General features: G+C 44.6%; 1 protein-coding gene and 1 pseudogene across 3 annotated transcripts; one reads left to right on the top strand and one right to left on the bottom strand.

The window, feature by feature from the left end:
- Nucleotides 1–35,966: 35,966 nt before the first annotated feature.
- Nucleotides 35,967–43,945, top strand: LOC138986173 (chloride intracellular channel protein 6-like; annotated as a pseudogene).
- Nucleotides 43,946–137,577: 93,632 nt separating this feature from the next.
- Nucleotides 137,578–411,420, bottom strand: RUNX1 (RUNX family transcription factor 1). 3 transcript variants are annotated; one of them, XM_005905714.2, is made up of 9 exons: nucleotides 411,246–411,417; nucleotides 410,988–411,104; nucleotides 242,657–242,695; nucleotides 236,543–236,796; nucleotides 229,894–230,050; nucleotides 209,809–209,913; nucleotides 183,013–183,204; nucleotides 148,757–148,918; nucleotides 137,578–142,518 (listed from the first exon to the last, which is right to left on the bottom strand). In XM_005905714.2, exons 2-9 carry the CDS (start codon nucleotides 411,043–411,045, stop codon nucleotides 142,043–142,045), a joined length of 1,443 nt encoding a protein of 480 aa, XP_005905776.2. In that variant the 5' UTR covers nucleotides 411,046–411,104; nucleotides 411,246–411,417; the 3' UTR covers nucleotides 137,578–142,042. The 3 variants fall into 3 exon arrangements, with proteins under 3 accessions (XP_005905776.2, XP_070233814.1, XP_070233811.1); XM_070377713.1 differs by lacking the exon at nucleotides 183,013–183,204 and having other exon boundaries at nucleotides 411,246–411,420; XM_070377710.1 differs by lacking the exon at nucleotides 242,657–242,695.
- Between the last annotated feature and the right edge of the window lie 165,296 nt (nucleotides 411,421–576,716).

The raw sequence follows: 576,716 nt of genomic DNA, 5'->3' as shown, positions 1-576,716 counted from the left end.
AGAGTCACATACAGGTTTAAGACTCTGGCTTGGAGGTCATTTTTCAGGAGCAAAGTCCCCAGAGGCCGTGACCATAGAGACGGGTCCCACACTCACAGGCAGAGTCAAAGCAACATCCAAACGTCTGTTCCATCACATTTCCTCTGTTGGAGAGGTCTAGTGAATCTAGGTCTGTCTGGAGCATTCTTGGATCCTGCGATGACACTCCCTGTGTGTGAACCTGAATACCGGAACTAGGGGGAAAAAAATCAAATTTTTACTCTGGGGACCAAGCACAATACAGCCTAGCAACTGCTTGAAAATCCACCCAGTTGCTGTTTTCTTACTTCTGACAGAGCTAGCTTTGCTCCACCCTATGCGATTTCTGAAGCAAGTGGGTGGCTCGCACCTCCTCACCTCAGGCCCTTTTGCAGTAGAATATCACCTCAATGCGGTGACCGCAGTATGGCACCCAGCACTCTCAGACACACTCTCGCATCCTGCGTCCTCATGGGCAGTACTGGTATGACCTAGGAATGTCTTTGCAAGGATCGGAAAGTGCAGGGAGACACATGGCCCTGACTCTGGAATTTAGTTGTCGTATGGGCTTCCTCTCTTGTTCTGGTAGAGGTCTCCTCTCGAATTGTGGTGGGGTATGCTCCCCTTGGGAATCCTGTGGAGTTGCGTCAGGGGAATTTGGCCACCTCTTGAGTTGCAGTGGAACTATGTGTTCCTTTAGATTTGTGACAGGAGACTCAGCATTCCTTTTGAGTTGTGATGAGAAACTTGCTATTCATCTAATGTCGATGTAGGGGAATCAGGCCTTATCTAGAGTGGAGGCAGGTAACTCAGGGTTCCTCTCGTGTTGTGGTGGGAAATTCTGTGTTCTTCTCGAGGTGCGATGGGGATCTAGGCTTTCTTCTCGAGTTGCAACAGGTAAGTCTGGTCTCCTCTCTAGTTGAGTTGGGAACTCAGGTTTCCTCTAGAGTTGCCACAGGGGAGTCAGACCTCCTCTTGAGTTGATGTGGGGAACTTGTGTTTCTTCTCGTGTTATCACAGGGGAGTCAGGCTTCCTCTCAACTTGCAGGTGGAAACTTGGCCTACCTCTCGAGTTGTAGCAGGGGAATCTGGCCCCTTCTCAACTTGCAGCAGGGAACTCAGGGTTCCTCTTGAGTTGTGGCGGGAAATCAGTCTTCCACTTGAGTTGAGATGGGGATCGTGGGCTTTCTCATGAGTTGCAACAATGGAGAAGGGCCTCCTCTAGAGTTTCGAGATTGAACTCGATATTTCTCTCAAGTTGCAACAGGAGAGTCTGGCCTCCGCTCAAGTTGCAGTGGGGAACTTGGGGTTCCTCTTTAGTTGTGGTGGGAAACTCAGGGTTCTCCTCGAGTTTCAAGAGGGGACTCAGAGCTCCTCTTGAATTTCAGTGGGATCTCAGGATTCCCTTCGAGTTGTAGGGTGGGACTCAGGGTTCGACTCTAGACCGTGGTGGGGAACTCGGGGTTCCTCTTGCATTGAGGCGGGAAACTTGAGGTTCCTCTTGAGATGCAAGGGGCACCTCGGAGTTCCTCTAGAGTGACTTCAGGGGAATTCGGCCTCATATAGAGTAGAGAAGGGGAACTCGGTCTTCCTCTCAAGAGGCGACAGGAATCTCAGGTTTCCTCTAGAGTTGCAAGAGGGGAATTGGGCCTCTTCTCGGGTTGAGGCAGAGAACGTGGTGTTCTTCCTGAGTTGCAGAGGGAAAGTTGCTGTTCCTCTCCAGTTGCAACAGGGAACTCGGGTTTCCTCTCGAGTTGCCCCAGGGGAGTAGGGTCTTCTCTGAAGTTGCAAGTGGGAACTTGGGGTTTATCTGGCATTGCAACAGGGCAGTCAGGCTTCCTCTCAAGCTGTGGTGGGAATCTTGGGCTTCCTCTCAAGAGGCAATGGGGATCTAGTGGATCCTCTCAAGTTGCAGCAGGGGTGTCGGGCCTTGTCTTGAGTTTTCTTGGGACGACTCATCTCTAGCAGAGATGTGCAGTGTAGCTCCTGTCTTGTTGCAATGTCTGGAGGCTACTTGCTAGTTTTGGCATGCGACTTCTCTAACTTTGTGGTTGGTTTCAACACTGTAGTTGTGGGGTGTTCGATTCTCTCTAGTGGTGGTATGCAATCTCCTTTCTATTTGTCGTGTGAGGTTCATCTCTAATAGCAGCAGAGGGGCTCCTCTCAATGTTTGATGTCTGGTGGGATCCTCTGGAGTTGAGGTGGAGGGCTACTCTCGAAGTGTGGGGCTGCATCCTCTCTGGTTGGTGTATGAGTGGTTCTATGGGGGAGGTCCTTTCTACTTTTGGCTCTAGCGGTTCCTCACTAAAATTTGTGGTATTGCTTCTCTCTAGTAGTGAGGGACTCCACTCAACTTACTGCAGGGAGACCATCTCTATGTGTGGCAGAAGGGCTTCTCTCTAATTGTGATCTCCTAGGGTCCTCCACTCTAGTTGTGCCTGGGGAATCTGCTTCAGTTTTGGCTGGTATGCCCCTCTGTCATTTTGGCCAGTGGTGCCTTTTCTTCTTCCAGCCTAGGGCTCCTGTCAGATTGCAGTGGTGAACTCAGGGTGCCTCTTGAGTTGCAGCATGTGACTCAGGGTTTCTTTAGAGTTGTTATGGAGCCTCCTCTCAAGCTGCACCTGGGCAGATCCTCTGTAGTGGTGATCTGCAGGTTGCCCCTGTCCAGTTACAATGTGCAGGAGGCTATTGTCTAGCTGCAGCATGGGGCTCCACTCTAATTGCTGTGAGGGTCCACCCTTTATTTTTCGTGCATTGGCTCCCCTCTAGTTGTCATTTGCAGACTCCTCTTGAGCTGCGGCAATGGTGTGCCTCTTTACTTGTGGTAGATGGGTTCCTCTTTGGTTGGGTTAGGTGCTCTTCTCAAATTGTGATGGTGTGATTCCTGTCTGGTTGTGATGAGAAGGGCTGCTTTTTCTAGTGGTGATGTGCAGGAGGACACTCTCTAGTTGTGGAATGGGGGCCTCCTCTTTAGTTGTGGTATGGGGTTTCCTCTTTCGTTGTGGTAGAGTTCTCCTCTCGAATTGTGGTGGGGGAGTCTCCTCTTGGGAATCCTCTTTAGTTGCATCAGAAGGCTTGTGGCTCATCTTGTGTTTCAGTGGGGAACTTGGAGTTCTTCTCGAATTGCAGTGGGAAACTTGGTGTTCCTCTCGAGTTAAAACAGGGGAGTTGGGCCTCCTTTTGAGTGGCATTGGGAAACTTGGGGGTCCTTTCGAGACGCTACAGGGGAATCGTGTCTCATCTGGAGTTGCAGCGTGGAACTCGGTATTTCGTGATGCGGCGGGAAACACAGAGTTTCTTTCAAGCTGTGATGGGAACCTCTGGGTTCCTCTTGAGTTGCGACAGGGAACTCAGGATTCATCTCATGTTACTACAAGGGAATCAGGCCTCATCCAAATGGAGGTGAGAAAATCGGGGTTATTCTTGAGTTGTGGCAGGAAACTCAGAGTTTCTCTCTGGTTGCGATGGGGACCTACATGTTTCTCTCAAGTTGCAACAGGGTCGTCAGGCCTTCTCTCAAGTTGAGGTAGGGAACTTGGGTTTCCTCTCGATTTGCCACAGGGGAGTTGGGCCTCCTCCTAGTTGCAGAGAGTAAATCGGGGTTCCTCTCGAGTAGCAGCAGGGGGATCAGGCCTCCTTTCAAGTTGCAGCAGGTAAGTCGGAGTTCCTCTAGAGTTGGGGCAGGAAACTGGGATCCTCTCGAGTTGCTACAGGGATATCTGTGTTTCTCTCAATTTGCAACAGGGGAGTCAGACCTCCTCTTGAGTTGCGGCAGGAAACTTGGCCTTCCTCTCAAGAGGTGACAGGTATCTCGGGTCTCCGATTGACTTGCAACAGGTGAGTTGGGCCTCCTCTCAAGTTATGAGGGGAACCTCGATGTTTCTCTTGAGTGGCTGCAGGGGGATCGGGCCTCATCTCAAAATGAGGTGGAGACATGGTGTTTTTCTTTAATTGGGGCAGGAAACTCGGGATTCCTCTTGAGTTGTGACTTGGAACTCGGATTCATCTCATGTCGCTCAAGGGGAATCAGGGCTCATCTAGAGCTGAGGCAGGAAACTCAAGGTTCTTTTAGAGTTGAGACAGGAAGCTTAGTGTGCCTCTCAGGTTGCGATGGGGATCTAGGGTTTCCTCTCGAGTTGAAACAGGGTAGTTGGGCCTCTTATTGATTTGAGTTAGGGAACTTGGGTTTCCTCTCGATTTGCCAACAGGGGAGTCGGGCCTCTTCTCAAGGTAAAGGTGGGAACTCAGGCTTCCTCTCAAGTTGCAGTGGGGAACTCGAGATTCTTCTCGAGTTGTGGCTGGAATCTCGGGCTTCCACACTAGTTGCCATGGGGATCTCAGGGTTCCTCTCTAGTTGGGGTGGTACCCAATGTTCTTCTGGACTTGTGGTGGGGCCTCCTCTTGAGTTGTCTTGGGACGACTCATCTCTAGCAGGGATGTTCAGGGTGGCTCCTGTCTTGTTGCAATGTTGTGAGTCTACTCACTTCTTTTGGCATGTGACTTCTCTATCTTTGTGGTTGGATTCAACTTTGTAGTTGTGGTGGGTTCAATTCTCTCTAGTGGTGGTGTGCAATCTCATCTCTCCTTGTGATGTGAGGTTCATCTCTGTCAGCAGCAGAGCATCTCCTCTCTATGTGTGATGTCCAGTGGGCTCCTCTCGAGTTGTGGTGGAGGACTCTTCTCGAAGTGCAGGGCTGTGTCCTCTCAGGTTGGGGTGTGGGTGGTTCTATGGCAGAGGTCCTCTCTACTTTTGGCATTAAGAATTCCTCACTAATATCAGAGGGATTGCTTCTCTCTAGTTGTGAGGGCCTCCACATGACTTACTTCAGGGAGCTCGTCTCTATTTGTGGGTGAAGGGCTTCTGTCTAGGTGTGATATCTTGGGGGCCTCCACTTTCATTGTGCCTGGGGAATCCACTTCAGTTTTGGCCGAGGAACCTCTCTGTCATTTTGTCCTTTGGAGCCTTTTCTTGTTACAGCCTAGCACTCCTGTCAAATTGTAGTGGCAAACTCGCAGTGCCTCTTGAGTTGCAGCAGGTGAGTTGAGGTTTCTTTGGAACTGTTGTGGAGCCTCCTCTATAGCTGGAGTGGGGAAGATGCTCTATAGTAGCGATCTGCAGGCTGACCCTGTCTTGTTGCAATGTGCGGGAGGCTTCTCTCTAGTTGCAACATGGGGCTCCACTCTAATTGCACTGAGGGACCACTCTGTTTGCCACAGGTCTGCTCCCAGCTAGTTGTCGTTTGCAGACTCCTCTCTAGATGTAGTAGTGGGATCCACTTTACTTGTGCTTATGCCCTCCTATTTAGTTGCAGTAGATTGCTCTTCTCAAACTGTGATGGGCATGATGATTCTCTGGTTTTGATGAGAATTCACACTTTTTCAAGTAGTGACATGCAGGAGAATACTCTCCAGTTGAGGAAGGCGGGGCCTCCTCTTTAGTTATGGTATGGGACTTCCACTCTTGTTGTGGTAGAGTTCTCTCGAATTGTGGTGAGGTATGCATTGGAGAAGGAAATGGCAACCCACTCCAGTGTTCTTGCCTGGAGAATCCCAGGGACGGGGGAGCCTGCTGGGCTGCCGTCTATGGGGTCGCACAGAGTCGGACACGACTGAAGTGACTTAGCAGCAGCAGCAGCATGCTCCTCTTGGGAATCCTTTGGAATTGGGGGCTTGGGGCTCTTCCTAACTTTCAACGGGGTTCCTCTAGAATCACTGCATGTGAATCAGACCTCATTCCTAGTTGAGGCAGGGAACCTGGGGAGTACTTCTAGAGTTTTGGTGGGGAACTCATGGTTCCTCTCAAGTTGCAACAGGAATCTTGGTGTTCCTCTCTAGTTGCAACAGGGGAGTCAGGCCTTCTCTCAAGTTGCAGTGGGAAACTCGGGCTTCTTTTCAGGAGGTGATGGGGATCTTGGGTTACCTCTTGAGTTGCAACAGGGGAGTAGGCCTTCCTTTCATGTTGTGAGTGGGGCCTCGGGGCTCCTCTCAACTGGCTGCAGGGGAAATGGGCATCATCTTGAGTTGAGGCAGAGAACTCCGTGTTTCTCTCGAGTTGTGGCAGGAAACTCGGGGTTCCTCTCTAGTTGTGACAGGGAACTCGGGATACCTCTTGATTCTCTGCAGGCAAACTGCACCTCATGTATAGTTGAGACGGGGATCTAGGGTTTCCTCTTGAGTTGCCACAGGGGAGTCGGGCCTCCTCTCGAGTTGCAGGTGGAAACTCGTAGTTCCTCTCAAGTTGCAGTGGGAAACACAGGATTTCTCTCAATTTGCAGCAGGGGACTCAAAACTCCTATCGAATTGCAGCAGGAACTCAGTGTTCCCCTCAAGATGCAGTGTGGGACTCAGGGTTACACTCCAGCCATAGCGGGAAACTCGGGGTTCCTGTCAAGTTGTGACGGGGAACTCAAGGGTCCTCTTGAGTTGCTGCATGCAAATCGGGCCTCATCTCGAGTTGAGGCAGGAAACCTGGGTTTATTCTAAAGTTGCAGTGGGAAACTTGGGGTTCCTCTCAAGTTGCTTCAGTAATCTCAGTGTTCCTCTTGAGTTGCTACAGGGTAGTAGGGCCTCCTCTGATGGTGCGAGGGAGAACTTGGAGTGCTTCTCGAGTTGCAGCTGATGAGTTATATCTCCTCTCAACTTGCAGCAGGCAACTCGGGGTTCCTCTCGAGTTATGACAGGGATCTCGGGGTTCCTCTTGAGTTGAAACAGGTGAGTCAGGCCTTCTATTGTGTAATGGTAGAAAATTTGGGGATCCTCTCAAATGCAACAGGGATATTGGGGTTCCTCTCGAGTTGAAACAGGGGAATCGGGCCTCCTCTCAAGTTGCAAGAGGGAACTCTGGGGTCCTCCCAAGACGCTACAGGGGAATTGACCCTCATCTCGAGTTGCAATGTGGAACTCGGGGTTTCTCTCATGATGCAGCAGGAAACGGGTCTCTTTCAAGTAGCGATGGGAAATTTGGTGTTCCTCTTGAATTGCAATGGGGAACTCGGAATTCCTCTTGAGTTGTGATGGGGAACTCTGGATTCATCTCACGTTGCTGCAGGGGAATCAGGCCATTCTAGAATGGAGGTGGGAAAATTGGGATTTTTCTCTAGTTGTGGTGGGAAAATCGGTGTTCCTCTCAAGTTTCGACAGGGTCGTCAGGCCTCCTCTCGATTTGAGATAGGGAACTCGGGTTTCCTCTCAAGTTGCCAAAGGGGAGTTGAGCCTCCTTCGAGTTGAAGGGGGTAAATTGGGGTCCCTCTAGAGTTGCGGTGGGAAACTCGATGTTCTTCTCGAGTTTAGGTGGGAAACTCGGGTTTTTTCTCGAGTTGCAACAGGGGAAGAGGGCTTCCTCTGATGTTCCAAGGGGGAACTTGAGGTTCCTCTCGAGTTGCAACAGGGAAGCCAGGCCACCTCTCTAGTTTCAGCAGGCAACTCGTGGTTCCTTTCGAGTACCAATGGGAATCTCAATGTTCCTCTTGAGTTGCAACAGGGGAGTCAGTCCTCCTCTCAAGTTGAGGCAGGGAACTCGGATTTCCTCCTTAGTTTCAACAGGGGAGTCAAACCTCCTCTCGAGTTGGGAGGTTACACTCTGAGTTCCTGTCGAGTTGCAACAGGAGAGTCAAGCCTTCTCTCGAGTTGCAGGTGGGAACTTGGGGTTCACCTTGAGTTGCAGTGGGAAACAGGATTACTTTCGATTTGCAGCAGGGGACTCAGAGCTCTTATCAAGGTGCAGCAGGAATTCAGTGTTCCCCTCGAGATGCAGCATGAGATTCAGGGTTATACCTGAGCCGAGGCAGGAACCTCGGGGTTCCTGTCGAGTTGTGACGGGAAGCTCAAGGTTCCTCTCCAGTCACTGCATGTGAATCGGGCCTCATCTTGAGTTGAGACAGGGAACCTGGGTTTATTCTAAAGTTGCAGTGCAAAACTTGGGTTTAATCTCAAGTTGCATCGGAGATCTCAGTGTTCCTCTTGAGTTGTCACAGAGTATTAAGGCATCCTCTGATGGAGCTTGGGGGAATTTGGAGTGCCCCTCGAGTTGCAGCTGGTGAGTTTTATCTCCTCTCAACTTGCAGCAGGCAACTCGGAGTTCCTCTTGTGTTGCGGTGGGAAACTTGATGTTCCTCTCGAGTTATGATGGGAATCTCAGGATTCCTCTTGAGTTGCAACAGGTGAATCAGGCCTTCTCTCGAGTTTCAAGGGGAAACTCGGGGTTCCTCTCTAATTGTGATGGGAATCTCAGGGTTCCTCTCGAGTTGCAACAGGGAAGTCAGTCTTCCTCTTCAGTTGTGAGGGGGAAGCTGGGGATCTTCTCAAGATGATACAGGGCAATGGAACCTCAACTTGAGTTGCAGTTGGGAACTTGGTGTTTCTCTTGAGATGTGGCAGAAAACTTAAGATTTCTTGCAAGTTGTGGTGGAAAACTCAGGGTTCCTCTTGAGTTATGAAGGGAAACTTGGGTTTCCTCTTGAGTTGTGATGGGGAACTCAGGTTTCAGTTGCAAGGGATTCAGGCCTCATCTATAATGGAGGCTAGAAAATCTGGGTTATTCTCGAGTAGCAGCAGGAAACTGGTGTTCCTCTCAAGTTGCGATGGGGATCTAGGTGTTCCTCTCGAGTTGCAACAGAGTAGTCAGGCCTCCTATCGAGTTGAGGTGGGAAACTCAGGGTTCCTCTCAAGTTGTGACGGGTATCTTGGGGAACCTCTGCAGTTGCATAAAGGGAGTCTAGCCTCCTTTCGAGTTGCGAGGTGGAACAAGGGATTACTCACGAGTCACTGCAGGGGAATTGGGCCTCATGTCACGTTGAGGGGGGAATCTCGTGGTTTTTCTCGAGTTGTGGGAAGCTCGGAGTTCCTCTGGAGCTGGGATGGGGACCCCAGGGAACCTCTCGTGTTACCTCAGGGAAGTCAGACCTCCTTTAGAGTTGCAAGGGACACCTCCGGATTCCTCTCAAGTCGCTGCAGGGGAATAGGACCTCATCTTGAGTTGAGGATGGAAACTCGGGGTTCCTCTCTGGTTGCAACTGGTATCTCAGGAAACCTCTGGAGTTGCATAAAAGTCAAGCCTCCTTTCAAGTTGTGAGGGGGAACGCGGGACTGCTCTCGAGTCACTGCAGGTGAATCAGGTCTCATCTCGTGTTGAGGGGGAATCTCGTGGGTTTTCTCGAGTTGTGACAGGGACCTCAGGGAACCTGTCGTGTTGCCTCAGGGAAGTCAGGCTTCCTTTCCAATTGCAAGGGTCACTTCAGGTTTCCTGTCCAGTCACTGCAGGGGAATAGGGCCTCATCTTGTGTTGAGGCTGGGAACTCGGGGTTCATCTCCAGTTGCGACAGGGATCTCAGGGTTCCTATAGAGTTTCAACAGGGGAGTCAGGCCTCACCTCTTGTTGAGGCTTGGAATTTCGCTTTCCTCTTGAGTTGTAAAAGGTGTCAGGCCTCCTATCGAGTTGAGGCGGAGAACTCGGGCTTTTTCTAGTGGTGGAACAGGGGAGTCAGACCTCCCTTCATGTTGTGAGGGGAAACTCGGGGTTCCATTCAAGTCTCTGCAGTGGAATCAGGCCTTATCTCGAGTTGAGGGGAAACTCGGTGTTCTTTTGACTTGCAGCAGGAATCTGAGGTTCCTCAGCAGTTGGAATAGGTGAGAAAGGTCTCCTCTTGAGGTGTGAGGGGAAAGTCAGGATTCCCCCAAGTTAAAGCAGGGGAATCGGCCCTCATCTTGAAATGAGGTGGGTAACATGGGGCTCTTCTTGAGTTGTGGGTTTTTTTCAGGGAACCTCTGGAGTTGCTAAAGGGAGTCAAGCCTCATTCAAGTTGGGAGGGTTAATGTGGGAGTGCTCTCGGGTCACTGCAGGGGAATCGAGCCTCATCTCGTGTTGAGGGGAGAATCTCCTGGTTTTTCTTGAGTTGCTGCCAGAAGCTTAGGGTTCCTCTCAAGTTGCATCGGGGACCTCAGGGAACCTCTCGTGTTGCCACAGTGGAGTCAGACCTCCTTTCGAGTTGCAAGGGGCACCTCAGGATTCCTTTCCAGTCACTGCAGGGGAATAGTGCCTCATCTCGAGTTGAGGCGGGAAACTCGGTGTTCCTCTCCAGTTGGGACAGGGATCTCGAGGTTCCTATCGAGTTTCAACAGGGGAGTAGGCCTCACTTCGTGTTGAGGCATGGAACTCCACTTTCCTCTCGAGTTTTAAAAGGGGTTTCAGGCCTCCTGTCGAGTTGAGGTGGGGAACTCAAGCTTTTTCTAGAGGTGCAACAGGGGAGTCAGACCTCCCTTCATGTTGTGAGGGGAAAGTCGGGGTTCCAATCGAGTCACTGCAGGGGAATCAGGCCTTATCTCGAGTTGAAGGTGAACTCAACGTCCTTTTGACTTGCAGAGGAAACTCGGGGCTCCTTTGGAGTTGCAATAGGTGAGACAGGCCTCCTCTTGAGTTTCGAGTGGACAGTCTGGATTCCTCTTGAGTCGAAGCAGGGGGATTGGCCCTCATCTCGAGATGAGGTGGCGTACACGAGGCTCTTCTCGAGTTGCGATGGGTATCATGGGGAACCACTGACGTTTCATAAAGGGAGTCAAGCCTCCTTGCAAATTGGGAGAGAGAATCGAGATTGCTCTCGAGGCGCTGCAGGGGAATCAGGCCTCATCTCTCCTAGAGGGGGGAATCTCTTGGTTATTCTCAAGTTGTGGCCGGAAGCTTGGGGTTCCTCTCGAGTTGTGACAGGGACCTCAGGGAACTTCTCGTGTTGCCTCAGGGAAGTCAGGCCTCCTTTCGAGTACCCAGGAGTACCTCGGGATTCCTCTCACATCATTGCAGGGGAATAGGGCCTCATCTCGAGTTGAGGCAGGAAACTCGGGGTTCATCTCCAGTTGCAATAGGGATCTCTGGGTTCCTCTCGAGTTGCAACAGAGGAGTCAAACCTTGTCTTGTGTTGAGGCATGGAAATCCGCTTTCCTCTCAAGTTGTAAAAGGGGTGTCAGATGTCTTATTGAGTTGAGGCGGGGAACTCGGGCTTTTTCTAGAGGTGCAACAGGGGAGTCAGACCTCCATTCTTGTTATGAGGGAAAACTCAGGGATCCATTCAAGTCGCTCCAGGGGAATCAGGCCTTATCTCGAGTTTAGGGGGAATCAGGCCTTATCTCGAGTTCCTTCCTACTTGCAGAAGTAACCTCGGGGTTCCTTTCGAGTTGCAATAGGTGAGAAGGGCCTCCTCATCAGATCCAAGGGGAAAGTTGGGATTCATTTCCAGTCGAATCAGCAGAATCGGCCCTCATCTTGAAATGAAGTGTGGAACATGGTGTTCTTCTTGTGGCGAGAAACTCAGGGTTCCTTTCGAGTGGCGTTGGGAATCTTGGGGAACATCTGGAGTTGCATAATGGGAGTCAAGCCTTCTTTCAAGTTGTGAGAGGGAAATCGGGATTGCACTCGAGGCACTTCAGGGGAATCAGGTCTCATCCCACCTTGAGGGGGGAATCTCGTGGTTTTTCTTGAGTTGTGGTGGGAAGCTCGGGGTTCCTTTCGAGGTGCTGTGGGGACCCCAGGGAATCTCTCGTGTTGCCACAGTGGAGTGAGGCCTCCTTTCGAGTTGCACGAAGCACCTAGGGATTCCTCTCTAGTCGCTGCAGGGGAATAGGGCCTCATCTTGGGTTGAGGCAGGAAACTTGACGTTCCTCTCCAGTTGCCACAGGGATCTCGGTGTTCTATCGAATTTCAAAAGTGGAGTCAGGCCTCGTCTCGTGCTTTGGCATGGAACACCGCTTTCCTCTCAGGTTGTAAGAGAGTGTCAAGCCTCCTGTCATGTTGAGGTGGGGAACTTGGGCTTTTTCTAGAGGAGCAACAGGGGAGTCAGACCTCCCTTCATGTGAAGGGAAACTCAGGGTTCCATTCGAGTTGCTGCAGGGGAATCAGGCCTTATCTCGAGTTGAGGGGAAACACGGTATCCTTTCAAACTGCGGCAGGAACCTCAGAGTTCCTCTAAAATTGCAGTAGGTAAGAGAGGCCTCCTCTTGAGCTGTGTGGGAAAGTCGGGATTCCTCTTGAGTCGAAGCAGAGTTCGGGGAGCGAGCTCCACCCATGGCAAAGGTCATGAGGAAGGAGGCTTGGCACACCCAAAGGCGGGATCGAGCCTCAGGAGTCCCCCTGGAAATTCTCATGCATCTACCCGCAAAACCAGAGTCTGCCTACTTTCTGCTTTGTGCTCTCACCTACACCTCTGACTTTACAAGGGGCTGTCCCCCACTACCTCTCTCTGAAAAAAGAGTTAGCTTACAGTTCCAGTTAATAATTCTTGGGTGTGACAGTGTTTCAACCTACAAACTCCTTTGGAAATCCTCTAGCCTGCCTGAATAGGTTTTTCCGGCCACATGTGATTGTTCAGAGCCTCCCAACTGTGAGAGGCAGGAGATGTTCTAAACTGTCTAAACACAGATTCTTTTGAGTAGTTAAAAGATTGATTAGAAATTGTATTGGTGAAGGGTTTTTCACTTGTTGGGCCAATGTTTGCTGCTAAGTCTCCATACCTCTTACCTACTGTGTCCTTGGCAGTGTATTGATTGATATAATGGGTGTATAGAAATGTAAGTAGTAGCCTCAATGTTTGTAACCTTGGACGCTTGAGTTAATTCTTTTCTTGATTGAGCCCACCTCACCTTTGCCCTATAGGAATGCAACTCTATCCAGTGCTTTTTGGAGGCTGGCGCCTGACTTTAGAATAATCGCCTGACTTTGGAATAATCACCTTTAGAGAAAAATAAGTTTCTTAAAATGTTAACAGGCCTCCTGGCCAGAAGATGATGTAAATCACCTGAACTTTTGCATATGATAAGTTTGAAAGCCTGGCTTGATTAGAACCAGGAACTGCTGTCCTTGCATGACTCCACCCCTTCCCCCATTATCCTCTATGCACAACTTAAGGTATAAACTACTTTGAAAAATAAAGTACACCCCTTTTTTGTTCACTGAAATTTGGTCTCCCCATGTCATTCTTTCTTTCACCTTCTGGCTGAATTTTTCCTCTGAGGCGGGGAAGCTCGTCAAGCCTACTAATTTTGCCTGGGCTTCTAAGATCGGACCGGGGAGGCCGTAGTGTCTCCTCTCCTTCGGGAGAACAGGAGGACGCCTGCGGCCTTCGTAGGTGACGTTAATTCCCTGCTTTGGAATTTTATTCAGCCTCTTTTCTTCACTGAATTTTCCTACTGAGCTATCCTTATTTCAGCCGCTTTTCTCCACTAAATTTCCTCACTGAGCTATCCTCATTCTATTACTCTTTATATCCTTAATTAATGTTTAATTAAGCAATTGTTTCCTGATCTTCGCCTACGCCGTCTCTCCTTCGAATACCCTGGATCAGCCGGGGCTGGACCCCGGCAACAGAGGAATCGGCCCTCATTTTGAAATGAGGTGGGGAACATGGGGCTCTTCTAGAGTTGTGATGGGAACCTCGGGGTTCCCTCCAGTTGTGACAGGTAACTCGGTGGACCTTTGGAGTTGCATAAAGAGAGACAAGCCCGCTTTCGAGTTTCCAGGGGCACCTCGGTATTCCTTACGAGTCACTGCAGGGGAAGAGGGCCTCATCTCCAGTTGAGGCAGGGAACTCGGCATTCCTCTCCAGCTGCAACAGGGATCTCAGGGCTCCTATCGAGTTTCAAAAGTGGAGTCAGGCCTCGTCTCGTGTTTTGTCACGGAACCCCGCTTTCCTCTCGGGTTGTAAAAGAGTGTCAAGCCTCCTGTCATGTTGAGGCGGGGAACTTGGGCTTTTTCTAGAGGATCAACAGGGGCGTCAGACCTCCCTTCGTTTTGTGAGGGGAAACTCGGGGTTCCATTTGAGTCACTGCAGGTGAATCAGGCCTTATCTCGAGTTGAGGAGGAACTCATCCTTTTGACTTGTGTCAGGAACCTTGGGGATCCTCTCAAGTTGCAATAGGTGAGAGAGGCCTCCTCTTGAGGTGTGAGGGGACTCTGTTTCCTCTAGAGTTGAAACAGGGGAATCAGCCCTCATCTCGAAATGAGATGGGGAACACGGGGTACTTCTCGAGTTGTGGCAGGAAACTTGGGGTTCCTCTCGAGTCGCTGCAGTGGAATAGGGCGTCATCTCAAGTTGAGAAGGGAAACTCAGGGTACCTCTCCAGTTGCGACAGGGATCTCAGGGTTCCTATTGAGTTTCAACAGGAGAGTCAGGCTTCGTCTTGTCTTGAGGCATGGAACTCCACTTTCCTCTCGAGTTTTAAAAGGGGTGTCAGGCCTCCTGTCGAGTTGAGGTGGGGAACTCGAGCTTTTTCTAGAGGTGCAACAGGGGAGTCAGACCTCCCTTCGTGTTGTGAGGGGAAACTTGGGGTTCCATTCGAGTCGCTGCAGGGGATTCAGGCCTTATCTCAAGTTGAGGGGGACTCTAAGTCCTTTCAACTTGTAGCTCGAATCTTGGGGTTCCTTTCGAGTTGCAATAAGTGAGACAAGCTTCCTTTTGAGGACTGAGGGGAAAGTTGGGATTCCTCTTGAGTCAAAGCAGGGGAATTGGCCCTCATCTTGAGATGAGGTATGGAACACGAGGCTCTCTCGAGTTGCGGCGGGAAACTCAGGGTTTCTCTCAAGTTGTGACGTGTATCTCGGGTATCCTCTGGAGTTGCATAAAGGAAGACAAGCCTCCTTTCAAGTTGGGAGAGTGAACTCGAGATTGCTCTCGAGGCGCTGCAGGGGAATCGGGCCTCATCTTGCATTGGTGCGGGAATCTTGTGGTTTTTCTCGAGTTGCAGCGGGAAGCTCGGGGTTCTTCTTGGGTGGCGACAGGGGCCGCAGGGAACTTCTCGTGTTGCCTCAGGGAAATCCTGAACTGATACTTGGGGATTCATTTAGGGTTCAGATCTCTTTTAAAGTCTTAGAATCTAAACTGTATTCCTTAGAATCTAGGTGTGAAGTGGAATGAAACCTTCCCTACTTTCTAGGATTATGGAGGAGGGAGGACCATGCTTTAAGATAGAGCACAATCCCCTTGATGACGTGGATCAAGGACCCTAATGAACACATTTTGCTGATAACGTGCAGCCAGACCATGAGCAAAGCCTTCCCCTCTACTGGGGACAGATGACTCGAGCCACTGGTTGGGTGTATAGACAAAGTCATCTAGAAAGTGCTGTCAACTGTGCAGGCATTTATTTCTTTAAAGAAAAATTTTGTTTCTGGCAGCAGGTGTTTTGTTAGTTGTTACTGTCCTCACGGTCCTGTTCTGTTGCTCCACTAGAGGGCAGAAAGGGATGAGAAGGGACCAACGTCCAGGGGACCAACTGGGTCATTTCCTGTCTTATTAGCACTCCCTCTGCCCTGCAGAAAAGTTAAAGAAGAGAAGAAGACCTGTATGGTATAACTGGAACCACTGGTCTTTGACCTGTAAGCAGAAGATAGTCTTTTTCATTTTCTTTGGATAAATAACCAGGAATGGAATTGCTGGATCTAATGGTAGTTCTATTTTTAATTTTTTGAGGAACTTTAGTACTGTTTTCCACAGGGCTGCTCCGTCTTACATTCTCACCTACAGTGCACTGGGTGACTGGCTGGCTGAATTCGCTCAGTCGTGTCCAACTCTTTGCGACCCCATGGACTGTAGCCCACCAGGCTCCTCTGCCCATGGGATTCTCCAAGCAAGAATACTGGAGTGGGTTGCCATTTCCTCCTCCAGAGGATCTTCCTGACCCAGGGATCGAACCCAGGTCTCGGGCATTGCAGGCAGATGCTTTAACCACTGAGCCACTAGGGAATACAGTGCACTAGGGTTCCCTTTTCTCCACATCCTTTACAACACTTGTTATATTTTTGTCGTTTTGATAATGTGACTTATGGGCTCAGTTGCTCAGTGGTGTCTGACTCTTGGTGACCCCTTGGACTGTAGCCTGCCAGGCTCCTCTGTCCATGGACTTTTCCAGGCAAGTATACTGGAGTGGGTTACTATTTCCTACTCCAGGGGGTCTTCCTGACCCAGGGATTGAACCTGTGTCTCGAGTCTCATGCATTGACAGGTGGCTCCTTTACCACTGTGCCACCTGGGAAGCCTTTTTGATAATAGCTATTCTAAAATAGGTGTGAGGCGGTATCTCATGGTGGTTTTGATCTTGTGTGTCTCTGATGAAGGATGTTGAGCATCTTTTCATGTGCCTGTTGGCCATCTATATGCCTTCTTTGGAAAAATGTCTGTTCAGAACCTCTGCTCATTTAAAAATCAGATTGTTGGGTTTTTGCTGTTAGTTTGTACATGTTTTTTAATGCGTTTTGGATATTAGTCCCTTATCACATATATGATTAGCAAATATTTTCTGCCATTCAGTAAATTGTTTCTTTATTTTGGTGATGGTTTCCTTCACTGGGCAAAAGCTATTCAGTTTGATGTAATCCTACTTGTTTATTTTTGCATTTGTTGCCTTTTGGTGTCAAGTAGAAAAAAAGTTGTCGCCAAAACAACTGTCAAGGAGCTCACTGTATACATTTTCTTCTAGGAGTTTTGTGGTTTCAGGTCTTGTAATAGTGGTCTGGTTTCATCCTTTTGTATGTTGCTGTCCGGTTTAAGAAACACCATTTATTGAAGAGACTGTCCTTTCCCCCCACTGTATATTCTTGGCTCCTCTGTTGTGAGTTAATCGACTATAAATCATGCCTGGGTTTATTTCTGGGCTCTCTATTTTGTTCCATTGATCTATGTGTCTATTTTTATGCCAATACCATACTATTTGATTACTTTATCTTTGTAATGTAGTTTGAAATCAGGAAGCATGAGTTTCCAATGTTGATCTTCTTTCTCAAGATTGACTTGGCTATTCAAAGTCTTTGGGATTTAGTTTTATATTTTGAATATCTTTCATCAAGATGATGACCAGCTGTAATAATTAACGTGGCTTCTCAAAAGTGCCTTAAATCTTTTAGAACAAGATCTGACAAGCATACCTTTACAAAAGAAATTTAATGGCTTTGCCACTTCATCAAACACCTGTAAGAAGGTGTAGAAAATGTCACCAAAATGGACCCTTTCATGCTGTGTATAAGCAAATGGACAAACAGTGTCAGCTTGGGGAAAGGTTAGAGGTTTCTGGGACTGGTGTCTTTTCCTGGGTTAGGCCTGGGGAAGATAAGAGTAACCACTGGCACTTCTTAATAGACAGTGGCTTTTTCTAGACAATTCTCTGAGATTCAGGCTTTCATAGAAGGCTGGTGTGGGCATTTTTAGACATGTGGGTTCTTCCAGAACTCACGTTTCATACCCCACAGGTGATTCCTCCTTTCTACCTGAAAACATTAAGCATAAAGCCTCTGATTTCTGCCATCTTTAAGCATTAAAGGGAACACATTCTAAAATCTTGGTTATAAGAATTCTCTCAGTAACCTTTAAGATGTTTCTGATTAACTGACTAGTTTCAGTTAGAACAAAAAATATGAAATTGCCAGTCCCCTCCCTTCCTGACTCCGATTCAAACAACTTTCATAAGTTGGTCATCGAAACAAATGTGTCTTTAAGGCAGTAGACTTTCATCTTTGTAAATAGGTAGTTTCAGACCTTTGGCCTCTTTAAAACTTACAGACATCACAAAGAAAAATAGAGAGGGAGTTTTTTTTTTCCCCCCTCCCCAGGAGGCTGTGTGTTTCTAAGTTGTTGTTGTGTGGTAGCCAAGTTCTGTCTGACTCTTGCGACCCCATACAACGGTATGTCGCCTACCAGGCTCCTCTGTCCATGGGATTTCCCAGGCAAGAATACTGGAGTGGGTTGCCGTTTCCTCCTCCAGGGGATCTTCGACCCAGGGGTTGAACTCATGTCTCCTACATTGGCAGGCGGAGTCCTTACCACTGAGCCACTGGGGAAGCCCTTGTTCCTAAATAATTATGCAAAAGAGTTAGAGACTTCTGAACAAGTCAAATCCGAATACTTTCAGAGAAAACCAGAATTTCTTTTTCATGATTGGTTCTGCCTAGCATGTGGGGTGACCCTACTCTTCCGTTCTCCATGCTTCCTCTCTCCTAAGTAGCTTACAAATCTTCAGTTGCTACTTTCCTATCATGGGCAAAGTGTGCACACGTCAGCTGCTGATCTCAACTTGAGATGCATCAGTAAAGCCACTACTGTTCAGGTCACAACTGTATTTCAGTCAATTCAGTTCAGTTCAGTTGTCCCCTTCTCCTCCTGCCTTCAATCTTGCCCAGCATCAGGGTCTATTTCACTGAGTCAGTTCTTCGCATCAGGTGGCCAAAGGATTGGAGTTTCAGCTTCAGCATCAGTCCTTCCAATGAATATTCAGGACTGATTTCCTTTAGGATAGACTGTATGGGTGTGTTTAAAGGGAAGATGATGAGCCAGAAAGTGCATCTCAAGACCACTAGGGAGCGCCAACTCCCTTGATCACATTCCACGACTTGAAGCCATAAAGCTTTTTTGAGAAGGCAGATTCTAGAAAAACCACTGGGAGGAAACAAGAATAAAAGGAGCAGAATATCACAGCGGACCTCTTCATTCCCTTGAGAGGATGATCTGGGACTATGCCTTGTTAGGTTTTTGCCAGATGGATCCTCAGATCGGTTTTGCCAGATTAAGAAATTAGAGCAAAGTATATAGCCTGCTGAGTCAAGGAGAAAGCTGTATGAAGCTGGTCTGCTAGACCGTGTGGCCCTAAAGGGTGGTGAGAAGGAATGAGCAAGCCTCCCCATATTTCAGGTCAAAGGGGTCACTGTATCCGCAAGGCCACACAGAGGGGCTGTGGTCTTAGCCTGGCTGTTTGTCAACCTTGCAAATCCTTGGCAGTGAGGAGAGGCTCATGCAGGAAGTTTCCAGAAATAGGCCACATGCTGCCTGCTTCAGGGTCCTTCTGCATGACTGGCGTGACTGGCCTTGATCCACTGAAGTGTCTTTGGAAAAGGTTCAGGATTCCTGTATGGAATCATCAGCTGTGTTAGTTTCCTATTGCTGCTGTGACAAATGACCACACACTAGATGGCTTTAATCAACTCAGATGTATTATTTGACAGCTCCATTGGTCAGAAGTTTGACACACGTCTCCCTGGGCTAAAACTAAGGCACCGGTGGTGCCTTCTGGACCTCCTTTCTGGAGGCTCGGGGGAGAATCCACATCTGTACTTTTTCCAGTTTCTGCAGGTCACCAGCCTTCCTGGACTTAGGGCCGCCTTCCTCTGTCTTCAAAGCCAGCAAGGTTCATCTCTCTGACCACTGTTTCCTAGTCAAGTCTTCCCTGACCACAGCTGGAAAAGGTTCTCACTTTTAAGGATGGATGTGATCAGAGTGGGCCCACCTACCTGACAGCTCAGGGTAACCTCCCCATTGCAAATTCATAACCTTGCTGCCATTCACCAGTTCAGGATGTGGACATCTTTGATAACATCCAGCTTACTGGAGCAGCAAATGGTCTTTAAATTTGTTCTTTCACATTCCATCGTTGTCACCACAGGCCATGGCTGGGATGACTTGTGGTCAATTATAGACCTACTTGGGCTTCCCTTGTGGCTCAGTGGTAAAGAATCCGCCTGCCAATGCAAGAGACACAGGCTCAATCCCTGAACTGGGAAGATCCCCTGGAGAAGGAAATGACAACCCACTCCAGTATTCTTGCCTAGGAAATCCTGTGGACGGAGGAGCCTAGCAAACTACAGTCCATGGGGCTGCAAAAGAGTTGGACACGACTTTGTGATTAAACAACAATAACCACAACAATAGCAAAAGACCTACTTGGAAAGTCAATTGGTTATTTTCCTGCCTTTTTCTGCAATTGCCCACTGGTCCTTAACCAGTGCCTTCTTGGAATCTGACATGAGAAAGGCAAGTCTAAAAAAATCCTTTTTCTACAGTAGGCAGTGGTCATGCTTTGTGTTCAACACTTCCTGGTGTGTTTCAGTTCAGTTCAGTCAGTCGTGTCCGACTGTTTGCAACCCCATAGACCACAGCACACCAGGCCTCCCTGTCCATCACCAACTTCTGGAGTTTACCCAAACTCATGTCCATTGAGTCGGTGATGCCATCCAACCATCTCATCCTCTGTCGTCCCCTTTTCCTCCTGCCTTCAATCTTTCCCAGCACCAGGGTCTTTTCCAGTGAGTCAGTTCTATGCATCAGGGGGTCAAAATATTGGAGTTTCAATTTCAACATCAGTTCTTCCAATGAATACTCAGGACTGATCTCCTTTAGGATGGACTAGTGTGTTTATTGAAAGCTATTTATGGCCAAGAATAGGCATTTTGTTTTGCCTTAAAAATCCCAGACCCAAACTTTTTTGGACATGAAACATGCTGCAGGGACGGTGATGAGCTGGATTAGAGTTGATTGGACTAGGGTCTTTCAAGGACCACCTTGGCTCTGCCTGCCCTGCTGGAAGAAGGGCTTTGCAGCACAGCTTTGCAGGACTTGACTTCTCAGTTTTCACAGGTCGATGCCAGCCCTGCATGGCTGTGTGTGTCCAAGGAAGGAGACCTCTGTCATTCATCAGGCAGAAAGACGGTTTGCACTCCACGTGTGGGGCTGGGGGCACGCAGTGTCAAACCCGTTGTCACATTGACCTCTTGCAGAAGTTTCCTAGAGAGGGAACAGTATATGTAGCACACAGCCAGAGGTTTCTCCTATACCCCAGCCCACTTGGCCACCAAAGTTGTCCCCCCAGGGCTGTCCAGTGTCCCAACACTGTTTGGCCTTTGCAGTTTTCACTTGCTTCTGCTGTGTGTTTTTACATTTTTGTGTATTTACTTAACTTTTGGCTGTGCTGGGTCTTTGTTGTCACACAGGCTTTTTCTCTGGTTGTGGTCCCTGGGCTTCTCTTTGGGGGGCTTCTCTTGTGGAGCATGGGCTCTAGGGCGTGAGGGTTTCAGTAACTGTGGCCCCTGGGCTCAGCTGAGGTCCCCTCCTGGGTTCCAGAGCTCGGGCTCAGTAGTTGTGGTGTGTGGGCTTAGTTGCCCTGAGTCATATGGGATCTAATTCCTGCATTGGCAGGCAGGTACCAAGAGCCACCAGGGAAGCCCTCTGCTGTGTGTTTTATGATGGGTTCCTGCAAATCACCTTACTGAAAGGAGGTGGGGTAAGATAAACTAGCAGGTAACCCAGCCAGGGCCCTAGAGGTGTTAATCCTGAGGAGGGGTCTTGCTGGAGCTGGAAAGAAAAAGCTGGAAAGAAAGTGAAAGTGTTAGTTGCTCAGTTGTGTCCAACTCTTTACGACTCCATGGACCGCAGCCCACCAGTCTCCTCTGTCCATGGGATTCTCCAGGCAGGAATACTGGGGTGGGTTGTCATTTCCTTCTCCAGGGGATCTTGCCGACAGAGGGAGCTAGAGGCTCTCCATTTGGACATGAGCCAGTGTCCAGAATGGAATGAAGAGGATGGACTCTAGATGACTTTTGGGTTCAAGGCCTGCTGTGTGACCTTGGACAGGTTACGCTAACCTCTCTGTATCTCAGTTTTCACACCAGCAAATGGAGGTAGTAATAGTGATGCATCTAATAGAGTTGCTGTCAGAATGTATTGAGTTAATATCAGTAGGGTGTTTAGAACTAGGACTTGCAGGGAGTAAAGGCTCTGTGTTAGCTGCTGTCATCATTGCAATCACCATCACCACTGTCTTATCACACCACCGTCATCACCATCAACATCGTCACAGCTATTTTGTTTGTAATGACATTGGTAAAAGACAGATTGGGAATCTGTGGAGCTCTTAGGGCCTTGGATGAACTATTTTGAGAAGAAGCCTCTACTTATATGTCTTCTTTTTTACAATGAGAGATGGGAGCTGAATTCCAAGCTGCCACTTACTAATTACACTGATCTTTTCAGCCCCAGGGGCTTCCCTGGTAACTCAGAAGGTAAATAATCTGTCTGCAATGCAATAGACCCAGGTTTGATCCCTCGGTTGGGAAGATTCCCCGGAGAAGGGAATACCAACCCACTACAGTATCTTGCCTGCAGAATCCCCTGGACAGACCAGGGGGTCACAAAGAGTCAGACACAACTGAGTGACAGACGCTTCAGCCCCAAACTCCCAGGGGAGGTGGACACTCAGGTTTGCCAGGGTGTCTTCCAGCTGCTGACTTGAGGGGGTACCTGGAAGACTTTCCTGCTTGGGACACAAGTTTTTGCTGTTCTTTTTGACCCAAAGGGTCATATGGAGGATCAAAGAGAAATCGTGGCCTTTGCTGAGCTCAATTTAAGGATTTAAGGATGAGCGGGTGATGGTTTCTGGGTTCTCTGTGTGGTGCCTTTTGGTCTGGAGCATCTGTCACACCCAGAGATGGGCTATTCTGGGGTGGGTTTGCCACCTAAACTGCACCGCCTGTTTAAAATGGTTTTCATTATTTTATTTATTAGATCTCAGTGATATTCCACCCACTTCCCTCTCTTTGTGCACCTGGTGGTTATGATTATTAATCTTAAGAAACCACTATGCAAATATACATATATCCGCACTACAGTTATTTTAAAATCTCAGTTTTTTACTGACGATACTCAAATAAGGTAGGTCATCTTATAAGAAAAAAAAAAAAAAGAAATAAGCCCTCAATTAAGCAAGAATATTGAAACTAATTCAAGGTTTTCATCCTCTAATTTAAGAGGAAGGGACAGTACCTACTCGGTCTCACCTTTTGCTGGTGTCCACTCTCTCAGACCCCCCTCAGTTTTCTTCTTCTTTTAAGTTCTTCACTAGGTCCAAGACCTGCTGGCACGTTTTTAAAAATAATTTTTTATTATTTTTGGCCCCATTGAGTGGCATGCAGGGTCTTCCTCTCTCAGCCAGGGGTCGAACCCACAACCCCTGAAGCTGAAGCACTGAGTGTTAATCACTGGACTACCAGGGAGGTTCCCCTCAGTTTTCTGAACCAAGCGCCATTAGAAGGAAATAGGAGGTTGACACATAGTAATATGTCATGCTGTGGAAAGGTGAGTCTTAGCATCCCTGTGTGGGTGTGCTCTGATTTCATTTCAGTTTGCTTTTTTCCTCAGTTACCTGGAACTTCAGAGGCTAAACCTGAGAGTCTGGAAGATCTTGACTGAAATGCTGAACGAACGACTCTTCCAGGGGCTGTGGTTTAACTCAGTATCTAGGGTGTCCATGATGGAGGGCAGTTTTTTCAATGATCTGTTGATTTAATTACTTTTTAGTTTTATTTCTTAAATTTTTAAAAATTAAGATATAATTGACATACATTATATAGCTTCAGGTATACAGCATCATGATACAATATTTCTGTATGTTTTGAAGTGATCACCCCAATAAGTGTAGTTAACATAAATCATTACACACAGTTACAACATTCTTTTCTTTATTGTGGTGAGAACTTTTAAGATCTACTCTCTTAACAACTTTCAGATATTCGATACAGTATCATTAACCATAATTGCCATGCTGTTCATTACATTCCCGTGACTTATTTAATACATGGAAGTTTGTACCTTTCGACCTCCTTCACCCATTTCACCTCCCTCCCTCCCCATCTCTGGCAGCCACCAATCTGTTCTCTGTATCTATGAAGTTTTTCTTTTTTAGAGCCCACGTAGAAATTAGATCTTATGATGTTTGTCTTCTCGTGTCTGCAAATGCCCTCAAGGTCTCTCCTTTGTCTCTAATGGCAAGTGTCTCCATTGTCACTAATGGAAAGATTTCAATCTTTTTTATAGATTAATAATATTTAATTGTGTGTATATATATAGTAGTGGTGGTTTAGTCGTTCAGTCGTGTCCAACTATTGTGACCCCATGGATTGTATGTAGCCCACCAGGCTCCTCTGTCCATGGGCTTTTCCAGGCAAGAATACTGGAGTGGGTTGCCATTCCCTTCTCTAGATATACACACACACCTGAAGATATATGCAGCTGGAGAAGGGAATGTATCTGGAGTCATGGGGTTGCAAAGAGTTGGACACAACTGAACACAATAGATAAATATCACATTACTTTATCCATTCATCTGCCAATGGACACTTGGTTGTCTCCATATCTTGGTTATGAACATGGGGGTGCATATATCTTTTTCTAGTTAGTGTTTCTGCACTGATCACATTCAGAGATGGACAGTTCTTGGGAATATTTGTTATCTGCACTGCACTATTGATGTTTAACTGCTTCTCTTTCCTTAAGGTGGTCTGACACCCGGGAGGAGGAAGGCCATTTTTTTAATAGCTGACCCCGAGCTACTGAGGAGTTTGCCAGGGTTGTCTTAAATTCCCAGCTCTTTTCCCCACCCCTAATGGACTTCAATCTCTGTTTGTCTGTTCTCCCTTCCAGGAACCTGTAGTCCTGGCTCCTCAGCTTTCAAGGATCCACTACCTAATCTGATCAATGGGTTATGTTCACCTGTGCTGACGTTTTTCTGGTTCTGGAGGAGCAAAGCCCCACTTCTAGGTTATTCAGTTCAGTTGTATCTGACTCTTTGTGACCCCATGGGCTGCAGCACACTAGGCTTCCCTTCCCATCACCAACTCCCAGAGTTTGCTCAAACTCATATCCATAGAGTCAGTGATACTCTCCAACCATCTCATCTTATGTCATCCCCATCTCTTCCTTTTCCTCCTTCTAGGTTACTCGAAAGTTGTTAATATTTTTTTTTTTGACCCTCTCAAAAAAAAAAAAAAAAGCTGTTATCTGAGTGGTCAATACAGGGACCAGCCTCCCTAGCACACCTGAGACTTAGTGAGGGGCTGATGAGGGATTTCCAACTTTAAATCATCACAGTCCCAAACAAACCAGATCACCCAGCCCTTGTCCTTTTGGGTGGGAGGAGAAAGGAGCCCCAGGACAGACGGCCTGGGGAGAGAACTGGGGACGATGAGGCTGGACTTGCTGATAACCATTTCTGGGGGTGAGACTGGTTCCCCTGTATTTCAAGGAACTCCTCGTGATAAGGAGCTTCCTAGAACTTCTGAGCACAGTGATCACTGGCTCCTCAACGTGAGTTTTCCTGGAATGGTTCCATAGCCTGGCTGTGTGTGGAGGATGCTGTCAGTGGCAGGTGAGAAGAACCTGTCCCAGGCACTGTCGTTAATCATTGGTTCTGCAGAGTCTGGCATGATTTTCCCTGAAAAGAATGGAACCAATAGGAAATAATCAAGAAACAGTTTGGTGCAACACCAGGCAAAGCCAAGGACTGTATGGTCAGCAGGCTTCAGAAAAGGCAAAAGCAAATGCTAACCAGAGAGTCACAGAAAAGGGTCCAGAGCTTGGGAGAACTTACCGACCTGACTTAAGTGGGAGTGAGGTGGTAGCGGGGTGGACAGGAAGGTGATGTGGGATATTGAAGGACAGCATTTAAAGGGAGTGATTGGCTCTGTGGGCCGGCATCTGTTAGACCACGGAGAGGAGGAGGGAAGAGAGGAGGAAGGTGAAGGAGGAAAGGAGGGAAGATGTAACAGATTATCGAGTGTTCCCTCATGCCCGGCACCGTCCTGTGTATTCTGTATAACATCTCATTCATTCTCACCCGACATGGAGGGGCAGGCGCAATTAACCTTCTGTTGTAAATGAGCAAAGAGCTGCACTGGGAGGTCAGGTACTCTGCCCATGTCACACACTACTGAGAGCAACATAATTGGAATCTGCACTTGGGGAACATTCCGGCAGAATGAGCTCAGACAGTGGCATTTTATCTGGGTTCGTCTTGTCCAGGATACAGGAAATATCAGAGGGGCTAGAAATCCCAGGAAGGAGAGACCCAGCTGGAGACTGCTGCAGGAATCTGGGAAGGAGGCTAGGAGACCTGGGCAAAAAGGATTTCAAAGGAAAATGTTGGGGTCCGAGTGATGTTCAGGAAAAGAGTGGTGGTGGGGGGTCTGGTTTCCATCTTGAGGGCTTGGAGAGGAGTTGGGATCATTAACTGGATCCAGTTTACAAGAACGTGAATGATCTTTATTCACCTAATCGTGTTTGGGTCTTCGGGCAGGTTGTTTATTAGTCCCCCTTTGCCTCAGTTTCTTCATCTGTGAAATGGGTGTAGAAATAGGACATCTTACAGGAGTTTGAGAGGATCTGTTGTTGTTCAGTTACTCAGTCCTGTCTGACTCTTTGTGACCCCATGGACTGCAGCATGCCAGGCTTCCCTGTCCTTCACCATCTCTTGGAATTTGCTCAAACTCATGTCCATAGAGTCAGTGATGCCATTCAAGCATCTCATCCTCTGTCATCCTCTTCTCCTTTTGCCCTCAATGTTTCCCAGCATCAGGGTCTTTTCTAATGAGTCAGCCCTTGTATCAGGTGGCCAAAGTATTGGAGCTTCAGCTTCACCATCAGTCCTTCCAATGAACAGATTTCCTTTAGCATTGACTGATTTGATCTTGCAGTCCAAGGGACTCTCAAGAGTCTTCTCCAGCACCACAGTTGGAAAGCATCAGTTTTTTGGTGCTCAGCCTTCTTTCTGGTCCAACACGTACATCCATACATGACTACTGGAAAAACCATAGCTTTGACTAGATGGACCTTTGTCCGCAGAGTGACAACTCTGCTTTTTAATACGCTTGTCTAGGTTTGTCATAGCTTTTCTTCCAAGGAGCAAACATCTTCTAATTTCATGGCTGCAGTCACCACCCACAGTGATTTTAGAGCCCAAGAAAATAAAATCTGTCACTGTTTCCATTGAGAGGATTGAAGCCCATATCTATAGTTTGCAAGGATTTAAATCAGAATAGGGCTTTAAGAAGTGTTACGTTTTAGAGATCAACTTCAAAATTGCTGATTTGGGGGGACATTTGCTTCCAAAGGGCTTCCCCTGGTGGCTCAGACGGTAAAGTGTCTGCCTACAATGCTGGAGACCTGGGTTCAATCCCTGGGTTGGGAAGATCCCCTGGAGAAGAAATGGCAATCCATTCCAGTATTCTTGCCTGGAAAATCCCATGGACAGAGAAACCTGGTAGGCTACAGTCCATGGGGTCGCAAAGAGTCAGACACGACTGAGCGGCTTTACTTACTTCAGATCAGATCAGTCACTCAGTCGTGTCCAACTCTGCGATCCCATGAATCACAGCACGCCAGACCTCCCTGTCCATCACCAATTCCCGGAGTTCATTCAGACTCACGTCCATCGAGTCAGTGATGCCATCCAGCCATCTCATCCTCTGTTGTCCCCTTCTCCTCTTGCCCCCAATCCCTCCCAGCATCAGAGTCTTTTCCAATGAGTCAACTCTTCGCATGAGGTGGCCAAAGTACTGGAGTTTCAGCTTTAGCATCATTCCTTCCAAAGAAATCCCAGAGCCGATCTCCTTCAGAATGGACTGGTTGGATCTCCTTGCAGTCCAAGGGACTCTCTTACTTACTTACTTTTTGCTTCCAAAACATTCTAGTTTGACAAGGAAGAGATGGGCTTCCTTGTTTCTCCTCTGCTTGGTTAAAATAGCCTTTCTCCACTTAGATCTGCAGTTTCAGCGTGTTGAATACCAAGTCCTGATGGGACAGGGATTGCCTTCTTCCCTTGTTACATGAAACTCACCCTCCCTCAGTTAAAAGTGTTAGTTGCTTAGTCGTGTCCAACTCTTTGCGACCCATGGACTGTAGCCCACCATGGTTCCTCTGTCCATGGAATTCTCCAGCAAGAATACTGGAGTGGGTTGCCATTTCCTTCTCCTGGGGATCTTCTGGACCCAGGGACTTGAACCCAGGTCTCCTGCATGGCAGGCTGATTCTTTACCCTCTGAGCCACCAGGGAAGCCTAGATGATGGTGGACAAATGACCGAGGCCTGCAGCATCATTTCTTGAAATGGAAGCAGTTGCCCTGGGTTCGTCAGCCCTGCTGTTGGTCAGGTGCCCCCAGCTCTCCAGATGCCCTTTCCTCTGGACTTTTCCCCAAGAGGCTGGGGTAACTCCCAGACATGAATGCCAGGCTGGGGCTCTGCCGTTTTGCCTCCTGGCTGAGGATCTGTTTGCTTTTGCAATTAAGAAAACGATTTCAGTTGTTAATTTTCACTTGGAATAGATATAGGAGGCGTTAGGTTTTGGGGGCACACACAAAAAATCAGTACTACTTTAAGGCCTATACAGTTTGGCATGAAAATCACACTAATTGAGCCTTGTTAAAAAGTACCCTAAATTCCCTAATTGTCTGTTCTGGGCTGTGCAGATTTAGAAGAGGAATGATGATGCTAATGACATTAATAGCCGCCTTTATTGGGTGCCCAGGAGACTCCAGTGTGTATCACCCAGAGATCCTCCGAGGCATAGGGATTCTCATCCCTGGCTTTTAAATGGAGAAAATGAGGCTTGGAGAGAACAAATGGTTTGCCCAAGGCCACTGGATTAGTAAGGAATGGGGCCCAAGTTCATACCGGCACCCCTGGCCCCACACCCATCCTCCCGGACCACGTTGCCTCCGAGAGAGGCATGTTGCTGAAAACAGAAACTTCAAGGTGTCTGGCAAACAGGAAGAATCGTATATACATTTTTTCAAATGTACAGGTCATTCAAAACCAGGAAGTTTCAGATTGATTTAAATTTTGCATTTTAAGTCAAACCTCGCATCCAAGAGGCTTTGGGAAGACTTTGCTGCCCAGGACTTGAGTGCTTCCTATTCTGATCCCCTCCCACTCCCCTCCCCTTCTCTTTTCCTTTTTTACCCCCCACCCCTCCCTCCTCACCTTTTCTTCTCTCCCACTCATGTTGAATGCCTGCTGCTCTCCTTGGGTCGTGAGACACTGTGAGCTTCTTTTCCTTTTTTTAATTTTTATTTCCAGTACATTAAATTTACTCATACAAACATTCTAAAAATGTACAATTTTTCCTTTTTTAACAAAGTACAATAAAACATAACCCCCAAAACAGAATACTAGATATCTAAAATTCAAAATCAAACAAGCAGAATATTTGTAATATATGTAAATATATAAATATTTACAAAACTGTGTCTTTTAGATATATAAAGTTACATGCAGTTTTGTAGAATTGACATGAAAGAATGGCTTAAAAATGGGAGAATTTTCCTCCATTCCTAAAAAGAAAATACGTCCCTTAGGAAGCTATGAAGATTCTTGAGTACACAAGGTCTTCCGTTTCAGAGGGTCATCATCCATTTCTGCCTGGAGCCATGATATTCAGGCCCTTAGTGTTTCATGCATGGAGTGTTCACTGTGGGCGTGGAACTCCGCCATGCCCTGTGGGACCCTCGGCTGAAGGAAGATGGGTCCCTGACTCCAGACACTGGCAGTGTGGATGGTTAGGGAGATCCTGGTGCTCCCACCTGCTTCCCTGGGAGCAAGAAAAGACCTAGGAGGAGCATCTCCCAGCAGGTGGACATGGTGGGTTCAAGTGGGTTCAGGTTCAGGTGGGTTCAGGCTGGGGTCTAGGGGTGCACTGCAGACACTGCACCGACATTTCTCTTTACCAGCGCCTCAAGCTCATAGTAGTCACCCTCGCATCCTCCTGGGGTTGAGTTTATAGCTCCCACCTTCCAAGAGGGGTGCTCAGCCATCCCTGGTGCCAGTCATAAGACGGTGTGTGAGTGGACATGATGGGGCTCCCTGCGCAGCTCCGAGGCGGGATCTCTGCCCTTGGCCATGCAAGGCAGGTTTGATCGCGGGGCCTCAAAGCACATGAGGCCATCGGGCTTCCTAGAGGACCCTGAAGGAGTCCATGGGAGTGTGCAGGCGGGTCTTGGAGCGGAGAGTCGGCTCCCATCTGACTGGCTGCAGCCTGTTCCTCTCTGGCTGTGTTGTCTCCAGCCTTCTGTGGGGCCAGCTGCCAACAGAGGAGAGACCAGACCAGCCCTTTGACCACATTGTTCTTCTCGGGGAGCACTGTTCTTAGAGGCTGCCCATGGCCTCCCACATCAAACTGTCTTCTGACTCTTGCCTCCTCAGATTAGCAACTCTTTTTATTCTGCCTGGTGGGCTATAGTCCCCAGGGTCGCAAAGAGTGGGACATGACTGAGCAACTAAACGGCAGCAAGTCCTCCCCAGAATGATGGAAACACTGTCCATCATTACTCACTGATTTTCTCTGGATCCCTGGGATGGAGTTGACCACATTAACTGTTTGCCCTCTGGATACCTCCCGCGTTTCTACAGGGACTTTCCTGCACACAAGATGAAAATTCTATTCTTGCCCAGAGAACTCCATGGACAGAGGAACCAGGTGGGCTCTACTGTCCATGGGGTCACAGAGAGTCGGACATGATCAAGCAACTAACACTTTCACTCTCATCTCCTTGGTTGAAAGCCAGTTGTCAGATAGGCGACAGAGTACCTCCAGTTTATTGCCTCTTCCTTTATCTTCCCTCCACCCTAGAACTGTTTTGTGGTTTTTTTTTAATGATTAATTTATTTTGGCTGCACTAGGTCTTCATTGCTGTGTGCAGGTTTTCTCTAGGTGCAGCGAGTGGGGCTACTCTTTGTTGTGGAGCACAGTCCTAGGCGCATGGGCTTCAGTAGCTGCAGCACCTGGGCTCAGTAGTTGTAGCACACAAGCTTAGTTGCTCTGAAGCATGTGGGATCTTCCTGGACCAGGGATCGAACCCCTGTCCCCAGCATTGGCAGGTAGATTCTCATCCATTGTCCCACCAGGGAAGTCCCTCTCCCCCATTGTTTTTTCATGACCTTTACATGGAGTAAGGAAATATGCTTCCTTTGCAGAATGTGTTTACCCTTTAGGCCCTCACAGAATTTTCTAGAAAGAGGGTAGAGACCCCCAAAGGTAGGGATTCAGGTGGTGGGTGCATGACCTGTTCTGGTGGGAGGGTCATCATCCATTTGGCAGGTAGGGTTGGGGGGTGTAGTCCCTCAAAGGCCATGGGGAGTAGGAGTGACTTTAGTGGCAGGTGGGGGTGGTGGTGCTCCTTACATGTTCCTCCAGCCCAGCCTTGGAAAGGTCGTTGGCCAGAAGCAGAAAGCGCTGAAAGGAAATTTAACAAAATGCTCCTCTGCAAATTTTCTAAATGGAGTTAAGTGTGCAAAGAGTAGGTGGGAGTAGGTTCCGGTCTGAAGACCTGCTGACCTTTGTAGTGACATTTGGACCTTTACACCTCAGGCTGTGAGGTGGGAAGTAGGCCCAGGCCAGGACTCAGCAGAATTACCAACATCCTCCAATGCTGCAGACAGGCTCCGGGGCAGACGAAATTTCTCAGAACATGTCAGAGTCACCACTGCTTTTCTTTTGAGAAGGACCATCCTAGTAAGCACTTAGAAACGTTGCATTTCGAAAGGCGGACCTATGAATCTGGCTTATTCAAGTGCTTGGGTCTTCACTGGAAACGAAAAGACACGCTGATCTCTCAAACTGCCTAATTTGATTTTATCAGAAATTTATACATACAAAAGTTTCCCCGTAGGCTGAGAACTCTGCTGAGAAAACTTAGCCCAGAATGTAATTAGCCTGAGAGAATTATCAGCATCGGAAAATAAAACTGCATATGATAAAAGGTCCTAATTATGGCAACGGTGTCAGTTATTCACCCCTAATGCCTGTGTGTTTATCCCATCATCTCATCTGGTAATGACCGTGACCAGGGCGATACTCCCTCGGTGTTGCCCAATAATGGGCGGTGGAGATGGTGTATCTTTGCCTTTATTTTTGCTGGCACATCCTGGCATTGAAGCACATTAAAGTAATAAAATCAGGCAGCAAGGCGTCCTAGTCACACCCACCATGTTCCCGTAACCCCCCTCATTTACAACAGACCGAGACAGAAAAAAAAAATTTTTTTTTTTTTGGAGCAATTTAAGATTAGGCAACACTGGATATGTAAGTCCTCTTTTATGGGCAGTCGAGGCAGCTGGTTGATTCTTCTTCTAAAATGCCTAACAGCCTTCAGACCAGTGCCTCGGTCGGAACAATTCTGTTTGACGATCACATAGGTGGGAAATGTACAAAGACGGCTTCGTCACTGCCTTCTGGGCTGTAGGCGTTGTGCCTTGTGGACCATCATTCCACCTTCCAGGTCCTGTAAAGTCCCAGTTCCAATTCTGGGAAGGAACCTTTTAAGAAGGTGAAGTTTTTACCTGGCTGGATGACACAGGCCATTTTTCGGTTTTAAAAGATGAGTTGCTCCTCCCTTCCTTTTTGTTTCTCCTTAAGAAGGAGCTGCCAGGGTTCAGGAAAAGCTGAGAACAATTTCAAGGGAAAACACTGGCTTGAGTTTGAGACCATGAAAGAGACAGAGCAGTGAGGCAGAGAGACCCGTGAAGGGTAGCTGTTCTCCAGACGCCAAGGTAGAAAGTGGCGCATTCTAGGCACGGGGCTCTTGGTCAAAGTGCAACGGCTCTTGCCCCATTCAGCATAGAGTTATAAGAGGATTCCCAAGGTTAGAGACACAAGAGAGAAGGAGAAACACAATGGCCTGACTCTGCAGAACTTATCTCAGGCTTGACTGAGCTTAGTGTAACCACTATAAAAATAAGAGGTTTAGAAGCTGTGGAACAAGTCGGGACTGGCCAAAATACGTGCTTTTGTGTCCCTGAACGTTCATCTCCTCCTTCGCCCCCTTTTTTGGTGTGACTCTGCCCAAACCTGCAGTGGTTAAGACAGCACCATGATTTAGGAGGGATCCCCAGCAACAAGTCGCTCAGAGTTTTATGAGCTCTGTGCTGATGCTCGCTTCAGGACACAGCCAAGAGGAGACTCAGTTCGGTTCAGTTCATTTGCTCAGTCGTGTCCGACTCTTTGCGACCCCATGAATTGCAGCATGCCAGGCCTCCTTGTCCATCACCAACTCCTGGAGTTTACTCAAACTCATGTCCATTGAGTTGGTGATGCCATCCAGCCATTTCATCCTCAGTTGTCCCCTTCTCCTCCTGCCCCCAATCCCTCCCAGCATCAGAGTCTTTTCCAATGAGTCAACTCTTCACATGAGGTGGCCAAAGTATTCGAGTTTCAGCTTTAGCATCATTCCTTCCAAAGAAATCCCAGGGCTGATCTCCTTCAGAATGGACTATTTGGATCTCCTTGCAGTCCAAGGGACTCTCAAGAGTCTTCTCCAACACCACAGTTCAAAAGCATCAATTCTTTGGCACTCAGCTTTCTTCACAGTCCAACTCTCACATCCATACATGACCACTGTAAAAACCATAGCCTTGACTAGACGGATCTTTGTTGGTAAAGTAATGTCTCTGCTTCTTAATATGCTATCTAGGTTGGTCATAACTTTCCTTCCAAGGAGTAAGCATCTTTTAATTTCATGGCAGCCTTCAAAATGGCCATGAGGCTATGGGTCCCCAGGCGGGGTGTGGCCTCAGGCAACCAGAGAGCCATCTGCAGGGGTCCTAAGTGTCCTTAATCTGTCACAGATCCCAGTCATGTCTGACTCTTTGCCACTCCAAGGACTGCAGCATGCCAGGCTTCTCTGTCCTTCACCATCTCCTGGAATTTGCTCCAACTCATGTCCAGTGAGTCGGTGATGCCATCCAATCATCTCATCCTCTGTTGTCCCTTTCTCCTCCCACCTTAAGTCTTTCCCAGCATCAGGCCCTTTTCCAATGAGTCAGTTCTTCACATCAGGTGGCCAATGTATTGCAGCTTCAGCTTCAGTATCAGTACTTCCAGTGACTATTCAGGGTTGATCTCCTTTAGGATGGACTGATTGGATCTCCTTGCTGTCCAAGGGACTCTCAAGCATCTTCTCTAGCACTACAGTTTTAAAGCATCAATTATTCAGTGCTCAGCCTTCTTTATGGTCCAACTCTCACATCAGTGCATGACTATTGGAAATACCAGGTGGACCTGCTCATAAATGCTAGAGGGGGGAAGGGAGAACTGGAGAAGTTGGAGGGGGTGAAGCCAGTGCTCTGAGCTTAGGGGACTCTGAAGTCACTTATCTGAGTCTATTGGTGCCTCCTCATGTATTTTAAATTCACCCATTATCTTGATACTTATGCAGCTGGATTTATCAGCTAGAAGTTCTTGCAAGAAAGTTGTTAACAACAGATCGTCCACTGGGGTGTGGTTCAAACCATTCTGTCTTATGCATTGACCATAACACTGGGTCTGCCTTATAACTTGTCCAAGGTAGGGCTGAAGCCCTGGACTGCCAGCATGATAGTACCTTGGGAAACTCGTTAAAAATTCAGATCTCTGGACCTCATACAAGACTCACTGAATCTGACTCTATTTTTTAAATTAATACTTTTGCTTCTTTTTTTTTTTTAATTGGAGTAAAACATGCAGTAAAGGAAACAAACCTTAATTAAGACTTTGTCAAAGTGAATATACCCACCATGTAGCCACCACCCAACTCAAGCTATAGAATATTTCCACCACCCTAAGGGCTTCTTCCACCCTTTCTAGACAATGCCCAGCTTCCAAAAGCAACTCCTCTTCTGATTCCCGTCACACAGTTCTCCTGTGTTTGAACTTCACCTACATTGGACTCTCCTAAAGGACTCTTTTGATTCTGGTTTATTTCCCTCCACAGTACATGTGTGAGATCCATCCACACTGTGGTTTGTAGTAATAGCTATTTTTTTTCCTACTGTGGTATGAGTGTATGGTGTAGCTTGTGAGTGTATGGTGTAGTGTATATGGTGTAGTGTGGGGTAGTATATGAGTATGCATGCTAAGTTGCTTCAGTCATGTCTGACCCTTTGTGACCCCATGGACTGTAGCCCGCCAGGCTCTTCTGTCCATGAGATTCTCCAGGCAAGAAGACTGGAGTGGGTTGCCGTGCCCTTCTCCAGGGGATCTTCCAAACCCAGGGATCGAAGCCTCGTCTCCTAAGTCTCTTGCGTTGGCAGGTAGATTCTTCACCACTAGTGACATCTGGGAAGCCCGTATATGAGTATACTACCATTTATTTATTCGTTCTACTCTTGGTGGTGTCTGAGTTGTTTCCAGATTTTGGCTATGACACTAAAGCTGATAAGAATATTCATTTAAGTGCTTTTTGTGCCCCTAACACTCATTTCTCTTGGGAGTGGAATTGCTATGTCATAGCATAAATGCATATTTAGTTTGGGTAAATAACTGCCAAACAGTTTTCCAGAGTAGTTGCACCAATTTGCACTCTCACCAGCAGTGGTTGGGGAGTCCGCTGCTTCATGTTCCTGTCCATAGTTGACATTGTCTGAGCTTTTCATTTTAGCCATTCTGGTAGGTGTGTGGTCAAATCTATTTGTGGTTGTAACTTGCATTGCCCTGCTGGCTAATGATGTTAAGAACCCTTTCACGTGCTTGTTGGACATCTGGGCTTCGTCTTTGTGAAGAGGCTGATCTAGTCTTTTCTAAAACTGAGTTTGGGGTCTCTTATCAACTCTTCATTTGTAGGAACAGCTTGTTATGAACAGCCTCTCCAGGTGGCTTAAGAACTTCATGCCAGAGAACCCCCTCTGAAGAATTTCTTAAGATGTCCAATTTTCTTGAGGCATCCTCTCAACTCCTTTTGAACTGCAGATGCCATAAATGGGCTTCCTGGGCTAAAAATGGCCATTTCTGTCATCGGAGCCCAGCTGACTCCCCTGGTCTTTCCGGCAGCATTTCGTTAGCAGTATAACCTTGTTGGGTGGAGAAAGATGGGAAGAGAAAGAAGAGTTTGGGAACTGCCCCAGGAGGATGAAGTCTACGGCTCCCCTCTCTTCTCTAACATCTGCCTTTCTTTTCTCCTGGAAGCCCTGGTAGGGAGGATGTCTGCTCAGTGTACTTCTGTGCCTCTGTCTGGGGACACGTGTGTGGATGTAACCTGCTCGGGTCATCAGGGAGACATTGTTTCCACCTGTCTTCCTACCTTCCATATCAACTGTGAACAATCTGCTGTCTAAGTACAAGTGCTCCCCCATGGAGGAGGGGACCTAAACATTTTATGGTGTTCCAAGGTCCTAGGACTCATAGGAACCAGCCCTCATTCCAGAGATGGAAATAGTAGAGAATGCTGGGGATCATGTCCCGGTGGGAGAGCCTGCTGGTCTTTTTTTACAAATAATCATCCTGGCAAGAGAGGTGTGTCTCTTCTAACGAGGATCAAGAGATGGAGGGAGGGGAAGAGTATGTCTTTCTTTTTTACCTTTAAGGGGGTTCCCTCTGGCTGCTCTTTCCCTCTGAGAATTGCTATTCAGAGGCCCCGAATGGCAGGAAGTGGTGAGGAGATAGAAGGAAGGCAGAAAGCTCAGCGAGTACGTGTGTCCTCCCTGCCCACACCTCCCACTTGGAGGCTGGGGGAAGGGACCTCAGAAGGCTACTTACAGCATCATCGCTGTTAACATACATTCACCATGATTTTGTGTGCGTGCAGAGTGGAGTCTGGCATTTGTAATTGTGAGGCTGGCTCTGATAAAGATCTCCTCTTCCATTTGCAGGCTGGCTGTGATGGTGAGAGTATTAGAAATTGCCCATTTTCTTAGCGTCTCTTTATGATTCTCTGGCTAAAGGGCATTATATTTAATGTGACAACAGGGGACTTGAAAAGGTAAGACCAGGTTTCTGCAGTAATGAAATAACTATCCCCAATTCCCTATACACACAGGCACATGGAGAGACACCCAGACAGACACATACAGACACACAGCCACAGACATACACAAAGAGATGGAGACACGCATACACACAGACATACAGACACAGTGCATACACAGACACAAACACACAGACACACACAGACACACACATACACACACTCAGAGACACAGAGAGACAGACAGCACAGAGGCACACAGACACACAGACACAGACATACAGACACAGTGCATACACAGACCCAAACACAGACACAAACACACAGACACACACATACACACACTCAGAGACACACAGAGGCACACAGACACACAGACACAGACATACAGACACACACACACAGACACACACACAGACACACACACAGACACACACACACACACACACACACACACACACACACACACAGACACAAACACACAGACACACACATACACACACTCAGAGACACACAGAGACAGACAGCACAGAGGCACACAGACACACAGACACGGACATACAGACACAGGTGCATACACAGACCCAAACACAGACACAAACACACAGACACACACATACACACACATAGGCACAGAGGCACACAGACACACAGACACAGGCATGTGTACACGCGGACACACACACACAGATGGAGACATGCATACACACAGACATACAGACACAGGCGCATACATAGACCCAAATGCAGACACAGACACACACATACACACACTCAGACAGACATGCACAGAGGCACAGAGAGACACAGACACACAGGCGCACGCACACACACACAGAGATGGAGACACCCATACACATAGACATACAGACACAGGTGCATACACAGACATACACACATACACACACACAGACAGAGACACATAGAGGCAGACACGCACAGAGGCACTGAGAGACACAGACACACAGGCGCGTGTGTACACACACACACACGCATACACACAGAGATGGAGACACACACACACAGACACACAGACACAGGTGCATACATAGACCCAAACACAGACACAAACACAGACACACACATAGACACACTCAGACAGAGACACACAGAGACAGACACACACAGCAACACAGACACATAGGCATGCGCACATGCACACACACACACACAGAAATGGAGACGCTCATACACACAGACATACAAACACAAACACAGACACGCACAGACGGAGACACAGAGACAGAAACACACAGGCACACGATGCACACTCCTAGGACCCATGGGCCCTGTCCTGGGTATGTCCACCCTGGGTCAGGACCCTGGATTGGAGAGGGCATACGTGGGCCACGAAGTCATTACAGGATGGGGTCAGAGGTAACCCGGAAGGAGGAGGAGGAGGGGAACTGGGAGGAGGCTGCCCGCCCAGTGACTGGTCAGCCGTGACCCTCTGCAGAGCCTGCCTGGGCCCCGCTCCTGGCTGATAACACTGGGGAGGGTTAACTTTTCAGCCCTGTCTCCAGATAAAGGGCCACACTTTCCTTGCTAGTAGGACAGTTTGTAAACTCCCGGTTGCCTTTGAAATTCTCAAGGGTGGTTTCTCTTCCCCTGGTGTGTGTATGTGTGGATGGGTGGGGGCACGTGGTTAAGCCTTGGCAATGATCCCAACCCTGGCACTGCCCTCCCCCGCTGCCCAGGAAGCCCACGGACCTGCAGAACTTGGCTCCTGGCACCAACCCACCTTTCATGACTCTTGATGGTAAAGTCAAGACAGACGTGAGTAAGATCGAGGAGTTCTTAGAGGAGAAACTGGCTCCCCCGAGGTGGGCCTCGTCAAAACCAGTGTTGGCAACTTGGTTGTCACTTTTCCCCGTTCACAGACAGTTCTAAAGCTCCAACACTGTGTGTTGGCTTTCTGTGGCCATGGTGCTTACCTCCTGAGCTGTACCTGTGGTGTGCCACAGGAAACGCAGTGAGATTAGAAGCCCTGAGTCTAGGTGGCTGGGATTTCGCTGCTCTGCACCTGCCATTTGGCAATTAGGGTTTGATGGCAGGAAGTGGGGAGGAAGTGGGCCGATGTCAAGTGGGTGGCCTGTTTCTGCTGGCCTGTTGGGAGCATATGTTACACACAGCATTGCAGCAGGGTGGGCCTTAAGGGAACCCTCTAGTTCATCATCTTTATTTCAGGAGGAAGAGAACAAAGACCAGCAAGGCTAGGGGGCCCTCCGTCCCAGGAAGAAAACGGTCCATCCAGTGCTTTACTCCTGGATGGTGTTGCTCCCAACTTTCAAGATGGAAAGATTAGGAAAACATTTAAGGAGCAGTTTTCATTTTTATATCTGCTCAGAGAAAGTCATTTCTTCCCTTCCTGCTTTGTATTCTCCCAACTCAAACATTGCTGATCTGTGATACTCTCGCTTTGAACTTTTCAAGGTACCTAAGCTGGGGACCCAACACCCTGAATCTAACTCTGCCAGAAATGACGTGTTTGCCAAGTTCTCAGCATTTATAAAAAACACCAAGAAGGATGCAAACGAGAGAGTCCCTCCCATCTTCCTGTTTTCTCCATGGACCTCCATTCCGCCTCTGGTGTGGCTTCTTATAAGATGTGGGGAATTCTGCCTCACTGCACAGTGGGGAGGGACCTGTGTATAGAAATAAGGAAAAAGTACCTCCCACTCTGAGCCTGCACATGGGTTTCAGGGACTAAGTGCTTTTCTAGAGATTGTCCAGAAAAGGACATTTTTAGGAGAAAATCATCACCACCAGTGATTCCTTGCTCTCCCATGGAATTCAGGGTGAATGAACCTTCTGTTGGTGCTTCCTTCATTATGTGATTTTCACAAAGATTTTTTTTTAATTTTTAATTAAAAAAATTTTTTTGGTTACATTGTGTGGCATATGGGATCTAAGTTCCCTGACTCTGAATTGGAAATGCAAAGCCTTTTTTAGTTTATTTATTTTTAGTGGAATATAATTGCTTTACCATATTGTGTTGGTTTTTGCCATACATCAACATGAATCAGCCATAGGTTACACCCGACCCTCCCTCTTGAGCCTCCCTCCCACCTCCCACCCCATCCCACCTGGAAAGCACAAGTCTTAACCATTCAGTTCGGTTCAGTCACTCAGTCACATCTGACTCTTTGCGACCCCATGGGCTGCAGCACGCCAGGCCTCCCTGTCCTTCACTGTCTCCTGGAGTTTACTCAAACTCATGTCCATTGAGTAGGTGATGCCATCCAGCCATCTCATCCTCTGTCGTCCCCTTCTCCTCCTGATTTCAATCTTTCCCAGCGTCAGGGTCTTGTCCAATGAGTCAGCTCTTCGCATCACTTGGCCAAAGTATTGGAACTTTAGCATCAGTCCTCTCAATGAATATTCAAGATTGATTTCCTTTTGGATTGCCTGGTTGAATCTCCTTGCAGTACAAGGGACTCTCAAGAGTCTTCTCCAACACCACAGTCCAAAAGCATACGTTCTTTGGCACTCAGCTTTCTTTACAGTCCAACTCTCACATCCATACATGACTTATGGAAAAACCATAGCTTTGACTATATGCATATTTGTTGGCAAAGTGATGTCTTTGCTTTTTAATAAGCTGTCTAGGTTTGTCATAGCTTTCCAAGTATTTGTCCCCCCAAATTCGTATATAAGTTAGACCCAAGTCTTAACTCCTGATACCTCAAAACTGACCTTATTTGGAAATAGAGTTTTTGCAGATGTAATTAGTTAAGATGAGATCATGTTAATTGATTAGGAGCAGTATAATGGGCCCCAATTTTCCTCTATTGCAAAGAAATAGAGGAAAACAACAGAATGGGAAAGACTAGAGATCTCTTCAAGAAAATTAGAGATACCAAGGGAACATTTCATGCAAAGATGGGCTCGATAAAGGACAGAAATGGTATGGACCTAACAGAAGCAGAAGATATTAAGAAGAGGTGGCAAGAATACACAGAAGAACTGTACAAAAAAGATCTTCACGACCAAGATAATCACGATGGTGTGATCACTCACCTAGAGCCAGACATCCTGGAATGTGAAGTCAAGTGGGCCTTAGAAAGCATCACTACGAACAAAGCTAGTGGAGATGATGGAATTCCAGTTGAGCCATTTCAAATCCTGAAAGATGATGCTGTGAAAGTGCTGCACTCAATATGCCAGCAAATTTGGAAAACTCAGCAGTGGCCACAGGACTGGAAAAGGTCAGTTTTCATTACAATCCCAAAGAAAGGCAATGCCAAAGAATGCTCAAACTACCGCACAATTGCATTCATCTCACATGCTAGTAAAGTAATGCTCAAAACTCTCCAAGCCAGGCTTCAGCAATACGTGAACCATGAACTTCCCGATGTTCAAACTGGTTTTAGAAAAGGCAGAGGAACCAGAGATCAAATTGCCAACATCTGCTGGATCATGGAAAAAGCTAGAGAGTTCCAGAAAAAACATCTATTTCTGTTTTATTGACTATGCCAAAGCCTTTGACTGTGTGGATCACAATAAACTGTGGAAAATTCTGAAAGAGATGGGAATACCAGACCGCCTGACCTGCCTCTTGAGAAATCTGTATGCAGGTCAGGAAGCAACAGTTAGAACTGGACATGAAACAACAGACTGGTTCCAAACAGGAAAAGGAGTTCGTCAAGGCTGTATATTGTCACCCTGTTTATTTAACTTTTATGCAGAGTACATCATGAGAAACGCTGGACTGGAAGAAGCACAAGCTGGAATCAAGATTGCCGGGAGAAATATCAATAACCTCAGATATGCAGATGACACCACCCTTATGACAGAAAGTGAAGAGGAACTAAAAAGCCTCTTGATCAAAGTGAAAGTGGAGAGTGAAAAAGCTGGCTTAAAGCTCAACATTCAGAAAACAAAGATCATGGCATCTGGTCCTATCACTTCATGGGAAATAGATGGGGAAACAGTGGACACAGTGTCAGACTTTATTTTGGGGGGCTCCAAAATCACTGCAGATGGTGATTGCAGCCATGAAATTAAAAGAAGCTTACTCCTTGGAAAGAAAGTTGTGACCAACCTAGATAGCATATTCAAAAGCAGAGATACTACTTTGCCAACAAAGGTCCATCTAGTCAAGGCTATGGTTTTTCCAGTGATCATGTATGGATGTGAGAGTTGGACTGTGAAGAAGGCTGAGCACCGAAGAATTGATGCTTTTGAACTGTGGTGTTGGAGAAGACTCTTGAGAGTCCCTTGGACTGCAAGGAGATTCAACCAGTCCATTCTGAAGGAGATCAGCCCTGGGATTTCTTTGGAAGGAATGATGCTAAAGCTGAAACTCCAGTACTTTGGCCACCTCATGTGAAGAGTTGACTCATTGGAAAAGACTCTGATGCTGGGAGGGATTGGGGGCAGGAGGAGAAGGGGACGACAGAGGATGAGATGGTTGGATGGCACCACTGACTCACTGGACATGAGTCTGAGTGAACTCCGGGAGTTGGTGATGGACAGGGAGGCCTGGCATGCTGCAATTCATGGGGTGGCAAAGAGTCGGACATGACTGAGCAACTGAACTGAACTGAACTGAATGGGCCCGTAATCCAACATGACAGATGTTCTTATAAATGGGAATTTGGATCCAGAGACACCAACACAGGGAAAGTTCCAGGTGGAGACTGGAGCTGTGCTCCCATGAGCCAGAAACAGGGAGAGACCTGGAACGGATCCTTCCCTGGAGGCTTCAGAGCAAGCCCGGCCCTGCTGACACCGTGATCTTGGACTCTGGGGCCTCCAGGAGTGTGGGAGAAGACATTTCTGTTGTTTCAAGCCACCCACAGTTGTAGTACTTTGTTAAGGCAACCCCAGGGAACTCATACTACCTACAAGAGTATACACCCTCCTTTGTGATGAATTCCCAGTGACACCCTCCAGCCAGAGGAGACATCGCACACCACTGTGTTTTCATGATATCCATTCTTAGCTACCCCATTCTTAAGTAAGTAAGTGAAGTCGCTCAGTCGTGTCCGACTCTTTGCGACCCCGTGGACTGTAGCCTACCAGGTTCCTCCATCCATGGGATTCTACAGGCAAGAATACTGGAGCAGGTTGCCATTTCCTTCTCCAGGGGATCTTCCTGACCCAGGGATTGAACCCAGGTCTCCCACATTGCAGGCAGACGCTTTAACCTCTGAGGCACCTGGGAAGACATCCACTGTTTCCTTGAGAATAAGGATTTTTCAGTTCATGAATCTGCTCTCTGTACACGGTAGACCCACAGTGAAATGATCCTTTCAGGGGCAGAATGATGGAAATCCACAGGTGTAACATACCCAGGTACTTGGGGTTTCAGGAGGTGAGGTTCAGCAAATAGGAAAAAGAGGGCACTTCAAAGTGATCCTGGCACAATCTAAACTAAAGATCCAGCCTGAAAACCTTTGAAAATGAAAGTGTTAGTCACTTCAGATCAGATCAGATCAGCTGCTCAGTCGTGTCCGACTCTTTGCAACCCCATGAATCGCAGCATGCCAGGCCTCCCTGTCCACCACCAACTCCCGGAGTTCACTGAGACTCACGTCCATCGAGTCAGTGATTGACTCCAGCCATCTCATCCTCTGTCGTCCCCTTCTCCTCCTGCCCCCAGTGCCTCCCAGCATCAGAGTCTTTCCCAATGAGTCAACTCTTCACATGAGGTGGCCAAAGTACTGGAGTTTCAGCTTTAGCATCGTTCCTTCCAAAGAACACCCAGGGCTGATCTCCTTCAGAATGGACTGGTCGGATCTCCTTGCAGTCCAAGGGACTCTCAAGAGTCTTCTCCAACACCTGGATCCCATGGATTGTCTCCTCTGCTCATGGGATTCTCTAGGCAAGAATACTGGAGTGAGTTGTCATGTCTTTCTCCAGGGGATCTTCCTGACCCAGGAATTGAACCCAGGTCTCCTGAATTGCAGGCAGACTCTTTACCATCTGAGCCATCTGAATCTTTAGGCACCAAATAACCCAGCAGCAGAACACAGGCAGAGAAAACTACTAGAATGACAAAGAGAAATCCACCAGATTACAGAGCAAGCTCAGGGCTTCCCTGGTGGCTCAGATGGTAAAGAATCTGCACAGGAGATTTGGGTTCAATCCTTGGGTAAAGAAGATCCCCTGGAGAAGGAAATAGTGGCCCACTCCAGTATTATTGCCAGGGAAATCTCATGGACAGAGGTGGGCTACAGTCCATGGGGTCACAAAAGAGCTGGACATGACTGAGCGACTAGACAATAAAGCAAATTCATGCCAGTGGGTCACGAGGACTATCTGTGATGAATGGGTGGGCATGGTTGTGTAGCACCTCTGTTTTGAGTCCCATGCTCAGTATGCCCCCTGCAAACTCATATTGCAATTTGGGCAGCTTGAATGGCTGTAGGACGACATGGGAACTTGAGAAAGAACATATTACACGCCTCAGAAGAATGGATTGTCTGATGTAACTACCTACGTTTGTGGGTTTTCCCTTTCTGACTGTTTCCTCTTCGATTTCAGATCATGGCCAAGAGATACAGAGATTTTGAATTTCCTTCTGAAATGACTGGCATCTGGAGGTACTTGAACAATGCGTATGCTCGGGATGAATTCACAAACACATGTCCTGCTGACCAGGAGATTGAACACGCATATTCAGATGTTGCCAAAAGAATGAAGTGAAGCCAGACTGTTTTCTGTTTCCTTTCTCAGCTGTGTGAGCTAGACTATGGAAAGAGTGTCTCCTTTGCCTTTCCTTCCCAGTAACCATCCTTTGCAAAATAATGCTCCTACTTTAGTAATGTGGATACCATAGCATGATCCACTCAACAGGAAATTATTCCTAGCCTTGTAATTTGTCAGCTCACTTGTGTATCTGAATAATACCAGTTGTTATACACTCCAATTGTCTGGTTTATGCTCATTTATATCTTTGGCATTCCAGGACCTTGTAATCCATGATATTTAGGGCATGAGTTTTGCAGTTTAAGTTTCAAAGCAAATAATGCTTGGATTCAAGCCTTATCTATTATTAACCTCCTTTATCTTTTTAAAAAATGTGTTTTTCTGTGATAGTTTTCATAATCATGCATAGCCTTCTGCTCTAAAATGGTAGTTTAACTTTTTTAAAACAAAATTATTTTTATAATTACAAAGTGATACTCGCTTGTTTTAATATTTGAAACGAAGTCAGAAGGTATAAAAAAAGAAAGACAAAAGTCACCTAGAATTTCGCTACACTTAGATAACTGCTGATAATGTATTGGTGAGTATGTTCCAAGTGTTCAGACTCTTTCACACATACGCATTCAAATCACATATAATTTCCTGCCTCTGTGGTATTGTGTTAGTTTATTTTCAAGGACTGGTGAAGGGACCCCCTCCCCCCCACCGTCCCCGCCTTGGTAATACCTTGTTGGTCAGCCCTAGAGGACCTAAAACAGAAAGATTTGGCACCACAGAGCTCAAGAGGGCGCTTGTAGCCAAGTTTCAGAGGGATGGATAACCTCAGGGTCCACAGAGACGCATGGACCTGCGAAGACCAGCGGGACCGGAAACTGTGGGGGGGGTGGCCAGCTCGACCGGAAGCTGTGTTCCTGCCTCCATGATGCCTCTGCCCCTGGTTCCAGGGAAGGCACGGAGGAGAGTGCCTTTCTGTGTTTCTCCTTCTGGCTTCCTTTTGGGGGGCCTTCTCTTGCTCCCTCCCTCTCAGACACTACACCTGCAGGAGGACTCTGAACGTCATCTGTGTTTCAGAACCTCCCTGCCCCCTGTTGCAACATAGACCAAGCACATCTCGATTCTTAAGATGGCGTCACACCCAACTCTTCCACCATGATGTTGTGTTGGGGTAGCCTGGGTCCTGCTGTTTCTCTGCTCTCTCTAGCGTCATTTTGAGGTCAGGCAGGGAAAATCCAGGGAGATTAAATTCTTGGTGACTCCTCTTGGGCAGTTCTGGTAAATAGGCAAGCTGGGGAGGAAGTGGAAAGTACTGAGTCAAAAGAGTGTTCTGGTTCATCTGACTTCCCCTCCCCCACTCCTGAGCCAGCCTCACAGCAGCAGCTGTGTGGGGGGGCTGGGTTCCTACTCAAGGCTTGGGGGACAGAATGGAAGATTCCCCACGCTCATCTAGACTCCCAGGGCTCCAGCGTCACCAGCCAGGCGTTGTCCATTTGACATTGGCACACACCTTCCAGAAAACTCGCTTGTGGAGTTGGAGGCAGCATGTGATAGATGTTAAAAACTCGTTAGGAAAAAAGTATACACCTGCTCACTGGGCGATTCATTTGGAAAAAAAGGAAGATGCATTAACATTCTGAAATTTCTGGGATTTAGAAAAAGATGTCTACTAAGAGGTGCAAAGCACTTCAAAGGGTGGCCACTTTCTCTTTCCTCTTACTGGATGCTATGGTTTAACCAGGGGCAGCCAAACCCCAGCCCTCCACTTGCTTAGTTAGCCATTTATTTTAGGAAGTTGTATCTGCCATGTTTCGCCGTGATTCCTGTTTCATATCTGTTTAGGGGTCAGATTCCGAAGATGAGTTTTACCATGTTACATTAAACTTAGTAAATGAATTGACTACCTGACATTATTAGTGCCAAGTTCGTATTTTTAGAGGTTAAAACAATCTACATAAACCCTTTGTGCCTTACAAATTAAACGAATTATGAAAATATTTATCTGGAACCAATATATTTAATTTTTCTTCATTTTACTTTGCATCTTCCACTGAGACTGTGTGTGTGTGTGTGTGTGTGTGTGTGTGTGTGTATTGCTTCACCCGATCTTTGCCTGATGGGAAAAGATGGGGAGTAAGTCACAGGATGTGATTTGCCCCAGGACACACACCACTAACATGACCCTGACCCACATCATTCTAGGGATAACCCTACATTACACTTCTCTTTAAAATAAAAAGGTAGGATGGGATTTCCCTGCTGGTCCAGTGGTTAAGAGTCTGCCTTCCAATAGAGGGGACACGGGTTTGATCCTTGGTTGGGAAGCTAAGATCCCACAAGTTGCCAGGCAACTAGACCCACTCACCACAACTACTGAACCTGAGTGACACAACTGGAGAAGCGCATGCACCTCAACAAAGACACAGCACAGCCAAAGTAATAATAATAAGATGGAATAGGAGTTAATACTTACAGAACTTTGAAGGGGGACCCCCACTGAGAAAGTGAATGGAAATGGGCTTCCTTTAAAATGATGAGAGTGGGACTTCCCTGGTGGTCCAGTGATTAACACTCTGTGCTTTCACTGCAGGGAGTGCAGATTCCATCCCTGGTTGGGCAACTGGCATCCCTCAGGCAGTGCAGTCAAAGAAATAATAATAGTAAAATTGCAAGAGCAACTTTAAACTAGAAAGTAGTGCTGTTGTTCAGTCACTAAGTCATGTCTGAATCTATGACCCCACAGGCTGCAGCACACCAGTCTCCCCTGTCCATCAACTCCCCGAGCTTGCTCAAGCTCATGTCCATTGAGTTGATGATGCCATCCAACCATCTCATCCTCTGTCGTCCCCTCCTTCTCCTGCCTCAGTCTTTTCCAGCATCGGGATCTTTTCCAATGAGTCAGATCTTTGAATCAGGTGGCCAAAATATTGGAGCTTCAGCATCAGACCTTCCAATGAATGTTCAGGGTTGACTTCCTTTAGGATTGACTGGTTATCAGTAGTTAAATTAAAAATTATCTGTATTAGAATTGTGACCCACAAAGACATTTTAACAGAGCCTTAAAGAGGTCTGAAAAAACACAAGTGACCTGTCCTTGCCCAGGTGGCTGAAATATAGGCCTTGCAGATGGCTCCAGTTTTAAGTATAGTTGTAGGAAATCTGGTTCCTGGCACTCTCCCCTCTCAGGGACCCCACCCCCACACCTCCTTCGAAGGCCCCTCAAAAGCTGTTCGTGTGCAGGCAGGTGAAAAATATTCCAGGGTTGTTCACTTGCCTTAAAGTCTTCTCCAGGCATGGTTTTTTAAAACAAAATGCATTTGTTCTTCCAAACATACCATATGTGTGTGTTAGTCACTCAGTCATGTCCAACTCTGTGACCCCATGGACTATAGGCTGCCAGTCTCCTCTGTCCATGGAATTCTCCAGGCAAGAATACTGGAGTGGGTTGCAATTCCCTTTTCCAGGGGATCTTCCCCACCCAGGGATCAAACACAGGTCTTCTGCATCGCAGGCAGACTCCACCATCTGTCACCAGGGATGCAAATACAAGTTGTGAGAGCAGCCCTCCTTTGAGGGTCATCCTGGGAAGGTTCTTGCTCTAAGGAGATTCTGTTCTTGCTTTTAGTTCCCCTAGAGGCTGGACTCATTGGAAAAGACTGATGCTGGGAGGGATTGGGGGCAGGAGGAGAAGGGGACGACAGAGGATGAGATGGCTGGATGGCATCACTGACTTGATGGACGTGAGTCTGAGTGAACTCCGGGAGTTGGTGATGGACAGGGAGGCCTGACGTGCTGCGATTCATGGGGTCGCAAAGAGTAGGACACGACTGAGCGACTGATCTGATCTGATCAGAGACTGGACAGTTCAGAAAAAAATTAGCTTTACTTCTGAACACAGAATCTCCAAGTGTAGGCTGAAAAAGAATGTGAGTGCCACAAAGGTGTACTTTCTGAGCATGGTCCAGCAAACAGGGATGCAATGATAGGATTTAGCCCAGGACTGAACCTTCTGAGACCAGAGGTCTCAACAGGTTACCTGTGAACTACGGGACTATCCCCAGAAGTTGAGTGTATGCCCAAGCCCTGACAGACACAAATGCATATTCTACATCATACACACTCAGGTACATACACACTCACATACATTCACACACACACACACACACTGACAACATGGTCACAGAACTCTTTCACACATGTTCAAATGTTAGAAGAAACACTGACTGTAACCGCCCACCTTGGCCAGGTACCACAGTAACCATCTGCTTGAGATATTTTATCACAGGAGGTCCTGGTGAGGAACACAGAACTAACAAGCCACCACCAATTGGAAGAATTCAGGCAAGGTCAAAAGGAGACACCACATGTCTGACCACCTCCCAGAATCCTTTTTGCTGGCGTCCATCTTGGCTGAACAATGTGTGCGCCACGAGCAAGGACTCTGAGTAAGAATGATTGGCCAAAGACAACCCAGAAACTAATCCTATCACCATAAAATCCAAGACTGTGAGTCATGTGGCAGAGCAGTTTTCCTGGGTCCCCCTATCCTGCTGCTCTCCATTGGAGCACCCCTTCCCAATAAAATCTCGTGCTTAGTCAGCACATGTGTTCTCTTTGGACAATTCATTTCTGAGTGTTAGACTCAGAAATGCAAACGAGAGCCCACTCTCAGGCCCTGGAAGGGATCCTCCATCCTGCAACACAAACACACTAACACATTCACACACATCCCCATAGACACACACAAGCATACTCATTCAATACAGTCACACACACTCACCCGGTACTCATGTCCCCACATATGTGCGTGTGCACACACACACACACAATCTGTAAGGTGAGGTCCAGGCTCCTTCCTCTCCTCCTTCAATCACTTACCAGAAACACACTCTTGGCAACATTCCGCCCATTTCTCCTTCCCCACCTCCAGTGGTTCACTATTAGGCTTTGGAAAAAAAAAAAATCTTTCTTTTACAGTTAAGAGAACCAAGGTGTGCATCATCCCAAGAACATGTAATTCACAAAACCCTGGCTGCTTAAGGTAGATCAGTTAGAGTATGTTTGTTCACGTTATAGTTCTGAATTTTTTCTGGAAGCCCACGAAACTGACACAAAAACTGAGTTTAGCTGCAGCTAGCGCTTCCCTGGTAGCTCAGACTGTAAAGCATCTGCCTGCAATGCAGGAGACCTGGGCTTGATCCCTGGGTTGGGAAGATCCCCTGGAGAAGGGCATGGAAACCCACTCTAATATTCTGGCCTGGAGAATTCCATGGACACAGGAGCCTGGCAGGCGACAATCCATGGGTCACAAAGAGTCGGACATGACTGGGCGAATTTCACACACACAAAATGCCCAGGGTTGAGGTTTGTGGCCTTGGGGAGAGGCCCAGAGCCCAGACCTGTGCTGAGCCCCGGGCAGTGGTATCCAATCCGGCTGTTTCTGGTTGTGTGCACGTGTGCTAAGTCGATTCAGTTGTGTCCAACTCTGTGCGACCCTAGGACTGCAGCTTGCCAGGCTCCTCTGTCTATGGAATTCTCCAGGCAAGGATACTGGAGTGGGTTGCCATGCTGTCCTCCAGGAGATCTTCCCAACCCTGGGATCAAACCTGCATGTCTTATGTCTCCTGCATTGGCAGGCAGGTTCTTTACCACTCTCGCCACCTGGGAAGCCCTGTTTCTGGTCATACCATATGCCAAAGTATTTGACCGGTACATAGGAGTCTTTGAAACACTTGCACATAATATCCCAACAGTGTGGACTACACTTAAAAGAAGCAAAAGAATCACACAAGTTATTCTACCAAGGTTATTTGCTTCTTGTTTTTTAAACCTTTGACAAGGTGGAGGTGTAGAGGCCTGTTTGTGGGGTTCCTTTTCCTACTGATCTTGGGCTCTCTAAAGATTGGAGCCAAGAGGAAAGAGAAATGGATTAGGGAGGCGCCTAGAATTCTAGGAGAGACAGAGCAACAGGATCTGTCTTGCCTCCATCATAATTGTTCAACTTTCATTTGTTTGCAGCTCACTGGTCCCAAAAGAGAGTGCTGTTTGAAAGAAAATCTAAGGGTTATTTGGTGGTGGTTCAGGTGTTGAGCAGGCCATTTTGGTGCATATTTTGGCATTTTTTTTCTGACTAAATCAAGGGAAAAAAGAATTTGTTTTATTGGGTGTGATACCAGAATACACAAAAATTAAAAAGAAGTAAGAAAAATGTGCCTTGCTTTTATAAACTGTGCAGTGATAATGACAAAATAGAACAGCACCAGAAAGATGCCTAAGAACACGTGTAATAGGAACCAAATGGCTGAGTGGGCAATGTGCACACTCTCCCAGGTTCCTGAGGCGATGCCACCACGAATGATGTAACAGTGACCAAGTGCGTTTGGGGAGCACTTTACAAAGCCTGGGCCAGTTTGTGGTTCCATAGGTCATGGGTGTGCATCGGAAATTGAGGAGGAGATGGTGACCACAGCAAGGTGGCTTCCATCTTGCCTCATGGTCCTTGAGGGGCTTTACTGCCTTCTCTTCCAGGTGGCGCTAGTGGTAAAGAACCCACCTGCCATCACAGGAGACAAAAGAGATGTGAGTTCAATTTCTGGTTTGGAAAGATCCCTTGGAGGAGGGCATGGCAACCCACTCCAGTATTCTTGCCTGGAGAATTCCATGGACAGAGGAGTCTGGTGGACTATAGTCCATAGGGTCGCAAAGAGTCTGACACGACTGAAGAGACTTAGCATGCACACGTGCACTATCATGAGTGGGGCATGCTGGCCACCATGGTGACGTTGTTCTGTCAACTCTGGGGGCCTTGTACCATTTGGATAGAGCGAGACGTTCCAGTCAGAGAATCAGAAGCTGGGTGGTAGCAATGAATGGATGGGAATGGGAAGCAGTGGGGAGTGGCTGAAGTTTGTCTGCCTCAAGTTTCTCATCTGAAAACTAAGTGGTGGGCTTGATTGATGGGTTTCAACCTTTACTGCATTTTAGAATCAACTGACTAGCCTTGATCATTATAAATGCCTAAAGCATGCCTCAGATCAACCGAATCAGAATCTCTGGGTTTGGGCTTGGACATTGGCGTTTTCAAAGCTCTCTTGGGAAGATTCTCTTATGCAACAGGGATTAACAGCCACAGGTCAGATGCTCTCTGAAGTTATTTCCAGCATTTATTGTCAATGTTTGGGTCCTGGGTTACACAGTCCTGGGGGGTGGGCGGTGAGGGGTAGAAGGAATGGAGGGGGTTGTCCATACTCAATAGAGTAGTGTATGCTCTACACTCAGGACAGTTGGCTGAGCCAGCCACACGAAAAGTGAAACTGAAAGTCGCTCAGTGGTGTCCAACTCTTTGCAACCACATGGACTATACAATCCATGGAATCCTCCAGGCCAGAATACTGGAGTGTGTAGCCTTTCCCTTCTCCAGGGGATCTTTCCAACCCAGGAATCGAACCCAGTCTCCTGCATTGCAGATGGATTCTTTACCAGCTGAGCTACAAGGGAAGCCCAGTATACTATTCACCCAGTGGTTAAATGGTGACCTCTCCAAACTGGTCCACTCAGGATCTCATAACTTGAACTTACTTGGAAATAGATTCTTTGTAGATATAATTACTTACATTATGATGAGGTCATATTGGATTAGGAAGGGCCCTAAATCCAAAGTGGCTAATGTTATTTTAAGAGGAGAAGATGCAGAGACATTCACAAAGGGAAGAGGCCATGTGAAGATGGAGGAAGATGCTGTAGAGGGCTTGCAACAAGCTGGGGGTCATCAAAGATAGCTGGAGACCCCAGAAGCCAGAAGAGGCAAGGAGGTGTCTCCCCATAAAACCTTCAGAGGGAGCATGGCTCTGCCCACACTTCGATCTCAGATTTTCAGCCTCCAGAGCAGTAAGAGTAAATTTCCATCCGCTCTTCTAAGCCACCCACTCGGCAGTACTCTGACTACAGCCACAGGAAACCTATCCACCTGGTGAGTTTTGGATCTCAGAATGGCTGAGCCATGTGGTCATGGCTTAGCGACTCTAAATCTGATGGCACAGCTAAGCAGAGAGGCAGTTGGGCTTCTCAGGAGAGCTGATGTCACTCTCCCAGCTGAGGGAGAGGGCCAGGTACAGACAGTGCAGTGCAGTTCAGCCGTTCAGTCGTGTCCAACTCTCTGCAACCCCATGGACTGCAGCACTCCAGGCTTCTCTGTCCATCACCAACTCCTGGATCTTGCTCACACTCATGTCCATCGAGTCGGTGATGCCACCAATCTCAGCTTCTGTTGTCCCCTTCTCCTTCGGCCTTCAATTTTTCCCAGGGTCTTTTCCAATGAGTCACCTCTTTGCATCATACGGCCAAAGTATTGGAGCTTCAGCTTCAGCATCAGTCCTTCCAATGAATATTCAGGACTGATTTCCTTTAGGATCCTATAGTGAATCCTATAGAATTCACTGGTTCTTGCAGTCCAAGGGACTCTCAAGAGTCTTCTCCAACACCACAGTTCAAAAACATCAAGGCTTCGGTGCTCAGCTTTCTTTACGGTCCAACTCTCGCATCCATACATGACCACTGGAAAAACCGTAGCTTTGACTAGATGGACCTTTGTGCAGGCAGAGCTGGGTCTATTTGAGAGAGATGGTGATTTAACCAACAGGCAACACCATGGTCATTTTGCTCTACAGCAGAGGTGACAAGATGGGAAATTGTTGAAAGTCCTGAGTTTTGGTCCTGCCCCTGCTGCTTCTGGATGTGGGACTTTGGGAAAGGCATTTAACCTCCCAGCACCTCTGTTTCCTCATCTGCCAAAGGCAGGGATTGGATGACATAATCTTCCAGGTCTTTTCCAACTATTGAGTTGTAAACCCTGAGCCAGGAAGGCAGTTAAGTTCCAGTTATAATGCTTGGGAACTGCCCCCCAGCTCAGACCACTGTCATGCTCCCTACAGCCTTTGCTCCAAATCTGGGTTTCAAGTTCAGATCCATTTAGCTTCTTGCTTTATAGGGATTTTTGGTGAACAATTGCTTTCTGGTGTAGCCATTCCCCAAATTTAAGATACCTGTGTGGTCTGACTAAATTAGCAATATCTTGCAATTGCATTTGGCTTCCCAAATAGCTCAGCTGGTAAGGAATCTGCCTGCGATGCAGGAGATGTGGGTTCGATTCCTGGGTCAGGAAGATCCCCAAAAGGAGAAAATGGCTGTCTGCTCCAAAATTGTTGCCTGGAAAATCCCATGGACAGAGGAGCCTGGCAGGCTACAGTTCATGGGGTCACAAAGAGTTGCACACGACTGAGAGACTGAACACAGCAATTGCAAGTATCTATTAGCAATCAGGGTTCCCTTGTGGCTCAGAAGGTAAAGAGTCTGCCTGCAGTGTGGGAGACCTGGGTTCGATCCTTGGATCGGGAAGATCCCTGGAGAAGGAAATGGCAACCCACTCCAGTATTCTTGCCTGGAGAATCCCTATGGAGAGAGGAGCCTGGTGGGCAACAGTCCATAGGGTCACAAAGAGTTGGACATGACTGAGCAACTTCACTTTTTTCTTTTTTAGCAATCATATGCTCCTATAATATGAAGGAAAGATTAATCCCCGCAAGGGGTCTGATAAGTTTCCTTTTCTCAGAATGCCTTCCACATGGTGCATCAGACCTTCAATAACCCAGGCAGCCAGGTGTAGAGACTGGAGGAGCACTCTCCAGCCCCCTCCCAGCCCCCAACATGCATCACTCTGCTTTGCTCACATGTAAAACAAGCCCTGAATTTGAACACTCACCTTGACAGGGAAAAGTGGGAACAGGAAACATGGAAATGGAGAAATGATGGTGAAAATGTGAGCACAGGTTCTCTCTGCAGTTCCTAGGATGATGTATACCCATCTTTTGGTATCTACGAGTGGGGCAGGGGATGGGTTCCAGAAATCCCACAGGTATGGAAATCTCAGATGTTCAAGTTCCTTACATAAAAAGGCATTGTAGAGTTGTCCCTCCATATCTGAAGGTTTCATATCGGTAGATTCAACCAACCATGGATTGAACCCACTGATGTGGAGGGCCTGCTATATTAGTCTTTTGGCAACCTAACAATTAGCACAGTCTTCAGGGCTTAACTGATGGCTCAGTGGGTAGAGAATCTGCCTGCAAGGCAGGAGACACAGGAGATGTGGGTTCAATCCTTGGACTGGGAAGATCCCCTAGAGAAGGAAAATGGTAACCAATTCCAGCATTCTTGCATGAAAAATTCCATGGACAGAGGAGTCTGGTGGGCTACAGCCCAAAGCGTTGTACAGAGTTGGACATGACTGAGCAACTAAGCATGCACACACACGCAGGGTTTAACACAGCATACGTTTATCGTCTCATTGGTTCCACGGATCAAGGGTCCCTGCAAAGCATAGCTGGATTCTTGGCTCAGGGTTTCACAGGTTGGAATCTAGGTGTCAGCTGGGGCTATGACTCTTCTCTGAGGCTCAGGGTTCATGTCTAAGATACTGGCTGTTGGCAGAATTTGGTTCCTTGCAGTCACAAGAGTGGGTTCTTCAGTCACAACGCCCTCTCCTTAAGGTGCCAGTTTGCCTCACGGCCAATAGAAGAATGTCTCTGCTGTTTCATGTCTCTCTGACGTCTTCTATCCCTGACCTCCAGTCCCTTTTTACAAGGCTCATCTGATTAGGTCAGGCCCACCCAGAATACTCTCCTTTGGAATTACAATCAACTGATGAAGTCAGGCCCACAGAGGATATGTCCCTAGTTAAAATGACAAGAAGGTCCGATGAAACATGCAAAATCCTTTTGTCATTGCCTTATAATGTAATCCAACCACAGGGGTGATATTCCATCATATCACAGGTCCTGTCCAGGACCAGGGGGTTACATTGGGCAGGGACACCAAGGTCTGGGGATCCTCGGGGCCATCTTTGGATTCTCCAGTTCCAGATGAGTTTGGGGCCATCTGTAATGGCCATGCCATAGGAAGTCTGCCTCACCATACAAAACTCACGGGCTGAGGTCAGCTGAGACGGCCGGTATGGGTGTCACACCATAGCACCAAGCGTCTGCTGCCTGTGTTCTTGGCAGGCTGCCCTGAGACACTTTCACTTCTAATTGTTAGTCTTTGGCACCCGGGGAACAAGGAGGTTTGGCATTTCCGTGAAGTGCTCTGACTTGATTCCCAGGTTCCTCTGACAAAGCAGGAGTTTGTTGACTTTCAGTCCTGGCAGCAAATGTGCCTATTTACTGAGGCTCTCGCCAAAGGGTGGGGAGACGGGGTGGAGCAGGAGGAAAAGAGTCCTCTGCTGCTGGTCAATGCAGGGCTTTGTTACGGTTTTGCTCCATGGTGTACAGGTGACCAAGCGTCCCACGTATGAGGCAGAGAGCTTCCCTCCCCATCCCCACTCTGCATTCAGTCCAAAAGCCAGCTGTAAAGATGAAAAATAAGGAGGGGGGTAAAAAGGCCCCCGTTTCTCCTGTGGTAGGAGAAGCTATCTTTAGAAAGAAGCAAAGGGTCTGAGAGAAGCTGCACCGAGTGTGGCAAAGCAGAACAAAAGATGCCCTTCTTCTCTGTTCTCCTGGAGTTTCATCCTGTGTTATTTGTTGGTGACTGCTGAATGGTTTTGCGTCTTGATACAGGTGTTATTGTCTGTGCGTCTCAGGGATTCTCCAAGACAGGCTAACTTTCCAGTGACAAGAGATGTGAGGAAATGGTTTGCTTTCTCTCATGCGTTTTGTAAGACATTTGGGAGTCATGGGCCCATGGACTTGAAGCCCCAGGAAAGTGAAATCTCTGACAAGATAAGAATGCTGAGTTGGGCAGTGAGGTACAAGTGTAACTCTGGGCTTGTGTGCACACAGAATTAAAGGAGCTCTTCTTGCCCACTGGAGGGTCACGGACCAGAGCTTGCGGGGCTGGAACCCTGGTCCTCAGGTCTAGAGAGGAACCTGGCCTCTGTTATCTCCAGGTGCTTTTAGCAGTAAAATGCTCAGATTCTCTACAGCATGCAGTCTTCATTCGGCCTGTGTAGCTATGACTTTCATAACAAAGAAAAGTGAAAGTGTTAGTCACTCAGGTGTGTCTGACTCTTTGCAACCCCATGGACTGTAGCCCACCAGTCTCCTCTGTCCATAGAATTTTCCAGGCAAGAATACTGGAGTGGGTTGTCATGGCCTTCTACCAAGGGTCTTCCCAACCCAGGGATCAAACTTGTGTCTCCTGCATTCATAAGAAGCCACTGAATCATGACTATCTCACTGTGGGAAGAGCTGGAAGGTTACAGTTTCCAAGTTTGGGTTAGTTTGTTTGTTTGCCCTAGGGGATCATCTCCTCGTGAGAGGTGTCAAATAACACGGTGTCACAATTTAAAAAAACAAAAAAAAACAAACAAAAAACAAATTTAAAAGCTTTTAACTATTCATTCCTGTATTTTCATGTTCTAGGAACAGAATGATTTTTTTTTCTCCTTTGGAGAAAGATTCAGTACAAACCATCAAGGCATGTTGATTCTGTTCTCAGCAGTTATCTGATTCAGTCATATCAAATGAGATAAAAGCAGTTTCCCTGGTAAGAGATGAATATACAGTTTCAACCACAATATGCCTGCATAGACAAAATGATTTCTATCTTTACTAATAAATGCATCTTTTGAGGCCCCTGGGCTTCCCTGAGAATGTAGTCTTTCAGGAGAAACATCTTCCCACTGTGTCATCAGGACCAGACCCCAGAAATGCTCTCCATGAACACAGCAGAGATTTGCCTCCTCTGTGTCAAACGCTTCCAAGAGTAACAATCTCTAGAAATGGCAGTGATTGCAATGGAGGGGGTGTGAGAGCTCGCCCAGGTGATCTCGACAAAGGAAGCATCTCATCTCTCAAAGACATCTTAGGTGGCCCTGTCTGGCAGAGCATACGGGTTAGATCACCTATCAATGTCACCCCAAATTTCAGGGATACAACTTTCCTATTCAAGAGGTTCTACTTGGTATTTCTGAGATGTTTAAAGATCCATTTCCATTTTTAAAGAGGAGACTTTTTGAAATGTGATGACACAAGTATTATTTGAAGTGCTACCTTGCAGGGACCACTAACTTAACAAGACTGATGTAGAGGTCTCTGGGCTTCCCAGGTGGCGCTAGTGGTAAAGAACCTGCCTGCTAATGCAGGAGAATAAGACATGCAAGTTCGATCCCTGGGTTGGGAAGAACCCCCGGAGAAGAAAATGGCAACCCACTCCAGTACTCTTGCCTGGAGAATTCCATGGACAGAGGAGCCTGGCAGGCTACTATCCATGGGGTCACAAAGAGTCGGACGCCCCTGGACTGACTTAGCACACACTCACGCATTGATACAGATCCACATGTGTACCGCAAGATCACAAAGATGAGGATTTCAGATTCCCATCTTCATAAGTGGTATGGAAAAGGTAGCTGGAGTAGATGAGTCAAGGACCAGGAAAAGGGTTTAGAATGGGTGGGAGCAGCAAGATTACTCAACACTTGGGTTCTTAATCAAGGGATCTTAGGAAAGAACAGTATATTCTTTGTTGTGCAAAAAATACAAATGCAAAACAGAAGCCAGTAGAGATTTAGTAAACAGAGTAATCAACAGGGCACTTCCAGGAGAGCCTTGTCTCAATGACTGCTTTAGCTCTGCAGAGGTGAACTGTGGTGTCATGGTCAATATTGGTCTCCTCTGGCAGGATCATAAAATTGCTGCAGAAGTCAATGCAGGAAGCTTTGGGTTAGATTAAACACTAATTATCACAATCAGTAGGCCCAAATATTTAACTACTTTAGTGAATTTTCAAGATAATTGAAAAATTATACAGGGACACTGCTGCTGTTGTTTAGTTGCTCAGTTGTGTCCACATCTTTGCTACTTCAAGGACTGCAGCATGCCAGGCTTCCCTGTCCTTCACCACCTCCTGGAGCTTGCTCAAACTCATGTCCACTGAGTCAGTGATGCCATCCAACCATCTCATCCTCTGTCACCCTCTTCTCTTCCTGCCCTCAATCTTTGCCCATCTTCAGGGAAATCTTTCCAATGACTTGGCTCTTCACATCAGGTGGCCAAAGTATTGGAACTTCAGCTTCAGCATATTCATATGAATATTCATATTCAGAATATTCATATGAATATTCAGGCTTGATTTCCTTTAGGAGTCACTGGTTTGATCTCCTTGCAGTCCAAGGGACTCTCAAGACATCTACTCCAACACCACAGTTTTGAAAGCATCAAATTCTTCAACACTCAGCCTTCTTTATGGTCCAGCTCTCACATCCATACGTGACTACTGGAAAAACCATAGCTTTGACTATACGAACATTTGTCAGTAAAGTGACGTCTCTACTTTTTAATAGGCTGTCTAAGTTTGTCATAGCTTTTCTTCCAAGGAGCAAGGGTCTTTTAATTTCCTGACTGCAGGGGCATAGCATTCTCCCTTTCTGAAATGCTTTCAGAAGGGACTCAGTTTACTTGAGTGACGAGCATAAGTGTGTCCAGAATGGGTATTGAGACCCTCAACCAATGGTAGATGTTTCGCTTATTTTTTTTAAGTATTTATTTGTTTATTGATTTGTCTGCACTGGCCTTAGTTCTGGCACACGGGATCTTCAATCTTTAGTTTCTGCAAGCAAAATCTTCAGTTGTGGCACACAGAATTTTTTAATTGTGGCAAGCAGAATCTTTTTTTTTTCTAGTTGTGCATGCAAACACTAAGCTGAAGCATGTGGTATCTAGTTCCCTGACCTGGGATCGAACTCCAGGCCCCCTGCACTGGCAACTCGGAGTCTTAGCCACTGGACCACCACGGAAGTCCTGGTAGATATTTCCTGAAGACAAGTCTCATACCTTTTTCAATTCCCCATCAGCACATCCTCAGCCTATAATTTCTATGCTGGCCTCTCTGCCTTCTTTAACTGGTCTTATAGTAACTGGGCAAAGGCTATTTAAGGTGATCTGGCCCTGGGCAAGTGATTTAATTTTGCTGAATCACAGTTTGCTCATCTGGGAAAGATTTCCTACCCAGCTCTTGGAACTGTTAAGAGAAAGTATAGGAAAAGGCACAAAAATATGAAAAGTTGGGTAAAAGCAAAAATTGGCATGCTTTTTTACCTGGTTGATGGACAAGGTCTCACAAGGCAGGGTGACCTCAGCAGCAGGGAGCTGGAATGGAAGTCAAGTCACTCCACTGATTGGGAGGCCTTGAACAAGCCACTTTTTCTCTCTAAGGCCAATAGGGATCACACACATCCTTTTGAGATTACAAGAAGAAATGGAAATTAAATCATTTTGGCAGTGTTAGTGTTAGTCACTCAGTCGTGTCTGATTCTTTGTGGCCCCACAGATTGTAGCCCAGGCTCTCTGTCCATGGGGTTCTCCAGGGAAGAATACTGGAGTGGGTTGCCATACCCTCTCCAGTGGATCTTCTCAACCCAGGGATCGAACCCAGGTCTCCTGCACCGCAGGCAGATTCTTAACCGTCTGAGCCACCCGCGGAGCCCTGGTGGGGGAGCTATATCACTACAAAACATGTTGAATGTGACCTGTCTAGCTCTGTTCCAGGAGCCCATCGTTCCTGAAGAACCTTCTCCAAAAGACTCCTTGACCTGGGAACCTATGAGTAGGGCCCCTCTGGGTCCAGATCACTTGCAAAGCCATAACAAACCCAGTGCCTCCTCATCCAGTCTGATTAGTTCCTGTGGTCAAAGAAGCAGGTGAAGGGCCTTGCAAAGTATTGATCATATTTCTGTCTTTTTCTTTTAGATGTTCCCATTTTGCATCGGGGGTTCCCAGGTGGCATGAATGGTAAAGAATCCACCTGCCAATGCAGGAGACACAAAAGACATGGGTTTGATCCCTGGGCTGGGAAGATCCTCTGGAGGAGGAAATGGCAACTCACACCAGTATTCTTGGCTGGAGAATCCCATGGACAGAGGAGTCTGGTGGGCTATGGTCCATAGGGTTGCAAAGAGTCAGACACAACTGAAGCCACTTAGCATGCATGCATAACTACTACCAAGTTTAATTTTTTTTTTTTTTTTTAACTTTTTGGTTGTACTGTGTGGCATGTAGGATCTCAATTACTCGAACAGGGATCAACCCCAGTCCCCTGCACTGGATGTATAGAGTCCTAACCACTCAACTGTCAGGGAAGTCATGCCACTAACTTTTAAAATTACTTTAAATAAGAAAAATTTTAAAGAGCCAGAGACAAGATGAACAGTGTCTAAGAGAAGATGCTGAAGGCCAAATGTCAAACATTCTACTTTTAACTTGCTGGTTGAGAATGACACCATGTTCACCTCCCACGGATGGTCTTTTCAAAGATAAGCTTTTCCAAAAGTCTGTCAACCCAACTCAGGTAAGGGTTTCTGCCTTCTGGGATCTTACCCGTGTCCCTGTCAGATTCATAAGTCTCTGTGATGTCTGGTCATTGTTTTCTCCTCTTTAAAGGTTCTCAATGGAATCCAGCATCACTTGGGGTTGAACTCTTGTGGGTCCAAGATCTGATAAACAGTTATTGTTCTGACTAATGCCTTTATTGACTAAAATTTTGTGAAAATTATAGCATTGTCAATGACACAAGGAAGGGTAATTTACACCTTTTGCACTCAGATAACATTGAAGCTGAAAGTAACATTACAATCATACAGGGAAAATTTCAGGTGAGGAATCCCAGAGAGTTTAGATTACTTGCCACATACCTTCAGCCACCTAGGAAAGAGCTGGAATTAATATTCAAACCTCTTGATTCATAGCTGAGGACCAAGAACCAAGAAGGTGCTCCTCAAGTGTGGTCCTCAGGCCAGCAGCATCCACATCCACCAGGAACTTGCTAGGAATGCATGCTCTAGGGTCCCACTCTGGACCTATTGCATTAAAAGATCTGAGGTCTGTCTTTTAATAAGTCCTCTAAGGAATTCTGATGTTTTTTAACTGTGGTGCTGGAGAAGACTCTTGAGAGTCCCTTGGACTGCAAGGAGATCAAACCAGTCAATCCTAAAGGAAATCAACCCTGAATAGTCATTGGAAGGACTGATGTTGAAGCTGAAGCTCCAATACTGTGGCCACCTGATGTGACAAACTGAATCATTGATAAAGACCCCAGTGCCAGGAAAGATTGAAGGCAGGAGGAGAAGGGGGTGACAGAGGATGAGATGGTTGGATGTCCTCACCAGCTCAATGGACATGAGTTTGAACAAACCCCAGGAGACAGTGAAGGACACGTATGCCTGGCATGCTGCAGTCCATGGAGTTGCAGAGTTGGACATGATTTACTGGCTGAACAATAAAAAGCTGGAGAAGCACTATTCTATGGTTAGGTAAACTTTAGGGGGTCAATTCAATATTTTTTATTATTTGTAGAAAAGTTGTGGTAAACAGTGATTTGTATAACACTTTCTTTTATTCATTTGTACATTCATTTTATTTTTTTCTGGATGCCCTGTTCTGCACATGGGATCTTAGTTCCCTGACCAAGAATTTGTGCCCCTTGCATTATAAGCCAGAGTCTTAAACACTGCACCACCAGGAAATCCTCATATATTCATTCTTGAGTACCCAGTCCCATATTCGGCACCACGTGAATCGGAAAGACATTGGATAAAGGTCCTTCCTTCAATTAGCTGATGGGAACATGGCATTGACAAAACTTTTATATTGAGATGTAAGGAAGAATATTATTAAATCCTTGAATGATGCAGACATCAAAGGCAGTGTGAGTTTGGAAACACATTGGGCTGCAGAAGTGAGATTGGGCATGTTTGTGGGGAGAGAGGATTATTAGTCAGATGCCAGATTGGGCCTGAAAGTGAAAAGTGTTAGTTGCTTGGTCGTGTTCAACTCTTTGCAACCCCATGGACTGTAGCCACCAGGCTCCCCTGTCCATGGAATTTGCCAGGTAACAATACTGGAATGGGTGGTTATTCCCTTCTCCAGGGGATCTTCCTGACTCAGAGATCGAACCCAAGTCTCCTGCATTGCAGGTGGACTCTTTACCATCTGAGCCACCAGGGAAGCCCAGAATTGGGCCTGGTGAGATCTAGAAACACAACCATAACCGGAGGCTGGCCAGATTAAGGGAGACAGCTTGTGCCGGGAAATTTCTAGACTGAACTTCTCCACTCCTTTGAGGACCTTAGAGGTTCTGGCCTCGACGATAGAGGGCAGTGGATGGTTGGCCTTAGGTCCATGGCTCAAGGATGGACTCTGAAATTTTCTGTCCAGGAGGACAAGAAATATTTTCCAACTCCACCACAGTACAAGCCTCAAGCAATTTGGCATCACTCAGGTGTTGGGAAACAACTGTAGCCTCACATATCCCTCGAGCAGTCTCCCTGGGCTGAGCTGCATTTTTGTTTTTAAAGAGCCTTGGGCTGATTCTGAACTTGGAAGAGAGTCCAGCAAACAGCAGTGGACACAAAAGGTTGAGTCACGAGTTCATGCCTCATCAAGGCCTGTCTTTTCTTCCGAGCGTGAAGCGGCACTGACGTGGGACTGGCTTCTTCGATCGTTTGCGTTTTCAAATTGTAACTGGAAGTCCTCTGTGATCCATTTCTCTTCTCTGGATCACTCTATATACCTGCTCATCCACGTGAAAATAAAATTGGCATTCATAACGAGGCCACTAGATTCCGAAAGACCTGCTGAATTGTCCAAGAAAACATCTGGTTGCTTCAGGATGTATTATTGTGCTTTCGTGTTTTTTAGGCCACGCCACGTGCCATGTAGGATCTTAGTTCCCCGACCAGGGATTGAACCCACATCCCCTGCAGTGGAAACACAAAGTCCTAACCACTGGACCACCAGGGAATAGCTTGTGCTTTAATTTTTGAAGGATAATCATCCATTTGTGGTCTATATGTTAAATCCAGTTATCAGAATTTTTATTAATCAGAAAATTTTGTTATCAACCAAATTTATCTGTTGCAGTTACAGCCATTGATATTTCAGAAAATAACACTGGCTAGCATTAATTTAGTATAGGCTTCATGGGGTCGCAAAGAGTAAGATACAACTTAGCGCACATGCATACACACACACACAGAAGCATTGCATTGCTGCTTTAAATTCATTATTTGGTCTCAGACTCACAATTATCTTATGCAGCAAGCATTTTTATTGTCTCCAGCTTACAAGTGAGCAAACTAAGTCACAGAGAGAGAACACAAAATCGTCAACAACCTGTGGCAATGTGTGAAGTTTGCATCACACACACCCCTGCCCCGAGACACTCAAATCCTGCTGAGAGAGGGTCTCCCATTTGGGAACATGGTAAGGATTTCAAGCTGAGATCTGGTAATCGAGTTCTGACAGGTGGAGGACCTTGGGGAAGCCACTTTATTTATTAATTGGCCACACTGATCAGATATCAAATCTGCAGCCCTTGTATTGGAAGGTGAAGTCTTTTTTTTTTTTTTTTGGTGATACAGAATTCTATCATTTTTCCGTTGCCCAATCATAATACAGTGGTATTGAGTAACAGTTACATAATCACAATGGTGAAAGATGTTTGTCAGGTTTCACAATCAATAGCCAGACAAAAAAATAAAAAGATAGCTGGAGTTGTAACCACTGCACCATCAGGGAAGCCCCAGGGGAAGCCACCGTTTAAAGCCTTAGAGTATGGATCATCCATTCAACAACATTTCAATAAAGAATCCCTTCCTCACAGATTGGTTGCAAGTGAAAAAACTGAGAGAATACGTGGAAAAACTCTGCTCTATAAATTGCCTCTGCACCTCCCTTTCGCTTGCCAACCACATCCAGAAAGTAGGTTTCCCTGGGTTGGTCATGCACATGGATGCAGCTTCAGGATCCCCTGATCCAACTCCCTTATTCCAAGTCGAATGGGCTGATTCCATCCCTAACCTGTCATTCTACTATCTACATCATCATCTGTCTGTCCAGATGACTTGAGGCAGAGTCTCAATCAACTATGGTTGCACATGGAGCTTTTTGGAGAGTCAGCGATGCTGACACAGTCTTGGACTCACTCAGCACTCTGACAGATGGATGGCGTGGATGGCGGCATCTCTATAAATAAAGATGTCTTGTCTGCAGGCCTGTGTTTTTGGTTGCCCAGGCACTGTTCCACTCTGGGTAAGTCACATTTTCCTTTGCTTCACCCGGCAGCCCCTGTGGCTGGTGATTTAGGGCCCCGGGTGGCACGTAGACCTTTATATCCATCCTTCATTCCTTTGCCCTTAGGAACCTGCTTATTAACCTTCCCCACCCCCTACCCCCTATCCCCTGGACCTCCCTCTCCCCCAGTGCTGCTCTTCACTAACTGGATGCTCTTGATGAATTAGTGAAACAAGGGTTTTTACAAGCTTGTGTCTCTCAAGAACTCATGAAAATAGCTCTCTGCCCGGAACAGAAACAAACATTTGCACTCTAGCTTTCTAGAATAAGTGGGACTTTGGAAATTTTTCTTGAATTAAAAATGACCCCCATACACACATATGTATGGCTGAGTCATATACACACACATATATATGTACGCTGTTCACCTGAAACTACCACAACATTGTTTATCGGCTATAACCCAAGACAAAACAAAAAGTTAAAAGTTTGGGAAAAATAATAAAATAAGCCTTCCATTTTGCACAAAGAAAAGATCCCCAAATGAAGGCCTGTGAAACTGGAAAGGTAGCTATAATGTAGATAGGCTTTTTTATTGTGATGAAATAGACATCACATGAAATTTACAGTGATAGTAAGTATTGATATATTTACAACATTGTGTAACCATCACCTCTATTCTGGAACATCTTCATTACCCCAAAAGGAGTCCTATCCATTTTTCCCTCCCCTAGCCCCTGGAAACCACTAACCTGCTTTCTATTTCTATGTCTTTGTTCATTTCGGATATTTTCATATAGGACAGATGCGTGGTGCTTAGTCACTCAGTTGAGTCCAACTCTTTGAGACCCCATGGACAGTAGCCTGCCAGATTCTTCTGTCCATGCGATTTTCTAGGCAAGAATACTGGAGTGGGTTGCCATGCCGTCCTCCAAGGGATCTTGCCGGCCCAGCGGTCAAACTCAGGTCTCCTGCATTGCAGGTGGATTCTTTACCACTGAGCCAACAGGGAATTTGCTAATAAAAAAATTTAACATGCTATACATTGACATTCCAAATATAAAAGTTTAAAATAATTTCCTTTTTTGTGTCTCAACCCCCAGAAGCTCTTGTCCCCCTGCCCCTCTTTGTAGATTTTTAAGTATCCTTCTAGAAAATGCATATGCCTATACAAGCCAATATTTTATCCCCACCCTTTATCATGCAAAAGGTACTATTCTATACACAACATTCTCTAACTTGTTTTTTGGTCACTTAATGAAATATCCTGGAACTTTGTCCCTATCAGTTCACAGAGAGCTTCCTTGTTCCTTTTCATAGCTGCATAATTTGTTGTTCTAAGGTTCCATGCTTTATTTAGCTAAGTCTTTCTTGATGAACTTTTGGATTTGTTTCTGGTTGTTTGCCATCACCCATGAAGCAGCAGTGATTCATCTTGGACACATGTCATCTCTGAAGTGTCTCTGCAGCACAAATTCTCAGAAGACATGAAGCTGGGTAAAAGGGCATGTGAATTTACACTTCTGTTCACTATCATCAGGCTGCCCTCTGTAGGGCTATTTTATTTATACTCACCCTGGCAACACAGGAGAGGCCTAGAGCCCCTACTACCCACCAAGTGTCACCAAACCTCTATAGGTTCTCATTCTCAAATTTTCATTTGCATATCTATTCACATGTATAGGAAATAGGGTTTATTCCTTAAAAAGCTAAAAATAGAACCAGCATTCGATCTAACAATTCCACTGTGGGCTATATATCCAAAGAAAATGAAAACAGTAATTTGAAAAAAATACATGTACCCCAGTGTTCGTAGAAGCACTATTTACGGTAGCCAAGATATGGAAGCAACATAATTGTCTATCAGCAGATGAATGGATTAAAAAAAAAAAGATGTGAGAAATATACACAATGGAATATTACTCAGCCAGAAGAAAATGGAATTCTGCCATTTGCAACAATGTGGATGGACCTAGTATTACGCTTAGTGAAATAAGTCAGATAGAGAAAGACAAATACTCTATGTTAACACTTTTCCTGTGAAATTTACAAAGTAAAACAAACAAATGTACATGAAAAAACATGAGCAGATTCACAGATATAGAGAACATACTAGTGGTTACTAGTGGGGAGAGGGTAGAAGGGAGGGGCAAGATAGGGGTATGAAGATTAAGAGATACAGACTACTATGTATAAAAGAAATAAGCAACAAGTATACGTTGCATAGGACAGGGGGATTCAGTCATTTTTTGGTAATCGCCTGCATCTCTTGTGTCCCCTGCATTGGCAGGCAGATTCTTTACCATTAGTGCCACCATGGAAGTCTGATAAAAATATTGAATCGCTATGTTGTACATCTAAAACTAACATCATATTGTAAATAAACTATACTTCATTTAAAAAAAAATAGGATTTAAAGAACAACTATTCTGTTTTGGTCTTCCTTAAAGGAAAGAAATGTGTTCAGCACCTCCCTGTTGCCTGTCATCTCCAGTGAGAACCATGAAGGCAGCGTCTTGCCCAAACCTGCAGACCTTTGCCCTACCTGGAAAGAATTCCCATGGAAGGTCTCCACTTCCCTGGGCCACTGGTCATCTGAGCCCATCTTTGTTCCAAAATGATTGGGTATTTTTACTACAGACATCTCCCTTTTCCAGCTTGAGTGTGCTGCCCACAAGCTAAGTGTTGAGGTTCAGCCAGTCCCATCACTGCTTTGTTGCTACCAACTGCTTTTCCCACTGGTCAGTTGCTTTCTGAGTACCAAGCCGGCTCTCTAGGAATTTATTTAAAGATGTGATGAGAATGTTCATTATGGAAAGGAAGCCTTGTGGGATGCAGAATAGGGCTCTGATGAAGGGCTCCCCTCTTGGCTCTTCTCCATCCCAGTAGAGTAGTGGTGTATGGATGTGAGAGTTGAACCATAAAGAAAGTTGAGCATTGAAGAACTGAGGCTTTTGAATTGTGGTGCTGGAGAAGACTCTTGAAAGTCCCTTGGACTGCAAGGAGATCAAAACAGTCAATCCTAAAGGAAATCAGTCCTGAATATTCATTAGAAGGACTGATGCTAAAGCTGAAGCTCCAATCCTTTGGCCACCTGATGCAAAGAGCCTACTCGTTGGAAAAGACCCTGATGCTGGGGAAGATTGAGGGAAGGAGGAGAAGGGGACAACGGAAGATGAGGTGGTTAGATAGCAACACTGACTCAATGGACATGAGTTTGAGCAAGCTCTGGGAGATGGTGAAGGACAGGGAAGCCTGGCATGCAGCAGTCATGGGGTTGGACACAACTGAGTGACTGGACAAGAGTGAGGGGAGGTGGCTGGGGGCACCCCGAGTTTAACCCTTGGGGTAACATGACAGTGAATGACAAGAATCACAGTGCTCATAACCTTTGATGGTTCCTCAAAATTATTTAAAAGTGTCTGGGAAAAGTGACTTTCAACTTGTTTCAGTCTCTGAAGAGTTTTATTTCTCCTTAGTTGGGAAGTCAGAGAATCCACTGAGAACGTGTGGCTTTCTCAGGTCCCAGCCTCGGTATGGACATCTCTGTGCTTGGATGAAGGAAGTGGAGGACGATCACTTCCTGTTGCGTTTGTTTCCTGTTTCCTTCTCCGTGTCCGGGAGCGCACGCTGACCCTGCCCTGAAGCCATGTTTACATTCCATTGCCTGGGTTGGGGGGTTGGGGGGACAGCTGAAGGGGCGGTTTGCTTCCAACCTTCATTCCAAATGCAGCGAAATAAATTCAGTGCAAGCAAAGAGCAACCTCATGTGGATTTGTGTTCTCAGGTGGATTCCTGCATGGCTTCCCAACACACCGCACCTCAGAGCACCTCTCCCTGCCACGTTCCTCCCAGTGCTGAATGCTCCTTAGGTAAGTGTTGAATCAGGAGCCAACTGGAGGCTTTACCCTCACAAACTGTGAGGCATGTACTCCTTTGCTCCCTGCGTCTGCTGGTAGGTGTATCAACTCAGTCCCCTGACTCCTGTTTCCCATAATACATTCTGCTTCTTCTCCCCCAAATCCAATACCCCAACCTCGCTCCCCCATCCTCTCCAAGCTGCAGGAAGGCCTTGGGAGTCAATGATAGAGGGTCAAATCCTGCCTTGGTCATTGACAGTCGTGGAGTACTTTGTGTGTGTGCTCATTCGCTTATAGTCTGTAGCCCTCCAGACTCCTCTGTCCCTGGAATTTTTCCAGGCAAGAATACTGGAGTGGGTTGCCATTTCCTCCTCCAGGAAATCTTCATAACCCAGGGATCAAACCTGTGACTCTGGAGTCTCCTGCCTTGGCGGGTGGATTCTTTACCACTAGTGCCACCTGAGAAGCACCCGGGAGTACTTTCCTAAATCAGTGTTTCCACCTGTAAAATGGGCTGACAATTCTGCACTCCAACAGCAAGGGATGAGGGTTAACAGAGACATTTAAAAAGTGTCCAGCTGCATTGAAAGCACCGTGGCAGCCATGAAAACTTGTCCTTCATTGTTATCCCCCAGGGCTGTCCTTGACATCCACCAGCAAGTCTACCAGCTGAGCAGTCTTGGACAGGTCACCAAAATCTTTGAATGTCAGGACTTTCACCCGCAAAGCAGGGATCCATAGCAATTCCTGCATGACCCCATTGTAGGGATACTATAAGACACAGCGACTGCCGACAAAGGTCCATCTAGTCAAAGCTATGGTTTTTCCAGTAGTCATGTACAGATGTGAGAGTTGGACCATAAAGAAAGCTGAGCACCAAAGAATTAATGCTTTTGAACTGTGGTGCTGAAGAAGACTCTTGAGTCCCTTGGACTGCAGGATCAAACAAGTCAATCCTAAAGGAAATCAATCCCGAATATTCATTGGAAGGACTGATGCTGAAGCTAAAACTCCAATACTTTGGCCACCTGATACGAAGAACTGACACATTGGAAAAGCCCTTGATACTGAGAAAGATTGAAGACAGGAGAAGGGGACGACAAAGGATGAGATGGTTGGATGGCATCACTGACTCGATGGTCATGAGTTTGAGCAAGCTCCAGGAGTTGGTGATGGACACGGAAGCCTGCAGTGCTGCAGTCCATGGGGTTGCAAAGAATCTGACACAACTGAGTGACTGAACTGAAGACACAGAGAAACTTGTTATGGGTATCACCAATAAACGTGGCCCTTGGCATGTTGTCACAAAACCACAAAAACCACCACCCTCAGCTACCAGAATGCAGTTGGTACTTCCTGTTTGTAATGGTCTTTGAGGGATGAGCTGCTTTCAGAAAAGTGATGCTTAGCCCCTCTTCAGGTTCCAGGACACAAAAGGCTCTCCTCAAAAATATGTACAAATACACACACACACACACACACAAATATGCACAAACACACTCAAGTGCACATGAAGCCCTGAAAGTGTCACCAAGGACGCAGGTTAAGAAGCTCTGCCTTAAAAAAAATAAATAAATAAAAATAAAAAATAAAAAAAAAGAAGCTCTGCCTTAGAGGCAGGAATGCAGCAGCCATAGAACCTTTCCAGGCTGACTTATGTGGAACTGGCCCCTTTGTCGAGCTGGTGCCCTGGGGTCTGGCCTGCCCTAAGCTGTGATATCCAGACCTTTCAAGATTTGGGGGTCACCTCTGATTTCAAATCTGTAAAGGTCTCAATCTATGGTTGAAAGGTGAAAAAAAAAATAATCTTGGGACCATGAGCTACTGGCAGCTCTGCATTCTGCTTGATTTTGTTCCCAACAGAGAAGAGAGAGCAAGGTGAATCCTTGTGTGTTTGCTGATCATGGCCCAGCTCCAACAGTGCATTGAGGGTAAACAGAGAAAACACGGCTCTGTGGCTGGAATTTATCATCTTTCACCTTTTTCTCTTTTACCCATGCATGCACACAGCTCCCTCAACCCCGGGATGGGAGGCACCTAGTTCTTTGGAATCCGTGACTCCAAATGGCTATATTTGTGTTACAGATAATGATGAAGAAAGCAAACATCCCGGGCAGGAACTATGGATCCCAAAGGAGGAGCTTCTCGTCTGTCTGCCTCTCCTAAAATCATTGCCACTCCTCTTTGCCATTTGGTCAGGGGCTGGATGCTCGGGGTGGGGTGGGGAAGTGTTGGATCTAGGATGAGAGTTGGGAGAGCTGGGCCCACCCCCCAGGTTTGCCCTTCACCTTCTGCATGACTTCAGGCAAAACCCTTCCTTGGCCTGGGGCCCAAGTTTCTCTACATCCCGGTAGGAGCAGAACTGGCTGATCCCTGGGTAATATCCATCATGAGGCTTGAGGACAACTCCTACAGCCTCTGAGCACTCTAGAGCTGTAAAGCATGGACATCAGGAGAGATGCCAAGATAGTGTTGGCCATCCTTCATCTCCAGACACAAAGGGTTCCCCAAGCTATCTCGTGAAAACATGCTGTGCCCTCTGGTACACTGGCCAAGCAAGGTCCTGGCTCTCGCCAACATTCCTGTGTCAACAGCCTGTTTCCAGCAGCATGAGCCTACAGACCTCGGGGGAGGTTGCAGAGTTTGCACTTACTTAGGATTGGGCTGGGGACCCAGGCAGAGGAGCAGGCTGTCGGCCCTGGAGCCCCGATCTCCACATGCAGGAACCTGCAGATGTACATAACTGCCCTCTCCCCACCCCCACCCCCAGCCTCATCTCCCCTCTTAATCCTCCAGCCTCCCAAAACATGATGATCACTGGTGTCCTTCAATTATCTGCCAAGAGATCTCAGCAAGTCACTGAGAAGACTCAGTTTTCTAATTGGAAATCGAAGGTCACAGTCACACAGACGTCACAGGGTAGTTATCTCGACGGCAGAAGGTCATTTCTGTGGAAGTGATTCATTGAGAGTTTTCCGCACATTCATTATCTTTATGATGACAGAGTGTCGTTAGGGCAACTCCCTAGGAGAGGGAGCAAACAGTGAAAGTGGATTCCGGGGTTCTGCTCTGGGGATGGAGGGGCACGATGCTTCCCTGGGGTCCACACCAAGAAGATGATAAGCCTACCATCCCATGTCACAGCCTTGGAGGAGCCCTGGGAACTGACCCACCCTGTGGACACCTGCTTACTCAGTATCATCTGCAACTGATGTGTCCTCTCTTGTCTAGTCCTCTCCACACCCCTGGGCATTGGTCTATGGGAATCCTTGTCTTACAGAGGAAGAAACTGGAAAGGACTTGTCCCAGTGACGCAGCGGAGTTGGTACAGCAAGAATTTGAACCCCGACTGGTGGTCCTTGCCTGGCTCTGAGCCACCATCAGTTGCAACTGTTGGGTGCTGGAAGGGGCCTGGGGAACACCCTGAGGAGCCTGCCCTACTGGCTTGCTCCCCAGAGAGAACACCCAGTGCTGGGCTCATCCCCACCTGCGACATCCCGCAAGCTTTCGGAAGGGACAAGCTGAGGGCTCACTGGCCCCTGCCCTCTGCTCAGGCAGCACCCATACCCAGCCCTGGCATTTCCCCCAGGCCCCAGGTCTGAGTTTGGGCATCTCGGATAAATTAGTCACCAGCTGGCCTAGTCCATCCTAAAGGAAATCATTCCTGAATATTCATTGGAAGGACTGATGCTGAAGCTGAAACTTCAATCCTTTGGCCACCTGATGCAAAGAACTGACTCCTTGGAAAAAAACCCTGATGCTGGGAAAGATTGAAGGTGGGAGGAGAAGGGGGCAGCAGAGGATGAGATGCTTGGATGGCATCACCAACTCAATGGTCATGAGTTTGAGTAAACTTCGGGAGTTAGTGAAGGACAGGAAGACCTGGGGTGCTGCAGTCTATGGGATCGCACAGTCCAACACAACTGAGCGACTGAGCTAACTGCCCTCAGTTCAGTTCAGTTCGTCACTCAGTTAGGTCCGTCTATTTGCAACCCCATGAATCGCAGCACGCCAGGCCTCCCTGTCCATCACCAACTCCCAGAGTTCACTCAAACTCACATCCATTGAGTCAGTGATGCCATCCAGCCATCTCATCCTCTGTCGTCCCCTCCTCTTCCTGCCCTCAATCCCTCCCAGCATCAGAGTCTTTTCCAATGAGTCAACTCTTTGCATGAGGTGGCCAAAGTACTGGAGTTTCAGCTTTAGCATCATTCCTTCCAAAGAAATCCCAGGGCTGATCTCCTTTAGAATGGACTGGTTGGATCTCCTTGCAGTCCAAGGGACTCTCAAGAGTCTTCTTCAACACCACAGTTCAAAAGCATCCATTCTTTGGCACTCAGCTTTCTTCACAGTCCAACTCTCACATCCATACATGACCACAGGAAAAACCATAGCCTTGACTAGATGGACCTTTGTTGGCCAAGTAATGTCTCTGCTTTTGAATATGCTATCTGGGTTGGTCATAGCTTTCCTTCCAAGGAGTAAGCATTTTTTAATTTCATGGCTGCAATCACCATCTGCAGTGATTTTGGAGCCCAAAAAAATAAAGTCAGCCACTGTTTCCACTGTTTCCCCATCTATTTGCCATGAAGTGATGGGACCAGATGCCATGATCTTCGTTTTCTGAATGTTGAGCTTTAAACCAACTTTTTCACTCTCCATTTTCACTTTCATCAAGAGGCTTTTTAGTTCCTCTTCACTTTCTGCCATAAGGGTGGTGGCATCTGCATATCTGAAGTTACTGATATTTCTCTGAGCAATCTTGATTCCAGCTTGTGCTTCTTCCAGCCCAGCATTTCTCATGATGTACTCTGCATAGAAGTTAAATAAGCAGGGTGACAATATACAGCCTTGACGTACTCCTTTTCCAATTTGGAACCAGTCTGTTGTTCCATGTCCAGTTCTAACTGTTGATTCCTGACCTGCATATAGGTTTCTCAAGAGGCAGGTCAGATGGTCTAGTATTCCCATCTCTTTCAGAATTTTCCACAGTTTATTGTGATCCACACAGTCAAAGGCTTTGGCATAGTCAATAAAGCAGAAATAGATGTTTTTCTGGAACTCTCTTGCTATTTCGATGATCCAGCGGATGTTGGCAATTTGTTCTCTGGTTCCTCTGCCTTTTCTAAAAACCAGCTTGAACATCTGGATGTTCATGGTTCACATATTGCTGAAGCCTAGCTTGGAGAATTTTGAGCATTACTTTACTAGCATGTGAGTTTGCCCTAGTAACACAGAGGGTCAAAAACAACAGAAATTCTCTCTCTCCCAGTTCTGGAAACTTACATCTGACCTTGAGGTATCCTGAGGGCTGGTTCCCCCAAAAGGCTATAAGAAAGAATCTGGCCCACGTCTCCCTCCCAGCTTCGGGGGATGGTCGGTAGTCCTGGGTGTTCCTAGGCTGGAGGCAGCATCATGCTGTGAAGTTCCATCTTCACGTGGACTTTTACTGTCTCTGACTCTTTACGTGGTATTGTGAAAAATAAGGGCATGAGTCATGCCCTCCTAGGTTGGGGGCCTCTCTATTTCAGTAGGATCTCATCTTCACTAATTACATCTGCAGCCACTCTCCTTCCAAATACGCTCACATTTGAGGTCCTGGGTGTTAGGACTGCAACACATCTTTTTAAGGAGGGAGTGGCAGACGAGACTCAACCTATCACATCAGCTTTGGGTAAAAGTAGCCAAAATAACCATTTTATTTGGGTAAAATAATGGGTGAGGGCCTTGCATCTTGTCTAAAAATCCTGGGAGTGAGTCAGTTTGCAGAGTTGTTGCAAGGTTAATTGCCTGTGCATGCTCAGTCATGTCTGACTCTTTGTGACCCCTCGGACTGTAGCCTGCCAGGTTCCTCTATCTGTGGGATTCTCCAGGCAAGAATAGTGGAGTGGGTTGCCATGCCCTCCTCCAGGGATCTTCCTGACTCAGGGATCGAACCTGCATCTCCCATGCCTTCTGCATCTTAGGTGAATTCTTTTCCACTGAGCCAGTGAGGAAGCTCATTTCAAGGTGACTCTGGCCTCAAATATCAAGGAGCACCTGATAGGGAACTCAGAGATGTGACCGGTGTGGGTCTAACCTGACAGGTGAAAATTTCTCAGAGGGTGGTCCTTGGGGCTCTGTCAGAACCACTTTGGGGGGAATGGTTGTGGGGGGGAGGCGTGGAACCTTGTTAAAAACACAAACGAGGTAAGACATAGTGTCTTAAACTACACAAGGTCATGTTAGCATGTAGACAGAAATTCTCTTGTGTTGATTTACATATGGAACCTTCCTGAAAAGAAATTTCCCTGGTAGCTCAGATGGTAAAGAATGTGCCTGCTATGTGAAGGCCCCAGTTCAGTAGACACCACTTTAGTATTTTGGAGTGGAAATGGCAACCCACTCCAGTATTTTTGCCTGGAGAATTCCATGACCAGGGGAGACTGGCGGGCTACAGTCCATGGGGTCACAAAGGGTCGGACACGACTGAATGACTAACAGCTTCCCCAGAGATATACTGCAATCAGAATGTATCTGACTCTCCGCTGGCTTCTTTGGGGAAGAGAAAATAAAAACATGCTATTTCTAAAATTCATTGATTGTTGCCTTCCTCGTTTGGATGGGTCTGCATTTTGCTAAAAACAAATGATGGGAATCTTTTGTCAATAACTCAAAAAAAAAAAAAAAAACCCACAGATGAAAACCAGGAATCTGTTTCTCTGGGCAGGGGTTGTGGGTTGAATTGTGCTCTTTAAAACATATATATATATATATATATATATATATATATATATATATTTTTTATACACACCAGGCCTCCCTGTCCATCACCAACTCCCAGAGTTCACTCAGACTCATGTCCAGTGAGTCAGTGATGCCATCCAGCCATCTCATCCTCTGTCGTCCCCTTCTCCTCTTGCCTCCAATCCCTCCCAGTATCAGAGTCTTTTCCAATGAGTCAACTCTTTGCATGAGGTGGCCAAAGTACTGGAGTTTCAGCTTTAGCATCATTCCTTCCAAAGAAATCCCAGGGCTGATCTCCTTTAGAATGGACTGGTTGGATCTCTTTGCAGTCCAAGGGACTCTCAAGAGTCTTCTCCAACACCACAGTTCAAAAGCATCAATTCTTCGGCGCTCAGCCTTCTTCACAGTCCAACTCTCACATCCATACATGACCACAGGAAAAAACATAGCCTTGACTAGACGAACCTTTGTTGGCAAAGTAATGTCTCTGCTTTTGAATATGCTATCTAGGTTGGTCATAACAAATCCTAATCCCCAGTATCTCATAATAAAATAGGTTTGTTGCACATGTATTTGGCTAAGACCAGGTCATGCTGGAGTACCATGGGCCACAATCTGGTGTTACTGATGTCCTCATGAGAAAAGGAGAAGGGACACAGACCCACAGGCAAGATCACTGCATGAAAAAGGAGAGATGCAGGGAGAAGACCATGCAATGCACAGGCAGAGATGGGACGGATGCTCCCACAAGCCAAAGGATGCCAAGGAGAGCCAGTCACTCTGGGAAGATGGGAAGAGGCAAGGAAGGATTTCCCATGGAGTCCCAGAGGAGCCCACCCCGCTGACACCTTGGTCTTTGATGTCTGGCCTCCAGGACTGTGAGAAAACACATTTCTGCTAATTTGAGCCACCCAGCTTGTGTGACTGCGAGACTACAGCCCTAGGAAATGAATACAGGAAGTGTCTCAGGTGATTAGTGTGTCAAAATAGCTGAAAACCACTGAGCTGAAGAGTCTCGTGCACCCTCCAGCTTGCAGACCATGAGGCTGCGATGGGTGCCTCTGGGTCTGGATGCTTCCTCTTCCCCAAACAACTGTCTATCCATCCAGGGTCCTGACACCAAGGCTGTCCAGAAAAGAACAAAGCCAGTGAGAAACTTCTGAAGAAGATATTCATAACGTCATCCCTACTTTGCAGATGGGAAGTGAGGAAACTGGCCTGAAGTTTCCAGGCTGATAGGTGTCCAAGCAAGGCTTCTACTTGGGACTGGGGATGCTCAGCTCTCTGCTATGTTCGGCCTTCTTGTTGTCTCTGATCTGTTGCTGTTGTTCAGTTGCTAAGTCATGTCTGACTCTTTGCAATCCCATGGACTTCAGCATGCCAGGCTTCCCTGTCCTTCACCAACTCCCGGAGCTTGTGCAGACTCATGTCCATCAAGTCAATGATGCCATCCAACCATCTCATCCTCTGCCCTCCTCTTCTCCTCCTGCCTTCAATCTTTCCCAGCATCAGGGGCTTTTCCAATGAGTTGGCTCTTGGCATCAGGTGGCCAGAGTATTGGAGCTTGAGCTTTAGCACAATTCAGCAAATACCACAAGCATCAGCCACCAAGGTGGGTGCCCAAGAGGCAGAAGTGGTCCATCCATCCACCTGCTTCATACTGCTGCATAGACTTTCAGGGGCACCTCTGGGCCCAAGCTTTAGGACAGCTGGTCTCTGCCGGCTGTGCCCTTCTAATGCCCCAAGAGTGACACATTCCCCAAAGCTCACTCTCTCCCTGAAACCCAGAGGCAGCCCCAACTCAGACCCCAGGACAGACGCCCCCATCTACCCTGCAGGGGATTCTGACCTCCTCAGTGGTCCGAGGCTGGCTAGTGCAGTGGGGGGGGAAGCTGGATGGCCCTGGTGTCCTCTAATCCTCAAGGACTTGTAGAGGTTATGGCTTCTGCCTGTGTTCCCAGAAATGTTCCAGACTCAGGCCTCATCATCTGGCCTGGGGCAGTGACTGTGAGTCACAAGGAGGGGCTCTTGTCGGGGTCCTGGGGCCCAGCAAGGGCTCCTCCTTGGTGTGCATCATGTCACTGTTGGTCACGTGACATGTTGGTCAGCTGACCAAACTGAGGATGGCTTTACAGCTCCCAGGCCCTGGTCCTCCCATGCTCTCTGTTTATGAGACTTAATCTTTCTGCAGAACTGCGTGTCAACCTCAATTCTGTTTCTGTTTTCTGGTAGCCAAATCTGACTTTTCTCTTGGTCTTACCTCCCTCCAGGAAAACTGTAAAAATCAGCTGAGCTCAGCTGGCCCAGGCCAGGGCTCTCTGCAAAACCAATGCTTTAAAAGCTTTCGGGTTTACCACTTCCTCCTTTAGGGCATGGTAAACTGCCCAGGACCAGGCTACCTGCCACAACCCAGGGTACCTTCCCTCCCATTTAGCCAGGCCCAGAAAGCTCCAGGCTGTCAAGCTAGCCTCTTACAAAGATTTGCTAATGTCGTCCTGACAATCATCCAGTTAGATAAGCACTGTTATGCTTCCCATTTTACAGATGCATACAACAAAAAAAGAGGCACAGAGACGTCAAGTAACTTAGCCAAGATCACATAGCTAGTAATTTTCAAAAACTGGACTCTGACCCAGAGAGCTCATAGTCAAAATTTCACAGAGCAGCTTGAAGGCCTGCAACTGTGAGCATGTGGGTGTGTAGATGGATGACAGACAGATGTTAGAGAAACAGAAAGGTGATAGCTAATAGGTAGATAACAGATGACATAAATAGATGATAGGTAGATAATATAGATCCCATGGACAGAGGAGCCGGGCAGGCTACAGTGCATGGGATCGCCAAGAGTCAGACATGACAGTACAACTTTCACTTTTCACTTTCAGATAATTTAGACAGCTTGATGGAAAGAAAGGTAAAAAGGTAGATAAATGGATAGAGAATAGATGACTGAGTAGATGGATGATAGAAGATATAGAAAGATAAATAATAGATGATAAAGAGATGATAGATGGTTGATTAATAGATAGGTAACACAGAGTGATGGAAAGATAGATCAATGATGGACGATAATAGGTAGATAGGAGACAGACAGCTATTCTGTAGATGGAAGAGGCTGGTAAATCTCACAGGTGCTGGTTCAGTCCCTAATCGTGTCACTCTTGCAAATCCTGTGTCCATGGGATTCTCCAGGCAAGAATACTGGAGTGGGCTGCCTTTCCCTTCTCCAGGGGGTCTTCCCCACCCAGGGATCGAACCCAGGTCTCCCGCATTGTGGGCAGATTCTTTACCAGCTGAGCCACCAGGGAAGCCCCAAATCTCACAGGAAACAGATATAATTTGCTGTATGTATGTTATTACGTATTTTTTTTTTCTAACAGTCTTTTAAAATTCCACACGGGCACCCAGACTCACGAGGGCCTCCTCCAGAGGATGAAATAAATGCTCAGAGGAATCAAGCATCTCACACAGGGGCCTCTGCCCAGAGGCTGAGAGCTGACCTGTCCCCAAGACCCCTCCTGGGGAAGGGGTGGGTTCCTCAGGCAGTGAGTCGGGGGTCGGGTAGCCATGGGGGAATGTATGTCTCCCTGTTGGAAGTGAGCCTGAGGAAACGGACAGGAGTTGCCCTCGAGACACCACCTCAAGTCTTCAGGACCCGAACGCTGGGAGTGAGGCCTCACCCCCAAGAGCCTGTGGACTGCGACTGTCTTAATCTCTGAGGAGACATGGGGACCTGAGGCCTCTCTGATGCCAAGTTCCCACTCGACCCCCCCTCCCACCCTGGGGGTCTGCAGCTGGAGGAGGGTGCCCCAGCGGGGGGCAGGGAACTCCCTGCCCCAGGAGGCTGGTCTGGGGTCAGACCCAGGGGTTCAGCCCACCCCCCACCCCCCCACCAGAGGCAATCTCTTGTGCCTCAGTTTCCCTGGCCTGTACAACGAGGACCTTAACAGCAACCATGTCACAGAGTAGCTGTGCAGGTCAGTGAGTTTCCATATGAAATGCTGTGGGTGGAAGCCGACCTTTGACCCTCCCTCCCCCTCCCTGTATGACAATGGCTTTGCCACGGCAGTTACTAAAGTCAGACCCTGGGTTTGTCTTGGCCTGACCTGTTTCCATTTTCAATTGAAAAATTGAATTTGGATAGACTTCAGCCTGACCGGTCTGCTCCCTGGACCTCGCCGGCCAGCTCTGAGTAACTGCAGACAGGGTGGGGTCACCAGGGTTGGGCTGTTGGGTATTTATCCCCCCTCCTGTGGTTTTGGGCAGCCTGCTCCGTGACGGGCAGTGGCCTTAAGACTGGACTTTGCCAGAGGGCATTTGGGTCACTCTATGTGTTGCTGGAAAGGCCTGCTCTCAGACACACTGGGTCATCAGCCGTGCGGGAGCTGCCTTCTTTTGACCGGTGGCCCCTCAGCCATCCCAAGTCGGGGGGACCTCCAGACCCTGGTGACTGTTGCTCTGTGGCATGGGGTTGCCCTTTCCATGCAGGCAAAAGTCTGGTGGCTCAGATGGTCAAAAATCTGCCTGCAATGCTGAAAACCCGGGTTCGATCCCTGAGCCGGGAAGATCCCCTGGAGAAGGAAATGACAATCCACTCCAGTATTCCTGCCTGGAGAATCCCATGGACATAGGAGCCTGGTGGGCTACAGTCCATAGGGTCGCCAAGGGTCGGACACAACTGAGTGACTTTGTCTTTTCCATCCGGAAGTCATGGACTTCTCCTTCGTGATTGTCTCTGTGCTTCCCTAGCCATAAGGCCCTTCTCCAGCCCCCTGACACCTCACTCACCAGAGCGCTGGGGAATGCAGAGGTGGGGAACCCCAGCCAGCCATGCCCCTGCCCCAACCATCTTTCCTGCCAACCCCCCACCTAGAGGTGTCTTCCCCTGGCGGGATTCGGTCAGCAGTGAAAGTGAAAGCCACTCAGTCATGTCCGACTCTTTGCAACCCCTTGGAGTATACAGTTTATGGAATTCTCCAGGCCAGAATACTGGAGTGGGTAGCCTTTCCTTTCTCTGGGAGATCTTCCTAAACCAGGGATCGAACCCAGGTCTCCTGCATTGTGGGCAGATTCTTTATCAGCTGAGCCACCAGGGAAGCCCAAGAATAGAAGAGTGGGTAGCCTATCCTTTCTCCAGAGTATCTTCCCAAACCAGGAATTGAACCAGGGTCTCCTGCATTGCAGGCAGATTCTTTACCAACTGAGCTGTCAGGGAAGCCCAAGGCTACTATCAAAAACTGTCCCAAAGTAGGCTGACTGGGGATTCATCTTTTAATGACCTCTGCAGATAGATGGTTCCCTCTGCCTATGACACCAGGCCAGGTTGAACACTGAAAATTCTGTGAATCTAAAATTTGAATGAGGGGATTTCCCTGCTGGTCTAGGGATTAAGAATCTGCCTTCCAAAGCAGGAGACGAGAGCTTGATCAATCCCTGGTTGGGGACCTAAGATTCCACATGCCTAGGGACAACTAAGCCTGCATATAGCAACTTCTGAGCCTGCACTCCAGAGCCTGTGTGCAGCAACCAGAGAGAAGCCCTGGAGCTACAGCAAAAGATCTCGCAGGCTGTAACTAAGACCTGATGCAGCCAAATAAATATTAAAAACAAACAAACAAGCACTTGAATAAGAGCGTTTAGCTTGGGGCACAAGGTTGTGCATACGTGTTGGGGGCTTTTTTTAATTGTTTTTGTCTTTCCATTTTTCCTTTTCCATTACGGTTTATCACAGGCTACTGAATACAGTTCCCCGTGCTGTACAGCAGGAACTTGTTTATCCATCCTATATATAGAAGTTTACATCTACGAATCCCAAACTCCTAGCCCTTCCCATCCCCACCGCCACCCCTTCCGCTTGGCAACCAAAAGTCTATTCTCTGTGTCTGTGAGTATATTTCTGTTTTGTTCAGTTCAGTTCCGTTCAGTCGTTCAGTCGTGTCCGACTCTTTGCAACCCCATGAATTGCAGCACGCCAGGCCTCCCTGTCCATCACCAACTCCCGGAGTTCACTCAAACTCACGTCCATCGGGTCGGTGATGCCATCCAGCCATCTCATCCTCTGTAGGCCCCTTCTCCTCTTGCCCCCAATCCCTCCCAGCATCAGAGTCTTTTCCAATGAGTCAACTCTTCGCATGAGGTGGCCAAAGTACTGGAGTTTCAGCTTTAGCATCAGTCCTTCCAATGAACACCCGGGACTGATCTCCTTCAGAATGGACTGGTTGGATCTCCTTGCAGTCCAAGGGAATCTCAAGAGTCTTCTCCAACACCACAGTTCAAAAGCATCCATTCTTCGGTGCTCAGCCTTCTTCACAGTCCAACTCTCACATTCATACATGACCACTGGAAAAACCATAGCCTTGACTAGACGGACCTTTGTTGGCAAAGTAATGTCTCTGCTTTTGAATATGCTATCTAGGTTGGTCATAACTTTCCTTCCAAGGAGTAAGCATCTTTTAATTTCATGTCTGCAATCACCATCTGCAATGATTTTGGAGCCCCCCAAAATAAAGTCTGTTTCCACTGTTTCCCCATCTATTTGCCATGAAGTGATGGGACCAGATGCCATGATCTTCATTTTCTGAATGTTGAGCTTTAAGCCCACTTTTTCACTCTCCTCTTTCACTTCTGTTTTGTAGATAGGTTCATCTGTGCCATATTTTAGATTCTACATGTAAGTGACATCATACGGTATTTGTCTTTCTCTTTCTGACTTACTTCACTTAGCATGATAATCTCTAGTTGCATCCATGTTGCTGCAAGTGGATGGATATTGGACAGATAGATAGAGAATGTTTTGTTCTTTTTATGGCTGAGCAGTATTCCATTGTATATACATACCACATCTTCTTTATCCATTCATCTGTTGATGGACATTTAGGTGGTGTCCACGTCTTGGCTGTTGTGAACAGTGTTCTGTGAACATAGAGTTGCATGTGTATTTCAGAATTATAGTTTTGTCTGGATATATATCCAGGAGTGGGATTGCTGGATCATATAGAAATTCTATTTTTAGCTTTCTGAGGAACTTTCATACTGTTTTCCACAGTGGCTGCACCAACTTACATTCCCACCAACAGTGTAGGAGGGTTCCCTTTGTTCCACACCCTCTTGGGCATTTGTTACTTGTAAACTTTTTAATGTCTGACCAGTGTGGGATGATACCTCACATCATTCTGATTTGCATTTCTCTAATAATTAGTGATGAGCATCTTTTCATGTGCCTACTGGCCATCTGTTTGAGCAAGCTCCAGGAGTTGGTGATGGACAAGGAAGCCTGGCGTGTTGCAGTCCATGGGTTCGCAAAGAGCCGGACCCGACCTAGCGACTGGACTGAACTGAACTGGCCATCTGTATGTCTTCTTTGGAGATATGTCTATTATGGTCTTCTGCCCATTTTTCAATTGGGTTGTTGTTTTTTGATGTTGTTGATGAGTTGTATGAGCTGGTGTTTTATTTTGGAGACTGCATCCCAGCCCTTGTCAGTTGCACCATTTGCAAATATTTTCTCCCATTGGGTAGGTTGTCTTTTTGTTTTTAATGATTTCCTTGCTGTGCAAAAAGGAACTTTCTATTTATTTAAAAATTTTTATCTAGGGCAAGAATCCCTTAGACATACCAGCCCAGAGTCCTGAATGATGAGAAGCTAGACAGCCTTCAGAACATACAGAAACCGGAGACTTTTCCAGGACTAAACCAGTCACTGGTTTTCTAGTGGACTGAGCTGCCAGCAGCCCCCTGAGGTGACTGGGTTATGATCCGTGCTGGGGAGGGGGTGGGGGGTGGTGGTGGCAATTCCAAAGCTCCCATTCTACATCTTGTCAGTGATGTGGGAATGATGCTCTTTCCTGAGCGCTTTGAGGTTTTATGCCATGCTGGGCCGTTGGCATCAGATGCAAACAGAGTTAATAAATGTGCAAAAAGTCACCAGACAGTTTATCCCATTGGCACCAAGCCTAGAATTATAAGCAGTTCCTGACTTCTTCAAAGCCTTCTTGCTTTTAATTTTCCAAATCAAAAATAAATATTGAGGGCAGTTACCATCCCTTGGCCCTCTCATGCGGATCTGTAAGTTCAAGAAACCTCTCCTTTCGTTCCACGTTGGCCCATGGAACTTGTTAACTCAGTATCAACACAGTTCTTCCAGATTTTGAATAAAAAGAGGGAGCACGCACTGGGCTCTGGGTTAATATTTTCCTATCTTAAAGAAGACTTGGGCATGCCAATATTCCCTCTCAGAGGAAAACAGCCGTTTTGGACTTTTCTTCCCTTCCTGGATGAATTGTGTTCCACTCGCCCGTTATCCTCAGAGCATCCTCGAGGGGGCAGCAAACCCCAACGGTCTGGCCGCGTTTCCGGGGCCCTGGCAGCCCCTGAACCCACAAGAGCCCATTTCAAGCTGGTCTCCAGAGGAGGGGGATGGTTATTGGATTACTGGTCGCCTTCTCAGGCATTTCTCGGGGCTTGACAGGAAAGCGCATCTCCTGGAGGGGAAAGCCAGAGTTCCCCTTGTCTCATTTTTAGAGCACGGCGAACATGACCAGACCTATTAATTACTTAATTGCGGTTCTGGGGCTTTGAAGATGAAAAAGCTGTGTAAGTGGCGAGTTTTGCTGTCTCCAGCCTGGGGAACTCTTTCAAGTTACCAGCTTCACTCCGGTGACTTTCTCCGGTGACAAGGACCACCTGCCCCAGCCCCTACGGGTCAAGGAAGTGCCTCCTGGGTGAAGCCACTTGCAAACACTTCCTTGAGCTTAGAGCCACGCAGCAGGCTGCCCACGGAGTCCCAGAAAAGGGCTTATTCACACTCTGCCCTGGTGGAGTCCGCGGCCCCCAGGGGTGGCTGAAAAGCTGCAGGGGGTGTTGGCTCCTGGCTGACTCTCTGCTGGGCTGGAGCCCTGGTGACTCTGTGGCCCTGCCTCCAGGCGCCGGGACCAGCTCAGCCTGAGGCCATCTACCAGGGGGAGGAGGGCGGGGGAGGAGGGAGGAGGGGAACCAGGGCGTCACCTGCACAGGTGCAACCAAAACACAGGTAACGATGGAACCCCTCGAACGTGGAGCTGATGCTTAGTTTACAAAGAACTTTCTCGGCCGACCTTATCTCGTGGGAGTCAGGGGAAGATTCTGGGAAGGCTCTGTGAAGTTGAGGATGTGCGTGGGAGGAGCACAGAGGAGCGGAAGGAGCAGAGATGCCAGTGGGAGGTGAGGCCGACGTGCAGAACCTCTTCTTTGAAAGCCCTGCTATGGCCCCCCCGCCCCGACTTCCCCTTTCCAGTTAGATGGGACCACTGATGTGGTTAGAAAGGTGAAACCTACTTCTAAGAGGTGCCTAGAATAGTCAAATTCATAGAGTCAGGAAGTACATTGGTAGATACTTCAGGCTGGGGCTGGGGCTGGGGGGTTAGGGGTGGGAGGGGGAATGGGGACGTAGTGTTTAATGGGGACAGTTTCAGTTGAGGAAGGAGATGCTGAGAGTTGCACAACGGTGTGAACGTACTTCGTGTCACTGAAATGTACAGTTGCCGCTGCTGCTAAGTCGCTTCAGTCATGTCCGACTCTGTGCGACCCATAGACGGCAGCCCACCAGGCTCCCCCGTCCCTGGGATTCTCTAGGCAAGAACACTGGAGTGGGTTGCCATTTCCTTCTCCAATGCATGAAAGGGAAAAGTGAAAGTGGAGTTGCTCAGTCCTGTCCGACTCTTCGCGACCGCATGGACTGTAGCCTACCAGGCTCCTCTGTCCATGGGATTTTCCAGGCAAGAGTACTGGAGTGGGGTGCCATTGCCTTCTCCGGAAATGTACAGTTAACTATGGCTAAAATAGTATGTTTTGTATTATGTGACTTTTATCACAATCCAAAAAAAAAAAAAAAAAAAAAAAAGGCGGAATTCTAAAGGCAACTAAATATCCCCAAACTCTGACCTCAGCTAAGATGGGAGCCTTCGTGAGAACAGAATTAAAATTAATCCCTGTAAAGTGGGGCCTGTACACACTCTGCTGCTCTTAATAAAGTAATTCTTGTGCATGTTGTAAATAGTCCTCCTTTGCATTTACACTGAAGGGAAGGAAAAACCACCGAAGAAACTAAAAAGTCCAGAATCACTGCCCAGGACTGGAGGGGAAAGAAGCACCGGTTCCAGGGCGTGGTCCTGCCCCGCGGGGGGAGCGTGTTTTCTTCCCTAGCGGGGTGTCCTGTCTTCTTCCGCAGGGCAGGTGGCCTTTCACTGCAGCCCAGGGCCTCGAATGGCGCTGCTTCACTTAGTTTTGGGGGAACCCTAACTTGGCTGGATGACGGCGGCCTCAAGGGCGAGACCTGGACCTGCTTTACTTGGCAAGTGCAGGAAGCATGCAGCATAGGTTCGCCTACCCGGGTCTTCCACGCATGTGTGCTGTGCGTGCAGAGGGGCACCTGGGGGGCGGGGCGGGGACACCGGAGGAGAAGGGCCAGTTCATAACACATCCCTGTGGTCCTTGAGGTCCTTTGGGTTACCAGGATCACAGAAGTGGCTCTTGGCTTATCAGCTTAATCAAAGCATAATTAAGACTGGGGGTGTGCTGGAGGAAGACTGTGGTGTCAAGGCTCAGAGTGTGTTAGCCTGCTCAGTTGCCCCTCCTTGTCAGCTGTCTCTTCCCAGGAGAGCACAGTGATGCCCTTGACACGGCCTCTGCAACTTTGGTGTCTGGGTCTTGTTGGCTGAACCTCCAACTCCCAGGAGCTTTGATCTGCTTAGATCAGTGGCGTATATGGCTAGTGGGTCAGTGTGTGTGTGTGTGTGTGTGTGTGTGTGTGTGGGGGTGAGCATATGTGTGTAGGTGTGTGGGTATATGTGTGCATGTGTGAGACCTTAGGAAACCAGTAGCTTCTCCAGGTTGTGTATTTCATGTCATATATTTTCATGCATTATTTTGTGTGAAACCCTTGCCAATACCCTACTGGGGTGGGGAGTGGGAAGGATCATTTTTTCATATCCAACATTAAACTCAGCAGGAAAGCGCACTAATCTCTAGAATTTCCTTCACTTAGTTCTGTACATATTTCCTACAAGATAGCATATTTTCTTTAGGGGTCATCAAGTTTTCTGCTGATAGAAAGTTTAGAGAGCAGAGCAAAGTACCAAGAAAAAAATTGATGTAGCTCACCATCCCTTAAAGGTCTTAAATGACCTGGATAAGCACGATGGTGTGGTCACTCACATAGAGCCAGACATCCTGGAGTATGAAGTTAAGTGGGCCTTAGGAAGCATTACTATGGACAAAGTTAGTGGAGGTGATAGAACTCCCGCTGAGCTATTTCTAATCCAAAAAGGTAATGCTGTCAAAGTGCTGCACTCAATAGGTCAGCAAATTTGGAAAACTCAGCAGTGGCCACAGGACTGGGAAAGGTGAGTTTTCATTCCAATTGCAAAGAAAAGCAATTGGCAAAGAATGTTCAAACTACCATACAATTGGATTCATTTCACATGCTAGCAAGGTAATAATGCTCAAAATCTTTTAATCTAGGCTTCAGCAGTTCCTGAACCAAGAACTTCCAGATGTACAAGTTGGATTTAGAAAAGGCAGAGGAACCAGAAAGCAATTTGCCAACATCAAGGGAATTATAGAAAAACATCTACTTCTGCTTCATTGACTACACTAAAGTCTTTGACTGTGTGGATCACAACAAGCTGTGGAAAAATCTTAAAGTGATGGGCATACCAGACCACCTTACTTGTCTTCTGAGAAACTGTATGTAGGTCAAGAAGCAACAGTCAGAACTGGACATGGAACAACTGACTGGTTCAAAATTGGAAAAGGAGTATGTCAAGGCTGTATATTGTCACCTTGCTTATTTAACTTATATGCAGAGTACATCACAAGAAATGCTGGGTTGGATGAATCACAAGGTGGAATCAAGATTGCCAGGAGAAATATCAACAACCTTAGATATGCGGATGATACTACCTTTATGGCAGAAAGTAAAGAGGAACTAAAGACCCTCTTGATGAAAGTGAAAGAGGAGAGTGAAAAGCTGGCTTAAAACTCAAAATTCAAAAAAACTAAGATCATGGCATCCAGTCCCATCACTTCATGGCAAATAGAATGGGAAAAAGTGGAAGTAGTGACAGATTCTTTTTTCCTTGGGCTCCAAAATCACTGAGGACAGTGATTGCAGCCATGGAATTAAAAGACACTCGCTCCTTGGAAGAAACGCTATGGCAAACCTAGATGGTATATTAAAAATTAGAGACATCACTTTGCTGACAAAGATCCACGTGGTCAAAGCTATGGTATTTCTAGTAGTCATGGACTGATGTGAGATTTGGACCATAAAGAAGGCCAAGTGCTAAAGAATTGATGTTTTCAAATTGTGGTACTGGAGAAGCTCTTGAGAGTCCCTTAGACAGCAAGGACATCAAACCAGTCAATCCCATGGGAAATCAACCCTGAATATTCATTGGAAGGACTGATGCTAAAGCTCCAATACTTTGGCCACCTGATGTGAAGAGCCGACTCATTAGAAAAGACCCTGATGATGGGAAAGATTAAGGGCAAGAAGAGAAGGGGATGACAGAGGATTGATGACATCGTTGACTCAATGGACATGACTTTGAGCAAACTCCGGGAGACAGTAAAGGACAGGGAAGCCTGGCATGCTGCAGTCCATGGGGTTGCAAAGAGTCAGACACAACTTAGCAACTGAATAACAGCAACAACAACAACAGCAATGATCCTGCCATTCACAGAGAACAATTGTCTCCTTTGGTAGATATCATATATAACATATATAATGAAAATGGACATGTATTATAATGTATATGCAAATAATGAGCACATTTTTTGGTGATCTTTCTTTTCATTTGCTGAATTTCCCACTCCATTAATTAGCCTGTTTCATTATTTTAAATGGGTGTAACTATCACATACATGTAGTTAATTTACTTCTCCATTTTTGGACATTAAGGTGCTTCCAATTCTTTCCTGTTATAAGCAATGAGGTAATAAACGTCATTGAAGAAGTGTCTTTGTACACCCTCTGATTATTTCCTTAGGATAAATTTCTGTGAGTACAAATGTTGTGTTAAGGGTATTTTTAAGGTGTTTTGGTAAGTAGGATCAAATGCCCTCCTGAAGTGTTGTACCAAGTTCTCCCTCTGTGCTAAATAAGATAGTGACTCTGAGTGTTATTCATTTGCAAAATAGTTTCCTATTTTACAGGTTTGTGCTCAGTCACTCAGTCCTATCTCTTTGCAACCCCATGGACTGTAGCCTGCCAGGCTCCTCTGTCCATAGGATTATCCTGGCAAGAACAGTAAAGTGAGTTGCCATTTCCCTCTCCAGGGATCTTCTCGATCCAGGGATATAACCCACGTCTCCTGCATCGGCAGGTGTGTTCTTTACTACTGTAGCACTGAGCCATTTTACAGAAGACAGTGACATTTCATTGTGTCTTAATTTTTTAATAGTTTATAAATAATTATTATTGAGGTGTAACATGTAAATGCACACATCTTAAGAGGACAATGCAATGAATTTTTATGTATAGAAATGTCTGTGTTTCCACAGTCCAGGTCAGGGTGTAGACATCCGCACCACTCCAGGAGGCCCTCTGTGCCCCTTCCCAGATCACTCTCACCTCCACCCCTCCCCACCCCACCCCTGGCTAGAAGATAACCACTATTGTGCCTTTTCCACTTTAGAACAGTGTGTCTGTTTGTGACTCTCATATAAATTGAAATATAAGTAACTACTCTGTCCCTGAAATTCACCCATGTCAATTTCTGCACCTGTACCTTGCTTTTTCTCACTGCTGAGTCTGTTCTATTATATGAATAAACCACACTTTACTTATCCATTTCTCCGTGGAAGTACATTTTGGTTGTTTTCAGTTTTGACTTACAATGAGTAAAACTCATTCTTTTTTTTTCTTAAAAACAATTTTATTAATATACAATTGACATAAAATAAACCACATATTTAAAATGCATGAATTTTGAAATACGTAAACACACTCATGAAACCGTCTCTACAGTTAAGGTGGGGACCATATCTACCATCCTTGGAGGTTTCCTTCTGATGCTTTGCATTCCCTTGCCTTCCCACTCTTATTACTATTATAGTTGACCCTTGAACTACACATGTTTGAACTGTGGAGGTCCACTTATAGGAGGCTTTTTTTTCAGTAAATGCATACTGAGAGTACTTCATGATCCACAGTTAGTTAAACCTGAGGATGCAGAACTTTGGATAACCGAGGTCGGATTGTTAATATGATACTCAACTGTGTAGGGGGCTTGGCACCCCTAAACTCTGAGTTGTTCAAGGGTCAGCTGTACCTTGTCCTTTCTAGAAGTTTATAGAATCATACAATATGGATTGTTAGTGATCTGGCTTCTTTGACTCTGCTGTGAACATTCTTATAATATCTTTTGAACCTAAGCACTCACATCCCTGGAGTGTACGCCCAAGACTGAAATGTCAAGTCAGACAGCATTCATATATTTAGTTTTAGTAGATCCAAAGATTTCCAGGTGGTTATATCAATTTAATTTCCCACCAGACATGCATGAGAATTCCAGTTGCTCCACATCCTCGCCAACACGCAGCATTTTTGTCCTTTTAATTTCAGACATTCTGGTTTAACCTATATTTTTATTATTAGAGATGAAGTTTATTATTTTTGGTGTGTGTGTATTGATGATTCAGATTTCTGGCTTTTTTAATTGCTTGTTCAAGAAGACTTCTATCCTTCTTTTGTATTGGAGAGACTGTTTCTTACTGATTTTGAGTCCTTTGTTTATTATTATTAATATTATTGTCACACTTGGTAATATATGTTGCCAAGAGATATATGCTTTTGTTTAAATAAAATGGAGCTGAAAGCAAACATGTATTGAAGCCTTACTATGGACCAGGCACTGCTCTCAGGGTTTTATAAATAATCTCATCAATTCTTATGGTTTCCCTGATGGCGCAACTGGTAAAAAAAAATCTTCCTGCAATGTAGGAGATACAGGAGACTTGGGTTCAATCCCTGGGTCAGAAAGATCCCCTGGAGGAGGAAATGGCAACCCACTGCAGTATTCTTGCATGGGAAATCCCATGGGCAGAGGAGCCTAGCGGGCTACAGTCCAAAGGGTCGTGAAGAGTCAGATACGACTGAGCGTGCATGTGCATATCAATCCTTATAGTCCACAGAAGAAGAAATGGAAAGGTTAAAGAGCTTGCCTAAAACCATACTGTGAATAATCGTTGGGGTGGGATTCATAGTACACCATTGCTCACCAGATCATGATAGTCTACCATCTCATGAGTTTTCAACTGGAGCACTGATTGTCAAAGTTACTGGCAGGAACTGTGGAGTCTTCCTTTATAATCGTCTCGGAGTGATGATTTCATTCCATGACGTGACTGATTCTGTTCTATTCTGTTTGTGTGCTTATCCTGATTTACATCGGAAGAGAGACGTAGTGTGATCAGGATTTCTGACACCATTGGGCAATAAGCAGTTGAGATCCCTTTCGTGGTCGTCCATTAGTCCGGGACCCTGTCTCCCCAACCCTCCTCCCAGCTGGTACCCTTGGCCCCTGGCAGACCATGCTTCTTGGTGTCTCCTGCCCACTGCTTGGGTTCAGGGCTCTCTAGCTCAATCTTGTACGTGCAAGCCTGAATTGCTATTAGAGACAGAGGTGCAGTTAGTTCTTTCAGTATCGTTCTCCTCTCACACCCGAGACGCCTATGTTCCCATGCTGAGAAGTGATGCTTGAAATAATACTGGCAGTCCACTCTGCTTCTGTCCATTCCAAGTACTTTGTGTACAGCACATATAGGTAGGTCATTTAATTCTCGAATGTTTTCTTGGAATAACAGTCATACCTACCACTTACCTGCCCACAGGGATATAAAGTGGAAGTATGAATTATTAAAATGTGGTATTCAAAATTTAAATGTTTTTAAAACTAAGTTCAACAATCCAAAAGGGAAATTATGATGGAACATGAAACAGTGGGAGTTTGCAAAAATAAAGGTTTTGGAAAAGCACATACACACACATGCACAGACAAGAACACTTCCTTGTCTTGGGAACTACAGCGGCCTTGGGGGCAGTGCCTGGGCTGGGCACTGGACACTCCGATGCTGCCTTGGGTACTGGCTACTAAATTCCTTGCAGCTGTGGAATTCTAGGCTCTGATGATCTAGACCCTGTGAAGTGGGTCCTCTTCCTCTAAGCGGGGCTGGTGGCCGCTCATCCCACTTCTGCTGTCGTCACTCTAATCTCAGGCTTCCCCCCTTCAGTGACTCTGATGGCCTCCCCTCTCAGTCACTCCCTGCCAGACACTGTCCCCCAAGCCAATCCTCAAAGCATTTCTGGATTCATCTTAAACCATCTATATCAACAGGTCATTTCTCAAAAGCCCACAGTAAAGAAATGCATTTTAGAATGTGACCCCCCAGCTACGTGTGTGGGCATATACACATTTGTATGCATACATATGGGCTTCCCTTGTGGCTCAGCTGGTAAAGAATCCACCTGCCAGGTCAGGGAGACCTGGGTTCGATCCCTGGGTTGGGAACATCCCCTGGAGAAGGGAAAGGATACCCACTCCAGTGTTCTGGCCTGGAGAATTCCATGGAGTCCATGGGGTTGCAAAGAGTCAGACACAACTGAATGACTTTCACTTTCACTTTTCATGCATACATATATACATGCAACAGGTACAAAAACTCGAGACAAGATTCATGAGGAACCTCCCTGGTGGCCCAGTGGTAAAGAATCTGTCTTACAATGCAGGGGATACTAGTTTGATCCCTGGTTGGGGAACTAAGATTCCACATGCTATGGGACAACGAACCCTACGTGCCACAACTCTGAGCTCATGCACCACAACTGGTGAGCCCTTGAAATGCGCTGAAAAGGTCCCAAATGAAGCGAGGAAGATTCTGAGAGTGCCTCAACTAAAACCTGAAGAAGTCTAATTAATTAAATTTTAAAAAGGTTCATGCAATGTGAATTTCATATGTGATAACCTCTCTGGCATCTTCTATTCTATTCTGTTCCATTTTATTCTATTCCATTCATTTAATTTGATTCCACTTTATTAAAATGAATGTTGCTGGTGCCCCAATGCCTTTATTTCATGACCCCTTAATGGGTTGTCCCCATACTTTGACTCCGAGGGAAAGTTCAAAATTTTTAGACTTCTTTGCAAGGTTTTTGTGAACTGGCTAGCCCCAGATTCCCCACTCCTACCACCCACCGTCTATCATCCTATCAGCTTTTTTTTTCAGGACTCCATGTAGAACTCTTGGCTTTATTTCCCCAAACTGGCCCATTGTAGCATTTCCTGATGCTCAAGGCTCTTCTCTGGCTGTCTTGGTGTGTCTCATTCTCTTCTTTATCCTGCTGGTCCTGTGAGCCCAGCTCAGTTTCTTCCTCCTTCCTGAAGGGTCCCTGACCACAATCCCCCTCTCTGGTTTTCTGCCCTATACACCTGGCACCTAGATCAGGAGAATGGGCTCTGCTTTCATGATGCTTAATTTATGAATAACCCACCATATCTAGGTTTCTTTGCCAGTTCAAACCATGGAGAAATGCTTGCCCAGAAGTAGAACACTTAGCAGGTCAGCAAGTTACTGAAAGTAAAAATGTTAGTCACTCAGTCGTGTCCGACTCCTTGTGACCCCGTGGACTGAGACTGTAGCCCACCAGGCTCTTCTGTCCTTGTGATTCTCCAGACAAGAATACTGGAGTGGGTTGCCATTCCCTCCTCCGGGGGATCTTCCCGACCCAGGGATCAAACTCAGGTCTCCTGCATGGCAGGCAGATTCTTTACCGTCTGAGCCACCAGGGAAGCCCCACCCCACCACCCCCAGCAAGTTACTGGTGGCCCAGAATACCCAACGCTTCTTTCCCACAGCCTCTACTTTCAGAATGCCTGTGGTAATGGTGAGGAAATCAGAATGTTTTGGTAACATGTTGGAACCAGAAACCGATTTTCCTGCTGAGGTAAACAACGCTATATAGGCAGGTACACCTGAACAAACGTTTTGCATGCTGTGCTTAAAGACATAGACTTTCATAAGGCTAGCCAAACAACCTAGCTTCCACTCAGAACATTGTTTTTACAGGAAAATACATTACATCGCATGAGGCTCTACACCACTGACCTACAAACAACTTTTGGAACTCTGCCTGTCCTTGGATTAGCACCTCCTGTACTGCCCTGGCTCACCCTGTTTCTATGTGAGTATATCTTTATCTCCCCAACTTGATGCCAAGCCTCGGAGCACAGACCTGTGTCCCCAGCTTCCCTCTGTTTGCTCCCAGGCTGAGCAGGGAGTCTCCTCTCTCTGTAACCACTTGTGGGTAACACCTCCTTCTCCCCGCCTCCTCTAGCTGCCCAGCCTCCTCGGCTCTGCCTTCCTCTTGGTTTATCCCAGAGTAAGTGGGTCCCATGCATTGTTTGGAACATCTTAATGGATTCTTATCAGGAAAGTGTAAACAAAGGGAGGAGACAAGAGAATAGGGGAGGAGAGGAAAGGAAGAGACATGGAAGGAAAAGGAGATGAGAAAGGTGAGAAGGCAGATGGGGAAATGTAGAGAGGAAGACAGATGGCAAAGGGGGAGAGAGGGAGAAAAAAAAAGAAAAATGTAAACAGGGGAAGAAAGAGGTGAGAAGAGGAAAAATAAGAAGAGGAGAAAATAAATAAAAGGGCAGTAAAAGGAAAAGAAAAAAAATTCTACAAATTTGACCAGACATTGTTTTCCCCAGGAAAAACAAAACAGAGAATGAGACGAGGTGAAGGCAAAAAGTGAGAACTGTGATTCAGGATTCCTGTCTTAGATGAAAAGAGATCAAGGTGCACAGAGTTTCGACTCTACAAGATGAGAAGAATCATGGAGATGGGTGGTGGTGATGGTTGCACAACATTATACATGCATTTAATACCACTGAGCTGTACATCTGCAAGTGGTTAATGTTAGTCACTCAGTTCAGTTCAGTTCAGTCGCTCGGTTGTGTCCAACTCTTCTGCGACCCCATGGACTGTAGCCCACCAGCCTCCTCTGTCCAGGGGATTCTCCAGGCAAGAATACTGCAGTGGCTTGCTGTTTGCTACTCCAGGGGATCTTCCCAACCCAGGGATCCAACCCAGGTCTCCTGCATGGCTGACAGATTCTTTACCCTCTGAGCCACTAGGGACTCTGCAAGTGGTTAAGATGGTCAATTTTATGTCATCTGTATCTTGCCACAATCAAAAGCACTATTTAAAAAGTTCCCATATATCCCCATTTGATCAAGCTCCCATTTGACATTCAACCAGTAGTTTGCATTTGGTATATAGACTAAATTTTATTGCATATTTTTAAAATGTTTATTTATTTACATATTTATTTACTTACTTGGCTGTGCTGGGCCTTAGTGGCAGCAGCAGGGACCTTTAACTCTGTTGCAGCATGCTGTATTTTTAGTTGAAGCATGAAAGATCTACTTCCTTGAGCAGGGCTGGAACCTGGGTCCCCTGCATTGGGAACTTGTAGTCTGAGCCCCTGGACCACCAAGGGAGTCCCTTATTGCATATTTTTAAAGTATAAATGAATTCCAAGCTTCATACTAGACATCCCATAACATTGTTTATTTAAAATAAATGAGAGAAATGCTCCAGGGTGCAAAGATTGGCTGAGAAGGGAAATGAGGGAAATTTATGGGGTTTTGATAATGTTCGATTCTGTATCTTGATAAGCAGTTAGGTTACATGGGTGGGTGCAGACACTTATGATCACAAATGTACATTTAAGGACTGTACATTTCCTTGCATGTAAATCTTACACCAAAAGAAAAAACTGTAAATAAATATTTAACTCAAAAAAGGAGAGGGATTGGGCAGATGTTTTTAATGAATGAGGAGCTATAATCCTAACAGCATCACCAGTTGCTTGCTGACCCAGCTAAGCGGGTATGGACAAGAGTACTCATTCTCTGCGGCTTTGGGGTGCAGGTGACCCTCCAGGGCCTGGCTCAAGTCGCAGCCTCCCAGGGTGAGGTATTGCTCTGCAGTTGAGTGGGCATCGTCCCCTCAAATTCCCTAGAGCTGTGGTCCTGCCCATCCTTGGAGTGGGAGGAGGCTGATGTCAAGCAAGACCATGGAAGGTTCTGGAGGCTTTCAAATCCCTAAGTGCCTTCAGGGTGTGGCCCTGAACACCTACATCAGGGTCTGGTGCACACCTGCCTTGGACACACCAGGCTCTGAAAAGCAAAGAGAGGCTAAGAATACAAAACCAGATGCAAAGGTCCACCAGAAGGCCTTTCCCTCAGGTCCCTAAACTGGCTTGTTGTGTCATTGACAATAAGACTTTGGAGGATGAGGTGAAAAGAACCCTCTGTGCTCCAGTTCCAAATGCCCTCTCTTGACTTATAACATGTTTCTCCTAGGGAGGGTCCTTGAGCTACCAGGAGAAAAAAAAAATCACTTGTGGGCTACATCATAGAAAACAATTTAATAATGGGTTTTATTTTGAGAGAGGGGAATACATGCAATGTCATCTTTTTTTTGGTAAACAACATAGGACAGAGAATTCTCTTTGATTTTAGCAAAAGTAATACATACATACATTGGCTTAATGTTGAAGCTAGTTAAGAGAAGGAGACAGAAAGAGGAGGAAAGTGAGGGTAGATGGAAATCAGAAAGATGGAGGGACTTCCTGGGGGTCCAGTGGTTAAGAATCCAACTCCACCTTCCAATGCAGAAGACAGAGGTTTGATCCCTGGTCGGGGAACTAGGATCCCATGTACTGTGGGGCAACTAAACCCGTGCCACAACTAGAGAGTCCCCGTGCCCCAACCTAGATCTGCCCGACAAGATGCAGTGAAGATCCTGTGTGTCAAGGCAGCCAATAAATATTTTCTTTAAAAGGAAAGAAAGATGAAGAGAGGCAGAAAAGAATGAGGAAGAGAAGGAAAATGAAGGAATAGAGAAAGAGAAAGATGATTGACTGAGAGGGAAAATGAGACAAATATTCTGTATAAAACACATAGATGCACACAGAAAGAGACCCTCAGAGACGAAAGGAAAAAGATACCCATGTTGGGGGGGGTGCCCCTACATACACAGGTGAGCGCAAAGGCTGGATCAGGAAAAAATGGTTTCAAGCTGGGGTCTTTACTGCTGCTGCTGCTGCTGCTAAGTCGCTTCAGTCATGTCCAACTCTGTGCAACCCCATAGACGGCAGCCCACCAGGCTCCCCCATCCCTGGGATTCTCCAGGCAGGAACATTGGAGTGGGTTGCCATTTACAGTGGTCCATAAAACACACAAAAAATCATGCTTCTTTTTCACATCTGCAACACGGGTGAAGACTTCTTCCACCATGACCAGATGGCATTAAGCTAGAGGTCAGACATCAGGGTGACCATCACTACTCCTGAATGATTCAGATGACATATGGTCCCCTTTGGTGATGAGCTTTTCTCTAGTTTTCCTCTTCAGTGAAGACAGATTTTCAAGCAGCGTTTGTGCCCTAGGAATAATTTGTCATCAATTCATTTGGACATAAGATGGGGGTAATGGCCCCTTAAAGGTGTCCAGGTCTTAATCTTCAGAAACTGTGACTAGATTATGTTACACATTAAAGGGAAATTAAGGTTACAGATTAAACGAAGGTTACTAATAGGTTGTTGTTTAAATAAAGAGATAGTCCTGGATCATATGGGGGACCTGGTGTAAACACAGAGTTCCTGAATGGGGACACAGAAGAGTTAGGAGTAAAGAGACAGCATCTGGAGAAAGACTCCAACTGCCATTGCTAGAGATAGGATGGAGGAAGGGGCCATGAGCCGTGGAATGTGGCTGCCTCTAGAAAAGTAGGGAAAACCACTAGACCATTCAGGTATGACCTAAATCAAATCCCTTATGATTATACAGTGGAAGTGAGAGATAGATTTAAGGGCCTAGATCTAATAGATAGAGTGCCTGATGAGCTATGGAATGAGGTTCGTGACACTGTACAGGAGACAGGGATCAAGACCATCCCAATGGAAAAGAAATGCAAAAAAGCAAAATGGCTGTCTGGGGAGGCCTTACAAATAGCTGTGAAAAGAAGCGAAGTGAAAAGCAAAGGAGAAAAGGAAAAATATAAACATCTGAATGCAGAGTTCCAAAGAATAGCAAGGAGAGATAAGAAAGCCTTCTTCAGTGATCAATGCAAAGAAATAGAGGAAAACAACAGAATGGGAAAGACTAGAGATCTCTTCAAGAAAATCAGAGATACCAAAGGAACATTTCATGCAAAGATGGGCTCGATAAAGGACAGAAATGGTATGGATCTAACAGAAGCAGAAGATATTAAGAAGAGATGGCAAGAATACACAGAAGAACTGTACAAAAAAGATCTTCACGACCCAGATAATCATGATGGTGTGATCACTGACCTAGAGCCAGACATTCTGGAATGTGAAGTCAAGCGACCTCATTTCTAAGCAGGCCTTAGAAAACATCACTACGAACAAATCTAGTGGAGGTGATGGAATTCCAGTTGAGCTATTCCAAATCCTGAAAGGTGATGCTGTGAAAGTGCTGCCCTCAATATGCCAGCAAATTTGGAAAACTCAGCAGTGGCCACAGGACTGGAAAAGGTCAGTTTTCATTCCAGTCCCAAAGAAAGGCAATGCCAAAGAATGCTCAAACTACTGCACAATTGCACTCATCTCACACGCTAGTAAAGTAATGCTTAAAATTCTCCAAGCCAGGCTTCAGCAATACGTGACTGTGAACTTCCAGATGTTCAAACTGGTTTTAGAAAAGGCAGAGGAACCAGAGATCAAATTGCCAACATCCGCTGGATCATGGAAAAAGCAAGAGAGTTCCAGAAAAAGATCTATTTCTGCTTTATTGACTATGCCAAAGCCTTTGACTGTGTGGATCACAATAAACTGTGGAAAATCTGAAAGAGATGGGAATACCAGACCACCTGACCTGCCTCTTGAGAAATTTGTATGCAGGTCAGGAAGCAACAGTTAGAACTGGACATGGAACAACAGACTGGTTCCAAATAGGAAAAGGAGTACATCAAAGGCTGTATATTGTGACCCTGTTCATTTAACTTCTGTGCAGAGTACATCATGAGAAATGCTGGACTGGAAGAAACACAAGCTGGAATCAAGATTGCTGGGAAAAATATCAATAACCTCAGATATGCAGATGACACCACCCTTATGGCAGAAAGTGAAGAGGAACTAAAAAGCCTCTTGATGAAGGTGAAAGTGGAGAGTGAAAAAGTTGCTTAAAGCTCAACATTCAGAAAACGAAGATCATGGCATCTGGTCCCATCACTTCATGGGAAATAGATGGGGAAACAGTGGAAACAGTGTCAGACTTTATTTTTTTGGGCTCCAAAATCACTGCAGATGGTGATTGCAGCCATGAAATTAAAAGATGCTTACTCCTTGGAAGGAAAGTTATGACCAACCTAGATAGCATATTCAAAAGCAGAGACATTACTTTGCCAACAAAGGTCCGTCTAGTCAAGGCTATGGTTTTTCCAGTGGTCATGTATGGATGTGAGAGTTGGACTGTGAAGAAAGCTGAGCGCCGATGAATTGATGTTTTTGAACTGTGGTGTTGGAGAAGACTCTTGAGAATCCCTTGGACTACAAGGAGATCCAACCAGTCCATCCTAAAGGAGATCAGCCCTGGGATTTCTTTGGAAGGAATGATGCTAAAGCTGAAACTCCAGTACTTTGGCCACCTCATGCAAAGAGTTGACTCATTGGAAAAGACTCTGATGCTGGGAGGGATTGGAGGCAGGAGGAGAAGGGGATGACAGAGGATGAGATGGCTGGATGGCATCACTGACTTGATGGACTTGAGTGAGTGAACTCTGGGAGTTGGTGATGGACAGGTAGGCCTGGCGTGCTGCGATTCATGGGGTCGCAAAGAGTTGGACACGACTGAGTGACTGATCTGATCTGATCTAGAAGCTAGAAAAAGCCAGAAATGGATTTCCCCCTGAAACCTCTGGAAAGGCACGCAGCCCTGCTGATACCTTGATTTGAGCCCAATGAGACCCATTCAGACTTCCGCCTGACAGAACTGTAAGAGAATAAATTTATGTTTTCTAAAACCTCTAAGTCTGTGATCATTTGTTACAGCAGCCTTACAAACCAAACATAGACAGACAGCTCTTGAAAATCTATTCGAAAGACTTAAAACTCTTTGGTATGCATGCAATGAATACTTCATTTTCAGACAGCCTCTGTATTATATGTATATTTGAAAACATCCACCCTGATAATCTGTCTTGTGGGTCAATAAGATGACTATTATGGGTTTTTTTAAATATAAATTTACTTATTTGGAGGCTAATTACTTACAGTACTGTATTGGTTTTGCCGTACATTAACATGAATCTGCCACGGGTATACACGTGTTAAATAGCTATTCTTTGAACTCAGTTGAGGAGTTTTCATTATTTTAAAATTAGTTTGGAATGTTTGTGTGAGTGTATCACCACAAAACCCACATTACACAGGAAAACTTGAAGTAGCCTAAGCTTCAGTTGCTGGTGTTGTTTGGCTGCTAAGTCATATTGGATTCTTTGCAGCCCCATGGACTGCAGCACACCAGGCTTTCCTGTCCTTCACCATCTCCCGGAGTTTGCTCAGACTCATGTCCATTGAGTTGGTGATGCCATCCAACCATCTTATCCTCTGTTATCCCCTTCTCCTCCTGCCCTCAATTTTGCCCAGCATCAGGGTCTCTTCTAATAGTCGGCTCTTCGCATCAAGTGGCCATAATAGTGGAGCTTCAGCTTCAGCATCTGCCCTTCCAATGAATATTCAGGACTGATTTCCTTTAGGATTGACTTGTTTGATCTCCTTGCAGTCCAAGGAACTCTCAAATGTCTTCTCCAGCACCACAGTTCAAAAGCATCAATTCTTCAGCACTCAGCCTTTTTTATGGGTCAGTTCTCACATCTGTACATGACTACTGGAAAAGCCAAAGCTTTGACTAGACACGTCTTTGTCAGCAAAGTGATGTCTCTGATTTTTAATATGCTGCCTAGGTTTGTCTTAATTTTTTTTTTCAAGGAGTACATGTCTTTTAATTTCATGGCTGCAGTTACCATCAGCAGTAATTTTGGAACCCAAGAAAATAAAATCTGCCACTGTTTCCACTGGATCAAACCTGGGTCTCCTGCATTATTGGCAGACAATTTACCCTCTGAGCCACCAGGGAAGCCTCCTAAGCTCTAGAGAGCTATGAAAATCGGTGACCATCTGGAGAGCTGGAAGTATAGATACCTCTTCCCTAGTGGTTCAGACAGTAAAGAATCTGTTTGCAATGTGGAGACCTAGGTTTAATACCTAGGTAGGGAAGATCCCCTGGAGAAAGGCATGGCAACCCATTTGTTGCCTGGAGAATTCCAGGGATATAGGAGCCTAGTGGACTACAGTCCACGGGGTCACAAAGAGTTGAGCATGACTGAGTGACGAATGCTTTCACATCAATAAAAGTTTAACTGTTCCTTTATGTGGAGCTGGAGCCTCCAAAATTGTAAGTCTTTGCGTCAGAGAAGGTTTAGATCCTGGCTGCCTGTTGGCACCACTGGGAAACTTCTAGAAGTCCTGATGGGCAGACTGCATGTAAGTGAGAATCTGGGGGAGGGCCAGTAGGTATTAGTATTTTGTGCAGCTCCCCTGGTGGTTCTGGTGCAGCCAAGATTAAGAACTAATGCTTTCAAGGGACACAAGGAGCAGACCCAAAGACCCTCTGGGGGCATCGAGCAGGCCTGCCTTCTGCACATGGGCTGCACAGGTAGACATAGAAGTGGGGAAAGATGTGGAGGTGATTCAAGACTCCACGGCATAAAAAGGAATGGAATTATGCCATTTGCAGCAACATCGACGGACCTAGAGATTATCATATTAAGTGAAAGGAGACAGAGAAAGAAAATATCATATGATATCACTTATCAATAACCTCAGATATGCAGATGACACCACCCTTATGGCAGAAAGTAAAGAAGAACTAAAGAGCCTCTTGATGAAAGTGAAAGAGGAAAGTGAAAAGGTTGCTTAAAGCTCAACATTCAGAAAACGAAGATCATGGCATCCGGTCCCATCACTTCATGGGAAATAGATGGGGAAACAGTGGAAACAGTGTCAGACTTTATTTTTCTGGGCTCCAAAATCACTGCAGATGGTGATTGCAGCCATTAAATTAAAAGATGCTTACTCCTTGGAAGGAAAATTATGACCAACCTAGAGAGCATCTTCAAAAGCAGAGACATTACTTTGTCAACAAAGGTCTGTCTAGTCAAGGCTCTGGTTTTTCCTGTGGTCATGTATGGATGTGAGAGTTGGACTATAGAGAAAGCTGAGAGCCGAAGAACTGATGCTTTTGAACTGTGGTGTTGGAGAAAACTCTTGAGAATCCCTTGGACTGCAAGGAGATCCAACCAGTCCATCCTAAAGGAGATCAGCCCTGGGTGTTCATTGGAAGGACTGATGTTGAAGCTGAAACTCCAATACTTTGGGCACCTGATGCGAAGAGCTGACTCACTGGAAAAGACCCTGATGCTGGGAAAGATTGAGGGCAGGAGGAGAAGGGGACGACAGAGGATAAGATGGTTGGATGGCATCACTGACTTAATGGACATGGGTTTGGGTAAACTCTGGGAGTTGGTGATGGACAGGGAGCCCTGGCGTGCTGTGGTTCATGTGGGACATGACTGAGTGACTGAACTGAACTGATATATGGATTCTAAAAATAATGACACAAATGAATTTATTTATGAAACAGAAATAGACATGGAAAACAATCTTATGGGGATAGTGGCAGGGTAGGGGGTGGGAGAGATGAACTACAAGTTTGAGATTAAGAGATAACACACTATTATATATAAAATAGATAAAAAATCTACTGTACATTTATTGCACTGGGAATTATATGCAATATCTTATAATAACTTATAAGGGAAAATCCCATGGATGGAGGAGCCTGGTAGGCTGCAGTCCATGGGGTCGCTAAGAGTCGGACACGACTGAGCGACTTCACTTTCACTTTCCACTTTCATGCATTGGAGAAGGAAATGGCAACCCACTCCAGTGTTCTTGCCTGGAGAATCCCATGGACGGAGAAGCCTGGTAGGCTGTAGTCCACAGGGTCGCACAGAGTCGGACACGACTGAAGCAACTTAGCAGCAGCAGCAGCAAGGGAAAATAATCTAAAAAAAGTTTAAGTATAACTGAATCACTCAGCTATACACTTGAAACTAATACAACTTTGTAAATTATGCAAAGTATTCATCACTCAGTCACGTCTGACTCTTTGTGACCTCATGGACTGTAGCCTGTCAGGCTCCTCTGTCCATGGGATTCTTCAAGCAAGAATACTGGAGTGAGTAGCCATTCCTTTCTCAGGTGATCTCCCAGACCCAGGGATCAAACCAGGGTCTCTTGCATTGCAAGCAGATTCTTTACTGTCTGAGCCACCAGGGAAGCCTTACTTCAGTTAAAAAAAAAAAAAAAAACTCAGAATACAGATGTGGGTCTTTTTAAAAATAATGTTCGCAATGAAACTAAGATGCCTTGGGAAGTAGTTCCAACAACTGCCTCATGCACATCAGCATCTGAGACCACGGTCTTCAGTTGTCAGTCCTCTGGACAGGGCTTAGTATTAATGGAAACCTGTGGACAGGCATCAGTCACAGAAGTCGAAGTCCTAGAGAGATTCAAGCTGCATTGACAATTTCTGAGCAGGTCCATCTCCTGTCCCCTCAGTTGCTGCCTTGGTGACAGGGGCCCTATCAATCTCCTCACTTCTCGGCTTGATAGGGTCATGGGAGATGAGAGAATGAAAGATATCCACGGGAGAGCAGTGCTTCAAACACTCAGATGTCTGGGGAATGAATGAACAGCCCAATGCGGGAATGGAATTTCTATCTGCCCACAGGGGATCAAGGGGAATTAATTGAGTCCAGGGGCTGTTCTTCCTTCTAACATAATCGTCAAAAGAAATCTAGCTGTAAAATTCTACTTTGCTTGTATAAATAAATAGGAACCTCATAACCCTGAGCAAGTGAAAAGTTCTCTCAATAAAAATTTGTAGGGACCAGGAGCTTTTAAAGAACTATAATTTCTTATGTACAAGTCACTGATACAATAGTAACGTCATTAATTTGGATCCTGTGAATTTGCAATCTGCAGTAATGTACTAGTCCATCTAAATCTCCATGAAAAAATGTTCAAAATAATTTGTTCTCTCATGGAAAAAAACTTGTACTTACCAGCTAAGCTTTTGACTGAATCCAAAGTTTGAAAACCTAGGATAAAATCCTAGATTGACAACTTATTAGCTAAGTAACACTGGAAAAGTGTGTGAGTCTATTCTGTAAAATCAGTAATAATCCCCAGTTAGTTGTGAGCTTAAACATGATGAAACAATATGGCAAATTGTAGAGTGCTTCATAACTTGTCTAGTCTTTTTTTTATCATGCAAATCTAGTTGTTTATGCGTAGCTTTCTTAAACTCAAGAGATGTCAGATTCCTTCATGGGGCTTCAACTTCTGGGCTTAGCAATAATTTACAAATATGCTTACCAATGGGCTTCCCAAGTGGTGCTAGTTGTAAAGAACCTGCCTACCATGCGGGAGATGTAAGAGACACAGGTTCAGTCCTTGGGTGGGAAGATCCCCTGGAGAAGGTCATGGCAACCCACTCCAGTACTCCTGCCTGGAGAACCCCATGGGCAGAGGAACCTGGTAGGCTACAGTCCAAGGGGTCGCAGAGTCAGACATGACTGAGCAACTGAGCACGCAGGCACGCATGCTTACCATTCAGTTCAGTTCAGTTCAGTTGCTCAGTCGTGTCCGACTCTTTGCAACCCCATCAATCACAGCACACCAGGCCTCCCTGTCCATCACCAACTCCCGGAGTTCACTCAAACTCATGTCCATCAAGTCAGTGATGCCATCCAGCCATCTCATCCTCTGTTGTCCCCTTCTCCTCCTGCCCCCAATCCCTCCCAGCATCAGAGTCTTTTCCAATGAGTCAACTCTTCACATGAGGTGGCCAAAGTACTGGAGTTGATGTGTTTTTGTAATAATAAAGGAATGCCTACAAATTCTGTATTTCGTGCAACCTAATGAAACTCCAGTACTTTGGCCACTCATGTGAAGAGTTGACTCATTGGAAAAGACTCTGATGCTGGGAGGGATTGGGGGCAGGAGAAGAAAGGGACGACAGAGGATGAGATGGCTGGATGGCATCACCGACTTGATGGATGTGAGTTTGAGTGAACTGCGGGAGTTGGTGATGGACAGGGAGGCCTGGCGTGCTGTGATTGATGGGGTTGCAAAGAGTTGGACACGACTGAGCGACTGAACTGAAATGAACTGAATGTGTATACATTAATACAAATGTGTCTATGTATACAAACCCACAGCCTCCTACCTTCTGATTCTAAATCTTGGTGGAGCCCAGGAATCTATTTTAAGTACTACCTTAATTCTGATTATCAGCAGCTTCAGGGATGACCTCCCTCTACTTTTCACTCACAACAAACCTGGAAATGGGGCTAAGGTCCCTGTGGTTAGAAGCGGAGCAGAAAACCAGGCCTGGCTCTCCCAATGCAGCCATGGGGGACAATAAGCCATGGGGGACACTGTGCTTAGCACCCCACTCATAACTGAGCCCCCTAAAAGATCACAACAGGCAGGTATTTGGGTCACCAGACTGGTTCGATCTATGACTCCTCCATGCCTCCCCGAGTACCAGATGGAGCTATGCTGCCCAGAGACATGTCCTCTCTCTCCAGTGTCCCACCCTCGGGCTCTCCCAGGCCCACCCTCTGTGTCCCACTCTGAGCTTCCCCAAGGCAGGGGCGGGGGTATCATAGTGCCGGAGACTGTCTTTCTCCCAGGAGGCTTGATGTCTGAATCAAAGTCCAACATCCCAGCCAAAATGGCCATGGAGGGTGATGGGAGGTCCGAAGCAGAGGGGTAATGATCCACGGCTTTACACACCTCTGCCTGTTGCTATGGGGGACAGACTGTCAGGAGCAAGAATGGACGCAGGAGAAGTGTAGGTCCTAAGGGAGGCTGTTCCGGTACCTTGATGGAGAGTAGAAATCTGCTAATTGCAGCCAAAGCCAAGTCTGGCTGGCCCCTGTTTTCTCCTGTCCTGTGAATAAGACTGGCCAATGTTCTCAACTGATCCGATAATAAAGAGCACTAGCTTTGAATCCCAGTGAAGGGGAAAGTTCTCCCCTTCAAGAAAAGAGTTCCGTGAATAAATACAATAAAAAATTTTTAAAAGAAAGAAATCCATTCTTCTCATTGATTGGTGTCTATTTTTAGAACTGTGCTCAATGATTCATATTGGTCTATTTTAAACTTCATCAATAAAAATGTGTAGGCTTCCCTCGTGGTTCAGACAGTCAAAAATCTGCCTGCTATGTGGGAGACCCGGGTTCGATTCCTGGGTCGGGAGGATCCCTTGGAAAATGGCTTGGCAACCCACTCCAGTATCCTTGCCTGGAGAATCCCATGGACAGAGGAGCCTGGTGGGCTACCGTCCATAGAATGGCAAAAGAGTGGGACACCACTGAGCGACTAACACATTCCATAAAAATGTGTAGAAATATGTTTTCTCCCTTGTTATATGAAAACATGCATAAAGGTGTCCATTTGGCCTTTTTGTTTCCAGCCTCTAAAATCTTTACGATCTGGATCTTTACAGAAAAGGTTTGCTGACCCCTGGTGTAGCTGTTGGCACTGAGGGGCAGAAAATGGGTGGATTCAGATCAGTTTTGGAGGAAGAGCTTTAATGCTGGCAGGGCATAGAATATGAGGCAGGGGCATGGGGCTGTCTGATTTCTGAGAACTTTCTAAGACAGTGGGAGGCCAGTGGGACAATAGCCAGTAGGATCAAGGGGGCTGCCATCTTGGCCACAAAGCGGCCCTGCCCGTAGACCCCTCTGGGCAGGACCTGTGGGCTCCTGTGTGGCTGGGGCTCTAATGTTCAGACCGCACTGCTGACCAGAATGGGCAGTGCCTGAGGCGGGTCCTGGGTGCTTCAAGGTATAGCCAGTGAACAACGATGTATTGATCCATCAGGTATTATCACTGTCAAGTTTCCAGCTGTCTCCCCCATCTTCCATGTGACCGACTGGCTGGTTCACAGTTGGCACGGAGAATGAACGGCTTAAAATTTAATCAGGTTCAGGTAACAGGTAAGGACTGGTTCCCCAGCAAGGGGAAAAACACAGCAAATATTTTGGATTCAGCTATGTGTGCCGTGTCTTGCTGGAGCTTGCAGGCCCTTTGGAGGCTCCCAGACGGCTCTTAATTAATTGCTGGAGCCAACTGGGGCAATCTTGTGAGGGCTGTTGCTTTTGCTAATCTGATCCAGCCAAGCTCAGGGGAGAGGGTGGGGCTGGCCTTGGATTGGGGAGGGGGGATGCGTGGGCATGGGAGGAGCTCGCCCCAAGTGGTTGGGATTAAGCTTGGATGGCCCACCCGTTGGGCAAGTGAAGGGACAGACAGACCTTCCCTTCTAGGCTGAGTTCCCTGGCTTGGAAATAAAGGCCCTAGAACTGAACCCTGGCTTTGCCACTCAGTGTCCCTGAGACCAGGAGCCAGTTAACCCTTTCGAGTTTCAGTGTCTCATCTGTGCAAAGAATAGAGGGTGACGACCTCGCAGATTGTTGTGGGATTCAAATGAGATGAGAAGGACGCCACATAACACAAGCTCAGGGGCTGTTCCTACAAAGCCACTGAGCAGCCAGTCGTGCCGGCGGCTACAAGCAGTGTTGACCCTGGGAATGGGGAGAGGGACGAGATCTAGGGTGGGCACATTTCCCATGGGCACTGAGGAGAGGAGGCTCTGGGGGCAGGAGTCTGCAGATGCCGGGGACCATCTCCCTAAACCCTCTGCAGCAGGGCCGGCAGCTCCCAGGGAGCTTGGCAGAGCTGCTGGGCCTGGGGTTGAGGGGTGCCTGCCTACCTGGCCTAGGCTCTTACTGGGTGCAAGGGGACCTTTCTTTGGCCCTGGTCCTGGTGGAGCCCCGTTTTGCTTTCACTGCCCCTGACTTGGCCTGGGCCCCGATCACTGAGGTTGAGGATATCTTCCCTACAGTCCCCTGGAGGGCCATGGCCTCCCAGAGGATCAGCGTGGGTGGGACCCCAGGAAGGACACGGGTCCACCCGCCACTCCTCCCTGAGCCACATGGCTGATCCAGCTCCTCTCTGCCTGGGACCCCTTCTCCCATCACCCCTCTCCTGCAGGAAGTCTTCCCTGGACACTCTAGAGAAGGACAGCCTTCTTCCGGGCCCCCGAGCACCCCTGGACACATCTCTTGCCACACTGTTGCCCTTATCCTTGTCTTGGCTGCTTCGTTCAAGCAGTCCACAAGGGTCCTGAGGGCAGCCTCTGAATTTCAGGCAGCCTTGAGTCTCCAGATTGGGAGTCACCTTCCCAACAAGTATTTACTGAAATAATTTTTTTCTTTCTACCTTAAGAACTGAAGCCACCACCAGAGGAATGGGTATCTGCATCATGTATTCATCAATAGATCAGCTCATGCTTCTCAGGCGGGGTCGGGCACAGCTTAGATTCTCATCACATTCTTATTCAATGGAAGAATGTCATGCTCATGACTCAGTAGATCAGAATCAGTCAATCGGAAAACACTCCCTGAGCATCTCAATGTGGAGGACACAGGTGGAGGAGGTAGGAATTTTTAACAAGCCTCAAACTCAGGTGTGCAGAAATGAAACTGTATTTTTTTTTCTTTTTCAATAGATCACATGATAATAATATAGCAAAGCAAAAAATATATTAAAAAGCTGTAACTTGATTGTTTGGGGACCGTGCTTGGGAAGTCTGCCTTTCCTTCCCTTCCTGGGCAGCCTCTGGCTAGAATCATAGCATCTTGTCACTTCCCTGCCCTCCATGGCTTCCACTGAGAGGTCTGTGGGCCCCAAATGGCTGCCCCCAGGCAACCAGCACAAGCCGTGTCTTTATTCACCTCCTTCTTTTTCTTCTTCTGGGTCTCAGGTGTGCAGAATTGGATTAATCATAACCTTTGGTTCACGCCATACCATTGCACTCAGTTGCTCATTCATGTCTGACTCTTCACGACCCCATAGACTGTAGCCTACCAGACTCCTCTGTCCATGGATTTTCCAGGCAAGAATACTGGTGGTGGTGGTTTAGTCATTAAGTCGTGTCCGATTCTTGCGACCCCATGGACTATAGCCTGCCAGGCACCTCTGTCCATAGGATTCTCCAGGCAAGAATACTGAAGTGGGTTTCTATTTCCTCCTTTGGGAATCTTCCTGGCCCAGGGATCGAACCCATGTCTCCTGCACCTCCTGCATTGCAGGCAGATTCTTTTATCTGAGCCATCAGGGAAGGCATTATGGCCCATTTTTGGGGTAAGTTATTTCAAATAATGATTAAAACGATTAGTCATTTTATGAGTCTGTGGCCCCACTCAGGTCTCTAGACATCAGCACATGACTCTGTTTCCTCTTGTCCTGACTGAGGCCCTGTGACACTCCTCTGATGCTCTCTGAGCCTTTTGGCTTCTATTTAGCTACCGCTACCCTAGCCCCCACATTGGCTCTGCTGCCTCTTCTACTCAACTGCTTTGGAGGGTGGTGGGAGCCTGTGAGGTTGCAGGCTCCACTGTGTTGGTTAATGTCTAACAACTGGCTCTTATCTGGGGGGGAAGGGCATGCAGAGAGGAACCCATTTGTATCAATTGTTGTTTTCAGGGGTGTGAAAACTCCCACCCTGACCAGTTTCAAGCTACTAAGGTCAAGCCATTCACAAAATTCCTGAAAATGAAACAGTTGGCTGCTGGAATGAGTGGGTTCCAGGCTCACCATGGGTAGGCCACAGGAGACCTCCCTAAACACCCACAACATTCTCCCTTACATTTTCATTCCCTAGCTGGGGCAGGCCCTCGCCAACCTCTAGGGAAATGGTCATCTAGCTCTTATCTGTGCTCTTCTCAACCCATCATGCCTGACTTGGGCTTGGCCTTCTTTCGGGATTACTTTAGAACATTGGACTCTGATCTCTGTACTCTGTGTAACACCTCTCTTTAGTTTCTATGGGAACAAAGGAAGAGAATCGTGGGGAGGACAAGGCAGCAATGGAGAAGAGAGCATCCACCATGGAAGGGATTTTTGGTCTGTTTTGTCTCAGTTGTCTTTTTGGTTGGCATATTGTCAATGTGCTAACAGTGCATCTCTAAAAATGAATACATATCTAAAATCTTTATCTTGTAACTCAAAGACATAGAGGACATAGTCTTTGCCCTCTTGGAAGCATACACTTGGTATAAAATATGGGATGGACAAAGAGAGGGCTTCCCAGGTGGTTCAGTGGTAAAAAAAAACCCGCCTGCCAGTGCAGGAGATGTGTGTTCGATCTCTGGGTTGGAAAGATCCCCTGGAGAAGGGAATGGCAACCCACCCCAGTATGCTTGCCTGGAGAATTCCATGGAAAGAGGAGCCTGACGGGCTACAGTCTATGGGGCCGCAAAAAGAGTCAGACACGATTGAAGTAACTGAGCCCACAGGGATGCATGAATGAATATAACCTTGCCCTTGGATCAGAGAAGTTACGCTGCCTCTTTTTGGTGAGTGCCCATCCCCTTACCAAAAACGTGTGTGTGTGTGTGTGTGGTGTGCCCCTTTTAATTAAATCACCCATGGGCAGTAGTGTCCACTGGGTAGACTTGAGCCTTGAAGGGAAAATGTGAGCCCTGCTTATCACTTCCCTGTAGATTCATTGGTGAAAAGCCTCTACCTGAATCCTTCCCACTTCAGTGAACGGAGCCTCAACATCTACCTCAAATGGCCCTGTGATCGTGGGCGGCCCTAAGCCACAGCTGGGTGGGCTTCAGCTGCTTTTGTGTTTCAGTAAGTGCCCCCAGACTCTCTCCCCATGGTAGGACGCCAGAAAATGGTTCCAAAACATCCACCTTTTGCTGAAGGGTAAGGACACAGACACGCACCGGACAAAGAAGCAATCGTGAAGCCCAGGACTAGCCAGAGTTGAACTGATTACTTGGCCCCAGGCTCTGATGGCAGAGACTGGGAAGACAATGCCACAAAAACCACAGAACAGCCCACGCGCAGCAAATGTGCACAGTGATGATGGCGTCATCATACCATCCAGACTGACTCAACTGTGAGGCTGGAAGATGGCTGGACCACATGGCTGTGTTCAGCAGCAGAACCCAAGTGAGCTGACTACTCACCCGACACACACTGACACCTGTGGGGAGAGATGGAGGCATCTGAGCAGAGTCTCCAAGGAACAGGTGGCCTGGGAGGAAACTGTGTGGGAGGAGGAGGAAGGTCTGAGAAGACAAACAGGAAATGAAGTTCAAGGGCTTTGAGGTTAAGTCAGCCCCTCGGGTCTCGTTTTCCTTGTGACTTACACAAGGGTTAAGTTCATTGGGAAGGGTCCTGGTCCCCAACCCCATATGCTCTTCACCTTCCTTCCCTTAGCCAGGGAACATGCCTCTGGTAATCCCATGGGATACTTGAAATGTATATCCCACACCACAGCAGGAAAAATAAAACCAGACTGACTTCTAACACACTAGCAGGTAAATCACTGGCCTTGGGCCTTTTCCTGAGAGTGAGATAGGATAAGAGAACACTGGAAAATGGAAAAAGTACTGCCCAACTTGGGAGCTGCAGTGGGGTGAGAGAGGCAGTGGGAGGAGAAAGACAGGGTAGCAGGGAAAGAGGCTAGAGTGTTTAAAGAGAAACCTTGCTTCCTTTGCCCCCAAATTAATTTACATTCCTTTCTCCCTCCCTCTATTCCTTCCTTCACTTCCCTCCCTTCCTTCCTTCTTTCCTTTCTTCTTCCTATAATTTTTTTTTTTTTTTTTTTGAGGCTTACTGTGTGTTTTTGGCAGTAAGCCTGTAAAAATAAATACCACGCAGAACTTGTCCTCTCTCATTTCCCAAGAAAAGTGTGTACCCTCAGTGGCTCAGTCTTGTCTAACTCTGCGACCCCATGGACTGTAGCCCACCAGGCTCCTCTGTCCATGGGATTCTCCAGGCAAGAGTACTGGGGTGGGATTGCCATTTTATCCTCCAGGAGATCTTCCCGACCCAGGTTGAACCCGCATCTCCTGTGTCTACTACATGGGCAGGCGGATTCTTTTACCACTGAACCACCTGGGACACCCTCCCAAGAGAAGACGGTGAGTAAACTAGCAAGTGATCACAGTGACATGCGACCGTGCATACAGAAAGATTAAAGGTAGGAGGCGATGGAAGAAAAGGGGAGGGAGGGATTGCTTCTGCCTGGGATTGACCCTCTATTCCCACAGGCTGATCTGGAGGGATTTCTATAGAGGTTGCATGTCTCACCCTTGCCTGAGAAAAGCTGGGATAAAAGCAGAAACAGAGGGAAAAAAAGGTTGGTCATAATGGTAGGGGTGGGGTGGGGATAGATTTATCTGAGTTTGGGGAGCCTCGGTAGATTTTAGACTTAGCTGTTAAGGCTAGCTTGTGCCTGACTAAGTAATGGCCTTGAATAAGCTGGTTTATCTGCAAGGGCTTCTGCAGGATTAGATAAACTCGGGTGTCCCTCTATGCCTTATCCCACAGTTGTTTGAGAGCTTTTAGGATTGATCTCCTTCAGGCAGATGACTCACTCCCCTTACGAAGTTGGCGGTGGGGAGGGAGGCATAGAAAGAACCTAACTGTGCACCAGCTGCGTTCAGGCACATGCTAGGCAATTTTCTGTGTCATCTAATTGCTAAAGCTGAAGCTCTGATACTTTGGCCACTTAAGGCAAAGAGCAGACTCATTGGAAAAGACTGATGCTGGGAAAGCTTGAGGGCAGGAAGAGAAGGGGAAGACAGAGGATGAGACAGTTGAATGGCATCACCAACTCAATGGACATGAGTTTGAGCAAATTCCAGGAGAGAGTGAAGGATAAGGAAGCCTGACTTGCTGTAATCCACGTGGTCACAAAGAGTCTGACATGACCGAGCGACTGAACAACAACAACAAATTTACTCTTCCCCCAAATCCTGTTGAGAGGCATATTATTAATTCCATTTTGTAGATTAGGAAATCAGTGCTTAGGGCAATGAAGTTTACACAGTAAATTTATAACAGGGTACTCAAAATCTATGTACTCCATCCATGATTCCACACAGGATGATCCAACTTTTAAAAGCAATGGGATCTGTGTAGCCATGTTCATGAATATCATTAAATAAGTTTAGTTAAATTAGACTCCAAGAGGAAAATATGGTCAATTTTGGATGGCTCTGGATGACTTGGCATTGTGATTGCAGCTGTATCATCTTGGATGAGTCACTGAGCTTTTCAATATTTCAGTTTCCTCATCTGTCTACCCGGGATAATAGTAGTGTCCTCTTCCATACCCTATACTACCTCTGATGACTGAATCCAGTGAAGATCAACTAAGTATAAATACATGTTTTTGAATTTTAAACTCTTATGCAATTTTGGTTTGGTCAAACTTGGTTTATTAGGTTTGGGGTATCCAAATGTTAGCTTTTGGTTCTGGCATTCAAATCCATTTAGACTTTTTTTTTACATTGAAGTACAGGCTTCCTGGGTGGCTCTAGTGGTAAAGAACCTGCCTGCCAATGCATGAGACATAAGAGACATGGGTTTGATCCCTGGGTCTGGAAGATCCCCTGGAGGAGGGCATGGAAACCCACTCCAGTATCCTTGCCTGGAGAATCCCCCTGGACAGAGGAGCCTGGAGGGCTACAGTCCACAGGGTTGCAAAGAGTTGGGAGTGCCTGAGGACACACACACACAGATACAGAAAAAGATAGACAAATCATAATTTGTGAATCAACTTGATGAATTATTACAAAATGAAACATTTTAATGTAATTATCCACATCAGAAATTGAACATTATTCAATATTCAAGATGCCTCTCCTATGCCCCCACCCACTCACCCTGCCCTTCTTTTTTCCTAGAGGTAGTCATAAGAAAGATCCAGATGCTATGGTCCTCCCTCCGACCCCTGAGGACATGGTGGGCCATGTCCTCAGCCTGCCTTTTGTCTGTGCAAAACCTTTAGCTAAAGAATAAGTTTAATCAGAGAAGTGAGAAAAAGCAGAAGCAAAGGAAAGCAGTCAAACAGGAAAAAAAAAGATAGTTTAGTCATTAAGCAAAGTCAAGGACTTTTAGTTCCTTCTCAAGGGCTATAGATAATATTTTGAGCCATAACCCATGGGCTGTTTTATAGATACTGAAACCTTTGCCAGGTGGAAGTAGATAGTTATGTAGTAACAAGATGGTAGCCATAACATAAGCTGCAACAGTTCCGAGGACTGGACTCAAAGATATGGGAACAAATTGACAGTAAGACTGAAGGGTAACTGTACTAAAAACAATCAAGACGATGCTGGTCAGACCACCAATGACCAATTTCAAGAACACTGTCAGAGCTGACTGTGCTGTTTCTGCATGTAGCGGCTTCCCTCCAACAATTACCCCAGAAATTCCCATTTTAAAGCTCTTGCCCCTGATTGTCTGAGGAGATTTGTTGGCCTTTGAATGAGAATTTGCTCCCATTCACCTCTGAATCCCTCATTGCTGGGCTCCAAAATAAATCAAACTTTCCTTTCCACCAACCTTGCTCTTTATTGGCTTTTGGGCAACAAACAGCTGGACCCCACTCTCGGGAACAGTTATCCTGACCTTTTTACTTATTTTTGGACTTTATGTAGATGAAATCATCCAGTATGTTTTTTAGCTTCTTAACCTTATGTTTGTGAGGAAGAAGCAGATGTTTATTGGTTTTCACTACTGCATAGTATGAAGTGAAGTGAAGTGAAGTCGCTCAGTCGTGTCCAACTCTTTGCGACCCCATGGACTGCAGCCCACCAGGCTCCTCCATCCATGGGATTTTCTAGGCAAGAGTACTGGAGCGGGCTGCCATTTCCTTCTCCAGGGAATCTTCCCGACCCAGGGATCGAACCCAGATTTCCTGCATTGATAGACAGACACTTTACCGTCTGAGCCACCAGGGAAGTCTAGTGTACTATTGCATAAATAAACCATGCATCATACTAATCTAATAGATCAACTGATTATCGAATGGTAAGCCAGATTAGATTTTTGGAGCAAACCCAACTTTATCTGATATATTATCCTTTTCTATATTGCTGAATTCAATTTTATACTATTTGCTAAACTTTTCTGCTTCTGGGCTTGTGAGTAAAATTGGTTTGTAATTTGCCTTTTTTTTTTTTTTTGCAATGTTCTTGTTGGGTTTTGGTGTCAAGGTCATGCTGGTTTCATAAAATGAGGTGGGAAACGTGTTTTCTTTTTCCCTCTGAAAAAGTCTGTGTATAGTTGGTGCTATTAATCTTAAGGAATTAATAGCAACATTATGTACAAATTTTTTACCAATGAAATATATGGGCTTGGAGTTTTGTTTATAGGAAGCTTTTAAATCATGGAGCCAATTACTTAATTAGACATGAGATCTATTTAGAGTTTTCATTTTTTCTTATGTCAGTTTTGGTAGGCTGTATTTGACCATCCCCACGGAAAAGAAATGCAAAAAAGCAAAATGGCTGTCTGAGGAGGCCTTACAAATAGCTGTGAAAAGAAGAGAAGCGAAAAGCAAAGGAGAAAAGGAAAGATATAAACATCTGAATGCAGAGTTCCAAAGCAAGGAGAGATAAGAAAGCCTTCCTCAGCGATCAATGCAAAGAAATAGAGGAAAACAACAGAATGGGAAAGACTAGAGATCTCTTCAAGAAAATTAGAGATACCAAAGGAATATTTCATGCAAAGATGGGCTTGATAAAGGACAGAAATGGTATGGACCTAACAGAAGCAGAAGATATTAAGAAGAGGTGGCAAGAATACACAGAAGAACTGTACAAAAAAGAGCTTCACAACCCAGATAATGACAATGGTGTGATCACTGACCTAGAGCCAGACACCCTGGAATGTGAAATCAAGTGGGCCTTAGAAAGCATCACTACAAACAAAGCTAGTGAAGGTGATGGAATTCCAGTTGAGCTATTCCAAATCCTGAAAGATGATGCTGTGAAAGTACTGCACTCAATATACCAGCAAATTTGGAAAACTCAGCAGTGGCCACAGGACTGGAAAAGGTCAGTTTTCATTCCAGTCCCAAAGAAAGGCAATGCCAAAGAATGCTCAAACTACTGCACAATTGCACTCATCTCACACACTAGTAAAGTAATGCTCAAAATTCTCCAAGCCAGGCTTCAGCAATATGTGAACTGTGAACTCCAGATGTTCAAGCTGGTTTTAGCAAAGGCAGAGGAACCAGAGATCAAATTGCCAACATCTGCTGGATCATCAAAAAAGCAAGACAGTTCCAGAAAAACATCTATTTCTGCTTTATTGACTATGCCAAAGCCTTTGACTGTGTGGATCACAAGAAACTGTGGAAAATTCTGAAAGAGATGGGAATACCAGACCACCTGACCTGCCTCTTGAGAAACCTGTGTGCAGGTCAGGAAGCAACAGTTAGAACTGGACATGGAACAACAGACTGGTTCCAAATAGGAAAAGGAGTACGTCAAGGCTGTATATTGCCACCCTGCTTATTTAACTTCTATGCAGAGTACATCATGAGAAACGCTGGGCTGGAAGAAGCACAAGCTGGAATTAAGATTGCTGGGAGAAATATCAATAACCTCAGACATGCAGATGCCACCACCCTTATGGCAGAAAGTGAAGAGGAACTAAAAAGCCTCTTGATGAAAGTGAAAGAGGAGAGTGAAAAAGTTGGCTTAAAGCTCAACATTCAGAAAACGAAGATCATGGCATCTGGTCCCATCACTTCATGGGAAATAGATGGGGAAACAGTGGAAACAGTGTCAGACTTTATTTTTTTGGGCTCCCAAATCACTGCAGATGGTGAATGCAGCCATGAAATTAAAAGACACTTGCTCCTTGGAAGGAAAGTTATGACCAACCTAGATAGCATATTCAAAAGCAGAGACGTTACTTTGCCAACAAAGGTCCGTCTAGTCAAGGCTATGGTTTTTTCTGTGGTCATGTATGGATGTGAGAGTTGGACTGTGAAGAAAGCTGAGCACCGATGAATTGATGTTTTTGAACTGTGGTGTTGGAGAAGACTCTTGAGAGTCTTTGGACTACAAGGAGATCCAAGCAGTCCATTCTGAAGGAAATCAGCCCTGGAATTTCTTTGAAAGGAATGATGCTAAAGCTGAAACTCCAGTACTTTGGCCACCTCATGCAAAGAGCTGACTCATTGGAAAAGACTCTGATGCTGGGAGGGATTGGGGGCAGGAGGAGAAGGGGACGACAGAGGATGAGACAGCTGGATGGCATCACTGAGTTGATGGACGTGAGTCTGAGTGAACTCCGGGAGTTGGTGATGGACAGGGAGGCCTGGCATGCTGAGATTCATGGGGTCGCAAAGAGTCGGACACAACTGAGTGACTGAACTGAACTGATTTTTCTAGGAATTTTTTCATTTATTGAAATTTTCACATTAATTAGCATAGATTTGTTCTTAATATCTTTCATCTACTTAATATCCCAGGTGTAAAAGCATCTACTAGCCTGCAGTAGATGTGGGAAATGCTGGTTTGATCCCTGATCGGGAAGATTTCCTTGAGGAGGAAACGGCAACCCACTCCTGTATTCTTGCCTGGAGAATCCCATGGACAGAGGAGCCTGGCAGGCTATAGTCCAAGGGGGTGCAAAGAGTCGGACACAACTGAGCCACTAACCTCACACATGCATATATTTCTTGGAGGATAAACCATTTCACTACAGAATGCTAGTATCATTATGAAATGTTCCTTTTAACCTGGTAATGCTTCTTGCCTTCAAACAAATTTTGATGTTAATATGGCTACATGTTCTTCCTTTTGGTTAGTGTTTTCATGCGGTATATCTACTTCTATCCTTTTAAAGAACTGAGGCCTCCTGCCTATAGCTTCAGGCATGAGTTACCTTGAAGCATCTCTGGCTGACATCCTGATGGCAACCTCATGAGAGGTTCTGAACTAGAGCCATTTAGCTAAGCTGCTTCCAAATTCCTGACCCACAGCAACTGTGAGACATCAGATGCTTTGTTGTTTTAAGCTGCTAAGTTTTCCTTAAGTAGCTACATTTCTTACTTTATTTGGAATAATTATTTCTTATTATTCTTTTACTCTGTTGGTTATACCTTTTTTTGCTCTTTTTACTCTGGTTATTTGCACCTGACTCAGCTTATGGATGGGCTTCCCAGGTGGCTCAGAGGGTAAAGAAACTGCCTGCAATGCAGGAGATGACAGAGATATGGAGTTGATCCCTGGGTGGGGAAGATGCCCTGGAGGAGGGCACGGCAACCCACTCCAGTATTCTTGCTTGGAGAATCCCATGGACAGAGGAGGGCTTGAGGGCTACAGTCCATGGGGTTGCAAAGAGTCTGAAACAGCTGAAAGTACTGAGCAGAGCACAGCTTATGGTAGTGATACTATCAGCTAGAAATTCCTGAGGACACTCACCTGGGTCCATGTCCAGCCCCCTGCAGACATCTTCCCTTTCAGAACCAATGATGTAGCTGGACCAGTTCTTCTCATTATGACTGCAAGATGCCCTCAGCAGCAACCATTTGGAAACTTTGAAAAAAGAGATAAGATCTATCAGTCCCAACTCTTGGAGGGTACATGGCATGCCTGGGGCCACACAGTCAGGTGGGTATGAGGGAGGAGGAGAGAGAATGAGCAAGCAGGCCTGGCTTTTATTGGAGTCAAGATTGGGGGCTTAGGGTTTTGCAGGTTCATTCCTTATTGGTGAATTCAAAAACTAAGAGTGAGAATTAAAGCATAGGAAGAGAAAAACAATTACAACAAATAGTTATCCAAGTGAACCAGAGATCTTGAAGACAAAAGAAACTTCTGGGGGAGGGCGGCCTGACTCTTTATCTAGTCCCTGGCTGGCAATTTGTTTATTTGAGATAGCTATCTTTGAAGTAGATGCCTCAACAATCAAAAACTTAAGTAGGACGCTCGCATGACAATAGTGAAAAAATAAAACCCCAACTGTCAGGCCTTATATTATGTGGTTGTATGCAGGCACGCTCAGTTGCTCAGTCCCGTCAACTCTTTGCTACCCTTGGGACTGTAGCCCTCCAGGCTCCTCTGTCCATGGACCTCTCCAGGCGAGAATATGCGAGTGGGTTGCCAAGCCCTCCTCCAGGGGATCTTCCCAACCCAGGGATGGAACCTGGGTCTCTTGCATTGCAGGTGGATTCTTTTCCTGCTGAGCCATTGAGGAATCCTAGCTTACAACATGCATCTTTGACATTCAGTTCAGTTCAGTTGCTCAGTTGTGTCTGACTCTTTGCCGCCCGAGGAACCACAACACGCCAGGCCTCCCTGTCCATCACCAACTCCCAGAGTTTACCCAAACTCATGTCCATCGAGTCAGTGATGCCATCCAATCATCTCATACTCTGTCATCCCCTTCTCCTCCTGCCCTCAATCTTTCCCAGTATCAGGGTCTTTTCAAATGAGTCAGTTCTTCGCATCAGGTGGCTAAAGTATTGGAGTTTCAGCTACAACATCAGTCCTTCCAATGAACACCCAGGACTAATATCCTTTAGGATGGACTGGCTGGATCTCCTTGCAGTCCAAGGGACTCTCAAGAATCTTGTCCAACACCACAGTTCAAAAGCATCAATTCTTCAGCGCTCAGTTTTCTTCACAGTCCAACTCTCACATCCATACATGACCACTGGAAAAACCAGAGCCTTGACTAGATGGACCTTTGTTGACAAAGTCATGTCTCTGCTTTTGAAGATGCTCTCTAGGTTGGTCATAATTTTCCTTCCAAGGAGTAAGCATCTTTTAATTTCATGGCTGCAGTCACCATCTGCAGTGATTTTGGAGCCCAAAAAAATAAAGTCTGACACTGTTTCCATTGTTTCCCCATCTATTTGCCATGAAGTGATGGGACCGGATGCCATGATCTTCATTTTCTGAATGTTGAGCTTTAAGCAACCTTTTTACTCTCCTCTTTCACTTTCATCAAGAGGCTCTTTAGTTCTTCTTTACTTTCTGCCATAAGGGTGGTGTCATCTGCATGTCTGAGGTTATTGATATTTCTCCCTGCAATCTTGATTCCAGCTCATGCTTCTTCGAGCCCAGCGTTTCTCATGATGTACTCTGCATAGAAGTTAAATAAGCAGGGTGGCAATATACAGCCTTGACGTACTCCTTTTCCTATTTGGAACCAGTGATATTAAAACTTACTTTAAATTAGAATTTTTACTCACTCATGAATGATGCAAGGATTCTCAGTTCTGTTCAGTCACTTAGTTGTGTCCAGCTCTTTGTGACCCCATGGATTGCAGCACGCCAGGCTTCTCTGTCCATCACTAACTCCCGGGGCTTGCTCAAACTCAGGTCCATCCAGTTAGTGATGCCATCCAACCATTTCATCCTCTGTCATCTCCTTCTCCTCCTGCCTTCAATCTTTCCCAGCATCAGGGTCTTTTCCAAGAGGTCAGTTCTTTGCATCAGGTGTCCAAAGTATTACTTTCAGCTTCAGCATCAGTCCTTTCATTGAATATTCAGGACTTACCTCCTTTAGGATTGACTACTTTGATCTCCTTGCAGTCCAAAGGACTCTCAAGAGTCTTTTCCAACACCACAGTTCAAAAGCATCAATTCTTTGGTGCTTAGCTTTGTTCATAGTCCAACTCTCACATCCATACATGACTACTGGAGAAACCATAGCTTTGACTAGATGAAACTTTGTTGGCAAAATAATGTCTCTGCTTTCAAATATGCTGTCTAGGTTGGTCATAGCTTGTCTCCCAAGGAGCAAGAGTCTTTTAATTTCATGGCTGCAGTCACCATCTGCAGTGATTTGGGAGCCCAAGAAAATAAAGTCTCTGACTGTTTCCACTGTTTCCCCATCTATTTTCCATGAAGTTTTGGGACTGGATGTCATGATCTTAATTTTCTGAATGTTGAGTTTTAAGCCAGCTTTTTCACTCTCCTCTTTCACTTTCATCAAGAGGCTCTTTAGTTCCTCTTTACTTTCTGCCATTAGGGTGGTGTCATCTGCATATCTGAGGTTATTGATATTTCTCCTGGCAATTTTGATTCCAGCTGTGCTTCATCCAGCCCAGCATTTCTCATGATGTGCTCTGCATATAAATAAAATAAGCAGGGTGAAAATATATAGCCTTGACATACTGCTTTCCCAGTTTGGAACCAGTCTGTTGTTCCATGTCCGGTTCTAACTTTTGCTTCTTGACCTGCATACAGATTTCTCAGGAGGCAGGTAAAGTGGTCTGGTATTCCCATCTCTTTAAGAATTTTCCACATTTTGTTGTGATCCACAGCAAGGATCCTAAGATACCTTAAGTTTCTTTCCGTATTTAGTATTATCATGACATATTTTAATCATCTCTATATTTTTTAAGCCTCACGAGACTTTATTATCGCAAGTCTTTTCACACCCATATGGTCTACCATTTCCATTGCTTTGCATTCCATTGTATGCTTCTGTATGGAATCATTTTCATTCTTCCCAGAGAATTCTGTTTGCACTTTCTTTGTATTTCAGTGTTATTTAGGGACAAATTTTCTGTTTTTGTTTGTCTAAAACTGTCTTTATTCTATCATGTAGAATAATATTTTGACATGTAGGAGTCAGGAGTGTAAGAGTAAGGCGCTCCAAGCTTGCATACTTTCTCTCAACACTTGCAACTTCCAGCACTTGGAACACCACTCCATTATTCCCTATCATTTGTTTTTCTGTTTAAACGTTATCTGTCAGGCTTATAGTTGTTCTTTTGAAGGTAATATGTCTTTACTTCTCTCTCTGGCTGATAGTAAGTTTCTTACCTTTTGTTTTTGGTTTTCAAGAATTTTACTAGGATGTGCCTAGTGTATTTTTCTTAGTATTTACACTGCTTGTAAGCTTTTTTTTGTTAAATACTTTAAAATCTGTGGTTTGATGCCATTAGTTGTGGAAGTTTTTTGGGTGTCATCTCTTTGAATATTGTATCTACCTATTTTATTTTTTTCCCCTGGAATTAAAAAAAAATTAAAACTTAGTTGGAGTATAATTGCTTTACACTGTTGTGTTAGTTTCTGCTAGAGTTCCCCTGAAATGTTGGTTACATGTGTGTCAGACCTGTTACCATGTACCTTACATCTCCCGTGTTCTGCTCTGTACATACTGCTTTCTTTCTTAACTCTGTATTTCAGTCTGGGTATTGCTTTTGACCTGTATTCCAGTTCACTAATCCTCTCTTCAACTGTCTCTCATTTACTATTACATTCATTGTAATATACATTTCAGTTCAAGTATTTTCAGCTGTAGAATGTCCACTTTTTCTTTTGCTAAGGATCAACGTCATAACCATCTAACTTTTTTGCATTTATTAATCACGTTTTGAAGTTCAGAGCTGATAGTTCCTGTGGGACCATTTCTTTTATTGGTGATTTCTCTTGGTTTTCAGTTATTTGGTCACATCTTTTGGTGCACCAAGTGCTATCCAATTGAGCCCTAAGCCTCACGTATAAACATTTTATGAGATAATTTGAGGCTCTCTATGCTTTTAATATATTGGTTCCTTAAGTCCCTTTTCCCTTGGTTTAATGTCCTCAGACACACACATATACCCTTTGAAGTCTTTTTTTTAGTTCTTATCTGTAGGAGTGTTTGCAACACACTAGTCTGTCATTACTGGAGGCAGGAATCTTTCAAAATCTACTCTTCACCTACCAGATGCATAAATCAAGACAGGCAGTTTGGTACACGTCTGAGAATCAAGTCTTTGAAAACCTAAATTATGTTTATGATGTCATGGAATGCGTAAAACTCCAAAGTTTCTGGCATTTGTTTGTCCTTCGGTTTTGGCCGACCATCTTGTAGTCTGTGTGAGAAATACTTCAGCAGTCCCAACGTTCAGGTCTGAACTCAGTGCTGGATGTAAAACTGTTGCCAATGAAGTGCAGGGTAAAGTGTAGGACCATGACTGTTAGGCAATGTGACCAGGTCCCCAGGCTGCGCATGACTCTGAGCCGTTCTTACACTTCAAGTTCTGGCAGCACCTAGTGAAATGGTGTTTTGTAAGTTTTATCTTTTTCCTGACTTTGTGATGGTTTCTGTAGTCAGCGTGACCAGCCAATTTTGAGTTAGCATTATGGCATCTTCAGAATGATATACATGGAGGCTCAGGCCTGCACTTTTTAAAATTCAACTTCATTAAAGGGAGGTGCTGGGCCTCTTAACACATTGGGAATAGCGTTGGATTGTCCATTAAAGGCATTTCTTTCCACAAACTGTGGGACTCAGTGTTAAGACAAGATGGGAAGAGCCTAATGGACCTTTCTGAAAGAACCACCCGTTGAAAGGTAAAGTATGTTTTAAAGTGACAAGCCCAAGAGCCGAAAATGACTCTTTGATCTTTAAAAGGCTCATAAACAGGGGCAGTGCACTTGCAGACCTATATTTATGTATTCAAATATTGGGAGAAAATCCAAGCAGAGTCTCAGGACTGCAGGAGTATGCAGTTTAGACAAAAAGAGGCCAAGAGGAGGGCAATTACATCAAACTTCTTACAGCATGGAACAAGCTTTCTTCCTTTCTTGTTAACCAATGAACTGGAATCTTTCTAAGGGCTTGTTTTTTAAGTGAGGCTTGAACCAATCATTACACAGACGTGAGGTATTTCTGAGGAAAGAAAGAGGCAATTAAAGCCAAAAGAAAGGATGTTTTGTTTCTGAATTAAATCTGTTTTTGCCACCTTCTTTTACTTGGATGAAGGGTCTCCAAGTATCTCCTAACCCTCAGTGCCACCGCTATATGTGTGTATGTATATATATATACATACACCTTCTTTGGTATTGAACTCATTAACTACATCTGGAGAGTTAATCCATGGACAACAGGCCTATTTCCTCTGTTTCATGGAACCACTAGAGAGGGGTCATAAATAACTGCAGGGCCATGTCAGGGTGTTGAGGTTGGTGGTTGTTGGGAGACATTCAAAGGAAGTCAAATAACTCTGGAACTCAACACTCATGACTACTCTTGGTCCCAACAGCATGCTGGTTTTTCTCTTCCCTTGACCCAGATGGTTCATCCCTGAGAAGCAATAAATTCTACCTTGCATATAAGAGCCACAGGCACTGGAAAGGGGAATGTGAGTTGTGGTTAACTCTTTTACCTGGTTTCCGTGGTGACCACAGGTAGGTATTTGTCACATGACAGTTTGGTTCTTGAGATCCAAGGGGACTTTGGGCCAGAGCAAACTCTACTGAGTGAGTTTTGATCTCATTAACTGTCTACTTGAACTAAGTTCTATGAATAATAATAAAATAAATATACATATTTACCACCTAAGCAAAGAAAGAGAACACAGCTGTATCCTAGAATCTCCCAAGTGTCCCTGCTGCTGCTGCTGCTGCTGCTAAGTCACTTCAGTCGTGTCCGACTCTGTGCGACCCCATAGACAGCAGCCCACCAGGCTCCCTTGTCCCTGGGATTCTCCAGGCAAGAACACCGGAGTGGGTTACCATTTCCTTCTCCAATACACGAAAGTGAACAGTGAAAGTGAAGTCACTCAGTCGTGTCTGACTCTTAGCGACCCCATGGACTGCAGCCTACCAGGCTCCTCCATCCATGGGATTTTCCAGGCAAGAGTACTGGAGTGGGGTGCCATTGCCTTCTCCGAGTGTCCCTCCTCTTACTCACCAAATGTACCAGTATCCTGAATTTTGTACTCATCACTTCCTAAGTTTCTTATAGGGCTTCCCTGGTGGCTCAGCTGTTAAAGAATCTGCCTGCCAGTGCAGGAGACGTAGGAGACCTGAGTTTGATCCCTGATCTGGGAAGATCCCCTGGAGAAGGAAAATGGCAGCTCACTCCAGTATTCTTGCCTAGAAATCCTCATGGCCAGAGGAGCCTGATGCGCTACATTCTGAGGGGTCACAAAGAGTCAAACTCGACTTAGTGACTGAGCAACAACAATTTTTTTACAACACCTATGTATGAGTCTCTAAAAAAGTTATTTAGTTTTTCTTGTTTTGAAACTTTATATAAATGGAATTATACTGCTGCTGCTAAGTTGCTTTAGTCATGTCTGACTCTGTGCGACCCCACAGATGGCAGCTCACCAGGCTCTTCTATCCCTGGGATTCTCCAGGCAAGAACACTGGAGTGGGTTGCTATTTCCTTCTCCAATGCATGCATGCATGCTAAGTCACTTCAGTTGTGCCTGACTTTGTGCAACCCTATGGACAGTGGCCCACCAGGCTCCTCTGTCCACAGGATTCTCTAGGCAAGAATACTGGAGTGGGTTGCCATTTCCTCCTCCAAAATGGAATTATACTCTATATATTCTTTTGGTTTTTTCCCCTATGGTTTACCTTGTTATACACAATGACAGTTCATTCACTTTCATATCCAAATACCCCATTATAAGAATAAAACATAACTTATTTATCCAATTTATCCATTCTTCTGTAGTGGACACTTGAGGTGTTTCCAGTTTTTGCTGTCACAGTTGGTGCTGGTATTAGCATTTGTACACATCTCCTGTTGTGTGTGAAGAGGATTTATGGAGTATTTTTTTTTTAGTAGTAGAAATATTGGGACTTTCAGTAAGTATGCATTCAGGTTTTTGAGAGTTAACATCAACTTGTTTTCCAAAAGCGATAAAATTAATTTATATTCCCAGTGGTGAAGTGTCAGAGTTGTGGTTGCTCCTCATCCCCTCCAATATTTTCTATAGTCTTCCTTTTGAATTTTTTTTGTCAAACATGTTTATTATTCAAAATAGTTAAATGGACACTTTTATCGGTATCGCATCTTTGTGGAAGCTGAGGCTTGGAGGTTTCAAGTCATTTGATTAGGTTTAAGGAGCATAGATTCTGAAAATGTGTTACATGCAGGAAGGTGAACATTACCCATAAAACACTGCAAATTTGCACACTGCTTATCAAAGATGAAAAAAAAGTCAGAATTGTTGTTAGACATATTTAATTCAAAAACCGGGATGGCAAATGAGGATGGGACATTGGGGAAAAATGCCAAAACCTTTGAAATTGGGTTAAATTTTAAGGTGACTTCACTCTCTCAGGCAAATGGATCACAGGCCAAGTAGTTTTTAATTAAATGACATAGACAGAGGGTGAGATGGTTGAATGGCATCACTGACTCAATGGACATGAGTTTGAGTAAGTTCCAGGAGTTGGTGATGGACAGGGAGGCCTGGCGTGCTGCAGTCCATGGGGTCACAAAGAGTCGGACATGACTGGGCAACTGAACTGAACTGAAGACATTTTTGAGTTTTCCAAACCCAAGGGCAGAGTTAGGGTTGAGCTATCCGTGAGGACACAAGGCTGCCCATCTTATGTAGATTCTGGAATCACCATACCACCCTGTCTCATTTCCTCATTAATTCTTAGACCCTGAGTCACATGGAAGGAACCAGAATTTGGGAGAAAAGAAAATACTTCTCTTTTCCAGTGCTCCTGCCAGAGGTGACCCCATGGAAACCATTCATGTGTGTGTTAATTAGGAATAAGTTTGCCTCCAGTGACAGAAACCCCCACAGATGAGTAGCTTAAGTGAGAGATAAATATTCAGTGTTTTTTGTTTTTTGTTTTTTTCATGTCAATGCAATCAGAGGTAGGCAGCCCGGGGCTGGGATGAGGGTTCCACAAAGGCATTAAGCTCCTTCTAATGGGATGTGGCTGTCTCCCTCTGAGCATCACCTCCTTATTCTAGGCAGCAAGGCTGGGGAAGGGATAAAGAAGGGGCAAGGTACACACACCAGTTCTCCTTTAAGAAGATTTTTTAGAAGCTGCCACATCCAACCTCCATTTACATAATCTTGGCCCAAAATTCATCACATGGGCCAGCAAACAGCAAGGGAGGCTGGGAGATGTGGTCTTTCATCTAGGCAGTCACGTGCCCAGGGGAATCCATTGCTAAGGAAAATGGATACTAGGGTAGGCAACTAGCAGGTTTCCACTCTCTTGAATTCATTAATGGAAGGAAGATACAGGTATATTTCAGCTCTGTTGTTGTTTAGTCACTAAGTCATGTCTAACTCTTTTGCAAACCCACGGACCGCAGCCCATCAGGTTCCTCTGTCTATGGGATTTCCCAGGCAAGTATACTGGAGTGGGTTGCCATTTCCGTCTCCAGGGGATCTTCCTGGCCCAGGGACTGAACCTGTATCTCCTGCATCACAGGCAGATTCTTTACCACCAGGGAGCCACCAGGGAAGCCACAGGGAAGACACTATCAGATGCCAAGGGCTCATGCCACTTTGCCAGAGCCCAAGTTTGAAACCTACCATGGAAGGAAACAGAACCAAGCTGTTGCCCCTATACTCAGCCATCATTGACCTGACCCTACTCTAGAGGCAAACACAGGGTAAACCTTTCCTTCCTTCCTTCTCCCTTTCTCTCTTTTTTTGAAAAGCATCTTATATTGTGGTTTGGGCTTTTTTCAATATCACAAGAAAGATTCAGAGAATTTCAGCTCTATGAATCCTATTTTTGTGAGTTTTAATATGAAGGCCATTCTGTTAGGCCACCAAAATAAGGTACACACAAATTTCATGAAATCCTCCTCCATCCTTGGATGCCAGCTGGTTGGTATAAGAGGAAGGTGAACTAACACTTAGGGCCCTGCAGTGCGGCTGCCTGCCCCCGTGGGCAGTAAGGCCAAAGGAAGAGGAAATTCCTCACTTATCAAAGTGGACCATGAAAACGTGCAGAGGAGAGTTCAAGGATTTGCAAAGAGTCAGATCTAGATCATGGAGTACATATCAGAAAACAGAATTCTGCTTTCTTATCACACCTGTGTGACACTCAAGTGGCATTCCTAACGAGCGAGGTGGGTCAACTTTTTTTCATAGCTTTTGTTTCCACCTGGACAGATGCTTCATTGTTGGGAGAAATCGTGAAGAGCACACTGTCCAGTCTCTCCTTCCCCTGCTCCACCACGAAACTGGGGTCTTAGACAAACTCAGTTCAGTTCAGTTCAGTCGCTCAGTCATGTCCGACTCTTTGCAACCCCATGAATCACAGCACGCCAGGCCTCCCTGTCCATCACCAACTCCCGGAGTTCACACAGACTCATGTCCACCGAGTCAGTGATGCCATCCAGCCATCTCATCCTCTGTCGTCCCCTTCTCCTCCTGCCCCCAATCCCTCCCAGCATCAGAGTCTTTTCCAATGAGTCAACTCTTCCCATGAGGTGACCAAAGTACTGGAGTTTCAGCTTTAGCATCATTCCTTCCAAAGAAATCCCAGGGCTGATCTCCTTCAGAATGGACTGCTTGGATCTCCTTGCAGTCCAAAGACTCTCAAGAGTCTTCTCCAACACCACAGTTCAAAAGCATCAATTCTTCAGTGTTCACTTTTCTTTCCGGTCCAGCTCTCACATCCATACATGACCACAGGAAAAATCATAGCCTTGACTAGATGGACCTTTGTTGGCAAAGGAATGTCTGCTTTTCAATATGCTATCTAGGTTGGTCATAACTTTTCTTCCAAGGAGTAAGCGTCTTTTAATTTCATGGCTGCAGTCACCATCTGCAGTGATTTTGGAGCCCAAAAAAATAAAGTCTGACACTGTTTCCACATTTTCCCCATCTATTTTCCATGAAGTGATGGGACCAGATGCCATGATCTTCGTTTTCTGAATGTTGAGTTTTAAGCCAACTTTTTCATTCTCCTCTTTCACTTTCATCAAGAGGCTTTTTAGTTCCTCTTCACTTTCTGCCATAAGGGTGGTGGCATCTGCATATCTGAGGTTATTGATATTTCTCCCAGCAATCTTGATTCCAGCTTGTGCTTCTTCCAGCCCAGCGTTTCTCATGATGTATGGCAACCCACTCCAGTGTCCTTGCCTGGAGAATCCCAGGGACGGGGGAGCCTGGTGGGCTGCCGTCTATGGGGTCGCACAGAGTTGGACACGACTGAAGTGACTTAGCAGCACTCTGCATATAAGTTAAATAAGCAGGGTGACAATATACAGCCTTGATGTACTCCTTTTCCTATTTGGAACCAGTCTGTTGTTCCATGTCCAGTTCTAACTGTTGCTTCCTGACCTGCATATAAATTTCTCAAGAAGCAGGTCAGGTGGTCTGGTATTCCCATCTCTTTGCTTAAAGTCCCTAAGATGGCCCATTCCCTTCTCATCCTTCAAGTCTCTTCACAGCGACTCCTTCCCTGACACCTAGTGTTCCATCTTTGGGGTGCCCCCATCTTCCTCATCCTCGGTAGCTATATCCCCATTTGTTGTGGGCTGCACTCTACTCCCCCAGAAGATACGTTCAAGTGCTAACCCTCATCACCCGTGAATGTGATCTTATTTGGAAACTGGGTCTTTGGAGATGCAGTCAAGTTGGATCATACTGGATGAGGTCATACTGGATCACAGTGGATCCATAGACAAGAAGAGAGAAATCTGTATAAGAAGAGGGAACTTTGTCCTACACAGTTGGTGGGAATGTAAACTGGTACAGCCACTATGGAAAACAGTATAGAGGTTCCCTAAAAAACTAAAACCAACCTAGATAGCATATTGAAAAGCAGAGACATTACTTTGCCAACAAAGGTCCGTCTAGTCAAGGCTATGGTTTTTCCTGTGGTCATGTATGGATGTGAGAGCTGGACTGTGAAGAAGGCTGAGCGCCGAAGAATTGATGCTTTTGAACTGTGGTGTTGGAGAAGACTCTTGAGAGTCCCTTGGACTGCAAGGAGATCCAAGCAGTCCATTGTGAAGGAGATCAGCCCTGGGATTTCTTTGGAAGGAATGATGCTAAAGCTGAAACTCCAGTACTTTGGCCACCTCATGGGAAGAGTTGACTCACTGGAAAAGACTCTGATACTGGGAGGGATTGGGGGCAGGAAGAGAAGGGGACGACAGAGGATGAGATGGCTGGATGGCATCACTGACTCAATGGACATGAGTCTGAGTGAACTCCAGGAGTTGGTGATGGACAGGGAGGCCTGGCGTGCTGCGATTCGTGGGGTCGCAAAGAGTCGGACACAACTGAGTGACTGAACTGAACTGAACTGAAAAAACTAAAAATAGAGCTATCATATGACCCTGCATCCCCACTCCTGGGCATATATCTGGAGAAAAACATGATCATAAAGGAAGTATGCACCCCAATGTTCATTGAAGCACTGTTTACAACACCCAAGACATGGAAGCAACCTAAATATCCATTGACAGGGGAATGGATAAAGAAGATGTGGTACACATATACAATGGAATATTATTCAGCCGTTAAAAAGAATGAAATAATGCCATTCATTTGCAGCAACACGAATGGACCTAGAGATTGTCATACTGAGTGAAGTCAGACAGAGGAGAAATATCGTATGACATCCCTTATATTCTGAGAAGGCAATGGCACCCCACTCCAGTACTCTTGCCTGGAAAATACCATGGATGGAGGAGCCTGTTAAGCTGCAATCCATGGGGTCGCTAAGAGTTGGATACAACTGAGAGACTTCACTTTCACTTTTCACTTTCATGCATTGGAGAAGGAAATGGCAACCCACTCTAGTGTTCTTGCCTGGAGAATCCCAGGGACGGGGGAGCCTGGTGGGCTGCCACCTATGGGGTCACACAGAGTCGGACATGACTGAAGTGACTTAGCATAGCATAGCAACCCTTATATGAGGAATCTAGAAAGAAATGATACAAATGAACATACTTACAAAATAGAAAGAGACACAGACTTCGAAAATGAACTTATGGTTGCCAGGGGAGAACAGCTGGGGAAGGGATAGTTAGGGAGTTTGGGATGGACCTGTACCCACTGCTATATTTAAAATGGATAACCAACAAGGACCTACTGTATAGCATGGGGAACTCTGCTCCACGTTATGTGGCAGCCTGGATGGGAGGGGAGTCGGGGGGAGAATGGATGCATGTATCTGTGTGGCTGAGTCCCTTCTCTGTACACCTGAAACTATCACAATGAGGTGAATCAATTATATACCCCAGTACAAAATGAAAAATATGAAAAAGAAAGGGAATTTTGCACACAGAACAGACGGTAGAGAATGTCTAATGCCTAATGAAGGAGGCAGAGAGGGTAGTGATACACATACAGCAAGGAACATCAAACGGTGAGTGAGCATCAGATTCTCCCTCTGAGTCTAGAGACAGAATCAACCTCGCCAACATCCTGATCTTGGACACCTGGCTTCCTGAACTGGGGGACAATAAAAGTCGGCACTGTCCCTCAGCAGTGCCCTAAGTGTTAGCTCAGACAGCACATGTCTGTTGTGTGAAGCCGTCCAGTTTGCAGTGCGTGGTTACAGCAGCTCTAGGCAGTGGTTATGCCCTCTAACACACAGTGGTGTGTTTCTCCTTCCTTGGTTTGGGATCGGCCACCCCTCTCACTTGATAGCAAGATGCAGTTACAAATCGACCACAGAACAATATAGAGAACATACAGCAAGGAAACAGCAGCTTCTAAACCAGTGCAAGAGGAAAATATTACACGGCATATCAATTCAGTTCGGTTCAGTCACTCAGCTCAGTCATGTCCTACTCTTTGCGACCCCATGGAGCGCAGCATGGAAGGAAGGAAAGGCCTCGGTGCTTCACTAGAATAGAATACAGTTTTTGATGAAGGAAGCTGTCCTTTTTAAAAATTTTATTTATTTATTTATTTATTTTGGAGGTGTTTGGTCTTCACTGTCACTCGCAGGCTCTCTTTAGTTGTGGTGAGTGAGAGCTCAGCTTCTTTTAGGAGTTCCGGCTTCTCATTGCAGTGGTATATATTTTTTTTTTTCTTCCTGTGGAGCATAGGGTTCTATAGTTGTGGCAGCTGGGTGAATTGCTCCATGGCATGTGGAATCTTCCCGGACCAGGGATCGAACCCATATCCCCTGCATTGGCAGGTGGACTCCTAACCTTTGGACCACCAGGGAAGTCCAAGACAGGCATTCTTTAAGAGTAACACTGCCTGTTTTAAACTGCCTGCTGAAACCCTCACGTCATCAAGGAAGAAAGTCTTCACATACAGTTATTTGCAGTGACGAATAATCGTACTTTCTGCGCATAAGATTTTCTATCTTCAAAACATTTTCAAAACATTAATTAATCCTTACCACAGCATTAGTGAAATGGAAATGAGGGAAAATTTAAAGCATGCAAAATTTAATTACTAATGCTAACATTTGACACCCTGCTTATTTAACTTATATGCAGAGTACATCATGAGAAATGCTGGGCTGGAAGAAACACAAGCTGGAGTCAAGATCGCCAGGAGAAATATCAATAACCTCAGATATGCAGATGCCACCACCCTTATGGCAGAAAGTGAAGAGGAACTAAAAAGCCTCTTGATGAAAGTAAAAGTGGAGAGTGAAAAAGTTGGCTTAAAGCTCAACATTCAGAAAACAAAGATCATGGCATCTGGTCCCATCACTTCATGGGAAATAGATGGGGAAACAGTGGAAACAGTGTCACACTTTATTTTTGGGGGCTCCAAAATCACTGCAGATGGTGACTGCAGCCATGAAATTAAAAGACGCTTACTCCTTGGAAGGAAAGTTATGACCAACCTAGAGAGCATATTCAAAAGCAAAGACATTACTTTGTCAACAAAGGTCCATTAGTCAAGGCTATGGTTTTTCCAGTGGTCATGTATGAATGTGAGGACTGTGAAGAAAGCTGAGCGCCGAAGAATCGATGCTTTTGAACTGTGGTGTTGGAGAAGACTCTTGAGAGTCCCTTGGACAACAAGGAGATCCAAGCAGTCCATTCTGAAGGAGATCAGCCCTGGGATTTCTTTGGAAGGAATGATGTTAAAGCTGAAACTCCAGTACTTTAACCACCCCATGTGAAGAGTTGACTCACTGGAAAAGACTCTGATGCTGGGAGGGATGGGGGGCAGGAGGAGAAGGGGACGACAGAGGATGAGATGGCTGGATGGCATCACCAACTCGATGGACATGAGTCTGAGTGAACTCCAGGAGTTGGTGATGGACAGGGAGGCCTGGCATGCTGCGATTCATGGGATCGCAAAGAGTCGGACATGACTAAGTGACTGAAATGAACTGAACTGAACATTTGGCACGAAACTAACACTCCTCTTGGCTGGGCAGTAAACACATCCCATGCCATCTCCTCTCCCTTTGGAAAAACGAGCACGAAACTTGAAAGTGAACAAAAAGGTGAAAGTGAAAGCCACTCAGTCTTGTCTGACTTTTTGTGACCCCATGGACTATATAGTCCATTGAATTCTCCAGGCCAGAATACAGGAGTGGGTAGATTTTCCCTTCTCCAGGGGATCTTCCCAACAAAGAGATTGAACCCAGGTCTCCCGCATTGCAGGTGGATTTTTAACCAGCTGAGCCACAAGGGAAGTCCAAGAATACTGGAGTGGGTATTCTCCAGGAGATCTTCCAAACCTAGGAATTGAACCGGGGTCTCCTGCATTGCAGGCAGATTCTTTACCAACTGAGCTATGAACTTAGTTCTGTAATACATCAGGATGGAGGTGCAGCTCTTCCTGAGAAACATCAAGGGATGGGGAGGTGGATTCGTGCATCAAAGAGAGGGGTAGGTTCTGAGTTCCCTCAGGACCCTGGAATCCAGGATTCTGAGATCCTTCCTAAGAGGATAAGAAATAGGTGGGCTGGTTTTGAACAAAGATGTGGCGAATCCTATTAGGCCTCAGACAAAGCTCAGCCAATGATGGCCAGTCCAGAAAAAAAAAAAAAAAAAAAAAAAAAAAAAAAAGAAAAATTGTTGGTGACCTCTCGCCGTACTAGGACACTTGATACTTCGGTGAGGATTAAAAACATGTTTATTTTAGATGCGGATCATTTTGAACACCTTTATTGAATTTGTCACAGTATTGCTTCTGTTTTATGTTTTGATTTTTTGGCCACAAGGCAAGTGGGATCGCAGTTCCCTGACCAGGAACATGAACCCACCCTCCCTGCATTGGAAGGTGAACTCTTAACCACTAGACCACCAGGGAAGTCCCTTTGGTAAGGATTTTATCACCATCATGTGGCTGGGGGTGGGGATGAAGGGAAAACGTGGCTGTGAACAAATTGGGTCCAAAAAGAGAGGCAACGTGGTGTGCTTCTAGAACCTGGACGCTTGGGATTCTCCAGACTGGAGGGGTCAGTGGGCTCACATGCACTCAGTCCGGAGGGGGAGATAGGCCCATCCCCTCTGCGGCACACAGACTGCTTCATGCCGAGGGGCCACGTGGCCCCTGCATCCCACAGGGCCTGCCACCTGCTGTTGGGCCTGCCCCAGCCAAGGGAGGGATAACATGTTTCCCCATTTCTTCAATTAGGCTTCTGTGTAGCGAGTTTTTTTTTTCTCCAAAGAGTACAGTACGGAAGTGGGGAAATTAAAGGGTAACTTTACAGAGGAGAACCTGGCAAACACCACTTCCCATCAGCCAATTGAGGTCTACATAAATAGTCATCAATCATGTGGATAGCATATACCCTTGATATGGTATGGTAAAAATAGCAGGGTACCTCTGTGGTCTTCCTCCCCAGACCCATAACCCCAGTCAAATCACGAGAGAAAACAGCAAAACATCCTGATAGAGGTGCATTCCATGACATACCTGACTAGTACTCTTTAAAATGGTCAAGACCCTCATGAATGAGGGAAGTCTGTGAAGATGTCCTGGCCCGGAGGAGCCTAGAAACCATGACAAGGACATGTTATGTGAGATCCTGGAACACAAAAAGGACATTAGGTGAATACTGAGGACATCGGAATGAACTACGGACTTTAGTTAATAATGAGGAATCAATATTGGTTCATTCACTGCTGCAAGTGCACCGTCTTCATGTTGAAGATGTTAATAATCTGGGAAACGGTGTGCAGGTGTGGGGGAGGGGGATGTGTTGGGGTGGGGGGAGGGGAGCTCTCTATGCTATCTGCTCAATGTCTCTGTGAATCTAAAACCATCCCCCAAATCAAGTTTATCAATCCAAGCTAAATCTCAATCAATAAATGAATGGATAAAGAAGATGTGGTACACATATACAACAGAATATTCCCGAGTCATCAAAAGGAACAAAACTGGGTCATTTATAGAGACATGGATGGACCTACAGTCTGCTATACATAGTGAAGTAAGTCAGAAAGAGAAAAACAAATATATTGTGCATTAATGCATATACATAGAATCTAGAAAAATGGTACAGATGAATCTATTTGCAGGGCAGGAATAGAGACACAGATGTGGAGAATGGGCATGAGCACACGGAGGGAAAAGGGGAGGTGGCAACAAATTGGGAGATTAGGATTGACATATACACATGATCTTGTGTAAAATAGCTAGTGGGAGCCCAGCTCATGCTCTCTGATGACCTAGAGGGGTGTGATGGGGTGGAAGGGAGATTCAAGAGGTAAGGGATATACGTGTACATATAGCCAATTCATTTCATTGTACAGCAGAAACTAAGGCAACGTTGTAAAGTAATTATCCTCCAATTAAAAAAAAATAGATAAATGGAGGGCAGGCTCTATATTATTCTCCGCAGGGCCTGTACCAATTTATAGGAAGGTGTGGAGGGCTCCAGATGAGACTCCCCCTCAGAAGACTGACACAGTCCTGCAGAGAAGAAATTTTTCACCTTAAGTCTCTCCTCTGTCTCGAACACTGAGCAGAGATGAACGATCTCCATGGAAGTCCTTTTGACTCCATGCTCCACCTCCTTTAACCAGAAACTCTTCCAAGGTCATTTTTCCCCTTCCGCTTTTCATGGTTGCAAGAAGGAGGCATTATATGAAGGGACAAGCCACCCTTGAAGGTTTAGACAGCTCCTTTTTCATCAAGGAGTGTCCAGCATTGCTCAGAGCTTCAGTAGAGGAGACAGATTAAGAGCAAGGGGTCCTGAGCTGGATTGCCGGGGTTCCTATCACTGCTCCTCTAATAGGCATGGGACCATGCGAATGGCTTAGCCTCATGGATCTCAGTCTCCTTGTCTGTAAAATGGGGACAACAATAGGATCTCTTCCATGCAGCCATTGTCAGAACTGCATAAGCTAGCATACCTAAAGCAGTTAAACCAGAGCCCGGCTTGCAGTGAGCATTAGTTGCTGTCATGTCTGACTCTTTGCAACCCCATGGACTGTAGCCCACCAGGCTCCTCTGTCCATGGAATTCTTCAGGCGAGGATACTTGAGTGGCATTAGGCTCCTGAAAAATGTAACTTTTTCTTCAGGCTGACACCCCTCCTCTGGAAAGCTTTGAGCACTTTGGAGGATCAGACACTAAGGTTTGGATTAAAAACTTGCTACAGACAGGAATCAAACATCTATCTGGCAAGTTTCTGTTTTCTATTTCCAAGCACAGGGCCCCGACCCTAGAAATCTAATAATACCTTCTGAAAGAGGTATCTAGAGATACATGCCAAAATGTAAAATTGTTTTGAATTGGCAGTTTTTTTTTTTCAGTGCACAAAAATTAATTCTTGCCTCTATGGTTTTTCCAGTGGTCATGTATGGATGTGATAGTTGGACTGTGAAGAAAGCTGAGCACCGAAGAATTGATGCTTTTGAACTGTGGTATTGGAGAAGACTCTTGAGAGTCCCTTGGACTGCAAGGAGATCCAAGCAGTCCATTCTGAAGGAGATCAGCCCTGGGATTTCTTTGGAAGGAATGATGCTAAAGCTGAAACTCCAGTACTTTGGCCACCTCATGTGAAGAGTTGACTCACTGGAAGACTCTGATGCTGGGAGGGATTGGGGGCAGGAGGAGAAGGGGATGGCAAAGGATGAGATGGCTGGATGGCATCACTGACTCGATGGACGTGAGTCTGAGTGAACTCTGGGAATTGATGATGGACGAGGAGGCCTGGCATGCTGCAATTCATGGGGTTGCAGAGAGTCGGACACAACTGAGCAACTGAACTACAGGGAACTATTCTCATAGCAAGACGGTGGGAGCAACCTAAATGTCCGTTAATAAAGAAAGGGGTAAATTGAGTAAAACCATGAAATGTTATGCAGTTCAGTTTTTACAAAGAATGACATAGATCTAAGTGGGTTGATGTAGAAGGATGCATGTTGTGTACCAAAGTGAAAAATCTTATGCGGTGATATGCATATCATATCAGATGATAATATCAGATGATAATATCATAATATCAGATGATATTAATCATCTGCCTTTCTGCATAGGTATAGATTAACTATGTGGTATATATTATTGATATAAAAAAAGTCTGGAATAGTGAACACAAAACAGTGAATAGTAATAGCAAGGCATGGATTGGGCAGAGTAGAAAGCATTTAAACCTTTCATTTGATATGGTTTACATGTTTAATAATGGAGAAGGGAAAGACAACCCAGTCCAGTATTCTTGCCTGCAGAACACCATGGATAGAGGAGCCTGGTAGACTACAGTCCACAGGGTTGCAAGTCAGACACAGCTGAAGCGACTTAGCACGTTTGCACGTGTTTAATACTGTGTGACGTCACTTTGTGTATTTAACTTTTATTGAACATGTACTACGTGCCAACCACTCTTGAAAGTGTCTGATACATACTAACTTATTTAAATTACATAACTTTAAGCAGTATTAACTCTATCTTACAGGTGAGAAAAACTAGGCCATGTTAACTTGTTCTGTGTGAGAAAGAATTGGAACTCAAACCCAGGCAGTCTGACTCCCGAGTACGTGATTCCGGTGGCTCTACTTTCTAGGCTCCCTTTCTGAATGTACATGATCTGATTCTTCCACCAATTTCCTGCCTCTATTCATTAGCCATTTACCTCCTACACCTGTCATTTCTTTTGATCCCACTTGCTTTGGTTCCTCGGAGAAGGCAATGGCAACCCACTCCAGTATTCTTGCCTAGAGAATCCCAGGGACAGAGGAGCCTGGTGGGCTGCCGTCTATGGGGTCCCACAGTGTCAGCACGACTGAAGTGACTTAGCAGCAGCAGCTTTGGTTCCTGACATTCTTTGTGGCCATCTTGCAGTTCACTTAAGATGGTGAGGTGGCAGTGATGAGAACTGCAAGGGACCTTTGGCCCAATTCTTGGCCAGGGGTCGCCTTGGAGAACAGTCTAGAGACTGAAATCCTTATATGCCTTTTTGCGCAGGGGTGGTGGTAAGTGGAATCCTTAGAAGCAACTCCTCATCACAGTCATCCAGGCTGACTTGTGTAATTTACAGAAAAGGAGACAGGTAAGGGTACCTGGCGGAGAAGGCGATGGCACCCCACTCCAGTACTCTTGCCTGGACAATCCCATGGACAGAGGAGCCTGGTGGGCTGCAGTCCATGGGGTCACTAAGAGTCGGACACGACTGAGCGACTTCACTTTCACTTTTCACTTTCATGCATTGGAGAAGGAAATGGCAACCCACTCCAGTATTCTTGCCTGGAGAATCCCAGGGACAGGGGAGCCTGATGGGCTGCCGTCTATGGGGTCGCACAGAGTCAGACACGACTGAAGCAACTTAGCAGCAGCAGCAGCAGCAGCAAGGGTACCTGGGAAGCTTCCCAGATGGTGGTAAAGAACCTGCCTGCCAGTGCTGGAGACATGAGACATGGGTTCGACCTATGGGTTGGGAAGATCCCCTGGAGGAGGACATGGCAACCCACTCCACTATTCCCGCCTGGAGAATGCCATGGACAGAGGAGCCTGGTGGGCTACAGTCCACAGGGTTGCATACAGTGGGACATGACTTATGTGACTTAGCACGCAGGCATGCAAGTGTGCCTGGCCTCAGGTTGAACATATACCCTTTTATCTTGTATCTTTTCTTTTTTAGAACAGGCATTTCTGCCTGCTTCCTTGTTCCTTTGTACCCAAAGTAGCAACCCTGGGAGCCTGGGCTGTACCAAGGCCATGGTGTTTTCAGGAGTAGGATGCTATGGGAGGAGGTACAGACCTTGGCTTCCAGACTTGCAAGGAGCCTTCACTTCCCCGCTCTGCTTCTCAGAGAAAGACGAAACCAATGTGATATGGTATGCATACTTGCCAAATGGTTTATTTGCCATTTGCCAATTATAATATTGGATTTACACAATAAACTGGGGTGCAAAGAAAGTAAGGTTCCATTGCTTCCTAGGCAATGGCAGTCTGGCTGCCCTGCACAGTCTGGGCAAGGGGATGCTCCTGGCAGAGGAGACAGCCACTCAGATTTCGTGCAGTGAGTGGACCACACATGATGGGGTGTCTGTTTTCCTGCACTACCTAGAAACACCTTGGAGAAGGGCTTCTGGGGTGTTCACTCATAACGCATCTCGTTTAAAATTCAAGATTGACAGTTCCCTTGCAGAAAGTGTTCATGGGTCAGTACCAGGAAGAAAGAAACCACACAATTTCCAGGATGCTTTGTGAATGGATCCAGAAACTGCTACACAAATAGACACAAGGTGGGGCCTAGGCAGGTAGTAACCATTTCTCATTATGACGTTTTCAACACATGTGTTATATACTGTCACTTCAATTTGGAAGTTTATTTTTTTTTCCATTGATTTTTATACATCCAGAATATCACAAATAACCAAGTTTTTTTTTTTTGCACATTCATTTACCCATAACAGAAAATGAAATTCTTAAAAAAAATTGGAACCATGCTATTAGCTCTTTACAAAAGTGAATAAAAAGTAGCTCGTTTTTAAGTCTAAAATAAAGAAAGAAGCATTTTTTTTTGTCTACAGTATTTAGCAAACATAAGAAAATGTTCTTAGAAACACACAAAAAAAATTGGAAAAAAATTATTACAGGTATTAACAATATTTTATAATGAAAGCTTAAAATCTATTTACATACATAAATACAATTAACTTTGTTGATGCAACTCTTCTGGAAGGGGAAAAAAAAAAAAAGCCAAATGATCAGCGTCAATACTGATCTGGCTAAAGGGAGGGGAAAACCCCAAAGAAAGAAATAGACAAAAAAAAAAAAATCCCAAAAGATTGTATACTGCAGGTAAACAAAAAAGCATTTTGTTCAGACGTGAAAAATATTTTCTGATATCATTGTTAAACCGAGTTTTCATGTATAAAAGACTCCAAACATGTCATCCCCCAGAAAACAAAAAACATCAAAAAACAAAAATTACCAGGACGGAATGTCCCAAGGAAACAGGTATTTCAAGAGAGAAATCGGCAATCCTAAATTGCAGGACATTTGAGTGAAACCATTCATTTCCTTTCTAATCAGAGCATTTCTGTTTATCTGCACAGAAACCCTAGGCAGCAGAAAGTCTGTCTCTTAACTCACTGATTGTAATTTGCCCAGGAAGGCTTCTATTGCTGCACTCGGACAGCAAGTAGATCCAAAATGTTGGCAAGGTCTCTGTTCTGCTGGAAGAAACCCATACGCAGGAGAAAGGCTGACTCACTACACTAAGCTCTCTTATGTAAAGGGAGGGAAAGTGCAGCTCCTCCAGTCCTGTTTGGTGTCAGGATGGGTGTGCGTGCTGTTTCCCTATATAAAGTTGGAGAACAGAGGAGGTACAACGAGAAAGACGGAGATGTTTAGTGGGGGCAGAGAGGAAGAAAAATATAAGTATTTTTAGAGAGTTAGAAAAACAAAAAGAACAGAAGTATGTGTCAATGTTGAACTTATAAATAAGGGCATTTACAAGCAGTAGAGATGGCTTATTTAATCTTTCTTCTTCTGGACCAATGCTCCCAGATACATCGTTATTACTTTATTGGCTTAAGGGTCTACTTGATGAAAGGACCACCTTAATTTACCTGAAGGCAGTAGAATGGAATTCCTCAGGGGGCGGGGATGGGGGGAATGCTTTAAGTATGAGGCTTATCTCTAAAACAACTAAAGTTTAAGTTTTTCTTTCTGGAGAGATTAAGTACTATATATGCTGGTAATGGTCTGTGAATCTCTGAATGGCCAAACCCATGGGTCTACAAGAAAGTGACAAGCTCTCCTCACACATGGCTTTGAAAGTGAAGATTCAATGTGAGAGATTTATATGATTTCCCAAATAGGGCATTACATCGATTTTGAGTTGGAATATCTTCAGGTACCAGAACTAAACTGAAAAATATACTTTTCCTTCATTTTTTAATCAACATTTTGTCAGGTCAGATAAGGCAATGTGCTGAAAAGAACACAAGTTCAATTTGGAGTGAATGGGCTAATGGTCCTTTTCAGATATAAAAATAATTGAAATCTACTGACATTTAAGGGTAATTTTGCTGCAAAAAAATGTACACAGAATAAAACATGAAAATGATTTATGGAGGGAGAATTATGTCTAAAATGAAAATAAATAGAATATTCTGAGTTTCTCTAAGATCTGCTTTAGCTCTTTTCTAGATAAGAACTATCTGACAACACAAACTGCTTTACTCTTTAATTCTTACCAAAGTGCTACTGCATCTGTGTAAAACAAATAATCAATACATACATATATATATATATAAGAAAACTCAAAAACAAGTTGTTTTAAATAAGACCAGCTGTTTTGCTGCCTGCAGCCAAAGATCTTTCTAATTTGAATCCTTAAATTTATAAAATAAAAAATCAAACACTGTTCTGAAGTCCTGCTTTCAAATACTCTTCAGAGTTGACCTGAAATCATTTCAACTAATTTAAGAGGTACATTAAATAACCACCAGATCATTTTGAGCATACATATGTTAAAATCAGCAGTATTTATGAGTTGTACAATAACTGCCTTGTGACCAAATCCTCCAATAAAAATAGTGCCATAAAATTTACAGTGACATTGGATATGTTTGAATTGTAGCCATGGGCAGTGACATGAATCTTTTCCTGTCACGCTGATGCACCGCCAAAGTGCACACACCCTACAGGGTAGGGTCTTGGCCTGGTGAGAGCAACACAAAGCTGGGTGGGGAAGGAGCAGCATGGGATGGGTCCTGCACAGGTGGGATGGCACCCTCCCCACACGACTTCACTGAGGCAGGTGGAGGGAACTGGGCTTGTTCTGGCCTGCTTCTGGGCCCACCCTATGAAAACTGACCTGGACACCTCGGCTGTCAAAGGCATCTGGTCCCTTCCACTCCCAGCCTTGGGGGACAGCCACAAGCTTTCTTCTGCATCAACCAACAGGTATAGTATCAAAGAGGAATATCTCCTTGGAGCTAAACAAACATCTGAACTCTGGGTTCAGATGACTCCTTCCTACCCCAGAATGGAGCAATTAAGGAACCCCTAAATTCATTCATTTGGTTTCCATGTGGATACCATTCCTCCACACAGCTTACTTTGGACTCATTCTGTTACAAAGCATGTCTAACATTATTAAGAGGCCATGGAGTGAGCAAACCCCCTAGGCAGAAAATAAATCCTCTCCAGAGGTGCAATCATTGGCATCTACCCCAACCCTCTGGAACCAGATTTGAAGGGAGGGAGTCAGGTATGAGACCCTTTGTTGAGCTTAGCAGAAAATTCCATACTTCAGATCTTTGGAGTGATCCTCAGTATCTAAAAAGCCTAATAAAAACATGGCTGCATTAGCTACCAACTCATTTGATTAACATTAAAGGGAGTTTAATGTAAACAATATTTAGATAACCAAGTGATCACATTACCCATCCTTTTTTTTTTTTCCAACCTTCTTCAATGTGATACAATTAACTCTGGCTACTATCAAAAACAAAAAATGTAGTACTTGATATCTTTCTTAATATAAGCACATTTAAATAATAAAAAAGTATCAACACATTAAGTAAGTGTCTAAACATCAAGATACATAAATATCTAGGGATTCCTTGTGGGAATACAGTAGTTGAAAATGACCCAAAGCTGCAGCTGTTTCTCAAAAAAACAACTACACCAAAAGTCCAAAAGAAAAGTTAAATAAAACTTAGAGAAAAAGGAATCATATTTCTTTCATTTGTCAAAGCAAGAAAGAAGCAAAGCTCAAATTTATATATATATATATAAAAATAAAAAAACCACCCCAAATGCAAATACACATTTTGCAATTTATAAGGTGCTGGAAAAGAAAATTAAAAATATGAATTAGATGCCAAACAGAATGAGTTGCATCTCTGCCTGCCCCGCCCTCCCCCACAAAGAAAACCCCAAGTTCCATACTCTTTGGAATAAACAACTTGGTTAAAAAGTGAAGTCAAGGTTATAAAATCTTTCTTTTATTCACAGCATTGCTAAATCAGAAGCATTCACAGTTTCCCTCCGGGAATCTTCCTGTTTGCCTTAATGAAGTGCCCACAGGGCGGTGAACCGGACACGCTCAAGTTGCGCCAGGTTAGAAGAAAAAAAATCTGAGACGGGCCCACAGCGGCGGCGAACTGCGCGGACTTCAGAAGCGAGAGATGGCGACCGCAGGCAGTTGGCAGGTGGCAATTGGCAGGTGGCGAGCATCCCCCGCGGGGCCCGCGCGGGCTTCTCCACCACGCGACGCTGGGCCCCCGACGGGCGCTTACGGGACGACGTCCGGCCGCACGGAGCGCGCGTGCGCAGCCTCACTCAGTAGGGCCGCCACACGGCCTCCTCGAGGCGCGCGGCGGGCGCCATGTTGGTGGGGGAGTTGCTGTGGCTGCCCTCAGCCTCCACCACGTCGCTCTGGTTCGGGAGGCTGGGGTTGAGCAGCGCCGAGCCGGTGGACGCGTTGGTGCAGGGCGGCAGGATGCGTGGTGGCGAGCGCTCGCCACTCACCATGGAGAACTGGTAGGAGCCGGCCGACGCGCCGTAGTACAGGTGGTAGGATGGCGAGCTGGCCTGGAACGGGCCGCCCTGTGCCTGCGACGAGCCGGGGTAGGGCGGCGGCAGGTACGTGTGGTAGCGCGTGGCCGAGCTCATGGCTGACATGCCGATGCCGATGCCTGACGTGACGGGCGTTGGGGAGTAGGTGAAGGCGCCGGGGTAGTGCATGCGGGGGTCGGAGATGGAGGGCAGCGCAGGGAACTGGCGCGGGTCGCCGAAGGCCGTCAGGTCGGACGCAGCTGTGTGGTGGGTGAGAAACATCGTGAGATTAGGGTTCAGGGAGGCCACGCCCTTTCCCTCACCCAACCGGCGCCCAGGAGAATTTCCCACAATGCTGCTGCCGTCCAGGGAGTGGGTATGATGAAGATGGGCATATATGAGTGAGTGAGTTAGTTGCTCAGTCGTGTCCGACTCTTTGCGACTGCATGGACTGCAGCCCTCCAGGCTCCTCCGTCCATAGAATTATTCAGGCAAGAACACCGGAGTGGCCGCCATTTCCTTCTCCAAGGTAATATATGATCTCATGCAATGTAATAAGGTTGTAATATAATGTAATATGTAGTCATACTTGCTTAATATAAACATATTAGATATAACTGATTTAGTATAAACAAATATTGCTGTAACTCTGAGGTTGGCACACCCACCTGCCAGATTCACCTGCTACCACTTTTTGTATGCCCACAGTCTTAAGAATGTGTTTACTTTTCTAAATGGTTGGGGGAACAAAAAAATCAAAAGACTTTTTCCTGACTTGAAAATATGAAATTTAAATTTCAGTGTTCATAAATAAAGTTTTATTGAAAGGAGCCTCGCTTGTTCTTTTATGTATTAACTATGACTACTTTTTAAGTCACCAGTTCAGAGTGGTCATGGCAGAGACTGGAGGGCCAGACTGTAGGGCTCAGAAAGTCTGCAATATTTAGTATCTGGCCCTTTGTAGAAAAAAGTTTGCCACCTCTCTATATAATCAACATATTAATATGTCAGTATTAATGTCTTATTATAACTATATGACAAAACAATATAACACTTGAAGAACTATTAATATAATAGATGCATTAATAGATTGATATTAGTACAATATGTATAAATATATATAACCCCCAAAGAGAGCTTCCCAGGTGGTACTAGTGGTAAAGAACCTGCCTGCCAGTGCAGGAGATGTAAGAGACATGGGTTCAATCCCTGGGTTGGGAAGATCCCCTGGGAAAAGGCATGGCAATCCACTCCAGTATTCTTGCCTGGAGAATTCCATGGACAGAGGGGCCTGGCAGGGCTACAGTCTGGAGGGTCACAAAGAGTCAGACACGACTGAAGAGACTTAGCATGCACATATACATAATACGATACTGTCATAATATGTAATAACATTTTAATATGTTATACATAATATTTAGGTTGAATCCTAGAAATTTGCCATTTCTATAGGCCTGCAATAGTTAAAAATAGGCAGTTTCCTATTGAAGCTAATGCATGCCATAGTAGTGGCTGGGAGTGGATGTGCATGAACCACCAATCTCTTTCTTTTCCACATCTACCTTCAGACTGCTGCCGCTGCTGCTAAGTCGCTTCAGTCGTGTCCGACTCTGTGCGACCCCATAGACAGAAGCCCACTAGGCTCCCCCGTCCCTGGGATTCTCCAGGCAAGAACACTGGAGTGGGTTGCCATTTCCTTCTCCAATGCATGAAAGTGAAAAGTGAAAATGAAGTCGCTCAGTGCTGCCCAACTCTTAGCGACCCCATGGACTGCAGCCTACCAGGCTCCTCCGTCCATGGGATTTTCTAGGCAAGAGTACTGGAGTGGGGTGCCATTGCCTTCTCCACCTTCAGACTAGTTCTACATTTTTAGAAACAGTACAGCCTCGATTTCACATGCTTTTCTCTAATATGCATCACTTGTTTGTTAACAGGAATGGCCACAGGGCCTTGACTTACCTACTCCATTTTTATACATGTTGAAGTTCTACCAGCAATGGCAAAGCTTGGTCTATAAAACTCATTTTGTTAGGATTATGCATTTACCCTTTCACAGATGGACTTGGCAGTCTCTCATTACATCCTTCTGCCTTTCTCTTAATCACAGGCTGCCTTTGGGAACTTTTCGGGGGTGGTGGGGTGGTGGTTTGGGTGCCAGGACAGGTTTCCTGTATCCCATAGATCAGCTTCCCAGCAGTGGCACTACTGACACTGGGGGCCAGCTCTGTGGGGTGCTGTGGGTCTGTCCTGTGCAGGCCTGTTCTGTTCGTGGTAGCATGTCTGGCAGCATCCTTGGCCGATGCCCACCAGATGTTGGTAGTGCCCTCACTCCCCCTACTGGGTCAACCAACAAGGTCCTGACCTTCCAAATGCCCTGGGGGTAGGGGTGAGGCCAGGGGATGGCGGCAAAAGTGCCCTTCCGCTGAGACAACATTCCTACTGTCGATGTAGGATGGTGTCCTCGGGGAGTTTCTGTTCCTCAGAATTATTCATTAAATGACCAGGCCAAGACTGTAGTCTTTATGTCAGCAAACCCAAAAAGCAGCAACAAAACAGAGGAGAAGCAAGAACTGAATGTTTTAAAATTTGTAAGTTCTCAAATCAACATACAAAATAACTCCAGGCTCAGGATGGCATGTGGCCTGGGTCCTTTTGTGTTTAGGCCCACAGAGAAACCTGACAGAGCCAAAAGCTCGCTCTGAAAGGAAAGCTACCAGGGTGGATTAATCTGTTTTTGGACAGCTTCAGCTGTTGATCAACTTCCTCATATTTCAAGCCTATTATTCCAGCAGGGAGAGCTAGTGTTCTCGTTCTCTCTCTCTTCCCCTCCCCCCTCCTTCCTAATGCACTCTCTGACTTTGGGGTGCCTGTGATGAGGGGATGTACTCCTCATCAGAGAGGTAATTAAAGTTTATAGAAACAACCGAAGTCTGCAGCAAATCTCTCCACTAATGAGGAAACCAGGAGTCTGACGTTCAAACAAACAGTCCTGTTAATCTTTTCAAAGCGAGTCAGACATGTGGGCAGGGACAAAGCTGTAAACTGACAGCGGCTCTAGGGCCGCCCTTCCACGGACACTCTCGCTCGTCCTGAAGCCAGGCCGCACCCCATTCCACAGGGTTTGTCCTGCCCGCTGGGGCCATCTGTGAGCAAGCCTTGTGTCACTTGTTTGTGTTCGCACAGAGAGCCGTGACATGCTTGAGAGTTAACAGGAAGCTTTACTCCATTTTTCCAGTTAGATTTCTATAGTCAGGGAGAAGCATTAGGCAAACACAATCAATTTGTTGTCATCTGATGCAATACTCCGGACACAAATAAATGACTCCACCCATGATTCCTCTTGCTTCATTTGCCCTGAGACAAAAAGGTGAATCCACTGGAAAATGAATGAAAGGTCACCCTGTTTCACGACGGTGTCTGGACATGCTCTGCCAGTCTGTTCCAACTGCTATGTGGTAACCTGGTGATGGCAGCAAGTTACCGGAATCCCGAGTGAGCCCGTGATTTGTCACAGACATAAGTAATGGAATGATGTTACAGTCTCAGCTGTCAGGGGAAAACAGTTCTTTCCCTGGTGGGCAGAATGTCTGAAAGATCTTAGATGCTGCTTGCGATTCTTCTTCTGCCCACAGAGTACCAGTGTCACACTACGAAAGACCATCCAACTTGCCAGTTTATCCTTTACAACACACATTGTGATGATGAAACAACTTCGGCCCATGAGTTAGGCTCAGATTCAAATGACCTATTCATATAGTTGTTCTCATTTTTATGTCCAGCCTGACACCCCTACCCAAGCAAGCCCCACCAGTCACGGACAGTTCACCGTGCCCCCGGCCTTAACTCATTTGTCCTTTCAGGTGGCCTGGTGCCCCCTTATTTAAGAGCAGTGTGGGCAGAAGTGGGGACCCCTGACATTCACAGGGAGCTTTTAAAAGAGGAGGATATCTGGGGATTAGGTAGTATAGGTATTTTAGTTGGAAATGTTGCCCCACCGATGGGGCTAAATATTTGCCATGACAGCTAAAAGTCTTCCTTCTGCCGCTTGACGTGGATGAAAGCTGCCTTATGCCGGGCCCCTCCCACTGCCCCCAAAGGATTAAACAGCCTGAGCAGATAATGGCTGCCTTAAAAGGATCTTTCGCATGACTCAGATTAATGCTTGCTGTCTGTCGCCCAGGTTGGCAGCTAAACATTATTTAAAAAGAAAAGAAAAGAAAAAAACCTCCAGATGACAACTCTTTTCAGACAAGGTGTGGAGTCTGTCTGCAAAGCAAAGAAAGACACAGAGCGCAGGTCCCTACTGCAGAAGGAAGCTCAGGTGAGGCTGGGGTGCTCCAAACTAGCTGGGGGAAGGGTTCAAGGAAAGTGGGCTCTGAACCATGACAGGCTCTCAAAGCATTGATGGGTAGACCTATGGCTGATTCTTGATGTACGACAGAAAAACCACAAAATTTGGTAAAGCAATTACCCTTCAATTAAAAAAACAGAGTGACAAAAGTAAGAACAAACAGAAAAAGAAAAGAATAAAACTTCACTTGATTAGGCATAAAAAAAAAAGCAGAAGCAGCCTCTTCTAAGTATCCCAACCCCCTCCTGCCTCCAGGCGGAAGATGACACTCTTCAGGCCTGGACTCCGGGCTCCATTTCTCAAAGGGAGATCTGCCAAGTTGAAGAGCAGCCTCCCATGCTTTTCTCTGCTGCCACTGGTGAAAGCTCCCCCTGGAATTCTCCTGGGTCCACCCTCCAAGACAGCAGCAGGGTTAGGCTTGAGTGCCGAAATGGGACCTGGCTTTTATCTCCTTCACGCCCTGGGGCCGTAAAATGCCCTTCCACGACTCCCTGGCTAATTGAAGTCCAGGCTATTCAGAAGTATAACTGTGAGACGGGACCGGGGAGGGCGCATGTTAACTCATTCCTATTAAAAAAAAAAAAAAAAGAAGTCACCCTCCCCTCTGAACTGGTCAGCAGAGCAGCTGGCCCCAAGGGATAAGTTTCTGGAGATCCTGGGTGCTGACCAAGTCAAAAGACTTGTGACATACATTCCAAGGGACAGGACCCACAGCAGGGACACTTCTAAGGAAAAGAGTCATTGCTTCAGATGTAGGCCACAGCCAGCAGGCAGAACAGTGCCACCAAGAAGAAGAAACAGTAAAAGATAGCCAGTCCCAAGGGAACAGAGCTGCTGAAGCAACAAGTTGAGCGGACTTCATGATTCCTACTCCATTCCCTTAATTCCTGAGCCCAGCAGGTGCCATGAAATTCTTGGCAGCAGTGGCTGAAAATAATGTGGAAACTGGGCAAGTAAGTTGGCTTCCCTACTTCACTATCACGCCCAAGAACAAGTGAAGACAGTGCTCAACCGGAGGATGGTGTCGGCCCTTGGGACATCTGGCAGCATCTGGTCATTTTTGGTTGTCATGACTGGGGGCGGGGGGGTACTGCTGGCATCTAGAGGCCAGAGACATTGATGAAGGCCCGGCATCACACAGCACTGCCCCCCACAACGGAGAAGAATTATCCTGCCCCAAGTGTCAGCAGTGCTGCTGTTGAGACCCAGAGAGGTATTCTGTGAAGCTCTGAGAAGAAGCTAAAGCATTTGGTGGAAACCTCAGGTAATCACAATTGTCCGCAGAACACAACATCCCACAGCACTGGAAAATGACAGACGTGACGCCTTTGCCCCTTTGCCTGCCCCCTTAATCTGATATAATCTGATCCCAAGAATTGAAAAGCAAGGACAGCCGCCCTACCCCCAACACACAAGGAGTGTGTTCGCAGGCCTCCTAAAGCTGAAGTTCTCTGAAGTGTTTTCACAGTTTGGTCCAGCTCCAATTTCAAAGCCCCAAATAGGGAGTTGCTTCTTTTTGCTTTCAACAAAGGAATTTTTCTCTGTAACTCCAGTTTCCCTGCCCACGAGCAAAGGTGAGTGCCAAGCCCAAAGGTCCCATAGGTTAAATGACTAATATTTAATGAGCTCGTATTAACAACAATTATGCCAGCCATGACACCTGAGCTCTCCAGGCTGTTCCTCTGGCCTGGTGTGAGCAGCTCTTAGTTGGAAGTGTCCCACTGGGGTAGGTCTGTGTCCCTTTGCATGTGTGCCCCAGCATGCTGTTCACGTGATCTGTGTGAGCTCGCCACTGCAACACGGATCATCCTGTCTGAACTCCAGAAGCTGACTACTTGGGCCTTTTCTATTACTGATCCTTCAGCTCCCACCCTTGCTTGCCAAATAAAGGTGAGCACCCCAAAAGGCCCAAGGAATCCACTTTTTACAAGCCACTTCTACCTCCATATCCATAATCTCTGCCTCTGAATGTCAAGGAAAATCAGTGCATGGGTGTGAGACTTAAGAGACAGACAGCATTGTCTCTAACTGCATCATGTCCAGTTAAAAATGACTGTCCCCTCCCCACCCCCTTCATGCATCTTGTCTGGCCTCCAGAAACTTCCACAGCAGCCAGACTTCAAAGAGTATATTTTCAAGCATCTTACTTGAAAGTCGACTGGAAAGCTCGGCTGAGAGGGTCGTCATGCCGCTGGCCCGCCCAGGCGAGATGGGTGTGGCTGGGTGGACGGAGGGAGAGGCGATGGATCCCAGGTACTGGTAGGACTGATCATAGGACCACGGTGGGGATGGCTGGATCTGCCTCGTATCTGCAGAGAATCGGGGAGGTCAGTGATGCGTGAGGGGGGCAGGATTTGAAAAACGAATGCATTTAGTAAAAAAAAAACCAGCTACCTTTGTTGAACTCTTAGACGTGTTTGTGGCCTACTTACCAGTGTTTAGTAAGCTTCCTTAAGTCCCAAGTATTTGCTTTTGTGATGATACCCCCCAAAAAAGAAATGATACTGATACATAATTTATGTTTAACTCTTGAAGATTTTCTTCTGCTAATTATTCCTTCAAAGGTTTTATGTAACCTCACCAGCCCAGGTGGCTCAGTGGTAAAGAATCCGCCAGCCAGTGCTGGAGATGCAGGAGACGTGGGTTCCACCCCTGGGTCAGGAAGATCCTCTGGAGGAGGGCATGGCAACCCATTCCAGTATTCTTGCCCGGAGAATCCCATGGACAGAGGAGCCTGGCGGGCTACAGTCCACGGGGTCACTAAGAGTCAAACACGACTGAGTAACTGAGCACACACACGCACCGATGAGAGGAGCTGGTTACGCTTTCCAGGTGGAAGTGTTAATATTCAAACTGTTGACCTGCTGTACATACTGACTGCCCCGGTTTACCAATAATTACAGTCATCATTATCAGGTCATCACCCATCTCTATACTCAGTAAGCAGAAAAGAATGCAAGGGTTTGGGTCTTTTTTTGGTACCTTGGACAAGACTATTCCATGGCTGTTTAATATTTTCCGTACAGGTGATCTCTGTCCCAGGGATAACTGATAAGAAAGTCTGGCTGAGAAACTGGCAGCAAGGCCTGATGACTGCTTACAAACCCAGCAGTGCAGAGCTGGTTCTGTCATCCCAGACTAACAGAGATGTCTTGGGTTTTTGTTGTTGTTGTTAAGACCTCAAGTTTGCAACTTTTAAAGGGCAAAATGTTGAGCAAGTATTGTATAGACTGCCATTAAAAGAGGCCTTCCTGGGATAGAGAAGAGACAAAAATCTGACTTCAGAAGGTTTAGGTAAAAAGGATTTTGTAAATTTGACTCCAGCACTCATAGACATCTTGGTTTTCAAAAGCATCGTACTGTTTGCAGATGAAAAGGAGGAAGAAAAAAAATCCTTTCTATTCTTAGATCAACTGTGTAAGAAAATTAAAAAACTGACCACTGTCCCACCATGGGAGGGCTTTACATTTCTGTCTTAGGATTAGTTTTCTGTGTCCCACCTTCTTTGTGGACAAAGGCGACAACAAACAGCACTAACTCCCAGGGGTCTTTGCAGCCGCGGGTTCAGGCTGCTGGGAGTAAATACAGAAAAAGCAAAGTTCCTGAGGGAAATGCCAGCTGTTAAGTTCTGTGTGCGTCGTGACATAAAGAAATGAGTTAGTCCTTCTCGTTAAACAGTGTCTGCCTCTGCTCCCTCACTTGCTGAGGGGGCAGAATGCTGGGGCTTTTCACTTGCAGCGGTTAACTTTTCCCTCATCTTTAATGCCTTTGAAACCGCCACAGTGGAGGACAGAATGAGGCATCTGGGGACTCGCGTCTGCCTTGTTATCCTTACTCTTCTCCTGACAGTCCTCGCCCCAGTTCCTCTCATACTGATCGACTCCTTTCTTTTCTTTGACGTAACTGGCTTAGAACGAATCTGATCAGTTCCCGCGAGGTGGATGAAGCTAGAGCCTGTTACACAGAGTGAAGGAAGTCAGAACCACTGTATTAATAACTCGTATATATGGGATCCAGAAAAAGGCACTGATGAACCCTATTGGTGGGGTAGGAATAGAGACACACAGAGAACGGGTCTATGGACACAGTGGGGGAGGAGAGGGTGGGATGGACTGAGAAAGGAGCGTTGAAACATGTCCATTACCACGTGTAAAACACACAGCCAGTGCGAAGTTGGTGTGCAACACAAGGAGCTAAGCTAAGTGCTCTGTAACAACTGAGTGGAGTGTGATGGGGCGGAGGGTGGGGGACAGTATCCTTAGGACTGATCCACGTTGTCTTATGGCAGAAACCAAGATGACACTGTAAGGCAACTGTCTTCCGATTAAAATTAAAAAAAAAAAAATCCTGACCTTTTAATTTTGAATGTTGAAAAACCTGGGGAAATAATTTAGAATCTTTGAAACCTAGTGTTAAATAAAGGTCTTTATTTCCATCTGAATTTGAGAGAATCTGAGGGGATGGCAAGGGATAAAGTACTGGTCCACTCCAGACTCAGTGGAAAATAAGTGCTCAACCACAGTCGAAGATCCTGCATAATCTTAGAGCAAACAGTGCTTCCAGTAATTGAAAGCAAATAGCAACAGCAGATTGTTTGATATTCCCATATTGCTACAAGGATTTTGCTTCAAGTGAAAATAAAAATTATACCCTCAGATATTTTCTATTAAGCCGTGTCTATGTCCTGGATATATATGTATTTACTAAGTGAATATATATGGTACTCAAATATTTTAATCATTTAAAAAGCAAACAAAAGAGGTTTTATAATTGTCATAAAGCCCTCTGGGTGTGAATTGCGGTACAGTAATTCATGCCCTGTTGTGTAGACAGCCCAGCACCCCTAACCCCATGTCTAAAACCACAGTAAGCATAAGTATTATGCCATGATTCATGCTCTGTCATGTTTTACTGTAGTGAAAAAGTTGTGCTAGGCTTTTCTAAACTCATAATTAAACCATGCAAACGTTGCATAATGTTTCACAGCCTTTTAAAAATATGCTTTGGTAAAATAATCTTTATGATTAAAGTCCAGGTTCTGTGATTATTTTTTTTAACACAGGGTTTCAAATTCAACATCTTCTGAGTTCACACCACAACTCAACTTTTCAGAGCTGGGAGTGGGGTGGGAGTGGGGAATGGATGGGGGGTACTAGAAGCCCAGTGGCCCCCGATCAGTTTTCACATCTGCGACCACAGTGAACTGTGTTTGGCTTCATTGGCAGCGGTGGGCCAGAAGGTGGTGATGGCGAGCTTCTCATGGCGGGAGTTTTGCGTGTTTTCTTCTAAATGTTACATGGACTAGTAATGAAAACAAAACAAAAGGAAGGGCCAATAATATGGTTTATGGTGAGTTTACCATTGAGTTCACATTCTTGCTATGATGGGGCCAACATGAATACATGAAGACAACTATGGAAATGACAGTGCTCTGGGCACCTGAGCACTGGGCTGGAGGCAGAAGTGACCTCTAGCCTGTTTGTGTGATGGCCCTGGATCACATGCTTACTCTTTCTTATTCTCATCTCTGAAAGGAGATGATCGCTAAGCCCCTTCCAATGGTGACAGTTGCTGCTGCTGCTGCTAAGTGGCTTCAGTCGTGTCCGACTCTGTGCCACCCCATAGACGGCAGCCCACCAGGCTCCGCCGTCCCTGGGATTCTCCAGCCAAGAACACTGGAGTGGGTTGCCATTTCCTTCTCTAATGCATGAAAGTGAAAAGTGAAAGTGAAGTCGCTCAGTCGTGTTCGACTCTTAGCGACCCCATGTACTGCAGCCCATGGCTCCTCCATCCATGGGAGTTTCCAGGCAAGAGCACTGGAGTGGGGTGCCATTGCCTTCTCCGATGGTGACAGTGCAGGATCTTAATTCAAACAGTACCTCCCTGGAGCTTCCTGCTGCTGCTGCTGCTAAGTCGCTTCAGTTGTGTCCGACTCTGTGCGACCCCATAGACGGAAGCCCACCAGGCTCCGCCGTCCCTGGGATTCTCTAGGCAAGAACACTGGAGTGGGCCGCCATTTCCTTCTCCAGTGCGTGAAAAGGAAAAGTGAAAGTGAAGTCATTCAGTCATGTCCGACTCTTAGTGACCCCATGGACTGCAGCCTACCAGGCTCCGCCATCCATGGGATTTTCCAGGCAAGAGTACTGGAGTGGGGTGCCACTGCCTTCTCCAATGCCAATGGTAAAGAACCCGCCTGCCAATGCAGGAGACTCAAGAGATGCAGGTTTGATTCCTGGCTGGGGAAGATCCCCTGGAGGAGGGCATGGCAACCCACTGCAGAATTCTGCCTGGAGAAACCCATGGACAGGAGCCTGATGGGCCACAGTCCAAAGGGTTGCAAAGAGTTGGACATGACTGAAATGACTCAGCGTGCACACATGCATGCAGTACCTCTCTGCTTGTATGTTAATCAGAGTTAGGGGAGAATAAGGTGGGTATGTGAGGTGAAGAACAGTGCTTGTAATAATAAATATGTGTATTCCAGGAAGGGCAAGTGGGATGGGGGTAAAATGGTAGTTACAGAGAAAAGAAAGTCATAGGCCGAGAAAGAGAACTACTGTCTGCCAATCTTCAGAGAAGTGCTGCTTGTTCTCAAAGGGAATGCCTTTGATAGGTCAATCCACCAAAATGAACAAGTTTTTTGAAACTTAATATTAATACATGTATTAATTTGTGAGTAGGACCAGTTATGTCACTGCCCCATTGGAACTTAGAGTCTGATATTAGTGACGGTCCCAGACCTGTATGATGCCTAGAGAGTCTCTTTCTTATTGTATTAACCCTCATGCTGAGTTACTTCATTCATTCACTCTTAGGTTCATGACGTTCCTCACTTCCTCATTCATTCATGTTGCCAGTGAACATTTTTGCTTGATTATGGCACTGTTTCTATTGACATATTTTCAGTTTCATTGAAGAAGACAGCATGCAAAAACAGATGGGTAATGTAAGCAGGGAAGAAACTGTAAGATGCAAAAGGAAGTTCCAGGAATGAAAAGCACTGTAACAGAAATGAGAAGTACCTTTGATGGCCTCTTCAACAGCCTGGACATGCGTGAGAAAAGAATTTCAATGAAATTGAAAATATGTCAATAGAATCTTCCCAAACTATTGGGAAAGTGAAAGTGTGAAAGTCACTCAGTTCTGTCCGACTCTTTGCAGCCCCATGGACTATACAGTCCATGGAATTCTCTAGGCCAGAACACTGGAGTGGGTAGCCTTTCCCTTCTCCAGGGGATCTTCCCAACCCAGGGATTGAACCCAGGTCTCCCACATTGCAGGTGGATTCTTTACCAACTAAGCCACAAGGGAAGCCCTATTTACCAAACTATAAAGATAGAAAAACAGAAATAAAAATCAGAATATCCACAAACTTTGGGAAAATTTTCAAATATGTGTAATATATGTGTAATAGAAATATCAGAAGGAAAATGAGAAGAAAGCAGAGTGGAAGGGATATTTGTGAACCTGCCAGAATTAATGACAGCCACCAAACCACAGATCCAGGTAACTCAGGGAACACCAATTAAGCAAAATAAATACCAAATAATTTACATCTAGGCATATATTGAAACTACAAAAAAAAAAAAAAAAGACAAAGAGAAAATCTTGAAAGAAACCAAAAAGAAAAGGTGGGTGGGAACATTTTACCCAGGGTCGAACATTGGTAAGAATTACTGCAGACTTTGCTCCAGAAACCATGCAAGCAAAAAGTGTGTTGTAAATAAAGTGTTGAAAGAAAAAAGCTACCAACCTAGAATTCTATAGTCAACAAAATTTCCTTCAAAAATGAAGGAGAAATAAAGCCATTCTCTGACAAACAAAAACTGAGCTAACATCTAGCAGAACTGCCTTGCTGCTGCTGCTGCTACTAAGTCGCTTCAGTCATGTCCAACTCTGTGCGACCCCATAGACGGCAGCCCATCAGGCAGCCCCATCCCTGGGATTCTCCAGGCAAGAAAACTGGAGTGGCCTTGCAGATAATGTTAAAAAAAAGTTCTTCAGGGAAAAGGAAGATAACATCAGAAACTTGGATCTACATAAAGAATGGAAGAATAAATGAAGTCTGACTTTTTGTATTCTTAACTGATCCAAAAGATAACTGTTTAAAGTGATAACAGTAATGTGTCAGGTGGTTGTAAGACATAGATAAGTGACATGAATTACAGAAATGGAAAGGAAGAAGTGGTCTTGTGTTATTTGATGGTGACTTACATTCACTGCTGCTGCTGCTGCTGCTGCTGCTGCTGTTGCTAAGTCGCTTCAGTCGTGTCTGACTCTGCGACCCTATAGACGACAGCCCACCAGGCTCTGCCGTCCCTGGGATTCTCCAGGCAAGAACACTGGAGTGGATTGCCATTTCCTTCTCCAATGCATGAAAGTGAAGTCGCTAAGTCGTGTCTGACTCTTAACAACCCCATGGACTGCAGCCTACCATGTATTTTTCAGACTCTAGGACAATCACTGAAAACATTTTTAAAGTATAACTGATATACCAAAAGTAGAGATAAAATGGAATGGAATCATATAAAATGCTCAGGTAAAGCCAGAGAAGGCCTAAAAAGAGGCAAAAAAAGAACAGGTGCAACAAATATAAAACAATTCCAAACATGGTCCACGTTAATTCAGTGATACCAGCGATCCCTTTAAATATGAATGGTCTAATGCATGCGTCAACTGAAGGAGATAGAGTAGATTAAAAACAAAACTCAACTATGTGTGGTCTACAAGGAAACTAAACATAAAGCCTCAGGTTGAAAGTAAAGGGATAGGGAAAAGACTGGGCTACTACTGATCAAAGCCAGAGCATCTGTATTGATTTTGTATAAAACTGAACTCAGAAGAAGGAAAATTTCAAGAGATAAAGAGGAGAATTGCATGAAAAAGTTATATACTGAATCACTTTTCTGGACAGCACAAATTAACATTGTAAATCAACTATAATTCAATAAAGGGGAATTACATGATGAAAAAATGTTATGTCTAAGACAACATAAGAATCCTTAGTATATATGTACCTAATAACAGAATGTCCAAAGACATGAGATTCAAACTGATAAGACTACAGCAAGAAAGAGAAAGACAGTTACAGCCGAAATCCTCACAGCCCTCTTTCAGTAACTGATAGATCAAGCAGGCAGAGAGTTGGGGTACAGTTGATGCAAAGAGTTCTATCGATTAACATCTTTTGAAAACTTCATCTGACAGTAGCAGAATACACATTCTTTTCAAGCTTACAGGGAACGTGCCCCACAAGATATACCATAAAACACACCTTAAACAAATAGAAAAGAATGGAAATCATAGAGGGTCCACTCTCAGGCCACAGAGATTTAAACTAAAATGTCAGTGACAGGAAGACAGCTAGAAAATCCCCCAAATACTTGGAGTTTCAACAACACACTTCTAAATAACCCATGGGTTATTTAATCTCAAGAGAAATATTTCAAACTAAATGAAAATCCAACATCACAATTTGTGATGCAGCGACAGCAGTGCTTAGAGGGAAATTTATCCCATCTTAATGCATTTATTAGAAAAGAAGAATGATTCAGAACCAATAAGCTTCCACCTTAGGAAACTAGAGAAGATTTTTGAAGAGTTTAAACCTGTAGGCTGTCATACACAGCAGAGTGCATGCATCAGAAAGAGAAAAATAACGGATGTTAACGCATATATGTGGAATCTAGAAAAATGGTATAGATGATCTTACTTGCAAAGCAGAAATAGAGACAGAGATGTAGAGAACAACTGTATGGACACCAAAGGGGGGGGGCTGGCTGGGATGAACTGGAGATTGGGGTTGGCATATATATACTGTGTATATCGACACTATTGACACTGTGTACAAAATAGCTGGTGGGAACCTACTGTAGGGAACTGTACTCCGTGCTCTGTGTGACCTAAAGGGGAAGTTTAGTTCAGTTCAGTCGCTCATTCGTGTCCGACTCTGCGACCCCATGGACTGTAGCACGCCAGGCCTCCCTGTCCATCACCGACTCCCAGAGTTTACTCAAATTCACATCCATCGAGTCAGTGATGCCATCCAACCATCTCATCCTTTGTCATCCCCTTCTCCTCCCGCCTTCAATCTTTCCCAGCATCAGGGTCTTTTCCAAGTGAGTCAGCTCTTCCCATCAGGTGGCCAAAGTATTGGAGCTTCAGCTTCAGCAGCAGTCCTTCCAATGAATATTCAGGACTGATTCCTTTAGGATAGACTGCTTTGATGTTCTTGCAGTCAGATGGGAAGGGGAGTGGGGGATTTAAGTATAGCTGATTCACTTTACTGAGCAGCAGAAACTGACACAGCTCTGTAAGCAGCTATATTCCAACTAAAAATAAAACTCTTATTCTCTTGTGAAGAAGAGGAAAAAAAAAGTCCTAGTTTGTCCTCATGTTCCTGGAGGGCCACAGGAGAGGATGGCCAGAGATGCCTCCTGGGTCTCTGAACACTCAGTCTGTCTATGGGCACCCTCAAAACCTGGCTTCCCAATGGGCCAGGAGAGAGTTGATGGAGGCCCTGTTGCTAGTTAGAGTTAGAAGGCCGTTTCCTTGGCTATCTTGCTGGCCTCTTTAAAGATGTGATCTTTCAGTCACCTTTCAGAGCCACTTGAAAACAAAGACCAGACAGTTGTGTACATGCCAGGGCCCCAGTGTCTATTTTTAAAAGAGCCAAGCCAACGTGGTGAACATATAAACCCTCAGGGCAGCGCCGGGTTTTTCCCTAGAAGATCTCCCCCCACCGCCGCACCCCCTTTTCGGCTTGAGAGGCAGAAGGGCAGTTCCCAGGGTGCCCTCCAAGTTCACCTCAGCCACGGGCAGCTGCTGTAATGCCCTCCTGGGTGCCTCAGCACACACAACAGGATGTGACTCAGGACTCAGAGATGTGAGTCAGTTTCCAGGGCGATGTGTCAGGGCGAGCCCCGGTGATGGCTCACTGGCATTCTCCCTGTCTGGGACCCCTGGACAGTAGATGCAGGCTCCCCTGGGAACAAAACAGGGCACTCCCAGAGGCTCCAGTGCCACCCTCAGAGCCGGGTCAGGCTCTGCTACGAAAGAGGCATTTCCTGAAATGTCCAGCCGTCCGTCTGAAGCCCTGTTTAATCTGGCCTCTGCGGTGCAGGTGGCACAGTAACACAGCAAGCAGGCATGGCGGCCCCTTCACGTGCGCCCAGGCAGAGACACCGGCCTGGCGCTGCCGGCAGTGAAAGCCCCTGGTAACGTGAATCAGTCCCCACCAGCTCTGGGTGCTGGAATAAGAAGCTATGGAACAGCTCCGAGGATCTGCCCGCAATTTATTTGCCTTCTCTGGCCACAGACTCCTTGGTTAGTCATGTACAGCGCAGCATCCTTGGTTCCAGCAATTACTCCGAAGGGACGCACACGGCCCCAAGTTGGGGCAGAGACCCACCTGAGGATGCTGCGTTTTAAAGGCCAGGACCCATCCTCGTAGCTGACTGGCGGTCCCAGGAGGTGGCAGGCTGCCTTCTGGAGGGCAGAAGGGAGCCATGTTGTGGTCTCATCCCTACCCCCTCGTTGCCTTGGGGTCCCAGACTCGGGAGGTGGGGTGTCTCCCCGGCAGGGAGAGGCTTCCCGACGTTGTGGTCAGGGCGCTGGGAGTCTAGCATGCTGGTCCTTACCCAGAGCTACCCCCAGCTCCTCCTGTGGCTCAGCACAGCCTCTCAAACCTCTTGTTTCCTCATCTTTGCAAATGGGGCTGACCAGACTCACCTGCCTCACAGGTGTTGAGAGTTAATTACTGTTTGTGGAGCAGCTTTGAGTGCCGCAGATGAAAGGCGCTCTATAAACGCAAAGAGCCATTCCTCATTAGACCTGCCAGACAGTTCCCAGGGGAAACCGTCCAAGCCTTTGCCACGAGGCCGCTCCCCTCGGCCAGATCAGAGTCTGAGCCACGTCTGGAAAAAGGCTCTGGACACAGGCACCGTCGTCTCTGAGGCAGGGCTCAGGGATAAGTCACTGGCTTCTAGAAGAGACAAGGGTCTGGATAACACTCGATTCTCTGCCAGCACTGTCCCCTGCATCGGAGGGACGGTGGCCTTCAGGTCACACGGACGGAGGAACCTTGGACCCAAGGAAAGGAAGGCACCTTCTGCCCTCAGCCATGTTCCCCAGCCTGGCAGACAAATTCTTTCCCTGGACACTGCCAGACAAGCATCCGTTGCAGACATCTCACCAGATTTTTCTCACCAAAGATTTTTCTGCACCCTCACTTTCTGAACCTCTGCCGCGCCTCCCCCGCCCTCCACCAACTCCCCACAGAACACACTTTCCAGGCCTGAACTGATTGTGTAGATGGGCTGGTAAATTCCGGTAAGGCCAGGCCATCACAGGCACATTTAAATTACTCCACAACCGCCCTGCTAATTTCTGTCCACTCCTCCATGTCTTGTCTCTTCCAACAAAAAAAAATCTCAGACTGTGGAGGGTAAAGGTATCTCTCTGTTCCCAACTACTTATCTCCAGCAACTTCGCCCCCTTCACTGGTCCTAAAAGGGATGGGCCAGAGGGGAGGCTGGGAGATCTCAGGCAGCTTCTAGCTTGGGGCTGAGTGTCCACCCCCGCCCCGGTGGGTAAATGAAGACCCTCCCTTGTAGGGGCCAAGTTCCTGACACCTAACGTGCAGGAGACACACAGCACCCCCCAGGACTGTTCAGTCGCTCAACTGTGTCCAACTCTTTGCAACTCCATGGACTGTAGCCCGCCAGGCTCCTCTATCCATGGGATTCTCCAGGCAAGAATACTGGAGTGGGTAGCCATGCCCTCCTCCAAGGGACTTTCCAGACCCAGGGATCGAACCCATATCTTCTGCACTGCGGGCGGATTCTTCACTGCTGGGCCCCTAGGGAACCCCCAGGGCCGCTAAAGAAACAGAATTTGATGACGGATCATTCCACTGAGGGCAGCACATGCTATAAAGAGGACTGTGCAGGTTTGACAGTCTTTCGTTCGGAGGCTCAGGGCGTGAGGCTGTCAGAACCGAGCTGCAGTCCCTTGTGGATGGTGGGGAGAGGCGACCTACAGGACTTGCAGGGAGGCAGCAGGGCCTCTCCCACGAAGTAGATACAGTAACAGGCGTCCTCTGGGCAGATCCAGGGTCCTTGAAATGCCTCAAGGTGGCAGCAGGCAAGAAAAAAAAAAGAGTGATGTTGTCAATGGGACCGTGAATTTTCGGTACCGGAGGATGCGCTTAAGGCTCAGGAGACGCAGTGCACAGCAGGTCCCCGGGAGGCCAGTTTGCAGGCTGGCTGCCTCTGAGGTCCCAGCCCCATCCTGCTCCACGGTGAACTTTTCACTTTTAGCACTCCTACAGCTTTGTAAAAAGTTAGACCCTTTTGACGAATTTTACTATTATCATGAGATTTATGTATTTGTCGTAGGTGAAAGCTGCTCAATCGTGTCTGACTCTTTGTGACCCCATGGACTATACAGCCCATGGAATTCTCCAGGCCAGAATACTGGAGTGGGTAGCCTTTCCCTTCTCTGGGGGATCTTCCCAAACCCAGGGATCGAACCCAGGTCTCCCGCACGGCAGGCAGATTCTTTACCAGCTGACCCACCAGGGAAGCCCAAGAATTCTGGAGTGGGTTGCCTCTCCCTTCTCCAGGGGGTCTTCCCAAACCCAGGGATCGAACCCAGGTTTCCCGCATGGCAGGCTGATTCCTTACCAGCTGAGCCACCAGGGAAGCCCATTTGTTGTAAAGTCACAATAAAAACCCATCTTGCCACACACACGCCTGCTCTGGGCTGTCCTCACACGCATTCTAAGAGTGGCTCGAAGCCTGTTCAGGCATCCTCTGCGTCTTGTGCTCTCAGGTGACGTGACGCATCCCGAATGAATTTGACACCAGACACTCTGACTTGAAGCAGTATCACAGCATCCCAATAAAACCAGAAGAACTCACATGTATAGGGGAAAAAAAAGAGCACAGTGAAGACCATCTAGAGAAGGGCGAACCACAGCACGAAAGACGCTGAACTTGCCTTTGGTCCGAGTGGCTCCAGACATTTCCGGGGTTGGGACCCTGTCCCCAAGCCACCCCTTGGGGAGAAAGGGCCTGCAGCAAGGGCAGGGCTTGGAGGGAGGTTCTGCGAGATGAGGGCTGAGCCCCTGGCTCGCTACTCACTCCCCGTGTGCTGAGGCAAGCAGCTTAAGCCACGGGAGACTCAGTGCCGCCCCCCCACCTGTGGGCGGCGGGGGCGGGGGGGGGGGTGGGCATTCCGGAAAGAGGAGACGGGATTCCAACCTCATCGTTGCTCATGCAGTATCTGGCTCCCAGTAAGGAAGCTGAAACCCCAGTACTTTGGCCACCTGATGCAAAGAACTGACTCATCGGAAAAGACCCTGATGCTGGGAAAGATTAAAGGCAGGAGGAGAAGGGGACAACAGAGGATGAGATGGTTGGATGGCATCACCGACTCAATGGACGTGAGTTTGAGCAAGCTCCAGGAGTTGGTGATGGACAGGGAGGCCTGGCGTGCTGCAGTCCATGGGGTTGGAAAGAGTTGGACACGACTGAGCGACTGAACTGAAGTCTTTACTCCCTGTCCCTTCAGAGGAAGATTCCGCGTCCAGAGAGGACCTGCGTGGTCCCACTGGAGGGAGGAGGGGGGTGAAACCTGCCTCGGCTTTGGCCCCGAGGTCCCAGATGAAAAATGCTCCCAGCCCCTCCGCCGGGAAGTCAGGGTCTCACTTACATGGGCTGCCTCCCCCCGGGGCACCAGCCTATCCCCCAGCCACGCTGCTGAGGATACCCATCGCCGTACAGAATCCAGAAAGCAGAGGATGCACATTAAGGATGCATGGTTCTTCCCCTTAGAGGGGGCTGGGACTCGGGCTTATGGCAATGGCTCTTTAAGAGCTTCCATTCCATGCTCCCAGCCAGAAAAATGTCCCCACAGAAGACAAGGGAAGTGCGGGGAAGCCCCGAGTAGTGGGGGGCCTCACCCCTCCCACGTCCGCTCACCGGCCAAGGCAGCAGCGCCCCTGCCTAGCGTTCTCCCGTCCTCCCCTCCTGTCCCCGCCAGCCAGCCCCAGCGATCCCACACACTCAAGCCTTTCCCTTTCCCACACATCAGCCCAGGCTCCTGGGAATCCCAGCTGTAGGACTAGGGGATTGGACCACTCGGGGCACCCCCCCGTCTGCACCCCTCTAGCATCCTTTTGTGGGGGACACCCCACACCTGCCTGAGGACCAGCCCGGCACTGTATGGTTCCTGGCCATCCCATCTCCTCCAACACTGCCGGTCCACTACATGCTGGGAAAGTCTCTGGATGTACAGAACTATGCATTTCTCCCCACTTCCAGGGCACTGCCAACCCCTGACCCTCCTCCCTCCGCCCTGCTGTGCCTGCAGCGATGGCACATGGAGGCAGCCTGTCCTCTCCACACTGGAGACAGAAGGCACTGCAATTCCCAGACTCCCACCTTTTCGTTTGCTAACCTCGGGGCAACCGCAGGACCAGCCGTCCTGACCCCAGCATCCTGCTTTCATCCCTGGAACAGGACGCCCTTCCAGACCCACCAGCTCCGGTTCCCCATCCATAAACATCTTTCGGGAGGAGGAATGTTTTATTAGACGTCTTAAAACACGAGGTCTCTCTATACACAAAGAACCCTACCACCCCCTCCCCGCCAAGAAATGGCTCCTTTTATGCTTCTCGTGGTTTTTTGAAAATTGCTCACTACTCAAGACATTTTCCAGCAGAGCAGCAAGTGGGAAGGAAGAAGCTGAGCTGTCTGGTCACCTGGTGGCAGTTCCGTGAGCCAGAATATATCTAGATGTCTTCAGCTCGTGAGCCGGGGGCATCCCTGTCGGCTTCCTCTGTGGGAGCCCATGGCTCCCCCTGCCTCCGCCCCCCACCCTGCCGTCTCCCCATCCCACCCTACCGGCCGCGAGACCCGCAGGAGAGGAACTGGCTCACTTAAGCCTGCAGCCGTTTGCGCACACCCCACAGAACTGACCTTGACGTGAACTAATTGGGACGGCAACAGATGAATAGCACAGGTTGCCGAGGTGGAGTTCTGCAGCAGGGAGGAGGCCTTTGAAGATAAGTGCTGCCAGCGTTTTCACAAGCTCATCCCTGGTGCTCTGAACAAAGGACGCAGACTAATAAAGTCAGACTCATCTGGGGGCAATCTGCGCTCACAGAGGACCATCACCCCAAACTCTGATTCAGAAAGGCAAACAGAAATCCGCCGAATTCCTTTTAAACTGCGGCGTGGGCCTGGATTTAAAAACTGACACATCCACACGCACAGAAACTCTTGGTAATAAGCAGACCTCTGATGATCTAAAAAGCCACAGCTTCACGTATTGACTTAGAGAAAGTAAATGGCATTTCAAATACAACCTTCATACTTTGATAGATGAGGTCACCCTGAGAAAGATGATACTGTGGGGCCCGGCAGCGGGAAACCTCCCTCCAGAGAACCGCTTTGATTTTCAAGGTCAAGGAAGGCTTCCTCGGAGAAGCAGCAGGTTTTTAGTGACTTGGACCAAAATGAAGATTTTTTTTTTAGAAAAAATTAAAAGCCAAGTCTGAGAGAGCAGACGATTAGACGTTCTTGCTCAGCAACAAGGATGACCCCGGAGAACAGGGTTGACCCTAGAGTACGGGGATGACCCTGGCCTGCAAAAGTCAAGGGTCAGCATGGATTTACTCCTGAGGTCCAAGCAGCTGCCATCTGTGGTCGACACTGACCTTGACATCCTGGTGGAACAACTGAACTCTTGTGAGTTTCCCAGAGGGGCCTCAACAGGGGTGGTGTCTCCTCCAGGGGACACCGGACAGCGTCTGGAGATGTTTTTGGTTGTTGCCACTCGGGTAAGGGGGATGCTCTTTGCATTGCATGGGTGAAGGCCAGGGGGTTGTATGTAACATCCCCCAGGGCACAGGATGCCCCTCACCCCACCCCACCCCCCACAGCAGGGGATGACCCGGCCCCAAATGCCAGCGGTGCTTCAGGAAAACCCAGCCCAGGGTAGGCACGCACCTCCCCAGTGTCCAACCATGATTACAAACCAGAACGCTGTGCCTTCCAGAATGCCCCCAGACTCAAAAGAGAATTTTAATGCAGCACAAGCCCTGAGCTGAGTACAAGTGGAACTGAGGGGTGTGAAGCAACAAGGCACCGTCTGGAGCCCTTCTGGGAACCCAGGGGTGGCTGGAGGCCATTCGTCCGCCATCATGCTGTGGCCAGGGTGCCAGGGTTGGGGACGGCCGCTTTGCCCACAGTCTCACGGTCTGGCACCCGGTCTCGGATGTCTGGCGTGCCGAGCCTCGGGTGAGCCGCTGGTGTGCACGACCAACAAGACCACTCCTCCCGAGCTGACGGTCAGCCGTGCCACCTGAGGAAGGGGACAGGCTGGCACTTGCCTCCCCCGGGCTCCCTGGGCATGAGTCACACGTAACCAGATAACGATGCAGATCTCTGTCTGCATGTCTGTGGTTTCATTCCAACATCTCAGGGGGTGACAGAGCAGAAAGCAACCTCGAGCCTTTGTGAGCCAGCCCCCAACCCTCTGCCGTCAGAGAAAACCAAGGCGTGGCGAGGTGAGATGGCCCCCTCTGTCCCCCACAGCAGGTTAGTGGCAGGGTGGGGACAGATTTGCTGGGTGCTGGTGGAGGGCTGTTGCTACTGTATGATGGTTGCAGCCAGCTGCCCCTACCCTGCACCTAGTTACCAGATACTGACAAAACGAAGAAGCTGGTCTAAGCTTAACAAACAAACAAATATATACACACACACACGGAAGTAGTCCCCAAGTACAGTGCTCTTTGGATGCTGGGGAGGGGTACATTTCCTGCTTACAGATCTGAGATCTGAGCTTTGTGGGGCTGGCTGGGAAGTCCTGACTCCATTTACATCTCCTTTCCATTCTGAAACGAAGTCCAGACAACCCCAGATCTCAAGTGGAAGTGGAAATCTGTTGCTGCTGCTGTGAATTCATGAATAATGCAACTCAAAATTAGGTAGGGAGGATGCCATTCCCCCTCCCAAGTTCCCCGTCCCTCGCCCCCTGCGGTGTTTTGGGGGTGGTCGCAGGAGAGGCAGGCTTCCAGAAGCCAGGAGTCTGCAGTAAGGCTCACGTGGTCACCCGGGTTCTGCCTTTTCTCCTAATAGCCTTCCACTGCCAAGTGGCTGCGACCAACGTGCTGACTTTAAACCCCTTTATGGAAAGTGCCGTACCCTCTTCTGCTCCCATCACTTAAAATAATGAGTTAGGCGCACTTGTATTAGTCTGTCTTTCAAGTGGATTAAATTCACGGGCTCGTTCTCCTGCAGTCTCACAAGCTTTGGCCTGGCTGTCTGAACCTCCAGATTAGACAGACAAGCACATGCCAGACGGCAATGAAACGCAATTACCTAGGCAAACTTTTGAAGGATTTGAGCCCTGGGGCACAGGCTGTTTACGACAGACTAAAAGCACCGTTTGTACTGAGCAAGACCAGTTGCCTCTGTCTTTTTGAGTTCTGGATCCTGCCTGCCACTGGACTCCAGGCAGGATTTCTAGGGGCCCGATAACATCAGGCTTCTGTCCGCACCTCAGCACCTCAGGGTCTTTGCTCTGTTTTTCAACAAGAAATTGCAAGTACCAACAAAAGCCTATTATAACATCTCCCTTTGTGTTCGCTGATTCTCTCCCATTGGTTTATTTTTTTTTGGTATTGTGTACCACCCCGAAAAAAAAGGCAGCAAGAAATCATCCTAGAGCTAGCTGCTTTGCTCTGTAATGTCTTTGGAAACGAACCACCTTTGCAATAAACAGGAACTTCCTGCCGGCACTGAAAAAAAAAAACAAAACAAAACCCCAGCAAACCAGTCTTAACAGCACGTCCAAAGTGCTTTCCCCTTGATTGGAACTGAGGGACCGAAGGAGAGGAGACAGAAGTGAAAAGCAAGATTGATAAGGCGGGTGGCAAATGCCTTTCCAGCTGCTGGTCCACATTTCAGGACTTTTTTTCAGACAGAGACCAGACAGATGTGTTGGAATGGTCCTCCGTCCACCAGCTGAAAATGATAATGTGACCGTGAAAACAGGGTCTGGGGGCAGGGGGGTTAACCGGACTTCTGTAGTCCTATCAGACACAGAGGGAGGCACTCCAGGGGACGGTAGTGAAAAGGTTTCAGTATCTGGGGACCTGGGCCCCTGAGGTCGGTCAGTGGGTCAGTTTGGGCAAGAAGCTGCGATCAGGGGTGGGAAGGTAAGATTCACTAGCAAGATAAAAAAGTGAAACTTGGAAGGATGGATTTGAAAAATGCTGGAACCCAGAGGGATCTATGTATGGATACTGCTGGAGAAGGAGTGGACACGGGGACCTCTGAACAGGGGGTGGGCAAGGGGACAGAACGCAGGTGCCGAGGGGATGGCAGTGAGGTCAGGGGGGACGGTGCTATGAGGAAGCCGTGGGCAACCTCGTGTCAACTTTTGGGGTTCCGAGCTGTCATTAAATCTGGGAAGCCAGGTTCAGGCATCTGAATGACAGGCTCGGGTGAGCTGTCTGGGATTCTGGACGGAGGGAAGGAAGACACAAGAGAGTCTGGCTTAGGTAGGCGGCTCAGCCAAGGGGAAGGGGCAGCACTCGAGTTAACAGGAGCTGTGCAAGGTGATGGGGGCAGGAGATGAAGAAGCGGAGGGACTTCCAGGTTCCCTCCTTGTCACAAAAGTGGAGGGAAAGGACCCAGGGAGGGGTAGCGGGTCACCCACGTGGGCCCATCCAGGCCCCCCCATCCCAGCTAGGCTCTGCGAATCACAGAAAGGGCAGATCGGGAAAGCAAGAAAGAAAAGCACCAAGGCGGCAGGTGCTTGGGGAGGAAGGAAATCATTAGGGGCGGGAAATTCTGAAGTTGGGATTAAATCCTGCAACTCTCAAAAGCAGGGAGAATGCTTGCTTGATGATGCCCACTGACCCCCTTCCCTACCCGCCCCCCTCCCCAACCCCAGGCATCTGGGTCAGGGTCATGGGGTCTGGAGACATCCCGGAGAGAGCTCCCCCCTGGCCTGGGACTTCTAGGAAAAAACTTGTACTCAGATGGGGAAGACGGCACAGGTGGGCGGGGTTCTGTGTTGACCATCCAAGAGGCAGCCCCGGGGTGGGTTCTGAGGTTTCGACGAGGTCGCAGCATGGAGGGGAAAAACCTCACATGCTCGCTCCCAGAAGCCCAGGACCATTGGAAAAGTTTGTACCAATTTGTACCCTCCCTGGGTCTCAATGGACAGTGCAGAAGGAGGGACGAAGGTGGGGAGAGAGGTCTCGACCAACAGGTCCAGGAGGAGGGAAATGTGGTCATTGGTGGGGACAAAGATGTCCTCAAGGAGAAGGGGCAGGACAGGGGAGTTGGAGGGGGTGAGGGGTCAGGGCTTTCCAGGTGGGCCCCAGCATGGACCAAAATAGGTGGGCAGGGCTGGTGATTGGTGTTCAGAGGCCAGAAGAGAAGGCAGGGAGAAAGACAACTGCTTACAGCCTCAGTGCCCCAGCCTCCTTCCGGCTTATCTGTTTGCCTCTTCAGTCATTTTGGAGCGTGGGTGGGCTCACCGTGGACCATCGCACGGCCCAGAGACAGGCCGGACCTCCGACGGATGGAGAGCTATGAGGTCAGTGGGGAAGGTGCCCTGTTATTTCCAGACCAGCCCTCTGTGGTCATCAGATCCTGGCCGGGTGACGTGTCTAGACAGGAGGAGGAACCTTGCAGCGGAGGCTGGCGACACGACCTCCCACCGCATGGGCTCTTCACCTGTGTGGTCAAGGTCACACCTAAGGTCACAGAGAAGGGAACCACGGCCAGGTTGGAGGGGAGCCAGAGTGAGTCCCCAGGTTTTTCTGTCCCTTGCTGTTTATGTGCCTCACTCTGCTGCCCCTGGAAAGTGAGCCTCTAGTCCCTTGGGGACTTTGGCTGATATTCACATAGAGATACCTGTTCCAGGCAATCTATGCGGGGCTTCCCTGGTGTGCTCAGTGGTAAAGAATCCGCCTGCCAGTGCAAGAGACACGGGGTGTCATCCCCGATCTGGGAAGAGCCCACGAGCCGTGGAGCAATTAAGCCCAAGCGCCACGACTACAGATCTCATGCTCTCGAGCCCAGGAGCCCACGTGTCACAGCTGCTGAAGGCCGAGCACCCCAGAGCCTGTGATCTACAACAAGAGGAAAGCCATGGTGGTGAGAAGCCCGAGCAGCACAGCTAGAGAAAAGCCCAGGCAGCACTAGCTGTAAACAAATAATTTTTTTTTCTTTTAAAAGGTGATTTGTGCTAAGAAAACGCCAGGCTCCACTTCCCCCTGGGTAAGTCCTAGGCTTTGGGTGTCCTGTGCTGTGTCTCCGAGGCTGGGGTCATGAGACCTGCAGGGACCTTTAATTGCTTATGTAGTTGTCTGCCAGCGAGTAGGACGGGGCCACCTGTTTCTTGCAGAACGGAGTGACCGCCGGTGCCCAGATGCCTCCCAGCTCAGGGTAAGAGCCTCACTTACCTTAAGAGAAGTGGGGCTGGGAGGTGTTGGCTGCCAAAACACAGCAGCTCTGCGGGAGAGGAACCCCAAGGTGGGCTCCCTACCGGGGAGTCCGGCACCAAGAGGCGGTTTTCCTAACCCTGGGGAACTCCCTTCAGGATGGTTCTCCCACTGGCCTCCACACCACCCATCCCTATGAAGACAAAGTCATCCCAGGGTGGCTTTGACTGAATAAAGACCACTCAGAGCCATTGGCCTTGAGGGGCACCAGCCTGGACCCAGAGAAGGTCCCACCCAAGTGGCTGCCTAGAGTCAGGGGTCTCGGGGAAAAAGCGGACTCGCAAAGAGTCCACAGACTAAAGTGCCGGCGGCTGGCTGCGTCCTCTCTGCTTACGACAAGGTACAGGAAGGTGGAACTGCAACAGCACTGTCTGCCGTGTCGTGAGTATCGTGATACAAAGCTGAGCAGGAAGCTCCCTTCCGCTCCCATCACTGGGATGTCAGCAATGGAAGGGGAAACCAGGAAAAGACCCCTGTCAGCATGGGAGGAGCTCAAGCATCAGCCCTGGTTGGGGTGGGGCGGGGGGGGCGGTGTTCCACCCCTGCTAAGGCATCCCGCTAACCCACTTCTTCGCCGCCCCCAAACCCACCCCGGGCCGCGACTGAATTTAGTCTCCAGCAAGCCCCGGGCTGCTTGTTTTGCAGTAGGAAATTCTCCTTCATAAGGGTGCTATGTTGGTATTGTTTATTTGTATTTTTTTTTTAATTTCCAAAATTAAGGAAAGGTTTATAAAATGGGGTGGGGGGGGCGGGGAGGAAGGAGATGGCCAGGGAGGCAGGGACCCCAGCATGTCCCAGGCTCAGCTCGGCTTCTCCTAGCCCCCGCCCTCTGCCCAGGTGCCCCCCCTTCCTGTTCGGAATGTCGAGAAGTAAGCAGGCCGAGCCGCCTGGGCTGGAGATGCGTCTAACAAGGCCCTCATTGTCTCAGACAGGTGTGAGATTGGACTTGATTCGGGGCCAACACCTCCAGTCCCCGGAGCCAGCTCTGTGAGCCGAAAACATGCACCAACCCTCCAGTAATACCACTGCAGCCAGCCAGAGTCTCAACAATTTAAGGCTTAACACACACAACATAAATCAGAGGAGGATGGACCGGCCGACCGGCAGTTTCTTGGGCGGATGCCTGCAGACTGTCTGCAGATCAGACCCTGCCTGTTTGGGTTATTTGAGACCTTTTTTTTTTTGGGGGGTGGTAATATAAAGATGAGAAACTGGGTGGAGCAGCGCACAGAGGCACAGAGGTTGCCCTTTCTTGTTCCAACGGCCCCTGCTTCTTCCTAAGTGCTGTTTTGAAGGGACTGCTCAGGAAGCTTCATTTTCACTCTTAACCAAAGACTCAGACTGTGTTCGAGCTGGGCAGGACAGGCAGAGGGAAGCCGAGCGCTCCAATACAGATGCTGTCCATGTGACCTTCATGTAGTCATTCCACCTCGCTGGGCTTCCAATGTCTCCTCTATCTGATGGGGTGGGGGAACCATCTCATGCTGGTTTAGCTTTCTCTGACTCACTCATCTCCAGTGCTCAGAAGTTCAAAGTCACTATATAAGAACTGCCTGAAAGTGAAAGCATTAATCGCTCAGTCATGCCCGACTCTTTGTGACCGCATGGACTGTAGCCCCCCAGGCTCCTCTGTCCATGGAATTCTCCAGGCAAGAATACCGGGATGGGTTGCCATGCCCTCCTCCAGGGGATTTTCTTGACCCAGGGATTGAACCCGGGTCTCCTGCAATACAGGCAGATTCTTTACCATCTGAGCCCCAGTGGAAACCTCTGTAAGAACTGCCTAAAGGAGGGAACCATCATCTTTGGCAGAAAACTTGCAAACCCTCTGAATGCTCTGTTTCTGAGTGGATGGGATTCTTGGAGCAAGCAAACACCCATCACAGGATTCCTCCTCATGTCTGGTCCTTAGGAACCTGGGATCCGCAGAGCCCAGAGCTCCAGACCCTGGGGCAGGTGGTCGGGACAGACTTCGGGAGGCAAGGAGGAGACGACAGGTCTGTGCTGCTGGTTTGAGCAGAGCCTCCAAGTCCCTGTTTTTCGCCTCTGAATGAGGTATCACTTCGGAGAGACGACTAAAGAGTCACAGCATCTCAACCTAGGAAGGCGCCTGGAAGCCCTGCCTTGGTACAGTGCCTTAGGGCGAGAGGCATCTGGGCCGCACTCCTGGGATTCCTGTGACGGTCCCAGTGGCACTGGCCGAACCATTCATGCCCTTGACCTGAATTCACCACCAAGGGCGTGGCTACGGCAGGGATGCTGGGGCCTGGCCAGGCAGCCTGGCTGTCCCTGCCGGACACCATTCAGGGAGTGAATAGCATGGGAGTTGGCAGCATCCTGGCAGGGGACGAGGGGACCGTCGCTCAGTCTGAGCCCTGGCATGCCCAGGTCCCCCCTCAATGCACTCCCATGGCTGTGACCCCCAGCCCATCACCCTTCACACCTGTTTCCTGGCCTCCTTCTGGCCCGGAGGTGGCACAGGCCACAAGAAAGGCTTTCAAGGCCCAGGCTGGTGGGGAGACTCACACAGGAAGGTGAAACGCGGTTCAGAGAAACCTTTTGTAGGTGGTTCATCCAAAATGCAGAAGAGGCTGACCATTCACATTCTCTGAATGCGTCCGATTCATAAGGGGATGGGCACGTAAGGAGACAGGTTAGGGGTCCCCCCTTGCCCCTGGCTGCTGCCTACGTGGGCCCGGTGGTCAGAAGCGTCCCTGCAGCTGTACCCATGTCTGCACCCCTAAGCAGGGCTTGGGGACACTCGGTGGGACTGAGGAGGGCAGCGGGTGGCCTTGAGATGGGTGTTCTTACTTTTTAACAAGATCCCTACTCCTTCAGTAGGAAATTCAGCATTGAAAAGATGGAGACACAAAGAAGCCATGATACAGAATTGAACCAGGGGATCCATCACCATCTTATCATCTCATCTCAGGAGATGAGATGAGAGCAGGAGTAAATGTCCTGGGGTACCCTCTGTACTGACAGTGGAGCCCATGAGCTGTGCCCCTTCCCGCCTGCCCCATCCCAATAGAAGGATGGCGGGCCAGTGGGACGGCTCCTGGACTAAGCCCCAAGACTCAAGAGTTCAAGTCTGTCTCCAAGTGTCACTGGCACTCCTGGGCCTTGATGCCTCATGCATGAAATGAAGGACTTCCAGAAAGACATTTTTGGGGCTTCCCAGGTGGTGCTAGTGGTAAAGAACCCAACTGCCAATGAAGGAGACTTAAGAGATGCAGGTTCGATCCCTGGGTCGGGAAGGTCCCCTGGAGAATGGAATGGCAACCCCCTCCAGTATTCTAGCCTGGAGAATCCCATGGACAGAGGAGCCTGGTGGGCTACAGTCTGTGGCATCACAAAGAGTAGGACACAACTTAGCATGCACACACACGCTAAGACATGTAAGGTCCCTTTCAATTGTAACCTGATAGCTCAATTGGTAAAGAATCCACCTGCAATGCAGGAGACTCTGGTTCCATTCCTAGGTCAGGAAGATCCTCTGGAGAAGGAATAGGCTCCCCACTCCAGTATTCTTGGGCTTCCCTGGTGGCTCAGCTGGTAAAGAATCTGCCTGCAATGCGGGAGACCTGGGTTCGATCCCTGGGTTGGGAAGATCCCCTGGAGAAGGGAAAGGCTACCCACTCCAGTATTCTGGCCTGGAGAATTTCATGGACTGTATAGTCCATGGGGTCACAAAGAGTCGGACACGACTGAGCGACTTTCGCTTTCAACTGTAACCATTTCGGTTCCATTTGACCCTGTGGAGCAGTGGGTCTGGGCCGTCTTGTTGGTTTACCCAAGGAAAGTGAACATGAACAAAGCTGACACCAGGACCACTCCTGCCCTTGTCCACCCCAGGGCTCTCATCGCTCCTGGAAGTAAGGAGACACACAAGGTCATTATCACAGAGCAGCTGTGTGGCTCCCAGGAGAGAACCGATGTGCAACGCCCTGGTCACGCAGCCACATGACCAACAAGAGCATGGTGATCGCAATCATGGTAAAAAGACCGCTGACCACAGAGGAGTGTTTAACGTGTACCAGGCTCTATGCTAAACACAGGACAAAAACATATCTCAGTCCCTGTTCACGAGGAAATGAGAGTCAATACCACATGCCCGGCATCCAGTGCTTTTGTGTATTAACTGAGTTCATCCTCACAACTCTCCAGTGATCTAAGCACCATCATTACTGTGCCCATTTCACAGATGGGGATCACAGGGCAGAGAACTGAGGTAATTCTTGCAAGGTTACCTAATCAGGAAGTGGCCAACCTGGCATCTGAATTCCCATTATCCGTATCCACACCTATGGGTCCAGATTCTGCTTTCCTCATATACTGCACTCGGGGGGTTTCCATGTGTTTTCGGAGTCCCTCTGATAAAAAGGTGGGAGGAACAGCTGACTGATGGGGTGGATGAACAGAAGAACTGGCATCCCACTTTAACGTCCACAGGCCACTGTGTTCTCCCGTGAACGGCCAGGCAGGAAGTTTGAAAAATAAGAGAAATTCCTTACAGAGGCTCTAAGGCGTCTCCCCACCCCCACCCTCCCCCAAGGCGTGAAAGAACCAAATGAGGAAATCGGGAAGAGATTCTGGAATAAGAATAACAAGATTTCCTCTCCCTTCCACCAGAATTGGCCGTCTGTAATTCTGCACAAATTCAATTGTAAAGTCAAGCTTTGTAATTTGTGGAGAATCATATTAAACAGAACCACGTCTGGGCAATGGCTTTTCCCATTTAGCAACATATGGTGGCTCAGAAAGCCCAATCACATAGCAAAAATATTATGAAAAAAAGAGCCTCTTAATCAAGGGAGCAGAGTGGGGGGAAGGGGGCCTTGGGCCATCCTTGCTGGCTTCCTGAGAACTGTGGGGGTTAATCCTCAAAAGCCCCAGAATCTGCCCAGAATTACAACCTATTAGAGTTTAGGGCCACCTCGTTAATGGCCTTCATGATGGGTGAGGGTGGGGACTCACGTGGCTGACAGCCCCTGAGTGGCACAACAGGCAAGGCCCCCAGGATCATGCCATACACACTGTGGGTGGCTGGTGGTGGGGACTACAGCAGCCAACAGCGTCAGTCACTCCAGAAGTGTGAACCGCAGCCACTTTGTGATTGCCTTCAGTCAGTGTGTGAACCAGGCAATGTCCTCGTCTTGCTTCGGGGGCTCCTGGCTCCAAAAACAAGCCAGGTGTAGACCCCATCACAGACACACGCTGCAGTTTCAAACCTGGGTGGCAGGCGGGGGAAAGAACCGCACATTTCAAAAGTTTCCACGCTCATCCTGAAGATCCCAGTCCCACTGGATGACCCGCTGGAGGGCCCACTGAAGCACAGCTTAAAACTTAGGCGGTTTACAACCAAGGACGGATGAAGATTAACAGACCCCGAGAGGAACGATCCCAATAAACCGCTTAATGGGCAGAAATGCAAAGTTGAGCCCTTGAGCTTGTGCTGACTTTTGCATATATTTTAATAACTTTATCATTATATAATCTGCCATCTGATACGTACAGAGAGATGCACTAATGGCCGAAACAGTGGGATAACCCCCAGGAGATGAAACAGAACAATGAGGTTTGCTTCCTCAGATGACCTACAACTCCAAGAAGTGCTTGTCAGATTATTTCTTCCTCCCTTTGTACCCCGAGATACTGTTTAAAAACCTACCCAGCAAGTGTATGTGTGCAGCCCTTCCCAAGATGCTGATCTGGCCTTGGAATGACTTGCGTTGAGCCCATAAGGCTGAAGGACAGAGAGAACTTCGTCCGCAGTAGGAATCAGCGAGAACTGAGGTCTGGAGACTTCATGCCTTAAGACAGGTGAGCTGCTGCCAACCAGGGTCGTGCTGACTCCCTGGGGCTCCTCAGGGACCTTCCTTGCCCTCTGCTCTAGGGATGCTCTGGTCTTCTGACCCCTGTGTGGTCATACCCAAGTGTCAGATCCGAAGGACCATAACTCATCCTCCTTCAAGATCCCCAAAGGACTGAGCTCACCACTGCGAGGACCCAAATCTATCGTTAACCAGACCCAGTGACACTGACTTACGGGGGCTCGGCTCCAGCGACGCTGGGTGGGAGGACCAGCAGGGTGCAGAAATAAGTCCTCTTGCAGCCCATCGTGGTGTGTGTTTTAACGCTCAAGTTTCACCAGCCGATAAGTGACCTGAGGAAACGCTCGGGTCCCCCATTGCCTCCTCCACCTGTTTGTCCACATTTTTTCCAGGTGGGAAAGCAAGGGGGGCAGGGTCCCATTTTTAGAAGGATGACCTTCTTGCTACTGCTTACAATTGGAGGTTCTTTCCCACCATCTTGAAATGATACTTGGAATGTTCTTGACCCCAAAGCTAACCCTGAGCTGGTGTGAAATCACGCTGGGCCCCAAAGTGTTGGTACTTGAGCTTGTGTCTGGAGGGAAGGACTGTCTTTCCCGCCCAATGACTGTCTTTCCTACTCACGGCTCATTCAGGGGCCTGGTGCCATGGTTCTGTTTTCCCTGGAAAAACACTTATTTCTTTTGAACAGTACATGTTTACATTCCATGCCGCTTGGAAGAGCCTGAATTAGACACTCAAACTCAAGATGCTCCAAAGCTTGATCATCAAAAATCAACTGGATAAGAAGTGGTACATTCCATTCCCCGCCCCCCACCCCCATAAATTATTAGAAGTGCCCAAAGAAACAGGAAATAAATATGATTGGCCAGTGTTTGTTTTTAGGGTGAGTTCTATACCATTATTATCATTATTTTTTATTTACTGTGGCTGGTAACTGAATCTCTAGTAGCAAAACATCACATGTTCTGCCAGAAAGAGATTACGGAAGAAAAGTGTACAGGTAAAAAACTGGGTTCGTCAGTGAAGATTTTATTTACCGGAGGAGTTTTGCAATCCGGATCTTTAATCTCCGTTAACAATTGGGCTGCTCTAGGGCTTTGAAAGCAATTGTTCAATAATAAGAAAGCTCATGTGGGGCTAAAGGCTTTGCAAGTAAAATGTGAAAATACAAATACACCCTGAAGTGGCTGGGAAGAGTTGCGCATTCCCCTGCCTCTTTACATTTTCCCCAAGCTCTGGTGCTCAGAGGGCCAGAGGGAAGGGAGGGAAGACAGAAGTAATGACCGTTCCTCAGCATTGTTTCAATCATACACGCTGAACTTTAAAGAGCACGAAAGTAACTGAATGACAGTGGACCTGTAGTTCTCTTCCATGATGGGGGGTGGGGGGAAGGGGACAATGCAAATGAGGACGATCAGCTCCGTTTGGAGAACTACAACCAACAAGCAAACACAAGTCTTTTTTTCCCTCCCCAGAGCCTTTTTGTTCCTATCGGCTTCTTCTGTTTGCCCCCTCTCTGGGTACAGACTTTTGGTAAACTCTGATACTACTTCACGGCCACAGTCAAAGTTTCGTTTTTAAATATCCAAATGTGAAAGGCTATCTTGGGGTGATTTGTAAATGTGGGATTATGAGATATGCAAAGTGAATCACCAGCCTTTCGCAATGGGTTTCTGGTCCACAGCGCCTGACCATTAAAGCCATTTTTAACAAGGCAGCTTGTTTCAAAACAAGTGATATGCCGGGCTCCGGGCGGTCACATTCTTGAGTCCATCCCAGCTGGCCGGCTGTGGTCTCCGTGTCATCTTCTGTCCCTACGCTTACTCCCAGCCACTAACTATGTCATGAGCTTTTGGGGGCCAGGGCGAAAAAGGCACCCAGGCCTCCTGTCTCCTGCTTTTCATCACCTCCATATTCCAGGGAAAATGCCCTTTCTCTACAACCGCTGGGTCCTCTGGTTCCATCAACAAAGGTGGCCTAGGAAATGTTAAGAACTATCTGATATCATCCAGGGAAAAAAAAATCATGCGTTTTTGTGGTTGGAAATAAAAGGACCCTGATATGAGTTCCAGCAAGTGAGGGCCTGAATGAGAGTAGCTGGAAGATGTAAGTGTGGCATAAGACGCTGAGTTCACACCTACCTGCCCATCACGTCTGTTCTGGGGGAAACAGACAAGGGAAAGTTGCCTCTGAACTCAACCTGATGCTCCCATCCTTTCTACCTTAGTGTAATGGGTTGAATGGTGTCCCAGAAAAGCTGTGTCCATGTTCTGATCTACGGCACTATGAACATGACCTTATTTTTTTTAAAAAAGGGTCTTTGCAGGTGTAATGAAGTGGAGGATCTCGAGGTGAGGTCATCTGGGTTATCTAGGGGGAGATGGGTGTCTAATCCCATCACAAATGTCTTTAGAGACAGAAGAGGAGGTGACACAGAGGACGAGGCTATGTGAAGAGGGAGGCAGAGGTGGAAAACGATGCAGCCACAAGCTCAGGGAGGCAAGGAGCCACTGAAGGCTGGAAGAGGCGAGAAAGGTTCCTCCTCTAGGAACTTCAAAGGGGGTGTGGCACCTTGATGGTGGACCCTGGCCTCCAGAAGTGGAAGAGGATAAATGTCTATTGTTTTAAGCCAGTAAGTTTGTGGCAATTTGTTATACCAGCCGTAGGAAATTAATATGCTTGGTTTGGTGATGCTGATCCGAATAGCCCACAATTACCAAGCCTCACCCATGGGCTGGCTCTCATGGCTGCTGTTTCACCTTTCGCAGTGGTTCCAGGATCACCAAAAGTAATTTTTACTCCCATTTTGCAGACAGGGAAACTGAGGCTTTCAGAGGTTAGGTAACTTGCCAAAAGTCCTACAGTGATACGTGGTGGAGGCCAATTTGGGGCCAAGGTAGTCTGCCTGTTGAGCTCATTCTTAGCCACCAGGCTCTGCTATCTTTCTTGGCCATGAGATTTTCAGCTTAACCTGCCTACTGTTTCACCAGCAATGGCAAGTAAGTGTTCCAACTACAGCTGTGTTAAAAACTTGCTTTTCTGAACAAAAACCTTTGGGTGTGTGTGAGAACTGGCCTAGAGATCACAAGAATAAGGGAACATTTCAGAATGTATCAAATTCACAGAAGGAATATTAGGATCAAGACCTAAAATGAACCCTTCTTTCCTCTAATTAGGAAAGATGTCCACAGGCATTAACAACGTGTTCCGGAAAGCATGGTCTGATCACCTTGAATGACATCCATGAAAATGCTCGGTCTGAGAACGCGGTCCCGCTAAAATGTGGTTTATGATGACTAGGGTGCTGACAGCTCGCCAGATTGGCGGCTCCTTTGAAGGGCTGGTTTATTAAGTGCTTAGCTGAGAGGTGCTTGTAAATACATCACAGGCACTGGTGCAGCACTCTTCAAGGGGGTTCTGTGTTGGTGACCACGAGGTCCCTAAATAGAGTGCGGAGAAAAAGTAAGGTGGGCCGCCACCAAGCACCGCTCTGTAAGTCACACCCCAGGTCTCGGATGGAAAGCAAGGGCAGCCCGCACTGCTGAAACCATAGGCGGACTAGGAAGTCAAGGCCTTAGGGCCTTTTTAAAAGGAAAAACAATACAAAAACTTAGCTTTTTCTCCATCCTTCATCCCCAAAGTTTTTAAATGTCTATGATGCAACTGATGGGCATGAACTTTTCAAGCTTTCCTTAATACTGATACATTGTATCAGCTAAGAAGACGGAAAACAGGACCTGAGTTCTGAGTTCCTCTAACTCTCTCCAGTCATCTAGTTCTAACACCTTGTAACCTCTCTGCCCACGGGTGAGAAGACAGGCCAGCATCGCCCACCAGGAGCCCAGGAGAGCTCTTCATTCTGTGTCCATTTCACTGTTTCTCCTTCCTTCCCTCCCCTTCTTTCCCCACTTCCTTCTTACATTTACTTATGTTTATTTATTCATGGAAACACCTGATCCAGGCTTGTTTTCCGTGTAAGATTCTGCTGTTATAGACCTTGCCAGGCTCTCAAACTCTACTCCACCTAGATAAGAGAGCTGTGTTTAGATCACTCCCTTTTCATGTTCATAGCATGTCTTGTAAGTTGATTTCTAGCACCCTCCATATTTTGCTTTGTGTAACCATGACCATTTGTAGATTGACACAGGAGAATGACTGACTGCAACCTCCAAGGTAATGCAACCGTTCCTGGCTCCCTACTTTGTTTTTGAACTTCTAGAATTGCTACAAGAGAGAGAAACAGAGAGAGAGAGAGAGGACAGGGAAGGGAAGAGATATTGTGCATTTTATTTTACCCCCAAGGCTGGAAAGGGAATTTCTCTCTCCTCCTACTGAAAGTGAAAAGATTTTTTTTTTTTTTTTTTCTTTGGTCAGTCCAGCTGACAAAGGTTGACATAAGTAACCCAGTATGGCTGAGAAACAAAGTCAACTCAGTATCTCAAAAAGCTACCCAGATAATAAGTGCCAGAAAGTGGTGTTTCCAAAGTAACTTTGGGTAAATCACTAGCAAAACAAAATAACTTGGAATACTAAAATTTAGGAGATGATTTCTGAGCCACCAGGGAATCCCTTCTCTCTCTCTTGTCTTAAGAGGTCAAACCCCGTCAGCCATATGAAAGTCTTAGAGCACCCACACTCCTGCAGGCTGATCAGACGTTGCTGGGGTTTAGAGGTTAAGAAGGCCTCGGTGCCACTGAAACCCACAAAGAGAGCCTTCCACGCAGGAAGGAAGGGTTGCCCCAATAAAGTGAATGGACGGCTAAGAAGCCCTCTGCCTACCCACACATCTTTCCCTTCACGCGTGCAGTGCTCAGAGAGTCATTATTCTGAGTTCAGCCTTCTTTCCCCCATCTTTAAAAACACTGCTGCTTCTGCTGCTGCTAAGTTACTTCAGTCATGTCTGACTCTGTGCGACCCCATAGATGGCAGCCCCCTGGCCCCCCCGTCCCTGGGATTCTCCAGGCAAGAACACTGGAGTGGGTTGCCATTTCCTTCTCCAATGCATGAAAGTGGAAAGTGAAAGTGAAGTCGCTCAGTCATGTCCGACTCTTAACGACCCCATGGACTGCAGCCCACCAGGCTCCTCCATCCATGGGATTTTCCAGGCAAGAGTACTGGAGTGGGGTGCCATTGCCTTCTCTCTTTAAAAACACACATGTCTCCAAAGCAGGAAATGTATTCAGGTGCCCACCCCCGAGTCTGGCCCTAACGGTTCATTATTATCAATACCTCACGATAATAGAACCCAGTCTAATCAGGACTGCCGAGGGAATGACCAGCCCAGCACCGCTCCCATCTCCCCATGGGCGACAGGGGTTTTACTTGACACTGACCAGCCCTGTGTCTAAGTCCGTGATCCCAGGGTGGGAGCCTGGGAGAACCTGCCACCCCCCAGCACTGGTTTTGGAGCCAGAAAGGGTCTCCGTTTGAGTTCACTTCCAATCTTGGAGAATTCTGGCAATCGTTAACCTCTGAGGTTCAGTTTCTCTGCCTATAAACCACATCTACAGGATTGTAGGAATAACACAATGTATAAAAAAGGTCTGACTTGTACCAAAAGATAACTGTTCCCATTAAAGGGTTAAGCCTTGTGCCTTGATGCTGACGGCAAGACAGACCAAAAACAAAACTTGGCTTCTTAAGTTTCTCTGGTTTTGACAGTTTTCTGCACCAGTAGATTTCACCCTGTCTCTGCTTTCCCCGAAAGGAGGGAGTTACATACATGGCTTAAATGTGGTTCGTCATTTTTGGTAAATCAGGAGTCAGATTCTTAAACCTATTGCTCGGGTTGCCTGAAGCCATCTCTAAGGGGAGGTGTGGCTGACGCGGTGGCAGCGGCTCCCTTTTTGTCTAGACTCTGCCTGGTCCATCTTTCAAAAGAACGCGTGTCGAGTTTTCTTTCCTGTGACTGGGAAAGAAATCTAAAACTCGGCCGTACAAGTGCGTGATGATGTCCTGACTTGCTTAAACGTGCAGCCATGACCAAATGGCTTTCTGTTTGATTTTAAGACCTGGTAAAGTAGGAAGTTGAAATTAACCTCAGCCCTTTTATAGCTGAAACCTCAACAAATAAACAGTGGTTTGGTGGCATGGCAACCTAGCCCCCCTTTTCCATCTGTACCCTGCTTCAGATCATTTGAGGTGTCTATTTTGAGTGCTTTGTAAGCACATCTGATTCTAGATAAATAGAGGCAGTATCCTAGATCTGTGATTTCGTACTGAAGGAGTTAAAAGACCAGGCACGACCCTCCGATGAAGCCCGAGAAAGACTGGGTCCATCAGCCTATCGACCCGGGATCTTTCGGAGCCCCTAACTGCTGACGATTCCACCAGGCTGAAAACATCCACCCATTGGTTCGGCACGGCTGTAAAACTGCTCTTGTTAATACTATGGGGATGTTTTTCTTCCAACTACTGCGGCCATTTCAAAGAGAGCCATAAACACATGCTGAATTTTTATACAAAGCATCTTCTTAAATATAATATAGAAGCTCTAGTGCTAAGCTGGGAAAATAACCATTTTCATATCCATCAAGAACAAAATGAAAGTTTTGGCTGAAAGAGACTTTACTGTGATTCCTGTTAACTTTCTAATTTCAGGGGGAAAAAAAAAAAAAAAAAAATCCCAAGGGTCTACTCGAAACAGGAAGAAAGTAAAAAAGCATTAGATTTCTAATGGGAAAAAAGAAAGGAAAAGGAAAAGTCGTTTTACATAAAACTTTCCCAGATACTTATTTTTTAAAAGCTGTTCCTACAGTTTTACAAGTGATGTCCTGAACAGCAAATCATATTTTGAAAAGAAAGGACATCGGTGACATAGTTAACACATTCTCTACAGAGTAGCAACTAAGACTCCAGGGCACTCTGAAAGCAAGTTATTATTACTTAGAGGTTACTATTACTTAGAGGTTGCAGAAGTAAAAAAGTTTTTAAAAGGAACAAGAAAGGGGGTTAAACCTGATACTGTGCTAAGCATACAGTATTCCAATGAGCTGAGGAATGCCTGTCAGTGGCAATGCCTCAGACCGAGAGCTGCTGACGGCTGAGGATAAGAATTCAACACCCCACCCCCAGGCCCACCATTTTCTTTTCGGTAAAGAGAGTGTATCTGATCAGGAAGAGAAATCAGATCTGGTTCACTCTTCACCAAAACCGAAACCAAGCCAGACTCCTGGTGATGATTTCCACCGGCCCCCATGTGGTTCAAGTTTCCATTGCCTTTCAAAATGCTTCATAATTTTGGTTTCAAGCAGTAGAAAAAGGCAAATCCCTTTATCAGCCCAGAAGTAGAAATGGTCAGTGACGCAGTGAGAGGATAAGAAAACTGAAGTCTCCCTGTGAATGTTACAAGTGAAATCCTGCAGATGACACGCATGTAAATGGCCCTAAACACAAGATCCAGCCATCTCCTAAAGAATTTTATTCTGTTTAGAAGAAAAGCAGCAATTACCCCGCCCCGCCAAGCCCATCTCACTTAACGTGCCATTTGCTCTAATTTCTCATACACGCTTGCATTTTGGAATTTCAAAAAATCAATATGCATATTTTGATTGAGTATGTGATGATGAAGCACCAGGAAACCAATGGTTTCATGGGACCTCTTCTTAAATACAGATCAGAGGCAACTGGAGATGAGAGGCAACCCTCCCAAAGCCAAGCTTGGGTTTCTGCTGTCCACCAAAGGGCTAATCTACAGAAAGACCCTTTGACAGCTGTCCGCATAGGATCTTACATGAGGGGGAATCTCTGGGAATTTTTCATGCAAATAAGAGAACCTTCCCCAGAGACGTGAGTGTGAGAGTGAACGGCATGGGCCATCAGGCTCTGGGGAAGACAATGGAATTCCCTTTTGAGAGCCCCATATGTGCTAATCCCAAAAGAAAGCTATGGGCTGGAAACCCTCAAGGACTTGGGATTCTTACGCATCTCACAATAACAGCTCAGAACACAGAGAACGCCCGGGAAATCTAAGTTCTGCTGTCCCAGAAGGTCAGGTGCACATCCCCTGCTGGCCACCTGCCCCAGATGGGCCCCTTATCTTTTCCTGTGAGTCAAGCAAGGCTGCCCCTTTGAGAAAGGAATCTTACTGCAACCCTACCATACACAGCTGTGTCCCGCACACTCTGAGAAAAACCACTGCATTTCGGAAATTTGAAATGGTATCACAGAGCAAATAATCACTGACGTCAGTGCTTTCTGCAGTGTAAATGAACTCTGGGTATTATCTCATTTGGCACAGTGGGTTTTATGCAATTACTGTATTTTACAGTGTTTTTGCCATTGCCAGCTAACCCCTACGGTGGTGGGAGCAGGGAGAGTCCACCTTCTGGACTGACTGCAAATTCATTAGTTGCAATGAATACCCTGAATAGGATGGCGTCCAGACACTCCTATTTCCTTATATTTTCAAAAGGACGTGCATAAAATACAAACCCCACAAATAATCAGGAAGGACATGAAACGTCTTAACCATCACCTGGCTTGATGCATGCCACGTGTATCTTCAAGCCAAGTTAAGTGAGAAAATGGCATGGCCAGAGCTCCTGCGTAAGAAATTCCAGACATGATCTACATAGGGATATATACATAACTGGATATACAGGACTTCCCTGGTGGCTCAGTGGTAAAGAATCTGCCTGCCAATGCAGGAAACGTGGGTTCGATCCCTGAGTCGGGAAGATCCCCTGGAGGAGGAGATGGCCACGCCACTCCAGGATTCTTGCCTAAAGAAATCCTCATGGACAGAGGAGCCTGGCAGGCGACGGTCCAGGGGGTCGCAAAGAGACAGACAGGACTGAGCGACTCAGCAACACCCTCTCTATATCCTCTGTAGCAGGGCCTTTCAGTCTGGGGGTCTTGTCACAAAGCAACTCTGACTCAGTAGCTCTGGGGTTGGCCGGGGGTAGGGTGGAGTGGGGGGACACTCTGCTGTTATCAAGCTCTCAGGCTGCTTGCTGGTCCAGGGAAGTGGGGAGGAGAAGCCACGATGGGTCTGGGTGGGTTCTGCCCAAGGGCGAGGCTCCGTCCGGGTACTTACCCTGCATCTGACTCTGAGGCTGAGGGTTAAAGGCAGTGGAGTGGTTCAAGGAGGCCCGAGGGTTGGGTGTGGGGGCTGGGTGGTGTGGGCTGACCCTCATGGCCGTTCGCCGCAGCTGCTCCAGTTCACTGAGCCGCTCGGAAAAGGACAAGCTCCCAGGCTTGGTCTGATCATCTAGTTTCTGACGATGTCCTATTGTGGGGAGGGGGTGGGGAGGAGGAGAGGGAGGCAAGGAAGGAGGGAGGCAAGAGATCAGAAAATGTACACTGAGGATTTGCTAGAAGTCGGGTGTTTCTGGGTCTCCCCTCCCTCTCCCCTCACCGCCTCCCCATGCCCCATGTGGACCTGCTGGAGACCTGCTCATTCACAGGCACCCCTGGGGATTCTGGGCTGGCACATGGGGGACCCCTTTCGTCACATTGCTCATGAAGCGCTCCTTCGGTCTGGCCCCGGGCGCCCACCTCAACCTTCTGCACCCATGTGCACGGGGCAGAAGGCAGAGGGTACGCTGGGCTTGGTGGCAGAGGTGGTGGATGGCGGGAGAAGGGGGGAAGGGGCACTTGTTTGGCCCTGAGCTGTGGGCTGGAGAAGGAGCCCCAACAGCTTGCCCCCCAACACACACCCAAGCCCGGCTGGTTTCAGAGCAGCGAATTGGGCCCTGGAGCTTAGCAGCAGGTCCCTGCCAACAGGAAATGAGGTGTGGCTACCAACCACAGCCCTGAGAGGTCAGATTTCCTGTTAAGTGCGGGGCAAGGGCCCCTTCTCCGCTCCTCACCAGCTCTCTGAGAGCATCCTCTCCTCCCTGGAGCCGACTTCCCTGGGCTCGGCCTCCACGGGTCGGAGATTCGCAGCAGCCGGGGCCCCTGGAGCCCAGAGCGGGCTGCCAGCAGAGTGGAGATGCTTCCCCTGGGGGCGTCTGGAAATCCAAGGCGGGGAGGGGGCCCTCAGCACCTCGGGAGCCAGCAAGTGTCCTCGCCTGCCTGGCTCCTTGTCAAAGTCACTGTCACCAGGATGCAAGCAGAAACCCTGCACTAGAAAAGGGCCAGGAGGGTTGGGTTTCCTCTTTCCTCCCTTAGTTCTTCATCAAAATGTCTTTTAAAAAAATGTATTTACTTTCTGACTGCACTTCGGGGTTTATGGGATCCTAGTTCCCCGACTAGGGATTGAACCCGTGCCCCCTGCAGTGGAAAGGCAGAGTCTTAACCGATGGAAGGCCAGGGGAGTCCCCACAATGTCTTTAAAGCAGAGATTTAGGCCCGTGGAGCAGAGCTGAGGATCCCAGGTACCCACGTAGCCACGTGGGTTAGAGGGGTGGGGCTGGGCTTGGCCAATTCATTGGAAGAAAGAGCCACTGACCAATTTCACAACTCACCTCCCACCCCGCCTCTGTCGTCAAGGGACCTCAAAACAAGACTGGGGAAGCAGCCCCCTTGGCAGCACACTCCAGTGGCCTTCCCCATGCCCGACCCCCTCTCAGTGAGAAAGATGATCCCTGGATTCCAGCACCCCCCTGCCACTCCCAGCCCGGGGTGGGAAGGGAGTTGGGAGAAGTACATTTTAGCCCAGCTCCCAATGGCTACAATTATAAAATTAAATTTTATAACTTGTATTATGGTTCCAAATCTCCGTGGTTTGCCGTTTCTTCCTGCTGCCAGGCCCCTTGGCACAGCTGATGCTGTCTCAAATTCCAGACCAGAAAAAGGACCCACTATACTGCAGCGATTTTATCACGAGCAAGACCTGTTTGGCTCCGAGATGAGGAAAAATACTTAAGCATAATATTTGTGTAGTTCAAATGCAATGCTCCCTCTTTTCATGTGTCACCAAGGCAAATCTGGTCTCTGGTTCAGCCCCTGCAGCCCACAGCCCTCTGCCTGAACCAGGCAGACCGTGTCACGTGGGCCCAGCACACATGCAAGGCCTCCTACCCGCTGAGTATTTTAAGCACCGGCCTTGTGGGTGAAAGGCCACAGGGCCAGCTCCCAGAACAACCCCTGCCACGCCTTTTCCTCAGAGGGACGAAAACAATCTTTTTCTAGAACATTCTATGTCAGTCCATCATGGAGTCGTTCGTGGTCTCCGCATGGAGTGTCTCGGAGACTCCTCCCTCCTCTTATCTCTGAGACACATTCTCGCTTCCTGACGGTCAGACTGAAAAATCTGAAGCTTTCTTGCAGAGGAGCAAACGATACCAACTCAAAGGTCATCCCAAGCACATTAGTATGGCTCTTTCCATGCCTATCACCACCTAGCACCTGGAGTTAGGAGTCAAGGAGAGAAGGCAGGACACATACTTCTGGAAAGTTCTACCACCTCAGAAAGAATGCCAGTTGGCATAGGGAGTGGTGCAGAGGCTTCTAGCAGGTTTTGTACGCATTTCAAAACTGCACACTCCTTGGGCACCCAGTGGTGATTTTTTTAAGGACAGGGTGTCAAGGACAGTAGGTGATCCAGGAGAATGATGTGTGCCAGATCATTCCGAACACATGCATCTGGTGTTTTGGAGCCTCCGGCCAGCCTTTGAAGAGAGGCCTTTGGTTGTGTCTACCTCAGTCCCCAAGCTTGGGGAACACGTGCCACCAAGAAACTAAACAGGAATAAGTCATTTCAGGGAAGCCACTACTCTGGCTGGGCACAATGCAAGATACATGTATATTTTTTAACGAGACCCCTTCTCATCACTCTATGCTTGAAAACAAAGTTTCAACGTGTGAGCAGTTTTTGCACCAGCTGACACCTGCCAAAATCGTAGTCATTTACAGAGATTAACTGATGACTGTCTGCTTCAGCAGGAATGTTTGGGCATAGCTCTCAGAGAAAACAATTCTTCACTCTAAGCTCTGTTCTAAGCCCTAAGAGTCTCAGGGCTGAGTTTAATGCCGGAGGAGGGGTGAGAGTTCACCCCACACCCTCCCTGCATGTGATCCTGGAGTAAGTCAGAGCGGTATTACTCTCCCGGGGACCCTGAGACCCTCCTCCCCACTTGAGCTGGAGAGCTGGAACACCGAGACACGGGGGAGATAAAAAGCATTATATTAAAGGTGTGGTTCTGATGCATTCAGAAGCTAGATCAAAGGAAGACCTAATTCTTCTTTTCTGAAACCATCAGATTTCGTGTGCCAAAGAGCAATATATATTTTTTTTTTTGCATGAAATATAGAAGCTTCCGATACAAACTTTCAAGCTGGGGAAAATGAATGCTTTTTCTGTCTCCAGTTTCCTGTATCTGTGTGCAATTAAGATGTCAGTTTGCTCCCTGAATTTTAAATACAGGAGTATGGAGAATGTCCACTATCAAATTCATTTTTCTTCTTTCTTACTGACTACTGGGCTTTCGAAGGGCAACAGGGAATTCAACTCTGGATCAAACCTTCTGGTAGAAATTATGTGAAGCCTCAAACACATGTATGTTGGCAGCCTGGAGTTTTTGGACACGTCGGCAGTCAACTGTGCATGTTTACAAGGTTGTCTTGAACACAGTCACAACCTCACGATGTCACACAGGGACATCTGATCCTAAATTATGTTTCTCTATTACTATTCTCATATTTTTTTAAAAAGTACTTGATTAGAATTTTATATTTATGCAAAACTATACAAAGCCAAAAGAACCACCACCAAAAAGAATAAAAACTAATTCATCCCATCTGCTAAATTTTACTTCATTCCAAAGACGTACGTGCTGCAGTCTTCTGGAATGGGTGCCCACTGGGCATCCCTAAATGTTAGGATATTTGTGATGGTTAATGAGACCAGCTTTTAGTTTTCTGCTACTGAAAACAAGGCTGAGTGGGTATGCATATTTCACTGACAACTGAAGTCCCCTTTTCAGGAAACCATTGTTGATCTGTGGCTCAAAGTAACTGAAATACAATATAAATCATTCTCGAATTATAATGGCTAATGTCCCAATAAATCCATCCTACACTGAAAATATCACAGGCTGAAAATGCATTTAAAACACCTAACCCATCAAACATCTTAGCCTACCTTAAATGTTGTCAGCACATTAGCCTAGAGTTGGGCAAAATCATCTAATACAAAACCTATTTCATAATCACATGTTGACCATATCAAGGCATTTATTGAATACTGTGCATAATGAAACTGAAAAACAGAACTGTCGTCTGAATACAGGCGGTTGCATGTTTATCTGTTGTTGATCCCTAAGAGGTCACGGCTGATCACACAAGCAGCTCACCACGCATCGCGAGCCCAGGAAAAGATCAAAGTTCACAATTCAAAGTATAGTTTCTACTGAGTATGCACCATGTTCATGTCATTGTAAAGCAAAAAAAAAAAAAATCCAAGTAGAACCATTCTAAGTCAGGGACAGTCTGTATACGATCATCTATGAAAGAAAATGGATAAGACTAGGTTGTCACCTTTCCTCGTCAAGTTTTGTGTAGAGAGAATCATTTTCTGACAGCAAACATGTAAGTCCATGTTTCTGATGTAAGTTTACTGATTTTCTTGATAGATTCTCAGCAGAAAAATTAGAAAAGGCATGTACTCAAAGCATTGTCAACATGAGCAGCTGAGAAAAACTGATGCAAAATGAAAAGACCAAAAAGACATCTATCTATATATGTGTGTGTATACACATCTCTGGCTTCCCTGGTGGCTCAGCAGTAAAGAATCAGCCTACAATGCAGGAGATGTGGGTTTGATCCCTGGGTCAGGAAGATCCCCTGGAAAAGCAAATGGTAAACCACTTCAGTATTCTTGCCTGAGAAATTCCATGGACAGAGGAGCATGGTGGGCTACAGTCCACGGGTTCAAAAGAGCAGGACACAACTTAGTGAGTAAAACCACCCATGTTTATCTCTGTCTCCCTCCATCCATCCATCCATCCATCTCACTGTGATTCTTTCAAAAAGTGTATCTTTTTCAAAAGATGTTTGCCAATCAATCTGATGCTAACGACAACATCTGGATATAAAAACATCAATATTTCTTTCTTTAATATGCTATCCTTTATGGACTAGGGAAAATAAACTGACGAGTCTAGAAGATAGCTCATTTTTCCTGGTATAATATTCTAACTTCTGGGCTCCAGAGTCAACAAAGTCATTGGGACTTTAAAGTAATGATTCTGAATGTGGATGTGATCCTTCCTCAAAGCCCGTTGCAGGTGGTGAAGTAAACCTTTCTAACTGCAAACCTATCCATCTGCTGGCTAATGAACACTGGGAAATACTATCCCATATTGTGTATAGGTTATATATACACAGATTTATATATATATAATTATATAATAATGCATAGATTGTATATATATTATATACACAATACATAAAAACATATGCTGAGATATGTTACTAAACTGGAATACATACTATCAGTTCAGTTCAGTTCAGTCGCTCAGTCGTGTCTGCCTAGTTGCAACCCCATGGACTGCAGCACGCCAGGCCTCCCTGTCCATCCCCAGCTCCCTTAGTTTACGCAAACTCATGTCCATGGAGTCGGTGATGCCATCCAACCATCTCATCCTCTGTCATCCCCTTCTCCTCCTGCCTTCAATCCTTCCCAGCATCAGGGTCTTTTCAAATGAGTCATACTATAATACATGTTTCTATATCACCCAATAGTATATATACACGGGTAGCCTAACTTTGGAGTGCTGCGGTTCACGTGGTCGCAGGAGTCAGACACAACTGAGTGACTGAACAACAACAAGCCCAACTTTCCCTCCACCTCCTCCCATACCATTAAGGTTAGAGAACAGCGAAAGGCTGAAGTCCTTCTGAACTGAAAGGCTAGAGGAATTAGCTTCATTTTTAAACTCCTACATGGCAGTGAAGTTCAGAGAGATTATGTCATTTACCCAGTCTCACACAGCCAACTAGACGAACAGCAGGTCTGAAAACACACCCACTCCCTCAACACCCCACCCCTCACGCTCCATGCACTTAGAAATACCCATTTCCCTGACTCCCACATGATCAGAGCCACAGTGTCCCTTGGCTGCCCATCGCACGGACCCTGGACACTTGCACGACATGCACCCTCTGCCTTGACCATCCCACTTCCGTTCCCGGCTTGCCTTAGAACAGAAGATAGCCAGAGCTGTGAGGGGGACCCCTCCCAGAGAGCTGGGTCTCACACATCTGCACAGGCATCAGAGTCTCCTAATGTCCTGGCAGGTCTGGGGGCAGGACCGCCAAGTTCAGAAGAAGATCTGGGCGACGCAGAGGCTGCTGGGGTTCCCGGGGAGTGTGATGGTGAGTGTCAGCCACTCCTCCCCGCTGTGCACGTTGTTTCCAACCTACTGCTCATCTGTTGTGGGCTGGAAACTAAAACACCAAATCTACCAGAACCGTGTTTAGACTACGTGCCCATGGACACTGAGTGATGGCCTTGTTTTGGTGATAACTATTTTGTGGTCTTTAAAAACTTTTTTTTTTTTTTTTTAAGATACTTCAGTGTACAGAGTGCCTGAAAATGGGAAAACTCTGCCTGAAGACAGCTGTGACTGTCTCTCTCCCACCATCCTGGAGAGGACCCTGTGAGTCACTGCTGCAATCATCAGGAGGGTCAGGGAGGGGAACCCAGAATTCTCAAATAGGAAATGACTTCTGCCCTGTTGTCTAAGGAGAGGCTTCAGGGAATAGCAGAAAAGGGTTACGTGGATCCTATGAGTCCTTCCCAGAAATGCAGGGGTTATGACCTCGGAGCCCCTGAAAGGATGAGGGTGTTCATGGGCTGTGCTGTGCTTGGTCGCTCAGTCGTGTCTCACTCTGTAGCCCACCAGGCTCCTCTGTCCATGGGATTCTCCAGGCAAGAATACTGGAGTGGGTTGCCAGTGCCCTCCTCCAGGGGATCTTCCCAACCCAGGGACCGAACCCAAGTCTCCTGCATTGCAGGCAGATTCTTTACTGTCTGAGCCACGAGGGAAGCCCAAGAACACTGGAGTTAGCTTCAGTGGAGAAGGCCATCCCTTCTCCAGGAGATCTTCCCGATCCAGGAATTGAACTGGGAATCCTGCATTGCAGACGGACTTTTTTTTTTACCAGCTGAGCTACCAGGGAAGCCTGGGGGTGTTCATACGGATGCTTTAATCCCTCTCCCTGAGAGAAACAGCATGGCACCAGCGAGATGGGACTGCCAGTCTGGATGTTGATAACTCTCCATCCTAAATCTGCTTTTCTACCCAACTTTCCTGTGGACAAGAGCAAGTCTCTTCATCGCTCAGCCTCCTTATCTGGAAGCCTGGAATTAAAGGACTAAGACGGATTACTGCAAGGGACTCTGAAAGCATTCACAGCAATTACATCTGCAGGGATTCAACTCAACCGGATCCTGTTCGACGACTCTAAGCAGGGGCTCTCTTGAACAACTTCACGTGACGTTAGGACTCTCAAGAGTTTGCTTTCTGCCTCTTTTTCAGGCAGATCCCAGGCCTTTGGGAGCCATCAGGCTGGTCTTCAGAACTCTAATTCAAAAACGGGAATTTCTCCCGCCTGCCCTATCTTGGGTGCACTGATGGTTGGCAGCTTTGCGCAAGGCATCCTTAAAACTCACTCCCTACCCCGTGTCTCCTGCTGTTTCAGCCATGGCCCTCTGAACAGTTGCGAGCAACCTTGGACATCAGTTTTCACAGATCCTTTCCCCCTTTCCCCTGGAGTCTTCACTGAGCATTTCCTGGGACCTACCAGCCAGATCATCCCTTTCTGTTTCTGCCCCTTCCCCATGACGGCCCAAAGGCTGCATCTGGAGGGAATGGGCCGTTCAAGTCACCTTAAAAACCTGTTAACAGGTTGTCAAGGGCGGCAGTTGGGGGGCGGGGGGTGGGGGTGGGGAAGACCACTGTGCAGAACCTTAATCCAGGGTATCATCTTCCTGCTTCCCTCATTGGTTAGAAAACAATGGTACTTTTCAGTTCCCTGGCCACGCCCTCCCGTCAGCGGTCAGAGGAATGTAGGCTGAGATCAACACCCATCGTCCCACGTGTGCAGCTGTCCTGCTCCCTCACCCACACGCCTGGTACACAGCTTCTCTTCCCTCCGTGCGTGAGCCTTCTAAGTCATATGGAGCCGGTGGGGAGAAGCCACCAGGGTGCCAACGCTTCCTAGGCCATAAGTTTCAACCGACTGATTCTATAGATGTGACGTTTACCCCCGGAGAATCACCAACAGGGACTGTGATGGGTATGGTTGAGAGGAGCTTAGGTTCTCTTGCAGGTTGCTGTTCAGTTGCTCAGTTGTGTCTGACTCTTTGCAACCCCATGGACTGCAGCATGCCAGGGCTCCCTGTCCATCAGCATCTCCCGGAGTTTGCTCAAACTCATGTCCATTGAGTTGATGATGCCATCTAACCATCTCATCCTCTGTTGTCTCCTTCTCCTCCTGCCTTCAATCCTTCCCAGCATTAGGGTCTTTTCCTATGAGTCAGTTCTTTGCATCAGGTGGCCAAAGCATTGGAGTTTCAGCTTCAACATCAGTCCTTCCAATGAGTATTCAGGGTCGATTTCCTTTAGGACTGACTGGCTTGAGCTCCTTGCAGTCCAAGGGACTTTCAAGAGTCTTCTCCAACACCACAGTTCGAAAGCATCAATTCTTTGGCACTCAGCTTTCTTTATGGTTTAACTCTCACATCTGTACTACTGCAAAAACCATGGCTTTGACTAGATGAGCCTTTGTCGGCAAAGTGTCTCTGCTTTTTAATATGCTGTCTAGGTTGGTCATAGCTTTTCTTCCAAGGAACAAGCGTCTTTTAATTACATGGCTGCAGTCATCTTCCGCAGTGATGTGGGGGCTCAAGAAAATAAAGTCTGTTATTGTTTCCAGGTAAGTGAGTGAGACTTGAGTCTGTATGTGTTGGGGGCTTGTCTATCCTGGGTCTTCCCATCCATGGTCCTACACTGGCTCCTCACAGGGCATAACGTACATACTTTAAAGGTCAGGCTGGCTTTTGCTAAGCCTACTTTCTAGACTAGAAGGCAGACAGCCTGAATTCCCTGCTTTGCTCCAGCCATACCGGCCACCTTACGACTGCTCCTATATGCCTGCCTCAGGGCCTTTGTACCTGCTGTTTCCTCTTCCCAGGACATGTAGTCTCCAGATACACTTAAGTTTCATCTTCTCCCTGAGGAATTTCTCAACACCGTAGGTTAAGCCGCACCTTCTCCAACCTGGCCAGTTCCAAGCCCTTTATCGCTGGTTTTCTCCATAGCATTTATTAATGTTATTTGTGGTTTGTCTCTGCCCACTAGGCTGCAAGCTGTATGAGCCAGGGACTTTGTCCCTTTTCTTCACACCCGTATCCCCAGTGCAGAGAAGAGGACCTGGCACAGCAGGCTCACTGAATATTCACTGACTGACTGACTGACCAGCTGAATGCTGGTGCCAACCAACTGTCCTCCATTAGATTGCGGGGAAGCAGGATTATTCAGGGCAAAGGAAATTTGAACAACAGTTTTTAGCTGAAATAAAACTGTGGAGGGCTCAGAAAAACTACTTAGGGAGGAAAAATATCATCATGGAACATAGAGAGTTTTGTGTGGAGAGCTGTCTTATGGGAAGTTGAACAGTCCGTAAAACTGGTCCTCTCTATTTTTTTTCCTTCATTACACAAAAAGATAAAAAGAATGGATAAAAGGCCTTTTGTGTGGAGCTGAGTGCAGTACCCTCACATAAGCAAGGCACTGCTAGAGCTTGCTTGTGTTTTTGGAGAGAGTATCCCCCCACATACACACTCACACACTCACACACAGCATCTCATGTCCCTAGACACCCCCACATACACACACACACACTCACACACAGCGTCTCATGTCCCTAGACACAGGCTAAGACACAACTGGTAGAGCAAAGCCTGAAAGGAAAGGTGTAGAAAGTGGAGAGTGAAGCTGGCTGGGACCACGACGAGAACAACTAACCCAGACTTGAGGCCAAAGGGCTGCACAGGGTCTGCCCCCACCATCCCCTGCTAAACTGTGCCCTCAAAATTCGTGGGACAAAAACACGAAGCAAAATGGGGTTCCCTGAAGTGCCGGCTCACGGTGACAGGCAGTGGGGTTCTTAGCTCATCCCCACGAGCTTTCAGAGACCCAAGGCCCCCTGAAAGCAGAGGAGTCAGAACGGGTAGTCATCAGTCACCATGGTTACCCTCTGTTTCTGTCTGGTGACTAAGGAGGTAATTGCAGCTTAGGGCAGGGGACCCGCCTGGTTTCTTTGCGCTCCTGACCAGAGGTAGCCCTCTGAGGGGGCAGGCGAAGCAACTGTCATGGATGGGTACAGACAGCTCACAAGTTGGAGATTCTTTCTCCTCTGCAAGCTTGTGATTGCAAGTACTGTCAGCCTGTCCTTGGGGAAGGGGCGGTCTGCAGAAAATGCCATGAACTGGTAAGAAAAAGTAACCCCAGGGTGGTACCTGGGAGTCTGTGGATCCATTAATCTGAGGGGCTCCTCCCGACAAGGACAGGCTCTGTGAGTGGCAGGTGGCTTTGGTAGGATGTGTTTTTGGTGGTGAAGCAGGGGTCGAGTTGAGAGGTGTTAACCTGGCTGTGGAGTCCAAGCCTCAGTAGTATTAGCCCTGGGGAAGACAGGCTTGGAGGAAGAACACTGTCCTAGATGTCCATAGGCTCCACCTGCTCCCTCCAGCTGCCTGGGTGATGCCGGTCTCCCACAAGCCTTCTGACACCCCTGCGGGTCTCCACTCCCCTCCAAGACCTGCACACACTATGCACAGAAGACAGAGGCCCGTTCAGACAGGGCTGTTCAGACAGGGATGCGGTAATCTAAGGGCCCTGGAGGTTGGATGGTGTGCCTCAGTCAATGTCGGGTGAACGAATGAATGAATGAATGACGAATGAATGCATTCAAGAATAAATAAATAGATGTCCAGCCCCCTTCCTAGGCTAGACCTACTCAGGGTCGTACATCCTACAGCGGTGAGGAAAATTCAAGGGGTAAGGAAAAATTGCCTCTCATTGCTAAAAGCTCTCCTGTTGGTCCCTGGTCAATGTGGGGTGGGTGGGGTCTTTCCCAGAAGCAGGGGAGCGGCAAGAGCGAACAGAACCTGATTCCCGTCTTCTCTCAGGTCACAAATGCCCACTGACTTCTGGGCTGGCCTCACAGCAGCAGGAGGCCAAAAGGCCAACTCAAAGCCCTCGCCCAAGTCCTTTAATAGATAGCCAAGCAGGTGCCGAAGGACAGTGGCCCCCTGACCACTCACTGAGCACATGCTCGTAAGAAAGCCAATAGTAACCAGCAGTCGTTTGCAACCTGTCCTTATCCCTACCTCACACCATCTAAAGAAAAAGCTGGCAGGTTATTTTGGGGATACTGGCCTCACTCAGGCTAACTTATTATCCACTGTTGCCCACACACAGCTGAGAAACAGCACTGGTGGGGGTCCTCCCCCCTCAGCTACTTCAAAGGGCAGTGGCTCTTTGTCCAGGACTCCCCAAGAGGCGTTGCACGATGACAGAAACACTGGTCCTGTGCTTGCCAGGCAATCTTGGGAGGGAAAGTTCTATTTATGTCAAGACCCAAGTGCCCCCTATTCACCCTGATGACCCCATCTAAGCCAGTGCTGGAGGGAAGGACAAGAAGGGTGTCGATACTTCCCTCCAAAACCCCTGCACCATTCTCCCATCCGAATCCTTTCCAGACTGGAGAGCAGCAAACAGCAGGCCTTCCTCCTTTCATCTTCACCTGGGGACTCTTGTCTCTGCAAGGCTGACTCTGGTGGGACCAGCTTCCCCGCTCACCTCTGCTACCAACGCCAACAAGAGAACCGACTTTGCGACGGGTGTTTTGAACCTTCTCTCCTTTTAACTCCATCCACAGTTCCCTCTTCTGTGCAAACACTCTGGTGTGTGAAAGCACAGCCTCCAGTGGGTGAGGGTGCCCTCATAAAGTGCAGGTTACTCCCCGCCTTTTCTCAGCCGGAGGGGGCGGCCCCCATCTCACTCCCTTCTGGGTCTCTTCCCCACCACCAACTTTTTTTTTTTTTTTCTTTTTCTGAAACCACTTCTGCTTCCTTCATTTTCTCTGCAGCTGTGGCGGAGAGATATAGTAAAGCTACTGTATAGGATTTTGAAAGCAGGGCCTCTGAGAGCCTTCCAAGCCCCGTACAAGCCGGTTATTCTCTGGCTTGTTTTCTTTGGCTTCAGGTTAGTAACACAGAATGAGTCAAACAGTATTAACTTTCAATAGGGAAGTGGTGTGGTCAACCCAAGCTGTTTGCGGCTAGATGGTGCAGATAGGTAAGGCAGGTAGTGAAGAACAGCCCATAAGGCTGGGAAGAGGCAAAGGAGGGGAAGGCAGCCTCGCTCAGAAACATCCAACAATTCGGTCAACAGGACTCAACCCATCTTTTTTTAAGTTGGCTGAGGAATGAACCCCGAGGTCTCTGGCCGGCCAGCTTCCGGAATTTGGCCAGGTTGGGGCTCTGTAGCTCACAATCGAGCACTTTGTGGGTAGAAGGATGACTTTTTTTTTTTCCCCTTTTCTTTTTTTTTTTTTTTAAATGATGCCAAAGTCATAGGAAATCAAGTTAGGATTATTTCCCTTCCTTAGGGCATGTCCCTCTGGGTGGACCTTTATCCATTTCTTCCCCCTACTTGGGCTGTGAGTGGCTGTGCTCTCCACCTGGTCCTTGCCCATCTTCTCAGCCCTGAACCTGGCTCCCCAAGTTGGTGGGCTGGCTGCAAACCTGGGTTCTCCTCCAGGCCAAGTGACCCCCCAGGGGGATGCACTTGCTCCTACAGACATCAACTCTTCCTTTTAGAAGCTGATAAGGATCTTCAAACCATCCATCCTCTCTCTCTTGTTAGGTAGGTGAGGAAATGGAGGCTCTGAGAGGGGATGGGGGCTTCTGAGCTCTGCAGAGCCAACCGGGCCGGGATCTGCGATCTTTCCACGTAGCCGCCTCTCCCTTGCCCAGGGTTCAGGATTGCTCTTAGGGCTCAACAGAACGGCTCCAAGAATGGCCCAGCCTATGAGACTCAAATTTCAGCAGTTCCTGGTTTCTTTCTCCCTGCCCTCAGCTACTTATTTATTTTGAGATCGGCTGAATCACCCACGGAATAGAGCGAGTTTCTCCTCCCAACCGGCTCTGACAGCATGTGAACGAAGGAACAGGACAGCAAGCCAGCCTTGAAGCCTTGCAAGGTTCTCACCTCAGAGCAGCTGCAGGTTTTGACTCCTCCTGGGAAACTGGCAGGAAGGCTCAAGGGTGTAATGTTTCACCTCCCTGCAATCTAATCCCCAAATCTCAGGCAAGCAGCATATATAAAAAGCCACGGGTGGGAAAAAAAAAAAAAGGAACAAGGACTCGGCAAGCTACACTACAATCTCTGCAACTCTTCCTAAGCCTTTCATGGACAGAAAATGAAATAACACAGCCAGAGAGGAAGAACTGCATTTGGTTTTGGAAAAGAAATAGATATTAAAATTAAACTCAGTTCTCTTAACTGTGAAGTTTGCCTTTTGTTTGTTTCCAAAATGCCTACAGGGTGTGTAACAGTAGGAAAGGAAATATTAAGATATTCTGAGGGCAAAAAGTAAAGCTTCTAAAAGTATGGATTCACAGTGGGGCTGATTTAAATGCCTTTGTTTTTTCCCCTATGGTTTTTCTTCTCATCAATCCTAGAAGACAGGATGAGATGAAATGTACCTTCAAGAAGCCAAGTTTTATTTTAGATCCCTGAGATTTTTGTATAATATACACAGCAATAATAAGATTTCCTATGCTTTTCTGTTATCTAATTACGTATTTATAGATTTCTGATAGACTGATAGATTACCTGACAGACTGTTTACAAAGCACTTCGTTATTTATCATCCCAATTCATGCAAAGCAATCTTCTGCATTAGAGCTATTATAATTATCTCTACCTTATAGATGACTCAATGGAAGCTTCTAGATGCTAAGTGTCTTGGCAGATACACAGCAGCATGTTCAGTTAAGAAACAACTACATTTTGATAAAATCTTTGTTTGGGAAAAGAAACAAAGGAAGCAGGGAAATATGGTGAACATGGTTTGGCTTCAGTGAGGAGAAAATTGGTGAAGTAATGCAGTATTTCTGCAGTATTGGGGGTTAAAATAGTATTTTATTGCAGTATTTGGGCTGGAACGAAAAAGGTAAAAAAAGCCCTTACTGTCTTGTATCCTGAGAGTTCAATCTGCAATGATTAAAAAAAAACCAAAAAACTTGGCAATGGCAAGTATCTGGCCTCCACTTAGGCAGAATTCTAGCTGATTCCCTGGTGAGGGGTATGGGATGCGGGAAGGGGGTCCCCCTGTGTCCAGGGCATGTGCTTTAATAATAACAGCTAATATTTAAGGAGCACCTCTGTGCCAGGCACCATGTGTCATCACATGCTCCTTTCTTCAACAAGCATCAGAATATCATCTTCCCGGGCTTGCATGTGAGGAGGCCAAGCTCAGGGAGATTGATCTGACCACAGGGCACAGGTGACCCTGAATCAGGCCATCAGCTCTCCAGCCGGGCTGCCAACCACTGCTCCAGCCTGTGGCTCAGACCGCCTCTAATCCTCACATGTCTTAGCAAGGTCGGTGTCGCACGCCCATTCTACAGATGGGGAAACTGACGCCCAGGTATGGGAAGTATCAGGGCTCAGACATGAGGCCATACTGGTCCGCCTCCAAACTCCTCTCTCATTCCCCCGGCTCAGAGCTTCATTTTTGAAGCTTGGGGCTGTGCCCTTTAGCAATGCCAGAAACAGAAAGATGTGACTATGGGTATTTCTCTGGAGCGTTTTAAAATGAGTGAATTAGAAATATCATAAAACCACTTCAGAGGTAAGTAAAAATAAGGTGATACCAGGAACACATCCAAAAAGGGCCATAAATGTATATAGTTCTTAAGAGCTTAGATATTTCAAATATTTACTTTTTATCTCAAATGACCAGAAGCCTGACTTCTAAGCCATGGTGAACAAAAACAAACACAAACAAATGGAATCTCAAATGTTCGCCATTTCAGTGTAGGAAAGCACTCTGAGAGACTCAATAACTGGCTGAGTTTTAGTCAATACTTGCTTTAATGGAACCTGAGTATATGTAAATCGTGGAAGCACCAAAGTAATGTATTGCCATTAACTTACTTTATAGGGGTCTAGGGAGTTGGCAGATTAATTCAACTGTATTCCTTAGAAAAAGGCAAACAGAAAAGAACTTTGCTTTGGGTACTTCAATGTTACCTTGGCTTTCATCTACAAATATATAGCCAGAATATTTGGCTTGGCTATCAGGAATTTTCCCAATGACAATGCATAACTTAGTTGCACAAAGAACTCACTGTAAATACATCACGTGTAATTGAGAAAGGCATTTCACAGCCAATGTCAGTGTCTGTGACCTGTCTGATAATATAGCTGTAATGCTCAGTAATAGGCTATACCTAACTCACCCCTTCTTGAGAGTCAACTGTTCACAGCAAAAAAAAGCAAACCTTTAAAATAAATTGTTTATAAAGGAAAAGAAAATGGGAAGAATGGGAGAACACAGAAACTGCAAGCTAGCTCAAACGAACTCAAACACAGATCTAGAGCAAGGGGGGTTAATTCTACTTTTCTTAAACTGAACCTCTCTTTTTTTGGCGGTGTCAGTGAGTTCTATCAGACCCACTGGGTCCAATTCTTCCTAATGCTTTTCTTAACTATATGGCTTACAGGAAGAAAAAAAAAAATCCAAGCCTTCACAAAAGCTCAAGGAGAGTTTTCATGAAAAATGGAAAGTGGGTAGACTATAAAAAATTTCTAAGTCCATCCCAAAGCCGACAAAAGGATGCATTATAAAACACTGTGCCAACTGCAGTGCATCGCTCCATCAGGTCACAAGGTGTACGGGCAGCCAACGCAGGCACTGCGATGCCCAGAAGGGTCTCTGATGGTGAAAGGTGGACGCGGTCACTGAAACACATCTCTGCGTGTCTCTGGGGGAAATGAAGGAAACCCCTACCAAACACATTCCAGAAGAGAAAAATCCAAGACAAGTCTAGAGAGACACGTTGGTTTAGGGAACTCAGAGAGTGGCTGAGTGTCGTGCCCATGAAGCTTGGTTGTGGCTAACGGGGGGTCCAGGCACCCCAGGAGGTGAGCTCTGTGCATCTGGTGTGAGGCTTGAGACCCCAAGGAGAGTTTCGCACATTCATGTCAGTTTTCTAAAGCAGAGGAGCCTCTCCCAAGCTGTGTCATGCATATATCTGAAAGGACCCACAGGTGAGACCTCAAACACCCACTTTTTACTCAGACAGAAGTTTCCCCCCTGCTGCTAAGTCGCTTCAGTTGCATCTGAGTCTTCAAGACTCTGTGGACTGTAACCTGCCAGGCTCCTCTGAGTTTTTCCACCAATCTCAACCTTTGGGGGCAAACCAATATGCCCATTGAGGGACTTAGGAATGGTGCCCAGAGTGTTTCAAGGGTCCATAAAAATGTAAGAAAAGAAATTTTACTGTGTCTAAATACAAAAGGAAAAAAAAAAACTGAAAAAAAAATCAAAATTTATAAATGTTTAATTAAGTGTCCAAAAAAAAAAAACATTACGGCAACTTCATGAATTTTTAAACTTAGGAATCACAGATCATTTTGGTTTCAAGTCCTCTCATTTCCAAAGGATACCAAGATTCAATGCAAATAACTGCTGCGTCTCCTGAACACTGACTGTGTGCCAGGCATTGGTTCAAAATGTTTGACCAAGGCTGTCGCATTCAGGTTCCCTGCCCTGTGAGGTTCACACGGCCACTGTCCTTGTTTTCTGGAGGCTGGGTCAGGCCAGCACTCTTTCCGCCCACCCCACGGTCACCCACACAGTCAGCAGATGCCAAGAGGGGGATTGCAATCCAGTGGTAATCACTATGCTGATGGTAATGACATCAGGGCTGCAGGAAATTAAATGCGTTACTCATAGCCAGATTAATTTCAACACCAAGTGATAAAGGCCATTCAAAAATTTACAGCAAAAAAACACATCTAACTTAGGATCTGGTGTATACCTATATGCGTGATGTGACGAAGGATATATTCCCCCCGCAACCCCCACCCTATAGAGGAGGCTGCCAAGGCTAGACCTCTAGGGGGCGCTGTTTGTGGGGAGCTCAGGGCTTCTGTTTTTCTGATGGTATTTTGCTATCATCCTTTCAGCAGGAACTAATTTAGAGATTATCACTGGTCCTGTTGCCTGGTTGGACAGAAGAGGACAGTTAGGAGAAAGTACTTAAGATAACTGCATGAGTTCACACCCACTGGCCTGGTGGCGCCAGTCTGAAAGCCAGGTCCTCCATCTAGAAACCTTTTCAAATGATTAAGAAACTGAAGCCTAAATGCAGACAGGATTTTTTTTTAGCACTTCATATACTAAATTCTAACAAGGACTGGGATGTTAGCTTATATCTCGACTTCACTAGGGTGGCATTTAAAATAGTGATGTGGGTTTCCAATGGTCCAGAGGGATAGAGATACTGAGTCATGGTTTAAGATTCAGTCCATGTTCCTTCTCTACCCCCTGCTCCCCTACATTAGATTGAGATGCTACCTAGATCATTTCTTTACGTTTTCACTGGTACCTGGAAGGAACCATTTTTTCCTTCCTTTCTGCAGCAACACAGAACATCTCAGGACTTCTGTATAAGACAGGGCTAGTTACCAAGAGATCACAGGCCTGCCCAGGTCCTGGTGAGCTAATGAAGTGGCTTATCACTGCTTCCAGGGGCAGAAGCTTACTCCCTCCAGGGTCCTCTTACATCCCTCTCATCCGAAGGGCTCTTTCAGACCTTAGCCTGGATGTGAAGGGAATGTAAAGGAAAAGTCGCTCAGTCACGTCTGATTTTTTGCGACCCCATGGACTATACAGTCCATGGAATTCTCCAAGCCAGAATACTGGACTGGGTAGCCTTTCGCTTCTCTGGGAGATCTTCCCAACCCAGGGATCAAACCCAGGTCTCCTGCATTGCAGCTGGATTCTTTATCAGCTGAGCCACCAGGGAAGCCCAAGAATATACTGGATTGGGTAGCCTATCTCTTCTCTAGCGGATCTTCCCGACCCAGGAATCAAACCAGGGTCTCCTGCATTGCAGGTGGATTCTTTACCAACTGAGCTATCAGGGAAGTCGAGATAAGTTCACTAAAAACTCAAGAGTCATGGAAGTCTTTGTTGTTTAGTTGCTAAGTTGTATTCCACTCTTTTGAGACCCTGTCGACTGTGTAGCCCACCAGGTTCTTTGTCTGTGGGACTGTCTAGGCAAGAATACAGCAGTGAGTTGCCATTTCCTCCTCCAGGGGATCTTCCTGACCCAGGGATTGAGCCTGCATCTTTGGCATTGTGAGGCGGGTTCTTTACCACTGAGCCATCTGGGAAGCCTGTGGGAGTCTTTATCTATATTGAATACTTCTTGGTCTAGTTTGATGCTACTAAGAATAACAAACAGAAAGACATTCTAAAATTCATTGGGAACATTTAGGCAGGATTATTAGTGCTTTAAAAACTGCTTTTGCCCAGTCTTCAGGTAATTGAGGAGCTTAGCACAGCGGGGATTATAGCTCCAGTGGAAGTCACCCCAGAATGTCCATCTGAGCACCAAAGTGCCGTCACAGTGGGAGGGAGGAATCTAAGCAGAACATTCTACCTCTCTGACCCTCTGTCTCCTTTATATTTGAGTGAGAGGAAAGAAAGAATTCTTCTTTTTTTTTTTTTTTTCTTTTGGGGATCACGATTTCATCTAGAAAGAATGAAAGTCCAAATCCAGCATCTGAAGAATCCAGGGAAAGGGGGATTAAGTGATGATCGTTCATTACGTAGAGGACGTGCTTAAAGCAATTCCCAGAGAACAGATGATTAATCCCAGGTGATTAGGGATTGATAATTACAATCCTGAGATCACAGATCTGGAAAACCATCTGGCATTCCACTAACCAGTCAGGGGCGAAAAATGAAAAAATTTGCATCCTCCTAGCAGGCTGCATGGGCTTCCTGGTGGCTCAGTGGTAATGAATCCTCCTGCCAATGTGGGAGACGCAGGTTCGATCCCTACCTTGGGAAGATCCCCTGGAGAAGGAAATGGCAACCTGCTCCAGTATTCTTGCCTGGGAAATCCCATGGGCAGAGAAGTCTGGTGGGCTACAGTCCATGGGGTCGCAAGAGAGTCGGACACAACTGACTAAACAGTAAGAAGCACTGTGCACGTGGGACCTCTGGGAATCTCTTTGCTGAAGGGGGAACTGGACTTGGACAGCTGGTTTGTGGTCATTTTTGTCACATTACTCACTTTTCCTGCCTGCCTCTGCTGGAGGGAGAGGTTTACGTTTGGCACCACCCTTGCTTCAGGTCCCCAGATGCCAGGCCCCTAAGCAGACCCTGGTGACAGACATGGAACCCACTGTCAGCCTGTATGGCAGTGTGGGTGGTACATTCAACAGCATCCTCACCCCAGGGAAAATGCTGGTTCCATCCCGTTGGTACAAAAATGATGAATGTCAAGACTATGAGGCTCTGCTTCCTTGAAGAAAACTGAACCAGAATTTTTATTGATAAACTCCAATAAAAAAAATTCTGCATAGAAAATTTCAATACAATAAAGCTCAAGTAGCAGTTGGTGTAGTTCTTAAAAATAAGACTTTGGCGTCTGTGGATGGCAGTGTCTGGATGGCTGTGTTTCAGTTCTGGCTTACGAACTAACAGTGTGACCTTGGGCAAGGGACTGGATTTCTCTTTGTGTAAGGATCTATCCTTACCTGATCTTGCAAAAATTATGTCAATTAAGGTACGTGTGGCTCTTTGTACAGTGCTGAGCAAATAGTCAGCACTATCAGAGTGTTTCATATTGTTATTATTGAAAGTGAAAGTGACAGAGTTAGTCGCTTAGTCATGTCTGACTCTGGGATCCCATGGACTGTACAGTCCTCCAGGCTCCTCTGTCCATGGAATTGTCCAGGCAAGAATACTGGGTAGCCATTCCCTTCTCCAGGGGATGGAACCTGGGTCTCCTGCATTGCAGGCACATTCTTTACCATCTGAGCCACTAAGGAAGCCCATTATTATTATTATTATTATTATTATCAGGTATTTTTATTATTAAGAGAAAACAACATTTTAAAAGAAAATTGTACATTAGTCAATCACCAGAGCAATCCATAAGCATTTCTGCTCATCCCATACTTCTCTGGGTAAACTTGATTTCAAATATTTTTTCGTCCATGATCACCATAAGTTTATAGGCATCTTTCATGCATTTCTTTTTATTTGAAACATACTACCATAAACAAAGATTCTGTTTCTCTCTATATATATATTTCTCTCTCTCTATATATATATATATAATATATATATTTTATAGCTTTGCTATTTGCATTCAACATCATATAAAAAAGTTATATTCGTGTGATATAGTCTCAGTAAAGTCCTTAACAAAAGCAACTGAGTGATGAGGAATGAAGTCTATTTTAAATCGACCAATTTCAACTATAACTCTCCATAAAAATGTTGTTAGTTGGCAAGAAGGCTAATGCCCCAGAAAGTAGCATATTCAAAAGTTTTTAAGTCACAGCTCCACCTAGCTATCCTGTTACTCTGAATCTCAAGAGCTCAAACACAGCAGGTACCGAGAAGGGCTCCATTAACTCGAGGGCAGAAGTTGTCCTACAAACGGTGAATATTTGTTTTATGAACCTTTTAAATTTTTAGTTACTCAGTGTTCTAGATGTAACGGACACCTGGCCAGCCAGGTGGTGGGTCATGCCCTCACAGTGACTGTCCAATCCTGAGTCCACCCCACTGGGACACTCCCACCCCTGCCCTGCCCCTCAACCCCTCCTTAGCAAAGTATCTTCCTCTATGGCACTAAGTCACGCATTCAAATTATTTAGTGAAATATCTGCGGAGAATACACTTTGATATCTCAACATTATCATATTACAGACACATGGGCTAAATTACAGACACATGGGCTGAGTGCTGGAATTTCCCATTAGGTTCCCTGAAATATTAAAAAAATACATAAAAGCAATCTCAAATATCCTTTCCTTGAAAACTCTTTTCACTCAATCTTTCATGCTTAAAGAGAAGACCATTTTTTAATATGTTGACAAGCTTCTAAATGTTCTACTTACAAACTGAAAACAGGGCCCACCTTGCAGTTACAAGTACTATTCCAGCAGAAGCTACCTTCTGCTGGCGTTCTTTCCCCATAATAATTTTAATTTTTCAACAATTAATCATTTCTCTATTCACCTGAGATATACAAATAACCCCACAAGATGTGGGAAACACAAGTTTTTGACTTACTAAGGGGCAGGTCAGTTATGGAAAAAGGCAAGTGATCACCTGAAATGGGAAAAAAAATTTTCCTTTTTCTTTGGAAGACACTTTTTGCTACAACTTCGCCACTGAAAACCAAGAAATTGGTTGGGAAACATCAAGTGATTCCATCAGCCTGGCCAGCAGACTAGCAGCGGCATGTTCCCTAATTCTTTGTCCTTTTCTTAATTATCTTACTGGAAGGCTGAATGAGATAAGCTTTCCTTCCGGTTTTTGCAGAAATGCTTTAAGTTGAAGGCTCCATGCCTGCCCTCAGGCACTGGGAATTGCCCTATCTAGACAATCTTGGAGCTGGGACAAATGTGAGAGGTCATACAAGCTAACAACTAGTTTCAAAAATGAGAGTACTGGGGCCAGGTCAGAGAGTCTAGAATAGGTCATGTGCAGATGGTATGGTGCGGGATGGAGAGGTAAATGCATGGACGGACAGACGAATGGATGGATAGAGTGGATTAGTATGAGGCATCAGGAGCTCCTCATTGTAATTCTGGCTTCATCACCAACTCTTTCTTTCCAGCCTAAGCAGATCATTTCATTTCTCTGTGGCTGCTTTCCCTTATCAACGAGGCAATTAGCCCTGAAGGCTCTCTCAGGTCCCTTTGAGCTCTCATAGTCATTAATTTCACGAAACAAAAGAACTTTTCAAAACGATTCAACTTGGCTATGCTGGAACCATGTTGCCAGAATCACCCAGAATTCACAGCACCATAATAATGATGGAAGGGACTTGGGAGATGTTACTATAGATTTGACACTGCCTGGGCATTCTAATTTACATGCAATGACCTCTCTTAAAACTGCACTGAAAGTGAAAGTCGCTCAGTTGTGTCTGACTCTTAGTGACCCCATGGGTTGTAGCCTGCCAGGCTCCTCTGTCCACAGAATTCTCCAGGCCAGAATACTGGAGTGGGTAGCCATTCCCTTCTCCAGGGATCTTCTCAACCCAGGGATAGAACCCAGGTCTCCTGCTACTGCAGGCAGATTGTTTACCAGAAATTCTGAGCCACCAGGGAAGTCCAAGAATACTGAAGTGGGTGGCCTATCCCTTCTCCAGGGGATCTACCTGTCCCAGGAATCAAACTGGGGTCTCCTGCATTGCCAGTAGATTCTTTACCAGCTGAGCTACTAGGGAAGCCCTCAAACTGCATTGGAAAGAATAATTCACAATACTCAAAACATGATAACAATCAGAAGATGTGTTACATACACACACACGCAGAGGAACATTATTCAAGCGTATAAAAGATACCCTGCTATTTACCATTTGCAACATGGATGGGCTTTGAGAGTGGTGCGCTAAGTGAAATAAGTCACACAGAGAAAGACAAATACTATATCACCTCACTTATATGTGGAATCTTATGAAAAAAAAACAAAAACAAAAAACCACAAACTCACAGAAACAGAGAGTAGATTGGTGGTGGCTAGGGGTAGGGGACGGGGAGAAAAAAACCCACAAACTCACAGAAACAGAGAGTAGATTGGTGGTGGCTAGGGGTAGGGGATGGGGAAAGGGATTAAAGGGTACAAACTTTCAGTTAGAAGATGAAAAAGTTCTGGGGACCTAATGTATAGCGTGAACTATAGTAACTGCTGCTGCTAAGTCACTTCAGTCGTGCCCGACTCTGTGCGACCCCATAGACGGCAGCCCACCAGGCTCCCCCATCCCTGGGATTCTCCAGGCAAGAACACTGGAGTGGGTTGCCATTTCCTTCTCCAATGCAGGAAAGTGAAAAGTGAAAGTAAAGTTGCTCAGTCGTGTCCGACTCTTAGCGACCCCATGGACTGCAGCCCACCAGGCTCCTCCATCCATGGGATTTTCCAGGTGAAAGTACTGGAGTGGGGTGCTGTTGCCTTGTCTGGAACTGTAGTTAACAGCACCACATTATATATTAGAAAACTGCTAAGAGGGTGGATCTTAAAAGTTCTCAACAGACAAACTGTCACTATATGACCTGAAGGATGTGTTAACTGATCTCACTGCGGTAATCATTTCTCAATGTAGACATATATCAAATAATCATGTTGTAAACCTTAAACTGACACAATAAGCCAATGATATCTCAATAAAGTTGCGGGGCGGGGGAATTCTGGTTAACTTCTCTTAAAAAAAAAAAAAGTGGCTGTGAACACAGTTTCGTCAAAAAGTAGTTCCCATCTTGAATCAAGACATCCAAAGGATAATAAGAAAAATGCATGCTGAAGGCCTGCTGAGCTTCCAAGAGTGAAAAGGCAACATTACCACAGTCACCCTGGGAGACTGTGCGTTTGACTTTTTTCTAGAAGTCCCTTGTGAAACAGGCACTCTCTACTTAAGCCTGTAATACCTCTTTAGATCATACTTATATATATTCTTATATATACTTATAAATATATATATATTTAATTTAATTTGCTTTTTAAGTCAATTTTTCCCCAGACCTCAAATTCCATTTGGCAGGAAAGACTCCGTAAAAATGGGTGCCTCTTTGGAGCCAATCCCTTCTGCCTACTCTAAAACACTTCTCAATAATGACTGTTTTCTTAAGTCATAAAGCAGCAGGAAGTAGAGTCCACTGTATATACAGGCGGCCCATTACAATCACATATTTTTCCCCTCTGACTGCCAGTTCTTAAAAATTCAAGCGCCCATCATTTATTCTTTGAAGTTCAATCACTGTTAGTTCTTTGAATGTTACAGGAAAATACTGGCTATACAGCAAAAACTGTCTTTTTTTATGCATCAATGAAGAGGGACAGTGGAAGGCATATGGAGGGATCTCCTGATTTAAGTTTTTTCCTGCTGGTGGGTTTGCCTTTGAACTCTCCCAGAGGTGGCTGTTTTTTCTACGTGTACTTAAATGTTTTTTTTTTAAACTGAGGTACAGGGTTTCCCAGATAGCTCAGTAAAGAATCTGCCTGCAGTGCAGGAGACCTCGGAGACCCCAGTTTGATTCCTGGGTTGGAAAGATCTGCTGGAGAAGGGATATCCACTCCAGTATTCTTGGGCTTCCTGTGTGGCTCAGCTGGTAAAGAATCTGCCTGCAATGAGGGAGACCTGGGCTCAATCCCCGGGTTGGGAAGATTCCCCTGGAGAAGGGAAAGGCTACCCACTTCAGCATTCTGGCCTGGAAAATTCCACAGGCTATATCATGGGGTCACGAAGAGTCAGATGTGACTTTCACTTTCACTTTTCATAGCTGATGTACAGTATTATATATTAATAAGTTTCAGGTGTACAACATAGTGATGCACAAGCTTTAAAGGTTATATTCCATTTATAGTTATTATAAAATATCGGTCATACTCCCTGTAGTACTATATATCCTTGTGTGCGTGTGTGTTGGTCGCTCAGTCATTTTTGACTCCTTGTGATGCCATGGACTGTAGTCACCAGACTCCTCTATCCATGGAGTGAGTTGCCATCCCCTCCTCCAACTATATATCCTTGTATCTTATTTATTTTATACACCATCATTTGTATCTCTTAACCTCCTGCTTCCATTTTTATTTTTTAAATTTTGTGTGCTTATTTTTTTTTTAAGTCTTCATTGAATTTGTTACAAGATTGTTTCTGTTTTATGTTTCAGTGTTTTGGTCACAAGGGATGTGGGATCTCAGCTCCATGAGCAAGGATGGAACTCACACCTGCTGCGCTGGAAGGAGAAGTCTTAACCACTGGACCACCAGGGAAGTCCACCTGCTTCTATTTTTCAAGAAAGGGATTCTACAGCCTCCTGAGTGAGCCTTTCTGGAAGTTTAAGTATCCTCAAGGTCAACCGCCTTAAACCTCACAGCAGCCTGCCCCCCATCCCGCGCCTGCTGTAATCTGAGCCTGCTTCCTCTTTGGTCCTCTGCAGAACGCCAGGGCGCCTGTGTGGTGCGTCTGGCGTGTTTAACGCAGGGTCACTAGGAGTCTTCAATTTGCCGTTCCTACTTTGGAAAGCTCCCAAGTTGGGTTTGGTTGGAACTGTGTGGTTCTGCGCCTGCGGTTTTCTTTTCACACAGAAATGGGAATCGGGGGTGGTTACCAAGTCCCGGAGTTTCCTGAGTCTGGGTGTGGCCAGAACATCTCCAGGTACTTAAAGAGAACAATCTGCAGGGCGGGGGAAATAAGGTCAGAAAGATAACAGGCGAAGGGCACCAAAGAGATGGTGAATGGACAGCTTGTCCTGACGGGTGGTCCCTGGTGGTGTGGTTGACTGACACAGCGCCCGGGGTGATCAACGTACCATGAGGCTGTGGCCGGGACTCCAGGGAAGACTGCCACGAGTTGTAATGCTCACAGGATGACCTATAGACAGCCGTGCCCGGGGGCCACCAACACCACCACAGGGCAGGTCCTCTTGGACTGGGGGGCAGGGGGTGGAGGGGCACCCTGAGACACAGACAGGGAGGCACAACTGGGGATTGCCGGCATTTCCTGATTTCATTCTCCGTGCCAGGCACACAGCACTGTCTCCTTCAAGTTATAGAGAAGCTCTCATTAACATCCCCATTTTACAGATGAAGAAACTGAGGTTCAGAGAGGCTCCATAACTTCCTGAAAGCTTAAGCACCTCAGCCCCGCACTCCACTTGTTTAGCCCAGCACTCAAAATTCTTAACCACTTCGCTTTACAACCTGACACGCCTGCATCTCAACTTCCTGGCCTAGCAGGAAGCCCAGTTTTTCACCCCTTACCCCCACCCTGAGAATAGAGGATATTAATTTTCCACTGGGGGCCTGACATGGTTAGAAGGCATGCAGATGCCGGGCTGGGGCTCCAGGCAGCTCCAGCGATCTGCAAGTGTAACCCAGCCTCCATCCAAGGGAAGGGTGTGGTTCTGGAAAAGAGTGCTACTCTTGTGTTTACTCAAAGATAGTCATTAAGTCACCGTGAAGACATTTTTCTGCAGACTAAACAACCCCACTCCTTTTTAAAAAAAACTTTTCTCGCAGGAGCTATTTTTCTGGTACCATCTTTCTATATTTGCTGGTTTTCCCCCAGGCATTCCTCCTGCCTCCCATTCTCTATTTTAAACAATCCTGTCATAAGATTTCAATCTGTGGCACAGAAAGAAAAGGGTCATTTGGATAGATTTCATCTCCAGCCTCCAAATGAATAAAAGACCGGCATGGATGGTAATCAGCCCCCTGTGGTCCACTCTGACCCTCTGGCCTTTTTGGGGCCACCTCTGTGCCTGGCCAGTCTTCCATGGACCTTTACCATGTATTTGGTCCTTAGGCCCGTGCTGTCCCCAAATGATTCTAACATGCACTTGAGTCAGTCTGATTTCCTTCTGCCCTCTAAAAGGATGCTTCGAAAAAAAGAGCCTGGAGCCCAGAGACAGCCTTTGACAAGTGAGAATGTCAAAAGTAAAATTCTCTCTCTCTACAGGGGCCTGACATTCCCCTCTGGCAGAGGTTTCAGCCACATCTGGATGATGCTGATTGAACACAAGGCTTCGAAGACATGGTCCCTGATGCCTGAGTGTACCAACTGGGGCGGGGTTGGGGGGGGTGCCAGCCCCAAAGGGGGCCCACTTACTTCGAGGTTCTCGGGGTCCATCCACTGTGATTTTGATGGCTCTGTGGTAGGTGGCGACTTGCGGTGGGTTTGTGAAGACGGTGATGGTCAGAGTGAAGCTTTTCCCTGTTGGAACACAAAAGAGAGCAAAGAAGGATGAGGCGATGGCCTGATTATATTTGCTGGGTAATTCAAAATTAATGTATGCTTTCCAGCCCTCGTCCTGGAAAGGGGGCAGGGCTTGAGCGCACGTTGTCGGTTTTTCCAATACTCCTTTTAGTTTGGCTTTGCTGACATTCTGGAAAGTACAACTATGCTGTCTAGATGTGGCATGTCTGGTAGTCACATGGCTTTCGTTTGGTCATTAATAACACAGGATCAAGAGAGATTCAGATGTGTTTACTTTTAGGTCGAGAGCCCAGGAACATATGGGCAGATTGGCAGCTAGAAACCCCCATGTCGTCCCTTTCAATAAGCTCAGAGCAAAAGGAGTAAGAGAACCCATTTTTGTCTTTCCCCTCTAATGTTCTTTGTACCTCCAAGGATTAGGAGAGAGAGAATTTCTGAGGATAGGCTTAATTGGAATGATTCTCTCTGTATTTTGAAAATACTAATTGTTGGTGATTTAAAATATTATTTTGATTATGCCATAGGCACACACGGGGTTGGCCAGACAGAAGGATATGTAATTGACAGACTGAGATTCAGTGACAATTCGGAGCATAAATATGCATGTGGATTTCCATCTAAGTGTCTTATACATACTCACAAAATGTGAGTATGTACTCATTGCATACATGTCATGCAGTGTTTTTAATAATTAAAAAATTGTTTAAAACATAATTTATAATAAAACTATTAATATATAAATACATTAGTTATTTAAAAGCATTTCTTCTTGGCAAAGCGGTTCAGAGACTGTCCTCTGGGTTTGAATTCCGGCTAACTGACCTTAAACAAGTCAGTAGTCTTCCCTGTGCCTGTGTCCTCACCTTGAAGATGGGTACACGTAACTTCTCCTACCTTATAGAATTGTGCCTGTGTGTGTGCTAAATCATTTCAGTTGTGTCTGACTCTGTATGACCCTATGGACTATAGCCTCCCAGGCTCGTCTGTTCATGGGATTTTCCAGGCAAGAATACTGGAGTGGGTTACTGTGCCCTCCTCCAAGGGATCTTCCAGACCCAGGGATTGAATCTGTGTCTCTTATAGCTCCTGCATTGGCAGGCGGATTCTATTTGGGAAGCCCATAGAATTGTGGAGGAGGTTAAATGAGTTAATACGAGTAAAATCATTAAAACAGCATCCGGCATATGGTATTTAAAGGGGGGTGTGTGTTTGTGTCTGTGTGTGTAGAGAGAGAGAAAGAAAGAGGCAGAGCTCTCCCTGCAAGACAGAAGATTTAGGTTCCTGTACACATCTTTAACTTCTCCAGATCTCAGGTTCCTGGTTTGCAAAACGAAGGCGTTCATGGGATACATGCAGTGTCACTGTCCACTCTGGTTTTATCTTTGAGATAAATCCCATTGTCCATCTCCACAGGTAGGCGTGTGCCTGCACCCAGGGTGTTTCCCCTGCTGCCTGAAACCCCAGCATTTCAGATTCCATTAAAACACTGTCTTTCCTTCCTAGGGCTGCTGTAACAAATTATCACAAACTAGGTGGCTTAAGCAGAGAAGGCAATGGCACCCCACTCCAGTACTCTTGCCTGGAAAATCCCATGGATGGAGGAGCCTGGTAGGCTGTAGTCCATGGGGTCACTAAGAGTCGGATAGGACTGAGTGACTTCACTTTCACTTTCATGCATTGGAGAAGGAAATGGCAGCCCACTCCAGTGTTCTTGCCTGGAGAATCCCAGGGACAGGGAGACTGCTGGGCTGCTGTCTATGGGGTTGCACAGAGTTGGACACGACTGAAGTGACTTAGCAGCAGCAGCAGCAGCAGGTGGCTTAAGGGCTTCTCTGGTAGCTCAGCTGGTTAAGAACTTGATTGCAATGCAGGAGACCCTGGTTTGGTTCCAAGGTCGGGACAATCCCTTGGAGGAGGGCATGACAACCCACTCCAGTATTCTTGCCTGGAGAATCCCCATGAACAAAGGAGCCTGGCAGGTTACAGTCCATGGGGTCGTAAAGAGTCAGACACAACTGAGAGACTAAAGCACAGCACAGGTGGCTTAAGGGCTTCCCAGGGGGCACTAGTGGTAAAGAACCCGCCTGCCAATGCAGGAGATACAAGAGACATTGGTCTGATCCTTGGGTCAGAAAGATCCCCTGGAGGAGGAAATGGCAACTCCAGTAATGCCACTGCAGTATTCTTGCCTAGAGAATCCCATGGACAGAGGAACCTGGCAGGCTACCATTCACAGAGTTGCAAAGACTTGGACATGACTGAAGCAACTTGGCATGCGTGCATGCAGGTGGCTTAAAACAACTGAAACTTATAGTCTCCCAGTTCTGGAGGCCAGAAGTCCAAAACTGAGGTGCTGAGTGGGCCGTCCCCTACCAGGAAAGAATTCTTCTTGGTCTTGCCCCAGCTTCTGGTGTTACTAGCAATCCTTGGCTCTCCTTGGCTTGTGGCTGCACCACTCCAATCTCTGCCTCCTTCCTCACATGGCCTCTCTCCCTCTATGTCCTCTGTCTTCAAATCTCCCTCTCCTTATAAGGACACCTGTCACTGGATTTAGGGCATACCCTACTCCAGTAGGACTTTCCCTTAACTTGACTATATCTGCAAGCCCCTATTTCTAGATAAGGTCACATTCTGAGGTTACCCATGGACATGACTTTTTAGGGAATGCTAATCAACTCAGTGGGTTTCCCTGGTGGCTCAGTGGTAAAGAATCCACCTGTCAATGCAGGAGATGTAAGGTCAACCCCTGGGTCGGGAAGATCCCCTGGAGACGGAAATGGCAACCCACTCCAGTATTCTTGCCTGGGCAATCCCTGGACAGAGGAACCCGATGGGATACAGTCCATTGGGTGGCAAAGAGTCAGACATGACTGAGTGACTGAAAGACAGCAACATTCAACTCAGTACAAACACTAACTGTCAAAAGAGTTCCAGTTGCAGCACTACATGTGACCACTATTTTCTAGGTTTCACCTGGGGGTTTTACCCCTGGAAACAGTCTTACTCCTATGGTGGCCCTCCTATAACCATCCTGTTTTTTGTTTTCTAAAAATTTGTATTGAAGTATAGTTGCTTTACAATGTTGTGTCTTTCAGGTGCATAGCCAAGTGATTCACATACATACATATATAATCTTCTGCAGATATTTATATATATATATATATATATATAGTTAGTAAAGAATCTGCCTGCAAAGCAAGAGACCCCGGTTCAGTTCCTGGGTTGGGACGGTCCGCTGGAGAAGGAATAGCTACCCACTCCAGTATTCTTGGGCTTCCTTAGTGGCTCAACTGGTAAAGAATCTGCAGTGCAGGAGACCTGGGTTCGATCCCTGAGTTGGGAAGATCCCCTGAAGAAGGGAAAGGCTATTCACTCCAGTATTCTGACCTGGAGAACTCCATGGACTGTATAGTCCATGGGGTCGTAAAGAGTCGGACACGGCTGAGCGACCAAGTTAACAACCATCCTATCCTTGATTTCCTAAATGACAACAAAGATCACTGTCTTCCTAATGTTGGCATTTTCAGGACTATGTAGAACTTACAAGTTTTCAAGCACTTTCCTATATACTGTTTTATCTGGTCCTTCCAGCACTCTCATGAAATAAACAAGACAGATTTCATTGCCTTTGGTTAACAGACAACAAAGCTAAGACTCAGAGAGTGAGTGCTTTGTCCAAAGTCACACAGCTTGGATACACAGGAAACCCAGATCTCCCAGCTTTGTGTTTCATATTATTCTCATGAAGTCCCCAAGCTCTACCTTCAAACTCAGTGGCACCAGAACCAGGAATCCAGACTTGTGGTCCCTTTGCTATGCTCTGCCACTGCCCTCAAAAGAGAACACAGTCCTGGGGATGATAATGGCTCCAAACCGTACTCAACAGCTAATTGAGAGCCTGGGTTATAGTTCAAAACTACTTTCTTCCTGAGCTGAATTTAGGCTCCTGGTGCTTAATGCCAGCCCCCTGGTTAACCACAGAGACTGCCCTACTGAATTGGGAAGGAAATTCAACCAAAGTGAATATTTGCAAAATCGCTGCTTGTAATTATAATTAAAGTTCTACTATTTTATGCCCATCATTTTATGTGCAGTCAAGAAGTGTCTGTCCGGCAAAAGCTACTAGGTGGGGCGTTTTGGCCCCAGTAACCATGGCTCATGAAGGCGGAGGTATTCCGGCTCACAACGGAGCCCTTGTGTACAGCTTTGAACACCACGACATCTGCCCATGACCTCATAGACAGCGGCAGTAAGTGATGACATTTGGCTCACAGGTGTGTGTGACATTTTTCCACTCTAAGAAAGCTCTGCCTTCCACTTCCTTGTATTCTTCTGTGCAGACCTGGCACTGAACTTGACACCTGGGGACGGGGCTGCCAGTGGGCACGTCAGACCCTTGGAGCCCCGCCCTCTGCCCTGCCCACACCCCCACCACACCATGGCCACGCCCCACCACACCCTGACCACACCCCATCACACCTAGCCACGCCCCAGCTCATTCCTGCCGAGACACAGCCCTTCTTGGCCAGCACCTGCCACGATGGTAGAGGCAGCCACGGCCTAATATGTTATTAGCCAAATTCCCTCATCAAAATGACCTATGGGCCTGGTATTTTAAGTGCGTAGGTGTGGAGAGTGAAAGCCTCTCAAAGTGTTTTTCTCAGCAAGCTGTGGGTAGACTAGTAGGAAGGCAGAGGAGAGCAAAGAAAAGCATTTCAGCTCCATAACCACTGCCCGGAAATTGGCTTTTCGGGATCAAATACAGGGCTGGGAGACGGGGCTGCCATAGAGAGAACTGCTCCCATGTGTAGCCTGTGTGGGTTCTTTCATGGACAGGCTGGGTGGCTCCTTGCAGCCCATGGTGGGACCCGGGGTGCCCCCAGCTGTGTTGCTGAAAGACTGCGGCCCCGGCCTCCTGAGGGGACGAACTGCAGGGTCACGGGGGTGGCCCTCTGTGGGTTTGCAGCGGAGGGAGCCAAGAAAAGGGGAGCACTCAGACCTGCCTTCTCCTGCCCACAAACCTCACCCAGACAGCACCCTGAGTTCTGGCCAGTGGTTGGGTCCAGGAGGAATTCTATTTAGAAGCACCCACACTAGGACTGAATTAAGAAGGTGGAAGAAACCACGAAGGAGAGAAGGGCTGTCTTGACTTATGAAGCCTGGAAGCAGCACAAGATGAGAACTTGATTACACAACCCTGTGGTAGTGCCAAGGCACGGGGTGCTAGTAGTTAACAATGCGGGCTGCCTGGGCTCGAATGCCAGCTCTGCCACTCGCTAGCTGTGCGACCCTGGGCAAGTGACTTAACCTCTCTGAGGGGCTTCATCATCTGTAAAACAGGGGTGATCATGGTCCTTCCATCTCCCAGTGCTGTTATGCAAATTACATGAAATAAGGCATTAGCAAATATCAGTTTAATTATCATTAAAGATGTGACAAACACGATTCCACAAAGATCACAGCTGGAGGCAGTCCGTGAGGCGGGGCTGGTGGCAATTCGGCATCGAGGTCTGATGGTGGGCAGTGAGGGGAGCCTTAGTGTTTGGCAGGTGGTGCCAATGGAGCTCTTTCAGGTTCATCCTCTCTTTTCTAGAAAGTTCCAGCAGATCCACGTGGAGCGCACAGGACCAACAGGCAGGCAAGGATGGGGCCTAAAGACCCATCAGGAAAACTGCACATTCAACTGGAACTTCAAGTTCAAGGTCACTCCTGCCCTGCCAGCTGGCCACCTTCGTAAGGCACAATTGCAACTGGCTAAGCCACTTGACAGCTAGCCAGCCAAACGTTCCCCCCATCCCCCACCCCTCACCCCCCGCCCCAGAGCATGTGTCATTCCCCTCAACGCCACTGTGTTCATCCAAATGCCAACACAGAATAACTAAGTGCTTTATTTAGTTGGGAAGAAGGTCACGGGGCGCGTCTTCCTGGACGTCGGCTGCCACGGACATGCTTTCCAAGGTGAGGCAGGGATAAGGCTCCAAGTCTCTGCTTTCTCCGGCTCCACGTTTACCAGCCACAGGGCTGGTGGACTCGGGCAGCCGGCTGTGGTCTCATAAAGCCACGGCTGGACACTGCAGTTCCGCCAGGGCCCCGAGGCACCACGCCACTTCCTCACCACATCTGGAAGTGGCGAAACCTCAGGATTGCTGCAAATGGGTGCCCTGCTCCCCCTCCAAGGGCAAGTGTGGGGAGAGGAGCAGAAGGTGAAAAGGTGACTCAAGATTATCTGGGGCCCGAGAGTGGAAGTAGGTCCTTAGAAGTTCATCAGGTCATGGCAATGAGCTCCTATGGCCACGGGCATGTCTCCCTCCGTCCGAACTCTTGTGATCATTTGGTTCATGGGCAACCAAGCCGCCCGCACTGGGCTCACTGTTTCGGTCACTCTCCTTGGTGAAGGTTTGGACCCTGTGAGTCATCTTCTCCTTTTTGGGGCCAGTTTCGGTTGGGATGTGAAACTTGCCCTTTGTCACGCAAGGGCAGGCTGTGTGCACCGAGGACCGTCTGCTGAAAGGGGTCACATAGCTAAGGAAACGCAAGCATGACATTTTCCACTCATCTGTGCATCTTTGCCGGGAGACTGGTTGAGTTCACACACTTTAAGCAACCAAGAGAGTGAGAAAGGAAAAGTCAAAAAACAAAAACGCAACTTTGGAAAATGAAGAAAGCCAGAGAAGGCTCAAGTTTTGCTCTTTGCAAATTCTGGAAATGCCACAAGATTTTGAGATGTGGCATGAAAATTTCTCCTCTTCCTACGTGGTTTGTGCTTGGTCTAATTTTGATCACCCAGTAACTAAGTATTAAAATGAACAAATCCTCAGAGATTCTGGGAGAAATCTGAATCGGGGATGTTTTTCACAGAGTATCTTAATTTATGTTTTTTACTTTTCCACTGGAACAAGCTAATGGCCAAAATGCATGCTTTTGCTCCTCAACCATTTCCTTGCCCAAACACATACCACTATTTTCGACACTGGGGCTGTATAATTATTTATTTGGGGATTTCTGAATAGAAGACAGATTCTTCAAGTGGCACAGAATTTCCTGGTTTCTCTGAATTGAACTGAGGTGGTGATGTCAGTGTGTGTCCACTTGGAGGCAAAGTGCCCGTGTTTAAGATGTCCTTTTCCCATCGCACCTGCAGCCATGCAGGAAGAATGCAAGGGGGCGTCTCCAGCTATTGGCACAAGGACAACCCCCTCAAAGTTGCCTGAAAGTCCAAGTGTTTAAAATACAGAACTAAGTTTTCCAGAAAAAATCAGCATGCATTGGATATGATGGAGCATTTGAAAAACAGCAGTTTGCTTGGAGAAAAGCCAAAACATGCCAAGTGTTTTCTCTGGAGCTGTTCTAGAAAAATGAGTTGTTTGAGGACAGGGACGGTCTTTTATTAATCTTTGCGTCTTCTGTTCTGAAGCAATAGAAAAATGTTTGATAAATGGATCAGTGAATTATTCTGTAAAGTTGCAGCTTGACAGCTGGTTCTTTATGATGTCTGACTTCACTTGGAAGGTTTGACTCTCCTTTTCAGTGGCCTGGGTGTGAGCTCTGCTTTAGTAAGAGGGATGGTTGGACAAGTCCTTCTCTTCATGAGAAGCATTAACCAAAGCCCAAAGAACCATGATGCTCTCACATGATTTTTGCATTTCTTCCAGAGGAGGCTGGCGGGCTATAGTTCATGGGATCTCCAAGAGTCGGACAAGACTGAGTGACTAAGCACAACATACCCATAGATATCACAGTCCCTCTCTGATGTTCCTTTTTCCTTTTGGTGTCCCAGTGCCTGCATGTCTCGGATGAGCAACCAAGGTTAATCCTTGCAGCCCAAACACCTCCAGGGCCTTGGAGTCACAGCTTCTTTAGGCCAAGGCCACGCCTTCTGCTCCGTATTTCCACCCTGGGGAGCCCTCTGGTTGGCGCACTCCAATTCCCTACTCTCTACCCATCAGGCCAAATGCCACACGGGACAGGTGACCATGGTGACCTCCTGTGGCTGGCCTAGTCCTGGCCCTGACCGATGGTGCCCACAGCCCAGTGCCTGAAACACAGAGCCTAAGGCCACCTGGTGCTGCAACAGAGAAGCCCAGGGGTGGACATTCTGCAGGGAAACCGGCATCAGGGTCCTCAGGGCCTGCTCGCCAGCCTGTTGGCACCCACAGCTCTGCTCCAGGAGGCTAGGAGGGCGGGTGGGGGGGCAGTAGCTGAGCAGGAAGAAGAGGGAAGCTCCAGGCAAGACTGCAGGGCCTGGTGGGCGGGGCCTACAGGGAGCTGATTTCTAGAAACGGTGACATTTACCTCCATATCCTCGGGTTCAGCCCCTGCAAATTCAACCCCAAAACAACCTTGGATCCCACCTCTGAGCTCCCAGCTACGCTCCCAAAGCCCTGTCTGCTCTTCAGCCTGCAGCCCTAGCCTCTTCCCACCATTTGTATATGGTGATGTCAATTCCCTGATTAAAACCTCCGTTTCACTGGTATCAGACCAGATTCCCAGCACGGGATGTCAAGGCCCTCTCTGCTGGCTGGATGCTCCTCTCCCACTGAGTTTTCTCTGCTTGGACATCCTTCCTGATGTTCACCTGGACAACCACCTCGTCATGCTGAGACGTCACCACTGAGATGACAAGTGGTCCAGAAAGCCCCTGAGCTTGTGGTGGGTGAGGCACCTGGTGGTGCATTTTGCCTCGGTCACTACTGTCCTTCCACCCTGGCACTGGTCCCTCAGAACAGCAACATCTGTAAACTGGGGGCCCCCCTCACTGACCCCTGCAGGCTGTGGCTTCTCTCTGGCTGACTTTTGTGTCCCCGGGGCTAGCACAATGCCTGGCACATGGCAGATGCACACTGTTCATCTGATGAATCAATGAATGAAATACCCTCATGAAATGACCTCTGTGGGTGGAGGACAGTTCTAAAAAAGTAGCCACAGGCTACTATACTTCTTTGATCAAAGACGGTCCAAAGCCTGTGAGCAATTCACCAGTGAAAACAGACAACATCAGGTCGATCACAGGGTATGACTATACCTGAGATGACTATATTATTATTATTATTATTATTCCTGTGTTTATGTACAGAAATATACAGCAAATGCCTGGGATGATTATATTATTATTATTCCTGTGTTATTTATGAATATTAACGAAATTCCTGCTGTGTCTGACAGGCATTCTCATTTTACAAGCTTCCTTGGAAGATAAAGGAACATAAATTCCATGCCAATAAGAAGTGGAAAGTGGAAATGGTATCGTTCTTGCCTTGCTGATTCAGCGGGACACAGCCTAACACCTGCCTGATCTCTGCCCCCCTCCCTTAGAGAGTCTCCTGCAGAAAGAAAGATGACATGGAGGTGAGTTGTACCTCTTTCTTCCTAAGTCTTGTTACACAGACATCATCTTTGAATCACTCTAAAAACCTTTTGCGGTATGTATGAAGGGCGCTGGTATACCTATTGTACAGATGAGGAGAGTGAGACCACACACCTAAGTGTGCAAGCAGCAAGCAGGCCACCTGCTCATACTTTGTCACACTACCTTCCAAAGAGCTGCAGAATCGGCACAAACAGATGCATGTGTAGTTATCAGGAAACGGAGGACTATCAATTGGGACATGATGGCTGTGGGGGCCTCTTGAGTCCATGGATTTTGGCAGAATGCAAGACACCTCTTCAAGCCAACAGCCAGGTGTATCGATTCTCTGCTAAGATGTGGCCAAAAAAGAAAAACACGCGTGGATGTTGGCTTGTGTTTTCTCAACAGGCTGAGATACAACCTTAAGGTGGCCTGCAGGGGAACAGCCAGAAGGTCCTCAAGTGTGTGGTCCAGGGTGCCACCGTGGAGCAACTATAAACCCCCCTCCACTTGGGTGGAGTCAGCAATTACAGAGCAGGAAGAATGCGATGCCGCTGGGTGCCAGCCTGGGGAGCCGGCAACAGGACAAAGGGATTATTCTGCCTCACTGTGAAAATGGCAGTGTTTATTGTTAAAATACAATCGGGAACTAAAGGGGCATGTATGAATCATAAATATTTGCATGCCGTTAATGTCTGGACAAAGGAGTTGCAAGGGCTAAGTTGGGAGGACTTCTTTTCCCATGAAAAACAGTGCCTCGGATTACAGTACATATTTAATTTCGTCCCTTCCATTGCTGATCTGAAATTGCTGTGCCTGTCACACATAACTGTTTCGTGACCCAAGAGCTAGCTCTACGAGGGCCAAAGAATCAGGATGAGGGCCTGATGTCTCAGAAAAGTCACTCATTTAAACAAATAAATAAAGCAGGTCCCGGTTGTATTGTTTGTTAGGAGCTCACAGAGCTGCCATCAGCGACTCTGCAGAATTAGGGTCATAGCAATTGACCTTGCCATGACAAGTAATAACCCCTAAAGACTGTCTTATCTCAGGCAATCTTCACTGCACTCCGTCCGCTTTGGACAAAGTTTGAATCTGTCTCAGATAGGTCAAGGAACTTGCCCACGGACACACAGCTCTGATCCAGTGCTCCCTGCCTCCACCTCTCCCCCAGGGAGGGACATTTGGCAAATTCTGCTGACATTTCTTGTTGTGAGCACCCAGGACCGGGAGGGAGAATGCTCCTCTACTGGGTAGAGGCCAGAGATGCCACTAACCATCCCTAAATGCAGAGCATGGCCCCCACCACAAAGAATAATCAACCCGAAACGTTGCTGGTGCCCAGGATGAGACGCTGTCCTCCCAGCGGCGAATGTAGGACCGTCCACGCAGTAACTGCTAGGCTCTACTGCCGGGGTGGTCACTCGTTTGGGTGTTTAATGAGTCCCCACTCTGTATCGGGCACCAGTCCACTGGTACCTCACAGGGCTTCTCTAGTTCAGGGTGGAATCTCCTGTGTTTTGTACATTCCTGGAAGGCAGTCTCCTGGGGACTCTGGGGCCCACGTTCATCCTTTCCCGGGTGCTGGGGTCTCAGCATCACCATGCCCCCGTGTGTGCCTGCCTGCCATAGCTGGTCCTTCACACCTGCAGCCGCCCAGGAACTCCCACGTGGAGAGTTAACCCTTACCAGTCTCAGAGGATGTGACACAAAACTGACCTCCACGCCAGATGTGGGAGCTGATGACTTTACTGAGGGAAACGCACAGGAAGCGGATGGGGCAGGCAAGGTCAGAGTGAGGGTCCCCAGGCAGAGTACATGCAACCAACCCACCAGGTCCACAGTCACAGCAAAGCATATTCAAGAAATTCCACCTGTATGGATGAACCTACAGCCTGCTACATGGAGTGAAGTCAAGTCAGAAAAACAGTATACATGAACGCATACATACGGAATTGAGAAAAACGGTCCTTGATGATCCTATTTGCAGGGCAGGAATAGAGATGCAGACATAAAGAACGCCCTTGTGGACACAGCGGGGGAAGGAGAGGGTGGGATGGACTGAAATGGTAGCACTGAAACATATGCATCACCAGGCATGAAACAGATAGCTAGCAGGAGGCTGCTGTATAACACAGGGAGCTCAACCCCGTGCTCCGGGAAAACCTAGAGGGGCAGTGTAAGCGGGCGGGAGGGAGGCTCAAGACAGAGGGGACATATGTATACTGATGGCCTATTCTCACGGTTGCATAGCAGAAACCAATACAACATTGTAAAGCAATTATCCTCCAGTTAAAAATAAATTTAAAAAAAGAGAAAATTCCTCCCGTAGAAGACACCAACATGATTTCAATGAGAATGCCAGAGGACTCTTTTTTTTTTTTTTTTCCAGACCTTTTTTTAAGCCATCTTTCGCTGAATCTTCTTTTAGCAAACAAGTGATGGCAGAACCAACATGGAGGTGGCAGGAGAAAGCTCCGGAAGAACCCAGCTTTCTGTCTGCCTGTGGTCCCTGTGAAGATAGCCTTTTGGCAGCTAACCAGGGCTTCCCAGGGATGGATGGCAAGTCAGCCTCTATCCGTCCCTGTGTCTCCGCAAGGTGTGCAAACCGACTCCTTTTCCGTCTCTGTAAGGTATCAGTCAGCGACGCACACCAGGACCTTGCTTTCAGCGCCTTGTAGTTCACGTGGACGCTGTGCACTCACATCAATTCACGTTTCTGGATGAGTGGCTCTCTGCCCCTGACTGGTGCCTGATGGATAGGCACAGGCACTGAGAAGCCAGCTGTGCACTTTCACGGCTTTTGACGGTCCCCACGGACCTGCACCTGCATGACATTCCTAAGGAGAGACTGAAAGGAGGGGGGCAGTCCTCCAGGAAGAGATTTTCCTGCCTCCCTCCTCCACCTGCAATGGAGAGACCCCCCTCCACCTGCAGTCTCTTTTTCTGGAAGCCACACACCACCCCCAACCCAAGAGATGTGGAGATGGTGCAGTTCTGTGTATACAGAACTCTATTATATTTTGATATTTAGAAAAAGACTTTCATATTTAGTGATGTTCTCTACTTTTTAAAATTCTGTGTGAACTTTCTGATTAATTCATAAATTTTGTAAAGAGGCAGAAAGTGCTAGGAAAAAAAGAGGACACATTACCACTGATCATGATCAGTGTGAGAGGCCAGCGCAGGGTTTCTCAGTCTTGACGGCGTGACTAATGCTCTGCACGGTAGGGCTGTCCTACGCACTGAGGAATGGCCTCTGCTCTCCCACCCCGGGGTGGGACACAACCAAAAATGTTTGAAGATATTGCCAAATGTGGGGACCCACTGTGGGAGACCACCATGAAAATTGATAAGCAGATACACAGATAAGATCTACCAGCTCTAACCAGCCCTGAGGTTTCAAACGAGATGGGGAAAGCAGAAAAATGTCTGGACCGACCCCAGGTCGTAGGTACTGGAAACACACCCATTTAAAGAGGTGAAAGCTGTGTTAGGATATGAGTTTAAACTGTTTCTCATTCATTATAGACAGATAGACAGACAGTGACTATACTCTGTACAGTGATTTCAAATGGAATCAAGGAAAAACATCTCTAAAAACCCCAAATCAATGCCTGGAGCAACCTGGAGCACTTCCACCTCCAAACAGGCCTATCCCACCTTGCCTCCTCTGCTGAGATCTGATAAGCACACAGATCACCAACTGTGCTCAAACGCCCATATTCCTGTGCACTGCCTTTGTTTGCACCAAGGAAGTCTCCTTTGTTTGCACAAGGTGACTCAGTTAAGGCCACACACCACCAGCAGGAGGGTGCTGGCCAGACCTCCCATTCACCAGATCCAGGAGAGTCCTTGGATGGGAGGCTGGGGGTGGGGCTGGGGGTGGAGGAGGCACAGTTCTGCAGACTAGGCTGCACCTACATTCTTTTTAACTGTGGTGTTGGAGAAGACTCTTGAGAGTCCCTTGGACTGCAGGAGATCAAACCAGTCCATCCTAAAGGAAATCAGTCCTGAATATTCATTGGAAGGACTGATGCTGAAGCTCCTATACTTTGGCCACCGGATGCGAAGAACTGACTCATTGGAAAAGACCCTGATGCTGGGAAAGATTGAAGACAGGAGGAGAAGGAGACCACAGAGGATGAGATGGTTGGATGGCATCACCGACTTGATGGACACGAGTTTGAGCAAGCTCTGGGAGATGGTGATGGGTAGGGAAGCCTGATGTGTTGCAGTCCAAGGGGTCGCCAAAAGTTGGACACCACTGAGCGACTGAACTGAACTGACGGCCTTAATGATGCTCTGAAATCTCAAGGTAAAAGTAGGGATTCACTCAAGTTGAGAAATAGACAGGAAATGTACTTCCATCTTCAAGAAAAACAGTGTAAGTGGTTCCTACATGAAAGCTTACTCACCAAGGAAACCAGAGGAAATGCATTCTGTGTCCACTGACAGGATGGCCACCGGGTCTCCTGAAGGAGGTTGCTGGGATCACCTTATGATTTTTAGGTCTTCAACAACCTGAAACCCTTGGTGATGGAAGAAGTTCAGTGACAAAATAGAGTTTCTAAATGGGATACACTGCCTGATATAGCCTAATAGAGACGAGAATGTGCTAGAATCTCAAATCAGTGCCAACAGGAATGCCATGGAAAGCTTTGTTCTCAACGTGGACAAAATAATACATCTCTGTTGAATACGGTACTTGCATCAGGACCAATGACAGAGGGTAAGTGTTGCTGGAAGTCCACTAATGCATGTTCATAAACATAAAAATCTTAAAGAGCAGCAATTCATCCCCCACGCCCTGAGACGGAATTGATAAAACCAGAAACCTTTGAAAGTATTCATTCATAGGCAGCTCATTAAAGCTACACTGCTCACTTATTAATTTCTGTTAATTGCTTTTTGGGGGCTTCAGATGAGATGTTATTAGTGTGGATTTAGTCTTTTCAGTGGAAGTACACACACACACATACAACACACACACACACACCCCCCTTGTGACTCAAAGTCCAATAGATCCTTCAAAACTACATAACCCTTCCATACTAACAGTACATGGTTATTCATAAACAACCCCTTTCTGATTTGACAATGTTTTATAACCACCAACAGAAAGAAAACAGTCATCAGGCAGTATACCATCTCTCTTTTCAGCAAGTCATTTTTCTTTAAAAATAATAAAGAAAAGGAAACAGAATATGTTCTTCCATGACCAGTCTTCTCCACCCTCTCTCGCCCCTCTCCAACCAGCACAAAAGAAAATACAAAACTGATTTATTAGAACCAGTGCAGCACTGGAGCCATTGGCTGGATCACTGTTTATGTCTATAATGCTTGCTGCTGAAACAGGAAGCTCTAAAAATCACTCAACCATTATTTCTTTCCGAAGCACTTTCTGACTGATAGTCTTCTGTCCCCACCAAAAAGAGCTGCTTCAACCTAAAGCGAGTGGGCTGACAAGGAAGGGGTTTGCAGGGGTGGGATGGGAGGTGTGGGGGATGGGAGTGGTGGACGGAGTCCAGCTTCTGCCCATCAACTCTTAAATATTGTTCATACAAATAACCTCAACTTAAAAAAGCTGTCTAACACTATCAACAATACCTGGCACTTCATAAAATCAGCAAGAAAACCATGAAGAGATCAGTCGCAAAGCTACGTGTTCCAGGCACAAGCATTTTTCAAGAAAGCTCTCCTCCTTGGTCTTTGCCACGACACCAAGCAGGACAGGAACTGCTGGGTGGTAGGCAGCAACTTGCTTTGAAGAAATGTTACTCTTTCTTGGGCAAATGTGAAACGGAATGAGAAAACTGATCTCTAGAGACAAACTCTGCATCAGATCATGGACACCAGCTTTCCACCTGCCATCAAAAGGTGTTATTTGCTTGGGCTGCCTGAGGCTGCACGTATCAGAGGCTGAGTCTTTTCCTATCCGTGTTTGCCCACCTGGAAGTGTGAAAACAGATCTCAGTGTATATATTATCATTTTAAAAGGTAGATCTGTAGCAATCCAAAAAAACCCAGGGGACGGGGGTGGTAATGGGAGAGGTGATTTTAATACAACCCATGTCTTTTCCTTGTATTCTCTCCAGGAGGTCTGACTGCCAACTGATTATCTTGAATGTTATCCACGAAACAACACTGGGATTGTCAGATCAATTTTCCTCCCCCTATTATATGAGTCTGTGATAAAACAGAGAAGGACTGGGATCTGATGATGATATTGTGAGTCATCCAGACCATTTCTTAGTAATAACCACTCCATAAGGACACGTCTCGCTTTGTTTAGAATACCGGTACACTCTAGCCTTTCCTGCATGTACCTTTGCTTCAACCAGTCTTTCACTCATCTGAAAGGCAGCCTCCCCATCCTGTTCTGCGAATATAGTCAAATACCTTAAGAATGAAAATCCTTCAGTAACGAACATTACACAAATGTACAACCACCCTGATTGTGGCAGGGTAAATATTATGTCTGGGAAGTCGTCCACAGCAAGAACATGAGGAAGGAATTTCATTTTATAAAAGGGTTGAGAAGGGTACTATTTGGAAAGTGGGCAAGATTAAAATTGCCATGGAGGTCAACATAAACAGAAATTTCCACCAAGAAATTAAACCCGGTCCTAATGGACGGTGGGGGAACCCTGTGGCCTTGCTGGGCTGGTTGGGAATTAGAATTGCAGGTCTGTAGCCAGGTGGCCAGGCACTCACTAGAGAGGAGGTTGCCCCTTCAATGACAAAATAAGCCCTTCTCCTTTGCAAGGGACCATCTGTGTGTATACCTGCAGGCGTCTTAAAGGTCTGGACCAGTAGTTTGAATGGGATCTCCTTTCCTAATTATGCAAACCAGGCCCTGGATACAATAAAAGCAGGTGTAACCAAAACAGCACAGGGAGCAAGAATGTCTAACTCATGTGTTCATTTATTTCCTCATTTTCTGGTTATCTATAGCGTGCAGCACCATGCTAGGCTGGCCCTCCACGGTCAAGGAAAAGTTCCAAATTCACAGATTCTTGCCTTGGGGGAGAGCAGGTCCATGAGATCCCCAGAAGTTCCATAAAGGAGCTTCAGCAGCCTGTACAAGAAACTGGGTGTGTGAGTGCATACATGCATTCCCCCACCACTGGGGAGAAGGCTTTCAAGGATTTTCAAAATGATTCCTGGATGTTCCGAAAATTAAAAATCTCAATCTTAGAAAAATCAGAAGGAAATCTGCAGTGGATTCTCTTCCCCCATTTATGATACGATAGATAATACGTCTGGTAGATTTCCTCTTTGGTTCTAAAATGAATTAACTAAGGCCGTATTCCCTGACTGATCTATTCCTTTCCAACTGATTAAGTACTCCAACAGGGGAGAAAGCACTCATGGATTTCATCGCTAAAATGTCTCCAACGTCTCTCGACTGCAGCCGTGATACAATTTCTTATAACTGAAAATATCCATAGCACCTGCTTCAACGACGGATGGAAGCTATGTGAGCTGCCACTAATGAACGTCACCAAAGAAGAGCTCCCCCTGATCCTGAACTTGGATTTTTCTGGAGGTAAGGGATAGTCCCCAGTGCGCGTGTTTAGGTGTGAACAGTTCTGAACAACAACCCCCTCTCCTGGGATCTACTATCTCGCCTTCCATTGTAAAGGAATGGTAGATCTACATGGTGATACTGAATCAAAGGGAGAAAATTCCCAGGGTGAGATAGCCCTGAAGGAGAGATTTAAGTTGTCAGGGACAGAAAAGAAAGGAAGGAGGAAGGCCCAGATGGCTACAGCCTTCACCAGTATTTTTTAGGGGCCAGGGTTGTCAGTGAGGCCTTCAAAGCCGGATGGGCAGGTTTTCCCAGTTGCAGGCTGAACCCGAGGTTAGGAACCGCGATCCTGGACCCGAGCCAGCACCCAGGCAGATTGGTTTTGTGGAAAAGAGAAAAACCCTTCCATGTTTCACCCCTGACAATTTCTAGGAGCTTTTACAATCCCTAGGGACTGAAGGCTGAGAAAAGAAAAGGGAGGTTCTTTTTCTACCCTTTATTTAGAAGGGAGTACCAGGCCGCTTTGAGAAAACTCATCAGACCACTGGCTTTACACAGAATGGGAAACTGGCGGTGAAATGTTCGGATGAGCCAGCGGCCAGGACCTTCCCGGCCCCAGCGTGGTGTGGTGATGCCAGTGTTGTATTTTCAGACACATTTTCAAAACCAGAAAACAAAATAGGGGATAGTCTTAAGATCACTTAATAAAACATTATGAAACTTTTAAAAGGATGAGATTCCGCAAGGGAGATTAAGGCTAATTGTTAAAATGAGGGAAAGTCATCCGCTCCCTTCATAATGAGAAGCAAATTGCAAAAAACGAAAAAGAAAAAACCTGGCAGGCGCTGATGTTGACACTCAAGACTTGAAAGAGTAAAATAAAGTTGTTATTTTACGATTATGGAGAGAAATTACCAGTCAGAGTCAAACTGGGCCTTTCGACAGCTCATTTTGTCTTGTAGTACTTAACCAAAAAAAAAAAAATCACTCAAGACTGACAACATACAGGGTAACTAACTGGGTACAACATTTATTTTGGGGTTCCTCTGTTTTGGATCGCTTATTAGCACACATGGGAAGCAGAGCCTGGTCAAAACAGATACTGTTCATATTTGCAGCATTTCAGTTAAGTGTCTCATTCCACACCATCAGAAGACAGCCCAGCCTTGGTTGCAGCTATTCCACTTTGCAGACTCAAAGGCATCCTGGCACTAATCAGGCAGCCGAACGCAAACAATCCACACCTTGGGGAAACAGTTCACTGTTCCCCAAGTCAACACAAGCTCCTCTTAGTCACCCACTCAAAACAGACACGGCCAGTGAGGGATGAGAAACGCCAGCACAGAAAGCAGGCTGCTTTCAGCATGTCCTTCTTTATCATCACCAGCCTCCTGGCCCTTGCGGGAAGGCCACTTATTGCACTTCTTAGGGGAAAATGGCATGGACCACTGAAGAGTTCCCAGAACTTGCATAACCAAAACCCAACTCATAGACCTACACAGATGCACACGATGTAATACTACTTCCTCTGGAAACATAACCCAGTGATCCTCAGCTATGGTTTCTCAGGAACAGAAATCCACAGGAATTGAATTGAGATGGTTACTGGACCAGACGGTCGGGCCTTTGTGTTTTATTGGCTTCTCACCCACTCTGCCAGCTACTCATCTGAAACCTCGGAGATGTTTTCTAAACATGTATCTCTGAACCACAATGGGAACTCCATTTACTGAAAGGCAAGGACTTTTAATATAACCAGTGAACCCATAGATGACCTTGTGCCTTTATACCTTATAACATCATTCATGCTTTCAATAAGTGGATATAATTTTCTTGGCCTTAGCCTACTATTAACATAGTGCTATAAACAAACATTTTCAACCATGTTATAAGTTTAAAAAATTTTTCTCCACCTATGATTCTGTTTTTAAAATTCCCCAGACAGCCAGGATAACACAAACACAACAGCCAAAAAAAGCAACATGCCTTTACTCCCTTTCCTCTCTGACTAATCAAATTCCCCAAGAACACAGATTTTCAAATGCCTTTATAAAGACTAATGATTACTCTTCTGTTTAACTGTCTGTTGGTTGTACTTTTACTTTTTTTCAAAACGAGTCATCTACTGTTATTTAGGTATTTTCTACGTCATTTTTTATCATACTCAAAATAACTTTTATTCATAAGCTTATTCAACACTGTATCACAAAAATGCAATTTTCAAAACAAACTATCTTACCTCCTTCAGTTAAACAAACAGTACTTACTGCTAATTTATAAAACAGGACCAAGGTTCTTACAATATAAAGAAAACACAATATTTGAAAATGACTGGAAGCCAGAGGAGATTACAAGCCAAGATTTCTCTTTCCGGTTGAATACTTTGATAACATGTATGGAGAAAGAAAACTACACATAGAAGCACATTGATATAACAATTTCTCGGGAGAGTTCAATCTTTGGTATTATTAGTACCTAAAATATTAACTGGGCCCAGCCCCTCCCTACAGATAATAATAAGCCATCCAAATTATATATAGGAAAGTCACGTTACCATCAGAATCACCAAATCAGAATGTTACTAACACTATTTCTTCATATTTCACCATAAAAAGTGCTTCTTTGAAACATATGGAATAATCATCTACTATATAACCCTTAAAATTACTAGAAGTGATCATGTGAAACTCCGTCACTTATAGCACATGGACCAGAAGTTAAAGGCTTCCAGTAAAGAGATTTCTGAAAATTATCAAAGAGAGAACCCCAGTTGTATGATCTTAGCTTCCATGATGGCACGTTTTATATTTTTACATTTTAGTAAAGATCTGAGAGGTTTTCTTGGAATTTGCAATTCATGTCTTATCTGCTTCAAATCAGTCTTAAACCAATTCAATAACAGAAAACAATAATGTAAAGCCAGATTCTGTTAGAAACATTATATATTAAATAACAAGGTTGACATGGCAACAATAATGGGAAGAAATGACTATGCTTCTAGGGAATCCCATCACAGAAACTTCTAGATGTTTTGAAATCTGGGTTTGTTGCCATGTAAATACTGGGTGTTTCAAGTTCAGTTCTGACAGATACATACCTCTTCCACTCCGACCGACAAACCTGAGGTCATTGAATCTCGCAACTTGGTTTTTCATGGCCGCAGTTGCATTTCTCAGTTCAGCTGAGTAGTTTTCATCATTGCCTGCCATCACGGTCACCAGAGTGCCATCCGGAACGTCCCCCAGAGCCACCACCTAAACACCCATCAAGGGACAAACACAGACATCAGGTATGTTAGAAACTTTGACGTCATTTGTGTAACTGTTCTAAAACTGAACGGATATTGTGATGCTTTTTAGTTTGCAAAGGAATAGCAAACTAAATCATAACTTATATCATAAATTAAAACAACAGAAAAGCTATTAATGGGAAGATTTACTTTAAATTCCACTATGTAAAATTATGGGCTTCCTTGGTGGCTCAGACAGTAAAGAATCTGCCTGCAGTGCGGGAGTCCCAGGTTTGATCTCTGAGTGGGGAAGATCCCCTGGAGAAGGGAATGGCAACACACTCCAGTATTCTTGCCTGCAGAATTCCAGACATAGGAGCCTGATGGGCTACAGTCTATGGGGTCGCAAAGAGTTGGACACGACTGAGTGACTAAGAACACGCACGCACGTACACACACACACATGTAAAATTATAGATATTTAAATCATAAAACATTCACCTAATAAAGCCACATAAGGTCACAGGACATGGCTGGAATAAGGCTCACTATAGCAAGGGCTTTGAAAAGCTATGGCTTCTTATGAATACAATCATCGCTTCTTAATTCTCCATATTTGAGAAACACAATGTCTTGTTTTTTTGTAAGTTTATAGCCTAACCCATTTTTCATTTGTCCAGACCTCTACCAATAGGCCTAAGAGGGTTGATTTTGCCTTTGAGGTGTTTAAACTTCTGCTAAAATTAAATCTGATTGCTTCCACTGAATTGCTGAATATTCGTAAATGACTTACACTCTCCCTTCACAATTAGTTCATCCTTATTGTCCCTACTTGATTCTATGATTTTGCTTTTCATTAGCATTGAATTGCAGTATGCAAGAGAAAAACATCAGAAACATAATACTAATTACAAAATCAATAGACCTCAGAGAAGAGGGGTGCTCACTTTGATGTGCTGCTCTGATTTCAGGAGCAAAATTTCAACACATTTTTATTCTGTGAGTCCCAGAGATGTCTTAACATGGACCTGATAGATAACTGAGATTTTTTTCCAAACCCAGATGATGTTGAAGAAGAATTCCTTCAATGTACCTGAATGGAAATGGATTTCCTATCAGGACTAGTAAAGTAAATTAGTAAATAAATATTTTGACACTTAGGTAATTTTTTAAAAAAACAGGAATTTTAAGGCAAAACGCATGGCCAACGATGCTTCATGTAGGAATATCCATTTCTTGGGAAATGGACATTTGATCCTTCTAAATTCCATTGTTTGTGTTTTCTAAAGTGGTCGTAGAATTTCAAATCAAAATCAGTTCTACTCGTGATCACGATCTCCTATCACTTGCAATACCCCTGATTGGTATTTTCTCAGTGACTAGTGAAATGTGTGCTCATCATTCCAATTTTATAATCGATAGGGGGGGTTATTTCATTTTATATTTTTTAAACTTATTACAATAAATTTATTACAAAGATAAAGTATTCCATAACCCAATGTCCATAAACTGATAATGGACTTTAAAACTGTGATAGATCCATACAATTGATATTATCTCATCACAAAAGGGAATAAAGTTCTGATACATGCTACCACATAGATGAACCTTTGAAACAGTACACTAAGAGAAAGAAGCCATTCACAAGAGGTTCACGTATTGTACGATTGCATTTATATGAATAATCTAAAATATGCACATCCACAGACATAGAAACTAGATGACGGGTTGTCGGGGGCTGAGGGAGAGAGTAATCAGGAGTGATTGCTAGTGGGTATAGGGTTTTATTTTTGAGTTGTGTTAGTAAAGCATTCCACAGTGGTTATTCCTCCTCTGGTTTTCCACTTCCCCATTTTTACCTAATATTTGATACATAATTTTTGCAGGGGTAACACCTATATTTCAGTCCTCTTTTTCTGTCTGCATATAAGGCTGCCATAGGCCCCCTTCTATGACAGAAAAGCCATGTTTCTCTAAATTCTCATCTTCATTGCCTGCTTAGTCATCACCCTTTCTCATGTCATCCAGTTGACCGTTTATTCCTTTTATTTCCTAAGGCGCTTCAGCTGTTGGATTCTAAGGACTATGACGGGGAAATTGAACCAACTCACTATAAGAGGTAGGCATCTTTCTGACCCCAGGACTGTACCAGGAGACTCAATTCTTATAGCAATAGGCAGGCATGTACCTCACCTATTTTATCCAACTTGCACTCTTATCTTTCTTTCCAGTCCTTTCCATCCAAATGTTGGACATGTTTTCTATAAAGGAAATTTAAAAGCACAGCTATTTCTTCCCCAAGCACCCTCTAATTAGGTAGTTAGAGCCCATTATAAGTACGTTTGTTGCTGTTAAATTAAGAGCAGTAATATGACAATTCCCTTTTGTTTCAAAACCATTATTGAAATAAATCTCCTTGATCAGTTATGTAGTTCTTGTTACCATTTTTTCTATTGCCGTGAAGTAGACTTGCTTTATTCTGCTCTTTTCAGTCTCTTAAAAATCCACCCCCAGTCTGTTTCCCCCCCCCAACTGTTTTCACTTCCCTCTGTAAAATTAGCGCACAATGTTGAAATGTCCTCCTTGAAAACATATTTTTACTTCCTCATCCCCATCTCCCTGTGATGACCTGGCGTCTCTGTTTTAATTCCACATTCAGTAAGTAAGTATACAGGGACCGGATCAACTGCATGGTTTTCAAACTGAATAACTCATTGTTGGTTAAAGAGCTTAAAATAAATCAATCTTGTTTTATAACTACCAAAATGTATTCTAAATCATCTTCCTCCCACTGGCCCCTCTCATAGTGCTCCATGTCTGTGCCTCACTCATCTTTCCAAACTATCCTCATCAGTAATGTGGCAAATTCATGAGGCAGTCACCAAACAAAAATACAGAGTAAAATAATCATGGTGGCTAAACAAGAAAAAGTTGTTGATGCTGGAATTTAAGACTAAAGAAATTAGGAGTTTATCTTCTTTTCCCCTTTTTCAAACTGAAGCAGGAGTCAAAGATATTTCAGGGCTCAAAGATCATTTACGTGGCCTTTTATAGATTTTTCTTGGTGAGGAGGAGGGAAAGAATTAAATCCAGGAAAACTACACTAATAAAGAATATCATCTAATTGTTAGCAAGCATTCTTAGACTAGAAAAATATTTTTAACTTAAAAACTAACATTTCTGTTAATTTGATATAGATTTTATCACTGATAGGCAATATGCAGAGAATTTTTTTTTTAATCTAACTTCAAACAGAATAAAAGAAACAACTGGAATGAAAAGCTATAAACAATAGGTAAGGAAACACAAACGTTTACATTTTAACACAGACCAAACAGACAAGAAGAGACTTGCTGGCCAAAGGATATCTCTCTCTTTTTTTTTTTTTTTTTAACTTCTCTGTTTTTAAAGTATCAGGAAGTTGGGCAAAATATCAAGCCTCTTCTATATTACAGAACCTCCCCACACTGCTCTTGGTCAGCCTGTTCACGGCTGAAACTGGCATTTTAAACCAACTCTAGTTAGGCTGAAATTATAGTCACAATTCATTTATTTCAAATCCCTTAAATTTCCAGTGTTTTAAAGAAAGTTGAGGGGTGGAACTTAGCATTCAGCTGAGATGACATTTACTGCATAGCTAGGAGACCATGATCTCACCAACAGAAACGTTACTTCTTTCTTTCTTATGAAAAGAATATTACTATCAGCGTCCAAGGCCTCTCAACTTGCTGAAGGCATGTTTATGCCTTCGGACTCTGGTGTACCAGGGCCTAAATAAACTTTAATATTACAGTCTTAAAAAACACATCCTAAGTCATCCGAACAGCTTTTTTTGACTGCTTCGGTAATTAATGAGTAACAGGTAGCAAATTTAAGACTTTTCTCTGTAGTAAAATAGGGATCTCTTCTAAGCTAAAAAATAAAGGCAATTTCACCAGAGACACGGGGGCGTGGGGGATATTTTAGGGCCCAGGATAAGCAATTAGGATGGTTTTCATCTATTTTAAGGAAAACTCACACCTTAAAATCTCCCTTTAGTTTCAAAGATTAAAGAAGAGGATTTACACATATTCAGAAGATGCCTAAAGAATCATTTCAGTGCTCCTTCTCATCAATACCATCAGACTTTATCATGGTTTTACATTTTCTCCTCCTTAGTATGGGGGATCGTAGTAATTCTTTAGTGCTTACCTTCTTAAAGAGGTTGTCTGGGGCTTACATAAAATCCAAATTCTAAAGTACTAATTTCTATAGCAAGTGCTTGGGAGGTAAGTAGTGCAAGATGAGTACAGAGTGGAGTCAGGGACACAAAAGTTTAGCTTGCTTTATTCCTAATCTTTGTGCTTGTTCCCTCACTGGCAGTTTTGTCTGCTTCTTCCGTTAGGCGGTGAGCAGGTCTCCTTTAGAAAGAGGCCCCTCTTCCTGGGGACTGGAGTGGCGACAGATTGTTCACCAAGCGGCCTGATTCCTCTACTGTCCTTTCCTTTGCCCCCAAAGTTGTCAAGATCCACTTTAACTTTTTCAAGAGGTTTATACCTTGATCTTGAACCTAGAAATGATCACTCAGTAAAACAGATCTTTTTAAAACAGTGAATTGTCAGAAGTCATTTTAAAAAGGAAACCTCTAGGGTTATTAAGATTTCTGCTAAAGGGAATTCCCTGACGGCTCAGGAAAGCAATTTACGTGATTTTTCCCCCCCTTTTTTCCATTCTTTTTAGAAGGAAATACTTTCATGGGGTGGCTTGAGAAATGACCTGGCCCTAACTCCTTCAGATTCTTAATCAGTTAGTATTTGGGGTGTGGGTTCCCTAGCCGAGGAGACTATGACTTCGCCCAAAGGAAGCCACAGATCTCTGAGAACCCACACTCCCGTGGTGTGTCTGTAGCACCTGGTTTAAAGGACCCTCGGGTTGATTATCAGCCTGTCTCCTCCCCTCTGCACTTATCTGCAAGTGACCCGGGGCCCATCCCCGTCAGAGCCGAGGAGGTCTGCCGGCTGAGTCCTTTTATATACAGGGATTAGAGTGATTTAAAATTGAAATGAGCTCCCAACCCAAATCTGTAGAGGTGGAGGAAGAGACAGGAAAGAGTCCAGCAGCTGCTCAGACTCATCGTCCTTTCTATCCTCCTCAAAAACTCCTTCTTTCAGAAAATTGAGGCAACTCTATACAGGCAGCCAACTGCACTTTTTGTTTGTTTTAAAAACCATAATCTAAGTATGGAAGGTGTCTAAAGCGTAAAAATAAAGAACTCCGATAGTTAACTTGTGTTTTAAAAAGTGAACATTTATTCATTGTAACTAGCTAGAAATCCATCCCAGGCTTGGAACCATAAAAAACTTTAATCTCCCCTTAAAGAGGACAATTATGTAGCCAGATTTTATTTTATTTTTTTAAGAATAAAAAGAGTAGATGATCTTTATAGCTTCCACCCCCACCCCTTGCCTATCTTAGCCCCTTTAAAAGAACAGGAAATGACAGCACTGATTGTATTTAAAAAGCTGCCCCTTCTTCAACCCACCCAAGACAGAAGAACTGAATCCCTACCGCCGAAATGAAACGTCTTCTGTTTGCTGCCAGGGGTGGTGGGACGGTTGTTTAAAAACGCCCGGGGTTGTTTATATAGCCCCTTTGAAGGCCAAGGTTTTTCAAGACAGCTGAAAGCTAGCGCAAGATGAGGGGTGAAAATTGAACGCGGACCTCTGAAACTAAAAGGCTGAAGTTTCCTGGTCCACGTCACCGTCCCCCTCCCCTCAAACAGCAAAGCAGGCGGATGAGACCCCCAGGCTCACGGCAGCCCGCTATGCCTCCTTTCGCTGACCCGGGGCTTCAAGCTAGGTGAGCCGGCGATAACATTCAAGAGGGTTCCCGGAAAAGAAACAGGATTCGCTACTTGCGGCTTCTGTCAGGAATAGGCTAGAAGCTCAAAACAAAACAACAGAAAAAACACTCCTCCGAAAACTTTTGCAAATTTAACAGAGTCCGCCGTGGACTTTGAACTTGCTAATTCCTACAGTGCTGTTAAAGAGGGGGTGGATGAGGGGAAAAGCCCTGAGAGTTTTCCTTGTCAAGTTTCTTTTCCTGGATCCAAAGGTATATCAAAGTATCTCAATTTTATTTCCTGATGCTTTCCTCAGAAGGGCTGGGTTCCGGCCGGGTACTTTTCCTACTTTGGATCAAAGCGAAGGACCGCTGCCCGGGGAGGAGGTCCCGCCGGCCCTCCGTGGACGTCTTTGGGGGAGGGCACCCTTAATTTTTTCAACCGTCCCCCGGAGGCCTCGGCGGCCTACTGAAGCGGGACCCCTCCACCATCGGCCCCACCCCCGGCCCCACCGAGGGTCGCCACGGCAACGCAGCATCCCCCGAGTGCGGAGCGCAGAGGGGTGGACCACGGGCCTCCGCGCCGGCCCCTTTCTAGAACCCAGCCCCGCCTGCCTGGCCACGGCCCTTCCCTGATCGCCCCGGCGATCGACTGGCCTCTGCCTGTCCTCCCGCCACCCGCTCCGGCCCGAGTTACCTTGAAAGCGATGGGCAGGGTCTTGTTGCAGCGCCAGTGCGTGGGCAGCACGGAGCAGAGGAAGTTGGGGCTGTCGGTGCGCACCAGCTCGCCCGGGTGGTCGGCCAGCACGTCCACCATGCTGCGGTCGCCGCTCCTCAGCTTGCCGGCTAGGGCGGCGCCGGCGTCCGGGGCGCCCAGCGGCAGCGCCTCGCTCATCTTGCCCGGGCTCAGCGCGGTGGAAGGCGGCGTGAAGCGGCGGCTCGTGCTGGCATCTACGGGGATACGCATCACAACAAGCCGATTGAGTTAGGACCCTGCAAACAGCTCCTACCAGACGGCGACAGGGGTGCGGATCTTCAGCAAGCAGCTCCCGGGAGACCAACATACAAGTTCAGGGGCCTTTATTGCTGCAAGGTGGCTGGGGGAGAGGGGGGAGACTAAGTTACGAACAGTCCAGGTAGGCGGAAAAAGTTCTAGTTCTGACGATCGGCCTCAGCTCAGACCTGGGCACCGACCACTTAGTGCTTTAAAAAGTGGGCGACCAGAATCCAAAGTCAAGTGCCAAGGGACCCTATCTTCTGAGTCTTGCTTTGAGAGTTTGAAGTTTCAGTCTTTGGCTGTTACAGAAGTACCCGGAGGTAAAAATCCCCATACACTTCCTAAACTGTTTATGCGGAGAGCAGAAGGACCAGCAAATACAGGATTTGGAAGTTCCAGTAGTTAATTGCCTGTCAGTTCTTCTTTTTTTTTCCCCCCCCAGGTGAGTTTTGTCTAAAGTCCAAACACAACAGAAAATATACGAGTGTTTTCAAATACGGCGCCACTTTTTATTCATGCAAAACTGGCTTCGGTCCTCAAAAGCGAGAGCTGAGACTTCCAAAAGGTCCTGCTTCTAATGTATGTGCACATATATATAAACATATACATATGCTCTACTTTATAAAATATTTACAATACAATCTGTAGAGAATTTAAACACAACAGAAACCCATTAATGTTCGCTGCAGGGTTTTTTTTCTTCTTCTTCTCTAAGTAGCTTTGAGAATCAGCTTCAGTAGTTGAAGAAGGGCTGGGCGAGAAGGACTTGTCATGTTTTCAATACATTCTGGCAAAATGCTCAGTTCAGAAAATTCAAGCTTTATCAAAGAAAAAGCTGATCTTAAAAAAAAAAAAAAAAATCCAAGTCGATGACACTCAGGGTTCAGCTCTCCACATCTGAGAACTCGGGTTTGGGGATGTTGGTTAAGTTTGTGGCTGATCCTGTGGTTTGGTGGGAGGTGAGCTGCAGCAGAGTCAGACGCACGCAGGCACGCACTCTTCGGAAGCCAGCCGCCGTCTACATCGACTCCGGTGAGTCAGCCCCGACTTGGGCAGTAGCGAGACGAGCTTCCTTCAACGTCGCCCCAGCGCCGGCCGGGTGAACTGCCCGGACGCGCCAATTTACCCACACTCACCGCGGAACCGCAGCAGGTGGAGCGGGCCCTGGCGAGAAACGCTCCGCAGCGCAGATCTCAACAGACGGGGCGGCTCGAGTTACACAAGCACGCACACCCTGCCACGCACACGCGCCACTTCACCACTCGCCACGAAGCCCGGCGCACTTTCTCCCGCTGTTGTCAAAGGACACAACCGGAGAAAAGTTCACACCCAGCAAAGAAATGGAACCATCCAGCCAAGAAACCAGTTCATTCAAAAGTAGGAAAACGCAAAAACAACAACAAAAAACCCCACACACAAAAATCAAAATCGAAGTTCCAACGCGGTTCTAGAAAAAACGGCAAAGATTGACTTTCCTGTGGCGTCCCCAGTATCCCCAACAAGAGGTGCCTGCCGGCTCAGGGCCGGGCAGCGTGGTGCCCTGGCTGGGTCCGGCCGCGGGGCGCTCGTCCCGCCTGCGCCCGCTGGCTCTATGAATGAGAGTGCCTGGAAATGAACGTGCTTTTACTGTAAGCCCGGCCCGAGGAATTCCATTCCCTCAGCTCGTTTGCATAGGGGCGGCTGCCGGCCAATCACAGGCCTTTCCGGTATCAGGCAGGGCGCGGCTCGGTGCCGCGGGCTCCTGGAATTGGCCCGCGCGCCCCCGCCGCCGCCGCGCGCTACTGTACGCGGCCGGGGTGGAGAGTCCACCGCCAGTGCGGTGGCCACGCCGCGCTCCTCGCATCCACAGACCCGCACTCACACTCTCCCACGCTCGCTTGAGACCGCCATCCCGGTGCGGACGGCGGCGGCTTTGCACACCCGCGGGCTTGCGCGACCGGTAGTCCGCCCGCCCGCCGCGGGGGGCTGCCGTGGTTCGGAGACCCAGGAGGTGGAGCAGAAGGCCGGTCGGCCTGGAGGGACTGAGGCCGCGCGCTGAGCCCCGAATGGTCCGGTCTCAGAGATCTGTCGGAGGGAAGCGTCCCGCGAGCCATGGAGATAGATGAAGCGGCCGCCGCTAGGCTCCCGAGACCTGGGGTCTGGGCGGCCCCAAGGCCTCCGCTTTCCCGACGTGGATGGGATTCGGCCGCGAGGGGGCCGGGAAGGGCTGAGGGCCCAGCCCGGGGAGCCGCTTGGCGCCGGTTGGCAGCCGCGGCGAAGTGGCGCTGATTCATTTACTGAGGCCAGACGGTGGTCGGTCTCCACGACCTGCCTTTTGTGTGTTGAGTTTTCTCTCTGGGTTTGTTTTCTTGGTGTTTTTCGCTGCGTCTTGACGCGGCGCGCCTCGCTCAGGTGGAGTTGAGCTTAGCGGCCAGCGAAGGAGTTCCGTAGTTCAGAAAAGACCCCCCCAAAGAACAAGCGACTGGAAAGAAAGTGGAAAGCCTCCGGGCGGGGTTCCCCCGCGGGGCCCAGGTCGTTCGTGCCCCGCACCCACCTCCGGCTCCCCGGAAACGGCCCCCGGGCTCCGTTCCCCGCCCGCGCGCGCGCGCGCGCCAGCCGCCCCGGGAACTGAAGCCACCCCGGCTCTGCGCGCGGGCAGGAACATGCCCCCCGCTCCCGTCCCAGCGGCGCCGCGGGCATTTTCGCGGAGCTTAGAGGGGCCCCGGGTCACCCCCCCTCCTCCGCGCCACCGCCCGGCCGCGGGCACACACACTCCACGCGGAGCCCACAGGGTCCCTCCCTCGCGGGGAGGGCGCTCATCCACTACCCCCGTCGCCTGGCACGGAGCCCTCCACGTCGACTTCGCCCTGGGCGGGGGTCCTTCGCCCACCCCCGCCCCCGCCCCCTGGTGGGGGACTCTCCCTTCCCACCCCCCGCCTTGGTTCCCCCTGCCGACGCGCGATTTGGGGGTGCCGGAGCACTGCCGCCGCCGCCGCTCCGGCTTCCCCAGGGCTCCAGCGCCAAGGGGCCTGCCAGAGGCGGGGGCCGTGGCGGGCCAGCCCGCGGAGGCCTTTCTGGGCGCCGCGGCCGCTTCCCTCGCCCCAGGCCCGGAGAGGCCGGGCGGCTCGGCGCGGGCGCCAGGGGGCAGCAGGCGCCCGGCGGCCGGCCCGCGCGCCGGGGGAACGCCCCCGACGGCGCGGCTGTTGCTCAGTCCTTCTGGAGGCCTTTGGGTCTCCGGTAGGAACTTCAGCTGGGGTAAGCGAAAGGAGAAACGGCAGCCGGATCCTGCCTGCGCGGCCCGGTTCCGCCCCCGCCCCGCTATCCCAACGGCCGGGAGGGCGGCAGGGGAACCTTCGGGCAGAGGTCCCGGCTGTCCCGACCCGAGCGTATCGGGGTCTTTTTTTCCCGAAATCCCTTGGCCGTCCCACCATCTGCTGGTCCCAAGCCGTAGGGGCTGCGGGCGACCCGGGCGCCCTGCGGCCAGGCCCCCTCCTTCCGGCCCCGCATCTCGCCTGGTGCGCCCATCCCCTCGCTCCTCTCGCTCCAAAAAACCTGGGACATTCCGGAACTTCCAGTATTCAGCTGTATTTTGTTTAATGGGTCTGGGAGTTGAGGGGAGTCTCAGAAAACGCCCTTGTACTTTTCTTTAAAAGTGATTTGTGAAGAAGCCTCATTTCAGACATTGCAGGTGTAAAGACCCCCTCCCCTAACCGTCTTCTCTCCACCCGGGCCGAGCGATCCCACATACCGAGCAGTCCCCAGACAATCCCCCCCACCCCCGCCCCGCCACACACACACACCGTTTGCGCCGGAGCCCCGGGGCCACACAGTCTCTCTTCTGCGCCCCAGCTCGACGCTGCCCGCTCTAGAGGCGAGTTCGGGCCGAGTGAAATCTTTCTGCTTGGGCTCGAGTGTATTTCCTCAGGAGCCGATCGAGTGCATCCCCATAGACCCCCTAGGACCGGGTCTGGGGGGACTAAAGAGTGTGGTGGAGGCAAAAATGGGCTTTGCCTTCAAGGATGTAGCGGTCGAGGGGTGGGGGATTAGCCGCCTGCTCGGAAAGCTCAGAGAAAGCTCCTCTGGGGCTGCAACCGTTTGCCTGAAACCCTCAACCCTGCGAGGGGCCGCGGGCGCCCCACGCAACGCGGTCTTCCAGGTGGCAATCAGGTTTCCTTAGTAAGAGAAGAGGATTAGCGATAGATGCACCCGGTTCAGACGCTGTTTAGCTCAGAATCTCAACCAGTAAATCCCGAGTTCGAACTCCGACAAGGACAGTAGCAGGAAGGAAAGCTGCTGCTGATTTTATTTGAGTGGGGCCGCCGGGCGTTTGGGGTTCTCAGGACCTTGCGCAGGCTGTAACTGCGCTAACGGGGTGCAGGCTTGAAACCCAGCAATAAAACACACCGCCCCTCCTTATCGAGGAACTAAAATGAATGGAAAGCTGGCAGCCTGGGACTCAACTAAGGGGGTATCCCGAACCCCTTAATCTAAAGGGCTTTGTACAGATAGAGTATGGAGTTGAATGTACTCTTTTTCCACCAGGAGCGCTCATTTAAGCGGCGATATAGAATTTCCCTTCCCTTGCTTCTCTAACAGAAAAGGAAACATTTCTGTATACACTCGTAGTGTTCCCCTGGAATAATACTAATATTTGCTTTTGTCATAATACAGTGCAAAAATTACAACGAAGCAATATGTTGGGCGGATGGATGCTGTGTGACAGCTTCTTCCAAATTTGCTGCATGGGGGAATTTTCCAAAAGGCTCCTAGTTGATTGAATGAAACGTGAGTTTTCACAGTGAATTGAAAAATCAGTATTTGCTTAGCTGGAAGGGGAAAATAAAACAATTTCACTGGAAAACAGCTTGTTGACATGTTTTTTTCTACAACTTTAGGTAAATAATGATGGGAGTCTCAGAAAACATTTAAATATTACACATTTTTTACTCTTTCAAAACGCTCTCAAAAATAAGAATCTCAACCATTCTCTTAGAATCCCCTCTGTAATATATTTCTAAAATTACATTCCTAAAAATGTAACATTTCTAAAATAATTATTTCTGTTTTCAGTGACCATTTTAATGAAAATAAAAAGCAGAGAATGTATTTTTCTAGAGGTGGATCACATTAGTTGGTACTAATGGCACAGGAAATGAGAACAATTTTGATGGAGACTAACATACATGTAAATGTATGTATAATACAGATTGTCCGGGTTTTCAACATTGGAATTTAAATAATTAAACATCCCTTTCTCCCAGTAGATTTGAGATGATTTCACTTTTGAAATATAATTACTTTGGGGGACCAGATTCCTTCGTTTTTTCACTACATCCTTCCTCTGTGTGAATGTTTCCATGGGATTCTGTGGCTGAAATATGACTATTTCACTAACTTTGTAAATCAATTTACAACTCACAAGTAACAAACTGAGAAAGAATTTAAATTAATCTTTTTAAAAGTTAGGGATGCTTAGTAAGCATTTTGCTCATATAAATTTTACATTAGCACTGCTATAGCAAAAGTAATAAAGTTATAACACATAGAAGCCAAGCTTTTTTTTTTTTTTTTTTTAGAGAGAGTCATATAGAGTCATTTAATAACAGCACAATGCACCTGTGGTAAATGCTGTAGAACCAAGGGTATCATTTAAGATTTCATTGGAATGTTTTATATGTTTGACATTTACAATATGGAAAACAGCTTTTAAATATTTTTGAATCAGCAAAAAAAAATGTCTTGATTATTTGGGTTAATAGAGATACATGGATAAAATGTCATATATATGCGTATATGAATATGCATATAAAGAATATAATTTGGAATCTAACATACCGTGAACGTCTCTAGATGGATTCATTCCGTGAACACATTCTGAAAGAGTAGAAAATAGGAAAATAAAAATAATTGTGTGAATATATTGACAGCAAACACCAAATTTACTGAAGTTGATTAATTGTAATGGAACCAATGCCAGTGTGGAAACTAAATCCCCTCTCTCATTTTCTGGGGAGCTTGTTGCCTCTCACACTTTTTAGCACTGGAGATTTTTGTAGCATATTGTCCAGCTTTGGGTCAAAAATAACTTAAAACAGTAAATCATCATATAAAAAATGAACTGTTACATGTGCATGTGGTTTTTATGTGCCTTCTACCAGTGTCTCCCATCGCTAGCTAATACTAAGGTCTTTATCATTCATAGAATCACCTCTTTTAAGCTCTGTATGGGATGCAAATGTGATTTATTTCATGAATGTTAAAAATACATTTGGATAATGGAGGGATGGATCACAATTCAAAGTGAAAACCAAACCCAAAGGGGAAAGGTGGGGGGTATAAATTAGGAGTTTGGGATTAACATATACACACTATAAGATACAAAATAGATAATCAATAGGGACCTACTGTATAGTGTATGGAACTCTAGTCAATATTCTGTAATAACCAATATGGGAAAAGAATCTGAAAAAGAATGGATATATGCGAATGTGTAACTGAATCACTTTGCTGTACACCTGAAACTAACACAACATTGTAAATCAACTATACACCAATGTAGAATAAAAATTAAAGTAAAAAAAATAATTGTTGATAGGTAAGGAAAAACAAACAACAACAAAAGCTCCCAAACCCTAACTTAATACAAAAACATTAAAAAATCTGGGACATACTAGAAGCTAAATGCAAAAAAGTAAAAATATGAATAGTTTTCAAAGTGATAAAAACAACAATTTGGAACATATCTTCTAAAAGAAACTAATAGACAAACATTATAATTATTTACTTCCAATGATGAGATATTTTAGAAATATTTTCTTCCCACTTGATTTCCTTTCTTTCCCTTTGCTAGGAGGGCAGATTGCTTATACTGAAAGCTTTCATTCTTAAAGTGACAGATGATATAAATTGTTAAAATAATTGTCATGATAATTTCCACATATGGATCACTTACTATATACTCCTGCATGTACAGTTACAGGTAAAGTCACAGGTAAATCCATTAAGTAAAGCCATATGAAGCTATTTCTCTTTCCCTTGAATATCTATGAATAATGTTCTGAATTTGAAATGATTTCATCAGCCTTGTTATGGATAATGGTCAGAACTGAATGATTAACATGGAGGAAACAGCATTTTTTCAAAGCCTTAAGATCTGAACATTTCAAATACTGCAGACCTAGAGCTTTCAACTCCACTGCACAATATTAGTATAATATTGCTTAAATAAAACCTTTAAGAAAGGAGGTAATTATTTCAGATTTCCAGATGCTGTTTAAATAGGCAGGAGAACAAGATTTTCAGCTCCTTAGTTTTATGGTTTTGCTAAGCAAAAAGGGCAACTTAAATAATAAGGGGTTCTGAAGGACTGCCCTGTGCTGAAAAATGAAAGGAATTAAGTATGTATAGTCTCAAAGGAGGCTTCCCTGGTGGCTCAGTGTTAAAGAATCCACCTGCCAATGCAGGAGACGTGGGTTCGATCCCTGGGTTAGGAAGATCCCCTGGAGAAGGAAATTGTAACCCACTAAAGTAGTCTTGCCTGGGAAATCCTGTGGACAGAAGGGCCTGACAGCTAGGTCCATAGGGTTGCAAAGAGTTGGACATGACTTAGCAACTAAACAACAAAAAAATTCTCAAAAGAGCCTTCTTAAAGACACATACACACAGAATTGTGTTTTACAAGTACATAAAATGACTCCATAAATTTTTTTAAAAACAGAGCAGAGAAAGTGTTATTTGCACTAATAGTGAATGCTAAGGCAGAAAATAACAAATACACCCTGAAGTTAGCAAATTTAGTTTTAATAGGCATGGGGGTCAGGGGAAATTCACAGCAGTAAGATTGAGCAGACAGCTGAGTTTATGCTAAAGAGACTTAACAGAATTAACCACCCTGGAAATTCTCTCCTGAGACCCTGAGAAGCCTTTCCATGTCTGAGACTGAGAAATAGGAGAAGTAGAGTGGAAAGGCAAGTGTTTTGTCTACACACCTAATATTTCAGTGATTCTGAGAGAAGAGCCAAGATTTTTTTTTGGCAGAAGATTTTTTTGATTGGCAGAAGTGAGAGGATTTTGAAAGGTGTGCAGTGGTCTGTTGAGAGCTTTGTTTGTTTGTCCTGTGTCAGTAGCTTCAAGGAGACAGCATGCATCATTAAGTTGGGGGGTAAGAGGGGAGAGAGAGGAGGCGAGTGTCTATACCTGAAGTCACACCTGTAGGAATTTGAAATTATTTGCCCAAGGAGTTGTTAATGATGCTAGAACCTGAACTGTAAGAGAAGACAGGTCCTGGGTATTCACAACAGTGAGAGCTGACTTTGGCCAGTGTTCGCTTTCAGTCTCGCCATGGCTGCTGTATGCCAGGCCACGGCCAAAAAGCTTACCTTGCCCGATTTATTCCTTGCAACACCACCATTCCCATTCCCATTTTACAGACTAGAAACCTTACACTTGGAGAGTTTAGGAAATCTGCCTAAAGTTACTTCGCTCTTGATCTCTGTGGACACGCGCACATTCTCATCCCCACATCTGGGTCTACATACGTGATGAGCTATGTTTCTTTTTGACCACAACTATGTATTTTTATCAGTGTCCTTTTTAGCCTTCTGAATGATTAAACTCTGATCTCATCTTTGACTTTTATCCTCCCTTGTCTCAAGGTCTCTATCAGAAAATAGCCCTGAAATTCTTTGCTGAGCAGAATCACCAAGTATTTAGGATTCATATTCCGAGGTTATTTCCGGCCATCTACAAAGTTTGAGAGCGGGTCAAGGTCTCTTTGGCCAAGAAGTGGAAGCTGTGGAGTATCAAGCAGCTGATGAACACGTGTGTAAAGTCCAGGAAGCTGAAGGAAGGACGCACAGGGATTGACACCAGCTGGTGGGCTTTGAAAAGACCTGATTCTTGGTTAGAGATGATATTGATTTGACTCTTGGAGGTCATGTAGATTTTCACCAGGTGGTCAGTAAAGCTTGGGGGTGCCTGGGGGGTTGGGAGAGAAGCCTTTCCAAGCAGAAGGATGAGCATGAGAGAGGCACGGATGAAGTTATGACACAGACTCACAGAATAGTTGGGGCGTAAGTTGGGGATCAGGTTGGGGTGTGGCAGTTCGTAGGTGACAGTGCTGGCAGACACAAACACAGACAGGTCAGAGGCAGCTTACACAAGCTAAAGCAACCTGAACTTCAGTGTGAAGGCAGCGGGTTCTCTCAGAGCCTGGAAATCTGGGAAATAACACAATGGAGACGTATTTTAGGAGAATAAATCTATCAGAGGTGGATAGGTGAATTAGACAGAGTAAAGAAGGAGCAGATGAGCTATAACCTTGCCAAGCAAGACTCATGAGCATTTAGGTGAAAAAAATGGGGACACAAAAGGAGGGACTGAAGTGAGGGAGAGGGAGGGATCTTCCCTCATTTCCCGCCCACGTGCCATTAGGAGCAGTCAGGACCAATGATGATGGGTTGGAGGTGGACATCAGCAATCAGCTTGGAATGGACAGGACAAGATGCTGGTAGAATAAACAGGAGGAACCAGTGTTGTACAAGCTGCAAAGTTGGTGATAATTTGCTAGTTTGGCCGCAATAGGAAAGTAGCACACCAAGCACGCCTTCCCCTCCTCTTATTGTTTTGGGGAGACACCGCCTGCGTCCTTATGAGTCTCTGTTTCTGGGGTTCAGGGGCAGGAAGCCACATACCTAAGTCCCTGTTCTCCAAAAGTCCTGTCTGTGATAAGGCTGATAGTTTGACCTCTGTCTGCTCCGCTTGTTTGCTTGCCTCACAGTTGGTTCTGGATCACGGGAGGACAAGGGTGTCTTGTATTGGCCTCCGTCAAGCCAACCCTGTAACTGTCTCATTCTCTTCTGATTTCATCCTCAGCCCCACACAAACACATAACCACTAGGGTCTGAACACTTTGCCAGGGAGATTCCCTTCTCTTCAAATCCTAGACAGCCCTGTGTAAGCAATGTGCACCCCAAGCCTCTGGGGACCAGGTCAAGTGCAGATCCTGATTCAATAGGTTTGGGGGTGGGGTGGTGACTGAGGTCCTGTATTCCCAGCAGGCTCTCTGTGATGCCGCTGCTCCTGGTTCAAGGACCCCACTCAGAGCTGGCAAGGCCAGCTGCTCAGTATCCAGCAAAAACGGTGCCCAGCACCCACTAGACTGCAGTGTCGAAAAGGTGTTTGTAAACAAATTGCAAATCGACATGAAATCTCTCTCGGATTGGACTTTTGAAATGAATGTGATGGACTGAATGTCTGTGTCCACCCTGCCTCCAAACTCATATGTTGAAGCCCTAAACCCTAATGTGATGGTCTTAACAGGTGAGGCCTTTAGGAGGTCATCGGGTTTAAACGAGGTCATGTGGGTGGGGTGCTCACGATGGACTTAATGCCCTTGTAAGCAGAGACTGGAGCCTTTCTCTCTCCCTCTCCCTGTCATATAAGCACACAGCAAGAAGGCATCCAAGTATTAATACAAGCCAGGAAGAAAGTTCTCACCAGAATCCAACCATGCTGGCATTCTGATCACGGACCTCCAGCTGCCAGAACTGTAAGAAATAATTTTCTGTCATGTAAGCCGCCCAGTCGACAGTATTTTGTTACAGCAGCTGGAGTTGCCCAAGGCAATCATAATTATTGAAGCTCCCTTTGGTCAGGGCATCAAACCTCACACTAAAGTCTTTACGTGCATTATTCCATTTAGCTTTCTAGCAGTAAACAATCCACCACTATTCGCTTCATTTTACAGATGAAGAAACTGAGATGCAGTTATTGGCCAGTTTGCCCCTAGATTGTCAGTCATAGCCAGCCAATTCAACCACCTTGCAAGATTCACATCATGATGTCGTTGTCACTCAAACTTCTTTACTAGCTCTTGACAATTTGCCTTTACACTCTGTGGGCATCTCTCTTATTCTAGAGCAGCACTGTCCACTAGAAATGTAATATGAGCCATATATGTAATGTAACATGTTCTAATAACCACATGAAGAAAGTAAAGAGAAATGGGTGAAATTAATTTTAATAATAAATTTAACTTAGTATAGCCCAAACAATTTCAACATGTAATCAATATTAATGTCATTCATATTTTACATTATTTTTCTTTTAGTAAGTTTTCAAATTCCTCTATGTATTTTGCATTCACAGTGTATCTCAGTCCAGTCTAGCTGTGTTTAAAGCCCTCAAATGTCACAAGGCTAGTGGCTACTGTGTTAGACTGTGCAGTTCAAGGGTGACCACTCAAAACACAATTCCCTCTGAAGAGCAGTTTTGCTGCTATTCAGCTTGTGCTCAAGCGAGCCCTGTTTATAACCTGCTATTAGCAAAGGCCATTAAGTAATGCATCTTTTTGGACTCATATTTTCCCTCTGAGCTGTCCTGAAGTGAAGTTCAGGATTTTATTACAGCATCACTTGATTGGCTGTATCATAAGGACACACATATACACGGTGAAAACTACTAAGCTGCGAAGGTTAAGGGCCGCTGTCATCGCCACTAATGCATTTTCACAGCCATGGATGAGCTACAGGTCTACCTCACACGCATTGCTTGTTTCCACTTAAAGTTTAGCAGCCACTGATGGCACAGCCTATACAATATGCTTTGGCTTCTTCGACTCTGAAAGAATACTACTAAAGAATCTCTTGACCCTTTCTTTTCCAACACCCTTGTATTCTATGAAATTCGTACAGGCAACATGTATTAGAACAAGAGGTTTTATGTTTACCAGCCCATGACTTCAAAACAGAACTGCAAAGTGATTGAGGGATATTCTCAAATAGTGGCTGAGTGCTGAAGAATCAATGCTTTCAAAATGTAGTGCTGGAGAAGACTCTTGAGAGTCCCTTGGACTGCAAGGAGATCAAACCAGTCAATCCTAAAGGAAATCAACCCTGAATATTCATTGGAAGGACTGACGCTGAAGCTCCAATGTTTTGGCCACATGATGGGAAGAGCTGACTCATTGGAAAAGACCCTGATGCTGGGAAAGATTGAAGGCAAAAGGAGAAGGGAGCAGAAAAGAATGAGATGGTTAGATGGCATCACCAACTCAATGGACATGAGTTTGAGCAAACTCTGGGAGATAGTGGAGGACAGGGAAGCTTGGCGTGCTACAGTCCGTGGGGTCGCAAAGAGTTAGACATGACTTTGTGACTGAACAACAGCAAATAAACAGGTTTATTTTGAAATACTGCATATAGATTTTAAAACAAAACAAAACCACCCAAGATATCAATTTGGAAGCCATCTTCCAGTTTAAATAATGAGTTCCCATCAGTGGTGAGTAAGTTCCTGGCCTCAGTTATGTTTTTCTTCTAGTTCTCAGAAGCAACAACAAAGAAGAAATATGGAGCCAGGTTTGTAACAGAAAATACAGGTCTTGCCTCGTTGCTTTGGTTCCTTGGGGGCTGTTGGAATCTTTGAAGGTCTAAGCATCTCTTAAGAGCCAGCACCCCTGGTTTCCACCCCGTGGTGTTGCGGGTTGGACGGGACCTCAGTCTCCCACACTCTCTTTGCTCTTGCTATTCAGTCGCTCAGTCGTGTTCCATTCTTTGTTGACCCTGCGGACTGCTGCACACCAGGCTTCCCTGTCCTTCACTATCATTTTCTTTGGCTCTTTTAATGAAAGGCTGAGAAACCAGTTGTGACATATAAAATTAGTTTTCGGAGTGATTTCCCCCATCCAAGCACTATGGAAAGTACCCAAGTGTCTAGGAGCTTCTCAAAGTCCACTGCTCTTGAGAAACACACTTGAGTGTACACACTTTTCTATGGCTTCGAGTCCCCTAACTGGGAAATGTTACAGCAGCCAAGTTTTCTAGCAGATCACAGAAGTAGCTTCTATTAAAAAATACATTGCTTCTAGAGTCTGCTTTAGACATTTTAATTAATATATTTAAAACCATTTCTGCCACTATGAATTAGAAACAAAATACAAATTTTCTACAAATTTATGGTTACTAGGGGAAGGGGTAGGGGAAGAAATAAATTGGAGATTGGGATTGATATATACACATTACTAAATATTAAATAACTTGTTGTATCGCACAGGAAACTCTACTCAATACTCTGTAATGACCTATACTGGAAAAGAATCTAAAAAAAGAGTGGATTTTTAAAAAATACCTGATTCAGTTTTCTGTATACCTGAAACTAACACATTATAAATCAACTATACTCCAATAAAAGTAAAATAAAAACAAAAAAAAGAACCCCCAAAGAAACTAAAAAGAAACAAAGCACAAGTTTCCCAAGTTGAGGAAAGAAAAATAAATGAGAAGGTCTGAATGAATATTTAGGAATTTCAGTTATCATTTCCTAGGGTTCCTTCAACAGGGAACTCTCCTCCCCAAAGCAAGCACTTTATTTTATTCTTTGTGTTTATAATTTATCTTTACTCTCTCACTGGGGCAGATATGACAAGGGAAGGTCTGACTCTTTTCCTTCTGCATCATCTATGTTTAAAAATAGCTAGGTGAGTCAGTTTGGTTCTTGAACTGCTCGACACAGGGAGGAGGGTTGGGGGTTAACTGTAGGTCTGTTTGATTAGTCCCTTTGTGCTGGCCTCAGTTTCCTCCTCTGAAAAATGAGAGCCGTGGACAAGCTTTTCCAGTTTTGTATTTAAGTGCCACTTGGAACTGTGAGGAATTGACCTGGTCTGATACTGAATGAGGTCAGCATATGGCTGGAGTGAACTTGGATGTTGAGTGGGGAGGGGAAAGAAAAGAAAAAGGAAAACATAGGATCAACTCAAGACAAGACATTTTAAGAATGTTACCAGTTTACATAGGGTTCCTCCAACTGCACATATGTCTTTTCTATTCATGCAAGCAGGCCTGAGAAGCTGTGATTTAAATACACACACAAATAACTTTGAGATTCTGCATTTTCTGGAAAATAACAGAAATACATTGCTGTTCTGTACTATATTTTACATAGGGCTGAGATCAGAGAGGCACTAGCAGTAAAGAACCCTCCTGCCAATTCAGGAGACACAAGAGACTAGAATTCAATCCCTGGTTTGGGAAGATCCCCTGGAAGAGGGCATGGCAACCCAGGACTCTTGCCTGGAGAATCCCATGGACAGAGGAGCCTGGTAGGCTACAGTCGATGGGGGTCTCAAAGAATTGGATAAATTAAAAGACGCTTACTCCTTGGAAGCAAAGTTATGACCAACCTAGATAGCATATTCAAAAGCAGAGACATTACTTTGCCAACAAAGGTCCATCTAGTCAAGGCTATGGCTTTTCCAGCGGTCATGTATGGATGTGAGAGTTGGACTGTGAAGAAAGCTGAGCGCTGAAGAATTGATGCTTTTCAACTGTGGTGTTGGAGAAGACTCTTGAGAGTCCCTTGGACTGCAAGGAGATCCAACCAGTCCATTCTGAAGGAGATCAGCCCTGGGATTTCTTTGGAAGGAATGATGCTATAGCTGAAACTGCAGTACTTTGGCCACCTCATGCGAAGAGTTGACTCATTGGAAAAGACTCTGATGCTGGGAGGGATTGGGGGCAGGAGGAGAAGGGGACAACAGAGGATGAGATGGCTGGATGGCATCGCTGACTCGATGGATGTGAGTCTGAGTGAACTCTGGGAGTTCGTGATGGACAGGGAGGCCTGGCGTGCTGCGATTCATGGGGTCGCAAAGAGCGACTGAACTGAACTGAACTGAACTGAAAGCAATGCAGCATGAGATTAGAGAGAAGTAGATATTTACTCGTAAATATTACCTATAATTTATTACCACAATTATTTAAAAATATTAAAATTCATCCTTTTTACTAATTCTGTTTCTCTATGTCAACCCAACTAGTGAGGTTTCACTCTATAAAACATAATATGCATATATAACATACTTTAATTCGTTTAGAATAAATAACTACAAAGTTCCTCATCATTATTATTACAACTGTGCATCAAATTGGAGCTTTTTTCCAATTGAAATAAAAATTTTTCTATCTGTTATCCCATGTAGACTGCAGAGAAATTTCTCCAAATATAGCAGAACTTTCTAAGAAGAGAATGTAAAGGCCTGAAATAAACCGTGGGTGCTGACTCCCAATCTATCCTGAACATGGAAATCTACCTAAGAATCGAGAGTAAGCAGTGATATTTAAAATGGATAACCAACAAGGACCTACTGTTTAGTACGGGAAATTCTGCCTAATGCTGTGTGCCAGTCTGGATGGGAGGGGAGTTGGGGGAGAAAGGATACGCGTATATGTATGGCTGAGTCCCTTCACTGGTCACCTGAAACTATCACAGCATTGTTTGTTAATCAACTATACCCCAATACAAAAGTTTTTTTTTTCTAAGTTTAAGAATTTTTTTCCTTCTTTATAAAGTTTTTTTTTTTTTTTTAAATTGAAGTATAGTTGATTTTTGAGGCTTCCCTGATAGCTCAGTTGGTAAAGAATTGCCTGCAATTTGATCCCTGGGTTGGGAAGATCCCCTGGAGAAGGGAAAGGCTACCCCGTATTCTGAAGAATTCCATGGACTGTACAGTCCAAAGAGTGTCGCAAAGAGTCGGACACGACTGAGAGACTTTCACTTCACTTTCACTTCATAGTTGATTTATTCTATTAATTCCAGGTGTATTAAGTTGTTTTTAATTATGTTTTCCCAATGAAGTATCATTTTATAATTAAAAATAAATAATATTCTTTATAAAAAGAGTGAAGGAATTGCTGAGATAGCTGTGATAGATTCATTTTATTGATCAATTAAATTCTAAATTGCCAAATGTTGATTTTAGACTGTTTTTCCAGGAACTCAAAATGAATCTTTTTGTATTAATCCTTCAGATTTGAAAAACAGAATTTTGAATAGAATAAGGGATTAAAAAACTATCATTATCCTACTTGCTGTGAGGTCATGGAATTATATGACACAAAAAAACTTGAAAATTTCATGTTGTAGTACGCAATAAAAAAGACCTAAAAGAATCAGCAACAATGAAAGCAATCATTCTACGAAACTACATTTTCTAAGTTTCATAAAAATCTTAAGATCTGCATTGTAATGTTTACATTTTTTAGATTACGGTAATACTATTAAATAATATTATGTAATCGATGTTCTAGTAATAATCACATTTCTATGGATAATGCTCCAATGATTGAAGTAAGATAATAACAATTCTGTTAACAACTGATAAGGACATATTGTATGACACATGGAACACAGTCAGTATTTTATAATAACTATAAATGGAATATAACCTTTTAAAAACTGTAAATAACTGGATTGTACACCTGTAACATACATATTGTACAGCAACTGTATGTCAATTAAAAATTTGTTTTAATTAAAGAAAACAATTTTGGGGAAGATTTTTTAGGAAACATATTGTCTATTTCTCAATCAAACAACGGTCAAGTCAGATTTAAACTTAAGGATAGGATTGTCTTGGACTTCCTTAGAAAAATGCTATGCACGCACGCTCAGTCATGTCCAACTCTTTGTGACTCCATGGACCGTAGCCCACCAGGCTCCTCTGTCCATGGGATTTCCCAGGCAAGATTCCTGGAGTGGGTTGCCATTTCCTATTCCAGGGGATCGTCTCAACCAGGGATTGAACCCAAGACTTTTGCGCCCCTTGGGTTCCCTGCATTGACAGGCAGATTCTTTACCACTGAGCTACCTGGGAAGCCTGAAAAATGCTATAATTTAAACCTGCTCACAAAAATGAAACAAATTTTGCTATCTTTTTTAAAATAATAATGGTGCTAATTCTAGAGAGTTCACCTCTTCTTAAAAGGTAGAGTGGAAGAATAAAATAATCTTTAATGAAATTACAGCTGAAAAATAGCTATTATCTGTTAGCTAATTGCCAATTTGTACTTCTATGTTCAATGAAAGCAATCTACAGAGATCATCCAAAACTTATTAGAAGTGATTAAATACATAAACTCCAAGACTTTTTTGTCATACAGTTTTGCAGAATTGGTAGTTTTGTTTTTTTGTTTTTTTTAATAGCAAGAGCAAAGGAACAGATGACAGTCCAAATATGATGACAAATAAACCCCCAGAATGAACTCAGGTTCTTTTCTAGTTGAACTACTGATTTGGAAGTTCACTAATGTTTCACAACTACAAAACAAGTAATTCTTATTTCTCTTGACGCGTTAACAATGCCAATTCCATGAATATACTCAGCCTAAGGGGAATTTCACAAGTATTATTGGGAAATAAAGTACTCCAGGGTAAGTTTGAAAAGGGGCATGTAGTAAGTATTTATATAAAAGTGGATTTGAATAATTTTTTAAAAGCATTCAATTATAAGATGTTCTTTAATTGTCAAGTTCTCCATTTAGGAAGCATCTCCCTTTTTTTTTTTTTTTTTTTTTTGAGGAAAACTATCCCAGATCAAGGCTATTTCCTTACCACTTATGGAATGGGAAATATTTATTAAGCTAAGAACTCTCTTTTGCTGAAGACATGAGGTAATGACATGGACTTCTAAGGAGGAAAGAAGAACCTTTACCCAGTGTACCAGTGAGGGGTCTCCTTTGCGCCTGCAGACACCACGATGAGTTGTCACCTGCGCTGACTCCAGGTTTAGCACAGCCTGAAGGGAGAGTGTCCAGAAGCTGCCTAGTGACCTCAGTGCAGGAGACCTGAGCAGACAGACCCCTCCTCTGGATCCACACACCGTTCTAGAGATCACGATTCGATACTGGCACATTAAACAATGACATGAAGTCAGGTTTTCCCCCTCACTAACCACGCTCGCAGGAGAATTCATTTCTTTTCTTTTTGCCTCAGGCATCTGTAGGCTAGCAATTTTTATTCTGTTACTGAAATGATTTTCCCCCATCCTTCCCAATTAGAGTGGAAATGGATGAAGACATCAGGTTAACCCCTTGCTTACCAGGAATGAGACGGGAACTCACATGGAAGCTTTCTTTTCACTTTTGTATATGATTTATTTTTCTAATTATGGTAAATGATGGTTCAATTAATCATACTATCTCCCAAAGACACTCCTTTAGCAAAAATGTGATAATGCCTTAAGGTAAAGCAGGAAAAAAAAACCCAAACAAAACAAAAGACCCCAAAACAAAACCTAAACTTCTTTTATGAGAATGTTGTTGTTATTTATCATCTTTATGTGTTCTAGAATTCTTATGAATAAAACTAGATATAAATTCGGATACACCCTAAGAAGTTATAGCAATAAATGCACACTTCTTCCCTGTATTACAGAGAATAGATACAGTAAAAGTGGAATTTTTTTTTGTTTGTTTATCCTAAGGTTGAAATATCTGGAGCTAAACAAGAGAAGTGTGGATAAATATCTAGAAGCATCTGAGATACCTGAAACTTATTAGGTAATCTCTCCCCTTCACAAATCTAAGAATAAAAACTTCTACAGAAAAATATCTTCTCTTTGTTGATCTTTAAAATTTTGGCATGTTGAAATCCAAAGTACATAGACCTCAAATAACTCCTCAGCAGAAACCTATGAAACAAAAGTCTTTTCTCTGCTGAATGTCTGTTTGTTTCACTTTCAACAGAAGATAAAGGAGCATTTCTGATGTGTGTTATAAATCAGCAATCCCTCAAAAAGCGAACTCCCCATGGGACAAATTTTTGGATCTTTAAAAGCAAATATAATTTTTTTTATTTTTTTAAGGAAAACTAATATATAAGTGTTTATATTGACTTAATAGGTCAAATAAATAATTGATCATATCGGGAACAACCTGCAGTAGCTCAGAACACACAATGACATTGGATTTTGGCTACGCTAGGTTTTAACAGGCTTGGGGGATTCATTTACCTGAAGACTAGAGACTAGGTGACTTGACCTCTGGGGATTCCTCGTGTTACTTGTCTCTGAGAACAGAGAAAGCTGTAGAATTGATTCATCAAATCTGAAAGCTTTCTTTACGCTAGTGGATGAATAAGAATGATCGGTAACGTTCATTCAGAGCTGGAGCTGCTCTGAGGCCCAGGCAATGGGACAAGGGCTACCCAGGCCTTGTTGCTGTTGTTCAGTCGCTAAGTTATATCTGACTCTGTGTGACCCTGTGGACTACTGCAGGACACCAGGCTTCCCTCTCCCTCACTTTCTCCTAGAGTTTGCTCAAACTCATATCCTTCGGGGCTTCCCAGGTGGCGTTAGTGGTAAAGAACCCTCCTGACAACGCAGGAGACATAAGAGATGCAGGTTCAATCCTTGGGTCTGGAAGGTCCCCTGGAGGAGGGGATGGCAACCCACTCCAGTATTCTTGCCTGGAGAATCCCCATGGACAGAGGAGCCTGGTGGGCTACAGCCCATAGGGTCATAAAGAGTTGGACACGACTGAAATGACTTAGTACGCATGCGTGTCCATTGATGCGTTATCTCATTTAATTCTCTCCGTGATCTTACTAAGTTTGGAACTCTTATCTCCTTAAGTCTAAAGAGGTTAAAGAGCGGGCTCTCAGCCTAAGCAAGAACTTGACTGGCTGAACTGAGAAATCAGTCTTTGAATTGTGTGTGTTTTTAATAAACTTTTCCTCTTCGTGTTTCTCACCGAAGAAGTTTCGTGTAGACAGGGACTTTCCAGAAGGACAGCCTTTGCTTCCGCCAGGCTGCCCATCCCCAGTTCAAGGGCGTGTGGAAGCAGGTCCCCTCGAGGAATGTGACACCAAGAACTGAGCTGCTTCCGAAGCCCTGAACCCAGAGAGATGGATTAATATTTCAACGGCTTATTCTAGAATGGTACTTAAGGATGAGAGCCCATCTCAATTTGGGTTTGAGCCCAGGGCCTTACGGTTTAAATATAAAATGCATTAAAACCCTTTATTTAGACAGCCGGATGCCATTTTTAGGGAGCAGCCCCGGTTCTCCTTCTGACTTTGTTGGGAGTACAAAGCAAATAGGTGTCTCAGGGTTGTCATTAGTATTCATTATTTATTAGGACTTGATGGTGTACTCATAGCCTGGAGGGTCATGATCTGCCTGCACTGGAAGGCTTGACCCTAAGGACAGTGCTTCCCTGGTGTACAGGCTTGGGGGGTGGGGGCACTCTCGACAGAGCAAGAAAATCAGAACAGGAGGAAAACTCACAGCACCACCGGGGAGGGGTCAGGAACTCAGCTGTACGTCTCTGACTTAGAAAGCAGCAGAAAGACATTGCCTTCTGAAAAGCTTCTTAACCGTGACTTCAAAATCATAGATTGTGACCCATTCGATGATTTCAAATGAAACAATAATAATAACAACCACAAAAGGCTTCCCTGGTGGCTCAGATGGTCAAGAATCTGCCTGCAAGGTGAAAAATCCTTGGGTCAGGAAGATCCCCTGGAGAAAGAAATGGCAACCCACTCCAGTATTCTTGCCTGGAGAATTTCATGGACAGAGGAGCCTGGTGGGCTACAGTCCATGGAGTCACAAAGAGTCGGACACAACTCTAATAACTACTGTTACTATTATACATATGCAAGAAAGAGAAGCAAAAGAAATAGAAGGAGATAAATTAAAGAGCACTTCACAAGTAGTCAGAACAAGTATTGTTTCCTGGCCCTTTTTTCAATTGCTAGAACCATCTCTTGAGTCATGTGGTGGTGGTTTAGTCTTCAAGTTGTGTCCAACTCTTTGCAACCCAATAGAATGTGTAGCTCCTCTGTCCATGGAATTTTTACCTGCAACCTACTTCCTGTGGTCACTTGCAATTCAAAACTGTTTGAAAGCTTCTGGCCTAAAATGTCTTTTTTCCTTGATACTTATTTTGTTAAAGTGACTCAGAGGGGGAGCCTGTATGAGTCTCTGTGGGTCCCCTAACCTGGCTGTGCCTCTGTTACCATCCTGGCCAAGTCTAGAGCGTCTGCCACTGGCAGAAGGTTTATAGAGAAGATCCCTCTCAACCATCACTACTGAAGCACTTGGAAAAACCAGACATGATCATCAGAAGTCAAAGATTATTATAAAACAAATCAGAGGGAAACTGTTTTGAAGGCCACTTTTCCATGGAATGGCCTCTGATCATTTTGAGAGGTGAAGAGAGTCTGAGCAAATATTTTGTACAATCTATTCATTGAACTGTAGTGCTGGAGAAGACTCTTGAGAGTCCCTTGGACTTCAAGGAGATCCAACCAGTCAATCCTGGAGGAAATCAATCCAGCTATTCACTGGAAGGACCGAGGCTGAAGCTGAAGCTCCAATACCTTGGTCACGTGATGCAAAGAGCTGACTCATTGGAAAGGACCCTGATACTGGGAAAGATTGAGGGTAGAAGGAGAAAGGGGTGACAGAGGATGAGACAGTTGGATGGCATCATCAACACAGTGAACATGGGTTTGAGCAAACTGGGAGAGATAGTGAAGTACAGGGAAGCCTGGTGTGCTATGGTTTATGGGGTCGCAAAGAGTCCAACACAACTTAGTGACTGAACAACAAAGAACAATTCATTCTATATAGAGAAAAAAGGCTCCAAACAATGAGTGGTTTTTCCCAAATCCCCTAATAGTGACCCATCTGGGACCTCTGAACCTGTGAATTAATGTCCTGTCCCCAAACCTGCTACTGTTTCAATAGCCTTGCTCTTACTCCTTTTAAAACAGGGATAGTCTTGTGAAATTTTATTTACAGAAAATTTACAGCTCACGAGAAAGTAAATTGATTTCTTCCCTTTCGAAGTGGTTTCCTGATTGCAATCACATAAACTAAACTCCAGTTCCTGGAGAAATTGAAGGGACTGAGTAATAAATCTCCAAGGTGAGATACTGAGAACCTTTGGGAAATCTCAAGAAATAATGAAATAAGATGCGAAAAAGGAATATGACTCAACTCCTACCTGAAATGTCAATCAGGAAGAGATTTTTAAAATTGCGTTGGAAAGGCAGACGAGAGAACGTCTCTTTTCTCTCTTTGCTCGTCTAAACTGAAAGTAGTGAACCAAAAACATGTCACCCCAAAATGTCCCATTTGTCTTTCCAGCAGGGGGAAAATGTGCTATAGAACAAAAGACTTGGATGATACAGCAAGGTCGTTGCTCAATGCTATGTTGTAACACTACTTTAACTGTCACTGAGGGCCAGGATGGCAAATATTGCATCAACTCCTCGGCAAGGTGTTTCCTGGGCTTTGCAGACAGGGTTGCTCAGGGGCGGTGCAAGCTATTCTTGTGGAGGCCAGATAAAGCCTTGTGCTCTGGGCCACTATCTCTCAGTGCTGAGGCTGTAGATAACGCAGTTTCACACCCGCTGCCCAAGTCCTGCTTTCCCAATTTGTAAGTCTTTATTGCTAAAGTCTTTTGTGTGTGTTTTATCAGACACATTTTATCATCCTTCTCCAAACGCCCTTTGTCAAAGTCAGCCTTTGAACTTCTTTTGCATATACGTCGAATGTGACCAATGATGCAGTATATGTAAAGGCTTATCTTCTAATTCTAAAGAAAGAGGAACAGAGTCATTGATCTTTCTGCTATAATAGACTTTTGAGGGGCCAGTGTGTGTGTGTGTGTGTGTGTGTGTTTGCACAAGTGGGCATGGGTGCTGCAGGGACAGGAGGTATAATTTTGTTATCTATCTTTTTAGATATTATGCAACAGATTACTCAAAGCAAATCGTTTGTCTTTTGGCTTCTGAACAAATTAAACCTAAACATTCAGTTCAGTTCAGTCGCTCAGTCGTGTTGGACTCTTTGCGACCCCATGAATCGCAGCATGCCAGGCCTCCCTGACAATCACCAACTCCCGGAGTTCACCCAGACTCATGTCCATCGAGTCAGTGATGCCATCCAGCCATCTCATCCTCTGTCGTCCCCTTCTCCTCCTGCCCCCAATCCCTCCCAGCATCACAGTCTTTTCCAATGAGTCAACTCTTCACATGAGGTGGCCAAAGTACTGGAGTTTCAGCTTTAGCATCATTCCCTCCAGAGAAATCCCAGGGCTGATCTCCTTCAGAATGGACTGGTTGGATCTCCTTGCAGTCCCAGGGACTCTCAAGAGTCTTCTCCAACACCACAGATCAAAAGCATCAATTCTTCGGCGCTCAGCCTTATTCACAGTTCAACGCTCGCATCCAAACATGACCACAGGAAAAACCATAGCCTTGACTAGATGGACCTTTGTTGGCAAAGTAATGTCTCTGTTTTTGAATATGCTGTCTAGGTTGGTCATAACTTTCCTTCCAAGGAGTAAGCGTCTTTTAATTTCATGGCTGCAGTCACCATCTGCAGTGATTTTGGAGCCCAAAAAAATAAAGTCTGACACTGTTTCCACTGTTTCCCCATCTATTTCCCATAAAGTGATGGGACCAGATGCCATTATCTTCATTTTCTGAATGTTGAGCTTTAAGTCAACTTTTTCACTCTCCTCTTTCACTTTCATCAAGAGGCTTTTGAGTTCCTCTTCACTTTCTGCCATAAGGGTGGTGTCATCTGCGTATCTGAGGTTATTGATATTTCTCCCGGCAATCTTGATTCCAGCTTATGCTTCTTCCATCCCAGCATTTCTCATGATGTACTCTGCATATAAGTACAATATGCCACTCGATATGCCAGCAAATTTGGAAAACTCAGCAGTGGCCACAGGACTGGAAAAAGTCAGTTTTCATCCCAATCCCAAAGAAAGGTAATGCCAAAGAATGCTCAAACTACCACACAATTGCACTCATCTCACACGCTAGTAAAGTAATGCTCAAAAGTCTCCAAGCCAGACTTCAGCAATACGTGAACTGTGAACTTCCTGATGTTCAAGCTGGTTTTAGGAAAGGCAGAGGAACCAGAGATCAAATTGCCCACATCTGCTGGATCATGGAAAAAGCAAGAGAGTTCCAGAAAAACATCTATTTCTGCTTTATTGACTATGCCAAAGCCTTTGACTGTGTGGATCACAAGAAACTGTGGAAAATTCTGAAAGAGATGGGAATACCAGACCACCTGACCTGCCTCTTGAGAAACCTATATGCAGGTCAGGAAGCAACAGTTAGAACTGGACATGGAACAACAGACTGGTTCCAAATGGGAGAAGGAGTACGTCAAGCCTGTATATTGTCACCCTGCTTATTAAACCTAAACATTAAGGCAGCACAAAAATTGCTATCAGCCTGTTTTGGATGGTGCTAAAAGATGGGGCTGACCTCGAGGGTCTTGTTCCCAGGACCCCCTGCATGGACAGCACACCAGGACAACTCCGTGTTCCTTTTGTGCGCAGTTTGTGCACACAAAAAAATAAGATTCTTGCTCTCCTCTCATTTGATATGGGCACTCATCCTCACAAGAGGGACTGATGCTCTTTCACATCATTTATGGGCTTCCCTGGTGGCTCCCGGCCTACAATGCGGGAGACCTGGGTTCAATCCCTGGGTTGGGATGATGCCCTAGAGGAGGGCATGGCCACCTACTCTAGTATCCTTGCCTGGAGAATCCCATGGACAGAGGAGCCTGGCGGGCTACAGTCCATCACATCATTTATGTCTCCTTTACACGGCAAGCAGATGGAGTTCATTTGGATCACACCAGAAAGGTTTATAACTCTGTCCCTCCCTTCTCATTTGCTTTACGCAAAATCTCAACACTGCTCTGTGAAAATCAACCAGAAAAGGAGAGGTGGGGCCAGATGAGGGTGCGCTGTCCCCTTCTGGGACACAGAGGCAACTTCTTTTTAAAAAAAATATATTTTTTGTTTATTTATTTATTTGGCTGTGCCAGGCAGTTCATGCACTGTACCCAACACAGAGAAGGTTGAGTGCTTATGGGGACAATATTACACTTCTTTAAAAAATAGACGAAGATCATGGCATCTGGTCCTATCACTTCATGGCAAATCAATGGGGGAAAGTGGAAATGGTGTTAGATTTCATTTTCATGGGCTCAAAAATTACTGTGGACAGCAACTGCAGGCACAAAATTAAAAGACACTCGCTCCTTGGAAGAAAACCTATGACAAACCTAGACAGTGTATTAAAAAGCAGAGACATCAAAATTCCAACAAAATTCCATCTAGTAAAAGCTATGGTTTTTCCAGTAGTCATGCACAGTTGTGAGAGTTGAACCATAAAGGAGGTGGAGCACCAAAGAATTGATGCTTTTGAACTGTGGTGTTGGAGAAGACTCTTGAGAGTTCCTTGGACAGAAAGGAGATCAAATCAGTCAATCCTAAAGGAAATCCAGCCTGAATATTCATTGGAACACTGATGCTGAGGCTCCAATACTTTGGCCACCTGATGCAAAGAGCCGACTCATTGGAAAAGACCCGGATGATGGGAAAGATTGAAGGCAGGAGGAGAAGAAGGGGACGATAGAGGATGAGATTAGATAGCATCACTGACTCAATGGACATGAGTTTGAGCAAACTCTGGGAGTTGGTGATGGACAGGCAAGCCTGGCGTGCTGCAATCCATGGGGTCACAGAGTCAGACATGACTTAGTGACTGAACAACAACAACAAAAACAAACAAACATAGATGACGTATCTCATATCCTGCATGTCCCCGGAGGGAGATGCAGAGGATGGTGAGTGCTGAGATGAGTCAGGAGGGATCGTGGCTCTCTGGAGCCAGCCAGACCATCCTTTCTTCACTGGCGGGAAGGTGAGCTTCTCTCAGGGTTTGGAAGAGAAGCAGATATGCCTCTTCAAGATTCAAACCTGCTCTTTTGAGTTCTGGGTCCTCTCACCAAATGTCCTCACTTCTCATCGGCTCTTACTGTTTTGCTTTTTTCTCCTCCTTTGGAACGCTTCCCTGCCGGCTTGCACTTGGGCCACTCTGCAGTGTTTTATGGCTGAAAGAACACCACCAGGCCAGTATGGACAGTGAAACAAGCCAACGGATTCAGTTTTAAAGAAATTGAAATGTGCACCAACTGACCCTGGAATCAGCTTCTACCAACAGCTGGACTCCTGGCTTAGGTCTCCCTTCCCCAGGGACTCACAGACTTCTCCCATCCTAGGCCAGCCATCCTGGAAAATCAAAGCTTCTGGGTGGGGTCCTGAGTCATGCCTCATGGCTCCCTGGTGTCTGGCAAGTGAGTGAAGAACTTGGCTTCTGTTGCTGCCTCACCTTCCCCCCTCCCCGCTAGCTGGAGGCTCTGGGCTCTCCCAGGTCCTAGTTTTTCTCCTTTCCTGATCCAATCGTCAGTGATGAAGATCGTTTTCAAGACGTACCTACTTTTTCTAGTGGGGAATTCATTTGGGCTTCTGGGAACTAAGAACAAATGAACTGGTTCTTTCTGAAGTCAAGAACCGCATAATGAAAGCAACACGTGGAGGCGGAAAGCTCCCTTGTGCGTCGTCCTGTCCATCATGAGTCCTCAATGTGGCACTAAAGCTCCCCGTCCCACACTGAAACCCAGCACCAGACAGAAGCCTCCCTGCCTACCCCTGGGCACACGGGACAGAACCCTTCCCAGTGGGTGTCATCCTTACTCGTCAGCACAGGGCGCTACGGGTGGGCTTGTGAGTGAATCACACGCCAGTTAGGACTCCTAATAAGCATGTTGGCACGTTGGTTGCCATGCCCTCCTCCAGGGGATTTTCCTGATCCAGGGACTCTCATTAAGTACTTTTTATGAATGAATGAATGAATGAATGGACCAATGAATGATGAGGACCAGTGGCAGCCACCTCCCCTCCAGCCTGCTGTGCCCTGAGGCAACCCAGGTCTCATATTGAGGAGGGAACTGATTGCAGGTGTGGAGTGGTGAAAAAGCATCTCCCTTTATGACTTGCTTCTTTTAATTTCCAGGTCTCAGTCTGGGAGCCCGGGGAACTGTGCCCCTGTTTCTGACTCTTGTTGCCTTGAGGGTTTTGGAGGTTGACATGGTCAGCAACCCGAAGAAGCACCTCAGATGGTCTGTGACTTTCAGACACAGTGATAATCACAGCTGGCCCACAGCCAGAGGAGGAGGCATCCTACTAACAAGAGCAGTGGATGCTTTGGTTATGCAAATGTATGGTTTTTTTTTTTTTTTTTTCTCACTTGGATGGTAAATGTTTCTGGTTAAATCAAAACCAAAGAAACACAGTAAGGGAGACTCATCCGTCTAGACCTCCCCACATCCCAGTGCTTCAGCCTAGGCCCTCATCCTACACCTACAGACCATTGTTTTCTCTGTCTTTGGGGTGCAGGCTCAATTGACGTGTGAGGGATTCTCTCTACATTTGGGGAACCCACATCCGATGGGTATCTGAAGTGCTAGGCTGGTCTTAGCATTGTTCCTGGATATGCAGGACTCAGATGGATGAGCATCTTTGCATCTGAGCTAAATAGTCTGAGTTAATACAAACCAGGGCCTGGGAGAAGCTCCGGCCTTTCCACCCAGGTGGCTCCATGGGCCCAGGCCAGGCTGGGGACAGGCCTAGAACTGCAGGAGCAGGGAGAGTGGTGGGCCTTGCAGGAGCTTGTCTCTGGGGCGAGTGAGACTCCAGCAAAGAAAGAAGCCTATAGGGCTTTGCATAGAGCTGCCCATCTATCAATGAATGGAGATGAACAGACCAGAGTAGACCTTCCACAGTCTTGTCTGAAGGCTTAGGGACATGTGTTGGCAAACCCAGAGTTAGCTAGCATCATGGGGTAGCCTTTAGCAGCATCAGCAAATTCCTACTTTTCTGCTCCACGCCTCCGAAGCTTTGTCACTTTCTCTCTCCCCTTCTCCCTCTCTTCTTTTTGGTCCCTTCAACTTTGTACGATTTTCATTTGGAATTCAGGGCATCTTTTGAACCGCCCTCTGACACAGGGCTTTAGGTAGGGGCAGGCAGTGGGGACCTTTAGGTTATATTCTTTAATAATTCACATGGCAGCTTTGTAAGGATACTCTTAACTGCTTCTTGAAAGTAATTAATTGATTTTCTGACATATCAGTTAACCATGTATTCCACTGACACGAAGTTGCATTGAGGTTCTTGATTGGGTTGAAGAATAACGTGGCTTAAATTCAGCACAGAGTTTAGCTTCAGAGACTCTAAAAATATGCATCTATAAAAGGAAAGGTTTTTTTTCTTTTTTCTTTTTTTTCACATGGAGTGTTGTCTAAAAATCTAAACCATATGTACTTTCCGGGCCTGTCAATGGGCTAAAATATAGGTTCCAGTGTGTGTAGCTGCTCAGATGTCGAACATTCAAGAAGCATGAAATAACCTACTGTTACTCAATATGGTCAACATTCTGGACGAACATTCGTCCGGGGTCTCTGGGGGGAATTCACTCTCTCAGTCGATGTCTGACAGGAGGAACGCCATCAAAACACAGTTTGCTCAGGACTCTTAGAAGAAGGCAGACCAATTGTCTACTGGGGGTGGTCACCCATCTCCTGGCAGACCGGGTCTTTCTGTAGCTGAGTTTGGAGGATCCTTTATGGCTGCCCATGATGGAGGCATTCTGCATAGAGAGGATTCCCATCCACGGTGCAGACTTTATTAATGGGGACATGAAGACACAGACTAGTTAAGTGGCTTGCCCTGGGTCATGCAGTGAGTCAGAACAAGGTCTTCTGACATCGAATTCTCTGTAGGGATTCATGTGACAGAATTTTGCAAGGAGGATACGGGGGATATTAAAGTGTTATGCCTGCCAGGAAGTTGTCGTGTATATTTGAGCATTGATGATGCCTGTGATGTAAAACTCTTTAGAATAAACTTTCAAGGAACCAGGGTTTTTTCCCCATTCCCGAAGCCGGCTGCTACTTGGAGGCACCCCCTCGGACAGACACACACACACACAGGGAGACGGGCTCTCGTCTCTTCCCCTCACTTGGTGAGTTGGTGGGTTTGGGAGAAGGGACTGATGCGTGTGGGAACTTGGTCTGCTCCCTTTCTCCTCCGGGGGCTGGTGACTGCAGGAGGAACACTCTGGTCTGTGTCTTTGTGTGGTGTGTTTTTCAAGCCCAGCACTGGTGCAAGGTGCCTGAGGCCGAGAGTGAGTCTATTGGATACTGAGTGCATTGTTGTGGGGGAGGTCGGGCATTAGCTTTGCTCTCCCAGGTCTAAGCTTCGTTCTGCAGCCTGGCTTTGAGCAGTGGTACAGCTGGCCTTTGGACCTGCGTCTATGCCACTCCTTTCTGTCTGTCACATTCTTGATTCAGGATTCAGGAAGGCTGTCATTGATTGGACGTGCTTCAATCTTCAGTGTTCACGGAGTATAAAGCATCTGAACATGAAGCTGGGATACAGGCTCATAGGAGAACAAGCCCACGTGAACTTGATATACTCAACTCAGAGAGCTGAGTCTGGCTTCCTGGCTCTGTTACTTCTCTTGGATTGGTCAGTGAATCACTTTCCTGAATCATGGAATGGGAACAGTTCTTCCTTATAGCCCTGTTATGAAGATCTGATGAAATATCCTGTAAGACTAATCTTAGACTGTATTTAGCCAATCTGTTGCCTTATTATGGCTTGGACATATTGAACTTGAACTATTTCTATTGCAAACTATCAGAAGAAGGACATATAAAAGTATTTAAAAACCTTAAAACATTTCTACAGCGTGCTACTTTCTGTTTAGTCGCGAAGTCTTGTCCGACTCTTTGCAACCCCATGGACTGCAACATGCCAGGCTTCCCTGTTTCTCACCATCTCCCAATATTTGCCCAAATTCATGTCCATTGCATCCGTGATGCCATCCAACCATCTCATCCTCTGTTGCCCTTTTCTCCTGCTGCCTTCAATCTTTCCCAATTGTGCTACTTTACCTTTTACTAATTTGAGAACATTTTAAGCTCTGAGTCTTACAAGGAGGAAAATGTAATGGAAGAATGAAAAGCCAGGTGGAAAAAAGGGAGTGGACCTTTTAAGAGGTGGGAGAGCAGTAAGAAACACCGCGCAGGTAAATTTCAGCTCATCACCGGTCTGATACTGCTGAGAACGGACTTGGACTTGACATTCACATTTAGTGATTATTCAAATTATCATTCCTTCCTCCTTGTTGAGCTCAACCCAAGTGGGTGTAAAGACACAAGCTCATAGCACTTGCTTTGATTTCATAGAAGGGTTGCCCCGTGGTGAACCACAAAGGAAAAAAGCATTTTAAACTTATTGAAGAAGAGTTATATGCAAATGTAAAAGGTTCTTATTGATATGTATATGCCACTCTAGTTTGATGGCATCTGTTACCGAGTTTGTTGCTTCTTGGCAAAGTGCAAGGTGTTGTCAGACTAAAGAAATAAGGGCAAGAGATCCAGAATATTTGGATGACTCATTACAGAATTATCTTCAAATTTTAATGCTTGGCAAATTCCATCTTTTTTCTAAGTCAGCGTTATTTTGCTGACGTGGAGAACAAACCATAACATTTTAAATATATGAAAAAAAATTATGCTCAAGGTTCCAAGTGTTGAATATCAAGACCCTCTTCACGTTCTTTGCTTGGAAAGTGAAAAGCTTTTTACCTTGAGATGGAAGGCGTCTTCTTTATTCTTTAAGTATGATAATAGGAGATCCAAGCAGATTCAATAATGCATATTCTGAAAGTTACTCAGGTTTAAGAATAGAAGACTTTTGGGTAGAGGGAGTAGGGAAAGGGACATCAATTATTTACCATGGCCCTGGAGATGGAAGATGGTCTCAAGATTTTGCTGAAGTCACTGATTGATTTTCTGACCCAACAAGGGAAATGAAACTCCAGTGGCTTGTTGGTTTTACACGTCTGACACACCACCCCCTGTTCAGTGCACAGCTGCATTTCAGGTTCTAGAAGTTTGTGTTCCAGGGCAGAGGAAAGGCTGGTGGTCTCTGATGCCTTAAAGTGATTATAACCAGACTTCCCTGATGGTCCAGTGGTTTAAGAATCCACCTGCCGATGCAGGGGACACGGGTTTGATCCCTAGTCCCGGAAGATTCCACGTGCCGTGGAGCAACTAAGCCCGTGTGCCACAACTACTGAGCCGGTGCTCTAGAGTCTGCGTGCTGCAACAAGAGAAGCAGCTAGAGAGCAGCCAATGCTTATGCACCGAGAGAAAGCCCGCGTGCAGCTACGAAGATCCACCACAGCCAAAATAATAAAATAGACAGATAATAAAACAAAAAATGAATACCTTTAAAGTTCTTGATGCAATCAATAAAATATGAATTCCATAGTCACGCAAGCACTTTGCAGCCATATACAAAGACCTGGCCTGGATATTCTCAAGGAGTAATATCTCCTAAAGGCACGGCCCCAACCCTTATCCGGTGCACAGTCCAGAAGGAGTGGCTGTTTGATCGCCAAATACTGTTTAATGTAGATTATAATGAATGTGATGATGGAGGAATAAACACAGTGTCATGGGAGCTTAGGAAAGGGGAGAAACGAGCTCCATCTGGAAGAGGGCTGGGGACGCTTTGAGAAAGAGATGGAGGGAGGTGTGAGCCTGGAGAGAGTGTAGGCTTTGGGAAGAGACTTTAAGATAGCTCACAGGACGTGAGCAAGGGAGCAAGGACTCACAGGGGATGTGATGGATGCAGGACGCAGCTGCAGCACATGTTGGCCTGGGGAACAGAAGGTCCAGGAGGGATTGGAGGCTGCAGGGAGGCCAGCCACATCAAGGGGTCACACTTACTGGGTGCTTACTGTGGGCTGCCAGGCACTAAGTCAGTCCTGTATGGATATTATCTAGTTTAATGCTCATAATAACCCTTCAGTTAAACAGCAGATTTATAGAGAGTCTTCCCTAGTAGCTCAGCTGGTAAAGAATCCTCCTGCAATGCAGGAGACTCTGGTTTGATTCCTGGGTCAGGAAGATCCCCTGGAGAAGGGATAGGCTACCCACTCCAGAATTTTTGGGCTTCTCTGGTGGCTCAGCTGGTAAAGAATCTGCCGGCAATGCAGGAGACCTGGGTTCAATCCCTGGGTTGGGAAGATCCCCTGGAGAAGGGAAAGGCTACCCACTCCAGTATTCTGGCCTGGATAATTCCATGGACTGGATAGTCCATGGGGTTGCAAAGAGTCAGACACTACTGAATGGCTTTCACTTTCACTTTCTTTCAAAGAGCATCAGTAATGTCTCCAATTCCACTGAGACCACACGTGTAGAGACAGAACCTGGACTCTGTTCTGTCTGCCATTGGCCAAGCCCCTGCCCTGAATGCATTCTTCTCCCTATATAATGTGAAGTCCTATAACCAAGTTTGTCCCTAAGGGGTTTGGAGATTAAAGTTCTGACTCCAATTCCAAAGCATGTATGGGTCTGGGGGGCTTCCCTAGACTCTCAAGGAATTCTTTCTCTTTTTATTTTTTAAAATTTTTATTTAAATTTATTTTGATTGGAGGATATTGCTTTACAATATTGTGTTGTTTCTGCCATATATGGATGGTTATGATTCAATACATGATTGAACATGAATCAGCCATAGGTACACATATGTCCCCTCCTTCTGAAACCTCCCGCATACCTCCCACCCCATCGCACTCCTCTAGACTGTTAGCACTGGATTTGAGCTCCCTACATCATACAGCGAATATCTACTAGCTATCTAATTTTACATTTGGTAATGTATATATTTCAATGCTTTGAACTCTCAATTCGTCCCACCCTCTCCTTCCTTCCCCTGTGTCCAGAAGTCTGTTCTCTGTGTCTGCATCTCCACTGCTGCCCTGGAGACCGGTTCATTGGTACTATCTTTCTAAATTCCATGTATAAGTGTTAATACATAATATTTGTTTTTCTCTTTCTGACTTACTTCACTCTGTATAATAGGTTCCAGGTTCATCCACCTCATTAAAACTGAGTCAAATGCATTCCTTTTTATGCGCAAATAATACTCCATTGTATATATGTACTACATTTTTCTCTCTTTCTGACTGAAATACAGTTTATTTACAGTGTTGTGTTAGTTGCAGGTGTACAGCAGAGTGATTCAGTTACAGATATATATGTATGTCTTTCTCTTATTTAGATTCTTTTCCCTTATAGGTTACTACAACATATTAAGTATAAGACCCTGTTATACAGTAAGTATATAAGTACAGTAAGAATCCCAAGGAATTCTCTGACACCAGCTGGTATCCTACAAGTCAACTCAATTCTGACACTACCTACCTGGAGACAATGTCAGATTTCACCAGTTAAGGGCTCAGTCCTATAAGACTGCCCACACCCCTCCCACAAGACAGATGTCAAATGCAAGTCCAGGGTGTCACCAGTTATGAATTGGAGGTTCCAAAGACCTCCTTTCTTGGGTTTGATTAATTTGCTAGAGTGGGTCAGAGAACTCAGAGCAACATTTTACCTACTAGATCACTGGTTCATTGGAAAAGCCGGATAGAAGAGATGCCTAGAGCAAGGTATGGGAAAAGGGTCCAGAGCTTGCCTGCTCCTTTTTCAGCATGCAGCTCTCCTCACCTCTGTGTGTTACCACCCCGGAAGTTCTCCCAACCTCGACCTTTTGGAGTTTAGAAGGCAATGGCATCCCACTCCAGTACTCTTGCCTGGAAAATCCCAAGGATGGAGGAGCCTGGTAGGCTGCAGTCCATGGGGTCACTGAGAGTCAGACATGACTGAGCGACTTCACTTTCACTTTTCACTTTCATGCATTGGAGAAGGAAATGGCAACCCACTCCAGTGTTCTTGCCTGGAGAATCCCAGGGACAGGGGAGCCTGGTGGGCTGCCGTCCATGGGGTTGCACAGAGTCAGACACGACTGAAGCGACTTAGCAGCAGTAGCAGAAGACTTCATTCGATAGACATGCTGATTAAATCATTAGCCATTGGGACTTGAACTTAACTTCTAGTCCTCCCCCTCCCCCCCCCCCCCCCCCGCTGCCCCGCTCTGTCCAGAGGTTGGTGGTTGGAGTGGGACTCATAGTTCTAAACCTCCAATCACATGGTTGGTTCTCCTGGCAAACAGCCCCCATCCTGGGGTGCAGTCCCAAAGTCATCTTATTATACCTCAAAAGACTTCTTTATCACTCTCATCACCGGAAATTCCAATGGTTTTAGGTGCTCTGTGTCAGAAATGGGACAAAGACCAAATATATGATTTATTATTATAAATCACAATGTCACAGACTTGTTTCCCAAGAACAGGCAGCCATTATGGAGGCACCACAAGACTGATGCTGAAGCTGAATCTCTAATACACTGGCCATTTGACACGAAGAGCTGACTCACTGGAAAAGACCCTGATGCTGGGAAAGATTGAAGGAAGGAGCAGAAGGGGATGACAGAGGATGAGATGGTCGGATGGTATCACCGACTCGATGGACATGAGTTTGAGCAAGCTCTGGCAGATAGTGAGGGACAGAAAAGCCAGAAGTGCTGCAGGTCATGGGGTCATGAAGAGCTGAATTCGACTTAGAGACTGAGCAACAACCACAAATAGTCCTGAGCACACCCTTGCTTCAGGGAGAGCATCAGGGATCCACAGGAAGGACAAGTTTGAGTGGTCTGGGATTGGAAGCCCATAGACCATTTAGGAGATAAGAAGGTGGACTTGGTGAGGGGCTTGTGGCAGCCATGGAAAGGGAAGGCAGATGGAGAAGAGGCAGGGCAAAGAAGAGTCAGAACTTGGAACGGAACGCTGGGGTGGGGCTCAGGCACAGGAAGAGATGTCCAGGATTTTAGTCTGGATGGCTGGGAGACAGAACAAACCCACATAACGAATCACTAAGTGGCTTTTGGTTGAACTCAAAGCATTAGAATTCTATTAATATATGAGCATTCTACCTTCCACTTCTGAATGCATGAGTATTTGATTCTTAGGCAGTAAAAGATGTTGGGCAGAGTCATAATGCTAAGTCGAACCTAGGGTGCCTTTATACTGCTATATATAAACTATATATTTATATATATACTATATATAGTATAGTAGATAGTATAGTATATATAGTATATATAATACACTATATATTTCTCATATAGAAATATACTTCAATATTTCTATATAAGAAATAGAATGAAATAATGGTATCCCTTGGTATTCTTTCCTTGGAAGAAATATCTCAAAGGTGATAGACAGATGGAAAGGTAGACAGACACAGAGAAAATGAGAGAGAAAGTCTGCTATGTTTAGCCCTCATGTAAGTGCTGAAATGAATGTGGAGTCTGGCAGGTATGAAAGGCAAGCCAATTATCACCACTGGAACTTGGAAGCAATGTGTGAGATGGCTCAACAGAACCCCAGACACATAAACGGGAGAATAAGAGATGGTTATAAATCCTTGGCTCTTGTCCAAGTTATGAAGCTGTGGTAAGAACAGCTTGACCTAAGAATCACTCTGCAATAAACTGAGTTTTTCCCCTATGGGCGCTCAGTGGATGGTGACACTTCTCACCTTGAAAACCTCTTGGGAACATTTCTCAACATAGGCCTATGACAGTTGTCCTTTGGCTACGAGTTGAAAAAGTCTGGCCTGTCATTAGCACTTAGAGATTAACATTTCATTCAGTGAAGTAGCTATCCCCAGATGCAACAGGTATGTGGAAAGATCTACTTTTATCAGATTATTTTCAAACTTTTTGCTTATTTTATGTACTCTGCTGTCTTATAGATGATCTGATTTTTTTCTTTGTTGGGAAGAAATATGGTTTTATAATCATGAAGGCTGTATTGTCAATCTTTCACAAATTTAATAAATTGCGTAAAGTAAAAATTCATAAAATAGATGTAAAATCATAATACAGTGTATTTTGAGATGAAAGTGAAAGTTGCTTAGTTGTGTCCAACTCTTTGTGAGTTCATGGACTATACAGTCCATGGAATTCTCCAGGCCAGAATACTGGAGTGGGTAGCCTTTCCCTTCTCCAGGGGATCTTCCCAACCCAGGGATTGAACCCAGATCTCTCACATTGCAAGCGGATTCTTTACCAGTTGAGCCACAAGGGAAGCCCAAGGATACTGGAGTGGGTAGCCTATCCCTTCTCCAGGGGATCTTCCTGACCCAGGAATCGAACTGGAGTCTCTTGCATTACAGGCGGATTATTTACCAACTGAGCTATAAGGGAAGCCCAATTTTTGAGATATAGCATAATATTTAATGCCAGATGCTATTGCAGTATATCAATTCGTTACAAACTAATATTACCAATCCCTTTCACATCAGTGCTATGAAGTAGGTATTATTATCATTATCCGTATTTTACAGATGAAGAAACTGAGCCACAGAGGTGTTGATTAACTTGCTTAAGTTCATATAGCTAGCAGGGCTGGGAATTGAACTCAGTTTGGCTCCAGAGCGCACACTCTTAATCTGTTTCTTAAAGTGCCCACTCTTGATACCAAACCTTAACCCTTGGTGTGGATTCCGAAGTACAGTTTTTGAAAAGTGATGACCACCGAGACAAGACAGAGGGGAGAAAGAAGGTCTGATCTAGTAATCAATGAGATGACTGTGTATTCTCAGTCGTGTCTGACTCTTTTGATACCCCATGGACTGTAGCTTGCCAGGCTCCTCTGTCCATGGAATTTCCTAGGCAAGGTAGTGGAGTAAGTTGACATTTTCTTCTCTGGGGAACCACTGAGAACCCGATGACTAAATTCATTTACGACTGTATTTAACATCTGCACTCTTTTGCTGGAGACCAGATCAAGGACCTCCCCAGTTCTTTGACTTCTTGACCTATTGACCCAGCACTCTATTTTACCAGCTTTGCATGGAAGTCCCTGCTGTATAAGGTTTCCCCAGCACCATGGCCTGTCCTTTGCTTCAGTGGGTCTGGTGGTCTGCCCTCATTCCTCTGGGGCTTTTTCCCCACCCCCTATCTGCATGTGCCCAGCAGAGCTTGACTCTTCTGGGGAAAAGTGATTGACCAAATTAGTGTGGAGATAAAAATACTTCCTTCTTTGATTGGGTGGTCTACTTATAGAACTGAAACAAAAATAGATACAGGAAGTGGCAGGTATTTTGGAAACTGATACTTGAGTATTATTAGATTTAGGTTTTTGCCCCAGGCAAACTTTGGAGATTTTTTTTTTTAGGAAAGACTATTTCAGATGTCGGTGCTTCCCTGGTGGCTCAGAGGGTAAAGCGTCTGCCTGTAATGAAGGAGACCTTGGTTCGATCCCTGGGTCAGGAAGATCCTCTGGAGAAGGAAATGGCAACCCCCTCCAGTACTCTTGCCTGGAAAATCCCATGGATAGAGAAGCCTGGTAGACTACAGTGCATGGAATCACAAAGAGTCAGACACGACTAAACACTTTTCATTTCAGATGAACACTTTTAGGGGTGAAGCAAATAGTAAACAGAACAGGCACACCCTATTCTGCATTAGTGCTGTAATTTTGAAACATCTTTGAGATCTAGCTTTAGGCATCATTCAGGCAATTCATTGTTTTGAGCCAGTCCTCCTGGCCAGGCACTATTTTAGGAACCTGGATAAGAGCCCGTGAACCAAAGAGCAAAAACCTCTTCCTCCGGAAAGCCGACCTTCTCGACTCAGAAGGGGAAAGCTAAACAGATTCAAGGTCCATGTTATGCACGTGGACAAAGCAAATAACTGCTTTCAAAATAAAAAATGCTCTTCATTTTTCATCCTCACCGTCACACTATTTGCCTCGTTTTGTTGGGGATTCTCAGCTATTTTCTTCCAAGGATATATTTTAGCATCTTAGCACATTTTATGGCCTCACCCCCAAACCCCCTTCCAAAACTGTCTGTTACTATTCTAGCAAAATGTCTATTTCTGATTCCACAACCAAAGGCTTCCCCAAAACCCCAGGTTTCCCACCTTTCCAAGCTACTTATGGGCAAGTCATCATAGATGGTGATAGTCCCCAGTTTCTGGCCAAAAAAAGATGAAGTAGACATAAAAGCACTTGAAGCTCTTAGTACCATCTTAAGCGGATGACTCTCAATCAGAAACACACCAAGAATTTTTCCAATTTGTAAGCAAATGGGACAGTGAGTAATAAATCTACATGAGCAGTCCCACCTGTGTTCCTGTTGTTTATGCCACACACAATTACATTCCGGAAGACACTGGAAAGCATTTTTCAGAGTGAATCTCCAGAGAAGGTCTTAACTCTTTGCAGAGTAAAGGCAGTATCCTGTTCCTCATCTAAAATCTAGAATTAAAAGCTTGGGTTCTCAGGCTGCCCCAATCCTCTGATGATACTGCAGAGGCTGGAACAGTTATAGACGTGTCCACATGGACAAATCACATATGCTCTAAATAAGCCCTTTGTGCAACTACCAGGAGCCTCTTAAACATGCTTTCCCCCTTTTGAATTGTAAGGCAATGGCACCCCACTCCAGTGCTCTTGCTTGGAAAATCCCATGGATGGAGGAGCCTGTTAGGCTGCAATCCATGGGGTCGCCAAGAGTCGGACACGACTGAGCGACTTCACTTTCACTTTTCACTTTCATGCATTGGAGAAGGAAATGGCAGCCCACTCCAGTGTTCTTGCCTGGAGAATCCCAGGGACCGGGGAGCCTGGTGGGCTGCCGTCTATGGGGTCGCACAGAGTCGGACACGACTGAAGTGACTTAGCATAGCATAGCATAGCATAGCAAAGTGTTAGTCACTCAGTTGTGCCCGACTCTTTGTGACCCCATGGACTGCAGCCCACCAGGCTCCTTTGTACATGAGATTTTCCAGGAAAGGATACTGGGGTGGGTTGCCATTTCCTTCTCCAGGGGATCTTCCCAACCCAGGGATCGAACCCGGGTCTTCTGCACTGCAGGTACAATCTTTACCGATTGAGCTATAAGGGAAGCCCATGTATTGTAGTAAACTGTACATAATTCACCATTTAAACCATCTTAAGTGTGCCTTTAAGTACTTCATCCGTGGGATGAAGTACGCTTACTTTGTTGTACAACCATCCAACTCCAGGAAATTTTCACCTTCCCAAACTGAAACTCTGTACCCACAAACACTAACTTCCCATTCCTCCTTGCTCCTAACCCCTGTCACCAATATTGTGTGCTCTGTGTCTGTAGCTTTGACTGCCCTACTAGGCACCTCGTATAAGGGTAATCATGCAGTAGTTGCCCTTTTGTGATGGGCTTCTTTCCCATAGAATGACATCTTCAAAGTTCATCTGTGTTGTAACTTGTGTCAGAATTTCTTTCCTTTTTAAGGCTGAATAATATCCTATTGTATGGTTAGACTGTATTTTTTTTTTAACCTATTCAGTGTTCGATGGACACTGGGGCCGCTTCCAACTTTTATTAATGCTGCTCTGAACATGCTTGAACAAATATAAATGTTCTTATTCACTCTCTTGACAAACGGATTTTTAAAAATGTGGTAGGCTCAACTGTGAACACACTCCTGAAAACCTGTAACAGAATAAGGTGAACTGAACTTTTCTAGGACACTTTGTACCCTTTAGGTAGATTCATTCATCTTTGGGACAGACGAGGGCCCACCAGGTACTAAGCACTCTATGAGATTTGGGGAATTCCAGTAGATATGGTTCTGGCTTTTAAAGGAGACAGATCTCTAACTAACGGGTTAGGCTAACACCCTGTGTGCCTTCAGAAAGGTGTGTGCTGGCTAAAAAGAGGGGGAATGCAGCTGCGTTTCATCTGTTCTGAATGGTCAGTGGAGGCTCTGAGCAGCAGTAATATCAGATCTAAGGGAGGAGCCCCTGAGATGTGTGGTCCTTGATGGATACTGCTTGGTGCAGATCTCTCAATAGTTTTACGAGGTAGGTGCTTTATTTGCCCCTACAATATAGATAAAGAACCAAGGCTTGGAGAGAGTAAGTAATTTATCCAATATCACACACCTAGTAAGAAGCACAGCACATTACAGTTCTTAACTACTCTGTTATTCGGGTGTTCCAAACCAGAACTCACACAGGAATGTGGAGGGTAGGGTGGGAGGAAGGGCATTCCTGGAAGAGGAAACAGTAAGCTGGATGCATGGACTAAGGAAGGCATACGGAGGAATTAGAGAAAGTCAAAGCATCCTAAGTGACTTAAAAAGCAATGGCCCATCTTCAGCAATATGGATGGACCTAGAGATCGTCATCCTGAGTGAAGTAAGTCAGACAGAGAAGGAGAAATACTGTATGACATCCCCTTATATGTGGAATCTAAAAAGAAATGATACAAATGCACTTACAAAACAGAAAGAGACTCGCAGACTTAAGAGAATGAACTTATGGTTGCCTGTACACTCTGCTATATTTAAAATGGATAACCAACCAGGACCTACTGTATAGTGCAGGGAACTCTGCGTAATGTCATGTGGTAGCCTGGATAGGAGGGGAGCTTGGGGGAGAATGGATACATGTATATGTATGGCTGAGTCCCTTTGCTATTCACCTGACACTAACACAGCATGGTTAATTGGCTATAGTTAGTTAGTTAGTGTTACTTTCTCAGTCCACCCCATGGACTGTAACCCACCAGGTTCCTCTGTCCATGGAATTCTCCAGGCAAGAATACTGGAGTGGGTAGCCATTCTATACCCATCTTCCCGACCCAGGAATCAAACCCAGGTCTCCTGCATTACAGGCAAATCCTTTACCATTTGAAGCACTGAAGAAAGTGAAAGTGAAGTCGCTCAGTTGTGTCTGACTCTTTGCGACCCCATGGACTGTAGCCTACCAGGCTCCTCAGTCCATGGAATTCTCCAGGTCAAGAATACTGGAGTGGGTTGCCATTTCCTTCTCCAGGGGATCTTCTCGACCCAGGGATTAAACCCGGGTCTCTAGCACTGCAGGGAGACACTTTACCGTCTGAGCCACCAGGGAAGCCATTATACCCCAATACAAAATAAAAAGTTTAAAATAAATTGTAGACATTAAAAACAATTGCCTCCTGAAACCCTCAGTGTTTAGGCTTGGAGGGGAGCCCCTGGTTTCTGGATCCGTCCCTCATTTTCCTTCTGGGTAGGGTCGCAACTGTGACCTCTGGAGAACCCAAACAGTAGGAAACCATGATATTTTCTGCCTGATTTGGGTCCCTGCCGCTTGCAAGCTTCTGGTATAAACATACGGAAAATATAAAAATCATTTTTACTGAATAAATATGTATCTACCATGGACTGATGGTTTTTTCTAAGCCAGACACTCTTCCAAGTACTTCTCATGTATTATCATTCTAAATCTTCACAGCCAGCCTTAGAGGTAGGTCCCAAGATGGTTCTCTTTTACAGAGTAAAATAAGCAACTTGTAAATAAGCTAACACAGCAAGGAATGGGCAGGGCCATGATTTGGAGCATATAAAGGTCCCCCAAATTGCAGATGGACTTTGCCAACGTCCTCCTTTTGTGTCACATTCTCAAGGTCAACTTTCTCTCCCTGGAGTTATGCAGTGAGGTTCTTGGTCCACCCTCTCTGAGACTGCCGATCCCTGGCCGTTAGGACAGGTGTCTACACAGCTCAGGGAGCCCAGAATGCCAAGTGGAGATACTGAGCACTTGAGGGCTGTTGATCCCCTTTCATCCTGTGCAGCAGCAGAGACGAACCATCTGTATTTAAGTGGACCTCTTCAAGGGGCAGGCTGTCACTGGCCGTTAGCTTTGTGGTTTCCATTTCTTTCCAGGTTACAATTGGACTCCTGAAACAACCGAGCGGGGATGACCTGGGTCCCTCTCGCCCTGAACTGGCAGCTGTGTTCATTTTTTAAGTCACGATGTTATGAAAACTTGAGGCACACTTCTCCAGAGTCAGAACTTGATCTCCAACACGATTCTAATTATAGTTATTACTAAAAAAAAAAAAAAAAAAAAACCCACACGACCTCCACAACCCCTACCACTTAATTGCTAATTTTATAAAACCTAGATGTCCCGTGGGAATTCAAAGTACGCATGAGCAAACCGGAACTTGGGGCTGACCCCACACCTTCCTGTTGTCCCCATTTCTCTGAGCAGAAATTCTGTCACCTGTCCCTCAAGGGAGATGCTCACTTCTTTCTCTCTCAACCTTGCGACCCTGTGAATTTTGCCTCCTCATGGTGGGTGCACAGTCCTTGACTCCTTCCCACCCCCAGTGTTTCTTTGGCCTGCCCTGTTCTCTCTAGAGTTGATTAGTTTCTTTCCCTGCATCTGGCTTTGACCCCAGGTTGCCATCAGCTTCCATGTTGCTACTGTAACATCTCCTATATTCAGGCCCAAATGGATTTCCATGCCAGAAAAAATTCTGCAGCCACTCATCACAGAGGCCCCGCTCACTGGATCTCTGTGTCTCCTGCCTTCCTCCTCTTGAGTCTCATGTTCTAGTTGTACTGACTCTTTTGTGTTTTCCTAGCACATCAGGCCTTCACTCACTCACACAGTGACCCCCTCCAATAGCCATGGTATGTTTTGATCCTTCCCCAGTGATGACTTACTTGCTCCTCTTCACCATGGCTCAGTCATCAGTCCATCTGCAGATCCTGGCCCATGGCTAGGCTGCAGTGAGGCTCATCCCCTCATTTCCTGCCCACGAAGAATTCAGTTCAACTAGATTTCAGTAAACCTTTGGTGACCACTGACAGTGCTAGGCTCTGTGCTCTGTGCTGGGAATACAGAGACTCCTGGGGCATGGTTCTCATCCTTAAGGGACACCAGGCTCTGAGTCAACACCCACAAGGTGTGCTGGTGGCCCTGGGAGAGTGGTGACTAATTCTCTCCGGGGGTCCAGATTCCCGGAGCTATGATGTCAAGGTTGGGCTTGTGGAAGGATGAATCGGAAATTGGATGGGGGTGGTGGTGATGGTAGGAACTGGTGAGGAGGCATTCTGGTTAGAATGAGCAATATGTGAACAGGTGTGATGGTGCAAAAGAAGAAGGCGTCTGAGGGGCTCCTGTGTGGTTTAGCATCGCCGAGCAAGTCTCCTAGGGCCTGAGACTCAAGAGGACAGCAAGAGCTAGCTGGAAAAGTACCTTGTTTACTATGCCAAAATTAAAATTTAATTTAAAATTTAATTTTTAAAGTTAAAATTGTGTCCCCTTCCCTGGAGTGTCTGCTTCTCCATCTTTCCTACCAAGATCCACCCAAGTGCAATGAAATCCATCAACCCTTTTGAAACTGTCTCGTCCTTCTAGAATAATTCTATGAATTTCCATAGCATTGGTAGTTTGGGTCATGTAGCTGAACACTTAATTTTACAGGTCTTTTATTGTTCTCTAACTGGATCCTGGGAGACTTTTTGCTTCCTCAGTGCTTTGGATCAAATATGTTGAAGTTCTAACTCCTAGTTTATCTGTGAAGGTGACCTTTTTGGAAATAGGGCCATTGCAGTTATAATGAAGTTAAGAGGAGGGTCATTAGTGTGGGCCCTAATCCAATATGACTAAGGTCCTTATAAGAAGAGGAAATTCCATAGGATGACACAGACACTCTAAAGGCTACATAATGTCAGGAGTAGAGATTAGAGTGATGTAGCCAGAAGTCAAGGAACCCCAAGGATTGCCAGCAACCACCAGAAGCTATGAAGAAGGAAGAGCTGTCCCCTAAAGATTTCAGAGGGAGTATGGCCTTGCTGACATCTTGATTTTGGACTTTGGGAACTGCAAGACGATACATTTCTGTTGTTTTAAGCCTTGCCGTTTGTGGTACTTTGTTAAGGCAGCTGCAGGAAACTAATATCCAACTAAATCATAAGTTCCTTAGAGGCTGAAAATAGATGGTATATTTTAGCATCATTACAGCGTAGCTCAGAAACGTGTTCAGGAAACCTCATTTACTGCCCGAGTGCTTGGAGTGGGGGTGGGGTTTACAATGTTCGGAAGGGCAGAGAGTTTTGTGTGTTACCCAAGTGCCAGTGCTGTGGTGGGCCTTCCTGGGCATCTCATTTAGCCATGGGAAAGCTGGGTTTCTCCCCATTAAATTTACCCTCTTCCATGGCGATGAAAGACAACACTAAGGGTAGAACATGCACACAATTGTTCTAGAATGTGAAACTTCGAGTAACTTTGATCCAGTTTTTGCTTGGTTATAATTTCTACTTTTTAAAAAAATGAACAGGTATTACTTTCATAATAAAAGGCACGTATTGTCTTTTTTAAGGCAAATGTCTTGTGTGCCCAACATGAAAAGACAGCACATTTTTATTCTTGATTGATTAAATCTGTCAGCATTTGGATCCACAGCAAACACAAACTTGGGTTTTTCTAAAGCTCTTTGGGGCTTCTCATAAGCAACGTTTTGAACAGATCAGGTTAAGGTATGTGAAAGAGTCGTTTCAAGTGGGATTTTTTAATAATGCAATAAGAACTGAAGATTGAGTAGGGGGATTTTTTCCCTAAGCATAGGAAGAAGCAGGTAGTTGTTTATCATTCTTTGTATGCAGCATTTCAGTTTTTCTCTTGGGCAGACAGATAAAACAAATGTTCCTTGAAGACATCACACCTTCCATAGAGAATCAAAATTTCTCAACAGAAAAACACAAGAAAAACACAAGGAGAGAGGCAGACACTGTCTATAATCAGTGGCTCAGTGGCCCTGTGATTTTTTTCCTTCCCCCTGCATCGCTTTCCCCGGATGTCCTGGGCTTTTCCACTTGGCAAAAGTGCTGTCAAGGGCTTCCCAGGTGGCTCAGTGGTAAAGAATCCTCCTGCACTGTAGGAGACACAGGTTTGATCCCTGCGTTGGGAAGATCCCCTGGAGAAGGGCATGGCCACACACTCCGGTATTCTTGTCTGGAGAATCCCACAGACAGAGGAGCCTGATGGGCTACAGTCCATGGGGTCACAAAGAGGTGGGCATAAAAAACGACAACAGCAAAGTGCTGACAAAGGATGAGCTGTCGGAACCAGTTGCCTGCACAGTGAGTTGCTGAGCCAGGAGTGGACAAGAAAACAAAAACGGTGAACTCAAACATTTCAGAAAGTTTGGAGCAGGGAGAAATTTGATGAAGAAAATGAGTGCATTAAAGAAGAGCATTTAGAGGGTGCTGATCCAGGGAGAGAACTCAATCTTGGAAAGCAGCACTCAAGAACAAACAACAGTAGCCTGGACTTCACCTTTCTTTTCCCTTGCCACGCTCCCTGCAACGCAGAATGCATGGACGCTCAGCCACGTGTGTGGTTTCTTCTGGTGCACAATTGTAGGGTAACTTGATATTCAATCGGTAATCAGTTTCCCATTTGCTGACTGGATGGCTCAGTTGGTAAAGAATCTGCCTACAATGCAGGAGACCCCGGTTCGACTTCTGGGTCGTGAAGATCTACTGGAGAAGGGATAGGCTAACCACTCCAGTGTTTTGGGGCTTCCCTGGTGGCTCATCGGGTAAAGAATCTGCCTGCAATTCGGGAGACCTGGGTTCCATCCCTGGGTTGGGAAGATCCCCTGGAGGAGGGAAAGCTACCCATTCCAGTATTCTGGCCTGGAGAATTGCATGGACTGTGCAGTCCATGAGGTCGCAAAGAGTCGGACATGACTGAGCGACTTTCACTTTCACTTTTCACCTATGAGGCAATTACTTTTCCAGAGATGCTCTGTTTAGGATAGAAGTCAGTGGGTGGTATGCAAAAGCCCTGTTCCAAAGTTGGTCCCTCTTCTCTTCTGTACATTGGGTGGATGGGGCAACTCCTTCCTCTCAAGGCTTTTCCTTTGTTTATAGAAGACTTGCTTGTACGTTTGGACTCTGAATTCTGTACATTTCCCTTGCGTTGACTTGGTAATTTGCAGAAGCACCATTTTTGAGCATTGTTGCATTGTACACTGGCTATGTTGGAGCATGGTAAGGATGCTACTAGAACCAATTAGACGTAGTGTCTGCTGCATAGTATATACTTGAAACAGGTTGTCTGAAAAGAGTTTGCTTTAGGGACACCATCACACTACCTGTTGCACTGATGATATTCAGAGGTTTGAATGCATCCGTTAATGTAACATCTACTGCTGCTGCTGCTGCTGAGTTGCTTCATTTGTGTCCAACTCTGTGCGACCCCAGAGACGGCAGCCCACTAGGCTCCCCTGTCCCTGGGATTCTCCAGGCAAGAACACTGGAGTGGGTTGCCATTTCCTTCTCCAATGCGGGAAAGTGAAAAGTGAAAGTGAAGTTGCTCAGTTGTGTCTGACTCCCAGCAACCCCATGGACTGCAGCCCACCAGGCCCCTCCGTCCATGGGATTTGCCAGGCAAGAGTACTGGAGTAGGTTGCCATTGCCTTCTCGAATGTATCGTCTAGTGTGGTATAATAACTCTAGTAACATAATGTCTCTTCTAGAACAGTGATTCTCAACTTTGACCATACATTAATGATTATCCGAAGAGGTTTTAAAAATCATGATGCCACGGCTACTGCCCAGACCAAATGAAATCAGAATCCCTGGGAGTGGGACCCAGTCATTGGAATTTTTGAAAAACTCCCCAGTTAATTTCATTAAGAAGCACAATTTGAGGACTATTTATTACTCCAGACTAGAGCTAGACTATCTAAAAGTAGCTACTAGTCTTATGCGATAATTTGAATTTGGTATCATTTAAAATGAATTCCTCAGTTGCAATAACCAATTCTTAAGCACTTACTAGCCACATGGTGGCTACCATAAGGGACAGAGTAGATTGTAGAAAGTGCTCATCATGGTAGACATTTCCACTGGACAGCATTACTCTACAGTCCAGAGTTTTAGATTTATGTCAGTTCTTCACTTTAAATGAATACCAAACAACCACATAATTGATAAGAATTTTAAGTAAATTAGAAAGGTAATTAAAACAATTTAAGATTTTCTGGACAAAGCTACATCCTTCTTGGGAGAAGGGGATCTGATGTACAGGCCAAAGCAGTAGTGTGCTTTCTTGAATCATAGTAGTGGTTGGGGTCCATGGTGGTTGTCAAGCCCTGTAGAAGAGGCACTCCTTCCAGAATGCATTGATGAATTCTGGGGCTAGAAAGGTCCATACAACCTTGTAAGTTTCTTTCTCTAGATCTCCTTGGGATTTCACTTTGTGGATAAAATCTTCTTTAGAACTGTTCTTATTCTGCCCCCAATTCTGGAATCTGTAAGGAAGCATCTAGGCATGCCCCCCTTTATGACAACTCTGGATCACCTGAAGCAACTTGCCACCAAAAACTAGAAGGTTAGAAGCAGATTTATCCTCAAAGTTAATAATGCAACTTATTAAATGCAGTCCTTATTTGAAAAAATCAGGTATATAAGTCAGAACTTTCAAAAAACTCCTGAATTCAACAGTGGGTTGCTGTTTCCTTCTCCAGGGGATCTTCTTGACCCAGGGATCAGGGTATCTAGAATTGCAGGTGGATTCTTTACCACTGAGCCACCAGGGAAGTCCCAAGAAGAAGGGTGTATTTATTTAGGGGTTTGATTATAAAACACTCCTATAGCAACACTATTGATCTTAGGGGAAAAAGCAAAATGGAATCCAGTAGTCAACTTGGAAATAGCATCACTTTGATAAATTCACTCCATTTAAACTAATGGAAATAGATTTATCCCCAGAAATTTTTTTTTTTTTTTTTGGTGGGGAGAGGGACAGGAGACAACAGAAAATAGGCATCCAGGGAAGATACTGATCTCTTTGCTCTTTACCTAAGGTAGATTCTCAAATTTTTGACTTTTTATGGAGCTTACCAAGGTGCCCAGATCAGTCCTTCAGTGGAAAGGGGTTTTGACTGAACAACATAATTGCCAAGGGAAAAACTAGTGCTGGTTTTGATAAAATACTGATGAGGACAATTTTTAAAAATGCTCAATATATGATTCCTGTAAGGAGAACAAGTGACATGAACAAGAACACTGGTTCTTCAAGAGATAAAACTAAGACCCATCTTGAGCCCTTTGGTAGGGTCCAACTATAGTAATTTTTACTTAAGTCACTTTTCTGCTGTCCTTTTCTATTCCCCTTCACCAAACACACACACACACACACACACACACACACACACACACGAGCATGTGTGTAGGAGATTCCTCACAGTGGCCCCCTGAGACCTCTGAATGGGGCTATCTATGTATTCTTTGAACTGTCTTGGAAATTTTCTAATATTTGAGTATTCATATATACACTGTAGCAGATACAAAGAAGTATCACACAAGTCTTTGTTCTTTAAGGATAAAGGATGCCCCAAATCTAGAGCCAGTAACTCAATTCTAAGGTCACACCCTTTTTTTTCTCGATTTGTAGAAAGATGATGATAGTTCATCTCCCAGGAATTTCATGGTTGGTTCTGCTGGGTATTTCATATTTACTAACCTACAAACGGGCTTCCCTGGTAGCTCAGCTGGTAAAAAATCCACCCGCACTGTGGGAGACCTCGGTTTGATCCCTGGGTTGGGAAGATTCCCTAGAGGAGGGCATGACAACCCATTCCAGTATTCTTGCCTGGAGAATCCCATAGACAGAGAAACCTGGTGGGCTGTGGTCCATGGGGTCACAAAGAGTTGGACATGACTGATTGATTAAGCTGAGCACAGCACAGCGTAAGGATTGTCTAATTTATCTCTGAGTTTTTCTTTGTGATTCTTGGAGCCTAAAATCCTGATGAATGTATACAGGGGATTTTGAAGTGGTTTGTGGTAGTTATTCTTACACACCTATGCCAAGAGATGACTGACTCCTTAAAAAATGTCTCCAATAATATTATTATTTTTCTAAGTGTCTGGAAGATAGAGTCTTTGTTTACTAGGGATTTTTTAATAATTGAAAACAGGTTAATCAACATATCTTGCCGTTAAAAAAAACAACTAACAGTAGCAATCAAACAGTCTGAACCTAAGGTAGATTCTAGATTATTATTTTTTTTTTCTGACCAGAAGAACTGCAGCAGGGATGGCCAAATAAGGTTCAGCTGGAGTCTCAGTTCTGATCAACTGGTACAATCTGAGGATTCTGAAACCATGACTCAGACTCAGGAGAAAAGGGTGCTGTGATCAATTATTTATGTCTGCAATAGGCAAGGGGTGAGGGGAAGGTGTGGTGGTATGCACGCCAGATACTTCCCATCTCCAGACTAAGGAATTTGGAGAAGACAGTGGAAGATAAGGCAGTAGAGGAAGGTTGGGTTCATGTTGAAATTTGTATCTCTTTCTGTAGACAGTGGAGAGTCATGAAAGAGTCTTGAGCATGATGGAAATATGATCAGATTTGAGTTTATAGGTACAGCTTGGCCATATCTGTAAGATGAACTGAAGTGGGACAGTGTACCCAAAGGACTGGGAGTTCATAAAAAGAGACAAGGAAAAGGCAAGTGTAAGAAACATTAGAATTTCCCAGGAGCCAATGAAAACCATGAAATTTCCATTTTGGATGATTTATTCATCCAAAGAGAGAGTCTTGCTCTTCTCTGTATCACTTCCCAAATAGAATGTTTTATATACCATAGACATTATAAAACTGGATGATGAATTGTATATATATGAGGGGATGAAGGAATGAATGAGTTAGTGAATGAAAGTTAGGAGGAGGAGCTGATTTTGATAGTTTTTACTACATTCTGAGTTTGGGGTGTTGGTAGAGCCTCTATGGAGGAAACGTGCCCAGGCCAGATGTAGCTCCCCAAAGTTTCTCTAATCATGACACCATTGAAAGATTGTAGATTCCTTTCTCTTAGCAACTATTTTCAAGGCATCACTTTCCCCTATAGCTGGGCCAAGATGGTCCTTTAGGAAACCATGCCAGATGTCTTTACCCATCTAAAACAATGACTATTTATTGAGGACTCAAACTACATATTTTGTGTGATCCAGTATGTCATTAAACCTTTATGACTACCTAATATTTCATGCATGCTCCGTCACTTAGTTGTATCCAACTCTTCAGACCCCATGGACTGTAGACTGCCAGGCTCTCTGTCCATGGAATTTTCCAGGCAAGAATACTGGAGTGGGTTGTCATTTCCTTGTCCAGCAGATGGGGAGAGTTTATTTCCACTTTCTGCAGAAACAGAGACCAAGCCTTGGAGAGGTTGAGCCACCTGCCAAAGCCCACAGAGTTGGTTACTAACTCAAGTAGCAGGGCCCAGAATTAGACCCCAGGCCTATTTCATTTTCTCATACTGCCTCTCATTACCAGGTGACCTATCCTAAAAAAGTGCTCATCCCAGGCTGTTAATTTCATGTCATCTGATCGTGTATAGATAACGGTGCATCACCCTTTGCATTTTCTATGCTTTCTTACTTGTTAATTTGCCTCATCCCTACTTCTGTGACCACTTAGCGGTTCTTCCCTGTTTGCCAAACCCATCTGGGTCCTCATTGCGTCTGGGTTCTCTTTTATGTTCTCACTTTCTGATATTTCTCTCATTGGTACAGATGCATCTATGTGCATAATGATCACACATCTTTGGAGCAATCCAAGACAATCTGTGTAAGAAAACATGGGACAGACATGGGTGCATTGTGGTGTGGGTTCAAAGCTGCTGGCTTTTACCAGGGATCGCAGAGGCTTATGCATAAGACACTGACTTTATTTTGGAAAATTATTGGTTGAGACCATCTTGATGGTGAAGTTGTTTAGAACTAAACACCTTTTTCTAACCTATAGGCCGCTTGCCTTTTACACTCAGTACCATGAGACCCATGCTTGTTACATGCTACAAATAGCCCTGCAGGTAGGAGTCCACATTCCCAAACCACATGACTATGTCAGAGGACATCTGGAGCTGGGCTGTGATGAGGTGATGCTGTTTACATTGATTTGTTTCAGTGACTCTAACACAGTAAGGTACTAATGATACACTTGCCATGGGATATTTTAGAAGTGGTGGGATGTTATCCATCCTTCACCAAGTTTTGGTGTGCTTTTTGGAAAACCGACTTCTGACAAGTTGGAGTCATTAAGATTTATTACCGGAAAAGGAAACCGATTCCATTGTTTTACTACATTCAATGTGTACCGAGGTGAATGTAGAAAATTGTCAAGGCCTAGGTTCCATTTTAAATAAAAAATTCCTATGTCTTGCCTTAGTCTTTGGTTTGACTTGGCATGCAATACACTGCCAAAGGGAGTGTACCAAAGCGGACAAGGCTCTCTCAGTTCAGCTTGGTTTTGACCTTCATGTCATGCCCAACTGACTACCTATATCTTGGTCTGGCTTGCTTTGTCTTGCCAGGTGTTGGGAACCTTGGCCCTGGAGGCACTAAAGAATTAAAAGGACTCCAAAATGTGAATGCATAGGCTGTCTCATGTGCTGGTGTTTTAGGGGTCATGAAGGCCACGTCAGAGAAGCAGAAGGGCAGTGTGGAGGGCCATGGTTTGTGGCTGCTGACTCTGAAGGTCTAGCAGTGAGGGTGGAGGGTGTGATGGACTCAGAGAAGGTGACTGTGTGGCTGTGAATCATGGCAAGGGTTGTGAAGTCAGGGGTGGGAGCTGGGTTGGAGAATAGGCACATGACCCAAGTGTTCCACAGAGGTCTCACATGTCAAAGACGTTCAGCCACCCACCAGGAAACAGAAGTCCTTGCCTATTTCCCCCCTCTTTCCTTTCTCCCCAACTCTCCCCAACTTTATTCATTTACTCTCTCTCACTGCCTTTCTCTTTCACACTTTTGTTTCTGTCTTCAATGTTTGATGATTTAAAATACGATCTCTTTACAGCTAATGAATTCTTAAGCCAATGACATTTAAAAGAGTGAAATTAATAAAAAGGATTAGAGAGGAAACCAAAATATACTTCTATAATTAAAGTAATGTGTTCCTCACATGTCCACTGATTCTAGTTGACTGCTCTTGAGGAACATAAAGAGAACCAAGAAATGGATCCCACAGTTGTGGGCTCTCCTTCCACACCACCTTTTCCCTTTACAGAAATCGTGGGTCATTTCTCATCAGGATGGAAGTTGGACTGAAACCTGGGCTTAAATCCTGACTCCAAAAACTCAACATTATATGACCTTGAGTGAAGTACATGTTTTCTTAGCTTCTCCTTTGCTACTCAGATGATACCTTCAAAAACATACACAAAATGGAAGTTTAAGAAGGATAAATCAAATGTCTGATAAATGTGACTTTGAACATTTTTCAACAGCACTCTGGATTCAGGGATTTGGTATTGGTGGTAATCATACAGATGTGAGAGTTGGACTATAAAGAAAGCTGAGTGCTGAAGAATTGATCCTTTTGAACTGTGGTGCTGAAGAAGACTCTTGAAAGTCTCTTGGATAGCAAGGAGATCAAACCAGTCCATCCTAAAGGAAATCAATACTGAATAATCATTGGAAGGACTGATGCTGAAGCTGAAACTCCAATACTTTGGCCACCTGATGCAAAGAGCCAACTCATTAGAAAAGACCCTGATGCTGAGAAATATTGAAGGCAGAAAGAGAAGGGGATGACAGAGGATGAGATGGTTGGATGGTATCACTGACTCAGTGGACATGAGTTTGAGCAAGGTCCAGGAGATGGTGAAGGACAGGGAAGCCTGGAGTTCTACAGTCCATGGGGTTGCAAAGAGTCAAACACAACTGAGCAACTGAACAACAACCACACTTAGAAGAGACCTATACTTAAGAGACCACACTTAGAAGAGGTCCAGAAGCCCCCTTCCAGATCAGAATGCCTGTGTGAGCACCGACTGTGAATTGATTTGTAACCCAAATGCTGTTTGTCCCCATCCATCAAATAAAACCTGAAACTTAAAGACCCAAGCCAAAGTGTTCATTCACCCCTTTAGATTCATTTCTGATAACCATTGAAAATTCAGCCTCTCTGTTTGTTTTTTTTTTTTTACAATAGCCCTCTGTCATTTCCAGAAAATGTTTTAAATTAGTATAAAACTTGGCTAAATTTAGCTTTTATAGAAGAACGAATAAAACATAATTAACTGTTTAAAGAAGAAAACAAAAACCACATGAAGGCATGAGACTTGCTGGCGAGAAATCTAACAGTAGTGTTTGGTAGCTAACCCATCTCCTGTGTAACAGATGTTCACGAATTTAAATGGAAACAGGATGGGCGTCCGTGTAGAGGGCGTTGGTGATAAAAAAGCTGGTAACTGCATACACGTAGGAGTCCGCTACAAGTGTGGTGTTTCAGCTCTAATTGCCCAGAGATGGGTTCTCAAGAACACTGGAGTGGACAGAGGAAAAACTATCTCAGCGTGGTCAGAAACCTCGGGAGACAGATGCTCTGAGAGCCCTGGCAAGCAGGTTGCCCCCTTAGTAACTGCTTGCTTGCTAATAATTGCCAGCCCATGTGGAAGATCACACGTTCTATTTTAAGCCTCTGGAAGCATTTGTCTCTGATTTTAGCAGAACATATACCATCTCCTGTAATTTCTATGTAAATACTTGCGAGTTGAACAAGTTTTTTTCTCCCTATCCAGACTACTATTTATGACTGTTCACTAGGAAAAGGGGTTAATTTGATTTAAAAGCTAAAAATGATTCTCTGTTTGGCTTCAAAAAAGGTATTTTAAAAATTCTCCGTAGAACAGAGAGAGACAAAGGATTCTATTGTCCCCTGACCTAGGCGCGCCGTGTCTTTTTCCTCCATGTACAGACAGAAGGTTTGGCCCAAAGCACAAACGATTATGCACAGATGGGTCCAATCTTTGTCACCTAATAAAGACTCATTAAATCAAAGGCCAGGTTATCATTTATTCTGCCTGACTGACTAATGCAACATTCTCTCTTTCATGCAGTCTTTTCTTAATACTCAAACAATTATCACTATTATTATTATTGTTGGTACTGTAATATTTTTAAGACGCCGATGGACCTGGGAGAGTGCCATTGTGACATGATGGCTCTGAGCCAAAAAAATATAGTCATCTATTGTTGAGAACTGGAATGCCTTGGGTGACTCGCAGAGGCTCTGGGGTAATGTGTCTGCACTGATCCCAACAAGTTCATCGACTAGTTCTGCTTATATTCCTCAGTCTCTGCATTTTATCTCCTTTGAAATGAATAAATAAAATGAATAATAATTAATTTAAAAATACATTAATAACATATGAAATAGATTTAAAACAAATGGCATAACCCATAAGCACCTTGTAAGATGAACTCATTAACAATCACTTTTAACTTGAAGTCCCTCTAAACATTCCATGGGGCTTCCCTGGTGGCTTAGTCGGTAAAGAATCTGCCTGCAGTGCAGGAAAACCAGGGTTCGATCCCTGGATCAGGAAGATCCCCCAGAGAAGGAAATGGCAATCCACTGCAGTATTCTTGCCTGGAGAATTCCACAGACTGAGGCGCTTGAGGGCTACAGACCATAGGGGCACAAGAGTCGGAGTGACTTAGCAACTACACCACCATGACTAAACCTTCCAGGAATGGTTTTCTTCAGTTGGAAAAATCTAAAACCCTGGATCCTAAAATGATTTGAGGCTCAGGGTGGGGTTCTGGGATTCACCTTTTGTGTCATCCCTCATTCCATGAAGTAAAGCAGACTCACAGTGAAGAAGCATAAAGAAAAAGTACTCTGTCCCCTGGATACGGGAATGGTGAGGGAGCATCCCCTTCTGCATCAGTGAGCCGACCTTCCGTATTTGGAGTTTTTATTTTTTAAAGTCAATCAACTTTATTTTTTTAAAGTGAAGATAATCTTTTTAAAAAAAAAATGCCAGGTGAGATGGACCTTCCTGTCTCTAAAAGTATTTTCTCTTCAACTCAGGTAATGCAAAAGGCCTCCTAGCTCCAAAGAAATGAGACATTAAATTTACTATTTTTTTTAAACATAATTCTCCCCAAAGATGCCAAACCTTATTATGCAAGCTTTTAAGGGCTTTTATTGTGCAGGCAATCTTGCGTTTCAGAACTTGCATAGGGCTAATTTTTTTCTTTTAAATTTATTTTTAATTGGAGGGTAATTGCTTTACAATGTTGTGTTGGTTTCTGCTGTACAACAACATGAGTCAACTATAAGTATACACACATCCCCTCCCTCTGAGCCTTCTGCCCAAGCCCCCATCTACAGAGTGCTAGTTTATGGCTTCTAAGTTTATACTTTGATTAATTGGAGAAATTAATAAACTATGAGTTATATAATACTCATAGTGAAAAGACCCTCTGTGTCCAAGAAGAGACTGAGATATTAAATGCCTGTATGTATTATACACGAATTCTTTCAAGTAGTCTCATGCCAATTGCATTTCCAGGAGAACTAAAGTTGTTATATTCTTTTTTCACTGAGGAGGAATCTCTTTCAAAGCCAAAAGGAAGTGAATTCTCTCAGTACTTGATATGTACCTAAACTATTCTCTCTAATTTATAACTAAATTAATTCTCACAGGAATGATCTTCTCTGTCGAGCTTGGATACAGCCTCTTAGTCCAACATCTTGCTGAGGGTCTGTGCAGACAGGTTTTGTTTGTTTCCCTGTTCCTTTCCATTTTCGTCCTGCTCTGCATTTGCCCTTCCTTTTTCTCTTAGAACTTCATTCTTGTGTATCTGTGAGATCCTTCTGGCCACATCTGCCAAAGTGCTGAACACACACTGTTTAAAAATAAGGATGGATTTGACCAATGGTGCTGGGACTACTGGACATCCACATGCCAAAAAAAAGTGGTGGTGGCGGGGAGCGGGGGCAATCTAGATACAGGCCTTACATCCTTCACAAAAATGAACTCAAACTAAATCATAGGCCTAAATGTAAAACACAGAACTGTAACACTCCTAGAAGGTAATGCAGTAGAAAATCCAGATGAGCTTGGGTTGGTTTAGCAACAATGCCAAAGGCACAATCCAGGAAAGAAATAATTGATATGCTGGCCTTCATTCAAATTAAAAACGTGTGCTTTTGTGAGAATGAGAAGAGAAGCCACCAAATGGGAAAAATCTTTGCAAAAGGCACACCTGACAAAGGACTGTTATCTGAAAAAAAGAACTCTTACAACTCAAAAATAAGAAGCAACCCAATTAAGAAATGGGCCAAAGACTTCAACAGATACCACACCAAAGAAGATACAGATGGCAAATAAGATGCTCCACATCATATATCATCAGGGAAATGTAGACTGACAACAGTGAGATATCACTACGCTCCCATTAGAGCTGCCAAAACACAGAACACTGATAACACCGAATGGTGAGCAGCAGGAGCTCTCATTCACTGCTGGTGAGATTGCAAAACGATACAGTTAACTTTGGAAGGCAGTTCGGCAGTAATTTTTTTTTTTTTTTGTTACAAAGCTGAACATACTCTTATCACATGATCCAGCCATCTCACTCCTTGGTATTTACCCCAAAGAGGTGAAAACTTATGTCTGCACAAAACCATGCACAATAATGCTTATAGCAGCTTTTTTTTTTCCATAATGGCCTAAACTGGAAAGCAACCAAGATATCCCTCAGTAGGTAAATGAATAAACTGCGGTACCTCAGACAATGGAATATTACTCAATACTAAAAAGAAGTGAGCTATTGATCTACAAAAAGACTCTTAAATGCATTTTACGAAGTGAAAGGAAGCCAATCTGAAAAGGCTACATGCTGGATGATTCCAACTCTATCTCATTCTAGAAAAGGTAAACCTATAGACAGAGTAAAAAGATCAGAGGTTGCCAGGGGTTGCAGGCAGAAAGGAGGGATTAAATAGGGAGGACACATGGATTTTTAGGGCAGTAAAAACATTCTAAATGATACCATAATGGATATACAGTATTAGATATTTTCCCAAACCCATGCAAGACCAAGGTGAACCTTATTGTAAACCAAGGACTTTGGGTCATAATGTAGTATCAATGTAGGCTCATCAGTTGTAACAAATGTTGGTGGGGGATGTTGATAATGCGGAAGGCTGTGAGTGTATGTGGGCAGACAGGATATGGGGAAACCTTGTACCTTCCCCTTCAATTTTGCTGTGAACCCAAAAGGGCTCTAAAAGAGTCTTAATTAGAGAAGATGATTATAAACCAATAATAATAAAAAAGGCTAGAAACTTGGCCTTCATTAAAATCTATGTAACAAATGCCATTCTCTTTTTTCACAATACTTAATTTTTAAATTAATTTTATTGGAGTATAGCTGATTTATAGTGTTGTGTTACTTTCTGCTGTATGAAAAAGTGATTCCATTAAACATATACACAAAGCCACTCTTTTTTAGATTCTATTCTCTTACAGACCACTGGGACTTCTCTGACCATTTGAGTGGAGCTCCTTGGGCTATACAGTAGGTTCTTATTATCTATTTTATTTATTTAGTTATCTATTTTATATATAGTAGTGCATAGATATCAATTCCAGTCTCCCAATTTACCAATACCTTTTTGTATTTGATATTATCATTTGTAATAAATTTTGTTATGTGTCTGCCTATGTCTTTTCTATATCAGTTATATAGAGTAATAAAAAGGAATAAGCCTCTGATGAAACTCTTTATCAGATAGATTCCTGAGAATATTCTGATGACAAAGTTTAATCTTGGTTTTGTTACTTATTTGGCAAAGTGTTGAGACCAAAGGGACTTATGCATTTTACTGGTAAAAATGATTCTAAATAAAATTTGTATTTATCACTATTTTTCTAGATTCAGTTCATATGAAGGCAAATTTCATAGTTTAAATGTTTTCTTCACAAAGGTTTTATAGATGAAATTTTTAAACAAATTGGATGATTAATTAATGATCATACTGTGTCAGCATTTGATACTTTAAAGTACAAGAAAATGATTAATATAATGGGTAGATGCTTTCTGTATTAGATTTCTAATGAATTTTTCATTAAAAAATTTATCCCAGGGAACAAAAAAATCCAAGAAACATGATTTAATACTTGGCTAGGCTCAATAGGTATATTTTCTTATTCCAACATCTGTTTCTGTGGGCAGCCATAAAAGATGAACACATGTGATTTCACAGCAGAAATGGCCACATTTGTTTGGCAATTGTCAATAGTATCTGTTTGCTACCATATTGTCCATCAGTGGACTTTATTGCTAAAAAATAAGAACGTATGATCAAGAGTGATCTATAGCTAGGACACACACTCACACACATATCAAAGAATTGACCCTGGCAAGCCAAAGTCAGAAGGAGAGGAGAAACAGGGGTGCCTTAGTCTCAGTCTTGAGTACCTTAAAGAAACATCAGAACTTGGGGTCCAGGGTCCAGCCTCCCAGCAAAGTATCTAATATGAGCATCATTTCTCTAAGACAAGGGCTACTAGAGATTTCCTAAATCTTCCTACCCAGAAAATTGAAACATATCTACAAAAATGAGAGCTGTGGAGACATAGCTGCAGGCTTAGTTGGGATGCTAGAACCCCACCAGCTGCTGCCCTGAGGGGTTTGGAGAACTTGGGTACATTTAAAGTTCTGTAATCTCTGTATCACTTTGTTGCCAGGTTCCCCCCACCCCCGCCTGGCCTTGCTCTGGGACAAGATCTTTCAGGTTAGCCTAACAATTGTGCAATCTATAACCAGATATGCCTCTCTCATTCATATTTGCTTTTGTTTTTCATTTAAAATGGGGAATAAACAGCCAACCACCCATTTATTGATCTGCAACAAAGAGATTGGGATGTTTCATAGTTATAACTTTCCTGGATTCTTTCCCATGTTAAAAAACAATGTTGGTTTCTTCTGGTCCACAGTCAACCCTTACTGCTTTTGCTTTGGACCAGTGGGTGCTAGACTTGAGAAATAATGCCAGAAACTGGCTCCTGAGAATCTCAGGAACGGAACTTGCCAATGGGATAGAGAGACACTAATGACTTAATGAGGCAAATTAATAATGGCAGCACCCACATAAGCCACAGCCTTGAGTTCTTGAGCCAGAAGTAAAGCGTTGCTTGTGGTTCCTCAAGTGGTTAAGGACTCATTGGTTCTTTAGTGTCCCAGTGACATGGTTTCTGTTAGTCATCAAAATCTGGAATTTCTCAAGCCAAGTTCTAAACACACAGAAAATAAAAAATGACACATGAAAGGAATAATTATCCTCAGGATTTTAAAGCTCAGTCTTTTGATAGCACATTGCCCATGTTCCTATAGAGTGCAGGAAAGAGATGAGTTGACCACATTTAGTTTTGTGTTAGGAGCAAGAAGCTCGTGAGCCCTTTGGAAGCCTCACCAGTAGTCAAACCCACTTAGCCCTGAACTGTTCTCCTTTTCAAATGAAGCAAGACGATGCTTCACCTAAACCTTTCACAGGGAAGTGTAGGAGCTTTCTGGTGCTCTAAAGACTGATAATGAGTAGTTATCTCTTCCACTGGGCTCAGAAATCTTTGATTTGTGATTTTGGCTCCTCCAAAATGTATTTGCCTTCTTCAACTTGAAATCAGATGAATGCAAACCTAGCTTTCCTTCTTGGTAAGAGCAATGACCCAGCACTACTCAAATGGCAGAGAGCTGAAGAGGTCTGGAGGGATGGCTGTGGCTTACTAGTGCCCTGGAGATGCCCCAAAATAGTCCTTCCTCGGCTCTCTCTATCCTAAGGATCCTGGCTGAGGGTTTTTCAGTGCCTTTCTCTAACCTTAATCATCTGATCAACATATGAACAGCCGAAGGATGCTTCTGACAAACCTTTATCCAGAATTAGGATAATGCCTATGCTCGCTCTGGTGCCCAGGAGGCAACCTGGCTCCCTTAGCCTCTGTGCCTCCAGGGAGCCCCAGACAAGATTGGCAAGCTGGCACTGTTCTGCCTCTGCGGGAGGCGTGGGTCTATTCATGGGACATGGCTCTAAATAAGATGGAGAGAGAGAATGACTGCTGAGCCGGGAGTTAGGAGCCACTTTTCTCCTCCTGGCTTTGCCACTAGGAGTGAGATATGGGGCAGTTTCCACTTTGGGACTCAAGTTTCTGTGTCTTTAAAATGGAGGCTATCTAGTCACGTCCACGAACTGGAACTGTGGACCATCTGTATGAACCCCTTCTCTGGGCTCCCCTGGTGGCTCAGACGGTAAAGAAATCGCCTGCAATGTGGGAGACCTGGGTTCGATCCCTGGGTCAGGAAGATCCCCTGGGGGAGGGGCATGACGACCCACTCCAGCATTCTTGCCTGGAGAGTCCCCGTGGACAGAGGAGCCTGCTGGACTACAGTCCATGGGGTCACAAAGATGGAGAGACTAAGCACAACACACTTGCAGAATAATCATGTGCAATGCATTGTTTTGCGGCCCTGTGTGTTTTAGAGAAACAGGTAAGCGGAACACAATGGCGCGTGTTGAGGGAGAAAACTGAGGTTGACTGTGGATGGTGCCTATCGTGGGAGAAGAAAGAGCTCCTGGAGATTTCTCTCTGCTGCTGACTGTATTCTCAGACACCAGTACCAATCTGCCCTCCCCTCATCTTGGAATTTCAGCTTCTCTGTTCTTTCAGAAACTCCCAGGGCTTCTCCCAAATACCCTGTGTGAATAGTTACTCCTCTTCCACATGGGCTCAGATTCGTGCTCAGTTCAACCCATTCTGAGTGAGGTATCTGACGATACTACACAGAAAGTGTCTGAGAATGAGACACAAATATCGACCCACACATAAGTCCAAAGGCACATGCTTTACTTTGTGATTCTTAACATAATCTACCAATCAATCTTTCAAAACTCTTGTCTTTTCATGTATGACATGTTAAGACTCTTACTAAAAAACCTCTATTAAATGTCAGCCCAGATACTCTGCAGAAAATATTTTACCTCTATTCACCCACATTCTTTTTGAAGGTCATTTTACTAAAGCTAGACATCTGAAAGATGAAGGTATAAAATCTAATTTCTTAATGGTATGGAGGGCTAATAATAGTTTTATTGTTTGATGTTTAGCTATAGATGATGACTTGATTTTCTTTTTCTCTCTTTTCTTTCTTTTTTTGAAGTTCAGTGGATTATTTAATGAAAGACATATGCAGCAAGTTAAAGCTTGCAAGCTTACTTCATCTCAGCAATGCATAAAACTCCTTAAATGGTGGATTTTCTTTCAGAGGGCACTCTGAATCATGCAAATGGGGTCTGATTTCTCAAGGAGAATGACAAAACAATGAAGAAAAAGTACCTTCAACGCTTATGAGTTCGTCACCCGCCTGGTCCTTGTAACCCAATCCAGGATTGAATGAATAAGATTCAAATACCAGAGATGTTATGATAATGGGTTGTTTAGAAGTCATTCCCTTGAGGCACCAACCTATGTTGGGTTGGACTGCTGGGTTCCTGGGGATGGAATGTGGAACCAGGCCCCAGTGGTTTGATCATTAGGCTAGGTGATCTTCTATAGGTTACTTATATTGCAGTTTTCCAAGATTTGTAAGACTGTACCATCTTTGGATTTGCACTAATGAAACCAAGTAAAAGTTTCAGGTTCAATTACTTACACACTGATGGCTGTCTGGTAAGATTGTCTACAAGCATCATCACGCAGTTTTCACAGTCCATTGGCCCACTGAGCAGATTTTATAGTCACTTGACAATCACTCAACAGATGCCTTAAGGAGCTTCTTTCCTTCAAGCTCAGGTAAATGTCCATTATGGCTGCAAGAGCTCTTCTTGATTGTGCTTAATTGATATTTCCAGTAGTCTTATGAAGACAGATGGTGATAAATGCTGCAAGTGGCCACAAATTGAGGACAAGACATCCTTTGCATCCACATGGGAGGGTGAGCAGGGTTTTAATTAGTGGGGTTCATGTCCCCTTTCCAGGGATGAGATGATGCCAGACGCCTTTCTGTTGCTGGCAGTCAGTGCACACTTATGTTTGGGTTTTTCTGTGCAGTAGATCGCATTCTTTTGGACCCAAGAGGCTCCATTCATCAGTGGTACAACTCTGAGTTGATGCACTGAAAAAGCGGGGCAGCTTTTGAGGCACCAACCTATGTTGGGTTGGACTGCTGGGTTCTTGGGGATGGAATGTGGAAGCCTTGGGTCAGGTTGGAGGAAAGTTTCCCTCCTCCCCGAATGGATGGTCACGTCAGGCTTGGACCCTGAAGCTTCTCAAAGCTGTCATGACTGCCCGCTGCCCTGAGTTCAGTGCCCCAGGTGAGTCCGGTCAGCTTTTGGCCCTCTTCCCTCAGGCTGTGCCGGCACACTCTAAGTCTCCAAGTAACCGGGAAGCAAAAATGCAAAAGCTCCACAGGGGCCCTCAGTTCATGTCGTCAAGATCAGATTCTGAAGAAAACAACCGCAAACGTGCAAGTGAAAATAAACTAATTTCTCCCCGACTCTTCTACTGTTCTTGGTTTTATGACCGTGTTTTTCACAGTGGGTGGAAAAATACCAACACCTGCCCAGAAACTAAACACAGAAAAGAATCTGTTTTGAGGACAATTTCCCCCCTTGACTTCTCTGCTGTACTGACGAGACTTAGTCCATGGGTTCCAAAAGGAATCCCACAATGGAGCTTAGGTCCAGTCCAGCACACAGTACCTAAAACTGTAGATTCTTAAAGCCTGAAAAGCATCTTTAATGTCTGTTTGGCAGAGTGCTTCACTTGAATCGCCAGTTTGCCAGTTGTTACACCAAAGAATGATCAGGGGACCAACATTCAAACCCTATTTTACTTAATGTGAAAGAGAAAAATGATTGTAGAAGGCCAGTGGGGAGAGAATAGGTCCCCGAGTTGGTCCAAGTATTAGATCCCATCATTTGCCTTACGTTACTTATCATGGTGTTTTCCCACTTCTCTAAGAAGGCTCAGAGATTTATAAGATTGTGCTTTGGGGCTTGTTCTAATGAACTCAAACAAAAATCCCGTACATCAGCTGGGTGTGGTAAAACTTCTGACCTTCCCAAGTCCATTGTATACAAATGTGTTTGAGTCAAATGTCTTCACTTCTAGTCCCTTGATAGGGGCTTTCCTGGTGGCTCAGTGGTATAGAACCTGCCTGCCAATGCAGGAGATGCAGGCTCTATCCCTGGGTAGGGAAGATCTCCTGGAGAAGGCAACCAATGGCAACCCACTCCAGTATTCTTGCCTGGGAAATCCCATGGACAGAGGAGTCTGGTGGGCTGCAGTCCATGGGGTCACAGAGGAGTCGGACACGACTTAGAGACTAAATGATAACAGTCATTTGATAAGGATGCTGCTGGTAGATTTGCCTAAATAGAGTATTTGCTTACATAATAATTTTTTCTTTTCCCCCAAATACTTCCTTTTCTTTCTTTTTGTAATCAGGTGGGAGGAAAGATAGGAGAGTTAGGAAATTATTTCATGTGCTTACTATATTCCCCAACAATTTTCTTATTCTTTGAGTGTGTCAACCTTATTGGATAAAGTTTCCTTAAGCTACATAGTGATGAGGGAAAAGCTGTGTAAAACAAGATCAAATTATAGTTCTTTTCTTGAGAAGTTCTTCTGAGAGTTTAGGCAGGCAAGTATTCCTCTGGATTGATTAGTATTGGGGTGCACAAGCATGCCAGTACATGAAAATGTGGTGAAATATTATGGTGCTTTGGGTGCTTCGTCTAAGATGAGTGCTTCTTCTAGCATGAAGCTCATTCGGGTAACTTGATCCTCCAAGTTCAAATGACCTATATGGATGGAGAGTGTTAGAAGGTCCATGTTGCACTGGGAATATTAGATCTAAGGAGAATTGTGTTTGTATTTACATGACTAGAGGATATATTAACCATCATAATTAGGTTGTGTCTGTGAGTAAGAGAAGTATTTTATTTTCGGTAGTATCAGTGGCTAAGCAAGAATTTTGAGAATAAGTCTATAACTCGAATATCTTCCCCAGCTAATGTTCATCAATCAGCTAAGAACTAATTATATTAGCAACATAATAAATAATTTCTTTTTCTTGGGGATGGTCTTGATCCCTGTCTCCTGTACAATGTCATGAACCTCTGTCCATAGTTTATCAGGCACTCTGTCTATCAGATCTAGTCCCTTAAATCTATTTCTCACTTCCACTGTATAGTCATGAGGGATTTGATTTAGATCATACCTGAATGGTCTAGGGGTTTTCTCCATTTTCTTCAATTTCAGTCTGAATTTGGCAATAAGGAGTTCATGACCCTAGCCACAGTCAGCTCCCGGTCTTGTTTTTGCTGAGTGTAAAGAGCTTCACCATCTTTGGCTGCAAAGAATTTAATCAATCTGATTTCGGTGTTGACCATTTGGTGAAGTCCATGTGTAGAGTCTTCTCTTGTGTTGTTGGAAGAGGGTGTTTGCTATGACCATTGTGTTCTCTTGGAAGAACTCTATTAGCCTTTGCCCTGCTTCATTCTGTACTCCAAGGCCAAATTTGCCTGTTACTCCAGATGTTTCTTGACTTCCTACTTTTGCATTCCAGTCCCCTATAATGAAAAGGACATCTTTTCTGGGTGTTAGTTCTAGAAGGTCTTGTAGGTCTTCATAGAACCATTCAACTTCAGCTTCTTCAGTGTTACTGGTTGTGGCATAGACTTGGATTATTGTGATATTGAATGGTTTGCCTTGGAAATGAAGAGAGATCATTCTGTCGTTTTTGAGATTGCATCCAAGTACTGCATTTCAGACTCTTTTGTTGACTATGATGGCTACTCCATTTCTTCTAAGGGATTCCTGCCCACAGAAGTAGATATAATGGTCATCTGAGTTAAATTCACCCATTCCAGTCCATTTCAGTTCGCTGATTCCTAGAATGACGTTGTTCACGCTTGTCATCTCCTGTTTGACCACTTCCAATTTGCCTTGATTCATGGACCTAACATTCCAGGTTCCTGTGCAATATTGCTCTTTACAGCATCGGACCCTGCTTCCATCACTAGTCCCATTCACAACTGGGTGTTGTTTTTGCTTTGGCTCCGTCCCTTCATTCTTTCTGAAGTTATTTCTCCACTGATCTCCAGTAGCATATTGGGCACCTACCAACCTGGGGAGTTCATCTTTCAGTATCCTATCTTTTTGCCTTTTCATACTGTTCATGGGGTTCTCAAGGCAAGAATACTGAAGTGGTTTGCCATTCCCTTCTCCGTGATCACTCACCTAGAGCCAGACATCCTGGAATGTGAAGTCAAGTGGGCCTTAGGAAGCATCACTACGAACAAAGCTCGTGGAGGTGATAGAATTCCAGTTGAGCTATTTCAAATCCTGAAAGACAACACTGTGAAAGTGCTCCACTCAATATGCCGGCAAATTTGGAAAACTCAGCAGTGGCCACAGGACTGGAAAAGGTCAGTTTTCATTCCAATCCCAAAGAAAGGCAATGCCAAAGAATGCTCAAACTATTGCACAATTGCACTCATCTCACACGTTAGTAAAGTAATGCTTAAAATTCTTCAAGCCAGGCTTCAGCAATATGTGAACCATGAACTTCCAGATGTTCAAGCTGGTTTTAGAAAAGGCAGAGGAACCAGTGATCAAATTTCCAATATCTGCTGAATCATCGAAAAAGCAAGAGAGTTCCAGAAAAACATCTATTTCTGCTTTATTGACTATGCCAAAGCTTTTGTCTGTGTGGATCACAATAAACTGTGGAAAATTCTGAAATGGATGGGAATACCAGCCACCTGATATGCCTCTTGAGAAATTTGTATGCAGGTCAGGAAGCAACAGTTAGAACTGGACATGGAGCAACAGACTGGTTCCAAATAGGAAAAGGAGTATGTCAAGGCTGTATATTGTCATCCTGCTTATTTAACTTATATGCAGAGTATATTATGAGAAACGCTGGGCTGGAGGAAGCACAAGCTGGAATCAAAACTGCCAGGAAAAATATCAATAACCTCAGATATGCAGATGACACCACCCTTATGGCAGAAAGTGAAGAACTAAAGAGCCTCTTGATGAAAGTGAAAGAGGAGAGTGAAAAAGTTGGCTTAAAGTTCAACATTCAGAAAACGAAGATAATGGCATCTGGTCCCATCACTTCATGGGAAATAGATGGGGAAACAGTGGAGACAATGGCTGACTTCATTTTTCTGGGCTCCAAAATCACTGCAGATGGTGACTGCAGCCATGAAATTAAAAGATGCTTATTCCTTGGAAGGAAAGTTATGACCAACCTAGACAGCATATTCAAAACCAGAGACATTACTTTGCCAACAAAGGTCCGTCTAGTCAAGGCTATGGTTTTTCCAGTGGTCATGTATGGATGTGAGAGTTGGACTGTGAAGAAAGCTGAGCGCCGAAGAATTGATGTTTTTGAACCGTGGTGTTGGAGAAGACTCTTGAGAGTCTCTTGGAGATCCAATCAGTCCATCCTAAAGGAGATCAGTCCTGGGTGTTCATTGGAAGGACTGATGTTGAAGCTGAAACTCCAATACTTTGGCCACCTGATGCGAAGAACTGACTCATTGGAAAAGACCCTGATGCTGGGAAAGATTGAGGGCAGGAGGAGAAGGGGATGACAGAGGATGAGATGGTTGGATGGCATCACTGACTCAATAGACATGGGTTTGAGCAAGCTCCAGGAGATGGTGAAGGACACGGAAGCCTGGCGTGCTAGATCATGGGTCGCAAAGAGTCAGACACGACTGAGCAACTGAATGATAACAACAAAGAAACAAATTGGGGCCTGCCTGGTGGGCATGTCATCCACTTTTGCTTGACCTCGATCCCTCCCTCCTTTGAGTGCACTTTCCTTTCTCCACTTCTCTGCTAGATCCTCCACAAAAGTGCTCCCACCTTCCACCTCCACATTCTCACCATCTCCTCATTATGCAGCCCAGCATCCTGCTTTTTACTCCCACTGCTCTCCTGAAATTGCTTTCTCAAATGTCACCAGTGTCAACAGCTGCTGATTCAATTCTTCCCTTCTAGATTTCTCTGCAACATCCTTGAGCATGCTCTCCTTGAAATATCCTCTACCCTTGGTGTGTCCTTGCCTCTGTAGCGGGTGGGGGTTTGTCCACCTCCTTCCATCTTCTTTGCTCTCATGCCCCGATGGAAGCCTTCTCTAAGGTTTTCTTTTCTTTGTCTATACACCCTTTCTTGTAGATCTTGGGTGTTTCCTGAACTCTGACTACTATATATGTGAAAGTGAAAGTGTTAGTTACTCAGTCGTGTCTGATTCTTTGCTTGATCCCCCCAGGCTCCTCTGTCCACGGAATTCTCCAGGCAAGAATGCTGGAGTGGGTAGCCATTCCCTTCTCCAGGGGATCTGCCCAACCCAGGGATTGAATCCAGGTCTCCTGCACTGCAGGCAGATTCCTTACCATCTGAGCCACCAGGGAAGCCCTTTCGATCCTTGCCTCCAGACTTGCCTTCTTCAACTCCAGCCCTCTGTCACTGCTTTTTAGCTGAATACCTCATCTCTCTTTCTCTCTTTTTTTTTGTATAAACATATGAAGAAATAGAACTTATTCCTTTCCTCCTTTTACAAATGTACTCAGCCTTACATGCTACTAAGTTTCATTAGCAACATTAACACATGAGGTCTGCATGAAAAGTAGCAAGGCTCTGGGGGTGCAGTAATACCACTTCCCAGCTTTCAGCCCCTCAGAAAGAATATTAACAGGTGCATTGTTGGCACACTTAGAAAACCAGAAAACTGATCACCTGTTTTTTTTTTTTTTTAGTTATTGACAAACCCAAACTGCCTTGAGCTATTTTAGATTAAAAAAATACGTAAGTTTGGATGGAACAAGTTATTCTCTTACTGCAAATCAACTATTGAAAACACATAGAAATTAAAAGATTATAATCCACCAAGTGATCATTCAGAAGTTCCTCAAACTGTGAGCCTTATGATACTCCCGTGCCCAGCTTTGAGCCAGGCAAAAATATCTAAGTGTGTATACCTGTCTCTTGATGAACTTTGGAACTCAACTTATCCCATGAGAAACCCATTGACTCCTTCCTGGTAGTCTCCTTTTCCAGGATTTCTGGTTTGGACAGGGCACCCTCTTCTCCCAGTTGCCCCTGTGGTCATGGATGGGCATCGTCCCCAGCTGCTGGTTGTCCAGTTCTCTTGATCCTCCTCTCACCGTGTCTAGTGATATGTTTCACTTCCTGGTTTGCCCTGACATCCCCTCCATGCAGTCCCTCCTGGATTCTCTCTCTGAACTGGTCTCTCCAGTTCTAATGCCTTCCCACCATCCAATGTCCTCCTGTCTCACAAGGTTTCTAGGCTAATCTTTTCAAAGAAATTATATCACTGTGACACTGCTGTCTTCTCAAATGCTTTGTTGTGTTCTGACTCCTAAACTCAGGTTTAGGAGCCTTATATCTGCTCTTCCTCAAACAGGTAACCATGTCCTTCAAACCCAGTGGATTTGGTGATGGTCTGAATCACCCATGACATTCCCCTCTCTGCCCCTTTGTCTCTGCTGTTCCAGCTGCTTGAAATACCCTCCTTCTCACGTCCCTGCTCTTGTCATCCTTCCAGTCCCAGTCACACTTTCCGCAAAGCTTGTGGTGATGCTCTGAAAATTAGAATAAAGCTTTGCGCCTTTCCATAGCCAGGCTTGCTGAATGCTCTACAGATACAAAGTTGGTTGGGAACATCACATCACACAGCAAGATGTGAGGACAAGTCAACATTGGAAGTGGTGGAGGAGAGTGGAGGTTAATCTAGCAAAGGCTACAGCTCTGCAAAGAGAGGGTATGAGAACACATCTGGCCAGGATCATCTGGTGACTGATGAGCAGACACAGATGGCAGTCTGAAATGAGTTTGAGTGGTGACATCCAGCTGTCTCCAGGCCCTGCTAATCATCTTGAAAGTGACTGGTGAGCCCTGCAGGACTCTAACGTGTGGGTATCACATGTCTCCTGAGCTAAGAGGAGAGACAAGCTCTTCCACCTTCAGATTCACCCGTATGCACTGCACTTGGTCCTATCGTGGTCTGTAATCAATTATTTATTGCCATCTTGGCCAAGCTTTGGCCACCTGATGAGGAGAGCTGACTCATTTGAAAAGACACTGATACTGGGAAAGATTGAAGGCAGGAGAAGAAGGGGATGACAGAGGATGAGATGGTTGGATGGCATCACCGACTCAATAGACATGAGTTTGAGTAAACTCTGCGAGTTGGTGATGGACAGGAAGGCCTGACGTGCTGCAGTCCTTGGGGCTGCCAAGAGTCAGACGTGACTCAGCAATTGAACAACAACATCTTTCCAAAGAAAATATGAGATTTTTGAATGGGAGACTGAATTGTATTCATTATGACCCCAATGGCTTCAGATACAACTGATGTGACCTCTTTTTCCCTCAAAAGGCTGGGCTCCACTTCATCCAAGAGAGCCTTTCATTTCATTCATCTGAACGCACCTCTCAGTGTTTCCTGTCACAAGAAGAGTTTTAGAAGACTCTGTTCTAGAAAGGAATGGGCTTTGGGAGGAGAATTTCTCAGAGGAAGTCTCAAGCGTTCTACTTAGGTTTCCCAGGGCCCAGAGTGTCTGGGCTATGAGCCTGTGAAGGGGACTGAGGTGGCCTTGTGGGCACAGTGATTACACCCTGATTTGGGAATGACCCATTGCCAAGGCTGGGCTGCCTGGGCATCTGAAGCAGTGGAGAGCAGACCACAGCCCACTTCTTGTGGGTCTCCGTGGTGCAGAAACCAAGGGAAGTGCAGAATCTGGCCTAGAGATGATCATTTATTTATATACTACTTTTCTGATCCATCCCCTAAACAGCTCAATCGCCTAGAGAGCTGGAAGACTGTAATGAACAGATGTGTGTGAGGTTTCAGTTCAGTTTGGCCTAAAAGTGGAGGCGTGAACCGTGGGTGCTCGCATGCTAAGTCGCTTCAGTCATGTCCGACTCTTTGTGACCCTGCAGACTGTAGCCCGCCAGGCTCCTCTCCTCTGCTCATGGGATTCTGTGGGCAAGAATACTGGAGTGGGTTGCCATGCCCTCCTCCAGGGGATCTTGCCAACCCCGAGACTGAACCCGTGTCTCTTATGTCTGCATTAGCAAGCCGCTTCTTTACCACTAACATCACATGGGAAGCCCGGCATGAGCCATACAACACATCAAAATCCTTTCCATTCATCAACTACTAGGATGGCAATCAGTTTGAATATTTCCATTAAGCTACTTTTGGGGTTTACTGGCAGGACTTAAAGACAGCAACATGGGGACTTCCCCATGGGCCAATGGTTAAGGACGTGCCTTGCAATACAGGGGACACAGGTTCAATCCCTGGTCAGGGAACTAATATCCCGCATGGTGCAGAGCAACTAAGTCAGCGCACGGCAACTGCTGAGCCTGAGTGACGCAACCAGAGAATCTGTGTACCGTGACGAAAGATTTGCATGACTCTATGTGCCACAACTAAGACCCAACACAGTCAAATAAAAAATAAATATTAAAACAAAGTAAAACAAACAACACCCCTTCCCGCCCAATCAACCTTTGTCTTCTTGAAGATATGCCCTCCAGCTGCAGAACCATAGAGTGAATTTATACAAAGTAAATGGTGTGTGTTTTTTATTCCATAATAAAAACAGACATATAATCTTCATCCCAAAGAGGCTAAGTTGAAAGCTTTGGCCAGAGACCGAGGAAGGGGACATTGTGAAATTGTCACAAGCCAATGAGGAAAGAGGACCAGGCTGCCCTTCCGCAGTTGCGCTCATGCATTAAGGGCAAGGTCATGAAGGCAGCCCCAAGGCTGGAGACAACCACAGCGGACAAGACTACCACACCAGTGAGAAAAAAGGCCAGCAGGCCCGTCCTGAGATGTGTGCTCTGTCACAGCCCTACAGGGGGTGAGGAGGGGACGTCTCCAGGCTGTCACCCAGCCCTGTTCAGCCAACCGAAAGCTAATATTTATTGGTCATATCCCTTCTGGCAAGTATTGAGCTAGGCCCTGGAGGCACAAAGATGAATAATACATGAAGACCTCCTTCGAGGAGTTTAGAGTTCTTCCAGGCTAACCAAGTTAGGGTCCTTCTGAACGGGCTGGACACCAGTGAATGTTGTGACATACTGCACTCAGCGTTACAGAATCACTGCTCAATAGCCATCGTAGGACTGTGGAATGTTCTAAGTCTAAAGGATCTTAAAGATCTTGTAGCAAACTGAGGCAAAATCAAATTATTCTTATAGTTGCTTATAATCTACCCAGAGCTAAACAAACATTTAAAGGAGATCAGTCCTGGGTGTTCATCGGAAGGACTGATGTTGAAGCTGAAACTCCAATACTTCGGGCACCTGATGCGAAGAGCTAACTCATTGGAAAAGACCCTGATGCTGGGAAAGATTGAGGGTAGGAGGAGAAGGGGACGGCAGAGGATGAGATGGTTGGATGGCATCACCGACTCAATGGACATGGGTTTGGGTGGACTCCGGGAGTTGGTGATGGACAGGGAGGCCTGGTTTGCTGTGGTTCATGGGGTCGCAAAGAGTCAGACACTACTGAGTGACTGAACTGAACTGAAACAAACATTATTATCTGGTATAAGCCACACAGTTTATGAAGGTGAAAGATGGACACAAAGTTAAGTGATTGTCCAGGGTCTTATAACCACCTCATTACATCTGAATTAAAAATCACAACTCACACTATTTCTTGTTTAGTATTCAAAACCAATATCTTATTTTTAAAACTATACTGTGAATTGGGCTTACCTGATGGCTCAGACAGTGAAGAATTTGCCTGCAATGAAACAATGCAAGAGACCTGGGTTCAATCCCTGGGTCAGGAAGATCCCCAGGAGAATGAAATGGTTACCCACTCAAGTATTCTTGGCTGGAGAATTCCATGGACAGAGGAGCCTGGTGGGCTACAGTCTATGGGGTCACAAAGAGTCAGACATGACTGAGCTACTAACACTTTCATACTATGAATAATAGAAATTATATATAGGTGCATAGAGATGAAGGGAAAAAATTGCATTGAGGAAATAACTGAAATGCAATTTTGTTCTGCAAAAAATTTAAAACATGTATGTATGAGTTTAAGTAATACTTGATTATGCATATAATTATGCAAAGATTTAGTTGCATTTTATAGAGTATCTATGGTAGGCAAAATCTTAAGACAGCCCCCTAAGATTTTCCTTATGGATCAGCTGGTAAAGGATCCACCCACAATGTGGAAGACCTGGGTTCAATCCCTTGGTTGGGAAGATCCCCTGGAGAAGGGAAAGGCTTACCTACTCCAGTATTCTGGCCTGGAGAATTCCATGGACTGTATAGTCCACGGGGTTGCAAAGAGTTGGACATGACTGAGTGACTTTCACGTTCACTTTGATTTTCCAGCCCAATCCCACAGGTGTCCCTCTTTGTGCTAACTTCCAGCATGATTTAGGGGAAGCACTGACATCCTGATGAAGTCTAGAAAGTATAAGTAAGGTTCTGTTTATGAAGCCTTTATTGACACGTAGTCCATGATTACAGGACTGCATGCTGCCCTGCTCTGTAATAGCTCATTATGAAGTTTGCTAGAAAAGACATTAGAAGAAATTTGTCCACGGCCCCTATTGACTGACCAGGTATTTATGTTTTACAGTGTTGACAACTGTTAGGTATCCCCTAGCAGGCAGGGCTGTTTCATCAACTAATCTTCCCAAAGGGACTTAATACAGGTGGTTCAGACGTTTTCAAGACATACCATAGTGAATTTTCCAAGTCAGCTAGGAGCATAAGACACAGTTCACATTTTTAGGTCTGAGTCAAGTAGCTGTTTTTGAGGTGGGAGGAGAAAATGAGAGAGGAAATGCCATTTATAGGGGATCCCATCTGGGACGGTGCTAAGGAGTAGGACTAGATGCCTGTGTCCCTTTCCCCTACCAAATTCATATGTTGACGTCCTAAGCCAGAGTATGTAACTATTAGGAGGTGGAGTCTTTTTATTTAGGTTTAGATGAACTCATGAGAGGACTCATGATAGGATTAGTGCCCTTATAAGAACAGACCTGAGAGTTTGTCCTCTCCCCTGCATGCATGCATGCTAAATCACTTCAGCTGGTGTCTGACTCTTTATGATCCCATGGGCTACAGCTGGCCAGGCTCCTCTGTCCATGGGATTCTCCAGGCAAAAATACTGGAGTGGGTTGCCTTGCCCTCCTTCAGGGGACCTTCTGGACACAGGGATCGAAGCTGCATCTCTCACATCTCCTGCATTGGCAGGTGGGTTCTTTACCACTGTGCCACTTGGGAAGCCCTTTGGCTACACGAGGACACAGCAAGAAGACAGCTGTCTACAACCTAGGAGGAGAGTCTTCACCGGAATATGATCATGCTAGCACCCTGATCTTGAATGTCTCAGCCTCCAAATCTGTAAGAAAAAAATGCCTGTTGCTTAAGCAACACGGCCTATGAGATTTTGTTACAACACCTCAAAATGGCTAATACGAATGTCTTTTATACCTTACAACCTATGGGGAAAGTACTTTGCAGACAGTTTCATTGCAGGAGCCACACTGGAGGTGAGCCCGAAAGGCGGGAGGCAAAAGGAGCAGAAAGCAGAGGATGAAGCAACAAGGTCCAGTTAATGAAACCTGAGGAGCTTTGGGCACTGATACCTAGTCTCAGATCTCTCACTTGGGTGTTCACTAAATGTACATGTGATCCTACCATTTCCTCAGCCCCTCTCACAGTTAGACTGGGGCCACCTGGCCACCAATGTGATGTAGGTAGAAACGATTTAACCCTTGGCAGGGGGGATCCATTAGTATCCTGGGTGATCATCCAGCATTCTCTCTCTCCATTGGGATGACACTGGATCTTGTATTCCAGGTGGCATAGCTACCAGGTGGAAGCAGCCTGGAGCCCCGGGGCACAGGCTAGAGGAGATCCTTATGGATGAGTTACCCTCAAAACATTAGTCTTTGCCAAAGCAAGAAATAAGCCTTGGTTGTGAGAAGACATTGGAACTTGGAACTGTTAGCAATGTCACCTAGAGTTAACTACTCTGACATTATGGAAGTCACTATCAGTCCTTCATAAAGCGAGGACTGGTGCACCTTTGGGTAGGAGCATGGAATTCGGAGTTGGCTTCGTATAGGCTTGGTTTGATTTCTGAGTCAGCTTGAGCAAGTTTCCTACTGTCTGCCAAAGATTTTTACCAGTACAACGGTAATAATAGTTGAACCTGCTTTCTAGGGCAATATTTTGCAAAATGTAATCTCATAGACTACCTATCCGGACCCTACTCCACTGAAATATTTGCAGTGGTGGGAGACCTGGAAGTCTTGTTTGGAATAAGCGATCCCAGGTGATATTCTTATACTTACTAAAGTTTAAAAATGTCTGTTCTCAGGGGTTTTGAGGATTAGATGAGATCATATGAACAAATGCACAGCACAATATCTGGCATATGGCAAGGGCTTCATAAATGGGAGTAATTACTTTCATCATTAGAAATCACAGTGGTATAAAACTCTTCTCAGGAAAGTGGGCAAGTTCAGGAAAAGTAAAGAGGGAGCAGACTTTGTGTTTTCTCAGGCTCATCACTCTGGCCTCAAAGGAAGCCAGGAGAGCAGGCACACTGAATGTAACCTGATTTGACTTAAATGGAGAGTTGAGGCAAATTGCTGTGATGTGGTGCATATTCAGACACAAGTAACAACCTGAAAACAGAAGAAGGAGAAGGTCATTCCCCTATCAGCAAAATCCCTGAAGACCCCTAGGCTTTAGGAAAGTGAATTTTTAAGCATTGATGGAAATGCGTTAATGAGCATATACAAATGTGGTTGTCTGGTGCCCACCATGCCCGAAGCCCTGTTGAGAAATTATTGACAGCTATATTGCTTATTCCTGTAGTGGTTAGGAAATGAAATGCCTTTCTCTCATCAAGTAATTGCATTAAGGAGCTACTGGGAACATTGGGTTGCTTTTCTGGAATAGGCAAGAAGTCAACTGCGCTTCAACCAGGTTAACTGTCAAGAGGAGTTTGGCTCAAATTTCTTTTAGTTCAAATAACATATTTTTTTTCCTCATGCATATGCAAACAAAAATAGAAAAACGAAGTGAACTAATACTCAAAACACAACAGCACATTTGTAGTAAGTCCTTGCATGTTTGTGAAATGAAATTTAGCAAAAGAAGTGTTTTTTCCCTTCTATTTGGAGGGGAGATGAGGGGTGATTTTGGACACAGTAGAAATCCCTGGAAAGAGCAGCTGCAGGGCTGGGGTGAGAAGGATCTCCAGTGACTTAAGAGGGGCAGCTTTGGGAGGAGCCTGAACAGCAGGGAGAGTCACTGTACGCTTTGCCACAACCCAAGTGCAGAGAGAGAGATTTTCTAGTTAAGATGGTTTCCATTGGCAGCATTTTCCTCAAAATACAAAGTCCAACAAGTTTCTCATTTGAAAAATCAACTGAGGGAAAATCACAAGCACACAGAACAGTAAAGGAAGTGACCGGAAAAATGGTCAGTTTTTGGTGACCCTGATATTATGCAACTTCAAGTCTTTGCCCGCTTTATGTCTACACTTTCTTAAACCTATGGCCACTGAGCAAGAAAGGAGTTACCTGGCCGTTTTGTTCACATAGTGTCAAATTCTTGGCCAGTCCTGCTTGTCACCCACTTGCCCACGGTGGGTATTGTTTTTACGACACACACCAGACTCGATGCTGTGAGTTTACATGTTCTCCTACCAGGATGGGTGGCCACCTCACTCGTGGGCTATGGTTCCAAGGCCCCTGGAAGCTGAGCATGGTGGGTCCGAGTTGCTAGAACTTTTGACCTCATGGTCTCCAATTTCTCCTTTTTCTCTGCCATTTACAACAGTAACACACAGGGTGTACCAAGACCGCATACAGCTCATCCCTCTCAGCTGACGAAACTAAATTCATGAGGTCAATGTTCTCTTTTTCTTCAGCTTTGAGTTTGCCCACCAGCCTTACGTTGAAGAAGAAAGTGTTCCGACATGGCAGGATGATAGGTTACAGAGCACAGGTGGGCACCAGGACAGGTCTCCACATCTTTTCTTGTTTGAAAAGACGGTGTTCTGGAAGGGGATGCTGGAAGAAGTGACGCCAGAAAGAAGCTGGCTCTTTGTGCACCTGGACTTCGGGACGCTATGTGCCTCCAGGTGCCAAACAGGGAGAAAAACACCAACTTGGCCAATATGGGTGTTACGAGAGTTGACTCACGTTTGCTTTGAAGACGAAAAGTGTTATGGGGCACTGAGTATGATCATGATCAATTATAAACCCTCACACAACTCCCTGGAAAATTAGGGATGAATGGGCAGGAAATATAAATGCTTGTGACAGGAAGCGTAGAGCCAGGGTGGCTTGTAAAATGGGAGGAACTCAGCATAGTGTCATTACCTGGAGCCAGCCAGGGACTCACTTGTCTTTGGAAAGTCAACACTTCCTTGAGCTGAAGTAGTAATATATTGGGAGCTCAGAGAAGAGGAGACCTGTCTTAGGCACCCAAGGCATCCTGAGCGACTGTGCACCTACCTGCGCCTCTTACTTCCTGAGAGGAAGCAGCTCTTAAGCTTGCTGCCTCCCCCGGGTGCTGTGAAAGGAACGCCCTGTTTAGAGTTTGGTCTGCACTTTCTCCTCAACCCTTTTTTATAAGATGGTGGATAGAAGACTTTGCCGGTCTTACATCTCTAAAGTTTATTTCTCTCAGTTTTATTGAGATATAGTTGACGTGTAGCCTGTATAAGCTTAAAGCATCCAGCATAATGATTTGATACGTGTATATATTCTGAATGATAATGGCAGTAACTCATGGTTAATAAGTCAACCATCGCCTCACATAGTTACATATTTTTTTCCTTGTCAGAAGAACTTATAAGATCCACTCTGTTAGCTACTTTCTAATATACCAAATAGTATGGGAGGGATTGGGGGCAGGAGGAGAAGGGGACGACAGAGGATGAGATGGCTGGATGGCATCACTGACTCAATGGACGTGAGTCTCAGTGAACTCCGGGAGTTGGTGATGGACAGCGAGGCCTGGTGTGCCGCGATTCATGGGGTCGCAAAGAGTCGGACACGACTGAGCGACTGATCTGATCTGATCTGATAATTAGCTACAGTCATCAAGCTGTACATGACACCCCTGAATTTATTTATCCTATCATGGAAAGTTTGTACCTTTTGACTACCTTCACCCAATTCCCTCTCTGAATGTACTAAAAAAAACAAGCGTGTCTGTGGACACATTGGAGAAGGTGGGAGAAGTGGCCCTGAGTGAAGCGTGGAGAAGGGGGTATCATAAATGTCTTTGGGTGAGGAAGGATGAGAGGAGAAGGGAAAGTTCCTCTAGGATTCAGGAACCATATCCTTTCTGAATTAGCAGATAACTGTAAAGGAAAACTATCCTTGTGGCATAAAATGACACAGCAGTCATAAGAAATTGAAAGAAATTGAAAGTGAAAGTCACTCAGTGGTGTCCATGGACTATATAGTCCATGGAATTCTCTAGGCCAGAATACTGGAGTGGGTAGCCTTTCCCTTCTCCAGGAGATCTTCCCAACCCAGGGATCGAACCCAGGTCTCCCACGCTGCAGGCAGATTCTTTACCAGCTGAGCCACCCGGGAAGCCTAAGAATACTGGAGTAGGTAGCCTATCCCTTCTCCAGCCCATCTTCCCAACCCAGGAATCAAACTAGGGTCTCTTGCATTGCAGGTGGATTCTTTACCAACTGAGCTATCAGGGAAACCCCAAACCTAATGAGTTTTAAGAACTAAGTATAGATAGTCCATATCCATGGATTGAAAAAATTAATATTGTTAAAATTTCTGTGTTATTCAAAGCCATTTACAGACGGTGCAATTCCTATGGCTTGCCTGGTGGCTCAGATGGTAAAGAATCTGTCTGCAATACAGGAGACCCAGGTTCAACCCCTGGGTTGGGAAGATCCCCTGGAGAAGGAAATGACTACCCACTCCAGTGTTCTTGCCTGGAAAATTCAATGGACAGAAGAACCTGATGGGTCCATGGTGTTGTAAAGAGTTGGGCATTACTGAGTGACTAACACTATCTAAGTATCCATGATATTTTTCAGAGGACTAGAAAAATAATGCTAAAATTTGTATGGAACCATAAAAGACCTGAAAAGCAAAAGCAATCTTGAGAAAAAAGAAGAAAGTTAGAAATCTTATGCTCCCGAACTTCAGAAGGCACTACAAAACTACAGTAATCAAAGCAGCATGACTTGACACAAAATCTGGACATACAGATCAACGGGGCAGGATCAAAAGCTTAGAAAGCAACCCCTGTACTTATGGGCAGTTAATCTGCAACAAAGGAGGTAAGAACATATAATGGAAAAAGACAATCCCGTCAATAAGTGGTGTTGGGAAAACTGGACAGCTATATGTAAAAGTATAGAATTAGAAAAATTTTCACACCAAATACAAAAATAAATCATAGCCGTACTTTTTTGGATCTGTTTCCTAAGGCAAAGGAAACAAAGCCCAAAATGAACACATGGGACCTAATTAAACTTAAAAGCTTTTTGTACTGCAAAGGAAACCACCAACAAAATGAAAAGACAAGCTATTGAATGGCAGAAAATATTTACAAGTGATATGACTTATAAGGGGTTAATATCCAAAATATATAAATAGCTCATACAATGGAATATATAAAAAAAACATGAATAAAAAATGGGCAGAAGACCTGAATAGGTATTTTCTAAAGAAGACATACAGATGGCCAAGTATGGATGAAAAGATGCTCCATGTTCCTAATCATCAGAGAAATACACATCAAAATCTCAATAAGATATCACCCCAAACCTGTCAGAATGGCTATCATCAAAAAGATCACAGATGCTGGTTAGGATGTGGAGAAAAAGGAACCCCAGGACACTGCTGGTGGGAATTTAATTTGATGCAATGGCTGTGGAAAACAGTATGGAGGTTACAGAAAAAACTAAAAGTAGAATTACCATATGATCCAGCAGTTGGACTTCTGCGTATACATACAAAGAAAACAAAAAGACTAATTCAAAAAGATACATGCGCTCCCGTGTTCATAGAAGCATTATTTACAATGGCCAAGATACAGAAGCAACCTAAGTATTCATCATCAAATGAATGAATAAAGATGGAATATGTACACACACACACACACACACACACACACACACACACACAGTGGAATATTATTCAGCCATAAAAAAGAATAAAAGTTTGCTATTTGCAAAAACATGAATGAACTTACAGGGTATTATGCTTAGTAAAATAAGTCAGACAGAGAAAGACAAATACTGTCTGTTATCACTTACATATGGAATCTAAAAAACAAACAGTTGTATGTAACAAAACAAAAACAGACTCACAGATATAGAGAACAAATCAGTGGTTGCCAGCGGGGAGAGGGAAGGAGTAAGGGGCTTGGGGTAGAAGATTAAGAGATACAGACTACTGTATAAAAGAAACAAGCTATGAGGATATATTGTGCAGCACAGGGAATACAGCCAACATTTTATAGTAACTTAAATGGAACATAATCTATAACAATATTGAATCAGTATGTTGTACACCTGAAGCCAGTATAATAATATAAATCAACTATACCTGAGAGCAATTTTTGTAATAAAGTAGGAAAAAAAAAAAAAAAAAAAAAACAGAAACAAGGAAATTCACATGCTTCTTCTATGTTTTGACTGCCCACTCAAGAGAGTCATAAATGATATATGATGACAAATTTGGGTGACATTTCAGCAATTCATCTTGATATTTAGCTATCCTGAAACTCTGACTATGAAACTTTCCTTGACAACGGTACTAGTGGGTGAAATAGCTGATTTCAAGGTAACTCTTGGGTTTTTTTGGTAACGGTGTGAACCTACATCACTCTTTTATTTCCATCTCTGTAGTGAGCAATGACTTTTGTCATGACGCACAGATGATAATCTTTCCCAAGTAAACCTTCTGTGAGAAATGGGGGAAGAGGTGAGCAGGCATACTTGGTCTTTTCTCAGCAAATTATCTTTCTGAATCAGGGTCCTTCTCTAAGTAAGCCTCTTTCTGTGTTTCAAAGTTCTTGCCCAGTTTAATGGAAGTTCTGTTTATGTGTTTTATTAATTTATAGTTTTTTGATGTCTTAAGAAGTTCATTGCACTTTCTGCTCCCACTAAACATTTTTAAACATTTAGAAAGAAGAGGCTGTGTTTTGCCAAAGGCAAAAGGCTGAGCACCCTTTCTGACTTAAGAGCTTGCTTGGGACTCAAAACAGGATGTTCTGTTTGACCAAAAGAAATTTCTTTCTCTGCTTTTAATGCTCTTATTAGCTCTTCCTTTTTGATGAGATTTGGGACAAATGTCATCAGGCAGCTGGTAAAGAGAGAGCTTACAGAAATTTGCACAAATGAGGTAAATATCCCACTCCCACGTTCTTTTAACTACGAAGAGTTGACATCTCTCTATGGCTCTATTAGTGCTGTTCTGTGTTTATTTCTTTACTGCTTCTCTCTGGCACTTGGAGGTTATGTTGTTGTCATTCAGTCGCTCAGTTGTGTCTAGCTCTTCACAGCCCCATGGACTGCAACACGCCAGGCTTCCTTGTCCCTCACCGTCTCCCGGAGTCTGCCCAAGTTCATGTCCATTGCATGGTGACTATGATTGGAGGCTATGCTTGAGTTCAGACAACGAAGCCAAAGGATTTTGGCCAAATGGCCCCAATCCAGATTTAAGCACCAGGTAACTTTCCATGTCCTCAGCCCCAGACATACACATTCCTACTGCAACCATCAATAAGAGGGTGATTGAGAGTCAAGAGTGGGGTGTTTCTTTCGAGAAGCAAATGAAATTCACCCACAGTTGTCACTTTCCCTACACCCTTGGACGGCACGGCTGTGGGGATGATATTTGAATATAGGTTCTTGTGCTCTGCCAGTCAAAACTCGTGCCTGCCCCACAGTCCTCGGGAGAGGAGCTGGCAAACGGAGGAAAGAAACAAACGTTCCTATTGACACCAGCACTCGGCTTTCAGTGTTTCTGAAAAGCTCCCCAAAGGATTGTCACGTGGAGTCAAGGTTGAGAGTCCAGATGACAGTGCGTTTGGCATCTGTAAGACTGTGGACCCCTTGAGGGCAGGGCCGTGTCTCATGGCATTAGTATCTCGGTCACGTGATCCAGAGCATCATGGCAGGAACTCTCACAAAGCCCCTGCACTGAAAGCACACCCATATTTCTGCAGAGCCTGGCACCTCGAGCTGTGCCCTCAGTCTCCAAATATTCTCAGAACCTTCTTCCCTCTAGCTCAAATCAATAAAATTTAGTTATGAAGATGGAAGGCCAGGCTGCTATTCATTCATTCATTCCCTCCAGATCCTGTGCTCACACGGCTGATGGCAGAGGGTCTCTGCACTTGGACTGGGGAGAAACAGAGAAGAGCCAACTCCAAATCCTGTGCTTACACGGCTGATGGCAGAGGGTCTCTGCACTTGGACTGGGGAGAAACACAGAGAAGAGCCAACCGACGGGGCTCAGGATCCTGGGGCCACCGTGAGCGGCCTGGGAGCCGTGAAGACCCAGGTGGGGAGGCTGTGGCCCTCACGGCATCAGGGTGTTTCAGTGCCCACCCTGGACTACAGACAACCCTCTAGACCCAGATGCATGTCCCCCAGAGCAAGGGCTTGAGAAATACACCGTTAACATGGGGGGAGTTGAAAAAATAGCCCAGAGGTGGTGGCGTCTCAGAGGTCAGCAAAGAAGGAAAAGGAGCGCCATGGGAAGGGAGGTGGAAGAGGAAACTGCTCTCAGATCAGGCCTCTGCCTCAAAGCAGCTCTGCCATCAGGCGATCTCCACCCCTTTCCTGACGTGATGTCAACGATTGATGCCAGGTGGTCTCGAGTCTCTTCTGGAAGAACATCCTGAAGGTGTGATGGACAGATGGAACAGAGTCCACACCCAGAGTGCTCTCACTGCACACACACACATGCACACACAGATATACTCCCACTCACAGTTTTTGTGGGCATGAGTGCTGGGAAAGATTGAAGCCAAAAGGAGAAGAGGGCGGCAGAGGATGAGATGACTGAATGGCATCACCAATTCAATAGACATGAACTTGGATGAACTCTGGGAGATAGTGAGGGACAGGGAGGCCTGTCGTGCTGCAGTCCATGGGGTCGCAAAAAGTCAGATACGACTTAGTGATTGAACAATGCACTTTCACATGCATGCACACACACGCACACATACACACACACACACATACTGGCTTATAGACATGCACACTTCCACACACATGCAACACCCACACAGCTGTACTCATACACACACACAGATGCATGCACATACTCCTTGACAGGTACTTTGACCCACGCACACACCCTCTTGTGCACACAAACACATCCATGCAAACCAATCTGAGTCTAGATTCCATGATGCATCTCCAAATTTTCAGAAAATGGTAACAGACCCATCAGGAAACTATAAAAATCATCTGGTGTGTTTTCATTGGATTCCGATGCGCTTCTGCCTCTGGTTTAGCCTTTCTCCACTGCAGAGGGCCCGGTACTTCTGATTTTAGGTAGGCACCACTTTCAGGGCAACAAGACATTAGAAGAGAGCAAAGGCATTGATATTTATAAGGGTGCAAAAGGAAAAAGCTCTCCACCCGCATCCGAAGGGGGAGGGGAGGAAGGATTTCTGGTGTGTTCTTTGAGAATATTTGTATAAAGAACTGCATGTTCTTGTTTACTTTCCGTGGAGCCCTATTTCCTCCCTAGAACTCCTGGTGGTCAGAGTCACCAGCCACGGCCTCTTCAGATGAAAGCCCGAGGCACAGAGAATGCACACACGCAGTGGGGCAGGGGCGTCCCGCGGGTCTGGGTCTGCTCTCTGAGATCTGGGGCATTTCTGCATGAAGTGTCTACCTTGCTCCTCACCGCTCTCTGACCTGACCTCAGGCTGCAGAGAAGAGCGGAAGAACATCCTTGCGGGGGTCACACCTGGAGACGTCCATGTGTCCTGTGGGTAGCAGCTCAGGAAATCCATGCAAAAATGGGGCAAACCCGCTCTTGCACACCAGGGCAGGGACTGGCCAGTCACATCCCAGGAAGCCTTGCTGGAATCCTCTCCCCTGTGGCAATTCCAGTGTCCCCAGGAGAAAGGCAAATTCTGATGACTCAGGTTCAGAGACAAACTGCTTTCCCATTTCTTATTCAATGTCGTCGGTCAACACATTAGGCAAACTGATAGAGGCCCATTTTACAGATAAGGAAACTGAGGCTTCGGTTTACTGGCCCAAAACAATACGGTTAGAAGACAGGAGAGCTTAAACTTGGATTTGCAACTTTTCAGCCCAAATCTACTCCTTTTACCATTGATTCATGGATAATAAATAATAATAAAAAGATATAATAATAACGATTAGCTAGCATTTTCAGTTAGCCAATTACCTGGTACCTCTTTAAGTGCATCATTTGTTATTGTTCAGTCGCCAAGTCGTGTCCGACTCCTGGCAACCTCACGGACTACAGCAGGCCAGGACTCCCTGTCCCTTACCATCTCCCAGATTTTGCCTAAGATTTAATCCTTACAACCATATTTAATCCTTATTTAATCATTACAACTCACCAGGTAGGTACTTTTAGAATCTTCAATGAGCAGATGAGAAAATCAAGCCCCAAAGGGTCAAGAAACTTGCCCAAAGCCACCTATCAATGAATGGAGAAGTGGACACCTTAGCCTAAAGACCATTCTGCAGTCTAGAGGAAGCCCTGGGTGGGTGGGGGGCAGTCACTACCAGTCCCACTGGGTTCCCCACTCCTTCCAGTTTCAGTGGACATCATCACATGCGTTTCCTTCTATCCCATGTGGGCTTCACCCACCAATCAATGACAACCTACTTTCTCCCCGAGGATCTGATAATTGATCCAATTATGGGTTTGCTGCAAATGGAAATTAATGTCATTTGACCTTCTATTTATTTTTACTTTCCCCGCTGAAATGGCTATTATGGTTACACACACCATACAGGATTGTGGTAATGTTGTTTCTAAATTAATTTCCACCTAAGAGTTTTCGATTTTCACTTTTTGTGGTGATGGAGGCTACCAACAAGAAAACTGCGATTACGGGAAATGGTTCTCGTCCCTGAAGCACTTGGACGAGGTGAGGAAGAGGAGGATCGGGAGCCTGAGAAAGCAGGGGCCCATTTACAAATATATTCAGACAATCATCTCATTTCTTCAGTAACTAGAAAAAAAATCTTACGGGTATAATGAAAGTGAATTTACAAATCCTCAATTTTTAAAAATTGTGTTTTACTTTTGCATTGAGCTTTGGGTTGGACGGAAGGAGTGGTTGGTGGACCCCTCTCACTGGGCCACTGTGAGTATAGTAACCCATTTCTCTCTCCCACAAATGTGTTGGAATGAGCCGGGGTAGCTGACTCCCTCCAAAAGCCCCTGAACCACGGGGGCTCTGTGTTGTTGCAAATCCACCGTTTTGTAGGTGTGCATGGGGGCACATAACAGTCGCTTCTGGTGTTATGTTTAGCAGGTCTAATTTAATGTTTTAGACGAAAAGATTCTCCAGCCCCATTATGGTGAGAAGTGACACGCAGTCATGTTAAGTAAAATGACAGGGCATGATGTCCTTGTGACAGCAAGGTGACTAACTGATGCTAGTACTGGTGTCCTCTGAGACCCTGGGAGCATCCTAAATATTGGATTGAAAGGCTGCATTTGGAGGCCGCCAGAACCAGGCTGCACTCTCCCACTTCGTTGTTATTTAGTCACTAAGTTGTGTCTGATTCTTTCACAACCCCACGGACTGCAGCCTGCCAGACTCCTCTGCCCATGGGCTTTCCCAGGCCCGGATTACTGGAGTGGGTTGTCATGCCCTCCTCCAGGGGATCTTGCCTCCCCAGGGATTGAACCCTCGCCTCCTGCATGGGTAGGTGGATTCTTTACCGCTGAGTCACCAGGGAAGCCCTAGGACTGCAGGCATCTGTTTCTAAGGCAGCTTCCGTTCAAGAGAGCTGCAAACTCACTGTGTCACGCTTGTTCTGGAGAAACAGGCTCTTTTCCATTCAGATCAGAATAGACTGGGAGGCCTCCAAAATGCAGCTGCTGAGTCTGAACAAGCCAGAGAATAAATGGACGGCTCCTCTGTTCCAAGCCCTCTCTTCCCAGGGCCTGAACACCCGGGGGGAAAAATACCGATCAGCCTTGGTGGGCTGCTGAATTTCCCTCTCCAGCCCTACACCCTGGATGCAGCTCTGTGCCATCTTTCCAGGTCCCAGACAGCCTCAGAAGGCAGACTGCAGGGGCATCTAGGGCTGTGTCCTGGCCTGCCTGTCATATCTGAGCAAGAGAGTTGATTCTAAGGTCTCAGCACGACTCTGGGTGGCTTGCTGCTTTGGACACTCTTCTACAAAAATACAACCCTCCACAGGGACCCTTAAGCCCAGGTAGGAGGAGACAAGCAGGAGGGACCCTGGGAAGCTTTAGAAATTAAAGTCCTGGTTAAAAGGACCCTTTTGCCTTACCCTCTGAAGGGTTTGAGGCTGGGACAGGGCCCTCTGAAGGCAGTGGCTTGTGGAGCCATTAGTAGGACAGGCTCACCTTGGGAGGAGGACTTACACTCCACGTCCTCACAGATGCAAAATCCATTCAGGCGGCCTCCCAGGGACTCCACTTTCTATTCAAAGTCAAGACACTCTTTTCTAGAATGTTCTTTCTTGCTTAGTCCAACTGAAAGCATCAGTATGGGGTGCTTATGAGGAGAGACACATTTCCCAGGTGGCCGAGTGGTAGAGAATCTGCCAGCCAATGCAGGCTATGCAGGAAACATATCCAGGAGACATGGGTTCAATCCCTTTTGGGGAAGATCCCCTGCAGTAGGCAATGGCAACCCACTCAAGTACTCTTGCCTGGAGAATCCCAGGGACAGAGGAGCCTGGCGGGTGACAGTCCATAGGGTCATAAAGATTCAGACATGACTGAACACACACACATGAAGAGAGATATATGACTTGCTTCCAGGCTCCCCTCTCACCAAATCCCAGGTGGTCTTTCGGGGAGGAAGTTTCTGGAACATTCTAACATTGCTGCAAGATGTCCATGAAGCATGTACCCCAGTGAGAGGGTGGCCTGACCTGGGGAAACCTTTAGTGACTCACCCAAGAAACAGAAACTGCCTTTTGTGATTTGCAAAAGTAGGGCTGATACTTTTGTCACTTCCAAATTTGTCCCCTCCTTAGTGAGGGCTAAATTTGTATACATTAGGAAGAGGTCGTATTTGGGTTTACATCCAGCTAAAACAATTCCGTTTCCGCACAGTCAATTCGGCAATAGGTCTTAGAGTGGCGAAATCGAGAACGAAAAGTTCTCTTTCCCTGTTTAGAACAATTGAGCAGAGAGGTCTAAGTCAGGCCTTTTGTATCAGAGTCTTCTGTCTGAGGATGAGGTTCAGTTTTCATTTATCTCCTGTGTGCCCTTTGAAGTACAAGCCTCTGTCTGCTTAATGCCCTAAGCCAGTGAGACTCCGATGAATTCCTTTTACATTAAACAAATCCAAGTCTGGAAGGGCAGTAATATTTCTAAACAAGCAAACCCAGCCATGACTTTGGCTTCTGCAAAGCTCAAGATGGTTATCCAGACTGTTGCTAACGGAGCAAAAATCTAACGCACGTCTAGCAAGGACCTGACGGAGGTGCCTGGAGACCCTCTGACGGGTTTCTGGCCATAAACCCACCTCCTCTTTGAATCCATCCTATTCACAAGGCAATCTGTCCCCTTCAGGGGCTGAGAAAAAAAAGGGAGAGGGAGTCCGGAGAAAAAGCAGGCAAAAAAAAGGGGGGGGGGAAGAAAAGATGAAATAGCAAAAGGAAATGAAAGAACTTTACTGCTCAGTTTCTTCTCCTGCCTGACCCAATTATCAGATTTTGCATTTAAGTTTAAGACAGTAGATCAAACAGCAAGAGGCACTTTGTACTTCTGCCAGGAGACCATATGATATCTTTCAGTGGCTCTCCTGCATGCCAGCAATACGGAGCCATGCCTCTCTGTCGGGCCTGCATATGGTGCTATGTGCAGAAAAATAGCAAAATTCATAAGTGACTGCACTCATGGATGTTGTCCAGGATTCACGGCACTTTATCAGTTCAAGAAAAAAAAGGCAAATCACGATCTAATTATAACTTTCCACAAATAAGTCAAAAGTAGAATGAGAATGAAAGAGAGACAAAAGGAGAGGGTCATGCTTACTCTGCAAAATTGATCATCTCCAGGCTTGTTTTTATGTGATACAGAACTTTTTAGAAGTTATGGGTCATATCTTTTCTGGGTATTTGGACATGGCTGGTGCCGGCCGTGTGCATTCTCCATGAAGGCCTGGATGGCAGACGTTAACGTCTCCCAGCCCTCATGCTCTGCCTCTTGAGAGAATTTGTCAAAGCACATCTTTGGTTGTATATGGAGATGGTTTCTGTGGGCTGCACATGGTATTTAAGTGGTTTTCATGCCTTTGGACAAGGATTTGTCTTCTTGCAGCTAGATGAATAGACTCTTTGGAAAGGCTATGTCTCACTTCTGAGAACGGTGTTCAGTACTGGGAAATCGTGATTCTATTCCAGGGCTGGAGTTTGCAAGGAGGTGGGCCAGAGGGTGTTCTAGTCTTCACAGTAACCCTTTGGAAGCGCCGCAGATGACCTCTACTCCACGGATGCGGTGGATTTAGCAGCACTCACTCACTTCTCCAAATTAATACTCCGCGAATAGCCTTTAGCCCCTGCAGGAGGAAATGGCAAGCCACTCCAGTATTCTTGCCTGGAAAATTCCATAGACAGAGGAGCCTGGTGGGCTATAGTCCATGGGGTTACAAAGAGTCAGACATGACTGAGTGACTGAGCACAATATTCTTTAGAAAGCATCAGTCTCCAACCTTTTTGGCACAGGGACCAGTTTCATGGAAGACAGTTTTTCCATAGACTGGAGGGCAGGGATGGTTTCAGGATGATTTGAGCCCATTACATTGATTGGGCTCCTTATTTCTAATCTAATACCACTGCTGGTCTCACCAGTGGTACTGGTCCATGGCTCTGAGGTTGGAGACCCCTGTTGTAGAGATTTTGCCAATCCAACCCTTTCTCTGGGTGAAGACAAGGAGTGGTGCATGGAAATCACTGTATTTGTTCTGATCCTGGACGGCTGGGTGTTCAAAGACTGACCTCAGGGGTCACCTCCTGTGTGGTGGGCTGCCCATTGGTTGGAGGTCCCTTGAGGCTTTGCTGCAGTTTTTATGTTTATGGGTCTTCTTTTTCACATCTGTAAACTCATCCAAATCACACAATGGCCCTCTGAGGTCAGCACAATGATCGCACCTACTTTACAAACTCTTCTAGACCCCATCACACCCTGATGAAAAACATCAGCTCGTGGAGCAAGAAGTGAACAATTGGTCAATCTAGGTGAAAAGTATACAGAAGTTCTTTGTATTACTCTTGCAACTTTCCTGTATGTTCAACTCATTTCAAAATAAAAAGTAAAAAAGAAAAAAAAAAGCCTCAGGAGTTAGGCAATTCTGAATTTCAACACTGGCGCCACCACTTACCAGCTGTTTATAAACTAAGAGTTTTACATAGATAACCCCTCTTGATCTTCATAATCCTAGAAGGTGAGGTAAGCATTATATATTTATCCCAACTCTACACATGAGGAAACTGAGGCCCCTAGAGGCTGAAGAACATGTCAAAAAGGCCAGTGCTTATGTGCATCACGCTGGTTGTGCAGTTTTAATTGACTTATTAACACTGTTAAGCTCCATAGAGCTCTGGGAAAAAAAGAAATACAATGTTGGGTCAATTCCTTTCACTAAAGAAATCTTATGGAACACATAATAGGTTTCAAGCAAGACTCTGACCTTAAGAAATGGGGTGTGTAACTTGAAATTCCTTTTCTTAATTCATTTTTAGATAGTACAGCAATAAGGAGAATCCAGGAAAGGCTTCCCTGGTGGCTCAGACAGCAAAGAAACTGCCTGAAATGCGGGAGACCCAGGTTCAGTCCCTGGGTTGGGAAGATCCCCTGGACAAGAGCATGGCAACCCACTCCAGTACTCTTGCCTGCAGAACTCTGTGGACAGAGGAGCTTGGTGAGCTACAGTCCGTGGGGTCGCAAAAACTCAGACACAACACAACTAACACATCACTTCAGGAAAGGCTAAACATTTGGAATTTTGTTGATTTTATCCTTTCTTTTATTCATTACAGTTTAAAGAATAATTTTTTTTTTACCTTATCTTAAGAAACACTTTATCATTTTAATAGCCTTAATTGCTTTCTAGTCACATTTAAAATTTTTGTTATACTTCCTTCCTTCCACCTGCAACTGACCCATCTATCCATCCATTCAACAATCATCCATCCACCAACTTATCCATCCATCCATCCATCCACTTATCCATCCACCAACTTATTCATCCATCTACTCATTCATCCACCAACTTATCCATTCATCCATCCATCCATCTAACCACTCATTTATCCACCCATCATTCCACCATCTATTATGATGGAATGTATAGTGTATGTTAAGAAAAGGTGGCAAGAATACACAGAAGAACAGTACAAAAAATATCTTCTTGACCAAGATAATCATGATGGCATGATCACTCACCTAGAGCCAGACATCCTGGAATGTGAAGTCAAGTGGGCCTTAGAAAGCATCACTATGAACAAAGCTAGTGGAGGTGATAGAATTCCAGTTGAGCTATTTCAAATTCTGAAAGATGATGCTGTGAAAGTGCTGCACTCAATATGTCAGCAAATTTGGAAAACTCAGCAGTGGTCACAGGACTGGAAAAGGTCAGTTTTCATTCCAATCCCAAACTGGGTGTTCTTTGGAAGGAATGATGCTAAAGCTGAAACTCCAGTATTTTGGCCACCTAATGAGAAGAGTCGACTCATTGAAAAAGACCCTGATGCTGGGAAGGATAGGGGGCAGGAGGAAAAGGGGACAACAGAGGATGAGATGGCTGGATGGCATCACCGACTTGATGGACATGAGTCTGAGTGAACTCCGGGAGTTGGTGATGGACAGGGAGGCCTGGCGTGCTGCGATTCATGGGGTCGCAAAGAGTCGGACACGACTGAGCGATGGAACTGACTGACTGACTGATGGCGTATGTACTACGAACAAGGTCTTTGTAAAAGGGAATGTGCATATTTTGCCTTCACTGAATTGAAGAAGATGCATGTACAACCAGACACAAAGAGGGAGGGAAACTCCAGCAGCTTAGAGGAGGGAGAAATGATTCTTCTACGAGGCCCATGAATTGCAGCAATCAAACCTCAAGCACCACATATTGCACAGAACAAGCATAACAACATGTTGTGTGGTTCACCAGCCCCTTTTAAAGGATTTCTGTGGCCTGTACTGGATGGAGCAGTGCATCGCACTGATGTCTCTACTGGAAGAACATTTTCTGGGACAATTTTAATGATCTTTTGTAGAGTTGTAACTTAGAGACCATAATTTTCTAAATATGATTCAAAAATTTTTTTCCTAAAATAACAGGCCAACAACTTAAATTGATGTGATACTATCATATCCACTACCCAGATCTTTACTTACTTTATTCCATTTATATGACACCAGGATAAGCTCATTTTTCACTAGGGAAAAAACCCAGAGATTTCGTTGCCCACTGCTCCAGCTTCCAAATGATTAATGAAACATTGAACTAGAGAGCTCAACCATGATCTCTGGGGCATGGAATTAATACTTTTAATCTAGGGAAATGTCCATTTGGTTTCTGCCTCCATATCAATATTCTATAGCAAAATATCTTCAAATCCATGGTGATTAAACAAACAGAAGACTTTACTAGGTTCTGTGCCAAAGAACTTCTGGAAGGAGAAATTGATATCTGCTGGCCCCATTTATCCATTTATAATATGCATTGTGTTAAAAAAAAAAAAAGCAAATATATGAAAATGCAAAAGCCAACCTGTTCCCCCAAAGTGTGGGCAAAATATAATTTTCATTTTGCAATTTGAGAGGTGAGGCAGCTGCTACCATCACCAGAGACATTTGCCATTTGATAGAATTCCACTGTGAACCCTATCATAAAATATGTGATCACCCTTGATTGATCTTTTATGTAAATAAGGTATTTATACCTTAGGTTTGGTATTTTTACGATGGACTATCCTATAGTGAATGTGATTCCCTGGTGGCTCAGCAGATAAAGAATCTATCTGCAATGCATGAGTTACCAGAGACTTGGGTTTGATCTCTGAGTTGGGAAGATCCCCTGGAGGAGGAAGGCATGGCAACCCACTTCAGTATTCTTGCCTGGAGAATCCCATGGACAGAGGAGCTGGTGGGCTACAGTCCGTGGGATCACAAAGGGTCGGACACGACTGAAGTGACTGAGCATGCGCACATAAATGCCTCCTGTAGTGGGTGGTGGGATGTGACTTACTATTGTACTTAAAGGCAAAAGTGGTTTGGGATTTTGCATGATCAGCTCTGAAGGATGACAATGAGAATGGCCCTTTCAGTTGGTGGCCTGTGGCCTTGGCTAGCAGTCATCATTTACTAAGCCTGTTCTCTCAGGTGGCCTGTGTCATCCAGTTGCATGTATAGGACTTGGGGGTCAAAACCCCCGCTGCTTCCTTCTTCAACAGACTGTCCTGGGGGGTATTACTGACCACCACCTCGACATTGTGCCTGTGCTCTTTGTGACCCAATGGACTGTAGTCCACCAGGCTCCTCTGTCCATGGGATTTCCCATGAAAGAAAGCATACTGGAGTGGGTTGCCATTTCCTTTTCCAGGGGATCTTCCCAACCCAGAGATTGAACCCATGTCTCTTGAGTCTCCAGCATTGGCAGCCAGATGTTATATTCTTTGCCACTATGCCACCTGGGAAGCCCATTCCCAAATCCATGTCTCCAGCCCGGAACTCTTTCCCTGAACACCTATATCTAACTTTCTAGAGGATCTTGAGAGCTTATCTTGTATATTTCACGAGACCCTCAAAACCAGTATGTTCAAAACCAAGCCTCCCACTTGGATGGCTTTCTGCAGCTCACAGAATGGCACCATGTTACAAGTCTCTTTTCCTACAACTCTGTCTCCCAGAGAGTATCTAGTTTTCTGTCCTGCATTCCATTATGCAGAAAGAGAGGAGGCAAGCGCAGGGATCTTTAATTCCTGCCCCTTAACTCCTTATAAGATATTCCCACCCTGGTTCCTGGGACATTATATTGCAATGATTAGTGCGTCTGATTGTCTCCTTTTGCTGCCCGGTAATCCTGCCAAGGATGTATTATTGTCTCTGCATGCTGCGTGTGTGCTGAGTTGTTTCTGACTCTGGACTCTGGCCCGCCAGGCTCCTCGGTCCATGGGATTCTTCAGGCCAGAATACTGAAGTGGGTTGCCATGCCCTCCTCCAGGGGATCTTGCTGACCCACTTCTCCTGCATGGCAGGAAGATTCTTTTTTGCAGTGAGCTACCTGGGAAGTCCATTACTGTTTGTGGATGGAGGTAAATGATAGAAGGTCAAATTCCTGCAGTTTACTAACCTCTTGACCTGGATTGGACAAATACATCATCTTTCCAGGGCCTGCACTGATTACCTCGTGGATTTTTTTAGGGGGGGGGAGAGGGGGTGAAGGATCCAGTATGTCAATATGGGAAGTTTTGTGTGTGAATTTTATAGTATTACACAGATACAAGCTCTTTTTCAGCAGGCCATTTATTTTCTCTTATTGTTAATCTTTTAAATTTTGCATTTATTGATGTAAAAATGCTTATTTATAGATTCAATCCATTTTCCCATGTGTTCACGATTATAATCCTCTTATAAATCGCAAGCACTCATTTAATTTACAGAGAGAACAATGGTGGGCTCCTTTAAAGTCATGGAGCACTCTGCTTAGAGTGTCTTCATATTAATCCTTCTCCAAATGTCGTCATCTCCCAGAGAACATGGCTCATCTGACACTCTTGGCTTCTAAGAAGGGCTTTAATCTCCTTCTAAGGAGAGGAAAGGGCTTCCCAGGTGGCTCAGTGGAAAATAATTCTTTGGCCAATGCAGGACACAGGAGACACAGGTTCAACCCCTGGGTCAGGAAGATCCCTTGGAGTAGGAAATGGCAACCCACTCCAGTATTCTTGCCTGGGAAATCCCATGGACAGAGGAGCCTGGCGGGCTATAGTCCATGGGGTTGCAAAGAGTCTGACACTACTGAGCGCACACGCACACACACACACAAACACACACACACACACAAACACACACACACAAGGAGGGAACAACTGAGTGGTTTCATCACTCCATATACGCATATAGGCCACTTTGCATTTATTATCTTACTATTTCCCATGAAAGTGAAATTTTGGCCCTGATTACTCTAAGAATTTCTTCAAATCTCCTCTTTGCCTCCATACATAGATAAATCTTTAGACTTTCCCAACTCTTTGATTCATCGCTTTTCAAAAATTTTCTTCTCTGTTTTTGTAAAAGCTAAGTACAAAGAGATGAACTGATCAATTGTATTTCTTATCAATACATCTTATGATTTTCAGTCATCTTAATGATCATGTGATTAAGATTGCGCAAAACCTGGGCAGTGTTCGAAGGGCAGAATGAGAAGAAATTGCCTCCACACAGGCCGACTGAAGCTGCCAATGTCGCAGAGTCCATACCAGCTGAAGCCTTGCCTGTACTCTGCCAAGGAACTCTTCTGAAACTAGGGTAAGCTTTGCATGAAACCCCGTTTTCAAATCGAAACCATAAAAAAAAAATGGTGGTTCAGTGTGGTTTTTACTCAAAACCAGGTGATGCTTTGTGGTTCAGCCACGTTTTGACTTGAAGCCAGAGAGAGATCACTGTGTGTAGTTGGATCTTGTTTTATGTTTCATGGGTCATTTGGTTTTGTTTCCCAAACCTGAAATCTGGGGTTCAGATGAGGGGTGCAAACAGAAGAACATGAAAGTGGAATGAAGTCTGGGGCAGATAAAGACGGCACCAGGTCTGCAAGGGCCACCCCACTCTCCTGGGTTGCTGTCTGCTCCTGTTTTGTTTCAACATTCTTCCTGAAAAGAATTATCTGCACACTAACTAGTTCCTTGGGATTTTCTTTTAAGGAGCAGGATTATCAACACTGTGCAAAAATAGCAAAGCCTATCTCACTTGTCTTTTCTATAGGTCCATTAAAAATGTTGTTATTTTGGGTCAGCCATTGAAATACTGGGGGTAAACATTTTAAGCAACAGATTGTGACACTACATACGTGTGTCATGCTTTAAGCTTCTACTTTGTGTTGGATATCTTGTTAAATTCTCACACTGTATCACAATAGTTTATAGAAGTGAAAACAAGGCTCAGAGTGATCAGGCAACTGGACCATAGGGCAAGTGTAACACTAGGTAGACCCAACCAGCAAGCAGTAGAAGAAAATATTCCTCCTTAATGGGCTTCCTTCATAGCTCAGTCGGTAAAGCATCTGCCTGCAATGCAGGAGACCTGGGTTCAATTCCTGGGTCAGGAAGATCCCCTGGAGAAGGAAATGGCAACCCACTCCAGTATTCTTGCTTGGAGAATCCCATGGACAGAGCCCTGGCGGGCTACAGTCCATCGGGTCACAAGAGTCGGACACGACTTAGTGACTAAACCACCATCATCAAGTTTTTCTCTAGCTCTTTTCATGATACCATGTTGCCGTGTGTGTGTGTGTGTGTGTGTGTGTGTTAGTCATTCAGTTGTATCCAACTCTTTGCAACCCCATGGGGTTCCTCTGTCCAGGGGATTTCCCAGGCAAGAATATTGAAGTGGGTTGCCATGCTCTCTTCCAGGGAATCTTCCTGATCCAGGGATTGAACCCATGTCTCCTGCGAGTCTCCTGCATTGCAGATGAATTCTTTATTGCTGGGCCAATGGGGGAGCCCCCAGCAGGGACCTTCTGTATAGCAAAGGGAACTATACTAAATATTTTGTAACAATCTGTAAGGAAAAACTATATGAAAAAGAATCACCAAATCACTCTGCTGTACACCTGAGAGTAACACAACACTGGAAAGCATCTCTGCTTCAATAAAAAGTAAATTAAAAAATATTTCCATAAAATACAAATTAAAAAAAACCTAACTAAATAAAACCAAATTGTTAATTTAAAGTTTGAGAGAGGTTGAGCGTCTAGTTATTTGTCTGTTTTTTATTTGACTATGGCTATTGTTTGAAATGTTCAGAATCTTCACCAAGAAAGCACCGAATTATGCCCAGTGAATGATCTGTCCAAAAGGTCTACCACAATGACTTACTTTACATGGGTGAGTATGACGGTGCTGCTTCTAGGTTAGTTTTCTACTGAACTCAAAATTCAGTGGTCCTCACGGGGGAAATCAATGGGAATACTATTCCACACAGTAAAAAAAGAAATGGACACATCTTCCCTTTTAACCACCTTCAAGTATATGTCAAAAAGCCTAGTTTTATTGTGTTGTTATTTGTACTTTCACAGGAAGAAAAAACTATTGCCAAACTTGAGGATTCTATTTTTTACTGGAATAACAAGATGTCACTGGGAGAACATTACTTTATTGGAAAGTTTTGATTTATTTATTTATCTTACTTGTCTACTGCAGCGTCACATATTTCATCACTGTGTGTTTATTGGTTAAAAAGCACTAAACTTTACAACATTTGCTGCTCCTTTTGTGAACCAGATCAGCGCTAAGGGATTCCAATATTTAAGAACAGCTGTAGAGGGTAATTAAGGGATTGTCTGATGTTTCTGCCAGTTCTGCTGATAAAGCGTGGGCTGCCTTATCATTTAAACCTCTACATGCTTCAAGTCTCCCTTTTCTGATACTGAAGCATGTTTTCCTAAGCCACCTGGATTCAAAAAGGAGTTTTTAGGTGGCCATGGAGTCTCCCTGGCCAGAGTTCTCAGACAAAAATAACTCCTTTATTCATGCTGGACCAGGTAAGCTCTTCCTGTCTTTTAGGAGATGGATGTTCTTTTGGAAGCTGGAAAGTTACTCTTTACTAACTCCATTGAGATTCCCACTCTCATCAGTAGGCTGTGAGCACTGAAGTTTCCAGCCATTGGTGGCTCAGACAGTAAGGAATCTGCCTGCAATGCAGGAGACCCAGGTTTGATCACTGGGTCAGGAAGATCCCCTGGAGAAGGAAATGGCTACCCACTACAATATTCTTGCCTGGAGAATCCCATGGACAGAAGAGCCTGGTGGGCTACAGTCTATGGGGTTGCAAAGAGTTGGATATGACTAAGCAACTTTCATTTTCACTTTCAAGGCTAACTGGGAGCCATGAAGGCTCAAGGATGCTCTGCATATTCCCATGTCCAAGTTCTAGGGTCCCAGCTGTGACTCACACAGTCCGTGGGATGAGAGAAAGATGCTTTCTGGATTTGGCCGTGCTCTTAAACATATGCTCCAAGCTTTATATGCTGTAAACCCTCTTCATTTTTTCCTATAAGTTCTATGGCCAATACTTTTTTGTGTGTGTGTGCATATGTTGGCACCTCAGAGGCAAGTACTGAATATTATCACTATCACACAGTATTTATTAACAGAACCCTTTCCATGGGTGCTTTACCAGCTGCTCTGCAAAGAGAATTTTGTACGTGTGTATATGATTTGTTCAGGGGCTTATGGTATCATTCAGCAGACCTTGACAAACAAATGCTAACATGAAAAGCACAGGGCTGGGACTTCTCCAGCAGGAGAAGGCTCTTAGAAGGCTCTTACAAGAGCCTTCCTCTAAGGCTCTGTACTTCCATTGCAGGGGGCGTGAGTTCGATCCCAGGTCGGGAACTATAATCCCGCATGCTGCACAGCATGGCCAAAAAATAAAATAAAGTTGTATTTAAAAAGAAAGACATCACAAGGCTGATTTTTAGCCAGTCCCTCTGGGGTGGTCATCTTACTGCTGCCTTCCTTCTAAGTGGTTGTACCAGTGACTACCTGTGGTTCAACATTTTGATTATCTTCTCTGAAAACGTATTTATCATCAGGTAGTGAAAGTTGCTCAGCCGTATCTGACTCTTTGCATCCCCACGGACTAAACAGTCCATGGAATTCTCCAGGCTGGAATACTGGAGTGGGTAAGCCTTTTCCTTCTCCAGGGAACCTTCCCAACCCAGGGATCGAACCCAGGTCTCCCGTATTGCAGCAGGATTCTTTACCAACTGAGCTACTGGGTAAGTTGTCTGGTAAGTCTATGTCATATCTATTTTTAAACCTTCTCTGTTTTTAAGTGACTTTGGTAGTACTTGGATGGTAGTCAGAGTAATATAAAAATATCAGCTTGGAAAAAGCAGGCTAAGTTTTCACTAACAATCTTTTCTCTCCTTGGTCCAAAAGCAACATAATACAGAGAAGAAGGTAGGAGCAAGAGTCAGAAGGGTTGGCTCTGGATGGAGGAGTGAGGTGTGGAACTCATCAGGCTCTAGAACCAGGCGGCCTGGCTCCTAGCACAGCCTTGCCCTCCACTGGTTCACAGCCTGGGATAAGCTGCTTGTAGTCAGACAGGGTAACAGTTGGACCTACCCTGCAGGTTACTGTCAGGATTAAATGAGTCAATGTACTCTGAGGGCTCACAGCAGCGCCTGGCTTGACAAAAGGCACCATATAAAGATCTGCTCTCATTATTCTGATCCTGCTTTGTCACTGAGGAGCAGGGTGTAGACCCCTCTGGGTCTCCATCTCTCCATACGAACAATAGACTAAGTTCTCTGAAACCATTTCATCTTATTGTTTTCTGTCTAAATAAGGCATCTTGCAAACACCTAGGGGCAAGTCTTGGAAAGTTCTTTGGAGAAGGAAATGACAACCCACTCCAGTATCCTTGCCTGGGAAATCCCATGGACAGAGGAGCCTGGCGGGAAACTTATCATCAAAATAGAATATTTTTCAGCTTGACTGGAGATATGCGTGCTGTGCTAAGTTGCTTCAGTCATGTCCAACTCTTTGCTACCCTATGGACCATATAGCCTGCCAGGCTCCTCTGTCCATGGGATTCTCCAGGCAAGAATACTGAAGTGGATTGCCTTGCCTTCCTCCATAGGATCTTCCTGACCCAGGAATCGAACCTGCGTCTCTTGTGTCTCCTGCACTGGCAAGTAAGTTCTTTACCACTAGCGCCATGTGGGAAGGCGGTGCTATTACTAATTAAGAACTATTGGGTTGGTCAAAAAGCTAATTCATATTTTTCCATAACATGGTATGGAAAAACCCCAGTGAGTTGTTTGGCCAACCCAAGACTCTAGAACAATGGGTATAAGCCAAACCAGTGTGGTCCCCCACCTACAGCGGACGTCGTGAGCCATACATAGACTGGGGACAGGGGGTTCTGCTTTGAAGATATGAAGAGTGCTTTTTCTGTTGCAGGTTGTAAAGGTGGCATTTAAACAGCACGCAACTGAGACAACAGTTTCCAAAACGTGCTGTACTGTTTAGCCTCCCACGTTTTTCAATTTCCCTCTTCATTTATTTCCAGGTCACTGGCAGAATAAGGATCAACATCACTAAAAAAAAAAAAAAAAAAAAAAAAAAAAAAACAGACGCAGATTAAAAATCAGCTGTGCTGATTTTTATTTCTGCTGAGTTTTCTCTTATAAATCTACCTCTACCCTCCCGAGGGAAACCATTTTCCCCATTACTGATGGAAAGTTAAGTCTTCTCATAAAGAGGATTTCCCTTCCAGAAATTCAAAACGAGAGAAAAAGTACCAGACAATGTGATTTTGTGCCAGCGAACAGCCTTTTCCAAAGATTTGAATGGAATAATTTGTTTTTCATGGTTTATAGGTAGCAGATAAAACCTACATGGAAAAATGGACAAGGAGAAATGGAAAATAAGACACAGAATCTGGACCTGTAAGCTTTAAAAGCAATTTATTTTATTTCAGCTGTGCCCAGAAATAACTTGAGGTTAACAAGTGAGTATTTCTACTGGAAGCATCAGCTACAATTAGGTCACCAGCTTAGAGAAGACGTAGGCGGAAATTTAAACACCAAGTCTATCATTATAAAGGTACTTTATCAGCAGAACTGTCAGCTATGGATTGTTGACTTAAAATGATTAAGAGGCTAAAATATCAAAGAGGGAGATGAAGTTTGTGGAAAGGCCCCTGTTAAGATCAACAGCAGCTGAGGGTCTAAATAGTAGAGAGTTGTTTTACTAACATTCCTTGGGAAGTGAATTTTGAACTTCTTGATTTCTACATTAGTCTGATGTGAAAGAAACATAAGTGCTTCCTCTTGAAGGCTCCGTTGTGGCCACACAGCCCTGGAGTCACACATTTAATTCTGGTGATGATAAAATGACCGATCTATTGTTGTTTAGGATAACTGAGATGTGGTAATACTCTTCTGATTTCCCACTGAAAATTAGATGTGAAAAGTCTATAACAGTACTATTCGAACTTCCTAATAAAAATAAGCAATAGGGACTTCCCTGGAGGGCCAAGAGTTAAGATGTCACCTTCCAATGCAGGCAGTGCGGGTTTGATCCCTGGTCGGGGAGCTGAGATCCTACATACATCGTGGCCAAAAAAACAAAGCATAAAACAGAGGCCATATGGCAAAAAATTCCATAAAGACTTTTAAAAATGGTCCACATCAAAGGAAATCTTTAAAAAAGCAATAAACCAGTAAAAATACAGGGTTCTTTGATCTGGCACCAAGAATAGATTCTGTGTGGATCGTCTTAGCTCGTCCAAGAAAGAATTTGTTTTCCTGGAAGTTTATCTGAGAGTCTGAAAAAGGTTTAATCGTTCATTTGCTACCTATCATTGGGTAGTTTAGTCATGGCTAGACTTTACAAAGATGTGGATCCACATAGCCATGGAATTCAGAAGAATATTATTTCTGCTTACATTGAGAACTGAGTTTTCCTGGTGTGTTTCACTTGATCATGGATCTGATCCATTTAGTTTGATCATTTAGATGTTCCAAACTATTAAACAATGACCTAGTTTTTAAAGTTTCCATTCACCATGATGATACAGCTTTAAGTTTCACAATGGCTGTGTCTATTTCCTTAGCGAAAATGTCCCGAGACCTGTTTTCTCATTATTTGTAGGTCATTGCCATCACTGCAGTGGGAGCCCCCATTTCAGATTGCTCTTGTTAATATGGGGCTGTTGTTTGAACAAAAGTCCAAAAGGATGGGTCTTAGAACAAACAGCTGTTAAACGTGCTTCTCTAAAGGGAGAATGCAGTGCGCCTTGCTGGCAGTTGGCTGGGCATGCTCATTAGGACGTGTGGAGGTTGAGGGCTTCGTGGAGACAGAAGGGGCTTCCTTTTGTCCAACATTCACTGAGCCCCCGGCTCCACTTCCCTTTGTCACAAGTACATCAGTGCTTATCTCATGGAATCATTGCAACTATACATTGCCCTTCCCCTTCCCATTGAAGATTTAAGGTCTCTTTTGCCACGTACAAGGTATAGAGAGCTCTTTCAGGGACAGAATTTCTTTCAGAGTTGCTTTTTTTTTAAATTAATTAACCGATTGGTGTTTGGTTGCGCTGGGTCTTCACTGCTGCTCGAGGGCTTTCTCTCGTTGCGGCTTCTCTTTGCTGTGGTGCACGGGCTTTAGCTGCTCTGCAGCATGTGGCATCTTCCTGGACCAGGGATCAAACCCCCTTGCATTGGCAGACAGAGTCTTATCCATTTTACCACCAGGGAAGTCCTGGGACAGATTTCTAATTCCAATCTACCCATGCAACTACCACTGATACCAGAAGTTAAGTAAAAGGAAGATTTGCTGTTGGTAAAAGTGTAGCTCTTACGAGGGTTCCAGGGTCAGCCCAAGACTCAGTAATGAAATCAGAAGATACTAGTATAAATGTGTGTGTGTGTGTGTGCACACACGCTCATGTGTGCCTAAGAGAGAGACAGATGGGTTGGTTGGGAAAGCTATCATCCACTAGACTCTTAGCTTCGTTGTCAATTTTTCTCCTTTACAATTTAAAAATTTACCCTCATGAATAAAACTGTGATATTATCTCCACTTTGTAAAAAAGGAAATAAACTCAAAAGACTTAAGCCATCCCCCAAGATCTCACAACCAGGCGGTAATAGAACCCAGATTTGAAGCCAGGTTGGCACGTGCCGGTGTCTGCTCCATCGTGCTTCTAACCAAGTGAATCTTTGGGAATGTCCCAAGCACCTAGCTCTCTGTTCTCTGTGGCTCTTCTCCACATCCAGCAGACTACATGGGGAGAAGGCACTGAATGTCCATGTTGTCAACCAGCAAGTGTGTGAATCTGAATCTTGGGAAAATTCAGGCCTACGGGACATCCCAAATTATGCCCCAAGCATCTCTCTTGTCTTTCAATATGACTTCTAGGAAGGTTAAGCATCAGAAGCTCTAAAGGCGATGTGAATCACAGGAAGCGAAAAGCTAAAATACTGAGTGAGTCATTCTTTCCAGAAACAATGGCCTTTATTTCTCTAAAACTCTTGAAAGACTTTTATTAATCAGGGTAAAAGAAAAGCCTGTTATATTTAATTATGACTATTTAATTGTGACTATTACTAATACATGCTAAAATAAATTGACTTTTATTTATTAAAAATAAATAAATTTATGACTACTACTAAATGGCCTTCGCTCTTTGATAAGTTATCAACATGTTGGATTCTTTGCTCATTCACACATCTAATAGCATGCCACATGCCTTCTGGGAGTAATGTAACGGTTAATTACAGTAAGTGTAATGATACAGTCTTGTTACTGTGTTGTCCTACATGGTCTCTCTCTTGTGTTTTGGACCTACAGCACACTTGGTTCTCAGATGGGAGGGAAGAGTTTTAGAAACTTTATGGAGTTGGAGTGTATAGAGCTCTGCCATGCATGGTTGGGTGTGGAGTGAAGGATGGGCATTCAAGTCATTTCAGCCCTGGCAACCACGGGCTACTTTCTAGAAAGAGGGAAGTTGGAAAGTGTGAGAAAATGATGCACAATTTAGAATAATAATAATGAAATTGTGTCCCTGGCTTAGAGAACCAACTTATGGTTGCTGGTGGGGATGGTCAGTGGAGAGGAATAGGGAGTTTGCGATGGACATGTACAGACTGCTGTATTTAAAATGGACCTACTGCTCCATATTACGTAGCAACCTGGATGGAAGGAGAGTTTGGGGGAAAGAATGGATACATGTATACATGGCTGAGTCCCTTCACTGTTCACCTGAAAATATCACAACATTCTTTGTTAATTGGCTATCAGTTCAGTTCAGTCGCTCAGTCGTGTCCGACTCTTTGTGACCCCATGAATAGCAGCATGCCAGGCCTCCCTGTCCATCACCAACTCCCGGAGTTCACTCAAACTCATGTCCATCGAGTCGGTGATGCCATCCAGCCATCTCATCCTCTGTCGTCCCCTTCTCCTCCTGCCCCCAATCCCTCCCAGCATCAGAGTCTTTTCCAATGAGTCAACTCTTCGCATGAGGTGGCCAAAGTACTGGAGTTTCAGCTTCAGCATCATTCCTTCCAAAGAACACCCAGGACTGATCTCCTTTAGAATGGACCAGCTATTCATTGGCTATACCCCCATACAAAATAAAAAGTTTTAAAAAGATTGTGTCTGGTGGTTTGGTAATTCCACCAATACTTAGGAAACTTAAGAGTGAGAGTAGATAAAGGACTTTGTGGAGTTTTTACTAGTAGCCCTTAGTCACCAGGGCTAAAATTTCAGACTTGACTTATTTGAATGCCCATCCTTCAGTCCACATCCAACCATGGCAGAGCGCTATAAACTCCAACTCCATAAAGTTTCTGAAGTTTGCCACAGCCCTTCTTTGTGACTGAAGAATGAGGGTGAGGACTTCAGAACTCTGCTGAGAGGTAGAAGGGAATTCATTTGAATGTTGGGTTGAAAGCGCTCATGGTGCAACGGCAGTGTCTTGCAGTAGTGTGATGGGGTGTAGGCGCTGGTGAGACCTCCAGGGAATGACCGACTGCAGGGTCCAGCCTATCGTGTCTGGACAGTGATTATCAAGGTGCTGACTGGCTTGAGAAAAGGGTCGACCAGAGGCCTCTGGGGTCACCATGACGGAGTGAACCTGGTAGATGGGAAAGAGTGGAGGCTACAGATGGAGGAACGTTCCAGAATGTAAGATCTTGGAAACGGTACCATTTTTTTCACTCTGAATGCTAATAGCCTATGGTGAACATTAAAACATTCCAAAGCCATGGTCTATCTAACCTCCATCCTGATTCCCTGCTCCAAAAGTTAGAGGGAATCCCTGGGACACCTTATGGGAGTTCCTGCCACATTCCTTGGTGGGAGTACCTTCCTTTCTCATAAGTGGACAAAGACTATAATGTATGGGGTAGATGAGTATCTTATTCAATCATTCTACTATCCTCTATTACAATTGTTGTTTTAATGCAATCAACATTTCCTTCTTCAGTGAGGGCACATCAGATGTAACTAACAGTTCTAAGGAAATGTGTCTGCTGGTCTATCAGGACATAACTCTTTGACCAGACTCTGCCGACTGGGCACTGCCTACTCTTCCATCTTCTAGGTTTCCCCACAGTAACACTCAGTGCGCTTTCCATCAAACCACACCAGTCGTGTGTCACAGGCTGACACTGTTCCCTCAAACATGAAAGTCAAAAGGTCAGGATTCAACATTATGCACCAAGTCGCTCAGTTGTGTCCGACTCTTTGCAACCCCATGGACTGTATAGTCTGTGGAATTCTCCAGGCCAGAATACTGGAGTGGGTAGCCTTTCCCTTCTCCAGGGGACCTTCACAACGCAGGGATCGAACCCATGTTTCCTGCATTACAGGTGAATTCTTTACCAGCTGAGCCACAAGGGAAGCCCAAGAATACTGGAGTGGGCAGCCTATCCCTTCTCCAGCAGATCTTCCTGACCCAGGAATTGAACCACGGTCTCCTGCATTGCAGAGGGATTCTTTACCAACTGATCTATGAGGGTAGCCTAGGTTCTAGTCCAGGAGGCTCCAAAATCAAGACCAGGAACAACTAACTCTGCAAGATGGGCAGGGGATGATTTGGGGAATACAGCCAGTGAGCCATGGTTTTGTCTCCGAATATGCATGTCTATCTGGAACCTTAGGATGTGATTCTGTTTGGAAATGAGATCTTTGTAGATGTGATTGGTTTAAGTTAGGGTGCGGTCATGCCAGATTAGGGCAGGCTCTGAATCTAACAATGGGTGTCTTTGTGAGAAGAGACACACACACACAACAGAATGCTTGTGAAGACAGGGGCAGAGACTGGGAGATGCAATTACAATTTGAGGAATGTCAGGGAGTACTAGGAGACACCAGGGACAAGAAAGGATTCTTCCCTAGAGCCTTAGGAGGGAACATGCCCTTGCTGACACCTTGATTTTGAACATCCAGCCCCTATAGCTGTGAAACAGTCCCTTTCTATAGTTTTAAACCAGCTCATTTGTGGTTACCTGTTACAGCAGCCTTGGATCCTGATACATCCCCTCACCCTGCTGACTTTTCACTGCCCAGCTGGGAAGCTCCTCCCTGGAGCCAGGACTCCTGTTACTAACACGACTGAAAGTCCCGGAGGCCTTCATGCCCAGGTAAGTGTATTTCTTCAGGCCGCCCTTGGCATGATACCGTTCTCACTGATGTCTTTGTTCCTTTGAACTTCACTCAATGGCTGAACCAGGAACATTGTTTTGACTATGCTGACGGTTTCTAAACTCCCCACTGTGTGGTTTCCAGGTCAGACGGTCGGGCTTTTCTTCTGTGAATCATCGCCAAGAGATTCAATTAAATCTCGCTTTGCCCGCCTTGTGGCCAGGGTTTCAGGGACTTAGTGAAAACAGGGGCACTTAGGGATTTACTGAGGAAAGCCAGACACGAGAGGGGAGCCGAGTGCTGACACGAGGCTGGGAACACGAAGATTAGGGGGCTTGGGGGGGGTGCAGTGACGAATGAAGTCACCGGGAGCTCAGCTTCTTGGCTGCGTAGGCAGCTGTTGATTCCTGACATACTATTTTAGGACCTGAAAGAGAAAGTGAGGGGGCTTTGTGAAATCACTTGAAAGAGACTGCATGTCAAGGGGGAGATGAGACATGTGTTAGCACCACCGTCCTTTCCCCCGCAGGAATGAGAAAGAATCACTAATGTGAGTCTGCTCGTGATCTTTACGGTGGGAGGCTTCCTTTGAAGTCTGACATCACACACACACTCACAAAATCCTCATAAAACCAAAAAGAAAAAAATAAAAGCATCTCATCCTGACCAGGAGCACTCTAGACACCAAGGAATACAGGGATGAGATACGGTTACAGCTCTGCTGAAACAGGGATTCAGTGGAACCAGAAGATGCCCAGGAAGAGAAAAGAAAAAGACAGGTGTTTTTCAATGGGTCCGGAGGATGCTGCCTTGGTGGGGAGGCTCACTCCAGGGGAGAAGGGTCCCAGCTGATGCCAAGATAGCCTGGCTGAAGAACGACCCCCATCGTGAGTGCCCACATGGCCCCGGGCAAATCACAAAGACTTGGAAGCTTGTGTCCTCACGTGGCAGAAGGGTCAGGACTCTTACTTCTAGTTTGCTGGTGATGCAAGTAAGGTCTGGACCCTACTAACCATGGCGATTGCTTCCAGAGGCTCCCCATGTAGAAGCCAGGGTCCTTGAGAAGGCAGAGCTGCATGTGTGACCGTGTGGTGCCCATGTGTCTAGATCTCGCATTCCAAAGAGAATCAGGTGTGCATCTTCGCCTCAGTGAGGGACATGAGCAGATGTGATGGGTCATGAAAGTAGATCAGAGGCGCTTCCCTGTGGCTCAGTGGTAAAGAATCTGCCTGTCAATGCAGGAGACATGGGTTCCATTCCTGGTCCAGGAAGATCCCACATGCCTCAGAGCGACTGAACCCGTGAGCTACAACTACCGAAGCCTGCATGCCCTAGAGCCGGTGCATCGCAACAAGAGGAGCCACCACAATGAAAAGCCTGAACCCTACCACGAAGAGTAGCCTTTGCTTACTGCAGCTAGAGAAGAGTCTGCGCAGCACTGAAGACCCAGCATGGTCATAAATAAATAAATACAATTATTTTTATAAAAGGTAGATCAGAAGGGTGGGTTTTAGTTGCAAGACTTCAAGACAGTGAGCCTCATTGCCCTACTGTGGCCGTATCATGAGTCAGCTCACACACACACACACACACACACACACACACACATCTGGGATGCCTCCTTTAATAGATACAACACTGGGAGACACACTGAATTTCTTGCTAACATTTTTCATAAAACTAGATGAAAGCTCAGCAACTCTTTCATAGGAAACCTCCCCTCTGGGGAGGTTCACCTCTGGGCTTCCTTTGTGGTCACAAAGACAGCGGCAACCCGCATATCGGTCCTGAGAGCTGGGTAGTTCAGGGAATACTGGTTTATTCTGACCAACCCACAGCTTAGAGAACTACTGATGCTATAGACTGAATGGACGTGTGCCCCGCAAACTCATGTTAAATCCTGATGCCGCAGGTGATGGTATTTGAAAGTGGGGTCACTGGGAGGTGAGAAGGTGAAGCCCTTGAGGATGGGATTAGGGTTCTCGCAAAAGAGACCCCAGAGAGCCCCTGACCCTTCCACCATGTGAGGACACAACGGAGACGATAACCACCTGTGAACCAGGACGCCAGCCCTCACCACTGAGTCCTCCAGAAACTTGGTCTTGGATTTCCCAGCTTCCAAGACTGTGAGAAGTAAATGTCTGCTGCTTAAAGGTTGCCCAGCGTATGGTATTTTTGATAACACAGCCTGAACAGATTAAGATGGCTGAAAGCCAGAAGTGACCTTGGAGAACTCCAGGGGGCTACCCCCTTGACTCTCCTCCTCTGCCTTTCTTGCTAACCATCTCAACCAACGGCGATTTCTGAACCTGCCAGGTCCTCCTGCCTCCTCCCCCTTCCTACTCCCACCACCCTTCTCTCCAGATGAGATGCCCCCTTTCTCCTCTCTTCCCTTGGCTCAATTCTTCTAGATAAAGAAGATTCCCATGTACCATGGCCTCTACCTGGTTGGGTGTCTTGCTCTGTGCTTCCTGGCTGGCCCTGTGAGTCTGTTTCCTTTATCTGCCATCCCCGGAGGGGTCCTGGATGACATGGATGTCCAGTTCACCTCTGTGAAGCATCTACAGGCACTTGGCTGACTGCATCTTACCCTACACAGCTCTCCAGGTGTGCCAGTCACCCTACTAAGCACATGATGATAACCCAGAGAGGCAGGGATGACTGGCATTCCTATTTTACAGCTGAGGACACAGAGCACAGAGAGGGCATATGACTTACAACAAGTAAGTGCGTGGGGTCCACTTGCCTGATCTCGGTTGAATAGTGTCTTCAAAATGCATGCCCACCGATAGCCTCAGAGCACAACGTTTTTTGGATATAGGGTCTTGCAGGAGTAACTAGCTAAAATGAGGTTATTGGATTAGCTGCTGTTGCTGTTCAGTCGCTCAGTCATATCTGAATCTTCGGTACCCCATGGACTGCAGCATGCCAGGCTTCCTGTCCTTCACCATCTCCTGGAGTTTGGTCAAACTCATGTCCATCGAGTCGGTGATACCATCCAACCATCTCATCCTCTGTCTTCCCTAAATCCAATGACCAATATCCTTGTAAGATGAGAGAACAGCATCCCACAGAAGAAAGAGAGATGAAGAAGATGATGATGGAGACAGAGACTGAGGTGAAGTGGCCGGACACCTAGCAACACCTATTTCTGGCAACGAGCAGGAGTGAGAAGGATGCCAGGAAGGAAGCCTTCAGAAGCAGGGTGGCTCTGCCTCAATTTCAGACTTCTGGCATCAAAAACTATGAGAGAAAACACTTCCGTTGTTTCCAGTCCTCTGCCCTATGATCAGTTGTTATGGCAGACACAAAAAAGTAATAAACTACCTCTCAGATAGAGAAGCAAAATGTTTCTCGGGGTGGGGGTGGGGGTGCTGTGACATCTCTACCCTTTCCCTGGACAGGAGAAAGGGCAGGCCTGCCTGTCCTTTCATGAGATGGCATTTTGGGAGAGACACAGGCAGAAGCCTGGGGGCACATTCCCAGCAGCTGGACTTCAGGAAGATCGGAGGCAGCCACCTGGTGCCTCAATTTTTATGTTTTACAAAGTGGAGCCCACGAGTGAACTAGCTAGGCATGGTTATAGGCAGTGGGAGATTGCAATGGACAGTGAAATTGATCAGGTCTCAATCTTTGAGGGAACCAATGATAAGAGTTTATGCAGAATCTTTATACTTTAAGCATGCTGCTCTATTTATTCAGGCTCCTCAGACCAGAGGAAACATTGAATGAGATTTAATATAAAAATGGTTCTTTAAGGTATGCTTTTGAAATTCTTTTCTAGCTAACTTTTTATGGCCAGGTGGCGCGAGTGGTGGAGAACCCACATGCCAATGCAGGAAACGACATAAGAGATGTGGGTTCAATACCTGGGTTGGGAAAATCCCCTGGAGGAGAGCACAACAATCCACTCCAGTATTCTTGCCTGGAAAATCCCATGAACAAGGGAATCCGGCAGGCTATGGTCCATGATTTGCAGTGTGGGACATGACTGAAGCAATTCAGCATGCATGCACTGTCCTCGTGAAATTTACATTCTAGAGGAGACAGGCTATGACTACATCAGTAAACAAGTGATTTCAGAGAACGACAAGGGATAGGAAGAAGAAAAATTCCCATCTCAAAAGATAACGAGGCTTCACAAAATTAAACATTCTAAATAAAAACAAAACCTGAGTTGAATGGTTTGCCAGTGATAACGATCGGACAAGTGTCTGCCTGGTGGTCCAGGCAGGAGCCTGCAAGCTCTGACTCAGAAGGGCCTTGGGCTGGCCCCGCTAGATTTATGCCAAAGGCCAGCCTAAGGTGCAGCCAGAATGTGGCCCATCCAAGTCTAGTTTCTCCATTTTGGGGCCAGCAATAAAAGAGATGACTGGGCAGGCAGCCTGCCCAGACCTCGCAGGAGGGAGAGTACATACCCTGGGCCCGTTCTCCAGGCTGAACTGGCAGAAAGGCTGACTGTTCCCCGAAAGGGCCACGCTCCTTCCCTGCCAGGAAGAGCATCTGCAGGCCCTGGGGACACGCCTATGAGAGGTGCCGGTACTGGACACGCCTCTTGTCTGTAGATTTCACCCCCCGGGGGTGCAGTGGGGTGGCCAGTTTGAGAAAGGCACATAGAGCCAAGTTCAGGAAGAACAGAAGGCAAACTTTCCAAATCAAATGAACATGATCGTGAACATGAACAAGGATGGCTTTGCAAGCACGGCGATGTAGCTATAGAATAGGACACTAGAAAAGACAGGGCACCTTTAGTCATGGCTAACAGAAGCAACGAGAGAAAAAGAACTGTTCTGGAGAGAGGAGCACGTAAAAGCTGCTTCCGGGCTCCCGCGTCCTCGGTGACTTTCCACCCAGTTTGTCTTCTCAGGTCAAACATCTGTACCATTGTGGGACTGGAGGAGAAAACTGGCCTGTTTGCTTATTACTAGACACACACACACACACATGACTGAGGAGTGTAGGGGTAAAAACATGGAATAAAGACACTAGTCTAATTTCTTCCACATCACTCATTGAAATTCCCCACTCTCTGATTTTCCTAAAAACTGATTTTCTCTTATATTTTGAATTCAGGTGGATTTGGGGAAAGTCATATTTCCTCTGAGGGGCATCCCAGGTGGCTCAGTGGTAAAGAATCCTCCTGCCAATGAAGCAGACACAGGAGACTCGAGTTCGATCACTGGGAAGATCTCCTGGAGAAGGAAATGACAATCTGCTCCAGAATTCCTGCCTGGAGAATCCCATGGACAGAGGAGCCTGGTGGGCTACAGTCAGTGAGGTCGCAGAGAACAGAGAACAGAATGGGACTGAACACACACACACACACTCACATATTCCCTCTGAGGTGGCTGTTAACATGTCAAGTTACCTCAAGAGCCACTTCAGCAACAGAAGAGAGCTCCCTTTATGAATGGAGAAAATAAAGACTGTGATTCTAACTAATAAATATGTAACTTGTTTTGGCAATCATTGGATCACTAAATGCTTCCAGAGCAACCAGGAAGAACAGGGTTTTCTTGACCATTGACATTCAAATTTTTCTTAAATTAAAAATATAGCCAATATTTTAAAATAACTTTAAATGGAATGTAACCTGTAAAAATATTGACTCACCATGTCATACACCTGAACTAATACAATACTGTTCCAGGCAAGAATACTGGAGTGGGTTGCCATTTCCTTCTCCAGGGGATCTTCCCGACCCAGGGATCGAACCCAAGTCTCCTGCATTGTAAGCAGACGCTTTACCATCTGGGCTACCAGGGAAGCCTAATTAACCACAGTTCAATTAAAACAAATCTTTGAAGAAATTTTATAAACTTGAAGATAGGATATTTACTCAAGATGTAAACTGTCTAAATAAAATGATGCTTTATCTTTTTCCACTGGTGAGTATAGAATGAAAGTTTTCCTATTTTAAACTCATACACATATATATCAACATTTTTATGCTCATAGAGAAATTGCTCAATAGATGTAAGTTGACCTAAAAAGAAAAATCAGCATTGGTGTGTTATATCTATATGAGATGGTGGATGTTAGCTAATCTTATTGTGATAATCATTTCACAATATGTGTAAATCATTATGCTGTACATCTCAGACTTACACAGTGATGCATATCGACTATATCTCAGTAAACCAGGGCAGAAAAGAATGGAAGGAAAGAAAGAAACAAACAAAAAATGGCCTTCACTCCCAGCCTAAATATTGACTGAGAACCTCTGTTCTTGTCCACCCTCAGAGACTTCAGCCAAATTCTGGGGCGGTTAGTTTGGTTTCCTGGCTGGAATTGCAACACCGATGGGGCAGAGTGTCTTGTAGCTGCCGACAAGCCCGTGAACAGGGTGTCAGGAAGTCCGGGAAAGCATGAGTCAGCTCAGCCTTGGCACCCTCGGCACTGGGGCTCCAGGGGAAACTTGACCAGTAGCCGAAGTCAACACAGGGCGTCAAGCAAGCCGTGCAGATGCGGGGAGGTGGGGGGCAGGCAGCTGGCTCGTGAGCAAGGGCCGGGGAGGGCCTGCCAGGGTGTCCCCATGATCCCCACACAATCATACTCCACCCTTCCCAGCAGAGTCGGTCCAGCCCTTTCGGCTCTGACCACAAAGGGTGGAATTTAATGACCTGGGAACTAATTTCTTGCTGGTTTTGGTAAACTAAAATTGATAGAATGAGTAATGCATTAAAATCATCTTTTTCCTAATTGAAAAAAAATTTTTTAAAAAAAGCATTACAATTCTGTTGGAGACTTGATGTCTTTGGAATACAGAGTATAACTTTCTGGGCGATAATTTGAGATTAAATATGCAAATGACCTAACTGACTCATTGTCCTGAGCTGACATGGGGCACGATTTCCAGAAAAGACTTCCAGGAACTAAGCGTCTCTTAGTTCTTCCCGCCTCCTCTCTGCCTCTCAGCACACATGTGTAGGTATGTCTTTGTATTCTTGATTTCTTCTATCACTCCTCCCTTCTAGAATATTGCTGCCCCACCTTCAGCGTCGGCTTGGACACTGAGAATTATTTGAAGCTCTTGGTCTGTTTTTTTTTTTTTTAAACACCTTGAACCTGATGTATCTGCAACCTGCCCCCAGGAGTGCAGAGTAATAGAAACTCAGACTTGGTAGAACCATGGAACCAGGGGAGCCTCCATCTTACAGGGCAGGGATTCACCCGAGTACCACACCCCTGGCGTTTGACCCCACTTCACCAGGTTCCATCTCTGCTTCTGCCTTTCCGCCCAGCTGGGGAGCCCAGATGTATAACTCTGCTGCAGAGGGGATGAGGAGGCAGTTAAACTGAGGGCAAAGTGAGAAAAGCCTACAGTCTGGTGCAGGAGAGGAGTTGACATCAAGAGAGATCTTAGGAGAGGTTTCGCCTGCAGGGCTGCAGTCAGAGACTGGGGGGCTCCCAGCCTAGCAGGCTGGAGAGGTGGTTCCCCAAATGCTACCTCACCTGCCTCTGGCCCATGGCTCCTCCTTCTCAGACCCCAAAGATGAATCTATCAAGTCAGCCCATCACACACCTCTAGAAGTTTCTGGGTGTGCAAGGAACTTGTAGATGGAAACTTTGGCCTAAAAGCAGACTTCTCGGAACAATATCGACACAAATAACAGTTAGCTTGAAAAAGAATACCAAGCTCCTCCTCTCTCTCCCTCCTCCCCTACTTGACTTCACAACCCATCTCGTCTCTATAAAACTGTAAGTGGAAAAAAAAAAGCTAGTTTCGCAAAGATCCCTGTTATAGAAAGTGTGGCTGTAAATTATCTAGTAATTTGAGTATTTCTGCTTTACCGCTTTCGCCGGAATTTATCACTTGTCTTTACATTCTGAGGCCAGGAGGTTAAAACTAAAACAGAAAAAAAAAGAAACAACCAAAAAAACCAACAAACAAAAAGACCCCAAAAGTAAGATTTTAGATCTTGAGAAATAGGACATAGATACTATCAAAACATTTTGCAAAATTACAGAAATATTGCTACATTTTCCATAGGGTTCACTTTTGAGACAAAAAACTAATTTGGAACTTATGATTTCTTTGAAAAAAATTCCCTTAACCGAACCGAAGACATTTACTTGGGAGAAGAAAATGACTAACTTGTAGTTTCCACAATGAGAAACACATTCCCATGGCTTCTGGCCACTTTCTGTCATTACGTGATGGGCTTAACTTGCGTTCAGTTATAATGAGTTAAAAATATGAATGAAATCTTTAAATTAGTCAAAATAACATCATGCCTTAAACATCCTCCCCTGCAAAGAAAGAGAGGATATTGGATGGCAATTGACCTAACGATCATTTCTGAGGATTGATCCCAAACCTGACAGCCCACATTTAACTTCAAATCAAGTGATGCAACTTCATAATTAAAAAAAAAGAAAAAAGAAAAAAATTTGCAGACCTCTTATGGTTGCCGTGAGATAGGGCAGTGTAATGGCTTTGAGCATGTCTCTTCCTGCAGCATATCTGGCCTTGAGTCCACAGAGCCCCCCGTCAACATCAAAGGAAGCTGTAGGAGCTGGTGTGTGGAACCCCAGATAGCCCTGGGAAGGGGGAGGACCCATCCTCTGCCAAGAGGAATTGCTAAAATTAGATGGTGAGGTAGTCCCAGCGCTGGAAGGCATCTTGCTGATCATCTGCTTCCATCGATGATAGAACCCGTCAGACCTTCCAGACCTTCAAAGAGAAGGGCTTATGCAACCGGCAGGAATGTCTTTCTGTTGGAGATTCTTCCCTCCCTCTATCTTAAGCTCTTCATGCTGATATTCAAGTCAATTTCCTCTTGCTTCGGGGCTCAGTGCAGATGGCGGGCAGCCAGGCCCTGCATTTTCCTCTGGGCTTTCTAAGACGGTTTTTCTTTATAATCTGAGACCATGATTTGGCCTTCCCCCTTCATCTGGGATGCTGTCCTGCGGTCTTTATTTTGGTTTCTGGGTGCATTTGGGATGCACGTGAAATCCTGCAAGGAGGACTGGAAAGGTCAGGGCCAGACTCACACTGGGGCTGAGTGAGCGAGTGGTCACGTGCCCAGCAGCATCTTTGTTGTTATTGTTCTGTCTCTAAGTCGTGTCCGGCCCCATGGACTGCAGCACGCCAGGCTTCCCTGTCCTTCACTATCTCCTGGAATTTGCTCAAACTCATGTCCATTGAATTGGTGATGCCATCCAACCATCTCATCCTCTGTCTCCCCCTTCTCCTGCCCTCAATCTTCCCCAGCATCAGGGTGTTTTCCAAGGAGTCAGTTCTTCCCATCAGGTGGCCAAAGTACTGGAGTTTCAGCATCAGTGTCAGTCCTTCCAATGAACATTCAGGGTTGATTTCCTTTAGGATTGACTGGTTTGATCACTTTGCTGTCCAAGGGACTCTCAAGAGTCTTCTCCAGCATCACTATTTGAAAGCATCGATTCTTTGGCACTCAGCATCTTTATCTTCTCCTTATCTCCCTCTCTACCCGCCTTGCCTTGCCCTGGTGACAGTATCTGAAACGTTTGTCACTCGAGATTTAAGCTCAGGGATAAGCATTGCCTCTCCTTCTATGTTTCTCTTCAAAACTTTGGGTCTGCCAGGAAAGGGTTAAGTCCCTTAAAATTAATATCTTTGCTGCCCTGATTTCCTCTCTAGGAAATATTTAGGGCAACAACATGGGCTGGGAGAGGGGATGGGGAGGAGAGAAAAGGGACTTAGGAAAAGGGGACCTGAGTGGGGACCACATCGATCAGGCTCACTTCCCTGAGAATGTCCCCTGTGGCTTCCTCAGCAGGACCACACAATGTCCAGAGGCCACTGTGTGACTTGTAGAGATAACAAAGGCAGTTCCTGGCAACATCCGCTCCATCCTCCCCCCTCCATCATCCGTCTTCCTCCCCAGAGAATCTCTCTTTGGCTTGGGGCACCACGAACCTCAACTCTGCTGAGCGGAGACGGAGCCAGATCCTCGTGAGTCCAGTCTGCAGCCCATCTTGTCAATTTCTTTCTTCTCAAGACCCAAACAAACCACAAACCCTCTTATCCCCTGAAATATCCACCCATGAAGCACAAACAGGGGATCTGTATTCCAAAGCAAAACCTTTCTCTTTGAAGGGGCCAGCCTTTACTGCTTCTGCCCTCCAAATGGTAGGTTTAATAGACTTGACCCTGAGGCAGGCATATGGGAGTAAGCAGGTCTATTACAGGGTTGAATCAGTGACTTGTGGTGGCTGTCAAGCATTGGGGGCCTTGAATTCAGGCCTGTGGGTGAGCAGGGCACACACAGCTGGGCAAGAGCAGCCCTTAATCTTCTGCCAGCTGGACCCAGAGACAGGCCTGGGAGGCTGGATTGCTTCGGGCTGCTCTTGGCACGGGTTCCAGAAACAACTCTGGTGGCAATGTGGGGCCGTGGCTCCAGGCCTGCCCCAGAAAAACACACTGTCAGCATATGTTAACAGGCAGCCTGTCCTCCAAAGATCACAAAATGCATTCCATTTAGTGTCTGTTTTGCAAGAGTTACTATCTGTGTTTTATGGGCAACAAAACCAAGATACAGCAAGGCCTTTGAGCTCTGCTATGTGAGGGTGAGTGCTGAGGGGCTGACCTGGGGAGACCTGTGCTTCCTGAGTCTCAGGCAGTTGCAAAAACAGCTCCCTCATCCTCTCCAAAGTTCTTCCAGAATGGTCTTCCTGGCTGGCAGATCTCAAGGACTGGTGGGAGTTAAAAGGAACACGTGTGTTCCAAACTCCCTGGAAGAGAGAGTGGTATTAAAAACATACACACCCAAGCCAGTGTTCGCCATGTGTGGACCTGGATGAAAGGGGTCGGCTGCTTCAGTACTGGGCTTTGTGACCACACGTGCTGAGGCCTTCATGCCCCAGGAAGCATGTGGAAATGAACAGAAGGCCTGGCTCCTTCTTTCCTGTGAAGCATAAGACCATGCAGATTTTGGTCTTTCTCCTGTACAAAATGTGTGTATCAAGTCACTTCACTGGTGTCCAGCTCTCTGTGACCCCGTGGACTATAGCCCACAAGGCTCCTCTGTCCATGGGATTCTCCAGGCAAGAATACTGGAGTGGGTTGCCATGCCCTCCTCCAGGGGATCTTCCTGACCCAGGAATCGGATCTGTGTCTCTTGAATCTTCTGCATAGGCAGGTGGGTTCTTTACTTCTAGGACCACCTGGGAAGCCCTTTTGCAAAATGTGACCATCCTGTAAGACTCGATTTTCTTAGGAACTCACCACTGACACCAGTCAACAGAAAGAGGAACCTGCTAGTCTAATATTAAGTGAAATTTTCTAGCTGGCTCTGTTTTATTTTAGCTGTCTCTGCTCATGTGGAGCTTCACCTTCATTGGGCAAAACAAGATAACCTTCCCTCCTAAGACCTCAGAGCCATATTTACAATATTTGAATCTTACACAAATTATTCTTTCATTGAAATTTAAGTGATCACTAGAGTTAGGAACTAAAAGGTAAGACACCAAGACATCTCAAACCAATAGGCTGAAAGATGTCTAAGGGACCTTTACTCAGGGCAGTATAATAAGCTGTGTGTGCACTCAGTTGTGTCTGACTCTTTGTGACGCTATGGACTGTAGCCTGACAGGCTCCTCTGTCCATGGGATTTTCCAGGCAAGAATACTGGAGCAGGTTGCCGTTTTCTGTCTCCAGGGGATCTTCCCAACCAAGAGATCGAACCTGAGTCTCCTGTGTCTCCTGCATTGGCAGGAGGATTCTTTACTGCTGCGGCACCTGGGCAGTCCATGGGTCGGAAAGAGGTGGACGTGACTAAGTGTTTCTTACTCAGCGTGAGGCCATAATCAATTCCAAAAAGGCAAATTAAGTCTACTGACTTTTTCAAATCTATAAGGAAGATGAGCCCAGAATTTTCACTGGAAATTAGTACTTAACCAACCAACCAGCAAACATTTACCATATGCCTACTGTGTGTAAGGTTCTGTGGGCACAAAGATTTCATGCAGTTTTCCATGATCCAGTGGTTCCTGTTCTTTGCCCTTCTATAATTGGCAATAACTATTCTCAGTATTTCGGAGAAGGCAATGGCACCCCACTCCAGTACTTTTGCCTAGAAAATCCCATGGACAGAGGAGCCTGGTTGGCTGCAGTCCATGGGGTCGCTAGAGTCGGACAGGACTGAGTGACTTCATTTTTTCACTTTTCACTTTCACGCATTGGAGAAGGAAATGGCAACCCACTCCAGTGTTCTTGCCTGGAGAATCCCAGGGATGGGGGAGCCTGGTGGGCTGCCGTCTATGGGGTCGCACAGAGTCGGACACAACTAAAGCAATGCAGCAGCAGCAGCAGCATTCTCAGTATTTGGAAATTCTTTGTTCTCTCTCTCAACTGTGTCTCACATCCATGTATTCTGAAGTGGCCTCCTAACTTGAGTTCTGTTCTGGGGGAGCTGGAGTTTGGGGCAACTCTTGATGATAGCCTTGCACATGCAAGGAACAATTGTTAGTTACTAGCGGTGGAGCCACTTCTTCCAGTGTCAGGAGGAGCTGGGAATAAGGCAGTAGAAAGCAAAGGGCAGCCTCCAGTGTGTCTGAGCCTGAACTGTGAATCGTTTCCTCCAAAATCCAGTCCTCCCATAGTCCTCCTTGCTTCTACACCAACTGTAACTTCCAAATGGTTTAGAAGAACATTTGATTCTTACATGCCTGTTTATTTTTTGCTCATGCCCTCTATCCAAACTATCATCAAATAATGTTTTTAACCTTTAAATCAGCCACTTTATCATTCCCATGAATTACCATAATTTCTTGCTTCCATTTGCAATATTCTCCTATTTGGCTTTTTAAAAACTTTTCTGTTTTAATCTTTATTTGAGACATAATACACATAAAATTCACCGAATTAAAGTACAAAATTCAATTTTTTGTATACTACATTATTATTTTTTGAGTTGTAAAATATATGCAACATGGTTTCCATTTTAACTGTTTTTAAGTAAATAATTCAGTGTCATGAATTATATTCACAATGGTTGTTGTGTGACCATTATAACTATCTCTTATCAAAACTGTTTAATCACCTCTAAACAAACACTCTGTAAACTGGGGATAGAAAGGGACTTCTTCAACATGATAAAGACCATTTATGAAACACCTACAGTTAATATCATACTCAACAATGAAAAACTGAAAGGTTTCCCTCTGCAATCAGGAACAAGATAAGGAAGTCCACTTTTGCCATTTCTATGTAACATAGTACTGGAAATTCTGGCCAGAGCAATTAGACAAGAAAAAAAGATCTCTGTTCTTAGGTGATGTTACAACCCTCAAAAAATCCGCAAAGCCCTTGTTAAATCTAATACATAGTTTTAGCAAAGTTGCAGGATATAAAATCAACATATCAAATTAGTTGTGTTGTTACATACGCTCAATGAACAATCCAAAGGAAATTAAAAGTCAATTCCATTTACAAAACTATCAAAAAGAACAAAATACTTAAGGGTAAGTTTAACCAAGACGGCAAAAGACTTGTACACTGAAAACTACAAAACATTACTCCAAAAAAATTAAAGGAGATTTAGATAAATGGAAAGACATTCCATGTTCATGGGCCAGAAGACCTGATGATGTTAAAATGATGATGATATTACCCAAAGCAAACTAGAGATTCAAGACAACCTATCAAAACCCCAAGGGTGCTTTTTCAGAGAAGTAGAAGAATGCACCCCAGAACTCTGATGGGCCTTTCGCCTTTCACGTGCTGTGTCCTCTGCTTGACATGTCCTGGCACCTGTTATCTGCCTGGCTCCCTGTCTCAGCTCCTTCAGGCCACTATGATGGTGTCAACACCCAGGTCACATGTCAACAGCCATCTTCTTATCAAGGCCCTCCCTTCCCACCCTCGCACTCCCAATCGCCTCTTATTTGCCTTATTTTTCTTCATTTTTCTTAATATCAGCTGCCCACATGGTATACTTTACTTATTGTTTGACTTCCCTTTTTGAATATAAAGTTCATGAGGTCAGGGAATTTTTTTTTTTTTTTCAGTTGGTTCAGTGCTACATTCCTAGCACCTAGAACACGTCAGGCCATAGTAGGCTCTAAAGATAGATTGAGTACAGGAATGTAAAACACACAAGAACAATAAATACATTCGAGTCTATTGCTTTTATCCTGAAACAAGAGCAACCAGTGACTACTAATGGGATTTTTGCCTCATGTCCTCCTAACAGAATTTAGCATTAAAGTGAAACATGTTGGTAAAAGAACAATACAGCTTCATTAAACAGCCAAATAAGTGGTGAGTTCATATATTTCCTCCTATTTGAATGTCATATTCACTTTGGGCCGTTTTCAGACAATCGGTTCTCTTTCCAATGTACTCCTCCACGAATCTCAATATATTTGAAATCACTTCCCGGTCTGAAAAAGTCATCAGGGTATCTTAATGCATCTTAATCTTCCATGGCAGAGGACCTGAGTGCGTCAAGAGTCAGTTATGACTATACGTGAGAGGCCAAGAACTTGACTTTGGCTGGGTGAGAGCAAGTCTCGATACCAAGGGAGCAGGCAGACAGCTGGTAGGAAGATAACGGGAATGCACGCAAGTGAGTAAAAGAGAGCTGGATGGTAACGAGAGACTCCCGTGAGTGGGAAACGCAGTACGTGTAGACACAACTACATGCCAAACAAATTTGCAATTTCACATACTTGAGTTATGATTTTCACTTTGATGATGATGAGCGAACAAGAAGGAGGAAAGCTGTCTGTTAAAAGAGATGACTCATCTATGCCTTATTTTGCATCCATCTTGGGAGCGTTCTCCTGAATGACGTCACTGACCTAATGAGTCCGGGATATTTCCAAGAGAACAGCACAGAACTCCAGTTTCAGTGACAGGGTCGATGCATTGGGAAAACCCCTGCTCCCTGCAAGGCTCAATTCCTGCATTTCCGTTCTCAGGGGGGCAGCTACTGTCCTGAGAAGGAGAAGCCTGCTGCCTCCCTGAGATCACAGATGAGCTCTTCCTATCCTGACATTGACGGGGCTGATGTTCCTGAAGCGATCATTCCATCAGTGGGACAGAATATTTAGAACACTCGTGAGGTAAAATCAATGAAACTAGAGCAAATATGCTTTAGAAATTTTCTTTTAAATGTGTTCTTTATGTACAGCACGAGTGTGGACCTTACAACTCTGCATTTATCTGTGTATCTATCCACAGATTTTCAAAATAATCCGTTTGCACTCATGAATCCCATCCGTCTAAGGTTTCTTTAAAGCATTAAACCATTTTCACTACCATTTGCCGTTGAGAAAATGAAGGTACGAGGTTGCCATGGTAGCCGCCTTCAGGAAATGGTCGAGTCAAAGAAGGAAGAACTTGAAAATACAGAACTGTGCTCATCCTGCGCTCTGCTAGCCATCATGCAGAATCAGTCACACCCATGGTGGTGAGACTCCACAGGCAGCCCAGCGTCTTTGGTTGCAGCAGATGCTTGCTGTATCAAATGATTCTCAAAACCCAAAAGGCCTAGAAACTATAACTAGGACAGCCCCTTATTATGAATAACGAAAACCTCCCTTGTTTTGCAACGGCAGCTCTGGTGACAGCATATAAGATACAGACCTTAGCATCAGGGCAAATCTCAAAGGACCCTGAGTGAAAACTGCTCTCTTTTTATGCTGCCTGAAGAATAAGACAGCAATTACAGGCCGCAGCTAAGAGCGTGTCACGAGTCAAGTCAGATAAAGTTCAGACCAGAACCCAGAAGTTTTGACCTGGTTCTTATCACCCTGTCCATTGTAGAATTGGCCACTTAATTTTTCTGAATGGACCAGGGATTCTTTGAAATGGAGCCTGACATGGTCCCACCCCACCTCCAATTTATCCTATTGCTTCTACAGCTGTGGATCTCACCATGTGATTGGGTTGTATCCCAGGGAAATGGAAACATTCAGCTTTCAGGTTCACAAGGGCAGGCAGCTTGAAGCCCAGCCCTTGTCAGTTGCCTGCCTCTTGGAGAGGTGACTTTCTTGTGCTCATCCGCAGCTGGGGTCAAGACCAAGGCCCTCAAGGGCACAACTTGGCCAGGATACCCATAATTCAAATTCACATCACTTGTTCATCATCAAGGGACTTTGGTTTGCCTCTTCTAAAATGGGATTGGGAAATCCTTAGTTTTGGTTAAAATTTCTGTGCTTCAGGGTTTTAAGACAATCTCATTCCTTTTTCCATTAACAGCAAAAGCCTCAAAACCTGATGTCTCTTCTTTTTCAGTCACTGAAGTCCTGGGCAGATTTTGTTGATCTACACAGAGGTAGAAAGCATGTCCTTTATTAGAGTAGCACTTTTACCAACATACGCATCCCCTTTGACAGAGTGATGGGGAAATAGGACAAACAGAAATGAGATGAGGGAGGAGAGAGAGACAGAGACAGGTGGGGGAGAGACAGAGGAAGAGAGACAGACAGACAGACAGGGACAGAGACTATATTTTGCTTTTTAAAGACCCCCTCCTTCCCCAAGGCTGTCTACAGTCTATAAACACTATTTGGATTCTGTGTGACTCATTTTTTATCCCAGGAAATAGCCTCTTTTGCCCTCCAAAGCACCACATTTTAAATTCTAGACTTAAGTCTAATTGGAGTCAGATTAGACTTCTGTTCCCCTCTACCCCCAGACCTCAACAATTATTTAATTAATAAATGCTATGAAACTTCACATTACACTGTCTCTATTTTTAAGCCTAGAAACTCTCTGTTTTCCAAACGTGCTATACTACTTAACAGACTGTCTCCATAATTCCACCCTTGTCCCTGGCATCTAACCTCCATTCCTACAAAGGACACAAATTGGTCCTGCCGGCCCCCAAGCTTCCTTCTTGAAGCTCTGTCTCCCGTGGGTATGTGCTATGTGCTTAGATGCTCAGACATGTCTGACTCTTCTCGACTCCATGGACTATAGCCTGCCAGGCTCCCCATGGGGATTCTCCAGGCAAGAATACTGGAGTGAGTTGCCATGACTTCCTCCAGGGGATCTTCCCAACCCAGGGATCGAACCCAGGCCTCGAGCACTGCAGATGGATTCTTTGCCATCTGAGCTACTAGTGAGTGGGTCTCTAAATCCTCCAGCAGCACTTGTCAGCAGGGCAACTTTTCTCGCCGTGGAAGACGTTGCACAAGGAAGAAAACTTTGGCGTTTGGCTCAGCCAGGACCTCTTCCTCACCGCATACCTTTGAGCTCCCTTTGAACTTCATACCAGGACCTGGAGTGTGGGATGGCACTATTTTGTGAATTTCCTGCTGCCCTGGCAGGATCACTACAGGGCTTTGACACGTTTACTCCCTGCCCAACTGGGCCACGTGGCTGCCAGTGCTCCCACCCCCAGCTGGAATGCCTGGGATTGTACTTGACTGCAGCTGCCTCTTCACAGCTGGGAACATCTTCCCAGGGTCTCCGACAATGAGTAAGTTTCTCACATCATCCTTGGCAGGCTCGTCCCAAGCATAAAGTCATCCTCCAAGACAAGACTGACAACAAGTGTGATCCATCATTGCCAGAACTTCTTCAGGGACTGAGGAACTAACATGTCACTTCGTAGCCAGGGATTGGGTGCACTGAAGCTGAGAGACAGGATTACCGGGGGAGGTGAAAACACACGCACGCTAGAGACTGGAGATTTACAAATTCAGTGTCCTCAATATTTTTATGGGCTTCCCAGGTGGCACAAGTGGTAAAGAATTCCCCTGCCAGTGCAGGAGATATAAGAGATGCAGGTTCCATCCTTGGGTTGGGCAGATCCCCTAGAGAAGGAAATGGCAACCCACTCCAGTATTTTGCTTGGAGAATTCCATGGACAGAGGAGCCTGGAGGACTGCAGTCCATGGGGTCACAAAGAGTTGGACATAACTGAGTGACTAAGCATGCACACATACACATAATATTTTTAGAGAAAATCTGCTTCGCTTCCATACAAGGCTCAAGAAGGCAAACCAAACTCGGTATTTTTCTCAGAAAGCACAATGAGAAGGACAGTCCGTCTGGTTAGCAAAAGAAGGCCACATTACTCTCTTTCAAGTCTTCCAGCATCTTTCATATAACCCCCTCTCTCTAGCCAATATGGAAGAAAATTATCCATGTAGCTCAGATGCTGAGAGCCTGGCAACTAGAGTCAGCCAGACCTGAATCTGAATCCCTGTCCAGTGGTAAGTTAGGTATTCCCTCTGAACCTCATAAAGATAACAGATACCAGTGTCAAGGATGTCACATATGAAGGGCTCAGCCCAGGACAGGACCCATACATGTTCAGTTTGTGTTAGTGGCATGGTGATATTAACATTTTCTTTTTGTGGGGTGGGAACAAGGTGCACAGTGGAGGCGTCATGTCAGCCAAAGCTTTGACGCCAGGGCTCAGCTTGGTGCTTTAGACAGGCTGCCACTAAGATCTGAATCAATGCTTGGACACAGACCATTCCCTTTCTCTGCCAAACTGAAGGTGCTGGGGTAACAGGGGAGAAAACAAGAGGTCTTACCTGGAGTCTCGTGTAGGATACCACCCTTCCTGGTTCACCAGGATGGTCCCCAACTCCTGCCGCATCCCTCTCCCCTCCTGAAAGTGCCTCAGTTTGGAGGACAAATGATGTGGTCACCCTATCCTCGAACTACCTTAGGTAGCTTCCAGAACCGTGCCGTCTATAGTTGTGTGTGTGTGTGTGTGTGTACGCTCAGTTGCTCAGTCATGTCCAACTCTTTGCTACCCCAGGGACTGTAGATCACCAGGTTCCTCTGTCCAAGGAATTTTCCAGGCAAGAATACTGGAGTAGGTTGGTATTTCTTACTCCAAGGGATCTTCTCAACCCGGATCAAAACTGCATCTCCTATAATGGTAGGCAGATTCTTTACCACTGTGCCACCTGGGATAGCCACTCGCAAATGTGGCCAAAAAACCCTTGAAACATAGCTGGTCTGAATTGAGATGAACAGCAAGTGTAAAATACCCACTGGACGGCAAAGACTTAAAAAATGTAAATTATCACATGAATGATTTTCACAATACATGTTGAAATGACATTATTTGGCTATATGGGCTCAATAAAAATATAGGCAGAATTTACTTTTGCAAGTTTCTTTTTACTTATTTGATAGAGGCCACTAGAAAATTTGAGCTTCCGCCAGCTCCAGGAGATGGTGAAGGACAGGGAAGCCTGGCGTGCTGGAGTCCATGGGTCACAAAGAGTTGGACATGACTGAGTGACTGAACAACAACAACAACCAGAATGTTGAATATGTGGTCTTGCGTTATGTTCTATTGGACAGTGCTCTTCTAGAGTGATGTGTGGACTGTACACATATAATGCTCCTTGAACATATGCTGTGCCTGCCCCTGAATTTTCTCTTGAGCTTTAGGGGCCATTGTCTTCCCCGCAGAACTGTGTCCTAATGCCCTTGACTGTCTGCATCTCCACTCCTAAATCCTTGACTCCAGACCAGACTTCTCTCCTTTGCTCCTTGGTCACATGTCATCACACAGATATTTGAAAGGGACCCAAATTCAATAAGTCCAAAACAGACCCCACTGGGCTCCACATTCCACCTTGGTCTTGCTTCGCACCCTGGATAACTAACTACTCTTTGGTTTGCCGGACTCTAGACTTTCACATGACCATCTCTCTGACCTCAAGTTCTTCCCTCCAGAGGCTAAGTCAATTGCCAATATCCTGGGTCACTTCCCTGTCACACCTCTTTCTCTATTCTTGCTACTACCCTCCACTGTCAGGCACCTGTATTTTTTAATAATAAGTGTTACTATTTATAAAAATATAATGATAAATAATATGTTGTTTCAATATTCTTCAAACGGATCCTCTGGCCTCTCTCATAACCACCATCCCAAACATTTTCCAAGCAATGTCAGCAAGATCTTTATACAATCCAGAACTACTTCATACTTCAACTTAAAACATGTTTCTGACCTTCATTGTGTCTAAGCTCTTCATCCTAACATTGAAAGCCCTTGAGAACCCAACCCTGTTTTATGAATTCAGCTTAATTCCCTATTATTTTCCCTGCCTTTCCTGCCTGCCCTCTCCCTACCATTGCTAGACCACACTATTTTCTATGAACATGCTCTTCCACCTCTAAGTCTTTAATTGGTGCTGCTTCTTACCTCCGATGTCCCTGTCACTGCCTCATTCGCTTGAGAGAGTTCAACTTAACTCAAGAGTGCAGTTAAAACCTGGAGAAGGCAATGGCACCCCACTCCAGTACTCTTGCCTGGAAAATCCCATGGACGGAGGAGCCTGGTGGGCTGCAGTCCATGGGGTCGCTAAGAGTCGGACACAACTGAGCGACTTCACTTTCACTTTTCACTTTCCTGCATTGGAGAAGGAAATGGCAACCCACTCCAGTGTTCTTGCCTGGAGAATCCCAGGAACGGGGGAGCCTGGTGGGCTGCCGTCTATGAGGTGGCACAGAGTCGGACATGACTGAAGCAACTTAGCAGCAGCAGTTAAAACCCACGTTCACCAAAAACTTGCCCAGCTCCTCCCGCAGTGAGAATTGATGTATCCTCCTCCTTTCATCATGGTTTCATGATAGCACATTCACGCTGGTTCCATGTTAGCATCACGTATGTAAGTTTTTCCCCTTCCCAACCAACTAGAGGTGTACTTCTTTAATATTTAGTTTATTCATCTTCTGACCCTCCCTTCCCCATGACCACTAGCCCCAGTTTCCAACAATCATTTGAAAGGTGCTCAAAAACCTAGGGTGAGTTGGATCAATGACAAGTGTCTACTTAGCATATTCTTTGGAGGGAATCAGAGACCAGGTTTGTCTCAGCTCTGCCCTGAGAGAATTCCTTGAGGACAGAAGAGGAAGAGCCAGATCAGGGAAACATTTAAGGAGAAAAAGGGAAAAAATTAGATTGTGTGCATCTTTCTAAGCAGATTTTCTAATTATGCTATACCAAAATATTTGCTGAATGTGAACTACAAGACTATCAGGGTCAATCTTCAGGAGTAGTGAGCCAAGGATGTGCTTCAAACACTGTTTATTCCACCACTTACACCTTCTTTTCCTTCATTACAGGTATGACACGTGCCTAGAGTTGGACTCAGTTCTAACTGCACTGATGATGGGTGTGAAAAAGGAAGGCTTCTGGAGAAAGATGAAATTACACTTATATTAGGATGCCAAACTGGACTTTGCTTAAAAAGAGCCATGGATCTAAAGGGAAAAAAAATAAAGAAAAGCAAAAACAAATGCAAACTTGAGGCCCCTCCCTGCACTGTAATAGAAAAGCTGATGCTTGACTTTCAGGAGAGCTGGTCGTGTGTGTGTTGAATTACAGGCAGTTATCAGTGGTCACTAAAGAATTTTGAACAATGTCAAAGGGAAACATGATCGACCAGAAGGGAAATCCTACTGCATCTTTTAACCCTGGGCCAGCTCTGCTGAGTCGATGATGTATTTTATTTTTGATGATGCATTTTATTTCCATGCTATGTTTTGTTCTTGAAGTCTCACAAATAGTTGCTAGTGAAAGGCAATGTGAGGATAAATATCTCTCATAGACCATGTGTTTGAACAATACAAACTGGGTCTGTGACATTGCTGAGTGATTCTGAAATTAATCCAGCTTGGTGTGCTCTCTGCCATCCGGCAGTCAATCAACAAGGGAGAAAGTAACGTTTTTGCATAAATTAACCGTGTGTTGCTCACCACCATGAAGTTGGGATGAAAGACCATGCAGTTTGGTCTGATGCTTCAAAGAAAATTACACTCTGGTCAATGCAGCTTTAGTATTAATTATACATCATCTTGCCTGGAGAATCCCATGGACAGAGGAGCCTGGCAGGCTATAGTCTGTGGGTTCGCAAAGAGTCCAACACGGCTTAAAACTAAACAGCAAGAGCATACTTCATCATACTATTATATTTCTGGGAAATGGTACATTGACCTACAAGCACACAAGGCAATGAACAGACATCTTTGAAAAATAAGGGATACCAGGGTCGTTCAAACCCTTCCTTGAACCAGGCCAGCTGGAGGGTAATGGACATTCAGTTAATGCAGAGCCACCTGAGCTGATTAGAGATGGCTTTGTTCACCTCTGTTTCCAGCCTGAATCAACTTCTGCTGAAGTAGATGAAATGAAGCTTATTGAGGAAGAAAATGGAAGATCAATGCTTCAAGAATGGCTGTTTCTAGGCTCCTATTTTCCAGGTTGGATTAAAATCTTGACACTAACTAAATGCAAACCGTGGCCAAATAGTTTAACATTTCTATGTTTCATTTCCTCCTATGCAAAAAAATGAGCATCTGAGCGTATGCTGCTCCCAAACGTAAAAGTTCTATCCGTGGATACTGAAGAACTATCAGTGGTTTGTTAGACAAACCACACCCATGTATAAATATTCTAGATGAAAATCTCCCCTGAGTGTTCACACAGAGTTTCATAAAGAGCTGATTTTGAGAGTGAGAGCCTACATTAGAATAGTTCAGGGAAAGCATTTTAGTCCGTAATAGCTGGAATATTGCTTGGTGATATGAAGTTGGAGTTTCTTTCAACTCTGTCTTTAGGGCATATGAAAACCATATTGCATGGTCTGGTTTCAGGGTTTTATTTTCCCCTCTACATTTAGGCCAATAGCAAGGGATTATTGCTCCATAAACTTCAGGAAAATACTTTTTAAAAACACCCCATACCATAGATTTGGGGAGACTGATAACCACTGCTGGAAATGTAATCTGTTCATTCATCTCCTTTTCATTATCTTTTCCATCATAATGTTTGAATAAGCAGAGGCCCAAAGCACTAACAATTCCTGTACTTAGAACATTCCTACTCTACTTATCATATAAAGGCACAGTCTTTGTTTATGAGAATGTCTTTATCTGTTTGTATCTTGGAGTTCCTCCCATTCCTAATCTCTGGAATACTTCCTGGTAAAGAAGGATGGTCAACAAAAGTTTGTTAAAGGAATCAATAGATGAATGTACCATCCTGAGTAGAAAATACGTACACACATACACAGAGCTCTACACACAAAACAATTGATCTTGGCAACTCTGCTGAAAATCTGTCTCCTTCCTCAGCTCCGAGGCACAGGGAAGACCACCACTCATTCATGAGTTGTCACTTGGGAGAAAATAAATATATAAACCAGACGTTGCTTCTCACCGGCCCAGGATATGTTCATGTGTTGGGTTAAGGTAGATCGCTCAATGAGTTGAAATGGAAAAGAACTCAGAACAACTTGATGTTGGTCAAAGGAAGCAGAGCATAATTGGTGATAAACCTACATTAACCAAAATGCCAGAGGAGGTTTTAGTGCCTCTGACAGTCACTGTCTCAGTGACTGTCAAAAAAATTTCTGCTGATTGTCAAATGGAATCTAGCATGTTCACATTTTAATTGTTTTAATAGTGAATGAAAGCAAAGAAGCATTTATTACCAGAAAGCAAAGAGAAGGCTTGCTAACACCCCTGCCATTTTGTTTCAAAGTATAGTAAAATTTTGGGCACTCTTGCTACCCCAGCTAGTTTCTTTCCTTGGCTTTTATGTGGGCAGGGTTGCTGTAATTTCTCTGTTCAAATAAAGTCTGTAGAAAGCCACAAAAGGAGATCTGGACCCTACAGCTTAACGAATTCTGGAAAGCAGCTGGCTTGTAACATGAGTCATTCCAGCCAAGGCTTTCTCTTTTGTATGTTTCTCTTTAACCTAAAGAGTGGGTTATTGGATGTCTTCTGGCAGGTGCTATGGGATTAAGGAGGTAGTTGCTCAGAAACAAACTCTGAATTAGGTTTTTGTTTTTTTTTTAACGAGTTTACTAAAGTAAATACGATCATTAGCTTAATCTCCCATATCTAACATATCAAACATGAGGTTCACATTTAATAGTGAGGCTTAAAAACATTGGTTGCTGTGTGCATCTATTATTTGTTTATAGATCTCTGTGCTTTTCTCTAAGAGTTCAAGTGTTAATGATGAAATATGTAGTACATTTCTATTTATCAGGATCCAAGCATCCCCAAAGCTCAAATATCCACATACTTTTTCCTTTTCTGCCATAATGAGAGAAAACCAGCTGGAATATGAATGAATTTACAGTGAGGCGGCAGGAAGGCTGAAGTCACTTTTAAGGGATATGATAAGGTCTGTGGAGATTCAGTCACCCACATCTATAATTCTGGGCCATGATAAACTAATAAATTTTCATATGATAACTCTCAGGTATTTCTGAAGGTGGCTCAGGTTTCTGAGTCATGGAAGAAAGATTAACTTACATGCCAACTCTGTCAATATACTTAGGACTCCGATTTTATATCTGCTTATTTTATATGCATATATATAAGATACAGGCTAGAATCTGCTTGTATATGTCACCACCACCAACACATCATTCAATTTCCCAAGGGAAGGATCTTATAAAGAGACTCTGGGAAGGAACTGACACACAGTGGTTGGTAAAGAGGCACAAGAGAAGGGGCAGAATAGAGAAGCTTCTTCCCTCTAGAAAGTAGAAAGCATCAGATTGCAGATCTAAAGTTCTAAATTCAAACTTAAGTTCCTCCTCACAGAAACTAAGCCTGACCTTGACAAAACTCTAACCTTGAAGAGATCCATTTACACATCCATACACAGAGATGAGTAATAATGCCAGCTCTCTGTCCTGAAACAGTGAGGAATGAAGAGTGAAACTCTTTGTATGCTTTTAAGTAGAATATAAATCAGGCGTGGGACACTTTCTTTTGGTAAAGTGCCAGACAACAAATATTCTAGGCTTTGTGGATGAGGTCTGTACCAAAATGACTCAACTGTGAAATTTTAGCAAGGGAGCAGCCACAGACAACGTGCCGATAAACACCTATTCACAAAATCAAGTGGTGGTCATGCGTGCCCCACGGGTTATAGTTTGCCGATCCCTGATATAAATCATAATTCTTATTGTGACTGTACAACATAAGTGTCCACAGTATAGCATGTCTGCAAATGGATTATCCCAATCATAATGTACATTTCAGCATCATTTCTGCTCATTAAAGATGTCCTGTCCTTTTCCTGTCCACCTGTGTTTGTAAGTGAATGAAATTGAATGGAAGTCTACAGGTACAGTTGAATTTTCACCTTGGTGCTCCAGGGCAGAAAGCTAGGCTGAGGCAAAGCATTTGAGAGCTGATACTTGCATGTTATGAAGTCTTATCTAGAGACAACTAATTCATAGACATCTTTAAGTATTCCTATAAATCTAACTTCTAACTGAATATCAACTATTTTGTTCATTAGATACTTATTCATGGATCCGTAAAGAGGAAGGAAAGGCTGCCACGTAAAAGAGCAACTCTGAGAAGCTGAAATGAGAGGGAAAGAGTATCAGAGCTGAGTTATTAAAGGGCCTCACCCTCAAGCTGGAGGCGGGCTATAATCAAAAAGAATAAAACAAAGTGAAGCTGGTGTCCAGAGATGGGAAATGGATTGGAATGCACTATGGGTTGGAATGTTCATTGGTGTACCCTTTCCAGAGGGTAACATGTCAGTATCAAAACCCTTAAAAAGTACTAGGAGCCTCTGAAACAATGTCCATTTCTAGGAATTTATCCTAAGAAATAATCAGAAATGTACCCAAAGATTATGTTCAGGAATGTTCACTCTAGCATCAGTCATTATAGTGACATACTGGAAACAATCTGAATTACCAAAGATTTAAGGCTGGTTAGATAGATTATGTGTCAGGCAATAAATAAAATAACTTTTTGAGTCATCTTTAATGGCACAGGAAAGCTCATACTACTGTTTAAGACATAAAAGTTAGTTTATAACAAGGTCCCACTGCATAGCAAAGAGAAAGCTACTTAATATTCTATTAATACAGTAAGGGCCCTACATTCAAATGAATTCCATTCCAAGAGCATGTTCAGAGGTCCAATTTGTTCATAAATCCAACAAAGTTAGCTTAGGCACCCAACTAACGTAATTGGATATATAGTACTATACTGTAATAGGTTTATAATAGTTTTAACACAAATAATACATAACAAATATAAAAATTAAGAAGACACTTCAATCTTACAGTATCTTGAAAAATACATTAAAGTATATTAAAAAGCAGAGACATTGCCAACAAAAGTCTGTCTAGTTAAAGCTATGGTTTTTCCAGTGGTCATGTATGGATGTGAGAGTTGGACTATAAAGAAAGCTGAGCATCAAAGAATTGATGCTTTTGAACTGTGGTGTTGGAGAAGACTCTTGAGAGTCCCTTGGACTGCAAGGAGATCCAACCAGTCCATCCTAAAGGAAATCAGTCCTGAATATTCACTGGAAGGACTGATGCTATAGCTGAAACTCCAATACTTTGGCCACCTGATGTGAAGAGCTGACTCATTGGAAAAGACCTTGATGCTGGGAAAGATTGACGGCAGGAGGAGAAGGGGATGACAGAGGATGAGATGGTTGGATGGCATCACTGACTCGATGAACATGAGTTTGAGAAACTCCAGGAGTTGGTGATGGACAGGGAGGCCTGGCCTGCTGCAGTGCACGGGGTCGCAAAGAGTCGGACATGACTGAGCGACTGAACTGAACTGATAGTACAACAGCTGGTACACAGGAGCTGGCATGGAGTGAACAGGCAAGAAGAGTTACTGACTGGAGGAGGGAGAGGAGGTGGGAGATGGCAGAGCTGAAGGGTCGTCAGCGATAGGAGACGGAGGGCAAGCTGCAGTGTCACTCATGTCTGACATCGATGGCACAGGTTCTGGCTCCTTGCTGGAATCGGATGCACACTCGCATCTTTGAAAGTTTGCAGCTTGAAGGCTCACATGTAGGGAACTTACTGTAACCTATATGGGAAAAGGATCTGAAAAAGACTGCGTGTATATACATCACTTTGCTGTACACCTGAAACTAACACAATATTGTAAACCAAGTAAACTCCAATATAAAATAAATATATTTTTAAGAAGGTAGTTTATAAAGTAATACTTCAAATGTGATGTCAGCTAAAATACACTTTAAAGGACACCAAAATGTCAACAAGGGGCACAAATAATTATTAGGTTTACAGACAAAGCAAACTTCTCCTTTATACTTTTCTGATTTTTCACAATTTCTCCAATTAACTCTTAAAAAAATTTATTGAAGTATGGTTGATTTACCGTGTTGTGTTAGTTTCAAATATATAGCAAAGTGAATCAGTTACATGTATACATATATCCACTCTTTTTAGATTCCAATCAGCTTTTGAAATAAAAAAGAAAATAAACTTTATTTAAAAACCAGATTCAACTGAATTCTAATTAACTGGATGTTTTTTTAAAAAGAAATGGACCACCTTTTCAGGCATTTAAAAGTACAGTTTTCACATTGAGGACCACACAGTATCAGTCTAATGTTTCAATCCTCTGCAGCTACTGAATTACATCGTGGTGAGTCTTGTTCCACTGATGCCATACAGACTGGATTAGGAATCAGACAGCTTTCCTTCTGGCCCAGGATCAAGTCTTGGCTTTAAGCACATTTCATGGATCATTATCTCAGCTTCTACACCTATAAAGAGGAGCTGATCAGCTGTGCTCAGTTTACCTCCAAAGAGTCGGTATGTAAACATGAAAAAAAGACATAGAATGGAAAAAAAAACAGCGTCCTCTACCTCAAACAATAGTTACTCAATACTATAGGTAGCATTTAGGCAGGAAATTGAAGTTAAAGATTTTAGAATGATGGTAGGAACAGGTAGAAACAAAAGTTTTCTGGTCAAGTTCAAGTCAACCATATAATCCAATTTGCCTTCTTTTCCTGCAGTTTCTACCGTGGAGGAAGGAAAATGGGAAACCAGAGGTCCCTTCCAGGAACTGACATTATACTGTCTTCAAACCCATCTGCAAAGGTGAAAATGTTTAACTCCATCTCATGGTCAGATTCCAGCCTTGCTAATTAGAACGTGCCTAAAATTTCACCACAAGAGAACACGAAGACAAGTGGGAGAGCGGGAGGGGAGACCCTGCAGGCTGAGAGCCTTGGCCGTGGTGAGGAAGGGATGGATCGTGGTCAGCCTAGCTGGCTGCTCTCCGAAACACGTCTGAGGGAGTCAGGTCTCTGGGTGTGTCCTTTTGTGTTGTCACCTCAAGGTTCCTGACCGACTTCCTAACCTGTCTGCTAGATCGAGTGTGTGCATGCGTGCTCCCCCAGCCCAATAATATTCATGATCCCAGGGACACTGAAGACAAGCCAGGTTCATCAGGGTGTGGAAGGCCCAGAACCATAGTTTGTCAAGGTTTCCTCCAGAGTCGAGGAAGGAAACCACGCGTCTAGCAGTTTTGAGGATCCCTGCTTTGGTGAATAGCAATCCACTGTAGCCAGCCAGAGCCTCCCTGTGGGTCGGTGCATCCCTGGGACTCTGCCCACCACCCATGGGTGGGCTCAAGACCTCTGTGCAGAGGGGAGGAAACACTCTGGCATGACCTGCAAGGCCCTTGGCTGCTTCTGTGGACCCTCAGAGCACCTGGGATGTTGCATTGTCTTGGATACTGTGTGTAGAGGATGAGATGGTTGGAGGGCATTACTGACTCCACGGACATGAGTCTGAGTAAGCTCCAGGAGATGGTGATGGACAGGGAGGCCTGGCATGCTGCAGTCCATGGGGTTGCAAAGAGTCGGACATGACTGAGAGACTGAGCAGCAACAACTGTGTGTGTCTCCACAGCTACACGGGGCTGCCTCTGCTCAGAGCTGGGCTGACCCCCCACCTTGAGATTTCCTACAAGCTTCTCTCCAGGTCTGGGTGGGAGAGCCAACACTGGGCAACCCACACAGCTGACCTACGTGTGGGAACAGTGAGGGTGAGAGAGGATGCAACTCATCACAGCTTTGGAGAAGGAGAGAAAACTAATGGGGGAGTGTGGGTCAGAGCAGAGACTCAACTGAGGACCCCCAAGCTGACCTTGACCTTCCCCAGTGACCTTGCCTTCCATCCTCTACTTCTTTCTGAACAGATGACCATGTGAGGTCAGGGTCTCATTTGCCTCGTTGCCCCTCATGTTTCCTTCTGGGGTGGATTCTAAAACCCGCTGACTGATGTGAGCTTGGATCTGCTCCAACACACCAGCATCTGAATGGTTTCCCTTCAGGGAAGTCCTGCATGTGTGTAGGTGGGGGGGGGTGTGTTATAGAGTGAGGCTCCACATGTGACTAGCCTTGTCACTGCCACTCAAACCTTTTGAGACACTTCCCTCTCTTAGAGGCAGCTTGTTTGTTACATGGGAATCGGCATCATTAACGGTATTTCTCCATTTTTAAACAAAATACATTTTCTTATCCATTCACAGATCCCCATAAGGGCTTCCCAGGTGGTACTAGGGGTAAAGAACCCACCTGCCAATGCAGGAGATGCAGGAGATTCGGGTTTGATCCTTGGGTGGAGAAGATTCCCTGGAGTTGGAAATGGCAACCCACTCCAGTATTCCTGCCTGGAGAATCCCCCAGACAGAGGAGCCTGGTGGTCTGCAGTCCATGGGGTTGCAAACAGCCCAACACTTCTGAAGTGACTTAGCGTACACAGACGCACAGATCCCCATAAATTGTGATACCATTTAGAAGCCATTCACCACTCTAAGGAAGAAGATTTTCTTCCCCATCTCTCTGGAGATGTTCACCATGAATTCATTTTCAAATGAGAGGGTCACAAAACAGATCTCCTTACGTATGATCTGTTCAGCTAATCCCAACATGTGTGTGTGTGTCCTGGAGTACTAATAAAAGGAGGGTTTATTGTTACATCGGTTTGGGGAACAGAGTTAAAACAGAGAAAGCATTCATTCCTACAGACCTTCTGAGAGCCTGTAATATATTCGATTGACCAAGAATTTCATTCAGTTTTTACATAACATTGTACAGAAAATCTAAATGAACTTCTTGGCCAACCCAATACCAATAGGTCTTGTGACTCTTTCAGAGGGGGCTTTGCAGGCCACAGAAACATGTCTGCCATAAGCGTCTTTAGGAACAAGGTTCTGAGCACACTTCTTTGGGAAATGTCCCTTTGGTGATGCCCCTTGCATCGTCTAGATGAGGAACGTGCCCAAGAAGGCAAGGTGACTTGGCTGGACTCACAGAGCAAGTGAGTTGCAGAACCTGGACTGATGCAAAACCACTGTGAGGTGTGCTTCCCATTGCCCTAAAGATTTTGTCCCTGGGAGGAAAGGGTACCTTTTCTAAGGGCCCACTTTGAGTGAGAAAATATCCCTGTGTTTATGGAGGCTTGTCCCTACCTGTCTGTCTATCTGGGCTACAAGCAGCCTCTTGATTGGACAACAGAAAAGGTGGTAGGACATTTGAGAGGTGGCGTCCTTCGTTTGATCTGAGAAGTTTGTCCCAGGATGGGTATTGGGACACTCAGAAGGCCCCAGGGAGGGGAGCCAGAGAGGCTAGTACAGGAGAAGAAAGAGGAGGAGAGAAGCAAACCACCCTATTATACACTTTGCCCCTGTTCTAGAAAGGGGATGTTGCCACCCCTTCCTCCTCCAGCACATGGAAACTTTATCTTAGGACCCAGATCTTCAGGGATTTCTGCACTTGGTGTATGTTGGGGACCATTCCATAAACCTGATTCCCATGTATAATCTTATTTTAATAGAAATGTATAACCTCATTTATTTTAATAGAAAACCTGACTCAGGCTCCAAATGACTGACTCATCACTGCTCTTTAGGAGAGAAGAAACTGTTTGCAAGAAGAGATGGACATCCCACAACCTTTGCTGCAGATCAGCCCTTCATCTTGTGGCCATCCCCCACATGAATGGGATGGGGTCTTGGAAGACAATGCCACATTGAGAGCAAGCAGGATACAGTTAACTACAGCCAGGCCTGCCCTTGCAAACTCGCCTAACAGACACTGTTTCCACTTGCCTAGCCCCCCAGTTCTGTCTCCTTCCCACTGAATGGCTCTTTGCAGGCTTCTGATGCTGTCATTTGGGGATCAGGCTACTTGAGCTGTTCTGAAGCCTGAACCACCATCGAGGTTACCCTCAGTCATCAAATAAAACTCACAACAAAGTCAGCTGAACACACACACAATGGTTTCTGTAATTGCTCTTGGGTTGCGTGGTGTGGAGTGAAGCAGCTAATGGGCTGGAGTCATAAAGACCCAAGCTTAACTCTCTGCTGGGTCATGAAATAGCTCTCAATCTTGGGTGATCTCTTCACCTCTCTGAACCTCGGTTTCATCATCCCTAAAATGAGGACAACACGCACCCCATCAGGTTCCGGTGAGATGAATGGAAGACGATACAAGTGGAACACTCCTGTCATGCAGGGTTTAGAGTACAGTAGAGGCCCAAGAGATGCTGCTATGCTTCCTCCTCCCTGTATGGCCATCAGTCACACCTGGTAGGCCATCGACATCTGTCTAGGTAAACCCTGCCATCAGTTTTCTCACACTTGTTATGAGGACAATATTTGACATTCAAACCTGGGCTACCACTGCCTCCATTAGCCTCTGTGTATCTCATTACCAGTTAGACCGTCAAGTTCTTTCTACCTAGGGTGGGGTGGAGAGTCTTAATAAAGCAGCCCTAGTCCTTCCAGGCCCACGAATCAAGGGCCAGGGTGGTCATTTCAGAACTTCGTTTCTGGGGCCAGGAGGACCCAGCAATCAAAAGCCCAAACTAGGAGCCCGAGGGCCTCCCAGTGCCCCCCAATCCCAGAGCGCCCGAGCATCCAGATCACTTTCTTGTACCCCCACCCAAGGGCTGTGAGTGAGAAGCCTGCAAGGCTCTTACCACAGGATCTCTGGGGCTTAAGCCATGTGGACGGTCTCTCTGTCTGTCTGAGGTTGGGGGATGGTGGTGGACGCAGCATCTCTGTGGCCTTGAGACAGAGTGGGGAGTAGAGAAGCTCAGAAAAGCCTGAGTGACAGAGCAGGTGAAAGGAGGGGAGGATGGATTTCAGGATCTAGAAATCACCACTTTGCAGATGGTCGGTGCATCACCCTTGGGTAGGCAACTAGGCTCCATTTTTGTCTATGTTTGAGCAATGCCAAAGAATGCTCAAACTACCGCACAATTCTCACACGCTAGTACAGTAATGCTTAAAATTCTCCAAGCCAGGCTTCAGCAATATGTGAACCATGAACTTACAGATGTTCAAGCTGGTTTTAGAAAAGGCAGAGGAACCAGAGATCAAATTGACAACATCTGCTGGATCATCGAAAAAGCAAGAGAGTTCCAGAAAGACATCTATTTCTGCTGTATTGACTATGCCAAAGCCTTTGACTGTGTGGATCATAATAAACTGTGGAAAATTCTGAAAGAGATGGAAATACCAGACCACCTGACCTGCCTCTTGAGAAACCTATATGCAGGTCAGGAAGCAATAGTTAGAACTGGACATGGAACAACAGACTGGTTCCAAATAGGAAAAGGAGTACATCAAGGCTGTATATTGTCACCCTGCTTATTTAACTTCTATGCAGAGTACATCATGAGAAACACTGGGCTGGAAGAAGCACAAGCTGGAATCAAGATTGCCGGGAGAAATATCAATAACCTCGGATATGCAGATGACACCACCCTTATGGCAGAAAGTGAAGAGGAACTAAAGAGCCTCTTGATGAAAGTGAAAGAGGAGAGTGAAGAAGCTGGCTTAAAGCTCAACATTCAGAAAAGTAAGATCATGGCATCTGGTCCCATCACTTCACGGCAAATAGATGGGGAAACAGTGTCAGACTTTATTTTTCTGGGCTCCAAAATCACTGTAGATGGTGACTGCAGCCATGAAATTAAAAGACACTTATTCCTTGGAAGGAAAGTTATGACCAACCTAGATAGCATATTAAAAAGCAGAGACATTACTTTGCCAACAAAGGTCCGTCTAGTCAAGGCTATGGTTTTTCCAGTGGTCATGTATGAATGTGAGAGTTGGACTGTGAAGAAAGCTGAGCACCAAAAAATTGATGTTTTTGAACTGTGGTGTTGGAGAAGACTCTTGAGAGTCCTTTGGACTTCAAGGAGATCCAAACAGTCCTTTCTAAAGGAGATCAGTCCTGGGTGTTCATTGGAAGGACTGATGCTAAAGCTGAAACTCCAGTACTTTGGCCACATCATGCGAAGAGTGGACTCATTGGAAAAGACTCTGATGCTGGGAGGGATTGGGGGCAGGAGGAGAAGGGGATGACAGAGGATGAGATGGCTGGATGGCATCACCTTCTTGATGGACATGAATTTGAATGAACTCCGGGAGTTGGTGATGGACAGGGAGGCCTGGCGTGCTGCAGTTCATGGGGTCACAAAGAGTCAGACATGACTGAGTGACTGAACTGAACTGATAATAGAAAACAACCCGGAAAAGAATATATACATATACATATATATTTACTTATGTACATATTTACATATACTTATTTAAATGTTTATACATCACACAATAAATATTTTATTTTAAAAGAAATATTATTATATATGCATATGAATATATTCTTTTCCAGATTCTTCATTCTATATAGATACATATTCTTTATTCTATATATACAGCTGAATTGCATACACACACACACACACAAAGAGAGAGAGAGATGAGTCACTTTGCTGTATACCTGAAACATTGTAAAATCAACTATATTTCAATTAAAAAATAAATTAAAAAGCAATTTGAATGGCTTTCAGGTTTGGAGGAACACAGGCACTAATTTTGCCTGGACACCTTCAGCTCACGTTTCCATAGCTCTCTCCACTGTCTTGGGGATGAAGTCCTACCCCCTGGCTTGGACCGACCTGAACTAGCTTAACCTGGTCCCACCAACCTGTCCTGACCTCTCTACACCACATTGCCCTTGAGTCAAAGTGATCTACTCAGCAGTTCCTGCCTTGCCTATGCCGGTCCACTTTCCTGGATAACTTTCCCCTACTCTCCTCTGAATGTTTAAATCCTGACTTGGCTGGAGGCTCTGTGATGGTGCCAGCCACACTGTGACCTGCCAGTTCTTTGAGCTGCCATTGCATCACAGCGGGTACCGTTCAGCCCCTTGCAGTTTTATGATGTCACCCAGCTATTCCACATGCCTGTGTCTTTCATCCCCAACGACGGGGCAACTGCTGGAGGCAGACGCTGCACAGGCCTCCTGTGTGTTTACAAGAAGCTTGGTACACTGTTGTCAACGTGCACAGCAAGTTAGCCACAGACTGAGATAAAATGCTCATGCAGAGCAATAAAAGTAATCTAGCATGTATTTTTAAAAGTCCTAAAGTTCTTTGGGAAATTATTGAGATCACCCACACTTGGGCAAAATGTTCTGGAATCGCAGTCAGTGAATGAGGTAAAATTCCTTGAGATCCCAGCGTTTTGTAGGTCATGTGGAGTCATATGGCACACCCCTGCCCCAGAAAGATGAGTGAGATGCTGTTCTCAGCAACCATCCAGGAAACGGGATTGATAGACAACCTGCCCAGCCAGCCTCTCGCCTGGTTAATCATAAGCCCAAACCTACAGATGCCAAGATCATCACCAGAACAAAGGACAGTTAATATTGCCTTTGGACTCACTGGGAAACCCATTTACTGCTTGATTGACACAGAGCACCAACTTTCTCCTGCCCCTGAAATGTTCTAGCAGAGGGCTGCTTATCAGTTGGATGCCATTTTCATGGCAAGGCCCCTGTAAGCAGACAATGGGCTGTTTGCACACTTTGAGCCGTCCCGGGTCCTGGGGTTTCCCAATCTTAGATTTTCCAAACATACAAAACATCAACACAGTCATGCCCTCCCCCTCAATGATTCGATCCCATACATACGGCAAAGAAAGGACTGAAAAAGTATCACTCCCTAAATCCTTTGCATTCATAGGTGGTTTTGAAACAGAAATAGTGTGATTTTTATTTCAAACTCTCTATGAAAGCTTTTGTCATTTTCTCCTAGACGTTATTCTCCAGAGAGCCTGGAATCACACAGAACGGTCTCTTGTTCACGAGTCATCACAGAAGTATCCATTTACCAGCACCCAGGAATCCTGAGCTGTGGCAGTGCCTGGTAGAAAACACAGTGATTTCATGGTTGGGTTGGGTTTGCCCTCATTTAGATTTCTGAGGGATGTTCCCGAGGGGCTTTCTTGAGGTCTTCGCTGAGTTGAGGACTGGGAAGAGAAAGTTAAAGGCGACGAGACTTGAATGGGTTTCGTTATGCAAGAGCATTTCCATGTACCCCAGCGAAATGCCTTCTTAGTCTCACTGTCATCCTGATGATGAAGAAGAGGAAGCAAATGTCCATCTCTGTTTTAGAATTAAGCCAGGACTCATTCTCTGTGGGCTAGGCCAAGGTGTGGGTAAAAATCTTGATTTAAAAAAAAATAAGTGACTAAATTAATTGAGACTGAGGATGCCTTGAACCTGCCCTTAAATAGTAGCAGAAATACAATTAAACTCCCACTTTCACTTCTATTTTTTATAATTTGTATTGGAGTATGGTTGATTTACGATGTTGTGTTAGTTTCAGATGAACAGCAAAGCGAATTGGTTCTACACATACATCTGTCAACTCTTTAGATTCTCTTCTCATATAGACCATTACAGAATGCTGAGTAGAGTTCTTGTGATATAGAGCAAGTCCTTATTAGTCATCTATTTTATATATAGTAGTGTAATCTACAACTTTTAAAAGAGGACTTTGCTTCTATGGAGTCTCACAAAAGGGTCTGTCATGGCCTTTGAGAAGGTGATGGGAAGGCCATTATTTCTTCCCCATATGAAGGGACTCCAGCTGGTTTGTGGCTCATCAGAAACCCTCCCTAGATCCAGATGGAGGTGGGGAATGAGGTGCACAGAGGACTTTGAGGTCTCATGTATTCTCAGCTTACCTCCATGCCGGCTGACTCTGTCACCTGGGGAACAACCGTGGGGGAGTTGGGAACGTATGTGGCTTTTCTCGAGAGACAGCTCCATGGCTGGCAGAACCCCCTGGGTACCTTGTCCTAGGGGTTAGGGCTACACTTAGGCAGGTGAACTCGAACCCAGGGGACAGCCTGTGTGAGTTGGAACTCAAAACCCTGGGCACTAATCGGTGCCTCAATTTCCTCATCTGTAAAACAGGGTTCACAACAGTATCTACCATGTGGATTGCTCTGAGGATGACATGAGTTCTCATTTGCAGTCATTAGAACAAGGCCTGGCATATTACAAGCACTACATAACATTTAGGAACTGAAGTAACTAAATGAGATGGTCCTAACCTTCTAGGCAGTAATATTGGGGAAATTTTGTTTGTTTGCTATTTGTGAGGTAAGCAACAACCACAGAAACCCCAAAACACAGTCATGTAAATGGGGCACTAAGGGATATTCTGTGTATTTGTGGGTGTACCTCCTTGCGGCTCAGTAATGAAGAATCCACCTTCAATGCAGGAGATGCAAGAGACAAGGGTTTGATCCCTAGGTCAGAAAGATCCCCTGGAGGAGGGCATGGCAACCCACTCCAGTATTCTTGCCTGGAGAAATCCCTTGAAGAGAGGAGCTTGGTGGGCTACGGTCCAGTGTGTTGCAAAGAGTCAGACATGACTGAAGTAACTGAGCACACAGAATGATAGAAATATGCCAACTCAATCAGTACTGCCCTCCCCACTTCAAACTCTAAAGTCCCTGAGAAATAGACCGTAAAATCCAGTGGAAACATCAGGGGTGTTATCATTTTGCTTGTGGAGATGGGTTGGAGGATGGGGCTTGTTGCTGAGACCAGGAGTCCAGCGGGCTTTCCTGTGGTCTGTGCCCGAGTGTGGATCATGGGAAAGCACCCCTAAGGACCCAGGAAGCCAGCCATGGGGGCCTGAATTCCTCATCCCTGCTGAGCCCTGAAGTGAGCGGTAGTTAGACAAGGAGTAGGTGTTCTGGAAGGCTGGCCCGCTTGGGGCAGCATCCCAGGAGACCAAAGCCAAAGGACAAGTACCCATTCCAGGCAGCCTGGTCCCAAGGGCTCTCATCCAATGCACCTCTCCTCCCACAGGGGAGGGGGAATGGAGGGAATAGGAAGGTCAGAGCCATTATCTCCATGTTTCCAAGAGGATGGAAGTGCTCATGTTACAGGCTGGCAAGAGCTCCAGAAGGAAAAGAAAGTGAAATGCTCAGCCATGTCCAACTCTTTGCGACCCCATGGACTGTAGCCTACTAGGCTCCCCCATCCATAGAATTTTCCAGGCAACAGTACTGGAGTGGATTGCCATTTCCTTCTCCAGGGGATCTTCCTGACCCAGGGATCAAACCCGGGTCTCCCACATTGCAGGCAGACACTTTACCATCCGAGCCACCTGGGAAGCCCAAAGAGCTCCAGGAGCAGGTGAAGAATGGTCTCCTAACCCCCTTTCCCTGGAAAAGACCCTGATGTTGGGAAAGGTTGAAGGCAAAAGGAGAAGGTGGTGGCAGAGGATGAGACGGTTAGATAGCATCACCAGCTCAGTGGACATGAATTTGAGCAAATTTCAAGAGATAGTGGAGGACAGAGGAGCCTGGCGTGCTGCAGTCCATGGGAGTCACAAAGAGCGGGACATGACTTAGCGACTGAACAGCAGCAACAAAACCCTAACACTAACATGGGACTCAGTGAAAAATGCATGTTTTTATTTTTGGATGTCTTCTACCAAAGTATAGAAGAGCCAACTCATTGGAAAAGACCCTGATGCTAGGAGATGGTTGGATGGCATCACCAATTCCAAGGCCATGAGTTTGAGCAAACTCTGGGAGATACAGAAGCACAGGGAAGCCTGGGGTGCTGCAGTCCACAGGGTTGCAAAGAGTCAGACACAACTGAGCAACTGAACAACAACAACTTAAGTATCAAAAGCAATTTGCTGAGGGATCATCATTTGTCTAATTTGTACTGGGCACAGATTCAGGGGTGGCAGAGGTGACCTGTGGGTAATAGCAACTTTCCTGAGGGAGCTGCCTGGCAGTCCTGTGGTTTGTGCACAGCACTGAAGATAGAAGCGTGGCTGGTCTTTGAATAGGATAAATGGAGTGGAGGGGTGTGTACTGGGTGTGTGCAATCAAGGGATGGTGAGAATTGGGGTTGTGAATTAGATGGTTGAGAATTAGAGAATTAGGAACAAAGAGATTCCTTCTTGGCCTTGCTTTTGATGGAGTCTGTGGTCCTCTCAGACCCACCCAGAATGGCCTGAAATGCATTTGATGTCAAGGACAGCCTGCAGCTGGTTTACTATAAATAGAAAACATGCATATACAATAGGTAAATTATTTACATTTTACATACAACAGCAGCTCCCCAGGACAAAATGCCTGCAGGGTTTTTGTAGATGTCAGCAATCACCCATCAGCACCATCTCCCTACTATAGCAGCGTCCGTGACATCATGTTTCCACCATTCAGAGATCACAGGTGTAAATGACCTCAAATGCAGACGACCGTAAACCATAGTAAAATAATCTGGCAGCCACAAATTTTGAGCATTGTATTATATATGTCATCCTAGAAGTGGTTGAACTCCAAGCTTATGTAAGTTCATTTTGAATGAGGGCTGTGTTTACACTCCCAGCAGGCAAAATTCCTGATTATTTGCAAGCTACTTCTGTGAGATATGTCAGGCGTGACAGGTTTGAAACCCATCCGTCCTTGCTGTAGGAAGACGAGGCCTGTCTTCACCCACAGAGGTTTCCCTTCTCCTTCTGGGATTCTTGGTCCTGCCCGTCCAGTGTGGTGGGCAGATGGGCTGAATCTAACGCTACATGGTAAGTAGTGAGCTGCCAGTGACCTGGCTTGCCTTCCCACAGCGAGGCCGAGGGTCCTGGGGGCCAGACAGGCTTTTCCTGAACTTTGTGTCCTGGTTGAGCACTGCTACTTTATCTCTTAGGTGCTCCCCACACGCAAACTCATCTAGATGTCAATGGGACAGAAGCTTGCGGATGGCAAAAAGGTAGAGGGGGTGATGCTCCAGAATTAGGCCAGAATCACTTGGTCCACAGTGGGGGACTGCTGAGAGTGCTGGAGAGAGAACTAGGGGAGCACCCATGGGTGTCAGAAGCTCTGGGATGTCAGACTGCTCCTTTTGTACATGTAGATAATATATAGATGACATCCAAAATATAAATATACTAGCTACATCTTTATATAGTAGATGCTGATATGTATTATATTATTATGTTAATATGTTATATTAATAAGATACATTATTACAATGATCATATTAAAATCATATGTTAACATATTTAAAATCTATGCATTAAACTATTTCTATTATATTATTAGGCTTCCCTTGTGGTTCAGCTGGTAAAGAATCCACCTGCAATGCGGGAGACCTGGGTTCGATCCCTGGATTGGGAAGATCCCCTGGAGAAGGGAAAGGCTACCCACTCCAGTATTCTGGTCTAGAGAATTCCATGAACTGTATAGTTCATGGGGTCGAGTTAATACAGTTATACAGCTTCCCTGGTGGCTCCTGAAGTCTAAAGAATCCTTCTGCCAATGCAGGAGACGTGGGTGCTACCCCTGGGTCGGGAAGATCCCCTGGAGAAGGAAATAGCAACCCACTCCAGAATTCTTGCCTGGGAAATCCCATGGACAGAGGAAACTGTCCACGGGGTCACAAAACAGGCGACATAACTTAGTGACTAAACATAAACAATTATATTTTATATAATAATATAGTAATATAGCTACATATTAAATATTTTATTATGTTATTATATATTATATACTTAAATTAACTGTTTTACATAATATAAATATGCATTAATATACTAAATGTGAATAGATACAAACATATATTTAGCTTGGCATATAGCTGCCCAGCAAAAGACCACATTTCCCAGCTTCCCTTACAGCAAGGTGGCCCCTGGGTGTTTGCTTAGATGGTGGATTGTGAGCAGGAGTGTTGTGGCAAATTTCTGAACCTGGTCTTAAAGGGAAAGGATAGATCTTTTCCTTCCATATTCTTTCTTCCTTCTGGCTGGGATGTGGATGTGATATTGGGGACTAGAGAAGCCATTTTGAGCCATAAGTTAAGAACCACATGTTAGAGGGGAAGAGACCTTGTTTCTTGTGATTATGAAGATCCCATACCAATGTACCGAGACTTCTATAACAGAGAGAGAAGCACACTTCTATCTTGTTGAAGCCCAGTAATTTGGAACCTCTCTGTTACAGCAGCCAAACCAATACCCTGATACAGCACAATGTAGTCATCAGCTTCCTATTAATAAGTAGAACATGTCTTGGGTAATAGTTGATTGCTTAGCATTCCCCCCAAAGACTACAGAATTTCAATGCACTTTCTGCATCTTGTTCTTTTAACTTTTTAAATAGGGATGATCAGTTATACGGTAAAGTTCCTTACCAGTGCAAGAAACCTAAGAGCAAAGGAACTACATCATGCCATTAGTGCATCAGAGTGGTTATTTTTTGGTTTCTGTTTTCTTTTTTAATTAGGTGTGGCTGTAAGTTAAAGCTGACTTTTTAATATTGCCTCGTTCAATTTTACATTATATTTTGGTGATGCTGAAATTCTCAGCATCCAGTAGAACTCTTTTTTTCAGAGGAGAATGGAGCATACTTTCTGGATTGACCACAATGTCTGGAACATCGGCAATGGATTTGATCTTTAGAAACATCCAGAAGCCATTTAATCCAGAAACTAGTGATAAATCAGGTAGCTAATGAAGCCTGGTAATGCTTGTCTGGGTCAAAAATGAGGTGGATCTAAAAGTCATGAGATTATCTTACTTGCTTTTACCAATAAACTGCCCTGAAAATCATTTCATAAAAGTAGCTTCCGAAAGGCTTAAAATAATAAGGCAGCTGTTGGAATGATGGTATACTTCCCCCAGGGGACTACTTTGAAGGACACTGCAATTATAGATGTGCAAATTCCAGAATACATAGTTAAAATCAGATCTATTATTTTCTAGTCACCATCTTTGTATTCATCTGTTTATGATCATTTTAAAATGAGATAGAAAGCCCATTTAGGCCATCACTGAGGTCTGCAAAGTAACAAAAGTAATCACGCATCAATTTGGGCAATTGCCCACAAAAGAAAGTTCCTCCTTAAGTGTATTCAGAGCTCTCCATTGGCCATTCCCACGTGAGCAGCAGTATTACCCCCTCCCCCCAGCTCCTCCTATGACCTAAATCAGTCTTAGGAGACAGCCAATGATCCCCATCAGACTGTATCTCATCAATCTTACCTGGCTCACGTCAGCCCATCTCAACCTCTCCTTTATCCCTAAGAATCAACCATCCTTTGACTTGAGTTTTCACTCCTTTATTTCATCGTACCAGTTGAATTAATTGTCTATACCTAGATCGGCCAGAATGCATAGGGCCTTCTATTTATCTGGATCAAATAAAAGATGAAACAGCTAGTGGAAGCTGCTGTATAGCACAAAGAACTTAGCTCTGCTCTGTGAGGACCTAGTGGGGCGGGAGGCAGGCTCAAGAGGGAGGGGATATATTATACATATAGCTGATCTACACTGTTGTACAGCAGAAACTAACACAGCACTGTAAAGCAATTATACTCCAATTAAAACTTTATCAATTTTTAAAAAAGATATATTAAGAGTGAGTTCCCCCCCCGAAAAAAAAAAAAAAAAAGCAAAAGTAAACGGTACTCAAAAAAATATTTGTTTTCTTCTTTGATAGTCAATAACTAAATAAATAAAGGAAAACCAAAAAACAAAAAAAATAAAAGAGCTTCAACCACAGGAGGCCACACCTGAGATTAAAGAACAAAGGTCACAGAAATGGGAACAGGAGCTCCCTAGTAAGAGGTCAGAGGACTGATTTCCTGTGGAGAACTGCTCAACAGAAGAAAACCGGAAGAAGCTTCTCGGGAGGAAATGGAAAATGACAGACCTCTCGGGAAATCCTTAAAAATAGGTAGATTCTTATTCACCCAGCATAGTTGCTCATCAGGAACACTGCAACATTAATGAACGGGTGTGGTCTGTTTCTAGCCTGCCTTTTGGGACAAAGAAGAATAGCAGAAGTAAATTTGAAACTTCACGGTAGCTAGCCGCCCCAGCGGATAATCAGGACCCCTTGAAAGCACTGTGGTCTCCTTCTGCTGGATTCTCAGTTAGCCCCAGTAGGAGCTGTCTTCTGTGGCTGGTAATGTTCTTCTGCGTGTGTGTGTGTGTGTGTGTGTGTGTGTGTGTGTGTGTGTGTGTGTGAGCGGGGAGGGGTTGTCCTTTTGAAGCTCAGAGAAGTCCCAGTGACTGACTTGAGAACAGTGAGTTTTACAGCTTGTGCGAACCTCTTTTCAGGTTACTTCTCAATTACACCCTTGCCTTGGAGGGTCAAGTCGTTTGGTTTCCAGCGAATCCTGTGGTTGTACCTGTGGTTACCCACCGACTTCTCATCTGCTTTGCTTATCTGATAACAGGCGAAGGGGGAAAGAGCTTTTAATATCCCCCAAAAGGGGAAGATTGGTAATTAGCTATTCACCGCAGGGAATCAGGCCAGGTTAGCCTGCTCCAAGCAAGAGAACAATCTGGATGTTGGACTTGGGTGAAAAATTTTCAAATTTGCTTCTGTTATTCCTCTTTTATACAAGATTTAGGTCTTTGGGTCTTATCTGGATCGCCTTTTCTTTGTCCTGCTTTTTAAAAGCCAGGTCAAAGCATGCCATACTGCAGGGGAAAGAGAAACTTCCGTCTCTCCTAAAACTGTCTTTTGCACGACAGCTTGTACATTTCGGGCTCCCGTGTGAATCTGCACACCCCTCCGCCGGGAGAGTAGTCCCTCCATCCCTCGTCGCGCGGCAGCGAGGGGATCCTTTAGAAAAAAAAAAAAAAAACGAGTGAAGTAACTGAAAGAGCGGGAGCAGAGGTAACAGCCAGAAACGGCGAGGACGCGAGCGGCAGAGACAGGAAAGGAGGCGGTGGCGCGGGCCCTGGCGCGCTGCGCGCTGCAGCGACGGAACTTCTGCAAAAGCTGCCCGCCCGCGCGTTATCAGCGGCGCGCAGGCCTGTGGTTTTCTCGCTCTCGCAACCCTGCTTTAACTGCCGGTTTATTTTTCGACAAACAGGATGCCTCCATCTGAGGCTGTCAGCATCCCAGGCTCTTTGAGAGAAAAGAGGTAGTCCAACCCCACCCTACAGGCAAGGCCTGGGGCGGGGTGGGGGGTGGGGGTGGAGTGTCTCTACTTCAAGGGGCTTCCCAGAGAGGCGACAGCCCTGCAGGTGCAGCGGCTGGGAGGACTTCAAGGAGGACCAGGAGGCTGGAGCAAGTGCAACCCACCTTCCCTCCGCCACCCCGCCCCTCCCTGCAACTGATTCCACTGCCCAGTCTTGCTCTGCAAGCACCCCGAGGCAGAGAAGCCCAAATGGGGGGGGGCATAGGTTGGAGACAGAAAAGATGGTGTTACTTAAACTGTAATCTGCAGGAAAATTTTCATTTGCAAGCCAACTGGAAAGTGCATGCCAGTCACGTGCAGCTCTTGTGAAACCTGCAGACTCTGGTGGCTGCGGGTCTGGGGCCCCCATCTGAGAGTCTGCACTTTTAAACCCCGCTCCCAGTGATGCTGGTCCAAAGACCACACTTCGAATGGCCAGGCTCTGGGAGATTGCTATCTTGTCACTCTCCGTGCATTTCTTGTCGCCAGTCTCTGTATAGGCTCCAAGTTACATGCAGAGGAGTCTGCATTTAGAAAGAACCCTAATGCAGGTCATCCAGTTTCAGCCCAGCTGTATTTATTACTGTGGCTTGGGTTTAACACTGGCCACCTTGCTAATGGAGAAGAAACTTCCTTTGTGTTCCAGAGGGAAGGGAAGCTTGAATGAGCCAAGAGATTTCTTCAGTCCTAATAGGCAACACCTTCAGGGATTTAGGAAAGATGATGTTCTGAGCCTAGAGTTAGAGGGGGGATGAAAGTGAAGTGAAAGTTGCTCAGTCGTGTCCGACTCTGCGACACCATGGACTGTACAGTCTGTGGAATTCTCCAGGCCAGAATACTGGAGTGGGTAGCCTTTCCCTTCTCCAGGGGATCAAACCCAGGCCTCCCACATTGCAGGCGGATTCTTTACCAGCTGAGCCACAAGGGAAGCCCAAGAATACTGGAGTGGGTAGCCTATACCTTCTCCAGTGGATCTTCCCGACCCAGGAATTGAACCAGGGTCTCCTGCTTTGCGGGCAGATTCTTTACCAACTGAGCTATCGAGAAAGCCCGAGGGTGAGATGCCAAAACATAACCTCCCAACCCAGCTTAGTCACGGTTTCCTATTGATGGAAACATTTACATGTCACAGTTGGAATTCAACGAATGTCCACATTTTCCAGAAGCTGTGTACTTTTGGGTAGTAGTAAGAATTTGGAGCCCATATTTGAATATTCTAGACCCAACTTGATCTCAGACTTCCTTTAGGATCTTGCGGTATGCTCTATAAAGTATATTTTTGAGTCACATTGAATTAGCACTAAGACTTGGATTTTGAGAGACTGGACTAGGAAATCCACAGTATGTGCATAAGATGGCAAGAGAGGGCTCACAATCTAGAATGTGTAGGTCCTGCCAAAGGTGGTGCTGTCAGATGTGGAAAAAAATTTCTGCTAAATTTTGCTAAGCCCTGAAATTTCATGAAGATTCCATTTTGACTTCATCAAAACCAGTCAAGGGCTCCCTGTTGCCGAGTATTTTTCAAAGTATGACTAAGATTACAGGGCGGTTAAAATGCAGACTCTTGGGTCCTTGAATCTTATTTCTCACGGCATCCAGGAATCTGCATTTTAACAGACATTCCAGGGGATTCTGATGTACTGCCTGGTCTGCAAGTTCAAGTCCAACAGTCTTACGGCAGCGTTCAAAGTTCTGCCTTCAGTTTCCCTGTTCACCTGTGCACTGAAGTGGCCTCTTCGTTGCCCGTGAGCGCTCCTTGACCCTCTCTAACGGCTGTCTCCTTCTTTTCATCTCCTCCATCTTCCCAGCTCTGTATAAAATGAGAAGAAAATTCTTCCTCTCTGAGCCCTCCTCAGATCGCGATTTCTCACTCAGCAATCAGTTCTTTTCCTGCTCTGTGATGACTCTTGGGTTGGGCTGGGTTGTTCCCTCCTCCTTTTGTTCACTGCCTATTTCTGATGCTTGGCTTTGCACCGCTCTCTGGACACTAAGCTTCTGGAGAGATGTTTCATGCCATACGATCTTTGCATTCCAGGCCACTTTGTCAACATGGTCACCCACACCCCTCACGTGTTCAGTAAATTTACTGATGGGTCATTACTGACAGGTTTTACCGTGTGTGATAAACCTGGCCCCCTAGGACCCAGGATCAAAGGAGCTGGGAAGGGAAAGGGTGATGAGAGCATCGAGAATCTGGTTTTATGGTCACAAAAGACACAGAGGAAGTGAGAAAAAGGGAATGTGGGCCCTTGCTCATCTGTCTGCTGTGTGACTTGCGGAAGGAATTTCCTTTTGTTAATATAGTTTCTGTTCTACTTGAAATCTAGACTATTAAATCTATGATCCAAGGGGTGGCTGTTTGCTTTTCACTCCCACTCCCCATTGCTAGATTTCTTAGGTGGCCTCTCCCCACTGTCTCTTGATCTTTTTATTTTGTCCTGTTGGTGGTGGCCAATAGCCCAACTCCAAGCTCAAGCTGGAAGAGATTGCAGTGTATGACATATAGATTGAGAGAATGGTAGTAATTTAATGATTTAGCTGAAAGCTGTAAGCATACCTCTGTTTTAATCCTGACATGGCCAGGGTTATTCCTGGTCATGAAATCTGGTTTTTCTTTCTTAACCTTTCTAAGCTCCGTAATGCTGGTTTTCATTATCTAAATCCTGAGCCTCCATGTTTTCATCTTCAAAGTCAGCCTAACAATAATAGTTCACAAGGCGCTGCAACGATGTGCAGAGACTGCTGAGAGGTTCTAGCCCCCAGCAGCTTCCAGTAACCCCTGGTTCCCTGCTCCCTAGCCTAAGTGTGAGTGAATGTCTCCTCGTGTTCTAGGCCATTCCTTGCTTCCCACACCTTTACCATCATCTTAGCCTCAGACCCACTGCTTTTCCTGGCCCACCCTGCTGCTGCCCTCCAGTCCATAGCGTCTCTCTTAAGGGAATCTTCTAACCTCTGTAGGAAAACCTTGCTTCTCAGGCTTCAGACCCAGCCCTGTCAGCATCTGGTCAACCTCAGGGTGATAGTGCCCCTGACTCTGCTCCGAGAACTCCTTCTCCTGGTTTCCTCTTTCCAGCCTCTGCTCTGGGGTCTCTCAGTGCTTCCCTGGTGGCTCGGATGGTTAAGAATCTGCCTGCAGTGCTGGGGACTTGGGTTTGATCCCTGGGTTGGGAAGCCCTGGAAAGGGGCTTCAGTATTCTTCCACTCCAGTATTCTTACCTGGAGAATCCCATGGACAGAGGAGCCTGTTGGGCTGTCGTCCATGGGATCATAAAGAGTCAGACCTGTCTAAGTGACTAACACTTATGCTGTCACAAATGGCAGCTTATATTTTTTTGGGTTCTTCCCTGGTGGCTCAGATGGCAAAGAATCTGCATTCTATGTGGGAGACCTGAGTTCGATTCCTGGGTTAGAAAGATCTCCCAGCAAAGGGAGTAGCTACTGACTCCAGTATTCTTGCCTGGAGAATCCCATGGACAGAGAAGCTTGGCGGGCTACAGGCCATGGGGTCGTGAAGAGTCGGACATGACTGAGCAACTAACACTTTCACGTTCAATGTCCCTTCAGTATGACTCTTCATACTCAGTTCTCTTCTGTCTTCTTCCTTTTCCTTAGATACTCAAAGTCCTTATGATAGTCTCCAGATCATCTCTTTACAGTAATAACTCCTCCCTCCACATAGAAAACATATTAGAATTCCTTTTTATAATATTAAGATGCCTACAGTGGATCCTGAACCAAGAAAGTCCTTGGAGATCCCAAAGTGACATAATTTCTAAGGCCTCACAGGTTCCCCATTTACCCTTTGACACATACCTGTTCTAAAGGCACAGTCATTTTCCCAATTTCAAAAAGCAAGGAGGGTTGCACTTTTTAGAAAGTAAAATGCTAAAAGGGAATAAAGGGCAGAAATATGTCTTTACAACCATCATTTTGGTGGTTGGATTTCTCAACTGTTCATATGTGGGACCTGATTATCCAATACTTGGGCCACCTGATATGAAAAGTTGACTCATTGAAAAAGACCCTGATTCTGGGAAAGATTGAAGGCAAGAGGAGAAGGGGGCGACAGAGGATGAAATGATTCAGTAGCATCACGAACTCAATGGATATAAATTTGAGCAAACTTTGGGAGATACTGGAAGATAGTGGAGCCTGGCATGTTGTAGTCCGTGGGGTCGCTAAGGAGTTGGACACAACTTAGCTTAGTGACTAAACAACAGAAGCAAATTCTTTGTTGATGGCGAGGATATTCTGTGCCGTCAAGGATGTTCAGTAGCTCCTCTGGTCTCTACCCCATGGATTCTACTTCTGCTACTCCCCACCAGCCATGACCACACAGGGATGGAACTTAGGTCTCCTGCATTGCAGGCAGATTCTTTACCAGCTGAGCAAACAGGGAAGCCCCAAAATGTCTCTAGACATTGCCAAATGTGTCCTGGGGACTAAACTACCCCCACACCTCTCACCCTCTCTCTCCAGTTAAGAACCACTGATTTAAGATATTCAAAGGTGACAGGCATAGAGAAGAAGATAGGAGAAGTAAGGAGGAGGGACTACTCTGCCAAGAAGTTCCCTACATATGATCTCAATAAAAGAAAGGATCTGAACAAACAAACCCATGAGGAAGGAACCAGGAGACCAAATGTTAAAGAAAAGTATGCCAGTTACAAAGATAAGAAGGCATTTATTTGAACAGAAGATCCACTAAGGAACATTCTTGAATGGAACAAAGAATGAGGTCTAACCTTCAGGGAATTCCTCTCCTGCACAGACATGGCATATGGACAAAGTTGGGTGTTTCCACGTGCCCAAAGTTCAGGCTTGGCTAAAGGGGATTTATGTACAGAGGGACTTTTGGGGAATGGTTAGGGGTGATTTGCAGTACCAGGCCCTACAATTCAACAGGTGCCCAAAGTCTTGGAATGGAAGGGGAAGCCACATAATACAACATCAGCTGCCCAACATTTCCCTGAAGATAATGCTCCCCTAAATTGACAGATGGGTTTTCCTGGTGGCTCAGATGGTAAAGAATCCACCTGCTAATGCAGGAGATTCTGGTCTGATCCCTTGATTAGGAGGATCCCCTGGAGAAGGAAATGGCAACCTACTCTATATTATTGCCTGGAAAATCCCATAGACAGAGGAGCCTGACTGGCTACAATCCTGGTGGGTCGCAAAGAATCGGACACGACTGAACAACTACACAACAATAATCAGTTGAAGGATATAAGACGTGGTACTGGGCACAATGGGTCTGAGGTCCAGCAGGACAGTCCACATGCATGCCCAATCCCTGACTTTACCAAGACAGCCAAGCCCTAGAACTTCAGACAAAATCTACTGTGTGTTATCCCCCGCTGTTTCTGATGTTCCAAAACTTCCCTCTTCCGAACAGGAAAAGAGATAGTTAAGATTTCCCATTTAAAATTTCTTAGAGCAGATGACAGAATACAGAGCATCTTTTCTGATCTTTGCTGTTGTAGAGGTAACACAGTGGGAAATGGACTGGACCTCATTTTCAGTCCTGTGATTATGACTCTCTTGGTCATGGGCATTCTTCTTTACACATATGTATCCTATTTAAAGCACAGGAACAGAAACAAACTCCTTGGCTACATAGCATTTTTTAATGCTTCTTCTTACACTTGCCTAGCCTCCCACGAGGAACATCCATAGGACTTCTAGCTCGACACTCTTTGAACAGAAGTGGAACCAGCCCCTGCCACCTGCTCTTCTTTGCTCCAATATGCCCACACACTCCTTCCTGTTCTTAGCTGATTACAAGTCTTAAGGGGGAACCAAGTCTGGGTGGAGGTCCTAGTTACTTGCTCCCTGCCGTGGTTGTACAGAGCATGTGACCAGGGTACAGAATCAGGTGTAGGAGTTCAAATATGCTGTGGAGGGTTAAATGGTCACTTGTGGACTCTTTTGTTATACCCACTGGGGCTTCTACAGCTCAGCAGTAAGTACAAGGCTGATGGAGCTCCAATGTTCTATCTACTCATCTGTCCATCCATCTATTCATCCATCGGTCCACCCCTCAGTTCATCTATCCATCCATCCAACATTTGTTGAGTGCCTGCACACTGCCATGTATTGGGAATAAAGAGAAAAATGAGAATGAGAAAAGCTTCTGTCTCCAAGAATTTAGTCTCTAGGAGAATGCTTCCATGAACAGAAAGTTTTGAATTATTGATAACATTTCAGTGGGTGCTACAGTAGCTCCATGGACTGAATAAACACCAGCCAGAACTAGAATGTGGTCTTTTGCATGATCCTTCAATGGGTATCCTAGAAGACTTGGTCATCAGAGCATCACTCTGGTATCCCTGTTGCTTCAGGGAGCAAACACAGATCATGTCCATTCATGTCTGTGTGGGGATATGGGGAGACCTGCTCTAATACCCAGCACCCACCGTGGGTACATGTCCCAGCACTCATAACATGCACAATAATTTCCCTCCACTGATCAACAGCCCAGTTAGGTTAATGATCCTGCTACCAGAAATTTGGGGTGTGATGGAAATTGTGTAGAGCAGCATGAAGAAATATCCTTCTAGAAGGGACTTGAAAATAGAGTGTACAAAAGTGAAACTGAATGTGCTTTGGGAGTTTTGAAACGTTTGACCAAATCGTCAGTGATTTGTAGGTCCTTGGATCAGTTATTAGCTGGTCTTTTTGATTATCTATTTTCTAGATTTCAAGAGCCTCATCAAAGACCTGCTAACAATCCCTTTACAAAAAAGGAAGGAAAATGGATTATTCAAAATCAGGCACTGGAAAGATTCAGACTGACAGTACCATGTGCTTCAAACTCTTTACACACTGTTAGGAGTGTCAACAGTTAAGAGCTCTTTCATCATCAAACCATAGTCTACCATCCCGCGATGTCTGTAATTAGAGACTCAGATTACTCATTTTGAGTTTATTCCAGATGATATGAGTGTCCAGGTTATACCCTCTCTAGAAGACTATGTCATGGAAAGAGGCACAGTTCAACAGTTAAGTGCTCAAGATCCAAAACCAGACTACAGGTGAAATCAGCCTTGCCACTTCTCAGCTGTGTGGCCTTGGACAGATCACTTGACCACTCTGTGCCCTAGCCACTCATGTGTCAAAAAGGAGGCTAATTGTCTCTGGTGTCTAGATGACGATGATGACATGAGTTTCTGTGTGTAATAAGGCACTTACAGCAGGGCCCAGCCCATGGAAAATGCTACACAATAGTGCTTATTCAATAAAACTTGAGGTCCCACCAGTGCTTTCTTAGCACTTCTTATCAGCTTACTTCTGTTTTCTGAATTTAATCATTATGTACATTAACCCAGGTGGCTCAGTTGTAAAGAATCTGCCTGCCAATACAGGAGGCTCAGGAGACTTGAGTTTGATCACTGGGTTTGGAAGTTCCCCTGGAGGAGGAAATGGCAACCCACTCCAGTATTCTTGCCTGGAGAATCCCATGCACAGAGGAGCCTGGTGGGTTACAGTCCATAGCGTCAAAGAGTTGGATGCGACTGAACACACACACGTGCACGTTAACCAAAGCAAACTAGAGGCGTTGTTCTAGGAGGACCTAATTTCCTCTCCCTTGCCCTGGTTTTTTCAGTAGAAACACTATTAAAGATTGAGTTAACAGGCCCGGCTTCCGATGGAAAGTAATCCTAGCATATTAGTTCTTTTTGGTTTGTCCTCAGTAGACTGGGATCATGGATGGTTTTAGTTTCTGCTTTTAATTATGGGGAATATGGATCACTCTGCTCTCAAGCTTTCTGCTCATAGACTGCTAGCTGTTACAGACAGCTTGAATCAACAGTAAGGGATGGGGTGGGACCAGGGTTCAAGCTTGGTGTAGGAGCACAACCATGCTGTGGAGGATCAAATCACTGTTGTGGTTCCTTGTTCAGTCACTCAGTCATATTTGACTCTTTACGACCCCATGGAATGCAGCACACCAGGCTTCCCTGTCTTTCACCATCTCCCAGAGCTTGGTCAAACTCATGTCCATTGAGTCGGTGATCCAACCATCTCATCCTCTGTCATCCCCTTCTCCTCCTGCCTTCAATCTTTCCCAGCATCAGGGTCTTTTCCGGTGAGTCAGTTCTTTGCACCAGGTGGCCAAAGTACTGGAGCTTCAACTTCAGCATCTGTCCTTCCAATGAATATTCAGGATTGATTTCCTCTGTGGTTGACTGGTTTGACCTCCTTGCAGTCCAAGGAACTCTCAAGGGTCTTCTCCAACACCACATTTCAATAGCATCAATTATTCAATGTTCAGCTTTCTTTATGGTCCAACTTTCACATCCATACATGACTACTGGAAAAACCATAGCTTTGACTAGACAGATCTTTGTAGGCAAAGTAATGTCTTTGCTTTTTAACACTCTGTCTAAGTTTGTGATAGCTTTTCTTCTGAGGAAAAAATGTCTTTAAAATTTTGAAGCCCAAGAAAATAAAGTCTGCTACTGTTTCCATTGTTTCCTCCTCTATTTGCCATGAAGTGATGTGACCGGATGCCATGATCTTAGTTTTCTGAATGTTGAGTTAAAACATGCTCAGTCTCCTCTACATTTTTTATTTCTTTGGCCCATAAATAAATAGGAAGTGACCATAGTACACTGGTTCCTAAGAGATCTCTGGACCAGTAGTTCTCAAACAGGGCAACTGTAGCCCTCAGGAACACTGGAGCCTGTGTGCAGCTTTTGTTGTCACATTTTGGAGAGGTGGAGTTACTGGCATCTACTGGGTGTGGACCCAGATCACAGCTACACTTCTTGTGACACACAGGTCCCCTCAACAAAGAAAGAGTCCACCCCCATGTCAACACTGGTGAAGTTAACAGAGGGCAAAGTGTCAGGCTACATGATGCCAGATGCCTTCCTTAGAAAACCAGAGCTGCAGTGGGGGCATGTTTCTTTTGTACTATTTACTATAGTCAGGACATGGAAGCAACCTAAAGGTCCATCAACAGAGGGATGGATAAAGAAGATGTGACACATATGTACCATGGAATAATACGCAGCCAAGAAAAGGGACTGTGTCCTTTGCAGAGATGTGGATGAACCTAGAGACTGTCATCCAGAGTGAAGTAAGTCAGAATGAGAAAAACAAATATTGTATATTAATGTGTATATGTGGAATCTAGAAAAATTGTAGAGATGAACCTATTGGCAAAGCAGAAATAGAGACAGATATAGGGAACAACCGTATGGACACCAAGGGAGGAAGGGGGCTAGGTGGGATGAATTGGGAAATGGGATTGACATATATACACTATAGATATTATATATAAAATAGATAACTAATGAGAAGCTAATGTGTAGCATAGGGAACTCAACTCAGTGCTCTATGGTGACAAAGACTGGATGTATAAATATATATATATAAACAAAGACCTCAAAAAAAAAAAAAAAAAAAATACCAGGACTGAGAGATCGCAGGCAGCTGCTCTTAGTTTTCCAGGGAGGGGTTGACCAGGGTGCAAGGGCGCACACTGCCCCAGGAGAGACCCCGCGTCAGCCCCAGGCTCCTCTGTCACTGCACTGCACACCTCACCCCACACATCAGTCCTTCGCGGCCAGCAGCCAGGAGGCATCAGATACCCACACACGGTGACATGAATGATGGGATCAGGGTTCACTTTAGGGACTTTGGAGGGCCTTGCTGTGTAAAAAGGGAAAGGGGAACATCAAACTGAATGGTGTCTAATGCACAAGGGCAAATCAGATAGAAAGAAAAAGCGCTTTACAAGCGGTAAGATCAACTCGAGGTATCCTGTGCCATTCCTAACACAGGTCTCATGACTGTCTACGAGGTGAGCGTCATCACCGTTACTCTGTGCAGATGAAGCAAACGGGGGCCCAGAGAGGTGAGGCCGTCCGCCCAAGGCAGCACAGCAGGAAACAGAGCTGGCTTTACACACAGGCTCTGCCCCACGTTGAAAGGTGGGAGTGAGTGAGTAAGGCACAGGGTCTGTGCTCCCTGCCCAGCTCGGCCTCCTACTAGCTGTGTGGGGCGGCTTTCTTCACCCATCTCTGCTACATCCTCCTTTCAAAATCTTAATCAACTGGGGATTAAGAGCTGTGCTTATCTCTACATCTGTGTCTCTATTTCTGTTTTGCAAATAAGATCTTCTATATTATTTTTCTGGATTCCAACACCAATTAATTAAAAAACCCACAACAGTCACTTTCAAAAAAAAAGAGTTGTACTTACATACAAGTTTTTTGATTAAAAGAGATGAAGGAGGAATCGTGCCTGACACATTATAAACTATTGGTGAATGTTAGCTGTGCTTGTCATCATTTATAAGCAACAGTGTCACTTAATTATCCCATGTGAAGACCGGAAGCTTTCCCAACAGGAGTGTGACGGAAGCAGGATGTAACTGAGCCTGGGGGCCGTGGGGAGTCGGGGCTGGGGGCCTGGGGAGGTAGGGAGGTGGGAGAGTGGGACAGATTCCCCGAGGAGATGGAGGACTCCCTCTCTTCACTCCCCCATGGCGGACTTTTCCAGAACCTGTCCTCAGGCCCAGGCCACAGGGGTGGTCCAGGCTAAAGTGAAGCTATGGGGTCAAGGTCCCTTAGCTCTTCACTCCTTCAGGTTGTGAGGTTCTTATAGAAAAGCTGACTTAGAGGGAAGAGGCTGTGTTGAAATGACTGCTTCTGCGTCAATGACCTTTTGGGTTCTAACCAGACGTGCGTGTGTGCTTGCACGCTCAGTCGCACAGTCGTGTCCAATTCTTTTCGACCCCATGGACTATAGCCCACCAGGCTCCTCTGTCCATGGGGTTTTCCCAGCAAGACTACTGGAGTGGGTTGCCATTTCCTCCTCCAAGGAATCTTCCCGACCCAGGGATCAAACCCATGTCTCCTGGATTGGGCAGGCAGATTCTTTACCAGCTGAGCCATCTGGAAACTGATGTGGGAGGGGGGTAAAATCTGTCACATGAAACGGCGGTGGTGCGGGGGCAGGGGGGCACTCGGCCTCAGAGGGAGACCACTGTGGGGAGAGGGTGTCAGCTTGGACCTGAGGCCAGGACTCCCCAGAAAGAACTCACCCTCAAAAAAGGTCAAGTGGAACTCACAGAGGGAAGATAGAAGAAGAAGGAGGAAGGGAAGTGGAGCTGGGGGTCAGGCCAGGCCCTGGGGTGTAGGCAGCTGGCTCTAAGCATGGCAGGGCATTTTCTGAGTCACAAGAATTCCTCAGTGATAACCTTTCTGTTCACACCATGAAATTTTTATTTCCCTTCCTACTCTGTATAAGGAAATCGAGTGTAACACAGAGTCACCTTTCCAAAGGAGCTTTATTAGTTTATTATTATTTTTTTATTGTGAAGAATAATTAGCCTGAGTGCCTTTTAATTTGTTCCCATTACGATGTTTGCATAACAACAATTAGAAGCTGGCCAGGCTCCCTGCTTCTAGGCAAGCAGACGACTCTCGCTGGCTGGCTGGGAGCTGGCTTGTGTGAAGAGTTCGGGGCGGGGGGCGGGGGGCATGTAATTAATTATTGTGTCCTTTGCCACGTGGAGCCCTAGGAGAAAGGGAAAGAACTTCGTGCGACCCTGTGGTAACTCGCTGGAGAATAATCAGATGAGACGTGCCTTTTGTACGAATAAGGTCAGAGAGAGAAAAAAAAAAAAGAAAACCTCAAACCCACCTGCTTGAGAGAAGGATTTGTAATGATGTCAGAGGGCTGGAGATGTGGGCTTTTGAAATGGCAGATATTTGCAGAAGGACAGAGAGATGATTCCCAAAGGCCCATTAGGGAGTGGGTCTCTGGCTTTGTAACGAGGGTTGTTGGGGGGTTGGGGGAGGTCTGTCGTCAGGATGGTGTGAGGCCATTTTTGCTAATCACCTGCTTCTGGGTGGAGTTTTTATCCCAACCATGGGAATAGCTGGATGTGAATAATTACTGGGAGCATCACTGAAAACCCTGGCCAGGGTGAGGGTTTTGACAGGCGGGCTCCCAGAGGCTCCCTGGCTTCCTGAAGGATGGACTGGGTTCTGAGGTCCCTGATTGCGGGGGGTGGGAGTGTCGTTTGGTGGGTTCTTCCATACTTGGGTCCCAGGACGTGGACTAGGATGGGGCAAGAGAGTCACCTTACACCCAGCATTTAAATAGATGCTATCTCTCCAAGTCTTCCCAGTTCAGGGTCAGCTTTTCATGATTCTCAGAAAGAGCGCCTCCTAAAGGTTTTTTCAGGAAGTGCCTCATTGAATCAAACTAGTCTTATTCCAGACGAATGGCCAGGCCGGTAAACTGACAACTATCTGGTTGGGAAGAGAGGCTTAGTCATGGTTTCACCCACTCCGGTATTCTTGTGGGGGAAATCCCACAGACAAAGGAGCCGGGTGGGCTACAGTCTATAGGGTTGCAAAGAGTCAGACATGACTGAAGCGACTTAGCACGCACGTGGTCAGCATTAATATCTGTAAGCTCAGCCCTCTGCCATGGAGCACTAAGACCACGTCTGCACGGCTGCGTGGAGAGAGGAAGAGCCCCAACTCTCCATTCTGCAATGTGGTGCTCTTCCTGGCACAGCTGCCAGGCCATATTCTGGGCTCAGCAGAGGCTCCTTCCCTGCCTCCATTATAGATACCTTCAGTGGCATTTCCTATGGTTACCTTTCCTTATTGACTTGTCTGTGTCCATTACTTTTTATATATTATCTCCTATCCTTTAGACAATCATCTGGATCATTGCACCCACTTACAGATGAGAAACCCAGGCTCTGCAAAGTTGGGGTAGCAGGTCAAGTTCACATAGGGGATAGAAACCAATCTCCTGGCCCCAAGCTCTGGGCTCCCTGCTCCCTGATCTACTGGCTGGTCAGGTCTGCCCACCTTGTGGTTTCTACACCAATGACATTTCATAGACAAAAGCCTGGGGCTCAAGAATACACAGTTCCTTCTGGAGTAGAGTTGATACTTCAACACCACTGGGAGGTTGGGGGAGGGATGGAGCGGGAGATTGGGGTTAACAGATATAAGCTATTATCTGTGGAAGGGATGAACAACAAAGTCCAAATGTAGAGAACAGGGACCTATATATATTGATTATCCTATGATGAAACATAATGGAAAAGAAGACAAAAAAGAATATATATATGTGTGTGTGTGTGTGTATAACTGAATCACTTTGCTATACATCAGAAATTAGCATTGCAAACCAACTGTATGTCAATAAAAAACCAAACCAAAAAAAAAACCCAAACCAAGCCAAACACACCTATTGGAACTTCCAGCTGATGGACTCAAGGATGCTGATATAAAATGAGTCTCAGTGGTCATGAAATATATATTACCTGGGGACCTCCTGATTTAAACTGAGGTATTCATGCAGGAGCAAGGGAGGGGAAGGAAAACCATCATAATTTGCCTTTTGAGTTTTCATCTTATTTTAATTTCTATTTTGGGGGTGTGTTGTACACTGAGCGTACTATAATTATACAGTACAGTAGTATGAGTACAGTAGCATAGGCATGTAGTTTCTAAATAAATAAATATGCATAGGTTTAGGGGGCATGCTAAAATAAGCTTTACTTCTATTTGATGTGATCAAAAGTGTTTGGAAGTGACTGCCTTGCTGTTCAGTGGTTATTGGTCCACTCAGAAGCAGCTTTGCTGAACTGAGTGCTTCAGACGAAGAGGAGCCACTAGAATCCTGAAAGCATGGGACTTGAATACCTGCCTCTGTGTGTGTATGTGTGTGTGTGTGCGTGTGTGTGTGTGCACAAGAGACAGACAGAGGTAGAGACAGAGAAAGAGAGTGAGAGTGAGAGACAGAGGCAGAGAGACAGAGACAAAGAGAGAGGGAGAGAGACAGAGACATACAGAGAGAGAGGGAGACAGAGAGACAGAGACAGAGAGAGAGGGAGACAGAGAGAGACAGAGAGACAGAGACAGAGGGAGAGAGACAGAGAGAGAGGGAGACAGAGGGAGACAGAGGGAGACAGAGAGACAGAGACAGAGAGGGATAGAGACAGAGAAAGAGACAGTGAGAGTGAGAGACAGATGCAGACAGAGAGACAGAGACAAAGAGAGAGGGAGAGAGACAGAGACATAGAGAGAGGGAGATGGAGACAGAGAGAGACAGAGAGAGAGGAAGAGAGACAGAGACAGAGAGAGGGAGACAGAGACAGAGGGAGAGAGACAGAGGGAGAGAGACAGAGAGAGAGAGAGAGGGAGAGAGACAGAGAGAGAGGGAGACAGAGGGAGACAGAGAGACAGAGAGACAGACTGATGTTTCTCCTGAGGGAGGCCACCTTTGAGAGTAAGAGCTTTGAATGCAGAGGGCCACGAGAACATATGTCCTCGATGGGACTCATAGCTGGGTTCCAATTTGGTCAGAAGAGAGCATCCGCCACTTCCCGGGGGCCCTTGGAGAACGGGAGGCTGGCAGCCTCAGCGGGACACCACCTACACCTTCTGTCCCTCTGTGTGGACACAGGCACTTGCCCTTCTGTTGGTCGTCCAGATTTCACAAGAGATGCTCATCAGAACCAACCTGCTTGACTGTAAAGTTGCCTCGGGGGTGGGGGCGGTTGGGTACAGTTGGATGCTTGGCTTGGGTGGTGCTGGGTTTCTGGGTAAGAGATGAGACCTAGAACCCCTGGGCAGGAGAGAGCATCCAGGCTGCACTGGTGGGGTGGCTCCACCTCCTGTATGCACCTGTGGTGGGTCTTCGGGCCTGTGGGCTCCACAGAAATTGTCTACTTGATGTTTCCACACAGAGCAAGGGGTTTAGCCTGACAAGAGCTGTGGCGTCTGACCGAGGTGATGGAATGAAGGGTGATGAGGAGAAGAGTCTGCTGAGTATTTAGGCCCCAGAGTGGAATCAGCCCCTGAAGTCCAGTGTCTGTAAAACTCTAGGGTCAGGAGCAGAGCCAAGCCAATTTCCAGTTCTGACTCAGGCACTGAACCCACGGTAGGACCTCCGACAAGGGAATGTCTCCGGTGCTGTAAAGCACAGAGGTGTCTAACATGATTCCAGCCAAAAAATATAGTTTTTAAAATATTTTTATAGTTATGTAGTTTTATATATAACAGTTATATAATTTCAGATGCCAGTTGAAACTAGATAGAACTATATATAGAAAACACACACACACACCTTAGAATGTATCACATGTGATAATATCTCATAGTTTATATGTCTCATAGTTCATTTGTTTTTAAACAGATTCATCCACCTCTAGGATACAATTACTTCTTTGTTTTGAACACAATCTAGTGGGAAGCATGTTGGAGGTGTAGTTTTTTTGTTTTTTTTTTTAATGAAGTAACGATGCAGGCAAGGCTATGGTTTTTCCAGTGGTCATGTATGGATGTGAGAGTTGGAGTGTGAAGAAAGCTGAGCACCAAAGAATTGATGCTTTTGAACTGTGGTGTTGGAGAAGACTCTTGAGAGTCCCTTGGACTGCAAGGAGATCCACCCAGTCCATTCTGAAGGAGATCAGCCCTGGGTGTTCTTTGGAAGGACTGATCTCCAGTACTTTGGCCACCTCATTTGAAGAGTTGACTCATTGGAAAAGACTCTGATGCTGGGAGGGATTGTGGGCAGGAGGAGAAGGGGACGACAGAGGATGAGATGGCTGGATGGCATCACCGACTCAATGGACATGAGTTTGGGTGAACTGCGGGAGTTGGTGATGGACAGGGAGGCCTGGCGTGCCTGTCTCGATTCATGGGGTCGTGAAGAGTCAGACACGACTGAGCGACTGAACTGAACTGAATGATGCAGGATGATTGGCAGTTGAAGAGAATTTCCATTGTTGGTGTTTGTACTTCTTTATACAACCCCACCCCTATAGCAGCCCTAATATTTGTTTAAAATTGTTTGGTAACTGTTCCTTTCCTCTTGGACTTCGGGAGTCATAGCCATCCTGATTTTTCTGAACGGTGGAGTCAGTCAATAATAATAAAACAGCAGTGGGAGTTTCCGTTCATTCCCACCAGTGCCTAGATCACTTCGTCATCACTCAGTCCCTCTGTGTTACTAACCCCAGGCTGCAAAAGGCAAAGACATGACAGCAAACTCATAAAAGATATGGCTAATTTTCCCCTTCCTCCTAATTCCTCCAGACTTTTGCATGGGCTATGTGTGTGTGTGTGCACAAGCCCGTGTGCGTGTGTGTATACATCTATATGCAGTTTCAGAGTTTACAGATTGCATACTTTCAAAGTGGGTTAATGTCAAGTTCAGCTGTGACTGTTAGCGAGGTGGATGGGGCTGCACAGATGCAGCTTGCAGATGGTGTGGAGTAAGCGGCCTCAAGCACGTAGTTCAAAGTGCAAACAGAAGCTGTGTAATAAAACAGCAAACCGTGGTTGGCATTGAAACTGCTCCTGGAAAAATGGCGCCCAAACTAATGTATTTTTGTCTATTCTCTTTTGCACGTTTTGAAGTGTAATAAAAATTAACATCAAAGGTTATATGTGATCTCTTCGTGTGTGTGTGTGTGTGTAGAAGATGGAGATTGTTCCTTCACTGAGCAATGAAAGATTTTCTGACACCGTGCTTAGCTTCCTTGAAAACACTCCACTCACAACAGCCTGTGACCACCGAACAGTGAGCCATGTACTCAGGGTTCTAACTTTATTTTTACTGAAGTATAGTTGTTTTACAATGTTGTGTAGTTTCAAGTGTACTGCAAAGTGATTCAGCTATATGTGTGTGTGTGTGTGTGTGTGTATACATAGACTCTTTCCCATCATAGGTCTTTCAGACCCTCATCATAGCTTATTACAAGACAGTGAAGGTGGTTTCCTGTGCTATACAGTACATCCTTATCGTCTGTCTATGTTAGATACACTAGTGTGTATCTGTTAATCCCAGGGTTCGGACTTTTGTTTGCTCTTTTTAATATATCTCTATCTGGCAAATTGACCACTGGAATATTTTCTAGGTCTTTCTTTAAGACATCCTACTAATAAAAAAAATCTGAATTCTTATACATTTTCAGAAAAACCTACATGCTGTTCAGGCCCAATATGGCTCTCAAAGAGAAGAGGAAACAGAGGCTTGCTTTGAGGTCCAATGCTGTATTTGATTTACGGCTCATATCTTATAATTTTGTTCTCTATCAGAAAGGGTTTATTTTTAGGAGCCCTAGTCTTCACAGAGGACATCCAAAAGACCAGGAGTAAAAATCAGATGGTAGGCAAGGAAGGTGGGCAGAAGTTTTGCAAAATGTCAGTGACATATTTCTTCCAATAGACATGGCTTCAAGACTTAACAAGTTGAGTCCTTAGCTTTGAATCAGTTTAGCACAGGTGGCAAATTTACACAAAGAAGCATCAGTCTTGAAAGCAGCAGAGCCATTGAACAAGCCCAACTAGCCAACTGTGATTTCTACTTTGGGTGACCTTTTACCTTGGGGCCCCCGAACTGTCTGGGAGAGCCCACTCTTTAAAGAGCCGTCCATCTGAGAGTAGACACAGAAGGGCCAAGGGCAGGGAGGGCAGTGTCTTCCACAAAATCAACGATTCTCCATGTTCACTCATCTTGCAGCAAAGCAGGATGAAAGATTTACACTATTTCTTATTTCAGGGAAAAACTGAATAAAGGCTTTTTTTTTTTTTTTTTTAAGGCATTGACTTTCAGGGAAGTAGATTTGCATCCAGACTCAGGAAGTAGACAGGCCAGTAATTACGAAGCAAAAATAATCTGTAACTTGCGGAAATACGAGGTATGAATAGTGTTCTATCTCCCAGATAGAGGGGTATTATCTGGTTGTTGTCTTTCAGTCAGAGATAAAACACCCTTGGGTAAATTTAAGGAGGGTGACTTAAAAGACAATTTCCCTCCAGAAATTCTGCAGAAAAGAATTCTCTTAAAAAAAAAAATAAAGGTGTAGAGGGTTAGGTCGTGGGGTTTTGAGAATTCAAAAGAGCGAGGAAGAGAAAAAAGGAAACTATTTCCAGTTACTAGTAGAAACATCAACCCAGGGGCCAGGTGTGGTGGCTTTTATATAAGCAACACTCCGGTCTATACAAAGCTGGTTGTTTTTGTAACACTGTGAGAGTCAAGTGTGCTTCTGGGTTTCGACCCTGAAGGTAGGTGTGACCCTGACTCCCTTTTGACAGGCCCCCTGTCCCACTCATCCCATCTCTTGCCTATTTTGCTTTCAGTAAATCAAAAAATGAAAGAGCATTCATCAGTACCATTTTTCTAGGTTCCATGTATATGCATTAATACACAATATTTGTTTTTCTCTCTGACTTCGTCACTCTGTATGACAGGCTCTAAATGCAGATGTAGCGAATAGCCTTGTGGACATGGAGGGGAAGGAGAATGTGGGACGAATTGGAAGAGCAGCACTACATAGGTACACAATCATGTGTAAAACAGCTAGCTAGTGGGAAGCTGCTCTATACCCCAGGGAGCTCAGCTCTGTGCTCTATGGTGACCTAGAGGAGTGGGATGGGATGGTGGGAGAGAGCCTCAAGAGAGAGGGGTAGGGATACATGTATACATATAGCTGATTCACTTTGTTGTATAGCAGAAATGAACACAACATTGTAAAGAAATTATATTCCAATAAAAAATACAAAAAGTGGAGAGGGATAAATTAGGAGCTTGGATTAACAGACTGACACCACTATATATGAAACAGATAAACAATGAGTGTCTACTGTATAGCACTGGGAACTGTATTCAATACCTTATAACAACCTATGATGGAAAAAATCTGAAAAGGATGTATATATATATATATTCTCTATATATCTGATATATATATATATATGTATGTATGTATATAACTGAATCACTTTGTTGGATACCTGGAATCAACACATTGTAAGTCAATTATACTTTAGTAAAAAAAATTCAAGACCTTTACTTAAAGGTGCTTTCATTTTCTTTCATAAAGCAAAAAAAGAAAAAATACCATCCTCCCCACCCCCAGGATCCACTGGCAACTTCCAAGGACTGAAGGAATAACTCAGAGCTTCTCTGAGTGTATTTTCTTCTTCTTTTTAAAAAAGTTTTATTGGAGTACAGTTTCTTTACAATGTTGGTGATTTCTACTGTACAGCAAAGTGAATCAGCTATATGTGTACACCTATCCCCTCTTTTACGGATTTCCTTCCCATTTAGGTCACCACAGAGCACCAACTGGAGTTCCCTAAGCTATTATAGCAGGTTCTCATTAGGTATCTATTTCAGACATAGTATCCGGGCTACATAGGTGGCTCAGTGGTAAAGAATCTGCCTGCCAGTGCAGGAAACTCAGGAGATATGGGTTCATTCCCTGGGTCAGGAAGATCCCCTGGAGGAGGAAATGGCAACCCACTCCAGTAGTCTTGCCTGGAGAATCCCATGGACAGAGGAGCCTGGTGGGCTACAGTCCATGGGGTCTCAGAGTCAGAGATGACTGAGAAAGCAGACATGTATCAATAGTGTGTGTATTTCAATCCCAGTCTCCCAGTTCACTCTGCCTCTGTGTGTATTTTCAAAGCACAGCCCACATGGAGGACATAGGAGAAGAGATATCACCAGGAATACCAGGGTACCTGCCAGGGAACAATGTGGCCTGGCAGATGTTGCCCTGAGCTCCCTGACATCATTCCCACCCACCTTCCCCTCTGCTTTCCTCTGCTCTGTGAGCTAATAAGTGCCACGTCTGCTGCCCTGGGCACCTTGCAGCCAGAGACCCTGTGACATGGTTCTGGCCTATGAGATACATAAGAGGGAGCTGGCAGAGAGGGGCTTCCTTTCTTGAGTAAAAAGACAGAGCTCCAAGAAGAAGGGTTTGAGGCCCCCATCTCCTTCCTGCCTGGACAGATCTGAGGTGCAGGCATCTCATGGTGGAACCAGAACACAAGAGCATCCTGCTGTACCAGAAGTGGAACAATTACTCCTGAGCCACATTCGCCCGTGCTGGACCAAGGCCTGGCTGCTTGAACCACTGTAGTCAAGTTCCCCTTAATGTACAGCTTAACATACTTCTTACCGGTAAACCCTAGCAAGAGTTTCAAGCTCTTTATGTCACTGTAAGAAAATGCATCATTTCAGTCGTCTTTGGGATGCATAAAACTCTACCTGAATTGTTCTTTTCTTTCTCTGGCATCATTCAGTGTTGTCAGGACAGTAAAGGGGAGGAGGAAGGAAGAGATTCAAGGAGCTAAGAGAGGATGAACGGATGTCCCTTCGATGAAAAGAGAAGGTTGTGTGATCCAGGGGAGCATCCAGCTTACTTGTCCAGCAGGTGAAAGCTTACATGAGGCTTCAGACTCTGTTTCGTGTCCTGGTTCCAAATCAGGAAAGGAGTATGTCAAGGCTGTATATTGTCACCTTGCTTATTTAACTTATATGCAGAGTACATCTTGCTAAATGCTGGGCTGGATGAAGTTCAAGCTGGAATCAAGATTGCTGGGAGAAATATCAATAACCTCAGATGCAGATGACACCACCCTTTATGGCAGAAAGTGAATAAGAACTAAAGAGCCTCTTGATGAAAGTGAAAGAGGAGAGTGAAAAAGTTGGCTTAAAGCTCAACATTCAGAAAACTAAGATCATGGCATCTGGTCCCATCACTTCATGGCAAATAGATGGGCTAACAATGGAAAGAGTAAGAGATTTTATTTTTCTGGGTTTCAAAATCACTGCAGACGGTGATTGCAGCCATGAAATTAAAAGACACTTGCTCCTTGAAAGAAAAGCTATGACCAACCTAGACAGTATACTACAAAACAGAGACATTACTTTGCCAACAAAGGTTCATCTAGTCAAAGCTATGGTTTTTCCAGTGGTCATGTATCGATGTGAGAGTTGGACTATAAAGAAAGTTGAGTGCTGAAGAATTGATGCTTTTGAACTGTGGTGTTGGAGAAGACTCTTGAGAGTCCCTTGGACTGCAAGGAGGTCCAACCAGTCTATCCTAAAGGAAATCAGTCCTGAATATTCACTGGAAGGACTGATGCTGAAGCTGAAACTCCTGATGTGAAGAACTGACCCATTGGAAAAGACCCCAATGCTGGGGAAGATTGAAGGTGGAGGAGAAGGGGATGACAGAGGATGAAATGGTTGGATGGCATCACTGACTTGATGGACATGAGTTTGAGTAAACTCTGGAAGTTGGTGATGGACAAGGAAGCCTGGCGTGCTGCAGTCCATGGGGTTGCAAAGAGTTGGACATGACTGAGGGACTAAACTGAACTGAACTCATGTCCAGGAACCACCCATAGTTCTCTGAAAGCACTCCCTGATTATGTGCGTGGTCTGCAAAGCTCTTGAAGGAGACGCTCCCTCCCTTTCTACCACCCTGGGGCATCATCTAGATATTTTGGGGCAGGCATAAGTAGGCCAAGTACAACACATTACTTGAGGCTTTTTTTCTCAGCAAAGAGGCTGAAGGACGGGATTGGTGGCCTTGAGGAGAAGGAGCAGGGGAGCTCAAGGAACAAAATTTTTGGAAAAAGATTATTTTGTGAACTTTAAGGACTAGGTAAAGGAAATGGCAACCCACTGCAGTATTCTTGCCTGGAGAATTCAACGGACAGAGTCTGGCAGGCTACAGTCCATGGGGTTGCAAAGAGTCAGACAGGACTGAGAGAGGAACACTTTTCAGGTACCAGAGTAGCTTCCGGGGAGCTCTCTTAAGAATGGGAGTTGGAAAAGAAAATTTTTAAGAGAATTTGGGAAAAATGCTTGCCATATCTGAAATGGTAGGATCACTGTTTTCCACTAGGAAATAAAATAATTTTTTTTTTAAAAATGCTTCATGTTGTTACACTGAGACACTGTGATGCATTTTATGGTACCTCTCTCTGACATGTTCAAAGATTTTGAACAGGAACTCGGCCATTCGGAGGCAAGCTCATCTAGAACACTATTAGTCCCTTTTGCAGAACTCAGACGAGACACGGAGACATCTGATGACTCATCTAGGTCACTAGGAAGTTACCTGAGAAACAGAAAATTCACTTGAGTTTCCTGTGCGGCCTTCACTCCCACCCCCAACCTGCCAAGCAACCAAGGTGCCTTCACTGGTGGTGGTGGTGGTGAAGTCACTAAGCCATGTCTGACTCTTGCGACCCCATATATAGCCTGCCAGGCTCCTCTATCCACTGGATTCTCCAGGACTTTGACAAATACACAGAAATATCCCCAGAAGCATGGACCCCGGGGGACCTGTGGAGGGTCACCAGGCAAGGAGGTGGCTGTTCCATTAAGAAGGGACTTCAGGAAAATAAAGTGATACCAGGATCTCAAAGAGGAGAAACTTCCATCGGGATTCCTGTCTCAACATGTCCCAACTAGCTACGACGTTGAAAAGCTAAGCCCACCAAGTGACACAAAGTGCCCTCAGCCTTTCTCTGTCCTCTTTCTCATAGAGCAAGAGAGACATGGTGTTGAAGGGATGGCTAATTTACTCACCAAATTCCACACCCCACTGGGCTCCTGCTACCCCACCTCGGCCTAGGCTGGACCCCCACGACAGACCCCCTTCCCTCTCGTCCTGGTTCTGACCCTCCACACCGTCTCCTCCCCACCCTGAGTCTCTGTCTTCGGGAGGCCTCTCCCGGGGTCCCCCGTGACCTCTCCTTTCGAGAGTAGACGGCCTTAACTAAGCATCATCTGGAAAGCTGAACCGCAGTTGCCGTGGCCGACATTAACTGCCTGGTTTTCATGACTTTACCAAGCACTGTACTTGGGTTGTTTAATTTAGTCCTTGCAGCCACTTTAACAACAGGCCCTACTATCGGGTTGGCCAGAGAGTTCATTCGGGTTTTACCATACGGAAAAACCCAAATGAACTTTTTGGCTAATCTGATACCATCCTCACTTTAGAGATGAGGAAACCAAAGATCAAGAAAAAAGCTGTCTCATGCTATTTTGGCAAAAAGCTGGAAAAACTGAAAAGAAAGGAAAAGGGCATCACCGTACTAAGTCTGCCTGGTCCTTCTTCAGCCCTGGCCCCTTCTCTTTTTTCGTCCTGGCTTACAAGCTCTTGGGCTCTGTGCTTTAGACCAACATCCCCAAGCCTGTCTCTCTTAGATTCTGTGTGTGCCATGGCCCAACATCACTCGCTTTCTCAGGAAAAGGGCAGATCTTTTCAAAGTCCACAATTCAGACCTGTTTCAAGAGAAGAGAGAAACCTCTTGGCGTCCAAAAGCTCTCCCAGGCTGCTTGCTTGCCGGTTAGCCCCTGGCTCAGCTGTTCCTTCTAAAGTTGCTTCTGCTCCTGGCAGCTCACCGGGCCAGCCCTTGGAGTCTGAGCAGGTGTGGGGCCTCCTGTGGCCTGTCTCCCACCCCCAGGGGTGGGGTGTGCCTTGGGAAGGTCTGGAATTACAGGGACGATCCCTGTGGAGGAGGCAGAGCCAAGGAGGTGGCATCTCTTGGGGGACTGCTCTTTGCTCTTTTAAAGCTTTAACATTTCAAAATTGCCTTGTCATTTTCACGGGTCTCTTAGCATGCAAAGGAACTAAATAGCAAAGGGTCTGATTGTGAGTTTAGATAGATTTTAACACCTTTTTTTTTTTCTCAGTTTCAAAATGTGTGGGCAGTTTCAGAACGCAAGAGTTGCATCTCACATAGAGGGAGCTGGGATCTGATTCCTCCACATCCAGGAGGGTACTTAGGAAAAGTACAGGTTCCCTGTGGGTCTGGGGGAGTCAGACTGGCTAAGACACACTGTCAGGGACTGAAGCGTGTTCTCCCCAAGTTCATACTTGGAAGTACTAACTCCCAGTGCTTCAGAAGGTGACTGTATTTGGAGAGTGAAGTTTTGCAGAGATCATTAAGAGTAAATGAGGTCCTCATGGTGGGATCTAATGCAATACGACTAGTATCCTTGTAAGATGAAATTATGACATAGATAATTATGAAGGAAGACTACGTGAGGCCACAGGGAGAAGACAGCCGTCTACAAGACAAAGAAAGAGGCCTCAGAAGAAACCAACTTCCCGATGCCTTGAAGCCTTCCCAAGACCAAAGCTACACCAGGATTCTCCATGAGATTCTGGCCTCCAGAATCACGAGACAATCCATTTCTGTTGTTTAAGCTACTCAGTCTATGCTTGTTTGTTATGGCAGCCTTGGCAAACGGACACGGAATTCACACGGTGTCTGATACCCAGTTGAATCAACAGCTTTATGTGATCTTAAACCTCCAGCAGAGCCAGAGATGTCTTCATAAATATTTCTCTGCAAAGAAGTGGCAAACTGAGGCCCATGGAGAGGCATGCTTCACACGTTCAGCCTCCGCTCCTGCAATTCCCTTTGAGAGATAACCTTGAGAAGACAGCGGTGCGTCAGCCCTGCCGAGATTTTTACCTGTGGTTCTAGGAACTCGGAGGCATATTAGCATTCAGGCTTTGCATAGACCACTAAGCCACTTCTAAGAACACGGCTACCTGAGGCATTTTACAAAAACACATACGTACTGACGTTCTTCCTCCGCATTCCTTCCCCACTCTGCGGGCCCACACGCGGTACCCCATCAGGGGACCCGAGTTTGGGTCCTGCAGGGACAGCGTGCCATGAACCACGGGGGATCCTGCCAGGGAATTGCAGTCATGCCTCATCTTCTTGCCTGAGCACATTCAGTGAGAAGGCACAGCAGCAGCCTTCTCTGTGGTAGACCACATTTGTTTTGCATGCCAGGCTCTCAGACTCTCGCTTGCCTGTCACCCAGAAGGGAACAATGGTTGGCTTGGTCCCACACCTCTCTTTCGCCTCCATTTCCACATGGGTATCTTGCTCGAAAAATGAGTTATGGGTTTCCTCCTGTGAGAATTGCACGCACTGATAAAGGGCCATCCCAGGAAGAAAACAAGATATTTTCCCCGCTGGCTTGGAGCTGCAGTTGGGGAGGGCACACACGCTATAAATTACAGGCGACAAGAAATGACCACAGTGCGGGGCGCTGCTCATGGCCAGGCTCGGGGAACAGGGTACCGGCTGCGAGGAGAATACGGACTTTAATAGAGAGTAGGGCAATTCTTCTAGCGTCGCGCTCTAAGGCAGGGCCCACATCATACCAAATGCAGTGTTTGTTTTGCTACCTCTCCAGACTCAAATGAGTGGTGTGGACCGCGAACCCAGATGATGCAAACCCTCAGCCTGACGAATCACCTTGATAAACTGAGCCATGAAAAATGGCCCAGATTTCACTTTGATTCTCTGAAATTTAGTCTCGTATTATATTCTTGAGTGAGTGATTGTAATCATCCCTGAGTTCCTTTTAATGACCGGAAGGAATGAAAAGACCTTTTCCCATGAGCCCTTCTGAGTCTTGGTTGGGGTGCTAGGGTCCCCTGCACACAGTTCCTCTTGACAGCTAGGCTGCCACCAGTTCCTAAACCTGGGGGCAGGTCCGGTCGGTTTCCGTCCTGGGGACACAGGGACTGTGGGCTGGTTTAGGGGCTGAGCTCCTTGCCTTTGCCGGTGTCTGAGCAGGTCACCAGGGCCCCCCTCACTTAGCTCTGCTGTCTCACCACTAAGGACAGGAAGGCAGGCCAGCACTGCACACCGAAATCCCATTTATTACCCAGTGGGATGTTGAAAAATTTCCTGAATCTGCCTTCCTGAGTTGATAGAATAGGAAACAATCGTCGTTTGGAGAGAGCATTGAAAGCAGAGTTGAGGCAGGAAGATTTTTTTTTTCCTTTCTGTTATTCTACAAATATTGCTTCCTTTGCTTGTCAGAGGCCCAGAGGAAATGCAGCGAGAAGGCCCTTCACAGCTTCTCACCCCCAGCGGCCGGCGTTTCTGCCTCAGGAGCTCAGTGCCGTGAGGATGTGTGACTCATACCCAGCGCATGACTCAACTTCACTAAAATGTCCTCAGCTGCCAGTAAAGAAGCACTTGAAAACCCTTTAATTTGAAGCTTTGAATCGGTTAATGACTTGCTTTCTTCCCCTTCTCCTGAAATCCTGCTCTCCCTACAACACACACACACACACACAGACACACACACACATATCTTTGTCAAGTGTTTAAATTTCAGGGACCCGGAAACACAGAGGCTCTGTGGCATCCACAATAGCGTTTGTTGTGACAAAGTGGCTGGCAGCCCTCTGCATTCTTCGGCTCACTTGGCTCGATGAATAAATAATGAGTCACAGACACTATTTGGGTGCGCGCGAACGTTGGTAGCTAGAAAATGAATGATCCCCACCCCCTATCCATCCCACTCCATCCCAGCTCTGCCAAGCCATTAAGCCACAGGCTGTGCAGGCGCTGGTCAAAGGGCTCGCCCCAACGCACACGGCAATGTCTCGGTGACATTTCTGCGTTCCTCTTTGTGTTTGTTTAGGCGCGGCCCTCTTTTTTCCCAACAAAGATAACCCCAGACGCCCATGCACACCACACACATACTCACACACTCAGAGCTCAACCACAGCTCGGTGCGTTTCAAGAGGCTCGTTGCCAATATGCAGGCAGGTACCCCGCACTAGCTGCTTCTGTTAGGAAGCACACAATCTCAATGACTTCAGCTGCCACTTCAGATGCTTGACTTAGGCAACTTCTTCGTTGCTCTTGGCGGGAGAGACTTGTGTATGCTTCGCTTTCATTCTCTCTCAGAAGATGCCGGCAGCCTCTTTTGCATTGAGGCTGCAAGGAATAACCCAGCAAGGCCCCATTCTGGGGCTTTCAACCTAGACTAGTCTGCCCGGCTCCTCTACTATCCACCTTTCGGAGACAACTGACTTGCTACTTTGTCACTGCGGTGTCCCCGCCTGGGCGGTGAGCAGATCTCTGCCTCCGCCCCACACTGGCACCAGCCTTCTTGGCCGGTGATGCTGGAGTCTGCTAAAGCCTAGGGCAGGCTGGCATGTGGGCCACACTGCCTGCCCAGCGTGGGACAACTCAGCCACAGCCATCTCGGGCCGGGGGGCAACCAGTGAAAACCCAGACAGCTTCCTGCAAGCTTTATGATCTCTAGGATTTTAATCAGGAACAGCCCAACTGACTTGCCCCGGACAAAGTTCTCACCCACCAACGGAACCCCTCGACAGCTTAACTAAGTATTTATGAAAACATTTCTCAAGAGCGTCCATCTGATGAATAAGTAATCCAATAGCCTTGAAATCTTACACCCGAGGAGGTGTTTGAATTCCTCCCCCCAAACAGACGGGAGAGCGGCAGGGGCTCTCTGCACCCAGTTACAACAGGCAGCCACTTTATTATCTACAGAGCCGAGCAAAAGTAGATATTAAAATCTCAGAGTGTACTCACCTCTCATGAAGCACTGTGGATATGAAGGAAATGACTCAAACATGCTGTCTGAAGCCATCGCTTCCTCCTGAAAAGGCACCCTCTTCTGAAGGCGGGGGATTCAATGAGTTCTTTTACCTTAAGAGCGAGAAACCAAGAAAGGTCACCGTTTTAACCTCACCCCCAACCATGGTTCCCTACAGGTCCTTTTTGTTTTTTGTTTTTCCCTCGACACCTCTGGGGCTCCCTGAGTCCTAAGGAAAAAAAAAAGAAATGTACCTTTGCAAAGACAAATATTCAAATTGGTAAAGATTAAAAAAAAAAAAAGCGGCGTCTTGGCTGTGGGTTGATGATGTTCAGAACTCTGCAAAGCCCTGTGGTTTCCAGTCAGAGTGATCCGTCTTGCCTGCTGACCACTATGCTGGGCTCAGACTTCTGACACTGCCAGGCTACCCAACTTGTGGTTCTGTGGTTGTTTATGAGGCCCAAAGAAGTTTTCACACAACCCAAATTACAAATTTAACTGTTCCCCTTTCCACAGCCCATCTTAATTGGTTCTTGCCAATCATGTGACTTCAGTGATGTCAATTTTTTTTTTTTTTTTACTTTCTGAGCAATGCCCTTCCTTCCCTCCACCTGCCCTCCCCCAGGCGGTGCAAGAAAATAGCCGAGGAGACTTTGCAAGAGAAAGAGAGAGAGACTGCAGAAAAAAAGTGACTCAGAATCTTATTATATCAATGATCTTTGCTGATTTAGTACAACTTGAGTCCGGTTGTTGTTATTTGTGGTTTTGGGAACCCCTGATTATTTTGATAAAGATTTCACTGCTGCTTATTCAATAGTAATTCAACCCTGGCATCGGGCTGCTGTGCAGACAGGATATGGAGCCCATCATTTCAGATGCTGGGCATCAGATCAGCAGAACTCAGCCCCTGGTAAAGATGATCACAGCATAAGTGAAACTATAAAAGGAAAAAATAATAAAAAGAAATATTTGGATGAGAATCTGACCCCTAAGAGGGTCTAGCAACTTACTGGTATTTTAAAGCCTGCGAAGAAGAAAACATTTTAATTTTGTGACTAAAAGACCATTTTAATAAAACCAAAAGTATGTGGTTTTCTTCCTCCTAAGTGGACATCTTTTCAGTAAAGGGATAAAACTACGTTTATCTCTTACACACATACGTACACACTGAACTCAGGAAGCTAAAGGAAAACAAAGAAAAGCGAAATTCTGTACTTGGGGTCGAAGCAGTGGCTGCCTTAACACTGTTCACTTTTTGCTTTCACCCATGAACGATCCCTGTATTGCCTTTTTCAAGTACAATTCAAATTAGTAGGCTAATTCACACCTGTAGGTAAAACTCAGCCCAGCACTGTGGCAATTGCACTTTGAGAGCATTAAGAAGACTTCACAAAATATAGGGAGGGCAGAGGGGATGGTCCTCCAGAACAAGAACTGACAAAAGAATACTAGACAGCTCATTCTGTAGCTTAGGAAGAAGCACGCCTACTTGGAAGTGCTGAAAACCGGCTAATCTTGCACATGGGCCGGCCATTTGGGGCATGCATATTTATTTATTTTTCCTGCCCATTGGTTTTGTTGTTGTTGTTCTATCCTCCTCTTTGCGACCCCATGAACTGTGGCCCCTCAGGTTCCTCTGTCTATGGGATTCTCCCAGGCAAGAATACTGGAGTGGGTTGCCATTCCCTTCTCCAGGAGATTGTCCCAACCCAGGGATTGAACCCACATCTCTTGCATTGGCAGGTAGATTCTTCACCACTGAGCCACCTGGGAAGCCCCAGCCCACTGGCTTTACCAGCTCACTAATCAAATGTTGTTCATTTTGAAGTTCCAAAGTAAACATCTCCTTTCCCCATTAATAACTTTATTTCTTTTGCTCTGTTCTGTATACATCCTCCAGGGCAGGATCGCCAACCCCCTTCCTCGGGCCTCACAGCAAGAGGTGAGAGGCAGGTGAGCAAGAAAAGCTTCCCCTGCTGCCCCCCACTTCCCACCACTCCCCATCACTCACATTACCACCTGAACCATCCCCTGCCCCCCAGTCCTTGGAAAAATTGTCTTCCACAAAATGTCCCTGGTGCCAAAATGTTTGGGGACTGCTGTTCCAGGATGAGTATCTGTTCATAACTTCAATGCACATGGTTAAGAGACACTATGAGATAAGGGTTTGGTTTTTTTTGTGAGGTTGTGGGTGCTCTGCTGGGTCTTGGTTGCTGCTCGGATTTTTCTCTAGTTGTGAACAGCAAGGGCTACTCTCTAGAGCACAGGCTCAGCAGTTATGGTGCATGAGTTAAGTTGCTCTGCTGCATGTGGGATCCTCCCGGATCGGGGCTCAAACCCGAGTCTCCTGCCTTAGTAGGCAGATTCTTTACCACTGAGCCACCAGGGAAGCCCGAGACAAGGGGTTTTGAACTGCTAACTGTGGATTCCAAGCTGGCCAGTGATAGCCAACAAAGACACTTTGTAATAAAGTCTGTACTATTAGAATAACCCCCTGGGTTTTCCCCTCCCATTCTCTCAATTTCACCCCACACACCAGGGATAACACAGTAAGAGATGAGGGCACAGGGCTTTTAAAAGCAATAGACATGATTCTTTCTTACTCCTGTTTTGACTAAAGCAGGAATTGAAACTCCAGAGAGAGACTGCTTTCTCCCAGATGGGTGTGAAGTTAGCTTGCCAAAGCTTGACACCTTATTAGTACTTAGAAGGATAACAACGTGTGCATTTCTTCAAATTTATGAAGATCTCAATGTCATGCAAGTTGCCTAGAGCTCTCCATGGAAATCCTCTGTTAAGATAATTACCAGTGTGTTTCTGGGCTCCCTGATAAAGTTGAGGCTGGTTAAACCCCATACCAGGGTCTTTTCTCTCTGCTACACTGAGTACTCCCCGGACGGACCCTACAAGCTCAGCGCTGGAACATGCAGCTGCCACATCAGAGTCGGTTGAGACTTCATAATGACTTAGAAATTTAAGTGGTGATGCAACTAGTCCTTTGGGTATTCTATTCCAGAAACTTCACAGAAAATTTTAGCCTGAAGTGTCCAGATGCTCAATGGGAGAGTTTGGATGTGCCCATTAAATGCCCAATTTCTTGGCTTTTCTCTGTGGGCCTAGTTGGAGCCGAGTATGGATCTTTCCCAGTGGGACCTTCCTAGGGCAGGTCATGTTTAAAGATGAAAGTAAGGCTGGAATTTGCAGAGGTCTCATGGTTTGTTGTGGGGTTCCTAGTTGGCTCAGTGGTAAAGAATCCGTCAAGATCCCCTGGAGAAGGTAATGGCAAAGCCACTCCAGTATTCTTGCCTAGAGAATTCTGCTAGAGGAGCCTAGTGGGCTACAGTCCATGGGGTCTCAAAGAGTCAGACACGGCTGAGCACACACGGTTTGTTGTGGTCATATGTGACCCTTGGAGCTGGAGCTGCCACGGAGCAGCAGTGGGCAGTCTGAAGGCCTGCACGCTGGCCTGGAGCTGCCTTGCTCCAGGTTATCTGCCGTAACAGCAGATAACTCCCCGAGGCCACAGTTGGAGTGTTTCTGGGTATCCTCCAAGTCATGACAATAATAAAGACTCAGCTGGCTGCTGGTGAACTTGGCCTTACCACTCCCTTAGGAGTCCGAGACCAAAGGACACGTGTGCCATCCATGAAGTGCCTAGGGGGACACCTTTGACCGTCTCTCAGCTAGCACTGTTCAGGATTCTTTAAGTCTGTGCACTAACCACCCCTCTGTCCTGCTTCCTCCAAGTGACTCAGGCTCTGGGCTGCCGGCTCTGGACTGGTACCCAAGTGGCTGCAGCGAACGTGGCTTTGCCAAGTCATTGGATGGCAGTTTTCATCCTCTCTCAGATTGGCTACAGCTTCTACTGGGGGACGGATACGCTCAGGTGTTATTTTTAGTGGCTCTCTAAAAATAATAGCAAAGGTGGAAAGATGTGTATTTGCATAATCCTATAATTAACATATATAATTCTGTGTGCAGTGCAATGCAATCCAAACATCCTGTGAGACTTTCTCGTTTCCTGATTACTATACATCATCTCTGAACCTGCTTATCGTTAAGAAGATTCTCTGGCCAGAAAATGGAGGCAAAGAAGATCCCCCCAAAACTGTATAGCGTCTTTATATAGTTTATATATAGTCTTTATATGGTCTGTGCGTGGTCTGTGTATAGTCTCTACATAGTCTATACAGAGTTGATATATATGGACTGTGCGTAGGCTGTATATAGCCTCTATGTGGTCAGTATATAGTCTGTATCCGGTCTTTATGTAGTCTGTGTACAGTCTAAAATCTCAGGAGGACAAATGAGCTCTCCCTAGCACACATTTTCCATTATTTTCTAAGTCTTTGTGTTCCAACAGAGGTACTATCCCCAAACTTCCATGCCATGCTGACAATGACCTCAGTGATGATTTTTTAAAAATTAAATATTATTTTAACACCAAAAGAATGTGGTGTTGTGGTGTAGCTGATTAACAATGTTGTGAAGGTTTCGGTTGAACAGTGAAGGGACTAAGCCGGCATGTATCCATTCTCTCTTAAAGCCCGCTCCCAACCACGCTGGCACATAACCCTGAGCAGAGTTCCCTGTGCTATACAGTAGGTTTTTGTTGGTTATCCATTCAAAATATAGCAGTGTGTACATGACCTTCCCAAAGTCCCTAACTGCCCCTTCCCCTCCCTCAGCAAGCTTGAGTTCATTTTCTAAGTCTGTGAGTCTCTTTTTGTTTTGTAAGTTCATTTGTATCATTTTTTTTAATTTAGATTCCACATATAAGGGATGAGTGATGATTTTTAAACTGGGACATGGATGACAGAGCTTCATGGAAGGATTATAACCTGCTCTTTGGCAAATCCAAAAATTTAAAACAACTGGAGAGTTCTGCAGGCCTGAACATTAATGGTTTTGTCTCCTGGACTCTGGTGGTGGGGTCCAGAGTGGAGACATCTGTCTTGCGCACAAGGCCCTCAGGATAAGTGTACAATTCAAATTTAAGAGGATAGTTTTTTTTTTTAATTATTTATTTTATTTATTTGGCTGCACTGGATCCTCACTGTGGCGTGTGGGATCTAGTTCCCCGACCAGGGACTGAACCCAGGTCCCCCACATCTGGAGCACAGCATCCCAGGTACTGGACCACAGGGAAGTCCCAAAACTTAGTATTATAGACAGGCAAGAGTTTCAGTGTTTATTTCTTAACCTTCCTGAGATGAAGACATATTGCTCAATGGGGAAATAGGAATTTTTTTTTAAAGGCATTGAAACTAACCCATCAAATGAAAGCTGTCTAATGGTATAAAGAGCTATTTAATGACCCTTGTTTCAAATACAAGACGTTAAGCTACTGAGCTACTCAGAGTGGCCCGTGAACCAGGAGCACTAACATCACACAGGAATTTGTTAGGATTCAGAATCACGTGTTTCCCTCACCCCCCAGGCCGACAGAGCCAGAGTCCAGAGTTTCATAAGATCCCATGGGGAATTCCTCCACCCAGTCAAGTTGGAGAAGCGTGGCTCAGAGGGAAGCCTTGCCTGTGTAGGAATTCGGTAAAGAAAGAATGTTTTAATTTCTCACATACTTTGAGATCAGTTTTTTCCTTAGCACTTTCTGAAAGGTCTTTTTCTTCCTTGATTCTTGTTGTTGAGTTGCTCAGTTATGTCCGACTCTTTGCAACCCCACAGACTGCAGCATACCAGGCTTCCCTGTTCTTCCCCATCTCCCAGAGCTTGCTCAAACTCATATCCATTGAGTTGATGATGCTATCAAACCATCTCATCCTCTGTCATTCCCTTCTCCTCCTGCCCTCAATCTTTCTCAGCATCAGGGTCTTTTTCAGTGAGTTGGCTCTTCACATCAGGTGGCCAAAGTATTGGAACTTCGGCTTCAGCCTCAGTCCTTCCAATGAATATTCAGGGTTGATTTCCTTTAAGATGGACTGGTTGCATCTCCTTGCTGTCCAAAGGACTCTCAAGAGTCTTCTCCAGCACCACAATTTGAAAGCATCAACCTTGGCATAATTTGGTAAGCCCTGGATGTTTCTAGACAGCAGAAACCCCCAAGAGGCATGGCTTGTGTCCTCCAAGGTGGAGCTTTCTTGAATGGCTACTCGAACTTCTCAAGCGCTATTTGGGTCACATTTCTGAGGCTTGACCCACAGCGAAGGAGACTCCCATGTGCTCCCTCTGTCAGACTGGCAGTCACATGCATGTAAACAGAAGGCGTATATTTTTTTCCTCCAGGGGCATCAGAGTGTCAGTTTCCACCTTGTTCACACTTTGGAAGCACATTCCTGCTCCAAGGGAAGCCTTGCCTGTGACCCCACAGCCGCGCAGCACAAATTCATGGAGCCACAGCACTGCAGGTGGCTTAAGGAGTCCCAGGAGGGGCTGTCCCCCTCCCCACTGGTTACCTGCCTCTGCTGTCCAGTCACAGCCTTGCCAATGTCACACCCAACACTCTGTTCCAGAAAAAGGGACCCAGCCTTATACTGTACCCGCTCGTAACAGCCAGACCTTCCAGAATCCACAGGCCCCTTTTACACAGGCACCCAGGAGCTTGGCGACTTCAATCAGATGCATCTGGAGCCTTTCAGGCCTGCCTTGGGCCAAGAATCTTGTTTGGAATAGCTTCTCCTTACAGCATTTTGGCTCTTCTGCTTCGGGTGCCATTTGAAACCAGGAGGGGTAAAGTTGGGAAACTTCAACAAACCCTCTTTGAATGTTAGAAATGTTCAGTATTCGAGGTTTGGTCAAAAGATGGAAAACATTTTGGGTTGGTCCTGAACTTTCCAGCTCCTCCAACCTTGAGGTTAATTTTAGCAAGAGATCCAGGCAGAGAAAGCTAAGGGGAATGAGCAAACTAAAATTATTCTGAGTGAGAGATGCCAGAATTCACATTGGTGAGATGGCGGAGGATTCAATGATTCAGTTTGGCTGGCAAAGAATGATGCATATGCCCGGCCTGAGCAGAGCACCTGGCTCCAGGAACTTTGGACTTTTATTGTAATTGCTACTCGTTTTCCTGGTGATAGGCAAATTCACAAACCTCCACATGACTCTTTAGAAGCATGAAGCATAATACTGCCTTTTTCACTAGGGTGCTGTGAGGATCACTAATTTCTGGACTATGCAAAGTGGTTTTGAATGGAATAAGCGAGATCTGTGGTTGATGTTTCAATATGGAAAAATGCAATATGTGAATTTTAATGCTTGCACTTGCCAGTGTCCTAAAGACATGGCATTGGGCCCCTAAATTATAGGTCTGGGTAAGAATGAGTCGCAAATCTCCTCTGCAGAAAGAAACCCTTGGTGTTCATCACTTAATTATTGAATTCAATGTTCTTTTGGAAGAGTATCATTCAGACTTACAGATGCAGGCTGCAAATTCTTACAGAACCTCAAAATGTCAAAATGAAAAAATATCAACTTTACTGAGAAAACAGAATATCACACTTACAATTTGTGGTGTGTGCTTTAATTTCCTCCTCCTTAAATTCCCTTCCCCTCCTGCTGCCAGTTCAGACACTGGCTGGATTTCTGGGAGGAGGGCAGGAAGCAAAATCTTGTTCATGTTCTGGTTCTCATTTCATCTTCTTCTTAAGTTTTGAGTTTATTCAAAAGCAGAAAGAAGAAACCAAGGTATCACTTTATGCTACTCCAGCTACATCCAACCAACAGACCATGACTCCCTCAGCCTCTGGGGCTGCCTGTGAAAGGCGGGGTCATATTACATCATTACTGGAACCTGGGGTCTTTAGAGATACATATACACACAGAGATTTTATTGAAGATACTGTTTCTCACATAGGATTTATATCTGGGATAATATTCCTTGCAGTTTAAGGACATTTCCAGGACTGGCAAGCGTTAGTAGAACTAAAGGATTACAGAGAAGTAAAACAGAGGCACGTTCATCTGGGTTTCCATCATGAGGGCAATCAATGATCTTTCCTAGCAGGACACATCAGAGCTTTAATGACTTTCAATTATCAGGGAGGTATTACCCTTGGTTGGTTTCCCTGTGCTTTTCCAGATTTTACTAATGTTTGTTTACAATTATCAAATTAACATTGAAAATGAAGACTCAAGACATTAGCTTTTGCCCATGTGGTCTGTATGGTACGAACTGTAACTCCAGAACTTACTGAAGTAGCTGTCCAACGGACGTTAAGGGGTTTCAGAAAGTCAATCTAATGTTGGAAGGCCTGGAAGTGAAGTGAAAGTTGCCCAGTCATGTCCAACTCTTTGCGACCCCATGGACTATATAGTCCATGGAATTCTCCAGGCCAGAATACTGGAGTGGATAGCCATTCCCTTCTCCAGGGGATCTTCCCAACCCAGGGATCGAACCCAGGTCTCCCACATTGCAGGGGGATTCTTTACCAGCTGAGCCACAAGGGAAAGGCCTGGACTTGTACCTAAATCATCTGGGGCTCTTAAAAATCCTGAGTTCCTTAAGGATATTGGTTCTTATGTCTACATTGGTGTCATTGTCAATGAAAAGCCTGACAGGAAACATGCACTTTACCAAATTTTGCAGATGTTTTCCTGCTGTGCCTTTGTCTTTGTTAAACAGGAATCCATCATTGCCCTTCTGATTGGTCCTTTCTGAATCACATTTCCATGATGTCGTGGGCTTCCCTTCTCTTGACCCCCTGTCTTGGCTATGGCCATAGTCATGAATGTATTTAGCTTTATCCTCTGGAGAAGGGAATGACAACCCACTTTATGCCTGGAGAATCCTATGGACAGAGGAGCCTGGTGGGCTGCAGTCCCTGGGGTCACAGAGTTGGGCATAACCAAGCAGCTAATGCTACTACTACTCATTCAAAAACTCAAGGTCTCCCTGCGTCTGTGGGTTTTTTCCATCTGTATGAATTTACATCTGGGCCCTCCATCTCTCCTGCTCAGGCTCACGATTTTTATGCTTCTCTTCATCCAGCAAGTATCACACCTCTCAAGGTTGCTTTCCTTTAATTCATATGACAAAATGAATTGACTGTCTTTGTCTTTGGCAGAATTATCCAATCCCCCCTTTATCCCTTCATTCTTTGTCTCTTCCAGTCTTTTTCCTGAGCTTTATGCATTACAGGCAGATTCTTTACTATCTGAACCACCAGGGAAGCCCTTACCAAATATCAGGAACACTATACTTTCCCTGAAACTTTAGTTGTAATATTCCACTGGGTATTTCCTGACCTTGGGTGAGGCAGACTTGGTACTGTTAGAAGATGTATAGTCTTATGAACCATTGACCTTAAGAAAGGAAATGAATAGAAGATATTAAAATGACAGGTATGGCCAATGTGGGGACTTGGGAGAGGTGAGTGAGGCTCCCAGGATGCAATGTTTAAGGAAGCACTGACTGTACTGTGGTGGCGCTAACTTTGAACTGATAGTGCATGACCCCGTGAGTGAGCGCTTCCTTAAACACTGCCCCCTAGGCACCTGATTTGTCTTACCAGCCAGGACCCTGGATCTGCCTCAGAAAACTGAGCAGGGACCGTGGGCTGGGGTGAAGGTGGTGTTTGAGTCAGGAAAAAACTGTGTGACCGAAAAGCCTGTAGCCACAGAATAGCAGAGTCCTGAGCTGGACATTGGCAGATAACGGGTTTCATTCTGTTTCACTAGATACATCCATTTTTGATAGGTAAAAGGACAAATGAAGCAGAGTTATGAGGCTGAAGGCAGATCAGAAGTAAACTCAGCCTGCTTGGGAGATAGTGAGGAGCCCAGCCTGTCAATGAGAGAGGAAAATGATGGGGACCAGAGGACTCATATTGAAAGAAAATTCCTGGGACACGTAAAGGAAAAGCTCAAGGCCAGGATAAGGAAAACTGCTTTTATTCTGTAATAATGGGGCCCTGTAAAAAGCTTTGGGCCACGAAAGTGATGGAGAGCAGTTGGCGCTTTTGGCAAACTGATCTGGGGGTGGTACCTCTGGTTATTTAGTTCATCTGTTGACTCTTGAGAGTAGGGTCTTGACTATTTTTGATCACTATTATATCTCCAGTATCTATCGCTATGCTTGATATGTGGAAACTTTTTGAATGGATGGATGGATAGACAGACGGACAGATAGATGGATAGATGAGACCATATTAAGACAAGATGCTGGGGAATGCCACGTGACGTGTTCCCTCCCACTCCAACCCTGAGCTCAACCTTATAACTTGCTTTGGTCAATGGGACAGTAACAAACTTGAAGGAAGCACAGTTTGGGAAGGTGCTTGCATGTTCCAATACACCTGAACTCGTGTACTGCAAGGCGAAACACATGGAAGGGCGCCATTGTCCCAGTTGAGGTCTTCCTACATCAGTCAGTAGCCAGCTGACCATCAGCCACTTAATGAGCTCCAGCCTAAAGCCAAAGAACACACCAACCAAACCCAGCCACGACCAGCACAACTGGCCAACCTCCCCACAGATGCATGAGCAGTAATGCATGGGGGTTGTTAGAAGCCATGGTTTTGGGATGGTTTGTAACATTGCATCCTTGTGGCAATAGTTTTTGTTGTAGAAGAGAGAGAAATGCAGAAAGAGCAGTGCTGGGCTGCTGGCTGAGCCAATCAGGCAGAATCAGAAAGTGTTGAAAGTGAAAGAAAATGGAAGGTGGGACATCCATACAAGAAGGGAGTGGGAGGAGCCAGGAGCCAAGGAAGGTGGCAAGGGGAAGAGGCTAGAGAAAAAGGAAAAGGAATTCTGCACAGAGGGTGGGCTGCCCAAGTAAAAAGATTTCAACCCCAAAGAGGTTATGGTGTGCACACGTGGGACAAAGGATTGACGTGGGGTTGGGGGCCAAGAGCCTAGAGAGGGGCACAGCCTAAGGAACCTGATGAGACAGCCCATGTAGAACCCACAAATGTACACAGGAGAGACCAATGGAACACCTCCATGGGACATCTGCTAGGACCAGAGAGCCAAGCCACTTACAACAGCTACTGACAAATAAGCATCTCCTGATGGCTCTCCCTCTCTCCCTTCATCCTCTCCAGCACTTACCTGTAAGGAGTCTCTGTTATCAAAAGCTGGGGGTGGACAGACAAAGGCTAGGCTGTAGCGAGAAAGTTGCTGGACCACACTCTGTTAATCACCCCAGCAGTCAGCCCAAACCCAAAGGTCTCCACCTGCAGCCATGAGCATCCAATCAAGTTTGCAGTCTTGGTTACTTGGAACTCTGTGTACAATGAAGAATGTTGCTGTGACTTTCCGTATCTACGTGAGGGGGAGTGGCAGGGAAGGAGTCACACTAAATAGCTTTAGAAGGACAGTGAACGACAAAACTCAATTTGCTTTTTAAAAGGTAGAAACAATCCCAGGGGTCCATTGAGGAATGAATGGATAAACTGTGGACTATCCAGACAATGGAATATTATTTTGCCATAAAAGGGAATGACCTTTGATATATGTTATGATATGTACAGACCTTGAAAATATCATGCTAACTGAAATAAGCCAGACAAAAAAAGACATACATTGTGTGATTTCACTTACGTGAAGTACTAGGAGTAGTCAAATTCAGAGACATCAAATAGAATACTAGTTAAGGGATGCTGAGAGGAACGGGGGTTGGGGAGTCATTGTTTAATGGGTACAGAGTTTCAGTTTGGGAAAATGAAAAATCCGGAGATGGACAGTGGTGATGATTGCACAATATTATGAGTGTAATTGTGAACGCCACCAAATTACACACTTACAGTTAAAGTGATAACTATGTAAGCAAAATGAAAGGATGACCCACAGACTGGGAGAAAATATTTGCAAATGATGCAACTGACAAGGCTTGATTTCCAGAACAGACAAAGAGCTCACACAACTCAGTGACAAAAAAGCACACAACCCAATCAAAGAATGGATAGAACTAAATAGACGTTTCTCCAAAGAAGACATATACATGGAGAACGGGCCCATGAAAAATGTTCAACATTCGAACTATTAGAGAAGTGCAAATAAAAACTACAATGCAGTGCCACCTCACATGAGCCATCATCAAAAAGTCTACAAATAATAAATGCTAGAGAGGGTATGGAGAAAGGGAATACTCCTATGCGGTTGGTCAGAATGTAAATTGGTGCAGACACTATGGAAAAGATAAGGAGGTTTCTTAAAAAACTGAAAAGAGTGTTACCATATGATCCTGCAATCCTATTTCTGGACATAGATCCTGAAAAGACAAAAAACTCTAATTTGAAAAGACACTTACATCCCAGTGTTCAAAGCAGCATTTCGCAATAGCCAAGGCATGAAAGCAACCTAAGCATACTTCATGGATGAACAGATAAACAACGTGTGGTGTGTGTGTATATATATATACAGTGGCAACAACATGGATGGAAATAGAGATTATCATACTAAGTGAAGTGAGTCAGACACAAAAAAACAAATATTATGTGATCCCACTTTTAGGTGGAATCTAAAAGACAGTAGAAATGAACTTATTTACAAAACAGAACGACTCACAGACATAGAAAACAAACTTATGGTTACCAAAGGGGAAGTGGGTGAGAGGTATAAATTGAGAGTATGAGAGTTAGAGATGCACACTACCACATATAAAACAGATAAACAGCAAGGGATCACTGCATAGCAGAGTGAAAGTCGCTCAGTCGTGTCCGACTCTTTGCAACCCCACAGACTGTATAGTCCTTGGAATTCTCAGGGCCAGGATACTGGAGTGGGTAGCCTTTCCTTCTCCAGAGAATCTACCCAACCCAGGGATTGAACCTAAACCTCCTGCATTGCAGGCGGATTCTTTACCAGCTGAGCCACAAGGGAAGCCCAAAAATACTGGAGTGGGTAGCCTATCCCTTTTCCAGGGGATCTTCCCGACCCAGGAATGCAGGCGGATTCTTTACCAGCTGAGCTATGAGGGAGCCCGTATAGCATAGAGAACTATATTCAATATCCTGTAATCAACTATAAAGGGAAAGAATGGTAAAATAATATGTAGATGTATGCGGGTGTATAATCAAGTCACCTTGCTGTACATCTGAAACTAACACAATATAGTAAATCAACTATCCTTCAGTGAAAAGAACAAAATCATATATTTTGTCTCAATAAAGAAAAATCCAGTGTTTTTTATGATTGGACCCAATGAATTCCTTGTGTCCAAAACAACTATATATTCATGGTGGGACATTTGTATGTGTGTGGTGGTTAGTCCCTGGCTGGTCATCTGGCCGCAGCTTATCGCAAGGAAGCCTGGGAGGTGTGGTCACTTTTCCTAAGGAGGAAGGTGGTTGTCGTTTAGGCACTAAGTTGTGTCTGACTATTTGAGACCCTATGGATTGTACCCTGCCAGGCTCCTCTATCCATGGGATTTTCCAGGCAAGAACACTGAAGTGGGTGGCCATTTCCTTCTCAAGGAGATCTTCCCAGGCCAGGGATTGAACCCTCGTCTCTTGTACCTCCTGCATTGGCAGGCAGGTTCTTTACCACTCAGCCACCAGCAAAGCTCAGGACTCTTGTATATTTGTTCACAAAGCTCCAGGGTAAGGAGCAGTGAGATTTCTGTGTTTATCATTGTTTATTCCCCTTAGCAATGATGGGTCAGCCAGCTTAGAACAGATACAGCCCAGACTGGAACAGTCATACCTCATTTTACAGTGCTTCCATTTATTGCACTAAGCAGATATTTCAGTTTTTTGAGAATCAAAGGTTTGAGACTGTGTCAAGCAAATCTAACAGTGCCAGCTTTCTAAAAGCATTTGCTCACTTTGTGTCTCTGAGTTGCATTTTGGTAATTATTATTACCAAGTTATCACCATCTTTCAAACCTTTTCATTATTACTATATTTGTGATATGAATCTGTGATTAGGATCTTGATGTTACTGTTGCAAAGAGTTACTGTGCTCTGAGGCTCAGATGATGGCTAGCATTTTTTAGGAATAAAGTATTTTTATTGAGTGTATGTACATTTATTTTTTAGACATATAGACTACAGTATAGTGTGAGCATAGCTTTTATATATGCACTGGGAAACCAAAAAAGTCATGTGACTCACTTTACTAAGTATTTAATTTATCATAATGGTCAGGAGCTGAATCCACAGAACCTCCGAGTTCTGCCTGAATAAATAGTGCCTTTAGGTAGTTGGGTCTGTCAGGGCAGTATATCTTACGGCTTGAGTCTCTTCAGAAGTTTCCTTTAACTCCATGCGCAACACAACTGAGATAGTACTGATTATCTGATAGGCACTTACTGAATTTTTATTATTTCTCTGATAACTGGAAGAAATCAGAAGACTTCCCAGAAAAATGCTTCTTCAGAAAGTTTCTGACTTTGACTGCATCTTACATGGTATAGACTTTTCCCTTGCTGATAGAAAAATCTAGAGCTCTATCTTGAGAAAAATGAAATTTAAGATTTTTTCCAGAATATGGTAGTTTGTACTAAATTTTGCTTCAAAAACTAGGTAGATAAAATAGAGAGATCCACACACTCAGATGCATACAAGTACACACACACATACACACACACCAACCCCTGAATTCAGGATACTGATTTCACTTTACGATCTACCTTTGCTTGGCCATCAATGTGGGAGCAAGCCCAAACATTATCTTTTGGTGTTCCTCATTCCTGTAGCTAGCAGACCACACAGAGGGCAGACCTGGAGGAGAGAGCCATTTTAATGACAAGCCAATGCTTAATCCTCTTGCTGCATCATCTTAATATGCAGACAGTCTCTTGTTTGATGCCTGAACTGTAAATACATTTCCACTTGTGATTAATCCTAACAATACCTGTTTTTTCCATGGATCTAGTCAAGGATTCACCATCAGCCTCCTTTGTTTTCAGTTCTCAGGTCAATCAGGTGAACCCATGAAAACATGCTGACTACATTGTTTTATCCTCTTTGGACTGACCTGACTCCAGTGAACCTTTTGCAGAGGTGCCATGGAAACCGACAATCAGGGAAGGAGGGATGACTCTGTGCTGACTATTAAGTCCCCTGTGCTGCGCTGTCCCTGGACTGTCTAGGGCCTGCTTATTAAGGTGATGAGAAGGAGGCGATGACTTCTTTTCGATTCAGAAACTCTCACCTATTGAAATACACACCTTTTAACTCTAAGATTTCCATCATTATTCACATCCTTCACCCAATGAGTAAATAAATTCTAGCTCGTTCTCCCTTTTAGGATGGACTGGAAACATTTGGAACAATTATTAATAATTTCACTGTACTTTCTTAAAGCTCTAACCATACTGGAGTAACATATCACTTACTTTCAAGTTTACCTCTCTGCTTCTATCATGCAGTCTGGTAGGGTTGATAGATATAGCAATACAAAATAAACAAACGAAAAAAAGATGCATTGTTATCTTTGAATTGTAGACAAGAAATGAGTATTTGTCTCAAATACTGTATGGGACACACTTCTAGTAAAGGGCTCTTCACTGTTTAACCCACATTCAGATTTAACTGAGTGACCTGTATTTCACCTGGCAGCTCTCACTGATGGTCAAGATGTGAGATACGGATCTATACACATATAACCTAAGGAGCACTCTGGGAGTAAATTTAAGCATATAGGAGAAGATAATAGGATATGCCAGTGGACTCAATCGCAGCAGGCTGGCATGGATTTTGTTGTTGCTGTTGTTTACCCTTTTTCTTGCAGCCCGTTCAAGATCTGGGAGGAGCACTTAAAACCAGGCTCACCTTGCTAGCGATTTGTCCGTCGGTAAAGAAACAATGGCCAAAGGGATCATTTACCTTATTTTTTTTTCCATGCTGGACTCACCTGCCTTCTTGTCCAGGAGGACTGGCTGCGGCATTGTTCTCCTGTGCTCCTTTTCCAAAGGAGAACCCAGGCGTGGTAATTGCCGGGTGGCAGCTCCGCTAAACGGAGGTGGACGACAGCTGGGAGTGAGGCACGTTCTAGAAGGAGAGGTTTGGGTTTCCATTGTAGTCAAGTCATAATCTTGCACCCCTCCATCTGCACTAACTTTTGTTTTTGGTCTCAAGCAATTGGCTAGCGCTGAAAACATAAACACCCTCGTGTGCTTGCCCTTATCATTTTCCTTTTATGTTGGTTTAGAAAATACACCTGAGAGACCAAAGGCACACAATGAACCCAGCAATTACCAACCACTATGGGCAGGAGGCAAACGCTCAAGCAACAAGACACCAGGCACCGGAGGATGGGCTGCTGCTGGCTTCTGACCTGCCCCGTGGCCTTGGGCGCCCCTCTTGGGGGCCAGGTTCCGGATCTGAGTCTAAGGCTCCCTCCCACTTCTGTCCTGGGACAGCTGACTTCAGTGCTGCCCAAAGATGCGGAATTTAGGAACTTTCCCTCCTGATTTATTTTGGGTAAACACCGGGTACAGATCATGCACAGTGCTGGGAAGAAGATTTAATAAAGGGAAAGCAGCAGGACATAACTAGTTTGTCATTTATGAAATGCTTCCTTGAGAAACTGTTAAAAGGAAAAATAGATCTCTTTTTTCTCCCCAGATATGGCTTTGACAGAAAAATCCCAAAGGGGCATTAGGAAGTGGAGGGGGAGGGGGGATGGGGAGACACACTTGAAAACATCACCTCCTTTTCACAGCTCAGGGACTGAAACTTCCACGCATTCAACAAGCATTTTTTCAGCATATTCTGTATGTCTGGCACTGCTGTGGTGAGCAAGATAGACAAAACTGCCTGTTCCGGGGCAAGGCAGCCTAGAATAGAGGTTACAGATGTGTGTGTATATATGTACATATGGTTTCCCAGGTGGCTCAGTGGTAAAGAATCCACCTGCCAATGCAGGAGATGCAAGAGATGTGGGTTCTATCCTGGGGTCGAGGAGTTTCCCTGGTGAAGGAAATGACAACCCACTCCAGTATTCTTGCCTGGGAAATCCCATGGACAGAAGAGTCTGGTGGGGTACAGTCCATGGAGTTGCAGAGTCAGACATGACTGAGCACGCATGTGCACACACACACATGCACACACACACACACATTTTTCCGATTCTTTTCCACTACAGGTTATTACAAGATACTGAGGATAGTTTTCTGGGCTATGCAATAAAAAGAAGTTCTTCCTTTAAGTAATTCTTTAAAAATTATCAGAATGACATCAATGATATGAGCCAGCTTTCAGAATCTGTAGAAAGCACATTTACCATCCTGAACTAGAAATCAAAATTATCGTATTGGGTGGTTAGACTGGATTCTTGTCCAGAATATTCTCTGAGGTCCTCTGGGCCTCACAATCACATGTAAAATCCTTCTTTGCTCGGTCTGCCCTGAGCTTGGCAGCAATGGGGCTGCTTTTCAGCAGACAAGGAGCAGAACCACAGCCAACGTGTAGCTGGCAATGTGGGGAAGAACTCAATTGCTGTGGTCATAAACCTTGAGATTTGGGTAGTTTGTGGCCATAACCTAGCCCATTCTGTCTGATATAGTGGCTACAACCAATACCCACCTAACTCGTGGTTTTCTCTCTTTCTCTGAGGTCAACTCTTCTTTTTGTGTTAGTTGGTTATAATACAGAGTGTAAGTTTCATGTACTAAAAAGAGTTGTGTCTAGAACAACACTTGTCCCCTTACTAAATGATTATGGATCCAACACTCATGCATTGATCTAAGTTCACCATTCTGGGCTGAGTGCTAGGGGAAGCAGAGAGGCAGTTCAGAAATGCGTACAAGTCAGGGTTCCTGTCCTCCAAAGCTTATCAAGACAGCAGAAAACATTTGTTTTAAGACACAGAAAATTCTAGACATTCATTATGTGCTGTGTAAGGTAGCATTTTGCTTAGCTTTTACCATCTACTCTCCACTTCAAGCCCTGGCCCCTAGTTATAATATTTCATAAGGTGCTATTGACTTATAATATTTTATAAGGTGATATTAACTTCCCTGGTCGCTCAGAAGGTAAAATGTCGGCATACAATGCAGGAGATCTGGATTCAATCCCTGGGTTGAGAAGGTCCCCTGGAGAAGGAAATGGCAACCCTCTCCAGTACTCTTGCCTGGAAAATCCCATGGATGAAAGAGCCTGGTAGGCTACAGTCCACAAGGGTCGCAGAGTCGGACAAGACTGAGTGACTTCACTTTCACTTTCATTGACTTAGTGGTTACCCTAACTAGTAACCTTTATAAGGGCTACAACTTAAATCACATCCCTCCCTCCTTAGCTTTCCATGATAATCAGGTGCCTTTAATTAAAATAATCTTTCCCCATTGTCCTCTCTATCTTGTCAATACTGTTAGTTACCTCTTATTGGCTATTCACTCCTCAGTAACTTTTCTCTTCTGGGAAGATATCTAAAGTAACCAAAGTTTTTCCAGGTTTTGACACTCTATTACTTTTTTTGGAAAAGAAGATAATTTTTTTTTCCTGCTGTTTTCCTTCCAAAAAACATCCAAGTAATAAACACTGAAGACATATTTCTGAGTGCCATTAATGTCTGTCTAGAACTTTCCAGATAACAGGGTCAGTCTTCTATTTCTTTTCCCTCATCATCCACTTGCACTTGAGATGCTATACACATTGGGTTCCAGAAGTAGGGGAGTAAAATTCCTTCACTTTTAAGGTAAAATTTCCAGGAACCTGGGTATATTACATATTAATTGCCAAATGACTATGCTTTTAATAAGTCTAAACTCTTAAACTGGAGAAGGAAATGGCAACCCACTCCAGTATTCTCGCCTTGAGAATGCCATGGACAGAGGAGCCTGGCAGGCTATAGTCGATAAGGTTACAAAGAGTCAGACACGACTGAAGTGACTTAACACAAAAGTCTAAAACAAATATATGTAATATTTCATGTAAATATGGGCAAATGAAGTTTGCATCTCAATCAGAGTAAGGAGTTAGACTAAAAATATGATGATGATAACAAGAAGTAATTTTTCTTCCTCTGGTGGCCATTTTTTTACCAGGAATATTTTCTTCTATGAACGGAGAAGGAGAAGAATCATCGCGTTTATTTCCACTGTCAAATTAATAACCTTTGATAATTTAAAAACTCTTCCTTTATAAAAAATTAAAAATGAAATGATAAGAAAGCACTTGACATGTCTTTGACACATCATTACATATGATATGTGACAGGTGACATCTTGATTTCATCAACAATGGAATCCATTATGTTTAATAATTAGACTGAGTGAGTGAGGGAAAGTCGCTCAGTCGTGTCCGACTCTTTGGAACACCATGGTCTGTTCATGGAATTCTCTAGGCAAGAATACTGCAGTGGGTTTCCATTATCTTCTCCAGGGCATCTTCCAGAACCGACCCAGGGATCAAACTGGGGTGTCCTGCATTGCAGGTGGATTCTTTACCGTCTGAGTCACCAGGGAAGTCTGTAATAGCAACGATCACTGTTTGACCCCTGCTAAGTGCTTTACACTAATTTAATTCTCACAACCCCGTATTTATCCCCATTTTATAGATGGGAAAACTGAAGCATAAAGAGACTAAGCAATTTATAAGACCACACAGATAGAAAGTGGGGGAGCCAGAGTTGCAAACCTAGGTAGTCTGGCTTCAAATTCCATGCAAGCCTCCACTATAAAATAGTGCTCAGAGTATTCCAAGCCTTCATCCTTACTCTGCTTTTATTCTCAATCCAAGAAATCAGCTAAGATTAGGAAAGAGAAGGTTTGTTTCAACAGGAATTCAGACTTCACATGCTTTGTGGATCAGCACTGGGATCATTTGCTTGAGATTAATAGAAATATTTTCACTCAAGTTCAGAGGGTTAGTAGGAGGTAGTTCCCAAATTTTATTGTCTTTCTTGTCTCCACAATATGCATTATTTACAAGATGTTCAATTATACTACAAAGGGGTCATATGTTCCCTTTGGAGATTTAAATAGCATTTTTCAGGGATAATATGGGTTGAGCATGCCCAGGCCTGCATGTGTCCTTGTCTTTATAAAACATAGGATGAATTCAGGTCATTTTAGATCTTGTTCAACAAGGAAAGAGGATGATTTAGCAGTTAACTAGATTGTCTGTTAAGTAATTCAAAATGAAATTTTTCCTTCCTCCAGATTATGTGGGCACTTTTTAACCATTCATGCAATGAATATTGTGTACCACCCTGGCTACCCATGCCCACACCTTATCTTCCCTGACAGACTGTAATATGAGACTTACAAAGGGCCTGTCTCAATCATTGTTATAGTACTTTTAGGTCTTAGAAAGTCATAGGGTCCCATCACTTTTTTGTTGACCAGTATGGGAAATGGCAACCCACTCCAGTACTCTTGCCTGGCAAATCCCATGAACGGAGAAGCCTGGCAGACAGACTACAGTCCATGGGGTCGAGAAGAGTCGGATACGACTGAGCGACTTCACTTTCACTTTTCACTTTCATGCATTGGAGAAGAAAATGGCAACCCACTCCAGTGTTCTAGCCTAGAAAATCCCAGGGACAGAGGAGCCTGGTGGGCTGCTGTCTCTGGGGTCACACAGGGTTGGACACAACTGAAGTGACTTAGCAGCAGCAGCATGTCCACAATCAGGCTGAATTAAAAATATCCTTCCATTCTGAGTGCCTTTAGCAATGAATGTTTATCTTTGTTCTTGGGTCTGTAAGTCAGTGGCACTCACTCATGCATCTTCTATCAGCTGCAGGTTGAGTGGGCAGCTTTACTCATCTTGGCGGGACTCTCTTTCTGGTTGGGAGATGGCTAGTCTAGGAGAGCCTCAGCTAGGATAGCCAGGCTCTCTTCCACGTGGTCCCCTGTCCACCAGGCCACCAACCTAGGGAGGTTCTCATGGAGATGGCAGTGATAGAGAGCCAGCAGAAACACACCTACCTGGGAACTGACAAGTTATCGTTTCTACTGCATTCTATCGGCTGAAGCAAGTGAGCAGGCCGCGCACCGTTGAAGGGGTAGGGGAGTAAGCTGCATATCTCAATGGGAAGAGCAGCAGAATCCCATTATAAAGGACATGTCCACCAGGAGGGGTGAAGAGCTGTGGCCATCTTTAAAATCAATCTGCCACCACTAGAATAAATAAAAATGAATGGTGTCATGAAATGGGGAAAAAAGGAAAGGGTGGAGCAGCTGGTTAAGATCTTTGCCTTTCTATAGATGCTGGATCATGAACATGTCATATCTTGCCATGCCATGTCATGTCATTCTCCCATCTCCTCAAGGTTGTTGGGGGAATCTAACGGAAAAGCATCCTGAATTGCTTTGTAAATTATAAACCTCAATGCACGTGTGAATCATCAGTGCTGTTATTTTATTTAAGGTTGAGCAGCCTCTCAACAACCCGAAAGAACCACATTATTGACAGATGCTGAATAGCACCCGCAAAAAATATGTAAATCTCCTTAAGCCGCCTTTTTTTCACTTTCCTCCTGAGAATCAGGGATGGTCCTGCCTCATGTAGGGGGCGTCACAGGACCCCTTCTGAAAGCTGTCATGCTCACCTCTCAGAGCACAGACATATGCTCCTGCCCTGGGTGACTCCCACACCAAAGGACAGAGGCACGCAGAATATCTGGCTTCTCTATTTCTTTCTGCTTGAAGGATTAACAAGCTCAGTAAAAAAAGAAAGTCACAGCTTCTCCTCTTCCAGATTTGGTGAGGCCATATCCCTCTTTACTGCTGTCTAGGATGATTTTTACGGCCCTTGTTGAAGTGAGAAATAGTCTCTGGTGATATTGAAAACAGTTCTCCCTTGGTATCCATAGAGGATTAGTTCCAGGAGCCCCCGTGTGTGCGTATTCAGTCACTAAGTCATTTCAAACTCTGTGCGACTCCATGGACTGTAGCCTTCCAGGCTCCTCTGTCCATGGGAATTCCCAGGCAAGAATCCTGGAGTGGATCGCCATTTCCTTCTCCAAGGGATCTTCCCGACCCAGGGTCAGAACCTCCAACAGATACCAAAATCCACGGGTGCTCAAGTCTCTTATTTAATTGCCCAATTCAATGAATATACTCAGCCATCCATATGCGGGATGCAAAATCTGAGGATACAGATACAGAGGGCGAGTCGATTGTATTTAGATTGGATTGAATGGGTGGATTTCCCCCTCTTGTGACAGCCCTTGTGATTAAAATCGAGATGCATTTTGCATGAAAGACTCTTAGGGAGTCTTTTACACACCCGCCCCCCCTCCACCGCCCTGGGGCATCTGACCCTGTTTATGAGCCAAGTGTGAATGCAAATATTTAACACATTGCTAGAAATGCGTTTAGGGGAAATAGGCCCAGCACTGATTTCATATGTGTAGGGAACTGCCCTCACCGTTTTTCCCCCACATTCAGGACACTAGTCAGCAACTGAGGCCTCTGAGAGGCTCCATGGGGGTGTTTATGGTGCCTGAGAGCATGTGTCAATTCAGTTCAGTTGCTCAGTTGTGTCTGACTCTGCAACCCCATGGACTGTAGCATGCCAGGCTTCCCTGTCCATCACCAACTTCCGAGAGCGTGTGTGTGTGTGTGTGTGTGTGTGTGCGTGTGTGCTAAGTTGCTTCAGTCGTGTCCGACTCTTTGCAAACCTATGGACCATAGCCCACCAGGCTCCTCTGTCCAGGAGGATTCTCCAGGCAAGGATACTGGAGTGGGTTGCCACGCTCTCCTCCAGGGGATCTTCCCAACCCAGGGATCGATCCAACGTCCCTTATGTCTCCTGCATTGGCAGGCAGGTTCTTTACTACTCAGCCACCTGGGAAGCCCAAGTGTCTACGGGACCCCAAATTAAAAGACCTTACCAGCAAGAGAGAGAGGCTAGAGAGAATCTGTTGCTCTGGATTCCCCAAAAGATTTACCACGGCCTGTAAAAATCCTAGATCCCAAATTACCTTAAATGGCAGTACACATTGTACGTAAACCAGTGGGACATGCAAGCCCACGACATGCTTTTATTTTTCCTCCGGTCTTCCTGGCATTGACACAACCCACACACTCCGGGAAGTTCAACCTGCCATTCATTTATTAACCAAACCCAAGACAAGGGCTGTACCAGTTCTGCACAGACAATTGTTAATTCCTTTGAAATGGAGCTGCTTCTTTCACTGGGGCTGCCTGAAGGCAGATGGGGAAAAAAAGCCGGCTGGCTTTTGACTTCCTAATACACAAGCCAACACTTACCTTTTCCTGGCTCCCTGTCCCTGTGCTGTCTTGGCAGAGGGGCTAGAGGTCAGAAGATGGCCTTGGAGGAACAGGTCATTCTTTTGACTTCCTTTGAGCGCCATCGTGCTGTGCTGTCAAGGCGAACAGTGGGAGGGGAGGGCAGCGGGGTCTCTGGGGGTGGTTGGGGGCGGACCCTGGAACTGCTAGAGCCTCTGGCCAACAGCAGCAGCGAAGTTGTGGAGGAAAGACAGCACTGTCCTTTTTTCATTAAGTGTATTTATAAACATACCGAACATGAAACATTCTTCCTTTCTTCACAGTGATGGATGATTATATGTCTATGAAATGTTTTCATTTATTTGGCGCCAGGGTAATCAAAATCAGTTGAAACTGTCCCACTGAAGGGAAAGGAAACAAGGAGGCGTGGGACAGCCCATGCTCCTTGCCTCCTGCTCTGCAAGGGCAGTAGCTGGCAGAAGCGCTGGCTTCGCAAGGAGTACCCTCTCCGACTGGTAATTACTCCCAGTCGCGTTCAGGGCTGCCTTCCACAGAGGCTGCGGCTCCTCTCTGGGAGCCGTGTGGGAGCGCCAGGGCCAGCCTGTGCGTGACTCTGTTTAGGCTGAGAAAGAGCTGGTCCCAGGAAACCTTTCTGAATGAAACTCTCGTGCTTTCAAGTCTGCCCTGGCCTGTGTTCTGGGTCAGCCGTCCTGATCTCCGACATCCTGTTTAAACTGGTGTTTTCCACTACACGCAGACAAAACGATTTCTATTCTAAGCTCGCAATGATCCTGCAAAGACAGGCAAGGGGGATTAGGTGGGGAAGTGGGGTTGACCTGCTAGGGAGAAAAAATACAGGAAGCAGAGGCCTGATTCCTTCTTTGGATGGGGCTCCTTGGATAGCTAAGGAACTTGGTTCTTTGTTTTGCAAAACCGACGTTCCTGTGGAAAGGCCACTGTTTCGGTGAGTTTATCCAGCCTAAACCACAGAAGGGTTTTGCTAACTTCTGGCTCTCTCTCTGCTTTATGGGTTGTGATACAGGCCAGTTGAGAAGCAAGAGGGCTAAGATCCTCAGTGGGTAAAGAAAACACAATTTCCCTGGTTTCAAATCATCATCACCTTTCAAGAAAATCATTTGAATACTAGAGCAAGGAAGAGACTTTCATTTCTTGAATAGATGTGAGGATTTTTTAAAGTGAATTAAAGAAAATCTCTTTAGAGTGTGTGTGTGTGTGTGTGTGTGTGTGTGTATGTATATATATAATTAAAACAGGCAGAGTCCTGAGTGATCCTTTCAAAGCAGGCTCAGAAAAGCATGACTCTTCATGTGTTGGCTTCAAAGTTACAAGATGAAGAAGGATTTGGAGAGAGTCTTTTCAGAACTTATCTGTGTGTGCTAAGTCGCTTCAGTCATGTTTGATTCTTTGCGACTCTTGGACTGTAGCCCGCCAGGCTCTTCTGTCCATGGGGATTTTCCAGGCAAGAATACTGGAGTGGGTTGCCGTGCCTTCCTCCAGGGGATCTTCCTGACCCAGGGATTGGACCTGAGCCACTTGATATTCCTGCATTGGCAGGCCAGTTCTTTAAAACTAGGCCCACCTGGGAAGCCTATATCTAGTTTAAAAAAATATATGATTTCAGTTACAGTGTAGAAACCACTGTCCTAGATAAACAGATTGTATTTATTCTATAGTCGTTAGCTACAGGAAATGAGTGACCTCTCCTAGGACTTTTAAAATTCTGACGAGTTCCCAGATTCTTCATGTAAGAGAGGATAATTATTTGATAAACTTGACCTATAAGGAAGCAAAGATTTGACCTTTGTGCCATGCCAGGGCATGAAGTTGGCATTTTTTACGTATGAAATCTGAATAAAAATTATAAAATTAAAAATTTCCCTGGGGGTTCAGTGGTTAAGCATTTGCCTTCCAATGCATGGGGGATGGGTTCAGTCTCTGGTCAGGGAGCTAAAATCCTATATGCCTCCAGGCCAAAAGAACCAAAACATAAAATGAAGCAATATTGTAACAAAGTCAATAAAGACTCTGAAAAAGGTCCACATCAAAAATATATTTTTTTAAATTCCTCTATCTGATATGCAGACATCTTTTCTGTGGGGAGCAAGGGGAAAAGTGACCACTGAATAACCAATATTCCTTCCTATTGTTTTCATACATTCCCATGTTTAGGTATAAACTTTGGAGGTGCCCAATTTCTAAAAGTAAGCCAGCATAAATCTCAAATAACAGAGTGCATTATTGGAGATATTTAAAATTACTTCTGGAATTTTGGAGCAGTTTGAAGAAGACAGATACAGGAGTGGCAGAAGGTTTTCTCTTTCATCTTATCTTTCCATAATTAAGAATTAACCACTATGGTTAAAAAATACCTTGGTAATACTTAGAAAAGAAGGTGTGAGGAAACTCTGGCTCAAAAACAGGTGGTTTGAAAAATGCGTAGGGCGTCAACCCTGATTTCAAATGTTTAGCTCTTCAATTACTTGATATGAAATCTGTTACTTCACTAAGAGAGGAACTGATTAATTCAGAAACTGGTAGCAACCAACTTCCTCCCAGTGAGTTGCAATGATCTCACCCCCAAGGTCCGAGGGTATGCTAAATACAATTTCAAAATAGCCAATCACATCAGCTGAGATGAAGTGTCCACAGCCAACCACCACTGCTCATCCTTCATCGTCCAGCCCCATGACCTCAGCCTTCAGGAAGCATCAGAGTGAGCAAAACCAGGGGCATCCAGCCAAGTCTTAAACAAATCCCTGAGATGCCTTTATCTCTGGATGAATAGATCATGTTAAGGATTTCTATAGCAGAAATGGATCCTATAGAATGTACAGCTTTGATGTCTTTTTTAGGTAATATGTTTCCTTCCTGGACAGAGCCCACTGATTTATAGAAAATAAGCATTTTCTATTTTTATAGATTTTTTTTTCCATTTTACTTAGAAATTTATCTGAAGTGTGAACAAACCCTCAAATGTTTTACTCAAACTGAGAGGAAAGAACCCCTTAATCAGAGTTTAACTAACTGGTTTTGTTTGCCAACAGACTGCATATTTCACAAAGAAAACTGGCTGCCAACACTCCCACTTGGTTAGTTCCCAGTGGGTTCTAATCCCTTCATTTCTGCCTGTAGCTTCTTCCAAGTTTAGCCAAATGTACTTCCTTCTCCCATTCACCAGCAATCATTCTTACTGTAAAAGACTCAATTTCTTTAAATATACACAAGGCCTCATACAAGCTGTCACTTATGTTCAGGAGAGGCTATATGATTTGTGAGGCCCAGTTCAAAGTGAAAATATGGGTCCTTTGTTATAAAGAATTTCAAGATGGCCATGAACTTATTAAGAATTTTAAAATGGCGACAACAGAATTTCAAGAGCATTAAACCAGGAGTGAGGGAGGCCCTTCTGAGATGAGTCTTTATGGGTTGCCAGCCTATGACACCAGCCCCAACATTCACACACACGCATCTCCTTACAAGTGCATAGCAGAGAACATGCATGCAACAACAAATTTTTACTTTCTGGTAAAGCTTTCCTTTCAGCCCAACACCAGTTACCCAAAACTCAATTCTTATGTGAGGAACAAAAACTTTGATTTCTTACATTAAGATTTCTAGGACATTTATCTCTATTTTTCCCTTCCATCTTCAGGAGTTACTAAGCCCAATGTGCCAATATGCAACTGTATGCATGTCAAGTAGCAACAGCTAGAACTGGACATGAAACAATAGACTGGTTCAAAATCAGGAAAGGAGTACGTACTCCTTTCAACAGGAGGCTGTATGTTGTCATTCTGCTTATTTAACTTATATGCAGAGTACATCATGAGAAATACCAGGCTAGATGAAGCACAAGCTGGAATCAAGATTGCCTGGAGAAATATCAATAACCTGAGATATGCAGAAGACACCAACCTTATGGCAGAAAGTAAAGAGGAACTAAAAGGTCTCTTGATGAAAGTGAAAGAGAAGAGTGAAAAAGTTGGCTTAAAGCTCAACATTCAGAAAATTAAGACCATGGCATCCGGTCCCATCAGTTCAGTTCAGTTCAGTCACTCAGTCGTGTCCAACTCTTTTCGACCCCATGAATCGCAGCACGCCAGGCCTCCCTGTCCATCACCAACTCCCGGAGTTCACTCAGACTCATGTCCATAGAGTCAGTGATGCCATCCAGCCATCTCATCCTCTGTCATCCCCTTCTCCTCCTACCCTCAATCCCTCCCAGCATCAGAGTCTTTTCCAATGAGTCAACTCTTCGCATGAGGTGGCCAAAGTATTGGAGTTTCAGCTTTAGCATCATTCCTTCCAAAAAATGCCAGGGCTGATCTCCTTCAGAATGGACTGGTTGGATCTCCTTGCAGTCCAAGGGACTCTCAAGAGTCTTCTCCAACACCACAATTCAAAAGCATCAACTCTTCAGCGCTCAGCCTTCTTCTCAGTTCAACTCTCACATCCATACATGACCACAGGAAAAACCATAGCCTTGACTAGACGGACCTTTGTTGGCAAAGTAATGTCTCTGCTTTTGAATATGCTATCTAGGTTGGACATAACTTTCCTTCCAAGGAGTAAGCGTCTTTTAATTTCATGGCTGCAGTCATCATCTGCAGTCATTTTGGAGCCCGCAAAAATAAAGTCTGACACTGTTTGCACTGTTTTCCCATCTATTTGCCATGAAGTGATGGGACCGGATGCCATGATCTTAATTTTCTGAATGTTGAGCTTTAAGCCAACTTTTTCACTCTCCACTTTCACTTTCATTAAGAGGCTTTTTAGTTCCTCTTCACTTTCTGCCATAAGGGTGGTGTCATCTGCCTATCTGAGGTTATTGATATTTCTCCCAGCAATCTTGATTCCAGCTTGTGTTTCTTCCAGTCCAGCGTTTCTCATGATGTACTCTGCATATAAGTTAAATAAGCAGGGTGACAATATACAGCCTTGACATACTCCTTTTCCAATTTGGAACCAGTCTGTTGTTCCATGTCCAGTTCTAACTGTTGCTTCCTGACCTGCATACAGATTTCTCAAGAGGCAGGTCAGGTGGTCTGGTATTCCCATCTCTTTCAGAATTTCCCACAGTTTATTGTGATCCACACAGTCAAAAGCTTTGGCATAGTCAATAAAGCAGAAATAGATGTTTTTCTGGAACTCTCTTGCTTTTTCCATGATCCAGTAGATGTTGGCAATTTGATCTCTGGTTCCTCTGCCTTTTCTAAAACCAGCTTGAACATCTGGAAGTTCATGGTTCACATATTGCTGAAGCCTGGCTTGGAGAATTTTGAGCATTACTTTACTAGTATGTGAGATGAGTGCAATTGTGTGGTAGTTTGAGCATTCTTTGGCATTGCCTTTCTTTGGGATTGGAATGAAAACTGACCTTTTCTAGTCCTGTGGCCACTGCTGAGTTTTCCAAATTTGCTGGCATATTGAGTACAGCACTTTCACAGTATCATCTTTCAGGATTTGAAATAGCTCAACTGGAATTCCATCACCTCCACTAGCTTTGTTCATAGTGATACTTTCTAAGGCCCACTTGACTTCACATTCCAGGATGTCTGGCTCTAGGTCAGTGATCACACCATCGTGATTATCTGGGATGTGAAGCTCTTTTTTGTACAGTTCTTCTGTGTATTCTTGCCATCTCTTCTTGATATCTTCTGCTTCTGTTAGGTCCATACCATTTCTGTCCTTTATTGAGCCCATCTTTGCATGATGTGTTCCCTTGGTATCTCTAATTTTCTTGAAGAGATCTCTAGTCTTTCCCATTCTATTGTTTTCTTCTATTTCTTTGCATTGGTTGCTGAGGAAGGCTTTCTTATCTCTTCTTGCTATTCTTTGGAACTCTGCATTCAGATGCTTATATCTTTCCTTTTCTCCTTTGCTTTTCACTTCTCTTCTTTTCACAGCTATTTGTAAGGCCTCCCCAGACAGCCATTTTGCTTTTTTGCATTTCTTTTCCATGGGGATGGTCTTGATCCCTGTCTCCTGTACAATGTCATGAACCTCATTCCATAGGTCATCAGGCACTTTTTCTATCAGATCTAGGCCCTTAAATCTATTTCTCACTTCCACTGTATAATCATAAGGGATTTGATTTAGGTCATACCTGAATGGTCTAGTGGTTTTCCCTACTTTCTTCAATTTAAGTCTGAATTTGGCAATAAGGAGTTCATGGTCTGAGCCACAATCAGCTCCTGGTCTTGTTTTTGCTGACTGTATAGAGCTTCTCCATCTTTGGCTGCAAAGAATATAATCAATTTGATTTCGGTGTTGACCATCTGGTGATTTCCATGTGTGGAGTCTTCTCTTGTGTTGTTGGAAGAGGGTGTTTGCTATGACCAGTGCATTTTCTTGGCAAAACTCTATTAGTCTTTGCCCTGCTGCGTTCCGTATCCCAAGGCCAAATTTGCCTGTTATTCTATTTGCCATCACTTCATGGCAAATAGATTAGGAAACAGTGGCTGACTTTATTTTTCTGGGCTCCAAAATCACTGCAAATGGTGATTGCAGCCATGAAATTAAAAGACACTTACTCCTTGGAAGGAAAGTTATGATCAACCTAGATAGCATATTCAAAAGCAGAGACATTACTTTGCCAACAAAGGTCCGTCCAGTCAAGGCTATGATTTTTCCAGTGGTGTTGGATGGATGTGAGAGTTGGACTATAAATAAAGCTGAGCACAGAAGAATTGATACTTTTGAACTGTGGTGTTGGAGAAGACTCTTGAGAGTCCCTTGGACTGCAAGGAGATCCAACCAATTCATCCTAAAGGAAATCAGTCCTGAGTATTCATTGGAAGGACTGATGCTGAAGCTGAAACTCTGATACTTTGGCCACCTGATGAGAAGAGCTGACTCATTGGAAAAGACTCTGATGCTGGGAGGGATTGGGGGCAGGAGGAGAAGGGGATGACAGAGGATGAGATGGTTGGATGGCATCACTGACTCAATGGACGTGGTTTGGGTGGAGTCCGGGAGCTGGTGATGGACAGAGAGGCCCAGCGTGCTGGGGTTCACGGGGTCGCAAAGAGTCGGACACAACTGAGTGACTGAACTGAAAGTTGTGGTGTGTATGCTTCTATTTTTGTATAATTTCTAATGTCAGAATTTTTTGAGGTTCTGGTATACTTTCCAGTACAAGTGGAGATCATATCATCTTTACGGCCTAATAACCTTTTTGAGTCAGTAATATGACCCAGGCCTTCCTCACATTATTAAACACTCTTAGGAAGAATAATTTTTAACAACTACCTAGTTTTCCATCATGGTTGATAAAGAATCCATTTAGGTATGAATGAGAAATAGCGAACAGAGAAAAGATGACACAATTAATGCTAATTCTTTTTCACATTATGACTATTACACTTCACAATTGTCTTATAAGCTAGATGTTACTGTCTGTAATTCACAGATAAATAAACTAAGATACCAAGGATTTAAATAACTAGCTACAAGTCACACACATTTATTAGGGCAAAGTTGGACCCAGGATTGCCTGAAGGTAAGCCTATGTTCAAATCATTCTGCAATAACAGTGATATACAATTTATTATTCTATTCTCAAGAAAGGTCCCTGGGTCAACACATTAAAATTTAGAGCCCTAAATATGCTTGAGGTGTGGCAGGTTTTCTGCTATTTGCAAAAAAAAAGCCAGACAAGTCCATGGAACAGAGAGTATCTCCAGATGGAGATACTGACAAATAATGACCAAGAACAACCTCTGGGCTAAAGACCTATCACTGCAGAAATTTTTTGCTGGTTAATGGGAATTTTGGGGGTCAAAAGGCAGTCATGTTTACACACTAGGAGAGCCTAGCAATGAAGGTTGTATGCTCATGAAGAACAAAACTAGGAATAGAGATAGGGGCGATAGGTTTCCATGTTAAGAAAGTGGCATTTAGAATTAATCCCCAAGTCACGTGTCTGTTGAACTGGGTGTTTACCCTCTAAGTGAGAATTCAGGACAATTTCAGAAAAAAAAAAAAAAATTGTGTTCCTAAAAGTTCTCAGAAGAGATCACTTGAAAGTGATTTCCCTGATGTAATACTGTTTGCCTGTCTCACTCGCCCCCACCCCGGCCAGGCTTAGTCAACTAGTTTCTCACTGACGTTCTTAGTTCCAGGAGCTTACTCCCAGTGGGGAATGGAAATGATTCTTAGCACGTACATGAGATCCAAAAAACCTGATGATGAGTAAGAATGGCCTGGGCTTTTCTGGTGGCTCAGTGGTAAAGAATCTGCCTGCCAATGCAGGGTAATCAAAATCAGTTGAAACAGATCAAACTCGGGTTTGATCCCTGGGTGGGGAAGATCGCCTGTGGTAGGAAATGGCAACCCACTCCAGTATTCTTGCTTGGGAAATCCCATGGACAGAGGAGCCTTGCAGGCTACAGTCCAGGGGGTGCAAAGAGTCAGACAAGACTTAGTGACTAAAAGCAACAACAAACAAGAAGAGTCTATTACCCACCTTGCCTTGACTACAAAATCTCTCCACAAAGTGAAGGAGATTAGTGGGTAAAGCTTCCTGTGTCTTCTATAACCATGTACCACAGACAGAGTGGGTTATAACAATAGAAATGTCCTCTCCTTCCTCTTCTGGGGGCTGGGAATCTGAAATCAAGGTACTGATGGAGCCATATTCCCTCTGATGGTCCTAGGGGAAGGTGCATCCTGCTTCTCCCAGCCTCTGGCAGCTCCAGGTGTCCCTCAGCTCATGACTAATCCATTCCAGTCTCTGCCTCCATCTTACATGGCCTTCTCATGTCTGTGCCTTCTTCTCGTCTGTATCTTTTCCACTTTTTAAAAAAATTATTTATTTGGCTGGTGTTGAGTCTTGGTTGCAGCATGTGGGATCTTAGTTCCCTAACCAGGGATCTAACCCATGTTTGCTGCATTGCGAGGCAGATTCTTAACCATTGGACCACCAGGGAAGTTGCCCTATGTCTTTTCCTCTTTGAGCTCTTTTAAGAAGACTTGTAATTGGATTCAGGGCCTGGATAATCCAGGATGATCTCATCTGGAGATCCTTAATTATTGTGTATGTGCTAAGTCACTTCAGTCTTGTCTGGCTCTATGCTATACTATGAACTGTAGCCCTCCAGGCTCCTCTGTCTATGAGATTCTCCCAGCAAGGATACTGGAGTGGGTTGCCATGCCCTCCTTCAGGCAATCTCCCCAGTCCAGGGATCGAACTCACATCTTTTACATCTCCTGCATTGGCAGGAGGGTTCTTTATCACTAGCGCAACCTGGGAAAATAGTTTTTCCAAATAAACTTATGTTCATGATTCTGGGAGTTAGCTCATGGAGGTACATTTTGGGAGCCACCATTAATCCCTCTCCAGTGCCAAAACTTAAATGCTGATGTGTCCCTGAGAGAGAGCTGCTGAGCCCTCGATAGGGACTTCTTCCCTGGACACAGCTCTGGCAAGGAAGGAAATGCTCAGAGCCGAAGAGTTATTTGGGTTACCCAGGCAGACAGATCTCTGGCTGTCTCTGAGCTCCCAAGCTCTAGATTCAGTAAAATCACGTCTGTGCACCCCAGGGAGGCATGGAGACAGTTGAAAAAGAGGAAGCCATGCCTGAAGGCACCACCCACCTGAGTGGCAAAGGAAATGTTTGACCAGGTGGGGTGATGATCACTTCATCAGCTTCAAGCCTAGAGACAGAAGATTACCAAAGACCCAAGGCCTACTTTCCTACCCTGAGTGGACACAGCAGGGCCTAGAACTTTGCCTTTGGCCAACAGGATGCTACTGAATTGGAGAAGATGAGTGTCCGGACCCAGCGACTGCATTGGAGAGTCAAAATAGAAATCGAAGTTGTACTTTCCTTACTGTATTAGTCATGGTTCTTCAGAAAAACAGAACTGTTAGAGAAGGAAGGTTTATTTTAAGGAATTAACTTATGGGATTGTGAACCTGGTGTGTCTGGAATCAGGGCAGGCCACCAGACTGGAAATTCAGGTCAAAGTTGAGGTGATTGTCTTAAGTCCTCTCATTCCACAGGTCAGCAGGCCAGAAACTCAGGCAGTGTTTCTATACTGTAGTCTTAAGAGCTCCTTTGTCTTTGGGGAACCTCAGTTTTAGCTCCTAAGATCAGCTTGTTGAATGGGGCTCATGTACATTATAGAGGATAATCTGCTTGTTAATCACTTCTAAGACAATACCTCTCCAACTACATCTACCAAAGAATTGATGCTTTCAAATTGTGGTACAGGAGAACACTCTCGACACAACAAGGAGACCAAACCAGTCCATCCTAAAGGAAATCAACTCTGAATATTCACTGAAAGGACTGATGCTGAAGCCAAAACTCCAATACTTTGGCCACCTCATGTGAAGAGCTGACTCTTTGGAAAAGACTCTGATTCTGGGAAAGATTGAGGGCAGGAGGAGAAGGGGGTGACAGAGGATGAGATGGTTGGTTGGTATTACCAATTGAATGGACATGAGTTTGAGCAAACTCTTGGAGATGGGGAAGGACAGGGAAGCCTGACATGCTATAGTCCATGGGGTCACAAAGAGTCTGACATGACTGAGTAACAGAACAACGACTGGTGTTTGACTCAATGACATTGCATTGTAGCCTAGTCAAGTTGACACATAAATTAACTATCACATTTACACATTGAAGCATGTGGACTTGAGATTCCAACATGTTCTTCAGTACTCCTGAACACCTAGTAAGTGTCAGGCATTGCGGTCAGGCCAGCTGTGGCCTCTGCTGCCAGAGTTTACCTTGACCCATCAATCTAGGTCAAACTGGGCAGGGGTTATAACATCTGGAGGCATCACGAGAATACCTTGAGGGGTCTTGATTGACAGCTGTGGGGATTGGGAAGATTTTCTCCTGACTTGGAGGACAATAGATGCGAGTCAAGAGAGGTGAGGAAGGTAAAAGAAGGAGAGAAAACACAAGCAGAGATGAAACAGTGAAAGAAACGCATAAGAAGTTTGAGAACCTGAAAAAAAAATCATTAAGAGGGAAAGAATGTGAGACTCATAGTCCTGGAGACATGATGAGGTTACAGGGGTGAGTGAGCATGGGGACCGACCATTCTGCTCCTCCTCTGAAATGCTGTAGAAGTCACAGCTTAGCTTCAGAGCATTGAGGAGCCACTGAAGGGTGCTGAGCTGGGGGCTGGAGTGATCAGATCCCCTTTGAGAAGAGAGCTCTGACTGCTGTGTGCAAGTGGATTGCAGGTGGGGGTCCGGTTTGGGTGGTTGAAGCATCCCAATGAGATGTGACAATGGCCAGTTAGGGCATGAGAGGGGGTGGACAGCACAAAGTACTGACAAGAGGACAAGTCAACCAGTGGTTGACGTATTTACAGATACCTTTACAGACCGCTGTTGGGGCTGGGGTGGCTCATCAGGCAGAAATATACTTTCAAATTTGTTATCTCACGTGGGGATGGAATTTAACAGCCTTACAAGTAGTTTATCATCTCATCTCTGATTATCTTTCTACCAGCCTTTCCGCTCCCCTCCCCAGCCTTAATTCTTGAGATTAGAATCAGATACTATCTTCGTTTCTCAAATGTTTGATGTCTAAGTCAGAGTAACGTGCTTTTTTTTTAAGCTGTGAATTAACTTATCGTCAAAGGAACAGATGATCATGTCAGCGTGAAAAGTGCTCCGTCCTTAAATCTTTGCAGGACTGTGCATACCCTCAGCAGAACCCCTTCCCAACTCCTCCCCCTCCACACCAGATGCTGAAATGGTCCCAGGTTACCCCTCTTTGGCAGCCCCTTGCCCTTCATTGAGAAGATGAAAATTGGAATGAATTGTAATAGAATGTTATTCAACCTTTCCATATTAAAGTGAACATGAGATCAAATTGTCACTTTTCCCAAACTTTATGTCATTTTGTATTAGATTACTTTCCTCATGCTAGGACATAGAGCTCATGTAACCCAAAATGGAAGGAATCTTCAAATTTTGCCAAGTTTATAATGTGGAGAAAAAAAAAAAAGTCTAGGTGAAGTGCGTTTGAACATGAATGAAACCCCTGCTCTGCCTTGGCAGCAGGAGGAAATGAACTCAACTTGTAGTTGGCATTTGGGTTGCTGATGTCCTGAACCACACCTCCCGAGTGGTCCAGATTCTACCAAACCAGAAACACATTTTGCCAGCTGCTTTCCCCACTCATTTCCAATGTGTGTGCTTGTGCGCAATGGAATCCATATGTTTCTTATCCATTTACACTTAAACCATCAAGATGTTGCTCAACGATGCTTCTGTGATTTACAGATCCTTTCAGTTTTTTTTAATTTGAAAAAGAGGGAAAATCGTATTTTGCAAAGTGTAGACTTGCAACCACAAATTTGTACAATGAAGAAATATGTGTGTCTGCTGTTTTCCTTCTTTCCTCTCCCAAATTTCAAAGGGGGCATTGCAAACTTGCAAACATATGACTTCCAGAAGCATCTACAGAAACTGCATGGATAAGTCTCCATCTTTTATAACTGCTATAGTCCCCATCATGGGCAAAGTATATGTATGTGTGTGTGTGTGTGTGTGTGTGTGTGTGGTGGAGGGAGGGCAGGGAGGTAGATGAAGGAAGAATGATTTAGAAAGAAATTGATAAGGAGGAAAAGGAAGGAAGATACAAAGGAAGGGAAGAATTTAAAATTTTGGAACATATGGAAAATCAATATATTCAGAGGTAAAGGAAGAGAAAATATGTATAACGGAAACAGATTAAGGCAGCCAACTACTTAATCATCCACTTGTTAAAAAGATATTTATATATGTAGTGCCTTCTGTGTACTGGAGTGCGGCAAAATAGATGGTGCACATTCTTTGGCACCTCCCCATCAAGAGGCAGGCATATTGCTTCTCCACTTGATGACGAGGTGGCCTGAAGCTTCTTTGACCAATGCGACTTGGCAAAAGTGATGCTAAGGCAGTCCTGGACCTAGCCTTTACGAGCAGTGACACCTGCTGCCTTGGCCTCTAGGGCCAGCCACCACACTGAAGCCATGTATAGACCCAGTGAACAGCCCTACACGTGCTCCCAGATGACAGCCAGCATCAACTGTGAGCTTTGTGAGTGTGCCATCCTGGACTCCCAGCCTACGCAAGCCTTCAGATATGAAGATTGCATCACCATTTCTTCAGCTCCATGTTTAGAGCCAAAAAGTTCTTTTTCTAAAAAAACTTTTGTTAACACTAGCTGTCAGGAGTGTTTACTTACACTACATGGTGTCTTTAAGATGAATCTTTAAAAATTTCATACCATCACTGTCATGAATAAATGACATATGTTTTTCCAGGTTATGAATGTTTTCCTTTTAATGACTTCATGTCCAAGTAATAATCATTGCCTTCCTAGAATCCTTTCCCATTTGCACCACAGTGACTCTTCAAGAGATCTTTGCCAGTTTCTATGAGTATGACCCTTGTATTCAGTATCTAGTTACTGTCTACTGGCTACTGTTTATCTACCCATGCATCTTAAATGTCAAATTCTAAATATGTCTCACACATACAATATATACACACACATTAACACTTTATATTTTTTAATTTATTTTTTATTGAAGGATAATTGCTTTACAGAATTTTGTTGTTTTATGCCAAACATCAACATGAATCAGCCATAGGTATGCATATACATATATCCCTTCCCTTTTGAACCTCCCTCCCACATCCTGCCCTATCCCACCCCTCTAGATTGATACGGAGGCCCTGTTTGAGTTTCCTGAGCCATACAGCGAATTCCTGTTGGCTATCCATGGGGTCACAAAGAGTAGGACACGGCTGAACTGAACTGAACTGAACGTAAGTTTCCATGTAACTCTTTCCATACATCTCACCCTCTCCTCCACTCCCCACATGCCCATAAGTCTATTCTCTGTCTGTTTCTCCCTTGCTGCCTTGTAAATAAATTCCTCAGTACCATTTTCTAGATTCCGTATATGTGTGTTAGAATGCGATATTTAGCTTTCTCTTTCTGACATACTTCACTCTGTATAATAGATTCTAGACTCACCTACCTCATTAGGACTGACCCAAATGCATTCCGTTTTATAACTGATATTCCATTGTGTATATGTACCACAGGTTCTTTATCTATTCATCTGTCGATGGACATCTAAGTTGCTTCCATGTTCTAGCTATTGCAAATAGTGCTGCAATGAACAATGGGATTCATGTTTCTTTTCAATTTTGGTTTCCTCGGGCTATAGGCCTAGGAGTAGGATTGCTGGGTCATATAGTGGTTTTGCTCCCAGTTTTTTAAGGAATCTCCATACCATCTATCATAGTGGCTGTATCAATTTACATTCCCACCAACAGTGCAAGAGTGTTCCATTTTCTCCACTTCCTCTCCAGCATTTGTTGTTTGTAGACTTTTTGATGATGGCCATTCTGACCAGTGTGAGGTGATATCTCATTGTAGTTCTGATTTGTATTTCTCTAATAATGAGCAATGTTGAGCATCTTTTCATGTATTTGTTAGCCATCTGTATGTTTTCTTTGGAGAACTGTCTAAGTCTTTTTCCCACTTTTTGATTGGGTTGTTTGTTTTTCTGGCATTGAGTTGTACGAGCTTCTTGTATATTTTGGAAATTAATCCTTTGTCAGTTGTTTCATTTGCTATTATTTTGTCCCATTCTGAGGGTTGTCTTTTCACCTTGCTTATAGTTTCCTTTGCTGTGCAAAAGCTTTTAAGTTTAATCAGGTCTCACTTGTTTACTTTTGTTGTTATTTCCATTACTCTAGGAAGTGGGTCATAGAGGATCTTGCTTTGATTGAGAGTTCTGCCTGTTTTCCTCTAAGAGTTTTATAGTCTCTGGTCTTACATTTAGGTCTTTAATCCATTTTGAGTTTATCTTTGTGTATGGTGTTAGGAAGTGTTCTAATTTAATTCTTTTACATGTAGCTGTCCAGTTTTCCCATCTCCATTTATTGAAGAGGCTGCCTTTGCCGCATTGTATATTCTTGCCTCTTTGTCAAAAATAAGGTACCCATATGTGCATGGGTTTGTTTCTGGGCTTTCTGTCTTGTTCCATTGGTCTATATTTCTGTTTTTGTGCCAGTACCATACGGTCTTGATGACTGTAGCTTTGTAGTGTAATCTGAAGTCAGGAAGGTTGATTCCTCCAGCTCTATTCTTTCTCAAGACTGCTTTGATTATTTGGGATCTTTTGTGTTTCCATATGAATTGTGAAATTTTTTGTTCTAGTTCTATGAAAAATGCCATCGGTGATTTGATAGGGGTTGCATTGAATCTGTAGATTGCATTTGGTAGTATAGACATTTTCACAATATTGATGCTTCCTACCCAGGAACATGGCATAAATAGATGGAGATCTGTTTATGTTGTCTTTGATTTCTTTCATTAGTGTCTTATAATTTTCTGTGTACAGTTCTTTTGTCTTCTTAGGTAAGTTTATTCCTAGATATTTAATTCTTTTTGTTGCAATGGTATGGGGTTGATTCCTTAATTTCTCTTTCTGATTTTTCATTTTCAGTATATAGAAATGCAAGTGATTTCTGTGTATTGATTTTGTATCCTGCAACTTTGCTAAATTTACTGATTAGCTCTAGTAATTTTCTGATAGTATCTTTAGGTTTTTCTATGTACTGTATCATGTCATCTGCAAACAGTGAGAGCTTTACTTCTTCTTTTCCTCTCTGCTGCTGCTGCTGCTAAGTTGCTTCAGTTGTGTCCAACTCTGTGTGACTCCATAGACGGCAGCCCACCAGGCTCCCTCATCCCTGGGATTCTCCAGGCAAGAACACTGGAGTGGGTTACCATTTCCTTCTCCAATGCATGAAAATGAAAAGTGAAAGTGAAGCTGCTCAGTTGTGTCCAACTCTTAGCAACCCCATGGACTGCAGCCTACCAGGCTCCTCCATCCATGGGATTTTCCAGGAAAGAGTACTGGAGTGAGGGGCTGTTGCCTTCTCCGCTTTTCCTATCTGTATTCCTTTTATTTCTTTTTCTTCTCTGATTGCTGTAGCTAAGACTTCCAGAACTATGTTGAATAATCGTGGTGAAAGTGGACACCCTTGTCTTGTTCCTGATCTTAGGGGGAATGCTTTCAGTTTTTTACCATTGAGAATAATGTTTCCTTTGGCTTATCATATATGGCCTTTACTATGTTGAGGTAGGTTCCTTCTGTGCCCATTTTTTGAAGAGTTTTGATCATAAATTGGTGTTGAATTTTGTCAAAGGCTTTTTCTGCATCTATTGAGATTATCATATGCTTTTTAATCTTTCAATTTGTTAATATAGTGTATCACATTGATTGATTTGCATATATTGAAGAATCCTTGCATTCCTGGAATAAACACAACTTGATCATGGTGTATGAGTTTTTTGATGTGTTGCTGAATTCTGTTTGCTAAAATTTTGTTGAGGATTTTTGCATCTATTTTCGTCAGTGTTTGATATTGGCCTGTAGTTTTCTTTTTTTGTGTTGTCTTTGTCTGGTACTGGTATCAGGTTGATGGTGGCCTTGTAGAATAAGTTTGTAAGTGTTCCTTCCTCTGCAATTTTTTTTTCTGTCTTTTTTTTTTTTTTTTTAAGGCAGCCATGAGAAAAGGGCTTTTTATTAAGATTTCTTTTTTCTTTTTTTTTACTTTACAATATTTTGTTGGTTTTGCCATACATCAACATGAATCCGCCACGGGTGTACATGTGTTCCCCATCCTGAACCCCCCTCCTACCTCCCTCCCCGTACCATCCCTCTGGGTCATGCCAGTGCACCAGCCCCAAGCATCCTATATCCTGCATCAAACCTGGACTGGCGATTCGTTTCTTATATGATATTATACATGTTTCAATGCCATTCTCCCAAATCATCCCCCTCTCTCCCTCTCCCAGAGTCCAAAAGACTGTTCTATACATCTGTGTCTCTTTTGTTCTCTCACATACAGGGTTATCGTTACCGTCTTTCTAAATTCCATATATATGCGTTAGTATACTCTATTGGTGTTTTTCTTTCTGGCTCACTTCACTCTGTATAATAGGCTCCAGTTTCATCCACCTCATTAGAACTGATTCAAGTGTATTCTTTTTAATGGCTGAGTAATAATCCATTGTGTATATGTACCACAGCTTTCTTATCCATTCATCTGCTGATGGACATCTAGGTTGCTTCCATGTCCCTGCTATTATAAACAGTGCTGTGATGAACATTGGGGTACACGTATCTCTTTCAATTCTGGTTTCCTTGGTGTGTATGCCCAGCAGTGGGATTGCTGGGTCATATGGCAGTTCTATTTCCAGTTTTTTAAGGAATCTCCACACTGTTCTCCATAGTGGCTGTACTAGTTTGCATTCCCACCAACAGTGTAAGAGGGTTCCCTTTTCTCCACACCCTCTCCAGCATTTATTGCTTCTAGACTTTTGGATTGCAGCCATTCTGACTGCAATGGTACCTCATTGTGGTTTTGATTTGCATTTCTCTGATAATGAGTGATGTTGAGCGTCTTTTCATGTGTTTGTTAGCCATCTGTATGTCTTCTTTGGAGAATGTCCATTTAGTTCTTTGGCCCATTTTTTGATTGGGTCATTTATTTTTCTGGAATTGAGCTTCAGGAGTTGCTTGTATAGTTTTGAGATTAGTTGTTTTTCAGTTGCTTCATTTGCTATTATTTTCTCCCATTCTGAAGGCTGTCTTTTCACCTTGCTTATAGTTTCCTTTGTTGTGCAGGAGCTTTTAATTTTAATTAGGTCCCATTTGTTTATTTTTGCTTTTATTTCCAATATTCTGGGAGGTGGGTCATAGAGGATCCTGCTGTGATTTATGTCAGAGAGTGTTCTGCCTATGTTCTCCTCTAGGAGTTTTATAGTTTCTGGTCTTACATTTAGATCTTTAATTCATTTTGAGTTTATTTTTGTGTATGATGTTAGAAAGTGTTCTAGTTTCATTCTTTTACAAGTGGTTGACCAGTTTTCCCAGCACCACTTGTTAAAGAGATTGTCTTTTCTCCATTGTATATTCTTGCCTCCTTTGTCAAAGATAAGGTGTTCATAGGTGCGTGGGTTTATCTTTGGGCTTTCTATTTTGTTTCATTGATCTATATTTCTGTCTCTGTGCCAGTACCATACTGTCTTGATGAATGTGGCTTTGTAGTAGAGCTTGAAGTCAGGCAGGCTGATTCTTCCAGTTCCATTTTTCTTTCTCAAGATTGATTTGGCTATTTGAGGTTTTTTGTATTTCCATACAAATTGTGAAATTACTTGTTCTAGCTCTGTGAAAAATACCGTTGGTAGCTTGATAGGGATTGCACTGAATCTATAGATTGCTTTGGGTAGTATATCATTTTCACTATATTGATTCTTCCGATCCATGAACATGGTATATTTCTCCATCTATTAGTGTCCTCTTTGATTTCTTTCACCAGTGTTTTATAGTTTTCTATATATAGGTCTTAATTTCTTTAGGTAGATATATTCCTAAGTATTTTATTCTTTTTGTTGCAATGGTGAATGGAATTGTTTCCTTAATTTCTCTTTCTATTTTCTTATTATTAGTGTATAGGAATGCAAGGGATTTCTGTGTGTTGATTTTATATCCTGCAACTTTACTATTTTGAAAGAGTTTTAAAAGGATAGGCATTAGCTTTTCTCTAAATGTTTGATAGAATTCTCCTGTGAAGCCATCTGGTCCTGGGATTTTGTTTTTTCGGAGATTTTTGATCACAGCTTCAATTTCAGTGCTTGTAATTGTGTTATTCATAATTTCTATTTCTTCCTGGTCTTGGAAGACTGAACTTTCCTAAGAATCTTCCATTACTTCCAGGCTATCCATTTTATTGCCATATAGTTGTTCATAATAGTCTCATATTATCCTCTGTATTTCTGCACTGTCTGTTGCAACCTCTCCTTTTTCATTTCTAATTTTGTTGATTTGATTCTTCTCTCTTTTTTTCTTGATGAGTCTAGCTAAAGTCTTGTCAATTTTGTTTATCTTCTCAAAGAACCAGCTTTTAGTTTTATTAATCTTTACTATTGTTTCTTTCATTTCTTTTTCATTTCTTTCTGCTCTGATCCTTATGATTTCTTTCCTTCTAATTCTGGAGATGTTTTGTTCTTTTTCTTTCAGTTGTTTTAGGTGTAAAGTTAGGTTGTCTATTTGATGATTTTCTTATTTCTTGAGGTAGGATTATATTGCTATAAACTTTCCTCTTAGAGCTGCTTGTGCTGCATCCCATAGGTTTTGAGTTGTCATCCTTTCGTTGTCATTTGTTTCTAGAATTTTTTTGATTTCCTTTTTGATTTCTTCAGTAACCTCTTTGTTATTTAGAAATGTATTGTTTAATATCCATGTGTTTGTGTTTCTTACAGTTTTTTTCCCTTGTAATTGATATCTGGTCTCATACCATTGTGCTCAGAGAAGATGCTTGATATGATTTCAATTTTCTTAAATTTCCTGAGGTTTGATTTGTGAGCCAAGATGTGGTCTATCCTGGAGAATGTTCCATGTGCACTTGAGAAGAAGATGTATTCTTCTGTATTTGGATGGAATGTCCTGAAGATATCAATGAGATCTGTCTCATCTAATGTATCATTTAAGACCTGTGTTTCCTTATTAATTTTCTGTTTTGATGATCTGTCCTTTGCTGTGAGTGGGGTGTTAAAGTCTCCTACCATTATTATGTTAATGTCAATTTCTCCTTTTATGTCTGTTAGTGTTTGTCTTATGCATTAAGGTGTGCCTATATTGGGTGCATAGATATTTGCAATTGTATATCTTCCTCTTGGATTGATCCCTTGATCATTGTGTAGTGTCCTTCCTTATCTCTTCTAAACTTCTTTATTTTAAGGTCTATTTTGTCTGATATGAGGATTGCTACCTCAGTTTTCTTTTGATTCCCATTTGCATGGAATATATTTTTCCATCCTCTCACTTTCAGTCTATAGGTGTCTTGAGGTCTGAAGTGGGTTTCTTGTAGACAGCATATATATGGGTCTTGTTTTTGTATCCATTCAGCCACTCTGTGTCTTTTGGTTGGAGCATTTAATCCATTTACATTTAAAGTAATTATTGATATATATGTTCCTATAGCCATTTTCTTAATAGTTTGGGGTTGATTTTGTAGATCTTTTTTCTTCTATTGTATTTCTTGACTATACACATCCTTTTAACATTTGTTGTATAGCTGGTTTGGTGGTGCTGAATTCTCTTAACTTTTGCTTCTTTTGCTGAAAGAAGCTTTTGCTGAAAAATTTATTTCTCCATCAATTTTGAATGAGATCCTTGCTGGGTACTGTAATCTTGATTGTAGATTTTCCCCTTTCAATGCTTTAAATATATCCTGACATTTCCTTCTGACCTGCAGAGTTTCTGATGAAAGATCAGCTGTTAAGCATATGGGGTTTCCATTGTATGTTATTTCTTTATTCTCCCTTGTTGCTTTTAATATTCTTTATTTGTGTTTAGTCTTTGTTAGTTTGATTAATATGTGTCTCGGCATGTTTCTCCTTGGGTTTATCCTGTATGGAACCCTTTGTGCCTCTTGGACTTGATTGACTATTTCCTTTTGCATGTTGGGGAAATTTTCAGCTATAATCTCTTTAAAAATTTTCTCATACCCTTTCTTTTTCTCTTCTTCTGGGACCCCTATAATTCGAATGTTGGTGCATTTGATATTGTCCCAGAGGTCTCTGAGACTATCCTCAGTTCTTTTCATTCTTTTTTACTTTATTCTGCTCTTCAGAAGTTATTCCCATCATTTTATCTTCCAGCTCATTGATTCATTCTTCTACTTCAGCTATTCTGCTCTTGATTCCTTTTAGAGTATTTTTAATTTCAGTAATTATGTTGTTTGTCTCTGTATGTTTATTCTTTAGTTCTTCTAGGTCTTAGTTAATTGATCCTTGCATTTTCTCCATTTTGTGTTCAAGATTTTTTTTTAACATCTTTACTATCATTATTCTGAATTCCTTTTCAGGTAGCTTGCCTATTTCCTCTTCATTTATTTGGACTTCTGTGTTTCTGGTTTGTTCCTTCATTTGTGTAGTATTTCTTTGCCTTTTCATTATTTTTTTTTAACTTATTGTGTTTGATGTCTCCTTTTCCCAGGCTTCAAGGTTGAATTCTTTCTTCCCTTTGGTTTCTGCCCTCCTAAGTTTGGCCCAGTGGTTTGTGTAAGCCTCATATAGGGTGAGATTTGTGCTGAGTTTTTGTTTGTTTGTTTTTCCTCTGATGGGCAAGGCTGAGTGAAGTGGTAATCTTGTTTGCTGATGATTGGGTTTGTATTTTTGTTTTGTTTGCTGTTTAGATGAGGCATACTGGTAGTTGGGTGATGCTGGGTCTTGTATTCAGCTGGTTTCCATTGTGTGAGTTTTCACTATTTGATACTCCCTATGGTTAGTTCTCTCGGAGAAAGCAATGGCACCCCACTCCAGTACTCTTGCCTGGAAAATCCCATGGATGAAGGAGCCTGGTAGGCTGCAGTCCATGGGGTCACTGAGAGTCGGACACAACTGAGTGACTTCACTTTCACTTTTCACTTTCGTGCATTGGAAAAGGAAATGGCAACCCACTCCAGTGTTCTTGCCTGGAGAATCTCTGCTGTCTATGGGGTTGCACAGAGTCGGACACAACTGAAGTGACTTAGCAGCAGCATGGTTAGTTCTCTGGTAGTCTAGGGTTTTGGAGTCAGTGCTCCCACTCCAAAGGCTCGGGGCTTGATCTCTGGTCAGGAATGAAGATTCCACAAGTGGTTTGTTGTGGCATTAAGTGAAATTAAAACAAATATCTAAAAATGAGAAACCAAAGATGAACCCCAGACAAATTGCAGTTACAAAATCAGGCAAATAATAATTAAAATATTGGAATATACACATATACATAATTCACCCATGAGCAAAGTGAAAACAGTCCAACAAAAATAAAGTGCAGTAGATTTCGCTAGTGAATAAAGTAAATAAAAATTATATTTATCAGTTAAGAGCAAAACTAACTAAAGCACAAAGTGGAAAACAAAACTAAAGCAAGGTGCCAAATGGGGAATAAAGCAATGAAAACAAAATTAACAAATAGGTTGAGAGGAAAGGAAAGGAAAGAATGAAAGAACAGATACACAAATTTAAATATAGGTAGATGAAGAAGATTTATATGCATTAAAGATTAACTGCAAGGGGAAAAGAACAGTAGGAAAGGCAAACAAAGGAATAAGTGTAGAAAAAATACAATAGATTTTTTAATTAAAATTATAAAAAAGAGTAAAGAAATAAAAAAAAAGAATAAGAAAGAAAAAAGGAAAACTCCACAGAACTGCAAAACCCAACGTAGAGGCAGAGGTTTATAGCAACAATAAAAGGTGTTACTGAATATACACATATGTATATACACCCATCAGTTCAGTTCAGTTCAGTCACTCAGTTATGTCCAATTCTTTGTGACCCCATGGACTGCAGCACACCAAGCCTCCTCGTCCATCACCAACTCCCAGAGTTTACTCAAACTCATGTCCATTGAGTCAGTGATGCCATCCAATCATCTCATCCTCTGTCATCCCCTTCTCCTCTCATCTTCAGTCTTTCCCAGCATCATGTCTTTTCCAATGAATTGGCTCTTTGCATCAGGTGCCCAAAGTACTGGAGTTTCAGCTTCAGCATCAGTCCTTTCAATGAACACCCAGGACTGATTTCCTTTAGGATGGACTGGTTGGGTCTCCTTGCTTTCTAAGGGACTCTCAAAAGTCTTCTCTAATACCACAGTTCAAAAGCATCAATTCTTCAGCACTCAGCTTTCTTAACAGTCCAACTCTCACATCCATACATGATTACTGGGAAAACTATAGCTTTGACTAGATGGACCTTTGTTGGTAATGTCTCTGGTTTTTAATAAGCTGTATAAATTGGTCATAACTTTTCTTCCAGGAAGCAATCATCTTTCATAATCAAACAGTCCAACAAAAATAAATTACAATAGATCATTCAGATGAGCAAAGGAAACCAAAAATTATATCTACCAGACCAGAACTAACTAAAGCACAACTGGAAAACAAAGCTAGAGCAAGGTGCCAGTTGGGGAATTAAGCTATGAAAATAAAAGTAACAAATACATTGAGAGGAAAGGAAAGAAAGAAAAGAAAGGAAGAATAGATATGCAAAGTTAAATAGAGGTAGAGGAAGAAGATTTATATACATTAAAGATTAACTGCAAGGGGAAAAGAACAATAGGAAAAGCAAACAAAGGAATAAATGTAGAAAAAATAATAATAGGTTTAAAAAATTAAAAAAGAGAAAAAAAAAAAAAAGGAAACTCCACAGAACTGCAAAAACTCCACATAGAGGCAGAGGTTTATAATAGCAATAAAAAAATGTGAATGAGGAAAAAAAATCTCAAAAGCTTAATTAGATTTCGTAGTACCAATAAAATCAACAACTGCAACAGAGGGGTGGTGCGGGGGGAGGAAAAAAAATCCAAAAGAATCAACAGAACAAGTCAAAACATAAGAATAATAAATGTTTTTCTTAAGTCACTGCTGTCAGAGTCCTTTCCCTCACTGGGAGTCACAGTTCACCTCACCTCCCTAGGATGCCCTCCAACACTGTGCTGATCTCTTGACCTACTGTGGGGACGGCTCAGATTCTAACCTGGTCCTACTCCTGTGTGTTCTTGCCTCCAATGCCCACAGCTATCAGAACTAGCGCGTTTTCTTTTGTGGGAGCTCTCAATGACCTTTTATATATTCCATAGACGCAGAGTCTGCCTAGTTGATCGTGTGGATTTAATCCGTATCTTGTAAAGCTGGCGGGAAGGTTTTGGGTCTTCATCCTTAGCCACCCCTGAGTTTCAATTGTGATTTTATTCCCACCGAGGTCAGGTCCAGTCCTACTAACACTCCTGTTTTTCCCCCTAGTTCCTTCATCTTACCGAGTTTTACTTGGTTCGCTATATTCTTTTCCTCTGGGCAGGTACTCCTGTCCGCTCTCAGCTGGTGTTCTGCATGCGCTTCTGAGTCTGAAGGTGTATTCCGAGTGGTGGAGAGAGATGTACACGTCCACCTACTCCTCCGCCATCTTATTCACCAACACTTTATATTTTAATTTCATAGTACCTTGAATGGATTAAGGAATTTAATTATTTTAGATTTTGATTTATCTTCCTACAGGCTAGCCTTGCTTTGTCTTCTAGATTTATTTTTTTGGACTTTGATGTAAGTCTGGAGGGAATATATGAGTAACTTCTAAAATATTGACATTCTTATCTACATTGCTTCCTATATTTTTCTTTCTTTTTTTTTTTTTTGATGGTGTTTGAAGGGTAATAATAATGATAGCTTCCATTTTTGAGTCTTAATTCCAGAAACTACACTAATGAGGTAACATATGTTATCTCATTTAATTCTTGGAATAACCCCAAGAGGTTGATATTATTTTTCTCATTTTACTGTTCAGGAAGCAGAGAGTTAGGGAAATTCAGAAACTTGCTCAGGGTTGAACATTAGTGATAAAATCAGGGCTTGAGTTCATATTTATCTAATTCCAAATCAATAAGATCATAATATCTTGCCTTCTTGTCTTCTTGTATATGGACTCATTCAAAGAGATTAATTTGGTCATCTATCCAGTCATGTCAAACATTTTTCAAATATCTTCTGTATTGAATAGTTTGTATAAACCATACAAGGTAAAAGGCCAGGAGAAATAAATAGGACATTCTTAACATTTAGAAGGATTTTTCTGGACAAGAATTTGAGTCATTTTTAATTTTATCCATGAAATGGGACTGTAGATAAATATATACTTTTTTTTTTCCTTCCTTAATGTATCAGTCAGCATAGTCTGGGTTATGCTGCAGTAACAAATAATCCCACAAATCAGTGATTTAAAGCAAAGTTAATTTATCACCCAAGATGTTCATCCACTGGAGGAGGAAATGGCAATCCACTGCAGTATTCTTGTCTGGCGGTCTACAGTCCATAGGGTTGCAAAGAATCAGACATAGCTGACTGGCTGACTATGCACTTTCATCCCCTGAGGCTGGTGTAAGGGCTCTGTTCCATGTTGTCATCATTTTCACTTTGGGACACACCAGAACATTTATGGTCACTGTGGAAGAAGAAAACAAGAGCTCTATAAAATGGCAACCCACTCCAGTGTTCTTGCCTGGAGAATCCCAGGGATGGGGGAGCCTGGTGGGCTGCCGTCTATGGGGTCGCATAGAGTCGGACACAACTGAAGTGATTTAGCAGCAGGGTCTCACTAGGTTGAGGAATTTCTCTAGCCAGAAAGTGATACACACATATATTCACAGCATATTGGCCAGAGCTAGTTATATCCCACCACAGAGGAGCCAGGATGGGCAATCCTCCAGAAGCTGGAATTGCTGAGAAGGAGGAAGAATTAGAATATTTGGAAACCGGCACTGATGACTACCACATTTACAGTAATGTAAGAATTCATAGTCTAATATATGGTAGAACTTTAAAACCAGAGAACATTTTATGTCTGACATGTGTCATTGCTTTATCAGTGTCATGGAATTCTATTGAGAAATGTGGTAATTTCAAGATTGTCTCCAAATCCCTTCATCCGGGATCTCCTAAAGGGAAAGGAAAAAGTATTTAATGGAAAGGTTATTTGAGTTTTTGTTTTTTTAATCTTTAGAGCAGGGCTTCAGCCAGTTACTCTGAAAGGACAGCTTGAAACAGACCAGTACTACCATCAAGAACCAAGAAAAGCTGGATTATGTTGGCCTGTGTACACGCTTGTGCACATGTGTGTGCACACACCCAGAGTGTAACTCTGAGTAAAGAGTTACTAAAATGAACTTGATCTGAGGGTCTAATATCTTGTAGAAAAGGACACTAATTGAAGAGATTCTGACATTCATTATACAGCTGAAGGACAGTTTAGTTATTGGGAATATGTTGGCAGATAATAGCCAGACTAGAGCAGGGAGAAGACTATAAACAAGTGGTTTGTGATAAATTAAAATGAACATAAACAAATGAAAGTAAATACAAAACAACAGATGATATTCAGGAAGTAGAAGTCTCACTATCACACAAAAAAGACAATTCACCCCAAGTTGAACTTTTAGTTTGATATAATCTAAATGAAAATCACAGCAAATTTGTATTTAGATATGTAGACATTGACAAGTTGACATTAAAATGTATGTAGAAATACAAAAGTTCAAGATTAGCCAAGTTTTATATTCAAGAAGAACAAAAATAGTGGGCTTACATGGTTAGATTTCAAAACTTATTATAAAGCTACAGTTATTGAGACAATATGTATCAGTGCAAAAAAAGAAGTTACACAGTCTGAATTAGTACAGTCTCTTGGAAAATAGATGAAGAGCAAAAAAAAAAAAAAAAAAAAAAGAAAAGAAAAAAACACAGAAAAGCACATTCAGTGGAATAACCTGTCAGAATGTGGTAAGCTGTAAAGTAAGAAAAAATACTTCTGATACTTTTATATCTTTATTTTGATTTGTCTCTTTGTTGAGTATAAATATAGAAACTAGAAAAGATAAATTTAGGGGCTTTAAAGAAAAACTTTTGTTTGAACAATGTCATCAATTTTTTGAAATGCTTTTTCATTGCAGGTTTCTGTACTAAATAATAATATTTATTATGTATTTTCTGTACAATACTTGTTATGTACTTTCTGTATAATATTTATTATGTACTTTATATACTAAATAATAACAATGACAACAGGAACTAATAATGCTAATTCTTTACAATTCTATGACACATTAGTGCTCAAAGCACATGGTCTCAGTTTAATTTTGCCCCTCTACATTAAGAAAAAAAATGAGGCAATTCAATGTTGATCTGTTCTCACAATAGCTCTGTAAAGTAGGACTGGAAAGACTGACTCTACTTCCTGTTAAGAGATGAGAAAACTGTGATGCAGGGGGCATTAACCTACTTGTTGGTTATCACATATCTAGGAAAGTACAGACCAGGGCTGAGAAGAAAATATTGTGACATTGATGCTGGTATTTCCCACTAACTTCATCTTCTTCCTCTCTGTCTTGATTTGGATTTAGAAAGCTTAGGATCATCAGTTTAAGGTCAGGCCTGGCAGAGAAAGAACACTAATAAAAAGAGTTGTGTAATGGGACAAAGTCAAGCTGACACGGCTGGAGAGCTGGATAGAGGCAAGATTGGGCTTCAATTTCCAGAACCAAACTATAAGCCAAGAAACTGAAGGTGGATAGTCATTGTACCTTAGTTGTTATTGATAAAAAAAAAAAAACATGATATGAAGGAAATATAGAACAAGCTATTGAAAATGCAGTCTCAAGAGAACACATCTGTTTCTTAAAATTTCCACTCTTTTATGAAACCAAAACTGATAATCTTCTAACATATCCCTGCTTCCCTTCTAGTCCTGTTTCTCTGGGAAATTACTTGCAGAGTTGCACTGTGAACATTTTGTGTAGTAGCTGGAGGAAAAGGATCATGTGAAGGCAATTTCAACTCTGCACTGAAATCCAAGAGAGTCAGCGAAGACCCCTCAGACTATCAAATGCCTGATCCTGGTGACTACCCTCAAAGTGCCTTGACGGCACAGATCTGAACTCATAATTTCCTTTCTCTCTCCATTTCATTGCCCTCTGCCTACACTTTAATGGGCTGGGCTAGGAAATGATGTGACAGTTAATCACATATCTTCCTTGAATCCACTGACTTGATGAACACAGAATGAACGAGTTGGGGTACTCTGGGATCATTGCTGAGATACTCTGAGTTCATTCTCCATGGGTGAGAAAAACACTTTGACTGGTTGGACCTCCTTTAGCTCCCTCCCTCCCCAATGAGTTCTTCCTGTCTCTAATCTCTGATTCTCATCATCACTCATTGGCTCCAGAGACTAGAATTGATCTTATATCCCATCTCTGTAAACTTCCTTTTCCCTACTACTTCCCATCCCAGAGATGGGATCATTCCCTACAGCCCAGAGGGGTCTTTCCTTCCTCCACATTCTTGAGATTTCCTGTCTTCTCACCACCTCTCTGATAAGCCCTAGGAATGAGGGTTACATGTACAACCATGTAGATCATTGCTAAGTCCTTACTCTGAAACATCTCACTGGAACTGGTATTATCTGAATTGTGATGGCAAGGAACAGAAAGAAATGAATGGTGGCTCAGAAATACAGTCACTTTATTATCTTTCATAACATTTGGAGGTAGATGATTATTTCTTTGGTGTAGCAGATGGTTTGTGTCCTCAAGGACTCAGATTCTTTCTCTCCTGCCTTCACTGAGAACTTTGGCCAGTTGGCTTTTTGTCTTCAGACCTATCATCTCATGGTCATAAGATGGCTGCTATAGCTCCATGCAATATTGTTCCAGTTAGCCAAGCAGGAAGGAAGGTATTAACGCAAAAAGTATTCTCCTCAAGAAGCTGTGTTTTGATTCAGAACATGAAGGTCCTCCAGTGTATTTCTCCTTGTGTCTCAAGGTGAAGAACAAAGGCATGTTCCCATCTCTTGTTGATCACTGGTGAAGGGAATTAGAATTCTCATAATTGGTCTAGGCTAATAAAGATTCATGCTAAATTGAGAAATGGCCTCACTTCCTGGGGATGAAGTTACCTCTGTTCAACATTTTGAAACAAATTTGGGAGGAAGAAGCTACTGAGTAAAGTTCAGACTCAGTCTGAAGTTGGGCTTTGCATGCAGAAGTCTGCTGCTAGAGGGTAATTCAACTCTGTCTTCTCCTTTGTCTTGACCACTGCCCACAGCTAGTACAAAATGAACATACAAAGCATGCATGCATCATGCATGAAGGAATGAACATTAGTGAATGAATGAGTGAGTGATTGTGTGCATCCCTTTCTTCTTATTCATGGAAGAATGACCAGAACCTTCTTCTTTATCCTAGTATTTGTCTCTACAAAGAGGCTACTTTGAGTTCCATTGTCATGACTGGTCTTGCATTTTATCATTCCGCCTTCTCTATAATTCTTTACTGTCTGACTTCCAGGAAGCTTGTCTCTATCATGTTCCTTTTTCTTAAGCAGGTTTCCCCTCATCAACTCCTTTCCCTTTCTTCACTGCTCTTCCCTGTTGGCTGTGTTCTCCCTGACACTAGTCTAATGTTTCTCATTTTTTAAAGGTCAGGTGTGTTGATGTATAATTCAAATGTATTATTGAAATTCACCATTTTTTCAGTGTGCAATTTAATGAGTTTTGCCCAAAAAAACTGCAATCACCACCACAAACTAGATTGTGGCTTCCCTGGTAACTCAGATGGTAAGAGTCTTCCTACAATGAGGGAAACCCGGGTTTGATCCCTGGGTTGGGAAGATACCCTGGAAAAGGAAATGGCAACCCACTCCAGTATTCTTGTCTGGAAAATCCCATGGATGGAACAGCTTGGCGGGCTACAGTCCATGGGGTTGCAAAGAGTCAGACACGACTGAGCAACTAACACTTTCACTTTCATCAGACTCAGCAGTCTCCTTTTGCCCCATCTTGCTTCTTTGCAACCGGTTCCTCTCCAGATACCCCAGCCCTTGGAAACCACTAGTGTGATCTCTCTTCCCATAGTTTTGCCTTTTTTATAATTTCATGTAAATGAAATAATTCAGCAAATGTATTCTCCTACTTTGTTTAGTGCTTGTGAGATATATCCATGTTGTTGCAGGTATCAGTAGTTTGGGGGTATTTTTTACTGTTGAATAGTATTTTCTTGAATGTATGTACCGCAGTTTGTCCATTCACTAGCTGATGAACATTTGTATTGTTTCCAGTTCTTGGCTGTTACGAATAATGCTGCTATGAACATTTATGAACAAGTCTTGGTGTTGGCAAATATTTTCATCTCCCTTAGTAACTAGTAATGATGCTGGGTCATTTGGTAAGGTTATGGTTTGCTTCAGGGGAGAATGGATACATGTATATATATGGCTGAGTCCCTTTGTTGTCCATCTGAAACTATCACATTGTCAATTTGCTATACTCCAATAAAAATAAGAAAATGCCAAACTGTTTGAAAATTGGAGAGTCTAATTTACATTCCTACCATCAAACATGAGGATTACAGTTTCTTTTTGCTTACATTTATATTTGTCTTTCTTTTTTTATTACAAGCATCCTAGTGGATGTTATTTTATTGTGGCTTTGTTTTGCATTTCCCTAATGATGTCGAGCATCTTTTTTATGTACTTGTTAATCATTTGTGTATCAGCTTTGGTGAAATGTCTATTTAAATCTCTTGCCCAGTTTTAAACTGAGCTTTTAGTATTCAAGTTATAACTTTCATGAGTTTGTTATATATTTTGGTTTCAAGTCTTTTATTACATATGTGATTTGCAAATACATTCAGGCAATCTGTGTAGCATGTCTTTCTGTTTTCATTGTAGTATCTTAAGTGTGAAAGATTTTTGCATTTCTTTTAAAAATATATTTAGTTTTAATTGGAAGAGAATTGCTTTGCAATATTGTGTTGGTTTCTGCCATATATCAACATGAATTAGCCACAGGCATACATATGCCCCCTCCCTCTCGAACCTCCTTCTCACCTCCCACCCCACCCCACCCCTCTAGGTCATCACAGAGCACTGGGTTTGAGCTCCCTGAGTCACACAGCAAACTCCCACTGGCTATCTATTTTACATATGGTAACATATATGTTTCCATGCTACTCTTTCAATTCGTCCCTTCCTCTCCTTCCCCCAACTGTTTCCACAAGTCTGTTCTACATGTCTGCATCTCCAAGCTGTTCTGCAAACAGGACCATCAGTACCATCTTTCTAGATTCCATATATATGTGTTAATATATATTTGTTTTTCTCTTTCTGGCCTACTTCACTCTGTACAATAGGCTCTAGATTTATCCACTTCATTAGAACTGACTCAAATGTGTTCCTTTTCAAGGCTGAATAGTATTTCATTATATATATGTACCACAGTTCTTTATCCATTCATCAGTCAACGGACATCTAGTTTGCTTCCATGTCCTAGCTACTCTAAATAGTGCTGCAATGAACATTGGGGTACATGTGTCTTTATCAATTATGGTTTCCTAGGGGTACAGAAATGTGAATGTTTTTAATTCTCTTTGGAGGTGAGGATTCTGGCTGAGAAATGAGGGATATTTCTCCCTCTCTCTAAATTCTGTGGCAATTCTAGCAGTGGCTGCATCTCCCCTGTGACTGTGGCTCCTAGCTCTGGCAACTCCACTGCTTCCCTTTCTTCCTTCAACCCTTCTTTTTGCTCATCTCTGAGTAGCCCTGTCATCACTTGGAATGTTCACCTCTTTCAAAGTCTTTGTAGCTAAGTCCCCCTATTAAAACTACCTGGTGGTGGGCTCTATTTTTTCTCACTGCATCCTGGCTGAAACAGCATTGGTGTTAGACATGCCATCTTAAAACATTTGCAGTGCCTCTCTATTGCTATTTCACACTGTCTGAAATCTTTTATTGACTCCACAATAAAAGAATAAATAAAAGGCTCTTAATCTGACTCTAGATAAACTGAGGGATCACTAATCTGCTCACCTCCTCTGACCAGAGGTACTTGTATTTTTAGTGTATTTCCCACTGTTACTTGACTACATGCTCATCCCCCCTCTCCTAGACTGTGAGTTGGTTCCATGAAGGCAGGGGCCATTTGCTGCTTGTGGATTTTATCACCAAATAGCAGCTCGAAGCCAAGTACATGGGATTTGGGTCACTCAGTAGAAGACTGCTTGGTGATGACAGCATCAGAAACATCAAGGTCCACCTGGTGGAGAATGCAGTCTGAAATGAGGCCTCAGGCAGCCAGTGGTTCTTCCAGAAGGAGGTTAGAATAGTCTTTGCCTCTTCAGAGTGCAGGGATCCTGATGCTGGCAGAAACATCACGAAGAGCTTCAGTGCTCTGAGCATCGGGCATTTGATGTGTATGAGATGTGGAACTTCTTTACTACTCTTGCTTTATTCAGCATCTTCCTCCCTATATCTCCATTCACCCTTTACACACCCACACAACCCACCCCCACACACACTCTTTTCTGCCTAGAAAATCCTACTTAAACTCCTAAAAATTCAGTCTTTAGGTTATTTTTTTTCTGGAAAGTCCACCCAAACGAAATCAATGGGTCCTTCTCCTGGGTTCTTCTAAGAATCCAGGCATATTTCTTACAAGCACTTAGCACATTGAATGTAATTAGGTGTTTGTATATCTGTCTCCCTCACCAGATAGTCAGTTTTGTTCAAGACTGGCCAACAGTCTGGCACAGAGGACTCTTAGCACACACTTGTTGAGTCAGTAAACGCCGTTCCTTTCAGTTTGCTATACTTTTCACGTAGAGATGTTGTGGTGAAAAAAAGAAATAAGAGATTAGCATCTGAACTCAGTTCTCTGCTGGCTACTATCCAGCTGTAGTGGAAGTGTGAGGTGAACCCGGGCATAGTGTCCCAATTCAGCTCGTCTTTTGGACCAAGGAGATAATTTCCCAACTGTCTGTGGCTTGCTCTACTGTTTCCATTAGTCATATGAACCTTCTCAACCCTTACACATCTACATGTTGTGATCGCCACCCTCCAAGTTTTATTTTGAGGAAAAATTTTTTCGAGAACTTTATGCAGTCATCTAAAAATGCTTTAATCTAGAAATTCCATGTTCTGGAAAATTCTTCCCCATAGGTACAATAAAAATAATTCTGAATAATATGATTAGACTTTTCTGTTTTATTGTTTCACTTAACTGCTTCTTTTGGGTTTTTGTTACCCACTGCAACACCCATCAAGAGTTCTTCCTTAGGTTCAACTAAATCCTCAGACTCACAAGTTATCATAAGATACCCTTGACATCCACTTATTCAGAGGATGTGGGGTGGGAATCACAGTTTGCCAACAAATGTCCAATACTCGTAAGCATTCTTATGATAGTTGTCTACGCATCAGCGAGATGGATCCACATTGTACGTGTAGGGAAGCTGCCCTAGTTTCAAAGCCTCCTACTCTCAAAGTTCACCAGCATGAAAGTGTTAGTTGCTCAGTCGTGTCCAACTCTTTCACAATACTGTGGACTGTAGCCGGCCAGGCTCCTATCTCCATGGGATTTCCCAGGCAAGTATATTAGAGTGGGTTGCCATTTCCTTCTCCAGGGGATCTTCCTGATGTAGGACATCTTGTAACAACTGCAGAGGTGGAGCTGCCAGGCTCTCCTTAAAGGCCATGGCTAATTATAAGAGTTACCAGGCTCAAGAGTTATGGGGCACCCTAACCGGGTTCATTGATGGTTCCTCTCAGTGCAGATGTGAGCTGCACCAGGCTCCCTTTCACCATAACAAATGCTGCCTAGGCACATAGTTGACATTTTAAATTTTATCAGGTGTCACAAGAACAGAACTAATCAAAAGTTGGATTCTTACACAGAAGGCAACACAGTTTGGCCACAACCACATAACATAAAAGCCAAATTCCTTAGTACATGGGCAGCCCTCATCTTTGAGTCTCTGGACCTAGCAAAGGGCATGCCCCAGAAATATTGTGGAGAATTTAATGAGATCACATCAATGCCCTTTAATCCCTACGTCTTAAATCTTAAGAGCAGTGATGATGTAGACTAGCTCCTCCTTTCCTCCAAACACAATTTGTGTCTAAAAGAGCATCACATACATGGATAGCATGCAGAGCATGAAAAGAATTATGCCACATGTCCCCAAGGGGTCAATGAGTTATGTGTAAATTGATACAAAATATGTTTATGTGCTTCAGTGTATGTTGGCTGGAGTTTCACACAGATTCTCGGAGTTGACGTGGAACCAAGTGTTCATCCAGTCCTCTAGCTTTGCTAAGTAAGAGAAAGATGCTCACCATGTCTTGGTTCGAGTGCAATGAAGTCACCTCTTATCACAGATATTTCATCTCAGTATTGATTCATAGATGCTTCCCGTCAAGTCCAAACAAATCCCATTAAGCCACAGCTCCCCATTGTACTTTATACTCCCTCAAAGTTTTATGCTCAATCTTCTCACTCTCAATTTCCTAAAGTCCCTCCAGACCTTGGTTCCTCCATTTTCCTTCCACCATTAGGATCTATCAGACTTGACTTCTCTCCTTTTCTAGTTCAAGCTCCTTGGTTTACTGGAAATGGTTGTCAGTTCAGTTCAGTTCAGTCACTCAATCGTGTCTGACTCCTTGCGACCCCATGAACCACAGCACACCTGGCCTCCCTGTCCATCACCGACTCCTGGAGTTTACTTAAACTCATGTCCATTGAGTCGGTGATGCCATCCAACCATCTCATCCTCTGTCATACCCTTCTCCTCATGCCTTCAATCTTTCTCTGCATCAGGGTCTTTTCAAATGAGTCAGTTCTTCGCATGAGGTGGCCAAAGTATTGGAGTTTCCGTTTCAACATCAGTCCTTCCAATGAACACCCAGGACTGATCTCCCTTAGGATGGACTTGTTGGATCTCCTTGCAGTCCAAGGGACTCTCAAGAGTCTTCTCCAACACCACAGTTCAAAAGCATCAATTTTTCAGTGCTCAGCTTTCTTTAGTCCAACTCTCACATCCATACCTGACCACTGCAAAAACCATAGCCTTGACTAGATGGACCTTTGTTGGCAAAGTAATTAATGTCTCTGCTTTTGAATATGCTATCTAGGTTGGTCATAACGTTTCTTCCAAGGAGTAAGTGTCTTTTAATTTCATGGCTGCAGTCACCATCTGCAGTGATTTTGGAGCCCCCCCAAAAACAAAGTCAGCCACTGTTTCCACTGTTTCCCCATCTATTTGCCATGAAGTGATGGGACCGAATGCCATGATCTTAGTTTTCTGAATGTTGAGCTTTAAGCCAAACTTTTCACTCCACTGGTAATCCCCGTTCACTCTGTCTTCTTGTCATCCAGACCTGACAGAATGCCAACTATCCCTCCTTCACGGATTTTCTCTGTTCTCAAGCCTGGGAGGCAGCACACAGATGGAGAAAATCACTAAGATTCTTGGACCAGTCACACCAGAAAGCTAGTGTGGCTATTCCAAACCTTCACCTCCTTTCTCCATGCCTTTGCCTGACTAACTTCTTCTATCATAGCAGATGGCCTGGCCTCTGAGGACAACCAGCCCCTTAATTCTTGCCTCACAGGCCTAGAGGAATGTATCGTGTGCACAGACTCACCTTTAACTCCCGGCCCTTCTTTCAGCTCTTTGCAGCCAGTCCCGGCAGCTGGGCTCTGGTTCGCACTCTCTCATCTCCTGCAGACCTTGACCACTAGACCATCTCCCCTCTCAGCTGCCTGCTTCCATCTCCCTCTCTTCCAGATCCTTCTCCTAAGCACAGAAACATGCTTAAGTTGTTCCCTTGTGTAACAGCAAACCAACATAGCAATGAGTTTTGTGGTTTTTTTAAATTTTTTTTATTTCCATTTAACTCTTTTCTTGACATTCTCAATGTCGTTGATTTTCACCTTCCCTCACTCCAGACACACTTCCAGGGCTGTGCCCTGGATCCTCTTATAACCTGCAATTCTTTCTTCTGCAAAGACTTACACCCATTCCTCCCTTCCTCTGCCCACAATATTGTATTATTTTTTCTTTCATACTGCTATATACTTACTGCATTTGTTCTTTTGTCTCTGGGCTGATCTGTTGGCTCTTCATCTCTTACTAGTCTCAATTTGAGCACTAAGCAACCTAGATCTCATGACCCGCCACTTCAACCCCTCTCTTGTCTTCATCTTCCATTTCTAGGTATTCCTATCCCTCCAATACACTTGCTTGACAGGCCCCACCCCTGGATCCACGTGACCATCTACTTTTATGCACCTGGACTACGGGTAAAACTTGGATACCATGTAGATTGAGGTCCTATACATCCATAGTCTCCAGCTTGAGTTGGGATCTCAACTCTACCAAATTCTCTTTCCACAAATCCCTAGTTCTCTCTTTCATTCTCCAAAGAGGAGACTGCTACTTCCCTCCAGTCTTTACATACCCTGGGACCGTCTCCCTTCCCCCTCTTAGAGGATGCCATCTTTCTTAATTCTCTAAAAATGGAGACCAAAAGATATAATACATTTGTGTTCTGCCGCAAGCAGTGAGGGTAAGTGGATCTGCTTTTAGGGCCCCAAAATTTCCATGGAGAAGCTGATGTCCTCATCTTACAGTTAATGTCCTCACATGGCCTTCAACTCCTACACCCTATCTGCTTCCTCCAGGGTCTTTCTTTATCAATTACCTCCTCTCTATCTTCAATTTCCAGTGACTTTTGTCCTACTTTCTCTTCTCTCTGAACATGTGGTTATGTTGAAGTGTTCCCCCATGTATAAACAGACAAAAATTTAAAATGAGTATGAAGCATAAATTCATCTTTGATCTTATATCTTCCTATGGTGAACACTTTCTTTTTTTACTGTCATAACAGGCAAACTTTTGGAAAGAGTGGCGCCCTCTGTGTCATCTCACAGACCTTCTAGGGACCTTGCTTCTGTCCTACCATGCCACCAAAAGTGTGCTTAAATCACTAGGACCTTCCCACCAGCAGGCACTACCGTTTCATATCATTCAGTCTCTGTTGGGACTTTGTGGTTGGAAATTCTCTCCAGTCCAGATTGCTCTGATAGCCCTGTCCGGGTTCTCTGTAGTTTTCTGACCATTTCTTTTCACTGTCTTCTTCAGATTCCTCCTCCTCTGCTTTCCCTTAAAGTATTAGCATTTCCCAACTCAGAGTCCCTACCAGTGTCCTTCAGAACCCACCTTTCCATTCCTCTCCTTGGTGTAGTATTTCCTAACTGAAGCCCTAACACTATGGAAACTTACCATCCTGATGTATAATCTAGTGATTTGTATACTTTCTTTTTCTGGTCTGTGAGCTCCTGGTAGTGGCTTTTTACATAGAAAACAGTAAATGCTTGTTTAATTGAACTAATTTGTTAACCTTCTTCTCTGTTGTCTGTTTATATTACCAGCTGCCCTTCCAGAAGGTCTACCCTGTCCTTGTTCTTTTTATTGACCCTCATTTTAAACTTAGCATATTTTTTTCAAACCTCTTCAAAACAAAAGACTTCTTGACACTATTCCTTACTCTCATTGATATTCATTTTTTTTAAACAAATGTTTTTACATCTGACTTTACAATTTCTTGTTTGGTCTCCTCTTTAACTGCTTCCTCATTTTTTCCTGGGCAGGATTATGCTATTAACAAGAGATTTCTATTCTTTTAAAAGCAACCTGCTATTACATCAAGGTTTAGAGTCCCACTAGTCTTTGCTCTCAACTTTTAGAACCCTGCCTTCTTGAAACCAGGCCGTCCATCTGACAATACCCAGCTCACTCATTGTTGGCTGTCTCTGGAGTAACCTGCTTTTTTTTTTTTTTCCCAGGGCCCCTCCACTTCCGTGTTGGTTAGAAGAGACCCAGAGAAGCAGCTCTGCGTTGCTTCCCCTTCTGGCAAGTCGATTTCTAGCAGATGTCCCCCACGGTTCCTCCTACCCCGTCCCCTCCCTCTGCCATCACCCAACTCCTCTCGCTGCATCTGTGTCTGTTGTTTGATCCATGCCTGGAAAACATCATCGCTTCCGCCATCTGGGTGGGTGGTCTCAGCGTATTCCCACTCTGCTTCTTTCCTTTAATCTTCAACCAAACTCTGTCCTGCATGATCCCATCATCCCAGTCACACATTTCATCTCAGGTGTTCATGACCCTGACTGGCTTAACATTGAACCTGATTTCTCTTGAACAGACATCTCATAAACTACAGTGTCTTCAGACAGTCAAGGGTCTGCTTCTTTACATCCTGGGGATGGCAAGTAGTGATGCTTATCTTCCCTTGCTCAAATCCATTTTACCTTTTTATTTGTTAAACTATACTTTATGCCTACCCAATTGGGATGTGAACATAAGCACTAATTCGAGGCTTCTGGCAAATGATTCTTGAAATTATTACTCTCTCAGTCATATTATTATATGATATTATTTTCCCTGTTTTCACATAAATTTTCCCAGTATATATTTGATGTTACTCTTGTTGCCCAGATAACCAGGATGGTGTGATCACTCACCTAGAGCCAGACATCCTGGAATGTGAAGTCAAGTGGGCCTTAGGAAGCATCACTACTCAATAATTCCAGTTGAGCTATTTCAAATTATATTGACTATGCCAAAGCCTTTGATTATGTGGATCACAGCAAACTGTGGAAAATTCTTAAAGAGATAGGAATACCAGATCACCTTACCAGCCTCCTGAGAAATCTGTATGCAGGTCAGGAAGCAATAGTTAGAACCAAACATGGAACAATGGGGAAGGTAATGGCACCCCACTCCAGTACTCTTACCTGGAGAATCCCATAGATGGAGGAGCCTGGTGGGCTGCAGTCCATGGGGTCGCTAAGAGTTGGACACGACTAAGCGACTTCACTTTCACTTTTCACTTTCATGCATTGGAGAAGGAAATGGCAACCCACTCCAGTGTTCTTGCCTGGAAAATCCCAGGGGCGGGAGAGCCTGGTGGGCTGACTTCTATGGGGTCACACAGAGTCAGACACGACTGAAGTGACTTAGCAGCAGCAGCAGCAGCAGCAGCAGCAGCAGCAGACATGAAACAAAGGACTGGTTCCAAATTGGGAAAGGAGTATGACAAGGCTGTACATTATCTTGTACAAGATGTACAGGAGTACATCTTGTGAAATGCCGAGCTGGGTGAAGCACAAGCTAGAATCAAGATTGCCAGGAGAAACATCAATAACCTCAGATATGCAGATGATACCACCCTTATGGCAGAAAGTGAAGAGGAACTGAAGAGCCTCTTGATGAAAGTGAAAGAGGAGAGTGAAAAAGCTGGCTTAAAACTCAACATTCAAAAAACTAAGATCATGGCATCCAGTCCCATCATGGCAAATAGATTGGGAAACAAAGGAAACAGTGACAGACTTTATTATCTTGGGTTCCAAAATCACTGAAGATGGTAACGGCAGCCATGAAATTAAAGGATACTTGCTCCTTAAAGGCTCTGACAAAGCTGGGCAGCATATTAAAAAGCAGAAACATTACTTTGCCAACAAAGATCCATCTAGTCAAAGCTATGGTTTTTCCAGTAGTCATGTATGGTTGTGAGAGTTGGACCATAAAGAAAGCTGAGTGCCAAAGAACTGATGCTTTTGAACTGTGGTGTTGGAGAAGACTCTTGAGAGTCCCTTGACTGTAAGGAGATCAAACCACTCAGTCCTAAAAGAAGTTAGTCCTGAATGTTCATTGGAAGGACTGATGCTGAAGCTGAAACTCCAATACTTTGGCAAACTGTTGGAAAGAACTGACTCATTGGAAAAGACCCTGATACTGGAAAAGATTGAAGGCAGAGGGAGAAGGGGACAAAAGAGGATGAGATTGTTGGATGGCATCACCGACTTGATGGACGTGAGTTTGAGCAAGCTCTGGGAGTTGGTGATGGACAGGGAAGCCTGGCAAGCTGCAGTCCATGGGGATGCAAAGAGTTGGACATGACTGAGCAACTGAACTGAACTGAGCTCTTTTTGTAGAACAAAGCCTTGATTATTTTTCTTCTTTAATTTTTTTAGTTTTGACTTAAAAATATTTAACTCCCATTTCATTTTGTATAGAACAACATTGTTTTTCATTACTATTTATTTATTTAAAGTCCAAGTTTAAATAAGTGTATTTATTTAAACTGTTTGGACTTATCTTCATAAGATACAATTTCTAACCAAGAATTCATATTTTATTATAATTCCAAAACCAAAGTCTGATAATAATTATATTAGTAGTTATACTAGGAGTAGAAGTAACAGTTACCATTCATTCAACAAGTATTTATTAAGCACCTACTATGTGCCAAGCAACATGCTATAAATGAGAACAAAATTGTGAGACAGTCTCAAACTATCCCTGGGCCCATGGACACTGCTGTCTAGAAATGATAACCAAATATTCACACAAATAAAAATCAGCCCCCAAATGCAGGAACGACAGGGACTACTGATCACCAACCATCATCTAACTTCTCTCTTGACCTTTGGTGATGGAATGTCTGAGTTAGCCAGACTCACGGGTGCCCAGACAGAGACAAGGAGACCACATCCTCCTTCTAATAAACAGAGTCTTCTATTTACTAAGCACTTATGTAACACTCCCTGAGTGCTAGCCACTCTTCTAGTCCCTTACACATACAGGCTGATTTTGAACCCTTTTAGGGTACAGACTATTATTCTCCTCCTATACAGTTGAATATTTAAAGGTCATGTACCTCTTAAGAGAAGAATTGGGTTACAAATCTGGTCAGTCTAGCTTCAAAGTCAATGCTTTTAATCACTCACTGGGGTTTCTGTATAAAGATCTCCATTATTGTACATGTGTATGTACGTCTGATCTATGTGTGTAAATGTAAGACATTTACATGTACCTAAAAGTGTATGTGTCTGTGTATATGTGTGTGTCTCTGTGTATGTCTATGTGTCCATGTGTGTCTGTGTGTGTACAGAAGTCCATTATCTTACTTAGATCAACACCAGTCCTTTAACTTAATACTGCAAATCCAATCCTTCCTCCTTACCCTATAGGATAAACTCAGTGGACATCTTCATTTATTGGCTATTGACACCAGTTGATCAAAGGCATAGATTGGGAAATGGATTATACTCCATTTAAAGTTATTATAAAATACTGGCTACAGTCCCTGTGCACTACACTATATCTTTGTATCTTATTTATTTTATATTACCAGTTTGTACTTAATTTCTCTTGAAAAACTAACTCAGCCATAGGTTAGTCAGATGATCATGACTATTCAGATTACATGGTCCCAGTTTTCAAAGGAATCTGTGATATCTCATCTCATAACTTCAGCTGCTCCTGCAAACAGGATCCTCATGCTATTTTTGATACCCGAGGACACTAAAAATCTCAATACAAACCCAACTGTGATGATTTTAGAAAGATACTTTTCTTACTGCTGTAAATTGAAATATGCAAATCTGTGGAGGATACATATGGGAGAGAAAAAGTTCTTTTCTGCCACCTGATCCTCATTTGTTGGTCATCTGTACTGAGTTGGACTTGAGCATAGCCTTCAGTGGAGTAATTGCTGGCAGATAAGTGGGATCACATGGGGAGTGCAAGATAAGACCTCAGCAGCCTTGTGCAAATGTGGACAATGCTTTTCTAAGTGGTCTTCTGAGAAAAAAAAGGGCTGTTATCATCAGCATCGTTTGCACATATTAAAAGCTTTCCTTGGAGTTTTCAACATTTTGGTTCTTTGAACCCTGAATTATTTGCCAGGGAAGAAACCATCCCCAGACCAACTAGCAGTGATTAGTGTGGCTCGTGGCTCTCCAAGCAGTTCCCAGTGTTGTCAGCACAGCAGAAAGGCGCCTGTCCCTAGATTGCCACTGCCTGGAGCCAGCCCAACCCTGCCTAGTGGGCCAGGCAAGGGGCAGCAGCCGAGGCTTTTGAAAAAACCTACAGCAAGCCTCTCAGAGGTGTGTTATGTCTAGTGGGATGCTACAGGGAGAAAGTAAGAGGAATAAACCACTAGGTATAAAATGTGTAAGATACAAAGATGTAGCGTATGGCACAGGGATGTAGTCAGTGTTTTATAGTGTCTCTAAATGGAGTACAGCTTTTAAAAACAGTGAATCACTACGATGTGTGGCTGAAACTCATATAATATTGTAAATCAACTATACTTTAATAGAAAATAAATATTAAATCAGAGAAAGACAAATGTCATATAATATCACTTATCTGGAGAATTCTATGGACAGAGGAGCCTAGGGGGCTACCGTGCATGGGATCACGAAGAGTCAGACACAATTGAGAGACTAATGCTTTCACTTTGGGGCTTCCTTGGTGGTGGTAAAGAATTTTCTTACCATGCAGGGGACCCAGGTTTGATCCCTGGGTGGGGAAGATCCCCTGGAGAAGGAAATGGTTACCCACTCCAGTATTCTTGCCTGGGGAATTCCATGGACAGACGAGCCTGGGTTGCAAAGATCCTGACCCAGGGATTGAACCCCAGTCTCCTGCGTTGTGGGCAGATTTTTTACTATCTGAGCCACCAGGGAAGCCCCCCACCTAAACATATGTAGAATCTAAAAAATTGTGCAAATAAACTTATTTATGAAACAGAGATAGACTCACAGACATGGAAAACATGGTTACCAAGGGGATAGTGAAGGTAGGGGGAGAGATACACCAGGAGTTTGGAATTAACATATACACACTACTTGGAAAAGGCAATGGCACCCCACTCCAGTACTCTTTCCTGGAAAATCCCATGGATGGAGGAGGCGGGTGGGCTGCAATCCATGGGGTCGATAAAAGTCGGACACAACTGAGCGACTTCACTTTCACTTTTCACTTTCATGCATTGGAGAAGGAAATGGCAACCCACTCCAGTGTTCTTGCCTGGAGAATCCCAGGGACGGCAGAGCCTGGTGGGCTGCCGTCTATGGGGTCGCACAGAGTCAGATACGACTGAAGCGACTTAGCATACACACTACTATATGTAAAATACATAAATAACAAGGACTTATTGTACAACACAGGGAACTATATTCAATATATTGTAAAAACCTATAATGGAAATATATACATATATAGCCTCACACACACACACACACACACACACATATATGTAATGGAATCACTTTGCTTTACACCTGAAACAAACACAATCTAGTAAATTAACTATACTTCAATTTTAAAAAATGGTTGAAAATCAATTTTTAAAAAGCCAAAAAAAAAAAAATCAAGCAGACTAAAACACAGTTTGTTTCTTCCATTTTTTGCTTATCCCTTTTAAAGTGTCAATATACACATGGCCTTTTCACTATCTAGAAGGGGCCTTAAAGTTCTGTAGGACATTTTAATTCTGGTATATTAGATTCCTAATTTGAACCAGATGGAGTATTCCACTTTGCACTTTTAGCTCTGCAAAGATGGGTGCCATCACAATTTCTTTGTGACTCTCCAAGTTGCCAGCATGCCCAGTACAGTCAGTATCCAAAAAAGAAAAAGAAAAAAAGAAACTGTTAAAGTGAATGAAGATATAAAATTCCACCACTTCTTGTCATCCAGTCATAAATGTTTGAGAGTAATTCTATAGTGCTTCCCATAGATGTCCTGGAGACATTTATAGAGCTATTTTGAGGGACTAAATATGCAAATGTTGAGACTGGAGACAGAGAGATAAACTCTGAGATAAATCTTCCATTTTGATAATCAGGGAAAGGTGTGGAGAAGTGTCAGGACTTTGGTTTTCAGTCTCTGGACCAAGTTTTCTTCACTGTGTTTCCTGACTCATTAATTCATTCAAAGACTTCGGAGTCAGACAGGTCAGGGCAAACTCACTGCAGTTTGCACTTGATGGGTACTGTTGGGCAAGTATCTGGTATTACTAAACCTCAGTGTCTTACAAAATGTGAAATTAATTTATTAAGTCAAGAGATGGTTGGGGACCCCTCCTAGGTTCCATGCACAGCACAGAAGAAAGAAGAGAGACATTGTTCCTACTTTCCTGGAGCAGTTAATGTCAAAATAGCAAATTAGAATATAGATTTGAAGAAATGTGGAATTCTGCCCACAGAGAGAAAATGGAAAATGTGAAAGGGAAATTGAAATAAGGACTCATCAAAATCTCAAGGAAATACTTGAGAGAGAAGAAATGTTGAAGATATCAAGGCTGATGATTTTTCAGACATCATGAAAGATAGGATTCTTAGATTTAAAGAGCAAGTGGAATTAAAAAAAGGAAATTGGTATCTAGGCAACATTACAGTGATCGTATAGAACTTCAAAATGAAACTTTGACCCAAATATTTCAAAGTTGCCATAGAGAGAAGGCAGTTATTTCAACAAGCAGTAATCAGATCAACAGCAGAATTCTCAACAATAATGAATATCCAAAGACAGGGAAATAAATTCAAACAGAACTTTACCCAGCTAAACTATCTTTCAAGAATGAGGGTAAGCACATTTTCATACAAGATACAAGGAGTCTTACTTCTAAGGAAGCCTCACATAAACAGGTTTTAAAAGATATACGATTGACACTTGACCAGCAGGTGTTATGATCATCAACCCCATGCAGTCAAAAATCTACATATAATTTTTGACTCTTCCAGAGCTTAACCATTAATAGTCTATTGTTGGACTTCCCAGAAGACACTAGTAGTAAAGAACCTGTCTGCCAATGCAGAAGATGTTAAAGATGTGGTTTTGATATCTGGGTTGAGAAGATCCCCTGGAGGAGGGCAAGGCAACCTGCTCTGGTATTCTTGCCTGAAAAATCCCATGGACAGAGGAGCCTGGCGGGCTGCAGTCCATGGGGTCACAAAGAGTCAGACACAACTGAAGTGACATGCTGCTGCTAAGTCACTTCAGTCGTGTCCGACTCTGTGCGACCCCATAGACGGCATCCCACTAGGCTCCCCCATCCCTGGGATTCTCCAGGCAAGAACACTAGAGCGGGTTGCCATTTCCTTCTCCAATGCATGAAAGTGAAAAGTGAAAGTGAAGTCGCTCAGTGTCCGACCCTCAGTGACCCCATGGATTGCAGCCTTCCAGGCTCCTCCGTCCATGGGATTTTCCAGGCAAGAGTACTGGAGTGGGGTGCTATTGCCTTCTCTGCCTATGGACTAGAACTGAAACTGAAACTGAAGTTGCTTAGTCACGTCCAGCTCTTTTCAATACCATGGACTATAGCCTACCAGGCTCCTCAGTCCATGGGATTTTCCAGGCAAGAGTACTGGAGTGGGGTGCCATTTTAGCACAACGTGTTGTTGACCCGAAGCCATGCTGATAACATAAACAATCAATATAATTTTGGACATTATTTATACTGTGTTCTTACAGTAAACTAGAGAAAAGAAAATATTATTATAAAATCATAAGGAAGAGAAAATACATTTCCAGTACTGAACTGTATTTATTGATACCATAAGTTGTTTACATTGTTGACAAGAAAAATTCTGTCAGTACCTATATCAATGTTGTTTTATATGATACAAAACACAATAAATGTTATATTATTACTAACACTAGGAATAAAACATGAAAATACAGTGTGAAAAAGAAGTTTATATTTATTTACAGGTACTCATGTACTGAGAGGGCCTCCCATATGGCACTGGCGGTAAAGAACCTGACTGCCTAGGCAGGATGAGAAACACAGGTTCCATCTGTGGGTTGGGAAGGTCCTTTGGAGGAGGGCATGACAACCCACTCCAGTATTGCCTGGATAATCCCATAGACAGAGGAGCCTGGCAGGCTACAGTCCATAGGATTGCACAGAGTCAGGAAACAATTGAAGTGACTTAACACACATGCATGCTCTATACAAGAATGCATTTTTTAAGACAAAGTTATAAAATAATAAGAAAACTAACACATTATTAATTTTATATGCAGTATCCCTCATCTTATGCCTATGTAAAGATAGACAGGTATCTTATGCATTCCCCGTATACCTAATTTTTCTTAATTTCTTAATATTTCTAGGCTATATGATTCACCCACGAGGTTTTTCAAATTTCTGTACATCTCCAACATTTTTTTCCAATATATTTACTGAGAAAAAAATCTGTGTATAAATGGACCTCTTCAATTCAGACCTATGTTGTTCAAGGGCAGACTGTACTTCAGAAAAATAGAACATCAACATAAAAGCAATATCTTGGATCTCAGATGTGCTAAGGAATGTTAGCAAAGAGAAACTGAGAACTATGGGAATAAAATCAAACATACTTTGACTGCATAGACCAACAAGTGTAATTATGATGACTTACAGCATAAAGAACACTGCAGAATTAAAACTCAGTACAGGAAAACCATAATATACAAGACAGGATGTAGGGTGATAAGAATTAGAGCAATATTGATTTTCTCTTAATTATTCAGGAGGAGGAGGAAATATTGATTAATATTTTAAAAAGTAATTGCTATTAAAAATTCTAATTATTTTGGAATTTAAAAAAGAAAGTATAAAAATTGAGTATCTATCTTCCAAATAAGTAGCAGTAAAAAGAGAACTGAACTCAGTAGAGTACTATAATATGAAGAGCTCCTTAGAAAGAAAATTGATAATGAAATGGAGGTGGAATTGGATGAGTTGAGAAAGTGGAGGCAGGGAGAATTAGTAATGAAATGAAGTATAAGCTTTGTGTCCAGAATTATGTTGGAACCAGTTCATGGAATAGTAGATAAGGCTGGACCTTATCATGGCAGGATCTGAATGACAGGATGTGGAGTTTGGGCATTATTGGAAAGACGGTTGAGAAGTTTTTGATCAGATCTGTAGTTGAGTTAGAGCAATGTGGAAGTTAGATTTAGTGGGGAGACACTAGTGGTGTTATATCAGGAATGCTTTCAGCTACAATCAGGATACTTCTCAAAGGAGCTGATAAAAGCGAGGTTGTGTTTGTCACATAGCTCAAGCTGTACTGGTTGGGGTCAGATGTTCATCCTCCTCCAGAGGATCTTCCCTTCCCAGGGATCGAACCTGTGTCTCCTGCATTGCAGGCAGATTCTTTCCCTGCTGAGCCACCAGGGAAACCATCATTATATCTACAAAGGACCCCAACTCTTTCTGTCGCTTTGCCTTGCCCCGCTTAGCACACATTATGGGCTTTAAGCTTCACAGCCACAATGTGACTGCCAGCTTCATGTATCATAACCTCAAATGAGAGCAGGAATCAGGGGTGTAATTAGGGCAAAGGGAAACTTCTCCTTGTGTTGCTCTCACCTTTAGTAGGTCTGTTAATTTGCCAGGGCTGCCCTAACAGAGTGCCACAAACTGGTGGCTTAAAATAACAGCAATATGCTCTCTTACAGTTCAGAGAAGTCTGAAAACAAGGCTTTGGTAAAGCCATGCTCTCTCTGAAGGCTCTGGAGAGCATGCTTTCTTCCCTCTTCCCAACTTCTGGAGGCTGACAGCAATCCTCGGCACTCCTTCGCTTGTAGCTACCTCACTCCAATCTCTGCCTCTATTGTCACATGCCCTTCTTCCCTGAGTGTCTCTCCTCTGTGTCTGTATGTCAGAATCCCCCTCTCCTTTCTCTTTATAAAGGTACCCATCACTGGATTTAGGACCCTCTCTGACCTAAAGTGACCTCATCTTAACTTGATAATCCACAAAGACTGTATCTCCAAATGAGGTCACATTCACACATACTGATGTTAGGACTTGAATATAAATTTTTGAGGGAGACAATTCAACTCATCATAATCCAGGGATCAAAATATTTTTCTCAGAAGTGCCCAGCAGGCAACTCTTCACATCTTGTGGCCAGTTCTGGGTCACAGACCCATCCTTCACCAAGGGTATACACTTCTTCTATGGATATCAACAGCTTTCTGGTTGATACCTAATAAAAATCTGAATTAAAATAACAAAGGAAAGAGAAGTGGGTCTTCCAGGGTCTATTATATAAGGAGACAAGTTGGGAAGCTATATATAATGAGAGACAAGGGACTGAACTTAAAAAAGAGGCATAATATATGAGCAACGTATGCAGTGATGGATTCAATACTTCCTGGAAACTACAATTACAAGCACAAGAGAATCCATGTGCAAGGATAAGAGCAACCCAGACTCTGGAATACAAGAGACTCTGTGAACTTGACATTGAGTGAGTAAAGGGTGATTTGGAAAAGGTGAGTAATAACCAAGCTATGGGCTTCCCTGGTGGCTCAGACCATAAAGAATCTGCCTGCAATGCAGGAGACCCGGGTTCGATCCCTGGGTCAGAAAGATCCCCCTGAAGAAGCTAATGGCTACCCACTTCAGTATTCTTGCCTGGAGACATCCATGGACAAAGGAGCCTGGCAGGCTATAGCCCATGAGGTCACAAAAAGTGGACAGAACTGAGTGACTAACACTTTCACATCTTTCAACCAAGCTATGGAGAGATGTGGGCACCAATGAAGCCAAACTTCTCTTTCCTTTATTTGTAACCTCCATCTCCAGTCCCCATATCCATTCATCAGCCCAAAGTGGGAAGTGTATTTCCAGCTTCAACAAATGCCTGGCAAGAGCAGCTCTTTAGGAAGATACGCAGCACATGCCACAGGGACTGGAAGGTTTCTGGATGATGCGGTGCTTTTGTTTGGGGGATGAACATCAAGAGTGCCTGAGAAACAACGGGGGGAACTGCCGCGTTCTTGTCTTGACTGTATTTGGACATAGTCCTGTGACCATGCCTAAGGCCCTATCTCCATCTACCTGAGTGGCTGTGATGAAATGTACACTCTGGGTTTTTCTGTTACTCACTGACTTGGTTGGCCTCCAGTTGGAAGGAGTAAGGACGATGTTGGAAGCTGAAGTCATCCCTTGGATTCTGGTAACCTGGCTGGAGAGTCTGCACACTTGGAAACCAGCACATTCATTTCCAGAAAGTCAAGGTTGGTAAATTAGTTCCTCATCTATTTCGTTCTCAAATCCCCATCATGACAGCTTATATGAAGTTGAAGGAAAAACTTTCCAAGTCTTTCATTTAAAACATATTGTAGATTTTATATTAGCACCGAGAAATGGTCTATGTAACTCCATTTCCTTCTTTTTTTTTTCTTTTTGACCTCTTGTTCTCTTCCTGAATGTTTCATCCACACTGAACTTTCTACAAAGTTTTCCTTGAGACTTGATCTGGAGGAAGCAGTACATGGTGACCTAACTCATTTTACTGGCCTTGTTTGTCAGAAATTCTCGAGTTGACTCAGAGGCCTTAGTAGCCTTATGTCCTTATTGTTCAGTTGCTAAGCCATGTCTGACTCTTTGCGACCCCATGGACTGCAGCATGCCAGGCTTCTCTGTCCTTCACCATCTCCCAGAACTTTTTTAGTATATGTGCTGCTGAAGGGAGCACATATCTCCCTGAGTTTGCTCAAACTCATGTCCATTGAGTTGATGATGCCTTCCAACCATCTCATCTTCTGTCACCCCCTTCTCTGCCTACCCTCAATCTTTCCCAGCATCAGAGTCTTTTCCGATGAGTCAGCTCTTGGCGTCAGGTGGCCAAAGCATTGGAGCTTCAGTGTCAGCATCAGTCCTTCCAGTGAATATTCAGGACTGATCTCCTTTAGGATGGACTGGTTGGATCTCCTTGCAGTCCAAGGGACTCTCAAGAGACTTCTCCAGCACCACCTTAGTAGAAGATAAAAGAACACAGGGCCGATTATCCCCATTTTTCACATACAGAGACTGCATTTTAGACAAAGGAATCTGAAAGCTTGACGGGCTTGCCCAATTGGGGCGTGCAGTCTGGGGATAACTTACCCACACTTCCACCCTTTGAAATGAAGGGACAGCCGTGAGCTTTCCTGTGGGTGGACATAGGCCTTGAGGAAGATAACTCAAAATGTTAACCAATTTAGGGGCTTCCCTGGTGGCTCAGTGGTAAAGAATACACCTGCCAATGCTGAAGACATGGCTTAGTTGGATCCCTGGTCCAGGAAGGTCTCACATTCTTCCGAGCAACTAAGCCCATGAGCCACAACTACTGAGCCTGTGCTCTAGAGCCAGGGCTCCACAGCGAGAGAAACCACTACAGTGAGGAGCTGGGGCACCACAATTAGAGAGTAGCCCCCACTCACCACAACTAGAGAAAAGCCCACGGGCGGCTAGGAAGACCCAGTGCAATAAATAAATGCATAGATAAAATTATTTTAAGAAGTTAACTGATTTAAAATGCACATACATAGAATTGAAATATGTTATCTGAAAACACTGAATGCATATCTGCCATGTAGAACATGATCTATTAATACTATAAAATTTAACTTTCTACCTCCCGATCCCTATAGTCAAAGCTACGGTTTTTTCAGTAGTTATGTATGGATGTGAGAGTTTGTCCATAAAAAAAGGCTGAGCGCCAAATGATCGATGCTTTTGAACTATGGTGTTGGAGAAGACTCTTGACTGCAAGGAGATCCAACCAGTCCATCCTAAAGGGAAATCAACCCTGAATATTCATTGGAAGGACTGATGCTGAAGATGAGGTGCCAATACTTTGGCCACCTGACGCAGAGTCGACTCACTGGAAAAGACCATGATGCTGGGAAAGATTGAAGGCAGGAGGAGAAGGGGGCAACAGAGGATGAGATGATTGGATGACATCATCAACTCAATGGACTTGAGTGTGAACAATCTGCAGGAGATGGTGAAGGACAGGGAAGCCTGGAATGCTGCAGTCCATGGGGTCGCAAAGAGCTGGACACGACTGAGTGACTGAACAACAACTTCCCAATCATGACCTAAGTGCAGATTTTTGTATTAATATTTAGATGCAGAACTTTCACACATTGGAGTTTAAACACAGTCATGTGACACTATCATCTGAGCTAGAAATGATTTTCTCCTCTCCTGAGCTGCTGTGAACCTCCTTCCCTTCTCTGATTGTTGGCGATCTGTGTGTGAGGAAGGGCATGAGCTCAGCCTTCTCACCTTCATTCCCTGAAAAAAATTTGAATCTGTGTTTAAAAACTTTGTGAACTCTAGTGTGCAAGGAAATAAAAGTGAACTTAAATCTGAGGAAGTGAGTTAATAATTCATTTTATCATCTAGGAAGATTGATTCTTGTATTTGCTACCGCTCTCCTTGGGGTCCCTGGTGGAGCATGTCACCCTTCTGAATCCGTCCTCCAGTTATTATGGTGGATTCAAGATTATTACAATGGAGAATCTCTAGGTTTCTTTTCCAGCTATAGAGATGGTTGTTGGCTGAATTATGTCCCCTCAAAACTCATACGTTGAAATCCTAACCCCTGAAACTTCAGAATGTGATCATCTCTGAAGATAGGATCTTTACAGAGATCTTTCATGAGAACATGAAGCTGGATCCTAATCCAGTATGACTCATGTCCCTGTGAAAAGAGGATATTTGGACACAAAGAAATGCAAAGAAGGAATAGCATGTGAAGATGCAAAGAACAAACCGTCATCTGCAAGCCAAGGATACTGGCCTTAGAAGGAACCAGTGCTGTTGACGACACCTTGATTTCTGACATCTGGCCTTCAGATCCGTGACCCTGTACACTTCTGTTGTTTCAGCCTCCCAGCCTGTGGTACCTTGTTCTGGCAGCCTTAGCAAACCATACAGTGTTCTATGACTCTACTCTGTTTAATTACATCATTGCAAATTTAATACTAATGAATGACATATTTGTCAATGCTGTCATATCCTAATCTTACTGAATCCTGGCTGTTGTGTGAGATGAGGATCATTCTCCTAGTCTCTGGGTGGTTAGACACTCACCCCATTTTAAGATGAGGAAAGATGGGCTCAGGTGGGACTAGACGAGTCACCCACTGTCATGGGACAGTTTTGGGTCACAAAGATATGGCCTGCTTCCAACATTCATGTTCTAACTTCTCCATGCTCCCCTGTGAAGGATGATAAGAACTCACTTTATAGTTATTATCAGCAAATCCATGCTTTAGAAAAATAGGGATCATATATTTGTACAATGAAATACTATTCAGTCATAAAACAGAATGAAAGGATGCCATCTGCAGCAACATTGATGCACCTAGAGACGATCATACTAAGTGAAGTAAGTCAGAAAGAGCAAGGCAAACATCATAAGATATTGCTTATATGCGGAATCTAAAAGAATGATACAAATGAAGTTATTAACAAAACAGACCCAGAGACATAGAAAGCAAATTTAGGATTACCAAAGGGGAAAGGGGAGGGGGAGGGATAAATGAAGAGTTTGCGATAAACATATACGCTCTGCTGATAAGTTGCTACCATATATAAAACAAATAATCAACAGGGACTGACTGTATAGCCAGGGAACAGTGCTCAATATTTTGTAATAAACTGTAAGGGGAAAGAATCTGAAAAAGAATATGTATTATATATGTGTATAAAATTGAATCACCTTACTATGCACTTAAACTAACACAACATTGCAAATCAGCTTTAAGTTGAATTAAAAAAAAATAGGGATCACAAAAGTTAAGGTAGCTGTTCTGGGAACTTACGTAAACACTCTAAGCAAGGAAAGTTAGGGCTGACTCTATGGGCAGTTGTACTTGAACAGAGAAAATATGGCAAGAACGCTTGCTTTATCAGCGTATCTCATTTGCTTGCCTCTTCAGCCCAAGTTGGCTGAAAAGATGATCATAGCTGCCAAAACTGCAAGATGAAGGAAGGCACAGATCTCTCAGGGAAAAAAAAAAAGAAATTCTGAGTAAAATACCCCTAATTGGTTCCAAACTGGTAAATGCACAGCTGGGGGACCACCTTTTAATGCATGAAGACAGATATTTACTGCCCTCACAATGAGGACAGAAGAGCGAACGTGGTGCTGGAGGGGCTTCTGGTTGGTATAAACTCCTGGACAGCAATTTGGTAGCACATCTCAAAGACCTCTATCATCTTTAACCCCATAATTCTACTTCTAGGAGTTCATCCTGTCCTGTCGAAGATGGGAGAAAATGTGTGTATGAAAACGTTCTGAGCAGCTTAGGCTACCGCTTTGGAGGGGGAATAGTAGACATTGTCTCGTGGGAAACTTGATAACCTGGGCGCTAACATTGAGGGCTCAGACCAGGCACTGCTTATCATACAATCGTGGTGAAAGTTGTTGTGATAATGTGTATACCTAAAAACATGCAAAGATGTCCATAACATAGCTTAACTAAAAATAAAAGAAGCATATACACACTGCTGCTGCTAAGTCTCTTCAGTCATGTCTAACTCTGTGCGACCCCATAGATGGCAGCCCACCAGGCTCCCCTGTCCTTGGGATTCTCCAGGCAAGAACACTGGAGTGGGCTGCCATTTCCTTCTCAATGCATGAAAGTGAAAAGTGAAAGTGAAGTCGCTCAGTTGTGTCCAACTTTTAGCGACCCCATGGACAGCAGCCCACCAGGCTCTTCTGTCCATGAAATTTTCCAGGCAAGAGTACTGGAGTGGGGTGCCATTGCCTTCTCCAATATGCACACTAGTAGGATATATAACCTGATCCCAGATATACACATATATGTTGTCGTTGTTGTTCAGTTGCTAAGTCATGTCTGATTGTTTGCAACCCCATTGACTGTGGTCCTCCAGGCTTTCCTGTCCTTCACTGTCTCCTGGAGTTTGCTCAACCTCATGTCCATTGAGTTGGTAATGCTATCTAACCATCTCATCCTCTGCCACCCTCTTCTCGGTTTGCCTTCAGTCTTTCCCAGCATGAGGGTCTTTTTCAGTAAGTTGGCTCTTCGAATCAGGTAGGCAAAGCACTGGAGCTTCAGCTTTGGCAACAGTCCTTCCAATGAATATTCAGGGTTGATATCCTTTCGGATTCACTGGCTTGATCTCCCTGCAGTCCAAGGGACTCTCAAGAGTCCTCTCCAGCACCACAATTTGAAAGCTTCAATTCTTTGGTGCTCAGTGTTCTTAATGGTCCAACTCTCTCATCCATAGATGACTACTGGAAAAACTATAATTTTGACCATATGGACCTGCATCTTCATGTGCAAAGTAATATCTTTGCTTTTTAATATGTTGCCTAGGTTTGTCATAACTTTCCTTTCAAGGATCAAATATTTTTTAATTTTATGGCTGCAGTCACCACCTGCAGTGATTTTGAAGCCCATGAAAATAAAATCAGTCACTGTTTCCATTGTTTCCCCATCTATTTGCCATGAAGTGATTGGACCAGATGTCATGATCTTCATTTTTTGAATGTTGAGTTTTAAGCCAACTTTTTCACTCTCCTCTATCACCAAGAGGCTCTTTGGTTCCTCTTTGCTTTCTGCCATGAGTGGTGTCATCTGCATATCTGAAGTTATTGATATTTCTCCCAGCAATCTTGATTCCAGCCTGTGTCCATCCAGCCTAGCATTTCACATGATGTACTCTGCATATAAGTTAAATAAGCAGGGTGATAATATACAGCCTTGATGTACTCCTTTCCCAATTTGGAACCAGTCCGTTGTTTCATTTCTAGTTCTAACTGTTGCTTCTTGACCTGTGTAAAGAACTCTCAGGAGGCAGGCAAGGTGATCTGGTATTCCCATGTCTTTAAGAATTTTCCAGTTTGTTGTGATCCACACAAAGGCTTTAGCATAGTCAATGAAGTGGAAGTTCTTAGACAGTTATCATCTTGCTGTGTTCTCAGGCGGTGGAGGGACAAATGAGATCTCTATGGTCTCTTTGATAAGGGTACTAATTCCATCACAGGGTCTACATCCTCATGACTGAATCACCTCCAAGGGCTCCCCCTTCTAATATCATCACACTGAAGATCATGATTCCAGCACATGAATTTAAGGGAGAACTCAAGAATTTGGTTTATGGCAGATTAGATGATGGCCATTCACATAAGGGAGGGCAATATGCTTCCCTCAACCTACCAATGCAAATGCTCATCTCACCCAGAAAGATTCTCACAGACACACCCAGAATAATGCTTGGCCCAATGTCTGGGCACCTCAGTGCCTGGTCCAAGTTGAGATATAAAATTAGCCATCACATCATCTAACATACAAATGTGTCTCCATTGGCAGAAGCCACGGAGCCCACACATCCTAAGGTGCTGTTACCATGTGTCCTCTAGAGTCTAGGTCCCCTGGGCTGGCTTTCTCTCTTGGGATCACCCCATAGTAGACCTTGACAATATGGAAGACCATGACTTAGTTATTGGAATGTACTTCTACGTATTTCATTTGAATTAAAAACTGTGTGCAGCAGATGTACACCATCAGATCCAAACGATTCACATTAGAAAACGCATGGCTTAAATTCTTCCCTGACCTTTAAGAAGTACATTATCAGCCGTTCTGTGGTTTGATGAGGTTTGGTGACCGTTGTCACCATCTGGTTGGCCGCCCCACACTGGCATTCCCCTCAGATTCATGGTCTCAAAAGCTGAGTGGTGGAGTCATTTACCTAGTCTCCCTTAGGTGCTCCTGGCAATTTTGGTGCCAAAACTAAAGGCCATGGTACAGCTTTCCTAGTTGGTCCCTGAATGCATGGTTCTACCCAGGTGGCCCAAGTGGTAAAGAATCCACCTACAACTGCAGGAGACTCAGGTTTGCTCTCTGGGTCAGGAAGATTTCCTTGAGGAGGACATGGCAACCCACTCCAGTATTCTTGGTTGGAGAATCCCATAGACAGAGGAGCCTGGTGGGCTACAGTCTGTAGACTTGCAAAGAGGTGGACATGACTGAGCATGCTTGCACTCACACCCTAGCTCAGGAAAAAGAGTGACTCTCTCAAGGTAGAATTGGGACCAGGAATGACACTGCACTCAGGGGCTAGGAGAAGTGCATGTGCTTTGAAGCAGGACTCCAGAGATGCTTGGAGAGAGGACAGATCCAGTATCCAAGGAGTCCTAGGGCCTTGTCAACTTGCAAACTGGCAAAGTGTTGGTTTCCCAATCAGTGGGTAGATTGCAGACCTGGGGATCAAATAGGACTCAGGACTGGAGTGTGGGGCTGTGGTCACTTGTGACACCTATTCATGGACAATTGGGTCCAAGGGGGAGGGGGGAGCAAGACAAGTGGTGCAGGGGGCAGGGGAAGGGCTCAGATGCGTTATGGCAGAATTGAGGTCCACATCCAGCCCAGAGGTTCTCAAATGTGATTTTGCAATGTCTGGAGACATTTGGGGGCATTGTATTGTAGAGAGGGGGCTACTGGCATCTAGTGGGTAGAGATCAGGTGCTTAGTTGCTCAGTCATGTCCAACTCTTTGCAACCCTCTGGACTGTAGCCCGCCAGGCTCCTCTGTCCATGGGGAATCTCCAGGTAGGAATACTGGAGTGGGTTTCTATTTCCTTCTCCAGGGTATCTTCCCAACCCAGGGATCGAACCCAGGTCCTTGCATTGTCAGTTCAACTCAGTTCAGTCGCTCAGTAGTGTCTGACTCTTTGCGACCCCATGAATTGCAGCACGCAAGGCCTCCCTGTCCATCACCAACTCCCAGAGTTCACTCAAACTCACGTCCATCGAGTCGGTAATGCCATCCAGCCATCTCATCTTCTGTCGTCCCCTTCTCCTCCTGCCCCCAATCCCTCCCAGCATCAGAGTCTTTTCCAATGAGTCAACTCTTCGCATGAGGTAGCCAAAGTACTGGAGTTTCAGCTTTAACATCATTCCTTCCAAAGAAATCCCAGGGCTGATCTCCTTCAGAATGGACTGGTTGGACCTCCTTGCAGTCCAAGGGACTCTCAAGAGTCTTCTCCAACACCACAGTTCAAAAGCATCAATTCTTCGGTGCTCAGCTTTCTTCACAGTCCAACTCTCACATCCATACATGACCACTGGAAAAACCATAGCCTTGACTAGATGGACCTTTGTTGGCAAAGTAGTGCCTCTGCTTTTGAATATGCTATCTAGGTTGGTCATAATTTTCTTCCAAAGAGTAAGTGTCTTTTAATTTCATGGCTGCAATCACCATCTGCAGTGATTTTGGAGCCCAAGAAAATAAAGTCTGACACTGTTTCCACTGTTTCCCCATCTATTTCCCATGAAGTGATGGGACCAGATGCCATGATCTTCGTTTTCTGAATGTTGAGCTTTAAGCCAACTTTTTCACTCTCCACTTTCACTTTCATCAAGAGGCTTTTGAGTTCCTCTTCACTTTCTGCCATAAGGGTGGTGTCATCTGCATATCTGAGGTTATTGATATTTCTCCCGGCAATCTTGATTCCAGCTTGTGCGTCTTCCAGCCCAGCGTTTCTCATGATGTACTCTGCATATAAGTTAAATAAGCAGGGTGACAATATACAGCCTTGACGTACTCCTTTTTCTATTTGGAACCAGTCTGTTGTTCCATGTCCAGTTCTAACTGTTGCTTCCTGACCTGCATATAGGTTTCTCAAGAGGCAGGTCAGGTGGTCTGGTACTCCCATCTCTTTCAGAATTTTCCATAGTTTATTGTTATCCACACAGTCAAAGGCTTTGGCATAGTCAATAAAGCAGAAATAGATGTTTTTCTGGAACTCTCTTGCTTTTTCGATGATCCAGCAGATGTTGGCAATTTGATCTCTGGTTCCTCTGCCTTTTCTAAAACCAGCTTGATCATCTGGAAGTTCACGGTTCATGTATTGCTGAAGCCCGGCTTGGAGAATTTTGAGCATTACTTTACTAGCGTGTGAGATGAGTGCAATTGTGCAGTAGTCTGAGCATTCTTTGGCATTGCCTTTCTTTGGGATTGGAATGAAAACTGACCTTTTCCAGTCCTGTGGCCACTGCTGAGTTTTCCAAATTTGCTGGTATATTGAGTGCAGCACTTTCACAGCATCATCTTTCAGGATTTGGAATAGCTCAACTGGAATTCCATCACCTCCACTAGCTTTGTTTGTAGTGATGCTTTTTAAGGCCCATTTGACTTCACATTCCAGGATGTCTGGCTCTAGGTGAGTGATCTCTGTTTAATCATAAGGAATTTGATTTAGGTCATACCTGAATGGTCTAGTGGTTTTCCCTACTTTCTCCTTGCATTCTAGGTGGATTCTTTACTGTCTGAGCCACCAGGGTAGAGGTCAAGGGTGCTGATAAAATCCTATGTGCCCAATATCAATGAACCATGTATATGTACTTATGTGTACACACACACACACACACACACACACACACATGCACACACACACACACACACACACACTCACACTGGCTTCCCAGGTGGTGCTAGTGGTCAAGAACCCACCTGCCAATGCAGGAGACCTAAGATACCCTGGAGGAGGGCGTGGGAACCCATGGCAGTATTCTTGCCTAAAGAATCTCCATGGACAGAGGAGTGTGGTGGGCTATGGTCCAAAAGGTTGCAAAGAGTTAGACACGACTGAAGTGACTGAGCACGCACATGCACACACACACACAAATGTGCCCACACAGCCAGGAGTGTGGAGGCTTGTAGACTGGGACAGCAAAGATTGGAGGAAGAGAGCTTAGAGGGGGAGCCAAGTGTGTGTAGTGGGGGAGGGTTTAGAGGGGTGGGAGCTGGGCTGGGGGCAACACAGAGCCTGGGAGCCACCACCGAGGGCTGCAGGCTTGGCCCAATCAATGGGCAGGAAAAGGGAGGTGACTGGCAGGAGCCCACTGCTGATAAGGAGGTTGTATTCGAAGGCTGGGTCTGGGGGTGCTTTTACCAAGATCCACCAAACTCAGTGGAGGGAGAAGAACATGAGGATGTAGCCCCCACCTCAGGCAGGAAGGACTCAGGGTTGGGGGCCATGCTAAAATATGGGATGTCATCTGAGGACCCATTAAGAAACGCTAAAAGGGAGGGTAATGAAGCAAAGGCACAGACCCTTGAAAGCCCAGAGAGGAAACACGTGGAAACTCACACACAAGACCCATTTCAGGGGCTTTCTCTTGGCCTCCAACCATCCTCTCCTCTTTGTGCACAGGCTCTCCTGCAGGGAACAGACCCTGGTGGCAAAGAGCATCCGCTTTCAAGCTACCCTGCCTGGGTGTTAGCAACCTCCCTCTACCACTTTGCTGGCTGAGTTGGTTTTTGGCAATCCACTTGATCTCTCTGTGCCTCAGTTTTCTCATCTGTAAAGCGGGCACAATAAAAGGACACTCATCTCAGAGAAATAACGAGAGTTAAGTGAGATGTTATTTGTAACACCAAGGACTCTTGGTGACACCTGCTTCCCTTCATGTCTCAAAATAAATAAACTTTTATTTTCCATCTTCCAAAATTCAGCCTCATAAAATTGAAACTGGGAAGGTGAGAGAGACAGAGACAGAATGGGAGAAAACTAAGTTCTTAGCCTCTGTTGTTCTTTCCTCACTGATCCCAGATGGCCAGGGCTGTGAGATTTAGGGTCAGTCACATCTTCTTTGCAGGTACTAACATGAAGAGGGATGCTGGTTGGGCTGTTTCATGGGTAAGGCAGCCCTGGAGTAACATGGAGAGGATACTTTCCCTTAGGGACATAAAAACATCTGCCAAAATTATTTTTTTTTATTTTATTGAATATATTCAACATACAGCACTGTGTACCTTTAAGGTGTACTACATGTTAATTTGATACATTTATATATTGTAATGCAATTGCCATTGTAGCCATATTTATCGCCTCTATCACACTGTATCATTATAGTACAATATTGTTGTCTATGTTATGTTGTACATCAGATCTCTGTCTCATTTACTACTCTTTGCATCTGTGTACCCTTAAGCAATGTTTTGCTCCCCAAACATTACAAAGATTGCAGGTCATCAGAGTGCGGATTTACAACAGAGGGGGTGTGAACTACCTCAACGCAGTAGAGAGCTACCGTGTCTTGCACAGGGCAAGTTATCAAAAGGCCCACAGATCACATCTCTGCACCCCAAACATGGCAATGCCACTGCATCTTGTATCTAAAATATTAAAAATGAGAGAAAATGAAACAAGCTGAGACTTTTTTTTAATGTCTGCTAAAGGATAAACATGCACAAGGGAAGTAGTCTTTATGAAGTAGTCTTTAATATGCATAGAGGTAGTTACACATTTCACCAACTGTCTCACTAAAGCATGCCAGAATAAGAAAAGTTTTGTGTTTCCTTGCTGAACTTTTTTTTCCCCCCTCCATGAGGTTTTCTGCTGTGATTCTACTTTTTGTAAAGGTACAAGGTAGATTTGGTTGACCAAGTTGAACACTGGACCCTTGATTGTGTGTGATGACTTTTACTGCTAGTTTTGGCTTGATTAAACTGGATATCTAGAAAGTGAATATGGAATAGAGAATGGCATAGAGTCAGATAGGTGATTTAAGACAGCTGCAAGTTCTTACTTCCCACTGAGATTCATAGCACTCAGGACACTCGTGAATATCAGGGTTTTTGTTGAAAAGGGACAGCTCTGGGCGTGAAATCACAAATGACCCCTGGTACCTCTCTCATCCCTGTGAACTTGGCAAGAAGGTTTTCAATCAGGAAGTCCTTAGGCTGATACCAACATGCACAAGACATGGAGCTGGTTTTTCCTTTGTGATTTACACCACAATGCTAGGAGCTGGGTTGACCTTCACTGCCCACGTGGTTTTCTTTTAAGAGGAGCTGAGAGCCGCTGAATTTACGTCCTTGTCCGAGCTTCCACCGATCTGTGTCTGAGGCCAGCCCTGATCACAGGACTGGTGGTTCTTACTTGTGGGCTCCTTCCGCCACGCTGGGTGGGTCCCTTCCTGTAAAGACATCTGCTGTGAAATATTCATGCTTTAAGAGTGAAGTGACATGTTTCAGCATCAGTTACTCTCTGGAAACTGGCATGCATTGTCATTTTTCACTTGGTACCAGCAAGTCTTCATTTCCGACTTTTCTTTAACTCAAACCTCATGCAGTGTTTCCAAATGCTGTCTCAGTCCACGTGGACTTTCAACATTGCTAACACCAAGCGAGGGTTAACTGAGATTCTCTTCTCAATTTGCTGCTGGGGAAATGGACAAAAATTAATTCTCAGGCTCCTCTTCTCCAGTCCGTGTTTACAGCTAGACAGGCAGGCAGAGCCCACCCAACTCCCTTTCTTTGTGACCATCTTTCCTAACCTCAGCTTAGTTGTCCATGGTGATTGCAAGAAACACACCATTGCGGTTTTTCCAAGCCTGAAGAGTTTTAGAGATTAGTCAGTTGTTTCTACTTTTGACGCTCATGAGTGTGAACACAGCCTAAATCTTGCCTTCCGTGAGCTAATAAATGAGAAAGGTGAAAAAACACTGGCATGTCTGAAAAGATGTAAGAATGAGTAAATAGAACTATTAAAGCAACAGTGGGTTGTGAAAGTAGTGTGTGCACTTATTTGCAGAGAACATTGGGTGCTAATTCATAGAAAATGTTGAATTTCAGGGCCTCGGGAGGGTCCATCTAATATTCTTAATTGGCTTCATTTTAAAAGAATAACTGTCAGGAAAAGTGAACTTTAATGCTAGTTCTGCCGATTACAGGCACTGTGAATAATCCATTTATTTTCTCTGCATGTTTCTCATATCTATAGAGTGGGAAGAAGAATTTACTAATCATTCAATCTGTTTTTCAAATGTAAGAATATATATCAAACTACTGCTTTTTATTATTGAAATATTACTTATTGATATTGGTATCAGTAATGAGGGACTTTCATAGTGACAAAATTGAAAACCATCTATTTGCATGCCACCTTGAGGTAGCTGCTGCTGCTGCTAAGTGGTTTCAGTCGTGTCCGACTCTGTGCAACCCCATAGACGGCAGCCCACCAGGCTCCCCCATCCCTGGGATTCTCCAGGCAAGAACACTGGAGTGGGTTGCCATTTCCTTCTCCAATGCATGAAAGAGCTGCTACTGATGTTAATGTATTTCTCTCTTTTGATGCATTTTTTAAAATGTAATTGAAGTCATTCTAAAAAAACAATGAAAAGAACAACTCCTTCTTGAGCATCTTCTGTGCCATCTCCTCTCTCTCCATGGGTCATCTGTCACCCGTGGTGATGTAGCCTGTGACTGGAGTCTTCTGTATCATCCATCCTATTTCCTTTCTTAACACTTAGCCAAATCTTTATCATGAAGACAAGAAAGGAATGTGTGAATGGACTTAACCCCACCTAACCCCTAAACATGGTTAAAACAGTAAATTTTATGTTCTGTGTATCTGAACACAATAAAAAAGAAATACATGATTTTAGAAAGGAAAAAATGATATTTTAAAAAATAACCATAATTTTAGATGCAGGTAAAATGTAAACTTATGATAAAAATAAGTTGAGCTGGAATCATGGTGGATCTGAGCTTCTCCGTTCTTAATAGGTGTTTTACTTCCTGGAAGTTGTATTGGGGGTGGCTCTTAAAATTCTCTACCTATGTATATCAAAGTCGCTCAGTTGTGTCCAACACTTTGCGACCCCATGGCCTATATGGTCCATGGAATTCTCCAGGCCAGAATACTGGAGTGGGTAGCCTTTCCCTTCTCCAGGGGATCTTCCCAACCCAGGGATCACACCCAGGGCTCCTGCCTTGCAGGCGGATTCTTTACCAGCTGAGCCACTTGCTAATGTAAGTAACCTTCTACTGATGGATCTCATTAAGTGGGGGAGGTATTCAGCTGGAGCAAGAGGCCCGGTGCCAAGGAATTCAATTGCTTCATTGCCACTTGTTGCTATTTATTGTGTGAAAATGACACAGATTTATCCTGCCATCCAGAATTTTAAACAAAAACAAATAACTTTCATGAAAAACGCCTCGTTTTCTGTCTGGCTTTCTCCTGGGAGCAAAGCCTTGCTTTTCTTAAGTGGGATGAATTTTGCACTTCATTAAATGTCCTGATCTTTTCATCACGTTAGCCTTTAAGGCAATAACATAATCTTAGATCATCTAGATTAATGATTACAATAAAACTATGGGTATAAATCTTAAGAGGGCTGGGAAAATGAACAGCTGGAGAGGCTAAAGTCTGATTTCTAAAATTTCAGAAAGATTTATCATTATTGATGGTGATCTTCTTTTTTTTTTTTTTTTGGTCTAATTAGATGAAACAATTTTTTGTTATGTTTCTTTCCTAGAGAAAACCTATCAAACCTTCCAATTTATCAAACTTCCAGTTGAAGAGTTGAACAAGTCTTCAAGGTGTAAAGTACCCCTGGACAAAATGTTCAACTCAAATCCTTCTGGAATGATTTAATTCCAGTCTTGACATTTTCACAGGAACCCTGACAGTACAAGCAAGGAGTGCTATCTACACTTGAAATGGCATTCACCAAGATTCCCTGCAGCTCAAGATTGGTGCCCTGAATTTATGACAGAATGATGAAAACTTCTCCAAATGCTAGAAGAGGCTCTGGTCAATGCTCTGATCTGTACTGATCTACAAAGGAAAAATGTCCTCTTGGTCTTCACACCAGCAGGACTGATGGTCTCAGGTCTCCAGGCTTTCAAGGAAAACAGGGCAGTGAACCGAAGCTATGGCACTTCTACATGTGTATTGGCCAAGGAATTCCAAACTCTTCTTGAAACTTTGTCTCAAGATATCAGTTAGGGTTCCTTAACAAGGCAGGGAAAAAGAGACCTGGAGAAAGTTGGAGCTTTGTTGATTCTTCTGCATAAGGTAGCACCTTGTGGTTCTATCAGGAGGTCCATTCAGATTGTTCTGGAACACTCAATGGCTCCAGAGGTACAAGACACAAATTGTGAGACTATTCTTTGAGATAAAGTTTGAAGATGCTTATGTGCCCCTGTGCTAAAGTAGCTTCAGTCATGTCTGCCTCTGTGCGACCCTATGGAATGTAGTCCACCAGGCTCCTCTGTCCATGGGATTCTCCAGACAAAAGTACTGGAGTGGGTTGCCATGCTCTCCTTCAGGGAATCTTCCTGACCCAGGGTCAAACCCACATCTCTTACGTTTCCTGCATTGGTAGATGGGTTCTTTACCACTAACACAATCTGGGAAGCCCAATGCTTATAAGACAAAGCACAAAATAATTGTATGCCTTAGAGATACCAGTGTCTTCACCCTCATGATATCAAACCTCTAGAGGTCCAAGTAACAAAATCCAAGTCATATGTTTGACTTTTTCACTTTTCATCCCCTTGAATCATGGGCTAAGCATGACACTAATGATTATGTTGTGGGTGCCTAGTTGGGAAGCCGAAGGAGGGCAGGCCTCAACATGGGCAAAGTCCATGCAAACCAGACAGCTCGGTTCAATTCAGTTCAGTCGCCCAGTCATGTCCAATCCTTTGTGACCCCATGGACTGCAGCACGCCAGGCTTCCCTGTCCATCACCAACTCCCGGAGCTTACTCAAACTCATGTCCATTGAATCAGTGATGCCATCCAACCATCTCATCCTCTGTCATCTCCTTATCCTCCTGCCTTCAATCTTTCCCAGCATCAGGGTCTTTTCCAAAGAGTCAGCTTTTTGCATCAGGTGGCCAAAGTATTGGAGTTTCAGTTGCACCATCAGTCCTCCCAATGAATATTCAAGACTGATCTCCTTTAGGATGGACTGGTTGGATCTCCTTGTAGTCCAAGGGAGTCTCTAGAGTCTTCTCCAACACCACAGTTTAAAAGCATCAATTCTTTGGCACTCAGCTTTCTTTATAGTTCAACTCTCACATCCATACATGACTACTGGAAAAAACATAGCTTTGACTAGACAGACCTTTGTTGGCAAAGTAATGTCTCTGCTTTTTAATAAGCTAAGTCAGTCATAACTTTTCTTCCAAGGAGCAAACGTCTTTTAATGTCATGGCCGCAGTCACGGTCTGCAGTGATTTTGGAGCCCCCTAAAATAAAGTCTATAACTGTTTCCATTGTTACCCTGTTTATTTGCCATGAAGTGATGGGACCGGATGCCATGATTTCTTGAGTGAGCCTTTGCATTGTCCATTCTCAAGTTATTCTCATTCAAGGGGGTCTGTCATTATTGGCTCTGGCCAAGATCAGAAGTCTGGCTCAATGTAGTTAAGACAGCAGCGGGTCAGGCTACCAAGGGCTGCTGGCTGTCCTCAGAAAGGGGAGATGGATGAGCCACAAACAGGTGACCCACATCTGCCTTAGTGAAAGATCTTCCCAAGTCCTTTTCCAAATGCAGTGGCTTAAGGTAAGCCAATTTGTCAAATACCTGCCACAGAGGAAATACATATCCGAAGATATGTTATCCAGAAACTGGGCAGCATTTGGCAAAACATAAAAGGAAATAATTTCTTTAGTGAAAAATTAAATGCAGAATCACACAGTTAGACTCCAAACCAAGACTCTCCTTTTTGGGGAGATCTGGCTATTGCAATTTTGCAACTAATTGGCCTGGGGTTGGTGATGGGAAAGTTCCTGATTGTTTCTGCCTTGTCTTTGTTGACCCAAGATCCTGCTGGTACCCTGCTGAACTATTCTGAAGATAAATTTGCAATACTCAAGATGGCTTTACTAACAGCTGTGAGACTAGATAAGAAAAAGAGAAACAGAATGTCACAAACAGCGGGAACGTGAGTGACAGGGTCCAATCCCTGTGCCTGAAGCCCAGCAAACCTCCAGCTCGTTTGCTACTTTCCTGTCTCAGAGTTCACCTACTGTGTCCTTACACTGCAGCACAGGAAGGGATTTACCCCTATGTGGTTCCCCTAGACACCATTCCGTGTAAGAGAGATGGCACCATCTCCCACTTCCATGGAGCCTGCCTTCTATCTGCCTCCATGTCATTGAGAGAGTCAGTTCCTAGGTAGGTTGATAAGAAGTCCAGGGTTCCCAAGGAGGAGAAAGGGTTCTAGAGCTCTCTAGAAGCAGAAAGGGGTCTGGGGCTCTCAAAGAGAAAAGGATAAACCTTCTTTTCTACATTGCTTTGTCTTAGTCAATATAGCAATATATCTTGCTCGAGGACATGTTTCTCCTTAACAAGAACCTTCTGACTAATCCTGTCGTCTTAAAATTTATATTATGGGAGTGGGTCTGGTCAGTTCAGTTCAGTTGCTCAAACAGGTCCGACTCTTTGCGACCCCATGGACTGCAGCTCACCAGGCCTCCCTGTCCATTACCAACTCCCAGAGTTTACTCAAATGCATGTCGGTTGAGTCAGTGATGCCCTCCAACCATCTCATCCTCTGTCATCCCCTTCTCCTCCTGCCTTCAATCTTTTCTAGCATCAGGGTCTTTTCCAGTGAGTCAGCTCTTCCCATCAGGTGGCTAAAGTATTGGAGTTTCAGCTTCAACATCAGTCCTTCCAATGAATATTCAGGACTGATTTCCTTTAGGATGGACTGGTTGGATCTCCTTGCAAGTCCAAGGCACTCTCAAGAGTCTTCTCCAACACCACAGTTCAAAAGCATCAGTTCTTTGATGCTCAGCTTTCTTTGGGTGGGTCTGGTAAGATCTTTCTATTGTTCATTCTAATCTTATCAATTTAAAATGTATATTGTGGAGGAGGGTTCAGGATGGGGAACACATGTATACCTATGGTGGATTCATTTTGATATATGGCAAAACCAATACAATATTGTAAAGTTAAAAAATAAAATAAAAAAAAAAAAAAGTATGTTGTGGGAGTGCGTCTGAAAAAAGTATATAAGGCCTTGATAAGACTAGCTAGGGAGGCATTCTCCGCCCCCTTCTGATGTCTATGTCAGAAGCTTTCTCTGTCGCTTTTCTTACTTTAATAAAACTCTGCTACACAAAAGCTCTTGAGTGATCAAGCCTGGTCCCTGGTCTCGAAGCTAAATCTTCTTTGGAGATCACGAATCTGACATTGTTCATTGTAAGCTGTCATCATTCCCTGGGAACTGAAGCCAGAAATGGCCCTTCTGGCCAGGGGAAGCTCTGTTTTCCACCCACTGGGGTGCCAACATACCTTTGCATCAAGAACGAAATCATAATTCCTTATGTGCTCAGTTGCTTAGTCATGTCCAACTCTTTGTGACCCCATGGACAATAGCCCACCAGGCTCATCTGTCCATGGGATTCTCTAGGCAAGAATATTGGAGTGGGTTGCCATGCCCTCCTCCAGGGGTTCTTTCTAGCCCAGGGATCGAACCCAGGTCTCCCACATTGCAGGCTGATTCTTTACCATCTGAGCCACCAGGGAATGACAACCTCCAAATCCAGGCAAATGAGATCTACTATAGACAAGCCAACTCACTTCTTTAGCTTTACAGAGATACTTCATGCTCTTATGTTCCCCCCATTTCTTTAAAATGTTCCCTCCACAGATAAGATGTTCTTCTGGAATTCCTCTTTGGGTTAGGTCTTCTGCTGTATCACTTAGGAAAGGGAACTTCGGAAGCCTTCCCTGGTGGTGGTGGCAGAGTGAGGGAGTGAGAATGGGGATCAGAGAATGTCATAAGAGGCGGGGCCTGTAGATCTTGGTGACTGATAGATGACAGTTGACCAAACTCCTGGTGTGTCCAAGACAAATGGGTTTCCCAGGACACGGTGTCACTGAGACAGGAATTATTGCCAGAGAGGGTGTCAGGTCGCCCCCCTCCTCAGTCACAAGCAGCACCCCTCCAAACACTGCTCACGCCCCCACCCCATCTCTCAGAACCACACAGAAATTATCTTCAGGTTTTTGATGACTTACATGAGTTTTGGTCTCTTTTCATTGCTCTTGCAACCTGGTACTGCGGTGTGTCTATTCTGCGTTAGAGTTTCAGGGCATTTACTTTTTTTTTTTTATTTTATTTATTTATTTATTTTATTTTATTTTATTTTTTTTTAAAATTTTATTTAATTTTTAAACTTTACATAATTGTATTAGTTTTGCCAAATATCAAAATGAATCCACCACAGGTATACATGTGTTCCTAGAGTTTCAGGGCATTTACTTAAGCAGCATCCCTGGGGGGAAATTGTCTGAGACTGCAGATCGTTGCTTTTCCTACTTAGTACCTGGTCTAACTGCCTGCCCCTCTCAACTGTCACCTTCAAATTTCCACATCTGGAAGAGATGCAATGTGGACTGTGAGAGATGGGGGAGTAAGGTCAGTCCTTAGCGGGGTCCCCTAAAGAGGCAGAATGGAGGGATGGTGCTCTGTGGAAAGAGTGAATGGCTGTCAGTCTCCAGCTTAGACACGTCCCTCTTCCATCCCTGCAGCCCACCTCTATCTCTCCTTCACGGTCTGGAAGATCTCCTGTGATTTGTCCTCATCTCTTGTGAAATACACAGAGTCCTTTTCTCTGCATGATCCCTCAACACTCCACAAAGCTCGTGAGTCCATAATACCAAACTTTTAAATTGTGTGTGTGTGTGTGTGAGTGTTGGTGGAAGTGGGTGTGTGCGTGTGTGTGTTGATGGAAGTGGGTGTGTGCAAAGGGGCTTGAAGGCAAGAATCTGTGTGATTACTCATCATAATGATATAAGTATTATAAATATGTGCTTACTAAATATATATTGCTTTGGATTATTTCTCTAATCACATGGATGGGTGGCCCTGGGAAGAAATTAGTCTTGGGTCAAATGCATTTTGTTATGATGGCTCCCAGTTCAGGGCAGGGACTTGCACCCTCCCACCTTCCATGAGGGCTTAGAGTGAAGTGCTGTTTTTCAGTGGCTAAGTTGTGTGTGATTCTTTGCAACTCCATGGGCTATAGCCCACCAGGCTCCTCTGTCCTCCACTGTCTCCCAGAGTTTGTTCTACTTCATGCCCATTGAGTTGGTGATACTATCTAACCATCTCATCTTCTGTCGCTCCTTTCTCCTTCTGCCAATCTTTCCCAGCATCAAGGTCTTTTCCAATGAGTTGGCTCTTTGAATTACATGGCCAAAGTATTGGAGCTTCATCTTCAAGATCAGCCTTTCCAATGAATATTCTGTGTTGATTTCCTTTAGGATCGACTGGTTTGATCTCCTTGTGGTCCAAGGGGCTCTCAAGAGTCTTCTCTAGCACCACAGTTCAAAAGCATCAATTCTTTGGTGCTCAGCCTTCATTATGGTCCAATTCTGACCTTCATATATAATTACGGGAAAACCCATAGCTTTGACTTCCCTGGTGGCTCAGATGATAAGGAGTATGCCTGCAAAGCAGGAGACCTGGGTTCGATCCCTGGGTTGGGAAGATCCCCTGGAGAAGGAAATGGCAACCCACTCCAGTATTCTTGCCTGGAGAATCCCATGGACGGAGGAGGCTACAGTCCATGGGGTTGCAAAGAGTCAGATATGACTGAAGGACTGAATAGAGAGAGGAGATTAAAAAAAAGGAACTGTTTCCTTATTGGTAGAACTGAGAGCTCCTAAAGAAGGGCTGTGGGGACTTGTGTGGTTGTGTCTCTGTGAGTGTGTGTTGTGAGCAGGCACTAGTCAATATAGGCCAATATGGTGAAACAGAAGCACTTATGTTTGAACGTTGGATGGCTGGCTTCTTGTACCAGCTCTGTGCCTTGGGGCAATTTCTTTAACAAATCTCAATGCTACACTTTTCTCATCTGTCCTTCATAGAGTTCTTGGAAGGACTAACTATCTCAACACACATAAAACACTTAGCACGGAGCCCGGCGTATAGTAAACACTCAATAAACATCAGCTATTACTATTATTAGGGCTGACCCTGAGCATAGATGAGAGGCTCCTGAGGCCTCAATAAATCCTCATGAGGGGGTGCCAAGAGGAGCCTGCGCTGTGCTGGCTTGAATTTTTTGGAACTGTCTTAATATATTTGAAATTTATACTGAAATCCAATGTGCTGAGGTCTCCTGATAAAAACAGGAAAAAAAAAAGTGGAAGCATATGGTGGTCTGAGTCTTAAAGAAGAATGACTTCTATTATAGAAACAGGCTGATGGAGAAATATGTCTTTTCAGCCCCGTCAGTCACAAACCGTTTCCAAATGTTGACATTACGTATGATATTAATATATGATAAAGGATCCGTGGAAAACTGGAAAAGCACAAGCACGCCATGCAAAGCCTGAGCCCCACTAATGCCCCTAATGGATTAGAAGCAACAGATCACAGCTCATTTCAAGTATTTGCAGTGGCTGGTGTTAGGATGCTGACAATTAATCCCCATCTAAGGACGTGGCCAAATCTGGATTTTTCTAAATCAAAGGAAGCATGTTCTCATCTAAGGTCTTGTTAAGGTTTTATTTTATTTTACTTCATTATCAAGGACTTTCTCTTTTTTTTTTTTCCTTTTTGGATCCCTCCTTGGTTTGGGAGGTAAATTCCTATTTAGGATAAAGGTTCATTTTTTTTTTGTTTTTTACCCCCTAAACTTGGAGGAGTTACTCGGGCAGAGAATAACCTTTGAAGTTAAGAGAAACTGTGCTATCAAGCCAGGATACAAAACAGAATCAGAAAAGGGGCTCCTAATGCATTATGGAATACAATGCAGAATCTGCCCTAAGGTGATGCTAATTTCTGCTCTGGTCAATGAAAACCAGACTTCAGGACGACTTGCTCTGTATTTATCTGAATCCTCGAGACTCTGAGTTGCCACATGGTGCTACGGGAAAGCTTGTGGGCCTGGTGGGCAAGGGGGGAGCCCCGTGATGGGGCAAGAGCTGGCTCCTTTATTTTCTTTGGCATGGCTTATGGAAAAGTTAGAGAAAATGAATTTCAAATGATGGGTCAAAACTCAAGATTTGAAACACACTTCCTCCATCCTGTAGGTCTCCTGCATCCATGGAAATGATTTTTATAACTTTAATTTCATTGTCAGTTGCAGGTATTTGTTCATAGAGTTCTAGATACCCCCCTCCCCAGTCTCTTCATTTCAGTCATTTACCATGCAATGACTCTTTCTCAAGCCCGTAAAATCATGGAAAAAGTTCAAATAGGCTGTAAATGATTACACGAATTTCCTGTTTTCTTTTCATTTCTTTTCTCCTTTGCCTTTTAAAATCGTCCCTTTCTCCTGTGGCATATTTTACATCAAAAATGTGGAGGGGACAGAAGACCTACATTAAGGCAGCAGCTGGGATGGGCCTTCGCACAGGCAACTTGCTTCCTCACTCTGTAATTTTTGTCCACATCGTAAAAATGTTTCAAATGCTCAACAAAGGTTGGCGTGCTAAATGAAAATGTGGAAATAACAAAATGCCATTTGGTGAGGAATTTTAAGAGATTAGACAGAAGCATGAAAGCCCTGGTGAGCAAAGGAGAGGTGATTGTTTTCTAAAGACACCCTGAACTTCCCAAAAAGTGGGAGAGGCCGATGCTAGAAGCAGAAGGAAGAATATAATCAGCAGCACCTCTTCTTGCTGCTCCTTTTGGTTAATTTGGTTCAGCTTCTGAAAAGGGTCACACGCATATGTATTTTGGAGTAAAACGAAATTATGATGAAAACGAAAATTTGTGGCTCAGACGGTGAAGAATCTGCCAGCAATGCGGGAGACCCAGATTCGATTCCTGGGTCAGGATGATCCCCTGGAGAAGGGCATGGCAACCCACTCCAGTATTCTTGCCTGGAGAATCCCATGGACAGAGGAGCCTGGCGGGCTGCAGTCCATGGGGTCGCCCAGTCAGACACGACTCCCACTTTCACTTTCTTTCCACCGCACACCACCGGTCTGAGCTGAGGGAACACCTTGTCTTCCCTGTATGTCTGGCACAGGACACCCACAGAGAATGGCAGACTCTGACCTTGACCTTGGGGACCCCGGCGCTGCAGGGTTTTCTTCCTCTCCTAGCCCCGTGGCCCACTGCCCCACACCCTATCCCTGTTGATTGATTGAGCCTTCCTTCCAGCCCTCAGCTCTGTCTCATTCCCAGGCACACAGGCCCTGTAAGCACAGCGGACTGAGGATCCCCAGGACCCAGCTGCACAAAAGACCTGGGCCTGTGAGAAGGCTCAGAGCAACATCTGCCTTCAGCCCACAATGGAGCCGTGGGAGGGAGGGATGGCCCTGTGTCTTCCCGTCCGGAGGGTCGACAGGGAGGAAAGCTTGCTCGGAGTTGGGAGTGCAGCAGCGTTTCCCTGGGGTGGGGGTAGATGAAGAAATGGAGGTCTGGGTCTAATTTAGGGGGTGTTGCTGTTCAATCACTAAGGCGTGTCTGACTCTGCAACCTCATGGACTGCAGCACCCCAAGCTCCTCTGTCCTCCACTGTCTCCCAGAGTTTGCTGAAATTCGTGTCCACTGAGTCAGCGATGCTATTAAACCATCTCATCCTCTGGCACCCCCTTCTCCTCCCACCGTCAATCTTTCCCAGCAGCAGGGTCTTTTCCAATGAGTCGGTGCTTCGTCATCAGGTGGCCAAAGTATTGGAGCTTCAGCTTCAGCATCAGTTCTTCCAAGGAATATTCAGGGTTGATTTCCTTTAGGATTGACTGGTTTGATTTCCTTGCAGTCCAGTTGAGGGGGTACTGAAGATATAAAATTGCCGGAAGAGAGATCCGGACTCTGCACTCAGTTTCTGGGAGGTAATCGCTAAGCCCTTGGTATGTCAGGCCTGATAGTAGTGTCTTTGTTTGCCTCCGGGCCTTGGGCCAGACGACTTCGGGTGGGGACTGTGAGACAGAGCCGCTTGCTTTAGAATGGGGGCTCTAGGTCTCCTGGTGTCAGCTCTGCCCCTCAACCCCATCTGCATGATGGACCCCAGGAAAGCCTGGACCCTGAGGCTCTGTGACTTGCTGGCTGGCAATGCTCTGTGTACATCCCCCTTTACTCCCAGGAGGATAACTGTCCTGAGGGCACCGGGAGGCCCCCTGAACCTCTGCATCTGGCGCCCTCTCTCTTCTCCTTCCTTGGCTGATTTTAACCTGTGTTCTTTGCCTTGAACAAACGCAAGTGGAGGATAACAGGTTCCAGCGAGCTCTGCATGTCTTTCTAGCATAATTATTGAAAGGTGCTGCTTTCAGAACGCCTGAACCTGTATTTGGTGTCGAAAGTGAAGGTGGTGATCTTCCAGACACCCTCCCTCTAACTGGACAGTTGGTGGGAGCTCTCACTTGGGGTCCTTTTCCTTTTTATTTTTTTACATTCTCCTTATTTATATTTTTGTATATAATGGAAAAAATTAAATATACCTAACGGCAATTTTTCAACTCCATCACTCCCTTTACATTTGCCATCTGGAAATTACAGGTCTGTGGTAAGCAAGAGCCTTCTCTCTCTCACCAGGGGTCTTTCTTCTGAAGTGAGGACCTGAGGGTGTGCACGCTGAGCCTTCTAGAAACTTCTCACTTTTCCACTTCTTAACAGCCACTTACTCTCCTTCCCTCTTCTTGATCTCATTTTATCCACCTGCAGTATTTTCATTTGAGTCACTTGTCATCAAACTAGCAATTACTTCTAGTATTCAGCTGATAGAGTTTTTTAAAGTGATGCCATCGAGGCTTACATATCCAGGTGAAAGGAAAATTACTCTTGGAAGAATTCAAGGACTCCCTCTCCAAATCTGCAGGCTCAATACGATGTATGGATTCACTGGGGATGGTGAAAGTTAGACCGAATGACACAAAATAGCCTCTCAATAAATCCCAGTTCCCACCCACATGGATTTCCTGTGTGTGTGTGTGTGTGTGTGCATGTGAGCGTGCACAGGCACGAGCTCAGTTACTCAGTCGTGTCTGACTCTGCGATCCTATGGATATTATAGCCTTGCCAGGCTCCTCTCTCTGTGGAATTTTCTTCCTGGCAAAAATACGAGAGTGGGTTGCCACTTCCTACTCCAGGGGATCTTCCCAACACAGGGTTTCCCTGCCCTGCCTTAATGAAGTATCGTAAACTGGGTGGCTGAAATCAATAGAAATTCATTGTCTCTTAGTTATGGGGACTGGAAGTTTGTAATTATTAATAAAGGCTCAGTAGGACCGTGCCCTGCTTTGAACCGTGTAGGGAAAGACTTCCAGCCTCTTCGAGCTTCTGCTGGTTACTTCAGTCCATGAGGCCGCGAAGAGTCGGACACAACTGAGCGACTTCACTTTCACTTTTCACTTTCATGCATTGGAGAAGGCAATGGCAACCCACTCCAGTGTTCTTGCCTGGAGAATCCCAGGGACGGCGGAGCCTGGTGGGTTGCCATCTATGGGGTCGCACAGAGTTGGACACGACTGAAGCGACTTAGCAGCAGCAGCAGCAGCTCAGCATCCCTTGGCTTGTAGCTCTATCACCTCACTCCTCCATTTCATGTGAGTTTCTTCCTGTGTCTCTGTCTCTTCACGTGGACTTCTGTCCATGAATAGTATTGGATTAGGGCCCCAACCACATCCATTATGACCTCATCTTAATTAATTACCTCTGCAATGACCCCATCTCCAAATAAGGTCACATTCCTGGTACTGGCAGTCAGGACGTGAGAATCTCTTTTCTACACAGATACAATTCCATCTCTGACACCATCGTCTTTCTGAGGATGAGAGCCAAGCACGTGGGCTGCCAAAGTCTCAGTTTCTTCACCCGGGGAATGAGAAGTGTTACGTCACCTCTTCCCAGTCTAGGAAGAGATCAAAGAGACGAAAGCACCCACATGCCCCGCACACACATCCATGGATGGGCTTGATAGCTCAGGTGGTGGAGAAATGATCTTTCCTGTTGCTGAGAGCAGTGACTCCAAGAAGGATGTTTTCTGATGCATTTATAGCCGTTAGAATATGAGATGAGCAACGGCTTCTTGCCTCACCTGCTCTTTCTTGTCCCAATGCCACCAGGTGCCTGGGGAGTGGAGAGGAGCCCAGACCGAGGGGGCATTGTTTCCCAAGGAACCTCATTCATCAACTCCGTTTGGACAGCCAGCACAGCACGCTCAGACAGTCCCTGGCTACACCTTGCCTTCTCCCTCGTCTTGACTTCAAGCTTATCTGAGAGCCTTTTGTTCGGGCTCATAATTAGTCAGTGACTCAGTAGCCCACAAGCATTACCCAGGAGCCAGACAAGACCAGCAAGCTCTGAGGACCACCTGTTCCAAGTCATTTCCTGTGTGGGCGGCAACTTCACAGGCCTGAAAATGTGAGTTACGGTAAAAATGGCTTCAGCCCTGGCACACGGCGCTGTTGAAACTAGATGAAATCTCGCCTGACTATGTTCTGGCCAGACACATTTCATTATCATCCTTTGCATATATATTAAAAACTCTTACTCCTTTATAAACAAATGTTCTCCAGGGGGAGACAACACGCCCTGGCTGTCAGAAGGAAAACACACGAGCGTTTTATCTCCTGGGTCTGCCCTGCAAGCGCACAAGCTACTTAGGAGGGACGGTGAAGGAGGTGGCCTGTGTGCTCCTGTGGGACCATGACCCCTGGGGGTTCGAGAATATCCTCAGTCAGTGTTAAGCTACACTCTGCACTAAACTGGAGTTTTGGAAACAGTAATCAAATCTTCTGTTTGCAGGACTCTTAAATTGGCCGATGGAGTGGAAAAAAAAAAAAAGCTCAAACAGTTATTTATGTCATGTAGACAAAACATTGGGTGGGTTGACTGATTATTTCCATTGTATAGTGAGCCATCACTGCCATTTTCACTCTGAATTTAACTGCCACGTTTTTCCATGAATAAAACTGTTCCCTCATGAAGAAGGTTCATTTTTAACCTTATTGCCCCTCATCTTCTGTCTGTCTGATCTTGATCTAGATTGTCCAGTTCTTGGGTCATGATGAAACCTTAAAAGTCATTTCTTTTTATTTTTTCTGATTAGAAAAGTAATTCAAGCTCACACAGCACATTTCAAAATGGAGATATGGATGAAGAAAAGAAAAACCAGCTACAGGCCCACAAGACAGGAAAAAGTAGCATCAGATTTATTTAACCCGTCTTTTTCATTGAGCATTTGATGGTTTTCATAGGTATTTATTATTAAAAGTTAATATTCTATTAGTATTGGATACAAATAATGCTTTGATAATCATAGAGCAGGATTAGTTTTGAAGTTAAAATATATTTTTTAAATGCTATTGCTTTATTTTTCAGACTTTCATTGCTTTGCCCTTCAGCAAAGAGGGCAGTTCAAATAGGGCTGCAAATTTATCCATCATAAAACTGAAATCAGAACAGAGTACACAGGGATCACAGTAGCATACAGGTCAAGGTGGAGGTTAGAGGTGACATTCTGCCCCAATCGTGATGGCTCCAGCTTTGACACTGAAACAACTCCTTTTTAAGAACAACGTTGACACTGTTCCATTAAACCAACCTTACATTGTCCCCGGAAACCAGCCGCCAAGACTAGTGAACTGAAAGTTCACTAATGAAGGTTGGGTGAACTGCTGAGTGTCCTGTGCTTGTTATGTGTGTGAGGTCGTGCTGAAAGACCAGGTGTTTCAGCTCCATACATAACCTTTTTTTTTTTTTTTTTTTTTTTTTTTGTATGTTTGTTCCAAGTATTGCTTATAGTGAAAAATGACTTGTTCTTTATCTGAAATTCAAAGTTACCTTGAGGTCCTGTATTTTATCTGGGAAACCTGTGCAGAGAACTGGTGGTTTTACGGGCAGCATTTATGTCTACTGGTTGGTCTGTGCCTGTGAGCTGTTAAATGTTTTGACCATCAGCCCCCTGCAAAAACATCAAGGCACTTTGCATTCAAGAAGATTTTTTATTTATAACTAAAGAAATGATCTAGAAGAACGTCCTCTTAAGTTCATGGGGCCAGAAGACAGTGTGATATCTCAGAAAGAAGTGACTTGGGAACCTGACCTGACTTGAGTCGAGTCTCAGCTATATGACTTTGTGTTAGTTACTTAACCTCTCTCAGCCTTGACTGCTGATCTTCAAAAAGGGGCTAATCATATCTACTTCCCAGGGTTTTAGTGATGATGAATGACAGAATGTATATTATCTATTATTAATATTCAGTTAAGTTCAGTTCAGTCGCTCAGTCGTGTCTGACTCTTTGCGACCCCATGAATCGCAGCACACCAGGCCTCCCTGTCCATCACCAACTCCCGAAGTTCACTCAAACTCACATCCATTGAGTCGGTGATGCCATCCAGCCATCTCATCTTCTGTCATCCCCTTCTCCTCCTGCCCCCAATCCCTCCCAGCATCAGAGTCTTTTCCAATGAGTCAACTCTTCACATGAGGTGGCCAAAGTACTGGAGTTTCAGCTGTAGCATCATTCCTTCCAAAGAAATCCCAGGGCTGATCTCCTTCAGAATGGACTGGTTGGATCTCCTTGCAGTCCAAGGGACTCTCAAGAGTCTTCTCCAACACCACAGTTCAAAAGCATCAATTCTTCGGCGATCAGCCTTCTTCACAGTCCAACTCTCACATCCATATGTGACCAGTGGAAAAACCATAGCCTTGACTAGATGGACCTTTGTTGGCAAAGTAATGTCTCTGCTTTTGAATATGCTATCTAGGTTGGACATAACTTTCCTTCCAAGGAGTAAGCGTCTTTTAATTTCATGGCTGCAGTCACCATCTGCAGTGATTTTGGAACCCCACAAAATAAAGTCTGACACTGTGTCCACTGTTTCCCCATCTATTTCCCATGAAGTGATGGGACCGGATGCCATGATCTTCGTTTTCTGAATGTTGAGCATTAAACCAACTTTTTCACTCTCCTCTTTCTCTTTCATCAAGAGGCTTTTGAGTTCCTCTTCACTTTCTGCCATAAGGGTGGTGTCTTCTGCATATCTGAGGTTACTCATATTTCTCCTGGCAATCTTGATTCTAGCTTGTGCTTCTTCCAGCCCAGCGTTTCTCATGATGTACTATGCATAGAAGTTAAATAGGCAGGGTGACAATATACAGCCTTGATGTACTTCTTCTCCTATTTGGAACCAGTGTGTTGTTCCATGTCCAGTTCTAACTGCTGCTTCCTGACCTGCATATAGGTTTCTCAAGAGGCAGGTCAGGTGGTCTGGTATTCCCATCTCTTTCAGAATTTCCCACATTTTATTGTGATTCACACAGTCAAAGGCTTTGGCATAGTCAAAAAGCAGAAATAGATGTTTTTCTGGAACTCTCTTGCTTTTTCCATGATCCAGTGGATGTTAGCAATTTGATCTCTGGTTCCTCTGCCTTTTCTAAAACCAGCTTGAACATCAGGAATTTCACGGTTCACGTATTGCTGAAGCCTGGCTTGGAGAATTTTGAGCATTACCTTACTAGCGTGTGAGATGAGTGTAATTGTGCAGTAGTTTGAGCATTCTTTGGCATTGCCGTTCTTTGGGATTGGAATGAAAACTGACCTTTTCCAGTCCTGTGGCCACTGCTGAGTTTTCCAAATTTGCTGGCCTATTGAGTGCAGCACTTTCACAGCATCATCTTTCAGGATTTGGAATAGCTCAACTGGAATTCCATCACCTCCACTAGCTTTGTTCATAGTGATGGTTCCTAAGGCCCACTTGACTTCACATTCCAGGATGTCTGGCTCTAGGTGAGTGATCATACCATCGTGATTATCTTGGTCGTGAAGATCTTTTTTGTACAGTTCTTCTTATTAATATTAACTCTTAAGAAAAAGGGGATATTTTGGCTAAAATTTAAAGTTTAGTCAAAACAACTAAAAACACTGAGTACTCCAGCCTCCAGTCCTTACCTCCTGTATACCGCAGTGACTAGTATTAAAGATGGCATCACATACATTTTGCAAGGTAGAAGTAGATAGAGTTGGGAATGGAAAAATAATAATAATATGCCCAGAAAAACCTGAAGTTCCTGGAGGAAAGGGTGCAAATCTCAAGTACAAACTATTTTGTGCTTATAAAAGTGACCTTGTTGGCTTCACTCAGTGATTAGCCTTGCATTTTGACCAAGATCATTAATTCACAACTCACACATTTATTTCTTTAAAAAATAAATCCCCAGGGTACACAGCATCCTAGGCTCTGGGGAATATGAGACAGACATTGGACCTGGTGCAGTCCTCATGGCAGCCCATGGTTCTGTGGGGTAGGTGGACACACAGCAAATCCTCAGGCAGGTAAGCATTTTAGCACACATTCTGATCAGCATTGTTAAAGCAAGGTGCCCAGTGGCATGGTAAGTGAAATAGGCAAAGGTGGTTTAGAATATGGCTTTGTCATCTCCACACTCTCCTCTGGCTCCCAACCAGGGAAATGCACTGTTGAGGCAACACTGAAGAAAAGTTAATGGGTAAAAGGAATCCAGGAGTATAAAAAGTGGAATAAAGGGGGTCCTTCCTTTTTACTGTTGTTTCTGCATGTTTATATAAAAAAGGCCTTTCAACATTTACAGAGCTTTAAAGTGTAATATGAAAAATAGTACTTTGTACTCATTACAGTGCCTTTCATCTACGTCGCTGCCGAGTCCCACAGACATTACCTCACCCGCCTTCAGAACACTCCTCAAAGCAGGTACAGAGACACTCTCGCCCCCATTTCACAGATGAAGAGACTGAGGCAACAGGAGGTGAGATCAGGGCCCCGGGTGCCTGAGTCCTAGCTCTGGTTTTTTCACTCAATATCTGAATGACTTTGTGTGCCTTCGCTCAGGTTTTTTAGGGCTTTGGAATGGAAAATCGCCAATGTCTCACACAACATTAATCATCTGTGATGGCATCAAACAAATGGACAAGTGTCAGAGTGCTCATTTCCAGGATATAATTTAAGTCTTCACTGATAACTTCAGCTTTGAAATAACATCTCTGCAAGGAGACTATCCAGAAAGATTGTTAGAATAACTGAATGTTATTAAAAAGAAGAATTGTGGAAAAACTTGCTAATCACACTGATTCTTGGGAGCCAAGGCAGACTTACTATAGCCACTAAACCCTACTTTTAAGGTTTCTTCTTCAATATTTCTTTAGCGTATCTATCCATCATATTCATAATACAAAAGAAAAAGTCATTTCTAGTAGAAATAATCCCAAGTCGGAGCCTGGTAAACCATTAAAGAAATCATTAGGCAAGTTTGGAAAACACAGCATCTGTCCAGATCTGTGAGCTTCCTGGTGGCTCAGCGGTAAAGAATCCACCTGCAGTGCAGGAGCCACAGGAGACTCAGGTTCAATTCCTGGGTCGGGAAGATCCTCTAGAGGAGGGTGTGGCAACCCACTCCAGTATTCATGCCTGGAGAATCCCATGGACAGAGGAGCCTGGTGGGCTACAGTTCATAGGGTCACAAAGAATTGGACACGACTGAAGTGACTTAGTACATATGCATCCAGATCTGTGGTCTCAAGCTTGGCTGCACATTGGAAGTACCAGGAAGCTTAGAAAAATGGGATGTCAGGTCCCCACCCTAGAGATTTTGATTTACATGGTTTGGGATATATCCTGAGTGTCAGGTGTGCTAACCTCTCCCCAGGTGATGACAGGGGCAGCCAAGGTTGAAAACCAAGTATGTTGTTGTGCAGGTAAAATGAAGGGGCTTGAAGAGACTAACCTCACACTTGGGAAAACAGAGTCCAAAGCTGCTCACTGATTGGTGACAATAGAAGGCTGGACACTGAATCCCAGTTTTCTGACCCTGCCTCTCATCATTCATGCATTATATGGATGCCCATAATACCTGAAAGCAAATTTTTTGTTTAAAATACAAAAAGATTTTAGTTATAGCAGTTGAAGAAAAACATATCGAAAATGGAAAACTTGGGATTTCATAAAACATTTGTCTATTCAGAAATCAAAATTTTCTGTACAGCCTCCATCACCACCACCTATCGGTGGTGAAGATAGTTAAAAGACAAACATTAACTTGCAAAAATACCTGCAGCATAGGTAACGAAGGGTTATAGGAAGGTTTTGAAATCAGTAAGATGAGTAATCCAATAGAACAATGAGGAAAACTTGGGAATAGAAAAGTACACAACAGGAGATTTAAATATCTGATCAAAGCATAATAATGGCTTGGATCACCTTAATCATTAAAGTTGTTCCTATAAATGAAAATGTTAGTGAACACTGATATCCACTTATCAAATTAAGGATCATTAAATGATTGATAATATCTGTTACTGGTGAGGATGTGATGGCTGTTGATGACGTAAATTGGCATAACCTTTCTGCAGAGCAGTTTGGAAAAAGTCTTAAAGTATGTGCACACTCTTTGACCTGATAATTCTATTTTAAACAAATTGTCCTAGGAGAAAAGTGTAGTAAGATGTACATATAAGGATCTTTTCCATCATAGGGTTTCTTATGACATCAGACATTTGGCAATAATCCAAAGTATCCATCAATAGAGAACTGGTGAAATAAATCTTGATAGACCCATATGATGGAATAATATACAACTATTAAAAATTATATTGCACAATATATGCAAATGTTTTTATTGACACAGAAACATTTTAAGGTTCCTTCTTCTATATTTCTTTAGAGTACCTATCATCATGTTCATAAAACAAAAAACCAACAAAGTCATTTCTACTAGAAATATCCCATGTGTTAACTGGCATCTGTTTCCAGTACCAAGGAAATGGCGCTTAAAATTGTAAAGTGATTCTGTAGAATGTCAATCATAGACATTTACTGCAGAATAAGAGCTAAAGCCAAGAAGTTCAAGAACAGGGCTGGGTCACAGACAGTATCTCCCTGTATGACCACAATACCTTAGACTGGACATGAAAATTGAATAAACAAAAATTTACTTTTTGTTTTACGGAAATAGCAGCAAACATCCTGTATGGAGTCAGTATAGATATTAGATTTGAATCTAGAATGATTTAGTTATTTTGGCTCCCAGATAAAAAAAAATGCAGCTTATGAATCAATTTTCAAAGGGAGTACATTTTTTTTAAAACATTCACCTTGAAAGTTTCAACATCAATAATTTTTACATAGCTTTGGTAAAGCTAAATAATGATATCTTTCAAAGAGTCTTGTGTTGATGGTATTAGCTTACCAAGAGAAGAGTCCTGGTAACACATGAAGTCTAGAGGGTCTTTAGAAGGAAGTTTCCCAGAAAAAGCTTTGGTTTAGGTGAAGCCTACAAGTGGCTGGTTTTGGTTAGTGATGGTGCTGGGCAAGAAGTTGCCACGTGTCCAAAGGTATGAACCACAGCCTGGAAGGTGTGTAGGAATAAAACACACTCTTCTTAGAAATGTCAGAATTGTATGTTTTGGCATGCATGAAACGGAAGGCTCTTTATGGTGGCTTTAACACACCTGTAGTCCTAGCTACAGGTTACATCAAGGCTGTATATATGCACTCTGCTTATTTAACTTACATGCAGAATACATCATGAGAAATGCTGGACTGGAAGAAACACAAGCTGGAATCAAGATTGCCGGGAGAAATATCAATAACCTCAGATATGCAGATAACACCACCCTTATGGCAGAAAGTGAAGAGGAACTAAAAAGCCTCTTGATGAAAGTGAAAGAGGAGAGTGAAAAAGTTGGCTTAAAGCTCAACATTCAGAAAACGAAGATCATGGCATCCGGTCCCATCACTTCATGGGAAATAGATGGGGAAACAGCAGAAACAGTGTCAGACTTTATTTTTGGGGGCTCCAAAATCACTACAGATGGTGACTGCAGCCATGAAATTAAAAGACGCTTACTCCTTGGAAGGAAAGTTATGACCAACCTAGATAGCATATTCAAAAGCAGAGGCATTACTTTGCCAACAAAGGTCCATCTAGTCAAGACTATGGTTTTTCCTGTGGTCATGTATGGATGTGAGAGTTGGACTGTGAAGAAAGCAGAGTGCCGAAGAATTGATGCTTTTGAACTGTGGTGTTGGAGAAGACTCTTGAGAGTCCCTTGGACTGCAAGGAGATCCAACCAGTCCATTCTGAAGGAGATCAGCCCTGGGATTTCTTTCGAGGGAATGATGCTAAAGCTGAAACTCCAGTACTTGGCCACCTCATGCGAAGAGTTGACTCATTGGAAAAGACTCTGATGCTGGGAGGGATTGGGGGCAGGAGGAGAAGGGGATGACAGAGGATGAGATGGCTGGATGGCATCACTGACTTGATGGACGTGAGTCTGAGTGAACTTCGGGAGTTGGTGATGGACAGGGAGGCCTGGCGTGCTGCGATTCATGGGGTTGCAAAGAGTCGGATACGACTGAGCGACTGAACTGAACTGAACTGAGTCCTAACTTCCTCTAGGGCAAGCATCCTCGGTAATTTCTCACCTGTCATGCGGCATCTGTAGAAGCTGGCGGAGCCTGAAAAAAGCAAGTGAATTAAGAGGTTGTGCCCTCCATGTACCTGGCTCCCATCTCTCCAGCAGAACCCCCAAGCACGCCCCGAAACTCTCACCTAAATACCGGATGCATTTTTGCATGTTACAACTTTTGAAATTTCCTTCCTAACATTGTCGTCTTTGTGCTCTGTTCTCCATTTCAGGAAAAAAGCAGAGACAGTCCCCAAATCACTGACAGTTCTGCCTTTGTAAACACCTTCACTTCCTTCTGTGTCTGGAAATCACACCTGGATTCCAAAACATCCTTCATGACTTTTGATGAGAAAGTCTGATGAGAGCGCATGGTTTGATTCACTGGTCAGGATTCCTGACAAGTTTTCACACGAGGATTCCTGCGGCAGTTTGACAAGTCATTTGGGGTGAAGGATGAGACTTAGTGATCCTATTAAGCAGTGAATTTCCCCTTGTCTGTCTATTTCCCCAAATTTATTTTAATTAAGCAAAAACAGGTTTTCCTCTCTGAATTTCTCTCTCCAGATTTACAATCCTGTCCTCCCTGGCAGAGAGCCTGCTTGGCAGCAGCCTCAGATCCCAGGCAGGGTTGCTGGAAGCACAACTGTCCATGGTTAATGCACAGTTCCAGACCCTTTCTTTCTGAAATACCTTTTTAACCCAGAAAGATGAAAACACAAACTGAGTTTCTGAATATGGACAATTAAAATACTGTGTGTATTTTCTCTGGATGCTTTGGAAAAATACGTGCTAATCCAACTTTTGATGTTTGGCAGCTTAGTCGTGCCTGACCCTTTGTGACCCTGTGGTCTGTAGTCCGCCAGGCTTCTCTGTCCATGAGATTTCCCAGGCAAGAATACTGGAGTGGGTTGCCATTTCCTTCTCCAGGGGATCTTCCTCATCCAGGGATTGAACCCAAGTCTCCTACATTGGCAGGCAGGTTCTTTACCACTGAGCCACCAGGGAAGCTAATCCAAATGCCACGTCCTGAAATACTTCTATGGAATTATGATGGTTTGGGAATAAAACACTGAATAGAATGCTTATTGAAAACTTTGAACTCATTCGACTGTATTACCACCTTAGATTACCAAACTATAGCTATGTCCAAAAAAACACAAAGATGAACCCTCTAGTCCTTTTTCAACCAAATCTTTTTTTTTCTTTTAAAGTTAATTTATTTATTTTAATTGGAAGCTAATTACTTTACAAAAATCAACCAAATCTTTTAAATAGCAAAGTCGATTAAATTTGATTTCAATCATGGTCTTTGGTCTCTTGCTAACTGACTGCAGTGGACAGTGGACTTCAAGAGTCATTTTTCTAACAATCTATGTGTTTATGCATGACTTGATTTCTTCTTTTGCTTCATTTTTATTCTTTTCTGATCTTTATTCTTTCTTTTTTTTTTAATAGACAATTGATTAGTCTGCTTAGGCTGCCATAACAAAGCCCACAGGCTATGTGACTGAAACCATAGAAATTTATTTCTCAAAGTTCTGGAGGCTGGAAAGTTCAAGGTCAAGGAGCTAGCAGATCTGGTTCCTGATGAGTCTTTCTTCTTGGCTTACAAAGCTGTTCTCACTATGTCCTCACATGGCAGAGAGACAGATAGAGTGAAACAGAGAGGAGGATACACTGTGGTGTCTCCTGTAAGACACTCATCCTGTAGGATGAGGACCCCACCCTTATGACCTAACAATCTTAATTTCCTCCTTATAGACCCCATCCCTGAGTTACAGTTACATGAGCATTAAATCTTCAACACAGGATTTTCGGGAAGGACACAGGTCTGTCCAGGCTTAACTGATTAAATAAGTGAAGATGGACTATTCCCTTTGGGAGAGCTGGTAGAGGCTGAATGTTTCTTGCTTTTTGGATGGGAAGGTTTGGCACAAAAGCCTTATAATAGCTGCAAAGCATTGCTAATGAGGAAGACCATCACAGAATGAGTAAAGACTCAAGAGATATCTAGACTCCCTTCTCTACTGTATCCCTTTTTGGTTATGTGACCATAAACACATACTGTAACATTTTATGACCTGTTATTTTGTGGGAATAATTGTATTTATCTCAGATGATCATTGACTAATTTAACTTGGAATTTGCACATACAATGCTTGGAAAGGGAACTGAGGCATAGTCGGTTCTCACTTTCAGCCACTATTACTATCATCGCCATCATCATCACCACCGTAATTATCATTTCCAAGCTAGTTAACAGAAGGATAAAGACTTGCAAGTAGTCTTATCAACCCCCAAACTGATATATTTAATAAATTATAAGCACAAATTTAAATACTTTTTTCTCAAAGCAAACCTTAAAGAATCCTGTTGATTGGTTGTGTCACACATCTCACTCTTCAGAGAAAAGCTGTTTAGGCCCCCCGACCTCTGATGCCCATGAAGATATTAGCCAATGAACAGAAGATGGGCTTCCCTTGTGGCTCGGCTGGTAAAGAATCTGCTTGCGGTGTGGGAGATCTGGGTTCAGTCTCTGGGTTGGGAAGATCCCCTGGAGAAGGGAAAGGCTCCCCACTCTAGTATTCTGGCCTGGAGAATTCCATGGACTGTATAGTCCATGAGGTCGCAAAGAGTCAGAAACTACTGAGCGACTTCCACTTTCACAAACAGAAGATTCCTTTAAAAGTCTGGTTTCTTTTCTATCATAATGGTGACTCTGGTGATTTGCAAGAATCTCACCATAATACCAAGGCTGGAAGTATCTCCAAGATGAACCAAAACTCATAGAAAGACAAGAAAAAAAGATGTCACTTGAATGAAATTTCAATTCAATACAGTATGGTTTTCTCAAAATCTTCAACGTTTGTAATGCTTGAAAACACTTTCTGTAAAACCACTTCCAACCCACAACTCATAATGTTTTCATGATTAACCTTAGAGAGAGGAAAAAGTATAACCAGAACTATGTCACATTCCCACATCCAAACTTCTGATCTTTTTCCCCACTGGGGTGGGGAAGGGTGGGGGAGGATGGTGAAAGGATAGAGAGAGAAGGCCCTTTGTCTGAAGTGTTTAATTGCTGAGGGGTTTTCACCAAAGAAGCAATTTCTTTCACATACACCATGTCTCACCTTGAGCTCTTATCCACTGAGGACATAGTTGATCAATGATGTAATTCTCCAGTTATTTAAGGATAGTGATTCTTTTATTCTCACAAAAGGTTTGCAGAAAATTAAAAGAAGCCTGAAGTCATTTATTTTAATCTCTCAAGATTGTTTATTATTTCTACAAGTCAGGACAGCCCCATCTTTGGAAGGCATATTCCAAGGGAAAAGTCGATAAAATTATTGCATTGTTAGATGGGTGGGGTTTTTGCAAAATAGACTCATTGTTGATGGTCTTTTAATGCAATGTTTTATATTTTATCTCATGGTCTTTCAGAAATACACGGATGATCATTTGGTGTAAATAACAACACTGATTTACCTTTAGAGGTTTTATTTACCTTTGGAAAGTCAGTAAAGTTCTATAAATTATAAACTTCAATAATAGATTATTGGAAATGTTCATTTCCCATGGGACTTCCATACATTGCCGTAGAGCCTTGACTTTTACACCAGTATAAGATGAGGAGGAATATATGCACTCAATATGGTTTCTTTGAATATTGTAAGTTTCTCCCTCTCGATATAATTAATCACTTTTCTGTGTGTAATGGAAACTGCAAGACATTTTCCCCCTTTTGGGTTATAAAAATATGCCAAGGTTGTTAGATTTTGGTTCACAAATTCTTTGATCTGCTTCAAATATGAAAGGTGCAGGACCCCAAACTGGGTGGGTGGCCTCTAACCTATAGTGTGAGGAAAAAAGCTGTGAATTTTCCACCTTATTTTTTCATACCCATGAGTTTCTTATTTAGAGGAAAATTTAATACACAGTGGGTACCTTTATAGTTAACTCACCCAAATGTTACTTGTTTAAGAGGTATTTGGTGCCCAATATACCCCTTGTTTTTATTTTATTTTTTTAAATAAGTCTTGTTAAAGCTCTTTTCCTAGAAAAAGGGTATTACCTTTGGCCAAGGGCACATTATCCTCAATATCCAACATTTCAGTCTATTTTCTGCAACTTAAAGTTTCCACATCTTAAATGGTCTCATTTCTCCAAGCTACAAGTTGGTAGGGTTAGGGAAGACTTCTTTTTCTTAGTAGTAGAGTCTTCTTGCTTAGGAAGCTTACAGGTCTCCCCCATTTGGTGGAAAAACCCATCATTAAGCACTAATGGAAAAATGGCAAGGTCTTCAAAGTCTTCCTCTGTTTAGATAAGCACCTTCCAACTTCCAAATCTGCTCTAAGCTACTATAATGTTTACCATGTTTAAAACTGATAAAAATACCTTACAAGGCAAATCGCCTGTGAGCCAACATTTTAAAAATGCTGTTATGATGATAAAACATCAGAGGAAAAGGACTCAGTGAATTTTAAAGGGAGAACAGCTCACCTGTTATTACAGATGTGAATAAATTACATGAGTTAATTTTCTGAAATACAAGATCAGCCTTGTATCTATAGGAGAGATCGCTAATTAAAGTTTGACCCCAGCATCAGTATCCAACCCATTTTTAAAGATGTATACAAAGGTGGTTTTGGAGGGACTGTGCCTGAGTAAGTGCTTTTTTTTTTTTTTTTCCAATCCTGGTGTGGTTCCTTAGGTTAAAATTACTTGGCTACATTTGCTATGCCAAATAGAGTGTTTCATACTCTCCTAAACAACATAACTCCACTGGGAGATTTGATCAAGAGGAAGTCAGTCATATAAGATACTGTGCAGTGATGCACTACCCTTATCATCCCCAAACTCTACCCATTCCAAGTGTCTCTACACTTAGACTAACCAGCACTCAAGTGGAGCTTAATAAAGCCTCCTGGACCTTGGATGTTCTCCTGGACCTCATACTAAGAAACTCAGCAGATGGTAGGGATTGGCGTGAAAAGCTTCCTTGATCTACACTGGATGGCCTTGGGAGGTAATTTGAAAAAACGTGATTGCAGAGATATATTAGGTCCCTTAGCAGTAAGTATGGAGAAGGCTATGGCACCCCATTCCAGTACTCTTGCCTGGAAAATCCCATGGATGGAGGAGCCTGGTAGGCTGCAGTCCATGGGGTTGCGAAGAGTCAGACATGACTGAGCAACTTCACTTTCACTTTTCACTTTCATACATTGGAGAAGGAAATGGCAACCTACTCCAGTGTTCTTGCCTGGAGGATCCCAGGGATGGGGGAGCCTGGTGGACTGCCATCTCTGGGGTCCCACAGAGTCGGACACGACTGAAGTGACTTAGTAGCAGTAGTCAGTATGGGCTTCAGGCAAAATGGTTGTCTGAGGAAGCCTTATGAATAGCTGATCAAAGAAGAGAAGTAAAAGGCAAAAGGTGAAAAGGAAAGACATACCCATATGAATGCAGAGGTCCATAGAATAGCAAAGAGAGATAAGAAAGCCTTCTGAAGTGAACAATGCAAAGAGATAGAGGAAAACAATAGAATGGGAAAGACTAGAGGTCTCTTCAAGAAAATTAGAGATACCAAGGGAGCATTTCATGCAAAGATGGGCTCAATAAAGGACAGAAATGGTATGGACCTAAAAGAAGCAGAAGCTATAAAGAAGAGGTGGCAAGAATACACAGAAGAGCTATACAAAAAAGATCTTCATGATCCAGATAACCACAATGGTGTAATCACTCACCTAGAGCCAGACATCCTAGAGTATGAAGTCAAGTGAGCCTTAGGAAACATCACTATGAACAAAGCTAGTAGAGGTGATGGAATTCCAGTTGAGCTATTTCAAATCCTAAAAGATTATGCTGTGAAAGTGCTGCACTCAACATGCCAGCAAATTTGGAAAACTCAGCAGTGGCCACAGGACTGGAAAAGTCAATTTTCATTCCAATCCCAAAGAAAGGCAATGCCAAAGAATGCTCAAATTACCTCACAATTGCACTCATCTCACACACTAGCAGAATTATGCTCAAAATTCTCCAAGCGAGCTTCAATAGTTCGTGAATTGAGAACTTCCAGATGTACAAGCTGGTTTTAGAAATGGCAGAGGAACCAGAAATCAAATTGCCAACATCTGTTGGATCACTGAAAAATATCTACTTCTGCTTCGTTGACTACACTAAAGCCTTTCACTGTGTGGATCACAACAAACTGTGGAAAATTCTTCAAGAGATGGGAATAAAAGATCACCTTACCTGCCTCCTGAGAAATCTGTATACAGGTCAAAGAGCAACAGCTAGAACCAGACATGGAACAATGGACTGGTTCCAAATGGGGAAAGGAGTATGTCAAGGCTGTATATCACCACCCCACTTATTTAACTTATATGCAGAGTACCTCATGGGAAACGCTGGGCTGGATGAAGCACAAGCTGGAATCAAGACTGCCAGGAGAAACATCAATAACCTCAGCTATGCATATGATACCACCCTTATGGCAGAAAGTGAAGAGGAACTAAAGAGCCTCTTGATTAACATAAAAGAGGAAAGTGAAAAAGCTGGCTTAAAACCCAACATTCAAAAAACTAAGATCATGGCAACTTCTCCCATCACTTCATGGCAAATAGATGGGGAAACAGTGGAAACAGTGGAAACAGTGACAGTCTTTATTTTCTTGGGTTCCAAAATCACTGAAGATGGTGATGGCAGCCATGAAATTAAAAGACATTTGCTCCTTGGAAGAAAAGTTTTGACAAACCTGGATGGAGGAGCCTGGTGGGCTACAGTCGGACACGACTGAGTGACTTCATTTTCATGCACTGGAGAAGGAAATGGCAACCCACTCCAGTGTTCTTCACTGGAGAATCCCAGGGACGGGGGAGCCTGGTGGGCTGCCATCTATGGGGTCACACAGAATCGGACATGACTGAAGTGACTTAGCAGCAGCAGCAGCAGCAAACAGCATATTAAAAAGCAGAGACATTACTTTGCTGACAAATGCCTATATAGTCAAAGCCATAGTTTTTCCCGTAGTCATGCACAGATGTGAGAGTTGTACTACAAGGAAAGCTGAGCGCAGAAGAATTGATGCTTTTGAACTGTGGGTTGGAGAAGGCTCTTGAGAGTCCCTTGGACTGCAAGGACACCCAACTAGTCCATCCTAAAGGACATCAATTCTAAATATTCATTGGAAGGACTGATGCTGAAGCTGAAGCTCCAATACTTGGGCCACCTGATGTGAAGAGCTGACTCATTGGAAAAGACCCTGGTGCTGGGAAAGATTGAAGGCAGGAGGAGAAGGGGATGACAGAGGATGAGCTGGTTGGAGGGCATCACCGACTCATGGACATGAGTTTGAGCAAGGTCCAGGAGTTGGTGATGGACAGGGAGACCTGGCGTGCTGTAGTCCATGGGGTCACAGAGAGTTGGACACGACTGAGCAGCTGAGCAACAACAACAATGGGTTTCCCAGGTGGAGCTAGAGGTAAAGAACCCACCTGCCAATGCATGAGACATAAGAGAAGCGAGTTCGATTGCTAGGTTGGGAAGATCCCCTGGAGGAGGGCACTCCGGTATTCTTGCCTGGAGAATCCCATGGACAGAGGAGCCTGGCAGGCTACAGTCCATGGGATTGCAAAGAGTTGGACAGTAATGAAGCAACTTAGCATGCCTGCACACACTTAATCGGTACTCTAGAAAAGATACTTCAAGAGTTCTTATGGGATGGTACAAACCTCAGATTGCTAATGTCTGCTCTTGGACTTCCTTCATGAAATATTCTTGCCCTTGCCAGAAACATTCTCCACCACTGCAGAAAGCTGTGGAATACTTATTAGTTTCATTCCTAAACTTGGTGACCTTTTAGGCAAACCCCCAAAGATGAGAGAAGATAAAGAAGAAAACTAGGAAATGTCGTAGACACAGTCACTGCATTCATTTCTTGTTTTTGAAGTCAACAACTCTTGAGCTAAGAGTTTAGAAATTCTACTCAGGCATTAGAAATTCTATTTAGACATTCTTTCAACAATAAGTATGTGAATGATTTCCAAGTGACCCACTCTGTAGTTTGTACTTAGTGGGATCATGCAGCAGTTGCTGCAGGCAAAGTCAAGAACAATTTGATTTTCATATAACAAACTTCTGATTAAACACTCAGTGGATTGTGTTTATCCATCATGACCTTCAGCTGACCTGTTGTTCCAAACCAGTCAGGAAGCAAGAAGGATTGGTCTTAGGAGAAACAAGGTCTGTTATATGTAAGTCTGAACTAGACGGTCAAGAATTTTGTCATTAATTCACTCATGACTTTTAGACAGTTTCTTGTCTTCTTCGTAAAAAAAAAACAAAAACAAAAAAACAAAAAAAAAACAGGCAAAGGAAATAGTAACAGAGCATCGATGTTGAGTCAAGTAAAAATGTGATTACTGGGTAGACCCCTCAAGGATATTGTGCTTAGTGAAAAAAGTAAACCTCAAAAAGTTACTTATTGGACTTCCCTGGTGGCTCAGTGGGATGAAAATCTGCCTGCCAATGCAGGGGACATGGGTTCGATCCCTGGTCCAGGAAGATTCCACATGCTTTGGTGCAACTAAGCCCATGCACCACAGCTACTGAGTCAGCAATCTACAGCCTGTGAGCTGGAACCACTGAAGCCCATGTGTCTAGAGCCTGTGATTCTTAACTAGAGAAGCCACTGCAGTAAGAAGCCCACATATCGCAACAAAGAGTACCTCCCACTGGTCACAATGAGAGAAAGCCAGCACAAAGCACAGCCAAAAAAGAAATAAGTAAATATTTATAAGCTTCCCTGGTGGCTCATGGAGAAGGCAATGGCACCCCATTCCAGTACTCTTGCCTGGAAAATCCCATGGACAGAGGATCCCAGTAGACTACAGCTCATGCAATCGGAAAGAGTCAGACACGACTGAGCAACCAATACTTTCTTTCAAACAAATAAAAAATTTTTAAAAAGTTACAAGCTGTTTGATTCCATTTCTACAACATTCTTCAGTTTGGTTCAGTTCAGTTCAGCCTCTCAGCCATGTTCAACTCTTTGTGACCCCATGGACTGCAGCACGCCAGGCTTCCCTGTCCATCACCAACTCCTGGAGCTTACTCAAACTCATGTCCATTGAGTCTGTAATGTCATCCAACCATCTCATCCTCTGTCATCCCCTTCTTCTCCTGCCTTCAATCTTTCCCAGCATCAGGGTCTTTTCCTATGAGTCAGTTCTTTGCATCAGGTGACCAAAGTATTGGAGTTTCAGTTTCAGCATCAGTCCGTCCAATGAATATTCAGGACTGATTTCCTTTGGGATGGACTAGTTGGATCTCCTTGAAGTCCAAGTGATTCTCAAGAGTCTTCTCCAAGACCACATTTCAAAAGCATCAATTCTTCAGTGCTCAACTTTCTTTATAGTCCAACTCTCACATCCACACATGACTACTGGAAAAACCATAGCTTTGACTAGACGGACCTTTGTTGGCAAAGTAATATCTCTGCTTTTTAATATGCTGTCTAGGTTGGTCATAACTTTTCTTCCAAGGAGCAAGCATCCTTTAGTTTCATGGATGCAGTCATCATTTGCAGTGATTTTGGAGAAAGATAGAAAGATAAAGACAGAAAGATAAAGTCTGTCACTGTTTCATCTATTTGCCATGAAGTGATGGCACCAGATGCCATGATCTTAGTTTTCTGAATATCATTTTAAGCCAACTTTTTCACTCTCCTCTTTCACTTTCATCAAGAGGCTCTTTAGTTCTTCACTTTCTGTCATAAGGGTGGTGTCATCTGCATATCTGAGGTTATTGATATTTCTCCTGGCAATCTTGATTCCAGGTTGTGCTTCTTCCAGTCCAGCATTTCTCATGATGTACTCTGCATATAAGTTAAATAAGCAGGGTGACGATATACAGCCTTGATGTACTCCTTTTCCTATTTGGAACCAGTCTATTGTTCCATGTCCAGTTCTAACTGTTGCTTCCTGACCTGCATACAGATTTCCCAAGAGGCAGGTTAGGTGGTCTGGTATTCCCATCTCTTTCAGAATTTTGCACAGTTTATTGTGATACACTCAGTCAAAGGCTTTGGCATAGTCAATAAAGCAGAAATAGATAATTTTGTGGAACTCTCTTGCTTTTTCAATTATCCAGCGGATGTTGGCATTTTGATCTCTGGTTCCTCTGCCTTTTCTAAATCTAGCTTGAACATCTGGAAGTTCATGGTTTATGTACTGTTGAAGCCTGGCTTGGAGAATTTTGAGCATTATTCTGCTAGCGTGTGAGATGACTACAATTGTGTGGTAGTTTGAGCATTCTTTGGCATTGCCTTTCTTTGGGATTGGAATAAAAACTGACCTTTTCCAGTCCTGTGGCTACTGCTGAGTTTTCCAAATTTGCTGGCATATTGAGTGCAGCACTTTCGCAGCATCATCTTTTAGGATTTGAAATAGCTCAACTGAAATTCCATCACCTCTACTAGCTTTGTTCATAGTGATGCTTCCTAAGGCCCACTTGAGTTCGAATTCCAGGATGTCTGGCTCTAGGTGAATGATTACACCATCGTGATTATCTGGGTCATTAAGATCTTTTGTGTACAATTCACCGTTCTTGAAAGAACATTATAGAAATTGAGAATAGATAGGTTGTTTCCAGTAGACAAGGACCGTGGGTATGGCTGTAAAAGAGTAGCAATAGGGAGTTTCTTTGGGATGATAAAACAGTTTTGTATCTTCCTTGTGTTTGGCAGTTACATGAATCTCTACACTAGAGAGTATTGTATAGAGTTACATATTTACATACACACACAAATGAATGCGTGTTAAAAAGTGGTGAAACTAATTAAGATTTGCAGGTCACTTGATAGTACTGTATCAATGTCAGTACTTGGTGTCAACTTCTGGGTCTTGGTATTTTATGTTAGTTGTATGAAATGTCATCACTGGGGAGAGCTAGATGAAGGTAGGGCTTCCCAGGTGGCTCAGTGGTTAAAAAAAAAAAAAAAAATCTGCCTGCCAATGCAGGAGACACAGGAGATAAAGGTTCGATCCCTGTTTCAGGAAGATCCCCTGGAGGCAGAAATGGCTACCCACTCCAGTCTGCTTGCCTGGAAAATCCCATGGACAGAGGAGCCTGGTGGGCTATACAATCCATGGAGTCACAAAGAGTCTGACATTACTGAGCACACATGCATGGATGAATGTATTATTTCAAATAAAATATGTTTAAAAATGGCTTTACATACCTGTCCCAAAGTGCCTTTTTCTCTGCGTGTACAATTACAATGAAAATAAAAGTAGAAATAATTAAAACAAAAGAAAGTGGTGAAAGAATGACAGTTGTTACGTGGAGTGGGATGAGTCACAACAAAATCATCAAACGGAATTCTTCTCTTGTAACTTAACTTTGCATAAACGTGAATACAATGGCTCCTTGTTGAACATCACTTTGAACTTACAAGGCAAAGTTCTTAGGGACAGCCTTTTGAAATCTAAGCCTTTTGTAAGTTGAGATGCTGTGGAACATTTGTTCTATGGGCTGCTTCACAAAAACAAAGGCATCGGTAGTAAAATAAGTTAGGGAATTCTGAATTAAATATCTTTTTCTGGGTCTCTTTTCATAATAATAATTCAGAAGGTCACACTTTTGAAAAAAGAAACTTTGGACTTCTACTTCTTGACATAGTAGACTAGGTGATCCAAATAATTTGGATCAGCTCTCTGCTGAAGACAATCCCAGGTGGTTCAGTGGTAAAGAATCTGGCTGTAATGGAGAAGATGTGGGTTCAATCCCTGGATCAAGAAGATCCCCTAGAGAAGGAAATGGCAATTCCAGTATTCTTGCCTGGAAAATTCCATGGACAGAGGAACCTGGCAGGCTGCAGTCCATGCTGTCGCAAAAGAGTCAGACAAGACTTACTGATTAAACAAAAACAACTGCTGAAGACAAAGAGAAAGTTAGATAAAACAAACCCACCCCCGCACATACACACATGCACACCGTCTAATTGGAGTAACTGAAATCTTTGGAGAGTTGTCAATGCAATAAAGAAATCCAAGGCCAAGATCCAAAAGGAGACAGAAATACCGAGAGATGATCCCAGCATTTGGGATCATTTTTATTCTAAAAGTGAGTGGCATTCTGAAAGAGGGAGCTCAGAACTTGAAAATACAAAATGTGCTGATCTTTTGCCAACCTCACATGGTGAGCGTGAGAATAACAGAAGTTCAGGGCCCCCCACAAAGCAGGGCTTAGAAAACCTCTCATGCTTTGGTTTGAAACACCCAAGCCCATATCCTAAGAGCCTGTTAAGTGGGAAATAGCACAGCCCTGTGGGACTGGAAGCATGTCTTAGGATCATCTCAATTCTTGAAGTTGATGCTGACCAATAGCATGCTGTGCTTAATTGCTGTTGTGGCTGACTCTTTGCGACCCTTTGAACTATAGCCCACCAGGCTCCTCTGACCATGGGATTTTTCAGCCAAGAAATACTTGCCTGAAGTATTGCCTGGAGTGAGTTGCCATTGCCTCCTCCACTGAATTTTCCCAACCCAGGGATCGAACCTGACTCTCCTGTGTCTCCTGCATTGGTAGGTGGATTCTTGACCCGCTAAGAGGACTCAAGTGATAAAGAATCTGCTGGCCGATACAGGAGATGCAAGTTCAATCCCTGGGTTGTGAAAATCCCCTAAAGGAAGAAATGGCAACCCGTTCCAGTATTCTTGCCTGGAAAATTCTATGGACAGGGGAACCTGGCAGGCTGTCCATGGGGTCATGAAGAGTCGGACACAACTGAGCACACACACACACACACACACACACACACAGATCACATTCCAATAGCATGCTGGTGATTCTGGCCATAAATCAGTTCCCCAGTAAGTTATGGCCTTCTGTAAATGTTCTAATCCGTTATATACACCAAGTAGTCCATCAAAAATATGAAGATATAGAGGAGAATAAGAAAAAAGATAAAAAACAGACCCCATAGGGCTCCAGATTAGAGTTACCAACAACAGAATTTAAAATAACAGAGTACAAATAAGTTGTCAATGAGATACAATAAAAGATAAAGAATTGTGATAAATAATTGGGAACTATCAGGTTAATCAAAGGGAAATTTTAGAATTGAAAAGTGCAATCACCGAAATTAGAAACAGTGAAGCTTATTAAAGGATAGAGAGAGTAAGGGATTTGAAAGATAGATTTAAAGTAAATATCCAGAAAAAGTCATATAAAAAATGAATTAAAAAATATGAAGAAAGGATAAGAGACAAAGGAAATACAATAAGATTTATCATACATGTAATGAGATTCCTTCCAGAAGAATAAAAGAAAGAGAATGGTGTGGACATAGAAGCAGTGATTGACAAATTCCCAAACTAGTATAGACTCAGAAAGCAGAATAAATACGGAGAAAATAGGATCATAAATAATGGATGAAAATCAAACAAAAGGAGAAATCTTAAAAATGACCAGAGAAAGAAAGACATATTGATTTCAGAAGAGGTATAGTGGATTACCGCTGTCACTGAAAAAATAAAGTAAATCAACATAATAAAATAAAATAGTGAAATTTCAAAATAAACACACAAATAAAATATAAACTATAATAAAATAACATAAAATTTAAAACATAAAGAAAAATAATAAAAAGTAAAACATAGAATAGAATAAAATGAAATAAATGAAATAAAATTAAGAAATTTTAACAAAGATAAAAATAAATTAATAAAGTAACATAAAATAAAATAGAAAGTAGAGATAATAAAATCAATAATAAAGTAAAATAGATAATAGAACCAGAATGTAATAAAAGAAAAATTTTCATAATACTGAAAACTAATTCCCAATCTAGACATCTACACTGGGTGGAAAAAATTCTTTAAGAATGAAGAGATTTTCAGAAAAGCAAACAGCAGAGAGGATTTGTCACTAGTAAGCTTGTACTTACTAGAGCAATATTACAGGTCATAGTTTATACTGTTTTATACAGGGCATATTTATTTTATATAGGACATATTTTATACTATGCACATACTAGAGCAATATTACAGGGCTTCCCTCATGGCTCAGCTGATAAAGAATCTGCCTGCACTGTGGGAGACCTGGGTTTGATCCCTGGGTTGGGAAGATCCCCTAGAGAAGGGAAAGGCTACCCACTCCAGTATTCTGGCCTGGAGAATTCCATGGACTGTATAGTCCATGGAGTCGCAAAGAATCAGACACGACTGAGTGACTTTCACTTTCAGTATAGGGCAGGAAATATAAAAACCATTCTGCAGAAGGAACGTGAATGATCCCAGATGGGATCTTAGAGATACAGAAAGGATGAACAAGAAAAGGCATTTATGTCTGTAAACTGAAATGAATGTAGATTGTTCAAATCTATAATAATAATATTTGAATAGAATATGAATATGCATGTGATTAAAATAAATGACAACAGAAGCAAATAAGTTGAAAGGAAGGGAAAGCAGTTCTTTCATGTTTGAATGAAGTGACAGCTCAGTTTGTGAGTCAAGCAGGTCTCAGGGATCTCTAGGTCAGCTATGAAGGAACAGTAACCCCCCACGCTGAGAGGTGAAAACAAGACAAAGTGGAAATACTCCATGAAACCAAAATAATGCAAGAACAGAGGGAAAATGATTATCAAAAAAGGTAGGACAAGTAGAAAGCAAATAGTAGGAAGCAAATTTTGCCTCAAATATATTACTATTTACAAGGCCACAGTTATTGTAAACTATGTTCTCAGTTACTGACAATAAAACTAATTTTGAAGTCATGCTATATGTTAAACCACTTAACACTCAGTAGCTCATTTAATCCTCATAGCATCCATGTGTTGTAAGTATTACTATTTGGTAAGTATTGTTGTTTATCCCCACTTTTAAAATAAGTTAATTCAGGAACAGAGGAGTTGAATAACTGGCCAAGTTTGTCCAGCAGGGAGGGGACGGAGCTGGGTTTGAACACGTGTTTAACTCCAAGCTGGTGCTTTTGACCTCAGTGCTGTGCTGTGTGACCCTACTCCTCACACCCTAGCACTGAGAAAGTTCCAGATTATTGGGCATGAAAGAAAAAAAAATTGGGATTTTAGGGATTTCTCCTGAATTAGGTAATGAAGCCACTAATATACTAAAACTTAAACTGAAAGACCATATTGAAAGCACTTTGGTCACCATTTCTATTAAGAGCCTTAAGCAGTTTTATTTTTTGATGCATGATTTGCACATCTAGGAAATCAACCCAAAGACTAAGTAAAGGAAAAGATGGGTAGAAAGACATGTTTGTGGGAACCTTATCTGTGACAGAGAAAAGGTGCAACAGTGTGACTATGTCATTAATATGTTTAACGGATTAGCAAATATGTGACCATTGAAAGAGTATTGATAAATAAAAGCATATGTGTATTAGGGTTAGACTTTTATGTATATGTTCTTTTATCAAATTTATTTTTATTATAAACATGAATTTACTCTTATTATATACATATAAATTATACACATACAATTTATATAAATATAATAACAAGCTACTATATTAAATGATGGGGAAAAGAAACAAGATAGCATATGCTAGAATCACCACAAGTGTATACAATCCCCCTTTCCGTGCTCCTTGACAAAAATGCCCAAGGCAGGGGGTAAGGGGTAAGAAACTATTCAAAAGCTAATAAAATCTTGAATCAAATATGCTAAAACATTAGTACTATGCATATCTGGGCTGTAGAATTGGATACGTATTTGTTTCTCTCTTTGTGTTTTCTGTTTCTCCTTGGGGCTCACATTATAAGTAATTCATTAATTAATTCATGTGTGAATTCATTAACACAAAATATGGTTGTCTGAAGTGGCCCATCTTGTCTAATGAGGGGGCACTGCGCTCTCCTTGAGCAGATTAGGAAAGGATACATTAACCAAGGAGGGCAGAGCTCCTGATGGGAAGTAGCCTTGTTTTCATGCATGGAAACAGCGGGAACATCAAGTGGTCTGGCTGTATTCATCTTGCCCTCTTTGCCCTTGGCATGGAGGGAATGAGGCATAAGACCACCTGGCTTCTGGATGGTGATGCCAGACAGCGGCCAGAGCCAGCTGCTCTAAGGGAAGAGCCTGGGAATGCCTCTCAGACGACATGAGAGGGGAGGGAAGAGGACGCTTTGCTGTTGTTCAGTCGCTCAGTTGTGTGCAATTCTTTGAGACCCCAAGGACTGCAGCACGCCAGGTTTCCCTGTCCATCACCAACTCCTGGAGTTTGCTCAGACTCATGTCCATTGAGTCGGTGATGCCATCCAACCTTCTCATCCTTTGTCATCCCCTTCTTCTCTTGCCTTCAATCTTTTCCAGCATCAGGGTCTTTTGTAATGAATCAGCTGTTCACATCAGGTGGCCAAAGTATTGGAGTTTCACGTCAACATCAGTCATTCCAATGAATATTCAGCGTTGATTTCCTTTAGGATGACTGGTTTGATCTCTTTGCAGTCCAAGGGACTCTCAAGAGCCTTCTCCAACACCACAGTTCAAAAGCATCAATTCTTCAGGCTCAGCCTTCTTTATGGTCCAACTCTCACATCCATACATGACCACTGGAAAAAAGCAAATAATATAACAACTTGTGTGAGTCCGCTGCTCTCTCTGCAACTTTAAGTGATACTCTTGTAAGTTCATCAATGCATCCATCAATGATCTTTAATAAGTAATATTGTTCAGTAACATTGAATGTCTGTTACATGGAAGTACTATGCTGGGGACCCAGAGGGGCTAAAATAATTTGTGGAAGAGATTTAGATTTTTGTCCCCAAAGCCAATCATACATGGAAAAGGAGACTTCACTCTCTCTGTCTATGCCAGTCTCTTTTTTTTAAAACCAAAGTCTACCTCAGTTTCCCTGTCTATGGCGCACATATTTTTCAGATGTTTGGTGTTTGGTTATCCTGAGAATCAGAGTCCAGTAAGTGTTACTGTGTCCCTTTAAAGGTAGTTTCTCAAAGCATAGTTTATTCTAGGAAGGCATAAAGGGATGGTTGTTTTTATCTCAGAGTTTCTTTTCTTGGTCTCTAGGGACCCTGAGAGAGTGAGGATCCTTATGAGATTGGTTACGACAAAAATTCGTCTTTATGTGTCTCTAATCTCTAACTCAAATGTGGCATTTTCTTCAATCACAAATATAGAGAACAAATGGCAGTAATTAAAAGAAGGACATATAATTTTCTCATCAATAGAAATCAGATATTTTTAAACCACATTATAGTTATTGCAAATGTATTACAATATTGTGTAAGCTCATCACTGCCTTGAAATTCTAGTTATTCAGTTTGGCAATAGGTCTTATTCTTTTTTGCTGTTTAATTAGTTAATTAGTCAAAAAATTGTTTTCGGCTGTTTCCGGTCTTCCTTGATGCACAGGGGCTACTCTTCTTGTGGTGGCTTCTCACTGAGGTTTCCTCTCGTCGAGGAGCTCAGGCTCCAGGCTTCAGTAGTTGTGGCTTATGGGCTTAGTTGCTCTGAGGCCTGTGACTCTTCCTGGACCAGGGATCAAACCCCCATCACTGCACTGGCAGATTCTTATCCACTGCGCCACCAGGGAAGTCCAGGTCTTATTCTTTAATGTGTTGATAATGAAGTATAACAGATTCTATTATAATTAAAAAAAAACTAGTTTGATAACTATTTTGGGATTAACTAGATTCTCTAGAGAAAACAGAATCAATACTAAGTGCGTACCTATATTATAGGAAGATTTATTATAAGGAATTAGCTCAGGCGATTATGGATGCTAAAACGTCCCGAGATCTTCAGTCAGCAAGCTGGAGGCCCAGGTGAAGTCAGTTTTCCCTTTGAAAGTCAGAATCGATCACCCTGGCCAGCACAGTAACTCCCTTCTTTGCCTGTTTATTCAGAAGAATGAGGAACCCAAAGGGGCCTAGCGGCTGTCTTAACTTAACTCTCAATTCAATGGAATCACGGTTGCGTCTCCGGGTGGAAGCACTGTGCCCTTTGGAGCGGAGACCTCTGGACCCACAGAGCTTAAGGTCATGGGAATAGGAAGCAAAAGTTTTGCTAGTGGATCACTAAGGGAAGTAGTGGGTGGTACCACTCCCCTTTCCATCACTGATTCCTGGACCTGGGAGTCTTGGATCTGGGAGAAACAGCACCATATATTGCATGCTGATTCAGAGCATATAGAGCCTTCTGGAAAACCTTACCCCAGCCTCACCAGGTATCAATGCCTAGCTGACACTACTGAGTCTTCAAAAGACCATTTTGCTGTTCTATCAAGCCAGTTGTTTCAGGATGGTGGAGAAATACATTTAGAATTCCTGTGACTTCCATGAGATGGATCCGTTACTGCACTTCATTTACTGTGAAGTGAGAGCCTGGGTCAGAAGCAATGTGTGGAATACCAAGGCATTCTGTATGTCCAGGAGTGGTAGTTTTGGCAAGAACATTGCATGTAGGGTAAGCAAGTGCGTATTCAGAGTGTCTATCCAGTAAGAAGAAAGCGCTATGCCTCTGTGCGGTCAGGATCTAATGTCATCAGCCTGCCACCAGGTGGCTGGTGGTCATTCCTGGTAATGGTGCCATGTCGGGGCCCTTGGTGTCTGGTAGACTGGGCACTCGGGGCGGGCATGACCATGTGGACCTTGGTGAATGAAAGTCCCTGTGGCTGAGCCTGTGAATTACCTCCAACCCAGCCACCACGGCTTCTCTGTTCACGAGCCCTTTGGGCTGTGATGGCAGTGACCAGGGAAAGCAGCTGACTGGTGCCCACAGAACAGGCCATCCTATTTACTTGACTACTGAACCCCCTGTCTGCTGAGATATCCTTTTGGTGAGCATTCACATGGGACACAAATATCTCCACTTTTTTTCCCCATTCTGAGGGGTCTGTCCACATCCTCTCCCCCAGATTTCCTTGTCACCAGTTTTCCAATCACATGCTCTTCTGGACTCTCCTGACAGACCAGTGGCCCCAGTGCCTGAAACATACATAATCACACACCTGGCCATTTCCCTTCCAAGCAAAGCACAGCCAAGGGCAGGGCTCAAAGTTCTACCCATTGGAAGGCTTGCCCTCACTCTTGTCCTTCTTCAGGGATGTCCCCAAGGTCTGCAATGCTGCAGCTGTCCACTTGCAAGTGATGCCTGCATATCATGCAGAACCATCTGTAAACCAGGCCCTAGTCTTTTCTTACTTTGTCAATAGGATTACAGGGATCTCCTCTTGAGTCACAGGTATGGCTGGGAGAGAGAATGCAGAGTAGCAGGAGGCGGGGGCACCATGGGCATTCGAGTCATTTCTTTGTGTACCTTATTTATGCCTTCAGGGCCTGCTCAGTCCTGCTTACCTAAGTATCACTTCCATGTGACAACAGAGCATTGTTGTGCATGACCAACTTTATGGTTTGTGGTCATGTGGTAACTTAGTGGCTCATGGTTAAGCATTCGGTCTCTGCTAAGGCCCTGGCTTCCCTGATAGCTCAGTTGGTAAAGAATCCACCTGCAATGCAAGAGACTCTGGTTCAATTCCTGGGTTGGGAAGATCCCCCTGGAGAAGGGATAAGGCTACCCACTCCAGTATTCTTGCACTTCCCTTGTGGCTCAGCTGGTAAAGAATCCACCTGCAATGTGGGAGACCTGGGTTTGATCCCTGGCTTGGGAAGGTATCCTGGAGAAGGGAAAGGCTACCCACTCCAGTATTCTGGCCTGGAGAATTCCATGGACTTGATTTATCCTTTGCTTAGAAGGAATATATCAATCTGACTTGCCCCACTGTGACTGAAAATTGCTCAGTCAGGCCCGACTCTTTGCAACCCCATGGACTATACAGTCCATGGAATTCTGCAGGCTAGAATACTGGAGTGGGTAGCCTTACCCTTCTCCAAGGGATCTTCCCAACCCAGGGATTGAATCCAGTTCTCCCACATTGCAGGCAGATTCTTTATCAGCTGAGCCACAAGGGAAGCCCTCCAGATTTGCCCCACTAAATGCCTAGAAATTTCACTGAAGTAGAAGGACCCTGAGTTCTTGTTGGATTATTTCCCATACACTGACAAACAACTGTCTTACCAGTAAGTCCAGAGTAGTTGCTGCTTCTTGTTCACTAAGTCCGATCAGCATAATGCTGCCAACATAATGACCAGTATAATAAATATCTTATAGACTAGAAAAGCAATCCAGCTCTCTGCAAACTAAATGATGACATGGGGTTGGAGAGTTGATGCACCCTTTGAGGTAAGATAGTAGAAGTGTATTGCCGGCTTTGCCAGCTTAAAAAAAACTGTTTCTACTGGCCTTTATAAATATATTTCAAGAAAAAAAGCATTTTTCAGATTAACAGATGCACACTAGGTACCAGGTTATCTGTTAGTTTCTCAAACAATGAAACCACAGCTGGCATTGCAGCTGTATTGGAGTCACCACCTGGTGAAGCTTACAATAATCCATTGTCATCGTCCAAGATCCATCTGCCTTTGGCACAGGCCAAATCAGCAAGTTGAATGGGAATGTTATGGGAATCACCATCCCTGTGTCTTTCAAATCTCTGCAGTCTCTCTAGGAATCTAGTATTGTCTACCCTGAAAATCAAAGAGTCCACTGGCTATTTACTGATGTCCTTCTAAAGGTAGCTTCTCAAGGGTTATTTATCCAGGAAGAAGTCAAAGCAAACTAGTCTCTCTGCATCTCAAGAGCTTTCTTTGTGACCTAGGTTATAATACATCTTTACTTTTACTAATATCTCACTCAAATAGAGTGTTTCCTTTAATCATGAAATACTTAACGATTTTCTCACCAATAGAAATCACAGATATTTTCACACTGCATTATAATTGTTACAAATATATCAAAATATTGTGTATGCTCATCACTACTCTGAAATTAAAACCATTCATCTTGATATTTAATGAGTTAATAAAGAAGCATAATAGTTACTATTCCTATTATTTTTAAAAACCATTTTGATAACTATCTTTATATTTCAATTGCATTGGACAGAGTAAAACCTTGATATAATACTGAGTGCCTATGTCCCTGATCCCTTTCATAGCTTATTTGGTGTCAGGAAACATCTGTATTTTCTGTATAGACAATCTGTAATAATCTTCCATGACACTGGTGATACTATTTTATTTTTGTTTTTCCTCTCACTCAGCCATTTCCCAAGTTATTTTGGACCTGAGGCACACAGTTTCTCTGGAAATGTGTATCTTCTTGTTTCTACTCCCCTAAGTGTTCCTTTGAATCTAGTTCAATTGAAAGAATTATGCCCTCTGTTGTTGCATTCCAAACACGAGCCTTACTACGATCTCAGAGTTTTAGGAATGGCAAAATTAGAAAGAGCTTTCCATCAGAGATAATCACAGAAGATATTTATTCATAGTTCCTTCATTCAGCTAGTGTTTTTCAGAGACCAAATTGGATGTCAAGAATAATCCCAGAGCTTCAAGGATAGCTATGGCATGGTTGCAATGGTGAAAAAGCTTAATTGAGCAAGACAGACAAGCAGGCAAAAGGCTTTAGGCACATATAACATGGAGCTGGGGACTCTGCCTGCACAAGAGAAGATGGCTTTGTGAGTGAAGGGATAGATTCAGTCTGTAAGAGTGAAAAATCAGAAAGAGAAATTTAGGAAACAATCCTATTCACCAATTTCAACAAAAAGAATAAAATACTTCAGAATAAACTTACCTAAAGAGGCAAAAGAGCTGTATGCAGAAAACAATAAGACAATGATGAAAGAAATTAAAGACAACACACAGAGATGCAGAGATATACCATGTTCTTGGATTAGAAGACTCAATATTGTGAAATTGACTATACTACCTCAAGTAATATATAGATGCAATGCAAACCTTATTAAACTACCACTGGTATTTTTCACAGAACTAGAACAAATAATTTCACAATTTGTATGGAAACACTAAAGACCCTGGATAGTCAAAGCAATCTTGAAAAAGAAGAATGGAGCTGGAGGAATCAACCTTCCTTACTTCAGACTATTACCGAGCTAGTTATCAAGACAGTATGGTACTGGCACAAAAGTAGAAATATAGACAATGGAAAAAGATAGAAAGCCCTGAGAAAAATCCACACACCTATGGGTACGTTATCTTTGACAAAGGAGGCAAAAATATACCGTGGAGATAAGACAGTCTCTTCAATAAGTGGTGCTGGGAAAACTGGACAGCTATGTGTAAAAGAATGAAATTAACACACTTCCTAACACCACGCACAAAAATAAACTCAAAATGAACTAAAGACCTAAACATAAGGCCAGAAACTATAAAATTCTTAAAGGAAAACATAGGCAGAACACTTTGACATAAACCACAGCAAGGCCCTCTATGACCCACCTCTTAGAGTAATGGAAATAAAAACTAAAATAAACAAATGAGACCTAATTAAACTTAAAAGCTTTTGCACAATGAAGGAAACTATAATCAAGGTGAAAAGACAATCCTCAGAATGGGAGAAAATAATAGTAAATGAAACAACTGGCAAACACCTAATCTCCAAAATATACAAGGAGCTCATGAAGCTCAATACCAAAAAACAAACAACTCAGTCAAAAATTGGGCAGAACACCTCCACAGACATTTCTCCAAAGAAGGCATGCTAAGTCTGCTAAGTCACTTCAGTCGTGTCCGACTCTGTGCAACCCCATAGACGGCAGCCCATCAGGCTCCCCTGTCCCTGGGATTCTCCAGGCAAGAACACTGGAGTGGGTTGCCATTTCCTTCTCCAATTCATGAAAGTGAAAAGTGAATGTGAAGTCGCTCAGTCGTGTCTGACTCCTAGCGACCCCATGGACTGCAGCCTACCAGGCTCCTCCATCCGTGGGATTTTCCAGGCAAGAGTACTGGAGTGGGGTGCCATTGCCTTCTCCCAAAGAAGGCATAGAGATGGCTAATAAACACATGAAAGAATGCTCAGTATCACTCATTATTAGAGAAATGCAGATCAAAACTACAATGAGGTATCAACTCACACCTTTCAGAATGGCCGTCATCAAAAAGTCTACAAACAATAAATGCTGGAGAGAGTGTGGAGAAAAGGGACCCCTCTTGCACTGTTGGTGGGAATGCAAATGGATACAGTCACTATGGAGAACAGTATGGAGAGTTCTTAAAAAATTAGGGATAAAACTGCCATATGGCCCAGCATTCCCACTGCTGGGTTGTATACCCTGAAGAACTGTAATTTAAAAAGGCACATGTGCTCCAGTGTTCATTGCCTCACTGTTTACAATAGCTAGGACCTGGAAGCAACCTAGATGTCCATTGACAGATGAGTGGATAAAGAAGTTGTGTTACATACACACAATGGAATATGGTTGGTGCTCTGTGACAACAGAAAGGGGTGGGATGGGGAGGGAGTTCAGATGGAGTTTTAAGAGGGAGTGTACATATGTTTACCTATGGCAGAGGCTGATTCATGTCTGTAGATGGCAGAAACCAGCACAATATTGTAAACAATTATCCTCCAATTAAAATAAAATAAAATTTTCAAAAAAGAGCATGGTTTGCATAGTAGAGAAGGGACAAAGGAGAAGAGTTGATAATGAAAGACTGGATTGCTGGTGGAGCCATTACAGTCATATGAAGCAAAAGAGGTAAAGGAACTCAGATTTTAGGGAGCATAATTGGTGTCTGTAGGCCCAGAACATAGTTATCTGGATGGGAAAAGGGGAGAAGATGTTACTGGAAAGGCACCATGCTATGGAAACTGAACTTAGGATTTCTCAACAGGTTAATTGCAAGCTGTTAATAACCTTTTAATTTAATTTTTTTACTGGACTATAGTTGATTTACAGTGTTTTTCTAGTTTCTGCTGTACAGCAAAGCAAGTCAGTTGTATGTATAGGTATATCTGTTTTTTTAGTTTCTATTCCCATGTAGGTCATTAGAGAGTATTGAAAAAAGTTCCTTGGGCTATAAAGTAGGTTCTTATTCATTTTCCACTTTTTATATAGCAGTGTTAATAACTTTCAAGTAGGAAGATAGCACTGTCAAATGTAAGCACTAGAAAACTGACTCAGGAGATGACACATTGAAGGAAGACAGTGGTGTCCAAAAGACCCTGTGAACCGTCTGAAGAAAAAGAGTAAAGAGCCAAAGGTGTCTTTCTGGCTTAGGTAAGAGGTGTGCGGGTGATATCCTTCACTGGGGAAAGGTCAAGTTAGGGGCAGAAAGCAAAGTTCTGGAGCTCGTGAGCGATATTGAGAGTCTGGGAAAATGAATGCATGAGTCATGTGCATGGAAGTGATAGTTAAAGCTCTGGGAACAAACGCGCCTTCCTAGGCGGGTGTCTAGACTTGAGATGTGAAGAGCTTTGAGTACAAAACCCCGGGGAGCACTAACGTGAAAGAGTGGAGCCAAGAAAGATGAGTCAGGGAAGTGAAACGAAGGACAGGAGTCAGAGGCTCCTTTGGAGAATCTGGAAGCACCATATGAGGCAGACACAGGCTTGGGGGGTGGGTGGAGAGGATCTCAGTAAGGATTTCCAAAGCAGCCACCGAGACTGAGATCACAGATGAATGTCCCAGAGGGGCAGTGGCATTATCCACATAAGGATGACATCTGGGGGAGGAGGGCTTGCAGTAGTCTACTGTGGCTCACAAGCATATGCCACAGACCAGGGGGCGTGAACAGCAGAAGTTTATTTCCTCTCCATTCTGAAGGCTGGAGTCCAACATCAAGGTGCCATCAGATCTGGTCTCTGATGAGGTCTCTGTTTGGTGTGCAGACGACCGCCTTCTAGTTCTGGCCTTGCATATCCTTTTCTCTGTGCATGGACCCTCTTGGTACCTTTTCCTCTTCTTATAAAAGCATCAGCCCTGTTGGAATAGGCCCCCATTCTTGGGACTTCATTTAACCTTAATTGCCTCTTTAAATGTGTTGCCTATTCATACAATCTCATTGAGTGTGAGGCTTCAGCAGATGAATTTGTAGAGGACACAGTTCAGAAGCTGTGGTGGGAAATGGTGACATGGGATGAACTTGAAAATACCCAGTATTTCAGAGTTATAGAGCAAATCACCCTGGAGAAGGAAATGGCAAACCACTCCAGTATTCTTGCCTGGAGAATTCCATGGACAGAGGAGCCTGGACACAAACTCATGTCCACTGAGTCGATGATGCCATCCAACCATCTCATCCTTTGTCACTCCCTTTTCCTCTTGCCCTCCATATTCCCCAGCATCAGGGTCTTTTCCAGTGAGTACCCCCTGGGGCTATGACATAGTTGAGCAAGAGAGGGGACACACACCCAGGTACCAGAAGTATGAATCCACTGGGTTGTGCCTGAACCAACCCAAAGCCTCTGCCTCATACCACTGGGCTCTTAGGCCACTAAGAAACTGCCTTTTCCAGATGCCTTTCCCCTAAGAAGCTACTTTCTCTGGTCACTACCACTGCTGACTCAGCAACTTTGGAGTTGGTGCTTGGCAGCTAAGAAGGTCAATTCTTGCCATGGTCAGATGCTTGGGGACACTCATGAGTATGAGGCACTCTCCCTTCCTAGGACAGATGTCCCACGAAAGCACTTCTGCCCCTGCTCTCACCTCTTTCTGAGCCACCAAAGTTCCTGCTGCCCACCAGCCAGAGGTCCCTTTAGAATGAAATTTACTTTGAATTACTCTCAAGCTTAAAATCCTCCAACAGATTTCCATCACATTTAGAGTAAAGTCCAGTGGCTCAGACGGTACAGACTTTGCTTGCAATGCGGGAGACCTGGATTGGATCCCTGGGCCAGGAAGATCCCCTGGAGAAGGAAATGGCAACCCACTCCAGTATTCTTGCTTGGAGAATTCCATGGACTGAGGAGCCTGGTGGGCTATATAGTTCATGGGGTCGCAAAGAGTTGGACACAACTGAGTGACTAACACTATCACTATCGAGGATCATTACTAATATTTATTATTATTATTATTTTTTTTTTGCTAGAGTGTGAGATGTTACACACTAGCAAATGCTCAAAATTCTCCAAGCCAGGCTTCAACAGTACGTGAACCAAGAACTTCCAGATGTTCAAGCTGGATTTAGAAAAGGCAGAGGAACCAGAGATCGAATTGCCAATATCCATTGGATCATAGAAAAAGCAAGAAAATTCCAGAAAAGCATCTACTTCTGCTTCCTTAACTATGCTGAAGGCTTTGAGTGTGTGGATCACAACAAACTGTGGAAAATTCTTCAAGAGACGGGAATACCAAACCACGTGACCTGCCTCCTGAGAAATCTGTATGTAGGTCAAGAACACTTAGAACATGGAACTACAGACTGGTTGCAAATAGGAAAAGGAGTACATCAAGGCTGTATATTGTCACCCTGCTTATTTAATTTATATGCAGAGTACATCATGAGAAATGCCAAATTGGATGAAGTACAAGCTAGAATCAAGATCACCAGGAAAAATATCAATAATCTCAGATATGCAGATGACACCACCCTTATGGCAGAAAATGAAGAAGAACTAAAGAGCCTCTTGATGAAAGTGAAAGAGGAGAGTGAAAAAGCTGGCTTAAAACTCAACCAAAAAATGAAGATCATGGCATTCGGTCCCATCACTTCCTGGCAAATAGATGGATAAACAATGGAAACAGTGACAGACTTTATTTTTGGGGCCTCCAAAATCACTGCATATGGTGACTGCAGCCATGAAATTAAGACACTTGTTTCTTGGAAGGAAAGCTATGACAAACCAAGAACATATGTTAAAAAGCAGAGATGTTACTTAGTGGACAAAGGTCCATCTAGTCAAAGCTATGGTTTTTCCAGTAGTCATGTATGGATGTGAGAGTTGGACCATAAAGAAAGTTGAACGCCAAAGAAGAACTGATGCTTTTGAACTGTGGTGCTGGAGAAGTCTCTTGAGAGTCCCTTGGGCTGAAAGGAGATCAAACAGGAAATCAATCCTAAATATTCATTGGAAGGACCAATGCTGAAGCTCCAATACTTTGGCCACCTAATGTGAAGAGCTGACTTATTAGAAAAGACCCTGATGCTGGGAAAGATTGAAGGCAGAAGGAGAAGGGGACGACAGAAGATGAGATGGTTGGATAGCATCACCAACTCAATGAACATGAGTTTGAACAAGCTCTAGGAATTGGTGATGGACAGGGAAGCCTGATGTGCTGCAGTCCATGGGGTCACAAGACTTGGACATGACTCAGTGACTGAACTAAATTGAACTTATTCATTTTTTAAAAATTGGGATATAGTTGTTTTATAATGTTTTAGTTTCTGCTGTACAACCACATGAATCAGCTGTATGTACAAATATATCCTCTTCCTCTTGAACTCTGCCCCCCACCACACCTCCCATCCCACCTCTCTAGGTCACCACAGAACACTGAGCTGAGCTCCCTAGCTAAATACTGTAGCTTTCCCTTAACTATCTCTTTTACACATGATGGTGTATATAGTGAAAAACTGAAAATTGCTCAGTCTGTCCAACTCTTTGTGACTCCATGGACTGTAGCCTGCCAGACGTCTCAGTCCATGGAATTCTCTAGGCAAAAATACTGGAGTAGGTAGTGTATATATGCCAAGACTTATTCTTCGCATAACCTACAGGAGCGATTTTGCATGCACCCACACCCAAACCCACACCCACACACACACACACACCCCGCCCAGTGCTGGAACCTTTGGCAATGTCTGGGAACTTTAGGGTAGTCACAACTTTTGGAGGTGCTAACAGCATCTGCTGAGTAAAGCCTGGGGATAAGTTAAACATCCTGGTGTGCGTAGGCTCTGACCTCCCTCCTTCCACCATGATAAAGAGCTCTGCAGCCCCAAAGGTGAAGAGTACTGAACCAGAGAGGCCCTCCAGGCCCCCAAGCTCTGGCCCTGTCTACGCTGTCCACCTTTCTGGTATTCCTCTTGGTTACCCTTCTCCTGTACAGTCATGGCTTTCCCAGACACACCCTAGTCCTCTTAGGACACTTGCATTCAATCCTCCTTCTCGTCTCTCTCCTGATGGTTTGCAGGGCTTGCCCCTTCCCAAGACTTTCTCTAATCTTCTTCATAGCACTTCCACTCATGGGCAGTCGAAGTACTACTGACCTCTCTTCGTGTGTCCTCCTTGTGCGGAGGTGACCGCTATGATAGCATGGGCTTTGTCCCCTTTCTTGCTGTGTATCCCATCCCCAAAGTAAGGGCCAGCACACAGTGGACACTCAATGAATCACTGTCAAAGGAGCTAAGGAGGGAATGGAGACCTGTCCTGAGAGTAAGAGAAGGTTCCAGAGGTCCCCTGCTGGATGTGTGATCCCCTCACTCTCTCAATACTCATCAAACGAAAGCTCTTCCCTTTAAATTTGGGAGCTGCTTGGCTCCATGAGTCCACAGCACCCGCCCAACATAATGAGAGAAAGTCAATGGAGTCAGAGGGTTAAAAGTCATGGAGGTAAATGCCATGTGTCTCTGATGGGCTTGCTTTAGTGAAATGACCTTCGCTTCATTCTCCTTTTATTCTGGACTTTAGGTTTTTATAATAATGGGCTGTACAGGTTGACCAGCAACCTCAAATTCAAGTGCAATTTCCAACACTGTTTGCATTGCGTCAAATAAACCACTTATTTGCATATAAGTGTGTGCACATTCACAGGGTTGTTGTCATAAGAGTCCAATTGTGAGTCACTCAGTCGTGTCCAACTCTTTGTGACCCCATGGACTGCAGCCTGCCAGGAGATTCTCCAGGCAAGAATACTAGAGTAGCTTCTCCAGAGGATCTTTCTGACCCAGGGGTTGAACCCAGATCTCCTGCATTGCAGGCAGATTCTTTACAGGCTGAGCCACCAGAAAAGCCCCCATAAGGGACCAAGATTCTCTTCTGATGAGTCAACCAATTAGTGTTGGTCAAATTGTTTCTATGAGAACATAGATTCAACTCAAACCAAAGTAAGTCTCTGAAGACTTCCTTAGTTGGGGAAGGAGAGTCAGCCAGAAACTCTTCAAAATGTTCTCTGACAACTTTGTGTTCCTGAATAGGGAACTCTGGGAGTTCCATTAATTCACTGATGGTGGAAACACTTCATAGCGTTGTGTGAAATAAATAGTCTTCTGGAAAATAATTTCAGAACGCACTCATCTTCAGGACTCCTGATTTCCTGTCAACAGCAGTTTTGGCTTTTCTTTTTTCTTACTCTCTCATTTTTTTTTTTTTTTTTAAGTTTTTTGATGAGAGTTCTCCCCAGGGAAAAAGTAAAAACAGCTTTTCCTGGAAGAATTCCTGCTACCCTCATTTACCTTTTGCATAACAAAAGCCCAGACTATAATTCTGAATGGCTGTTTTGTGTAGTTGAACCAGGTGTCCTGCTTGGAGAGACTGAACATTAGAAGTCAAAGAAATGCCAATTTGCTCTGTTTCAAAACACTTTGTTTCAATTGCTGCCAAAGCCTCAGGGCAAAATGCTATAATCTATTTTCAGTTCCAGCTTTTCAGTTGGCTCAGCCTCTTTTTCTTTCTTTTTTTTTTTTTAACTTATTAACATGCCCAAGTGACTGTATCACTTATTAACCTTATTGATCTGGGAAGCCTTTTATTAACTACAAAAGATATTCATTATTTGAAATTAGTTCTAGTTACTTCTTGGCAAGAGAACATCAAAACTGTGAAAGAGGAAAACTAATTCATAAATAAGACAAACATGCTGGTTAAAATACATCAGCAATATATCTGTTTGTAGATTAAATAATCAGACAATAGTAAATTACATTGAGAAAGGTATGGCCACCCAACTTGAAGAAGGATACTGACATATTTGATGAGGGCATATTTTCAGTTTAAAGGGTCAGGGGGTCATTCTGTCACCACTGGGGTTTAGTCACATCTGCAGGATCTGGTCTCTTTTTCTCCTGGCTGAACTACAGGGCAAAGTAGGATGCTAAAGAAAAGGCAGTATACGGGTTGCTAGCTGCCAGAGACACAAAAGGTCCCAGGTGAATGCACAAGACTCATTCATTCAAATATTTTCTGAGCATGTACTATGGGTTGGGTATCATTTTAGACGATAAGGTTGCAAAATAAACATATATGTGTGTTAACAGAATGTTAAATGTCTGGTATTCTGAGCTGGGATTTTCCCATAATTTTTAATCAGTATCTGGACCAGTTCATACACTATAGACTTGCAGTTTTCCTCTCCAAAATGTTAGTCACTCAGTCATGTCCAACTCTTTGTGACCCCATGGACTGTAGCCTGCCAGACCCCTCTGTCCATGGAATTCTCCAGGCAAGAATACTAGAGTGGGTTGCTATTTCCCTCTTCAGGGGATCTCCCTGACTCAGGGACTGAACCCAGGTCTCCTGCATTGCAGGAAGATTCTTTGCTGTCTGAGTCACTGACACTAAAGACCTGAGAAGTTAAGTTTAAACAATGGAAAGAAATGGGATTTTCAAAGATATGGAATCAAATTCTAACACTGAGATGGACAAGTGATTTTAAGTCTTTGAATCTCAGGATTTTTCTTTATAAAATAACCTGACCTCATCAAATCAGTATCATGGGCTACATAAGATAATGTACAGGCATTGCTGGCGGAAATGTAAAATGATACAGCTGCTATGGAAAACAATTTGGAGGGTTAGCAAAAAGTTAAAATTACCACATGATTCAGCAATTCCATGCTGATGTATCTACCAAAAAAAAATTAAAAACAGGTATTCTAACAAATACTTGTAAATGCATGTTCATAGCAGCACTATTTATAATAGCCAACAGGTAAAAATAGCCCAAATGTCCATCAATAGATGGATAAATAAACAAATGGTGATATCTACAGACAATGGAATATTATCTACCCCCCCACCCCCCCAAGAAAGAATGAAATACAGATACATGCTACGGATACAACATGGATCTACTTCAAAAACATTATGTTAAGTGAAAGAAGCCAGACACAAAAGATCACACACTGTATGATTTCGTGTGTGTGTGCTCAGTCGTGTCTGACTCTTTGTGACCCCGTGAACTGTAGCCTGCCAGGCTTCTTTGTCCATGGGATTTCTTGAGCAAGAATACCGGAGTGGGTAGCCATTCTGTTTTCCAGGGGACCTTCCTGATGCAGGGATCGAACTCAGGTCTCCTGACTTGCAGACAGATTCTTTACCATCTGAGCCACCAGGGAAAGCCCTGAAAAGCCAATGCTGCTGCTGCTGCTGCTGCGTCGCTTTAGTCCTGTCCGACTCTGTGTGACCCCATAGACGGCAGCCCACGAGGCTTCCCGTCCCTGGGATTCTCTAGGCAAGAACACTGGAGTGGGTTGCCATTTCCTTCTCCAATGCATGAAAGTGAAAAGTGAAAGTGAAGTCGCTCAGTCGTGTCTGACTCTAGCGACCCACTGCTATCTAAACCTAAGTTGTAGGAAATGCTGAGCTCCCCTGCAGAGATTCAGAAATACTTTATAAAACTAAAGTACCGTCAAGGAGGAGATTAAAAAACTGCCCCCAAATATTGTCCACTGTCTGCAAAATAGTGACTGCTTTAAGAAACCCTGACTTTCAGAGACACTTCTACAAAAGACGGGAGAGTGAGAGATGACTCAGGGAGGCTGTGGATGAGAGGTGGAAGAAACCCTTGGACAGGAGGGCCTGGAGGAAGTCTGGGCTCAGAACTCCTAGTAAGACTGGATTTATCCTGCATGAACTGAAACGTCCTTGAGCTTCAGGTTTAATCTGTGAAACAAAGAAAGCAATACTGTCCTCATAGGGAACTTGAAAGAATTATACTCGAGGGTGGAAAAATGCTTCATAATCTTTTGTTGTACGGAAAGCATTGACTGAATTCGACAATCACGCCACAAGGACATACAGCTTACTTTATGATACTGTTTACTGCTGTGTCATGTATCAATATATTGAAGGATTTGAAGCAGTTTAAACATGATGGATGAATGAATGAATGAAGCATTAACATGCCTACCTGGAAGGAGAGTTCTGATTGGCCAGTGAGCTCCTCAAAATCCCCCCAATGCAAAAAAAAAAAAAAAAATCCCCCAGTGAAGCACCCACCATTGGTTTCCCATCAGCCTACTTCCCTCATTAGAATCTCCAACTCATACACCATAGACCTGGGTTAAAACCATTCTCTATGGTATGCATTTCTAGGCTCCTTACTGTCAGGACAGGACACATAATTTGGGGGACCCAGTGCAAAATCAAGACCCCTTGTTTAAAAGTTTTTAACAGTCTCAAGATGCGGATCAAACCAGTCAATCCTAAAGGAAATCAATCCTGAATATGCATTGGAAGGACTGATGCTGAAGCCGAAGCTCCAATATTTTGGCCAGCTGATGAGAAGAGCATTAGAAAAGACCCTGTAAATGAACACGCATTTACATGAATGCTGCTATGAACATGCATTTACATTTATCATTGGAAAAGACCCTCATGCTGGGGAAGATTGAAGGCAGGAGAAGAAGGGGGCAACAGAGGATGAGATGTTTGGATGGCATCACCAATGCAATGAACATGAACTTGGGGAAACTTAGGTAGATGTTGAGGGACAGGGAGGCCTGGTGTGCTGCAGTCCATGGAGTCACAAAGAGTCAGACACGACTTGTAGATTGAACAACAAGAAGCTGACAGGTGAGCATTTGCTGAAGTTGGGGGCTTTCTAAGCACAAAATATTGTTTGATGGTCCAGATCACATGGTCATGAACCCTGCCGCACTTATCACCTGCAAGTGAGATATTCAAATGCCTTAGCACATTATATAAGGCTTCCATTCTCTCCCCCAGGGTCCCAAATACTTAGGATTTATCTCATGGCACTTAAGTCACATTTGTTTTACACCTGGGTATCCCCACAAGAAAGTGAGCTCCTTGAGTTCAAGTAATGTGTCTTATTTCCTTCTGTGTTTCTAGCTCTCAGCCCAGTGTCTGGCCTGTGGATGGTTCCAAGTGAACGTGGGAATGGCCACCTGCCTGGATTACAGCCACCCTGGACCATTCATTCTCTGCTGTGGCTCTGGCTGGGACCTCTGAATCTTATCCTGTGCCTCTTCAGGTCTTGGCTTTGACTCTTGACCTTGCCCCCAGTTGATGGGACAGTAAGTCTTTTCTTGGACTCCTAGTACCTCTTTCCTCTCTCCTTTGATTCTGAGCCTCGGGGATGGTGCTAGCACTCAGACTCCAGTTATTCATATTTCCGAAGCAGTGTGACCTAGGGTGAAGTTTCTCTAAAGCAGATTCCAACACAATGGTTTGGGCCAAGAATTTTATCTGGGCCAAGGACTGATGCTGAAGCCAAAGCTCCAATAATTTGGCCACCAGATGCAAAGAGCCAATTCACTGGACAAGACCCTGATGCTGGGAAAAATTGAAGGCAAAAAGAGAAGAGGGCAGCAGAGGATGAGATGGTTAGAGAGCATCACCAATTCAGTGGACAGGAATCTGAGCAAATTCTGGGAGACAGTGAAGGACAAGGAAGCCTGGTGTGCTGCAGTCCATGGACTTAGCCATGACTTAGCCACATGACTTAGCCACTGAACAGCAGCAACAACATTTTATTTGCATGGTGAAAGACTGGGGAAGTGAGAAAATGGAGGACACAAAGCCAAGATGAGATATCTTAATTAGTAGGTTCCATTATGGGCAACCTGAGCTCAAGCTGCTGGGGACCTTTTGAAAAGTTGTGTTGAACCCAACTCTAAGTGAGCCTATCAGGGTTATTTACTCACCACTGTTGCCTCTCCTTGGTAGACAGTCACTCTGGGAACTTCCTGGCACATCAGCCTATTTTGTATGTGGTTGTGTATGCCCATGGTAGGAGGATGCTCTTAGCCAGGAGATGCAGGAAACCATCAGCATCGCTGCAGGTAGCCTCTGGGATAGGGGTGTGCGTATGTGTAGTAGGAAAATGTGAGCCACTGGTGACCAGTTACATAGAGAAATGCTGTTAAACAATCCTTGGCAGAGATGTTCTGAAATGATCGTGAATTCCAGCTAGTGCATGAGTGGCAGAAGCTACAGCAGATAGTTTCTTAAGGCTGCTGTTACAAAGTCCCACAGACTGAGTAATACATCATCTCACAGCTTTGAGGTCAAGTCCACAGTTAAGGTGTCAACAGGGCCATGATCCCTCTGAAGGCTCCAGAGGAGAACCAGTTCCAGTCTGTCAACTTCAGTTCAGTTCAGTCCCTCAGCCGTGTCTGACTTTTGTGATCCCATGGACTGCAGCATGCCAGGCTTCCCTGTCCATCACCAACTCCTGGAGCTTGCTCAAACTCCTGTCCATTGAGTCGGTGATGCCATCCAACCATCTCAACCTCTGTTGTCCCATTCTCCTCCTGCCCTCAATCTTTTCCAGCCTCAGGGTTTTTTTTCCAGTGAGTCAGTTTGTCATATCAGGTGGCCAAAGTATTGGAGTTTCAGCTTCAACCTCAGCCCTTCCGATGAATATTCAGAATTGATTTCCTTTAGGATGGACTGGTTGGATCTCCTTGCAGTCCAAAGGACTCTCAAGAGTCTTCTCCAACACCACAGTTCAAAAGCATCAATTCTTCGGCACTCAGCTTTCTTTATAGTCCAACTCTCACATCCATACATGACTACTGGAAAAAACAAAGCTTTCATTAGACTGAACTTTGTTGGCAAAGTAATGTCTCCGCTTTTTAATGAGCTACCTAGGTTGGGCATAACTTTTCTTCCAAGGAGTAAGCGTCTTTTAATTTCATGGCTGCAGTCACCATCTGCAGTAATTTTGGAGCTCAAAAAAAAAATAAAGTCTCTCACTATTTCCATTGTTTCCCCATTTATTTGCCATGAAGTGATGGGACTGGATGCCATGATCTTAGTTTTCTGAATGTTGAGTTAGTTTTAAGCCAACTTATTCGCTCTCCTCTTTCACTTTCATCAAGAGGCTCTTTAGTTCTTCTTCGTTTTCTGCCATAAGGGTGGTGTCATCTACATATCTGAGGTTATTGATATTTCTCCCGGCATTCTTGATTCCAGCTTGTGCTTCATCCAGCCCAGCATTTCTCATGATGTACTCTGCATATAAATTAAATAAGCAGAGTGACAGTACACAATGTTGACATACTCCTTTCCCTATTTGGAACCAGTCTGTTGTTCCATGTCCAGTTCTAACTGTTGCTTCCTGACCTGCATACAGATTTCTCAGGAGGCAGGTCAGGTGGTCTGGTATTCCCATCTGTTTCAGAATTTTCCGAAGTTTGTTGTGATCCACATCAAAGCCTTAGTCCTTAACTTGAAGATAGCGTCTTCTCCCTCTCCATCTTTCCATGGCCTTTCCTCCACGTGTGTGTCTATGTCCAGTTTCCCCTTTCTATAAGGACACAAGTCCTATTGATTAGTTTGTTCGTGCGTGCTCAGTTGTGTCTGACTCTTTGCAATGCCATGTAGCCACCAGGCTCCTCTGTCCATGGGGTTTCCCAGGCAAGAATACTGGAGTGGATTGCATTTCCTCCTCCAAGGAATCTTCCCTACACAGGGATCGAACCCTAGTCTCTTGCATTGAGAGGCAGATTCTTTACCACTGAGCTACCTGGGAAGCTTCCTATTGGATTAGGACCCACCATAATGACCTCATTCTACCTTGATTAGCTCTGTAAAGACTCTATCTCCAACTATGGTTCCACTCTGTATGGGGAATTGGGACTTCAGTATATCTCTTCAGGGGACATAATTCAATCCAAAGCATGATTCAGTGAAAAGAAAGCACCAATTTTGTCCCACCCAGTCTCCCTAAGTGAGCAAACACCTAATAAGGAATTGTACCCCTTGTCAACTTAGGTGTAGCTGTTTGGAGCAGTTCCCCAAACAGCAGCCCCTGGGGTTTTTTTTTTTTTTTTCACTCAATCACAGTAAAGAGAAAAGAGGGCCAAACTCAGCAGGAAGACAGACTATCACCAAAGGTATAAGCATAAATGTATCTAAGATGAAAGCCGGCATGGCTTGCAAAAACCATGGGCTAATTCTGTCAAAGGGGAAGATTTGCTGAAAACCCTTTTAGGTGAAGACTATTGTGGGAGGTGTGTGGTACACTAGGAGAAATCCGCAGGGGGATCTTTGTGAAAACTGAAATAATTAAAGGCTTCAAAAATGGGACCTAGAGAAAAAGCTAAAAGGGATTTGATAATTTTGCCTGCAGAAAGCAGACCTAGGCGCGGCTTCCCAGTTCCCCTGCATTTGAAAGGTGGCCAAAGGCACTCCTATTCCTGCTGAGAAGACAGTGATGGGAAAAAGGCTCAGACTGAAGGGGGAGATTCAGGTGGGATAAACTGAAAATGTTCCAGAATTAGCCTGCATGGTGTCAACACGCTGGGATTGGTTCACTGACAGAAGACTTTACTTTTGCACAAATGTAATGATTTATGCAGATTCCTTTTATACATGTCATCTCATCTGATTCTTCCCACTCTCCTTTGGTGGGGGGACAGATGAGTAACATAGTATAAATCGTAAAGTGCGGTGCACATGACTGCAGTTTCAGTTCAGCCACTCAGTCGTGTCTGACTCTTTGTGACCCCATGAATTGCAACACGCCAGGCCTCCCTGTCCATCACCAACTCCCAGAGTTCACTCAGACTCACGTCCATCGAGTCAGTGATGCCATCCAGCCATCTCATCCTCTGTCGTCCCCTTTTCCTCCTGTCTCCAATCCCTCCCAGCATCAGAGTCTTTTCCAATGAATCATCTCTTCACGTGAGGTGGCCAAAGTACTGGAGTTTCAGCTTTAGCATCAGTCCTTCCAAAGAACACCCAGGGCTGATCTCCTTCAGAATGGACTAGATGGATCTCCTTGCAGTCCAAGGGACTCTCAAGAGTCTTCTCCAACACCACAGTTCAAAAGCATCAATTCTTCGGTGCTCAGCCTTCTTCACAGTCCAACTCTCACATCCATGCATGACCACAGGAAAAACCATAGCCTTGACTAGACGAACCTTTGTTGGCAAAGTAATGTCTCTGCTTTTCAATATGCTATCTAGGTTGGTCATAACTTTCCTTCCAAGGAGTAAGCGTCTTTTAATTTCATGGCTGCAGTCACCATCTGCATTGATTTTGGAACCCCAAAAAATAAAGTCTGACACTGTTTCCACTGTTTCCCCATCCATTTCCCATGAAGTGATGGGACCAGATGCCTGATCTTTGTTTTCTAAATGTTGAGCTTTAAGCCAACTTTTTCACTCTCCACTTTCACTTTCATCAAGAGGCTTTTGAGTTCCTCTTCACTTTCTGCCATAAGGGTGGTGTCATCTGCATATCTGAGGTTATTGATATTTCTCCTGGCAATCTTGATTCTAGTTTGTGCGTCTTCCAGTCCAGCGTTTCTCATGATGTACTCTGCATAGAAGTTAAATAAGCAGGGTGACAATATACAGCCTTGATGTACTCCTTTTCCTATTTGGAAGCAGTCTGTTGTTCCATGTCCAGTTCTAACTGTTGCTTCATGACCTGCATACAGATTTCTCTGGAGGCAGATCAGGTGGTCTGGTGTTCCCATCTCTTTCAGAATTTCCCACAGTTTATTGTGATCCACACAGTCAAAGGCTTTGGCATAGTCAATAAAGCAGAAATAGCACATGACTTAGACACTGCCTTTTGCCAGTATAGGGTGTCTCAACGTCAGTATTATTGACTTGGGGGACCTGACGATTCTCTCTTGTGAGAGACTGTCCTGAGCATAGTAGGATATTTAGCAACATCTCTGGTCTTTACTCAATGGATGTAAATAGAACCCCTCCTCCCATCTTGACACCCCAAAGTAACTCCCATCATTAAAAATGTTTCCCCAGCTGAGAACCACTCATTAGTCTAAGTTTTCCCAACTTCAGTTTAAGCCCTTTCACTACTTTTTTTTATCCTTTGGGGGAAATGAGACGTATTGTTGTTCACTTTTTAAATATTTGAGAAAAATGGAGAGACATAGCCAGCGATGCCAAGGGCCTCTCAGACCACTGGGGAATGGTGCCATCATTCTCCCCCCAGTGGGAAGGTGGCTGTCACGTGATGCACCCAAGGGTGCAGAGGTCACAGGAGCCACAAGTCTGCTTAGCATCATCAGGGAGGAAGTTTCACAGAAGAGGGAAGATTGAGACTAAAGTGTTAAAGGATGAATGGGAGTTTATCTACTAGATCTTGTTACTTATCATGCTATATTCAACTTCTTATTCTAGGTCAGGGATTGTCACATGGGTTATGGGCCAGACCAGGCCTGCTGTCTGTTATTTATTTATTTGGTTGTGTTGGATTCTCACAGTTTGTGTGAAATCTTCCATCGTGGTGTGCAAGGTACCTGGTTGTGGCATGTGAGCTCAGTAGTCTCAGCACACAGGCTCAGTTTCTCCAAGATATGTGGGATCTTAGCTGCTTGACCAGGGATTGAACCCACAACCCCTGCATTGCAAGGTGGATTCTTAACCACTGGGCCACCACGAAAGCCAGTGTCTGTTTTCATTAATAAAGTTTTATTGGAACACAGTCATGATCATTCATTTGAATGATGTCTATGGCTGCTCACATGGTACAATAGCAGATCTGAGTAGTTGCACCAGAGTCCAAATGGGTCACAAAGATGAAAATACCTGCTATGTGGCTCATAGAACAAACTTGTCAACTCCCATCGAGAACCTGGGATTGTGAAGCACCAAGGTCCTTATTGGATAACTGTTCTGCTGCCTCACTTCTTACTGCCTAAAGTAAGATCATCTACCATGTACCAAGCACTGTGGTTATAGATGCTTCTTTATTTCTTCATGGCAGTGACCTTGGCAAATATATACTGTATTCACCAGTCCAACAAACAGAAGTCCAGATAAAATGGTGAACTTTACAAAATTATATAATGACCTGATGTGAACTCATGGGAAAAGACCCTGACGCTGGGAAAGATTGAAGGCAAAAGGAAAAGGGGGTGGCAGAGGATGAGATGGTTGGATGGCATCACTGACTCAATGGACATGAGTCTGAACAAACTCTGGGAGAGAGTGAAGGACAGAGGAGCCTGATGTGCTGCAGTCCATGGGGTCACAAAGAGGTGGAAACCACTTGGCAATTGAACAACATCAAAAAGGCTGGTGGATGGGGTGTTCAAAGTCCCATTTTTCAATTCAATGTCATTCGAACTCCATGAGTATCAGTTTCTTACCTATTAAAAGCAAATAAAGATACCTACCTGTTTTGGACAGACAAGCTTTCTTCTGCAATAGAAGTGATATTAACCCTTCTGGTAACAGAATGCCATGTCCGTAACCGTGATCCCAGCTGTATAATGAAGTACTAGGTGACTGCTGTGCTCTGCCTTCTAGTAGCCCTGGGATCAGCAGTATCACACACATAAACTATCACAGATTTATCCTTTTACACCATTTGTGGCTCACTTCAGTAAATGCTTCCTTCCCAATCACAGCTCAGTTGGCAGCTCCAGGGAAACAAATAAAATTTGAGCTTGGAGTTAAAAGAGGCTTGAGAGCAGCAACTTGAGTAAATCCGCTCTGTAAAGGGTTTAGAGATCCTGCAGGCCACATTAAAGACATTCCCTAAATCAACTCAGGATGGGGCTGCCTGGGTGGCAAGGGAAATTGACATGCCCCAAAGATCTGAGGGCTTTCCAGGTGGCACTAGTGGTAAAGAACCCGCCTGCCAATGCAGGAGACATAAGAGACTGGGTCCGATCCCTGGGTTGGGAAGATCTCCTGGCAGAGAGCATGGCAACCCACTCCAGTATTCCTGCCTGGAGAACCCCATGGACAGAGGAGCCTGGCAGGCTACAGTCCATGGGGTCACATAGAGTCGGATGCAACTGAAGTGACTTAGCACGCACACATAAAGATCTGATGTTGACTGGGACGACCCAGAGGGATGGTATGGGGAGGGAGGAGGGAGGAGGGTTCAGGATGGGGAACACACGTTTTAAAATTATTAAATTAAAAAAAAAAAAAGATCTGATGTTGCCGTCTCAGCACTAAATCAGTCAGGGTTTGGGGCAGGTTAGGGTCAGGGATAACAAAGTTGGCAGCAGTTGTGCAGATGAGCTTCAAACACAATGGACTGGTGGATCGTGCATACCCCCGGCCTTGCTTCTCTTTCCTGGATGCATTGCTGGGTGCGCACATATTACTAGGCATGTGTGCGGAACAAGACAATTATCATGAATGATGGAGCGATGCATTAACAATCAGGACCCAGCACAATACACAACGTATTTTATTTATTAATTATTTTTTTCTATAGAAATATTTAATCAAGATAATCACAATTATAATTTTTCAGGGTGACAGTAACTAACGTGAGATTGTAATAATTTTGGTCATAATGTTCATAAAAGATCTCTGCTTACATAAATTATGTCATGTGTGTGTGTATGCTCAGTCCTGTCTGACTCTGCAACCCACCAGAACTGTAGCCCCACCAGACTCCTCTGTCCATGGGATTTTCCAGGCAAGACTACTGGGATGGATTGTCATTTCCTTCTCCAGGGGATCCTCCTGATGCAAGGATCAAACCCAAGTCTCTTGTAGCTCCTGCATTGGCAGGCACATTCTTTACCATTGAGCCACCATGTAATTATAAATTATATCATATGTTTAACTTAAAACTTTATATTAAAAACATCTGTAATATTATATTTTCAAAAATGCTATTATCTTGTACATTTTTTTAAACTTTTTCTTTTATATTGAAGTATAGCTGTAAAATGGCAGACTTTATTTTGGGGGGCTCCAAAATCACTGCATATGGTGATTGCAGCCATGAAATTAAAAGATGCTTGCTCCTTGGAAGAAAAGCTGTGACCAACCTAGACAGCATATTAAAAAGCAGAGACATTACTTTGCCAACAAAGATCCGTCTAGTCAAAGGCTATGGTTTTTCCAGTGGTCATGTATGAATGTGAGAGCTGGACTCTAAAGAAAGCTAAGTGCTGAAGAATTGATGCTTTTGAACTGTGGTGTTGGAGAAAACTCTTTAGAGTCCCTTGGATGCAAGGAGATCCAACCAGTCCATCCTAAATGAAATCAATTCTGAATATTCATCGGAAGGGCTGAGGTTGAAGCTGAAACTCCAATACTTGGGCCACTTGATGCAAAGAGCTGACTCATTGGAAAATACCCTGATGCTGGGAAAGATTGAAGGCAGAAAGAGAAGGGGACAACAGAAAATGAGATGGTTTGATGGCATCATTGATTCAATGGACATGAGTTTGAGTCAACTCTGGGAGTTGGTAATGGACAGGGAGGCCTGGCATACTGCAGTCCATGGGGTCACAAAGAGTTGGACATGACTGAGTGACTGAACTGAACTGAACTGAACTGAGAGCTGATTGACAGTGTTGTGATAGTTTCACACACCACGCATTTGAAATTCACCATCTTGTTCGATCCTTACAAACACCCTCTGTGGTAGGCACTGGTAATAGCCCCATTTTACAGATGAGAAAGGTGAGGCTCTGGAGCTTAAGCAACTTCCCTTGCATCATATCAATGTGAAGATTGAAAAGCAGATCTTTCTGTTTCCTAATCAGGTCACAGTTCCATCATTAGTGAAGCATAGGGTTCCCTGCTGAGGGCATTTCCTGCCCAGGGAGCAGAAAGGCATTCCAGCTTCCCTGAGCCAAAAGGGTTCTGCCCACATCTGACTGCCAGGTCCCTGGCCTTGCCAAGCTGGCTAAGATGGGCTATAGTGTGTTGAGCACCTCAGAGAGTGTAGACCCCCCACTAACTCCAGAATGGGCATACATAACCAATCAGTGTAGTGAAAAAGAAGGAAATGATTAAGCCCCCCATGGATGGGACATGTGGAAGGTATCTGAACAGTAGAAGAAGGAGGTGTGAAAGCCCCCAGCGCCTCAGGCCAGAGGCAGCAGCTTGAGCCCACATGGGAGGATGCGCCCTCCCTGCCGAAGCCATGGGCTGCTGCAGCCTTGGGTGTGTGGGGTCTGTCCTGGCCTGTGAGTGCAGATGTGGCTGGGAGCATCTCTGTCTCTCCCCAGCACATCCCAGCCACAGCTGCCTTTCTGCTCTAAGCTTCCTCTAGTTGTCAGGACCCCCCAAGAGGTCAGCATTAGCATCTCTGTTCTCATTGGGGCTCCCCTGGAAAGGTGAGTCCTCTAGACACTATCTAGGGGCAAAGCCAACTTCAGGTACACTTACTGGAACCTTCCCGCCACTGCCTTTTTTTGTAGGTGGAATTGTGTCCCTTCGGAAAGATATGCTGAAATCTTAACCCCCAGGGCCTTTAAATATGACCTTAAATGGAAAGAAGGTTGCTGGGACTGAATTGTGCCCCTCCATGCACAAATCTATATATTGAGCTATCCCTCAATGTGGCTATATCTGGATATAAGGTCTTTAGGAAGTTGTTGTCCAGTGGTTCAGTCATGTCCGACTCTTTGCAACCCCATGGACTGCAGCACGCCAGGCTTCACTGTCCATCACCAACTCCCGGAGTTTACTCAAACTCATGTCCATCGAGTCAGTGATGCCATCCAACCATCTCATCCTCTGTTGTCCCTTCTCCTCCTGCTTTCAGTCTTTCCCAGCATCAGGGTCTTTTCCGAGTCAGCTCTTCACATCAGGTGGCCAAAGTATTGGAGTTTCAGCTTCAACATCAGTCCTTCCAATGAACACCCAGGACTGATCTCCTTTAGGATAGACTGGTTGGATCTCCTTGCAGTCCAAGGGACTTTTAAGAGTCTTCTCCAACACCACAATTCAAAAGCATCAATTCTTCGGCCCTCAGGTATCTTTATAGTCCAACTCTCACATCCATACATGACTACTGGAAAAACCATAGCCTTGACTAGACAGACCTTTGTTGGCAAAGTAATGTCTCTTCTTTTTAATATGCTGTCTAGGTTGGTCATAACTTTCCTTCCAATGAGTAAGCATCTTTTAATTTCATGGCTGCAGTGGTTTTGAAGCCCTCAAAAATAAAGTCAGCCACTGTTTCCACTGTTTCCCCATCTATTTGCCATGAAGTGATGGGACCGGATGCCATGATCTTTGTTTTCTGAATGTTGAGCTTTAAGCCAACTTTTTCACTCTTCTCTTTCACTTTCATCAAAAAGCTCTTTAGTTCTTCTTCACTTTCTACCATAACGGTGGTGTCATCTGCATATCTGAGGTTATTGATATTCCTCCCAGGAATCTTGATTCCAGCTTGTGCTTCATCCAGCCCAGCGTTTCTCATGATGTACTCTGCATATAAATTAAATAAGCAGGGTTGACAATATACAGCCTTAATGTACTCTTTTCCTATTTGGAAACAGTCTGTTGTTCCATGTCCAGTTCTAACTGTTGCTTCCTGATCTGCATGGTCTTATATGAAAAGTTCTCCAGTTCTGTTTCTCAGCCCAGTGAAGACATAGTAAGAAAGTGACTATCTGTAAGCCAAGAAGAAAGCTTCCACCAGATACCAAACCAGCTGACACCTTGATCTTGGACTTCTCAGCCTCTAGAACTGAAAGAGAGTTAATTTCTGTGGCTTGAGTGATTCAGTCTATGATGTGTTACTACAGCTGCTCAAGCAGACTAAAACAAGGGTCTTTGCAGTTCTAATCTAGTTCACATCATTAGCCATGAACATGGGCCCCAGTACAAGAGGTGAAGGGGTACAGAGACAGACACATACAGAGGATGAACGAAGTGAAGGCACACAGGGAAGATGGCCACGCAAAGGCGGAGTCAGAGATGATAGCAATGCTGCCACAAACAAAGAAACCAGAAGCTGGAAGAGGCAAGCAGTGCTCTGTCAAGGGAGTTTTCAGAGAGCGTACTGTGCTACCGACACCTTGAGTTTGGACTTCCTGCTTCCAGAACTTTGAGAAAACTGTAAATTTATTTTGTTCTTAGACACCAAGCTTGTGGTCCTTTGTCACAGCAGTCATAGGAAGTCGAAGCCACCGTTTATTCAGAAAAGGCTGCTAGAGTGCAAATATTTGAAAAAACCACTACTAGGAGGGTATTCAGAATTCTGCTGTAAGGATTTTTTTTTTCCAATAATTTATTCTCAGAGCATTCTCTTGGCCTCTCATTAGTAAGTAAGACTGTGCAACATGCTTGGCTGTATCGGCTGAGAACCATTTTGCTGGAACCTTCTAAGCAGGTTACAGCCCTGTCTCCTTCTGGGCTTGTGAGGAACACAATGGTGTGATGGACCCATGGGCTCTGTGGACCACGTTCCCGGTGAAATGACCAGTTCTGCAGGCTCTGATTGGCTGTTGGTGATTTTAGTAGGTCTTCCCTCCTAGGTGTAATTTTATGTCCACTTCAGTTGGAAGGCAACATTGCTCTGTAGTTGGCAAGCAGTCACAGACTATGGGCTTCCCTGCTGGCTCAGACAGTAGAGAATCAGCCTGCAGTGTGGGAGACCTGAGTTTGATCCCTGGGTTGGGAAGATCCCCTGGAGGAGGGAACGGTTAACCACTCCGATATTCTTGCCTGGAGAAATTCACGGACAGAGAAGCCTGGTGCACTAGAGCCCATGAGGTCGCAAAGAGCTGGACACAACTGAGTGACTTCCACTTTTCACTTTCATGGTGATTGCAAAGATATGAAAGTCTACAGGGCATACTTCTAAATTTGGACACTACGGGTAAATCATGCCTTGATATTGTGTAACTGTCATCTGTTGTCTGCCACTCAATGCCCTGGGTCTGGCACTGACTGACCTCCCTAACCAGTCCACCTGGGATCAAACTAAGCCATGAATGACTCTATGGACAGCCATGTTCACAGGCCTTCAGTGTATGCTGTGCTGTTTCCCTTTTGGTGCTGTGACAAATGATCACAGAGTACTGAAATCATCTTGCAGTTCTGGAGCTCCAAAATTTAAAATAGGTCTTGTTTTTGCTGTTCAGTCACTAAGTCATCTCCAACTGTTTGTGAGCCCAGGGACTGCAGCACACCAGACTCCTCTGTCCTCCACTATCTCCCAGAAAAATGGATCTTATAGACCTAAAATCGAAGCGTCAGCAGATTTACATTTCTTCTGGATTTTTCATGTAATTCACTGCTGTTGTTTAGTTGCTAGGTCATGTCTGACTCTTTGTCACCCCCTCTACTGTAGCCCTCCAGGCTCCTCTGTCCATGGCGATTCTCCAGGTAAGAATACTGAAGTGGATTGCCATGCCCTCCTCTGGGGCATCTTCCCGACCCAGGGATCAAAGCCCTGCCTCCTGCACTGCAGGCAGAGTCTTTACTGCTGAGCCGCCAGGGAAGCCCCTTCATGCATTCTAGAACAAAGCACTCAGAACCATAAAGGAGGTCTTTATATTGATCTTAGGCAACTCTCATCAGGTTCCCTGATGAGACGTGGACTGTAGTTGACTTGCTGGGCCTATTGGTCCAATTAGACTTTGAGAATGGTCCCAGAAGGCTGTTTTCTCAGGATGTCAGAATGGCTGCCCGCCCCCTATAGGATAAGGCTCTGATAAGGATGCTGGATATTCACCATATGCTCCCCTTATAAACCCCAGGCATGCTCCCCAATCCTCCGCCCTGCTTCCTGCCCCTGGGGGGGACCTCTGTGGGGCATGACTGTGCTCCTTGGGCTGTCTTGCCCTCTGGCAGGAGACTGCAGGAGGAGGGGAGAGAAAGGGCAAAATACTTTTTTGTCCCCCACTTGCCACCTTGCTGTAGCTCCTCTGGGGACTGGGCTGTATGGCCACAGCTCCAGCTGGATGGTCCTTCTTCTGCAGCTGCAGTCTCAGCCCCTCTTCGCCTTGCTTCCTCTGACTTCGAAGTGCTAGGGTCTGGGTGCCTCACTGTTCCGTATGAGCTTCCCAAGCTCAGTTCAGTTCAGTTCAGTTCAGTCTCGCAGTCATGTCCGACTCTTTGCCACCCCATGAATCGCAGCACGCCAGGCCTCCCTGTCCATCACCAACTCCCGGAGTTCACTCAGACTCATGTCCATCGAGTCAGTGATGCCATCCAGCCATCTCATCCTCTGTCGTCCCCTTCTCCTCCTGCCCCCAATCCCTCCCAGCATCAGTCTTTTCCAATGAGTCAACTCTTCGCATGAGGTGGCCAAAGTACTGGAGTTTCAGATTTAGCATCATTCCTTCCAAAGAAATCCCAGGGCTGATCTTCAGAATGGACTGGTTGCAAGGGACTCTCAAGAGTCTTCTCCAACACCACAGTTCAAAAGCATCAATTCTTCGGTGCTCAGCCTTCTTCACAGTCCAACTCTCACATCCATACATGACCACTGCATGTCTGTAAACAGTTACCCTCATTAAATTCTCCCCGGTTTCCACAATTGAATGGCAGGTCATCTTTTTCCTGTGGGCTTCCCCAGTGGCTCATCGGTAAAGAAGCTGCCTGCAATGCAGGAGATGTGGGTTGGATCCTTGGGTTGTGAAGATTTCCTGGAGGAGACTATGACAACACACTCCAGTATTCTTGCCTGGATAATCCCACGGACACAAAAGCCAGGCAGGTTACAGTCCAAGGGTAGCTAAGAGTCAGACACGACTGAAGCAACACAGCAGGCAGGCAGGCATCTTTTTTGCTGCTAGGAGTCTAATGGTAAGCATCAAGAACTACTCGTGAGCATTTTTACCTCCATCATGTTACTTATACCTCTGTTATGTTGTCCTTGGCCCATGCTCTGGAAGACGCAATGAAGACTTTGAGCCCGTGTTTACCCTTTTCAGTCTGTGGCGCATCTCCGTGGCCAACATAGCTCCAAAGGATCCAGAGAATTCTGAGAACACCTTGTTTTGTGTTAGGCATTTTAGTTTTCAAAGGATTTGTCTATTCACTGAAGGAATGTTTACAACCTCTTTTGAAGCAAATCATGGAGATGTTATTAGCGTTCTCCCTATTGCATGCTTTTGCCCAAGGACATCTCAATGGCACATGTACAGCTTGCATCCATGTTTGGGGCTTTTCTGCCAGCTCTCTTTTCCACCGAGCTGGGAGGACTCTGTTATGGATTTTCCTTTCTTCCTCCTACAGCTTTACTTTGGCAGAGGCCTGAAGCAAAAAAAACCCAACAGTGGAATGTACCAGCTCATGCTGTAAAAGGTCACTCCACTTCATGGCATCCTGTGACACACACACAGAATCAGCTTAGTCAGAGCCGTGTGCCATCTGACTAACGATTGGCCCTGAATTGAGCATTGTGCTGTATAGCTGGAACAGATGGTCCCATCACTCTACGGTACCCCGTGTCGAATGAGCAATGCCCAGTGGTGCCAAGAAACCCCTTGAGTAAGCACAGAAAAATCTCCAGTGTCAGCATGTCACAAGTGATCCTAGCACACAGGACATACTCAGCGCCCCGTAACTAGGCCATGTCCAAAGTCAATGGAACTTCAATTGCAAAGCGGAAGCTGTGAATGCCAAACTGGGCAGCACAGAGTGCCAGTCTCAACTTCCTTGAAGTTTGTTTGTGCAGGTTTGGAAATCACAGAGAGGTGGATGAACCTTTGGCCAAGGGTGGGGGGAAAAAAAAAACAACTTGGTTAAAGAAAGGGCAAATGGAGATAATTGTGAAAAGCAGCAAGTGTGTGGTTATTCCTCCTTATGAGTATCTGTACTCTCGGTAGTCACAGATGACTTGTTAGCGAATTCCACCAGCGGTATAGATATAAATCCTGAATCAGTGTCTTTTGCAAAATGTCATTTCATGCATGTGTTAGTCGCTCAGTCGTGTTCGACTCTTTGCAACTCCATGGACTATGGTCCCCCAGGCCCCTCTATCCAAGGAATTCTGCAGGCAAGAATACTGGAATGGGTGTGTACCACGTGCTTAGCTGTGTCTGACTCTTTGCAACCCCATGGACCGTAGCCCACTGGACTCCTCTGTCCATGGGATTTCTCACGCAAGAGTACTGGAGGAGGTTGCTTTTCCTTTCTCCAGGGAATCTTCCCAAGCCAGGGATCAAACCTGGGCCTCCTGAATAACAGGCAGATTCTTTATCATGTGAGCCACCATGGAAGCTCATTTTATACATAATTAAAAGTAAAAAGAATAACTGGTTGCCTCTGAGGGGGTGGGGATTGACTGAGAAAGGGTGTGAGAGAACCTAGCGGGTGATGGTCTTATTCTCCATCTTGATAAGGGTTGCATTACATACCTGTGTGCATTTGTCAAAAGTTTTAGATTTATGCATTTCACTGTAGGAACTGTTTTCTAAATAAATGTATATAAGCAAATATTGAGCTCTCGCTAATGATATGCATAAGGAAATATTTACAGATGAAGTATATCAGTGCCCAGCAACTTGCTTAAAAATGCGTCGAATGTATCACATCCAGCTAAAAAGTGGGTGTGGGTATTTTCTGTGCAATCCTTCCAATTGTTTTTGTATATTTTAAAGTTTCTGTTATTGCTGTATACAAACTAGGTAACCAACAAAATTGTATGACACAGGAATGTATCCTCAGTATTTTGTAATACTCTATAAGGGAAAGTATGTGTCTCTCTCTCTATATATACATACTATATATGTATATACATATGTATGTATATCAGAGAAGGCAATGGCACCCCACTCCAGTACTCTTGCCTGGAAAATCCCAGGGATGGAGAAGCCTGGTGGGCTTCCGTCTGTGGGGTTGCACAGAGTCAGACACGACTGAAGTGACTTAGCAGCAGCAGCAGCAGCATGTATGTATATATATATGCATATGCTCAGTCGCTTTAGTCACGTCTGACTCTGCCATCCCATGGATTATAGCCCACGAGGTTCCTCTGTCCATGGGATTTCCCAGGCAAAAATGCTGGAATGGGTTGCCAATTCCTCCTCCAGGATATGTATATATCTGAATCACTTTGCTATAAACTTGAAACCAATACAACATAGTAAATCAACTATACATCATTAAAAATTAAAATAACTTTTAAAAAATTCTTGGAAAAAAATGAAAAGAAAAACCCCAGGGCTTCTCATACAGTTGAGAATATTTTAATACAAGTGGCATCACACCATCCGATTATTAAATATTGCTTTTAAGAATTGAAGTATGCCCCATAGGGTAAGACACAGGTTATCCAAAGTGAAACCAATTCTCCCAAACTAAATCTGGTTAGAAAAGCTGGTCCCTAGTCAGACACAACTTAGTGACCAAACAACAAACAAACAAAGGGGATGAATAAGAGATAACACGGAAAGATATCTGAGGGTCACAAGATTGCAAGAAATGCATGATTTTGAAGAGGCTATTTCTAAAAAAAAAAAAAAAAAATCACTTTGAGGCTAAAGGTTGATTCAATCGCTACACCTAGCAGATCCACCCCATTCCTTTGTCCTCAAACCACTAAATTCATGTCACAGATGGTCTAGAGGTGTGAACCATGCATGGGCAATGGGCAAATGCTAGATTCTGCAACACGGAATGGAGAGAATTGTGGACTTACACTTTCAGATACTTCTGAACATGGTTAAAAACCAGAGCCCTTCAAATTTTCAACTTTTACAGAAATGCCTACAGTTTTATTCTTTGACAGTTTGACATATTGACTCTGTTTTTGGAGAGACTATCAACAGGATGCCTCCATCTGCCAACATCTGGGTTTACTAATAGACTAATAACATTGCAGAGAGTGCCTTGTGGAATGTAGGTGTTTAATGAACATATTACAATGAGTTTGGAATCCTCCAGCTGCTCCTCTGCCTGCCCATATGACCTTTAGACAAATGCTTCAACTCTGTGAACCTCAGCTTCCTTATCTCTGCAAAACAATGGCAATAGTAACACATACCTTTGGAGTCATCATGAGAATCACATACGTTTAAAAAGATGTGAAATCTCTAGCAGGTGGTTGAATGAGACCCAAAAGAAACAAAAGAAGATGAATGAGAAAGTCTTTACTGTTGGCCCAGCCTGTTGGACTGGCTTACAGTTGGGAAAGGAGAAAATGATCACAGCTAATGTTGGGATGAAAACTTGTTCTGGTTGAGCTCTCAGAAGACAGTGGAGCAGGACACTGCAGTGGGAAGAGCAGAAAACTGACCACAGTGCCTAGACATTTCTTGGGAATAATCCTGTTGGGGAGAGAGGGGTGAGGAGGTTATATCCCAGTACTGGGGGGTATGGAGATGAACAAAAAACATGAGTTAACAATAATCACCATGAGACAGATGGAACAGTAGGGACCCCAGAGTTCCTTGAAATGCTCTTTCCAGCTCTTTTCCAGTGCTGCTGCTGCTGCTGCTAAGTCGCTTCAGTCATGTTCGACTCTGTGCGACCCTATGGACTGCAGCCTACCAGGCTTCTCCGTCCATGGGATTCTCCAGGCAAGAACACTGGAGTGGGTTGCCATTTCCTTCTCCAATCTCTTTCCAGTTACACTACTCTTTATATGACAACAGCCCTGATTATTAAAGAATATTATTTTATATTTCCACCACTCTTAATTGCTTCTCGTATCTGTAATCCTGGCTGAAGGATGAAATAGAGGAGATGAGGATTAGGGAGTACGCCACTCCTGGGTCACGGAAGACTACTCTCAGGAAAACAACAGTAAAATGCTGATACACACATTTGATGAAATGTATGGAGATCAGCCCATCAGGCATCTCCAAGAATAGTGCTTTCCATGTAGAGTTTGGAGAGTTGCTTCTAATAACGGAACCCATTTGGACCTGTTTTATTAACTTATTCCATTCACAAAAGCGAAATCTCTTAATGGCCGTAATAAGGCAGTGTTGCAAGCTGAAGCGACTTCCTTAAAGCGGAAAATAAGCATTTTACTACAGCTGTGGACCATACTAAACAGCTTGTAATGTGCAACAACTCCCCACCCCCATCACATCCTCTGGGGACCGCAGGAAGGAAAATGCTACTAGTGGGGAATTTTGCTAAGAAAGAAATTGGGAAACAAACTCTTAAGAAAGCCTCTGTTCGTTATCAGAGCATGGGACTGCCAGTTCTCAAAGGTGAAAAAATGACAAATGACAGTTCTTGGTTAACCAGAAATTTTTTGAAAGCAATTTCCCATTCAGATTTTGCATGCTAACTAATGTTGCGTGGTAGAAATAGAGGATGAGACGGTTGCATGGCATCACTGACTCAATGGACATGAGTTTGAGTAAGCTCTGGGAGTTGGTGATGGACAGGGAAGCCTGGCGTGCTGCAGTCCATGGGGTTGCAAAGAGTCGGACACAACTGAGAAACTGAACTGAACTCATCAGTTATGTTTGATAAACCAAGATGAGGGAATGTTACTTCATCTTCTCCCAAGTATAAAAGTATAAAAGTCCTTTGATGTTGTCCTTGAAGATGCATGAGGCTCAAATTGTTGGTTCTAATATTTCTCTAAGTCACAGGCAGCGGATTTTTTTTTTTCAATAGTGTGGGACATTTTTGCCCTTGGTCAGAGAATGTTTGGGGAGATGGAGAAATTTTAATGGGCTTTCAAACCTTGTAAAAGAGAACTACTTTTCTCACCATGACTGCGTGCTCCATCTGGGAGGCCAACTTGCAATATTTAGTGGAAATTTTGTCTTGCTCTTCAGCCTTTTGGAGCTATGGAAAATTTCTGTATATTTTTTATTGAAGTGTTAAAAGGAAATACTTGTCATGTAGGCCTAAAGGAAAATTCAGACTTTTTTGACCCTTAAAGAAATGTAGATGAAAGCATGTTAGAATATTCAAACATGAATAAACACTTTTCAGTACAATTGAAAACTTGAAAATTTGCCTTTTCTTAATCTACCTCGTGACTTGGAATCACAAATTGCAAAAAAAAAAAAATTGTAGTTAGAAATGGGCAAGTGATAATCCTCACTTGAATAAACTAGATATATCAGAGAGCTCTACAAAAATAGATTTTTCCTATTACATTATTGCATGAATCTGGCTTTGTAAGGTTGTATTGTAATAACACAAAATCCTCCAATTCTGCTGCTGCTGCTAAGTCGCTTCAGTCATGTCCGACTCTGTGTGACCCCATAGACGGCAGCCTACCAGGCTCCCCTGTCCCTGGGATTCTCCAGGCAAGAACACTGGAGTGGGCTGCCATTTCCTTCTCCAGTGCATGAAAGTGAAAAGTGAAAGGGAAGTCGCTCAGTCGTGTCCGACTCTTAGCGACCCCACGGACTGCAGCCTACCAGGCTCCTCCGTCCATGGGATTTTCCAGGCAAGAGTACTGGAGTGGGGTGCCATCACCTTCTCCGAGAACTTCCTAAAAATGAAAGTTCATTTTTCACTCATGGTATAGTATATTCACATGCCTTCCATTCTAGCATCTGAATTAAAGGAGCACTTTTTGCCAATAGCCCTGCTCATGAATTGCAGTCACACAAACTGGGCTATATTTAATATACACAAATTGATGATTTGATAAAATATCTGTGAAATGACCACCACAACTCACCTGATTCTTAGGAACAAGACAAAGATCTTAAGGCCACCCTAGGGCTCTATGTGGAGAAGGCAATGACACCCCACTCCAGTACTCTTTTCTGGAAAATCCCATGGACGGAGGAGCCTGGTAGGCTGCAGTCCGTGGGGTCACGAAGAATCGGACACGACTGAGTGACTTGCCTTTCACTTTTCACTTTCATGCATTGGAGAAGGAAATGGCAACCCACTCCAATGTTCTTGCCTGGAGAATCCCAGGGACGGGGGAGCCTGGTGGGCTGCCATCTCTGGGGTCGCACAGAGTCGAACACGACTGAAGTGACGCAGCAGCAGCAGCAGGGCTCTATGTGCTTAGTCTCTCAGTCGTGTCTGACTCTTTTCGACCCTATGGACTGCAGCCCACCAGGCTCCTCTGTCCATGGATTCTCCAGGTAACAGTACTGGAGTGGGTTGCCGTGCCCTCCTCTAGGGGATCTTCCTGACCCAGGGCTTGGAACCCAGGTCTCCTGCATTGCAGGTGGATTCTTAGGGCTCTAGGGATCCTAGAAGAAAGAGGAATGTGTGTATTTCATGTGCAGCCGTCAGAGCTAAATGGAGTCATGGCAGGAGGATGTAATTGTGTGTGTAGATTTTGGCAGGGATCATGCTCCTCATTCAAACGCCTGTCATGTGTGACAGCCACATGTTGCACCTCTAAATCTGATGTATTATAATGGATACACTAGAAATTAGAGTCCGGAAACTGATAGATCATCCAACCAGGATGAAGGTGTTGTCAGTTTCCATTCATGCAACAATGTAAATAACTAGGGAACTCAAAGAACCAGATGCTTTTTGTTAGGAGGCCTAATAGCAGCAACTCACATCACAGGCACATTTAATGAACGTTCCCTCGCATGCAAAGCACCCTGTATGCGTTATCTCCTTTGATCCTCACATCAGCTCTATGAGGCAGCTATTACCATGTTTATTTCTTACAGATGAGGAAACCAAGGTTTAGGAAGATTAAGTAACTTGAAAAAGATAACACACTTGGTAAGTGGTAGAGCCTTAATTCCATCCAAGGTAATCTGATTTTGGAATTAACATTTATAACCAAAGTAGAGGACAATCATAACTGAGGGTCATAATCTTGAACCTGGAATATTACACATTAGAAGTGGCTTCTGAACCAGAAAAGGATAATTTATGCTCCATGAGGTTTGTATGTTAAGTATATTTTGTTATAGCCTAATTCAATGGTCAACACACTTTTTCTAAAGAACCAGGAACTATTTTAGTCTCTGTGGGCTACAGACAACCTCTTTTGCATATTTTGTTATTTTTATAACTCTTTAAATATGTGGGGAGAAAAAAAAAACAGTTCAAAATGGATGCTGTGTATAAAATAGACAACTAATGAGAACCTATTGTGTAGCACAGGGAACTCTACTCAATCTCTGTGGTGACCTAAAAGGAAAGGAAATCTGAAAAAGAGGGGATATATGTATACATATTGCTGATTCACTTTGCTGTATGGTAGAAACTAACACAACATTGTAAAGCAACTGTACTCCAATAAAAATTAATTAAAAAAAAAAAAGAAACAAGGCATGGACCAGATTTGACTCACAGGCCATTTTTTACCAATCCCTGGTAATGCTTCAAAGCTTGATACACTGTAAGATACTGACTGCTAGCTCTCTAGCAAATGATGTGATTTGCCAGAATACCCTTTTTAAAGCTGTCTTGAAGCAGTGAGAAGTTATTTAAACTGGAAGGTGATTTGGATATATACTGCCTCTTCTCTGTGATCTTGTTTTCTTCAGTCATCTCATGGTGGAGTCAGGTTTACACAAGGATTCCAAATGCCACCTTACAGCTGGAAATGCTCTTTTCAGTCCCCACTCTGCTCTTGAAAATGGCACCAGGTCATACTTCGTAGACGTGCATGCTGTTGTTCTTGAAAACTTCATCAAAAAATACCGGTGCGTTTTATTGACCTTAAAAGTCTATCTCTAAGCCTTCTCTTTCTCAAAAGACATCAAAAACCACCACAAAAATATTGCACCCCAAATAATTTATAGAGCAATAACATGGTCACAAATTGTGCCTTGGATCTTTGGCATCATACTTTTGGAAAGCTGATTAGGAAGCATGAAGGTCAGTTTTATGATAGGTAGTGCGTCTATAGAACTTACTGGGTACAGTTCTAAGCCTCCCATATAATAACATTAATTCTCACTACTCTAGACGGGAGGTCATAGTTTTGCCCCTACATTTCAGATGGGGAAACCAAGGCACAGAGAGCTAGATAATTCACCTGAATTTACTCAGCGAGTAAGTAGTAGGTCTAGGATTTGATCCAGGCAGACTGGCTTAAGAGCTCGTGATCTTGGCCACTTTATTGTACTCTGTCCATGAATTTGAAAATAGTTAGGCTGAACAGTGTTTAATTAATGAATGAAGTGCATTAAATGAAATGGTCCAAGTTACTTAAGGTAATTGGGGAGTGAAAGTGAAAGAAAGTGAGCGTTAGTGGCTCCGTTGTGTTTGACTCTTTTCGACCCCATGGACTGTAGCCCATCAGGCTCCTCTGTCCAAGAAATTCTCCAGGCAAGAATACTGGAGTGGGTAGCCATTCCCTTTTCCAGGGGATCTTCCTGACCCAGGGATCAAACCTAGGTCTCCTGCATTACAGGCAGACTCTTTACCATCCGACCCACTTTCTAACTCTACTTTTCTCAATCATCTCATTGGTCACTATGGCACTGAAAGCTAAGCTTGCAATTTTATTGCGTAAATATGCTTCATTCTTAACACAATCTTCTCTGTCTATATGTTAAATATTTTCTAATCACTTTAAGCCCCCTTCCTCCATAGGAATCATACGCATGCAACCTGTGGCATTCTCAACCAGGTCTGGGACTTCAGGGAAAGTTCTGTCTCTGAGCACTGGTCTTATTCATTTATTCTACACATATTAATATAGAGCAATCAAGTCTTCTCATCTATATAATACAAAGGTCAGACTGTGACCTCTACGGTATCTTCCATCAATAATATTTGTGTTATTGAGTGACTCCCATAGTATTTGTCACTGAGGGAATTCTTTCCTTGATGGATGTGAGTGAAAGCCGCTCAGTCATGTCCAACTCTTTGCAACCCCATGGACTATACAGTCCATGGAATTTTCCAGGCCACAATACTGGAGTGGGTAGCCTTTTCAAGGTCTTTATTCACTAAAGGAAGTCTTCCCTTAAATAAATCTCTATAGATCTCTCTTGACTGTGGCTGTTTGCAGCAGAATATGTTTTTTCATTAACGACAGGATAAAAATGTCCTTAAAATTAGATCAGCATTCATAACAATCCAGTACAATAATAACCATGTAACTCCATGTCACAGGCGATTCAGCCTTTCAGGAGTAAGAATGACTGAACTTAACTCATTCTTCTTCAAGGGCCAAGATAAAAATCTCAAGGTATCCTTTAGATGCTGTAATCTGCTTTGAACTTTGGCTCAGCTATTTCCATGAACATCCTCCATTTCCACTAGGGTAGATGCTGTATAAGACAGAACATTACAAATCACTTTGTTTAAAGTTACCGAAGTTGAGGGGGGGGTGCGGTGGAAGTGGAGAAAAAACAGCTCAGAGTCTGCTGTTAATTAAAAACAGCCGATGATGTACAGCGATTTGTCTGGGGGCACTTCTGACTGGGCTGGTTCCTTGACAGCTGTGCATTCTTTCCTGCCTGTATTGTTTGAACTGTGTCCAATGGGACAATCATGAAATCTCTGATAGCTGTTGTTTAAATAGGAGAAAGGGGGGAGCTTTTGTTTTAAGCAAGAGAGGGAGATGAATCTTGTATTACATGTAAAAAGTTAGGGTTTATTAGATCATTTTCAATGGGTTTTAGTAGCATGCCTCTGGCCATTTTTGAATTGTCTATTGACACTTTTTCACAACACAAATGTCAAAAATCTTACTTCCTCCCGTCTCTCCTAAGGGACTCTTGCTGTGGGTAGGAGGAAAATGCATGAAGCACCTGGTCTTACTCAAAGGGGACTGGGGATAGGTTAATTTCACAGTTGAAACTTTCATAAGCTGGAATACATCTAAATGTTTGCTAATAGTGAAAGAGACTACCAAAAAAAAAAAAAGGAATTCAAGTGGCTTCAGGAAAATTGCTCACAAACACAAATTCTGTTTCATCCTTGAGTTTGAACAGATGTTTGATGATTAACCCAAGATTGCTAAGCTGCTGCTGCTAAGTCGCTTCAGTCGTGTCCGACTCTGTGCGACCCCATAGACGGCATCCCACCAGGCTCCCCCATCCCTGGGATTCTCCAGGCAAGAACACTGGAGTGGGTTGCCATTTCCTTCTCCAATGCATGAAAGTGAAAAGTGAAAGTGAAGTAGTTCAGTCATGTCCAACTCTCAGCGATCCCATGGACTGCAGCTTACCAAGCTCCTCCATCCATGGGATTTTCTAGGCAAGAGTACTGGAGTGGGGTGCCATTGCCTTCTCCGGATTGCTAAGCTGTCTATCTTCAAATACCCAAACTACTTTAAAAGGGATCATTCACACTTTCTAAAAGACAAATCAGCAGTAAAAATATAGACAAAAGAGATGTTTAAACATTTATCCATACCTTTCAGCTTGGGTGTTAAATATTTTTAAGTATGATACACTTTGCAAATAGCTGTTGTGATATAGCTATCTATAAAGATGTATAGATTAGATAGATTATAGGTTGATAGATAGATAATAGATGGCAGATAGGTAGATAGATAGACAGATAGATGGATGGATGGATGGACAGATAGATAGACTTAATGTTGATATTTCAGGTAAAATTTCATTTTTAAAGTTCAAGGTAGTGTCATCTACCATCAGGAGGGTGTTTGAGGGTTCACATGAACATTCTTGCCAGCAATGGTAGCTGTGGAGTCCAGCCATAATGTGCAGCTCCCCTTCTTTCAGGGTCATCCTATAAGTGTGACCTTGTTTCCTCCGAAGACTTAGACAGATTGTCATTTCGCTGAGACTCTAAATTCCCAGGGCAAAGTTTTTCAAGGACAGGTGTGAAAATTATCCTTGCTTATTTAGAAATGAGTCATTGTCTCCAGGCTGCTGATGCTTATCTCAACCTGGTAAAGGTCAAATGAAGTTCTAGTTCACAGAAAGATGTTCTAGGCTGAGTTTTTAACCTCATGGTGGATTCTTTTATTTTGTTTGGTTCTGGGAGAGCCTAACAACATTGCTGATATATTCATCTATGTCAGGTGAGACTTTGACCAGACAATCATGGACCAGCTGGCCTATAGGAAGGGGGGTAAGGTGGTAGCCTTATTAGGATTACTCCTGGAGTCTGACAGACAGACAGTAAAGAAAAGAAACCTTACTGGTAGTAAAGGCAACTGACCTAGTGCCAGTTGCTTTTGTCAAATATGAGAAACATTTGACTGCTCTGGATATTTTTTTAGTTTGGTCCATCTCTCAGTTAAAATTCACTGAGACTGCCCAGTTACATCAATACATTCATTTGTCCAGATCTAATCCATTTAAACTAGAGCCCAGTGTTTGCTTATTTGCCTTAAAAATAGTGGCTTAGGAAATAGGAGTTTGAGTAAACTCTGGGTGCTGGTGATGGACAGGGAGGCCTGGCGTGCTGCAGTCCATGGGGTCGCAAAGAGTCGGACACGACGGAGCGACTGAACTGAGCTCAACTGAACTGAGGAAATATGAGTGCTCATGAAGTTCTTGTTTCTGTTCCTGGCTGTATACGCATGGGACAGCTATCAGAGTAGCAAGCTAAGTTGCTATATTCAACTCTCTCCTCCCTCCACACTCCTGCTGCTCACAGACCTCGCCCCCTCTAGAGTACCTGAAAATATCAGATATTAGATTTATAGCTAGATCATGAGGATAAATTATAGGCTAAGATTTGAAGGGAAGGCATCTGCAGGACTTATGAGAAAGGTTTTACTTCATAATTACAAAGCACTATCCAGGAGGACATGCTCCTCTTTTATGGTCAGATGTTGCTGTAGTGATGACTGGAATAGCTGCATCCATTCTGTCACCAGACAAAGAGAAAGAGCCCTAGTCTGTGATGATATCAATGAGCCCCCAAACTGACTCAACCCACATATCTCTGAATGTCTTAAAATGTGTCTCAACAAGCACGTGAAGTGTCTTAACTGAGACAGGCTCCAATTAAAAAATTTTCTCCCTTTCACAGTCTCTTGTGCCTATAGATCCACAGCAATGGTCTCAATGCTCACTAAATGCAACAGTTCCAAGGAACTAAGAGCATCAGGATCTGGAAGGCTCAAAGGGACCAAGTCAGAAATCAGTAGTGAGGACACGAAGCAAAATATTGAAGAAAGAAATTATCACACTCTAGTTTCATTATCATGAAACTATATTTAATCCAAAGCTGGTCTCTGAAAGTGTAAGAAGGGCCAGGAAAGGAAAAGAGATCCCTGCATCAACTGAGAAGCTGAGCTCCAGAACTCTAAGTTTCTTTCAACTGTTAACATTGCTGATGTTTAGAAACACAAACCAATCACTAACAATATGCCACCCCCAAAATAATCCATTAATGAATTAGAAATGTCCTCATGCTCTCTGCCTTTCAAGGAAGGTTGACCTGCAGCTTGAGTTTGTGGGTAATGGACTTGAAAGAGAGGGAGGGTGAGCAGGTCTGGCAGCTCCCCTTGCATGAGGGTCTGTCCATGGCAGTTAGACTTCTGGGCTCATGTAGATGGACAGGTGTATAGAATAGAGTCAGACGTGGGTTCAAATCCCAGCCTGACCTTCAACAGCTTTGTGAATAAGTTTTCTCAACCTTCTCAGCTTCAGTTACTTCATTTTAAAAATGGAAAAAAAATAGTATTTGTCTTATGGGAGTCTTTTTATTCATAATTAAATAATCCAAATAAAGCCATTTATCATGCCAGGGACATAATAAATGCAAAATATTTTAGTGACTATGATTATTTTTATTATCTCTTACAACTGTATCATACAGCTTCTAGAAAGACTGAAATAGTTTCTCAATGGCTCCATATGTTCAACAGAAATAATAATGCTTTCAGGAGGAAAATACCTGTCAGTTACTACATTTCTTATACTAATCACTGCTTTTCTAGAATAACACTTTAAAAAAATATTTCAGGGAATAATTTTGGGACAGAAACTATTTAGTTCTCTCATATAGAATTTGCCAAATTGCTGATTTTTGCATAAAACATGAGGATTTTGAATTATGAATATTGAATAAGAACTTTAAAATGATGGACATATTAAGTATTTCCATGTTTGAAATGCTTCTGGATTATATCTGGTTTTATATCATCACTATTTTAATGGGCTACTTTGTGCCAAATAGTTTTAACATGTGTTCAGTCCTAAATAATCACTCATTAATCTTACATGACAAGCAGATTTTAATATTTATTAGATTGCTATTGCTAACAACAGACTTTATGCTATTTATAGTATCTGAAATTTTTTTCCAGAATAAAATTACCAACACACTAAACTACTCGTCTCAAAACCATGACAATTACTTACAGTCTTAGGCAAACCTTCATGAAATGTATGTTTTTACTAAAATCCAGTCTTGAAAACTTCTTTGAAATTAATTGGCAGCATTAGATAAAGGAATCTTTTGATTCATTCTTAAAAAATAAATAGATCTCATAAATGTAAGCTTGTCTATACCTTGTTGGCTTGAATACAAATATACACCGATTGTTGTTGAAAGCTTCTGACATAATTACAAAACCTGCTAAAGAGAGGTCATGATATCTATAGATGGTTCATTCATATGATAATGAAGACAATGATAAGGATTTCAAGGGTAAAATAAGACTTCAATTTAGTTGAGTGGTTTATTTTCTCTTTGAACATTATACCACTCCTTTGCAGCTCCTAGAGAGAATGCTGATTATTTTTCAAAGATGTAGCTATCAGGAGTTGTTCTGTCACCAAGTCCTGTCCGATTCTTTGTGACCCTAAGGACTGCAGCACACCCAGCTTCCTGTCCTTCACTATCTCCTGATCTGCCCAGACTCATGTCCATTGAGTTGCTGATGCCATCCAACCATCTCACCCTCTGCCATCCCCTTCTCCTCTTTCCCTCAATCTTTCCCAGCATCAGGTTTTTTTCCAGTGAGTTGGCTGTTCACATCAGGTGGCCAAAGTATTAGAGCTTCT

Source organism: Bos mutus, chromosome 1 (assembly GCF_027580195.1).
Source record: "Bos mutus isolate GX-2022 chromosome 1, NWIPB_WYAK_1.1, whole genome shotgun sequence".
Taxonomy (NCBI): Eukaryota; Metazoa; Chordata; class Mammalia; order Artiodactyla; family Bovidae; genus Bos; species Bos mutus.
This window is presented reverse-complemented; position numbering and strand designations above follow the sequence as displayed.

Bases quoted from the DNA above. Each gene is read 5' to 3' on its own strand.
- RUNX1 (XM_005905714.2), bottom strand. From the start codon at position 411,045: ATGGCTTCAGACAGCATGTTTGAGTCATTTCCTTCATATCCACAGTGC. The intron at 230,051-236,542 runs GTAACTCGGGCC...ATGGGTGTTTAG, and splicing joins CCCTGCCCATCGCTTTCAAG to GTGGTGGCTCTGGGGGACGT. The intron at 183,205-209,808 runs GTAAGTGGGCCC...TCCCCACAATAG, and splicing joins TGGACCCCGAGAACCTCGAA to GACATCGTCAGAAACTAGAT.